This window comes from Schistocerca americana, chromosome 1 (assembly GCF_021461395.2).
Source record: "Schistocerca americana isolate TAMUIC-IGC-003095 chromosome 1, iqSchAmer2.1, whole genome shotgun sequence".
NCBI lineage: Eukaryota > Metazoa > Arthropoda > Insecta > Orthoptera > Acrididae > Schistocerca > Schistocerca americana.
The window spans coordinates 540,202,394-540,779,109 of NC_060119.1; the positions used below are offsets into that span (position 1 = coordinate 540,202,394).

General features: G+C 42.5%; 1 pseudogene; it reads right to left on the reverse strand.

Annotated features, from left to right (window-relative positions):
* Window positions 1–549,238: 549,238 nt before the first annotated feature.
* On the reverse strand, window positions 549,239–549,356 carry LOC124559951 (annotated as a pseudogene).
* Window positions 549,357–576,716: the final 27,360 nt, after the last annotated feature.

The window sequence follows — 576,716 nt, forward strand, 5'->3', positions numbered from 1 at the left end:
AGCGCCTTAGACCGCTCGGCTAAAATTCGATGGTCAATTCAGCGTTAGCTTGTCGGTTTTGGTACAGTATGTAATCACTCATACTCTCTTTGAAAGAGTCCCGTAGCTATTTTGGATTCGATGGGTTGTTAGAATTAATGGCGAATAAGTCCCTCATTTGTTCAGGTAAGGCTGTGAGTCAGGCTTCTTCTAGTGTTAATTCCGACTGGTTGGCGTTTTCCAGCAGCCTTAAGCGTTTTCATGCTTCTGTGTATATCTCGGATTGGTTCATAAAAAGCTGTTAATGTTGTGTTCTGTGGTGGTTCGCTTGCAGTTTTTCTGTCAATGTCTTTTGTGAAATAAACTCTCTGTCTACTCACCAAATGTACTGCCAGATGTTGCACAGTTGGTTCGCGTTCGTGTACGGGAAAACCAAATCCACCACACTGCTTCGTAATTGTTGATGTATCTTCCCTTATGGTACATGACGATCCCGTCATTTCTATTTTGTTGTTTGCTGTCTTTCGCTTTTTGAAGTACTGCCATGTCACTGCCTTCATTCACATACTTACATACATATTTGATGAAGTTCACCGAATTGCAGTTGTCTACATCCATGCGTGCTTGGAACATTTTGGAAAGTAGTGTGTAGATGGTACTACGCACTGATCATCTGTTTCCAGTTCATCGCAGCCTCGTATTCATATTTTCGTTCTGAGGCCACCGTTTTTGGGTGGTCGCCTTCTGTATTTGGGATAGCCATCACCTCCAGTTTGTGTGTCGTCCAAGTATGGTTTTGGTTCTTTTGTGCATCTTCCATGAATCATACATGGCGAATTTGGATTTAATGGCCCGCATGGTCTATGAATTATGTTTATCACCACTGTATAGTACAGCTCCGGATCTTTTTCTAGATTGGGAAATTCAGCCTGCATGATTTTATTGATATCCGTGGGACAAATTCTGTCGTGTGACCAAGTGAGATTGTGTGAGTGAGGCAATCCTCGTTTTTGCCATTCGATTGTGTACATCCAGCATCGAACGGTTCCAAAGATGTCGTACTTTGTGATGACTTCAATAAAGCTCATTTGTTTATGTCGGTGCATGGAGGCTTGTCCGTATCTTAGTTGTTCTTTGATTTCTGGCAACGACGAGTTGCATGTGAATGTTATAAAGAGGTCAGGTTGTCCATATTTTCTTATGTAGGTCATTGCATGTTGAGTGTATTCGTGCATGTATCTCGGACGTCCCATGTATGGTGAGGGTAAGATTACCGTTGCTGCAACGTCATCAATGTTTCCGTCACTTATTATTGCGTCTCTAAGGTGGATGTCTTCTCCCGTTCGTAGTTTCTTCTGATTCAGCCTTATGTAAAGCATCCGTTCCGCTCTATTTCTGCAGACTTATCTACGAGGAACTATTGGAATAAACGGCGAGTGTTGAGAATGTGATTGTATGTTTCATTGTCTCTGATCGTTAAGCAGTAAGCGTAGAACACATTAGCAGTGTTGTTTTTTTTTTTTTTTGTATCTACGCTGTTTCAGGTTGGATTTGTTTCACGTTAAAGTTAGATCCTTACTCTCCGAGCAGAAATATCAACGGATTTTGTAGGGCATCATAAGAACGGCGTGTCTCTGCACCGCGCTGTAGTCTTTCTCCTCTTCATTGTACAGTCATGTCACAGTTAGATGGCGACTTCGTCTATCTGAGGTGCATTACACGGACGTTCTTGTTCTCCAGGTTGTCTTTTTCCGCCTCGACTTATAACTTTATATTCATCAGAAATCATTCGCTCTAGTGTTGTTTTGAATATGTTAATTAGTTAATTCCTCCCCGCATCTTGGACTACTACTCGTCTCAAACCACTGATATTTGTGCATCGTTGATCAATTTCTATTTCTACATTTTCGATGAAATATAGTGGCAAAAATTTAGATCTTCGTTGGCTGGTGGTAGTAATGATCCCATGTTGTGATATATTTGTTCTTGGATGGAATAAACATGATCGATTTCATTTCTGTTAGTGTTGATCGAAGTGACACCGAAAGAAGTCATTTGGAAACAGGCGTTATATGCTTTTATATTTTGAAAAAAAAAAAAGTGTTTTGATTCTTAAGTTTCCCCACTCATGTAATGTAAAAATTCCTATGAAGGTGCTTCCAGTGACGTTAATCGAATTTTTCCATTCGTCAAACAGAATCCTGGTGTTTCTCTAGTGAATTTCTTCGTGTTGCAAACAGCAGATACTATACATTTTTCTGTTTACGACTTGTTTGTGTGTATTATATTCTTTTGTCGGGTCGTAGTGGAATGCTTCATTTGTTAGGTTGTACTGTTTACTTGTCCTCGTCCGCGCCTCTGGTGTGGTGACATTTTCATGGCTGGCTTGAGCTCGCAGTCTTGCAGTACAAGATACTGTCACAATTCTTGAGTTATTAGATCCGCTCATTTCGTTGTTCTCCGGTTTCTCTGCTTCTCAGGGTGCTCATTGTCGTTCCGGAATGTTCCCGAACATTCTGGAATCTTCCCGAATATTCCAGTCTTCTCCCGGAAATTTCAGAACATCTCGTATCATTGTGGAACATTCCGGAAGATTCTGGAATATTGTGGAATGCTCACGAATATGCTAGAATGTTTTCTAATACGCTCGAATATCCCGCAATGTCCTAGAAATTTCTAGAGGTCGAAACTTCCCCGGCCTTGTATCTTCAAAAGCACACCCTTATTGATTTTTTGTAAAAAGTTGCTCTACGAATATTTTCTGGGTTGTTTCTCATCGATCTAAGTCTTGAATATTAGTTATTTTAATTGATCTACTTTGTCATTCTGTCCTGGTTGGGGCCGGCCGAAGGGGCCGTGTGGTTCTAGGCGCTACAGTCTGGAACCGCGTGACCGCTACGGTCGCAGGTTCGAATCCTGCATCGGGCATGGATGTGTGTGATGTCCTTAGGTTAGTTAGGTTTAATCAGTTCTAAGTTCTAGGCGACTGATAACCTCAGAAGTTAAGTCGCATAGTGCTCAGAGCCATTTGAACAATTTTTTGTCCTGGTTGAATACATTATTTAGACTTTTCACTTACATTAACTATTGCTAGTTCATATGCAATTGCATGAATCTGATGGATGGTGGCCTCTTTTGAATGAGATATTTTACGTTTTACACAAAATTAATTTGCACAAATTAACTCTAGAACCGAGATTATGCTTGTCGTTGATACACTGAAAAATAACTGTATTTTGTCCATGTTTATTCCGATATCGTATCTCGTGTTTCATCATTTCATTGACCGAAATTTGTCCTTTTTCTGTAATTTATAATCTGTCTAGGGACTGCCGCAAAGTTTAATCTAAGGTATCGTTAACAAAGATTAGACTTCGATTAGGTAACATATGTGGTGATTACTCCGACCAATACAGCACTGGTCGGGACACATTAATCATTGCTGTGCCCATGATGGTAGCTGGAAGGTTAAACTGTATTCCTGCTATTCCACATGTTCTGCCCTGCAGTTCTAATTTCATTATCTCCGTTGGATTACCTTTTTTATAACATGTGGTAATTACTGTTTCAGATGTTAATATATCCAGCGATCTCCAATTTTCTATAATTTTGAAGAGGAGCTAAAAACTTTTTCTCGCACTCTACTGCTTCAGTTTTTCCTAATAATAACTGAATTTCACATGACTGATGTTCGACTGTATCACCCTTGTTGGACAAATAATAACGTTTTGTCTAATACGATCTTTAAAATCTGCTGCAAATATAAATTTATAATACAACTACTTCGTGAGTTTGTATCTGTATCCATTTTCCAATTACATTACATTTAATGGGATATGGATGTAGCGTGTAACACTGGTATTGCGTGTTTATACCTACTACTGAAAATTGCATTTTAATGCGCAATCTGGCTTGATCAGTATCCACTCTTGCATCAGATATGCGGTAAAATTAAGCTACATTCTTGCTGGTTATAGGCACGACATGTTGTAATCTTTCTGGAAGGTCTCTTCATGCTTTTTGTAATACCATCAAAATTTACTGAGTATTTAAGAATGTTGATTCAATTTTTCATGATTAGCGTGAGGTACTGCTTCACACAGAGTTTCGACCTCAATCCTTGCATCTTCTAATCTGTTACTAAGGATCGTAACAATGCAGATGTTATCACTTTCTCGTCTAGTTTTCTTAGCCGGGGTTTTATTTTCTCTAGATCACTATTTGAGGCATTCCTGACGTTCTGCGCATATAGTTCTAATTCTATGTTAAGCTCCGTAATGTTTTAGCAAGGCTGAATGTCCCTCGCTCCATGTTTCCTTTGCGTGTTTGTATGCAACTCTTCATTTGCTTTCGTGTCTACCGTTAATGTTTGTGCGTTTCCTAGTGTGATTTTCAAAATTTTGATATATTCACTATCCGCTGTTCCCAACGCCTCCTGCATCTAACCAGCCTAATTTTTTACATATTAGCGTTCTTGGTACCACTTACGTTAACTGTTGACACTCCGTCTACAGTTTCTCATACGGGAGTTTTAATTCCTGTTACTCGTTCTGCATATCTTCCAATAATTCTTTCTCTGGTTCTTGTTGTAACGCTGTGAACCTATCCTGTATTCTTCGTAGGTCATTCCTTACTTCCCAAATATTGAATGTAAATGCGAGCGTCCATCTGAGACTCGTCTACAGAATATTTTATTGCCACTAGCAAATATAATTCCATTGTACAGAGGTTGTTTTTTATTGCACCTCCTCTGCTATGTGCAAGAGTACTGAACTGAGAAAAAGTTTCTCGGGTAACATCTTGGTACGCCGACTGAGAGAAAAGTGCCATCGATGCCCTCCCTCCTTTAAACAACTGTTTAAACACAGAAACATGACAAGTAACTTTAATTAAGACTAACCAAAGAAGCTAACAAATACCATATCTTGTGTGCATCTACATGAAATTTACGCTGTTTCTAGACCTAAGTGCTTAATGTACGTTTCTGTGATGTTTCTTTTACCTTGGTAATTCTTCTTTTCCTGCGACTGCTGAAGTAATCTGGGGAAATGCATCAAACTCACCTCTAAACGATTTGACTCAACAAATATGGACTATAGAAGCTCTAGCTGACAACTGTGACGGGGAGATCATTTCGATAAATTGGTAAGGTCGTTAAAACTTCTTCGTTTTTCCCTTTGCGGTATACGGATTATCTAGTAATACTCACTGTCCTATTCTGTATTTTGCAGTTTGCTTGTCCATTGCCCAGCCCCTTGTTGCTTCTCTAAAACTTTTGTGTTAGTAAGTTTCTTCCAATTTCTTCGCAAAATTTTTCACTGGTTAGCTCTGTGGACGCAGTTTAGGTTGAAATGCATGAAAAGGAGACGGCATTTTTCGCCCATATATTATCTTGTACGACGAGAGGCCAGTTCCAGTACGAACTTTTGAATTCTATGTGCTGGCGACAAAACTTAAATATATGTCCCAATTTGAATTTATGTAATAGCTTAATATTTTCGATAAAGTTTGGTAAACTCGATCTGTCCGTCCATTCACTTAAGGATGGAATGGGGTGATACGTAACTTCTAATTTTCAGTAAGCGACGTAACTGTTTCTTTAGTTCAGATACAAAACTAGTACCTTCGTCCGTAATAATGGTTTCTTGCACGCCAAATTTCAATAACCAATATCGTAAAAAATGATGTAACATCGTAAGGACATCTTTATTATCCGTTTGTGTACTATTAGAAGGTCATAAAAATTCTATCCGAGCATAGAAAATAGTTGGTCACTTTCTCGTAGTCTTTGTAACTGAATTTTCTGATGATGCATGGGGTGTAGTTTCCTACATATTGTTCTGCATTGTTGCGAGATGTTTTCCATCAAAATCATAAGGTAAATGTGTGTCATTTGTTCTTTTCCCTCTATGATTTGATAGGACAGGCTCGTGTGTTCGACATAATACTTTCGTTATCAGCGCTGCAGGAACTACAAGCCGATGTCTGCACTTTGTTGATCTGCATTTCAAACTGAGGTTGCGTTCAAAACAATTGACACTAACTGTTAGTTGAGTGTGCCTTTAAGCTTCCACCCTGCGTGTAAAACTGCTATCTGCCTACTTAGCGTGTCTGCATTTATGTCTTTCACTTCTGACTAATGAATTACTTCATAGTCGAACTCACTTAACCCTAATAACCATTTTAAGAACTCATGGTCTGTAATCAATTTGAATTTCCGAGCGTACAAATAACTACGAAAATAAGAGATTCCGTAAATAACTGTTAATATTTCTTTTTAAATTGTCGAACAATTAGTTTCATTCTTTTTCAATTGTCTGGAGGGATACGCCATCGAATGTTCCGTACCATCAACATTCTGACTTAAAATATAGCCCAAACCACAGCTGGATTCATCAGACACAAGTACGAATTCCTGTCCAAAGTCAGCGAATAATAAGACAGAATTTGATGTTAATATCTCCTTGAGCTTTTCAAATGCTTCTCGACACTGTATCGTTCACTGAAAACTAACACCCTTATGTAGTAACGTAGTCAACGGTTGTGCAATTTCGGCGGATCCACTGTATTTTCTTTAGTAGTTTGTGGCGTCCGAAAATCTTTAAAAACCCAGCACCATTCTGGTTACGGTATCTCTGACGCAAACCTTCCGCCAATTGTTGAAATATATTTGCCTTGCTCAGCGTTTCTTGATACATTACGAATGTCGTAAGGCATAAATAGGCCATCCGCGGAGTAGTTTCATCAGAGCAATTAATCACTTCGACTGCAGCCAATTCATCATTAATAAATTCCGTTAGGTCGTCTACTGTTTTGCCGGAGAAGAGCCTGATTATGTAAGCTCCTGAAGGTTCAGCTGAAAAGTGAGGGATTGCAATTGACGATTTCAGTTCACTCGAACCCAACTGCGACTCTTGCGTAGCCCGCAAACGTCTTAACTGAATCATCAGTTTAATATGGCGTGAGTTTTGTTGAGCCTTTTCGTCTACCAGTTGTGACACTTGCTTCGTCAGAGCAATTATACGCTCGCCAGTACTAGCTGACCACGAACCTAGCATTTTTGTGCAATTTATAACTAAATTAATTTTATACTGAAAAAGCGTGCTTCGAACAGAGCAACATACACCAGACAAGAAAAATGGAACTTACAATGTACGAAACTAGATTCAACTACTGCTTTTACCTGATCATCGCCCCGTGACACTCGCTACACAGGTGTACTGCATGGCCCCACCGCCTACAAATAGGACAAGTTATTCTTACGAGCAGAGTACATGGGTCAACATGACTCGCTAAATTACAAATAGTACTCTTTCATATTCCTCTACATTCGAAAAAATCGAAGGTGTAGAGGGGAACAAAGGGAAAGAAATGGTAGGGATCTTTGCAGTCAGCTGCATTAGGATATTACGCGGAATCGTCGGCGGCGATCGAAAGTGTGTACCGGACTGGGACTCGAACCCGGGATCTACTGCTTACTAGGCAGGAACGGTAACCACTGCGCCATACGGGACACAAGGTCATCGCAACTGCACGGACTATCAAGGGTCGCCTCATGGCCGATCCACATTCTCATCGAACACCACCCTGTCCATTCCCTCCATATTCGCTCCTCCGAGATTCCCACAGGAGGTCGGACATATTTGTGCATCCGCACTGAAGATGGATTCATTGCCCATCTAGGCCCATCAAATTATATGAATGTGTGGCATCTGTTCCTTCGGACATGTGGTAATCTCGGCAGAGCGAGTTTCGAGGGAATGGACAGGGGCTGCGGATAGGTGGCGATCGATGGGAGTGTGGATTGGCCGTGAAGCGAGACGAGATAGTCGTAGCAGTTGCTATGATAGTTTTTTCCCGGATGGTGCATAGTTACCGCACCTGCCTAGTAAGCAGGAGATCACGGGTTCGAATCCCAATCCCGTATACAGGGTGGTCCATTGATAGTGATCGGGCCAAATATCTCACGAAATAAGCATCAAACGAAAAAGCTACAAAGAACGAAACTCGCCTAGGTTGAAGGGGGAAACCAGATGGCGTTATGGTTGGCCCGCTAGATGGCGCTGCCATAGGTCAAACGGATATCAGCTGCGTTTTTTTAAATAGGAACCCCCATTTTTATTACATATTTGTGTAGTACGTAAAGAAATACGTATGTTTTACTTGGACCACTTTTTTCGCTTTGTGATAGATGGCGCTGTAATAGTCACAAACGTATAAGTACGTGGTATCACGTAACATTCCGCCAGTGCGAACGGTATTTGCTTCGTGGCACATTACCCGTGTTAAAATGGACCGTTTACCAATTGCGGAAGAGGTCGATCTCGTGTTGATGTATGGTTATTGTGATTAAAATGCCCAACGGGCGTGTGCTATGTATGCTGCTCGGTATCCTGGACGACATCATCCAAGTGTCCGGACCGTTCGCCGGATAGTTAAATTATTTAAGGAAAAAGGAAGTTTTCAGCCACATGTGAAACGTCAACCACGATCTGCCACAAATCATGGTGCCCAAGTAGTTGTTGTAGCTGCTGTCGCGGCTAATCCGCACATCACTAGCAGACAAATTGCGCGAGAATCTGGAATCTCAAAAACGTCGGTGTTAAGAATGCTTACATCAACATCGATTGCATCCGTACCATATTTCTATGCACCAGGAACTGCATGGAGCCGACTGTGAGCGTCGTGTACAGTTCTGCCACTGGGCAGAAGAGAAATTACGGGACGATGACAGATTTGTTGCACGCGTTCTATTTACCGACGAAGCATCATTAACCAACAGCGGTAGCGTAAAACAGCTTAATATGCACTATTGGGCAACGGAAAATCCACGATGGTTGCGACAAGTGGAGCATCAGCGACCTAAGCGGGTTAATATATGGTGTGGCATTATGGGAGGAAGGATAATTGGCCCCATTTTATCGATGGCAATCTAAATGGTGCAATGTGTGCTTATTTCCTACGTAATGTTCTACCGATGTTACTACAAGATGTTTCACTGCATGACGGAATGGCGATGTACTTCCAACATGATGGATGTCTGGCACATAGTTCACGTGCGGTTGAAGCGGTATTGAATAGCATATTCCATGACAGGTGGAATGGTCGTCGAAGCACCATACCATAGCCCGGATCTGACATCCCCGGATTTCTTTCTGTGGGGAAAGTTGAAGGATATTTGCTTTCGTGATCCACCGACAACGCCTGACCACATGCGTCAGCGCATTGTCAATGAATGTGCGAACATTACGGAAGGCGAAGTACTCGCTTTTGAGCATTTATTGCATTAGTGTGTTATTTACAGGTAATCACGCTGTAACAGCATGCGTTCTGAGAAATGATAAGTTCAAAACCACAAGTATCACATTGGAACAACCGAAATAAAATGTTGAAACGTACCTACGTTTTGTATTTTAATTTAAAAAACCTACCTGTTACCAACTGTTAGTCTAAAATTGTGAGCCATATGTTTGTGACTATTACAGCGCCATCTATCACAAACCGAAAAAAGCGGTCCAAGTAAAACATTTGTATTTCAATATGTACTACACGGATATGTAATAAAAATGGGGTTCCTACTAAAAAAAATAAAAACGCAGTTGATATCCATTTGACCTATGGCAGCGGCATCTAGCGGGTCAGCCATAGCGCCATCTGGTTTCCCCCCTTCAAGCTAGACAAGTTTCGTTCTTTGTAGTTTTTTCGTTTGACGATTATTTCGTGAGATATTTGGCCCGGTCACTATCAATGGACCACCCTGTATATTTTCATCCATCGTCAATGATTCCGCGTGATGTCCCAATGCTCCTGACGACAGTGATCCTTTTCCTTTCCTTTCTTCCCCTCTCTACCTTCAATTTGCGTTTAAATACTGAAATGGCTGTATTGATGAATTTTCTGCTGACTCTTTGATTTGAGCTCCGCAGTCACAACTGAACGTGGGGCAGGTTGTTCTTCATCATCGATATTCGTTCGTCCATCATTAAACATGATGCAAGCTTCAGTCACCACATTCCATAAACTTCAGTTGCTTGTTTGTAAATTTTGGTATTGTGTACTATATTGCATTCAGAAACCGTCTTACACTACAAATCTCACACTTGGTGAGATCATTAATTTTGTTGGTGCGAAACATTATGAAGGTGTGCGACAAGGTGGCAGGGATCGTTGGCATAGCAGGGGAGGAATTACGCGTCCCCTCAGGTCAAAATGTTCTTTCCTTTTAGAATGATCTTCATAGAACTATTACGATCAGTGATCTGTTGAATAAATTACTAAGATTATGCACATGTTTATCCGCGAGAGGCTTTCGAAGTTTCTTGCTTCTTTCAACGTACTTCCGAACACTTTCTACTTCATTTTAAGCGTTTTTCTCTCACGGCCGCATTGCTGACTAGATAGCTGGTAAGTAATTAGACTCGACAACAATAATTTATTCTTTGTATTTTACATTATCTTTTTATAGCACCTGTTGCCAGTTATGAATCCGCATTAATTTTACATCGCCTTCTGCGTCCCGCAGAGAACACCTTATTACGATTTATAACTGTAAGCTCCAGATCATATGCATAGCTAATCGCCACGCGTGTAGCACCGGGAGCCACTGAGGTTCTCTTGCTCTGCAGCTCTGCAGCTAGCTGGGTGAAACTCAGAGAACGCCCGTAACTAATTCCTTATTCATTGCCCATTAGTCAAGTGATACAGTTAGAGCAGCGACAAGCGTTTTACGAGCCCTCCTCCGTCGTAGGCTACCGCAGATACGCTCTAACAGTGATGTAAGGCCGCATCAGGAAGTCGTCATGCGTGTAACGAGACCCCCAGAGCTGGGCTGCGTGCTCCACGCCACCGACGGGTTGCGGTCGGACCAGGCGAAACGCGTTAATCCCAGAACTGTAGGCGAAAAGCTTTTACTTGTTTTCGTCTGTAGCTGCTCTATCATTTCTTTGTCAAATGAGAATAGGTGCAGTGTGGAACGTCCTTCGAAAATCTAGGAAGACTAAACCAACTGTCCACAGGCATCTGTTGTTTGTAGGACTTTGGGTGTGAAATAGCGTAGCTGTGTGGTTTTTCCCAATAGATGTATCTTGTTTTCTCTAGAAAAGTAATGATATTGAGAGTTTAGAAATTTTGTAGACGTCTGCATCTGGCTGAAGTTGTAGCCATTGGTCTTTTCCATCATTATAAACAGAAGGCCTGGAATGTTTCCCAAACACAACCATTAGTAGAAACATTCACTTGATAGGGACAATGGAGTGTACCCTTCTAATGGTAGAGGAAATGGATTCAAAAACTATGTTTTAAATTATGTATGATAGTGCATGCGTAAAGCGATAAGTCATTTTCTCGTATGATGACTGGGAGGAGACAGTACCACGATGAGTATAAGAGGAGAGCTTAACCTTCGCAGTAGAAGATGAAATATGTCGACAGCCTTTATTCATCAGTTATACTTTGCAAGGTACGTAATTTCCTTATGTTTTAAGTTTTTCTGTGTATGTCTCCTGTACAGATATCATGTAGGTCACGGAAGACCCTTACGTTTCCTAATAAACTTGTGCATCTTGTGGGTATATGAATGTGATTATGTAACCATTCTGTGATTGCCTCATTGTCTTAAGCACAGTGTGAACCATCAACACAAGTGGCGCAATCGTCTCGAAATTATTCCTGATTTTTGGAATATGAGTTCTCACAACGCAACGAGCCGAATCTATAAGAGTTAGTAATACTGCCACTTTTGTATGCGTTGGTGTGCGATCCGTTCAACGCCTTTCGATCCCCAAGACATTCATTCATCACCTCTATAGATCGCGATGCACCACTACATCTCGACCGCTTAAAAGACAGATGGAGGTCCTCCTCGCCGTTTCCACAAACACTCATTCTCCTTGCGTTCGTGATGCATGCATTTATCTCCCCTTGTTATTTTCAACTCTGCTAACATGAACACGTCTGTGCAGTGACATAGCAAGGCAGATACAGGAGATGGTGCATATGGCGGCTGGTGGAGCAGCGACTGGAGTAGTAGGGCAATAAGGATGCCACCCCACATTGGATTGTTAGCAAATTCATTCAAGTTGTCGGTAATGCATATGGCATCATCGCTATGAAGTTATGGCGGGAAGTTCAAATTTTGGTGGGAAAACAGGTCAGTTGGGCTGCCTCAACTAACCTAACGCCCTAGGCTCCCCCTCACCCCCATCCTCCTCTCCCCCACCAAGAAAATGGCGGAAAGTTCAAATTTTGGCAGGAAAAATGTCACTCGGCCTACCTCCCCTAACCTAAGAAAATAGCAGGAAAATTTTGGGCGGGAAAAAAGGTCAATTGGGCTACCTCCACTAACCTAAGTCATCCAACCACCTGTCTTCCTTTGAAATGGAGGGGAAAGGACTCAGCCTGTGCAGGGCTGCTGGATAGGATGGATGTAAGTCTTTATGTTGTATGCATTATTTATTTAAACAATTTGTGTTGTCATAGGCAGTAGCTCCACCCAGTGTGCTCACCGAGGTCTGGAATCCAGCTGACCTGGTACACAGTACTGCCACCAGAGGGTGCTGTCATCCCATGGTGGTCTGGGGAAAAATGGCGGGAAAAGGACTCAGTCTGTGTCCAGCTGCTGGAGAGAGGAAGGAATGTACTTTATTTATTTTCAGTCAGAATTTGGAACAATTTGTTTAGGGACAGATTTCACATACTTTATTACAGTGATACAAAACACTCACTCTGGCGTTCTTGAGGTCACAGTAAATAGCCTACAGACTCTCAAACTACTCGTAAATCACTGAAATAATGCAGTACACTGATATAACGACAAGCAAACAACTCGTTAAGTGTCAAAACAATACATATATATCACTCTGCCAACACGCTTACTATTTGTAAATCGTCAAAATAACTCACTGCCCAGCCTACAGACCTGCAAACTATACGTAAGTCACTGAAATATTGCAGTACATTGATGTACACACAAGCAAACAACTCGTAAATATCAAAATAATACATGTATAATGCTGTGCAAACACGTTCACTAATTGTAAACTATCGAAATAATGCATCTCACAGCCTGCAGACCTGCAAACTACTCGTAAATTACCGAAATAATACAGTACACTGATGCACAGACATGTTCACTATGCATAAAATTATCAAAGGCAATGCATGTATTATGTTATGCAAGTACACTCACAACACTTAAACAGCCAAAGTGATGCTGTGTGCAAACAATCATTTCAAGTAAAACAGTTTTCGAAGTATCATTAAGAAACTCGACCATGACATATCGGGGAAGTACTTATTGCATTCGACACCACATTCGGTGACTTATGCATCGGTGATGGGGATGAAATGATGATGAGGACAACACAACACCCAGTCCCTGAGCAGAGATGTCTTATCTCTTGTCATTTCCATTGTTTGTTTTTATTCCTTGTTGGTGTCTCAACTTCATGGAAAAAGGGACTGATGGCCCTAGTAGTCTGGCCTCTTCAATCCCACAAACCAACCAACCAACCTAAGAGGAGAAAATCTCTTGCCCCAGCCGAGAATCGAACACAGGCCCCTTGGCGTGGCGTCCCACCACACTGACCACGTTTTTTGTTCCCTTTTGTTCGTTCATCTGGTCGGGGCGGACGTCGTAAGACATCCGTTTAAGTTCGTTGTTGATCGATTAACTCAGTTTTTTTATTACAGAGGGCAGCTAACCCTCTGACCGAAAACGCTGAGCTACCGTGCCGGCGACCACTCAGCTAATGGGGACGGACGACGAGTTCCTTTCAACATACATCTCAGAAACAGTAAAAGTTCTCGCTGCTAAAAGTCTTCCTCATGTATGTCCATGCTTGCGAAAACACTATTCATCATAAAAGTATTCTTGTGGTTTGGGAAGAGAGCACTGACTGAGCACAGACGGGAAAATCAGAACAATTACGCAAACAGAATTGGAAGCACTGTCCTGCAGAAGAGAAATATGGCTGGAATTTTTGGTGTCCTACAGCAGTTGGTTTGTAGATGTCCTAATGCCAAAATGGTGCATAAAAGGCAGTATTCCTCCAGGTATGGATGGTCTGCTTCAACTTGTCTTTCAACACTTCAACAAAGAAGAAGACATCACGTTACTCTCAGAACTTTATGTAGATAACTTGCCCTCATCTTGTTCAAACCAGTCCGTAGAGGCTCCTACTGGCACGTTTAACTGGCAGTGCAATATGGCAATCTGTACAAAGTAGTTTTACCGCTGAAAGTCTCGTCTGCAGAAAAAATGGCGGATAGTGCTTCCACAATGGCAGCATCAGTAATTTGTCGGGTAAGTCCAGTAAAAGCCAATCAGAATGCTCCATTAATTCACAAGACATCTTTTGTGGTGGGACGTTGGAGCCTCTACGGACTGGTTTGAACAAGATGAGGGCAAGTCGTCTAGATAAATTTCTGAGAGTAACGTGATTTCTTCTTCGTTGTTCAAGTGTTCAAAGAGAAGCTGAAGCAGACCATCCATCTCTGGCGGAATGCTGTCCGCCATTCACCATTGTGGCATTAGGACGTCTCCAGACCAACTGTTGTAGAACAGTGAAAATTCGAGCAATATTTCTCTTCTGGAGGACAGTGCTTCGAACTCTCTCTGCGTAATTGTTCTGATTTTCCCGTCTGTGCTTAGCCAGTGCTCTCTTTCCAGACCACAAGAATGCTTTTATGATTATAGGTGTTTTCGCAAACGTGCACGTACATTGTTGTTGTTGTGGTCTTCAGTCCTGAGACTGGTTTGATGCAGCTCTCCGTGCTACTCTATCCTATGCAAGCTTCTTCATCTCCCAGTACCTACTGCAGCCTACATCCTTCTGAATCTGCTTAGTGTATTCATCTCTTGGTCTCCCTCTACGATTTTTACCCTCCACGCTGCCCTCCAATACTAAATTGGTGATCCCTCGATGTCTTAGAACATGTCCTACGAACCGATCCCTTCTTCTAGTCAAGTTGTGCCACAAGCTCCTCTTCTCCCTAATTCTATTCAATACCTCCTCATTAGTTATGTGATCTACCCATCTAATCATCAGCATTCTTCTGTAGTACCACATTTCGAAACCCTCTACTCTCTTCTTGTCTAAACTATTTATCGTCCATGTTTCACTTCATACATGGCTACACTCCATACAAATACTTTCAGAAACGACTTCCTGACACTTAAATCTATACTCGATGTTAACAAATTTTTCTTCTTCAGAAACGCTTTCCTTGTCATTGCCAGTCTACATTTTATATACTCTCTACTTCGACCATCGTCAGTTATTTTGCTCCCCAAATTGCAAAACTCCTTTACCATTTTAAGCGTCTGTTTCCTAATCCAATTCCCTCAGCATCACCCGACTTAATTCGACTACATTCCATTATCCTCGTTTTACTTCTGTTGATGTTCATCTTATATCCTCCTTTGAAGACACTGTCCATTCCGTTCAACTGCTCTTCCAAGTCATTTGCTGTCTCTGACAGAATTACAATGTCATCGGCGAACCTTAAGCATGAAGTCTTTTAGCAGCGAGAACGTTTACCATTTCTGAGACGTATGTTGAAGGCAGTACGTCACGATTACCGGGAAGGTTAGCGCGGGAAGCCTCATTAGGACCATCAGGAAGAATGCATTCGGTGATATTCTGGACTATTTGCGTAAACGGGTCCTGTTATGGTAAGAATTTTCATGCAGATAAGCTGAGACATCACGAAAGATCCTACGACAGCTAAAGCGACCGTTAACTATTTCCGCAACATTTTATGATTTCCGAGAATTAGACTTGGCTCTTATTTTAATACACATGTGACGTCATTTTAACTCTGACAACCTTTCAGCCGCGCCTGCGAGGGTAAGCCGCTGTTCTAACGTCTCGCACAGCGCTCGTCCCGCAGATGTCACAAACATGTACCAAGATCGTTATTGTGTAATTACACGATTGACGAACAATCATTGGAATCATTTACATTATTAAAATATCTAGGCTTGCGCATGTGAAACGATTGAGACTGTAACGACCACACGAAAGTAATATTGGGGAAGGTATTTACCGGGCTGAGATTAATTGGAAAAATTTTCAGGAAGTGTAGTCCACCTGTGAAGGAGGCAGCTAAAAATGCCATTTTTAGACTAGACTGATAACTGAGCATTGCTCGTTGGTCTGGGGCCATTAGAAGATTGGATGGAAAAATTTATATCGTGCAATAACTCACAGAAAAGGTGTAACAGTTCGAAGAGAACATTTCTCTATAAAAAATTGAATCCGGTAGTTACAACATTTTGTCTTTCCCATCGGCTGGAGACATTATAGCCAACAGTAGACAAGCCTGCGTAGCGTAATAACGCTACAGTGTATATAAAATTGTACGATATTGTAATATATTTTGTACTATATTTTGCTTTAGAAAAGTTCCCCCATGTAACAACTATTCAAGAGTCTCTCATTGTCCGTAGATATACTATAGTGAGTAGCCACATTCAGCTGCTAAGCAACCGTTGTTAGTTAGTTACAGGTTCGGATAGTCATTTGGTGGATTTTTATGGAGATAAAGTGGAAGAGGCAGTTTATAATGTATGTATAAAGTTTTATGAGTATGGTTACCTTCTGGCCATTGTCATGTTACTAAATAGCGTATTGACATACTACGTTATATGGTTCAAATGGCTCTGAGCACTATGGGACTTAACATCTGTGGTCATCAGTCCCCTAAAACTTAGAACTACTTAAACCCAACTAACCTAAGGACATCACACACATCCATGCCCGAGGCAGGATTCGAACCTGCGACCGTAGCAGTCGCACGGTTCCGGACTGAGCGCCTAGAACCGCGAGACCACCGCGGCCGGCCTACGTTATAAACGTGCGGCTTCTATACAGTTAATATCGCAGAGTACCGCTTTCGTTTCTGGAAATGTTAAACTTCGGTGGAGTAATCCTTCAACTTCCATGCCTAAAGGGAACTGTTTGTAGTACATTTGAAGAAAAAGAAAAGGAGAGTATCTTCATTCCACTATTCTATCGTCGACATGATAGCTGGAATTGTGTAAAACGGGAGTATTCACTGTGCGGATCATATCTTCTCCAAGTCATAAACCCGTGATCAGGGCCACTTATCAGTATCATGTGTTTCGCCCTGTTTCCACGCATCATTGCCGGCGAAATGTTGGCTGAAGCAGACAGTAGCTTTTGGACCAGGCTTGTCTGACATGCTTGGAAAACTTCGCTCCTCCATCAACACTGCCATCGTGAATTACATACTAACGCCTCTGCCTTTTAAAAGCCTCCTGGAGTGACTAACTGAACGTTTGCTTTTGTTTTTGTGTCTCCCGCTTACATGTTTTCTTAGCCGTTCTTCGTTCTATGGAACTCAACGACTGTCTTCAGGAAATTTACACAGTCGTAAAGTTGTCAACGCTTCATGAATAATTCTCCGGAGTTGACTGTAATTTTGAATACGAGTTTGTGATTCTCCACACTTCATAAGGTTTCCGTCAAGACATATACAAATGCTGGTTGTCTTGAAAAGATGCAAGACACAGATACTGCTGTTACCAACGCGTTGGTATCATACATACGTTACTGGTTTTGAAAGCTTCATAAGTTTACTCTCTTTCCGGTTGTCTCGCCAGTATCTTCGATTCGTATCACTGTACCTGTTTTCGGATCCAAAAAGTCCGCTCACAGAAAAACTGCGCCTTAGCCATTGAAAAGTGTTTCTAGCGAGAAATTTATATGAGACTTATAACTAAAAAATTTGGAATATTCTCTTAAAAATTTTATTTACCAGGTTTAAAAGTGTATTGAAATATATCCAGATGACTTAGTACACGGAAATTCGACGTTAGTTACAGAGCTTGGAAATTCAACGTTTCAGCAAATTTATCGTGAACGTCATGCTAGACACGTTTAATTTAAATGGAGAAGTATTAGAGAAAAATAAATAATGCATATATTTAAAAACGAAATACATTTGATTTATGTTGCTATTTTAAACAGTAATACGACCATCATGTTACAGACAACATTCAAATCAAATTTCTGTTGTGAAACTGTTTTACAGGAAGCCTTGTAAGAATTTCAGAACGTGGTATCACAAGCAAAAGAAACTTCCAGATACATGTAAAGTGAAGTTATTCGTCTTCGAAATAATCTCCACTGACAATAGAAAACGTTTGGTAACGACTCTGAAGCTGTTGAAAAGGAAACATACAAGGAAGTGCACGATACGCAATACTGCTCAAATTCCACGAGTTTTTTGATGTTGGAAATTTAGATACATGTGAAAAAATGAAATTTTTAACTATGGTACATAGTAAACAAAGTACTAAACGAACAGAACTGCGAAAAGAAGCAAGACTACTGCACGTATGGGATATGAAGATTCATGCGAATGCGCGCGATGGCCCGTGCACACTAATCATAGGCATGCGAGATTTTTCACCGTTGCATGCGTCCCCTGTGTCTTCATGCAACGACCGCATTCACCTAGCGTGCACGGGAAGTTACACAGGTGCAACCGCATCTCTATAATCACAGACGTCCACTAGCTGGGCTGCGAAATAGTCCGCTGCAGCGGTCATGTACCAAATAGTTTTATCTTATGACTTCGGTTTTACATGTCTTATGGAAAAGAATGACCATGAGAGCAGTTGTTTTTCATTTTTTGTGACAATGATTTTATATCAGCTGGTCTGCCTCATGCATCGTTATATCCAAATGCTTTATAAATGTTAATCTACATTCAAATCCGACGAAGGCACCTTTAGTGTGTTGAAACCGGTTTTCCAGTAAACAGTATTTAAGCGATCTTGGCTTTTGAATTATTTCTACAACAGAGTGATTGCCCCACTTCGAACTATGTGTTTACTGAAACGGTTGACTATAATATAATATTATTCGATGCAAAATCAAATTTTGAAAAATATTGTGTTCAGTGCATATCATGTTGAGAAATTATTTTTGATTTGACTAAACCGTGTTTTTTCTGAGTTATCAGTCTACCACTTATAAGACATACCAGTACAATCTCTTTTCCGTCTCATCAGTACGATGCTGAATGGAGGCCGTGAATAGCTTAGGTACATGAAACTGTTGTCACTCTAAACTGTAATAAGGTCCACTGCCTCTTGCGTTAGCTCTCCTGCGTTTGAAGACGACAGCATTCTCCGTACACCAAAGAGTCGCGTCGTTAAGGGTGTGGTGCAGAGGAGAGCAGCTCCTAGTCTGTTTGCTCTCTTCCTGACACCCTCCCTCTTGATTCAGCACTTGGTAGAGGGTGGTTACATTATGCTGCAAGCCTGCAGATAGCACACCACCACGACCCTTGGTCCTGGGAATGATGGATCGCCACTTGCAAGTTTTTTTCCGATAATTCTCTTTTGAGATGATCGATCTCCATTTAAATTGTGTACCCGTTCGTCTTCCATATTTTCTTTTTTCCATTTCCTTCATGAATAAAGATCGGCATTGTCCCTCCACTTCGGCGAACGTACTGAAGAAAGTCGAGCTATTGCTGGTTAACATTGATTTCTGACGTTCTTGTAACGTCGTAGTGCCTCAGACACCATTGTATTAAGTTGCATGCAATTGATTCCCCGTGTAGTCGTCATTCGCAGAGAGTCGATTCTACAGAAGCCAATTAATCCTGTATGCCATATACGTCTTGAGAAGAGGTAGTCATTAAGGGAAAACTTTCTGAAAGAGATATAGTGGAAATCAGAGTGAAGTTAGCTATTTAAGTCATTTAAACCATCACAAAAATGAAAACTCTTTTATTGTTTCCAAATAGATTCGAAAGTGTGTCATAGTCTGGCGAAATTCAAAATTTAAAAATAGTGTGTATCACATGTCTATAATGTTAAGATACGTTATACAGGGTGATACCGTGATGACGTTACGAACTTTCATCAATGATGATCTGACATAAGGGACGCCAGTCCTGAAACAATTGAGAAGAAAGTTACAAGCGAAAATCGTTCTGATACCTCTGATACTCGAATACATATACCCGTGCTGTTGCTGTTGCTGTAGGCAACTTTCAGAGGTGATAGTGTGTAGAAAAACAAGAAAGAAATGTCTGGTAAATACGAGCACTAAAACGCATACATTAAGTGCTATGAGCACATGTAGATTTTCAATATTGTGAAACACTTGTCGTCCACTGCAAGCTCTTTGGTTTCTTTATTGTTGGAGGAGATAGTATGGACCTAAACTGGAAAACAAAGTCCATTAAATACGGGATCTAAAATGCACCTTAACTTTTATGAGCATTTGTTTAGTCCAAGAGAAGTGTTTTACATTAGCGATGATGAACAAGTGCTCATAGCTCTTAAGTTTGCATTTTAGAACCCATCTTTACTATACTTTTCTTTCTTGTTTTGGTATATATCTCTGGAAGTTACTTACCCCACACTCTTAGCAACAGCAGTATCAGTACATACATTCCACTGTCAGAAGTATTAGAATGATTTTCGCTAGTAACTTTCGTGTCAGTCGTTCAGGACCAATGTCCCTTACCCCAGACTGATACATTTACCTTTGTCAACCATCCCTGAAAGTTTGTATCGTCATCACGGACTCGCCCTGTATATTTACTCAGCGCTACGGAAGTAAGTAGGGCTGTAGCATGTCATGACATGATCTAGCCCAGTTCTGGGTCATATCATGTCATGCCATACTCTAGTCCCACTTACATTCTGCGACGGGGCGGGGTTGGCGGGCTTCGCTGTGATTTAATTAATGTCCACCTACCTCAGTATTGCGTCCATTCACCGTCCTTTGCTCTGCATTCGTAGGTACTATGTAGACGATGAGAGAAGCAGCGTTGAAGAAAATCACCGTACATACTTACGATTACAAAGTCCGCGTAACTCAAGTAGCAAGATAAACCAGTAAATCTCTATTAATAACGGGCAAAGTGGGTGCTTCCTCCCTTCATTGAAAACGTTTATTTGTAGATACTGATGTTTTATTACGGTCCTTTTCATTTATAGTGTCACGAAGCCTACATTTACGTTGGTAGTAGATCTACTACTAGTTCGTGCAGCCTATATCACATGTAAGACAGCCCGAAATATTACGAGATTCACGCAGGCAACACACTGTTACAAAACGAGTTCACATTCGGTTCTTTTCAGTGGATTCTTCCAAAGAAGATGCTCGCCAAAATGTTCTGTACATGCATACGGAACACGCCACGCGGAATATTCACAAAGGCCGATAGTTTCACACGCGGTTTATTCCGCAACCAACATTCCAAAACCTCTCAAAACTTCACCGAAATGTCCGTAATTTCATCTGCTAGCATGGCGATATAAACCGAGCTCGATTTAACCGTCATTTCTTCACCTTACAGATAATTTTTTTGGACATATTTAACATGACCTTCTCGTCCGACAGCGAGTCCACGACTGCCTCAATGCCGTCGCTCACACGGCATATACACTACTGGCCATTAAAATTGCTACACCACGAAGATGAGATGCTACAGACGCAAAATTTAACCGACAGGACGAAGATGCTGTGATATGCAAATGATTAGCTTTTCAGAGCATTCACACAAGGTTGGCGCCGGTGGCGACACTTATAACGTGCTGATATGTGGAAAGTTTCCAACCGATTTCTCATACACAAACAGCAGTTGACCGGCGTTGCCTGGTGAAACGTTGTGGTGATGAAACTTCCTGGCAGATTAAAACTGTGTGCCCGACCGAGACTCGAACTCGGGACCTTTGCCTGTCGCGGGCAAGTGCTCTACCATCTGAGCTCCTTTCTTTCAGGAGTGCTAGTACTGCAAGGTTCGCAGGAGAGCTTCTGTAAAGTTTGGAAGGTAGGAGACGAGGTACTGGCAGAAGTAAAGCTGTGAGTACCGGGCGTGAGTCGTGCTTCGGTAGCTCAGATGGTAGAGCACTTGCCCGCGAAAGGCAAAGGTCCCGAGTTCGAGTCTCGGTCGGGCACACAGTTTTAATCTGCCAGGAAGTTTCATATCAGCGCACACTCCGCTGCAGAGTGAAAATCTCATTCTGGAAGTTGTGGTGATGCCTCGTGTAAGGAGGAGAAATGCGTACCATCACGTTTCCATCTTTGGTAATGGTCGGATTGTAGCCTATCGCGATTGCAGTTTATCATATCGCGACATTGCTGCTCGCGTTGGTCGAGATCCAATGACTGTTAGCAGAATATGGAATCGGTGGGTTCAGGAGGGTAATACGGAAAGCCGTGCTGGATCCCAACGGCCTCGTCGAGATGACAGGCGTCTTATCCGCATGGGTGTAACGGATCGTGGAGCCACGTCTCGATCCCTGAGTCAACAGATGGGGACGTTTGCAAGACAACAACCATCTGCACGAACAGTTCGACGACGTTTGCAGCAGCATGGACTATCAGCTCGGAGACCATGGCTACGGTTACCCTTGACGCTGCATCACAGACAGGAGCGCCTGCGATGGTGTACTCAACGACGAAACTGGGTGCACGAATGGCAAAACGTGATTTTTTAGGATGAATCCAGGTTCTGTTCACAGCATCATGATGGTCTCATCCGTGTTTGGCGACATCGCGGTGAACGCACATTGGAAGCGTGTATTCGTCATCGCCATACTGGCGTATCACCCGGCGTGATGGTATGGGGTGCCATTGGTTACACGTCTCGGTCACCTCTTGTTCGCATTGACGGCATTTTGAACAGTGGACGTTACATTTCAGATGTTTTACGATCCGTGAATCTATCCTTCATTCGATCCCTGCGAAACCCTACATTTCAGCAGGAAAATGCACGACCGCATGTTGTAGGTCCTGTACGGGCCTTTCTGGATACAGAAAATGTTCGACTGCTGCCCTGGCCAACACATTCTCCAGATCGCTCACCAATTGAAAACGTCTGGTCAATGGTGGCCGAGTAACTGGCTCGTCACAATACGCCGGTCACTACTCTTGATCAACTGTGGTATCGTGTTGAAGCTGCATGGACAGCTGTACCCGTACACGCCATCCAAGCTCTGTTTGACTCAATGCCCAGGCGTATCAAGGCCGTTATTATGGCCAGAGGTGGTTGTTCTGGGTACTGATTTCTCACCATCTATACACCCAAATTGCGTGAAAATGTAATCACATGTCAGTTCTAGTGTAATATATTTGTCCAATGAATACCCGTTCATCATCTGCATTTCTTCTTGGTGTAGCAATTTTAATGGCCAGTAGTGTAGCTCATTCAATTACGCGGGAAAGACTTCTCTTTTATTGGTTGATCAAAATGATCATCCAGTCAGATTAACCTTTCATGATCAATTTCGTTCGGAAACCGCTTTACTAGAATCAGCATTCGCAGATGCATCTACCACATTTCACATGGCAAAATTTCACTAAGCGTTCCACAAAAGCAAACGAAACGAAAATCAAAAGAAAAATGTGTTTGAAATATACCTTAGAACTAAGTATCCTCTTACTATCCTTCTGGCTGTCTTATTACAAAAGCAAACTTTCCTACACACACGTCATCCAACAGTTAGGGGGATTCACCGTTTTCAGGACATCCTAGTTACGTAACAGTTGCTAGTTACGGATGGTGTAATACATTATAAAATTTAAATCTGACGTGGTCCCCACATACACACTCACATTCACTCTCATCTACTCCCACTCTAACACAAAAATATATCAACTTTTAAACTATTATTTTCTTTACGATAGCAAAATTATTAGAAGTTTAGAATTAAAATTCTTTAAAAATAACTTGTGCGCACTGAGAGTACTGTTAGTATTTTAAGGTGACAAACTTAAACTGTCATGATTCATATCTGAATTTACTTTACTAAATGTCGGTTAAGTACATTTTGATAGGTTTTTTTATATTTTCAAAGCTATTAAAGTTATCCACATAACAATTTTACACACTTTTCTTCTAATTTATAAAAGTTCCTATACCAAATTTGAAAACAAACAGATCATATTTATGATAGTTACTTAGTTTCTTAGGTGAGATGAATAAGTGATCTTAGTACGCTCCACACAGACCAGTTCTCACGGTCCGCACACGACAGATGGCATTATGACGCCAGCAGCCGACTACACAACGGCCGGGGCTGGAGGCTTCATTGCCAGCCTCCAATACAGCTTCACCTAACGGAATAAAACTTACTGCAAAACTCTGCAGCCGTGTAAATAGCTGCGACGTTACAATTCGTAGCAGTAAGCAGGTACACAAGAAACTAAGCTAAACTAACTCGGCCATCAGGCTCAGACGACCACATGATGTCGACCGACCGCCGTGTCAACCTGTGTTGTATGGCATAATTCTGAAGCTGTATAGAAGGGTATGGGCAAAACACATGTCTCTCCCGGCTGTTGTCGGATTTCCAGGACTTGGAGCTGAAATCATGGGGTTAAGTGTGCCCCGTTCCAGTCCACCCATCAAAGAAAAATTCCTGGCAGTACGTGGAATTGAAATCGGGTCATTCGCATGGCAGTCAGACGCCATGACCACATTGCTTACCACTCAGTTACGAAAGCGGACAAATAGATACACTACCTATTTTAAGATTATAGACTTGCGATACACACGATTTTAAAATCCTGAAGTCTCACCAGTCTTTGATATACTGTCGAAACTACACTGATAGCCAAAACATTATGACCACTGCCCATCGCGACATTGGATGCCACCTGGTGGCATTGCGGGCACATGACGCGGTAACAAAAGTATGTGAGCGGAGCAGACACGGGCGGGATATAACTCTAGCAGATATGTGGGCTGAAAATGGGGAAATCCATTGTGATAAATGACTTTGAAAAGGGCAGATTATTATTACGCAGAGCCCGTGAAGGAGTATTTCGAAGACGGCGAGGCTGCTAAAATGTTCATGGGCTACTGACGTGAGCATCTACGGAAAGAGGTAGAAGGACAGTAAAACTACCACTAGGCGCTAAATGGTTGGACGTCCACGACTCTTCACACGAAGTAGTGTTCGGAGGCTTGTCTGTTCTGTAAAGTAGGATAGATGATGAGCTGCGGCATTTCTGCCGAAAGAGTATAATTCTGGTATACGCCCAACCGTTTCAGAGCACACCTTTCAACGTACATTGTTGAACATGGACCTCAGCAGTACACCACCTGTCTTTGTTCACATGTTGACCCAAAGACATTGTGAATTACGATTGCAGGGGGCACGAGACCCTCGGGATTCGACTGTCGATCAATGGAAACGTGTCGGCTCTTCGGGTGAATCACGTTGTTGCTACACCAGGTCGTCTCCATAAATGCCGTCATCGAGGTGAAGGGTGGCTCGAAACATGCAGCGCGCCTCGTACGCATGCTAGTGGGGGCAGTATGATGCTACGGGATACATTCTCCTGTGCCTGTATGAGACCTGTGATAGTAATCGGAAATACGCTGCCAGCTGCAAACCAACCTGCATCCCTTCATGCTTGACGTCTTCCTCGACGGCGATGTCATCTGTCAGCAATATAACTGTCCGTGTCTCGGAGCCAGAACCGTGCTACAGTAGTTTGAGGAGAATTATAGTGAACTCACGTCGATGTCACGGTGACCAAATTTGCTTGACGTAAATCCTACGGAACCCATCTGGGTCGCTTATCGGGCGCCATCAGCACATACACAAATCAGCAGCCCGTTATTTACGCTAATTACGTGACCTATGCAGATATCAGTAAAGGAAACAAAAGAAAAATTCGTAGTAGGAATTAAAATCCATGGAAAAGAAATAAAAACTTTGAGGTTCGCCGATGACATTGTAGCTCTGTCAGAGACAGCAAAGGACCTGGAAGAGCCGCTGAACGGAATGGACAATGCCTTTAAGAGAGGATATAAGATGAACATCAACAAGAGCAAAACGAGGATAATGGAATGTAGTCGAATTAAATCGGGCCACAATGGACGACTTGAACGTGGGTGATTATGAGGAAAACACAGCACCCAGTCCATGGGCGGAGAAAATCTCCGACCTGACTGGTAATCGAACCCGGGTAAGCTGTATGGTAGGCAAGCACGTTACCATTTAGCTAATCAGACGGACGTCATTCAGCTCTCCTATTGGTATTCCAGAGATTGAGGACTTATTTCTTAATTTGCTCCATCTCAAGATGAACATGAAGTAACTATTTAGTAAATGAACTACTAACGACTACCTTTTTCAGCAGTTTTAACGAAACAACTGAAGTTTGTTTCCTTACGCAGGCAGAATAAAATCGTATCACAACTTTATTTAGTTTAGGAAGACGAATCCTGCTTCTTTCCAGCACTGGCTACATCTATTCTGTAGCGTCATTTTGGCTCCATATTGTCCAGCAACGTGCAATATACAGCCACGACTCCACACTATTCCCCGCCTTCCGTGCCACCCGTAATGGTAAGCGCCAAACCGAGCTGCTCAATTACTGGGGGTTCCCCTGCCGCAGTGGTGCTGCGCTTTACCGCTATGTGTAGGTAAATATATCGATACTCAAAGAGTAACTATATCTTTAACCTCACAAAGTTTGTGAAATTCTAGTCACCGTCAGGCTATGGAAGACGTGAAGGTAATTTCTGATCATTCCAATTTCGATCTAAGGTGTAACAGTCTCGTGTCATGACATTCACTTCGGGTTGTGACTCACCCTTCATTCCGAAAATTACGCTTTGAGTTCGACACTCCAAGAGCATTATAATGGTATTCTTTACACTAGGAACAATTTCCACGAAACACTCTTCATGGAAGATGCTGCTGCGTGTTATCAGGGACCTCTGGGGATCTTGAAAATTGACTTCACTTGTTCTTACGAACATACGAATGGAGTTGCTTCGAAAGTCTGTCGTTAACATTAGCAAAGCTTGCCGATAGTGTAGCACAATGCAACTGAAACAAGTATTGTTAGACAGTAATTACTACAGCGATGCTCGAAAGGATAAATTGACCGCCTGATTCTTAAAGGAAGAGCTTAATTTGTATATAAATTATTTCAGAAACAAAGCATCTATCATCAAAACCTTTAAAAAAGCAGCCAATTTCAGCACACGTCGTAGCTTCGAAGTCTGGGAGTAACTCCGAAGACATGATAGAATGACGCATAACAAGATAATGCGTTGGTCCTTCTTTATGAGAACGAGTGGTAAGTCTTGCCGCTTCATTCCATGCTTCCTTGCAGAGATAAATTCAAACTTGCGAGAGTGCACTACTGGCTTAATTCCTGGAAAATCTTCTTTAAAGTAACGTACTCGCCTCACAGACCTCATTTACTGCTTCGAACAGTTTCTCAACCGCTTTCGTTGCAAACTGGTTAGCGTGACGAGGGACTCCCACATGTGGGATCCGTGTCAGGTTTTTGGTGCTGTTGTTGATTTCTCCTTGGTGGGAGAACTAAATCTGGGTGAGAATTTCTGCGATCCTTCTTGAAGGAAAAGTAACGGCTTCGTTTCTAAGGTTCACAGTAACCTTCAAGAGGCAGTGTACTAAATAGCTCTCCACTCTGACGTCCAATAACGTCGTTTGCCGATTACGATGCAGCAGATGGTCCATAGAGCGTGGTCCATCTTATGTGATTTGTCTGATCATCCCATGCTAGTGACAGAGAAAATAAGCAGGGCCTTACCGAAGAAGGCTGCCAGTATTGTGTCCTGTTAGTTGTGAAAGTGTGCTGCGTTTCGGCAGAGTCCATATCTACATAATAAGAAAACTGCTGCACAATAGCTTTGTGAGAAAACGACAATCGTCAGTGGGGTTAGTGGCAAGTATATTCAGACGAGACAATAAAATAGTTTGTGAAAAAATATCATCTTCTTCTTCTTTTGTGAACTGAGAATTCAACCAGATTGAACAGCCCATGTCAAGTGTAATTAACGAAGGAACCGAAACACTTTGCCCTAGGAACATAAAAATATTTTCCTTATTTAACATCTGATTAGGGATTCATGCAGCCGGCAACTTGCATGCACTGAAACTCATATAAATAATGTAAGAGTGCATATACTTAACGCCCTTAGTCGAGTTGTGATAGCTCATAAACACACGCACACACACACACACACACACACACACACACACACACAAACATACACACAAACGCACGAACACGCGTTTCTATAGTGTTTATCAGTGTTGGCATAAAAATAATTTATCGTATCATTACATTAAACAGTGGACTGCACTTGAATTAAAATGAATATAACACACACTATACTCTAAAATCTTTGACGCATAGCAGGACAGGCCATGTCGACCAGACGTTGTTGTAGTTCACACGTAATATTGTTTTTGTCGGTACAGCCGAAGAAGACATGACTGGCATCAACTTTATAACTTCAGCAAGATAACGGGAATGCGACAAAGCCAATTCGATACAGGTGTTTTTTGTAGCAACCTTATTTCAAAATGATACGTTTTAATGTCCTAGAAGCTTCTGGAGCATTGATGTAAGCTATAGAGACTTTCAACACCAAGAAACACTGATACAAATCGGCTTTGTACGTACTTACGATAACTGAAAAACTGAAAGAATAAAAACGTTGCCACGGGCAGATAACTGATACTCGTTATTATAGCTTCATTATGGTTTTAGTTTTAATGGGAAGATTTCCAAATAACAAATACACTGCAGTTCTAGTTAATGTTTGATTCACGAACAACGCCAGTACATTTCAAAGTAAAAGTTGAGAAGGAATGCTCGCTACTCTAAATGTGGGCTCATCAACGACAGGAGGCGTTGTATATAACGCAAACGGATATCAGGATTAGTCCGTATGGACGCGCTTGAAATTCTGCAGTCCGTTATAACACACCCTCCATCTCTGCACCGCTATATAGGTTACCTCCTCGACTGCTATCATAGGTCAGTGGTAAGGCTGTACAGAGCGTTTTGTAGAGACAGGTATGTAAGACTTACGACAAGTAAACCAAGACGTTATATTGCTACGCCTATGTTCATGGATGCAGTTGAATTCCTAACAACAGAAAGCAATTTATTGACAATATATTACGCTGTTCTATCCAGAACTAAACGATTTTTTGTATAGCAAACACTAACGAACAGAGGATGCAGCAAACCATAGAAAATAACGAGAGAAAGGGACATAGACAAGTGTAGCAGTCTTATTAAAATAACACGTTCTTGTGTATCCCATTTCTCGCAGCAGCTCTGCATAAATACCAAGAGTTAAAAAAAGTCCTTTTGTGGGCTGCACTAACATTTTTGTTTTATTTCTGCACCCATATTGGTTTCGCTTTTTTAAGAAAGGATCTTGAGTGCATGTACTCGAATGTTATATGACTTTCTCGTTGTTACGCAATGGTATTAGATTTAAAACAGTTTATTGTTATTATTTGTATTATTGTTATTATTACTGCTACTACTACTACTACTACTACTGCTATAATGACCGGTAGCACTTAATGACAGGACTATGAGTTACGGCACACATTGAAAATTGGACTACTAAATGTATAAGCTGTACAGTGCTGTCATAAGGAAAACTGTGCCTCATTTCAAGGGGAGCTAGGCAAGAGTAGCGACTTGCGGGACAAGAACGACAGTAATACCGTAACACTTCAAGTTGCTGTTTAGAAATGTGTACCATTTGAGACTAGACGAAGAGCACGAGCTAGGCGTCACTAACTGTATCTAATATAGGAAGTGGAAATTAGTTATGAAGTATCATAGACTACCTACAGTGGATCAGGCAACCGCAAAAAGAAAACAGGGACGTGAGTCCAGACTGCAAATTCAGAGAAATTTCTGTACGAGGGTTCTAAAGCAAACTCATCATTTGAACCTGTAAAGCAAGGAAATTGCATTTTGTACCACTACTATTCGTTTATTGCATGCCGATCTTCGGTATATTAGGCCACTATCAGAGTTGTTTCATGATGACGACGTAATAAACCACAAGGTGGTTTGTAATAAACAAAACGCAGTTTGTTTGCTTTTTCTGTATATGAGATTGTTCTTTCAATAAAATACGAAGCAATCCATTAACAAACGAGTGATTACTGTGCAGCCCAACCAAATCATATGCGTCTGTAAAGAGGAGGCAGTTTTCGGGTCAGTAATGTAAGTGAAGGCTGCCTTCCGTTACTAACTGGTTTGACATTACATATGAGAAACAGAGAGAACTAACACCATGATATTACAACTGACAGGAGATAAGCTGTGATCCTGACATTCTGTGGGTCCATTCAAGGACATATCCACGATTTTGTTAAAGAGGGGGAGGGGGGGGGGTCCGATTTGTTCAAGGCGACCTTAAAAAGTCTTGCGTGTTTCATTTATTCTGAATATTTCCATAAATAACGATAAACCATTTTGTTCGATAATGTTCTTGGAGTTTTCTCAAAGTGGAGATATAATCTCGTTACTTAGGAATGCTGTATTTTTGCACCACTAAGATACGGTCATGCTCCAGTCTCCCTTCAACGCCAAGGTCATTTTAGACTCTTCTTCTTTTAGCCTGGATTTGAGCTAAGGAAGAGATCAGAAATGGACAGGCGCAAATTTTTTGGGACACCTTGATTACTAGCAACAGGGCTGCTGGAATAAAGTGATCTCTGTTCGACAGAGAAGTTAGAACAGTTTTTGATGACGAAAATGCAAAAGATCTGGAATTATCCATTCTTACACTTTCCCAAATTTACTCATTTAAGTATGCATCTGTCACTTCTTGCAATGCAACAAAGGTCATTTTCTGCATTAAATACTGTTCCGACAGGCAAATGCATGAGCCGAAAACGAGGAGAATTTGGATTGAGATACTCCGCTTGCCTTCGATGCAGATCTTTTCATTTAAGCAGAGAGCTCTATTTTTAAGGAAATTGGACTCCGTCAGTAAAGAAATATATTCGGAAGGAACTGGCTATTGCCTGTAGTAAGGAGCGACCCCGGCATTTGCATAAACTGAATGTGGGAAACCACAGAAAACTATTTTCAGAGTTGCTGTCGGATTCAAACCACCTCGCCTCCCGAATCCAGTGTCTGCTCAACTCGCAGAGATAGCCAAAGTCGGTAGAGAATTTGGAAAAACTGGTTGTTGCTCATTGCTTTAAAATAAAATAAAATAAAGTACATCACAACGAAAGACTGAATTCTGACCTTACATGTTTTTCCTTTGATTGTGCATGTTTAATCATTTGGTAGTACTTGAATGTATGCATATTTTAAGAATTAACTATGCATGGAATTGCTGACTTCAGTTATAATAGTACTGCAAGACCTTAAATAGATTTCGAGGAAAGGGAAAGAGAGGGATGCAGGGCGCAGTCGACTCGGACAAATTAAATTTGCGCTCTGAAACACTTTTAGAAGGAACAAACTATAGAAAGTGTTGTCATCACATGCCTCTTCCGCTCTCCACATCATTCTGTATCGGAAATGGTTTTCATAATTCATTGCCGCCCTTGGGACCAGATTGGGTGATATTTTGCCATTTGGGCTACCAGTTGTGGAATACTGAGTAATTTTTTTGAAGAAATGCAACCATCGCCATTTGGGCAATATTTTTGCTCATCAATGCTATTTTTGGGTGACACAGACAAATCCAAGTGTATTTTTATGCACTGATTTTAACGTAATGTTATTAGTATTGATATTTACCGGTCCGCTTCCTTGTGAAATACTGAAATATTGCAACCCCAAAGTTCTACCAGCCTCCAAATAACGACTCCTGTGCTAACATTATGGTAACATTAAACTGCTATAGACAGATAATTAAGCTAGCCGACCGGGATGGCCGAGCGGTTCTTGGCGCTACAGTCTGGAACCGCGCGACCGCTACGGCTGCAGGTTCGAATCCTGCCTCGGGCATGGATGTGTGTGATGTCCTTAGGTTAGTTAGGTTTAAGTAGTTCTAAGTTATAGGGGACTGATGACCTCAGAAGTTAAGTCCCATAGTGCTCAGAGCCATCTGAACCATTTTTTGAATTAAGCTATTATAGTAGTGTGTACATATTTTAAGCTTATCATAATGCTAGCGGACGAATCAAAATCATTTTTCTTCTCTTTCTTCTTCTTATCCGTAATCACAACAGCACGAAGACCAGATACAATAAAGGGTAGCACTTACATTAAATTTAACTACAGGTAAGAACTGAACTGATTAACAAAGCAACAACCGAACTCAAGCAATACCAACAACTGGTCTTTGCTAAAATATGGATGTACGATTGGATGTATAGATAGTTTAAATCTATCTTTTGCCTTGCTGACTATCGACAGCACGTATCCCTTTTTCGTCGTGTGATTGAAAATCAAAATGTCTTTCGGTTTCACTACGCGGCAACTAGGTCGTGCGGAATTTTATTTAGTGATAGCGGGATCCGAAACTCCCTCCCCCCCTCCACGTTTTGGCTACGTCCTTGGTCCACTCTTTCCCTGACCCGTTACAAATCAGTCTTTACGAGCTGACATCAAATCACGATTCTTTCATATAACCCGTCAGTTCAAAAAGTTTAGAGACTAGATTAATAAGAATGGAGAAAATTTTAACATGGTGGTTTTAATGTACCAAGTGTTCTACATAGTCTGCCCCCTCATGAGGACAATGCACAGAACGTTCATACGAGCATGTGAAACAGAAATTTCCTTCTTTGGGCTGTTGTTCGACTTGCCACTTTGTGCATCACATTCACTCGAATGTCAGTTATTTGGTTAAAGCGTTGACCCTTGATGTGATTTTCTGCATTTTGTCTTTCTATGGTGGGTTCGTACTGATAATACTAATTCATATAACACACAATGATTTTTTCCCAGGGAGAAACTGTCCACGTTTTGCAGTTCAGTCAAGTCACGGCAGGCGTCCACGCGTCGTTGTTTTTGTTCTAGGGTCAACGTTTGCGTGAAGACTTCTCATACACGCTTCTGTTCTTCAAAACATTCTGGAGAACGTCTGTAACACTTGATTTAGAGATGTTGCTCGACTGGGACTTGTGACACAACAATGTTCACACAACGGCCGCATGTCCTCTACTTCACACTACATGCTCACAACTGACTGCCCATGTGTTGTTGACAGTTGTTAGTTTAAACTGCCACTGTAGTTACCACACTGACGTCGCTTGTACACCAGGAATAAAATTAGTCACGGAACTTTTTGGATGGCCAGAGTAATTCGTGCTATTCTCCATTCTTTTTAGCTTCTTTAATTTATCACTTTCACATATGTACTACTTCTCACATATTTGATAACCTGTTACAATTATCAAATGTTTCACTGCACCTGCAACTTTCCCTCTCTATCAATCCTTTGAACCCCGAATTAACTGATGTTCGATAATTTGGCAACTATTAAACTAACAGGTAACTATTTTTAAAACAGATTTTTTCCTCAATTATTCTCTTTCATACAATGTACTCAATATGCACATTTTCCGGAATTTCTGCCAGAATACAATATCAGTACTGGATGCTAATAGAAATTTTTTGTTCAAGAAAGATTTACGTGTGGAAAGAGGCCACACGACTCTCGACCTGATATCTGTATTTGGAATATCTAGAACACACTGTTCTACAATGAATTTAGGAAGCACAGTAGCTACTGATAGATGCAGAGATTTGTTGAAATAGTCTAAATGCGGGAACTCATGGCAAAGTTGAGCTTACAGTAGAGCAGAAAGCATTTTGAGCATTACTGTAGTAAATGTAAGTCAATAAAATGCGAAAATTTCTGAATAAATTGATTGTTACTAAGTTCTAGCCATTAAAATTACGAAATAGTGCGTATTTGAAACTTTAAAAGAAAAAAAGTGTGCCCTTCGTTTCAATATCGTAAAAATATTTTTAAGTATGTACAATTTCCAATGAATTGTCTGTTTACGTCATCAAGCGTTGCCAAGTTCATTAGAGGTAAGAAAACATTTCAGCGGTATCATAGAACTGACACGATATATCCAGCCGGTTAAAGACATGTACATCATTGAGAACTGATTTCAAAGATATGCCTATTTTTTTTTAATTCTGAAATTCTTTTTCTCTTTTCCTACTCCCACCCAACTTCAGTTAATGGATTCGTTCATAATTTCTTCTTCTTTAGAATTATGGCTGTATGTTTATTATCTGAAAAGTTTCTTGTAGCTATGCCACAGTTACTTATCAAGAGATATTTGGACGAGCACAAAAGAAATGAATAGGCCTTTAGTATTCATTCCTGATTGTCTGTTTTAAGCACAAGTGACGATGCTCCTCCTCTCTATTCGGAAATCCAGTCTTGCCACCTTGAATTTTTCGCTGCAGAATTGCTGGTTCCTCCTAACCATAAATACAGCACCTGCTTCTGGTGACAACTATGTCGCATATTATCATCGAGCTGTAGGCTTTGAGAACAAGAGCAGTCACGCCAAAGCAGGCTGTTGGAGTGCTGATGTGACGAGTGTCTACCAGTTGGTTTTTCGGATCTCCAGAAGAGCCCACTGATGATGGACCAGGGGGGAACACAGCGCCTTCGGCCGCTGCCGTCTAAAGCAGCGGCGGCCTGGCAGAAGCGGCGGCGGAAGCATTCGTTACATCCGCTGTCAGTGCACGGACCACTCGTAAATTAGGCCGGTCACAATTTATGGCGGCCTTTTCTCGGCTGCTGCTCTCTAGGGAGCTGGCGGCTAGTTACACCGTCAGCCCAGCTGCCGCCCCAAACAAGGTCACCAGGGCGCGGTCGCCTGTTGCGTCTCGCGCCCCGTGGCATTGTCAGGGAGAGGGGCGAGCGGCGTACCAGGCGCTCGTTAGCGGGAGAGGTCCTCTGCCGCCGCTCATCAAGTGCGACAGGTTTTCAACCGAACGCTTTGTAGTCCTGCGTGAAGCTCCTACCTCACAAACACACTCTTAAGACGAGGGGGAAAAAAAGAAAGAAAGAAAGGAATGACACACCAAGAAGCAATTTTCCGAATGGGACGGAAATCAGTAGATGTGACGAACATGTACAGGCAAACAAATGATTGTAGTTTCATTAAAAGTGGATGATATATTCAAGAGAATGAGTGTCATAAATTGAGCAAGTCAATAACCTGTTGGTTCAACTCTGGCCCATGTGCAAGTAGCCGTTGGGCTCGGCATTTATTAATACGGTTGGTGGATGTCCTGATGGATATCGTGCCAAATTTTGTCCAACTGGTGCGTTAGGTAGTCAAAATTGAGAGGTGGTTGAAGGGCCCTGCCCATAATGATCCAAATGTTCCCAACTAGGGAGAGGTACGGCGACTTTCATGGGAAAGTTAGGGTTCGGCAAGCACAAAGATAAGCAGTAGAAAATCTACGCCGCGTGCGGGCAGGCATTATCTTGCTGAAATGTAATCCCAGGATGCTTGCCATGAAATGCAACAAAATGGGTTGTAGGATATCGCGTGCGTATCTTTGTCTATAAGTATGACAACCAAAGAGGTCCTCCTATGAAAAGAAATAGCACTCCAGACCATCAGTGCTGGTTGTAGGGCCGTATAGTGGTCGAGAATCAGGTTGGTATCCCACCACTGTCTGGGGTGCCTCCAGACACGGTTTCGTTGGCCATTGGGGCTCATTTCGAAGCGAGAATCATCAATGAAGACAGTTCTACACCGGTCAATGACGTTTCAGGCCGAAATCCGTCTGGAGACGCCCCGCAGAGAAGAGAAGTGCCAACCTGATAGTCTTCCGTGATATGGCCTGAGAACCAGGAGTGACGGTCTGTGGTGCTATTGTTTTGCATAGGACAACCCTTTCTGTTGTTATCCGCGGCACCTTTACAGAACAACGGTACATCAACGATATTCTACGCCCTGTTTTGTTGTCCTTCATCGCAAGACATCCTGTGCTTACAATTCAGCAAGATAATGCCCGCCCGCACACTGTGAGAGTCTCTACTGCTTGTCTTCATGCTTGCCAACCCCCATCTTGGCGAGCAAGGTTGCCGGACCTCTCCCCAGTTGATAACGTTTCGAGCGTTATAGGCAGAGCCCTCCATCCCGCTCGGGATTTTGAAGACTAATGCGCCAATTAGGCAGAATTTGTCACGAAATCCCGCAGGAAGACAGCCTACAAGTCTAACAATCAATCCCAAGGTAAATAACTGCATTCACAAGGGCCAGAGATGGACCAATGCGCTTACTGATTGGCTTAGTTTGTGAAGATCTTTCTCTTGAATATGTCAACCATTTTTTCTGAAATTGTAATCATTTGTTTGTCTCTACAAATATATCACATCTATCAGCTTTCGCCTCTTCGGATTATTCTTTCGAGGTGCTCCGTGTTTTTTGTCTTAGAGTCTGTCCCTCGTGCTCTGTGATAACCGTATCGGTAAGTGGTTAGGGGCTTTTTTATCTTTGTGCTAACAGGGATCACGTAACAGCTTCAATACCGTTTGTTGCTCCCTAATTTTACAGTACTCTTTATCTTCTCCGTGTTACTTTTCCTTTCTCCTGTGCACGCTGCTTCTGATTTCTTGTTCTTTTCTCCAAAAAATCCATATATATTTAGTATTTTATTCTTCAAAATGTTTCTTTCTGTTACTGCAGATTCTTTGATTTCGTTTCTTTCTGGTTCTTCTCTTATTTCTCTAATCCATGTTACTTTTCACCAAGTTTTCCGAAAAATGCAGAAGTAATTGTTTCATTAGGCTGTTTCAATTCACCTGGTAGAGTGTCCAAAGTAGATTAATGTACTCATTCCTCTTTTTTTTATTGTTTTATATCTCTTCATTACTTCTCAATTTCCAGTCGTCTATAGTTTGTATTGCGCCTACTGTTTACTAGTAATTCGTCTGTTAGATATCTCCATTGTGTCCAGTTGCTGGTTCACCGTTAAGCATTCACATGCTACTAACCTTCTGCTCTTAACACAACTGTTAGCTTTTAATGTGTATTTCTGGGTCTACTCTTCATGTCATACACATTTTAATCATATCATATGGTTATTCCACTTAATTGACTCTTACATCGATAGCAACTTTTTCTTGTCCTTTCTGTTGGATGTTTTCTCTAAGATACTTAAATATACTAACTCACTCTATTTTACGTATCTATCTACATCTACATCTATACTCCGCGAGCCACCTTACGGTGTGTGGCGGAGGGTACTTATTGTACCACTATCTGATCCCCCCTTCCCTGTTCCATTCACGAATTGTGCGTGGGAAGAACGACTGCTTGTAAGTCTCCGTATTTGCTCTAATTTCTCGGATCTTTTCGTTGTGATCATTACGCGAGATATATGTGGGCGGTAGTAATATGTTGCCCATCTCTTCCCGGAATGTGCTCTCTCGTAATTTCGATAATAAACCTCTCCGTATTGCGTAACGCCTTTCTTGAAGTGTCCGCCACTGGAGCTTGTTCAGCATCTCCGTAACGCTCTCGCGCTGACTAAATGTCCCCATGACGAATCGCGCTGCTTTTCGCTGGATCATGTCTATCTCTTCTATTAATCCAACCTGGTAAGGGTCCCATGCTGATGAGCAATACTCAAGAATCGGACGAACAAGCGTTTTGTAAGCTACTTCTTTCGTCGATGAGTCACATTTTCTTAGAATTCTTCCTATGAATCTCAACCTGGCGCCTGCTTTTCCCACTATTTGTTTTATGTGATCATTCCACTTCAGATCGCTCCGGATAGTAACTCCTAAGTATTTTACGGTCGTTACCGCTTCCAATGATTTACCACCTATGGCATAATCGTACTGGAATGGATTTCTGCCCCTATGTATGCGCATTATATTACATTTATCTACGTTTAGGGAAAGCTGCCAGCTGTCGCACCATGCATTAATCCTCTGCAGGTCCTCCTGGAGTACGTACGAGTCTTCTGATGTTGCTACTTTCTTGTAGACAACCGTGTCATCCGCAAATAGCCTCACGGAGCTACCGATGTTGTCAACTAAGTCATTTATGTATATTGTAAACAATAAAGGTCCCATCACGCTTCCCTGCGGCACTCCCTAAATTACCTCTACATCTGCAGATTTTGAACCGTTAAGAATGACATGTTGTGTTCTTTCTTCTAGGAAATCCTGAATCCAATCACAAACCTGGTCCGATATTCCGTAAGCTCGTATTTTTTTCACTAAACGTAAGTGCGGAACCGTATCAAATGCCTTCCTGAAGTCCAGGAATACGGCATCAATCTGCTCGCCAGTGTCTACGGCACTGTGAATTTCTTGGGCAAATAGGGCGAGCTGAGTTTCACATGATCTCTGTTTGCGGAATCCATGTTGGTTATGATGAAGGAGATTTGTATTATCTAAGAACGTCATAATACGAGAACACAAAACATGTTCCATTATTCTACAACAGATTGACGTAAGCGAAATAGGCCTATAATTATTCGCATCTGATTTATGACCCTTCTTGAAAATGGGAACGACCTGCGCTTTCTTCCAGTCGCTAGGTACTTTACGTTCTTCCAGCGATCTACGATAAATTGCTGATAGAAAGGGGGCAAGTTCTTTAGCATAATCACTGTAGAATCTTAAGGGTATCTCGTCTGGTCCGGATGATTTTCCGCTACTAAGTGATAGCAGTTGTTTTTCAATTCCGATATCGTTTATTTCAATATTTTCCATTTTGGCGTCCGTGCGACGGCTGAAGTCAGGGACCGTGTTACGATTTTCCGCAGTGAAACAGTTTCGGAACACTGAATTCAGTATTTCTGCCTTTCTTCGGTCGTCCTCTGTTTCGGTGCCATCGTGGTCAACGAGTGACTGAATAGGGGATTTAGATCCGCTTACCGATTTTACATATGACCAAAACTTTTTAGGGTTCTTGTTTAGATTGTTTGCCAATGTTTTATGTTCGAATTCGTTGAATGCTTCTCTCATTGCTCTCTTTACGCTCTTTTTCGCTTCGTTCAGCTTTTCCTTATCAGCTATGATTCGACTACTCTTAAACCTATGATGAAGCTTTCTTTGTTTCCGTAGTACCTTTCGTACATGATTGTTATACCACGGTGGATCTTTCCCCTCGCTTTGGACCTTAGTTGGTACGAACTTATCTAAGGCGTACTGGACGATGTTTCTGAATTTTTTCCATTTTTGTTCCACATCCTCTTCCTCAGAAATGAACGTTTGATGGTGGTCACTCAGATATTCTGCGATTTGTGCCCTATCACTCTTGTTAAGCAAATATATTTTCCTTCCTTTCTTGGCATTTCTTATTACACTTGTAGTCATTGATGCAACCACTGACTTATGATCACTGATACCCTCTTCTACATTCACGGAGTCGAAAAGTTCCGGTCTATTTGTTGCTATGAGGTCTAAAACGTTAGCTTCACGAGTTGGTTCTCTAACTATCTGCTCGAAGTAATTCTCGGACAAGGCAGTCAGGATAGTGTCACAAGAGTCTCTGTCCCTGGCTCCAGTTCTGATCGTGTGACTATCCCATTCTATACCTGGTAGATTGAAGTCTCCCCCTATTACAATAGTATGATCACGAAACTTCTTCACGACGTTCTGCAGGTTCTCTCTGAGGCGCTCAACTACTACGGTTGCTGATGCAGGTGGTCTATAGAAGCATCCGACTATCATATCTGACCCACCTTTGATACTTAACTTAACCCAGATTATTTCCCATTCGCATTCGCTAATAACTTCACTGGATATTATTGAATTCTTTACTGCTATAAATACTCCTCCACCATTGGCGTTTATCCTATCCTTGCGGTATATATTCCATTCTGTGTCTAGGATTTCGTTACTGTTCACTTCCGGTTTTAACCAACTTTCCGTTCCTAATACTATATGCGCACTATTTCCTTCAATAAGAGATACTAATTCAGGAACCCTGCCCTGGATACTCCTGCAGTTTACCAATATTGCGTTAACTTTTCCTGTTTTTGGTCTCTGAGGACGGACGTTCTTTATCAACGATGATAATGTCCTCTCTGGTAAGCCGTCAGGTATTTTATCGTTTCGCCCAAGGGGGGGTCCCTCTAACCTAAAAAACCCCCGTGTGCACGCCACACGTACTCTGCTACCCTAGTAGCTGCTTCCGGTGTGTAGTGCACGCCTGACCTGTCTAGGGGGGCCCTACAGTTCTCCACCCAATAACGGAGGTCGATGAATTTGCAACCATTATAGTCGCAGAGTCGTCTGAGCCTCTGGTTTAGACCCTCCACACGGCTCCAAACCAGAGGACCGCGATCGACTCTGGGCACTATGCTGCAGGTATTAAGCTCAGCTTGCACTCCGCGTGCGATGCTGGTTGTCTTCACCAAATCAGCCAGCCGCCGGAAGGAACCAAGGATGGCCTCAGAGCCCAAGCGGCAGGCGTCATTCGTTCCGACATGTGCTACTATCTGCAGCCGGTCACACCCAGTGCGTTCAGTAGCTGCCGGAAGGGCGTCCTCCACATTACGGACGAGACCCCCCGGCAAGCACACCGAGTGCACACTGGCATTCTTCCCCGACCTACCCGCTATTTTCCTGAGGGGCTCCATAACCCGCCTAACGTTGGAGCTCCCTATAACTAATAGGCCCGCCCTCTGTGACTGTCGGGACCTTGCCGGAGAATCGGCCACTGGCCCAACAGGCGAGGCATCCTGTGGTGGCTCTGAAACGATGTCATCACCACTAGGAAGCACCCCGTCCCGTACCTGTTGGAAAGGGGTAAGGCAGCCGCCACGCGGCCAGATCCCACCTTCGCCTTTCGGCCAGGCACGCGCGAGCCCACCACTGTCCGCCATTCACCCTGGAGTGATGGCTGACCGGTAAGATGCTCACTGCCGGAAGACGCAGCGACATCAGGGGTTCCATGTGATTCCAAGGCCACCGAAGTAGGCATAGGTCTCACCACAGTTGCCCCAACGCCACTACGAGCCGACGCCTGCGCCTCGAGCTCGATGAGCCTAACAGACAAAGCCTCCACCTGCCCCCGAAGAGTGGCCAATTCTCCTTGCGTCCGCTCACAACAACCACAGTCCCTACACATGACTATATTCCTGTCTCAGTTCTACAGGCTATTCTTTCCAGAAGATATGACTGATTCTGGCAGATTATCTGAAATTATTGCAAAATCATCTGCAAAAGTCAAGGAATTTACCTTAATTCATTATATTTCCTTCCCAGAATTATTGCTTCAATTTTGTGTGTTTTTGAGCTCCAAATTTTAGATCCTTACAATTTTTTCTAAGAAAGCAGTTACACAGTAAATTTGGTAAGCCATTCTCTCATTTCTTTTTATTGACTTATTTATTCAGTATCATAACCAGTCAGACAGTATTTTACAATGACTCGTATGTTCTGCCTACAATAGTATTGCTGCCTTTACTTAACGTGAAATAACAGCGTCTCTGGAAGTAAAAATACAACAGAAATGCTATTTCTGTTACTATTATTACATAGTTTATTAAAATAAAACATCATACTAAAAGTTCACAAGATAATTGTAATCTATGGTCTGTCATTGACTGCTAAGTAATGTATTAACTCATGTTATTATTATATTGAATGCTGTGGTACATTGCAGTGGTAAGTAAAAAGCAAATCTTCGGTACACATGGGAGAAGTTCACACAAACATACACGATTCAAACATAAGAATAGAAATTAAAAGAATTTTGTCCACCCCAGGAAGTCAGAGGCTCAGAGCTTCATACTTAATGCTATGTTTGAATTATTGTGAACAAGAATACTGCAGAACACTTTCCGACAAAGAAATTTATCTGTATCACCTTGCAAATGAAACTAAGCTACGCTGGCGTGAAACACCCGAAAATGTCGTGAATATTCATGAACAAAGCAAAATTATTAAGACTTCTCAAAACATCAAAAACATAAATGTGCATCGTATAGACACAATTACAATAAAACATAACGTCTAATTAAGAATAAAACTTATTCAATATGGTATTGAAATTACACACGGTGAATCTACCAGCATGTGGCAAGAACGAAGTTAAACAATCTTAAAACTGAAACGAAATGAAAAGCAGAAGAAATAAAACACATACACAAGAGAAAAGCTTACACATACATTTCAATTAAAAGATAAGTCAGACAACTGAATATTAAATCTGTGCTGGTGTAACGTTCATCCAACACCACGTGTTCTGGTTACACAAAGCAAGGACTGGAAAAACTTACTAATAACAGAAAATATACTCGTAACTACACTGAAAAATATAAGCATTCGGTTACCGAACTTGAAAATGAATTAGTCGTTCAAACATGTTCATCAGTTACAATAGCTACGCACCATCACACATTAATGCACTCACCAGCGCCAAGTCGCTCGTAAGATACCGTCTTCACTCGCCAAAAGTCCAGTCCCAAGTTCCGAGAGCACACTCTCCCTGCAACGAACTTCTCCCAGGTAGCAGACAGAGACCAGAGGTGTCCTTCCCGCCATCAACTTAACTACTGTCGAATGGCTACCGAAAAGGTACAAATCTCTTTTCTTTGACTGAGAACTATTTCACTGAGAAAGATCGTAACACGGTCCCTCCCTTCAATCGTCGCACGAGCGCCGAAATGGCAGATGTTGAGAGAAATGATGGCGGAACAGAAAAACTACTATAGTGCCTTAGTAGTGGAAAGGCGTCAGGATCAGATGAGATACCTATAAGATTCTACAAAGATTATTGAAATGAACTTGTTCCCCTTGTAGCAGTAATCTATTGTAGATAGCTTGAGCAACGAAGGGTACCTAGCGACTGGAAGAAAGTGCAGGTCATTCTCGTTTTTAAGAAGGGCCGTAAGACAGATGCATACAATTGTAAGTCTATATCGTTGACGTCAATTCGTCGTAGAATTGTGAAACATATTTTGTGCTCAAGAATTATGACGTTTTTTTAGAATGAAAGCAACCTGGATTCCGCAACCAGAAATCCTGTAAAACTCAGATAGCTCTGCTGCTCCTTGAGATCCACAACGCCGTAGAGAACGGCGCTCAAGTTGATGCCGCGTTCCTTAACTTTAGGAAGGCATTAGACATCGTCTCGCATTGCCATTTACTGAAAAAAATACGAGCTTATCGAGTATCGGAGCAGATTTGCGACTGGATTGAAGACACCTTGCAGATAGAACTCAATAAGTCGCTCTTAACGGAACAAAATCGACTGATGTAAAGGTAATTTCCAGAGTACTCCAAGAAAGTGTTATAGGGCCGTTACTGTTTACGTTATATACAAATGATCTAGAAGAAAGCATTGGACGCTAAAGGCTCTCCGCAGATGATGCTGTTGTCCGTAACAAAGTAATGATGGCAGAAGGTAGCAACGATTTGCAGAATGACGCCCAGATAACTGATGAATGGTGCAAGCTCTGGCAGTTGACGCAGAACGTAAATAAATGCACCATAATGCTCATACATGGGAAAAGAAATCCACGACTGTACAGCTACACTATTAATGACAAACCGCTGGAAACAGGATCTACCGCAAAATACACTCCTGGAAATGGAAAAAAGAACACATTGACACCGGTGTGTCAGATCCACCATACTTGCTCCGGACACTGCGAGAGGGCTGTACAAGCAATGATCACACGCACGGCACAGCGGACACACCAGGAACCGCGGTGTTGGCCGTCGAATGGCGCTAGCTGCGCAGCATTTGTGCACCGCCGCCGTCAGTGTCAGCCAGTTTGCCGTGGCATACGGAGCTCCATCGCAGTCTTTAACACTGGTAGCATGCCGCGACAGCGTGGACGTCAACCGTATGTGCAGTTGACGGACTTTGAGCGAGGGCGTATAGTGGGCATGCGGGAGGCCGGGTGGACGTACCGCCGAATTGCTCAACACGTGGGGCCTGAGGTATCCACAGTACATCGATGTTGTCGCCAGTGGTCGGCGGAAGGTGCACTTGCCCGTCGACCTGGGACCGGACCGCAGCGACGCACGGATGCACGCCAAGACCGTAGGATCCTACGCAGTGCCGTAGGGGACCGCACCGCCACTTCCCAGCAAATTAGGGACACTGTTGCTCCTGGGGTATCGGCGAGGACCATTCGCAACCGTCTCCATGAAGCTGGGCTACGGTCCCGCACACCGTTAGGCCGTCTTCCGCTCACGCCCCAACATCGTGCAGCCCGCCTCCAGTGGTGTCGCGACAGGCGTGAATGGAGGGACGAATGGAGACGTGTCGTCTTCAGCGATGAGAGTCGCTTCTGCCTTGGTGCCAATGATGGTCGTGTGCGTGTTTGGCGCCGTGCAGGTGAGCGCCACAATCAGGACTGCATACGACCGAGGCACACAGGGCCATCACCCGGCATCATGGTGTGGGGAGCGATCTCCTACACTGGCCGTACACCACTGGTGATCGTCGAGGGGACACTGAATAGTGCACGGTACATCCAAACCGTCATCGAACCCATCGTTCTACCATTCCTAGACCGGCAAGGGAACTTGCTGTTCCAACAGGACAATGCACGTCTGCATGTATCCCGTGCCACCCAACGTGCTCTAGAAGGTGTAAGTCAACTACCCTGGCCAGCAAGATCTCCGGATCTGTCCCCATTGAGCATGTTTGGGACTGGATGAAGCGTCGTCTCACGCGGTCTGCACGTCCAGCACGAACGCTGGTCCAACTGAGGCGCCAGGTGGAAATGGCATGGCAAGCCGTTCCACAGGACTACATCCAGCATCTCTACGATCGTCTCCATGGGAGAATAGCAGCCTGCATTGCTGCGAAAGGTGGATATACACTGTACTAGTGCCGACATTGTGCATACTCTGTTGCCTGTGTCTATGTGCCTGTGGTTCTGTCAGTGTGATCATGTGATGTATCTGACCCCAGGACTGTGTCAATAAAGTTTCCCCTTCCTGGGACAATGAATTCACGGTGTTCTTATTTCAATTTCCAGGAGTGTATTTAGGAGTAACTATGCAGAGGGACCTTAAGTGGAATGACCACATAAAATAAACAGTGAAATAGCAGATCCCAGACTCAGATTAATAGAAAGAATCTTCAGGAAATGTAACTCATGCCACGAAGGAAGTGACTTATAAGGCTCTCGTTCGACCGATTCTTAAGTATTGCTCATCTATCTGGGATTCCTATCAGGTAGGACTGATAGGAGAGCGACGCTTTTCCTCAAGGGATCGTTTAGGCGTCGCGTGAAAGTTACGGAGACGCTCAATGAATTACATTGGGAAAAGTTACAAAGAGGGGTTGTGCATCATGGAGAGATTTACTATTGAAATTTCGACAGAGTACTTTCGAGAAGATTTGGACAAAATATTACTCCTCCCCCCCCCCCCCCCCTCACCCTGCCCAGCACATATGTCACGCATATTGACCACGAGGAAAAAATTCGAGAAATTAGAGCCAATACAGAGGCTTGCCGACAATTATGCTTCCCACGGACTATTCGCGAGTGGAACAGGGTTCTGGGGCTCAGTTAATGGTCCAAAAGTATCCTCCGCCACACACCATTAGGTGGCTTGGAGTGTATGATGTAGATGTAGATGAATGGTACGGATGCTGAAATGCACAATTCAAACCATAGCCGTAGTATTGCGATTCAGTTGTCATTTGTAGCCGATCCCATTCACGATAAGAAGCTTATAGCTCGATCTACTGGCAATATTTTCACTGTACTATTTTTTTATTCCATGACTTTCCCCCTGCGTCAATAACATGCCGTTCAAATTTGACGTCATTCTGAGCAGTGGTTCTCTTTCTACAACGTATTGAAACTGGAACTTTATTTATGGACATCCCGTATTTTAGACGTAGTTTGTAGATTATCAAATAGTTAACTTTCGATTACACAAAAAGGCTTTGTTTTCTTAAGTAAGCAGTAAAATGACCTTGTGATGAGCAGACATACTCGAAACGCGTAGCGATGTATCAAACTACGAAGTACAGAAATAATGTGATTGGCAATAAAACGAACATGTAATTTGTAAGAAATTCTGGATGTAAATACAATGTTCAATATTTAGTCTTCGTTGACGGCAGTCATTACTGAGATTAAAGAAAAGAGTAGAAACGGCGTAGAAAAATTACAGAAGTCAGTGTCAAAGGTAGGTACGCCGCCGTCAGGCCAGAGTAACAAATCTATGGAAAAGATACTTAAATATATTAGGAAATTTCAACTGTAGGTGACTATAGGACACATTTATAGGTATTTTCAGTATTTGGCTGTGCATTCAACCTCCAAAAGAGGTATTAAACCTAAAAAGCAAATTCACACATTAAAAGACAGTTGTTCCACATGCAGAAAAACCACAACCATTAAAGGTCACTCAGTAATCACAGGAACATGAAAAGCAACAGTGGTAATAACTTCGCGAAACATACAAATTAGAATAGTTGGAATAATAAATGAAAAGCCCTAGTTTGCTTTTGTACTAGATCAGAATAGCACTTTTCATTTATTATAAAATTGTTCTACCAAGGACCGACGGAAGATTCTGTTCATATAGAAAATTTTGATCCTGAGGAGAATAGCAGCCATTTGCACAATAATAATCGGGGTGATTGAAACTTTGCAAAAAGAAACACTTGAACATGTACACATTCACAGAATGGACCACTTAAGATTTGTGTCAGTACCATAACATATATCTACATCTACATCTACAGGTACTCTTCAAATCACATTTAAGTGCCTGGCGGAGAGTTCATCGAACCACTTGCGCAATTCTCTATTATTCCACTCTCGTATAGCTCGCGGAAAGAACGAACACCCATATCTTTCCGTACGAGCTCTGATTTCCCATATTTTTTTAAAGATGCCCAGCCCAAATCCTTATCACTTCAGTGACACTCTCCCCCATATTTCGCGATAATACAGAACGTGTTGCCCTTCTTTGAACTTTTTCGATGTACTCAGTCAGGCCTATTTGGTAAGGATCCCACACCGCGCTGCAATATTCTGAAAGAGGACGGACAAGCGTAGTGTAGGCAGTCTCCTTAGTAGATCGCTTTGCGATGATAAGAAAAATTTGGAGCTTAGTGTTCTTAACTGTTTCGGAGAGAAATACACCATCAGTGGTTTCTGGTATAAGACTCGTGAATTTCCCTTCACTGAGGCAACGCTGTGAGGGTACAGTGACAGACGTGGGTGGTCGCCGCGCTATGAATACGGGACGGCTTAAGCTCTCCCTGCTGGCCTGCTGGTTTGCAGATATGTAACCGCCTTCTGGCAGATTTCCTGTGCCTGCGAGGTGGCACGGTCTTGGAAGACAGCAGGGCGACCACAGACTCCCTAAGCATTTCTGGTGTGATGAATCTGCTTTTCCTGTTTGCGATTGCAAATAAGCGACATCGACATTGTGCCGTGTTCAGTGTGGGAAAATTCCAGAAACTAACTGTCGGGATAAATTTAGTCTATAAGAAGGGTCATCGGAGAAAACATTATAGTGTAAATATCTGAACCAATGAGTGGCTACACAGTGTATACAGTATACGAACCTCTACGCAGTTAAAGGGCATACTGTGATAATGGAGAAGTTTTGGCGGGCTTCACCTGCGTTCCAGCATGTTGAGGGGAATTTTTGGTCGTCACTGTGGCGTTTCTCTGAAACGAACGTTAGTCAGTTGTTAAGTTGGTGTGAGGACGCGTGACCGAGAGTTGACACAGAGAGAGGGAGCCAGATGGTCGTGGTCTGGCTCAATTTTCGGTGAGTCGACTGAGTAAGTGTAGCGTTTTTACCGGAAGAGCTGCTTTTCCTCTGAGCAGCTGACAATTTGCAAGATAAATTCCGCAACATATGTTGCTTTTTCAGTGTCTTTACTTGTCTGGATCTTGTATCTCGTTTTAACTTGCATTTTCGAGCTGCACATAGTTTGGAAAGCGGTTGCATAGCAGTTTTCTGTTCAACTGTATGTATCCAATACTTGTTAGATGAACTGTGCGTCCCAAGTGAGCTTCGTTCAGACAATCAGTTATTGTACTTTTGGACACATCAACTTCTATTCCATTGCAGAATTTAATTTGAAATATTCACTTTACTTGTGAACCAATTTAGGAAAACAAATCCAGTGTTTAAAATAACTGACTTTTTCTCCCTTTTGTTTAGTCCTGCAACAAATTAGGTCAGGCGACCCACAATTAAGAAATATGAGAGACTTATTCTACATAATTTAATGGTGCTCTCACTGCGACGGCTTTGTGTTGTGAAGCAGTTGTCCCAAGAATGAAGTATATGTGTGTGGTAGGAAATATAATTAATTTACATATAACAGTTAATGACAATTGCTGTCATTTATATTTAACAGTTTTTAAACCGCAGAGGATTTTCAATCACTGTGATGAACAATTTGCTGGGTTAAGACAATATAAGGCTTATACCAGTTTGCATTTCGTTTATGTGTTGAATACGTTAGTGTGGCAGGCAGATAGCCCTCTCCACTGCCGAGTCAGAGACGGTATGTTGAGACGCACTTTAGTGTACAAGTTATTGTTGTAACTTTCATTTTGCGCTCACCAATTCGCTCGCTTACTTTCTTTTTTAGCAGTGGCAGCCTTGCTAGCAAGAAATTTATATTTTGTATTTGTATTTCGGGGGTTTCTTTTTTTCCGAGGAATATTGTGTGTGAAGAAAGTGCGTTTGGAGGTATTTTGCGTGTATAGGGAGTATATTTGTTTATTATAGTTTTTGTAGTTTCTGTTCGCCGAGCAATAAATTAGATTTGCATCCTCTCAGAGTATAAGAAGCCGACATCGCGCTCGTTTGAGAGACACTAGAAAAATTACGCGAGACTGAAGTCTAGTAGCCGGCCGCGGTGGTCTCGCGGTTCTAGGCGCGCAGTCCGGAACCGTGCGACTGCTACGGTCGCAGGTTCGAATCCTGCCTCGGGCATGGATGTGTGTGATGTCCTTAGGTTAGTTAGATTTAAGTAGCTCTAAGTTCTAGGGGATTGATGACCACAGCAGTTGAGTCCCATAGTGCCCCGAGCCATTTGAACTATTTTTTGAAGTCTAGTAGAGACGGAACCGATTAGTGTTGAATTTCCTGAGTGGGAGGCAGTGGCAATAGTTACCGTGCCTGAAACCCAAGGAAGCTATCACGTTTACGAGCAGAACGAAAATGGGCTGACTGACAAGAGCAAATCGAACGTAGCGCCGAGCAGTTTGTTATCTGGAGCTATGGTAGACATGCAGCTATGCTCTAAACGGTGGTTAACGATAATGGATGAAAGTGTTGCAACGACAGAAGCACGTAAATCAAGAGCAGAAGCAGATAGGCAAAAGGCTGAAGCAGATAGAGCAAAGGCTGAAGTGAACCGAGCAAGAGCCGATGCAGAGAGGGAAGAAGCGAAGAAAGAAAGGAAGAAAGCAGTTGCTGGAGAATATTTGTATAGTTAGAAAGGAGAAGCGAATCTTGACTCAAGATTGCCTAAGATAGGTTACTCCAGGGTAAGGCAAAAGAGGTGCAAATGAGTGAAAGCATTAACGAAGAACTTGCGCAAGGAGTGCAATATTTAGAGGAACGGTCAGTTTCGGAAGCGACCGAGCCGGTGCAGTACGTTGAAACGGAACAGTTTGTTTCAATGAAACACAATATAGAATATTTGAAAAGAGGAACTGAGCGACCGCAAATCGCATAGACGCTTTTAAAAGTATGAGATAGTAGGAATATTGTGGGCGGGGATTCACAGTCCATTAGGGCGGCGTTATCCGGCATGGAGAGAGATTTTGTTAGAGGAGGAGGGGGGAGGAGATTAGTGTTTATAACGTCCAGTCGACAACGAGTTCATTAAAGATAGGCTCTATTTGAGGAGCGTGTACGGTGTCGGGGGTCGTGTCTAGGTGCGAGAGGCCATTTGACAAAAGACCTTCCGTCCCGTTACGAAAAGTTTTAATGTGCACTGTACGAGCGGGGACCTACGTTTCGAAGCTAGCATCGCCCAATCTGAAAATAGCCCTCGCAACGAAGCGTTTTCAGTTATACGACATTTACTTTCGCGAAGTTCTTGGAAAGAATCGGGAACTGAATCATCCGTATAACAGCGGTGAACAAATCCTATTGTTATTATTATACTCGATGCCAACAGAGCGAAAAGGAAACATTCACTGGTGTACAGAGGAACGACGTCGAGGCTATCAAATTAATTCTGTTTGACCACGGTGAGGAGAGGGGAGAGGGCGAGGGATACGACTAGCGCCAATACGAAAGCGGTTGGAGTAGCGAACGTACGAACACAAATGTAGAGGGACATATTGAATGCAATAGAGGCCATACTTCAAAGTTGAGGTCGCACGGAAAAAAGCCGCAGCAGTTTGAGGAAGAGACGTCACAGAAATCAGGGAACATCGGCGCTGCCGATGGAGCGTGAAAACGGAGCCGTTGGAATGAAAGAATTACGGGATCGTGCTCCAGGCCGCAGCCCGCAGTTCTCATCTGATTGTGGAGCAGATAACGAATGTAGACGAGGGCCAGATTTGCATTCGAAACGTATTGGAGTATAGCTGAAATCAGAACTGACTTTCCGGCCGTGACGGAGAGCGCCGAAGGGACGGTGTGTCCGATCATATAAATAAGTGTTTACCTTAGTATGTTCTGCATGTTGTTTCTTTTTTTATACTTCCTCGTTGTAGTGTTTTTCTCTTTGTTAGGTCGAGATACGCATTTAGTTGCTTTGCTGGGCGTATACTTTACGCTCTTCGCTTGTGGTTTGGGAGAGTTTGTTTATGTTTGTGAACGCACACATCGTTGCTTTTGTTCATATGGCCGTTTGATGGAGATCCTTTCATTGTCTGAAAGCTAATACATGTTTCCGACTGTTATAGATGAAGTATTGTAGCGGCTAGCTTCAAGTAAGCACAAAAAAGCATTTTTGTTTTCCTTTTCCTTACAACCCTTCAGTCTATCCAAATTATTTCGTCTTAAGTAAAAGAGAAAACGTGGTGTTAGTTTTACTATTTGAAATGATCTCTATTCAGAACAAAAAAAGCACGGTTTCCACTGCCAAAACAAAGTAACCAACTGAGAAAAAGATCAAGTTACTTGTTTAATGAAATCGAAAAGAATAATTGATTGTTCAACCCCTCCTCCCCCAAAAATCTTATGTCTAAAGATACGATCGGTACCCTAATTCTAAAATCGATACGTGTAACAGGCTGTTAACAGTTGTAATTGCTGTACGGTTGGTTCGGCAAGGGTGACTAAATTTATTTCTTGCATTTACGAAACGAGTCGCTAGGGTGACGATGAGAAGCTGAACACACGTTATCTGAACATGAAGTTCTCCTGTGGCATTAAGAAACACGCACGGCTGTTTGCCCTGGACGTTCACTCGCAGCCGTAATATACTTTTGTTTACTGTTTTCTCCCGTCAGTCAATGCATAAAGGTCATGCCCTTCCGAACTCCATTAATTAGTGGTAGAGATCAGCAGTTTTCACTAACTGAGCACTTCTGAACTCTCATAAAAATAAAACACTGCTTTTAATACTCGGAACCAACAGTAAAAAATTTACATCTTCCTCCGCAATAAAAATAAAAAAAAATTGCTGGTGATACGGAAGTACATTTAAAATATCATTATGGGATGCATATAGTTAGCTTTGACGGATCATTTGTTAATGATGGCACGGAGCACACTACACAGAATAACTGTACTGAAGTAGCCCTGACAGACGATTGGAAACTGCGTTACACGTCTCATTGCACTGCTCCACTGGATTTATGGGTATTTTCATCATGAGCAAATTTAATTTCGAAATCAGGAGGGAGTTATATGCATGCATGTGGCATGAAAGACTGTAATTTTATGGAACATTTGTCAGTGGTGGGAAGGAGTACCACACAGAGCATCACTATACTTAAATAGCTCTGACAGACGTTTGGGATCTACGTTACACACACGTTATTCCATTGCTCCGCCGCGTGGATGGGTATTTTCTTCATAATCAAATTACATTATCATATTAGGATGGGAGTCCATATTCCATAGAAGGCTGTGGGATTTGGTGGATAACTGACTGTTTCAGAAATCGTTATCCGATATATACCCATATACGTGGTGTGGAAGACTGTAGTTTCAATGAAACATTCTTTGGTGATGTGAGGAGTATTACACACACACACACACACACACACACACACACACACACACAGCTTTACTGTACTGGCATAGGACTGACACAGAATTGGAAACTATAGAACAGTACTTTGCAAGTAAATGTTTTATGGAAGTTTCGAATTACACATTTATTGCATTTGAAGCCTATACTCCGTAACCGAAAAAATGAAACAAAATGTTAAATTACAAGTCAACTCTGTGCTGGCGATGTTTAACATTTCTGGGACGTGCGGTGCGGCGAAGAAACAACGTGTTCCGCAGTACTGTGTGGAGTATGGAAGTTTATCGTTTTGCGTGATTTTAGGGTGCCATTACACTGTGCAGTATTTGTTTGAATCTAGACACTGTAAATATTCGCATGCTATCCTGTCAGTTATGACACTTTGAAAGGAGTCTACTGGGGCACACTTGTATGTGGCACCCTAATATAATAATAATATAAACTAAAATGAATTTATGATATTATAAACGATGCATGTCTCTGATAGGCTTCATAATGCGGATCGCTGACTGTGCACGACTGCAGAGCCAAAGATACTGCTACTGGTCTGAGACTTAGTGTTGGAGTGAGAGAGCGCTGGGCGCAAAGTTGTAGGTAGCTGTCTGTGAGTGAAAGAGGATAGTGTAAGCAGTTTTTGTGGTGTGCTTTGTGAAGCCACCAAGTGTTAGATTAATGTAGGAACTACGAGAGCATGGAAGCAGAAGACTTCATGCAAGCAAGGTAAAGATGTTACTAATTATGATTTTCGTTTTGGCAGCCCCTTAGTATAGATGAGTTGGTTGATAATTTGTAATTGTTGAGTAACCACAGAATGTACGTAAACTGATTTGATAAAAAGGATAGTTAAACATTTCACTTTTGTAATATTTCTAAGGTTCGTTAACAGGCCTATATGTAATTTGATGATTTGCATTTATGCTGGTTTAATGAGGTTAGATAATACTTGCTGTATAAATCTCATTGTTCGTGAATCATTTAGTAAATATGATGTATTTTTCTGACCAATGTAAATTCAATTGTCAAATGTTTTTGAAAAGCCAAACTTAACTTGCAATATAATTTCGCAAAAGGATTTCAGTGTTAGTAATTCACCACAATCAGTACTGCCTCCCTGTCCAGGTCATACGTTTTTTCAGAGGCGTTGGATTTTTTCTCAAATGCTTCCATTTATCAGCCACAATAATTTCATGTGCATTTCAAAATATTACGGCCAGCATTGTACACCGCTGAGCCGCACACCACTGAACCAGTAGCTAGCTTTTTAGCTTTTTTTTTTTTTAAAAAAAAATGAAAGACCATTATATATCGCGTTCCACTGTTGCTGCTTTAGAGGTAAGAAAATTTCATTTATTTATTATGTCCACAGGGACCAAAGTTATCCGTTTTGAACAGGATTAGAGGAGTCAGTGCCTAAGGGGCTGAATGTATTTTGCAGTGTGACTGTATTTCTTTATTGGTATTGGGAGTTGCATTGCCAAATCAAGTTCGAATGAAGTTTTTGCTAACAATAACACAGAGTAAGCACACCACTTGCACTTACAACACGCTACACGATAATTCGAGTTTAGTATCCAGTCTACAGCTCAGACATTCATTCAACGTAATCGTAAAGTTCTTCTTCTTAAAGGAACGTTACACTAGATTATTAAAGAACATTACAATTTCTGTGTCATAATTACCGTAATTAAAAATGAGAATTACCACTTTACACTAAAAACATTTGAAGACCTAGGTAAACATGAACCGAGCCCTCCATCTTCCCTATAAGTTGTGGTAATTGTCGTGACAGTTTTTCCCTTTAAAAGTCTTACGTAGACAAAATGTGCACCAAAGTGAACAGTTTGCTTACATAAGGGTCATTATATTAGGTTAGCGCAAGTGGACAATTTATTTACTTAAGTCGAAAAATGCCACCCATTGAGCAAGAACTGGTAAATGCCCATTACTGAGAGTCGGTGTGCTGTCCAACATGGACGTGATTTTAAGCAGTTTCCCACATCCCACTAAGTGAATACTGGGCTGATACCAAGTTCCTCCTTATTCACACGATTCGTACACATTTAGAAAAATATCGACCACTTTCACACGCATGGCACTATACCCAGACTGATGAGGCACATACGCGACGTGTCAGGGAGTGATGATGATGTCCTCCTCACCGTGTCCGGCAACAGCGACTCCGTCAGTCTTCTCTGTCCTTGTTGTGGTAGGCTCGGATGTGGCTCGCGAATCCGAATTTCGCTTTAAATATCCTGTTGCATGAAGCACAGTGAAGTTGACCAGCAGAGTTGTAAGTATACGTGTAGACAGGCTTGAGCTGAGATTTTCGGAGTTCTCTTTTAGCATCCAGGTTCATTAGACGCTTTTGCTCGAATTGTTCGATGCTCTTATCTACAGTTGATCGCCACTCCGATCGGCGCAATGCTAGCTCCTCCCAACGGTTGCTTGGAATGCCACAGGCTGCAAGGTGGCGTTTAATGGTGTCTTTATATCGCAGGTGTTGACCACCTTTCCTCCTCTTCCCGCAAGAAAGCTGCGAGTAGAACACCGCTTTAGGTAGCCTACTGTCATCCATGCGTAATATGTGACCACTCCATCTCAGTTGATGTTTCATTATTAAAGCTTCAATACCAGCCAGTTTCACGCGGCGCAAAATCTCCGTGTTTGGGACACGGTCTTCCCAATTGATGCGCAGAATTGATCTCAGACATCGAAGATGGAATTTATCTAGCTTCTTAATGTCAGCTTTATAACAGCACCAGGTTTCCGAGGCATAGAGTAAGGTGGATAATACTACTGCTTTGTAGACTGCAATTTTTGTTTGTAGTTTGAGATCATGTGATTTCCATACTCTGTCATTAAGCTTACCGAAGGCTGAGGCTGCGCTGGCTATACGCGCTGCGCTTTCCGTTGTCAGGCTGTAGTCACTTCTAATTTGGCTTCCCAGATATTTGAAATTTGACACATTTCGCAAGGGTTTGTTATTTGTCTCAATACTGGAGTCATCTGCATTAAGACCTCTAAGTGGCTGTTTGAGAACTTGCGTCTTAGTGATGCTAATGGCTAAGCCAAATCTTCTGCAGGAGGCATTTAGCAGATTTATGTAAGTCTGAAGAGTTTCGCAAGAATTAGCCATCATGCATACATCATCCGCGTAGAGAATCTCTAAGATGGATAGTTTGGTTACGCGACTTTTTGTTTTGAAGCGAGAGATGTTGAAGCCACTTTTGTCTGTCCTTGTGTCGAGACTAATTTGATTACTACAGGCTTTGGTCGCGTCTCTCATAACAACTGCGAAGTGAGAAGAGTGTGGGAGCCAGAACACAGCCTTGTTTTACACCACATGTCACGGGAAACTGTTCTGAGAGCTTGTCCTCATGGCGGATTTTTGCCATCATGTTTTCATGAAACTGCCGAATCAAACTGACAATTTTGTCAGGGCACCCAGTTTTCTTTAGTATGATCCAGAGAGCTTCCCGTGGGACACGATCAAAAGCTTTTTCCAGGTCTACAAAGCACATGAACAAAGGCCGATGTTGCTCTAAGCTTTTCTCTTGCATTTGTTTGACAACAAATATGGGATCCACTGTGCCTCTGTTTGGGCCAAAGCCACACTGGGTCTCTGGTAGCAGTTTTTCTGCAATGTGTGTTAACCGGGTGTTAATTATGTGGGCAAGGACTTTTCCCGCTGCTGAGAGAAGAGAAATGCCCCTGTGGGAGCTGCAGTCTGATATGTCACCCTTGCCTTTATAGATCTTGGAAATACAAGCATCTTTCCAGTCTTGTGGAATCATTTCATACTCCCAAATCCTTAAGATCAGAGCAGACAATGGTTTCTTGATGTTTGGCCCCCCATATTTATATAGCTCTGATGGCAAGTTATCTAATCCTGCTGTTTTGTCATTTTTCAGCTTAGCCAGTGCTGAAATGAATTCATCGTAGGAAGGGGCATCCGCAAGTTGTTCCTCAGGGAGTAACGAGGTGGCGACAGGAAAGGCATCTGGTCACCCCTTAATCTAACAATGCCAAATCCGTTGATGACTATGCTGACCGTGCACCGACGGGGGACAAACGAACATGAAGAAGAAAAAGAATACAAATATAAATCTCAGGACGGACTTATCTGAGCAGACATACGACTCAGTAATGCTTCAACTGGGGAAGAGAGTGGGGAATGAATTCTCATCCTAGCAACAACGGAGTAAGTTTTATATGAATGGGTGTGAAGCAGCTGCGAGAGGGCGGGACACTGCGGTCACCCATCGCTACTTGTTTTTGACAGCTGTCAGCTTTCGTCTCCTGTGTTCTGTGACTCTGTGGCGATATCCTGGGCAGCTCGGTTAGTTCCTTCTGACGCACTGGCCGCCTTAATGGCGCAAGTATGGCACGCTCGGGCAGTGGCTAATATCTCGTAGCTGTGTCTGCGCTCCTGGCGACATCTGTCTGCGGTAATTGTCTCACAAAAGCAGTATCAGTGTAATATTTGGAGGCTGAAGTCAGGCAAGGAAATGGAGTCAGATGCTTAAATATTGGTGCATTACACCGCAACGTAAATTTAAAAAAAATGGTTCAAATGGCTCTAAGCACTATGGGACTTAACATCTGAGGTCATCAGTCCCCTAGAACTTAGAACTACTTAAACCTAACTATCCTCCTAAAGACATCCATGCCTGAGGCAGGATTCGAACCTGCGACCGTAGCAGTCGCGTAGTTTCGGGACTCATGTGACTAGAACCGCTCGGCCACCGCGGCCGGCCAACGTAAATTGATTCAACATTGAGTGGAACATACGTTGCGCAACACATTAAAGGGTCGCTTTTTCAAAACGCCGTAAATGACTCCTATTGTGACGCTCAAATTTGAAATTTCGCTCAATATGTGCCTAATGGTGCAAAAGCGTGACGCCCTGCGTCAGTCTCGACGACGCTTCGAACAGCAATGTCTTGACAGATGCGAAAAAGTGGTTAGAGCTCAGACGTTCATGTGACGTGTAAGATTGGTTTCAGGCACTCCTCTGCTCAGAATCGAAACGAAAAGTCGTGAATGGGTAACGTTAAGGGCGGGGCGTCAATCAACCCACCCGTTTCCTTATGGCGTCGGTTCCCACTTATTTCGCGCTCGAAAACGACAGTTCCCACTGCGATCAGCAACAGGACGACGTTGTTGACAAAGTTTGACACTTCTGATACCGCCCAAATTTTCAGCCTTAGTCTGACGACGTTGCGGGGCTGCACCCACTATGAACGTGACTGACGGCAATTTTTGCTCTCGTATACATACTGGAACCAGCACGGACCGTTCAGATTTTAATGACATGAAAACAGCAAGGGTGCTAATGCGTTTCCAGCCCTCCTATGTTGCAACCTCCCGTGGCGTGATGTCTGGGGCTGATGGGGACGGTGGGGAAGGGGGTGGGGTTGGGAGGGGGTTGGGCTGCGAGTTGAGACATGCGTGAAGGAAACGGCAAAGGATGTCTCTAAATACCTCCAATTTGCTAGTTAGACAACACCCTCAGTGGCACCTGTCCATATTTATTGAGAATTTAGTAACGTGCCTTTACAGAGAGAACCTGCCAAGTAGTTCCACGTGCCTGCAGGCAGGCAACTGACATCCAATAGATGTCAAGTGATTGCCTACTTACAAACACTGTGACGTCTCCTGGCAAGACATTTACAAAGTCGGTGTAATCTATGTGAATAAAGAAACATTTATCTGTATTATTATTATTTCATTTCTGTATGAACGGTTGTCTATTATGTAGGGAGTATGTAAAAAAAGGAAATAATCATTTTTCATTTTTGTATTTGTGCAACATTTATGTATCTGTATTTTGTAAATAATGTCTTTGGTCGGCGAGAGTGGAAATCTAAACAGACAATGATAATTGAAGAAATTTATTAGCGTTCTGAATTGATTACAAAGAGTGGAGGCTTAAATGTTACTCTCTCTGTCTTCTTGTAGCCGTTAAAGTAGTAAGAGCCTGTGACTCTCGCTTGAATACTTGGTTAGCTTTATTTTGTTCTTTGTTTGCGAAAGATGCCATTGGAGGCTGATGTATAAAAAAGGTGTGTACTTTGAATTTTCGTTGATTTTTGAATACAGAAATTGTTAAAAATACTCGTAATAATTTATTGCTAGCTTGCCCAGTATTTCATTCCACATTTTTAGCCGTTTTCAGCATATTTAGAATTTTTCATGAAGCAGAGCTGCGCCGCGATCGCGGGAGCCGCTGCCGCGGCACATTCAGAATATAATTGAATGAAAGCAGTTTTCCCGCATTTAAGCGGGCACGTAATGGTACATTAAAATTATTTCTTTTAGCTTCCCGGAGACATCAGACGAGAATTGTGGATTTTATTATGTAATTTTCAGGTACATGGGCAACTGCTATTACAGTCTCAGTTACGTAAATAATTTACGCCGGCCGCTGTGGCCGAGCGGTTCTAGGCGCTCAGTGCGGAACCGCGCGACTGCTACGGTCGCAGGTTCGAATCCTGCCTCGGGCATGGATGCGTGTGATGTCCTTAAGTTAGTCAGGTTTAAGTAGTTCTAAGTTCTAGGGGACTGATGACCACAGATGTTAAGTCCCATAGTGCTCAGAGCCATTTGAACCATTTTTGAAATAATTTACGTATATCAGAGTGGCAAAACTTTACTTGAGTGATATAAAAGTCTGCTGTGCTGAAACCTGTTTTGGCTAATAATAACATTAAAATCAAATTCCATTTTTTGTTCCATGCTCTCGTGTTAGTCTTGGCAATCAATAGTGTTCATGTTAAAAAATCCACTGCAGCTTTTATGTTAAGCGAACATAGCATACTGCAACTTTTGTGCGTTTAAATAAGAGTAACTTTCAGTGCATTTCAGAGATGGAAATAGAGAAGGATATGTTCAATTTCATAATTAGTTACAGTAGTGATACCGTGTTCCGTTTCTAACAGGCCCGATCAAGATTATGTGAAAATAGTTTGCAAATTAAAAATCACACGTTCACAGCAGGATATCTATTAGTGTTGTGTGTATCCCCACATAATGGGTCGAGGTGCACAAAGTTTTTCAACAACAGAAACTAGTAGTGAGAATTGCATGTTATCTTTTGTGCTCGCAACAATAAGCAATGTACAGAAACTGCATATAAAACCAAAAAGTGCGCGGTGGGAGGACGCGACAACACCTAGGGCTACTTCGTTGTTTTTCTCTGTAAAGACACATTTTTAAAATTCATACATATTATAAAAATGAATGTATGTATGTTTATGTTCCACATATGTATATGTTTCACAGCTGCTCCTAAAACACTGCACCGATTTCAACCAAACTTGGTACACGGGTCCCTAACAGTCAGGCAACAATCGCTCTCTGTGTGATAACCACCTACCTGTCATAGTTCTGGAGATTGCGTAGAAAACTGGCGCATCATGCATGACTTAAATTTATTACTTCTGTGCTGTTTACGCTATTCGCAATAAATTTCGCAGACAGGATCCACATATGCCGCTGAGTGTACCTATGCAAATACATTATTGCACGACACAGTTGAAGAGATGTGACGTCATAAAAAGTGCGATGCGTGAAAAATTGCCACGATTCTGTACGAAGACTTAATACATTTATTCTTTACTACTAAGATACTCCTAGAGTCGAATCAAGGCAGGGATATCCCTGACACATGATAGCGCTTTTGACAGCTTTCAACTACGAAACACAAACGGCTGTAGGCGAAAACAATAGGCATCTATAGATCTATGCACAGACGTTGCTGTAGAGACGCTCACAGAAGCGCGTTGTAAACATGCGAAGTAGATTTAGTTATACATTTGTACATTATGCATACTTATTTGTACCATTCTTTCATAATTTTAAAGGTGATTTCACGAATACCTGAAAATGAAATTCTTTCAATATTACCCTACAAAGAGTTCATTTTTTTTTCTCGTTTGTAATATAAAACTGGCACAATGAATACACGGGCAATACCTGGTTTGTCAGCAAGTTCTCAATAAGTGTGGACGTGTGCCACTGATGGCGTTGTCGCGCTTGGAGGTCTTAGAGAGATAATTCGTCATTTTCTTCGAGCATGTATCCATGTCGCAGCCACGTGTGGTCACTCCATTGGATGGTGCAAAATAGGAAGGCTGAAAATGCAAAAGCATCTTTCGCTCCTTTGGATCACTTTCAAATTTCTTCAGATGGTTTTGAACTGTTTCTAGAGGCTCCAGGCTGTACACGAGAGCAAAAATCGCTGTTGCGCTGCATTCTAAAGACATGCGATCACCTTCATAGTTGAAATGGTTCAAATGGCTCTGAGCGCTATGGGACTTAACTTCTGAGGTCATCAGTCCCCTAGAACGTAGAACTACTTAAACCTAACTAACCTAAGGACATCACACACATCCATGCCCGAGGCAGGATTCGAACCTGCGACCGTAGCGGTCGCGCGGTTCCAGACTGTAGCGCCTAGAACCGATCGGCCACACCGGCCGGCACCTTCATAGTGGATGCAGTCAGACAACGTCGTCAGGGAAGGGTTGGGCCGTCCAGGGGTGTCAGCAGTGTCAAAGCTTGTCAACAACGTCGCCCTGTTACTCATCTCAGTGTGATCTTCCGTTTTCGACCGCGAAATGTGTGGTAATGACGCCCAAAGGAAAGGGGTAGGTTGATTGACACCCTTAATATTACACATGAAATGTGGGCGACAGAGGTTGTGACGGCCTTTCCATCGTGTGACAGGTTCACCGTGGCACTGGACAGAATTGTGGTGAAATTTGGTGCCAGTGTGACACCTTTAACTGGCCTTACACGTCATATGAATTTTTAAGCTCTGACCTATTTTCCACGTGTGTCGACACCTCACGATGTCCCAGGAAGACACTTTAGGGCGCCACGATTTTAGGCCATTACAGAGGAAGGCTGCAGCCACCACTGAGTGAAATTTGGAACTTAGGCGCCGAAATCGGAGGCAATTACTAGATTTCGAAAAAATAATCCCTTAAGGGATGTAGGATGTCAAACGGGCCGACTTGGAGCAGGGGAGGTACCACAGGATATTTTAATTTTCACTGTCCATACTTTTACAAAGAAATTCTTAAAACTTTGTTAGCATGACAAGGAACGATTCAGAATTCACAATCATAGCAGTGGAAGTTCAAAAACTTGATAAGATATTTTTTTTACATGTGAAATTTCATCGTTTCTTCATTTACTATTGGCTGCATTTGTTGCTATAGGTACACTTTTCTTCATAAGTAAGAGAAATTCTTCGATGAATTTTGCACAGCATACAAATCATAGTTATAAATGTATGAAACTCAGGAATTTTCTAAGTCTATTGAAAACTGTGGTAAAAATTGAGATAATTAATTATACAATCTGTGTTTTTCTAAACATGAAGTGCAAAATGTGACAGCACATTCATTTTCTCATAAATTAAATAAATTCCAGAGTGTCATACAAATTTAAGTATGGTTTGTGTGCTGTACAAAATTCATCAATGAATTTCTCTTACTTATGAAGAAAAGTGTACCTATAGCAAGAAATGCAGCCGATAGTAAGTGATAAAATGATGAAATTTCACCGTAAAAAAAGAAAAAAATTATTTTGTTATGTTTTTGAATCCTGAATTCTTTGTGTTCATGATGGAAAAGTTTTATGAATTTAATTGAAAAATATAGACAGCATAAATTAAAATGTCCTGCAGTGCTTCTTCTGCTCCAGGTCGGCCCGTTTGACCCGACCTCCCTTTTGCGTTTCGTAGGGTAAGTCATAAAGCGATGATAGACATTGGAATGAGTGAAAAGATCTGACTCACAGTTCGTAAACTGAACCGGTGATAAGCTGGCATGTCTCCAGAATGCAGTCTCCTTGTCTATTCTGACTCCTCTGACTGCCTGCTAATCGTCTCATACTCTCCGCTCTTCTTCTCCTCCTCTACACATTGACTGTCTACTGTCCCATCCTGTCCCTCAGGTCCTCAGTTTCGTGGTGTACTGTGTTTGTCATATTTCACCTGGTTTACGTGATCCACTCCCCCCCCCCCCCCTCCCCCTCCTCCCGCTGCCCGCAAAAGAAAGAGAGAGGAAAGAGAGAGAGAGAACGACATTTGCAGAAAACTAAGGGTCTTGAAAGTGGTAAGGAATTAAAAGGCTATGTTTAGTACTGGGTAGCCTTCATCTGCCAGCATGAGGGGCTTACGTTCGCAGGTTCGAATCCTGCATCGGGCATGGATGTGTGTGATGTTCTTAGGTTAGTTAGGTTTAAGTAGTTTTAAGTTCTAGGGGACTGATGACCTCAGAAGTTAAGTCCCATAGTGCACAGAGCCATTTACACAATTTCTGACGTTACCAAAACAGTCAGAAAATATTACAGTTCTTAAATAAATTGTGTGACACATGCTGTACACAAATTGTTTTCTTCTGAGTTACCATTTCTTGGACGATGTACTAAAGCAATGTACGATTCATTGATATATACAAATCACTACCACTACATTGAAATATTTATTTTGTGGCAATCAAACAATTTATTATTATTATATTAAAAGATTTCATTTATTTTATTGTTACTATTATTAAAATCGTACCACATTTGAGGTACGTTAATACTCTAACTGATAGCAAGTTTTATTCGGGAGGGGGGAACACAGACATTAGCAAAATGTGACCATCTCCCTGAGCCGACCTCAGGATCTATGCCTGCTGCCGCAGCTGTTTATTTCGGTCGTTCAGACCACGTGTGCTAATATAGACTTATCCTCAGCTGGATATCTCATTGAATAGAATTTGTACCGAGTGAGTCATCACTTTATAAATACAGTCCGTAAATGAAACTTAAGCTAATAACGATCTTATAGTGGTTTTGACACAATTAATGAATATTCCCCCCTGTTAAATTCAAAAAGAAAACGGGCCTTTTACAGAGTCATTGAAGTGAAGGGCCATGAAGTACTGCTGCTGACAAATTTTGTGCAGTGTCCCCCTTCTTGGACATTAAGTGTAATCCACGTGTTGTGTCACCCTCACACTTCTGTTAATTCATATTCGTATATGACAACACGATCCAGTTAATATACCCTACATGCGCTCATTGCGTCGATCTACACGATACAGCAGTTCATTTCACACAGCATGTTGAGGTCCCAGGTAAACAATGACCAACAATTGTACTCCTGTCAGTGACGCAGGCTTCTCATCTTGTTCGAAAGCTTGCGCATAAAGAGCAAAGTTTCCCTCATCTGAGTTGAAGACGCCAACTATTTTCGCCAAAACCAAGGGTCTTTTCCTTCTCAAATATTCATATGCATTCATATTCGGCAAAAGACAACGATCTGAAGAAACAGAGCAGTGATTTTCAAAGTGTGTGTGTGTGTGTGTGTGTGTGAGAGAGAGAGAGAGAGAGAGAGAGAGAAAGAGAGAGAGAGAGAGAGAGAGAGAGAGAGAGAGAGCTACAAAGAAGAACAATACATCTTACGTCCTCGACTGACTACTTCGATTAATTACGTTCCCCTAATATTTGTTGCTCAACTGTGGATAGACAGATAGACAGATATTCAGCGATCACAGGCCCTGCAGACCACGCACTGCTTCCACAAACTGCCTCCGTTCCTTGCTGTTTTGGGTCCGGTTCCTCCAGGTGTCTTCAATTCCCAGGGCTGCTAGGTCCTTCGCCAGGTCGTCCATCCAGCGCTGCCTTGGTCGTCCAATGGTGCGTTTGGCGTTTGGTTTCTCCGCTACTGCCATCTTCGCCTGTCTTCCATCTGGCATACGGGCTACATGTCCCAACAATTGTATTCTTTTGCTCTTTATCTACTGTAGGATAGTTGTTTGTCGCATCAGAAGGTAGATTTCCTCGTTTTTCCTCCTCCTCCGTTCTCCGTTATCTAAAACTGGTGCCCATATCTTCCTCATTACTCTTCTTTCAAATTTTAATAGTTTTTCCCTTTCTCGCTTAGTCATGCTCCATGTTTCTGTAACGCTCCATGTTTCTGGGCATATCGCTGTGTTGTAGATTTTCATCTTAGTGTTCACTGAGATCGATTTAGAGCCAAGCATCTCTCCGAGGGAATGCATGCATTTCGTTCCCACTGCTGTTCTTTCCTTGATGTCCATTTTTATGTTATTGTCCGTGGTAAACCAAGACCCCAAGTATTTGAACTGGTCTACTCTCTTGAACCTCTTGCCATCTATCTCAAGAAATCCCATCTGTCCTTGTCTTCTTCCTAATTGCATTAGCTCTGTTTTGTCTCGATTCGCTTTGAGCCCTACCTTCCGTGCATTATTGTCCATTTTCTGGTACATTTCTTTCAACTCGTGCTTTGATTCACTTAACAGAACCATGTCATCTGCATATGCGAGATAATTGAAGTTACTGTCCATCTCTACTCCAGCCCACTCCTGTTGCCTACACTCTTTTATTACTTTCTCTAAGATGACATTGAACAGAACACATGTTCTTGTCTGAGGCTTGTCTCAATCTCGAATGTCTCTGATGTGGCTCCTCGGAAACGTACTGCTGCCTTTGATCCTTCCATACGAGCTTGTACCATTCTCACTAGCTTCTCAGAGATTCTGAAGTCCCGCATTGCATTGTATAGGCTGTTCTTGTGGATGCTGTCATATGCACGATGAAAGTCTACGAACAGGCTGTAGATATCTTTATCGTATTCCCAATGTTTTTGAAACAATTGTCTTAGTGTGAAAATGTGATCTATTATCGATGGGTTTGGTCGAAAGCCAGCTTGGTACTTCTGTATGTTGTTCTCTATGAATGGTTGGAATTTTCTGAAGATAATGATGGACAGCACCTTACATGTTACATTCAACAAGCTGATTCCTCTGTAGTTACCACATTCCATTTTGCTTCCCTTCCTGTTTATTGGGCATATTATAGCCAATTTCCATTCTTCTGGCAGTGTCTCCTTCTCCCATATCAACTGGATCAATTTACATATCTCTCAGTGTAAGCTCTCACCTCCCTCCTTGATTAATTCTGATGTTATTCCGTCCTCCCCTGGGGCTTTGTTGTTTCTGTGTCCTTTGATTGCGATTTTCACGTCTTCTTCGCTAAGTTCCCATTCTTCTTTATCTTTCCTTTCCTCCATAGTGTTTGCAGATAATATCCCATCTCGGTCTGGGCGATTCAACAGTTCTGAAAAGTATTCTTTCCACCTTTCAACAATTCTTTCGCCGCGAGGGATTAGTTGAGCGGTCTAAGGCACTGCAGTCATGGACTGTGCGGCTGGTCCCGGCGGAGGTTCGAGTCCTCCCTCGGGCATGTGTGTGTGTGTTTGCCCTTAGGATAATTTAGGTTAAGTAGTGTGTAGGCTTAGGAACTGATGACCTTAGCAGTTAAGTCCCATAAGATTTCACACACATTTTAACCTTTGAAGAATTCTTTCCTTGTCATTTATCAAGTTGTCGTTCTTATCTCTAATGAAAAAAGCTGGGCTCTGAAATCCACGTGTCCGATTTTTTATGTATTGGAAGAATTGCCTTGAGTTATTGTTTTGGATTTCTACCTCAACTTGTTCTAGCAACCTGGTTAGATATATTCTCTTCTCTGCTCTTAGGATTCGCTTTGTCTCCCTTCTGATGTCGAAAAAATGTTCCGTTTCTGCTCATACCAAGTACAAAATCATAACTTATGAGATGAAAAATTGGTCCTGGTATCAGTACTCTGGGGCTCCTTAAAGGGTTGTCGGCAACAAAATGTGAGTAACAGTGGGAATCCATTTGTGGATCGGTTCATTAATCCCGAGAAGTTTAGTATAAATTTCAGTGGACCCACATATCCCCTTCAAACGACGAACTCATTGGCGCTATTTTCGATGGTCTTCCAACTTCAAACAGTTACCTCTAAGAGAATTCATTGGGCAGTTCTCCGCCAGTATTAGCCCCCTGGGCACGCCTCTAAACGTAAGTCAATCGCCGTCGCGCCTGTGGCTCCCCGTACGCTCCCAGCTGCAGCTGAGAGGCCATCCACTCCGCTGCCGGCAAATCTGTCGGCGGACCCTCTCACCACGACAGCTGCCAAACAGCCCCATTTGCAACGATACCCTCGGGGGCAGTTGTGCCGCACCCTCAGTCACTCGTAGCGACAAGCCATTCATGGCGGATCAGCGTAACGAGCTTAGCAACAGCTGCTAACAAACAACACATCCGTCACGACTCGTTTTTCCGTGTCCATTCATCCAAGACGCAAACGTTCTTACTTCTCTGCCACTCAGGGTATCTACAATGGTAATTTATAAAATGGTGTTTATTGTGTCGGTTGCAACAAAGCACTGAGAGGTGCAGTGGGAAAAACTGATAACAATGCAAGAGACAGGAAACGAGGAAGAGAAGTAAAACTGTGATATGGGAGAGAGTCTGCATGGTGTAGACGAAAAAGCGGAGGACTTTTCTGTCAAAAAGTCTAAATTATCTGCGGATGCAATAACTCTAGATGAACGCTCTTGCCGGCCGGGGTGGCCGAGCGGTTCTGGGCGCTACAGTATGGAACCGCGCGGCCGCTACGGTCGTAGGTTCGATTCCTGCCACGGGCATGGAAGTGTGTGATGTCCTTAGGTTAGTTACGTTTAAGTAGTCCTAAGTTCTAGGGGACTGATGACCTTAGAAGTTAAGTCCCATAGTGCTCAGAGCCATTTGAACCATTTGAACGCTCTTCAGAGGACTAGAGAGCTGTAAATAAAAAAAAGGTTCTTCGATTAAAAAACAGATCACATGTGGCTAAAGGTTCCCGTTTGTTCCTCCCTCGTGAGTCAAACTACCTACCTCTCCCTTGGTCGCGCAACATATTTACTACTTTTAGGGTTTCGTGCGTCAGTCTGTAAGAACGGAACCCTTGTAGGACCGCTTCATTGTCCGTCCGTCTGTCTCTCACATATTAAGCTCTACAGTCCCTTTGCGGTGTAAAAGTTTTAACCTTCTATGTGAATACAATCAAAAGATACGGTCATATTTTGATACTCGAAATTTCACTCATCAGAACTTATAGGGTACTTCCACAGGACGTATATCATGAAATTTGGCAAGAAGCAAGATTTCACAGAATGAACACAATCTGAAAATAGTTAAATTGTAATTATATTGCATTAAAATACATTTTCGACACTATAACGTACGTAAGTGCCAATGGCCTTGCCACAGAGGTACCACTGGTTCCCACCAGATCACCTTAAGCTCCGTTGGGCACTTGAATTGGTGAACGCACGGGTCTGTCGAGCGCTGTTGGCAAGAGGGGTGAACTCAGACGTTGTGAGGCCAATTAGGGAGCTACTTGACTGAGAAGTAGCGGCTCTTGTCCCGAAAGATGACAACGGCTGGGAGAGCGGTGTGCTGATCACACGCCCCTGCATATTCGCATCCTGTGTTGCCTAACGGCTGAGGATAACATGGCGGTCGTTCAGTACCGTTGGCCTTCCGAGGCCTCTTCGGAGGAAACTTAGTTTAATTACGACATTCATTGCAGTCGCTACCTGTCAAAAGCTAACAGACGAACCTTACTGCCTGGGGTATTCTGACAAACTACTGTAGAGATTGGAATTCACGGGACCGACATATTGCTAGTATCTATGTCGAAAATAGGTAAAAATCGTTGAGATTCTCTATCCCTGGGAAGGATGAATGGATGATCTATTCTTACAGGGTGAGGCATTTATAGTCTCGTGGCCATTTTGCTCCGGAACCAAGGGAAAATCGAGAACGTTCTCTTACAAAATTTGCAGTACTCATAAGGGCACATAAGAAATTGAACGTAACTCGCCCTTAAAATGCCATTTTCATTTCTTGTTGTTTTTCAGGGTGAAATTACTTGTTTTAAATGTGATAGGGTATTCTCTTGTACGGAAATGGAAAGAGCATTCAATTTTGAGTATAAAACTCGTAGTACAATTATCCTGTAGGGATGATAGGTGATGTAACACTAGACAAATGCGGCAGCAAATGGTTTACACACACTTTCACATCTCTCTCTATTTTTATTTTGCTATTGTTATTCAATGAAGAAAATTCATTTGTTTACGAAGCTGGTTTCTTAGTCTTCTATTTGTATTCCCAGAAAGATACTCATTTGTTTACAGGTTTGTTGACATCGGTACGAGTTTATCAAATACCAGTTTAAACTTCGTAAGAACATTACCTACTATTCTCAGCGAGATCCACTAAGTTTTGTAATCATGGATGTTCGATACACGATTAATGAGGGAATCGATATGATTTACATTTACGGTGAAGTTCGTAAGAATGGCAGAGCAGCTTGCAAGTTAATATGGAGAACGGTGTCCTGGGAGGAGACAGCCATCTGTAAGAAATTTTCAACTACTTGCGAACTTATTCTCTGAAACGGGAGGTGTCGCATCACGAAAGCATAATCGAAGAAGATCTGCTATTGGGGAAAATTCGGAAGTCACTGTATTACCTGCAGCCGCCGCTAATCCTCACGTAAGTTCCCGTCTGTTAGAACATGATTCGGGAATTTCTCAAAAGAGTGTCCTTCGATAACTCAGGGGTGATAAATTCCATCCATACCACAGAAGTCTACATTAAGCCCTTCTTGGGGATGACTTCCAGGACTGTGTAGAATTTTGTCCATGGTCCCTAGTACAAATTGAAATTGGTACGTTTTCAGACATTTTATTATCTGATGAGACGACATTCACCAATCGTGCTCAAGAGAACCTACGTAATATGCATTATTGGCCAGTGGAAAATGGTTACGGGAAGTTGAGCATCAAAGGCACTGATGCGTGAATATTTGGGGTGAATCCTGGGATTACGTATCATTGGACTACACTTTATTGATGGTAAACTGAATGATCGGAAATACGGGAAATATTTTGGACAAAGAACTCCCAGCGTTGCTTGAAGATGTGGCCCCTGTAGAACGGGGTGCCATGTGGTACCACCATAACGGTTTCCCGTCTCATTACTCAGCTACAGCTAGGGAAATACCAAACATAGATTATCCTCATCGATGGGTAGGACGTAGAGGGCCTGTCCCCTGGCATGCTCACTGCCAAGATCCCACGTCTCCAGACTTTGTGGAATGGGGATACATAAGGACAAAATTTATCAAGAAACACCAGTCACACACGAAAATCTATGTCAACAAATTAGGAATGTCTGTGCAGGAATTAGCAAAGAAGTGTGAAGGTGTGTTCAACTGTCTTTTGAAGCGTTTTTTTCGGAAATGCATCGAAATTAATGGCCATAACTTTAGCATTTATTAAATTGAAACTGTTTGTAATGTGAACATGAATTATGGTTATGCAGTGTACAAGAACTGCATGTATTGTATGTAAATGGATGCCAGTAAAGTCAAAGTGTGTGAAAACCATTTGCTGTCTTATTTGACCAGTATCACATCACCTATCAACCGTAGCGGACAAAATTGCTACAACTGTTAGTCTCAAAACTGAATGCCTTTCCATTGTCGTAGAAGAAAATATGCCATACCATTTGAAAAAGTAATTTGACCCTGTAAAAACATCTAGAATGGCATTTCAAAGACTCTCTTATCTCCCCATATGAATACTGAAAATTTTGAATGAAAACATTTTCGATTTTCCCCTTAGTTTCGGAGCAAAATGGCCACGACACTATAAATGTCTCCCCCATATATAATGAAGTTTGCAGGGAACCCTCATTACGCGAGTACTACTTGCACTTAGCCAGCTTTTTTTTCATGTCGTTAAAGTTAAGGCTATCAATGTCTACTTATTAATTGGTAAGTTCTCATAGTTTACTATGTCAACCATGGAATAAATTGTATTTACCTTTCTCTAATGTTTTAATTTTTGCATTACACATGTTAATTTCCGATTGCTAGTAATCAGTTGGTTGGATTGACTTGGGGGAAGAGATCAAACAGCGAGGTTATCGGTCTCATCGGATTAAGGAAGGTTGGGGAAGGAAGTCAGCCGTGCCCTTTCAAAGGAACCATCCCGGCATTTGCTTGAAGCTATTTAGGAAAATCACAGAGAACCTAAATCAGAATGGCGGAGATAGGCATAATGTGCAGAGACAGGCATAACAACAAAAACTTGTATTTGAACAGAACAGGAAATGTCTTACCTCTTAGAAACCAGAGACAAAATATTCTGACAGAAAGATAAAACACACGCTTGGTTCTTGCGCCGGCAACTGGCAAGTAACGGTTCCCGCGTTCTGTATGCTTACTTGTATATCTGAGCGCCTGATGGCAGCACCGATCAGATAAAACTAGCTCACACAGTTAAAGACATATTGACGTGCGTCATTTTACCCGCGGGTTCCCCCACTCTCTCCCGTACCACTGACTGCGTAAACGTGTGGCTTCTGAGGAGCTACTCGACCGCTGTGTTCCATTCTCGTAACTCCTTACGCACTGTCATAGTGACAACTGGTGCTGCAGCAAGCACTTTGGAATTCACGAGTGATTCCTTTCGTAGATATCACGTGATTTCTCACAACCACCCTCCGCAATGCAAGACGGCTTGTGTCTCTCAGTACATGAGGTTTGCCTGGTTTTTGCATCTCTGTTGTTCTTCCTTCGCGTTTCTATTTCGTAATCACATCACCTACAGTCGACTTGGGCAGCGTCAGAAGGGTTGGAAGGTCGGTAGTGGATATGTTTATCAGGTGACAACCAATGAACAGCCAACGTTCGAAGTTACCTGACCGACCAGATCTAGCATTACTGCTTCTCTACTGGCAACATACGACAAGGCGAGATTAAAGTACTGGAAACTCTGCACACTTCCAATTTACGACGAGGTATTGAAGGTTTGTATTTTACATTCATTTTATGTGCGCGGTCTTATGTCTGTTCCTGACGTATTGCTGTCATCGCTTGTAACAAATTTGGTGGGACCTACTGCTGCAATCTAAGCAGCGGTTTACTAACAATACAATACTCTTCGTGACATCTAATGCCCAATTCCTTGCATACTTTTGAACAGATAGTGTACATCTTGCATACAAGGTGCAATTGTTTTACCATGGAAAAAATTGGTTAGTTGCGCATAGTAATCGCCCTCTGAATGTCCCGTTTAAACTGAATTATACAGGGTGACGAAAAACTCGCTCATTTGGACTTCGCAGGGAGATTCCTCAAATATTATCAATGCAAAAATGTCTCCCACAAAATTTCGTCCTGCACATATTTCCGGCAGTAAATAGATGTTAAAGATTGGCGATTTGGCAACACTGTAATCGTAAGTATGGTAACTACCTCTGTCAGCATCTGGGAGTAGTGCTGTGCCGTTGGTGTAGCGGATAGCGTTCTGGGTTAGCATGCAGGAAGTCAAGGTTTTGATTCTTGTTCGAGGCATATTGGTTTCTATTTGCTAAATGCGGTATCGTGGTACGATATCTGGTGTCTCTAATCGTCGTACAGGGATTACAGTGGGTCTTCTACAAAACACATGCACTTACATACTAAGAACACAGAAATGGAAGTACAATCGTTTTCACTGGTCATCTTTTAAAAAAGCCTTTTGCACTTCATGGACGCGAATTGTTTCACACCACTGCATCTACTAGATGACAAACCTGTTTCCTGTGTACCCTCCGCCAATGGTTCCGTCGATTAGTCTCAATTACTGCTCCTGCCACGTCTGGGTCCATTACATTTCATTATGCCCTTACGTCACCAGTAAGCCTAGCAACGGGCTTTGCAAATAATTTCCAAACATGTACTATGCAAATATCAGATACATGCGACTTAACAAACCGCGTATTATGCAGTGTTATGTAGTAGAATGAAACGCCTCGACCGAAATCTCAACTTCCTGCATGCTGAACCTAAACACTATCCACTGCACCAACTGCACAGCACTACTACCGTCTGCTGACAGAGGTAGTTACTGTACGTGTGATTACATTGTTGATATTTTTCCATCCTTTAAAGTCCATTTACCGCCAGAGATATGCACAGGACGAAATTTCGTGACAGACATTTTTGTATTGGTAGTATGGGAGGAATCACGTTGCGAAGTCCTAGTGCACGAATTTTTCTTCACCCTGAATGTATAGGCAGTTCATCCAACACCTGATAGAGAATCTCGACAATTTTTTCCTGTTAACGACACTGATATTGGCAAGATCTCGGTCTGATGAATTCAAATGGCTTGGTTCAAATGGCTCTGAGCACTATGGGACTTAACTTCTGAGGTCATCAGTCCCCTAGAACTTAGAACTACTTAAAGCTAACTAACCTAAGGACATCACACACATCCATGCCCGAGGCAGGATTCGAACCTGCGAACGTAGCCCCTCATGCTGGCAGATGAAGGCTACCCAGTACTAAACATAGCCACCCCGGCCGGCCAATGATGAATTCCAAGACTTTGAAGTTACACAACAAATGAAAAGAGAAATAATTTTTTGTGTAAGGTAATTAAAATTTGGCGTTTTTATGATTTTTCCCTTTACTCTTAATGTGAAACCTTGCTTGTTGCCAAATGTCATGATTCGAGGTTAATGGGAAGTACCCTTCAGTTTTTAATGAGTGAGTTTGCGAGTGTCAAAATGTGTGTCATAAACGGCCATAATTTTTGATTGAATTCTCTTACAGGCTTGAAGGTTTTACATCAACAAGGAACTACCGATCATATTATGTGACATGAATTTCATCTGGGAAAGATAAAAAAAAAGGTTAAAATGGCTCTAAGCACTATGGGACTTACCATCTGAGGTCATCAGTTCCCTAGACTTTATTAGAACTACTTAAACCTAACTAACCTAAGAACATCACACACATCCATGCCCGAAGCAGGATTCGAACCAGCGACCGTAGCAGTAGCACGCTTCCGGACTGAAGCGCCTAGAACCGCTCGGTCACAGCGGCCGGCCGGAACGATCAACTGTTCCTGAGAAAAAGGGGTCTTAACAGGAGAACGGACAGACAGACAGTCGGATAACAAACGAAAGAGAAATTGCGTGGTGATACAATTACAAAGTAGGTATTTTCGGATTTTTCGTCTTGTTCTAAGATCTTGCTTCTTGCCAGATTTCATTATTTCATGTCAACGAGAAGTACCTCACAGGGTTTCATGAGTGAATTTGTTAGTATTAAATTAAGTGACAGAAGTGGGCGTATCTTTTGATTGCATTGACTTAGAAGAGTCAATTTTTTTATCGTCAGGGGACTACAGACTTTAGTTTGTCGCATATACTTCAACTTGATACGTCTAAACGTCCATGAGAAAATGGGCTTCTAATTGTCGGGCAGACAGACAGACTCATAGACAGACGGACAAGAAACTGATCGTATAAGGGTTGACTTTTTACTGATAGAGGAACGGAAGCCTAAAAATTAGTGTGTGGTACTAGAAATGCACGTAACCGCTATTCATGTAGAATGGCGGTAACACTTAGTGTTTATGCAACACTTGACCTATTGGTTAGAGGGAACTTCTTCGGTGCTTACTCGTATTCTGCAAAAACGGTACGCAGCTCTTGTTTCCAGCAGAAGCCTTTAGGTGGTGTAGGGCGACTGACTTTCCGGCGGCTTGTTAGAGTCTGTGTTTGGTGGGGGACCACGGCTGGAGGGCCCTTCCGGAGCGCAGACAGGGCCACAGGTCCCCGCGGGAGGCGCTCAGGGTTTCGAGTCATGCGCCGGCGCGCGCCACAGGTTACCGATACCCTTCACGCCCCTCGGCTGGGTTCCTTGTATTTCAGAGCGGAACGGCCTGCCCGGAATACAAATTAAGCCAGCGGCCGCGGGCGTCGATGCTTCCCGCACAGCCACATTCCCAAACACCTCACAGTCAATAACGTAGTTCTCTTTCCCTGACTGCTCTCACGCTCTGTTACCTTTGTTATCACGATACTTCACACTGTTTCTCATAATAGTACTTCCTCTCCATACAGAAGAAGAGCGCTTGTACTTAAAATTTCAAGCGAGGCTATACCGACCCTAAGACTTGCAGTTATGAGCCAAAACACTATGATGACTGCCCAATGCGAAACTTAATGCGTCACGTGCACGGCACCCGGTAAGGTAAGTGCGTAAGCGGAGCAGATAAGAAGAGAGAATCATTCCATCGACAATACGGGACGCAAAATAAAATTCCATTGACATAAGCGACTCTGACAGTGCATAGATTGTTGTCTGGGAACGAGCATCTCGGAAGTGGTGAAGCTGGTCTGCTGCTCGCGAGCTACTGTCGTGAGCAGCTATGGAAAGTTTCTTGTACACTGACAGAAAAAACTCACAACACCAAGAGCATGTTGTGCCACATAAAAGAAGATGGGGTAATTTCTAAGAATGACTGCCTATCGAAGTCGCAGGATTCAAACGATGCATAACGAAAATGCGATTGTAAATCGATCATGCGACTCTGGTGGCGGGCACTATGAGTATGTTTACGGTGGTCACTACAGCAACGACAAAAGAAGAGCGTTACAAAAATACATGTAATGACAAAGGAGACGACTTGCCTTGCTCGTCGTCGGTGTTGTCGTCATGTGAAAGTCCATGTGATGTGTACGCTACGGAAACAATTCCCTTTTTTCCATAGCCTGCGTAAACCCTGTCAATATCACGCAAAAAGATGGCTAGAGTGTCACTTGCATTAACTTGTCCCTGCAAACGAAAGTTGTGGAAATAGAGGTACTGAAACAAGTATAGTTCGTCTCTCTGTCCTGGACGCCCTTCTCTTTTAATGGAAGGCTTCACAGATTTCCATAACCGCTCGATGTTCTGCGTGTGCACACTGGGGTTATGCGAAGACATGAACTCTACAGAATGGTCGAATGCTTCTGCTTTGTGTGTCTTGCAGGATGAAACCCGTCTGTAATAAGTTTAATACCAGGCAGTATGAAGTGTTTTATGAGACGCACTAAAGTGACCTTGTCTCTGGACAATACTGTAACAACGAACACTTCCGGGACTCTCGTTCTATTCCACCGAATTCCCAAATATGATCGAGTTCACTGTTTGAAGGTCGTCCTCTCTGTTTCTTCCTTCTTGCTATGTGAGATTCGTCCACTTCAACCACTTTTCTCGGTCCACCAATAGGTACACTGTCGTTCGTCACTACCACATAACACACTTCTCTGCAAAACCCGAAATATTCGTAGTAGCAGATAAGTCAGTTTCCGATGCTTTTACCTGCAAGGTGCAGTCTCGAATCCAGCAAGATATAAGAATTACGCTGGTCTAGATGTAAAATTTGGAAGAGTCGAACTATGTATTCTTACCGATACTCGTTCGGTTTCCGCAGTGAAATTGTGACGGTATTTCAGCACCGAAACTCTTCTTACAAAGTTTTACACACTTCGCACCACCACAGTCTACGCGGTCTCTCCTTTCCTCGTCCGGTAGTACTCCATATTTGCGACAAAAAGTGAAACAATTTTCTACGCTGGATAAGAATGGAATTTTTCCATGTGAAAGAATCTGCCGAAGAAACTTCAAGAACACCAGACATCCCACTCACTACAGACAAAATTGTCTGGGTATCCCTAGCGACTCACAAATAGTTCGTGCAGGTAGGTAACTTAGAACAACTAAGCGAACGACGTAAAACAGATAAAAATGACGATCACAAATAATTGATCATAACACCCGCCACCAGTCGCATGATGGATTTACAATTGTATGTTCGATATGTATCGTTTGGACCCCGTGACTTCGATAGGCAATCATTCTTGGAAATTGCCAAAGATGGTAAGCGTGTTTCTACATCTGAAAGATGATTATTCAAATTTCGCGGCTGTCGTATAACAGTGGCGCTAGTAGCGCCACCTTGAGGATACAAATCAGTTTGCTTTAAATACACGCCGTAACGATCGTGAGTATTATTGTAGTTACCTTTGAAACTGGATGTGGAGAGCTGATGTTAGTCAAGAATGCCTTTAAGGCGATAAATGTACCATTATCAGCACCTCACTGAGTTTAAACGAGGTCGTGTAATAGTGCTACGAGTAGCTGAATGTTTCTTTTGCAATATTGTAGAAAGATTTGGCACAATTGTAGCCACTAGACATGGCTCCTGGCAGCAGTAGTTACGAGAATGTACTGTCACAAGAAGAACGGGATCCGGGTGGTCAGGCGACACTACCGAGAGGGAAAACCGTCACGTTCGGCATATGCCTCCGGCGCGTCGTACTGCATCCGCAGCAAAAATCTGAGCAGTATTTGGCACCACAGTGGCTAAAAAAATGTTCAAATGTGCGTGAAATCTTATGGGACTTAACTGCTAAGGTCATCAGTCCCTAAGCTTACACACTACTTAACCTATATTATCCTAAGGCCAAACACACACACCCACGCCCGAGGGAGGATTCGAACCAACGCCGGGACCAACTGCACAGTTCATGACTGCAGCGCCGTAGACCGCTCAGCTAATCCCGCGCGGCACCACAGTGACTCAACGAATTGGTACAAATCGTTTATTCCAAGGACAGCTCCGAGCCAGACGCCGTGTGGCGTGATTTCGACTGACTTAAACCGCCGCCATTGGCGACTTCTGTCGTGTTAAGCATGGGCTCACTGGAATGCAAGATGGCTGTCTGTAGTGTATTGTTACGAAAGCTGCTTCTGCCTTGGTGCCAGTGATGGCTGTGTGTTGATTAGAAGTAGGCCAGTTAAGGACCTGACGCCAATCTATCATTGTGCTAGAATCGCTGGACATGCACTTGGAGTTTTGGTCTGGGGTGTGGTTTCATATGACAGCAGGAGCTCTCTCGTGGTTATCCCACGCACCCTTACTGTAAATGTGAACATCGATCTGGGGATTCCTCGTTTTCTGCTCCCATTCAGGACCAGTGTTCCATTTGGTGTTTACCAGGATAACGCTCGCCGGCAAGCCGCTATTGCAACCCAACAAGCTCTAGAGAGTGTCGACATATTGCCTTGGCCTGCTCGATCATCAGATGTGTCTGCAATCGAGCCACAAGGGACATCATCGGACAACTCCAGCAGCATACATAGACACCATTCACCGTCCCTGTACTGACCGACGAAGTGCAACGGGCATGGGACTCTATACCACAAACTGATATCCGGCAACTGTACAAAACAATACATGCGCGTTTGTGGCGGTTACATCGGTTGTTAATGTACCAACATTTCACGTTTGCACTGACTCATCTGGCGCTTACATTAACCTATGATCTTTCAATGTTAATCATTTAAATACCTTACCTACACAAATGTATTCCAGAAATTTCATTACTGTACTTTAATTATTTTATGACCCTGCAGTTTTTTTCCATCAGTGTATCTGGAAAGAATAGAACCAACAGCTTAATTTACAGGTTTTCTTCATACGCAACCCGTTTCGGTGGTGCCATCTTCAGCCCCCTCTATGAGTCTGGGTGATCACGTTGCTACCGGGAAATCAACACCATAGTTTCTGTAGAAGGTTCAGAGCATCGGTGTTCGCAAAACTGAGGCTTCCCCTAACGGCGTGTGTACATAACTCAAATGTTGGTAGGACTTAGTGCACTGCGTTGAGAGCTATGGAAGGTGATTAAAAGACGAAGAACCAACGAGTAGGCGACAAGAGCTTGGAAATCTACGTCTTATCACAGAACGTGAAAGTCGGTGGCTTTCTTGCTCTGTAAAGTAGGATAGCCAGCGATGGATGCCTGATCTGACGACACAGTACGAATCGGGACCACGCCGTTCAAAGCACATTATTGAAGGTAGGATCCGCAGCAGACGACCCTATTTGCTCCCTTGGTGACCCAACAGCATCGTAATTTATGTTTTGCAGTGGACACCGAGGGAATGTCGATATTTGTCCGTGGATCAATTTAAATGTGTCGCCTGTCCCAGTGGGTCTAGTTTCTTGTTACACGAGGCTGACGTTCGTGTCCGTGTGCGCCTCGGGATCCTCCAAACATGCACCACACCACGGACCCAAGCCGATGGTGGCAGTGTTAAACTATAGGAGACGTTCATCTGGGCTTCCACCTGACCTGTGGTAGTAATTTATAACACCATGAACGCTGTGTACATTATTGCGGACCACCTGCATCCTCTCATACTTGATGTCTTACACCATTGCGATAGCATCTTCTATGAGTATAACTATATATACCATAAGGCCATAATTACGCCACAGTGTCTTGAGAAGCACGGTAGTGAAACCACCTTGATGTCTTGGGAGGCCGTCAAATCGCCTGACGAGAACCCGTTAGGGCACATTTGGAACACTATGGTGTCCTAGCTCCGCACCTACAAACCACCGCCCTTCAATTCATGTGAACTGCGCGATCTGTGCGTAGAAATCTAGTGCCATCTGCCTCTGGAGACCTACCAAGTTCTTTTCAAATCCAGGCCACCCAGAACCGCTGCCGTATTTCTTCCCAAAGGTAGATGATCATCCCATTAAGCAGGTTGTCATAGTGTTTTGCTTGTCAGCGAAGCTTAAGAAGATATATTGAAGGAAGGCAGTGGTGAACCTGGTAGAGGCCAACATTGGGGAAGATCAGTTTGGGGTCCAGAGAAACGTACGAAACCGCGAGGTAATACTAACCCTATGACTTATCTTAGAAGATAGACTGAAGAAAGGTAAACCTGCGTTTATCGTTTCTGAAGATTTAGAGAAAGTTTTGCTAATGCAGACTGAAATAAACTAAATTGCTGAAACAGCAAGGATAAAATTCAGGTAGCGAAAGGTTATGTGTGAGTTGTATAGAAACCAGAATACAATTATAAGAATCGAGAACATCAAAAGTGGGCAGTGGTTGAAAAGGGAGTGAGACAGGGTTGTTGCCTATCCTTCATTCTATTTATAATTCTCATTGAGCGGCTGTAAAGAAAATAGATAACATTCCATCGGAATTTTCAAAAGCATTGCGGAAGGGGCAACAAAACGACTGTTCATGTCGGTGTGTAGAATGCATGAGAATGAGGACGTACTATCAGACTTTCGTAAAACATCAACATTCAATTCCGCAGACAGCAAGAGCCGACAGGTGCGAGAAGTATCACACAGTGATCAGCTCATGCATCCAGGTTGCTGGCAAGAGTAATATAGAGAATAATGCGAAGAAAATTGAGGACCTATTAGATGACCATCAGTTTGGCTTTGGCTTTATGAATTTCAAATGGACCAGAGAGGCAGTTCTGACGTTGATTATGGAAGTAACACTGAAGAAAAATTAGGACACTTGCATAGGGTTTCTCGATCCGGAAAAAGCATTCGACAATGTAAAATGGTGCAAGATGTTCGAAATTCTGAGAAAAATAGAGGTAACCCATAGGGCAAGAAGGGTAACACACAATATGTACAAGAAAAAAGAGGGGACAATAAAACTGGAAGATCAATATCGAAGTCTCGGATAAAAATTGTGTAATGTTGGGGTATAGTCTTTCGCCCATACTGTTCAATCTGTACGTCGAAGAAGCAATGAGGGAAATAAAAGAACGTTCAGGATAGGATTAAAATTCAAGGTGGAAAAATATCAATGTCAAAATTCTCAGCCGGCCAGGGTGGCCGAGTGGTTCTAGGCGCTACAGTCTGGAGCCGCGCGACCGCTACGGTCGCAGGTTCGAATCCTGCCTCGGGCATGGATGTGTGTGATGTCCTTATGTTAGTTAGGTTTAAGTAGTCCTAAGTTCTAGGGGGCTGATGACGTCTGAAGTTAAGTCCCATAGCGCTCAGAGCCATTTTTTTTTTTTTTTTTTTAAATTCGCTGATGACATTGCTGTTCTCAGTGAAAGTGAAGAAGAACTACAGGACGTGTTGAACGGAATGAACAATTTAAGGAGTACAGAGTATGGATGGAGAGTAAATCGAAGAAAGACAAAACTAGTGAGAAGTAAATGAAATGTGAATAGCGAGGAACTTAATATCAGATTGGGAATCAAGAAGTGACTGAAGTTAAAGAATTCTTCTACTGAGGTAACAAAACAACACGCGACGGACGGAGCAGCGAGGACATGAAAAGCAGAGTAGCACTAGCAAAAATGGCATTCCTGGCCAAGGGAAGTCTACTAGTGTCAAACACAGCCCTTAATTTGAGGAGAAAATTTCTGATAATGTATGTTTGGAACACAGTATTTTATGTTAGTGAGACGTGGACTGTGGGAAAATCGGAACAGAAGAGGATGGAAGCCTTTGAGATGTGGTGCTGGAGATGAATCTTGAAAATTAGGAATAAGGAGGTTTTCTGTAGATTGAACGAGGAAAGGAACACACGGAAAAAAACTAACAAAAAGATGACAGGATGGTAGGGCATCCGTTAAAACAGGGAATAGTTTGCGTGATACTACAGAGAGCTGTAGAGGGTAAAAACTGTAGTTGAAGACAGAGATTGTAATACGTCCCGGAAATAATTGGTTATGTAGGCTGCAAGAGCTACTCTGAGATGACAAGGTTGGCACAGGAAAATTTTGATAGGGCGTTAATGTTCAGCGAGATGGTGCTAAAACTTTGAGCTTAGCAGATGATATTGTAATTCTGTCACTGACGACAAAGGACTTACAAAAGCTTGAATGGAAGGGGTAGAGTCTTGAAAGCAGTTTATGATGAATATCAACAAGAATAAAACAAGTGTAAGGAATCAGATTCGGAAACGAGAAAATAAAAGTAATACATAATTTTTGTTATTTGGATAGTAAAATAACTACCGATGGCCGAAGGAGAGAACATTAAATGCAGAGTGGCAATAGGAAGAGAAGCATTTCTGAAAAAAGAAAAATATGTTAACATCGAAATTTAAATATTAGGATTTCCTTCCTGAAAGCACTTTTCTAGAGTGTAGTCTTTCACGGAATTGAAACCTGGGCATTAAAAGTATTAGACAAGATGAGAACAGAAGCTTTTGAATTTCGCTTCTACCGAAGGTGCTTGAAGCAGTTTCATATTGATGTAGGTGACAGTAACTAAGCAGAGTTGAAGAGGCTTGAAGAGAATGGCCTAGGGTGAAGGGCTGGATGTCTTCGGAATGAAGAACACAATAACAACGTTTTCCTTGTAATCCATTATTGGACCAAGCAAAAGCGACACAGCGCAGTAACGAAGGCCCCGTTCCATTCTTTGACATCTGGTTTACCTTGAAGTGCGGCATGTTCGAAGCTTTCCTGCACATAAAGAAGATACGTCCAGGAAACGGATGAATTTCTACTTTAAATGAGAGCAGACCAAGAATAAATGAATGAAACTCGGTATTCTGGCTGAAACGCGAAGAAGGACTTTCTCTATTTACTACATGCAGAAGGTAAGTCTGTGCAAGTAATTGCTATCAAATTATTATTTACCATTTTTACCTATATTTATACTGTAAATACAGCTGCTCTAATCTGAAATGTTAATGTAACTATTAAAATTCTGTTACGCATCTTTACAAGGTGGGTAGCTTGGGTGACTAACGACAGATACTGAACTGATTTAGAGAAAACCGTGTGGCACACCATGACTAAAAGAAAGGGACCTGTTGATAGACCTTATGCTGAGATATAAAGATTCGTCAGCTTGGTAATGAATAAAAGAGGAGGGGATTGCAGGAATTATGCAGAGATGAAGGGGCACATCATTTGAAACCTCATTTGTTTTCCTAGTGTCTTCTGTTCTTGAAATTACCTGAATATTGTACTTAATCCGAAGGAAACCATTACCGGTTAAATATCATACAAATGTAACTTGTTGTGCGCATATACGATTCGAAAGAAACGTTTTTGACGGGTAAAGACCACAGCAATGTAACTTTTCATGCGCAAAATTGCTAGGCTTTGCAGAGATAAACTTTATGACACTTCATTTACATTAGCTGTCCGCGAGATATTTCAGTTTCCTCTCAAGCAACTAGTTAAATATTTGTTAATTACCCAGCTTAATCGTAAGTATTTAAATATTTTTTCGCAAAAATTTGACTGCACGACGGTCAATTTGATACCGTATTTGTCCATTTTCCCTGTCCGTTTGCCTATGAAAACTCGGACAAAAACACATTGTGTAATTTATGGGGAGTCTTGTTTTCGTTCACTCAAGCGTATGATCAAAAACTGGCGAGGGTCATTTTTCCCATTACTCTCGTGTAGGTATCCTTTGCACGTGCCACCTCCAGTGATGAGGTTGGGAAAACAATTTACGTGTAATAGCAAATTTTCCCTTATTGTCACGGCGCATATCCCCTATTTCCTTTCTTGCGACCAATGCAAGCTTAGTAGTATTAAACAGTAAAATATGCGCTATAAACGACCCTGTAATTTTCGGCATAAATGTCAATAAGTTAATGCTTGCTCACGTAGCGTTGATAGTGTTTCTTTGAGATTCCAATAGAGTTTCCACATAACACAAATTAAGAAATTAGTTTCCGATTGACAGCTAGAATTGAAGGTCCTTTCAGGCTCTAAATAAAGCGACAGCATGATATCTGGAAACTTCTACTGAAACATGGTTCAAATGGCTCTGAGCACTATGGGACTTAACTTCTGAGGTTATCAGTCCCCTAGAACTCAGAACTACTTAAACCTAACTAACCTAAGGACATCACACACATCCATGCCCGAGGCAGAATTCGAACCTGCGACCGTAGCGGTCGCGCGGGTCTAGACTATAGCACCTAGAACCGCTCGGCCACTCTGGCCGGCACTGAAACAGGGGTAGCATTCGGTTAGAGACGTTTCAGCATATGCCCTGGGGGAGGAAGACACAGTGGTTGCCATGTTTTGATTCACCATGGTATTTTGCATTACGGCATTCATTCTAAAAAATGAAATTTATGCTACAGCTAGCAATATTTTGGCTGTTATGTACTTGTACAACCTCTACAAGTTCCCTACATTACATTTTCGTATTTGTCTGATAACTGGTACCTTTTTTGCAAATTTAAGTTGACGGACCTAAAATGAGAGTCGTAACCACTGGTGACTATGAAGTACTAGTAGCGGTCCCAATTCAATAAGTGAAGATTCAGAGCACTGGAGCGCTGCGAGTGCTCACTGAGTGCCGGTTGTTTCACGAGTAAATTTCAAACAAACAACTTCCTGTCTGGGAGGAAGACCAAGTGTACGTAAGTGTGCAGCAAGGCTCATGAGGGATGTGAGTCTCGCGAAGCCTGTTCTCCATCTTTCACTTGTGCTTATTTTTCATGTTCTTTTCTTTACCTAGGCTGTTTGGGATTTTGTCCAGTGTAGAATTTGTTCTTTCCAACCAGATCCTAGCGAGCTGAAAGATGAGCTGAAAGTTTTCAGATGAGAATATTTGGGAGCGGTTTCTAGCTCCACTATTGACGTTGAAACCAACGAAAACCCCCAAAGACTTCAGCTGGAACCACTGGATCGGAATTATTTTTTATTTCTTTCTAGTAAAATATGCACCGCAAAAAATATAAGCGCGTGTTGTGAGTGTTTGAGTACCTACTAGTACATGAAACAGAGTTATGCTGATGACTAACCGAATCTGCATCGGTATCTACACAGATGTTGTGCAAGTCTCTGTGAAGTGTACGCTACAGCTCCAGGGTTCTTAGCATGGTTTCACTTGTTGGGGTTTATTCTTATTCCAATCGCGCCTGGACGACATGGAAAGGAGACCAGCACAGGCGAAGATGGCTTCTGGGGCAAACGAAGTCTATTGGTATCAAACACAGGCCTTAACTTCTGGCAATGTACGTTTGGAGCACAACATTGTATGGTAGTGACTCATGGACATTAGGAAAACAGGAACGGAAGAGAACCGAAGCGGTTAAGATGTGTAAGATGTGGTGCTACTGATGAATGTTGCAAATCTGATGCGCTGAAAAGGTAAGGAATGAAGTGCTTCCCCACAGAAAGCAACGTGTGGAAAACACTGTCAAGACGAAGGGACAGCATGATAGGACACTTGTAAAGGCACCAGGAAATTACTTCCATGGTACTAGAGGGAGCTGTAAAGGGTATGAATATATCCTGCAAATAACAGAACGCAGGGTGCGAGCGCTACACTGAAATTAAGAGGTTGGCGCTGGGGAGAAAATCTTCCGTGGCGGGCCACATAATTTAAGTTTTCGGTATGTTTAAAAGAAGTTGCGAATCTTTGCAATACTTTAAAATCTTATCAAGATATGACAGTGTTTTTGCGGGTTTTCTAGATAGTACATCCTTACAGTTATCTGCATCATCTACGATGAATGTGAGGGTAATATTAACAATGTCTCCGAAGTTCTTAATATACAGCAAGAACAGCAAAAGTCCCAACAACGTTTCCTTGTCAAAATTTTTTTTGATATTCCATATGCTTCCTTGCTCCACGGGTTTCAGGATGTCATGCGGATGTATCAGTATCAAAGCTATTGTGTGTGTGTGTTTGTGTGTGTGTGTGTGTGTGCACAATCTGGAGTTAAGTACTTACCTAGCTGACAGAAACATTGAGTTTCACGGGCGTCTGGACGACAGCTGAGGAGGAAACTAAAACCATTTGACACTGATCTACTACAATTTATTTCTGAGCACATAGAACAAAGATGAAATGGTCGGGAGAAGAGTCTGAGAATGTTTCCAGTGAGGACTAATGCGCCATTCACAAAGGAAACCAGTTCGCTTGCTTTATGTGCCACCTGTTGCTCCCCAGGTCGTCTCTATGAACCAGTGTCGACTTCCGTCGGGAGTTCACGTCACAGATAGCGAACGCAGAGCCCTCCTGCTGTTCGAAATCTTACCTCTGGTAACGGAATACGAGAAGTTCGTAGTAAGAGGTTTCAAACTGTTGGTGTTACGTTCTACGTAAAGAGTGACGAAGAAATGCATGTCATGGCTACGAGCAACAATGCATGTTGACCCTATGGTTGCTATATGCTCGCTACGAACAATGACAAAACTATTGCCTATTCCCGAATAGAATTCAAAAGCAATCGACACAGTATTAATGGCACCTATAGTAAGTACTTCATACGTTTGCCATGTTTCGTATGTCTTTTGATAGTTTCCCTCTGCTCTTTCCAGTAGTAGGCTACCCTTTTCGTCAATGGACGGTGTATTATCATGAGCCCCACAAGGGTCAGTAGTGGATCCATTATTCTCCCGTTATATGTTAAGGGGTTAGACCATGGTAACATATAAACCAATAACTACATGTATAGTAGATGAGATATAGCTTCCGCCAAATAAGAGTTTAAAATTTCAGCTTCTGTTTCTTTAATAATGAAATTGAACAAATTTTTACTCGTTAATACCAGCACCGTATAGTTAGCCTTTTCTTCGCCGATGTCGAAACATTTTCGGTTTGCTGAAATTAAATCGATTAACTGGCTTCTGCGTATCAGTCTAATAGTATTTTGCACGACTGGGAGAACTTTTCGAATCTTTTCTATTCACATAAATTACGTTTGTTTGACGTTTCCAAGCACTCAAGTTCTACTTCGCAAAAGAAACAAGCGGAATAAAAGTTGAGGATTCGCGAGACAAGCACGTGATTCCAACTGCTTATCATAAACGCATCGAGCTACGAAGAGAAGGCTTGTTGAGAATAGTATAATTAGCTGCAGAGTCAAAGAAACTGGTACACCTGCCTAATATCGTGCACGGCCCCCACGAGCACTCAAAAGTGCCGCAACACGACGTGGCATGGACTCAACTAATGTCTGAAGTAGTGCTGGAGGTAACTGACATCATGAATCCTGAAGGGTTGTCCATAAATCCGTGAGAGTACGAGATGGGGGGGGGGGGAGGAGGAGCGGGGAGATCTTTTTTGAACAGCGCGTTGCAAGGCATCCCAGATATGCTCAATAATGGTAATGTCTGGGGAATTTGGTGGCCAGAGGAAGTGTTTAAACTCAGAAGAGTGTTCCTGGAGACACTCTGTGTAGCAATTGTGGACATGTGGGGTGTCGCATTGTCCTGGTGGAATTACCCAAGTCCGTTGGCATGCACAATTCACATGAATATATGGCGGTGATCAGACAGGATGCTTAGGTACGTGCCACCTGTCAGAGTCGTACCTAGACGTATCAGGGGTCCCATATCACTCCAACTGCACACGTCCCACACCATTACAGAGCCTCCACCAGCTTGAACAGTCCCTTGCTGACATGCTTGGTCCATGGATTCATGAGGTTGTCTCATACCCGTACATGCCTATCCGCTCGATACGTACAATATGGAACGAAACTTGTCCGACCAGGAAACATGTTTCCAGTCATCAACAGTCTAATGTCGGTGTTGACATGCCCAGGAGAGGCGTAAAGCTTTGTGTCGTGTAGTCATCAAGGGTACATGAGGGGGCCATTGACTCCGAAAGCCTAAATCGACGATGTTTCGTTGAATGGTTCGCACGCTGACGCTTGTTGATGGCCCTGCATGGAAATCTGCAGCAAATTGCGGAAGGGTTGCACTTCTGTCACTTTCAACGATTCTTTTCAACTGTCGTTGGTCTCTTTCTGGCAGGAATTTTTTCAGGCCAGAGCGATGCCGGAGCTTGAAGTATTACCGGATTCCTGACATTCACGGTACACTCGTGAAATGATCGTATGGGAAAATCCTCACTTCATCGCTACCTCGGAGATGCTGTGTCCCATCATTCGTGCGCCGACTATAATACTACGTTGAAATTCACTTAAATCTTGATAAACTGCCATTGTAGCAGCTAAAACCGATCTAACAACAACATCACACACTTGTTGTCTTATATAGGCATTGCCGACTGCAGCGCCGTATTCAAATGTTCAAATGTGTGTGATTTCCTAAGGGACCAAACTTCTGAGATCATCGCTTCCTAGGTGTACACACTACTCAAAGCAACTTAAACTACCTTATGCTAAGAACAACACACACACCTATGTCCGGGAGAGGACTCGAACCTCCGACGGGAGGGGAGCACCGTATTCTACCTGTATTTGAATACGCATGTTTCTTTGGTAATTCAGTGAAGTTGACACTAACGCCCTCTGTGATACCATCCGAAACTAACAGGATCCCTGTTCCCACGGTAACTATTACAGTATAAGATCGGTTGCATTGGAGCGCTTGGATGCGCCCTATTCCCATCCAGTAAACCGCAGTTTTAACATATTTCAACAGTTATGGCACACATTATATGAATGAATCTTATAGTAATAAGAAGTTAACACAAAAAATTTTCTAACCTGGTCTACCCCTTACTGACGTGTCATCTATTCTCTGGCATTGCCAATATCACATATTATCTGACGGCCTTCAATTACACTTAAGATCAAATCCATCAGACCTGTGCACTGACATCCATCGTATAAACGAGCGCTTATATGCCCTATCAGAATGGGTGCAGGTAATTGGTTTCAGACTTAACCCATCTAAAACGCAAGCAACGTTAGTTGTTAACAAAAGGCTTATAACCGCTCAGTTCAGAGAATTTTTCCACCTTAATTCTAAACGGCGCAGAAACAATTCTTTACCTTCTGTAAAGAGCTTGGTGAATTCATAGAATCATTAATATTCCCCGCACTTGCTTATGGTGACCCTATTCTTCAAGCACATTCGCAGAAATCACGCCTACTGCAACTGATTTTGAATGCTTGTTGTGAATGACACTGGTGTGACGTTCGCTATTTCGACCCTATCGACAGTGTAGCAACATGTCGATACGTAGAGACTATCATACCTAGTGTTTTCTCTAATCTCCTCTTAACCACAGGATTCCCTCTAATCTATCTTCAACTCCAACACTACTATGTGAACACCACAGCAGAAATAGACGTTCTCAACAAAGTAAAATCCTCTCCTCACTAGTACATAACAAAGCTATCTTGATTTCTGTATTAGGAACCTGACTTTGCAATGATTCTCTTTAAAATATCAGCTAAATTAAATTCCTTTCCAATTATCACAATAGCCATCTCTTGCACATACTTGGCAGCAGATCATTCTTGTCAACTCCCTCTACTCCACCACTTTTCCCTCCTCCTTGTTTACAGAATCCTCTACTGAAATTCTATTCTTTCGTAACAGCTATTGTGCCTGCTATTTCAGTCATATCCTCTATCATTACGCCTTGCTTCTGATGGTGTTAAACACGGCTCCATTTTGTCAAACTAGACAATATTATTGTTGGTCTTAAGGCCTATTGATATTATTATTACCATTATCGTTATAAATATTATTATCATTAATGCCAATTATCGTAATTATTTACTATTATTATTATTTGTGTTGGTAAATGCAATAGCTCTTATGACCATTTGTCAGGTGTACAAAATTGAACCAGAAATATGCATAGAAATTGCGAAATGTTTACAATACTTATAGTTTTTGGTCAGATGTAAGACATCTACATCTAGATCATACTCAACAAGCCGCCTAATGATGTGCTTCGGAGGGTACTTTCGGTACCACTATCTGATCGCTTCCGCTGACGAATAGTGCGTGGGAAGAATGATTGTCGGTAAGCCTCTGTATTGGCTCTAATTTCTCGAATTTTCTCCTCGTGGTCAATACGCGAGATGTATGTGGAGGGGGTGGGGGTGGGGTGAGGGGGGGGGGGGGAAGTAATATGTTGTCTGACTCCTCCTGAAAAGTTCTGTCCCGAAATTTCAATAGTAAATCTCTCCGTGATGCACAACGTCTCTCTTGTAACGTCTGCCAGTGGAGTTTGTTAAGCATCTCCATAACGCTCTCTCGCCAGCTAAACGATCCCGTGACGAAACGCGCCGCTCTTCGTTGGATCCTCACTATCTCCTCTAACAAGTCCTACCTTATAGAGATCCCAGATAGATGAACAATACTCAAGAATCGGGCGAAAAAGTGCCTTATAAGCCACTTCTTTCGTGGATGGGTTACATTTCTTAAGATTCTTCCAATAAAGCTGAGTCTGGTGTCTGTTTTCCCTCTATCTGTTTTATATGGCCATTCCACTTTAGGTCGCTCTGGATAGTTGCGCCTAGATATTTTACGGCAGACGCTGTCTCCAACTGTTTGCTGTACAGTGGTTGAATTTTTTTTCCTATGTATGCGCAATATGTTACATTTATTTACGTTCAGGATCAACTGCCAGAGCCTTACTATCTTCTGGCATTGCTTCTTTGGTAAAGACAACTGAATCATCTGCGAATAGTCTTAAAGAGCATCCGACGCTTTCTACTAAATCATTTATATATATATTGTGAATAGCAACGGTCCTATCACACTTCCCTGTGGTACTCCAGGTATTACCTTTACATCTGTCGATTTAGTTCCGTTAAGAGCGACTTCTTGAGTTCTACCTGCAAGGAAGTCTTGAATGCAGTCGCAGGTCTGCTCCGATACTCCGTAAGCTCGTACTTCTTTCATGACACGGCAATGTACGATGGTGTCAAATGCCTTATTTATATCAAGAAACACGGCATCAACCTGAGCGCCTTTGTCCACTGCGCTGTGGATCTCATCGAGGAACAGAGCGAGCTGAGTTTCGCAGGATCTCTGTTTGCGGAATACATGTTGATTTTTATAGAGGAGAGGTTTATTTTCCAAGAATGTCATAATTCTTGAGCATGAAACGTGTTCCATAGTTCACAACAGATTGATGTCAACGATATAGGTCTATAATTGTGTGGATCTGTCTTACGGCCTTTCTTAAAAACGGGAATGAACTGCGTTTTTTTCCAGTCGTTAGGTACCTTTCATTGCTCCAGCGGTCTACATTAAATTACTGCTACAAGGGGAGCAAGTTCTTTCGCATAATGTTTATAGAATCTTATAGGTATCCCATCTGGTCCAGAAGCCTCTCCACGACTAAGAGATTGTAGCTGCTTTTCAGTTCCCCGATCGGTTGTCTCAGTATCTGCCATTTCGATGTTCGTAAGACGATTGCAAGGAGGGAGAGTGTTACGATCTTCCCCGGCGAAACACATTCGGAAGACTGAATTCAGTATTTCGGCCTTCTCTCTGTTATCTTCCGTTTCGGTGCCACTGCGGTCGCTGAGAGAAAGAACAGATGATTTTGACCCACTTACTGATTTTACATACGACCAAAATCTCTTATGGTTTTTACTCAGACCGGTTGACAAGGTCTTACTTTCAAAGTCATTTAACGCTTCTTTCATTGCTCTCCTTACGCTCATTTTCGCATCGTTCAGCTTTTGTTTGTCAGCTAGGCTTTTACTTCTCTTGAATCTGAGATGAAGTACTCTTTGTTTACGTAGCGCTTTTCTAACACGGCTATTAAACCATGGTGGATCTTTCCCGTCCCTTAAAACCATATTCGGAATATAGTTGACTAGGGAATATTGAACGATGGCCTTGAATATTTTTTCCATTTGTTCTCCACATCTTCGTCCTCATCGCCGAATATTTGATGCTGACTGCTGAGATATTTTGAAATTTGTATCCTGTAACCCTTGCTGAGCAAATATATCTTCCTACGTTTCTTAACATTTCTTGTAGGACCCGTCGTCATAGATGTTGTCACAGCCTTATGATCACTGATACCTTCCTCTACGTTAACTGATTCCGTAAGTTCAGGTCTGTTTGTTGCCAGGAGGTCTAAAACGTTACCCTCACGAGTTGGTTCTCTAGCTATATGCTCAAGGTAATTTGCGGCCAAGACATCTAGAACAATGCCACACGATTCCCTCTGGCACCAGTTTTGATGGCATAACACTCCCAATCTATACCTGGCAAGTTGAAGTCACCCACAATTACAACGGCATGATCAGGAAAATTACTAATGATATTTTGCAAGTTCTGTCTGAAGCTCTATACAACTACAGATCCTGACCCAGTTGGTCTATAAAAGCATCCGATCACCATTTTGACTGTTCTTGGATACTCAGTTTCACCCAGATTAATTCAAATTCGGAATCCGTGAGAACCTCGCTAAATTTTATCGAATTTTGACTGCAATAAACAACTCGCCACCATTGGCGACTAACCTATCTTTACGATAGGTATTCCAGTTTTAACTTAGGTTATCGTTGTCATTGACGTCTGGTTTCAACCAGCTTTCCGTTCCAAAAACTACCTGTGCATTATAACCTTCAGTAAGCGATACAAATTCTGGGACCTTTCCTTGGATGGTGCGGCAGTTTACTCAAATCATTTTAATCTTTTATATCTCTGATCTGCGAGGAGCAAGATTCTCTGAGGTCGCTGTGGCTGATTTAACAGGCAAATCGTCCTTGCTCCCAAGAGAGAGGTTCTCTAACCTAAAAAAAGCCCCATGTGCACGCCACGTACTCCGTTACCCTAGTAGCCGCTTTTTGCGTGTGGTGCACGCCTGACTTATTAAGAGGAACCCTACTACTCTGCACCCGATACCGGAGGTCGAGAAATTCGCATCCGGCACCATCGGAGAGCCGTCTGGGCCTCTGGTTTAGACCTTCCACTCTGCTCCCTAATCTGTTCAGGCTAAGTAAACAATAAACAAATAAATTTCCCAGCCTCCTACACATCCCGCATTGTTTTCTGAAACGATTTTTAAAACTGTATTGCTCTCGTATTGAATCCTTATTTATCAATCGCCAGCGCCCGGGTCTGATGGTGGACAAGCCACTCACATGAGTGAACATTTGCCCAAACTTGAAGATAACTGGGATTATCACTTATACTTGTTTTACACAATCTGAAAGCTTTTTCTCCAAATGTTGTCACGTGTCCAGTTATTGAATGCAACAAATAAACATCCAACTCTGTCGCAATATCGTTTATTAATAACGCAAGCAGTTTGGCACTTTTATTGATATTAGCTTATCATTTTCACTTTAAAACGCCTGAAGCTGGATCATTAATCCTCCCAAATTGATGGAATTATTAATAAAGAACATTATGCCAGAGACAGAATTTCATTAGCTGCAATACTTTTATTGTTTACTTTACTACACAAATTACAGATCAAAGACTTCAGAACGCTCCTCTCGTCGCTATTTTCTTCTGCGGTACCCAGCAACTTCTCGGTATAGATAACTAAAGTGTTTACTTGGTTTCTGCGTGAAATTCGACTCATACAGATGAGACCTCTTCTACCAACAGTCCATGTAAGACCATTTTGTAACAGATGAATTTAATAACAGGTATGTTGAATTATTTTATAATTTTATAGCTTTTGTGTATTCTACATTCATATAACAATTGTTGAAAAATTGTAATTTACAGATATGGGTACACGTCTAAGGTATATACAAACATGATTTTAGAAATAACAAAAGGCAGATAATGAAGACTCATTGATCCGTCAGTTCCATGTTTACACTGTATGACTGTTACGTCAAACGTTATCTGGAATTGTCACTGTCTAAGATTTGACAGTAGTAACGTACATGATAACCAGAACACTATGTTAGTAGACAGATGTAGTATCCTATCGTATTAACTGACAAGCATGTCACTGTTATGGATCACATAGTATAAGTTGACTTATATTACTGCTACTATCCATCCAGTTGTCATTTTGTAGACATCAACGCACATGTAGTTTTTTGTTCCCCTACATCAGATGCCACTGATGATGGGTTGTAAATATGAAAACAGGTTTTGGCAAATAAAAATATCTAGTGCAGTTCATGGCGTATGGAAAACGTCCTTTAGTAAAAATTAAAGATTTTTAGAGTAGTTCCTCCCTTTTCACGTCAGTAAACACATGCGATATAGTAGTGTACAAGTTGAAAAGTTCGACTACGAAACGTAAATCGTTCTCGATTTTTTCTCAGTCATTACTAACAGCTTTAATTAAGTTAGCCTTGTCGGACGGGGATCACTGCTAAAGGATTTGACTTACATTTCGCCAGTGACATTTTCAAAAAGGCTCGGAGGAACATGTGGGAAGAAAGAACAGCGATCTCCGCCATGAGAATAAAAACTGTAATAGAAACAATTACAGTGAAAAATAACTGCCGGCCGGTGTGGCCGTGCGGCTCTAGGCGCTTCAGTCTAGAACCGCGTGACCGCTACGGTCGCAGGTTCGAATCCTGCCTCGGGCATGGATGTGTTTGATGTCCATAGGTTAGTTAGGTTTAAGTAGTTCTAAGTTCTAGGGGACTGATGACCACAGATGTTAAGTCCCATAGTGCTCAGAGCCATTTGAACCATTTGAAAAATAACTGATGCAAAAAAATTCTGAATAGAAAAGACTCAATCATTTCCCAATATAGACTTTTATGGATGTGGGATGCTCAGAACAGATTAAGAGTTAGCGGAAGAAGAACAAAAATACAAGTATTTCTGTTATCTACGAAGTGGTGTGTGGAGCGTTAGAAGTTGTGAGAAGACTGTGAAATCTGTAGGGAAAGAAGGACAGGCTGATGCTACAATTAGCAGCAAGTATGGGACTACCAACAGCATGAGCCTAACCCACTGACGTCGTTGGTGACAGGAGAGTTGGTACCTAAATTTAGCTCCTACGTTTTATGCGGTTATCAGAATATTCATCTCGTGGTTGAGGCGAAGCGATTACCAACGGCCACTGTGCTGATGATAACGAATTGAGTAAACCATATGAAGAAAGTGTGAAAATAGCAGAATATTAAAAGATACAGAAGACAGGAGCATGTGTCACTTTAGGTTTGTCCCCAAGGAGTATAGGAAAGCCAGTAGTGTCCGTGTTGCATAATAATAACTTAGGGTGCAGTTCTCATTTCAGTCTTGGGCTTTTCTTGGATAAGAGATTGTTTATTAGGCTTTTTTATGTGAGTAAAGTTGTGGCAATACGTAGTTAGATATTGATAACTATTAATACAGATAAATGTTTAGTAGTTCACTTCACGAAATACAAAAGTTTTGTAGCCTTCGATCACCACATTAACGAATCATAGTGTCATCTACAATGGCTTACTAATGCATTAGCGTTAGAGTACATTTTATTGTGATCATGCGGATTCAACCGTAGTTAATGGGAATGATAGGCTTCATTTCATTGGTAGGAAATTGGGAGATAGCAAACTAGCGAAAGCAATTTCTAGCATAACACTTATATAGTACCGTAAATGGTGTAATAGTGTTAAAGTTTAAAGGTACGCCAGCTGCGGCGTGCCTCATGTCGATCACTCCAGAAGGATTCAGTCGCCCTGACACACATCCCAGTAGGACACTTACCATTAACGCATGGCTTTCCACTCCGGCGGCACTATATCCTTTATAAAACCAGACACATAACTGCATTGTGTAATTTTAAAATATAATCTTGCCGATAAGCTAAAACTTTCTTTTAGACATTGTACATTATCTAAACGGTCTTTCCGCAGTGTGTTAATTGCTGTATTTCAACTGTGTGTTGACGGAAATGCATACGCAATCCTTCAGCTATTTGTTAAATCTGATACAAACCTGCTTTTTAATGTGCGCAGTCGCCTAGGTACAAAGCATGCATCATTTTATCTTTCAGAAAGCCTTGTCTTCATAAGACTTTGACGGAATTATTCAAATCTGTTGATAACAGATTCGAACCACCTGCAAAATAACTCACACTCATTAATATACAAGTGCATCAAACATTACTCACGACAAAAATTCAAAAATAGCTCTCGCAGTCTCAAGTCAGTCCCTTCTATATTGATAAGAATCATTATTACCTATAATGTTCTTTACCTTACCAGCTACATAATGCGTGAACAGTTGCATGTATAAATAGCCTTGTGCAACTAACCATTCATTCCACTTTATAGTATGTACTTTATACTTTCTGTTTCCAGAAATGGTTGTATTACTACGACGAAACAGAGTAGTGAACATCCAATTTTCCTAGCAATACTAGTAACCTCCTGATTCGTTAAGGAATTGGAATCCTATGTATAAAACAATTTCAAGCGTCTTGACAGCTTCACCAATGAGTTAATGTGTTAAATGTTTGATGTGGAGCATGTAAGTGAGAAAATGCTTAGAAAAGGTTCGAAATTATTTTTTAACTTTCTTACAAGCCGCTAAGCGCTGTCATTATGAAACACTCTATGAATAAAGTCTGGGTAATTTGCGCCCAATTTTAAGCAAAAGGCAGCTTCTCAAACATCTCTTCAACTACGTGTCGTACAATGACATAACCGTGCGATACTTTCAGGGCTGTATGTGGACACTGTCTGCAAAGTGTGTTGAGAAGAGAGGCACCATGCCTGACGCTCAAGTTTCATTGCAAAAACAGCAAAAATGTAGTAAATAATAAACTTTTTTCCTTTAATAATTTAGTGGGGGTGTCTGCGGAAAAAAGTTCATAAAGGATAAAAATTACGTTCAGAAGCTTGCTGGAAGTCGCTACGTGCTATCATTTTCAAATACTGGAAGAATATAATCCGGGATTCTCGTACGGTGAGCTACGCTGCCTCAAGACAAACAGACAATTTAGGATTGAAAAATTTGTCTCACTGTATTAAAAATTTAACATAAAATTGTATCATTCAATTTCTAGATTGTGTCAGCATTTTACGAAGGTGAGTGAAATGAAAACCTTAAATATTTTTAAATATTATTTGTTGTGAAGAAGTGGTACAAAGCTGTATCACTTTTCAACATAATATCTCCCACACTCAATGCAAGTCCTCCAGCGCTTACAAAGTGCATAAATTTCTTTAGAAAAAAATTCTTTTGGTAGTCCGCGCAACCATTCGTGCACCACGTGGTGTACCTCTTCATCAGAACGGAACTTCTTTCCTCCCATTGCGTCTTTGAGTGGTCCAAACATATGGAAATCACGTTGGGGCAAGGTCTGGTGAGTATGGTGGATGAGGAAGACACTCAAAATGCAGGTCTGGGATTGTTGCAAATGTTGTACTGGCACTATGGGGCCTTGCATTGTCATGTTGCAAAAGGACACCTGCTGACAGCAATCCACGTCGCTTTGATTTGATTGCAGGCCGCAGATGACTTTTTAGGAGATCTGCGTATGATGCACTGGTGACAGTGGTCCCTCTAGGCATGTAATTCTCCAAAATGGCGCCTTTTTCGTGCCAAAAGAGAGTCAGCGTAGCATTCCCTGCTTATGGTTCTGTTCAAAACTTCTTTGGTTTTGGTGATGAGGAATGGCGCCATTCCTTGCTCGCTCTCTTCGTTTCCGGTTGGTGGAAGTGAACCCAGGTTTCGTCCCCAGTAACGATTCTTGCAAGGAAGCCATCACCTTCTCGTTCAAAGCGCCAAAGAAGTTCTTCACAAGCATCAACACGTCGTTCTCTCATTTCAGGAGCCAAATGCCGTGGCAGCCATCTTGCAGACACTTAGTGAAACTGGAGGACATCATGCACAATGTGGTGTGCTGACCAACGACTAATCTGTAAACATGCTGCAATGTCATTCAATGTCACTCGGCGGTTTTCCTTCACTATGTCTTCAACTGCTGAAATGTTCTGTGGAGTCACAACTCGTTGTGCTTGACCTGGACGAGGAACATCTTCCACTGAAGTCACACCATTTGTGAACATCCTGCTCCATTCGTAGACTTGCTTCTGTGAGAAACATGCATCACCGAACTGAATCTTCATTCGTCGATGAATTTCAGTAGGTTTCACACCTTCACTACGCAGAAACCGAATAACAGAACGCTGTTCTTCCCTAGTGCAAGTGCACTATGCTGCCACCTACAGGCAATTCTGCACGCCGTTTGTAGCACGCTTATCAACTTACAGGATAACGGCGCGAAATTTCGATTTGTTATTACAAATTTAAGGTTTTCATTTGACTCACCCTCGTACATTTTTAAATTGGGTCCATATTTATGTGAAATACTGGAAATCAAATTTTTCTTGCACTTGGAAGCAGCTGGATAGGCAACTTGCAACTTAGGACGTGAAGCATTAACCAAGAACCATGAACCATGATAGTCAGTTGGGTGTGTCAGGAGGACTAGTCTGTACGCAGGGATATGACAAGACCATTTATTTGAAACAAAAAACTTTATATTGACATATTTCCGATTCCGAATGGTTTCAGAGATGCAACAAATTTAATGTAATTTACCTATTATTCCAGCCCAGTCTACCTCTCTGCGTTCAGCCTCTTTACTCAGGACACCTTTCCCTTATTAACCTAGCCCACTGAACGCGCTTTTGTCCATGGTGTGATGCGAGTGAAGTAGTTCGAGCGACTGAGAGCCTATCAAAGAGAAGCATAGTTTAATTATCTATGTACACTCGCGAAAATGCCACACATCTGCACTAACGAGGAATATGCAGATATGGTGCGCCTTTTCGGCTTCTGCAATGGTAGGGCTCCTACTTTTGTAGGAGAACACAGTCGGCTATTTCCATCAAGTCGAATTCCTAATCGTAGAGCGTTACCAGCGTTTCCAGGATACAGCGTGAAAGAGGTATACATCGAAGTTCTCATTTTTCTTCTGGAAATGTAGTTCAGTAATCCGTGCAGGAAACGCAACAAATTTTGGATATGGTTCAGCGTAGTCCTACAACCAGAACACTGCGCACTTCTGCAAGTGTCAATGTACCACGAACACGTGTATGGCGAACATTACAAGCGCGAAAATTGTATACATTTCTTATGCTTGTCCACAATCTTCATATTATCGATTGCCACACGATTTGAATTTCGTCACTTTTTAAATGAGGATCATCATTTGCTTCCATTAATATTATCCACTGATGAAGCCACGTTTACACGGAATTGAATCAACAGTAAACTTCATAATCATCGATAGTCACAGGAAAATCCACGCTACAGTGGAAACCAATTTCCAAGCTTGTTTTTCGACCGTTGTTTGGTGCGGTATGCTCTGTAACATGTTGCTGCGTCCAGTCATTTTAGAAGACTGAACGACGGGACAGAATTACTTGTATTTTTTGGAAAATTCGTTTCTTGAACACTTGGACGACGTTCCTTTCGCCACAAGTACTGCAATATACTTCCAGTATGACGAGGCCCCTTCATATTTTACCAGACATTTGAGGGAACATTTCAAACCGTATTTACTCTAATCACTGCATTGATCGTGATAGTACAATTAACTACCCTCCAGGAACGCCAGACCTTACGCAATTAGATTTTTGTTGATGGGGTGTACAAACAAAAGTTGGATACGCGAGATGCACTGCTTGTCTCATGATGGGCGCTGTTGCCCTCTTTAGGGAACGTGCAGAGGTGCTCAGATAAGCAACACAATATTTTCTCCCAGTAGTGCACAAATGTTCTGATGTTAACGGTAGTGGGCTATTCGAACATTCATAGTGACCTGTACAACAGCTGTAATGTGACGTGTATGAAAATGCTTAGAGGTGCATGTGTTAAAAGTACGTGTCTTTCAACTGATTCTCTGTCAAAGGCATGTCGTAAGCGTAATAGCGTTTTGAATAATACAGAAAATGAATAACAATGCACATTAAATGTGTTCTATCCCGGAACCATTCAGAATATGGTACATGTTCACATGAAGCTTTTTGCTTCAAATGATTGTTCCTGCCATATCTCTGAATATTGACCACCAGCTGCAGTTCCCGGCATTGCTCAGGATGTTTGATATCTTGCACCCAAAGTAATTGGCCCTGGGCCTTGTTGATACACACAGTGAATGCAAGTCGCATAGGAAACTGCACTCACTTTAAATCTAAGTCCATATTTGAATCACTGGGTGTCAACGGAATGCGAAGAATGAATACGTCCTCACCTACGGATATTAGTAATAAAAACACGGACTAAACTATCTTACAGGGTATGTGTCATACGTAACAACGGCAACTAATCAATAAATAAAGAGTTTGCATTTACGTTTCTGTCAAATTCTCGAGCTTTCGCTCCTCACGCCATTTACCGACTTCTGATCTCACTATCTCCAAGACGGGTACTGCCACTATGACTCATTTTCGTGATAGATATCACAATTAGTTTCCCACGATACATTTCGTTTGTTAGGATTTCAGTTTGCCATTAATTTTCTTCATTGTCTCATCTGAATGTACGCCCTTGACAGACTCTACATCAACCCACAGTCCTACCAAGACCATATATCGTCACCGCCCCTCCCTCCTTGTTCCCACAGGCAATACTCCTCCTTCGAGAATCCCGCCGTATGTACAGGGATACACTTTCACGCCATCGGCAAATACAGAAACTTATCAGGAATATATTAAACACAAAAAACGCCGGTACTGGCGCCAGACATTCACAAAACTCAACGCTACGCACCCCAATAACCCCTCAAAGTACTGGAAAGCATTCCATCGACTCCTTGGCAATACCCCCAAACCTTCCTTCCCGCCTCTCACGATAACCATCCCTTACCTGACAACCTCAGCAAAGTTAATCACTTTACATACTATCTGTCTGACATCTTCTCCATCCCTGATGACCCACAGCCCGATTACTTACTTTACCCAACAAAAAAATATTCAACTGTGTGTGAATTCCTAAGGGAACAAACTGCTGAAGTCATCGGTCCCTGGACTTACACACTACTTAAACTAACTTTTGCTAAGAACAGCACATCCACCCATGCCCGTGGGAGGACTCGAACCTCCGGCGGGAGAGGTCGCGCAGTCCGTGACATGACGCTTCTAACCGTGCTGCCACTTTGCGCTTTTCCCAACATTTCATGAACGTACAAATACCGCTGTCTCACCCGTGGCTCCCTGATTCCAATATCTGAACAACATACCACATAGAGAATTAAATACACCAATTACGGCAAGCGACGTAAAACGAGTACTCCACAAAAATCGCATCGCTTCCCCCAGTCACAGCTGCGCTACTTATTGACACCTCAAAGAAGGCCCCCCTCTCCTTTCTCATGACTCTCTACACCACTGTCCTCTCCACGGGTTACTGTCCTCTACAACGGAAAACATGCAAACTTATCCTTTTTCTCAAACCGCACAAACCTTCTTCACAGTCCGCGCGGCTCCCCCCGTCGGAGGTTCGAGTCCTCCCTCGGGCATGGGTTTGTGTTTTGCCATTAGTGTAAGTTAGTTTAAGTTAGATTTAGGGACCGATGACCTCAGCAGTTTGGTCCCATAAGACCTTACCACAAATTTCAAAAACAAACCAGCTGCTAATGCCTCCACCAAGGTATTCGAATTTATCCTCTCCTGACACATTCTTTAACACTTGAACCAACTCCACGTTCTTCCCATTAACCAGTGTGCTCCCATCCCAGTTTCTCTTCTGATGATCAGCTGCTGAACCTCACCCATCTCCTATCCCACCAACTCAACTCCCATAAATCCGGTATTTTTGTCTCCCTCGACCCATAAAGAGCCTACGACAATGTATAGCATTTTGTTCAGCTTTTCGAACTCCAGACATATGCACTTACAGTTAACTATGTTTGTCTTATTGCTTCCTTCCTATCTAATCGCCCATCTTTTTTCATTATTAACAATACCAATATTTCACTGCAGGAGTGCCCTAAGGCCTGTCCTCTCTCAATCTGTCTCCTCTACATGATATGTCCAAACTACCCACCAGTTTACCACATTCAGTATGCTGATGACATCGTTTTCCTCGCAGTCTAACCAACACTCCAGAAATCCCAACGATCCCTCCAAATTCACTTCAGTCAGTTTACCTCCTGGTGACACCAACGGCTCCTCAAGATCAACCGTCCCAAAACACAGGCAATAATTATTGGACGAACCACCCACGCCTTTCGCCTCCATGACTTCTACCTTACCATTTATAACTGTCCTATCCAGGTAATTAACACACTAAAATATCTTGGACTAACCCTCAACTGGCAACTAACGTGGAAGCCTCACCTACTAACCATCGAAAAGAAAGCAAGAACAGATTAAAACTACTAACGTGTCGAACGTGGGGATTACACCCCTCCACTACTCTCCACACCCACAAAACACTACAAAACATTGATCTGATCCATCCTCTGCTATGGAAATGTTGCATGGATCTCCAACCCACCTGAGTTCTATAAGGCCCTCCAAATCCTCGAACGCCATACGCTCCATCTCGCTTTCTGCATCTGTTTACCTTCCCCCACCAGGATCCTCTACCATTTCACAAAATCCCCCCTCCCCCCCCCCCCCCTTCCTCACGCACGTTGAACAACTACGCATCTTCTATAATGTCCGCAAACTAGATTCCAATAACTTTATTGTCTCCTATTTGACCACCAACCTCCTTTAAACTTTAACTCTTCCTCGCCTATCCCACTCCACGTTAGGAATCCTCACCCCTTTCCCTCTCCATCCATCCTCATCCCTTACCTGTTGTAACCATTTCCCAGCCCATCAAACACATTATTACTCGCCGTCTTTCTCTCCCACTGACAGTGTTTCCCGCTATCCAACCCTGCAAACACATGCCTCCATCCATGCACCTACAGACCCTCCGAATCCTATCCCAACGCAACTTCAACCATCTTCTTCCCCTATATTTATCCCTCCTTTAAACTTTAACTCTTCCTCGCCTATCCCACTCCACGTTAGGAATCCTCACCCCTTTCCCTCTCCATCCATCCTCATCCCTTACCTGTTGTAACCATTTCCCAGCCCATCAAACACATTATTCCTCGCCGTCTTTCTCTCCCACTGACAGTGTTTCCCGCTATCCACCTCAGCTCCTATCTCTCATCTCCATAGTTTTACCATGTAACAAACTTCTTCTGACTAGCCATACCCCTCAACCCTATGGCATATACTCTCCCCTCCAGCAATATCTCTCACTCCAGTGCAGGTCCTTCAGATTTTACGTGAAAGTGCATGCATCGTTGTTTCTATCCAAAAAATTTCACCATCATGGGATGTATTTTTTTTAAATGTATATACTTCCGTCGTTTTCAATTGCCTATCTTTCATTTCTAGTTTGAAGTAAAAACAGGCCCAAATTTTGTTTGTATTTGTAGTTGTAGTTTTTTTTAATTCGCCTGGTTGACGAGTGGAGAATTGTACCGTTGGCAGTGCCCCCCCCCCCCCTCCCCTCCCGGCCATTTAGGGCGACAGGGATGAGATAATTATAATAATAATAACAATGAAAAAGATGTATATTGAAAGTACATAGCCTATATCCACCCACAGTAGATTTGTGTGAATTACAAACAAAGAAACAAATGGACATTCTTAATGTTATGTATGTATCCTGGGACACCCTGTATAGATTACATCATGCTGTCGGCTACGAGAAACTTTAATACTGCGAGCCACGACCAAATCAAAGGCTTCTCACCTTCTTATCAGGTTTCGCTAACGGTTTTGCATACTTGACCAAATCTACATCCATTATTACAGATAGAACTCCTCACATGTTACTCCTGTTTACCACTACCTCCGATTTTTGCTTTATTAAATAGTATGTTACTACACGATTCCTTCCGGCTTTTTCAGCTTTGCGTAGAGCGCTTCTTTCAGTAGCCTTATATTGTTCACAGTTTCTTTAATACGTCACCAGGTATCCGAAGCATCCAAACCACGCCACGCAGATCTATAATTAATCGGATAAGAAGGTGAATCTTCTAAGACAGTACATAAAATAGGTGATACAAATTACAGGTGGTACAACGAAATAAGAAACAGCTCGCTACATCACCTTCCAAAACTTAACCTACTGTCAGTAAGATACTTATCCAGCATGTAAGCTGCCGTACGAACCGTGAACGTGCTTTTGGAATACGGTATTACGTGTCCGATCCACCCCGTGATTTCGGTGTGCCTTGCTTGCCAGCAGAGTTGGGTTGGTGTACGTGTCGTGCTGTCTCACGTTCTATACATGATAGGAGGGATTGGTTTTTCAAGAAGCACGCCGTCATAACAGCAATACACCATTCAGGGGACGCTGTCGGCTTTTCTTTGCGGCGCTATAAGTTATCGTTTCCGATCCTAAGCAGAACGAGCTTGTGTAACAGTCCGTTCTACTCACTTCGAAGAGTGATTTTACATACTGTATGTAACTGCACCCCTACGTCAAAACAGTATGTTGAAACATCTATAACTATCTATGCTAAAAGTAAAACTGTCGTTTTTGTCTATCTGTCTGTTTGAACACGCTAATCTCCAAAAAGTACAGGATGATTTTTAATGAGGTTATGGGGTTTTCACAGATAGCTTGAGCCCAGTCAGGGACAACGTATTTGCTTTATTCCATCAAAATCGAATCACGGAAAAAAGATATCATGATTTAATGTCTTCTCTAAATCCGTTGTGTCTCTCGGTTGGTCGTTTGAATAGGCTACTCAGCACAACTATTAGACGAATTTTCGTGTAGTTTTCATAGGTAACTTTACCTTAGCTTATAACATTAGCCTGCCGTTACTCAAGCTAATATTACCCTCTGAGAGGATTTTGAAGTTTTGTCCGGGTGTGTGTCTAACGGATAAAGGTATCGGACTGTAATTCCGAATGTAATGAAATTAACACAAAAACTAAACGGGCTCTAACTTTGCGATTTCATGAAAGTAGTAAAATGCATATATCAATGAAAAAACGAACGGTCTGCAGCCTAATTAGTCACACTAATTCGGAAATATGGGTTTAAGAAAATTGAATATCAGTTATTGGAGTTACTTTCATTAATATTCCCTTTGAACAGCACACAGGATACACACGGACACAGGGCACTCTGAGCTGTGGATAGCAGTAGTTACCAATAGTGCACATACTAGTAATCATAGAATGCAAACTCGTACCAGACTCACACTAACAAGAACTACACTCAAATGTTTTTACTTGTATTAGTACTGAAATGTTCCTGCCAGAAGCGCAGAATTAAAATTGGCCAGGAGGGCTTCTCACTTAACTAACGTATAAATACCACAATTAAAATAAGTAATATCACAATCACATTGTTTATACTCTCATTTATAGAAATATATCAGATTTCCTTTGTAGTAATAACAGTCCATTTATATTTCTAATATGTGAAATGTATTATGGGGATCTATAAACTAGCTCTGAGATTACTTCGGTACCAAAGACTAATTCAAACAAAATTAACTCCTAACTTCACATGGAATAGTTTATATTTTTTACTTTTCAAGTCAAATTATTCAACACCGAGCTCAGTTAACTTCAAAAAATTCGTTCATGATAGTAATCGTGGCTAAATTATGGTTCAAAAATGGTTCAAATGGCTCTGAGCTCTATGGGACTCAACTTCTGAGGTCATCAGTCCCCTAGAACTTAGAACTCCTTAAACCTAACCAACCTAAGGACATCACACACATCCAAGCCCGAGGCAGGATTCGAACCTGCGACCGTAGCGGCTAAATTATGTTTCAAATAACTTTAACTTACGTACCGTTTTCATCATCTGCGAAGTAGGGATTTTAGACAAGAACATTTACACAGTCTGGCACTGAATTTTTACAAAACGATACTTTACAATAAAATGAGAGCACTTTAGCAAAATTCTAACTAACTTCAACTTTTGCTAATCCTTGCACATTTGACAAACATGAATAAATCCCTAGTTCATTTAAAACACGATACTCGGTTTTATAAGCACTTAGGAGAGGACCCTGCGTAGCTTCATGATTAGGTTAGAAGATATGGTTGTAAAAACAGGTTTATAACACTTATTATTAAAATTACTGACACAAATTAACTGGTCCATGCTCTGATACATATCTGTATGTATGAAGCTGGTGCAGCAGTGGCGATTTGGTGGTGGCTCGCGACATGGCGGCTAACTGTAGTCACGGCGCTTGATGTTGGAATGCTCCATAAAATTTCTTATTGGCGATGGATTTTTAACGTGTTGGAGCCATTCCTTCTTGCCGAGAGTACCATGCAAAAGCCAAACCCATATTCGAGTCAAAATTCCTTGCAAAGCGGCTTCCAATTGCCTCCCTTGGCACCGTCGATGTGTGCCGTGCAACGGCTAGCCACTGACTGCGTGCCGTTCACACCGAGGAGCCGCCCAGTTCGATCGCCAAAATCACCTTTTACATCGCGCCAAGCCAGTTCCGTTGCGGAGGGACTTCCCTACATCTTTTGCATTTTATTGTACAGGTGCCCTAAGCACGAACCAGTTTCCAATAACATTGTTTATCTTTCAAATATACATATGTTATAAAATGTCATTATTTTAAATATCATTTACCTTTTGCCATACATACATTACAGAACTCTAAATTTCCTGTCACAAATCAATGACCTTAACTAACAAAGAACACACACTTCCTAATTACAGTTACACAGTTACATAATATAAACCTACTTCTAATCGATATAAGTGTTACAAGCTCAGCGAAACGTACATGAAAATCAGATCACGGAAAAAATATATCGTGATTTAAAGTTTTATATAAAACTGTCATTTCTGTTCGAACACTCTAATCTCCAAAACTACTAGAAGAATTTTCATGTAGTTTTCACAGTTAAATGGAGCCTAACTTGGTCCGACACATAGGCTTTATTACATCAAAATCGCAAACCAGAAAAGAAGATTTCGTAATTTAAAGTTTTATCTAATCTCCTATGCTCAGCTTAGCAGTTCGTAAATTTAAATGTTAAAGGCGTAGTACACCAAAGAACTAGTAGATGGCGCAGTTAATTTCGTAGTACACCAAAGACCCAATAGGCAGTGCTGTCAGTCTTTGAAAGCCAGTGACGGAAGTATTTTTGGAAGCTGGCGTCAGTGACAGAATTAATCCCCACAATATTATTTTTTTAGGATAATGCAAACTAACAGTGAATTTGCTTTGCTAGGATATAAGGAGATTCTGATTCCACTTTTTGTATTAAAAACCAAACGATATTGCTCTGCTTTTTCAGTAAAGTTTGGTTATATTTGAACTCCTACAAGTTTTATTTTTACACTTCACTCCCCATCAACCCTTGGAAGTACTGGAAAGCATTCCATCGACTCACATGCAATAACACCATACTTCATTACCCGTGGTACCTATCCCTTACCTGACAACCTTAACAAAGCCTGCCATTTCACGTCCCTCATGACCCACATTTTCATTACTCAGTTTTCGCCACCATCAGCGACCTCACGAATAACGCTCTCCCACCCCTGTCTCTCAGCTTCCAGTGTTTGTACAACATACCACGAACAGAATTAAATACACAAAATACAGCAAGTGACGTAAAAGAAGTACTCCACAAAAAACGCAACCTTCCTCACGTCAAGACTGCATTACTTATTACCATGTCAGAGATTGCCTCCTCCCCTTTTTCATCGCCCTTTCCACCCTTTACACCACTGTCCTCTCCACGGACTACTATCCTCAGTAGTGGAAAACATCTAAAATTCTACTTATCCTGAAATCACACAAGTACCCTGCCGATACCTCCCCTAACCTCCACATGTGCCTCAACTCAGTGTTTACCAAGGTCTTCGAATTGATACTCCTCCGACGCATCCATCAACACCTGAACCGACATCATCTCATTTCCCGTTAACTAGTGTAGCTTCCATCCATCAGGTGTGATAACAAGCTGCTGCACCGCTCTCATCTCCTATCCTACCAACTAAACTCCCGTAAATCAACTATTTTTGTCTCCCTCTTCGTCCCAACCGTCCTGCTTTTACAACTAGTGCTTATGCGTGGGTGATTCCGTTTTCAACCGGACTACATTCCTAGGTGGAATGAAGGCACGTAATTATAATTACGGTATCTAAACTAAATAAACTGTGTAATACTTATACATATTAACTATAGCAAAATCCGATTATGGCCAGAACTATTAACGCATCTTCGACTGATCCACAGAATTCCAAAGATACCTGCAGTACAGCTAGAATACTGTAGGATTAAAAAATATATATATATATATATATATAGTGCTACGAAGACTTATCTTACACACAGGTGTAGTTTTAATAGCGGAAAATCAGGGCAGTACCACTAACCTGCCTCAATATGATATTTATACAAATAAATCTTGCATTATTATTAGTTTGTGGCGATGCTGTAAGACTCGCAAACATACGCGGAAATAATCCGAAGTATGTACGTTCTCACAACGCACAAATGAGACTGAGCAATTGCCACAGTGCCGCAGCAACAACAAATGCTTCCTACATACAAAGTCAAAGACTCATAGAAGTCGCAGCAACTCTCTCTCGCTATGTGATAAAAAAATATGATTCTAGAGAGCAGCAGAGATCTAGCACCGTCTGACGATAAGCGTTTTCTCCAACGTCCAAATATTACAATCATCCTACCACCGACATGATTCAGATTGTAAAACAACACATGCACGATGACTGCTTGAGAAACGCGTTGGACATACATGATAAGAGCAGAATTGCTATGTTGTCATTTCAATATTACGACCCCCATGAGGCTACAGCCATCTGAGAGGTGTAGATGGAAAATCACTCTTAGCGTAAATGAAACGCCAAGTCACAAAGGGTTCACAGTCTCAATGTGCAGACATTGGCTGATGGCAAGTGTCAGGAAGCAGCCTATGCGATCTGGTAACCTGTGGGCGGTTAAGGGGGGGGGGGGGGGGGGTGAGAGATCACAGACCTGTGTGTGTATCTGGCAGTAACTGCCCTTGGTAGGGGTGTCCAGAAGACTGAGACTGCCTTGTGATGGTTAAATCGAAGCAGAAGCCGAGTAGCACTCACACTCTGAGAGCGACGTCTACATTCAACCACAAGAAGTCGGTGATTGATAGGGTTTGTTGTTTGTCAGCTGTCGGGAGTGCTCTGCAACCAGATGACTCTGTATGAATAAAAACGCACTAAGGTATTTCTGTTACATGTTTGTATGCTACTGTATTTACGCACATAGTTTTATTAATAAAATTGCATTTGTTAGTAGATAAAATTACATCCTACATGTATTCGTTACACTAAAATCATTAGGTTGTAATGAGTTGGATGTTAATATTTTACCATGGATTCACCTCTGCCAGGTACCCACACATTATTAGAGCTCCGACAACAGCCCATCTAAGACATAACCAATAATGGCAAAGCGCAAAACAGCTGACTCCGGAGTCAAGTTCAGAGCCTGATGCTACTGAGAAGAACGCTAGGCCGCCAGCTCCGATGCTGCCTCCCAGAGGACGCATGCAGCATTGGTGGGGGGGAGAGAGTGGGGACACCTGCTAGAAACCAACACTTGAAATGGCGTAACTGTGCTATACGTGTTCACAACACAATAAAATCAACACTTTACTCTTACAGCAGTCCCTGTACATGCGTGTGCGTATTTTAGCATAGATTTTGGCTCTCAGTGTGGACGTTTGGAGGAATAAGAAGATTCTTAACTGGCTTTGGACTCTGTGCCGAAGTTCGTTGGTGTAAAGAAATAGCAAGTCACACATGGTTATGTAAGCAATAAGAGCCTCTGTGTATATACTTGTACATTTACAAACGGAAAGAATAGATAAAGGGAGAAAAAAACGGAAAAATGAGGAAAATACCAAAAATTCAATAAAATCTAGGTACAACCCGCTCAAACAGGTTATTTGCCTTTATAGTTATAGCTAAAATCATGAGCGAACTATTAGAGCTATCTGAGTCTGACAGATTCTGCGCTAAAGATTGAGAGAGAGAGAGAGAGAGAGAGAGAGAGAGAGAGAGAGAGAAACGAGATCTCGTAGAACCCTTAGAAGACGTAAAATATATGTGATTTTTTTTTATTTATCCAGAGGGAGTGATTGATATTGCATCACATGTATACTCAGAAGTAGAGCGAAATTATTATACAGATGGGGTAATCAGTAGAGAGGAATTGTTAGAAGTAGTTAAAGAGGGCGGGGGGGGGGGGGGGGCTGGAGGGGGAAGGACCACATACGCTTTAACAGAGGAACAATGACGTATTCTAGAAAGACAAGATGACAAGGCGACATTGTCACACTCCCAACAGTTTTCAACTTAAAGTGGTATGATTCCAGAATTCAAACAAGTGAAACACATTGATTGCATATTAACATTGCTATAGATGAAGTCAAGTGAAGTTCGCTGACAGAGGATAAGAAGGAGCTCTTCGGAAAACATGGACAGCATAACTTTTATCTACATGTCTTAGATTAGCTCCTAATACTATTGCTTAGCGTTACTCCAATTTTTGAACCCATTATGGTACATTTAGCCTCAATGCTATTTTGTCAAAAACTGACATATTGAGCCCGTAGCTATGTACAAAATATAGGTTGACTCTTAGACAGAAGCTTACAGAAACCATCCACTTTTCACAATGCTACTTATTTATTTAAACAACGCCGTTGCCGGTTTCGAACCGATAGTTCAACAGCTCATCATGTCATCCAAACCAGGATATGATGACATATTTTAGATCCATAGTGAACCGCCTACACAAAATTCCTCTTGAACCAGTTAAAAAAGAAAAAGAAATCAGTATCATTAAAACCATAGACTCAAACAGTGGGTACAGTTCTCTCAAGATAGACAAACTATCACAAAAAATCCAGAAACAATCAGCTAACAAAACTGTGCACCAGAAAACCACGCAACTTACACAAGACACAGTAGAAAAGAGGAGAAATTATGTTGCACTACCTTTCTTAGGGGGCATATCCTATAAATTAAGCAACCTATTTAAAAAGAGAAACATTAAAATAAGCTTCCACACAAACAACAAGCTCCAACAGTTAGCAGTTCACAACTTAAAAAATAATAACCCCCATACGAAAAAATCTGGCATATACAAACTCAGCTGTCAAAGTTGCCCCTCTTACTGTATAGGACAAACTGGAAGAAGCATTGACACACGGTTCAAAGTGCATATAGATGCCATACGTTTGAACAACATTTCAAAATCCACATTTGTCATGCACACAACTACCAACAGCCATGGAATAAAGAGCATTGAAGACCATGTACAATGCACATCCATCCTAACACATTTCCTGTATTTTCAACGCACGCCATGATATGACCATACTTGTAACATTTATTTATGTACGTCTGGCCCTTTTCATTTACTTTTGTTCCAACGTATACCATAATATTTACATAATATCACTGCAGTAACACTTTATAACTGACTGCTTTATTTGCTTACATTAATTTTAATCAGTTCTCTTTCAGTGTAAATAGTAAGGAACGTAACCTTGCAAGTTTGTAAATTTCTCCTGTCACATACATGTACATAATGAAATATCTCTGAGAGTGGAAGTCTCTGGCATTGCTATGGTTGTAATATCGCCATCTTTGTATGCATACCTCCATGTGATAAAACTTCTAAGTGTGAGTGGTGCGTTTCATTATGTGCATATATATATACACACAAAAGTGCATTATACAGTTTTCCGTGTTGCAAGGTGATAAGCAACCTGCAGTGGAACATAATGGCGCGGATTCTTCATTGTAAGTAAATGAAACATCTTCCATTTAATAATAATAATTTGTTTACATCACTTAAAATCGTTGTGAGGCACAATTACAATTAAAAAGACGTTGCCTCACATCTTGTTTTGGTTGTAGGGCATCACCACCCCAAGGAAGTTTCGTCAGGTGGGGAAACAAAACATCAAATGTAATGTAAAACGTGAACTAGCTGTCTGAAGATGAACCTATCGGTTCGAAACCGGTAACGCGCTGTTTAAATAAATAAATAGCAATGTAAAAAGTGGCTGGTTGCTGTAATCTTCTGTGTAAGAGTCAACCTACATTTAAACTTTATTCGTTTGTTTTCTGCGGTAATATGAGTTGTGAGAAATTAATTTACTGCTTTCGATACTTACAACATTGACTGTTTTGGAGGAGAGTGAACGCACTTTATCGATGGATGGTCTGCTTACATTCAGCACAGATACTGCTTCATATCTTATTGGCAGGTTCATTGTGGTAGGTTAGTCTCAGCTGAATAGCCAGCGTCGCCTCTTAGTTCTATCTATCATCCTGCAACCTCTTGTCTCCTTCCTCTGTGTGAAATTTTATGCTCGGACGTTATTAATTAAATAAACAATCTCTTGCTGTGAAGTGCCCTGGGCGTCTTTAAAGTGAATTTTCTTCATTAGTAAGCTTTTTGGATAATGTCACGAGTACAGAAAGAAATCACATTTACACTACTCCCAAGCCTCACTTTTCAGCACAAACGCAAAACTAATGTAATGAAATCCGCACTCAGAGGACATAATCGAAGGTGCTGCCGTCTTATCGTTGTTGGACCCACATCCCACCCCACTGTTCTAGGGTAACCGCATCGCTACACACAGTAGAAAGTGTAATTGGATTGCAATTCCAGTCACATTTAGAAGGCATGACAAGATCATGTGACTGGTGGTGACAGTGTTCCCTTTACCTGATGTTTTTTTGCTACAGGAGTGAATAATCATCCTTAGACAAAAACATTTGCTGTTGGTGCTAATATTGAAGACACATTCCAGTGTTTGTCATACATTTTTACGAATAGTAAGACAGACTGACATGGCGTCTGAACCGAAATCTTCCAGAGAATTAAATACTGTTAACTTGTCGAGCTGTATGAAGGCAGATTCCATATACTCAGGTTATACAACTGGTTATACAGCTACGTTCTGTATGTTTACAGTTTTAATTATTTAACCTGGAAATCGATTACATGAACTACCAAACAGCGATGGACTGTCTGTAAGTTGGATGACTGTCCATTCATTGTAAGCAAATCAGTACGGATACATTACCTTCCCAGAGGTTTTTCGATAGTGTTAAGAATATGGAAAAACCTAGTAACACCAATCCCGATAATGTGAAAGTGAGTCCTGGCTGTCTTGCTGGTAACGATACAGAACAAGTAATGCCTTTCTGATATGTAAAGGAGACATTGTTTGTCGAACTTAGATTAGATATTGGTTATCATGACGACTTTCTGGTTACGACTCAGAAAATTAGAATATATACGTGTTATATTTTTAAATGGGTGTGTTCATGCTGTGGAATACTGAAGTTTTGATGGATTATTCGGTAAAGGCCACATGCGAAACCATATATCAATACTATAACTAAAAAAGACAATCAGGACTTGTTACAGCTTTAATGTGAAAAGGATTGCACAGAACAGCGGTACCAGCTCTGTTTTGTAACTGATGTAATGGTGGACTTTTGGTCTGCTCTGTTCCCTGGTATAAACGAACAGTATGAATCAGCCGGCCGCTATGACCGAGCGGTTGTAGGCGCTTCAGTTTGGAACCGCGCTGGTGCTTCGGCCGCAGGTTCGAATCCTGCTTCGGGTATGGATGTGTGTGATGTCCTTAGGTTAGTTAGGTTAAAGTAGTTCTAAGTCTAGAGGACTGATAACCTCAGATGTTAAGTCCCATAGTGCTTAGAGACATTTGAACCATTTTTTAACAGTAGGAATTCTGCTTTATTATGCACTTGCGACTGTGGCTGGCATAAACGTGGAATCCGGTTGTGTGTTGTTTTTAATGTTTGTCCGAACTCCAGAGGCTCTATCTTTTTTCTATTTCTATTTTTTCACACACACACACACACGTATATATATATCGTGTACAAACTCCAAGGATTGGTCGATGTGAGGATACAGAACAAGAAAGTTCTAATGAACTTACGTTCGGAGATGCATGGCTTCCTTGCTAGAGACCATTTATTCCGTCATACTTTGTTACAGAGACTGCGGTCTAATATTCTCTGTACCATGCAGCCACTGTTACAATGTGTATGGTATCATCCTAGAGGGTAGTATTGTTCCTCATACGTCGTGCCCTAGCGTCCTCTTCTGCTGCAGTAATTGGTGATCCTGTGTCTGATTCACTTCTCTTGCTGAACCACCTTGTAGTGGATGTGATACAGCGATATACACAGTGGTTTCTTAATCGAATCGAGAGCTTGCGGATATGTTGTTTACTTAACGAACTTACAGAAAGGCAAATGGCAACGGGCGGCGGACAGAGCGACGTGGTATCTGGAGATCTATCCCCGCTGATAACAACCACAGCAATCAACGTTTGCAGCAGTGTTTCGCCGTTTACCCGGCCGCAGTGTCCGAGCGGTTCTAGGCGCTTCAGTCCGGAACGACGCGGCTGCTACGGTCGCAGGTTCGAATCCTGCCTCGGGCATAGAAGTGTATGATATCCTTAGGTCAGTTAGGTTTAAGTAGTTCTAAGTCTAGGGGACTGATGACCTCAGATGTTAAGTCCCATAGTGCTTAGAGCCATTTGAACCATTTGTTTCGCCGTTTGTCTGACACAGGGTCGTTTGAGGAAGCATAAAATCATGATGGACGTACCCAAAATGCTCAGACACCAGACTTCGAGTAAAACGTGACTAACACTGTGGAAGGCAGCCACCACGTCAGCACCAGGCAGTCGGCCCGCCAGTACAGGGTAACCTAGACGACCATGTGGAACATTCTTCCTGACAATTGTTACTACCCTTATCACTTACATCGTGTGCAGGGTTTGCTAGCGACAGCCTTCCCATATCGGGAGCAGTTTTGGTACTGGTTTCTTCGCCAGGCAACCATGATTCCGGGATGTGTGTTATCCATCCTATTCACAGATGAGACCACCTTTACGCTGACTGGTATCTTTAACCTTTATAATCTGTTGGACAGTATGCAGAGCCACCAAGGTGGCGATTCATCAGCATCGGTGTAGCTGCATTATGTGAACCAGGATAATAGGCGATCGTAGTTTGGAAGCAGTCTGCCTTCCACGTCGCCTAACAAGCTTAAACTATGGGCGTTTCTTGCGAATGATCTTGTCTCCTCCGCTAGAAGAAGTGCCATTGATGATTCGAAGGGTTATGTGGCTGTTACATGATGATACTCCAACCCACTTCGCCGTTCACGTCCGGACGCATTTCAGTCGTGTCTTCCCTGGTCGATGGACCGGACGCGGGGGTCCAGTTCCATGGCCTGCTCGTTCACCGAATCTCTGGTTACGGGGCCATCTCAGAACTATCGTGTATGCAGACCCCATTCCAGATGTGGAGACACTGGAACGGCGTTATCTATCTGCCTGTCACACTGTTCGGATGCAGTCCGGCCGATGTCAGCGTGTGGGACAGAACATGCTACGTCGCGTACACGCATCCATTGAGGCACATGGCATACATTTTCAATACATATCGTAACTGTGGCTACATGGCAAACCGTGTATTAGACCGTGGTCTCTGTAACAAAGTATGATGAATAAATGATCTCTAACATGGAAACCGTGCATTTCCGGACGTAAGATCATTAGACCATTTTTGTTCCGTATCTTTTCATCGATCACGTGGTGGAAAAAAATCACACGACGTGCCACACACAAAACCAGAGCTAGACAGAGGAAATCGTCTGTTTGTACCAGTCACAGTTTCATACTATCTATTATCACAATGTCCGTTATCATAATTGTTTTCACAAAAATAAGCGTTGGCTTATTCGAGTTCACGTACACTGAAGAGCCAAAGAAACTTGTACGCCTGCCTAATATCGCGAAGGGTCCTCGCGAGCAGAAGTTCCGCAACACGACGTAGCATGGATTCGACTAGTGTCTGAAGCAGGGCTGGAGGGAACTGAATCCATGAATCCCGCAGGGCTGTCCATAAATCCGTAAGAGTACGAGGGGGTCGAGATCTCCTCTGAACACCACGTTCCAAGGCATCCCAGATATGCTCAATAATGGTCATGTCTGGGGAGTTTGGTGGCCAACGGAAGAGTTCCTGGAGCCACTTTATAGCAACTCTGTACGTGTGGGGCGTCGAACTGTCCTGCTGGAGTTGCCCAAGTCCGGCGGAATGCGCAATGCACTTGACTGGATGCAGGTTATCGGACAGTATAATTACGTACGTTTCTAGACGTATCTAGACGTATTACTCCAACTGCACTCACCCCACACCATTAGAGAGCCACCGCCAGCTTGAACAGTCCCATGCTGACATGCAGGGTCCATGGATTCATGAGGTTGTCTCCATACCCGTACACGTCCATCGGCTCGATACAATTTGAAACGAGACTCGTCTGACCAGACAACATGTTTCCAGTTATTAACAGTCTAGTGTCGGTATTGAAAGGCCCAGGTGAGAAGTAAAGCTTTGTGTCGTGCAGTCATCAAGGGTACACGAGTGAGCCTTCGGCACCGAAAGCCCATATCGAAGATGTTTCATTGAACAGTTCGCACGCTGACACTTGGTGGTGGCCCAGCAATAAAATCTGCAGATTTGCGTAAGGGTTGCACTTCTGTCACGTTGAACGATTCTCTTCATTCGTCGTTGGTCCTGCCTTTGCAGGATCTTTTTCCGGCCGCAGCGACGTCGGAGATTTGATGTTCTACCGGAGTCCTGATATTCACGATACACTCGTGAAATGGTCGTACGGGAAAATCCCCACGTCATCGCTACATCGGAGATGCTGTGTCCCTTCGCTCGTGCGCCGATTATAGCCCCACGTTCAAACTCACTTAAATTTGGATAACCTGCGATTGTAACAGCAGTAATCAATCTAACAAGAGCGCCGGACACTTGTTTTCTTATGTAGGCGATGCTGACAGCGGCGCTTATTGTTCCTGTTTACATATCTCTATATTTGAATACGTATGCCTATACCAGTTTATTTGGCGCCTCAGTGTAATACTAGCGGGTTCATTGATTCTAACAGCAACAAGTCCAATATTACGTTTTTGGTCTTTGGAGTTGTCTTCTACTTCGTAAGGATTGCGTTACAGCATTTGTGCAACCAACAATAGATTCACTACTATGAAGTATATTCACCAACCTTATAAAACACATTGGTTGATCATAAATTTTTTTCCCTTCTTCATAGAAAACAGTCTATGAGCCTGCCTTCCGATATACAGATCGTAATTTCCCGCTATTACATTGACAAAACGCATGTTCTAATAGTTCTCATCATCATGATAAACATGACACAAGTTACAGCACATCTGTATCAGAATATGTTTCCTGAATGCGATCGACTTAATAAATTCTTGCTATGCAAGTAAAATTTGCTACTGTCTTCAAAAGCATCAGACTCTGAACTTGACTCTGATATTAGCTGATTTGTACTTCCTCATCAACGACTATGTCATCGATGGACTGTTATCGGAGCAGAGATGATATATCGGAGGTGAGTACATGGTAAAATCTTAACGTCCAAGTCATTACAGTCGTAGATATTATTGTAACGAGCACAAGTAGGTTGTGCTTTTTCTCCTAAATAACGAAATTTTGTTAGTACGATTATATGGGTAAATACAGCAGCTTACAGACATGTAACAAAAATAATCTTAGATCGCCTTTAATCTTCTGTATTTATACAGAGTCATCAAGCTACAGAGCACTACTGACTGCTGACACACAATAAACCTTATCAAACTCCAGTTTCTTGCAATTACATATGTCACTAGCAGTGTGTGGTCCCATTAGCCACTGCTGGCCTTCTGTTTCGTTTCAACCACAGCTAGGCTATCTCAGTCTTCTGAATACCCCAATCAAGGATTGGGGGAAGGGGATTTCTTGTCCTTTGCTGTGCTACCGGCACGGCACACACAGATCCTTGATTCCCGTCCGCTTTATCAGTTCACTTAGGCTGCTTTCCCATAGTTGCAATCAGCCAATGGACCCAGCAACTACGCCTTTCATTTACACCGAAAGTAATGTTCCAACTACACCTCTTAGTTGCCTGAAGCCTTGTGGGGATCGCAGTAAACGGAAAGACATCATGGCGATTCCACTATTATCAGGTATGTGGAACCCGTTTCTCAAGCAATCATTATGCATGTGTTGTTCGCAGTTTACATCTACATCTACATGGATACTCTGCAAATCACACTTAAGTGCCTGGCAGTGGGTTCATCGAACCACCTTCACAATTCTCTATTATTCCAATCTCGTACAGCGCGCGGAAGAAATGAACACCTATATCTTTCTGTACGAGCTCTGATTTCCCTTATTTTATCGTGGAGATCGGTCCTCCCTATGTAGGTCGGTGGCAACAAAATATTTTGGAGGAGAAAGTTGGTGATTGGAATTTCGTGAGAAGATTCCGTCGCAACGAAAAACGCCTTTCTTTTAATGATGTCCAGAACTAATCCTCTATCATTTCTGTGACACTCTCTCCCATATTTCACGATAATACAAAACGTGCTCTCTTTCTTAAAACTTTTTCGATGTACTTCGTCAGTCCAATCTGGTAAGGATCCCACACCGCGCTTCAGTATTCTAAAAGAGAACGGACAAGCGTAGTGTAGGCAGTCTCCTTAGTAGGTCTGTTACATTTTCTAAGTGCCCTGCCAATAAAACAGTCTTTAGTTAGCCTTTCCCACACCATTTTCTGTGTGATCCTTCCAATTTAAGTTGTTCGTAATTGTAATACATAGGTATTTAGTTGAATTTACGGCTTTTAGATTAGACTGATTTATCGTGTAACCGAAGTTTAACGAGTTCCTTTTAGCACTCATGTGGATGACCTCACACTTTTCGTTTTTTAGGGTCAACTGCCACTTTTCGCAACATTCAGGTATCTTTTCTAAATCGTTTTGCAGTTTGTTTTGATCTTCTGATGACTTTATTAGTCGATAAACGACAGCGTCATCTGCAGACAACCGAAGACGGCTACTCAGATTGTCTCCCAAATCGTTTATATAGGTAAGGAACAGAAAAGGGACTATAACATTACCTTGGGGAACGCCAAAAGTCACTTCTGTTTTACTCGATGACTTTCCGTCAATTACTACTGACTGTGACCTCTCTGAGAGGAAATCACAATGTTCCACAAGCACGCAATTTCACTACGAGCCGCTTGTGTGGTACAGTGTCAAAAGCCTTCCTGAAATCCAGAAATACGGAATCGATCTGTAATCCCTTGTCAATATCACTCAACAATTCATGTGAATAAAGAGCTAGTTGTGTCCACAGGAACGATGTTTTCTAAACCCAAGTTGACTGTGTGTCAATAGACCGTTTTCTTCGAGGTAATCCATAATGTTCGAACACAATATATGTACCAAAATCCTGCTGCATGTCGACATTACGATATAGGCCTGTAATTTAGTGGATTACTCCTACTACCTTTCTTGAATATTGGTGTGACCTGTGCAACTTTCCAGTCTTTGGGTACGGATCTTTCGTCGAGCGAACGGTTGTATATGATCGTTAAGTATGGAGCTAATGCATCAGCATACTCCGAAAGGAGTCTGGACCAGAAAGCTTGCTTTTATTAAGTGATTTAAGTTGCTTCACTACACCAAGGATATTTACTTCCACATTTCTCATGTTGACAGCTGTTCTCGATTCGAGTTATTGAATATTTACTTCGTCTTCTTTTGTGAAGGCTTTTCGGAAGGCTGTGTTTAGTAACTCTGCTTTGGCAGCACTGTCTTCGATAGTATCTCCATTGCTATCGCGAAGGCATTGATTGTTTCTTGTCGCTAACGTACTTCACATACGACCAGAATCTCTTTGGATTTTCTGCCAGGTTTCGAGAGAAAGTTTTGTTGTAGGAACTGTTATAAGTATCTCGCATTGAAGTCCGCTCTAGATTTCGAGCTTCTTAAAAGATCGCCAATCTTGGAGATTTTGTGTCTGTTTAAATTTGGCACGTTGGTGGTAGGTTAATGGAAATAATCGGTCTTTGAAGTATATGTTTATTGACAGAAGGTGCTCCGTCTCCCCGGCTCTCTAAGATCAGATTTTTCATCGTATAGCGAGGGAACTGCTGTGACATTTGTGCGTGTATGACTTGATCTGTAGGAAGAATTTATTATTGCTCTGGTGCTGCGACCATTTCTCAGATACAGTAGATATCCTCGGTGGATCAAAGCAACTTAAATCACTTAATAAAGGCAAGGTGTCCGGTCCAGATTGTATACCAGTCAGGTTCCTCTTAGAGTACGCTGATACAATATCTCCATACTTAGTGATTATATACAAACGCTCGCTCACAGGAAGATCCATACCTAAAGACTGGAAAATTGTTCAAGTCTCACCAATACCCAAAAAGGGAAGTAGGAGTAATTCGCTGAATTACAGGCCCATATCACTAACGTCGATTAGTAGTAGGGTTTTGGAACTTACACAGTATTCGAACATTGTGAAGTACCTCGAAGAAAACGATTTATTGAAACATAGTCAGCACGGATTCAGAAAATATCGTTCTTGCGAAACACATCCAGCTCTTTATACTCATGAAGTAATGAATGCTATCGACAGGGGATGTCAAATTGATTTCGTATTTTTAGATTTCCAGAAGGCTTTCGACACCGTTCCTCACAAGCTTCTTTAACCGAACTGCGTGCCTATAGAATATCGCCTCACTTGTGCTACCGGATTCGTAATTTCCAGTAAGAAAGGTCACAGTTCGTAGTAATAGACGGAAAGTCATCGAGTAAAAGAGAAGTAATATCCGGCGTTCCCCAAGGAAGTTTTATAGGCCCTCTATTGTTCCTGATCTATATTAACTATATTAACGACATAGGAGACAATCTGAGTAGCCGTCTTAGTTGTTTGCAGATGATGCTGTCATTTACCATCCTGTAAAGTCATCAGATGACGAAAACGAAATGCAAAATTGTTTAGATAAGATATCTGTATGATGTGAAAAGTGGCAACTGACCTTGAATAAAGAAAAGTGTGAAGTTATTCACATGAGTACTAAAAGAAATCCGCTAAATTTCGATTACGCTATAAGTGACACAAATCTGAAGACTGTAAATTCAACTAAATACACTACTGGCCATTAAAATTACAACACCAGTAAGATGACGTGCTACAGACGCCAAACTGAACCGACAGGAAGAAGATGCTGTGATATGCAAATGAGTAGCTTTTCAGAGCATTCACACCAGGTTGGCGCCCGTGGCGACACCCACAACGTGCTGACATGAGGAAAGTTTCGAACCGATTTCTCATACACAAACAGCAGTTGACCGACGTTGCCTGGTGAAACATTGTTGTGATGCCTCGAGTAACGAGGAGAAATGCATACCATCACGTTTCCGACTTTGATAAAGATCGGATTGTAGCCTATCGAGATTGCGTTTTATCGTATCGCGACATTGCTGCTCGCGTTGGTGGAGGTCCAACGACTGTTAGCAGAATATAGAATCGGTGGGTTCAGGAGAGTAATACGGAACGCCGTGATGGATCCCAACGGCCTCGTATCACTAGCAGTCGAGATGACAGGCATATTATCCGCATGGATGTAACGGATCGTGCAGCCACGTCTCGATCCCTGAGTCAACAGATGGGGACGTTTGCAAGACAACAACCATCTGCACGAACAGTTCGACGACGTTTTCAGCAGCACGGACTATCAGATCGGAGACCATGGCTGCGGTTACCATTGACGCTGCATCACAGACAGGAGCGCCTGCGATTGTGTACTCAACGACGAACCTTGGTGCACGAATGGAAAAACGTAATTTTTTCGGATGAATCCAGGTTCCGTTTACAGCATCATGATGGTCGCATCCGTGTTTCGCGACATCGCGGTGAACGCACATTGGAAGCGTGTATTCGTCTTCGCCATACTGGCGTATCACCGGCGTGATAGTATGGGGTGCCATTGGTTACACGTCTCGGTCACCTCTTGTTCGTATTGACGTCACTTTGAACAGTGGACGTTACATTTCAGCTGTGTTACGACCCGTGGCTCTACCCTTCATTCGATCCCTGCGAAACCCTGTATTTCAGCCGGATAATGCACGACCGCATGTTGCAGGTCCTGAACGGGCCTTTCTGGATACAGAAAATGTTCGACTGCTGCCCTGGCCAGCACATTCTCCAGATCTCTCACCAATTGAAAACGTCTGGTCAATGGTGGCTGAGCAATTGGCTTGTCACAATACGCCAGTCACTACTCTTGATGAACTGTGGTATCGTGTTGAAGCTGTATGGGCAGCTGTACCTGTACACGCCATCCAAGCTCTCTTTGACTCAATGCCCAGGCGTATCAAGGCCGTTATTAGGGCCAGAGGCGGTTGTTCTGGGTACTGATTTCTCAGGATCTATGCACCCAAATTGCGTGAATATGTAATCACATGTCAGTTCTAGTACAATATATTTGTCCAATGAATACCCGTTTATTATCTGCATTTCTTCTTGGTGTAGCAATTTTAATGGCCAGTAGTGTACTTAGGGATTACAATTAAAAATAACCTACATTGGAACGATCACGTAGATTATGTTGTGGGTAGAGCAAACCAAAGACTGCGATTCATTGGCAGAACACTTAGAAGGTGCAACAGGTCTACACCACGCTTGTCCGCCCTATTCTGGAGTATTGCTGCGCGGTGTGGGATCCGCATTAAGTAAAAAGAAGGGCAGCGCGTTTTGTATTATCGCTAAATAGGGGAGATAGTGCCACAGACATGACACGTGAATTGGAGTGGCAATGATTAAAGCAAAGGCGTTTTTCGTTGCGACGGGATCTTCTCATGAAATTTTAATCACCAGTTTTCTCCTCCGGCTATTAAAACATTCTGTTGGCACCCACCTACATAGGGAGAAATGATCATCACGATAAAATAAGAGAAATCAGGGTTCGAACAGAAAAATTTAAGTGCCCGTTTTTCCCACGCGCCGTTCGAGAGTGGACCGGTGGAGATACATCTTGAAGGTGGTTCATTGAACCATCTGCCAGGCACTTTGTTGTGAATTGCAGAGTAATCGCGTAACTGTAGATGTAGATGTACTACTTCAACTGGTACAAAAATGACCCTTTTTTTCCTTCATTCATCTCTCCAAAGCATTTCGTCTTGACTTCGTTGGAATTGTTCTCCGTACGTCTACCAGAGGGGCATAAAAACAGAATTACCAATGGAAAAACATTATTTGTTGATTTTGCAGACACACTGGAGACCAAAATATATCTTACGGCACCGGTGCTACTTAGGCAGCTGTTGGCTGTAGCCGCAGCGTCTCCGCTGATCATCAGAAGTCTGCATTACAATGATTCGATATCAGAGGAACACGTCCGCTGTCGATTATTCTTCCTCCTCTCTTCTCCCAAAATGATCTAGAGCATCATTGTACCCTCATGCTCAGTTTCATAAACTCCACATCCTTTCTCATCTTCATCATGTATGGAAGGAAACTAACTTACACTTAATGGAATTGCTAGAAAACTAGAAGCGTCCTGTTGTCAAAATAACCTTGTTCAACCTGTGACAGTATATACGCTGTAGCCGTGGTACAAACAGCCATGTTAATATCTCCCTGCTCATATTCTACCCTGTCAAACACTACCTGGTCGAGAAAGACACAAGACATGCATTCCATTTTGGTTTCCAAGTGAATCTCGTGAATGGAATGAAATGATTTCGTATGTCAGAGAAGTATTCTATTTAGTCCTAAAACTGAAAAAAATAAATAAAAATAAGAAAAACCAACTGCAACGTGGCATTTTGATGTTCAGTTTAGCACTTTGCTTTCGATTTAAACTGACAGTAGGAACATGAAAAATATCGAGAACACAGTGCTGGCTGCGACCAGATTCGTGACTATGTTGCAAGAAGGTTTTAAGAACTAAATGTGATAAATTTTCTTCCAGAAGAAAACTTAAAATGAAACGTGTAACGATCATTCATATTATTTCACTACACCCGAAAAATACTTCACTCAAGTCATTGAAAGAGATAAGCCAAGCTGTATGTCAACGAAAGCACAAACACCTACAAATGACACAATAAAATTACTTTTAGTATAATATCAGTACATCTGAAACATAGTTCATACCTAGCGGCAAATTGTGTAAATAAATGTGCCTAGACCACATACAAGTATGATCAAGATACGTTGACCTGAACACTTTCGTAAGATAAAACGTCGTACACGAACGAGATGGGGACCGGTCTTTCTCGTAATCGTGGAACACGCAAGAAATGGGTAAGGCTTGTTTACGAGGTGGCGGTAAAACCCTATGGTAGCAAGCGCTGAGTGTGCACGCGAGCTGTGTGTCTCTGGAGAGAAGGGCACTGGCTGTACTCTGTTTTGCACAACCATCAATTATCCTGTCTCTCTCTGTGCAATATCGTACTGTCCCTTACAGGCCGTCATGTAGCACTAATAAACAGGATGCTACGACTGCGAGCAGATTACTCCCAGCATTAAAAGCAGGATGCTATCAGAACATTCAATCAAATTAACAGACAAACAAGTTATTAAATTTTTATTCGATTAATAACGTCTTGTGAAAGACAAAAGATTAGGAAGCAGTGCTGAAGAGAATAAAAAGGGCTAAGGCTTGCAGGTTAGAAATCACAATACAAATTGCGGGAAATTGCAGAGTATTTTTGGCAATCGCATTTAATCTGCAGTTGACAAGCAAAAACTTCAGAGCTGGTACCTAAATAACCCTTCGTAGCTGTGCTGGGATTTCAGACAGCCCAATTCATGTATTTCTCGACGTTGTCATCAGATGGCGCATAATTCGCACTTGAATATTTCGGTAGCTTACTTTTACGGTCTGCAGATTGTAGTTAACGTCAGTTTAGCATCGTTTTTGGAGCAAGATAGCCGCAGGGTTGTCGATGAGTTTTGCAAGTCCCAGCTAATAGTGGAGTCTCTCTGTTTTCACAAATGTGGTAAGTTGAAATGATAATATGAAATGATAATATAAATTGTGTTGCGTGTAGTCTGTGAGTTGATTATTAATAGCTTAGTAGTTCAGTAAGTAGACAATTCACTGCGTGTGAAATTTCATGAAGTTTCATTTACATTTTTCCAATAATTTTTCAAAATCATATTTTAATTATACGTGTTTTTATCAGTCAGACGTCCTACTGAGAACAAGGAGGCCCAAGAAAGTTACTGCAGGAGGTTGAGGAGGACGGATTTGTTTTCGAAGAAGAATTGCAAGCAGATGACTGGCTTGTTCCTCCTAGCAAGGAGCACACTGATGCTGGAGGAAGATGACGAAATTCACACAAAAAGCGACAAGTGTCATTATAATATTTACTGGAGAAGGTAACGTAACGAAATGATTAAAAGATCCCTCAATTATGCCTCTGAGAATTCGAACCTACGTTATAGTTTTTATAAACCTGGTGTCAAGGAAAATGCAAAAAATGTGAAATCAATTCTAGGATGATTGCGATTGTTTACCTCTCAATCTTTCAACCACATTTAACTGAAAACATTAATAAGTCTTTTGTCAAGAAGATTTGAAATATGACTCAGCTCACCAACATGCTGTAAAGAAACCTGACCATACGGAAATATATGGTCTGCTGGCTTTGTTGTATCTGATTGGGTTATACAAATGAAATAGACTGAACCTCGCAGATGTGAGGGCGACTTTTCTTTTTCTTCTTCAGTGATAACGACTTGATGATAAAGAAACTCGAGCGGGAAGAAAAGAATTAGAGAAACTGTTTCCTGTAAGGCAACACTTTGCAGATTATGTGTCTAGCTACAAGACATTATTCTCTGTCCGAATGCGTGTCAATAGACAAACAGCTAGCTGAATTGCGTGGCCGGTTATCAGTTAGGCAGTGTTAGGCAGTCTAGGAGATATGGAATAAAAGTATTTGCTCTTGCGGATTCACAGATGTTTTATACAGTAAATCTTGAAATACAGGGACGCAAAAAAATCACAACACAAGCAGTTGTACGAAGTCAAAGAAAATTTTTAGATTGCATTTTTAGGTATGGTCATATTTCGCACCAGGTGAGTGGCACTAGTTGTGCCAGTATGATTATGCCAGTCTGGTTTGCTGTGAATACATGCTGTAACAGTCTTGAGCGTTAGTTACCTCTGAGATTGGATATGTTGAGTTAATGTGGCTACGAAGTCTTTCGCGACGTATTTCCTGAGTAAAAATTTCTCGGTGTACATGCCGCGTCAAATCAGGATAAATCTCCAAGTTTTCGACCACTACCTCCATGGTCGTCGTCAGGGCTAAAACTGACTGTCGTGAACTAGCGAGGTTCCCACTTTTATATGCAAATGACGGCTTCTTATTGGCTGGAATACGTCAGCGATATGGCGCGTAGCCCTGACGACGACCATGGAGGTAGTGGTCGAAAGCTTGGATATTTATCCTGATTTGACGAGGCATGTACACCGAGAAAAAAAAAATTTTTACTCAGAAAATACGTCGCGAAAGACTTCGTAGCCACATTAGTTTCCTCTACGGGGAGGACATAGCGCGCAGCGTTCGTCACCTGGAGAAGCTGCGCCTGAAACAGTCTCAGTGGCTGAGCAATCTAGCTTTTTTACAACGCTGTCGTGACAAGGAGGTAGTACCGAAGTTTGCAGTCGTCAAACACCACATCAGAAGCGCTGCAGTAAACAGAATTTTACGAAAGACCAGCCATGCTATTGTGAAGGAGAGGATACGTCATACCAGGTATGAACTAGACATGAACGCTCGCCTGTTATTTAGTTGCCATTTATTTCTGGCCGAAGTCCTCTCACCATTGGACTGGGAATGGGTGGATATGACTTTGGCGGCACACCAACGAGCCAATTTAAGCAGGACTACGGCGAAACAGGCCAATAAATTTGAGCGGCTTAACCGTGATCAAGGAACTACTGGGTCCAACGGCATTCACCGCACTGTTATCAACTTCTCTGACAAGGAACTTGATGAAGCTACCATCTCGGCTCTCAGTAAAGGATTGAACTTTGCCCCAGCTCCACGTAAGTTACCGGTGGTTGAGATCATTAGTGGAGTGGAACAAGCAGTTCGTCATCTTCCTCAAGAAGCAGCGGATGACGTAAGGCTTGCTACTAGCCGGATTTTAGCGACATCCAAGCCGCCTAAGTCAAACATCAGCAGAGAGGAGAGACAAGGACTGAAATTGTTGCAGAAGGATGAAGATCTAGTTGTTTTACCTGCTGACAAGGGGAACGCCACGGTAATCCTCAATGCTACAGATTACCATAAGAAAGTTGGATTATTACTGGACGACAGCACATACCGGGTTCTCAGACGGGATCCCTCATCGGCGCTCAGCAGGAAGACAAGGGAGCTATTAAAAAACTCTGGCCTCTCCGACGAACTGGTGAAGAACTTACGGCCGAGAGCACCTAGGCCACCAAGACTGTACGGTTTGCCAAAGGTTCATAAGGAGAACGTCCCGTTGAGACCGATTGTTAGCGCTATTGGCTCTCCTACGTACAAGCTTGCAAAGCACTTAACTAAATTGTTGGCGCCTATAGTTGGTCACTGCCCACATCATATTAAAAATTCAAAAATGTTTGTTGATATCATAAAACAGATGAAGATAGGCCCAAGTGATATCATGGTCAGCCTCGACGTGGTTTCTCTGTTCACCAAAGTACCTGTGGATGACACATTACAATTGTTGTCTGCTCATTTCTCCTCAGAAATTTTGAAGTTGTTCCGGCATACCTTGACGACCACTTATTTTTTATACAGTGGAAATTATTATGAAATGACGGATGGAACAGCCATGGGTTCGCCACTGTCACCAGCAATATCGAATTTTTTCATGGAGGACTTTGAAGAACGAGCCCTGAGCAGTGCTCACCTCCGCCCATCATGCTTCTACAGATACGTCGACGATACATTTTTAATCTGGCCACACGGCAGCGACACGCTGCAGCAGTTCGTCGAACATCTGAATGGTGTACATCCAAACATAAAATTTACATTGGAGTTAGAGAAGGAAGGGAAGTTACCTTGTTTAGATGTGTTGGTAGAGCGAAAGCCGGATGGACGACTGGGCCATTCTGTGTACAGGAAGCCAACCCATACAGACTTATATCTGCATAGCCATAGCTTCCATCATCCGTCTCAGAAGAGAGCTATGCTGAATACTTTAGTACACAGAGCCAGGACTATTTCCGACAAGGACCACCTCGGTCCCGAGATCAACCATTTGACGACTGTTTTCAAGAGGAATGGTTATTCTGCCGGTGAAATTAAATCAGTATTGTCCAAGAAAGTAAGACACGATGCCGGCCACATACAAGAAGAGGACCAACACATAGAGCGGCTTCCTTTTTGCGGTGCTACAACGAGCAAGATAGCCAGAGTCCTGAAGAGGCAAGGAATAAAACCAGTTTTCCGACCACCTAGGAAAATTAAGGAAATGTTGAGACCAGTCAAAGATAGTCTCGGCTTAAGAGTGCCGGGAATTTATACTATTCCTTGCGAATGCGGCAAGAATTACGTGGGCCAGTCTGTAAGAACCGTTGCCGACCGCTGCATCGAGCACCAACGCCACCTGAAATACAGGTATTTGGAAAAATCAGCGGTGGCTGAACATAGCCTGCTTAACAAGCATAAGATTTTATTTGAAGAAACCAGAGTAATAGCCCACACATCGAATTACTGGGACTCTGTGATCCGGGAAGCAGTCGAAATTAGACTTAGCGATAATAACTTTAATAGAGACAACGGCTATGCACTTAGCAACACTTGGAAGAGTGCACTGGATAAAGAAAAATCGCAGAGAAAAACTTCTCGCACTTTACCTCCTGATTTAAGGGATGGCGCTGCAAGCAACGCGGGATAGCAACTACATCTATGGAAGTAGAGGGCACCACTTCGCTACGCGCCATATCGCTGACGTATTCCAGCCAATAAGAAGCCGTCATTTGCATATAAAAGTGGGAACCTCGCTAGTTCACGACAGTCAGTTTTAGCCCTGACGACGACCATGGAGGTAGTGGTCGAAAGCTTGGAGATTTATCCTGATTTGACGCGGCATGTACACCGAGAAATTTTTACTCATGTTGAGTTAATGTTAGTCAACACCTCACTAATTTTGAACGAGGTCGTGTATTAGGGCTACGGGAAGCTGGTTGTTTCTTCTGACATATTGCAGAAAGACCGTACAGGAATGTAGCCACTATGCATGACTGCAGCAGCGATCACGAGAATGTACAGTCGCAAGAAGACATGGCTCTGGACGGTCACATGGCACTACCGAGAGGGAAGACCACTGTGTTTGGCGCATGGCACAGGCGCATCGTAATGCATCTGCAGCAGCAATTTGAGCAATAGTTGGCACCACAGTGACACAACAGGTTACTTCAAGGACAGCTCCGAACTAGACGCCGGCCTCTGTGGCCGAGCGGTTCTAGGCGCTTCAGTCCGGAACCGCACTGTTGCTACGGTTGCAGGTTCGAATCCTGCCGCGGGCATGGATGTGTGTGATGTCCTTAGGTTAGGTTTAAGTAGTTCTAAGTCTAGGGGACTAATAACCTCAGATGTTAAGTTCCACAGTGCTTAGAGCCATTTGAACCATCTGAACCGAGCCAGACGCCCTATAGAGTGTATTCCACTGACCCTAAACTGCGCCATTTGCGACTTCAGTGGTGTCAAGCAAGAGCTCGTTGGAGGGCATACTAGAGTCAATTGTGTTTTCTGATGAATGCTGGTTCTCTCTCTGTGCCAGTGATGATCATGTGTTGGTTCGGAGGAGGCGAGCTGAGGGCCTGCAGCCAACCTGTCTCCATGTTAGACTCACCTAACGTACATGTAGAGCTATGGTCTGGGTGTAGTTTCATATGACAGAGGGAACTCTCTCGTGGCTATCCAACCTACCCACGTACCCTGAAGTCCAGGAGTTGTTTTCCTACAGGATAACGCTCACCCATATAACACTGTTGTAGCCTTAAGTGCTCTACAGAGTATCGACATATCGCCTTCACTTGCTCGACCACCAGATCTGTCACCAGTCCAACACATGTGGGACATCATGGGACGTCAACTCCAGCGTCATCCACAACCAACATTAAAAGTCCCTCTATTGACCAAGCAAGTGCAACAGGCATGGAACTCTCTACCACAAACTAATATCCGGCTCTCCTGCCACACAATGCATGTATGTCCATATGCTTTCATTCAATATTCTTGAAGTTACACAGGTTATTAATGTGCAAGTGTGTCACATTTGCAATGGCTTATCTACCACTTATATTAACATGTGATCTTGCAATGTTAATCAAATGGCTCTGAGCACTATGGGATTTAACATCTGACGTCATCAGTCCCCTAGAACTTAGAACTACTTAAACCTAACCAACCTAAGGACATCACACACATCTATGCCCGAGGCAGAATTCGAACCTGCGACCGTAGCGGTCGCGCGGTTCCGGACTGAAGAGCCTAGAACCACTCGGCCGCCGCGGCCGGCCCAATGTTAATCACTTAAACATGTTACCTATACGATCGTATTTCCGAAATTTCATTACTCTACATTAACTATTTTATGGTGTTGCCAAGAATTATCACATACGGTAGATAGTGTGCTCTGTGATGAATTAATAATAATTTAAAAAAGCAACGCTTGATCTACCCTGCAAAGTTCTCTTTCCCGCTCACGATGGTGAAAAACTTTGAGAAGATGAAACTACTTCCTTCCACAACAAAGAAAAAACACATATAGTCTTAGTCGTACAGGACAACATAGCTTTCCAGAGGTGTATAGTGCCCACTGTTCACATCTAGTCACGGTTCAGAAATTATACTATGCTTGCATCAGCCGCATGAAATGGTCGTCAGCGACGGAGAATGCCACTTACAAGGGGAAGGCCGCAGACACGGCCAACCGATTCGGCTCAAATTTGGCAGGTCGCTTGTGTACAACCTAAAACGAAGGAATCTAAGATATTTTGGGTCAACACCACCGCGTTTTTGAGAAAATCGCCCCTAAAGGTTATGACGAGCAATTGTTTCAAAATTGGCGGGATCGATAGATAATTTTAAATATAGAATTTTTCATCATCAGGTATGGGGTCCGAAAACGCATACGTTTCCAGAAATCGAGGTAAGAAATTTTTAGAACTGCCACTCCTATTAATCTGAACGCCGAGAAACAGAACTGCCTGCTTCCGGTAGTGCATTGATAATGCATCTGTCTTGCAACACTTTTACAAACCAAAACACAGCGTCGGTAACTTCCCACTTGCCATCGTCTGCGACAGACTGCCAACTATATATTACAGCGCTAGTCGAAGGGTGTACATCCTCCATTATTCAGATTATGCACCTGAAAGATATGACACAACAAACAATAACTACTTACTACGTCATAAACAGACGTACTAATTACTACAAATTACATACAGTACTCGTCATATGTTACTTACGGAAGAACACTGTATTCATTCACAAAACGTATTTCATTCGGCGCATTAACGATGGAAAAATCACGACATGTGTCCGCGAAGTTCGCGGGAGCCTAATGACGGAAAGCAACTCTTTCCAGTTGACTTCTATAAGGCTCGTGCTGGACACCTTCACTCTTCCAGGTTCACAACTATTATATAACGAAGAGGCAACCGGGACAATATAACTCTCCTCGCGTGAATTCTGTCCCGTGCCTCGCTGTAAACAAGCGTCGCACGGTTGGCTATCTGTGACCCCTAGTGAGGAATTCGCAGCACTCTTAGTCGCAGTTGATTTCATGTGAAAAGGCTTAAAATTTTAATGCTTTAGTAACTCACGGCGTTTGGGGATTTAGTTTGCCTACCTTATTATTATTATTATCATCATCATTCCTTATTGATTTATTTACCGTTTGAAACGTCCCCTTTGAACAATTATACATGACTGTGCTTAAACTGACACACAATATTTTCAGCGCAACGCAGTCTGACTTTCAAAAATCCCTACAAAAGAATGGCCATGACTAACATTAACCTATACCTTTCACAAATCACTTACCTCACCAAAAATCTCCGTTACTCGAACTACTGCAATACAGCGAGCGCCACTACTGCCAGCCAAATAAAAGATTCAAACTACTGAAGGCACTAACTACTGATATGCATAGTTAGCAAATGAAAGATTTTGATAGAGAACAAACAATGTATTTACCTGAATAGTGTTCAAAAGTCATAATGTATATAGCAGTTCATGACATCCAGTCTTACAAATTTCAAAACTCCGCCATCCCTCTCCCCACATCCACCACTGCTAGCGGCTCACCTCCAACTGCGCAACGCTATGCGCTGTTAACATCCAGCTGCCCAACACTACAATGGCAGACAACAATGCAAGCTGGCCACCGACTGCACACAGCACAGCCAGTGATTTTCATACAGAGCGCTACGTAACGTTGCCAATAAGATAACATAAACAGCCTACTTACATAGCCCCCATGCTCCCCACAAAAAATTTTACAAATTGTTTTGGGCAGTGGCTAATAATGATTTGATAAAATTTTTCATAATTACAATAACGAAGAAATCAAATGCACACACTTATTGATACAATGTTGGTCAAAAGCTAGAATTTTCTCACAGTCCATAAAGACAGTCCTGATCGTTCATCACAGTAAAATAGCAGTGTTTTTCTCAAAGTCTGAGCAGTAGAAGAAAATGCACACGGAAGTAGTGGATTTCCATGCAGTCTTGAAGAAGTAGTGTTGTCCTTCCAACGAAAAGACAGTGCTGACTCTTGACATGCAGACAGGTAATGGACCACAACAGAGCAAACCCACCGCAGAGCCAGTCGAAGGTTTGAAGAATATTGGTAGGTAGGTCATCACAGAGTAGACCCACTGTAGTCCTGGTAGAGATTACGGTATTGGTGGGCCATCAAAGATGCAGATCCACTATAGTCCTTGTACAGATAATGGTATTGGTGGGCCATCAAAGATGCAGACACACTGTAGTCCTTGTAGAGACGGCTAGCAGCCATCTGTTGCAACTGTGCAGTTGCACAATCACCATCGAAGAGTCTTGTGGACAATATAGCAAGTCCATAAACCACCACTTGTGCACCCACTAAGTTTTTGGAATTGTTCTTAGAACCAGCAATGCTGTTATCCAGTCCCTTGCTGAATTATTAACACACGTGCAAACACTATCAGTCCCTACTTCTCACATATTGTCCATATACTATGACCAACAGAAACGTGAGCAGTGAAATGTAACTTACAAGTTACTTACTTTGATGAACTGGTGTCAATTACAATTTTATAACATAAGAATACAATAACATAGGTACAAAATACATCATTAAAGAACATAATAATACAGATAACATTTGTAGTAATAGGGGCTTTACAAAAGAATAGAAATAAACATATACATCAGTGTTACAGGAATTATGACATAAGTAAATAAATAAAATAATGAGAATAGTTTTCGAAACATTAATTTCACACATGAGAATTGAAACAGAACAGAACTAATAATGTGGAAACATCTTTACAAAGAAAATGACATATTATAAATGCAAATTATATTTGAGGATAACAGTATTCCTCGTCATTAGTGAATGTATCTTAGTAGCAGAAAAATTTTACAACATAAATCATATTAGCTAAACACATAAAGACAGGGGAAACACAAATACACAAGAGTATACAAACACATAGCAGAATAACACAGGAGAAAAGGACAGGGTTTGTTTTCAGTGTAAAATTTGATACTGCAGTCCAACCCAAAACTTCATTCCATAGATCTTTCGTCTTATTTCAACATTTGTTTCCACCAAAAAAATCCTATCCAAGCATGCTTTCTGTATTTATATGTTCACATATTTCTTACCTCATTATTTATTTTCCATTACCTTACCTCATCATTTATTTCCAAGAAAATCCTACCTAAACCTGTTGTCACTAAACCCTACTTTTTTGTTCATATCCTCTTTCAAAAATAGTTTTTCTCCACTGTACACTACTTTTTTGGGCAAACCATTTTCTTATAGCTTCTCAATGCATTTCTTCCAATTCGTCATAACTCATTCTCTTATATAGTCTACCCCCTCTTAAGCTAACTTAAATCTACTGAGTTCAGATGCTAAACTAAGGGATGAGGCAATGCAGCAGCACAAAACAATTAATACAGACAGCAATGAAAAAAATGGAATTGTCAAAGCAAGCTGCAGTAAATCTAAATTAACAAGCAATGCAACATTACAACTAATATGAGCCAATGTGCAGCAGCAAGAAAAATAAATCAGTAGTAAAACTAGCTTAACAGAGTAATACAAAGTGAAATTTAGTAACACTATGGCTGGCAAACAGCCACAGCAAATGCAATAATTTATATCTAAACATGAGAAAGCTCAAGCAGAAAAAAATATTACAGTAAAATGGCCATGTTTAATACCTATGTCACATCTTAACACTAGAGTGATGCATCACAAAAACTTACGCTAGCAGATAAGTTACCAAATCGTAAAAAAATTATTTATGCAATTCCTGTGAAGGAAAATGTTTATTTAAATGCCCTCGTTTTCTTGGAAGTAGATCATAAATTTATAATTGACTGGATCTGTAGGCATAAAATAACTATATTAGTACATCTATTAAATTTTGTTTTAATCAATGCTGCAGTGCAGCTAGAAACTAGATATTAAACAAAGGGAGTAAATAAATACATATAGCAAGCCATATGGGATTTCTCTCAACTAGCAAGTTCTCATCGTTTCATTAGGCGTTTTAGTAAATATCATAAATTAAGAGCTCCACAGTGTAATCATATGTTTTCAAGTTTGCGTGTGTCGTATTTGCGATGCTTTCTACAAAGAAATGTCAATAGCGAGGATAATGGCCTCTTTTTTTCCACCTGTCCCTTTGCAAGGCACACACTAATGGCTTTTTTCCAGGCGTCTGCCGCGCAGCTGCCCACGTAATGCGTCGTGCCCACGACACATTACGTGAAGGTCACTTTCTTGCCGAAATATTTACGACACCAGTTTCTGCTACAGTGACAGTCTAATATAAAAATATTTCGCAGTCGAGAATTTACATTGCAAATGTGTAGAAATAAAATCCTATGAATATAACAGTGTTCAAAAAGTTTTCTTCGGCATTGTGATACATTCATGCATTTACACACATTTCATAACCCTTAAAGTACGATTCTTGGTTTCCAACATCCTTTTCCACAAATCAGAGTCCTTAAACACTACTCATTATTCCTTACCTTATTACACATATACATATTCGTCGACACATCTTCAATATTTCATCATAATAAATACATAGCATAATCAAATTCCTCATATAGCATCAGCTTGTTGATCATAAGCATACCGCAACAACATAATACACATCGTCATTGTAATAATAACATCATAACATCACAGTCTAATCTCAAAAACGTTGTAGCTTTCTGCAGTAATTTCAAACCCTAAAAAATATTCTCTGCTCATTTCAATAGTGTCATCTACCTCAAACGTACCTTAAAAATCACAATGTCATACCAAATACATCATTCAAAGCTCTCATAGAATCACAATGGTTCTGAAAAAATATAAACACTTCACAAAGTACATACAAAATACAATTTCATAAGTGTGAAGTTATCCAACTGTGTAATTACATAAACATCTGTCACTGATGTAGTCAAAAAATGTTTGTCTCTCTCAGTTAAATGATCAGATAACTGTGTAATTATGTGTTAGAGAAATATGATACCGATGTGTAAAGTTGTATAAGCAAATACCATATTAGCTAGGGCTCCTTGTGCTTGCCAAACACATGGTACACAAAGTAAGCGTGTACCCCCCTGAGGATTAATGTAATTATACCCTCAGGTGTTACAGATTACAGCAATGGAATGAAATGTATCACGGAAAACCTTTGTATCATTGTACTTCAAATATCTTTAAAAATAAATGTTTTAAGTACAAAATTAATCAGTCAAATGCGTGTACTGTAGTGCTAAACTGTGCGTCTTGTTGTAAGATAATCTCTGTGGAAGTGTCGTAGTTATCGTCCTCCGAAAGCTAAGTTCTGCAGAAGTCAATGTACTTACCTCATGATACACAAAAGTGAAATGCTTTGCGTATAGATATCTTAGTTATTACGCATATTGCCGTGATGAAGAAAGTACTGTGCTGTAACGTATTGTTGTCCTACGGAAAAGGCTGTCTCCTTGTAGCTATACCACAAAAGTAAAACATGTTTTACTTTACAGAAGAATTCAGAAAAACTGTGCAGATATAAAACAGATACACCGCAAAAGCAACATGGTAAATTGTCACTCATTAGTAGCGTCGTGATAAAATCGTGTAGCTGTCACATAAACTAACCATGGTGTCATCTGGTATCTCACAGAAAGTACTTTAAATCCAGAATGCATTTTCAAGTAAACCAAAATGTTGCATTAAAATCTCATTAGCAGTACTGGTAAATGTTCTAAGTATGTGAGCCTTATAGTCGTTACGTAATCGTGCAACTAACAAGCAAGAATGTACACACACAATAACACTGTGTCCTCTGTTCACAATGACAATGCATTCGTAATTTCTGTTTAAATAAGTTCTCTTGGTTCTTGACTGTATATTTAACTTCAAACATTGTTGCGTGTTAACAGATTCTAAGTCTGACAAAGCATACTAGCAATGTAAAGTGAAAAGTTATATGGCAAAGACAAAGTTAAAAAGCAGATTATCTTTCAATAAACGGTTTTACATGCGAAATGTGGTGTAAAGCTTTACTCTTCCTAGTACGCAGAGTTTCATCTTCAACGCAATTATCATGTGGTATACGTCGGATTCTGTAAGGTCCATTGTAAACCAGAAAGAATTTGTGACTCAAGTGTTTCTTCTTATGTGACAATGAATGAGCTTTAATGAGAACTTTCTGACCAATATAATTCCTTTGCATTTGCTTTACCGTGTAGTTTTCTCCTTTTGTCTGCTGCAGATTTTATATTTATAATAGCCAAATCAATTATGTCTTTGTGTCGAAGTTTACGTGTATTCGGGAAAGGTACAAGCTCTCTGATTCTGTACGGTGGTTCTTCATTCTTCAGTACAAGAGTAGGTGGTAAAGCAGTGGAGTCATGAGGCATTTCATTCAGCACGTTTTGAAATAAATGTAAATATCTGTCCCAATGCTGATGCTTTCTGTGACAATAAAGTCTGCAAAGCTTATTGATTTCTTTCATAATCCGTTCGGAGGGGTTACAATGTGGTGAGTACAATGAAATAAAAACAGGTTTGATTTTATGATTCCGAAGCATGCGTGACCAAGCAGCAGATCTGAATTGTGGTCCGTTATCTGAAATGACTTTACTAATGTGTCCAACTTCACGTAAGAAATTTTTAACAAAGGCGTTGGATACAGACTGTCCAGTGGCTTTACGTAACGGAGTGAAAGAAGCAAATTTTGAAGTAAGTTCAACAGCGACTAGAACGTACGAAAATCCATTCGATGTTCTGACAAGGGGTCCAAAGAGATCAACAGCAGCAAATTCTTTTAATTTAGAAGGAATAATAGGAAACAGCGGAGCACGATGGGAGATAGTAGATGGTTTCGCCTTTTGACAAAGTTTACAAATAGACAACACTCATCGAAATCTCTTTTCCATATTGTTAAAATAACAAGTCGTTCGAAGAATATGATAACATTTTCGTGGGCCAAAATGTGCATAGCTGAAATGAATGTACCAAATGAGATTATTAACAAAATCGTCAGGAATGCAAAGTACCCATAGCTTGTCATCAACAGTGCAGCGTTTGAACAGTATGTTGTTTCTAACCAGATAATAATGCCGAATCTGTGTGTGTGTGTCTTTTCATGCCATTTGCTCTTGATGTCTTTCCAAATCGGATCTTTATCCTGTTCATGTGCAATGTCCTTTAAAGATGTGGTGATGAAGTTTTCAAAGGCGACTTTCTGAATGTAAAGAATACTGAAATTTTTCTCGAGGTTGCCTTCTGTGTTACTTTTCTCAAGCCCAGCCGGTGCGCGTGACAGTGCGTCCGCAACAATGTTCTCCTTGCCGGGAATGTAGACTATTGTGAAGTGGAATTCTTGCAGAAACAATGCCCAACGTTTTAACCTGTCATGATTTAATTTTGAAGACGTAAGAAATTGTAATGCACGATGATCACTGTATGCTTTTACGTGCTTACCAGAAAGAAAGAAACGAAATTTGTTAAATGCCCAAACGATAGCTAAAGCTTCTAATTCAGTAACGGAATAATTTTTTTCAGATTTTGTTAGCACTCGGCTAGCAAAAGCAATGGTTTTCTGAACAGTAGTGTCATTTTCTATGGCTTCTTGAAATAAATGGGCACCAAGACCGACTTTAGAAGAATCCGTGCTAAGGCAGAAATCTTGTGACAGATCTGGATGAGCTAGTATTGGCGCGTTAAGTAGCGATTGTTTCAAACAATTGAATTCCAACTGTGCTTGTTTGTCCCAGTTCCAAATAGTATTTTTTCCAGTGAGAGAACAAAGTTTTGGTGTAATAAGAATTTGCATATTCAGAAAACGTCGGTAAAAATTTACGAGGCCTAGAAAACTGCGGACTTGTTTTTTTGTGGATGGAACTGGAATGGCTCTGATTGCTTCTAACTTTTCAGGATCTGGCTGAATGCCTTCAGAAGAAATAATATGTCCCAAAAACCTCACCTTTGACCTACCGAATTCAGACTTTTCCAAGTTAACTGTAATTCCAGATTTTGCAAAAATACGTAACAAACTGTTGAGGATGCGATTATGTTGTTCCCATGAAGCTTCTGCTATTAGAATATCGTCCACATATAAGGTGATGTGACGTTTTAAGAACTCAGGTAGTATGGAATTTAGCCCGCGAATGAATGCTGCCGAATAAATGTTCAAACCAAAAGGAAGTTTCCGAAACTGATAACAAACGCCGAAACAAAGGAAAGCTGTGTATTTTCTACACTCTGGATGAAGTTCTATCTGATAGAAGCTGGATCTGAGATCAATGGAAGACAACACTTTTACACCATTAAAATTTTGAAGAAGATCTTCCAACGTTTGCGGCCTGTCTGTTTCGGGAATAATGATAGTATTGATTTGTCTCGAATCTAAGACAAGCCTGGTCGATCCATTTTTCTTCTCAACAACATGTAATGGATTGTTGTATGAGCTTACTGCAGGCTCAATAATGCCCTCGTCAAGCATAGACTGTATTTCTGTTCTAACACGGTCCCTATAATGTGCTGGAATTACGTATGGTCTAACACAAAATTTAGTATGCTCACGAACACGACATTGGTATTGAAATCCCTTGATTGTTCCTGTTTTGTGAGTAAAAACTGTGGAATGTGCTTGTAAAATCTCAAAAAGGTCCCGCCCATCAGTGTCATTACAATTCTCAATTGTTTGAATTTTATTCTGAATTAACTCATTAGTTTCAAATATGCCGTCGATATCATCCCTGTCAGTACTTGCAGAGTGATTGTTAGTGTCTAGTTCCGTAGAAAATTCCGAACTGTTGTCTAACAGAAGGTAAAGCCGATTAATTTCCTCGTCATGGTTTGAGAGCCAGTCTTCAAATTTCAAAGCTATTGACTTACCTTCCTTCTCTAAACTTATTTCAGCATCGTGAAAGTTTAAGATTGCTTTGTATTCATTCAAAAAGTCTACTCCCAGTATAATTTCCGTCGACAATAATGGAACAATAAGAATGTTCATAGAGAAGCTGTGGCTTTGGCAAAAGAATTCTAAGTTGGTTTGTTGGCGTACATCTACACTTTTTCCAGTGATTGCACCTTGTAATTTAATCTTACGCAACGGAAGTGTGGGGCAATCGTTCGATTTGTTGCATTTGCTAAAAGCTGTTTCACTAACTACTGAAATGGGAATGCCAGAGTCAAGTACTGCCGTAAATTTTACGTCATTTACAGTAATGTGAATCACAGGGTATGCAATGTTGTTATGTTTTACGTCGTGTTCCTGGAGTAAGATGTCCCTAATGTCTTCCATTTTTACGTAATTACTAGCTACGGAAGCTGCGTCGTCAGTTTCATAAGTACGTTTTGTGGCTGCCAGCGGTATGAGTCATTGCCTATAGTGTCTTTGTTGGCGCGCGTCGTTATTCGGAATTGGAGACCTAACTTCTAGAAATTCACCTTGTCGAGAGGGCCCTGCTCTGTTTGAATCCCGTCAGTTCTGATGCAATTCAGGTCTGTCGTTACGATCATATCGTCTGTCGTCATGTCGGTAGATTCCATAGTTTCTTTCTTGTCGGTCTCGTGGTGGAGAACTTCTCCCTGAATCGTAACTGCACGCTGGTCCGTTGCGTCTAAAGTTATTCTGTCTCCCTTGATAATATTTATTTTGGTTCCCATATTGTCTGTTTCTCTGATTGTCTCTGTGATAGTCATTACCACGGAGAGGTGATCTTTCCCTGTAGTTATTACTACTCTCCCAACAGTTGTCATACGGGTGGTGTCTGTTTTGGTCACGATTTGTGTTGTGAGAATAGCCTTGTCGTGTCCAGTTATTATTTCTTTCATCGCGGAATTGCGACGGATGTGACCTGTAATTATTATGTTCCTGTTTTCACGTTCCGCGATTATCAGTGTCAATTTCTAATTCTTGTAAGAGTCCCTGAAAAGCTTCAATGTCGTCTTTGCAACGTCCTGCTAAAATAATATGTCGTAAATGTTCAGGCAGTTTGATTAAGCAAATTTGGATGAATTCTGAGGGGATGTGTGGGTTTGACAGGTATTGATTCTTGTGCAACATGTCTTCAAAATATTTCACAAGACTGGAGAATTCAGATTGTTCGAAATGTTTCATCATTATGATGCTATGTTTTACTCGGTCTTGTGTAGCTTGAGACCAATATGCTGAGAGCAAGGCATGATAAAATTCTCCTTCACTGTGACAATCGTGAATGACCTATCGCATTCTCACAGCTGGTTCATTCTCTAAGTAGCCACACATAAATTCTAATCTGTGCTGCAATGACCAGTTGGGAGGAAAACAATGAGAGAATTGATGGAGCCACGCTTGTGGATGAATGTCGTTGCCAGAATTCTTAAATGTTTTGAATTTACGTGTAGTAATGAACAGCTTATAGTCAAAATCATCATGTCGGCGAGTCGCATGTCGGTCATTGTTACGTAGTTTCGGCGGTTCCATTTCAAAATTCGGTGTACCTTGCCAATTTCTTTCATAATTTCCGAAGTGCCCTGAGTTATTATTTTGTGGCTGTTCCGTATTTCTATGTCCCTCTTCCCATATTGGAGCGCGAGTGGCCTCTGAAATACGTAATTCTTGTATTCCTGAGTCAGCTGATCTTGTACTTCCCGGATTTCTCTTTGGTGTTGCGCATTAATTTGATTCTGATTTTGTTTGAATTTCCTAATTTGTTCACACTCTTCTGTGTCATTAAAGACTACCGGTTTTGTGTCATTCAGATTATCATCTACCTTCGTAGATAAGTTAGTGAACTGATCCGAAAGTTCGGCTACTTTCTCCGATAGTGAACACATTTCCTCAGTGTGTTTTTCTGAACCAAGTTTCAGAGTGTCCATTTGTGTTGAAATCGAATCTACTGTGTCCTTTAAGTTTTCCTGAGTTTTTGCAAGTTGCATAACCGAATCGGTAGATGCAACTGAGCCCACAAGGTCTCATGATTTTCATGAACAATGGATTGCAGTTCTTTTATGGCTGCTTCGTGATTCTGTAATGCATATTCACGCCGCGAAAAAATAGGTTGAAAATGCTCACAAATTTGTGTTTTTACGTCATTACAGACTTTTCGACATTTCGATTCAATGTTATGTAACTCAGTAGTTAAATCTTCACGGGTTTGTTCAAGTGTGGTGTCTAACTCCCGAAGATTTTGTTCCATTGTGTCTAACTTTTGAAGCTTTTGCTGTGTTTGTCTCTGATTTTGTTCCATTTGTTGCATTAATTGTAATAATAATGTATTAGTGTCTGGAATCTGTTCCTCTATGCTTTTCGGCAGAGAATTTGCACCGGCAACATTCACATTTAGACAAGCAGAAAATGTGCCTTGACTTATTTGAGAAAACGGTGAGGACGCAAAACCTGAATCTACAGTATTTGCAAGATTGTGTCCTGTCATTTCGGATTCCTGAGGCGAGCTCTTGCCGACCGATCGATCGATAATGCTTCCCTGTTCACTAATTGTTTCACTGCCTACAGCATTATTTGCAGCCCACTCCATTTCCCTATGCACAATTACCAAATTACTACTTTGAACATTAGTTAATTCATTACTCGGCGGCGCTGATAAGCTACGCTCGTCGTCACTATTATTTCTCAGTTTACTTTGGAGCCTAGTGTTACGTTTTCATACGCCATTATTGTCACAATATTTCACACGACAACACAGAAAAGCACAATTTGAAGAGCAAAATAAGAAAACACATTAACATAGCACTGAAAATGATATGTAGTTAATTGCAAGCGCAGCTGCAAAATACTTGGTACAAATCTACATGCATGCCACACCTGTTTTACTGTACAACAATGAAAGACTGCAACTACAAAGGAGATTCTCTCTACAATTATGCACTAGCAATAAACAAAATCTACACTAATTACACAAACTACAAGAAAAAATCAGAAGATTCCAGTGAGGTATCCTCGGCTAAGGGTCGACATATGAAACGTCCCCTTTGAACAATTGTACATGACTGTGTTTAAACTGCCACACAATATTTTCAGCGCAACGCAGTCTGACTTTCAAAAATCCCTACAAAAGAATGGCCCTGACTAAAATTAACCTATACCTTTCACAAATCACTTACCTCACCAAAAATCTTCGTTATTCGAACTACTGCAATACAGCGAGCGCCACTACTGCCAGCTAAATAAGAGATTCAAACTACTGAAGGCACTAACTACTTATAGGCATAGTTAGCAAATGAAAGATTTTGATAGAGAACAAACAATGTATTTACCTGAATAGTGTTCAAAAGTCATAATGTATATAGCAGTTCATGACATCCAGTCTTACAAATTTCAAAACTCCGCCATCTCTCTCCCCACATCCACCACTGCTGGCGGCTCACCTCCAACTGCGCAACGCTACGCGCTGTTAACATCCAGCTGCCCAACACTACAATGGCAGACAACAATGCAAACTGGCCACTGACTGCACACAGCACAGCCAGTGATTTTCATACAGAGCGCTACGTAGCGTTGCCAATAAGAAAACATAAACAGCCTACTTACACGTTTTAACCCTCCTATCACTAACAATTTAGATACGAAAGAAAAAAACAAAAAGAATAACATGAGCTAGGTTTCTTCGAGATTCGTACCCGGGTTCTCCGATTCCCAGCCAGTTACCTTGGCCGTTGCTCTATCGATGATGGCGGCGAGATCTGTTTACCATGTGCGTACAAAAGCGGCAGTTGTAAAAGTTTCTTACCTCGATTTCTGGAAAAGTTTGCGTTTGTAAACCCCATACCTGATGATGAAAAATGCTCTATTTACAATTATCTATCGATCCCTCCAATTTTGAGTCGATTGCTCGTCATAACGTTTAGGGGTGATTTTCTCAAAATTGTGGGGGTGTTGACCCAAAATAGCTTAGAGTCCTTCGTTTTAGGTTGTACACAAGCGACCTGCCAAATCTGAGCCGTATCGATTGGCCGTGTCTGAGGCCTTCCCCTCGTTAGAAGAAAACAGACAAACGCATAGTAGCGGTGTCTGACGTGTGAAATTACACACCATTCTGCCACTAACTCCATTAACAGGACATCTCTCAAGCAGATGTATACAAAGGGATTGCAGTGCCTCACAAACACCAGCCACCAACATAGAATCACCGTAGTCATAGAACTAAATACTCAGTTTTATGCCCCAAGATGCGGCAGCGGAATGCAGTACGTCACATAATCTTCGTTCCTCTAGAGGAGGGTGCCGAATTTTTTCCATCGGTGGACGTGTTTCGTCATCACACATGAGATGGAAGCCCTCTGATGACTGAGAGGCTTGCTGTTAGTGATCGCAGGTAGATTTTGCTCCACGTCACACACACATAACACGAAATTTTATACACGATGAAAGCAGGCTATACAACACAACTGATACACCCCGACGGAACAGCGGAAAAAATGATTAAGTGCGTGATTAATGACCTGCAGTAACATTTCCCTCTATCTAGGACGCATCATCAGTCTACCATTGAAGCATAGCTCGTTACAACTCCATCTCAATCGATCACTCCATCCACTTTTTGGCATCCTTTAACGCAGATGCAAGTCAATTTAGAGCAGATGGTTCACTTTTCCAGGAAAGCATGAAAGACAACAGGCAACTTGCATATATCACTATTACCTCAATAGACGTATTGTTGAATGTTCTTGAAAAACATAGCAAGTTTGTGTCTGATGGAGAGCACAGAAAAGCACATTGTAAATACTGTTTCTTAGGATCTAAAAAACTAAAATAGTCCCGCACAGAGTCAAAATACGTGATCCATTCTGTAGTTGTATATTACACTCCACAGCTTGCAATACAATGCTCCTTAGCTAAGGACAAATAGCGTCCGTCCGTTCACTGGCCAGCAACATGTGTCGGCTGTCGGGCCATGCCACACTGGCCATGGCCTGAGTGAAGCACTCGGGCATGTGCTATCCCTCACAATTCTTTTTCGTTGTTTTGTAGGGAAGAATCGGTTGTGTGGTATGCCTGCATTCAACTCATATACAACTGTGTGTTCCGTGTGTGTGACGTAGTGCATAATTTACCTGGGATCATTAACAGCAAACCTCTCAGTCATCAGTCCACTTCCATCCATCGTGTATTGATGAAACATGTCCAACGATGGAAATCCTGTTTGGGCACCCCCCTCTAGATGAACGAAGATTTATGCCACTTAGTCCATTCTCCTGTCGCATCTTGAGGTATAAAATCGAGCCTTCAGTTCCATAGCTACGGTGATGGTTAGTTGCAGGTGGTTGTGAGATACTGCCATCTCTGTGTATACATATGATTGAGAGATGTCCTGCTATGATTTTGTCTGTTTCCTTGTAAGAGGCATTCACCGCTGCTGATGAGCATTTCAGGGGCTGATGCGAGCACAGTATCATGGTGTAGCTTCTGAACCATGATTGCGTATGAACAGTGGGTGCCATACACCTTCGGAAAGCTATATTGTGTCTGTATGACAAAGAGAAGGAAATAGTTTTATCTTCTTAAAGTTTCTCACCATAGTCTGTGGGACGGAAAACTTGGAAGGTGAATGTATGTGAGCTGTTGGACATTTACGCCCTGCATTAGAGTGCATTGTTAATGTTCTATGATCATTTCTCTCTTAACAATACCTTCTTTGCACTGACCTGAGACAGTAAACCAATACTTCAGAATCGATAGTGCAGTTGATTTACATAAAATGCTTGAAACTCTGTCCATCAGGAGCTTCATCATGCACAAAACACACGTTTCATCATCATAACCATCTATTACATCACCACAGCACTCTTATATCTACTATACACCGCTAACAAGTGCTAACCTTCTAGACATGCGTGCATCTAGAGGGGTCTTGTGCACTTGGATGGGTGCCATGAATAATATTGGTGTGAAATAGTCTCTGCTGAACAGCAGTTACAGACTTGGCTTGCTCTGTGGAATGTAGCGGTCTACCTCCGGCCAGCTGCAAATTAAATCGGTGACAGTGTTTCAGTCAAAGACAATGTGAGGAGATTTTCCAATCTTTAACTTTATCCTAAGAATGCGAGAGCAGTATAGGGTGCTGTCCAGTATATTTTGGTATACACGTTTGAGAATTAACCATGAATGGACATACTGCACAGTCGTCTATCTGCATTTGCAGTCTGCTATATGGTAGTCACAAAGTAGAGGAGGGGTGATTTACCTGTGTACAGAAACTGGGAAGCATGTCAGTAGTCAGCATTGAAATTACAGAAAAACTTGGTAGCATTGATAAAAGTGATCACACTATCAACTGTTGTGCTTATTGCAGTACACCGATGGTGCCTTTTCCATCCCATAAATTCACTGGGACACTGTTGATTACCACATAATAAAGACTGACATCACTTGTTTGAGATGGAGAAAGAGTTTTGGTGGGAGCAACACTTTCTGGGGATTGGAAACACCAAACAGTGATCACATTCATGACTGTGATATGAGGAATCAGTCAAAATGGACATCGAGACTTCTGACACCCCATCACTGTGGAAGATGAGTTTAAATGAAGAGGTCATCAATCACGTTCAGACAGATGTTTGGAAATGCTCCACAATGCTGCAAACCTACTCCAGTTTCCATATGTTGTGATGTCTTTTATTTCAATCACCCTGTCTGTTGTGGGAGCAGCAGTGGCATAATTTATACCATGCGACGTCCAGTTTTCTGTGAGGGCCAATGGATCAAAATGTGTTAACACCACTTTAGAGCATGACGCAGATCTTGAGGTTGTGGTGGAAAAAATAAAATGTATGGCGATAAATGTAGCTGTAGTCACACAGTGCTTGGTTGTGTTACAGCAGAGAAAACAGCGTATCAAACAACAACACATGGTCTCTCTCTTGTGACTGATAATGGGATATGGTCCTCCTGCAGCACAAGCAATGAAATTTTAGACCGGTCTGTGCAAGTGACTTTGACCACTGGCCACATGCTCCTATGGATCAACACCTGCATATTTAATAGGATTGCCGCATGTGCTCAATACCAGCACAGAGATGGTGTTCGTTGCCCAATATATGAGAGGAGAGAGATGTGGAGTACTCTTCTGGATGACGTTAGTGGAGCTTTTATAGTTCTCAGTTTTTCTCTGTTGAATGGTACAAAATAATGGTGACAGAATGTTTGAGTGGCAGACGTGAATGCACCCTGAGGGCGCAGATCTCCTTTTGGAAGGTAGTACCTGTACGTAGTTAGGAGCTGAGCCACAATGCAGTAGCAAAATCGTTGTTCTCCTTACAGTTCCCATAAATGCTTGTACTGTAGTTTCCACTACCTCATGTTGCAGGAGAAAGCTTTATTTGGTCCTGGCCTTACACACTGTACACAGTTGGTGGAGCTACAGCAACATGTACCCATATCCATCGAGTGGTCAGAACACAGTCCTTGTCATATTAACTCAACTCATCCTGTTTCTCCGTGGGTTGCAGAAGATGGTAGATATACTGCTCTCCGATGTCTGCTCAGTTCTGACTTAAACTGGGATGATGGCATGGAAAAAGCTGCAGAGACTGAGGGACAGGTACAAGATGCAGAGGGACTGTCTAAAGCCACGTCAGAGTTTTGCTGTATTGGGTTCTCAGCAGATAGATTCGAAAAATGTGACTCGTTTCGAGATATGAGAAAGTGCCACAAATATGATTTGCTAGTGGCTGTAATGATTAAACGACATCTCTATAGAAACCAACATAGGTAAGCGGTTGGATGGAAAGACTGGATTCCAAGTTGCAAACAGCATTTCTACCAGAAAGCGTAACACTATGGATCTGAAACGCCAGTGTACTTGGTCATTTGCACATTTCTTACGCCCTTAGTCCAGCGTTGCATTTTTTAAAGTGACTCATCACATAGTACACCACCTACTGTATGTGATCATTCTCAGTCAAGCATTATCCCCCCTCATCTATAGCCCAGTAGATATATCGCAAAAGCTCTGACATGGAATCGAGATAAAATGTGTTACAAATACAGTTTGTTAGCGTCAGAAATATCTAGTGGCGGCATGAGGGAGTTGCAAATATTGGCTTAATACTACGAGTGTTCGTTAGCCGGATCACTTTCTAAATTCCGTGGTTTTATTACGAGCTTACACTGCCGGCGATGCGCACCCGCGCTTTCGGTCTGTTAATACACACTCCAGTGATCACCGTCTATATTCAACATCGCGGCATCTGTGCGGAAGACCGCTTCATTTGGGAGCAATACCATGCCTCAGTTTATAAAGTTTGTATAGTTTTTAACATGAATATCGTTAGCGATACTTGTATGCCCCTATAGAAACAAGACCGCTTTTTATGCAGGGCGACAGTAACATACTCGTTGTGATCGTGTTCTTTTTAATAGCTCGTCACTTATGCGATGATTACATCTCTGTTTCTAAGACACACTGGTACCACTCCAAGAAACACAAATGAGACATGTCCATCCATTGCAGATTTCAACCAATATTGCTTCGTCTCACCAGCATTCAGTTATTGGCAAAGTATTATATTTAGCAGTATGTATGTGATAGATTCGCTGTAGTCAACAGGCTTATGAAGTATATATTGTGGTGTAAACTTACTGTGGTCAGTTGTCTGACATGTGCAAAGGAAATGACTATGTCCTGTTATAAGGGAGGTATGGATTTGAAGTGGAAAACTGCGATTTCAACACATCGTCAGCTGAAAGGGGAATGAAAGATATTTTTACGTGGAGAATTATATCCAGTCATAAGAATGGTACGGATCTTGATATTTCGAAGCCATAGTCGTCAGGAGGGGATATTTTCGATACTTCGCTCTTTGTCGAATGTCATCAGACTGAGGTTCAATCACAATATTTAATTGTGAGTACAGTGACAAATATGTGGTTGCTTTCCTACGACGATTCTGCATGGCATGCGGGGATTACGTAGCAGAGGTAGCCTGTGGCTGGAACGACTGAAATTTGGAGCATACGGCAGGAGCCGTCGTCTTGAGCCGCCAGAACCGCGCAGGCTGAGGTACAGGAATGTAGTTGACGTAACCGTTACGCCCTCTAGGTGGCTGAATAGCAAAGTAATGGTCAGTATGTGTTAGACAGCCTTCGTGATCACGTGTGTTGGAGAAAATCTGGCAAGATTCTACATGGGCGAGTGTTAGCGTTTGACAATTATTCCTTCCCATTTAAACTGACTGGCTGACTGCTTGTACCGTCATTCTACATATTGCCCATCTTTATTTGGTTAAGAGGACATCGATTGTGATGTGTGTTGTGTGCATCTAGATGATGAAAAACAAGTGGAAGAGACGTTCTCTAGACATGAGAAACAGCTTAGTTGACCTCGTAAAGTACAAGGATGATTTGGAATCTGTTACACCACTGACATCGACATTTGTTAAAAATACGAGTGTAACTACCACTCTCCTCTGTTAAAGAGTTTTTAAGTAAAGATCTTCGCAGAAGATGCAAGAGACCACCTAGGGACCACCTAAGCAGGTGAGACTAAAACTCACCGAACGCTATTACATGACCGGCTGCTTACTGGTAAAACAGTGACGATCATTTACCACATTGGAATGTACAGTCGAGATACCTGAGTTGAAATATCACCAACTCAGCAATGACGCAGCACCATTGCAGTGTTGGATGCCTGGTTACTTTACATCTGAGTCACAGATTTGATTTGCCTGATGTGATCAATACTGAATCTGCAACAAAACAAGGAGTGGCAGAGACCTTACCAACACTCATCACTTATAATCAAAGGTATTGCAGTGTGCCAGCCACCAGTCCCAGACAGAGGGACCTACATCAGTCCACGAGTTTATGAGTGAGTATATGTGGTTCAACTAATCACCCTCTTCGGATTCTGCCTCCGATAAATACGGACCTGCTGCTGCTGCCAAGCCGAATGCTGTCGGCTTTACACTCTTCAACTGGCATTCCCCAACTGGCACTCTGCAACTGGCATTCTCCAACTGGTGGGCCACATGAGGGCCTACTTAAGTATATGGCAGCCTCCAGTCCTAGAAGTGCATAGCTCGATTCGGGGCTGTGAAACAATTTAACCACCTTCGCCTGTGTAGGCAAACTTTTTGCTGTCTGCCTCGGCTCTGGGCAGACTACGTTGTTGTAAACTGCCTTATCTAGACTGGGACTACTACAGGATCCTGCACACTGCAGGGCATCCTGTCCGTGGCTGTTTGGCTGCCTCTAGCCAGTCTGGCTGATACAGTGCGTTCGTCTGGGCTTGTTGTGCCACTGGCTTCATCGCTTCGTCTAATGAACGATGCTACCGCCTGCCTTTGGTCATGTGGTGACCACAGAAACTTCCTCGTCGAGCACCTTCCTCTCTGGGCACTTTACTCGTCGAGTACGTATTCCTGACGGCCGCTGGCTTTCCTTCAAAATGGATAGAAAATGGTTCAAATGGCTCTGAGCACTATGGGACTCAACTGCTGCGGGCATTAGTCCCCTAGAACTTAGAACTAGTTAAACCTAACTAACCTAAGGACATCACAAACATCCATGCCCGAGGCAGGATTCGAACCTGCGACCGTAGCGCTCTTGTGGTTCCAGACTGCAGCGCCTTTAACCGCACGGCCACTTCGGCCGGCAAAATGGATAGACTATTGCGATAATGAGGCATAAATGAATGGTTTTACCATGCTGTATCTATGACGTCTCGTCAGAGGTCTACACAGGCACCCATTCACCGCTCCACTGTACCCATCCTGTGTGATGGACTACAGACATCCGACCTCGATTTACTCAGCTCCACCAGCCACTATTGCAGCCAGCCACTGCGGTTGCTACAATCTGTAATGGAAAATGTGTACAATGCCTGGTTGGATGTCAGTGAGGGCTTGATGTCCCTAATGTTTCCAGGTTAAATAGGTAGTAAATGACAAATAAATATCTTTTGGGTGAGCTGTAAGCTGCCACGACTCAGCGACGAAAATGTTCCAGCGCAGAACATGTCACTGTGTAGTGATTTCCTTCAAATATGAACAATGACTCCATTTGCACAGCCGGGCGGGATTAGCCGAGCGGTCTTAACGCTGCAGTCATGGACTGTGCAGCTGGTTCCGGCGGAGGTTCGAGTCCTCCCTCGGGCATAGGTGTGTGTGCTTGTCCTTAGGATAATTTAGGTTAAGTAGTGTGTAAGTTTAGGGACTGACGACCTTAGCAGTTAAGTCCCATGAGATTTCACACACATCTGAACGTTTTTTCCATTTGCACATTTTTAGTAGTAACCATAAGACGAAGGTAAAAACCTGAACACCGGTGTAAATTATTGGGGAAGCATGGAGGACATACTCGTTTAGTTTTCTAGAGAGGTGACGGCCGATTTCCTTCCCCATATTTGGATTACTTAACTTACGAGCTATGCATACACCGAACGACAAGAAAAAACAACAGTAATTTCTCCAATCACTTCAGCACGTGAATACGCGTATTTGTAGGGACTGCGTCGTTTCTTGTGCTCCCATATACAGCGGAGTTTAAACGCCGGGAAATTCTATGAACAGCACGTTCAGACGGAATATGCTCAGCCGGCAGCCAGTAAAACGGGTATCGGCCGCATGTAGGGAGGCAATAAAGAGCGGACTGTATAGTGCGGCTGTACAGTAAAACCGACAGCACGGTGCGATGCGGCGGCTGCTTCTTATGCCGCTGCCGCAACTCCTACTCAACCGATACAGGCCTTTCTAAAAGTTATTTTTTGTATGTGTGTAAGGGTTTCATGCATGGATATTTATGTTATAAAAGGAGGCGCAGCCTTCAAACTTTTTAGAGAGCAGCTAGGAAAAGCCTGTCTGTTCGCATTTGTCTTTCTTCTTCCGTCGGTCATAATGCAAACATCGTGGCTTGTAGTTATTAATGATTTCTCATATAAGGAACTTAATTTTAGCTACCAACGTCTTGTATCTCTATTACATTCACCAGTTCACATGTTTACGCCGGTATTTATTGTTACAATTTTATTTTCCAGCTTTTCCTGCGGGAAGACGCAACACTTCCATGTGGCTCCAATCAGCCCTTAGTGCGATTTTATCACTAATTTTCAATGTTCAGTTTTGCTTATTGTACGAGCAGAGCATGCAGTCATTCAGAGAGGTAGTCCGAGAATTTTTTCTGTAATCAGTCATACAGCATGCAGCGGTGAGTAAAGCGCGATATGCATTCTATATTTTGTAAAATTCCATCTATTCACATCGTAAGTTGCAACGCTCCCAAACCCAATCTTTGACACTTACAGACTGCATGCTGGTAAAGTTTTATCTGAAGTATTCGAGTGAGAGGACGTGGCACAGGGCTTAGTGTTACGCTCTTGAGTTAATTAACGGCGCATCCGGATGCTGATACAACCATTCACGTTATTATGTAGGTGGTTTCCCAGGTGTTTCACACTGTAGCTTTGTTACTAGGAATTCGAGAACTACGCCTGATCTTGTTACGTGCACAAGAACTACTCTCTCTCGTGTTTACACTGAACATTTAGCTTCCGTTATCGGATGTAAACATGTTACTTCCTGAACAACTTGTTTTTTTTTCTGTAAATTCACTCACAGATATCACACACTTTAACAGCTACTCGTCGATTTACTTAGCAACACACTGTCCATATTCTGCGTAACGTGGCTGCAAGTACTTTGACGCTTTCATATTCAGCCGAACACAGCATTTATTGAATCCCCTGCTACCCAGACAAATACTGTCGTGCCACTATGAGTTCATTACATTTACTATAAAATTTATGCTTGTTGTCTGTTGTCAGTTAACGCTTATTATTGTTTTCCGAACATAATTGCCCTAAACTAACCGACCTTCTTCTAATAATGTGTAGGTTATATTGTAAAGCTTCCTACTTAACAACTGGAATTGAAAATATAGGCTGAAGAGCCAAAGAAACTGGTACACTTGCCTAATATCGTTTGGGCCCCCGCATGCATGCAGAAGAGTTGCGACACGACGTGGCATGGACTCGACTAACGTCTGAAGTAGTGCTGGAGGGAACTGACACGATGAATCCTGCAGGGCTGTCCATAAACCCGTAAGAGTACGAGAGGGAAGAGATCTCTTCTGAACAACGCGTTGCAAGCCATGCCAGATATGCTCACAATAATGCTCATGTCTCGGGAGTTTGGTTGCCAGCGGAAGTGTTTGAATGCAGAAGAGTGTTACTGCAGCCACTCTGTAGCAATTCTGGACGTCTGGGGTGTCGGATTGTCCTGCTGGAATTGCCCAAGTCCGTCGCAATGCACAACGGACATGAATGAATGCAGGTGATGAGACAGGATGCTTATCTAGACCTGTCAGAGTCGTATCTAGACGTATCAGGGGTTCCGTATCACTCAAACTACACACTCAGCACACCATTACAGAGCCTCCACCAGCTTGAATTGTCCGCTGCAGGGTGCCTGGATCGATACAGTTTGAAACGAGACTCATCCGACCAGGCAATATGTTTCCCGTCGTCAACAGACCAGACGGGCCCAGGTGAGGCGTAAAGCTTCGTGTTGTGCAGTCATCAAGGGTACACGTGCGGGCCTTCAGCTCGGAAAGCTTATATCGATGATGTTTCGTTGAATGGCTCGCACGCTGACACTTTTTGACGGCCCAGCACTGAAATCTGAAGCAATTTGCGGTAGGGTTGCACTTGTGTCGCGTTGAACGATCCTTTTCAGTCGTCGGTTGTCCCATTCTTGCAGGACCCTTTTCCGGCCTCAACGATGTTTGAGATGTGATGTTTTACCTGATTCCTGAAATTCACAGTACACTATTATCGTACGGGAAAAACCCCACTTCATCGCTACCTCGGAGATACTGTGTCCGATCGCTCGTGCGCCGACTATAACACCACGTTCAGTCTCACTTAAATTTTTATAACCTGCCATTGTAGCAGCAGTAACCGATCTAACAACTGCGCCAGGCTTTTGTTGTCTAATGTAGGCGTTGCCGACCGCAGCGCCGTATTCAGCCTGTTCACATATCTGTGTATTTGAATAAGCATGTCTGTACCAGTATCTTTGGCGCTTCAGTGTAAAATGCACAGAAAACCTCCAAAGCGCAAAGACAATAATATGTATTGATGTATTGCACCTTTAAGTTTAATACAAGCAGTAGTATATTGATCGAACAGCCGTTGCGTCGGGGGATAGGTACAAAAAAAAAAAAAAAAAAAAAAAAAAAAAAAAAGACACAACTCTTATGTTTGACGTCATTTCTTCCATTCTTGCGCGTCCCGCATCCAAACCTCAAAATAGCATATCAAGTTATAATTACTTATGATATCAAATATGAGAACTTATCTGTCTTTAAATAGCCTAACATTGTCCAAGAACAGAGTTAACTATTTTATGTCATATTTTTACATAATTACTTTCTAACTTAGTTTCATGCATCGATCTATCGTATGAGGCGCATGTCGTGCTGTGGCTTGATGACGGCGCCCTAACTCGCGCTTCATTAAACCGCGAGCTCGAATCGCACCGTGTGCCGTGTGCGGCGCGCTGGTCGTTAAGGTGGCCACCTAGTGCGGCGATCGGAACGGGCAGTCGCGTGATGTGAGGGCAGGCGCCACTGACGCATGTGTCTATAGTGCGAATTTTTCGGTGTAAGTTAATTAAGACTTAGACTCAACGATTTGATATTGTTGTTTCGATATTAATCTGCGTTGTTTAGGTAGCTTACTTGTTTTTAAATTTAATACTTTTATCATTTTAGATGTATTCTGTTTCTTTTTTCTTATTTACTTAGCTATCACGCTTCGCGACGACGCTTGGATTAAAATATTACTACCTATATCAAAAATAAAGAAGCAATACATATTATATTTTATTTTTTGGAGAGTTTTGGTGCTTTTTTAAATTTTTAATTTAAGTTGTACGTTTTACTAGTAGCCAGCGTACGATCGACTCTCTGGCCATACACTGACACACTTTACGGGAAGAAACACGAAACTGTAACGCGGGATCTTATTCACTTCTGCGATTCACGTTGTTTTCTTTTATATTCACGCTTATAGTCATTGACAATGTTTTAATTTGTAGTTCCCTAATTTAGGTAACATCAAGCTATAAGCAGTGGCAACAATAGCAGGAATTGAGTCCGCCTCGATGCAAAACACCTTGTTATTCGTTCATTCCTTTATTTTCCCAAATTAGTTTCGGTGACAAATATCACCATCGTCAGTGGAATTTTTAATCTTTATTTATTCTATGTTACAGTATGTTTTTGTGAATTATTGTCGCTGGTTGCGACATATTTTTCTGTGCGCTCCTTTTTTATTGTTTATTTTTTATTTTATTTATTTATTTATTTTTTGCCGTTTTTACTCAGCGAAAATCATGTAATCTGCAAGTTCGTTGGATGGTACGTAGCTGATTCTATACTCATAAAAACAAAACTTTAGCATATGTTTATGATCATGAATGTTGCTCCATGGCGCCAAGGAGCACACAGAAAAATATGTCGCAAACAGCGGCAATAATTCTCAAGAACATGCTGTAATATACAATAAATAAGATTAAAAAACCCACTGACGATGGTGATATTTGTCACCGAAACTGATTTGGAAAAATAAAGGAATAAACGAATAACAAGGTGTTTTGCATCAAGGCTGACTCAATTTCTGATATTGTTGGTTTCTATGCTTACATGAACAAAATGGAAGAGTTCCAAGATAAAATTATTCTTATAAGCAGTGGCGATAATTGTAAATCAAGTCTGAAGAAAGCGGGCTGCCACTGCGCTCTCTTAAACTATTAGGACAAATACTAAATACTTACAAGGGAAACTTCCCACCGCACCCTCGTTCCCTCCTCCCCCCCCCCCCCCCCCCCCCCCGCCCTCAGATTTAGTGGTAAGAGAGCCCAGTGGACAAACCGTCAAAAACTGAACACATATGAAGCATGAAAACGGGAAGAAGGTGTACTGGACTGCGAACAAGAAAAAAAGAAAGCAAAATAGAAACAGTGAACGGTCCAAGAAGAAGAACAAGTGCTAAGAGCAGGCGCTCGGCGTCAAAACAGCGCCGTGGTTAAAGCCGGTACGGTAGCTCAGCGTGCTCGATCAGATGGTTGGCTGTCCTCTGCAATAAAGAAAACTGAGTGAATGGATTAACGAATAACCTGAACGGGTGTCATCGGACGTCTGCCCCAAACAAATTCAACGAACAATATGGAACAAAATGAGATAAAAAAAAAGTTGTGGATGTGTTGGACTGTCAAGCGGGCGAGCCTTGTTCAAACTTACATTGTGCAAATTTTTTTTTCTTCACTGTTCGCTTTATTCAAATTAATGTCTGTGTCGTGGTTCGTTCGATACAGCGAGGTGTAAGGTAGGACCTATAATGACAGTTGATTCTGCACAACTACTCTATTGGCAGCTGGAAGGAAGTGGCTTTCGAATGGGAACTCCAAACGTTTGATGACAAGTCGACAAGTCAACACAGTCCTCCATTGCAAAACACGTCTGGTGTACTACCTACAGCACTAGTGACAGTACGTGTGTCATATGGTAGGAATCTCTTATCGAATCACTAATTTTTAATACTGGCAAGTGAGTGAGATATGCCTCCGAGCCTGATATGAATGTGAGTGTGATCACTGCCAAGGAAATGATGAAAACATAATAGTTTGCACAGTTTCTCTGTACTGTGTAAAAACATAAGATTTTAACGTTTTTGAAGTTGCGTTCCGTTTTGGAAGTCTTGTCTCTTGAAGTCCATTGTTCACACCCGTTTATTTGTTGTTTTCATTTCTGTGAGATGTCTATGTGGTATCTCGCCAGTTCTGACTATTCATCACACTGATTTGCGACATTAACGTATTCTTACTACATGACTCATATTCTATAACCAATGTATTGAATGGCAACTATCAAGGCTACAGAAAGAAAACTAACAAATGAGCGGACAGACAGTTCATTATGTTGAGGAAAAAAAAAGGCATTTGAACACGGCTCGCCCCTTGTCAGACAAAGACCATGGTCACTTACCCACGACGACGCTGTTGTTTCAGGCTGATAATTATTGCACTTCCTGTTCTCGGACAGTTCACTATTTCTATTTCGCTTTGTTTTTCACAGTTCGGAACACCTTATTCCTATTTTCATGTTTGATCTATGTAATGTTATTTTACCACTACATCTGAAGGGGGTGCGATGGGGAGTTTCCCTTGTTAGGGATTACAATTACGAGTAACTTAAATTGGAACGATCACATAGATAAGGTTGTGGAAAGCACATCAAAGACACCTATTTGTTGGCAGAGTACTTAAGAAATGTAACAGGTCTACTAACAAAACTGATTATACTACGCTTGTCCACCCTCTTGTGGAGTACTTCTGTACAGTGTAGGATCTGCATCATATATGACTGACAGAAGACACTGAAAAACCTCAAAGAAGGGTAGCTCACTTTGTATTATCGCGAAGTAGGGGACATACTGCCAAGGATATGATACGTGACTTGGGGTGCCAGTCATTAAAACAAAGATGGTTTTTGTTGCGGGACGATCTTTACAAGAAATTTCAATCACCAATTTTGTCTTCAGAGTATGAAAATACTTTTTTGGTGCCCACCTACAGACAGAGGAATGATGATCACAATAAACATGTAATTCTTCGTTTTCCCTGCGCGCCGTTCGAGAGAGGAACGGTAGAGAAACAGCTTGAAGATCATTCGGTGAACCCTCTGCCAGGCATTTAATCGTGAAATGCAGAATAAAAATGCAGGTGTAGATTTGATTTAGTACTGAATTGTAGACCTCAAAAAGAACAGCAAAAATAATCAGCGAGAGCAAATGTTATTTTTAACTGCTGAGTCACATTCTAATGAAATGGTTCTAAGTACTATGGGACTAAAAATCTGAGGTCATCAGTCCCCTAGACTTAGAACTACTTAAACCTAACTAACCTAAGGACGTAACACACATCCATGCCCGAGGCAGGATTCGAACCTGCGCACGTAGCAGCAGGGCGGTTCCGGACTGAAGCACCTAGAAGCGCTCGGCCACAGCGGCCGGCGTCGCATTCTACATTTTTATGCTTTGTAGATAATGAAATGCGTCACTTGAAAAGATAAAGAACATCATAGTTGCTCAGCCATAAAAAATATACTCATATCTCAAGGGCCTTTATCTAGATCGTTTTGAGCTCTACAATCTGGTACTATGCAACTTGATGTAGCTCTTACGTATTGCATAACTTATATCACGAGACCGCTGGCGGAAAACATTTTAACTTAATTTAGCTGGTGAAATTTAAAAAGTTCAACAGACTTTCAAGGAGCATACACTGCTGGCCATTAAAATTGCTACACCAAGAAGAAATGCACATGATAAACGGGTATTCATTGGACAAATATATCATACTAGAACTGACATGTGATTACATTTTTACGCAATTTGGGTGCATAGATCCTGAGAAATCAGTACCCAGAAAAACCACCTCTGTCTGTAATAATGGCCTTGATACGCCTGGGATTTGAGTCGAACAGAGCTAGGATGGCGTGTACAGGTACAGCTGCCCATGTAGCTGCAACACGATACCACAGTTCATCAAGAGTAGTGACTGGCGTATTGTGACAAGTCAGTTGCTCGGCCACCATTGACCAGACGTTATCAATTGGTGAGAGATCTGGAGAATGTGCTGGCCAGGGCAGCAGTCAAACATTTTCTGTATCCAGAAAGGCCCGTACAGGACCTGCAACATGCGGTCGTGCATTATCCTGCTGAAATGTAGGGTTTCGCAGGGATCGAATGAAGGGTAGAGCCACGGGTCGTAACACATTTGAAATGTAACGTCCACTGTTCAAAGTGCCATCAATGCGAACAAGAGGTGACCGAGACATATAACCAATGGCACCCCATACCATCACGCCGGGTGATACGCCAGTGCGGCGAAGACGAATACACGCTTCCAATGTGCGTTCACCGCGATGTCGCCAAACACGGATGCGACGATCATGATGCTGTAAACAGAACCTGGATTCATCCGAAAAAATGACGTTTTAGCATTCGTGCACCCGGTTCGTCGTTGAGTACAACATCGCAGGCGCTCCTGTCTGTGATGCAGCGTCAAGGGTAACCACAGCCATGGTCTCCGAGCTAATAGTCCAAGCTGCTGCAAACGTCGTCGAACTGTTAGTGCAGATGGTTGTTGTCTTGCAAACGTCCCATCTGTTGACTCAGGGATCGAGACGTGGCTTCACGATCCGTTACAGCCATGCGGATAAGATGCCTGTCATCTCAACTGCTAGTGATACGAGGCCGTTGGGATCCAGAACAGCGTTCCGTATTACCCTCCTGAACGGACCGATTCCATATTCTGCTAACAGTCATTGGATCTCGATCAAAGCGAGCAGTAATGTCGCGATACGATAAACCGCAATCGCGATAAGCTACAATCCGACCTTTATCAAAGTCGGAAACGTGATGGTACGCATTTCTCATCCTCACACGAGGCATCACAACAACGTTTCACCAGGCAGTTGGAAACTTTCCTCATGTCAGCCACTGGTGCCAACCTTGTGTGACTGCTCTGAAAAGCTAATCATTTGCATATCACAGCATCTTCCTCCTGTCGGTTAAATTTCGCGTCTGTAGCACGTCATCTTCGTGGTGTAGCAATTTTAATGGCTAATAGTGTAGCTAAAATCCATCCCGATTAAGCCAGTTTTCAAACAAAGGAAACTGCATTAAAATCGGATGTTTCATTTGGGAGCTACGATGACACATACAGATACTCGTAACACCCCTCTGCTTGCGCCGGGTTCAAAAACTAAAGAAGTCGCAAAAAGGTAGAAAATTAAGAAGATGAAACCTGGAGAATTTCAAGGAACTAGAGATAGCTGAAATTTTCAAACGGACCATTCAGCAACGTTGTACGATACAGTATAAAGAAATACACAAGAAGATGATTGGGCAGGTTTCAGAGGTGGAACGGTGAAGACAGCACAGTGTGAGGTTGCGCTTCGTAGCTCAGCTCGATGGTAATTAGTCCTCTCCTTGTCGATGACGGATTGTTCCATCGTTAATATTATTTACTCGTCGATTGGGTGAAGTTCATTAAGCACAATGGATTGCAATCCAACTACCGGATTATTATGTCACTTGTTGAAAAGTGTTATTTTACTATGGTAACAAAATCCAGCAATTAGATAAGACTAGAACTTCAACTTCCATGAATGCTTCAGCCTTTGACGACATACCCCGCTTGCAAAGTATTGTTCAATTTGCTTCTGACCTGTGACGATAAAATTAAGTACACTACTAGACTTTCTTTCGAATAATCCCTCCGACCCAATGTTCGCGACCGAAATCTGCGCACTACACTTTAACAAAGACAACCAATCGAAAAAGTCATTGTTGAGCCCAGGAATATTTACCGTCGTGTTGTCGAACGTTACAGAGATTGTATTTGTTCTAGTATCCATAGAGGCGCAGTAACGGCCACCTCACAAGAGAATCATACAGGGAAAAAGACAAAGTCCAGAACAGATCGTTGGATAACACATTTTATATTTAGGATTGATGACAGACGTAGTAAATATAAGAATATAGCGGATGAAGCAGACAAAGGGAAACAGAGACGTCTCAGAAATGAGACTATCAAAAAGTGCAGAGTGCAAAGCAGGAGTGGTTAGACGAGAAACACAAGGACATAAAACCACCCATACCTGGGCGAAAGATAAATGCCCTCTACTGGAAAACTGAACAGATCCTTGGAGAAAGTGGAATCAGCTGTATGAATATCAAGAACTCAAAAAGCAAACTAGTATTAGGCAAAGAAGGCAAAGCTGATAAGTGGAATGAGTACACAAAGGCTGACACAAGGGAAATGAAGTTGAATGAATATTCTAGAAAGAGAAGAGGAAGCAGATGAACGGGAGTTGAGAGATACGATACTGTGAGAAGAATTTGACAGAGTACTGAGAGATGTACGTCGAAGTAAGTCCCCTGAAGTAGAAAACATGCCCTCAGAACACTGGGATCCTTCGGAGAGCCAACTATGATAAAACTATTGCACACTATGCGCAAGGTGTAAGAGAAAGGCAAAATACTCTCAGACTTAAAGAAGAACGTAGTAACTTCAGTTCCAAAGGCAGGTGGTGGTGGTTAGTGTTTAACGCCCCGTCGACAACGAGGTCATTAGAGACGAAGCGCAAGCTCGGGTTAGGGAAGGATTGGGAAGGAAATCGGCCGTGCCCTTTCAAAGGAACCATCCCGGCATTTACCTGAAACGATTTAGGGAAATCACGGAAAACCTAAATCAGGATGGCTGGAGACGGGATTGAACCATCGTCCTCCCGAATGCGAGTCCAGTGTGCTAACCACTGCGCCACCTCGCTCGGTCCAAAGGCAGGTGCTGACAAGTGTGAATATTTCCGACCTATTAGTTTAATAGGTCCTGCTCCCAAAATACTGACAAAAATTATTTACAAAATAATGGAAAAACCGGCAGAAGTCGACTTTGTGGAAGATTGTTTTGGATTCCGGAGAAATGGAGGAACATGCAGGTAATACTGACCCTAATAATACACTTGCGGAAAAAAAGAATTGTGCACCCTTCTAGAAGCTTCCTATTCACCCAAGATTTATTGTGGCAGCAGGTCATATGGAATACAAGGAATCATTACATTTACTGATCAATGGCACAAGCTGTTATGAAGTACGAGATTTCGACCAATGCTGAAACACATGTATTAGTAAGTGATTTAGCTGCGCGAGCGACAATGTAAACGATTCAGGCATCCAATCGATCGTACAGATGGTGAATACTGTCCTGGGATACATATGCTACGCCTGCTCAACCTGTTTGTGTAGTTCTGTAAGAGTTGTTGGTTGACGAGTCGCACGAGTCACTTCCCGTCTCATCACATCCCACACGTGCTCGACTGGAGAGAACTGTGGAGTTCGTGCTGGCCAGGGAAGATGCTGCAAGTGTTGCAGAGCTCGTTGAGTTTGACGAGAAGTGTGTGTGCGAGGTTTATGCTGTTGGAACAACACATCACCTTCTTGTGGCAAGAATGCAAAAGAACAAGTGTAACAACATTCTGTACCTACCGAGCTCTGGTTAGCGTCCCCTCCAAAAATGTGAAAGGTAAACGAGACTTGTAGCTTAACGCATTCCAGACCATAAGGCCTGGCTAAGGCCAGTGTGATTCGGACGAATGTACTCTACAAGACAGCGCTGACCAGGTCTACGTCGTACTTGGAAACGACCATCACTTGCGTGCAGACAGAATCTGCTTTCATTGCTGAAAGCCACGGCGCGCCATTGCATCTTCCAAGTGATCCTCTGACGGCACCAATCGAGCCGTGCACATCGATGTTTTGGAGTGAAGAGAATATGAGCTAGAGGTGTGTATGCCCGTAGTCGCACTGCTAATAACCGGTTCGCGATAGTTCGTGTTGACACGTTTGAGCTCAGATGTCCTCTTACCTGTGTTCTGGTAGCTGTACGATATGCCGCTGCTGTCCTTGCAGTGCCACGATACTGGCGGGCGTCTGTGCTGAGTCGACGTCCAGGACGTTGCCTATGAGTGTGAGAATGTTCACGTAATCACTGATACCAGCACAGTTGCACAGCTGGCACAGAACGTCATCTTGTGTGGCGATTCTCCGAAAGGACCAGCCTGCCACTCGGAATGAAGCAGTTGGACTCCACTCAAAATCGCTCAGTTGGCTATAGGAAGCACAAGCGAATGTCTGTGGCTTAATTGCTGCTTGCTTCACACCTTTTCATGACACTGAGGCTTCTTCCTGTGAGCATTCCCTATTAAAGAGTGCACAGACTGAGGTGCGTTTCCTATGCCACCATGCTGTCTGTCAGCAGACGACGTTGAAATCATATTCAGTACATTTACTATTCACCAGATGGCATATACCGTCACCGGATCAAAATCGGTGTCGTCTTTCCGAGTGTACTATTTTCTTCTAGAACAGTGTACTTATTAAAAGCTAGATTAAACAAAGATAAACTTACATATGTTGTATTTGTAGATTTAGGGAAAAGTTTTGAAAATGTTTCCTGGAATACACTATTTGAAATTCAGAAGGGAGCAGAGATTAAATACACACAGGTAAAGGTTATTTGCATCTTGTACAGAAACCATACTGGAGTTATAACAGTCGATGGATTATGAAAGAGAGGGAGTCCTCTGCCGTACACTCCACAAATTCCAACGATCCTTCCAAAACAAACTTCAATCAGTTTATCTCTTGTTAAAACCAACGGCTCCTCAAGATCAATCAAAACATAGGCAATAATTATAGGGCGAACCATCCGCACCTTCTGCCTCCATAACTTCTGCCTTGCCGTTTACGACCTTTCTATCCAGTTAACTAACACATTAAAACATCTTTGACTAACCCTCGACCGGCAGCTAACGTGTAAATCTCGCCTATTAACCATCCAACAGAAAACCCACAACAGTCTAAAGCTAATGAAACTACTAACGTACAGAACTTGGGGATTACTCCTTCCACTATTCTCCATTCTTAAAAAATCCTGATCTGGCCAGTCCTCTGCTGTGCAAAGCAAATGTTGCATGGATCTCCAACCCCCCCTCCCCCCAAAGTCTGTAAGTCCCTCCAAATTCTCGGACACCATGCACTCCGTCTCGTTTTTAGCATCCGTTTACCTTCCCTCACCTGGATCCTCTACCATCTCATCAAATTCTCACTCCTCTTCACGCACATCCAACACCTTCGCATCTCCTATACTGTCTATGAACTACACTCCTGGAAATTGAAATAAGAACACCGTGAATTCATTGTCCCAGGAAGGGGAAACTTTATTGACACATTCCTGGGGTCAGATACATCACATGATCACACTGACAGAACCACAGGCACATAGACACAGGCAACAGAGCATGCACAATGTCGGCACTAGTACAGTGTATATCCACCTTTCGCAGCAATGCAGGCTGCTATTCTCCCATGGAGACGATCGTACAGATGCTGGATGTAGTCCTGTGGAACGGCTTGCCATGCCATTTCCACCTGGCGCCTCAGTTGGACCAGCGTTCGTGCTGGACGTGGAGACCGCGTGAGACGACGCTTCATCCAGTCCCAAACATGCTCAATGGGGGACAGATCCGGAGATCTTGCTGGCCAGGGTAGTTGACTTACACCTTCTAGAGCACGTTGGGTGGCACGGGATACATGCGGACGTGCATTGTCCTGTTGGAACAGCAAGTTCCCTTGCCGGTCTAGGAATGGTAGAACGATGGGTTCGATGACGGTTTGGATGTACCGTGCACTATTCAGTGTCCCCTCGACGATCACCAGTGGTGTACGGCCAGTGTAGGAGATCGCTCCCCACACCATGATGCCGGGTGTTGGCCCTGTGTGCCTCGGTCGTATGCAGTCCTGATTGTGGCGCTCACCTGCACGGCGCCAAACACGCATACGACCATCATTGGCACCAAGGCAGAAGCGACTCTCATCGCTGAAGACGACACGTCTCCATTCGTCCCTCCATTCACGCCTGTCGCGACACCACTGGAGGCGGGCTGCACGATGTTGGGGCGTGAGCGGAAGACGGCCTAACGGTGTGCGGGACCGTAGCCCAGCTTCATGGAGACGGTTGCGAATGGTCCTCGCCGATACCCCAGGAGCAACAGTGTCCCTAATTTTCTGGGAAGTGGCGGTGCGGTCCCCTACGGCACTGCGTAGGATCCTACGGTCTTGGCGTGCATCCGTGCGTCGCTGCGGTCCGGTCCCAGGTCGACGGGCACGTGCACCTTCCGCCGACCACTGGCGACAACATCGATGTACTGTGGAGACCTCACGCCCCACGTGTTGAGCAATTCGGCGGTACGTCCACCCGGCCTCCCGCATGCCCACTATACGCCCTCGCTCAAAGTCCGTCAACTGCACATACGGTTCACGTCCACGCTGTCACGGCATGCTACCAGTGTTAAAGACTGCGATGGAGCTCCGTATGCCACGGCAAACTGGCTGACACTGACGGCGGCGGTGCACAAATGCTGCGCAGCTAGCGCCATTCGACGGCCAACACCGCGGTTCCTGGTGTGTCCGCTGTGCCGTGCGTGTGATCATTGCTAGTACAGCCCTCTCGCAGTGTCCGGAGCAAGTATGTATATTCCAATCACCACATTGTCTCCCCTCTGATCACCAACTCTGGTATGCTGTCGCACCTTCACAAATATATCGCTCCGTTGATACACCTAAATAGACTCCATATCCTATACCAACGCAAGCTGAACCAACTCCCTCTGCGACAATGAGATTTGTCCCGATATTTATCCCTCCTACCACTTGTACCCCTTCCCGACCTATCCCACTTGACATCAGGTCTCCTCTCTCCTTTCCCTCTCCATTCATCCCCACCCCTTTCCTACTGCAACCACTGCCCTACCCACACAAGACACTATTGTGAACCTCGTATCTTTCCCACCGACTGTACTTCCCACTGTTTACCTCAACTCCTACCTCTCATCTCCATAGTTTTTCCTATCTAAAAGACCCTCATCTTTCTTCCCTCACCCCTCAGTCCTATGGAATTTTCTCTCTTCTCCGGCAATACTTATAACCCTAGAGCAGGTGGTTCAGATATTAATTGAGTGCGCAGCGCTTCAGTGTCCTTATCAGCAGAATTTTACCCTCTTGCGTCATTTCTTCCATTCTTGCACATCCCACATCCAATCTTCAAAACAGCTGGTGAAGTTACAAGTACTTATCATACCAAATATGAGAACTTATCTGTCTTTAATTAGCCTAACATTGTCCAAGAACAGAGTTAAGTATTTATTTTATGTCATATTTTTACATAACTACTTTCCAACTTAGTCTCATGCATCGATCTATCTTACGAGGTCCATGTCGTGCAGTGGCGCACTAACTCTAAAATGTATGTATTTTCGTTTCTTAACTGTCCATCTTTAATTTTTACTTTAAAATAGAAAACGGTCCCAAATTTTGTCTGCATATTCTCATTATAACTTTACTTTAACTTGCGTGGCTGAAGAGCGGAGAACTGTACCGCTGACAGCCCACCCCTCTCCCATACGGAGCCAGTGGGATAAAATAACAATAAAGAGAGTGAGACAGGATTGTAGCCTATCCCCCATGTTATTCAGTCTGTATTTACAGCAAGCAATAATGGAAACAAAAGAGAAATGTTGAAACGGAATTAAAGTTCATTGAGATGAAATAAAGTCTTAAATGTTTGCCAATGATATTGTAATTCTGTCAGAGACTGTAAAGGATTTGGAATAAGAGTTGAACGGAATGGATAACGTCTGAAAAGAGATCGGAAGATTAACGTGGATAGTATCTTGAAAAGAGATTGGAAGATTAACGTGAACAAAGGCAAAACCCTGTTAACGGAGTGTAGCCAAATTAATTCAGGAAATGGGAAAGGAAATAAGAACGTAAAAGTAGTAGATGAGTTTTGCAGTTTGAGTTGGAAAATAACTGACGACGGCCAACATAGAGAGGATACAGCACGAAAAGCTTTTCAGATAGAGAGGTAGCTGTTAATATATAGCATAAATTTAACTGTTAGGAAGGTTTTTCCGATGGTATTTGTATGGAGTGTAGGCTTGCACGGAAGTGAAACGCGCAAGATTAGGAGTTCAGACGAGAAGAGAAAAGAAACTTGCAAGTAGGCTGTTTAGGTTTTTTTATTGGTAACGCCACCTCTGTATGAAAATCACTGGCTGTGCTGTGTGCAGTCTGTGGCTGCTTTGCATTGTTGTAATACTCGCCATTGTAGTGTTGGGCAGCGGCAGCTGGATGGGAACAGCGCGTAGCATTGCGCAGTTGGAGGTGAGCCGCCAGCAGTGGTGGATGTGGGGAGAGAGATGGCGGAGTTTTGAAATTTGTCATGAACTGCTATATATATTATGACTATTGAGGTAAATACATTGGTTGTTCTCTATCAAAATCTTTCATTTGCTAACTATGCCTATCAGTAGTTAGTGCCTTCCATAGTTTGAATCTTTTATTTAGCTGGCAGTAGTGGCGCTCGCTGTATTGCAGTAGTTCGAGTAATGAAGATTTTTGTGAGGTTAGTGATTTCTGAAAGGTATAGTTTAATGTTAGTCAGGGCCATTCTTTTGTAGGGATTTTTGAAAGTCAGATTGCGTTGCGCTAAAAAAATGTTGTTTATCAGTTTAAGGACAGTCGTGTATAATTGTTCTAAGGGGACGTTTCATATGTCGACCCTTAGCCTAGGATACCTCACTGGAATCTTCAGATTTTTTTTCTTGTAGTTTGTGTAATTAGTGTAGCTATTGTTTATTGCTAGCGCGTAATTGTTGAGAGAATTTCCTTTGTAGTTGTAGTTTTTCATTGTTGTACACAGTTGTGGCATGCATTTAGATTTGCACCAAGTATTCCGCAGCTGCGCTTGCAATTAACTAGATATTATTTTCAGTGCTATGTTAATGTGTTCTCTTATTTTTGCTCTTCAAATTTTGCTTTTCTGTGTTATCGTGTGAAATATTGTGACAATAATGGCGTGTGAAAAACGTAACACCAGGCTCCAAAGTAAACTGAGAAATAATAGTGACGACGAGTGTAGCTTGCCAGCACCACTGTGTAATGAATTAACAGACGTTCAAAGTAGTAATTTGGTAACTGTGCATAGGGAAATGGAGTGGGCTGCAAACAATGCCGTAGACAGTGAAACAGGTAGTGAACAGGGAAGCATTATCGATCGATCGCTCGGCAACAGCTCGCCTCAGGAATCCATAATGACAGGACACAATTTTGCAAATACTGTAGATTCAGGTTTTGCGTCCTCACCGATTTTTGAAATGAGTCAATACACATTTTCTGCTTGTCAAAATGTGAATGTTGCCGGTGAAAATGCACTGCCAAAAAGCATAGAGAAACAGATTCCAGACACTAATACATTATTATTGCAATTAATGCAACAAATGGAACCAAATCAGAGACAAATGGGACAAAATCTTCAAAAGTTAGACACAATGGAACAAAATCTTCAAAAGTTAGACAGAGTGGAACAAAATCTTAAAAAGTTAGACACAATGGAACAAAATCAGAGACAAACACAGCAAAAGCTTCAAAAGTTAGACTCATTGGAACAAACTCTTGAACAAACACGTGAAGATTTAACTACTGAGTTACATAACATTGAATCGAAATGTCAAAAAGTCTGTAATGACGTAAAAACACAAATTTGTGAGCATTTTCAACCTATTTTTTCGCGGCATGAAAATGCATTACAGAATCACGAAGCAGCCATAAAAGAACTGCAAACTATTGTTCATGAAAATCATGAGACCTTGCAAGCTAAATTTGACTCAGTTGCATCTACCGATTCGGTTACGCAACTGGCAAAAACTCAGGAAAACGTAAAGGACACAGTAGATTCGATTTCAACACAAATGGACACTCTGAAACTTGGTTCAGAAAAACACATTGAGGAAATGTGTTCACTACCGGAGAAAGTAGCCGAACTTTCGGATCAGTTCACTAATTTATCTACGAAGGTAGATGATAATCTGAATGACACAAAACCGGTAGTCTTTAATGACACAGAAGAGTGCGAACAAATTAGGAAACTGAAACAAAATCTGAATCAAATTAATACGCAACACCAAAGAGAAATCCGGGAAGTACAAGATCAGCTGACACAGGTAATACAAGATTTACAAATTTCAGAGGACACTCGCGCTCCAACACGGGAAGAGGTACATAGAAATACGGAAAAGTCGCAAAATAATAACACAGGGCATTTCGGAAGTTATGAAAGAAATTGGCAATGTGCACCGAATTTTGAGATGGAACGGCCGACACGACCTAACAATGACCGATATGCGACTCGCCGACATGATGATTTTGACTATAAGCTGTTCATTACTATACGTAAATTCAAAACGTTTAAGAATTCTGGCAACGACATTCATCCACAAGCGTGGCTCCATCAATTCTCTCATTGTTTTCCTCCCAAATGGTCATTAGAGCACAGATTAGAATTTATGTGTGGCTACTTAGAGAATGAACCAGCTGTAAGGTATCATGAGGTAAGTACATTGGCTTCTGCAGAACTTAGCTTTCGGAGGACGATAACTACGACACTTCCACAGAGATTATCTTACAGCAAGACGCACATTTAGCGCTATAGGACACGTATTTGAGTGATTAATTTCGCACTTAAAACATGTATTTTGTAAGATATTTGAAGTACAATGATACAAGGGTTTTCTGCGATATATTTCATTCCATTGCTGTAATCTGTAACACCTGAGGGTATAATTACACTAATCCTCACGGGGGTACACGCCTACTTTGTGTACCATGTGTTTGGCAAGCACAAGGAGCCCTAGCTAATATGGTATTTGCTTATACAACTTTACACATCGGTACCATATTTCTCTAACATGTAAATTACACAGCTATCTGATCATTTAACTGAGAGATAAACTTTTTTTACTACATCAGTAACACATGTTTACGCAATTACACAGTTGGATAACTTCACACTTATGAAACTGTATTTTGTCTGTACTTTGTAAACCGTTCATATTTTTTCGGAACCATTGTGATACTATGAGAGCTTTGAATGATGTATTTGGTATGGGATCATGATTTTTAAATTATGTTTGAGGCAGATGACACTTTTGACATGAGCAGCGAATTTTTTTAGGTTTTGAAATTATTGGAGGAAGCTACGACGATTTTGAGAGTTGACTAAGATGTTATGATATTATTACGACGACGATGTGTATTATACTGTTGAGGTATGTTTATGATTAATAAGATGATGATACCGTATATGAGGAGTTTGATTATGCTACGTATTTCTTATGATGAAATACTGAAGAAGTGTCGACGAATAAGGTAAGGAATAATGAGTAGTGATTAGGGACTCTGATTTGTGAAAAAGGTTGTTGGAAACCAAGAATCGTACTTTAAGAGTTAAGAAATGTGTGTATATGCGTCAATGTATCACAATACTGGCGAAAATTTTTTGGACGCTGTTATATTTATAGGATTTTGTTTCTACACATTTGTAACGCAAATTTTCGACCTGTGAAATTTTTATATGAGACTGTTACTGTGGCGAAAACTGCTGTCGTAAATGTTGCGGTAAGAAAGGTAAGTGACCGTAACGTAATTCGTTGTGAGCGGCCAGGTGTGCCAGCCGCCTTGAGAAAAAGCCATTAGGTGGTAGAAAAAAACAAGGGGGATGCCATTATCCTCGCTATCGACATTCCTTTGTAGAAAGCATCGTAAATACGACACCCTCAAACTTGAAAACATGATTACACTGTAGAGTTCTTAATTTATGATATTTACTAAATTGCCTAATGAAATGACGAGAAATATTTTTATGTCTATACACCTGATTATGACTACTGTCTCTCTAGTTGAGAGATTTTTCTACTAACTTATGAAATGCCTAATGACTACTGAATGATGTTCTTATGCTTTACTTTGTACATAGTTGCTTATTTCATTTGATATCTAGTTTCTAGCTGCACTGCAGCATTGGTTAAAATAAAATTTTATAGATGTACTAATATAAATATTTTCTGTCTACAGATCGAGTAAATAATAATTTTTTAAAAAAAATGAGGGAGCACAAAATGACATTTACCTTCACAGGAACTGCATTCATAATTTTCTTTTCAAGTAATTGGTAACTTTTTGGTAGAATAACTTCTTGTGGTGCACCACTTTAATTACATAGACATTAAGATGTGAATATACATTTCCCTTGTCTGCATTGTTGTCTTTAGTGTACTATTTTTTCTGCTTGAGCTATGTTATGTTTAGATATATGTTTTTTTTTTATTTGCTGCTGCTGTTGCCAGGCATAATGTTACTGAATTTGACTTTGTATTACGCTGTTAAGCCAGTTTACTACGCATTTATTTTTCTTGTTTGCTGCACAGTGCCTTACATTAATTGTAATATTGCAATTGCTTTGCCTATTTAAATTTTTTGTCATTGATGTTTGTGTTAATTGTTTTGTGCTGCTGCATTGCCTCGTCCCTTAGTTTAGCATCTGAGCTCAGTAGATTTAAGTTAGCTTAAGAGGGGGTAGCCTATAAGAGAATGAGTTGCGATGAATTTGAAGAAATGCACTGAGAGGCTATGCGAGAAAAGTACAGAAAGCAGGTATAGATAGGACTTTTGGAAATAATGAAGAACAAAGGGAGATCTCTGAGAAGTAAGAAAGTTTTGTTTGCAAAATACTGCAGTAAAACAAACCCTGTCCTTTCCATGTATTATTCCGCTATATATTTGTGTACCCTTGGGTATTTATGTTTTTCCTGTATTTATATGTTTATCTGATAAGACTTATATTGTAGAATTTTTCTAATACTAAGCTACATTCACTATGATCAGGAATACTGTTATCCTCAAATATAATTTGCATTAATAATATGTTATTTACCTTGTAAATATGCTTAGACATTATTTATTCTGTTTTGTTTTAATGCTCATGTGTAAAGTTGATGTTCCAAAAGTTATTCTGATATTTTATGTATCTACTTATCTCATAATTCCTGTAACATTGATGTATATGTCTATTTCTATTCTTTTGTAAAGCCTGTTTTACTACATGTGTTATCTGTATTGTTATGTTCTTTAATGATGTATTCTGTACCTTTGTTATTGTATTCTCATGTTATAAAATTGTAATTGACACCAGTTTATCAAACTAAGTAACTTGTAAGCATTCATTTCACTGCACACATTTCCATTGGTCATTGTATATGGACAATATGTGAGAAGTAGGGACTGATAGTGTTTGCACGTGTGTTAATGATTCAGTAAGGGACTGGATAACAGCATTGCTGGTTCTAAGGACAATTCCAGAAACTTTGTGAGTGCACATGTTGTGGTTTATGGACTTGCTATATTCTCTGCAAGACTCTTCGATGGTGAATGTGCACCTGCACAGTAGCAACAGATGGCTGCTGGCCGTCTCTACAAGGACTGCAGTGGGTCTGCATCTTTGATGACCCAGCAATACCATTATTTCTACAAGGACTACAGTGGGTCTGCACCTCAGATGGCCCACCAATACCGTAATCTCTATCAGGACTACAGTGGGTCTACTCTGTGATGAACTACCTATCAATATTCTTCAAAACTTAGACTGACTCTGGTGGGTTTGCTCTGTTGTGGCCCATTACCTGTCTGCATGTCAAGAGTCAGCACTGCCTTTCCGTTGGAAGGACAACACTACTTCTTCACGACTGCATGGAAATCCACTACTTCCGTGTGCATTGTCTTTTACTGCTCAGACTTTGAGAAAAACAGTGCTATTTTATTGTGATGAACGGTCAGGACTATCTTTACGGACTGTGAGAAAATTTTAGCTTTTGACCAACATTGTATCAATCAGTGTGTGCATTTCATATCTTTGCTATTGTAATTATGAAAAATTTTTTCAAATCTGTATTGGCCACTGCCCAAGACAATTTGTAAAATTTTTTGTGGGGAGCATGGGGGCTATGCAAGTAGGCTGTTTAGGTTTTTTTATTGGTAACGCCACCTCTGTATGAAAATCACTGGCTGTGCTGTGTGCAGTCTGTGGCTGCTTTGCATTGTTGTAATACTCGCCATTGTAGTGTTGGGCAGTGGCAGCTGGATGTGAACAGCGTGTAGCGTTGCGCAGTTGGAGGTGAGCCGCAAGCAGTGGTGGATGTGGGGAGAGAGATGGCGGAGTTTTGAAATTTGTCATGAACTGCTATATATATTATGACTATTGAGGTAAATACATTGGTTGTTCTCTATCAAAATCTTTCATTTGCTAACTATGCCTATCAGTAGTTAGTGCCTTCCGTAGTTTGAATTTTTTATTTAGCTGGCAGTAGTGGCGCTCGCTGTATTGCAGTAGTTCGAGTAATGAAGATTTTTGTGAGGTAAGTGATTTCTGAAAGGTATAGTTTAATGTTAGTCAGGGCCATTCTTTTGTAGGGATTTTTGAAAGTCAGATTGCGTTGCGCTAAAAAAATATTGTGTATCAGTTTAAGGACAGTCGTGTATAATTGTTCTAAGGGGACGTTTCATAAACTTTTGAAAAGTGATGCTGCGAAGAGTTCTGGAGATTATGTGGATATATCGAGGAACTAACGAGGAGGTATTGAACTGAATAGGAGAATGGAAAAAAACATGGCCCAACTAGACAAAGAGAAGGAACCGTCTAATGGGACACATGACATGAAGGAATCTTCAAGTTGGAGGTTGAGAGAGGTTGTGGGGGCTGGTTAAAATGGCTCTGAGCACTATGGGACTCAACTGCTGAGGTCATTAGTCTCCTAGACCTTAGAACTAGTTAAACCTAACTAACCTAAGAACATCACAAACATCCATGCCCGAGGCAGGATTCGAACCTGCGACCGTAGCGGTCTTGCGGTTCCAGACTGCAGCGCCTTTAACCGCACGGCCACTTCGGCCGGCAGGTTGTGGGGGGTAAAAATTGTAGAGGGAGACTCAAAATATGGCTCAAATGGCTCTGAGCACTATGGGACTCAACTGCTGTGGTCATAAGTCCCCTAGAACTTAGAACTACTTAAACATAACTAACCTAAGGACATCACACACATCCATGCCCGAGGCAGAATTGGAACCTGCGACCGTAGCGGTAGTGCGGTTCCAGACTGTAGCGCCTTTAACCGCTCGGCCACTTCGGCCGGCTAGACGGAGACCAAAGGATGAATACACTAAGGAAGTTCAGATGGATGTGACGAAGAGGCTTGCACAGGTTATATTAGCGTGGAGAGCTGTGTCAAACCAGTCACTTGACTGAAGACCTCAACAACGCAGACAACGTAAAAATAACACTCCCGACTGTTTGAAATAATCGTGTAACGCCCTTCTGATTTTCTTCAGAGTTTGCCCCCGATTGGTAGCACTACTTGGCTGCACTAACAGAAATTGCCTCCGACTGAGGAATCTCTCTCTGCTTCTACGTAACGCTGTGCGACGCGCCGTGTGTCTGTCTCCCGTTCGGCACGCGAGACACGGAGCGGAAGTTGGGGAGGCGCGGGTCACGTGGCCGAGCTGCGAATCGCGGCTTGGCAGAGCCCGGCTTGCGGCTGAGAGCCGGCCACAGATTAAGGTTTAATATTTAACCAGCGCCGCGTGGCCATCAATTAGGGAGACGACTGTGTGGGCCGAGACAGCCACCCAGCCACCCTTGCCGTGCCGCGCGCTGCGGTGTGCGGCGCGCGCACTGGGAACCGCAGCGGACCGCCACTCAGGGCTGGCCGCTGCAGGAGGCTGGGAGGCGCCTCAGGGAGAGGTCCGACCACTCCGAGTCTCTGTCTCACAATCTAAATCTTCCATGTTCCCAACGTCGCAAAGAAAATTTTAAATCCGATCAGGACTACTGTGCCCATTCCACACACAAATACGCTGACGGAAAAAAAGAGGCTAACGCTATAAGAAGTTGTGTGACGTAAACGAATATTGGTAGGGGCGTTTCTACATTGAAAGATGAGATCTATTCAAATTTCGCACTAGTCGCCTAAGAGTGGCGCTAGTGGAGGCAATATGAGATTGTAAGTCAGGTTTGCTTTAAATACACGCTGTAACGCCCGCTCCGTGTCTCGTGAGTTTGAGGTTGGAGGTCGTGAACTGATGTTAGTCAAGAATGCTGTTCAATGGTTCAAATGGCTCTGAGCACTATGGGACTTAGCTTCCTAGGTCATCAGTCCCCTAGAACTTAGAACTACTTAAACCTAACTAACCTAAGGACATCACACACATCCATGCCCGAGGCAGGATTCGAACCTGCGACCGTAGCGGTCGCGCGGTTCCAGATTGTAGCGCCTAGAACCGCTCGGCCACTCCGGCAGGCCACACAAGTGTGTCAAAGTGTGCTAGTGTAACAAGTTACAACTTTGATGTAATACTTTCTTCTTATTATTAGTGTTTGTACGACCTTGGCTGGAATTTATATTTTCTTGGTGATAATTAAAACACTAAACTTATTCTCATCGCACTACAGTGGTGGTTTTTGTGCCTTCTTAATATTTATTTTATTGTTCGGTTTGTTTTCGTGACTCTTGGTGAAAGTTCATGAGGTCTTGGATATATTTTCTGTTAATGCTTTTCCTCAAAACAGACCTGTTATATGAAAGTGAAAAGTGATTAAGAAAGAAAAAACCTACACTGAGCATAAATTAGAACACGAGTAGACTACAGTCTTCACTAAAATACCTTTTTTAACCCAGGAAAAGTCAGTTTTTCTCCGAAAGTCCTTTCCGACATTATTTGATACTTAAGAAGCAAATACGGCAAGAGACATAATCCAATTTCAGAGAAACTCAGTGGAAGAGGAGCCAAAATAAGGGAACTATAAAATAAATAAAATAAAATAAAATATTAATTATTTTATCTGTATGATAGTGATTGGTTGTAATTAATATTTGCTTATCTGGAGCGTGGACGTTTAATTATTTGGTATCAGACGCTTGACAATGGCTTTTTCGTAAATGCAGTGTTATTCGTAGTTGACCGTGAACTAAGACTCAAATAATCGGACTTCGTATTTAAATCGTTTCCAAAGACTGCTGCGGTAGGTGCGGACTCAAATCTAAATTCTCAATATTAGAGTAATTTTGCCAGCCATGTCAATACGTCGTACAGAGGTGACTGTCTACTAAACATAAAAAGTTTACACAGTTAGTTAAATCAGATATATTCAACCAATAAGCCTACAGTTAAATAATTCTACTTACTTTCATAAATATAAATTCTTTACAGAATCGAGTGCCTAGTAAGATTGCAACTCGCAGTGTTCTTATATAACATCAAATATGGCGGTGTGCCAGTCAATGAAATATACGTGCCTCCCGCACCACTTATCCAAGACCTCTCCTTCTTAATGAAACATAAGAGTATCGTAATTGTGTTTTTTGTTTTATCAGCGACATAGCGTTGCAGTTCTGTGCCATAGGCTTTATTTATTTGTCAGATATTAATTATTTAATTAAGATTTCGCGTTTCCGAGGAAACTCACGCACGGCATGCAAATGTGCCTTTATATTGCCCCCTGAATTGCGAGGCGAAAGGACACACCTGCAGGCGAGTAATTCACCTAAAGGCACAAGAAAATCTAAGTTATCTACAACTATTTACATGACTTACATTATACTGTATATTATATACAAAATTTGAATGACGCGCGTGCGCCGTAAAAGTTCTTATGTTGGCAAAATAGAGGGCGCGCATGCGCAGAAGCGTCAGTATGCCTCCGGCACTGCCGTTATATCGTAAATTTAGATCACGCGGCACAGTATTGCAGTTCATATTGTTCGTGTGCGCGCGCATTTCTTAGTCGTTGCACAAAGAAATAATTCCACCAAGATTACATATGAAGACTACATTCTATGACAGGTAACTTAGTTTTAAAATTACAATGTTTGTTATAATACAGTACAACTTTAGATTGTTGAATGTTCTTAGTTACATAGTATTGCATTGAAATGCTTCAAAGAAAAATGTCTTTATGTTTCAGGTGCGTTGACCTATACACATCGTGTCGTTATTACAGTTTATATTCATCTGCTGCACAATAATTTTTCACAGGTTAGTGTCGTCGTGGTAAAGTTTTTTGATCACAGTAACATCGCTGTATAACAACGTGATTGATACATAAGCATGTCCATTTCCTATTTCCATTATTGTCGTTGTGATGCAGTTCTTTGTGACAAAAGGCATTGTTTATTACAAGTCAGACGTGACCCGTCGAGTAATTGGTCCATATGCAGTTCGTTTTCGATATTCCGTGGAGGTTTGGTTGCAGAACCTCGGACGGCACATAGCTGGCGTCGATCCTTGGACAGTCCAGGTAAGTGTGTCCGTCACATTTCGAGAACATTCCATTCCCTGAAGTTCCAACCAAAATTCTTCCACTCGTCGTGTTGTTTTCTGGACAGGCACGTTGTGACCATTTAATCCAGTTAACATCTTGAAGTTAGATACTGTAGTAATGTCACTAGATGACGCACCAATTACGCACTTCACATTTTCAGTTGTTTTTTTTTTTTTTAAATATAGCTCACCTAAATGTTCGTAGTTACTTATCGAAGAAATCGTTCATCGCGTTTACAAAGGTACGATGCATCATGAATGTCATTAACAGTTTCTTTCACATAGGTTTCTGCGTAGTTGCAGACTTAGTAATGTTGTGAACAGTGGTTCACTACGCATTTTTTTTTAAGTTTTTTTTTTTTTTTACATTTTGGCACTCGTTATTGTTCAAATTTTCACATAGTAACAGTTACATTATACATCAGTAAAAAAAAACATAAGTAATCATACATATACACGTCACATATTTTCTTAGCATAAACATAATACAGTTACACATAAACATGTTTACATCATCATTACATAGCTATAAATTATTACATTGTGTCACATTTGATTACATGAATTGCAGATATTTACGTCCTCTTTAACGGTTTTGCTGGGATTTTATCGATTTTTTTTTTGTGATGTCATCAAAAATTAAGATAGGTTAGACACAACATTCATTACATCAGTAGGCAAGACCAAGCGTTTTCACTACTCAATAAATATTCAAAATAATAAGAGACGGAAAGCTGTTAGATTCCTCGCGTTTTGTGCGTGTGTGTATAGTGCCTGTGTGGCCTTGGCTACTGAGAGATGTGCGTCTAATCTATTTCTCGAAGTAAAAGATCGCTTCACAGATGACGTCTGTCGGTTCGTCAGGTGTCATACCAAGTCAGTGGTACCTACAGTCACAAATGTTCCGTGAAAAATTAATATATCCTTCACTGCTACGTAATCATAAATTTTACTTTAATATTCAGTCTTCTCGGTGGTGCCGCGGCGTTGAAAGAAAAGTTCTTCTGTCTTCAACTGCGTCACTGGAGCCGCTGAAATGAAAATTTCTATACTACTTTTTATCTGTGTTGTAGCAAACAGAGTTTTGCGAGTTGCTTAGCAATGTTTTCATGGGTATGACTTTGACATTATTTTGCATGAAATGCTCTAAGATCTCGGTGTGCGTATAGCCCAATAATTTTGTTAGTTCTAGGATGTTGTAACAGATACGCTCCAGGATGCGGTATGTTAACAATTATATAAGGTCCTTCATATAGCAGACGCCACTTAGCGTTGCGTCGTTTGAGTGCTACAGATTTATGATGAGTACGAAGTAGTACAAGCATTCCTACCTTGAATTTTGTTTTCTTTTTATTATGTTTGTGTGATGTTTGTTTCGTATCTGTGCGTGATGTGCCAGTGTAGTCAATATTTCTTTTATTTTCTGTTCAGGTGTGATTTCCTTGTCTGACAACTTAGGTAATGGTTCTATCCATTGATCGCTCTGTTTGCAACTGAACATGATCTCGTTAGGTGTGTAATTTGTATTGTAAATATTTAAGTTATTGTGTACGTCTACGAAAAGACTTAGGTAGGACACCCAATTAGTATGTTTTGATGAAATATAGGTCCTCATGAATCGGTTTAGTTCTCGTAAAAGTCTTTCAGTCGCGTTACATTGTGGACTAAACTTTGAAATAAATATACTTTTAATGTTATTGTCCTTCAAGAAATTTCTCCATTTGTACCCAGAGTAGTATGCTGCATTATCTGACAGAATTGCTTTAGGTTTTCCCACGTGCGTCAGGTAATCACTTGAGAATCTTCGTATTATAGCATTTGCAGTGGCGGATTTTAAAGCATAAAGTTTTACATGTTTAGAAAATATATCGTAAAAAGCTAAGATATATTTGACACCTCCAGAGCTTGCTGGATGCGGTCCACTGATGTCAGTACATAGCATTTCCAGGGGTTTACTCGGTAAAATAGAATGTGAATCTGTTTTTGTGGATAAATTCTGAGGTTTTGATTTTTGACATATGACACATGTTTTCAGTTCCCTGTAAATTTTTCTTCTCATATTGCTAAAATAACAGTATGTGCTGAGCTTTGCCAAACACTTTTTCGTCCCATAATGACCCCAAACTAAGTGTGTGTGCCAAATCAGATTACGTTCAGACTCTTTGGGAATGCATACACACCAGTTAGTAGCATTTGGATGTCGGCGATAAAATAACACATCATTGTGTAACTTGTAATACCTAGTCAAAGGAATATTGTGTTTTTCTACCAGTAATGTTATTATCTTATACCAGTGAGGATCAGATTTTTGTAATTTAGCCATGTTTCTGCACATATCAATATAATATTGGTGATACTGCTTGTCGTGCATTAAGAGAATCCTGTAGTCATTTATATTTTCTAAGTCACTGTTGGTTTCATTCATACCTTGTGGAAGTCTAGACAAAGCGTCGGCAATGGTGTTGTCCTTACCTTTTATGTACTTAATTTCAAAAGAGTAGTTCTGAAGTGCAACTGCCCATCGTGATAGTCTAGGATGTACAAGTTTACAAATTAACAAAAATGTCAGGGCCTGGTGATCGGTATAAATTACTGTATGTTTTCCAAATAAATAATAATTGAATTTCTTGAATGCCCAGACTATGGAAAGTGTTTCTAACTCAGTAGTGGAGTATGTACTCTCACATTCAGTTAGAGTACGACTTGCAAACCCAATAATTCTTATCTCTTCCTTTTCTTTATTCTTTACAACTTGAAATAAGCAACAGCCCAAGCCAGTACGTGAAGCGTCACAAGTCATACAAAAATCTAAATTGAAATCTGGATGGCTCAATATGTTTGCATTCACTAAAGCATGTTTAATTGTATTAAAGTCATTCTGGCACTGTTCCGACCAGATCCAAACTTGATTCTTTCTGAGTAGATTTAGCAGATGTTTACTGTTCAAAAGTGGTTGTGGTAAAAAACGTCTGAAAAATGAACATAGCCCAAGGAATGATTTTAACTGCTTTTTAGATCGAGGGCTAGGAAAGTTTCTGATAGCATCTAATTTACTGGGATCAGGACGTATGCCCTGTGAATTAATGATATGTCCTAAATATTTTATCTCACTGCAACCAAATTTTGATTTTCTAAGATTGGCTGTGATTCCAGCTTGTGCAAATTTTTCTAAAATTCTTTGAAGTGTGTCAACGTGTTCATTCCAAGACTGTGTAGCTATCAGTATATCATCTACATAGTGTGTGACTGTCTCAACTAAATCATCGCCAAGCACGGTATCCAGGGCTGTAATGAATACCCCAGAACTGACATTCAATCCGAAGGGTAGAACACAAAACTGATAGGTTCGCCCCCCGAATATAAATGCAGTATATTTCCGAGAATCAGGAGTGATACCTACTTACCAAAATGAATTAGCGAGATCTATTGTGGAAAAATATTTTGCATCTAGAAATTTCTGTAATTGCTCTTCTAAATTTTCGGGTTTTGTGTGAACCGGTAAAATTATTTCATTAATTGCTCGTGCGTCTAACACTAGCCTAATGCTACCATTTGATTTTTTGACAACAAGTAGAGGACTACAGTAAGGTGAGGTGGATGGTTCAATGACCTTCCAGTCTAACATTTGTTTTAATTCTTGCCACACAGCAGGTCGTTGGGCTAACGGTACGTTATATGTCTTGTGGTAGAAGATCTTGTGAGGCTTAACTTCAATCTTGTACACATACGTGTTGATAACACCTAATCGTTTGGTAAAAACTTGTAAATATTTGGATAACACTTCCTGTAGCTTTATACATTCATGTACACTGAGAGCTGTAGCTTCATTTATCTTATGATCAAGCAATGTTTTCAAGTACATTAGCTCTGTGTCAGATGAGTGTGTGTGCGTGTCTTGAATGTCATTGTCAAGTACTAACTGAACCTTGTACCCTGTACAGTGTTTGTCATGCTTTAGAGTTCTCCTGTCCAAATCAATAATAATTACACTGCCTTTATCATTTAAAATGCATTTACCTTTGGAGAAGTTTATAATGCAGTCCTTCTCGCTCATAATATCTATTCCTAATATGCAATTTGTCACAAGGTTTTGTACAACCAGGAATGGCCATTGTACGGTTCCATTCCCTATTTTAATGTTTACAAAAACTTGCTTCGTAACCCTACATGACTTATTACCTAGAGCAGTAGTTATTTTACAGTTTTGGGCAGGAAACTCAGGCACAGGCTCCAATTCACACATCTTTTTGTAGAAATTAAAAGACAAAACACTCACAGCTGCACCTGTATCTAAGATAATAGTAGTTGGAATCCCACCTACTACACCAGTAGTAGATGCTAAAACAATTTCATTTGTGTTTGAACGACATTGTGTACTGTCTTGCAAAAGTTCATCTGATATATTGTCATTGTGGTTGTATCTTATAAATAAAACAGGTAGTTTTTGTTTAGAATTATTAGGCATATCAATATTTTGTTGTTCAATTGTGGTGTCAAATAACTGATTAACATTGAAGTCGCCCCCCAAGAATTCTTCAGCCACGACCCGGGGCATAGAAGTGACTGTTTCTAGTTTGTTGGATTAGCATTTGTATTAGGTACTGACACAGATTGAGGTTGTGTATCAGGTGTCATTTCTATTATATTCACATTCGGATATTGCCTGTTGTGATCTCCAAACTTTTGCGGTTGTTGTTGCTGTTGCGCATTATAACTTACCTGTCGGTCGTAAGGTATGCTCCAATTTTGTCCTGGTGGCTGCTGTGGTAAAGCAGTGTTTGAATGAAAGTATTGATCGCTACGAGTCCAGCCTTGATGCTGTCTTGGCTCGTAGTTATTATTATTTCTATTTCTGTTTGTGTTTTTGTTGTTACATTTGTATCCGTTGTTACCGTTGTTGTCATTACCGCGGTGCCTTTTGTATGGATTGCCGCATGGAGTGTTATTACTGTTGTAACTGTTGTTCGTATTGGAATACGCGTGTTGATTTTGATTTCCGTATTGAGACGGCATGTGAGTTTGCTGTTTTTGCTGTACCGCGTATCGAACTGTGGGCGCGCCAGAATTGTGTTGGCAAGCCTGCATGTTTTGCATACCACTAGTATAAACATTGTGGCTGCTGTTTTGCCGCGCGAAGCGCTGATCTTCTAGTAACATGTCGACCGAATCTAAAGCTGTTAAAAAATAATCTGGATCGTCATCCGGAATATGTAAGAGTTTTTCTTTAATGTTGAAAGGCAATTTGGCCTTCAACGCACGGAGTATATCACGTGTTGCGACTGGTTCGTCTAAAAAATGTCCCATGTTCAAGTATTTTTCAAAATATATGCGTAAGTTACCATTTTTACTGTTAAAAGTTTCAGGTTCTAAAATTTGTCTCCTGAGTCGCTCCTGGACGGATTGCGACCAGAATTTGTTCAGAAAGGCACGCTCATACTCACTGTACGTGGTACATACGTCATCTTGACTGTATGCCCAGACAGCTGCATCGCCTTGGATGTAACCGATAATATATGAAATCTTTTTCCGGTCACTCCAAGTGCGTGGAAATGCGTTACTAAAAGATTTAAGAAAAATCGCCGGATGAGTGGTTCGTTTTTCTGGGATAAAAGCCTGAAATTGCCTGTGTTTTATTAAGCTTTCTTCTTCCTTTGCATTATGATATGGATTTCTTCCACTGTAATTACTGCAATGTTCAGCTGGCGAGTAATTACGATAATGTTGCTGTGGTTTACCATGATAATAGCTTGTGTTTGTGGTTGCACGTCGTGGTATGTGTTGTAGTCGTGGTGTGTTTTGTTCTTGTGTGTTTGTCGTGTGTGGTATGTGTGCGTCATACTCGAATGTATATTGGTTTCTGAACTGTACATTTTGACTGATATCTTCGTTACATTCAAACTGTGGTTGATCGATGAATTGTCTCATGGGTGCAGTGACGGATTGTACTGCGTCAATAATCAGCTGTTTGTTATTAGTGATGTATTCCGCTACGGAGTCGTGCACAATTGTTGGTAAATTTTCACGTATGCATCTATTAAAATGTTTGTCTTTGTTCTCTACCCAATCATGAAATTCTTTATTAATATTTTGAAAATGAGCTGTGGCATCAGATTGTAAGATGTCAGTCAGGTGTTGTTCAACATCGTCAAATTTATTCTGCACGTCAGTAATTCGTTTTTCAAGGTTGTCGTGTACTGAAGGATATGTTTGAATTTGTTCAGTAAGAGCTTCACACGTGACATTAAGGTTTTTTAATTGTGTCTGTAAAAGTGCTACTTCATTTGTAGTCTTTTCTTGTATCGTATTAAGCTTGGAAAATTTCGTACTGAGCTCAGTCATCTGTTTGGTCAGTGTGGCGTCTATAAGTTCTACACGTTTACATAAAGTGTCATTACGTGTCTTGATTGCTATGAGATCAGATTTAATTTCGTCATTTTGTGTCTTTAACTGTGTCTTTAAGGTTGCCATGTTTTCCGCGTTCTGTTTCATTAGCATTTGTAACATGTTGGCAATGTTTACTGTTTGCAAGGTCTCTGCCCCCGCCGCGTCATTAGACGTGACGTCATGTATTAACATGGGCTCTGACTGAGACTCTGAAATTTTTGTGGTGGACGGCCTATTGTCAAAATTTCCGTTAACACTTGCGTCAATATTTGATGAATCGTCACTACCGGTTGCTGTCGTAAAGTCATTTTCTAACACATGTCTCTCGTCCGAGTCGGATTGCGTCTGAATAGTATGTCTTTGCTGTTCCATCTTTGCGTATTGTTTTCTAGTTATGACCATGCCACACGTGATATATGTTTCAAGAAAATAATGTTTGACACTGGTTTTAAAATAAAATGCAGTTGAGCATGAATCGCTCGTAGCAACAATGACTGTTTGTTAATTTAGAAATGTAAACTGAATATGGGATTATTGTTAATGGCTGCTGTCCGTGTTACAACGTATCGTACAGAAGTCGGCCATTTTGTACACTCGTGTATTGGTATTGTTGCAGAAGTTATTGTTTAAGGAAAAGTACTGAGAATGAAATTTATCACTGAAAACTGCTACGCGTGAAAGAAATACTACAGAATCTACTGAAGAGCTAATACACTGAATTATGCGTCTGGTCAAGCCTGCCAATTCAAAGATGCTGCGTCTTACCTTATTTTGCTGGAAGCTTCATCGCGTCTTCCCGCAAAATTTTATAATTGGCAAATATCTTCAGATTTTTGTTATTTCTCATATAGTCAAGTCCAGGTCCAGAAAGTTGATTTTTCACATGAAACAAAGAGAACAATGTAACAAATGACAAAATAACAAGTCCGACACGCAGTCGCCAATATAAAATAAATAAAATAAAATAAAATAAAATATTAATTATTTTATCTGTATGATAGTGATTGGTTGTAATTATTATTTGCTTATCTGGAACGTGGACGTTTAATTATTAGATATCAGACGCTTGACAATGGCTTTTTCGTAAATGCAGTGTTATTCGTAGTTGACCGTGAAATAAGACTCAAATAATCGGACTTCGTACTTAAATCGTTTCCAAAGACTGCTGCGGTAGGTGCGGACTCAAATCTAAATTCTCAATATTAGAGTAATTTTGCCAGCCATGTCAATACGTCGTACAGAGGTGACTGTCTACTAAACATAAAAAGTTTACACAGTTAGTTAAATCAGATATATTCAACCAATAAGCCTACAGTTAAATAATTCTACTTACTTTCATAAATATAAATTCTTTACAGAATCGAGTGCCTAGTAAGATTGCAACTCGCAGTGTTCTTATATAACATCAAATATGGCGGTGTGCCAGTCAATGGAAATGTCGTGTGGCTACGGCCTCCCGTCGGGTAGACCGTTCGCCTGGTGCAGGTCTTTCGATTTGACGCCACTTCGGCGATCTGCGTGTCGATGGGGATGAAATGATGATGATTAGGACAACACAACACCCAGTCCCTGAGCGGAGAAAATTTCCGACCCAGCCGGGAATCGAACCCTGGCCCTTAGGATTGACAGTCTGTCACGCTGACCACTCAGCTACCGAGGCGGACTGCCAGTCAATGAAATATACATGCTTCCCGCACCACTTATCCAAGACCTCTCCTTCTTAATGAAACATAAGAGTATCGTAATTGTGTTTTTTGTTTTATCAGCGACATAGCGTTGCAGTTCTGTGCCATAGGCTTTATTTATTTGTCAGATATTAATTATTTAATTAAGATTTCGCGTTCCCCCGGAAACTCACGCATGGCATGCAAATGTGCCTTTATAGAACGCGTATCTCGGCTTACCCGTAGATACTCGAATTACCCGTAGATACTCGAACGTTACTGAGAAAACGACCGTTAAAATTTTCGACGTAATTTAGACGCGACCCAGCTTGTAGCATAATGGGTAGCGTCACAGCCGCACTTCTGCGTCCAGTGCTCGACACATGATTATTATTTTTATTTATTTTTTTCTTTTATGTACCCATATCCGTAGAAGGTTACTACACGAATGTTTCGTACCAACTTAAGGGATGCAAGAACATCGTAATTAATTGTGCAACTAGATCTGGGTTTCACATTATTATTGTTACATCAAATGTGTTGTGCATTTCGTTGTTGTTGTGATAAAAATCCTATTTCTACGGCACATTAATAGTGAATGCTGAAAGTAAACTGCTCTCAGAGACATTTCATGCCGTTCATTCATGCACACTTTGGTATGCATATGTCTGTCGCAATGAACCTGTCGCCGCCTAGGTGTCTGTTGGGGTAGAGTATCGGTGGGTGGACTAAGGGCACTTGATCGGCATACAAAGGGTTGCTCTCGACTGAACACTTGGTTCGTCAAGTTGATACTTTGTAGAGGTGATGGTCTCCTAACAAGGGGAAGGCCTAGGATACGGCCAACCAATTCGGCAGTAGTTTGTGTGCAACTAAAAAAAAAGGATATTTTGGCTCAGCAACGCCTCGTTTTTGAGTAATTACCCATAAAGTATTTTTCATCAAGATATATGATGTCCGGAGAGCCATATTTCCTAGAAATCGAGGAGAGGAACTCTTACGACTGTCTCTTATATACCCCTCGGGTAAAAGCCATTCAATGTGTTTGCCGCTGGTGTAGCGACCATGACGTCACACTGAGAAGCAAAGAACATGTGTTCGAATCTCAAATAGGCTCTTCCTTTTTTTTTTTTTTTTTTTTTTTTACATATCGTAATTGTTGGGAATAGGAGGGTAATGAGGTAAGTTGTTGTTGTTGTTGTGGTCTTCAGTCCTGAGACTGGTTCGATGCAGCCCTCCATGCTACTCTATCCTGTGCAAGTCTTTTCATCTCCCAGTACCTACTGCAACCCACATCCTTCTGAATCTGCTTAGTGTATTCATCTCTTGGTCTCCCTCTACGATTTTTACCCTCCACGCTGCCCTCCAATACTAAATTGGTGATCCCTTGATGCCTCAGAACATGCCCTACCAACCGATCCCTTCTTCTGGTCAAGTTGTGCCACAAACTTCTCTTCTCCCCAATCCTATTCAATACTTCCTCATTAGTTACGTGATCTACCCATCTAATCTTCAGCATTCTTCTGTAGCACCACATTTCGAAAGCTTCTATTCTCTTCTTGTTCAAACTATTTATCGTCCATGTTTCACTTCCATACATGGCTACACTCCATACGAATACTTTCAGAAATGACTTCCTGACACTTAAATCAATACTGGCTGTTAACAAATTTCTCTTCTTCAGAAACGCTTTCCTCGCCATTGCCAGCCTACATTTTATATCCTCTCTACTTCGACCATCATCAGTTATTTTGCTCCCCAAATAGCAAAACTCCTTTACTACTTTAAGTGCCTCATTTCCTAATCTAATTCCCTCAGCATCACCCGACTTAATTAGGCTACATTCCATTATCCTTGTTTTGCTTTTGTTGATGTTCATCTTATATCCTCCTTTCAAGACACTGTCCATTCCATTCAACTGCTCTTCCAAGTCCTTTGCTGTCCCTGACAGAATTACAATGTCATCGGCGAACCTCAAAGTTTTTATTTCTTCTCCATGAATTTTAATACCTACTCCGAATTTTTCTTTTGTTTCCTTTACTGCTTGCTCAATATACAGATTGAACAACATCGGGGAGAGGCTACAACCCTGTCTTACTCCCTTCCCAACCACTGCTTCCCTTTCATGTCCCTCGACTCTTATAACTGCCATCTGGTTTCTGTACAAATTGTAAATAGCCTTTCGCTCTCTGTATTTTACCCCTGCCACCTTTAGAATTTGAAAGAGAGTATTCCAGTCAACATTGTCAAAAGCTTTCTCTAAGTCTACAAATGCTAGAAACGTAGGTTTGCCTTTCCTTAATCTTTCTTCTAAGATAAGTCGTAAGGTCAGTATTGCCTCACGTGTTCCAGTGTTTCTACGGAATCCAAACTGATCTTCCCCGAGGTTGGCTTCTACTAGTTTTTCCATTCGTCTGTAAAGAATTCGTGTTAGTATTTTGCAGCTGTGACTTATTAAGCTGATAGTTCGGTAATTTTCACATCTGTCAACACCTGCTTTCTTTGGGATTGGAATTATTATATTCTTCTTGAAGTCTGAGGGTATTTCGCCTGTTTCATACATCTTGCTCACCAGATGGTAGAGTTTTGTCAGGACTGGCTCTCCCACGGCCGTCAGTAGTTCCAATGGAATATTGTCTACTCCGGGGGCCTTGTTTCGACTCAGGTCTTTCAGTGCTCTGTCAAACTCTTCACGCAGTATCATATCTCCCATTTCATCTTCATCTACATCCTCTTCCATTTCCATAATATTGTCCTCAAGTACATCGCCCTTGTATAGACCCTCTATATACTCCTTCCACCTTTCTGCTTTCCCTTCTTTGCTTAGAACTGGGTTTCCATCTGAGCTCTTGATATTCATACAAGTCGTTCTCTTATCTCCAAAGGTCTCTTTAATTTTCCTGTAGGCGGTATCTATCTTACCCCTAGTGAGATAGGCCTCTACATCCTTACATTTGTCCTCTAGCCATCCCTGCTTAGCCATTTTGCACTTCCTGTCGATCTCATTTTTGAGACGTTTGTATTCCTTTTTGCCTGTTTCACTTACTGCATTTTTATATTTTCTCCTTTCATCAATTAAATTCAATATTTCTTCTGTTACCCAAGGATTTCTACTAGCCCTCGTCTTTTTACCTACTTGATCCTCTGCTGCCTTCACTACTTCATCCCTCAAAGCTACCCATTCTTCTTCTACTGTATTTATTTCCCCCATTCCTGTCAATTGCTCTCTTATGCTCTCCCTGAATATCTGTACCACCTCTGGTTCTTTTAGTTTATCCAGGTCCCATCTCCTTAAATTCCCACCTTTTTGCAGTTTCTTCAGTTTTAATCTACAGTTCATAACCAATAGATTGTGGTCAGAGTCCACATCTGCCCCTGGAAATGTCTTACAATTTAAAACCTGGTTCCTAAATCTCTGTCTTACCATTATATAATCTATCTGATACCTTTCAGTATCTCCAGGGTTCTTCCATGTATACAACCTTCTTTCATGATTCTTAAACCAAGTGTTAGTTATGATTATGTTGTGCTCTGTGCAAAATTCTACCAGGCGGCTTCCTCTTTCATTTCTGTCCCCCAATCCATATTCACCTACTATGTTTCCTTCTCTCCCTTTTCCTACACTCGAATTCCAGTCACCCATGACTATTAAATTTTCGTCTCCCTTCACAATCTGAATAACTTATTTTATTTCATCATACATTTCTTCAATTTCTTCGTCATCTGCAGAGCTAGTTGGCATATAAATTTGTACTACTGTAGTAGGCGTGGGCTTCGTATCTATCTTGGCCACAATAATGCGTTCACTATGCTGTTTGTAGTAGCTTACCCGCATTCCTATTTTCCTATTCATTATTAAACCTACTCCTGCATTACCCCTATTTGATTTTGTGTTTATAACCCTGTAGTCACCTGACCAGAAGTCTTGTTCCTCCTGCCACCGAACTTCACTAATTCCCACTATATCTAACTTCAACCTATCCATTTCCCTTTTTAAATTTTCTAACCTACCTGCCCGATTAAGGGATCTGACATTCCACGCTCCGATCCGTAGAACGCCAGTTTTCTTTCTCCTGATAACGACATCCTCTTGAGTAGTCCCCGCCCGGAGATCCGAATGGGGGACTATTTTACCTCCGGAATATTTTACCCAAGAGGACGCCATCATCATTTAATCATACAGTAAAGCTGCATGCCCTCGGGAAAAATTACGGCTGTAGTTTCCCCTTGCTTTCAGCCGTTCGCAGTACCAGCACAGCAAGGCCGTTTTGGTTATTGTTACAAGGCCAGATCAGTCAATCATCCAGACTGTTGCCCTTGCAACTACTGAAAAGGCTGCTGCCCCCCTTCAGGAACCACACGTTTGTCTGGCCTCTCAGCAGATACCCCTCCGTTGTGGTTGCACCTACGGTACGGCTATCTGTATCGCTGAGGCACGCAAGCCTCCCCACCAACGGCAAGGTCCATGGTTCATGGGAAGGATGAGGTAAGTAAGTAGGCAAATAAATTTCTCATACAGGCTGGGATAGTAATGATTAAAATTAAAATCCTGTTTGCCTTACAATGGCTCTTTCAGTCACTCTGCTTCATATCCCCAGTTACCTTTGAACAAATGGATCGATGGTACTTGTCGCATGAATATTCGAAGCAAATATACTCGAAACGTCAACAACATCTAGTGAAATGAATGTTTACAGTACTACATATTCCTTCCGAATATTCGGCGGAAAACAGACTTGGCTTACATTTCAAAACGTTTCTTTTCAGGAAATTAATTTTGATGCGTACCACGCGTACGGTGACATCGAGGAAAAGTCGGTGCTGAAAGTTGATTATGCATTATGCTACGAATCTTTATTCTATCGATGTGACTGTGCAGTTTCCGCTGTGTTCGAGAAGCACATTGTAATTCTGAAGCTTCCAAATAAAGTGTTTTATTTGGCGTTAAAAGTAACCATGACATGGTTGGCAACACAGGTGCCACATTGAAGGTATTTTTCTGGAGTTGCTTGACACTCGTCATCTATAAACATTGTATCGTGTATGAGGCTATTAGTTTTCCCACCCCAGGAATCCAATATCAGACAAAACTTCCTATGAGCAACACATGGCTTAAAACATTCTCAAGAGATATTTTGTAAATTGAAATTTGTCGATTCCCCAGTTTTGGACCAAGTGGTATAAATATTTTTTAAGAGTCGGTTAAACGATTGACATCTTCTACAACCTGAGGACCAAATTTATCTTTTGTTCTTGTAACCACGACAAGATTTTAGGCAACAGTTTTTCAGACGCTGTTGTGGAATAGTGCGCCTGTACGAATGTATTAGTGTATGTATGTTACCAAATGTGATAAGGATTCGTTTTTCCCCTTATGCGACAGCGTGCCTCGAATGTTCATCCGATACACACAGGCTGTTTGATCACTGCTGACGACGTAATGATGATTAAAACAGGTAATAAGTATCGCCATCTACGTGCTGAGAAGTGCTTGCAGTTTCTGCAAATCTCCTACATCCTTGTGCGAGAACGTACTTCGCATTGACGCATTTTATACTCCGATTTGAAATTTCTTGCCGAAGATATGGTGCAGCAAAAGTCAAGTCTGTGTTGGTCGTACACTGAGGCACTGCCTCTGGAATGCACTGCTAGAGTATTCTCACTTTCACCATCCCTCTCTGACGACGAGATTCGACGAATCGACTGAACGTCCATTTATCAATTGACTGGTATTGGTCGTATCTTACTCCTTCTTTAACGAAATCACTATCTCACAATTTTAAATCCTACTTCCTTTTCAGGGCCGTTGTTGCTCCATTCTTTTGCAGTGTTTGCAAGTTCTAATCATGAATCTTCTTGGCTAACACTACCGCTATTACTTTTACTTCATGGGGTAAAGGTCTGTAGCTCGATCGTTTTGTAATCAGTTCTTAGTACTCATTCGGAACTGATGAAGAGCGGCTTCACTACAACTCAGACATTTCCAGTTTGTTACGATTGACTTCAGATTCACTAGTTTGGAAACCTTCCATTGAATTATCTTTTCCTTTGTCTTCACGATACGGCTCTCCGACGTCAACAATAGTCATTTCGTTCTTCAGCCGCGACAGCCGCTCCTATCAGTTTGAAATGCCGAGATATGGAACTGCACCCATAATGCATCTGTCTTCCAACAGTTGCACAAACCAAAACACAGCGGCCAGCCGCTGCGACCGAGCGGTTCAGTCCGGAACCGCGCTGCTGCTACGGCGGCAGGTTCGAATCCTGCCTCGGGCATGGATGTGTGTGATGTCCTTAGGTTAGTTAGGCTTAAGTAGTTCTAAGTCTAGGGGACTGATGAGCTCAGATGTTAAGTCCCATAGTGCTTAGAGCCATTTTAAAACACAGCGTCGGTTACTTTCCGCTTGCCGTCGTCTGTGACAGGCTTCGGAATATTTATTTTCTAAACACGTCTTTGGTTGGCAATAAGTGAATGCTCTGTTTCCATTGAGTGCACGATTCCACTTAACGCGCATAAGGCAGATTCAATCCGACCTGTAAGAAAACGTGCTGTTACTCACAAAGGGTTTGGATTTCAGAAGAATAGCTGCAATCAATGGTCCTAAAATATTCCAACGTGGAAGGAAGGAGACCTCTATCTTAGAGCAGACAATAACTATTCCCTGTAATTGTATTTATTGGAATCACTTTTGCACATGTTGGGTCATTACAATGCACAATAGGAATCTCAGGTATCACCTGTTCAGACAAGGAGATCCTGGTATTAAATTTCTCAAATAACGTAAAATATAAAAGATCAATAATATCACAAAATCAAGGATAGTTAACTTTTTTAACTGAGAGAAAGACTCTCTGGTGAAAGACTTTCCTAATGTCGAGCTGGACAATGGTACCGGCTCTAACAAATTTTATTCTTTCCCCCCAAATGTTAACCAAACGTGGCCATCGAGCGCTCGAAGGAAATACGTTAATTTCGGCAAATATTACAACGAGGACACGTCTTCCTACTTTGAGCTTCGTATCACGGGAGTAAAAACTGGCTTGTGACACGACATTTACATTTTATGGCGTGCTGCTTTCTTTGCCTTGCGTTGCACAGCGTCGTCGGCTTGGCTGCTGCCGTGTGTCGTTGGATCTCTAAATCTGTCAAAATCCTATATTGTGCCTGGCTGATTCTATATCAGCAAACTTTCCCTACGTTTTCGTGAAGCGAAAAACGTTAACTTCACCCTATTATGCTTTTAATGGCCAAGCACAAGCGCAAGGCTGGGGCGCCGTGTGTTACTCTGCCCTCGTTGTTCTCGCAAGAACTTGACTACATTGGCTCAGATGGCTCTGAGCACTATAGGACTTAACATCTATGGTCATCAGTCCCCTAGAACTTAGAACTACTTAAACCTAACTAACCTAAGGACATCACACAACACCCAGTCATCACGAGGCAGAGAAAATCCCTGACCCCGCCGGGAATCGAACCCGGGAACCCGGGCGCGGGAAGCGAGAACGCTACCGCACGACCACGAGCTGCGGACTACTACATTGGCTCTCTTCGTTCTCCTCTCAGGACATCTATGAAAAGAATTCAGCCAGCTCTTGACTGAATTTTGGAGCCGGATGAACAAAGTGTTCACACCAATATATCTCATTTCCCTGTCGTCACGTCAGAGATGGATGCCTTCCGACCTCACTCGACGACATGTCAAGGGAAAATGCCTGTCGCGCTGGGCAGTTGCGCGTCTCCTCAGCCTAGCTTCCCTTCCCTCTACAGTGGGGTTGGACACTGGATGCAACAGCCAATCGCAGTCGCTTTTTCATTTTTAATTTCCATGGTTGCCTAATGAGCGAAAGGGTTAATAAGTACAGTGTCGTATTATTGGCCGGCTTTCAAGTGAACAGCCAGGTCTGTTACTCTCCTTATTAGCACTCCATCATCCACATGAGTTGCAAATTACGTCCTCACGCGCCGTTCACGTGATACACTGTTCTTTCCACAGTTCTCTGCCGTGCTCGTCACCCGTGCTTGACATTGATTTGGCTGCGGCTCAGCAGGCCATTGCGTTACAGCATGGGTAACTGAATCTGGCTTCCCCTCTAGTGATGCCTCCACCCTGTTTCTATCTAACTTAAACATGCAAATTTACGTAAGGGAGTTACTGTCTTCACTTTCGATGCCACGAGTATTAAATCTCAAACAAGTGAAATATACACACAAAAACCTGTCCCATTTTCCAAAACCAGTGTCTTGCAACACTATGAAGGACAAGTAAAACTGAGGCACCCGATGCCTTATAATTTTAGCTTTGCGCAAAGGCTGGACGTCGTGCACGATTAATCTTGTGCAACTGAGAAACTGTAAAATAAAGAAATAGATATTACTGTATAAACAAAAAAGGATTCATTACAAATTACATACCTTACAAGTCGTATGTTACTTACGGAAGATCACCCTATTTTTCCACAACTCGTATTGTATTCGGCAGATATACGGTAAAAATTCACTGCAAGTACGATCGTGGTTTGCAACAGACCAACGATGTAAGACAACGCCTTCCGAGTGACGTAAGTTTACAGCTTACTCCTGTAAATTTTTACTTATCGCAATTTTTTCTTTTTAAATAATAAATTGGCTTTCGGTACGTGCCCATCTCAACCTACACACTTAAGCATGATTTGCAAAGTAGCCATATAGACCTGGATTTAGATAAACAATGGAAGAAGCGACAGCGCGTTGCGACAATTCAGTACATTCATTAAGACCAAGCCGTACCCTTGTACGAAGTTACTTAAGCATAGACTCGTCACGTGACGCCATTCAGGTGGTTTTTAAGTCAATTATAATTGCACGAAGATAAGGACAACACAGCGATCTGCAGAATGTACTTGAGATTGGAACACAGGTTCTCTGCTCTTCACTCAAATGCCTTTTTCTTATTTTTTTTACACAGGGAAGAAAAAATTGGAGATAACAAGAGGGGAGCCAACAATCTCTCATGTTTTTTGTTAATCACAGGAATGGTCGTGAATTGAATGCGTCATATTTCTTTCCCTTTCTTGCTTGTCGCGAACGGCCATCTTACCATTTTTTTGTTGTGTAGAATTAACATACGAAAATAAAAAGGGAGAAACAAATCAATGTTATGGTGCACAACTTGGTCCTTGTGGTAAGGAAACAAAAACAACACGATGTACAAGAATAAAAGATAGTAATGAACCGCTCTCCTTGCCTAGCAAACAGAAAGGCTGCACACTCAGGGTATGGGCTAGTGGTTGGAAGGTGATCTTGTCGTGCAAATGAGGTTTGGGCACGTCGTCTCGAAGAATAATGCCGTATGTCCCTGTCACTGTTCTTGTGCTGTGAATTAGACACTCACTACGAAGTTACCATCGGCACAACCCAGCTGCGACGAAGGTGCAAGAAAACACTACCCAAAAAGTTGGCACACTGCTGCAGATAGCGCGTGTGTACTAACGACGAGGAAAACGTTCCTGCAGAAAAAGCCGTAAAATCAAGAAAGCCCTTGTCACTGTCGTAGGACTGACAAGATATTGACATTCCTTTGATCCTACTTGAACACAACACTAGCGGCGCTTGCATTAAACACCGTTTCCTTATGGATACATAAGGGACGGTCGTAAAAGTTGCTACCGTCGATTTCTAGGAAAATATTCGTTAGTGGACCCCATAAATGTTAATGAAAAATACTCAGTTTTCAATTACCTGTCTATCTCGTCAATTATGTGTTGATTGCGGTCGGCCGAGGTGGCCGAGTTGTTCTAGGCGCTACAGTCTGGAGCCGCGCGACCGCTACGGTCGCAGGTTCGAATCTTGCCTCGGGCATGGATGTGTGTGATGTCCTTTGGTTAGTTAGGTTTCAGTAGTTCTAAGTTCTAGGGGACTGATGACCTCAGAAGTTAAGTCCCATAGTGCTCAGAGCCATTTGAACCATTTTTGTTGATTGCGCGTCCTGCACTTTAGGGGTGATTTTCTCAAAAACAGGGAAGCGAGGCGGAGGAGGGAGGAACTGTTGAGCCAAAATATCTTTGATTTTATGTTGTACACAGGCGACCTCCTGTCAAATATAAGCCGTATAGGTTGGCCGTGTCTGTGGTCTTCCCCTTGTCTTGTGATAATGAAATGAACATACTGAAGCGACTTCGTTCTGCCGCCTCGTGTTCTTGGATTGCATTTTCCTAAATGTCTGTTTTATGATTGAATTTCCCCCGAGACATTTAAATCTCTTCTTTAGCTACGATAATGATTGATGAAATTTGTGCCACAGCTGACACTCGAACCCGAGTCTCCTTCCTTACTAGGCAGAAATGCTGACAAACCACCTCACCACTATGGGCAAAACTGCTGCACGGACCACCACTCAAATCCAGTGCCGTCCACAACACAAACTTCAATTCATATTTTCAGCAGGAGAAGGCACTGGACTTGGCTACTTCGTACAAAAATGTGGCCCACAGTGCTGCGGTGATGTGTCAGCATTTCTGCCTGCTAATCAAGGAGACCTGGGGTGGAGTCCCGGCAGTGACACAAATTTCAATTCATTTCTTCAGTTTCCATCACTACTGTACGCTTTATGTTTTCCAAACCGAGGAACATTCTATTTCTTTCTACGAGGGACTCTACTGTCTTTTTAGCGAGTTTTCCTGGTTTACGACTTCGTTGGAACACATGGGAGTCAACATCCCGCTTTTATTCAGACATCCAAATTTCCTGATTTTTTATCTCTTTGCTCGTCCACTCATAAAGCAATATTTCCGGCGTTGATAGTAACGTATGATGATTTTCTTTGTCTGCTGTACAGGGACAGTCGTGTGATTCGTTTCGTGCGAACTGTATATGAAGCATGAGATTTTACATTCAATTTCCGAACGATATCTTAAGTGTTCATATAATGTGCGCTTCTTACGAACTTACTTTTCACATATGCGATCTTTATTCAAGTTAACCTTTAACAGATTCCATATACGCATGTGGTCATTTAAAAACTAAGTTCTCGAACATAATACGTTCACTTTAACTACATTTAAAGCCGAAGGAGAGTAAACCGCCCTCAGCAGTGACGATATTTTATTTTGAATGAAATTATCTGCCGTGGAGCTAAGTTCATGTTACCTTGGAATTCAAGGTACGTACTTGAGGAGTCGGATACTTCGAGGCAAAATTCTGCTTTCACACATCTTTTCAAATTACTAGTGATTGTAAGATACGGAATGCAATGACATTTGCATCACATGAATCAGACCTATGAGATGTAATTCATACACATGGGTCACGAGTGACAGCATTAGGTCTACTGTAATGATTATGGTTTCAGTTTTGTTTTGATTTAGCGTTTGTCAAACCCCCTTTAATTATTCCGTTGCATTTTCAGAAAGTTCTTCCCACTACGAAATTTAATAACTGAGTTAGTCACATTGGGTTTATTCAGATGTAGGTCAGATTCTATATAAAGGATTAACGTTTCAGGGCACCAAAATCAGAGTCATAGTCTCTTATTGACTCACACCTTTAAGTATAAAGTAGTGAAAGGTTTTCAAGGTGATGCCAAGCAATAATTGGAGAGGGGTGGGGCGAGGGTAGGGATATCAGCGCCCTGTGAGCGTCTCTCCGCCCCCTCCCCGCCCCCATAACTGAATCTTGGATCGCCGCCTGTCCAACACAAAAACCCTGCGCAGTGTTACAACACCAGCTCCATCTCAATTCAACCATCATTACGTCAATGATAACCTTTTTAAATAACGAAATTGAGATTTTCACCTTTTAATGTTTTCATTTTCGACTTTGTCTTATTAAATACCTGGATAACAGAACGATTCCCCGAACATTGGACCACAGCTGTCATCCACCCACTACACAAAAAGGGAGATAAGAGCAACCCAGACAACTTCAGAGGAATCTCTCTCCTATATTGCACATACAAAATTCTATCCAAGATCCTATATGAAAGAATCAAGGAGCAGTTAGAACAGGAGTTAGGGGAATATCAGGGAGGTTTCAGACCATGGAGAAGCTGTGCAGAGCAGATAATTAGTTTAAAATTGATTATGGCATACTACAAGAAACGGAACAAACTTCTGGCAATAACATTTGTAGATTTTAAGAAGGAATATGACTGTCTCCGCAGACCTTCAGTATTAAAAATTTTAAAAAATCCAGGACTCCATCCAAAACTAATTAAAATTATACAACTCACTCTAACCAACACCAGATCAAAAGTGAAGTTCAGAGGAGAAATTTCGGAACCACTCCTCATAAAAACAGGCTTAGGGCAAGGTGACTGCCTATCACCATTACTGTTCAACGGTGCACTGGAATACATAATGAGAGAATGGTACAAGGACAATCGAAAGATGATAAGAATTGGAAGCGCAAAAGATGATATTAGCTTAAACTGCTTGGGATTCGCTGATGATCTTGCTCTCCTAGCCAACACCGTTCAAGAAGCCAGGCAACAAGTGAAATCACTACAAGAAATAGCAGAGAAACTAGGCCTTAGAATATCATTTGAAAAAACGGAGATTATGCTAACTGATCCACCACTTGCAAACAAAATTACAATAGGAGAACAGGAAATCAAAATTGTTGGTAAATTTAAAATTTAGGCGAAATAATAACATAAAATCTAAATGAGAAGGCATCATGACAGAATAGAATAAAAAAAACTGAACTACGCAAATTAGATTACCAAAACTACATACAACAAGAAAAGCCTCTCTATAGATGCAAAATTAAAACACTATAATACAGTTACACAGCCAGAAATAACGTATGCAGCTGAAACTATCTTCAAAACAACTAATATAGCAAAAATTGACAGAATACTAAAAATAGAAAGAAGAATAATTAGGACATGTATAAATAAACAGTATAAAATAAATGGACATTGGAGAATAGCATCAAATGAAACAGTATATAAGAAAATAGAACCAGTCATGAGCACGATCAGGAAGACACATATCTCATTCTTTGGACATCTGATGAGAACTCCAGAAAACAGAATTAGTAAAAAAATAATACAAAAATTGTAGAATAGCAAGAGCGACATTAAATCGAAATTAAGGAAGATATAAAAGAACTCCAAATTACAGTAGATGACCTAAAAAACAAGACAGAGAAAACCAGAATACTGCAAGACCCGCAAACCAGACTACAAATGAAAATCAATAAAAGAAGTACAGGAAGAGTGGTCTCAGACGAAGAAAGAAAGAAAATATCTGAAATAATGAAGAAATATTGGGTAGACAGAAGAGCAAAACACCTTTCATATAAGAATAGACTCTAATAATTATATTACCTAAATATCTTATTAATTTATTGTTGAGCCAAATTGTATCCCTGTGTAAAAACTTGCCTACAACTTTGTATTTTTTGACTAGAGTGGTCCAATGAAGGCCATAAAATAGATAATAAAAAAAAATACCTGTGTGACTGAAGAACAGATATCTTGCTGCTATTAGCCCACCCGATAGGAAAATGGAAATACTCTAAGAGAAATCAATGAGTAGTCGAATTACGAAGTAAAAAATTTTACGGTAGCGTTACTTCACGGTGCACCAGCAAAACGCTTGGCAATGTGGGGCTCCAGCTGAAGGAAACAGCTATGGTGCCACAGGTTGACAGTACGCTACACCCCGCAAGGGCCACCGTGCCTTCCGTGTGCCAGAGGAGGCGCGCCGACCTTTTTCTTCTTGCACAGCGCCCCATTCTGTTGTTTCCTGCCGTAGCGGTCCGCCGAGATGGATGCATGTGGGTTACGGACCGGCCTCCTCCCGTTACAGATGATCAGCCAACGGGACCTGCCGCGTCAAAGCCCGGCCCGCATACTGATCGCTAAGCAACGCGGCCGCGCAAGGTCACCTCTGCACAGCCGCTCCACGGCGCCCGTCACTCAGCGCCCCAGCCTCCAGAAGCACAGGAAATAACCTCACCCCAACTGCGTCCTCGTAGCATATGGCAAACCCAAAAGCACTGCACTGGGTGAAAGGAATGAAAGACGAATCCTCGTAGAATTTTGCACGGAGCATAATTTAATCATCGCAGACATTTGTTTTACGAATCACGAAAGAAGGTTGTACACGTGGAAGAGAACTGGAGACACTGAAAAGATTCAGACACAGATTTCGGAACCAGATATTAAATTGTAAGAAGTTCTCAGGGCCAGATCTGAAATCTGCCCACCATTTAATGGTTATGATCTGTAAATTAAAACTGAAGCAATCGCAAAAAAGGTACGACATTAAGCATATGGTACTTGGATACGTTGACAGAACCAGAGGTTGTTGAAAGTTTCAGAGTGAGCTTTAGGCAATGGTTGTCTATAAAAGGGGAACAAAATACGCTAGAAGTAGAAAAGGGTAGCTTATAGAGGTGAAGTAGTGAAGGCAGCAGACGATCAAATAGGTAAAAAGACAAGAACTAGTAGAAATCCTTGGATAACACAGTAGATACTGGTTTAAAATGATGAAAGGAGAAAACATAAAAATTCAGTCAGTGAAGCAAGCGAAAGGGAATACAAATGTCTAAAGATCCCACAGAGCTACTGATAGCCTTGGGACAACCAGCCATGACAAAACTCCTCCATTTGGTGGCAAGATACATGAGACAGTCGAAATACACTCAGATTTCGAGAAGAATATAATAATTGCAATTCTGAAGAAAGCAGCTGCTGACAGGTATGAATATTACCGAACTATCAGTTTAATAAGCCATGGCTGCAAAATACTAACACGAATTCCTTACAGAACAATGGAAAAACTGGTAGGAGCCGATCTCGGGGAAGATCAGTTTGGATTCCGGAGGAATGTAGGAACACGCGAGGCAGTACTGATCCTACAACTTCTCTTAGATGACAGATTACAGAAAGTTTGCAGCATTTGTAGACTTAGATAAAGCTTTCGACAATGTCAACTAAAATACTCTCTTTGAAATTCTGAAGGTAGCAAGGTTAAAACATAGGGAGAGGAAGATTATTTACGACTTGTACAGGAACCAGACGGCAGTTATAAGAGTCGCGGAGCATGAAAAGGAAGCAGTGAATGAGAAGGGGGTGAGACAGGGTTATAGCCTATTCCGGATGTTCTTCGATCTATTCGTTGAGCAAGCACCAAAGGAACTTTGAGCATGCACAAAGAACACCAAAGAAAAATTTGGAGAAGGAATTAAGGTTCAGCGAGAAGAAATAAAAACTTTGAGGTTTACCGATGACATTGTTATTCTGCCAGAGACAGAAAAGTGTTTTGAAAGAAGGATATAAGATGAACACAACAAAAGCAAAACAAGTATAATGAAATGTTGTCGAATTAAATCAGGCGAAGCTGAGGGAATTGGGTTAGGAAACGAGAAACTTAAAGTAGTAAATAAGTTTTGCTATAATGCAGTAAAATAACTGATCATGGCCGATATAGGGAGGATGTAAAATGTAGACTGGTAATCGCAAGATAGGCGTTTCTGAAGAAGAGAAATTTGTTAACATCGAATATAGATTTAAGTGTCGGGAAGTCTTTACTAAAAGTATTTGTATGGAGTGTAGGCATGTATGGAAGTGAAAGAGTCTAGATAAGAAGAAAATAGAAGTTTTTGAAATGTGGTGCGACAGAAGAATGCTGAAGATTAGATGGGTAGGAAGTGCTGAATAGGATTAGGGAAATAGACATTTGTGACACAATGTGATTGGAAGAACGGATCGGTTGATAGGACACATTCTGAGACATCAAAGGATCACCACGAAGGGAAGTGAAGGGGAGGGAGGGGGAGGTAAAAACTCAAGAGGGAGACCAAGAGATGATTACGGTAAGGTTGTACACGTGGAAGAGAACTGGAGACACTGAAAAGATTCAGACACAGATTTCGGAACCAGATATTAAATTGCATTATAGCAAAACTTATCTACTACTTTAAGTTTCTCGTTTCCTAACCCAATTCCCTCAGCTTCGCCTGATTTAATTCGACAACATTTCATTATACTTGTTTTGCTTTTGTTGTGTTCATCTTATATCCTTCTTTCAAAACACTTTTCTGTCTCTGGCAGAATAACAATGTCATCGGTAAACCTCAAAGTTTTTATTTCTTCTCGCTGAACCTTAATTCCTTCTCCAAATTTTTCTTTGGTGTTCTTTGGTGCATGCTCAAAGTTCCTTTGGTGCTTGCTCAACGTATAGATCGAAGAACATCCGGAATAGGCTATAACCCTGTCTCACCACCTTACGGTAAGTAGATAGAGAAGGATGTAAGTTGCAGTCGTTATTGGGAGATGAATAGGCTTGCACAGGCTAGAGTAGCATAGAAAACTACACCAAACCAGTCTTAGGACGGAACACCACAACAACAAACATATGAAGGCTGCCGTGTCCTGAGCTTGTCAGCACTATGTAGGGGGCTTTCCTGCCGATAGAACTCAACACGTCATTCCTAACGTAACTAAATTAAAAGATGTGAAGCTAATTTGTGCAGTTCCTCAAGGAACTGTGGTAGTACCGTTACTGTGTAGGATACACACTGGTGACCCAAGACATGTCTGTCACAGCCAACCATGAGACTGGAGGCTAGCTCGGTGGAGCCCTCCACTCAAGCCTCCCGTAAGCAGATTTGGCTGGCAGGTAGCAACCACCACGCCTCCCAAAAAATCTGAGCCCTGAGTGCTTCCACGGAGTGGTAGTTTGTGAGCTCAGGTTTCTGTCTGCAGCAGATCGCTTCATGTCATCCATTGCCGTTGCAGTTACTACGAGCAGATTGGGAAAGAAAATGCTACTTCAGAATGGCTAAGTTTGGGATTCCAACAACATTTAGAATGTATTATAGCGTGATGGACGTGCAACACTGAGAACTGAAAAAGTTTTATTAAAACTGCCTTCATTGAAGACACGATGTGCTCGAAAGGCGAGACGACCACAACCACTCAGGAATAGCTGGTAATAAAATTCAGAGGCAGAAATCAGTCTGTGATTTGAAGAGGAAAGCTACGGAAGATATATGTGAGACACCATCAAAACTTTTTAATCAGCTGAAAGGAGAACACACGGGACAAATAACTATTAAAGATGCCAACAGGTTTCGTAAATCCATGTACAAAGCTGGGCGGAAAATTCTACCTAAATTACCCGGAAGTATTCAGGAGGTTCATGTTGTTCTGAACACTTAAAGTGTAACAGATGGGATGGATTTTTTGTTACGTAATGATGCTGACAAGAACGTTGTAATAATCTGTGAAGCTGAAAACCTCAAAAATGTTCAAATGTGTGCGAAATCTTATGGGACTTAACTGCTGGTCATCAGTTCCTAAGCTCACACACTACTTAACCTAAATTATCCTAAGGACAAACACACACACCCATGCCCGAGGGAGGACTCGAACTCCACGGGGATCAGCCGCACAGTCCATGACTGCAACGCCTGAGACCGCTCGGCTAATCCCGCGCGGCCTGAAAACCTCAAAATACTTTGTGTGACACAGTGTATATTGAGATAACTTCCAAGTATCGCACCATGTTTTCTGTCAGTTAGTTACTATCCGTGAGCTTGTTGATGGACATTATACGCCACTGTTTTTTTTTTCTTTGATGAACTATAAGGAAACATCACCTTATCTGCAAGTCTTTTCATGTGATTATTTCCGTCAGAAGTTTTTTCAGAGTTTAGAGAAAGCGCAATGAAAGCTGGATTTGAAGTGTAAACTCATGTCCAAGATTCTAAATTTCGTCTGACATAGAGCTGATACAAACATTTGTACTTGAAGATGACTACTGAAATCTGGAAGTTTCTGTCTTCTATGTTTGGTCTGCCGTGTAGGATGCTGATACAGTCGTGAGGACTTAATGTCACAGATGCCTGTATGTGAAAAACTACAAACGTTCTGCGACTACTTAGTAAATAGTTCTACAAACTAAAACGCACACTTTCTTCCCTCCATGTGAGCATTACTAACATAAGGTGCTGTAGACAGAAACCACGAATGCTTGCCAAAGTTTATACAGCAAGTACTGTGGTCAGTTCTATTCCTGCAGGACAGATATATACAGATTTCTTTAGGTACTGAAGCAAATTCAATTAGACATCAAAACTGAAATACCTGAAAAACCAGAATGAAAGAAGTGTCTGCCCGGATTTACAATTCATGGAGCAACAGGTGGCAAACCTCAGTGATAGAAAAATTACAAGAATGTAATAGGCGAAATTACTTTCCTACAAAGCAAAACTTGAGACAACGCCTCCTCGTGGTACACCCTGAGTAACGCTAAACGAACTAGCACAGAAACCACTATTGCGTATTTAAGCAATAGCACGATAAACAGAGTCGTTTTTCGTTATTATTCACGACAGAAAAATAATTTACAGGTTCGACTAGAAGTGGGATGTATAAGTACCTTGTTTCAAGGGGAGGACTAGGTTGCATTTGTAACCACTGGAGGCTTGGGTCCAGCACCCACCTGGTGACGGTTTGGTACTTGACGACTTAAAAAAAGTATGTAAGTGGGGCAAAGATGAATGAGGAATCATAATAGTGACGGAATGCGTCACAAATCGGAGTACCCATTGACGTATGTGTTTTGACACATGACAGATTGCTAAGACCATGCGCCTGGGAAAGAGCATTTCGGAAACGGCGAAGATGGTCGACTGTTCGCGTGCTACTGTCGTGAGCTTCTATAGGAAGTGGTTGGAGGACCATGAAACCACAAGCAAGCGACACAAATCGTCATACAACGTGATCAGAGGCTTTCACAATCCGTAAAGTAAGACAAGCAGCTATCTGTGGCAGATCTGACAACAGAGTGCAGGTACAAGTGTTTTGGAGCACACCGTTCAGCGTATAGTATTTAACATTGAGCGCCAAAGAAAATGAACCCTAAGTGATCTCATGCTGACTCTCTGACTTTGTCAGTTATGACTGCGATGGGCATGAGATCTTCCACGTTAGAACTTGAAGCTAAGGAAATGTCTCGCCTGGTCGGATTAATCGCATTCTGTGTTACACATGGTCGATGGTCGTGTCTGGACTGACCGTCATCTAGTCGAACAGTTAACTGTTCGAAACATGCACCGCGCCACGGCCGCAGGCCGGTAGGGGCTGTATTAGACTACGGAGGATATTGAGCCGGGAGTTCATGGTACCTGGGTTAGTAATCGGAAGGCACAAAAGAGCTGTGCACTACGTGAACATTATTGCAGACCATCAGTGTCCCTTCATGTTTGATGTCATCGCCGACAGTATGGCATCCCCTAGCAAGAAAACTGTTCAAGTCGCAAAGTCCTAATTATACTACAGTAGTTTGAGGCGTGCCATAGTGAACTCACTCTGACGTCTTGGCCACCAAATTTTGCCTCATTTTAACCCGATGGAGAAATGTGCAACATTGGCTGGTCCCAGCTGCGCGCTTGCAAACCACCGATGATATCTGATGCTACATATCACCGGGGACCTACCAATCCACGCCAGGCAGAATCTTTGGTATACTGTGGTGCAAAAATGTATCGGAGTGCTATTAAGTAGGTATTACTTACATTTCGTTCATCAGTGCGTGTTAATGACCTAGCCCAATTCTAGTGGATAACCTGGTGAGCTCAGTGAGGTATTCGTGCACGATGACATTGTACACACATCAAAAAAGTTTTGCATCACCCTGGCTCCCAGAATCCTGAAGACAGACGTTAACTGTGGATATTATATCACAGACACAGTCCCTTTCACTGTTGACAGATGTCACTAAACCCACCCAAAGATGTAAACAAGCCTGCATGTCAGCGCCTGTTAGGCGGAGGGGCTCCGACAGCCGATCAGTTCCAGTCATTCCACAAGGAAAGAGGTACATGGCTCGTGTTATCTGTAGTTCAACCACGCTTAGAGGGTCAATACCGCGGTTCGATTGCGGCCGCAATGTTACTTTGTGCCAGGAAGCGCTTGTAATATCTCTTTATATTCGATGAATTATTCAGATACAATTCTACCCTTGAATGACGTTTACAAATTTTCTATCTTCATACTCGCAGAATCCATGCGAAAAGTAGCTCATACAATAGCTATGCCATGAGCGCATAAGTATTCTATGTAGTACTCTCTCTGGTGGTTGTTAGAAAAAAAAAAAAGAAAGGGAGTTTTCCGAGATTGTCTTCGTGCCGATTAGCCTGAGCTTGGTTTGGAAGAACTGTAATCTGATTATTGAGATTTATCACAGAAGATAACTGATACGAACTGTACGATTAAGAGGAAATATGTATAGATTGCTCCTTCAAATAATAGGTGTGTATTTGAAATTTTAGAATTAATGTTATTATCGATATATTGCGTAGTTGTTAATCAGAAGGGAACTTCCGAAAGACTGGATACGAACCTGCATTTAATAATCCAAGAGCTCCATTACTTCTTCGGAAGGTTAAACTTCATCAAATCCAAATATCCGCTTGATATGAGGTTTCCCGACTGATTATACAACGCTCCCAAAATTACGAGGCATTTTATTTGTACAGATTAGCAGACTGCCGCAAAGCACGAGCCTGCAGAGAAGAAGAATCATCGCCTGATTTCATTCTAACAAGTAAAATTTCAGAATCATTTTGAGTGACTGAGCTATGACTGTATTTCCTATCATGAATGATTGATTGCTCGAACGAATTGAGAGCTACAGAATTACGTAGAAAAGATAGAAGGAGAAATTACAGTGGCGCCAGTGTGACAGGACTCTCTTGGATTGTTATATAATATATGTATTTTTTGTTTCATGAAAACCAACGAGAACGAGAGGTAACTAATCTGAAGAGAGATTCGGTGCCCATAGTAAAAGATTGCTGATACCAAGAAACGATTTCAACTATTGGACAACACCGAGACTACAGAACAAGGCCAGAGAAATCTAATTTTTTTTATCCTGTAGTTAAAATAGTTTGAAATCAATTTAGAAAGAACTTTTTTCCAGATAGTAGTTAGATTGTAGAACTGTATATTGTGTGATTTTCGTATCTGGACATCGAACTTTATACCATCTGTGAAGTAATTTGAAAGTTAAGTGTGTCTACGACAGTAAATTTGAAACTGTATTTAGTGATTTGAACCTGATATTGACAGTTATTTAATGGTATTGACCAGAGCGGCATTTAAAATGTCATTGAATCAGCAACGAGACGTGCAACAGCCTTCAGCTGTTTGCACAGAAGCAGAGGCCACGGATGACAATTCTGAGACTGTTGTGGCTAGCGGTAGCAATATAAATAATCCCGCTGGTTCAAAAAACATTCATACAACAGCTGATCAGACTGTTGTTGACACATTAGTTGTTATTATGCAACAGTTGTCTCTATTAGCCGAAGGCCAAGCGGAGGTAAAACGAGACTTATCCGTTATACAAAATGAATTCAAAAATCAATTAGCCGAAAATCAAACAGAATTACAAAAACAGTTAAGAGCAACCTTTACCGAATTAGATCAGAGATTAAATACCCAGACACAGGAAATAAAAGAACAGGCAGAAAGGACCGAACAGAATCTTATTGCTCAAATTGAGCAGGTCCGCCAACAATGCCAAGAAAACAATAGTAAATTAAAAGCGGAACTAACCGAATATGTATCCGTCAAAATTGACACGATACAAAAACAAGTAGAACTGTTTCCTCAAGTAATACAAGCTCAAAAGGACATACAGTGTTCCGTAGCTATGATACCAGAAATAACAGAATCCCAAGATAATCTAAAGAAGCAATTTGACGAAGTGAAGGAAAAACAGGAGACAGTGGAACATAGAATGAATGTACTTGCGGGAAAGTTTTCAGAAATGACATTAGAGCGGCAAAATTCTCCTTCGGAAACGATAGAAGAAACTGTGAAAGTAGCTTTACAGTCAATTTCAGAGAGTTCCGAGGATAATTTTTTTAACAAAGGGTTAAAGGAAGTTCGAGAACAACTTGGCGAAGATTTCTCGCGTTGGAAAGAAAATATCGAAAGATCACTAAATCTCTCGCAGGAGGATTTAGAAACACCGAGAAGTAGGAAACAAAACTCTCAATCTGTGCGTGACATTCCGTACACGTCAAGATCCGATGTAGACAGAACTGGAACGTCACAAGTAAGATTCGATATAACGGATAGCCACAGAGAAAAGTACGAACAGGATAATTTTTGGAATCGTAGTAGCGTTGAGGAGAAGATGGTTAAACAGAGACAATTTCAAATCTTTAACCCTGACAAAAAGAATGTTCATCCTGTAGTCTTTATTCGAAGTTTCAGTGATCTATTTCCACGATCTTGGACAGAATGGCAAAAGATTAGTTTTGTATCTGGATATATACAAGGAACAGGAGCATTGTGGGCATCCGAACAAACATCTTCTTGTAAATGTTACAAAGAATTTGAGCAGGCTTTTCTAGCAAAATATTGGTCTGCTGGAATACAAGAAAGACTTAGGCAGGAAGTATTATATCCAAAGCCTTTCTCATTTTCTAGAGGATCTCTAAAGAGACATTTTGAGAAATACATTAATAAATCCTTCTATTGGGATGTACCGATTCCTTTGCCGGATATACTTAGAATACTCAAGTCCAGACTACCCACCAGTATAAGGAATCAGCTGTTATATATAAATGATAAGGATATAGACTCATTTATGACTACGCTTGATCATATTGATATAATTGAGGAGGACAATAAAAGGGCAAGAGAAATGTCATATCAAAGAGGAGTAACAGAAGCGAATCCGAGCTGCAACTCGAATGGGAATGGCAGTAATGGTAGCAGTAACAATAATCATAACCAACTACACTCTCCGAGGAGACTTAGAAATGGACAAAATGCAAACAATAATTATTACCATAATGAAAACTTTAGTAATGTTGCAGCGAGGGGCTATTTTAGGAACAGTAGGAATTTTAATCGATATGATCCAATGTATGGCAACACAGGACAGTTCTACCAACACCAGCAGAACAACAACAATAATTACACAAATCAAGCAAGACAATGTAGACCGAATGCACCACAACAACCAATAATCACTGAAGTAGCTGAAGAGATAAATACCAATCGGACCAATAATCAGTCAAACTAAACATGACCGCATCGTGCCCCGGAGGAGCGGTCAGGGGATCTGTTAGGGGCGAGACAGTAAAATTACAAATGTTAAGATATAATGATGGTGAGCTGTTGACTGAAGAGTTAACAAAGGATTTAATAACGTGTCATAATGACAGATCGAGTGTTCCGGTATCGGAAGTATTTGTTGAAATAGAGGAAGTTCCAACGAATGTGATATTAGACACCGCCGCTTCCGCCAATGTCATCTCAGGCGCTCTTTTTCGGAGAATTATTAGGAAGAAGAAGGTACCAATTTTGCCAGTACAGAACTGCAAAATCATCGGAGCTGTTGGAGCACGCTTTCCCAATGTCAAAATACAAACACAATTAGAGATGAAAATGGGAAATGTAGCAATAAAATGCACGTTCCTTGTAGTGGAGAAGTTATTAGTGGACTGTATTCTTGGTATTGGGAGTATGCAGGAGTACGATTGTCAGATTGATTTTTTGGAAGGATTAGTTAAATTTAGATTAAATGGAGAAGAGATAGCACTGGATTTAAATAGAAAGGAAACTGTGCATGAGAAATATTGTCGCGGTGCCATAATTCAATTAATTGACACTACAAACGGTCGTTGGAAGGAGCTTTCAAAGGATTTGATACAACAGGAAGACTTTAACCAAACAACAATGATAAAAGCTAGTGAATCAAATCAGCTTACCAGAGAACAAAGGCAGCAGCTTCATTCTTTGTTAGAGGGATATGAAGAGATTTTTGATGAGAAATCAGGAATTATTAAAGGGTATATTTGTCACCTACAAGTGAAGCCACATCAGACTTACTGTTACACGCACTATCCGATCCCCTGGCGTTTAAAACAATCCGTTCAAAGGGAGATAAATAGAATGTTAGAATGGAACTTGATTGAGCCATCAACTAGTCCATATTGTTCTCCGCTCTAAGTCGTTCCAAAACCTGGAGGCAATGTAAGAAAAGTATGAAGACCAGAATTTTAAATGGGAGGAAAAGATTCGACTCGCACTTGTCAATTTAACTAAAAAGGCAATACAACGGAAATTGACATATGATAAACGGATTCACCGGATTCAGACGTTTCATCTTGGAGAAAAGGTTTTCTTGAGGCGACACATCCGTTCCTCGACACTGATGAAGAACATAAAGAAATTGAATCTTATTTATACCGGACCATATGTTATTGTAAATATACCAAATCCTGGATCATACTTTTTGGCATATCCCGAATTGAAAAGAATAAAGGGATTATTCCCGCATAATGATATTAAGAAATTTAGTGAAGGATCGTAGATCTGTGATACCAAATATGGAGAAGAATTTAGAGTGGAATTTGACCATGAGTCGAATGTGTATATAAATATCAAGAAGTTTATGTTGTCTAGAGCTTAAGAGACAGTGAGATTACTCCTGTGATAGGTTAAGAGACAGTGAGATTACTCCTGTGATAGGTTAAGAGACAGTGAGATTACTCCTGTGATAGTTTAGCACAAAATTTTTAAGATAGGTAGAAGAATTTGTTAATTACTAGTGTTTGTAAGTGTGGACTATGAGCAGAAGCCACAGTGATATACAATGAAAGTGCATCTACATTTACTCAAGACACCGCACTTATGTGAGAATTGCGTGTGAAACTTGAACAGTGTGGGATATGTAGGTAAATACGCTGTGTGTATGATGTGCGCTGTTTGCGCAAGAAAACAAACGAACTGTGAAATGAAGCAACAGTCGATAATGTCACTGTTGCAAACAACTGAAGAAACTCCCTGGTTGCGCGAGAGAAAATTATTATAATTTTTAGATTTTTTAATTATGCCTTCTTTACCAGGAGAATTAATTTAAGGATTTTAACTAACATTTTAAGAATAGCAGTTTGTGTGTTTCATGTTATGGACATAATTGTTGAAATATATTTCCATAAATGTTCATGAGAGGATGAAGAAGATTCTGCGATTGGATGATTTGTTAAATGAACATACGTCATCATTAATGATATTTATTTGCAAGTGGATCTATAAATCAATTAATTATAAGAATAATGAAAATTTTTCAAATTATTCCCTTTGTGGAGTCAGTGTCATATACCCATGTTTAAAATTTTTCATCAGGTGTAAACTTAAATTTTATCCTTAATTTCGTAATTGAAAGCAAACCTCGGACAGATTCAGTGCGCTACTTCCACCTGCACTATAACAAAACGAAGATTAGATTAAAATTTTTTTTGAGAGGAATACATTCGATGTGAGCTACAACAAAATTTAAATGCCCACAGTCTATTTGGCAATGTTGTGGACAATCAACAGTTGTAATGCAAAACAACTTTGGTATTGAGGACTAAAAACAAAAAAAAGAAAAAAAAAAAAAAGTACGTGATTGTCAGGACTGATGGATGTTCCAGTCTAGTACAGATGGAAGAATATAAGAATCCACTCCGATTTTGAGTTCAACGATGAAATATGGACTTCATTGCCTTAATCCACTCTCTTCCAGGGATTTATTCAGTCAGAACCTTTTCTCATTCCGCTTTAAACCTGTTTCATGTTCACGTCCCTGACCATCTGTTCCTGAGATCATCTTCCTGTTTCTACGGCACGTTACCAGCTTCTATCCTGTACCATCGCCTGTCCTCTGTGCCGCCTCCACCAAACGCTGTACGTCGCCTACCCGGTGTCCGTACCCAGTGTTCCTGTTCCATCGACTTCACAACGAGATCGCCGGCTACATCGTCGAAAGAAGAATTTTGAAAAATTTTTTTTGAGCAATATTGTATAATTTTTTTTGGCTATGAGGCACTTTTCCTTCGATCTAATCTATAGAGCTTCTATATATTTCAAAATTACTGGATTTAGGCTTTCCTATCTTCTTTAATACCTGAGCTGGGGTCTATTCTTCCGGGTTTTCCAGGGTTTCCCTGTGAAGGCCAGTTCCCAAATGGGTAGACCTTTTTCGTAATTACACCAATCTACATCTTCCCTGGTTATGTACTCGGGATGCGGGTATACCCCGGTACATGTAAAAGCTACAGCTTAGGTATTCTCGTAACTTATTGTCTTAACATGTTACCCATACTCTCTATAATAAAATTCTAGTAATTCAAAATATTCCTCTTTTGAATATAAACAACCCAACAATTTTTTTCTGTTAGCTCGCAAAGTGTATTATCATTAACTTTGCTCGCTGCGAGGGGCAATTGTAATATCTCTTTATATTCTATGAATTATTCTGATACAATTCTACCCTTGAATGACGTTTACAAATTTTCTATCTTCATACTCGCAGAATCCATGCGAAAAGTAGCTCATACAATAGCTATGCCATGAGCGCATAAGTATTCTATGTAGTACTCTCTCTGGTGGTTGTTAGAAAAAAAAAAAAGAAAGGGAGTTTTCCGAGATTGTCTTCGTGCCGATTAGCCTGAGCTTGGTTTGGAAGAACTGTAATCTGATTATTGAGATTTATCACAGAAGATAACTGATACGAACTGTACGATTAAGAGGAAATATGTATAGATTGCTCCTTCAAATAATAGGTGTGTATTTGAAATTTTAGAATTAATGTTATTATCGATATATTGCGTAGTTGTTAATCAGAAGGGAACTTCCGAAAGACTGGATACGAACCTGCATTTAATAATCCAAGAGCTCCATTACTTCTTCGGAAGGTTAAACTTCATCAAAGCCAAATATCCGCTTGATATGAGGTTTCCCGACTGATTATACAACGCTCCCAAAATTACGAGGCATTTTATTTGTACAGATTAGCAGACTGCCGCAAAGCACGAGCCTGCAGAGAAGAAGAATCATCGCCTGATTTCATTCTAACAAGTAAAATTTCAGAATCATTTTGAGTGACTGAGCTATGACTGTATTTCCTATCATGAATGATTGATTGCTCGAACGAATTGAGAGCTACATAATCACGTAGATAGGAGGAAAAATTACACGCTCTCAACATGGGGAGTGTCCAGGCGTCTCGGAGTGAATCAAAGCGATGTTGTCCGAACTGGAGGAGATACAGAGATTCAGCAACTGTCGATGACAGGCCTCGCTCAGGCCACCGAAGGGCTACTACTGTAGTGGATAACCGCTACCTACGGGTTATGGCTAGGAGGAACCCTAACAGCAACGCCACCTTGTTGAATAAAGCTTTTCGTGCAGCCGCAGGACGTCATATTACGACTCAAACTATGCGTAATAGGCTGCATGATGCGCAACTTCACTCCTGACGTCCATGGCGAGGTCCATCTTTGCAACCAAGAGTCCATGCAGCACGGTACAGATAGGCCCAACAACATGCCGAATGGGCCGCTCAGGATTTGCATCACGTTGTCTTCACCGATGAGCGTCGCATACGCTTTCAACGAATCGTCGGAGACGTGTTTGAAGGCAACCCGGTCAGGCTGAACGCCTGAGACACACTGTCCAGCGAGTGCAGCAAGGTGGAGGTTCCCTGCTGTTTTGGGGTGGCATCATATAGGGCCGACGTACGCCGCTGGTAGTCATGGAAGGCGTCCTAACGCCTGTACGATACGTGAAAGCCATCCTTCGACCGACAGTGCAACCATATCGGCAGTATATTGGCCAGGTATTCGTCTTCATGGACGACAATTTGCGCCTCCATCGTGCACATGTCGAGAATGACTTCCTTCAGGATAACAACATCGCTCATTACAGGGGCCAGCATGTTCTCCAGACATGAATCATATCGAACACGCCTGGAATAGATTGAAAAGGGCTGTTTATGGACGACGTGACCTACCAACCACTCTGAGGCATCTACGCCGATTCGCAGTTGAGGAGTGGGATAATCTGGACCAAAGGTGCCTTGATGAACTTGTGGACAGTATGCCGTGAGGAATACAGGCATGCTTCAATGTAAGAGGACGTGCTACTGGGTATAAGAGGTACCGGTATGTACATCAATCTGGACCACCACCTCTGAAGGTCTCGCTGTATGGTGGTACAACATGCAATGTGTGGTTTTCATGAGCAATCAAAAGGGCGGAAATGATGTTTATGTTGATCTATATGCCAATTTTCTGTGCAGGTTCCGGAACTCCCGGAACCGGTGTAATGTCCCCACAGCAAATACCCTCTACCACGCACCAATCATTTTCAATCAAACCATCCACATTCATTCACTTTGGAAAAGTTATCTGATCTGATTTTCTCGTAATATATGCTGCGACAGGTCGTCGACGCCAAAGCATTTTCTAGTGCATTTATTCTTTGAAATAACAGAGATGCATATATGCATTCTCCATGGTTGTTAGAGGGGTAACTAGGACAGCTTCTGGAGTATCTGAGAGATACATATTCTGCTTTTCTTCTCGCTAAACGAGCCAATTAACATTTGTGCCGCTAGCGGTTTGTTTTGAAGAGAAAGAGATTGTAAAAGGAAAATAATTAAGGCGTGGAATCACCGGAGATCTGGACATGTAATGGAGATGGATTTAATACACGATTTCCTCCATAAATAAGGTTTGTAACTTTTTTGTTCTGGAGTGAATGAACGAATGAGTTTTTTTCTGAATCTGAATCATTTGTTGATCACGTTGGCCCTGTAATTAGTGAGGAAGTTTCAGCTGTGTCGAAGAGAGCCTGCAATCACTGAGTCTGTGTTAAATCGTCCAAAAAGGCTTCGTACACATCTGGAATTCGCAGTCTTTCGTAAAAGGAACAAATTGTCCATACGATTGATTCTCCCGACTGACTGCAGTGTTTAACAGTAATAATAAATGTAAAGATCTCTTACAGCAAGCCAACCGCTGATTACCAAGACGAAGGACTCCACCAAAGATTCTATTTGGCTGATTCTTTTGATCACTATATCACGTAATGAAATCTTACATTAAAAACTATACATAGATAATGGAGAGAAAGAGAGAGAGAGCGAATGAAAATAGAGATAATACTAATAATCCTCCATTAGTCTAATTTTTCGCCTGTTATCACGGATCAGCCAAGAACCGGGAGGGCCTTACTTTACTGTATAGACTTATGTGTGAAGGTGAAGGGATCTTAAAGACAACAGATACACGTCTATACAGACAAGACATTACACAGAGATAGCGGCTAGCTGCATTGATCATATATTCTTAGATTAAAGAGACGGCAACTTATTATACGGATATTAAAATGTTTAACCGGGATAATGCAAAACTTTTTTTTGATGTGTGTACACATAGGAAGGTTTCAAAGCAAGAAGAGTCGCGCGAAATGCAGGAAGACATGCATAGGATGGATGACTGGTGCAGGGACTTTCAAATGAACGTGAACGTGCATAAATCTAACAATTTGTTCATAAATAGAAGAAGAGATCTATCACAGATCGATTACCCTACTAGCGATAAGCAGTTGGAAACACTGACTGCTGCAAGGTATCCAGGCGTAGCCATCCTGAGTGACCTAAAATGTAATGACAACATAAAACAAACTGTAGGAAAAGTCGGTGGCAGACAGAGTTTTATTGGGAGAAGATTAAGGTAGTGTAATTTGCCAGTGAACTAAGGAGTTTTCGAAACACTTGTTCAAACAATTCATGTGTCTCTGCAGTCCTGGACCCTTAACAGGTTAGATTAATAGAGGGGGTAGAGTAGGTCTGGCTGAGAGTGGTCCCTTTTGTCACGGCTTCGTTTAACACACACGAGACCGTTGCGGAGATGCTAAACAAAATACAGCGGCAGGCGCTACAAGGGAGACGCTTTGCCTCAGGGAGAGAGTTGCTGTCGAAATTCCGAGATCATACGTTCTTGAAAAAGTCAGGCAATATACTGCATCCTCCCACGTGCGTTTCTCAAAATGACCACGAAGAGAAAATCAACGAAATCAGATCTCAGGTCTTCCGGCAGTTGGAGTGCCCGGGTTCCACTCGCTAATGGAACAGCAAGGGGGGGGGGGGGGAGGGAGGGGGGGGGAGATGGTGGTACCTGAAATATCCTCCAGCACATACCGTAAGGTGTATTCGAGGTACCAATGTGGATGTAGATGTATATGGATGTAGGCGATGTCGCTGTGAAATCGGTGTAGCAAAAAAATAGTACGCCGGCTGACGGTGTTCCTCACAGTTTTCAGCCTGGGAATTTCTCAATCCGATTGCGAGCCATTGTGGATGTGACTGCTTCTGAATATCCTGAAGCCAAGTACAGATTTTGCCCGGTAATGTTCCATTTCCTGTGAAGATGACGGAGGAACGATAGAAGTTGCCCACCTGAGCGTAAAGAATATAATTCACAGCATCTACTACTGCAAAGAAAGGTTCCATTTCTGTGTAAATAAGCTATCCCAGCGACAATACATATCATACTCGAGTTTTCATCGAGTAGTCCCCCCTGAAGTTTTCCTGTGGTCCACGGGAAATATGGTTGTGCACGGCTCACTTGCTGACTGTAACGTGATCTATCAGACCAACTAAAGTGTTTCAACTGCCACATTGTCCCTGATGACTGCTCTTTGCTCGTTGTAATAGAGGAACTTCATTCTCAGCAAGCTGTGTGGAGCCCTGAGTCAAGTGTGAAAGGCATCCAGATTAGCCATTAGATTTTATTGCTCCTTTTTCTTTTGCTTTTATGTCGTACCTACACGGGATCGGCATCGTTATTATAGGATTTGGCAGTGTTAATGTAAGAGGGTAGCTGGATGTACATCTTGTCGTATCCACTTTATCCCCAGAGCAATACTTGTGTAGCACATCTGTCAGCGTGTAGTGTGATGGATGTGAAAGTGTCTCTTCTTGTCTTACACTGTGGGAGGAAATCGATAACAAGGACTCCAGCTGCATCCCAGAAAACACTGCTGAATTTCGCTGTCTCACCGGTTATTTATCTGCCATCAGTACTTTACTTCGCACTTGGTAGACGAGTTATAAGGTGCGAAGCGTACGCTGCCAAGACCGCAGTTGTCTCACAGAACGGCGTCTCAGGATACGGCTGACGTCTAATGATGGGCTGTTCATGTACTTCTCAATTATTATTTACCAATGTATCGTCACGCCCTATTCCGTAGAGAATGGAACTGTGTTGTATGAAACGTCATATCTCCCTAACAGCGTGTGGTATGATGAAATAAATTGGCACATACGTTCAGTGCAAACTGTGTTGCGAGTAAAATTGTTAGCAAAGAAGTAATAAATTTAAACGATTTTATTGATGCTGAAATGTTACTGCAAGGAGAGCGACAATATAGTGAATGGTAAACTTTTTTCCTTTTCATTATTTTGCGGGGGCTGTGAGTGATAGAAATGTTTCGTGAAGGTTTGGAATTGTATGCAAAGTTTGTTAGAAGATGCTAAGTGCTTTCATTCTCAAGTATTGGATGACAGAGTCTGGGTAATTTGTTCACCGTGAGTTAGCTGCCTCAAGACATGTACAGAATTACTGGCATAAAATCATGTCGTACTGTGTTCAATCTTTAAAATAATATTTATGCCATTTGGTGAGTAGTTCATGAAAGCATTTTAAATTTTTAAAATAGGTCAGTAGCTGTTTGCAACACTGAAAATCAAGTTTTTGATGCCCGTGGAAGCCTTTAGATAGCCCACTAGCAACTCGGATCTTGTAACTCTTCAGGCTTTCCCGGCTATCTAATGACATCTTGGGTTGTCGGGTGTTCTGCCGGATATCAGCGTCGTACTTGCACGATATTTCGGTCACGTAGCTCGTAACCTTCATCAGGTGCGACCTGAGACTCTATCGTGCAAGTACGACGCTGATATCCGGCAGAACACCCGACAACCCAAGATGTAACTCGGATCTTACCCCCGGTCAGAAGTTTAGCAATATACACTGCACAACATAAATCACTTTTTCGAAACCGTGTAATTCCCAACCATTGCGACGCTTCAGTTTGAAATTTCGCTCAAAGTTGCGTACAACATTCCTCTGAAATGGCGCAAAAGCGTAGAATCCTGTGACGTCAACCTCGGGCTCGACGAGGTTCAGACTACAAGGCGTCGACACATGTGGAAAAAAAGGCCACAGCTCAGAAGTTCATGTGGCGTGTAAGGTGGGTTGATGAAGACATGTTGGCACCACTGTTCACCACAATTCTGCCCAATACCGCCGTGGATGTTCCGCATGTTCGGAAGGTCGTCACACCTCCTCTTACTCACATGTCATCCCTTCTTTCGATGTCTGTACGATGGAGGTCAGAACCGTGACACCCAGCATTGAAATTACTTGGTTTTCTATGACTGTCAGAGGAAAACATTCCAGACAGCCCTCCTAATTTGTATCCACCTGTGGCGTGATCACGAGGAGATGCGACATTGACACAAGCGTGAATCAAACAGCAAAAGGGTTGCTCTAAGACCTCCCAGTTCGGCAAAACCTTCGGTGCCACACTCCCACCTTGTTTAAGCATCTTAAAAATATACGTGAAGAGACAGAACCTAAGACGAGTGCACCAGGCAGCTGCAGGCAGGCTACACTGCTTCTCCTTCGCTGCTACAATGCTGCTTCTGTGTCTGATAGCAGGCTATCTGCAAGCAGCTAGGCCTTTGACACTGGAACTGTCTGTATAGGTACATTTTTAAAGAGCTCAATTAAATGGGTGGGTGCCACCGTGGGTTTTGGCATTCTGGAGGCCCTTCGGGAGAACCTTTGTCGTTTTATTCACGTATGTGTCAATGTCGCGTCTCCCTGTTATTACGCTGCAGGAGGACACAGTGTAGGAGCGCTGTAGAAGCTTAAACATCCTCATCTGCTTCGGATCACTTTCAAATTTCTTGGATTGGTTCTGAATGGTCCCTAGTGGTTCCAACCTCCATACCAGAGCAAAAATTGCGATAGCGCTGCACTACAAACGGGTGCTATCATGTTCGATGAAGATGCAGCTCCACACTGGCCTTAGAGAAAAGGTGAGACGGGTGAGTATGTCAGCAGTATCAAGGACCTTGAATAATTACTTCGTGTTACTCATCGCTCTGAGAGATGTCGTTTTCGACCGCGAAATGTATGGTAATCAAAGCTCCAGGAAGGACGTGGTTTCACTGACGCCTTTTATGCCACCCCTTGCGGCTTTTCGTGCCGATTCTGAGCGGCAGTGTGTCTGAAATGTTTCCTTCGGCCACTGATAAGAAAACTACGTGAATTAACGCTGGGTATCGCGGTTCTGACCTCCATCGCAGAGGAGTCAAAAGAACGGGTGAAATGATGGTAAGAGAGGGATTTGACAACCTTCCGATCATGTGACACAGCCACTGCCGAATTGGGGAGAACTGTAGTGAAATTTGATGCCTATATGACATCATTAACCCATTGGCGACAGAGAAGGGGGAGAGAGGGAGATGGACACAGAAAGGAAAGTGGAAGAGATGGACAGAGAGTGGGGGGGGGGGGGGGGGGGGACGCACGATATGAACAAGGAGAGGTGGGAAGACGAGTTGGACTTGCAAGCAATGTGGAGGATATAGGGGGGGGTGGGGGGAGGAAATTAGAACAAAGGAGGAGGTGGTGGACAAAGGAAGAAGGAGGAGATGGACAGAGAGGACGAGGAAATGGACAGAGGTGGAGAACGAGATGGATAGAGAGAGAGGAAGGAGGTGATGGACCAATTGAAGACTGGAAAAAATACACATCGTAGCAACGCTAGGTACTCACCCAGTTTTCCTATAAATGTGACCCTTTTATGTAGAAACATGTGCAGAGAGTGTTACATGGACGATACACTCAACAACATATTTCAGTACTGGCATCATTGTTATATGTAAAGTACAACCCACTACTTCCATCTTACGTGACTCAGCTATTTGAAAATTATTAGCTAATGCGCCAACTACTGTGGGGACAATAGAACAGCTTCCTGTCTGGTGAAGAAAAATCATAACTAGCCATTTCATAACCCACAGACGAAATACACCATCAGTACAGATCATCCACTGCTCTCACTACTGTGTTTACTTCCGGCGTGAAGTCGTCGTTGGACGTCTCACCCACAGCAGCAATAAACAGTCCCAGACCACCAGTTCTATTCTTTATAACGCGAAATTTACTTCCCCCTTTGAACACATGCTTTCCTATCTTGCACAACGCTTGCTCGTAGTACGTTCGTCGTGTAAAACCACCGCATTCTTCCTCCTGACATGTCTGTTGCCTTACTTATACCGTACATCTTTCATCGCCAAAGTACGAAGCTGTATTACGAAATTTCTTAAGAGTTTCATACGCGCGGTCAATTTTAAGACGTCCTTCACGTGGATTATCTACACGTACATCTTCATCTATATTCCACAAGCAATCTTGTGGTGTGTGGTGAAGTGTTCTTAGTATACCGCTATCACTGGTCCGCGGGAAGAACGGTTGTCAGTAAACCTTTGTGTGGAACCGTACCTAGAATTATACCTTCACAGTATTTTCGCGAAATATATAGAGGAGGGAGCAATTTATTAGCTGACTCTTCTAGTTATGTAAGCTCTCTAAATTTAAACAGTACACCACACCGCCATGCAAAACGCCTCTCTTGTAACCAACGCCTCTCCTGTAACCACTGCCACCGGAGTTAGCTCGGCATCTCGTTTACGCTTCCGCGTACTAAACGAGTCTGGTTTGGGTTTTTCTGTTTCCTCTATCAGTCCCATTTGCTACGGAACGTATACTGCAGAATGTTTTGCAAGCTACCTCCTTCGTGCGTGAGTTTTACTTGTTGAGGATTCTTTTAGTGAATCTGTCTGGCATCTCTTTACCTTACTTTAAACTGCTCCGTTCATGCGCCCCGGGTATTTAGTAGATGCGACTGCTTCCAGTGGTTGTTCTGAAATCTTATAATCATACAGTAGTGGGTCTTTCTGCCTATTTACGTATATTATCTTACATTTGTGGCTGTGGAAAGTCAACTGCCAATTTCTGGACAAAACTTCGGTACTCTGCAAATCTCCCTGAAAACCACTACAGCAAAGGAAATACATATTTGAAAGGAAGGAAGATTAAGACTTAACGTCCATCAGTTACTTAGGGTATAGCACGCAGTCGTGTTGTACGAGCATAGGGAAGGAACTCGGTACGATATTCACTTTTATCCTCCTGATTAAAATACACACGGCCACTTTTAAAGACGTATAAAGAAGAACGTATTTCTCAGATAAATTCAGAATTGCGATGCGTTATCGAACGACTGCCGATAACAAAAGACTTCTTTTCCACCAAAGCTATCTCTATGTCTGGTAGAAAGTTTTCTACTTGCCTTCGTACATCCGATGCAATTCCATCCGCAGCAGCCGATTGCGAACAGGTACCATCCGCAGCAGCCGATTGATAACAGGTAAAGTAGGAGCAGCATGACGTCCTGCAGCAGGTTTTGCCTCATAGGGAAATTGCTTTTAATGACGATGGAAGCACGTCGGTAGTCCCGATCCATCACATCCTTCTTCCTTCCGCAATTCTAACGTGAATTCGTTGCAGAGTAAAATTTCTGCCATAGTCAATAAACCCGTAGAAGACTACAAGATGAATTTTGGCGCGCCAGAGGTTTTCACGACTTCTGGTACTTTCATGTATTCGCCTTTTCTCCTATGGTTACGCGCAACGAACGAGACCGGTACAGCACAGTACCAACCCTGCGGGTAGTGAACACTATGCAGCTCTCCTCAAAAGGAGTTCTCTCGACCTATCTCGTTCCACGTAACTTGTAAATGCTCCCGACTATAATTATCTTCAAATGGCTCTGAGCACTATGGGACTTAACATCTGTGGTCATCAGTCCCCTAGAACTTAGAACTACTTAAACCTAACTAACCTAAGGACATCACACACATCCATGCCCGAGGCAGGATTCGAACCTGCGACCGTAGCGGTCACGCGGTTCCAAACTGACGCGCTTAGAACCGCACGGCCACACCGGCCGGCTACAATTATCTTCAACAATCCAAATGACTAATTATTCAGTTATGAACTTACATAAGATACAAACTTTTATGTGTTTTCAATAAAGTATTGTTCTACGAGTTCTACGAGTCAGGGTGTGGAATGTCAGAAGCTTGAACGTGGTAGGGAAACTAGAAAATCTGAAAAGGGAAATGCAAAGACTCAATCTAGATATAATAGGGGTCAGTGAAGTGATGTGGAAAAAGACGAAGATTTCCGGTCAGAAGAGTATAAGGTAATATCAACAGCAGTATAAAATGGAGTACCGGTAGTAAGATTTGTTATGAATAGGAAATTAGGGCAAAGAGTGTGTTACTGTGAACAGTTCAGCGACGCGGTAGATCTTATCAGAATCTACAGCAAACCAACACCGACAACGATAGTTCAGGTATACATGCCGACTTAATCAAAAAGCTTACATTTCAAATACATTCGTATTAACTCGAGCAATCTTTCACCCTGAAGCCAGTGTTGGCCTCTCACATACGGCTCACTTCCTGACCCATATTTCATGGAAGGTTTCAGCTTATATTATCGCACACTTTCATCCGTGTTAGTTTGCGCTATTAATTGTTATACACTTTTCAGAAAATAAAAGTGCCTCCTGCGTTACAAATGTCCAACTTGGATCTCCATATCTTACATGGTAGTGCCAGTTCGTTCGAAATATGGAAATTTTTTAGTTAGTTAGTTCTTTAGCTACTTGGTCCAGGTACCATCTCAACGACATTTCTTATCGAAATGAGGTGGAATGCGTCAGTTTACAGGCTATACGAGGGTTGCCCAGAAAGTAATGCACTGCACTTTTTTTCTCAGCCGAAAACAATACTACGAATGCGAAACGTTACGTATGTATTATTTGAAGTCTCCTGAGTGAGGGCGCTAAGTTTCCAGCACTTCCGACACAGCGTAGCTGCAGGACAGTTTGAGAAATGGGTCTGTAGGTGATGTACTTTACAAGCAACATGCCGTCATTAAATTTCTCGCTGCAGAGAAACAAACTGTGGAAAATACTCAAAAACATTTGCACAAATTTTATGGGCCATCTGCTGTCGACAGAAGTACAGTTAGTCGCTGGGCACAGAGGGTGAGGTCATCAGAAGGCGGTCCGGCGGAGCTCCACGATTTGCAGGGGTCTGGGAGACCTTCCACGGCAGTCACAGCGTACATGTTGCAGCGAGCTGACGTCATTCGCGGGGACAGACGCATTACGACTCGCCAGTTGGCGCTGCATCTGCCAATCAGCAAAGGAGGTGTGAATGCCATTATCAGCACCCTTGGATATTGGTACCGACAGGGCTAAATGGAAATGCCGTGTGGCTAGGGCCTCCCATCAGGTAGACCGTTCGCCTGGTGCAAGACTTTCGAGTTGACGCCACTTTGGAAAATTGCGTGGCGATGGGGATGAAATTATGATGAAAAGGACAACACAACACCGAGTCCCTGGCCGGAGAAAATCTCCGACTCAGCCTGGAATCGAACCCCGGCCGTTAGTTATAACATTACGTCGCGCTGGCCACTCAGCTACCAGGGGCGGACGACAAGGCATACATGCCCTTGTTTCGCGCTGGAGGAAGGCGACAGAACGGGATGGAGATCACGTGGAAAAACAGTGTAGATAAAACACCATTCTTTCGTGTGCGTAGTTCCTATTATATTCAATAAAGAATTGCTGAAGAAAAAAAATGCGGTGCATTACTTTATGGGCAACCCTCGTATATATATATATATATATATATATATATATATATATATATATATATATATATATATATATATATGACCGGGCCAAATATCTGACGAAAAGAGCAACAAACGAAAAAACTACAAAGAACGAAACTCGTCTAGGTTGAGTGGGGGAACCAGATGGCGCTATGGTTGGCCCGCTAGATGGCGCTGGCATAGGTCAAACGGATACCAACTGCGTTTTTTTAAATAGGAACCCCCATATTTTATTAAATATTAGTGAAGTACATAAAGAAATATGAATGTAGTAGTTGGACCACTTTTTTCGCTTTGTGATAGATGGCGCTGTAATAGTCACAAACGTATAAGTACGGGGTATCACGTAACATTCCGCCAGTGCGGACGGTATTTGCTTCGTGGTGCATTACCCGTGTTAAAATGGACCGTTTTCCAGTTGCGGAAAAGGTCGATATCATGTTGATGTATGGCTATTGTGATCAAAATGCCCAACGGGCGTGTGCTATGTATGCTGCTCGGTATCCTGGACGACATCATCCATCACCGTTCACCGGATAGTTACGTTATTTAAGGAAAGAGGAAGTGTTCAGCTACATGTGAAACGTCAACCACGACTGCTGAGAGGAATGTCGTTACACGTATTACCAAATGCATTGAGGTTGACGGACATCATTTTGAGCATTTATTGCATTAATGTGGTATTTACAGGTAATAGCGCTGTAACAGCATACGTTGTCAGAAATGAAAAGTTCACAAAGGTACAAGAATCACATTGAAACAACCGAAATAAAATGTTCAAACGTATTACGTTCTGTATTTTAATTTAAAAAACCTCCCTGTTACCAACTGTTCGTCTAAAATTGTGAGCCATATGTTTGTGACTATTACAGCGCCATCTATCACAAAGCGAAAAAAGTGGTCCAACTAAAACATTCGTATTTCTTTACGTACTACACGAATATGTAATAAAAACGGGGGTTCCTATCTAAAAAAAAAACGCAGTTGATATCCGTTTGACCTATGACAGCGCCATTTAGCGGGCCAACCATAGCGCCATCTGGTTTCCCCCTACAATCTAGATAAATTTCGATCTTTGTAGTTTTTTCGTTTGACGCTTATTTCGTGAGATATTTGGCCCGGTCACGATCAATGGGCCACCCTGTCTATATATATGTGGTAATTTCATTAGTTAATACTTACAGCTGTGATGGCACATTTAACATGCCCATCATCAAAGAAGTACCTACAACATGGCTGCGGATAGACACGACGTATTATTATTAGTGCTTGCTTTTGTGCAAGCAATATTTTCTATTGTCTGAGTGATAAGCTATCCCACAAAATTATCCCCTGTGACATTATGTAGTCGAAATACGCTAAATATGTTTGGACGTTGATTCGTCTGTTTGTAAGACTAGCAGTTATACGAAGAAAGAAGGGGGTGAACTTGATTGCTTGACCAGCTCAGTAACATACTGCTTCCAGTTCACGTTATCATCAGTATTGTAATGGAAAGGAAAAGGAAATAAAGAGAGAGCCAGTTTCATTGAAAGCGTTGAAATGACGTTGATATCGGCGTGAGGCCACAGACCGGTAGAAAACGGTCTGCCGGACTTTTCGTAGGTGAAAAAGCACAACAGACCTTAGTAAAAAGACAGGAAAAGGTGACCACCGGCCGGCCGGGATGGCGCCAGTACACGCCGGTGGCTTCACACGTTCCAGCCGCTATGGCTGCAACCGTCCACGTTGCCTTGCCAGAGTAAAAAGCTGGTATCCACTAGGAACCAAAATCGACGAATCACAGCCTTGCATTTGAATTGTGTAAGTTCTATTTATAATAAATAAGAAATAAAATATTCAAGGCGTAATGGCAAAGAGGATCTGGCTCCAATAAGTCATTTGGGGACGTTACTACAAAAATATTTTTGAAAGCTCTACTAGTATCGAGGGAGGTAACGGCTGTTTACTAGTTGACACAAACACTCCTGCGTGAGCCAGTCTGGAGACGATACCTCTCCAAAAGCGACATTTTTTCCTGGGCCCTCCAGACTGGCAGGTGTACCAGACTTCATCACCGACGCACGCGATAGGTTTCACTACAGTTATGCACAACACTGGTTAATCTGTTGTTCGCTCGGTTGGCATCGGGTTTCCCTCTCCAGGATTAGTTTGGGGCATAGCCGTTGTCGTCTAAATAATTGGTGTAGGATTAAACTTTTGCTTCCTAAAAGCAAATCTATGCTGTGTTGTAAATGGGGCGTGATTACCGTGATAAAATCCACTGTTATCTTGACTTAGCTTTGTTTATTCTGGATTCGGGTTCTGTGGCGACCTAGGCGCTTTGTATATTTCCGTTGACGTTATTCTGGCTGCTGCATGCAGAGTGTTGAGTGCATCCATCGTGTGGTAGGGCACAGAGGTGGAAATATAGATCGGGAGCAGCTGTGCTTGGTCTTTACGAAGTTTATCACGGTCGTTAGTTTCAGTAGGTGACGAAATCTGCACGCGCTAGCACAACTCTCTAACAGTATTTCATATTCTCCAGCACTACCCACACCTTATACTATCACAATATGTAGGGGAGAGTTTTGTACCTAGAGGGTAGTGCAGCTAGGAGCAGTCGATGTTTTTTGGTCAGTGCTTCAGTCTAGTGACTTTGAGAGGCACCCACATGCCTTGCTCATACTGTGGCATCAAGCAGTCAGGCCTGCAAGATGAATGGTCTGCCAAGCGAGTGGATTCATTCTTAATTTTATCGAGTAACATGAACTCTCGTACTCACAATTTAAGTTACAAGTTGTCCTCCTATATGATTAATACTCAACGGAAACACGCATCTGACTATCAATAATTTACAGAACTCTGACTGTACACTACCCACTGGCAAAACCACATTTTCTTTTTTGTCTTTTATTTAACGGCTTTTGTCAACACGTGGCCACCACACACATTATAAATTCGGGACATTATGACAACATACAATTCGAAGTAAAAGTCCACTAATCTTTTCTTTTCACTATCTTATTTATTCCGATAAATTCTCTAACCTAAACACACAAATTCTACAACCTACAACAATAACACATAAGAAATTCCGCCCAGTGGGCATGGCTTTACAATAGTGAATCTCTATATTATGGTCTCGTAATTACTTTTAACGCTACAGTGCACTTTCTGGATAGGATGGTGGATCTTTTATTATACCTCACGCTTCGACTCTCCAATCATCATCACTAAACCTTCCTCCAGACCGAGCGGTACCGAAGGAACAAGCATAACCCACTAATCTTTTGAAACTACCTCGCTACTCTCCCATGCAAACCACACATACCCAAATTACATGACATACACCACACTACAACATGAAATACTACACAGAGAATAGTCACAACATTATCACTTTCAGCTTTCCCACTTCAATTAATATTTATCCCAGTTTCACACGACACTGCCCCACTTTGTAATTCTACTTTCCTACTGTGAACTCTGGAGATATATGCACGTCTTCCTGTGCAATGCCAACCAAGTGGGGTTGCTGGATAGACGGCCGACTCACCTTTATTCTCTCTCAGAGTTTAAATCTAGCGTCACACGGAATCATATCACACAATTTAACATTAAGAACATCACACACGCGAGTCCTCAACTGATACCATGGACGAGTACTTCTCTTTATCCTTTGTCTCATACACCGATTGAGACTCACACAGTACTCACCACGTGGAAGTACTCGTCTCTAATTTCAAGTCCTGCACACGCCATTTCTTAAATATTTCAACTTATGGTACACACGCTATTTCTTAAATATTTCAACTTATTGTACACACGCTAGTAATTCAGCTTAACTTAAGCACACGGAAGTATTTCAACTTATTGCTACACGTGGTTTCATTGGACCGTTGGTCACTTCTGAAGATTACTACAATCCCTTTAATATTACCTGCCTGACATTTTAATTCTCCCCACAAAAGTTCCTGAAATAGAGAAATTAATATTTCAAACTACTCCTAAATATTCCACATGCATACCATGTCTCCACTCTTTCGTCATTACGGAGCACAACTACAACAGGTCTTAACAGCACAAGATCCAGCGGCAGAGTGCTGAAACATGGCCGTTCCTGAGGTTCTCTCCCATCTCTGTCGAGGTGGGGGAAGCACCTTGCTATCGTATTGGTCAGCCACATTTCAGGCGCTCAAAGCTCTGGTAATTTTCATCTCTTTGGTCCCACCAAAGGTGGCCAAAGGATCGACTTCAAAGATGATCATATATTCACATTCACTATCTGCGGTTAGCAGACGACCATGTTGTTGTTGTTGTGGTCTTCAGTCCTGAGACTGGTTTGATGCAGCTCTCCATGCTACTCTATCCTGTGCAAGCTTTTTCATCTCCCAGTACCTACTGCAACCTACATCCTTCTGAATCTGCTTAGTGTATTCATCTCTTGGTCTCCCTCTACGATTTTTACCCTCCACGCTGCCCTCCAATACTAAATTGGTGATCCCTTGATGCCTCAGAACATGTCCTACCAACCGATCCCTTCTTCTGGTCAAGTTGTGCCACAAACTTCTCTTCTCCCCAATCCTATTCAATACTTCCTCATTAGTTATGTGATCTACCCATCTAATCTTCAGCATTCTTCTGTAGCACCACATTTCGAAAGCTTCTATTCTCTTCTTGTCCAAACTATTTATCGTCCATGTTTCACTTCCATACATGGCTACACTCCATACGAATACTTTCAGAAATGACTTCCTGACACTTAAATCAATACTGGATGTTAACAAATTCCTCTTCTTCAGAAACGCTTTCCTTGCCATTGCCAGCCTACATTTTATATCCTCTCTACTTCGACCATCATCAGTTATTTTGCTCCCCAAATAGCGAAACTCCTTTACTACTTTAAGTGCCTCATTTCCTAATCTAATTCCCTCAGCATCACCCGACTTAATTAGACTACATTCCATTACTCTCGTTTTGCTTTTGTTGATGTTCATCTTATATCCTCCTTTCAAGACACTGTCCATTCCATTCAACTGCTCTTCCAAGTCCTTTGCTGTCTCTGACAGAATTACAATGTCATCGGCGAACCTCAAAGTTTTTATTTCTTCTCCATGAATTTTAATACCTACCCCGAATTTTTCTTTTGTTTCCTTTACTGCTTTCTCAATATACAGATTGAACAACATCGGGGAGAGGCTACAACCCTGTCTTACTCCCTTCCCAACCACTGCTTCCCTTTCATGTCCCTCGACTCTTATAACTGCCATCTGGTTTCTGTACAAATTGTAAATAGCCTTTCGCTCCCTGTATTTTACCCCTGCCACCTTTAGAATTTGAAAGAGAGTATTCCAGTCAACATTGTCAAAAGCTTTCTCTAAGTCTACAAATGCTAGAAACGTAGGTTTGCCTTTCCTTAATCTTTCTTCTAAGATAAGTCGTAAGGTCAGTATTGCCTCACGTGTTCCAGTGTTTCTACGGAATCCAAACTGATCTTCCCCGAGGTTGGCTTCTACTAGTTTTTCCATTCGTCTGTAAAGAATTCGTGTTAGTATTTTGCAGCTGTGACTTATTAAGCTGATAGTTCGGTAATTTTCACATCTGTCAACACCTGCTTTCTTCGGGATTGGAATTATTATATTCTTCTTGAAGTCTGAGGGTATTTCGCCTGTTTCATACATCTTGCTCACCAGATGGTAGAGTTTTGTCAGGACTGGCTCTCCCACGGCCGTCAGTAGTTCCAATGGAATATTGTCTACTCCGGGGGCCTTGTTTCGACTCAGGTCCTTCAGTGCTCTGTCAAACTCTTCACGCAGTATCGTATCTCCCATTTCATCTTCATCTACATCCTCTTCCATTTCCATAATATTGTCCTCAAGTACATCGCCCTTGTATAGACCCTCTATATACTCCTTCCACCTTTCTGCTTTCCCTTCTTTGCTTAGAACTGGGTTTCCATCTGAGCTCTTGATATTCATACAAGTCGTTCTCTTATCTCCAAAGGTCTCTTTAATTTTCCTGTAGGCGGTATCTATCTTACCCCTAGTGAGATAGGCCTCTACATCCTTACATTTGTCCTCTAGCCATCCCTGTTTAGCCATTTTGCACTTCCTGTCGATCTCATTTTTGAGACGTTTGTATTCCTTTTTGCCTGTTTCACTTACTGCATTTTTATATTTTCTCCTTTCATCAATTAAATTCAATATTTCTTCTGTTACCCAAGGATTTCTACTAACCCTCGTCTTTTTACCTACTTGATCCTCTGCTGCCTTCACTACTTCATCCCTCAAAGCTACCCATTCTTCTTCTACTGTATTTATTTCCCCCATTCCTGTCAATTGCTCCCTTATGCTCTCCCGGAATCTCTGTACAACCTCTGGTTCTTTCAGTTTGTCCAGGTCCCATCTCCTTAAATTCCCACCTTTTTGCAGTTTCTTCAGTTTTAATCTACAGGTCATAACCAATAGATTGTGGTCAGAGTCCACATCTGCCCCTGGAAATGTCTTACAATTTAAAACCTGGTTCCTAAATCTCTGTCTTACCATTATATAATCTATCTGATACCTTTTAGTATCTCCAGGGTTCTTCCATGTATACAACCTTCTTTCATGATTCTTAAACCAAGTGTTAGTTATGATTATGTTGTGCTCTGTGCAAAATTCTACCAGGCGGCTTCCTCTTTCATTTCTGTCCCCCAATCCATATTCACCTACTATGTTTCCTTCTCTCCCTTTTCCTACACTCGAATTCCAGTCACCCATGACTATTAAATTTTCGTCTCCCTTCACAATCTGAATAATTTCTTTTATTTCATCATACATTTCTTCAATTTCTTCGTCATCTGCAGAGCTAGTTGGCATATAAACTTGTACTACTGTAGTAGGTGTGGGCTTCGTATCTATCTTGGCCACAATAATGCGTTCACTATGCTGTTTGTAGTAGCTTACCCGCATTCCTATTTTCCTATTCATTATTAAACCTACTCCTGCATTACCCCTATTTGATTTTGTGTTTATAACCCTGTAGTCACCTGACCAGAAGTCTTGTTCCTCCTGCCACCGAACTTCACTAATTCCCACTATATCTAACTTCAACCTATCCATTTCCCTTTTTAAATTTTCTAACCTACCTGCCCGATTAAGGGATCTGACATTCCACGCTCCGATCCGTAGAACGCCAGTTTTCTTTCTCCTGATAACGACATCCTCTTGAGTAGTCCCCGCCCGGAGATCCGAATGGGGGACTATTTTACCTCCGGAATATTTTACCCAAGAGGACACCATCATCATTTAATCATACAGTAAAGCTGCATGCCCTCGGGAAAAATTACGGCTGTAGTTTCCCCTTGCTTTCAGCCGTTCGCAGTACCAGCACAGCGAGGCCGTTTTGGTTATTGTTACAAGGCCAGATCAGTCAATCATCCAGACTGTTGCCCTTGCAACTACTGAAAAGGCTGCTGCCCCTCTTCAGGAACCACACGTTTGTCTGGCCTCTCAACAGATACCCCTCCGTTGTGGTTGCACCTACGGTACGGCTATCTGTATCGATGAGGCACGCAAGCCTCCCCACCAACGGCAAGGTCCGTGGTTCATGGGGGGGGCAGACGACCATACATTCATTCATTTCACAGATCTCACCAAACTGGATGTAGGGATTTACTTTGTGAGAGTGCACATGTGATCAATTAAATACATAAATTGTCATTCTTTCCCACACTGGTATCCGGCTTCGCTGTATTAATTGAAATTGAGTTATTTTACAAAAAAAGTGTGTTCTTCTGACAAAAATAATGAAGTATGTTGTACCTATTTTCAATGTCGGGTGGTACTGTACCCTTTCAACTTATTTTAGAATCACATGAATGAGTACGCACTAGATTGCCGTAAGCAGTTTCCACCATGTTCTACAGTTATTTTTTGTTGTTACACACGAGGTTGTGTTTTGTCCAGTATTTAGAAATATTTTGCATTCTGCACATTTAAGTGCTCTACACTACCTATAAGCTACTGAAATCTATTGTTAATGCTCCAGTTACAGAATTTAATGGCCACTAAAATGCTACATATTTTAGAACTACTTGTATAACATGTGGACAGTGGAGCTATACTGCGGCGATAGTACACGATCTTGCACCTTGAAACAGAAGGTCATTTTATCATGGAACATGTAGCACTTGCAAATGAACTGAGTTTCTGCAATATCTGAACAATTTTACTAGCCTTGAAAATGGAAATTTATGTCAGTTTCCAACAGCTTCTCTTTCAAAATGTGTTTAAATTGTAACTGCTTTTTGATAGACCTATACATTTGCTCAGTTTTATTTCACTTATTGATATTTGCTGCACAGTACAGTAATAATGTAACAGATAGGCTATTAAATACAGTGCTTACAAGATTTACTCGACAGCAGCGCTTTTAAATTTCAGTCGAAAATTTTTTCCTATATACATGATCATGTCGCACCTTGGAACATGTTTTCACATTTGGAAAAACTTATCTTCTGTAATTTAATAGTGAAATAAGGAAATACACTATACTTCTATTATAGGACTGGCTAGAGACCAAAAATGTGCCAGGGTACACTCTACCCTAAATCTAAGAAGTGGGCATAGTCTACACTGGATACTGACTCGTGTTCTGTGCTTCATCAACTGTTGGTTTTTGTTGTGGAGAACTGAATATAGGGTGTTTTCTCAAAATAAGTAAGAATCAATTTTTCGGGAACCACCTACTAATTCTTAGGAAAACGCCATCAGTGATTTCTTATATTGCTGAGATTTGCTTACAGCACTAATATCATCTGCGAAAAGTATCAGTTACGCTCATTTAACACATAAGGAATAAGCATGGATTTAAACTTGAATCGTCTGGAACAAACATCGTGATTTCTCTCCAGTCAGTAATATTTTCTCTCTTTACAACATTGAATTATTCAGCACACTGTTTTGTACTCTGTTTGTTAAATATAGTTCAAACCAGTCGTTTATAAAACCGTAATCCTATTAACCTTAAGCATTTACGAAAGAGTAACATGATCCAAACAATCGAACCTCTTGATCTGACCATAGAAAATACCAGCTGGCAATATTTTATTATTTAAGGCTTCCAGTATTTTATGGTTGAATGCATAAACAGCATTTTTAGTCGAGTGACTCTTCTGGAATCTGAATAGTCGTGTGCTAAGTAAGTTGTTCCTACTTAAATGTAAAACTGCTTTTGATACTCGTACTTTACCTTTCTCGAATATTTTGGAAAAAGATGTCAGTAAGAAGTTTGGACGATAATTATTTAAATCTGTCTTGTCATATTTCTCATGAAGAGCTTCAACTATGGCATATTTTGAAAAGTTTCCTTTATGAGCGACGCATTACATGTGCTGCTAGGGACATTACTAATTAAGTTAACGCAGATTTTCAGAACTCTGTTAGAAATTACACTCACGTGCATTAGTGATTCCGTTGAAGGAATACAAGAAGCTGTGTATGGGTCTTGTGTGCTGCCCTCCTCCAGCAGCATCCAGAATATCAACATCGGATATGAAGCCCTTACATGACAACACAGACTTCGCAACAGAACTTTGCATTGTGATCCAGCTTGGCGTGTTGAGACACCTGCTATTGCTCAACAAGATCCCTCTGATGGTCGTTAACGGTCCCATTGGCGTTGATGGGCTGCGTTCCTGGCTATAGGGTCCTATACACATTCAACGGCATATATGTGCAGACTGCTGGTTGGTTACTCAAAACGGGTACAGCTCTCATGCTTCAGGTACTCGCCCACCAGCCCAGTGCTTTGGCTGTTATCTCCGATAAGACGGAAATGTAATATGGAAACATTTTGACGTTGAGGAAAATCAAATGCTGACTGCACAGGGAGGAAAGACGAGTTAGATTTCTGTTTTGTCGTAGGTCATGATTTGGTTAGTGCACATTTGAAAATAGTAATAATTTTAGGGTATGGTAATACTGATTCGTTCTGTCGATAGAGATATTACGCTGAAGATCAACTGCTTACATCCTAGTGATAACTCCCGTGAAAACAAATTAAAGTAAAGATCTTGAGGGAAGTCCACAGTTGAACATCGGAGCTGCTGAAACATGAGATAAACGGCAAAAAAAAAAAAAAAAAATTGAGGTATCGACTCAGGCCTTTAAACAAACACTTATCTACTTACGCTCCAAGCTGAACGATCGAAACATATAGAATGGGAAAATCGGCAAAGCTATTTCCATGTGAGTTTTTACTTTAATGTTTTTGTATTTACTTACTACTCATAAATTAATGAAGTTTTAAATATTTCTGCTGCGTGGAATGTGCAATAAAAAAAAGTAAGTCTGTGTAGTCTCGTGAATAGCCAAGTTCCATTCATCAGGATAGAATGTACCTAGAAAGTTTTGAAAGTATTTCTACATTACTTGGATTTTCACAGTCGCCGTAATCTGAAAGATAATTATGCTGTAACACTGCTTTTCTCTTCTGCTCTGCGCTGCTGATGCTGCTGGACTCCATCGTTCTCTGAAGCCTTCTACACTGATGAGCCAAATTATTATGACCACCTGCTTAATAGCATGTTTGTCGGTCTTTGGGACGATACAAATAACTGATTCTGCACATCAGGGATGTGACAGTTTGTTCGTAGGTTTGTGGAGGTATGTGGCATTAGATGCTTATGCACAGGTCATGAAATTCGCATATATAACGAGCCGCTGATTTACATACGCGGTGATGGTGTCCGCTAGCGACCCAGAAGGGTTCCATAGAGACACATCAGACGAATTTGGTCACCGAGACATCAACGTGAGTTCACCATAACGCTCTTCAAAACACTGCAGCATTGTTTTGACTCCGAGTCATACGATTATACTGCTGAAACATGACATGGGGGTCGGGGAAGATATCAAGCATGGAGGGATGCAAGTGGTTTGCCACTGTCAGTGTGTCGTCGATCACTACCACAGGTCCCACGCAAGCGCAGGAGAATGTCTCCCACGGCATAATACTCCTCCCACCAGCCGGCGTACATGGCACACTGCACGGTTCGAGCCGCCGTTCGCCTGGATGACAGCGTTCGTGGAGACAACCATCAAAAATGTGATTCACCCGAAGACCCGACACGATCGGCCGAATCCCAGTGGTCCTGTGCTCACTGCACGATGACATTTGGTCAACATGTGCACACGCAGGGGTGGTCTGCTGCGGAACTCCATGTCTAACAATGTACGGTGAACGGTGTGCTCCGAAACACTTGCGCATGCACCAGCATTGTGCTCTTTCAGCGGAGACACTACAGATCAGTGTTTATTGTACTTTACAGAGTAGGCAAGCCTCCGAACCCCACGTTCTGTGAAGAGTCGTGAACATCAAACCATTTAGCACCTAGTGGTAGTTTCACTGCTCCCTTGCATCCCTTCTTAGATGCCCCGACCGTAGCACGTGAACATTCGACCAGCTTCGCCGTTTTCGAGATACTCGTTCACAGGCTCTGCTTAATAATAATCTGACCTTTGTCAAAGTCGCTTATCTCAGTGAATTACCTCATTTGCAGTGCATATCTTCGCTAAGGTGATCCCCTGTCCATGTCCGCTTACATACATCTGTTACTGCATCACTTTCTCTCAATGCCACCAGACGGCATCCAACGCCGTGGTGGCAGTGGTCATAATGTTATGGCTGATCATTGTATAAATCTGTACGTTCACTATAGACAGGCGAAACTACGGGTCAGTTGCAGATGTAAACTTCGATGACTCTTGAATGCTGCTCTCAGATTGGGGGAAAGTTATCTGTAAATGTAAAATAGTTCTGATGGAAGGAGATCCATTCTGATGGCAGTGGATCGTCCGCAGGCTCCATCAGGCACTCATTCATCGTGGGAGACGACTTTCTATGCGCATACATGTGTACACTTTCACAGTCCAGCAAAGTTCGTTGGGATTGAAAAATAGCTCACCTTTTCACAAACTTTCATTTATTTAATTTTGTTGTAACCTTTACTAACGTTTAACTACATCTAAACTGGATTTTACACGCCTTAACGGTTAAATAAACTTCTGTCTTTAAAAAATATCGCAATGGCGGCTCTTCAACGTTAGGATGTTTCCGCGTACTTCTCACTGTGTATTGTCGCTATCAGCTGAAGTCAAAAGTTACGATCTCCGCTACAACTCTTCTTCTCGTGCCAGTAACGTCTCAGAATACTTCACATTGCAGAGAGCTTCCTTGTCACAGTTGATAATGTTTCTTTGACAGTTAACTCTAATATTGTGATCTTTAAATCTACACACGGAGTTTGGCTGTCGTTCTAACAAGAATTATTCCATAAAATCGGCTTAGTAATATTTTAGGACATTTGCACTTCTTTTTGCTATTACACTACTTTGGTTCAGAGTTTAATGTGTTTAGCTATAGTTCTTACAAAAATATTTCATAGAACCGATCGAATAATATTGCATGACAGTTGCACTTCTAATTTTCGATATACGGATGTGTTATTACACTACTTTGGTCCTGGTGACTAACATGCTGGCATCAGGTTGTACACTTTCTATGACGGTGTACTCGTAGTAAATTAATTAACAGTAATGGAGAAATTTATTTATTTGATAGTTTACACACAAATTGCATGCAAGAGTGACTGTCAGGCGAAAAACTGCGAATAGGATGTAGGATGTAATAACTACAGTGGATCGGTTTTTCAGACAGTAATAAATGAAAGACAGCCTGTCCGTTCTAAAGAAGGATTCCGTGATTTACAGATGAAAAAAACTCCTTTAAAGTCCATTAACGCCTCTGGAGTGATAAATGACAAATTAGTTACAGTATCCATCACGTCATGAAGGATAAATTAATACTCACTTATATATTCAAATACCGATCACATTTTTATTTATTTAGTTTCGGGATTGCATGCAAAACTCATTACTCTAGTCAGCACGTCTTCTGACGGATTAAGGCTTTTTATCATTTGGCTCTATCTTTTGTCAGTATAGGTAGCATTTAGTATGCGATGCACATTTACGCTAGAAACAAGCACATCAACGAATTATTTTTAATGTCTTCTACTGACTGCCTTAAAGCATATGTGCTGCTCACCACTAATTCCCATTACGACCACTCAAAGATAACAACGCTGAATTCATTCCTTCAGCACATTGTGATACGAATGACGCGAACACATTAATCTCGATTTCTTTTTTTTTTTTGGCGGGGGGGGGGGGGGGGGGAGGGGTGATGTCGATGACACAGGCGTAAATTCAAGTACGTGTATATGGTGTAACGACTACGTGATAGAGATTTAGTCACCTGGAAATGGAATAAAGTATTTTATTTTAAGCAACGTACATTTTATGCACGAACAATGTTGTTGAAATGTTAGTGATGACATATGTACCTGAGGTGAGAGACCAGTCGAAAGGATTCATTCTTCATCGAAATTTTCTGGGAACAAATTTTTCTTTATTCTTGTACGATTTTCATTTGTTTGTGAACGCTTCCATGGAGAAAATAATAATAACTCCGGGTGGCTCAACAACCTGGTGCATCTCCAGTCGGACGCCAGTTCGACGACTTACGTGTCTGTCTATCCGAGCCACGTGTCGTTCCGCCGGCCGTGGTGGCCGTGCGGTTCTAGACGCTGCAGTTCGGAACCGCGGGACTGCTACGGTCGCAGGTTCGAATCCTGCCTCGGGCATGGATGTGTGTGATGTCCTTAGGTTAGTTAGGTTTAAGTAGTTCTAAGTTCTAGGGGACTGATGACCTAAGATGTTAAGTCCCATAGTGCTCAGAGCCATTTGAACCATTTGAACCACGTGTCGTTCCAGGCGATTTGTTTCCGTAATGGAGAGGTGAAGGTTAAGAGGCACCCTGAAATATTGGCTGAACCGTCCGGGATTCGATCTCTCGAGTTTCGGGCTCTCCGGCACTTTCCAGGCACGAGATTTACTATTAGACTACGGACGCCGACGCCGTCGCGGGTTACCTGAAGAGTGCTATGTTCGTAACCTTCTCGTCTTGGGTAGCATGTGAGGCAGTTGTACCAGTCGTACAAGTTGTACCAGTGCATGCAACACACTACGGCATGTCAGTACTCATTCTTTCGTTAGAATAATCCCGTTCTGTTTATCTTCGGAGAAAGGGAGTTACCCAAAAGGATGCTTATTTATAGGGTAACATTCGATGTTGCAATGCAGGAAGGCGAAGGAATAGTTTGTTTCGGCTTGCCCTCCTTTGATTGCAAAGATATAGTCAATTTACACTTTTAATATAACCATAAGTAAATGTTAGGCGTTTTGTAATGGTCTTGAAAACGTATTTTAGGTATGTGTATGTAAATGGTATAACTTAACGACTATACCGGAACCTGGAGCCCAATACCAGTTGCAGGTTGCCCATTTAATGGCTTCAAGGGGCAACAAAAATTAGATTATTTCACATAGATACTGGCCGAATTTAAAAATTTAAATTGCCACCACAATCTATTCGTCAAGAGGTGTACTCTCATTTTAAGTGTTTAACACATTAAAACAAGTATTACACCTACAAACTGTGTGTTCGCCTGGAAACAGCGTAACTGATGCCTCGCGGATACGAAGTCTTTATTCATCCAGTATTTGAGAATGAGAGAAATTTGCGACTTCGAACTAATTTTTATCATAATTTCTAACCTTCACGAAACTTTTCTCGCTGGCACCCTTCATAAAATGATGAAATACAAGAAAGTCATTGTGTACGACATTTTCGCACTTCTTGCAATAAAACTTCACAATCAAAAATGACGTTTCAATTTATTACTTCTTTACTTTACTCCTATGTAGTTTGCAGACAGTATCCTCATATACCACTGGATGCACCTGCAAAATTGTATCATTTTACAACGCTAAGTTGAGGATATATAATCTTATATACATACAACGAAAAAGGTTTTGAATCACCCCGGTTCCCAGAACTCTTGAAGATAAACGTTTACTGTGGATATTGTATCACAGACACAGTCCCTTTGACTGTCCAGAGATGCCACTAAACCCGCCCAAAGATGTAAACAACTATGCATGAGCAGCGGCTATTAGGCGTAAGGGGTCCGACAGCCTATCAGTTCCAGTCATTCCACCAGGAAGGAGGTACACGGCTAGTGTTGTCTGTAGTTCAACCATGCCTAGACGGTCAATGTCGCGGATCGATCGCGGCCGCATTGTTACTTTCTGCCAGGAAGAGTTCTCAACAAGGGAAGTGTCCAGGCATCTTGGAGTGAACCAAAGCGATGTTGTTCGGACATGGACGAGATGCAGAGAGACTGGAACTGTCGATGACATGCCTCGCTCAGGCCGCCAAAGGGCTACTACAGCAGTGGATGACCGCTACCTACGGATTATGTCTCGAACGAGTCCTGACAGCAACGCCACTATGTTGGATAATGCTTTTCGTACAGCCACAGATCGTCGTGTTACGATACAAACTGTGCGCAATAGGTTGCATGACGCGCAACTTCACTCCCGACGTCCATGGCGAAGTCCATCTTTGCAAACACGGCACCATGTAGCGCAGTACAGATGAGCCCAACAACATGCCAAACGGTCCGCCCAGGATTGGCATCACGTTCTTTTCACCGATGAGTGTCGCATATGCCTTCAACCAGACAATCGTCTGAGAAGTGTTTGGAGGCAATCCGGTCAGGCTGAACGCCTTAGACCCAATGTTCAGCGAATGCAGCAAGGTGGAGGTTCCCTGCTGTTTTGGGATGGCATTATGTGGAGCCGACGTACGCCGCTGGTGGTCAAGGAAGGCAGCGTAACGGTTGTACGATACGTGAATGCCATCCTCCGACCGACAGTGCAACCATATCGGCAGCATATTGGCGAAGCATTCGTCTTAATGGACGACAATTCGCGACCCCATCGTGCACATCTTGCGAATAACTTCCTTAAGGATAACGACATCGCTCGACTAGAGTGGCCAGCATGTTCTCCAGACATAAGCACTATCGAACATGCCTGGGATAGATTGAAAAGGGCTGTTTATGGACGACGTAACCCACCAACCACTCTGAGGGATCTACGCCGAATCCCCGTTGAGGAGTGGGGTAGTGTGGACCAACAGTGCCTTGATAAACTTCTGGATAGTATGCCACGACGAATATAGGCTTGCATCAATGCAAGAGATCGGGCTGCTGGGTATTAGAGGTACTTTTAATAAACTTGAAGAATGATTTCCAGCCTTCTGCAAACTTTTACTAGCTTATCTTCTTATCGTCAAATATTTATCATGTTACCTCGTTTCGAAAGTAGTCAGATGTCTGAAGCTCTTTTCACATGGGAGGTAGATTATTTAAATAATTGGTATTATACTGTTATTTTCGCATTTAATCAGACCCAGTTCCGTATCGTACGTTTCCTCTGAGATCGATACGTTGCACTAGTTCTTTCCTTGATTCTACTACAAGAAAAACGTCCCGCTCACGTTCTTCGCACGTATATATCCAATCACTGGACATAAATAGAGCAGTCATTGCAAAAATATTCGCTGTACTGTTAGAATACACTACGTTTAAAACAATACATTTCCTCCGTTGTCTTTTTTGTGGCTTAACATTAGTATAGCAAAGCTTCAGAAGTCATGTATCTCTTCCTCGTACACACTTGCTATGAACAACTTCGCATGTTTTACTCTGAGCACATGTTCTCGTATCTACTCTGTAGTTTTGCCTTTATTATTAGACTTGTTTTTCCCCATGTGAGGATACGTAGTTGTTGTTTCTTCCCCCTAACATTTCGGAACAGTACTCAACGGCACAAATACTACTTGGATTTTTCATACCAAGTGATTCACTCACTGTAGTCACTTTCTGGAGGAGCTGGCTTAAACCCATTTCCAGCTATTCACAATTAGGTTGTAAGTGATCACATTGTTAAGGCGAGCACCGGAGTGGTTCCTTTGAAATGAATACGGCCAGTTTCCATCCCTAATCGTCGTTCTGTCCCAGCCTGTGTTGCGTCTCTAATGACCTCATAGTCGATCATGTGTTAAGCCTTGAACTTCCTTCAAGTTTTTGTTTAATTTTCTTAATGAGAATCATTTTTAAAGAAACATTGTTTCACTGTCGCTACGGCATATCTGGTAGTCGTAACAAGGTCACCCGAATTACCTAATGATGGGATGTGACACGCTTTCGTGGTCCTTCAAGTTGACTCACTCAGTTGTCTCTCTTGTAATATCTAGCACGACTTCTCGTATTCTTTGCTGAATAGATTCATTTAGTTGAGTGAACCGTACATTACTTTTAATATCGTATACTGATAACTCTTCTTCATCCAGTTCTGAAATCCTTAGACCTGTGATGCCTGTATCGATTTTTAACACAATGTGTGTTTTTCTTTATTTGTAAGATTTAAGCTCTTTACATTTACTTTATTGGCTACTTTTATTCCTCTGTCCTTAATGGATTCAGCTCCTCCTAATTCCGCGATTAGTTTGTTTTCTATCTGACAAAGTTTGCCGTCACTAGTTGTTCTGATCTGGCTGAAGAGAGGCGCATCGTGTACAACTTCATATGTGTCGGACTGAATATAGTAAATGTTACTTGTAATTAATTTGATCTGCTACAATTCTTATTGACTCTTTTCTTGAAGAGTATTTTAAGATCGATATTTGTTTTTCTCCCTGAATTTTTGGCATAAAATCTGAAAATTCAAAGTGAAATAGTCATGCATAAGGTATTTAAAATAGTGTCATATTTCTACAGGAGCTAAAACTGTAGGGACGTCGCGAGAAAACCAATACCAGTTGAGATATGGGACGTTGGACATCCGCAATTCACAGCGGGCATATTATTTACAAGTGAGGCAGGGTTCACAAGAGACGGGATGGTAGATTTCCACATTACGTCAGCGTGGCAGATGAGTTGAAAGGGTACAGTACCGCCCAACATTGAAAATAGGTACGAAATTCTTGTCAGAACAACACATTTTTTTGTGTAAAAGTAACTCAATTTCAATTAATACAGCGTAGCCGGACACCAGTGTGGGAAAGAATGACAATTTATTTATTTAATTGATCACATGTGCACTCCCTCAAAATAAATCCCTACATCCAGTTTGGTGAGATCTGTGAAAGGAATGAATGTATGGTCGTCTGCTAACCACAGATAGTGAATCGGAATATATGATCATCTTTGAGTCGATCCTTTGGCTACCTTTGGTGAGACCAAAGAGATGGAAGTTACCAGAGCTTTGAGCGTCTGAAATGTGGCTGACCAATAAGGTAGCAAGGTGCTTCTTCCACTTCGAGAGAGGTGCGAGAGAATCGGAATACGGCCATGTTTCAGGTACTCTGCCGCTGAACCTTCTGCTGTAAAGACCTGTTTTTTTGTTGTGCTCCGGAATGAAAGAGTGGAGGCATGGTATGGATGTGGAATATTTAAGAGTAGTTAGAATTAATAATTTCTCTTTCACAGGACCTTTTGTGGGGAAAATTACAAAGTGAGGCAGGTAATTTTAAGGGGATTGTAGTAAACCAACGGTCACAAAGAGCCCACGTGTAGATATAAGTTGAGATACTTCCGTGAGCTTAAGCTGAAATATTTAAGAATTAATAGCGTGTGTACAATAAGCTGAAATATTTAAGAATTAATAGCGTGTGTACAATAAGCTGAAATATTTAAGAAATAGCGTGTGTATCATAAGTTGAAGTATTTAAGAAATATCATTCCGTGTGACGCTGAATTTAAACTCTGAGAGAGAATCAAGGTGAGTCGGCCGTTTTTCCAGCAACGCCACATGGCTTGCATTGCACAGGAAGACGTGCGTTTATCTCCAGAGTTCACATTAGGAAAGTAGAAATTACAAAGTGGGGCAGTGTCGTGTGAAACTGGGATAAATATTGATTGAAGTGGGAAAGCGGAAAGTGATGAAGTTGTAACCGTTCTTTGTGTAATATTTCATATTGTTGTGTTGTGTATGTCTTGTAATTTGGGTATGTGTGTTTTGCATGGGAGTAGCAAGGTAGTTTCGAAAGATTTGTGGGTATGCCTGTTCCTTCTGTATCGCTCGATCTGGAGGAAAGTTTCGTGAGGATTATTGTGAGAGGCGAAGTGTGAGGTATAATAAAAGATCCACCATCCGATCCAGGGAGTGCACTGTTGCGGTAAATAGATTACGAGACCATAGTATAGAGATTCACTAACGTAAAGCCATGCCCACTGGGCGGAATTTCTCATGTGATTTTGTTGTAGGTTGTAGAATTTGTGTGTTTAGGAATAAATCAAATAGTGAAAAGAAAGAGATTGGTGGCCTTTTTCATTAAATTGTATGTTATCGTAATGTCCCGAATTTATATAAAAGCCGTTAAATCAAAGACAAAAGGTAAATGTGGTATTGCCAGTGCGTAGTGTACAGTCAGAGTTCTATAAATCACTGATAGTCAGATGCGTGTTTCCGTTGCGTATTATTCATACAGGAGGATAATTTGTAACTAAATAGTAAGATACGAGAATTCATTTTGCTCGATAAATTAAGGAAGATTCCACTCGCTTGGCAAACCACACATCTTGCAGGCCTGACTGCTTGATGCCACAGTATGAGAAAGGCAAGTGGGTGCCTCTCATAATTTCCACTTGCCTTTCTCATACTGTGGCATCAAGCAGTCAGGCCTGCAAGATGTGTGGTTTGCCAAGCGAGTGGAATCTTCCTTAATTTATCGAGCAACATGAATTCTCGTATCTTACTATTTAGTTACAAATTATCCTCCTGTATGAATAATACGCAACGGAAACACGCATCTGACTATCAGTGATTTATAGAACTCTGACTGTACACTACGCACTGGCAATACCACATTTACCTTTTGTCTTTGATTTAACGGCTTTTATATAAATTCGGGACATTACGATAACATACAATTTAATGAAAAAGGCCACCAATCTCTTTCTTTTCACTATTTGATTTATTCCTAAACACACAAATTCTACAACCTACAACAAAATCACATGAGAAATTCCGCCCAGTGGGCATGGCTTTACGTTAGTGAATCTCTATACTATGGTCTCGTAATCTATTTACCGCAACAGTGCACTCCCTGGATCGGATGGTGGATCTTTTATTATACCTCACACTTCGCCTCTCACAATAATCCTCACGAAACTTTCCTCCAGATCGAGCGATACAGAAGGAACAGGCATACCCACAAATCTTTCGAAACTACCTTGCTACTCCCATGCAAAACACACATACCCAAATTACAAGACATACACAACACAACAATATGAAATATTACACAAAGAACGGTTACAACTTCATCACTTTCCGCTTTCCCACTTCAATCAATATTTATCCCAGTTTCACACGACACTGCCCCACTTTGTAATTTCTACTTTCCTAATGTGAACTCTGGAGATAAACGCACGTCTTCCTGTGCAATGCAAGCCATGTGGCGTTGCTGGAAAAACGGCCGACTCACCTTGATTCTCTCTCAGAGTTTAAATTCAGCGTCACACGGAATGATATTTCTTAAATACTTCAACTTATGATACACACGCTATTTCTTAAATATTTCAGCTTATTGTACACACGCTATTAATTCTTAAATATTTCAGCTTATTGTACACACGCTATTAATTCTTAAATATTTCAGCTTAAGCTCACGGAAGTATCTCAACTTATATCTACACGTGGGCTCTTTGTGACCGTTGGTTTACTACAATCCCCTTAAAATTACCTGCCTCACTTTGTAATTTTCCCCACAAAAGGTCCTGTGAAAGAGAAATTATTAATTCTAACTACTCTTAAATATTCCACATCCATACCATGCCTCCACTCTTTCATTCCGGAGCACAACAAAAAAACAGGTCTTTACAGCAGAAGGTTCAGCGGCAGAGTACCTGAAACATGGCCGTATTCCGATTCTCTCGCACCTCTCTCGAAGTGGGAGAAGCACTTTGCTACCTTATTGGTCAGCCACATTTCAGACGCTCAAAGCTCTGGTAACTTCCATCTCTTTGGTCTCACCAAAGGTAGCCAAAGGATCGACTCAAAGATGATCATATATTCCGATTCACTATCTGTGGTTAGCAGACGACCATACATTCATTCCTTTCACAGATCTCACCAAACTGGATGTAGGGATTTATTTTGAGGGAGTGCACATGTGATCAATTAAATAAATAAATTGTCATTCTTTCCCACACTGGTGTCCGGCTACGCTGTATTAATTGAAATTGAGTTACTTTTACACAAAAAAATGTGTTGTTCTGACAAGAATTTCGTACCTATTTTCAATGTTGGGCGGTACTGTACCCTTTCACCACCGGCTACCCATGCAGAAAAAAATGGCACGGTACTATCCTTGCAATGCGAGGGTAGTTCCGAACATTTTTTTTTAAGAAAACTGTATTATAACAAACGTAGCAATTCATCAAAATAACCAGGAGGAGACCTTAGCCCCTGGTGACCTCAAATTGACGACCAAATGTTGTTACTTTACCAAATTGGCAGTTGTTGCATTATTGTACTCTCCACAATCCGGAGTAGCGTACACATACAAATTTACAACAATATACATGACAAATAAAACATCACATAGAAATGAAAAAATAATCTTGAGATAAAATTTTGCTTTAGTTACTGGGATCTTCGTTATTTTTATGAGTAATCCAAATTTCAATAATTCTAAAACAAATAAAAAATACTTTCTCTGTTGTCACACATATAGACGACAAGAACTTGCATTTCGACTAGCCTTCGTTACACTTTAATGTGAAATGTCACCACTGTGATAATAAAAATAAGTGGCTTCAGTCAAAACACCAACAAGATTATTACTATGGACGACATCAAAATACATCAGTTAATTCCGATATTTGTTGTGCAATGCAAACTCTTGTCCCCTGTGACAATCTTACTGATCAATGCTACATGAACGGCTACGTTAGTATTACGCCACTGGCTTATAATTAGAGCATCATTGTACGAAATATTCTAATAAACATGCTACGTGAACTTGATAACCCAGAACAGACAAAAAACAAACACTAACTATTCTAAACACAAATGTTGATGAAATACAATTACACTTGCTGTCCCTTCAAGAATGAAACACACAAAAAAAACATTTACACAATCACAAATACATTATTCCCTATCTTGCGAGTCACACGGAAACCTTTCATTCTGTGATTTTCTTGTGGTCAAAAAGTTGCTGATAGTTTTCCTAGAACCACTGTCTCGGTGTCAAGGCTCTCCCATGGTTACCCGGACGAAAGTCTTTGAGTCACTCAAATCGGCATTTTGAACACGCACTGAACAGTAAACTGTATCTCACATTAAAGACAAATGTCATAGTCACTGTCAGAGTACCATCCACACGAATCTGTTCGTCCAAAAAAATGGCCCTACAACTACTATTACCCACGGTTCTGTCCTTTCAGTTCATGGTGTAATTAAAAGTCGTAAGTTTCAACAAACAGCACTTATTCCCGCACCAGTTCAAGAAATGTCTCCTACTACAGACGCAAATGTCAATGTCCCACTCTAGTTTCTTGCCTTCATACAATAATTGTTCACCAAACGACAACTGTCCTCTAAGTATACTAAGTGTCCCACATGCAATTCACAAAGCACACTTAACAAGTCTCTGCCAAAAGTTTATGGATCCCACCATTCAGTGGTCAAGACAAAACAAATCGATCGTCCTGTCTGCTAAAGACAAAATCTTTTCCACCACTCACAACGTGGAAACACCAGTCCTTCACTTTCCACATTATGGAAAGTCGCAGTCATCTTGTTTCACGGCTCCACAGTCCAGTACTAGTTATTAGCTGCTGGTGAAAAAAAATGCTCGCCGGGCTCTGCCGCGCCTCGTCCATTCTGCAGTAGCGCCGCTGCGCGCGCCGTTGAGCAGAAGAAACCACCCGCTGTTGCCTCCGCGGGATACCTCCCCCAGTCGTAAGGGTGGCGGAACTCATGAATGGCCAGTGGTACGTGCGTGTCGCCCCAGGCCGTTGACCTGCTGTAGCGGGCGCGTGGAGTGTACCCCGTCCGGCAGTGGAGTGGGGAGTGCCGCGGCTCTGTCACCCGTCGCCATGGCTACGTCAGCTCGGACCGCTAGCGGTATGGGCGTTACGACACCCAATCAGTCAGACCGTTCCGTGCATCTCGCAACATTACAGACAAAAGGATATATTTAAATACTCATTGATTACATGTATGATCTATTAGATACATTGGTAATAAAAGAATCTTTGTTCTAAAAAACATAAAACTATACACCCTAGTTTTCTACACATACATCAACATTTGTCCCTTTTCTATATACAGCCCACACTTGCGCTATTGATTGTACCTGTCGTCCCTCATACAACACATGAATGTGTAAAAAAAAAAACAAAAGGAATAATAAACAATCTATACAACTCATAATTACAATATAAAATAGTAGACTACTCTAACATCCTATCACAGTGAAAATATTAGAGACTGTTTATTCTAAAACTACAATATACAGTGAACATTTGTGCTTGTGACAGACTGAAATTAATACCACTTGAAAGTGTTCTAACAAAAAAAATAAGAAATAATCTATACAGCTCACAATTACCTACCACAGGTTATTAAATATTAAACTACTTTAACATCCTAACACAACAAACATTTTTAGAAACTGATGACTCTAAATCTACAACATACAATGCACCTTTGTGCTTGCGACAGATTGAAATTAATACCACTTGAAAGTGTTCTAACAAAAAAAATAAGAAATAATCTATACAGCTCACAATTACCTACCACAGGTTATTAAATATTAAACTACTTTAACATCCTAACACAATAAACATTTTAGAAACTGATGACTCTAAATCTACAACATACAATGCACCTTTGTGCTTGTGACACACTGAAATTAGTATCTCTTTATATATTTTACCTTTTTTTTTTATTATATATAGCAACATTTCTAGGACATGTATGAACCATCCACATGTCAGATCCTGACCTGCCATCGAGGTTCACTCAAATCAAACAATACACAATAATGTTTTAGTTACAGATCGGTAGCATCCCCTTTACAGGAGTGTGCGCATTGATCACAGTACTCTAGGACTCTCACTCACCAGACATCACATTTTCCTTCTCATTCAATCCATTAATAAACTACCAGAATAGGTCTAGAAGTCAGCTAACCTTAACACCACCACACTCACGACAACATACCATACCTTTGCTCCCTTATACTCATAACACCACCACACTCACAACATACCATACCTTTGCTCCCTTATACTCAACCACATAACACATGAAGCTGTTTCGGAGATAGCATTCCAGTCTCTGAATTCGTCCTTTCACTCAGGCACCTCTCTCCATCGGCTTACCTCTGCATTCACTTTACCGATTATTCATCCTCCTAAATGTCAAATTAGAATTGCGACATTTCATCTAAGAACAAAAATACACAAATTATTCAACCTGCAAAATAGCAGTACACATCATTGGTACCGTTTTGATTAGTTATACTGGTACCAGGCTTCAACAACAACAACAATAAATATTATTTTTGCCAAATCGGAAATGTTATGCTAAGAATTAGATCTTACACTTATATTACATCTTACGTCAGTGTTCCACAACGTTCACCATCTGGATCTCATACTCCCTTTATGTCCTTTCACATTGTGCAGTTGTCCTCATCTCTTCATTCGTATTTCGGCTCTCTGTCCGTCCATTACTCCATCATTTCCTGGTCTTCCTTCGCCATTCGCATCAATCTCTATTGCAGCATACACAGGTCTCTCTGTAACATACATCTAAGACATCTCCACATTATTCAATTCTACTCACCTTTATTTACCACTGTTTCATCACGTCGAATCTCTCTTTATTAATCACACTGCTCCACGTCGCTTCTCTCCTTATATATCACCTTTATCCACTCATTAATCATCACGTCGTTTCTGCTTGATCCTTATTCATATGACAAAAAATACGTACACACACCACTCTGTCGACTCCTGTTCATGACTCATTCGACCAGTCTATTCCGTCATACTTCCTGACATCCCGCCTGAAAATTCTTATGTTCGATTTGACCCTGCACAACGTTACACACCACAAATAAATACACTGACTATCTACCATAAATTGCCTACTTTCGATCTATCCTTAACTTTTCCACAATTTGATGTTTGAAATGTGATGAAGCCCACGCGATTGTTTTCCCTTGATCGTCTCAATCAGTACAGCATTTTCATGGACAATCCGCCTCACTCTGAGTGGTCCACTATACACAGTAAAGAATTTGCTAGTTAGGAATCTAAGTTTACATGAAAATTAAATGTGTGCAGAGAATATACAAGCTGGGAGAGATGGGCAACCCAAGTGTTAGTAACTTTGGTGCTAGTGGCCTCTTTCCCTAACACCAGACTCCGAACATCCATACGCAGCACCTCATAACTGTCGCTATAACAATGACATACTACCCATCAGATGGCAGCTAATCTAAAAACTTCGATCACAATGTTGACTTTTTTACATTACGTGTTAAGTACCTGCAATAGTCAAATCGCACTAATTAAACTGGACTTATTGGCATTATTACATAACATTTCAGCAACTGGTTTCTTTGAGGAAACAATCGTTTTACTTTACTGTTCGAAATAAAAAATTTGCAAATTTTGCTCTGAGAGACCAGCCTAACAGATTCCATTACTGGTGTTTTACTCTCTGATCAGAAGTATGGTATTTGCATTCCTACATATCAGTAGAGTATGTCTGCTACATAGACAATTTTCAGTGCCAGCTGCATGTGTTTTAAGGCAAGATGCTAAGGGCTGATATGTTGGATTTGTTTCTCCTATCCATCAATCTATTACGACAAGAAAGAAATACCAGGATTCCATGCTCTCCTGTCATTCTGATAGTTTCTGCCGTTCCTATCCTCGACTCTGTCTGACCTATGAGTCGTGTCTCCGTTCACGATATTGCTCTCATTACCCAATTCTTGTAACAAGTGCTGAAATGACGCAGAATCGTCTAAGCCTCTGCCTGCTATCACTATATCTCTGCGCAATTTCACTGGCAACTTCGCTCTACAGATCCTAATGAGCTCCCCAGGTTCGTATGTCACATCCAAATACCTATTTCGTCTCAGGATTTCCTGGTAGCACGACACTGGATCTCTTATACCACCTTCGTTACCATTTCGCATCATCAATATGCTTTGCGTAACCTGGTCCTGCTTACTTTGCGACCAGAATTCATTTAAATAGCTACTACAGTCTTTAATAACTTCCTGCATTTTCGCTCTAGCCTCGTCCCTCAAATGGTTATACACAAACTTCGTTTTGAGGAGCAGTCCCCACGATGAAGGTAATGAATCTTGAAATTGAGACAGCCTTGGACTATACCCAGTTGAGTCTACCACCTGTTTTATCCGACACAACCGTTCTTCTGACTCTGTGAATTCGTCTTGCTCTTTCTGCCTATTTTCGCTTTTCGAGTTTATCTCAATCTCCCTCTCCACTCTACCTGGTGATGTGTCACCTTCGCTGCTGCACGCTAATTGCAACTGTGCTAGTTCTTCACTATGTTTCCTACTTATTACTAATTCCGCCTCTTTAAGCTGTAATAGCGATTGTATCTCCCCCTGGTTGGCATAAACTTCTCGCTGCGTACTGTCAGAGCCTGTCTCGCCTCTTATACTAATCTTTTCTACCTCTGCACTAATCGTATTCATTCTGACCACAACTTCTTTGATTCGCTCATCCGGCAACACGTCCCTACGTTCTGTAATATCGCTCTCTATTGCCCTTATTCGTACCTCCAAATTATTGGCTTTTTCTTTCACAGCATCCTGTACTTGCTTCGACGCACCCAGATTCTCCTCCCCCTCATCTAACCGATTATTAACTGCGGGCAGACGCTCATCGATAACTGCGTGTAGCTTCCTCATTGCCTCTTTATTTCCCTTATCAATTGCCTCCAATCTTTCCTTATTTGCTTCCAATCTCTCCTTAGTCTCCCTATCTCTCTCCTTAGCCTCCCTATCTCTCTCCTTATTCTCCCTATCTCTCTCCTTATTCTCCCTATCTCTCTCCTTATTATCTCTACTGATTGCTTCTAATCTTTCGTTAGTTGCTTCAAATCTTTCCTTAGTCTCCCTATTCATCGCTTTATTATCTCTACTCATCGCTTCTAATCTTTCGTTAGTCTCCCTACTCATCGCTTGTAAAAACTGCAGTATCACATCGTTATTTCCTACTTTCGACGCGCTCACCTCGTTCGCCTGAGAAACGGTAGCTTCGCTAAGGGTAGCTTCACTTTCACTGAATACCTGACCTAGTCCCGAGCCCGCGTCGTCGGGAAAAGCCCGCGTTTGTGGACAAAGCCCGCCGCATAAAGGTTCCCCTTGCAGCGGTCCACTGAACAATACAGCCCCTTCGGAGCGTTTATCTTTCTCGCTCATTAACCCATGGTCAACAGCTACTTCCTGCTGCACTGCTACGTCCACCCCAGAATCGCTATTCTCCATGGTGGCTACACTTTTCGACTGCGACCTAGTTACTACGGACATTACGCAAAAAAAATTATGAAACGATCTTCCAGCCTTGTGCGATATAGCAATTAATTACATAAAATAAAATAAAAGATCCTCACCAATCCAGAAAGAATTTGCAAACAGAAAAAATTTTACTTCTTAACGCTATCACAATACATTCCATAAAAAAAATCTTAACAGAAAACCCTAACAACAAAATATCCTAACAAAAACGATCCTGGCAAAGGAATCCTGGCAACAAAATTATCGTGGCAAAAAACGGAATCCTGGCAACAAATTAAATATCCTGGTAACAAAATTATCGTGGCAAAAAACGGGATCCTGGCATCAAATTAAATATCCAGGTAACAAAATTATCGTGGCAAAAAAACGGAATCCTGGCAGGGTCGAAATTATGAGAGGCACCCACTTGCCTTTCTCATACTGTGGCATCAAGCAGTCAGGCCTGCAAGATGTGTGGTTTGCCAAGCGAGTGGAATCTTCCTTAATTTATCGAGCAACATGAATTCTCGTATCTTACTATTTAGTTACAAATTATCCTCCTGTATGAATAATACGCAACGGAAACACGCATCTGACTATCAGTGATTTATAGAACTCTGACTGTACACTACGCACTGGCAATACCACATTTACCTTTTGTCTTTGATTTAACGGCTTTTATATAAATTCGGGACATTACGATAACATACAATTTAATGAAAAAGGCCACCAATCTCTTTCTTTTCACTATTTGATTTATTCCTAAACACACAAATTCTACAACCTACAACAAAATCACATGAGAAATTCCGCCCAGTGGGCATGGCTTTACGTTAGTGAATCTCTATACTATGGTCTCGTAATCTATTTACCGCAACAGTGCACTCCCTGGATCGGATGGTGGATCTTTTATTATACCTCACACTTCGCCTCTCACAATAATCCTCACGAAACTTTCCTCCAGATCGAGCGATACAGAAGGAACAGGCATACCCACAAATCTTTCGAAACTACCTTGCTACTCCCATGCAAAACACACATACCCAAATTACAAGACATACACAACACAACAATATGAAATATTACACAAAGAACGGTTACAACTTCATCACTTTCCGCTTTCCCACTTCAATCAATATTTATCCCAGTTTCACACGACACTGCCCCACTTTGTAATTTCTACTTTCCTAATGTGAACTCTGGAGATAAACGCACGTCTTCCTGTGCAATGCAAGCCATGTGGCGTTGCTGGAAAAACGGCCGACTCACCTTGATTCTCTCTCAGAGTTTAAATTCAGCGTCACACGGAATGATATTTCTTAAATACTTCAACTTATGATACACACGCTATTTCTTAAATATTTCAGCTTATTGTACACACGCTATTAATTCTTAAATATTTCAGCTTATTGTACACACGCTATTAATTCTTAAATATTTCAGCTTAAGCTCACGGAAGTATCTCAACTTATATCTACACGTGGGCTCTTTGTGACCGTTGGTTTACTACAATCCCCTTAAAATTACCTGCCTCACTTTGTAATTTTCCCCACAAAAGGTCCTGTGAAAGAGAAATTATTAATTCTAACTACTCTTAAATATTCCACATCCATACCATGCCTCCACTCTTTCATTCCGGAGCACAACAAAAAAACAGGTCTTTACAGCAGAAGGTTCAGCGGCAGAGTACCTGAAACATGGCCGTATTCCGATTCTCTCGCACCTCTCTCGAAGTGGGAGAAGCACCTTGCTACCTTATTGGTCAGCCACATTTCAGACGCTCAAAGCTCTGGTAACTTCCATCTCTTTGGTCTCACCAAAGGTAGCCAAAGGATCGACTCAAAGATGATCATATATTCCGATTCACTATCTGTGGTTAGCAGACGACCATACATTCATTCCTTTCACAGATCTCACCAAACTGGATGTAGGGATTTATTTTGAGGGAGTGCACATGTGATCAATTAAATAAATAAATTGTCATTCTTTCCCACACTGGTGTCCGGCTACGCTGTATTAATTGAAATTGAGTTACTTTTACACAAAAAAATGTGTTGTTCTGACAAGAATTTCGTACCTATTTTCAATGTTGGGCGGTACTGTACCCTTTCAGAGTATCCTCGAGCAGTCTTGTGAATCATTAGGATCCCTTCAGTGTCAATGTATAGGCAGTTTGTCAAGCAGATTAACAGGTTCTGTGATCATCGATTTTAGTACGATGAAGTACCAGCGCTATTTGAAATTGCTACCTTTGGAGAAAGACAATGATTATCGTTTATGCACGACGGAGCACCATCCATTTTCTACGGATCGTGCAACATTACGTCACTGCAACGATGGATGGGTCGAAGAGGTCCGATAGCATGGCTTCCCCGTTCACAGGACATCAATAAATAGGATTTATGGCTATGGGGACAATACAAGCCATTGTATATGAGCAATCCATTGACAACGTGTAAGAGTTACAGGATGTGTGTCAAATATCTGAAACACATTCGAAATAGAGCCAGAAGTAGTGACGAAGAAGACGGAGGAAGTGTGTGGATGCATGGTAACCACATGCAGCATGGCCTATAGTATTTATTTCCACGTAACACACAGACGGAATTGAGAGGAAAGAGTGGCCCATATGTTAACAGGTATTGGTTTACAGACATATAATTTCAGGAACTTTTCTCCTAATTTTGAGCCGACCGAGGTGGCCACGCCGTTCTAGACGCTGCAGTCCGGAACCGCGCGACTGCTACGGTCGCAGGTTCGAATCCTGCCTCGGGCATGGATGTGTGTGATGTCCTTAGGTTAGTTAGGTTTAAGTAGTTCTAAGTTCTAGGGGACTGATGACCTCAGATGTTAAGTCCCATAGTGCTCAGAGCCATTTGAACCATTTTCCTAGTTTTGACCAGTACTACTTCCTTTAGGAATATGTGATCCCCCTTTTTCTTTTTTAAACACCGTGTTCAGAGTATCATCCGAGCCGTTGGGACACCGATTTTAGTAACTCGCAATAAGGAAATACGTGGTATGCTGGTCAACTTCCTGGACATTAGTATAGGTAAGAGCCTTAAAATGGACCCCAACCCCCCACCCTTCCAAAAGAAAATGAAAATACCCTGGGCTCTTAACTTGCATTATCTTGAACTCCATTGGAACCAAGTGTGAGTAGTAGTTTAGGCATCTACCACCGTGCAGAGTGGAATCATAAATCGCCCGCTGTACTTGTTTGTATCTGTTCGTCATTACATGTTTTCACAACGGGAAAAGGTTTTACAATGTGTTACCTTTTTCGTTGTTGCTCCTAGATGTTGGCAGCTTAGCTTTTCAACCTATATATGCTCTTATACAAGCCATCTCTCCTAAGAGTCGTTAGACACATTTTCTCTACTGTTTCGGCATATACAGGGTGAAGCGAAATTCGCGCACTCGGGCGTCGCAGCGCGTCTCCTCACATGCCAGCGATAAAAAAATGTCTGTCACAAAATTTAGTCTGGCGAGTACATCCGGCAGAAAAAGGACGTTAAAGAGTGGTAATACTGGCAACACTGTAACAAGACGTACGGTAACTGTCTCTGTCAGGACGTTTTAAGCGTGTTGTGTAGTTAGAGCAGTGGCTAGAGTTTTGGGTTAGTATGCAGAAGGTCGAGGGTTCAATGTTTGGTTGGGGTGCGTTTTTTTTTATTTGTTGTTTTCATTCTGACATTTCATATCGTAATATACACCGTTTGTTATGTGACATGTATCCTAAATTTACAACAAATTGTAACGCTGATACCAGAAAGACGTGGTTGGAGAAGTAAGAAATAGACCCTTAACACAATTAATGGCACCAAGGTGATAACACATACAAAGAGTAACCGAGTTTGGACGGTATTCGCAAAGCACGTTGCTAGTCCTACTGGTAACGTAAGGCCCTAACGAAATGTAATGGACCTGAACGAGGCAAGACTAATAGTTGGTACCAATCTATGTAATCATTAGAGGAGGGCACAAAGAAAACAGGTTTCGCTTGTAGTAGGGGAAGTGGCACGGATAAATTCGAGCCCACGACGTTTAAAGGGCATCTTTCAAAGCCGACCAATCTTCCATTCCTACGATTGTCGTATGTAAGTGCAAATGTTATGCAGAGGACCCGCAGCAATCGCCGTTGACGATTAAGATGCCAGTTACCGCACCACTTGGACTAAATTTACCAAATAAAAAACATATGTTTGAACCCAATATCGAACCCTCAACCTCCTGGATGCTAACCTAAAACACTTTCCACTGCACCAACTGTAAAGATCGACTACTACGTGACGAAAGAGGTAGTTACTATACATATGGTTCCAGTGTCGCCAGATTGCCACTCTTTAACGTCTTTTTTCTGCCGGATGTACTCGCCAGACGAAGTTTTGTGACAGACATTTTTTTATCGTCTGCATGTGAGGAGTCGCGCTGCGACGCCCGAGTGCGCGAATTTCGCTTCACCCTGTATTTGCAGCTGTTTTCAGTTTCATTTTTGCAACGTGAAACTTGAGTCATCCCGAACACATACCGCTCACCACGTCTTTCGCAACGCCCAGCGTTAATGGAAAATATCGGTTTGTATCCCGTTAAAAACAAAATGATTTTTAAAGTGGAATTTTACGTTCCCATTCCATAGAGTTATCTGAAATTAATCTAGTGCGATATTCGTTTTACGGATGTGTAGTACGCTGCTGGAGTACCGGTTATTCCTCGTGTTTTACTGTCCCTATCTCTACACATCAGAAAAATTAATATCGCACTAGACTAATTTCAGACCATTATTTCGAATAGGCACGTAAAATTCCATTTTAAAAATCAGTTTGTTTGTGATGGGAAACGAACTAACGATTTCCATTGCCGCTGGGCGTCACATAAAAGACGTGATGAGTAGTATTCGTTTGGGATGACGCAAGTTACACATTGCAAAAGTGACATTGCAGATATATGCTGAAAGGCGAGAGAAAATCCGACTGGCGATCAATAACAGAGGCACCCGGTGTAATAAGATTTAAGGATAATGTTTGTGATCAAACCGTTTCATTTAGATGTTTGGCTAAAACTTGATTCTGTTAACATATTGCAGACTCAATTCCCGTTAACTGGACCCTCTTCGGTTGCTAAAACCTGACCCCTTAATTTTTCATGTTTAAATCTATCTGCATCAGTATGCACTGTTTTTACCTTGGAATTCTCTTGCACATTCCAAGAGGATAACGTGGAAGGTTGATCAGAGGCAGACATACAATTCTGCGTAACGGTCTTCGAGAAGAGTTGGGTAGTATGTTATTACGACGGAAGGTTCTTTCTTTGAGCTTGCTCGCAATGTCTTGTGACGAATAACCATGCAGTTGCCAGAGAGAAATAATACCCTACACACTTCCGAAGACGAAATTGTTGGAAAAAAACTGTATCAGCCTTCTTCTTAATTGTAACAAAACTGAACTGTCAGAAATAAAGGCTACTCTTATCACCTGATAGCAGGGCTCTTGCCTTCAGCAAGTAAAACACAGGGAAGTTACTAAACCTTCTAGAATAAGTTGTATCGCACCTAATTTGAAAACAGATAACTTTCTTCCTTATTTATAACTTTTTTCTAATTTGTTAGTGTTATTTTCATTACTTTTAGAAGGCATCCGATTTTGGCAGTTATTTTTCAAACTCGTGGAATACAACACTTTTGACAGTACCTTTTTCATAATAACTTTTCATTATATTTTCTAACAGTTAAATGTAAACCGTGTATAGCATTGTAACGTAAAGATTACAGAGTTTCCTTCTACTTTCTACTTTTTAAAAACTAAGATGAACCTGGTTGATATATATATATTCCTTCACTTTATTTGATTAATTCAGAGAGTACCTTTCCCTATAAGCACGCTGCATGTCACTTTATGGCACTTTATGATACACTGTAGGCCAATGATTTTCACCGAGATCTACATGGTAACTTTGGGAAAATGGACATTTTTAGACTTTTAGGCTGACTAGTACCGCTTTTAGTAGCGGGGGCCAAACGGCGGATACGTCGGTCACTTCGTAACAGTGGCTATTGGACAGTGGACGGCAGAGAAGCGCATGCTCAGGTACGATTCGTTTGTACAAAATGCTGAGTTCGTGGTTGCAACAGCAAATGTACCTTCGCCAATGCAGTAACATAGCTCCCAGTCGCACTACGATCTTACTATGGGTTACATTCTTCAGAACACTCTTAAAACTAAGCCGTAAGATCCTAATAAGAAAGCGAGGACATCTGAAACTACCGGCATTGTGAGTATGGCAGTCATGCAGAGTCTGAGATGATCCACACTTCGACATGTTCACTCTGTACTGTTGTGCCGTGAACCTGTGAAAAAAATTATAACGTTTGGACTGAAAATACCGCCCGTAAATTGCTGGTAGTTCAGCATATATAAGACAGGGAATAATAACAACGAGAAGACTTCGCTGCGCACATGCAAGCGATCTTTCAGAAGACGTAAATGCAATAGTGTTTATAAACCATGAGGCGCATTGTCAATTAAAAGGGTCAGTTAACAAACAGAACAATTTTTTGACAACCCTGGACAGTCTTACGTAGTTTACGAAAGACCTCTTCACCTCCGACGTCTGACTGTGTGATGTGCCGTAACTGTGTAACCGTGCCTATTTTTTTGAGAGCTCACCGTAATTGTGATAGTGAACTGCAAACATTACGTACACTCGCTGAATGCTTTCTTTCTGCCACAATCGCGGAGACGGTGGAAAAGCATGAGGAGTGTCTATTTTCAACAGGAGGGTGCAACATCGCACACTAAAATGCATCGACGGCAGTTGAAAGAAAGTTTTTCCCTGGACACCTCATTCCACTTTTCGGTGACGTGCCGAGACCACCAAGATAACCAGACTCCTCCCCTTGTGACTTTTTCTTTGGAGGGAATTTGAAAGGTCGTATCTATGTTAAGAAGCGCCAAAGTTTAATGGAGTTGAAAACTGCCCTTAAGGGAGAGATGTGTCTGATTGACCAACGCCTGCTTGCACAAGTTATTATTAGCTTCTGGCAGGGAGCTGAAGATTGTATTCCAGATAATGGCCACCATCTGGATGACATAATTTTTAGTAGGTGATCACCTAAATCAAATATAAAATGTTCACCTTTAATCATTGAGATAGCACTGTTCATTTGAAAACAAGCTGTTTCTCGTTGATCACCCTGTATATACTATCGAAACAAAATCTCTAAACAACGCTTACTAGCTACTTTAACTGTAAGAATGTTCTGGAAAAAGGAAAGGAGCTAGTAATTTCACCGCATGATAAGTTCCTAAATTCTAGCCAAGAAAAACTGTGTTCTGCAATTCGTTGGGAATTGTCCAGAAAAGGCAACATCTTAAAAACGAAAAGATATCCAGTAGCCTAATGGAGACAGATTATGTAGATAACAATAGTATGAGCTAGGGAACAATCTGTTTGTATACATACAGTCCCCCATGAGTAAAAGCCGAGTCTATGAAGCTACTTGTGAACAGTGTAGTTCGTATTTCATAAGGAAACAAGGAAATCCATATCCAGGAGACCGGAGAAATTTGATGAAAGCTGGAAGTTCGAAGAAACGGGGTCCAATTTTGCCCACTATAGTTTGTAAACCAAATCCATATATTCCAAAGATGTCGCGTTATTCCAGTCAGAACAGCGAGAAAGGATGCTTTCAGGATTTGAAACATTATAAATCAAGAATGACTAGGAAGTCATCCAGCACTGCTACTGAAGACAAACAGGTTATATTTCTCGCCACTTCTAGAGGCTGTCAGAATAGCCAAAGAACAACCTGGCTACTAATCTGTCTCCCTCTCTCTCATCAATCCTGTGCTGTTTAGTTTCATAACTTGTACTTAAATGACCATCCTTCACTACAAGTATACATGAAACAATCTTGACTCTGTAATAAATTCTACGCACTTCTCCATTTGTAGATAGTACAGCGTCAGAGCGTGATATCACTTAATTTCTTTGTTGTATATTGCATCTACATGTATAGTTGATTTGTTGATCGTAGATTTCTTATTTAGTAGTATATCAGAAAACACGAATAAAGTAATTGAAACTGTAACTCTAGAATATGGACTTAGGACGCGAAACCAAGGTTGTGCAACGGAAAAAGGAAACAGAAAAAAAAGAGGAAGAGAGAGGGAAAGAGGAAGAAGAAAAAGTTTATTCATGTGTCGTAATTATGTAATTTTAATGTGTTACCAACAGCTCACAGTTAAATCAATTAAATTATTCAAATTTAAGTGTCACAGACGCCACGTGGAGTGGTTTCGAAAACGTGAAGTAGCTGTCGTTCCGCAAACGTTATTGTAAATGTGAATGATTTAGTGTACTACTTATTCCCAAACGGTCGCCCTCCAATTTTTATAAAAAATAAAAAATGGAATAATGCTATAAGTAATAAAACCTAACCCAAGCTTACTGACCCTCACTCATATTCACAACACCGAAAGGGCCATGAAGACGTGAAGATAAGTATGTGTACGCAGACGACCTTCAATTTCAGTTTTGTTAAAGGCAGGTTGCCCGAGGAGTTGAGATTATGGTCTTCGCCAACGTGAGACAATTTCACGCCGTGTTAGCTACATTACCGTTTTTACTTGAAGCAAAGAGGCGCTCGTGCATGAAATTATTCACGTTCTCCCGGCTGATCGATTCCGCGAAGCTCTAATTAGAGTGCAAAATCTCTCCGTCGTGTCACGCACAACGAGGTAATATCACATTACAACAAATTTGTCGGCTTTCAGTTACTGTAAGTAATGAAAGACGAACAGCAGGGGTACTCCTTATGAAATGTTGTCACAACTAAACACACCTAAAACGAGGAAAGGGGTCGAAATTAAGAATCTGCAAAAAAAATTGTGAACACCTACCTGCCACTGCTTCGTGGCACTTAACGGCTGGATAAATTATTGAACGGCAAATATACGAATGGAAATTCTTTCCCGTGTCTACATTACAGAATAACTGCTCGTCTGTGACACTGCTGCGCTCGACAGTAGAAACTACTTCGATGTCGAAAGATTCTAGTATGGTGCACTGGAGCTTCATACATTTTTTGGTTTCGTAAGATTGAACTCTTTTCCCCTCTGAAAGAAGACAAGAACTTTAAGTAACAACGACACTAAAGCGTTATCCTGAGGTAAAGCTATGTGTGCCCAAGTTTTAGACTCACATTCAGAAAAAACAGAACACCTTGAAGGACTAGAGATAGGTTCATATTCACGAGACATGAACATTAGTATGTTCTGCCGAAACTATTGTCATTGAACCATGTGGGCCCGCAGGTTCAAGGTCAACATCGATATGGTTCAAATGGCTCTGAGCACTATGGGACTTAATTTAGAACTTAGAACTACTTAAACCTAACTAACATAAGGACATCACACACATCCATGCCCGATGCTGGATTCGAACCTGCGACCGTAGCGGTCGTGCGGTTCGAGACTGCAGCGCCTAGAACCGCTCGGCCACTCTGGCCGGCTCAACATTGATATTGGTGCGCAACACCACCTACCAGTAAAATGTGCCTGCGGTTCTTGCTGTAGCTATACACCGAAGGTAATGGATCAGTGTGACTTGAGCAGACATGCAGGATGCTTCGCAGAGGTATGCACAAACCATACCGTCAAGAAAGAGGGCGCATAATTGGCATGAGAGAATGTGATACATCCATATGGGAAACTGAGGATCGTGTGGGACGAAGTGTTTCAGCAGTGCAAAGGGCGTGTGCAGAACGGCTCACGGAAGGCCGTAGAACACGACGAGATGGGTCAGGTAGCACGACGCACACCGCCCTCCGAGAAGATTGACACTTCATCCGAACACAATCGCAGGACAGATCTGCCTCCTCTTCGGCTCCGGCGCAACGGTGTAACAGTGTAACGCATCGTACACTATCAGGGGTGACAGTCCATCGCCGTTTATTACGGCACTTGTTATGTGCGCGTCGTCCACTACTCCGCCTAACTTTGACGAACGTGTAGAAACATGCCAGAAGACAATAGTGTATGGAACGACGTCACTGGGATATCAGACGAATCCATGTTCTGTTCGTTTGAAATTATGGCCTTACTTTTCTTCGCCGCTGATAGGGGGAGCGCGTCACAGTGACTGCATTCGCACAAAACATACAGCGCCAACTCGATGCCTTATGGCGTGGAGTTCTATTTAGTAGAACCACAAATAACAGTTGGTGTGTGTCCAGGGTACTGTGACCAATGTGACCTACGTGAATGACATTCTGCGAACAGTAGTCATACCCTTTCTGGACAACACCCCAGATGCCATATTTCAGCAACACAATACACGACCACTTTCTGCACTACCACGTGTCTTCTTGGTATCACAGGATGTCAGCCTTATGCCCATCAGATCACCGGACTTGCTGCCAATCGATAACGTGTGGGATGGTGGTAAGACGGGTGCAGCGCTGTGACAACCACCACGGATTAAATTTCCACCAGGTGAATACCGCATGAATGATTATACCACAGACCGCCATTCGAGCCTTATAGGTGTCAATGTCATCACGCATGGAACAAGTTGTCAGGGCCAATGGCTGACCCTGTCACTACAGGCAACAGGACAAATACTGAACCGAACTGACTGAAATGTTAATCATTTTTACAGTTCATAATAATGTACGTGTCCTTTGGATATGAACGACCTATCTCTAGTTGTTCAAGGTGTTCTGTTTTCCCTGAACATGAATGTTTTTGCAACTTTCGCTAGGAAGACGACATATATCGTACTGTTCTACAGTAGAATGCCAAAAAGTCACAAAAGAGCTTTTTCCGTGTTGTGTCACACCTAAAGTGAAGAACTATCAAGAATACGACAGATGCGTTGTTTTCTCATTTTCAGAATAATCATCCATTATTTGATTGAGATGAATTATTCAGTACGAAGTCGAGATGTAGGTATATCATCAGTTACGTTGTGTATCATAATTAATAGCGAAAACTGTCACAGGGGAATGTATGCGACAATAGAAATGTTGAGGTAAAAATAGTTTCGAAATGCAGCAGTTTGGGAAATAATCACAAATCTGTGGCTGCGAGCTGCCACTGACTTCATAATGAAGTACTGTCCAAGTCGGAACAAATACAGTTTAAATGTTAACTAGTAAATGGTCTCATATTATACCCATCGCTGATGGCTGGGTGATATGGTCCGTGCATGATGGTCCATCGGCATATTTTGCTACCGATGGAAGACATCCAACGCACCAATACGGGCAATGGTGTATAGGTCCAACACAGTCTATACCTTGATCTTCGAGACAACTCGATCTCAAACCTCTGGGTTTTAGCGGCTGGTGTTATTCAAAAGTAAAGTCTACAGCACTCCAGTTGATAGGATTCAATACCTACATCAGGGAGTTGTAGAGTCTTAACAAGCTTTAAAAGATTATGTGGTAGTATCCGACAGAAATTGTAACTCAGTGCAGTATTCTCAAAAAGTAAATTGTAACATGTTGCTTGCTGAAGTATTCTGTTTGTTGTTTAAGCAGAGCGTGGGTGAAGTTCGAACTTCATTAGCTGTAGACTTAATCTACTTTCCCCCGTGCCAGTTTTCGATATCATGATACACCCTGTTCACAGAATTGTCGCTGCATAGGTGGCACACTTTTAAAACTAATAGGGCGTGAAGTGATCTAAGTGGCGCAGTCGTTAATATATTGATACAATATTCGTGAGTCTCATCCCCATCTCGTCATCTTGCTCTACCATATTCGTACCTTCCACAAATCTCACAGGAAACTCCTGAGACGAATATGCTGAACTGTCACGGCCAGTTTCTACCTCCATCTTTATGTAATTCACACAATTTAAGACGTCTAATATCGACGGACGTTAATTTATTAGGTGTAGAGGTATGAAACCAGGATTTGGTTGCAATAATTACATGTCTGTTGTTTGAAACTGATAAACAACTTTCTTTCAAAATAATCTCCATTGCTGTTTACACGGCGTGGCATTCATAGCCTTTTTTTTTTTGTTTTGGTTTTGCGCCCTAAAACCAAAACAAAAAAAAAAAAAAAAAAGGCTATGAATGCCACGCCGAAAAGCAGTTCTCCTTTTGAAGCGAACCAGTCAGCGCGCCATTTTCGTACATTTTCAGACAAACTGAAGCGCTGTTCAGCGAGAGCCCGTCCCATTGATGCAAATAGATGATAATCGAAAGGAAACAAGTTTGGAGAATAAGCCGCACGCCCTATTATTTCCCAACTGAGAGCTCCATTGTTTCCCTGACCAGTTTTGTTGTATATGATGGGGCTTTATCATAGAGCAATATGTCTTTGTGTTGCCTTTTTTCCATATTCCAGTCGTTTTCACATAATTCTCGATTTGAATCGATCATTTGCTGTCGATAGCGATCAGTGTTCACGGTTTGACCAGGTTTCAGCAGCTCATAATAAGTGACACACTTCTGATCCCACCAAAACACAGAGCATTGTATTCTTTCCACAGCGATTTGGTCTTGGAGTGGATGTCGATGGTTTGCCTGGATTCACTCATGATTTACGACGCTTAGGATACATTTTTCATCATCCGTCAGTATTCGGTGGAGAAACTACTTTCCTTTGTATCTGGCGAGCAGCATTTTACAAGTGGTCTTTCGATTCTGTCTTTGATTCAGTTCATGCGGAACCCATTTTCTCAAATGGTTCAAATGGCTCTGAGCACTATGGGACTTAACATCTATGGTCATCAGTCCCCTAGAACTCAGAACTACTTAAACCTAACTAACCGAAGGACAGCACACAACACCCAGCCATCACGAGGCAGAGAAAATCCCTGACCCCGCCGGGAATTGAACCCGAGAACCCGGGCGTGGGAAGCGAGAACGCTACCGCACGACCACGAGATGCGGGCTCCATTTTCTCACTTTCTGCACCTTTCCCATAGCCTTCCACCGAAGAGAAACGGCTTTCTGCGTGACATTCAATTGTTCTGCGAATTGCTGTTAGGTCTGAGTATCATCTTCATTCAATAAGGCCTGCAATTCGTTGTCTTCAAACTTTTTCGGTGGTTTCCCGCGCTCGTCGTTTCTCACGTCCAAATCACAACTTTTGAATTTTTTGTAGCACTCGAAACACTGTGTTTTCCCAAGTCCATGTTCACCGAAAGCTTCGACAAGCATTCGAAGCGATTCTGCAGCAGTTTTCTTCAAATGATGACAGAAAACCAATGTTGTCCGCAAATCCTAGTTCGTAGGCACAAAACTCGACATGTTTACGGGTTTGAAACAGGTACCGTTGTATGGAACTTAGGTTACTGAGTGCTGAAATTCGTCGTCAGCCATTACAGGTAGCAGATGGCGCTACAGACGCGGTCTCACGGGATCTACACTGACGGCTAGCGCCATCTATATGGAAATTCCGGTTTCATACTGCTACACGGGGTATGCCCCAAAATCTTTCCTAATTCCATTCAGTCTGGATATTTTCGTATTTTCAGGACTGCAGATGTTCCTTGATCCACATATAAGCAGTGACTAAAAAGATTCTATTCGAAGAGAGTACAGTCCAGAATCGGTATGCTAATCAGACAACATCGCCGTGAACACTGAGACAATCGTCACACTGACGCATCAGATTGAACATACTCGTTTGGTAGAAAACCGTGTCCTGCTGTGTGAAGAAGTCCGTAACTACCTGCCGAGCTACCTTGGCTGACAGGAATCGTCGACCGTGCTAAGCCTTTTGTAAGGCACCTACGACGTGATAATCACATGGGGAGGGATGAGAACGTTAGGGCGGGTGTTCGAGTGTCTCCCACTCGAGATGGCACGACTTCTGCGTTACCTTTGCGATGCGGCGGCGTGCGTTACCATGAAGCAGTAGCACTCATTGTCGGTGTCGGTTTGGAACGCCGTCGACGGCAGGAGAAATGTCTTCAGCGACGAGACCCACTTCGTACTAACCCGCGATGACTGGCGAAGGCGTGTCCGGAGACGCCCCGGACAGCAATGAGAGCCGCCCGCTGTGGTCGAGCGGTTCTAGGCGCTTCAGCACGGAACCACGCGGTCGCAGGTTCGAATCTTGCCTCGAGCATGGATGTGTGTGATGTCCTTAGTTTAGTTAGGTTCAAGTAGTTCTGTGTCTACCCCTAGACTGATGACGTCAGATGTTAAGTCCCACAGTGCTTAGAGCCATTTGACCCATTTGAACAGCAATGAGATACCACTCTTACTGTCGGCCGCCATGCGGCCCGACAACCAGGAATGATGGTCTGGGGTGCACGTTTCTTTTCGTAGCAAGACCCTTTTGGTTCTCATTCGCTGTACCCTTACAGCACACCCATACGGCGACGATATTCTACACCTCGTTTTCTTGTCCTTCATGGTAAATCACCCCAGGTTTACATTTCAGCAAGATAATGCCCGCCTGTACACTGCGAGAGCTTCTACTGCTTGTCTTCGTGAAATTCTACTTCGGCGAGCAAGGTTGCCGGATCTCTGCCCAGTTGACAATGTTGCGAGCGTTATGGGCAGATCCATTAAACCTGTTTGGGATTTTGAAGACTAACGCGCCAATTAGAATTTGGTACAATATCACACAGGAAGACATCCAGCGACTCTATCACTCATTGCACAAGAGCCAGAGGTGGATCAAAGCTTAATTGATTTGCTCAGTTTGTGAAGTTCTTTCTCTTGAATATATCATCCAATTTTTCTGAAAAAAAAGGTTCAAATGGCTCTGAGCACTATGGGACTTAACATCTGTGGTCATCAGTCCCCTAGAACTTAGAACTACTTAAACCTACCTAACCTAAGGACATCCCACACATCCATGCCCGAGGCAGGATTCGAACCTGCGACCGTAGCAGTCCCGCGGTTCCGGACTGAGCGCCTGAACCGCTAGACCAATTTTTCTGAAACACAATCATTTGTTAGACTGTACATGAGCATTACATTTACTGATTTCCTTCCCATTCGAATAAATCCTTCGTTGTGCATCTTTTTTCTTGTCTTAGATTGTATTTGTAATTCTTTCTAATTTGCTTGGCAGGTTTTATTGAAATTAAAAAAATTGTTTAATGACAATCTTTTATTGCTAGACCGCATTTACACAAGATTACTAAGATAAGTCTGTAAATGTGTTCTAGCCATCAGAAGAGTTAAAAAAAATTTGAAGAATTTACAAAAAGAACTAAAACCATAAAATGTGTTATAATTTTAATCACTCGAACACAAAGTTATTACTTTTATAATAATATTTTCACACGAACGTAGCTCCAAAATTTTTACCTATCTTCCTGTGAATGTCCGATAAGATCCCCACATTTCAAACAACCGTGCGAAAGTCCTTTCACATCATTTTTAACACACGACATGTGTCCATCGCTTAAAGTTTGTGCACTGAATCGATTCATTTCTGCATTGCTGTGAGAAAATGATGTCAAACACTTAAGAAAGAAGACATGTTTTATCACGTGATTTAGCTTGACTATGGCCACTTTTCTTGGAAAACGACTTTTACGTGGAACATGTCTTTTCAGGAGGTTCTAAATCTTCGAATTTGTTTTCCTAGTAGTGTTATACTCTTTGCTTATTTCCCTAACGGATCTTCCGTGCCTTTTTATTTCTCTCACTACTAATCTCGTAGATGCCTTCAGAAACATTGCCTCTTTTCCTTTTTTTAACAGGTGGAACTACGATCAGCAAAAACGTGACTACTGTACATTCAAAAATATGTAGATTGATATTTGAAAACATCTCTCATGCAATGTCCCACAGGGAAAATATCAAACATTGCACAGATTTGGCCGGTTTAAAATCAATGCAGGACGCAATATGCTTACGTAGAAATTGCAGTACATGCGATGTAGACTTTGCCTACGTTGACTTTACTAAAGGTAATATGAGTACTCAGTTACAGAATGACAATGAGACAAATTGGCCGCATGGGCCTAAGTGCCGCTATTTCAATGGAACACTGAGCTCCGTCGCCATATTGCAATTACTTTTGTTCATATACGGAACTTTTTTAACTTTTATCGCCTCATATAATCTCAAGATAATTCTTAATTTATTGACTTTGCTTCTTTAGTAACAGCCTTGTCGTGGAGTACACAACAAAATATTCCGAGCAAGCAAAACCCACTGTCGCTAACAAAAAAACATAAATTCCGTGCCCTTCCTGCCTCCACGATTCAACTGCATGATGCTCGTGGAAAGGCGATGGTACCGTAGCCGCCAATCTCCATAGTCGATGGTCTGTTCTAATGGCACTTTAACGAAATGACACAAATCGGCCATCGTGTTCCTATGGTCAATGTGCCTCGGTCTGCCCTAAACATAGCAAATGGTAGGAGTGGGGCAGCTACCTCCATTCTGGTAGGCAAGCATTGCCTTCCATCCCTGGGAGCAGCCTTGTGTAAACACAATCCGATTCTGTCAGTATGTTGTCGTTAGAAAACGCGCAACAACTACGGTTCTTGTTTTCGTGCAATGACGCTGTTTTTCACCGAGAGAACTCGTTATCGCGACTACACTGATCACAATGCGGTAAACTCTGTCGTTCGGCTCCAGCCTCTATGCAGGAAGTATAAATCTCATAGGCTGCGATTCCAGTTTTTTGATTACATTCAGTTAGGCATTACTTGCTCTATCTAGCGACTGGATTTTATTCTCTTATGAGTTTCTCACTGTGCTTGATCTGCTATTCTGGTTTCATTCCACGAACTGCAGCAAGGCAGCACCTCGCCAAGTCATCCAACACTGTGGATGGTTTCTATAAAACATTTTGACAGCCTACCATGCACTTGTTTATTTTCCTGCAACATACACAAATCAAAAAACCTTTTACTTCACTCCAGTTCCCAGAACTCGTGAAGATAGACGTTGACTGTGGATATTGTATCACAGACACAGTCCCTTTCACTGTTCAGAGTCATGAACAACGCCTATTGGACGAAGGGTGTCCGACAGACGATCAGTTCCGGTCATTCCACCAGGAAGGAGGTACACAACTCGTGTACTCTGTAGTTCAACCGTGCCTAGACTGTCAATACCATGGTTCGATCGTATCCGCATTGTTAGTTAACGACAGGAAGGACTCTCAACAAGGGAAGTGTCCAGGCGTCTCGGAGTGAACCAAAGCGATGTTGTTCGGACATGGATGAGATACAGAGAGACAGCAGCTGTTGATACATGTCTCGCTCAGGCCGCACAAGGGCCGCTACCTACGGATTATGGCTCGGAGGAACCCTGACAGCAATGCCACCATGTTGAATAATTCTTTTCGTGCAGCCACAATCCGTCGTGTTACGACTCAAACTGTGCGCAATAGGCTGCATGATGCGTAACTTCACTCCTGACGTCCATGGCGAGGTCCATCTTTGCAAACACGACACCATTCAGAGCGGTGCAGACGGGCGCAGCAACATGCCGAATGGACTGCTCACGATTGGCTTCACGTTCTCTTCACCGATGAGTGTCGCATATGCCTTCAACCAGACAATCGTCGGAGACGTCTTTGGAGGCAACCCAGTCAGGCTGAACGCCTTAGACACACCGTCCAGCGAATGCAGCAAGGTGGAGGTACCCTGCTGTTTGGGGTGGCATTATGTGGGGCCGACGTACACCGCTGGTGGTCATGGAAGGCGCCGTAATGGCTGTACGATACGTTAATGCCATCCTCCGACCGATAGTGCAACCATATCGGCAGCATGTTGGCGAGACATTCGTCTTCATGGACGACAATTTGCGCTCTCATCGTGTACATCTTGTGAATGACTTCCTTCAGGATAACAACATCGCTCAACTAGAGTGACCAGCATGTTCTCTAGACATGAACCCTATCGACATGCCTGGGATAGATTGAAAAGGGCCGTTTGTGGACGACATGACCCACCAACCACTCTCAGGTATCTACACCGAATCGCCGTTGAGGACTGGGACAATCTGGACCAACAGTGCCTTGATGAACTTGTGGATAGTATGCCACGACGAATATAGGCATGCATCAGTGCAATAGGACGTGTTACTGGGTATTAGAGGTACCAGTATATACGCCTATCTGGACCACTACCTCTGAAGGTTTCGCTGTATGGTGGTACAACATGCAATGAGTGGTTTCCATGAGCAATAAAAAGGGTGGAAATGATGCTTATGTTGATCTCTATTCCGATTTTTTGTATTGTTTCCGGAACTCTCGGAACCGAGGTGATGCAAATCTTTTTTTGATGTTTGTATGTGTATATATCGAAATTTAATCGTATTTGATGGATATAATTGTTCTGTCGCCTTCTCTCTATTCTTTTTTATGTAAATTGAATCAATTAGGTGATGAAACACTACCAAGAGAAGAAACCTGGCGTCTTCACGATCCAGTGACAGCTGATTAGCAGGTGATTCCTGCTACTTGTCTTCCTGTCTTATAGGAAAACTGTTATAGGCAGTGATTTCCCCAGTCTCATTTATCTCGATTATCAGCAACAGACCAGTGGCTACAGTCCCTAGTAAAGCATATAATAGTGGCAGGAAAATGCCTGCCAAATCTTTTAAGAATACTGGACGTTTTTCTTACTAAGATTCCTGTTTAAGTTTCTTGACCATCTCGTAAGGAATGTACCCGTTTCTGTCCTAGTATCATAATTACTGTATTTGTTTGATGTCTACGGAAAAGTCTCCAGGGTCTGGAACGTTGCTCTAGAATTAGTGGCTCTCTCCTCTTGTAAACATTCCCCGTTACGAATATACTGAAGAGCCAAAGAAGCCGGTACATCTGCCTAATATCGTGTAGGACCCCCGCGAGCTGACAGAAGTGCCGCAACACGACGTGGCATAGACTCGACTAATGTCTGAAGTGGTGCTGGAAGGCTGTCCATAAATCCGTAAGAGAACGAGGGGGTGGAAATACTTTTTGAATAACAGGTCGCAAGGCATCCCAGATATTCTCAATAATGTTCACGACTGGGGAGTTTGGTGGCCAGCAGAAGTGTTTAAACTCAGTTTTCCTGGAACCACTCTGTAGCAATTCTGCATGTGTGGACTGTCGCATTGTCCTGCTGGAATTTCCTGAGTCCGTATGAATTCACTATAGACATGAAAGGATGCAGGTGAGCAGAGAAGATGTTTACGTACGTGTGACCTGTCAGAGTAGTACGTGAAAATCCCCGCTTCATCACTACCTCGGACGTGCTGTGTCCCGTCGCACGTGCGCCGACTATAACACCACGTTCAAACTCATTTATATCTTTCCAGAATGAGATTTTCACTCTGCAGCGGAGTGTGCGCTGATATGAAACTTCCTGGCAGATTAAAACTGTGTGCCGGACCGAGACTCGAACTCGAGACCTTTGCCTTTCGCGGGCAAGTGCTCTACCAACTTAGCTACCCAAGCACGACTCACGCCCCGTCCTCACAGCTTTACTTCTGCCAGTACCTCGTCTCCTGGTAGAGCATAGCACTTGCCCGCGAAGGGCAAAGGTCCGGAGTTCAAGTCTCGGTCCGGCACACAGTTTTAATCTGCCAGGAAGTTTCATTTATATCTTAACAACCTGCCATAGCAGCAGTATTAACCGATGTAATAACTGCACAAGACACTTGTTGTCTTATATAGCTGTTGCCGACCGTAGCGCCGTATTCTGCCTATTCACATATATCTGTATTTGAATACACATGCCTATACCAGTTTCGTTGGCGCTTCAGTGTATATTACACTCTCCCAGAATCCTTCCTACAAATACAAGTGTTTCTTAATACTGATTTTACGAGTTCGTCTCGCTTCATGTCCCTTTTTAATACTACCCCTAAATAAATTGACGAAAATGGAAAGTGACTCACCATCAATATCTTGACCGTACGCTACCAAAATGATACTGCAGTAATTCATGCTTGTGTGGTGTGTCGGTTAAAATTCCGTTTTGATGCGAGCTTATTTTCAATAGAGAAAGAAGGCGTTCTTACTGATAAAGGATGATGTGAGTAAACGGTGGCTTATGTGAATGTCTAACGTTACCGGGAATTTTTAGGTGGGCATCGCAACACAGTATGCTTAGAGGACGTGCGCGTGCAGTTTATCGCCATCTTTCAGACTCTGAGAAAGACTGAAATTCTGTCATGAGGGACATAAAGGCACCATACGACAGACTGCACGAGCGGCTGACTGTGGTTTATTGGCGGCTGGTGACGAGGACGCAAAGCAATTGTCTAGGATCAAGAGTAGGTACGGATCCTTCGAAATCGGCTGCACCACGAGAAGATAGTAGGATTGTTCCACTGGCTCTGACGAATGAATAGACGGCAACGGCTGAAAACAAGACGGAATTTATACCCAGAGTATCACCATAGACTGTAAAGGACAGATTACTAGAAGTTGGGTTGAAGTCTCGAGTTGCCATGAGTCGTTCATCATTGACGCTATGTCACAGACAACAGTGACTTGCATGGGTAGAGTCACACTCATGTGTGACTCTCCGTCCCGTTGCGTAATGTGCCGCAAAGGGTACACCTTCTGTTTGTAGCAGTCCGATGAACGCCAGCGTGTCGGTAGACGTTCCGTTGAAACGTGACTGGAAGCAGCGCTTTCAGACACCTCCTGGAACCATCACCAGGGTACCAAGTGGCATATTCCGGTAGAATGTTGCCGGAGCCCACACCACTGTTCACATCACTAACACCTTGAAGAATGAACGGATCCTTGCATGGCCTGTCCTTCCGCGCCGCAACGAGTATAAAAGTGTACTCATGCCCGCGGGGAACACATCTCATTTTCATGTTCATGCTGGGCACTGGTTTCGAATAGAATGAAAATCTAATCGATATGCATGGGACAGCATGCGTACCTAGTATGTTCTGAAACGCAGCGCATAAAAAGAGGATCTTCCAGTGCTTGTGCCTCTGGTTCCGTTGGTGATAATAAGTTGGGGTCAAGTGTTTTTATAGCCATTGGGCTAAGGACCATTCGTATATCCAACAAAAGGATCGCCTTATCGTCACTATCCTACGGTACAGGGTCAAATTATGAATATTACACACTTCCTCCTGGTTAGGCAAATGGAGCAAATCGGTTAGTACTTTTTGCATTTGGTGTGGTCTACGGTAGGCTTGATGGGACTTGTGGAGGTACCGTTAGTTTACGGGCGGTTCCTCGGAAACCCTAAAAAAGTGCTTATATTTTCGTCATCACCAGCGGACCAAAATACGCCGAAGATTTCAAGACTGCTGCAAACAGAAAATGACTGAAATCCATGTGATCCATTCCTAAGATCCCGATCTAGAACAGCTTTTAAAATTTTCTTCGCATTTTCATTCGTTTCCAAGATACAAAGATTCAAGTTTTCCTTTCTTCTCACACGTAAAATCCGGTATGAGGCGAAATCTAAATAATAAACAACCACAGAAAATTCCTCAAATTGCAACGGTATATTCTCTAGACACTTATCTAGAAAAGCCGTCATACCGTTTCTAAAAATCTTTTTCCGCTATCGAGAAATACCCCGTGAGTTTTGTTTTTGTACCAAAATTCAACCGCGGATTTCGAAACGGCCATTCACAGCAAATGGCTGTATTATTTACGATGTATTCAGAACTTTCCGATCTCGAAGGGCTTTGAAATTTTACTTCATATCTTTATCGATTTCCAAGGTACAGAGGTTCAAAGTTACCCTATTTCTGCGCGTAAAAGACGCACCTAAAGTCCCGGGTGAAACGAAAAGGTAGCTTATAAAGTGACGTTGCACGGAGAAATTTGCTATCTAGTATCCCCGTAATCATCTGGGAAACCCATGCTGTAGTACTGAAGCACATGCAAAACTTTTTGCACGTTATCTTCCATCTGAGGTATAAAATTAGTTTTGCTTTATTTTAGTTTAATATAGGTGAACTATCTAAATTTTACTGACCAGTACAATTCTTTTCATATGAGGAAATATGCAGGAAAAAGAAGAGAACCAAAGGGAAAATGTTCCTGTCGGAGAACAAGAAATGCGAATATGTTCCTGTTTATTTAAAACACTCTGACTGAAAAGTTGAGTACCACTTGGCTCATTTTATCTTCCTCAGCACTTTTAAAATTTTTAAGAAAAATTTTGACATGCAAACTTTTTCATACATTTTTTTTTTTTTGAAATAGCAGAAGACGGGGCAGTGGAAAAGAGAAGGAAAAGTATTAAATACTAGAAGACAGTAGTCAGAGGTTGTGTTGTAGAAAGAGCAAAGTAGACAAAGACAGTGTGAAAGATAGAGGGGAGACACAGTTGTAGTGGAGCACAGTTGACGGTGACTGAACAGTGCTAGGAAAAGATTGAAGGTGATAGTACTAATGGCAAAATGGGATTCAATAACAAAGAAAATTTTGAAATTTTAGCAACATTTTTTGAAAAGCTGTTAAACTGTCCAGTTCCCATAGATAAATTAGAATTTCCAATGGCACCTCAAAATCTAGAGGAAAATTCCCCACCAACAGAGTTAGAAATTCATGAAGCCATCAAAACACTCAAAAACAATAAAGCAAGTGGTGAAGACTCCATTACAGCAGAATTATTGAAGTGATCAGAACCAAAAATCATAAAGGATCTACAGCTGCGTTTTGAGAACATTTGGAAAACTGAGATGATTCCAGTTGTAATCCAGCAGTAATCCACCCACTACATAAAAAGGGAGACAAACAAAATGTCAATAATTGCAGATGAGTGTCACTTCTGCCAGTGGCATACAAAATATTAATAAAAATTCTTCTGAACAGAATGGTAGATACTTTAGACAAACAATTGGGAGAATATCAGGGCGGTTTTTCGAAAGGGAAGATCCTGTGCAGAACAAATTTTTAACTTAAAGTCAATAATTCTCCATAGAATGTTAACCAGCAAACCAATAATAGTCTCATTTATTGATTTCAAGAAAGCATTTAATTGCATAGACAGAGACACAATAGATAAGGTCATTAGAGAATTTGGTATTAAATCAAAATTAGCAAATATAATTCGTGAAACACTAACAGGTACAATATCTGAAGTCAAATTTATGGGAGAAGTGTATGAGCCATCTGAAATAAAAACTGGTGTCAGACAAGGTGATTGCTTATTGCCTTTACTGTTTAATTGTGTTCTAGAATAAATTCTAAGGATCTGGAGTTTGGAGCTAAAAAATCACAAAATTGAACCAATAACTCTGGGAAGGGAAACAAATTGTATCAAGTTAAACTGCTTGGCTTTTGCGGATGATTTTGCAATACTTTCAGAAAATCTGACAGAAGCAGTTATTCAAATAAACATTCTGGAAAAAATAGCAAACAGAAATGGTCTCAAAATTTCAGCTGAAAAAACAAAATTCATGACAAATATAAAACAAAATGCGCCAAAATTCATAGAAACACAAATAGGTAAAATAGAGCGAGTAAACAAATTTAAATATCTTGGAGACACTATACAACATAATGGACTAGAAAGATATGCAATAGATGTAAGAATTAACAAAATGGAAGGAGCATATGGCTTAACCAAAAATATTTACAACAAGAAATCTACATATAGAAAAACAAAACTAAAACACTACACCACAGTGATACGACCAGAATCTTTTTACGGGTCGGAATGCCTAACGATGTAGGTGTACTATCAGATGGACAAACTGTAGATACTGGAAAGAGGATTATTAGAAAAATAATGGGTGCAATAAAATTGCAGATGGTCGGAAAATAAGTAGCAATGAGGAGATCTACAAAAATATAGAGAAAGTATCTGAAGTAACGGCCAAACGAAGATTAACCTTTTTTGGACACCTCTACCGAGTGGATGGAAATAGACTAACCAAACAAATACTCCTGTATTTCTGAAAGAAGAAATCGACAACAGCATGGATTACAGAAGTAAGGGAAGATCTAGAAAGAAACAAAATCACAGAATCAGAAATAACAGAAAGAAACCGTTTAAAAAATAAAATACTAAGTTTTGAATGCTTTCAAAGCAGATCAAATAAAAAATCTGGAACAACATGGACAGAAGAGAGGAAGAGACTTTATGGGGAGAAAATGAGGAAATACTGGAAAATTTGGAAACAACAACAAAGGACGAAGAGGAACTGAAGTGGTTAACGTGATCCTACGTGGTCAATACGATTGCAAAAAAAAAAAAAAAAAAAAAAAAAAAAAAAAAAAAAAAAAAAAAAAAAAAAAAAGATAGGTGGGAAGGAATAAAGAGAAAGTGGAATTGAGTGAGAGCCATTGATAGTGAGAGACAGAGTACACTGCCATGACGACCAGGAAGAGAGAGATAGTGACAGTGAGAGGAGACAGCACCAGTAGGAAGGAAGGAATGAAATATTAGTTGTAAGAGAGAATAAGAAGGAGACAGTGACGGTGAGAGAAAATAGTAGTAGTAGGAGTCAACGAAGGCGCTGTGACTGTGACACGGCAGACAATGACAGAGAGGCACAAAGAGGTAATGTCAGTGAGGTGGGATGAATGAGTGAGTGAGATGGGCTGAATGAGTGGGTGAGAAAGGGCAACTGGGTGTGGATGGCTTTGGGTGAATTAAGAGATAGACTGGTGGGTATGAGTGTACTCCAGCTACAGGAGCTTGTGAGAGTTCGATGTAAGCTGCACGTAAAAAAAAGCACGAATATGTTCACATGCTAAATATTTTGGGGAAATTTTAAAGGTGCCGGAGAAGGTAGAATGGGGCAGATGGTGCCCACTTTTCAGTCCGCGTCTTTTAAATGAAGATTAACATATTCGAATTTTTTGCCCTCAGGTAAGAGTATTTCTCCACTAGTCATTTACTACTCATTATGTGATGGGCATCTCCATGAAGTTTGATAAATATGAGACTGGTGCTTCATTGTGTACCACTTGCGATGTGTTTGAGTGTATGGGGCGGCTTCCACAAGCTCGTAATGGCATACTATCGGGTTCTTTCTGTTTCTTATGGGCACTGTCCCCCATTCATTCATTTATGAAGAGAGCTACGAATCATTAGACAAAATAGCAAATTTCTCCAAGTCTTTGCTCATTTGCTTATACATGTTCAACGACAATACTTTACTCCAGAGAACAGCGTCGTCGCTGAACGCTCTGATGGCGCGTTAGAGTAAAGAGAAAGTTTTCTTACTCATTGTCTGCTACTGAAGTGAACATGCTTCCCCTGTTATTTCTCTATCGGTGCGTGAGCATCGCATAACTGCTACCAGTCAACAAGACGGTTTAACTTACTTAATTCTGGTACGTAAACCGCAGAACAGCTCTCGCAGTGATTCCGTTTATACGAGTCCTTGTTTTCCATAAGCTTCTTCGTTCATATGATGTAATTTATTATTGCCAGTTCAAGAGTCATATAAAGTTTAAACGTGAGATTACTTACCGCATTGCAGAATCACGAGACATGTAATTATTAGATTCACAATGATTTACTCGCCGTATCGGCTTACACGAATAATTCAAAACAGTAAGCACCAAAGATTCCGTACACTTGGCCACGTGTACAGATGCTACTTGTTACGCTAGGTATGGGCATAAGTCAAAAGTAGGCAGGGAGGCGAGAACATAACCCGTTTGGAAATAATAGGCTGTTTATCCACAAAACATTTGATAATATTTAGTATTCCATAATTTATTCGACGTTCCTTTATTGTTGCGGGCATTCGCAGATAAATCACGGTGCGTCCAGCAGGCAGAAGAACAGATGGAAACCTGAACCGCCCGCCTGTCGCGACGAGATTTATCATCGCACCGACCACCCAATTATGAAAATAAGCCTCGGCAGCGAAGCATTCTTCTAAGCATTACGTGTCACGGGCCTCCTGGATTGAAAGTACGATGATAGGCACAAGTAAATTTACCATGTAGGAACGCGACTCATACCAGCAATTTCGCTGCTGAGCTTGCTCAGTGAAAATGATTCGCCGCAAGATTGCACCTCCCACGTCAGCATGATTAATGCGCAGAAGCTGGAATTTTTTATCCGTGACTTCCCTCTTTGAGATCGTTCACGATGATGGAGTACCTTAGAAGGTTGTGTGGAATGCACATATCATATAAATCAAGTTGTCTGAAACGATTCATAGCCTGAACGCCTGGATACTTCAAGTCTATATACTTGGATGTCTCGCACAGTGTATTTGTTTAATGAGAACGAAACCATCACACCGATACTGAAAGAACTCCATTGGTAGGCTCCATAAGAAAGGCTCTGCGCACCACTGTGAACGTAATTAGAGAACAAGCTGGATGATGAATCAAGATACTGGAGAAACTCATCCTGTTACGAAGGTATCTCTACGGTGGATTTTCCTGCGCATCATAAGGGAGTGGAAAAGGAAACATGATATTTATTTACACTGAGGTGACAAAAGTCATGGAATAGCGATATGCACACACACAGATGGCGGCAACATCGCTTACACAAGGTATAAAAGGACAGTGCATTGATGTAGATGTAATTTGTACTCAGGTGATTCATGTGGAAAGACTTTCCACGTGATTATGGTCGCATGACGGGAATTAACAGACTCTGAGCGCGGAATGTTAGTTGAAGCTAGATCCAGAAATCGGTAGGGTATTCAATATTTCGGGATGTAATCGTAATTCGGAACGACACAGGCACTGCGATGTCGTTTTTATCCTCCGACACCGCGCAAGCGACTTTCAAGTAAAACGTTTCCCCTGTACGGGAATAAACATACTGGATCTACGACTACAGCCTGAAGACACGTGGTTGACGTCATATGGAAGTTTGAGTCTGGTGTCCGTGGACCGTGTTCGGATAGCCAAACGGTAAAGCAACCGCTCGAAGTAAGTGGGAAATCCGAGTCAAAAAAAAAAAAAAAGGTTCAAATGGCTCTAAGCACTATGGGACTTAACATCTCAGGTCATCAGTCCCCTAGACTTAGAACTACTTAAACCTAATTAACCTAAGGACATCACACACATCCATGCCCGAGGCAGGATACGATCCTGCGACCGTAGCAGTCATCAAGGGTGAAGCGCCTAGAACAGCTCGGCCACGGCGGCCGGCTAGTGCGAGTCCCGGTCCGGCACAAATGTTTACTGTCGCCATTTCATTATACAGGGTGGTTCATTGATCGTGACCGGGCCAAATATCTCACGAAATAAGCATCAAACGAAAAAACTACAAAGAACGAAACTTGTCTAGCTTGAAGGGGGAAACCAGATGGCGCTATGGTTGGCCCGCTAGATGGCGCTGACATAGGTCAAACGGATATCAATTGCGTTTTTTAAATAGGAACCCCAGTTTTTATTACATATTCGTGTAGTACGTAAAGAAATGTGAATGTTTTACTTGGACCACTCTTTTCGATTTGTGATGGACGGCGCTGTAATAGTCACAAACATATGGATCACAGTTTTAGACGAACAGTTGGCAACAGGTAGGTCTTTTAAATTAAAATACAGAACGTAGGTACGTTTGTACATTTCATTTCGGTTGTTCCAATGTGATACCTGTACCTTTGTGAACTTATCATTTCCAAGAACGCATGCTGTTACAGCGTGATTACCTGTAAATACCACGTTATTGCAATAAATGCTCAAAATGATGTCCATCAACCTCATTGCATTTGGCAATACGTGTAGCGACATTCCTGTCAACAGTTCGACTTCCGTGATGTTCACACATGCATTGACAATGCGCTGACGCATGTTGTCAGTCGTTGTCGGTGGATCACGATAGCAAATATCCTTCAAATTTCCCCACAGAAAGAAATCCGGGGACGTCAGATCCGGTGAAAGTGTGGGCCATGGCATGGTGCTTCGACGACCAATCCACTTGTCATGAAATATGCAATTCAATACCGCTTCAACCGCACACGAGCTATGTGCCGGACATCCATCATGTTGGAAGTACATCGCCATTCTTTCATGCAGTGAAACATCTTGTAGTAACATCGGTAGAACATTACGTAGGAAATCAGCATACATTGCACCATTTAGATTGCCATCGATAAAATGGGGGCCAATTATCCTTCCTCCCATATTGCCACACCCATACATTAAACCGCCAAGGTCGCTGATGTTCCACTTGTCGCAGCTATCGTTCATTTTCCAGTAGTGCATATTATGCCTGTTTACATTACCGCTGTTGGTGAATGACGTTTCGTCGCTAAATAGAACGCGTGCAAAACATCTGTCATCGTCCCGTAATTTCTCTTGTGCCCAGTGGTAGAGCTGTACACGACGTTCAAAGTCGTCGCCATGCAATTCCTGGTGCATAGAAATATGGTACGGGTGCAATTGATGTTGATGTGGTATTCTCAACACCAAGTTATTGAGATTCCCGATTCTCGCGCAATTTGTCTGCTAGTGATGTGCGGATTAGCCGCGACAGCAGCTAAAACACCTACTTGGCCATCATCATTTGTTGCAGGTCGTGGTTGACGTTTCACATGTGGCTGAACACTTCCTGTTTCCTTAAACAACGTAACTATCCGGCGAACGGTCCGGACACTTGGAGGATGTCGTCCAGGATACCGAGCAGCATACATAGCACACGCCCGTTGTGCATTTTGATCACAATAGCCATACATCAACACGATATCGCCCTTTTCCGCAATTGGTAAACGGTCCATTTTAACAAGGATAATGTATCACGAAGCAAATACCGTCCGCACTGGCGGAATGTTACATGATACCATGTACTTATACGTTTGTGACTATTACAGCGCCATCTACCACGTACTACACGAATATGTAATAAAAAATGGGAGTTCCTATTTAGAAAGACGCAGTTGATATCCGTTTGACCTATGGCAGGGCCATCTAGCGGGCCACCTATAGCGCCATCTGGTTGCCCCCTTGAAGCTAGACGAGTTTCGTTGTTTGTAGTTTTTTCGTTCGATACTTATTTCGTGAGAAATTTTCCCCGGTCACTATCAATGGACCACCCTGTATGGTTGTCCATATTCGTAACTGAATACGATTAATGTACTACTGGATAGTGGAAACGCGTGATTTGTACTAATGAATGACGTTATATCTGCAGCAATCCGATGGAAAGATTTGGATTTGGCGAATATCTAAAAGTGTTACTAGCCATCAGGTGTAGAGCCAATAGTGAAGTATAAAGTAGGTGACGTTACGATATTCGTGGTTAGCCTGTGTTCCCCTAAACGCTCTTTAAAAGCACTTAATGCCAAAGGATATGAACACATTTTACAGCTCTGTGTACTGCACACAATGGAGGAAGAGTTCGGAGATGATAAGTGGCTGTAGCAGCATCTAAATGCAACCCGTCATAAAGCACCACCCGTGAGGCAATGATTACTGTAAAATAACATTGCTGAATTGGACTGGCCTGCCCAGAATCGCATTGCAATACGTTTCGGACAAGTCAGAACATCGTCTTTGCTCCGGGCCACAGCGACCAACAACGCTGCCTCCTATCGTTTGGCTCTTGAGGAAGTGTGGGCTACTATTCCTCCACAGACATTTAATTATCTCACTGAAAGTGTCCCCAGCAGAGTTCAAGCCACCATAAGGACGATATATATATATATATATATATATATATATATATAAATATATATATATATATATATCTTATTAACATTGTGTTAAGAAAATTCCTCATTACATTCTTGTCGAATTTAAGTAACGGCTTCTAACAGGAATGTATAGTGGGAGTATAGAAGAAATCAAACATGGATAAGTACTTAACTTTTCAGACAAAAAGCAGGGAACAACAGAGTAAGATTAGCAGATCGGAGGGAAAGAAGGACACAAAGTCAGACGGGATAAGAGAAGTATTGATAGGTATGGATAGTGTTGAGAACGTGCTGTGAGAAGGAAGCTGCGCCCTTGCTAACTGATAGATCATTAAACTCTTCTTGAGTGTAGAGTCATTTTGGATAAGAAGCGGGTTATTACGTATGTAGTTTATTCCAGGGATGGAAAGGAGAAGGAAATGCATAAATATTTTTTGTTACTTATAGATACAGTCAAACTGCTGCAAGTAACGGATCCGCTATTGCAGTTGTGGATTGATGGTAGGCATTTAATGTGCGAGAAGAGACGCTGAGGCCAGCAGTCACTATGAAACCGACCAAGAAAACGGAGCGTGTGACTATCACGTTCATCTCCGGTCGCATCCACCCTAACTTTGTATTGAAAGGACTGACTGGATAATACGCACGTATCTGAAGCAAGCATTCATGGGTCTGCAAGTTTCACTACTTTGGCCATATTGAGCTATATCAAAATAGTAAGGGTTTGGTAAGACTGGAACTGTTTTCCTAAATGATTGGATTGCATTTACGACCGGCCGAAGTGGCCGTGCGGTTAAAGGCGCTGCAGCCTGGAACCGCAAGACCGCTACGGTCGCAGGTTCGAATCCTGCCTCGGGCATGGATGTTTGTGATGTCCTTAGGTTAGTTAGGTTTAGCTAGTTCTAAGTTCTAGGGGACTAATGACCTCAGCAGTTGAGTCCCATAGTGCTCAGAGCCATTTGAACCAGTTTTTCGTCCTCATCACGAGTCAGTTAACAGAAGAAACTGGTTCTCCTGTACATAGGGATTCAACACATCAAGTGAACGTAACCCGTGCCAAAAATGATATTATTTTAAAACTTTACCCATGTGGAGCTCTCACTTCTCTCACTTTCATCCCAAGCCAAGGCGTGGATATACCATGAATTTGGACGAAACCGGCGATGACGAATAGTGCGGTCCCCTTGAAAGTTGAAGGAACTAGCTGATTTTTCAACATTCGTCCCTTCCAGACAAGATTGTCCGCAAGGTGAGCCAGCATTGATCTTACCGTAGTGTTGTATGCCATCGCTCGACTTTAGTTGGAAACATGCTCTATAGGAAGATAGATGAAGGTAAGAAGTGAAGTACATAACTTTGTTTCACAACGACACCCTAGCATCTCCACTAAACACTTCGGACGAAGTAGCATTCCCTAATTAATTTTCAAGGTGGTGCAAATGCTGTTTACTATAGTAAAAGTGTACAGGACACAAAAAGTAATGTTAAAAGTGTTACGTTATTGGTTTAGCTGCAGTTCGAAAGTTATAAGTTACGAAAGATAGCCACGGTGGTGATAAGATGACGGTGCTTTGCTGACGCGACCAAAAATTCATAAGGCGACCATAGAATGCTGTACTTCACGAAGAGGAAAGAAGGTGATAGGGTCGTTACACAGTCTCCTTTTACAACGGTGGGTCTGCCTGTCACGGCTTCTAGTGACGAATTCTGCATTATGTAGTAGTGTCCGGATACAGTTGATCAGACAGTTTACAGTGGTCTACCAATCTTAGCATCGGTACCGGTTCCCTTTGCACTTTTGGTCCTTCTCCGGAATTTTCTTTCACGTCCTTCAGCATTTCGATATACAAATTGGGCAACAGTGGTGATAAGCGCCAATCCTGCCTTACAACCTTTTTGATAAAAATTTGCCGTTTCTGGCTTTGTTCTTTTATTACCCCCACTTGTATTCCGGTGGTAGTTTCCGTTATTCGTCTGCCTCCATGGTTTACTCGCAAGCTTCTGAGTACTGAGAACATCGTATTCCACCTTACGTTGTCGATCTCTTTCTCTAGATCTGCAAATGCTAGGACTGTCTTCCGATTTTCTTCGCCGACTTTCCATTGCCGAGTGTAGTATCAGAATTGCTTCTCAATGCCTTTTCTTTCCTTTCCGAATCCAAACTAATCTTCTTTCAGTACGCCTTCGAATTTTCTTTCTGTTCTTCGTATAATATCCTGGCCTGCTGTAAAAAGTGTAAGTGACTGATACGTTTGACATTTATTCACAGGTATCTTTTTGGGCAATGTGATGATAACGTTTTTCTGGAAATCGAACCCATTTGTAACTACGTAGGCTTTCCTGTCATAATAATTCGTGGTAGTCTCCTAGGGTTTGCTGCCAGGCCCTAAAATTGGCATGACTCTATATTTCGGCGACCCACCTGCCTCCCATCTTCAGGAGGGATTCTGCTGTTGCTGAGATCCACTGAAGTCCATGAAGGACACCGTCGCACTATATAGGTCACTGTACCATATGCGGTGCATGCGCCGCCCACTAAACATAAAGCTTTTTGGTACGAACGACCCGAATGTTAAAGGAGAAACTTTGAGGTTTTACCCTTGTGATACATTTTTGCTGCCCTTTTTCTACTGCGAGCAGTGCCACAATCCCACACTTGCGGGCAGCACCTGTGTTGGACAACGCATGCGCCCGTCGTGTAGTGCGCTGAAATGCGTACCTGAAGAGCTACGTGTACTTAATCTTCAATATTGTGAAACTAATCTCTTCTACTGCAAACTCTTTGCTTTCCATATTTTGAGAGGTGGTAGTATGGACCAGAACAAAAAAAAATGTCCAGTAAAATGGGCGCTAATATGCATACCATAGAGCTACTTGTCCACCTTCGCTACTATGACACTCCTTGTTCGGTGCGCACTGTTCTTCAGGTAAGCGTTTAAGAGCCAGTGTTTACTGGACATTTTTGTCTGGTTTTGGTCCATACTACCTCCTCCAAAAAATACGGAAAGCAAAGAGCTTGCAGTGGAAGAGATTTGTTTCACAATATCGATGATTGGGATGTGCTCATAGTTGTATGCATTTTAGAGTCCATGTCTACTGGATTATTTTGCTTCTGGTGTCGTGTACTGTCAACTGCATGCGGTTATTCCATTAAGTATGATAAACGCTGTATAGGACGACGGTTTCCAGCCTTAGGGTCAGGTTTTATGGGCTCTCAGCCACAGCAGCGTCTCTCGTAAGGAGTGTGAGGAGTCGGATCACCGACATATAGAGTAATGTTGATGTTAGGACCCAACAGCAAACCCGAGGAGACTACAAGTTACTCGTTCCATGTACTTTTGTTACCAAATCAAATACCCTTCGACTTACTACACCCTGCACAGATTCTTAGTCTGAAAAGGTTCTATAATTTAATTGTAGGTGACATAAAAGTCTTCTAAGTATGGTACCGCGTCATGATGTGAAAACCATAGTGGAGGAATCAGTGTTTCGGCAGCTGTTGTAGTGGCTTTCTTCTCGATCTACTGGCGTGCCTTGGCTCTGTGGAGTGACTTAAATTTTGTAATTGCTGGTCACTGAGCATGACGTTACGTCACAATTGTAAAAGGTCGCTGGGTCGTTGTTATGTTTGGCCTATTGAAACGGAAGGAGTGGGAACTATATCGTAATAGGTTGCTGCCATTTAGGCAGAGAATGTAGATCTGCTGGTGTCTATTGCTTCTTGCATTGTTTGCTATGATTGGTACGCATCGGTGAATGAGGCGTGGGCTGGAGTTTTACTCCTGTTGTAAGCAGGCTGGGCGGGGGCAGTTACTTGCTGCTAGCGCTCGCGTCACAAATTGTTGATTCGGCCCGTTTGACTCTGAAGGATGGCAACCGGGATGGGGAAACTCTGTATCCACCCTCTCTGTTCACTGTAGTCCTCACCGTAGCAGCCAATCACGATAAAGCTCCCTTTACTTCCGCCTCAAATGACCAGTCATAACAACGACCTTTTAAAAGTGTGACGTAACGTCATGTTCAGTAATGAGCAATGACGAAATACAAGGGACACCACGCAGCTAAGGCACACAAGTAGGCCCGGAAGAAGGCCACAGTAGCTGTGGGCGAAAAATTGGTTTGTCCAGAACAGATTTTACATTCTGATGCTGCACGATACTCAATTTTTATGTCAACTGACTCCGGCCGCGTATGCCAAGACAACTGTATTCTGAGAGATGTCGTTTTCTTATCTTTTCAATCTGTACTGATAAAGAGGATGTGGGGCGCGGCCAGTTAAATTGTGGTACGTGTTCTGAGAAGGAAAATGAAGTCCAGCCTATGTATCCATAACATCAGTTAAAATCATTGTACCTTACGGCCGCTATCACTGTAGATACTGTGGTCAGAATTCACATTACAGTTCAGGAGTTGCGCCTCGTTTGTTCTACTTCGTTTAGCTATTTCTCGGACAAGGTTTCGATAAACCTTGGATAATTTAGGTGAGGGTCACCCAATCGGAAATTCCACCGCGTAACTTCTGAACATAACTTGCGTCCATTGTGCTATATCGGTGTGAAACTTGGGAAATTGATGTACATTAGTTTTCCCGCAGGAAAAGAGCTGGCGATCGTTGTTTTGAAGTACCGTTGTTACATAACCGTAAAAACCTTTTTAACAGACTGTCTATTTGTAGTTAATTTCTAGCAGTGAATCACCGAAAATTCAGCCATTTGTTATTGTCTTGTTACTTTATGCCTGAAATTCTGTTTCGCTCAATAGTAATATGTGCATTCGCCTATAAAGCAGTATTGAGAAATGCCTCCTTAACTACTGTGGAACAGTGTGCTCGTAAACGGATGGGCCGTTAAATCCTTAGCAGCTTAAGGACCGGAACGTCGTCTCGGCCGGGAACCTCTACTTGTACAGGAAACCGCTCGCTTCTGCAATTCTGCAAGCTTGCACATGTACTAATGAACTTTCTACAGCGAAAAAAATGAATAATGCTTTGAACAGCTCATGACGAAGTCAGACGGAAGGGTTCCATCATTAATGTGGGCATATTGGCATTCTTTGTGTCGTAAAACTCCGTGTACATCGTAAACGAAGAGAAACAACCTAATGAGGCATCGGTTATTACATTTCATAGCACCAGGTGTAGTCTTCCTGTTGTGGTCTGGTTCTCGGCCAACATCTGCGAGAGGACTGCGCGACTAGCCAGGGCCGTCGTTGCCTGGCCATATCAAACAGGTGGCTATTGTCAGAGGATTAAGGTCGATTCACACTGGGCGTCAACGGAATGGGACGTGAGGCAACGTGTGTTCACACTGTGAACCTCACAATAAACGGAACGTCAAATCAACATCACCCTGCGTAGCACTGCACCATAAGGCGAATGTGAGGTTGTGTAGCACCGGTACCATCCGTGATAGAGAAAGGTGGCATATAATCTCAACTTTAAAGAACGGGCAGTGGTGATCAACTTCATTAATAAGTAAAAGAAAATCTATATGGAAAGGTGAGAGTGATTGTATGGTAAATTTTCCACACTAGTCAGGAATGAAACAAAATGAATGTCCTAACATTTCAAAACATCAATAACTCTTTTTTTCACAACATATACACGTAGAAATAAGACAAAAAGACTTTAGAAGATATCCATGGCGACTTTTTATTTTTCCATGTACTATGTTTTATTTCTAAGTATCGGATAACTTCACAAAGAACTGTATTTTACTTCTGAATGAAACTGACTTCTTCAGTTTTGAAAAAAGGATTTTTATTAAAATTTTTATCTGTTTATGTTCCTGTTTATACACAATATAGGCCTTTTCTTGTAGAACGTAACACAGTAGTGTCTTTCAGATTTTGGGCCCTTTTTGTGGAATAATAGAGAAAAATTCAGGTTCTCATGGAACTTTCACGATGTGACACCAAGTTAACCTAAGATTAAGAAGCCAGAAATTCACACATCCACTAGCATAACGAAACGGAACGTGACGAGAATAGGTCATCTTCTGATGTCAGCAGATGAAGCCTTATTCACCTCTACCCTCACCTGTCGAAACTCTGTTCCGGCGCATCCTTGAATTTGATGTCCCATTTTGTGGAAGGCGTATATGAACGCCGCCTTTTGAAATCCATTGCGGAATGTTTTGAAATTTCGTTCCGTTCCTTGATGTTCAAAGTAAATCGGCCCTCAGTCGGATACGAGAATTACCACCGGTTTAATAACCGTACTCGTGAGCAAGTGAGTCGGAGATACAGTGGCTGCTGTTGAGTAGAGACCACTGCCGCCGCTTTGGCGAGGGGGCAGTCGGGCGCGTCCCGTGAGCGCGGGGACGTCAGGCCTCGTAATAGCGCTGGCTACCGTATTACACGACTACCGGTTTTAGACTATCTTTCAACATAATTTTTAAAAAGTAAAATATAATTTGCTCGCGAGGCATTTTCTGGAAGCACTGGCTTTCTACCAGTCGCTTATGAGCTGATCGATTACATAAGGCCGTGCGTGCTGTGCATAAAAATATTGTAAGTGTGCAACAGGTCCTCTTTCTCGTTTGTACACTCCTTCTTTTGAAGAAGTCCTGATTAAATATAAAATCTAAACATTTAATGAAAAGTACGATGAAACTAATGTAAATGGAAAAAAATAAGAAAGAAGTAAAGTGAAACTCAAGTTTTTTGTAAAATAATGTTTGCATGCAGAACAAGTCTCGTGCCTATGTATCGAGAAATACAGTGACTCCGTTCATAGATACGTGTGGCGGTGAGTGACAAAAAGTGAAATGAGAGTGTACTTCAGCCGTGGAACATCAATGCCTGAATGGCAAACATTTATACGTAAATTTCAGATCTTGAAATCAATAAATAACCTGCCAAGAATACAAATACTAGGCCAGAAATTCTCCCAGACTACTATGAAGCAAGTCATCTACTACCACGTTTTCAGTCATTGTATCTGACTGGCTTTGAAAATATGTTAATGGTAACGGTATGACCTGAAGCCTTTAAGCACCACGCTTCTCAAGCGATGCGCCAATGAAAATGTAGAATTTTGAGATATGGCTACTAACAAACTACATTTATAAAATGTAAAATGCTGCTAGGATACCTAGGTGATATGCTGCTATACCATGCTGAGCTTGCACACTTTTCAATAATGATCTCTCAGGTTAACTATATGAGTCACATTTCGTAAGATCATTCATGAAATTGGTAATTAAAATATTACCTTGGGTGAGGCTTCCTTCAAGGCCATGTCCTCTGCCAACTAGTCAGATGTTAAATTATCCTGCTTATTCATTGCATAAATCCTTTGCCTTCTGACGTGTGCCGTCACAAGAAGTCACTCAGGCACGGCAATTAGAAAAATCTGTACGAACAGTGTTGCGGCTGGGCAGTATGAATTTGCAAGGCCTCTGTCAGCCAGGGTGCCGGGAAACGGCGTTCGTGCGAATCAGTGTGCGAAATCAGCGGTACACTGCGGGCACGATCGGAAGTACGGCCGAACTAATAACATGAAAGGGAACCCTGGATTATAGATCGCGCAGGATACGGTGGCGGACGCGCAGTGACCAGTTATCGTCCAAAGCGCTGGGCGAGTTCATCCGTTGGTTCAGAAGGGGAGACGGACAAGCGTTCGCCACCTTTCGGCCGGTCGGCGTTGACAGAGTCGAAGCGGAAGCCCTGCAATCTTTCTCAAACGATTTTACTGAAACTATCCGATAAAAAAATTAATTTTTCGTTTACCTGTAGTTTTATATGTTAGGTTCACTGTGATGTGTCCATCATTTCGTTAACGGTCATAGTTATGGAGATATTTAGATGGAAGTAAGTTTGCAGTGAAAAAGGGTCGCTATGATTTTGCGTCTAGTACACTTTGCATAATATGTTGCTGTATACGAAATTTAGCTAACATATTGAATTTTTCTTTAGACTTAGTCGGAGGCTTCTATCTGTCACCAACCTCGAGAAAATTGATCTCAAGTAGCGCACTCATTGGCAATCGCACCGAGGCAGCGACAAAGCAAGAGCGAAATATCCACGACATTCCTGATATTTCATAAAAGGTTTGAGATATCGAAATGAGACTTTGGCAAATGATAGCACGCAAAGACGAGAGCATTTTACCGTATGGTTATCACGCAAAACTTCAATATCTACCGTGTTATTCCACTAACTACAGATTTTTCTGGTGAAGGAATGTAATTTTTAAGGGCCATCGATAGCTGGTGAAACGAGAAATGCTGTGGGTTTTGGAACAACGTAAATGAGGCCATTACACGTTTGTTTTGTACCGAGGATGTGCTTTTCCATAAGATGCTGACCTTACTTTTCCTCAGTTCCTTACTCAATAAAGTTAATAAACCACTGTTTCAGAATTCTGTCGCAATTACGTATGCACAATATGTTAGTGAGGCGAAACTATGGAAACTCCGGTGAGCTTTGCAAAAGAAGTAAATTTTAACACGGCAGTAAGATAAATGTGTACGATTTACTCAAAATTCTCCACTCGTGACTCTTCTCTGGAAGTTACAAATGGTTAAGAAACCAAGCGAAAATAATCGCTGCACTTTCGGCGGAATTCTTGTTAGATACCAACCAAAGAAGAGGAGACAAATCTTTTTGGCCGCCGTGGAAGTGTGGGCGTGGAGGAGCCCCGCTTAATATTTACCAAACATGTGATGAGTGTAGGCTTCAGTTTAGAACTGCAATTCCCTACAGCCCTCTGAGCGTCACTGCCGCTCTCTCCGCGCTTCTCCAGCCGACTGTGCATTTAGTGGCCATAGAATTTTGCGCGTGCAATACCATCGCTTAGCCGGACGGGGCGGATTTTTCCACTCCTGGGTAGCCGTAGTCCAGTCGGCAGCCGACAAGAAGATCAGTTTGGCTTTAGAAAAGTAAAAGGCACCATAGGGGCAGTTGGTTGGTTGGTCGTTGGTCCCATCGGAATAGGGAAGGGTGGGTAAGGAAGTCGGCGGTGACCTTTGAAAGAAACATCCCGGCATTTGCCCGAAGCGATTTGGGGAAATCATGGAAAACCTAAACCAGGGTGGCCGGACGCGGGTTTGAACCGTCGCTCGGTGTACAGTGGAAGTGCGGTAAATGCACGTCCTGTGCTGTTTGCTATAGACCTGGAAAGCACAAACTGGGCTAGCGCCTTGAACTGTGTGTGTGTGTGTGTGTGTGTGTTGCCATAGAGCGCCTCCGTCATTTCCGGTGCCAATTGTTAACGCTTTCCCTAATGTAACAGGTATCGTGCTTGTAGGAAAGACTATTCACGTTGGTGTGCAGAATATATGAGTGTGGCGACATACCATCTGACTTTCGGAAAAGCATCATCCACACAATTCCGAAGACGGCAAGAGCTGACAAGTGCGAGAATTATCGCACAATCAGCTTAACAGCTCATGCATCGAAGCTGCTTACAAGAATAATATACAGAAGAATGGAAAAGAAAATTGACAATGCGCTAGGTGACGATCACTTTGGCTTTAGGAAAAGTAAAGGGACGAGAGAGGCAATTCTGACGTTACGGCTAATAATGGAAGCAAGGCTAAAGAAAAATCAAGACACTTTCATAGGATTTATCGACCTGGAAAAAGCGTTCGAAAATATAAAATGGTGCAAGCTGTTCGAGATTCTGAAAAAACTAGGGGTAAGCTATAGGGAGAGACGGGTCATATACAATATGTACAACAACCAAGAGGGAATAATAAGAGTGGACGATCAAGAACGAAGTGCTCGTATTAAGAAGGGTGTAAGACAAGGCTGTAGCCTTTCGCCCTTACTCTTCAGTCTGTACATCGAGGAAGCAACGATGGAAATAAAAGAAAGGTTCAGGAGTGGAATTAAAATACAAGGTGAAAGAATATCAATGATACGATTCGCTGATGACATCGCTATCCTGAGTGAAAGTGAAGAAGAATTAAATGATCTGCTGAACGGAATGAACAGTCTAATGAGTACACAGTCGGAGAAAGACGAAGGTAATGAGAAGTAGTAGAAATGAGAACAGCGAGAATCTTAACATCAGGATTGATGGTCACGAAGTCAATGAAGTAAGGAATTCTGCTACCTAGGCAGTAAAATAACCAATGACGGACGGAGCAAGGAGGACATCAAAAGCAGACTCGCTATGGCAAAAAAGGCATTTCTGGCCAAGAGAAGTCTACTAATATCAAATACCGGCCTTAATTTGGGGATAAATTTCTGAGGATGTACGTCTGGAATACAGCATTGTATGGTAGTGAAACATGGACTGTGGGAAAACCGGAACAGAAGAGAATCGAAGCATTTGAGATGTGATGCTATAGACGAATGTTGAAAATTAGGTGGGCTGATAAGGTAAGGAATGAGGAGGTTCTACACAGAATCGGAGAGGAAAGGACTATGTGGAAAACACTGATAAGGAGAAGGGACAGGATGATAGGACATCTGCTAAGACATGAGGGAATGACTTCCATGGTACTAGAAGGAGCTGTAGAGGGTAAAACTGTAGAGGAAGACAGAGATTGGAATACGTCAAGCAAATAATTGAGGACGCAGGTTGCAAGTGCTACTCTGAGATGAAGAGGTTAGCACAGGAAAGGAATTCGTGGCGGGCCGCATCAAACCAGTCAGTAGACTGATGACCAAAAAAAAAAAAAAAACAGGAAAGAGCAGATGGAGCTGTGATGTATACATAGGATCTAAGTGTGTGCAAGGGTGACTATTTATTATTGCATACCAAAGCTATTTCACCCTCGGAGTAGGTACACATTTCAAAAGAACGTACGTGTTAAAGCAGTGAAATGGCTCTGAGCACTATGGGACTCAACTGCTGAGGTCATTAGTCCCCTAGAACTTAGAACTAGTTAAACCTAACTAACCTAAGGACATCACAAACATCCATGCCCGAGGCAGGATTCGAACCTGCGACCGTAGCGGTCTTGCGGTTCCAGACTGCAGCGCCTTTAACCGCACGGCCACTTCGGCCGGCCCTAAAGCAGTGAATTTTTTACTGAATGTATACAGGGTGTTACAAAAAGGTACGGCCAAACTTTCAGGAAACATTCCTCACACACAAAGAAAGAAAAGATGTTATGTGGACATGTGTCCGGAACCGCTTACTTTCCATGTTAGAGCTCATTTTATTACTTCTCTTCAAATCACATTAATCATGGAATGGAAACACACAGTAACAGAACGTACCAGCGTGACTTCCAAGACTTTGTTACAGGAAATGTTCAAAATGTCCTCTGTTAGTGAGGATACATGCATCCACCCTCCATCGCATGGAATCCCTGATGCGCTGTTGCAGCCCTGGAGAATGGCATATTGTATCACAGCCGTCCGACAATACGAGCACGAAGAGTCTCTACATTTGGTACCGCGGTTGCGTAGACAAGAGCTTTCAAATGCCCCCATAAATGATAGTCAAAAGGGTTGAGGTCAGGAGAGCGTGGAGGCCATGGAATCGGTCCGCCTCTACCAATCCATCGGTCACTGAATCTGTTGTTGAGAAGCGTACGAACACTTCGACTGAAATGTGCAGGGGCTCCATCGTGCATGAACCACATGTTGTCTCGTACTTGTAAAGGCACATGTTCTAGCAGCACAGGTAGAGTATCCCGTATGAAATCATGGCGGTGAATCGAGGAAGTACAGTACTTACTGACGAAACTAAAATAAGCTTTAACATGGAAATTAAGCGTTTCCGGACACATGTCCACATAACATCTTTTCTTTATTTGTGTGTGAGGAATGTTTCCTGAAAGTTTGGCCGTGCTTTTTTGTAACATCCTGTATAACATATGTGCCTACGTTTACAAGTAAAATGAGCCAAGTACCTGTTACAGATTTGAAGAAAAAGTTTTTGTGTTCTTCCAGTAATAAAATCTCACTTCTTTTGATACATTAATTATTAAAAAACAATTTCTGTTTGATTAGTAGTTCTCAATTTACTTGTGATAACTTATTACCATCCCGAGTACAAATTGACGAGATTTCATAATTCTAATTCTAATTTATTAATAATTTAGAAAATAAAGGTGCCTGAAAGTAAAAAAGTTTAGTTTTGAGAAAAATCTTTTTAAAATTTAGTTTTGCTATTTTAGTACAGTTATTGATGAGAATTACTTACCACTAATATTTTTCTGTGGCGTACTGACCACTATCTGGATCATACTGTACTTCTTTTCTTGTCTCCGTCTCTCTTCTTTTCTGTCTAGCTTCTTTTGTGCATTTTGAATCAGCAATTTCTGCTTTGCAGATTCTCTCTTTATCTATTTGCACCAAGGATTTTACATTATATCCACTAGATTTTATGCCCAATACTTCCAGAGCATCCGGGTTTCTTGTTACATCATCACTGAAGCATAAAATAGCATCAAAAACACAAAATTTGTGGGTTGTAATCTGAACAAATACAGTTTTCGGTAACCGGGTCCAAATGACAGAATTCACTCATTTTTAAATTTTGCATTTTCCCATGAAGATTTTTCTATAACAAAGTGTCCTTACAAATATATTTAAATATAGGTGCAGTTTCATTCATTACTGCCTCAGGTAAAGAAGGTTTGTCGTCATATGTTGCACTTCTCCTGTACTTGCACCAAGCGTAAGCAGGATCATTCGGGCAAACACAGTACTGTGTATTTTCATTTGTGGAAAGCTTATGGATGTAGATAGGCCATACAGCCTTTTGCATGTTTTCTGAATTCCCAACACATCTTTATGCATGGCATATTTATGAAAACTTGCGAAACCAGGGAAAATATAAATTAACACTCACTTCACTGGCAACAAACTTGACTAAGTACTCATAGAACCAGTAGGTCTCGAAAACATTAACAAACACGATAGGAACGATAAGTATCGATTTCAGATACGGGGTAAGAAACCTCGACACGATACAACAATAGAAGCAGGAAATAACGTATAAGGATTAAAAAAAACTTGTGCATTCTCTCTGCATGGTACGAAAAGGCGAAATGGCTGATCACACAGAGCATCAGGAAACCTATTCTTGCTCATGAAAAAATGCTCATATTTATATAAAACAAAAACTCTTTTACGCAATAAATAGTGAGAATTTCGAATAATCAAAAATCTAAAAATCGAATTTTTGATCCCGATTGCCTTCCGTCTCCCTGATGCTTTTTGTAATAGCTTACACCTGATTCTGAATACTTTTAATCATTTCGTCACTTGTTCAGTAGTACTCAGTGACTCAACGGCGTACGTTATTGTACCTTTTGCCAGATGATATGAGCGCGTCTAAGTGAAGCAAACAAAGCATCAAACATCAGCAAGCTTTGGTGCGTCAATCTAGTGTTGCTGTAATTACCGTTCTGATTCCTTTTGCAAAAACTGAGTGATAATCCTCGCATATTCTGAATGTAAAGCCTAAAGCTATTTTGGGTTGGTTTTATTTGGAAACTTTCCCTAATCTTGTTGTAATTCAGAATTGTAACGAAATTCCTTACTCCTTGTTATATTTTTGATGTCTTGTCGTTGTCTTGTTTGGCAAAGACAGCGGCCGCGATTACTCAGAGCAAAATTCGTGTACGTATGCGTTCTCGCTGTAACAGTACGACCGTATTTGTTGCTCTAGTCCGTGTGCAGTGAATTCGTTTAGAATCTGTGTGTTTTTTCAAACTTTTCTCATTCCGTGGGTTGCCAAGCTGTAATTTTACTACGTTATTTATTTTTAACATTGTGGTTAGTAGCGTTCTGAATTTCAATTCATTGGAATGTTTCCTCCATTTTGCCTTGGCTGGAAGGACGTTAGTCTTTTACAGATTACTTGTTCTTAATCAGCCAGTTGATGCTGGGTTTTAACTCATTGCTTTTATAAGTATTTTTAAGAGTGGTTGTAACATTAAATCTCTGTTACGTTGTTATACAAAATATTTAAAATTACTTTGACTCACCGATCAACCCACCCTACCATTTTCTACTATATCACACAGTGTTATCCTATGTCTGTAGTGTTTCATGAATTACTATGCCAAGACGTGAACTGGAGTTTCTTTCCATGTCTCGTTGTGTGGTTCACATGCTATTACTCCGATTCCTTTTCAGCCACGAATTTCGTTAATGTTTGAGAATTTGTCACGTTGAAATTTATGATATGCTCGTAACATGCTGCAGAGTAAATTCTTTGTAAATTCGAGATTTTGCGTACTACATGGTGTCTGGTGACCACCAAGTCCTCTGTATGCTATGTAGTAAGTAATTAGGCCAGAATGTATGCGGTTTTTGCAAAATGGAGGTAATCCCTTTGAGTGGATATTTACGGCTATTTCACTCAGATTCCAGATGTTTCATTTTGTTAATTGTAGAATGGTTCAAATGGCTCTGAGCACTATGAGACTTAACTTCTGAGGTCATCAGTCCCCTAGAACTTAGAACTACTTAAACCTAACTAACCTAAGGACATAACACACGTCCATGCCCGAGGCAGGATTCGAACCTGCGACCGTAGCTGTCGCGCGGTTCCGGACTGTAGCGCCTAGAACCGCTCGGCCACTCCGGCCGGCAATTGTAGAACACAACAGAGAATTTCAAGCGTTGTTTTACGATATTATCTGTATATTGTGCTACATATAACTTCTGTTATTACCTCCATTTTTGAATATATAGTCTAAATGAAAAATTGACCTCTTGAGTAAGATCATAGAGATTTCGTTTGTTCACAGACGCTTTGAACTAGGCAAATCATGTGCATGATTTGATGAACTAGTGTCCATTTATCTTAAAGTTTAAACATTCAAGTATATATTTGTTGTGTGCGATTAATGCAGTCGTGTCTTAGCAACTTGTGATGGAGATTTCTTTCACACTTTTTCATCACATCCCATCCATGTCCGCAGCTCCAATTTTTTCTTTCTACAATGGATTTTCTGGCGGAATATAAATCTATTATTTCTGTGTGGAATTAGTAAGGGTGGATATGCATTAAGAGATACAAGGTTCTAGAGAACATGTGCTCATGACGAAGCAAGTCCAAGGCGTAGCGTTGTTTCATCTGTAACTTCCAGTGTGAAGCGGACTTCGAAGGTTACGGTCACGTGTCAGTTTGTCTGCTAACTTGAAAGGCGGCAAGTCATCTCGGCCCGCCTTTCTTTCACTTTAATTATTCGGGTTATGCTGACACATGCAATTATCCAGGGCTGACTTAGACAGGGAACGTCGTTTAGTGAACTCTCAGAAGTGGACAGATAGTTGCTGTAGATTGCATTTGCTAGGTACTGTGAAGTTTACTTACGATTATTTTCGCGTACCTATTGAGGGAATTTTTTGTGTTATATTACAAGTAGTCTTGAAGACTCTATTATTCAACACGTCACAAAGATAAGTAAACATTTTAAATAGTTTGTGTGACTTTGTTACTAATTTGTTGGAGTGTTGTAGAACCTACGTTCTCCTAACCTGTTACATGACTCTGGGGCATAGGTGTGTAATAATGACAGGGAGGAATTACCTTAGCGGTGTGCTGCACCAGCAACCGTTTCACGAACTCACAAACTCGGCGTACCGTAACAACAGTGGCAACTCGGCCTCCACAGCAGTAGCGACGAGGCCTTTCTAGAACTAGTGACGAAGGTTTACAAAGGAATGTATTAATATGATATCACACAATCGATCAATTATTGTACATTAACATGAGTTTCCTTTAATTTTTTCCATTTCCTGTGATTCCCACTAGACTACATTAAAACCGATAGTACCGTTGTCTCCGTCACACAAACAGCTGCATTGTGCGACCGTGAAACAAGTTTTTTCACATTTTCCTGTTTTTTTTTTTTGTAAACATGAGCTAACAGAATGTATGTTTGTTTTATTTGTAAAACTTATGCAACGTACAGTTCAGGAACCGTGTTAACATTTTGACTGGGTGCAATTATATCCTCGTGCATCATTCGAAACAACCAATAGCAGAACATGTCAATAGTTCGCAGCAGGCTCATCTAAAATGGCAACTGTAAGGTGAACAGGTTACAACAAATGAGCGAATATATTCAATAATAAAGGTAACATTCTTTCCTAAAACCACGCAGCATAGACAACACACAGTCGGGGTAATGAGCTGATGACTTTCGTTGTCTTTTCATGTCATTAAGTTTTTGTTTCACTTTGAGCTTCAGTTTGTATCAGCAGCATACAAAGAAGAGAAACACGAGGCAGCTTCGCACTCTGCATAACAGGTCATAGAAGGTGGCAATTGACGCACATGTGGCACGTATCTGCCTTCAATGTATCTCACGTATTTTAACGAGAATGGAAATAGACTTGACCCTTCTTCTACCGTTAAAAACAGTTTCGATATGTTAGCTACGTTTCGTATGCAGGGACCTATGTCCTAAAACCCACCAAACATAAACTGGGCAGCGAAAACATTTTTCATTGGAAACTTTTCAAAATATGCGCGGTTTTGTACTTTACTACGAAGTATCACAACAGCTACGGGCCAAAACAAAAAGAAAACAAGTTCATTATCAAGCTACAATATATGACTATAAGATGTGGAAAATAATATTTTTTCACCTCATAGTTTCTTCAAAACTGAATAAGAAACATTGCATAGCAGAGAACACACACGAAACCCAAAAGAGTGGTTCTAATTCTTTTACACGAAAACTAAAAGTGTTACTGTGAAACTATCCAGTGAAATGGATGTAGCTTTGCTTCATCTACGGAAGACAATTTTTAAAGGCAAGTCAGGTGACACGAAATTTCAGTCCTCGTGTACCGTGCGATATATTTTGCATGGGGCGACGAGCACCTCAGTGGTCCTGTGTACTCAGATGGTGGAGGAAGCTTGACACACTTCTCTCTGCGCTCTGTGGGCTGGGGCGAAATACCTCCGCCTGCGTCCCTTCCTTATTCTCTGAACTGACACCAATAAAACGACTTTTGCGCCGTCTACACTCAGCGAGCTTCCGTTGCACCAGTTGCAGTCACAACTGTCGAACAAAGCATTCTACCAACATAAAATGAGTCCTGTCACTTCAAATTAATCCATACAATTAGGCGCCGATGAACTCAGTACCCAGCCACTGTCAGGCCGCTTTCTTAAGCATAATACTGGCCACAACCAAGTGGGCGAGAGCTGGTCTTCTATTTTCGGAGTAGCCTTCTACCCTTTGTCGTCCAGTCGTGTGTGGATTGTACTCGGCTGGCAGTTGGCTGAGGTGATGTCGATGTCTTCATCCTCAGCGCCGCCCTTGGCGCTGGTGGAACTCGCGCAAGTGGAGAGTCTCTATGGCATTGGCACCATCTCGCGTCTTTGCGCCTGTGGTGCTTCTGCCCTGGCTATGTCGTGTTCGGACGACACAGCACATTATTCTAGAGAGAAGTGCACGAAATTAAGATGAAATTGTTGTTTTACTATCTAATAACTGGAGTTGGGGCTCAGATCGAAGTTGTAGATATCTTCGTAGCTTCCACCTACAAACCATGCCACAGCGATCCCATTCCAGAAATCCAGCAGGATCTCCAGCCACTACTCAGATCCTTAGGCCCATCCCGGAACCTCTCCCCAGAGTCCATCTCTCTACATACCCCTACTACTCCACGCAGTCCCACCTTCTAAAAGCTTCCTAAAGTCCATAAACCCAACCACCCAGGACACCCCATTGTGGCCGGTTACTGCCCCCCACTGAAAGAATCTCTGTTCTCGTAGACCAACACCTTCAACCTATTACCCAGAACCTACCCTCCTACATGAAAGATACCAACCATTTCATCGACCGACTCTCCACAGTTCATTTCCCTTTACCACACGGTGTCCTGCTTGTCACTATTGTTGCCACCTCCCTGTACACTAACGTTCCTAATGCCCATGGACTTACTGCTATCGAAAACTACCTTTCCTGACGCCCTATGGGTTCCAAACCAACAACCTCCTTCCTAGTCTCCATGACCAACTGTATCCTCACCCACAATTACTTCTCCATTGAAGGCATTACCTACAAACTAATCTGCAGTACGGCTATGGGCACCCGCATGGTACCATCCTATGCTAACCTATTCATGGGCCATTTAGAGGAATCCTTCCTAAAAAACCAGAATACTAACCCCTCACCCGGTTCAGATTCATTGATGACATCTTTGTTATCTGGATTGAAGGTGAGGACACCTTATTCACATTCCTCCAGAACCTCAACAACTTCTCCCCCATTTGCTTCACTTGGTCCTACTCAACCCAATAAGCCACCTTCCTAGATGTAGACCTCCACCTCAGAGATGGCTAAATCAGTACCACCATCCATATCAAACCTAATAACCATCAGCAAAACCTCCACTTCGACAGCTGCCGCCCATTCCATACCAAGAAGTCCCTTCCATACACCCTAGTCACCCAGGGTCGTCGCATTTGCAGTGATGAGCAGTCCCTCTCAAAATATACCGAGGGTCTCACTGAAGCCTTCACTGACCATAATTATCCTCCCATCCTTGTACAAAAACAAATCTCCTGTGTCTTATCTTTCCAGTCTCCCACCACCTTCCAAAGTCCCACAGTCTGGCCACAGAGGAACATTCCCCTCATAACTCAGTACCATCCGGGACTGGAGCGACTGAATTACATTCTCCGCCAGGATTTTGATTACCTCTCGTCGTTCCCTGAAATGAGAAATGTCCTGCCCACTACCCTTCCCACCCCTCCTACCGTGGTATTCCGCCGTCCACCGAACCTACACAATATACTCGTCCATCCTTACACAACCCCTGCTCCCAATCCCTTACCTCATGGCTCATACCCCTGTAATAGGCCTAGATACAAGACCTGTCCTATACATCCTCCTACCACCACCTACTCCAGTCCGGTCACTAACATCACCTATCCCATCAAAGACAGGGCTACCTGCGAAACTAGTCATTTGGCTTTCAAGCTAAGCTGCAACCACTGTGCTGCATTCTATGTAGGCATGACAACCAAAAAAGAAGTCTGCCTGCCATAGCCACCGACAAACTGTGGCCAAAAAACAAGTGGACCACCCTGTTGCTGAACACGCTGACAAACATGACATCCCTCATCTCAATGACTGCTTCACAGTCCGTGCCATATGGATCCTTCCCACCAACACCAGCTTTTCTGAATTGCACAGGTGGTAAATTTCCCTGCGATACATCCTACGTTCCCTTAACCCTCCTGGCCTCAACCTTCGTTAGTCAGTGTCCTCACCCATCCAGCCCCCTCGCTGTTCCCATTCCAGCACTACACACCCGTCATTTCATGGCCACACACAGTCTTTTAACTTCTTTTTCTTTCTCCCCTTTCCGCTACTTACTCCTTCTCACTCTGCACCTTTTCTCCTGCTCTCCTGCCCTCCGTCTAAACTACAACACTTCAGTGTCTGCCACTCCTACCATACTATCCCTCCCCCTCCCCGCCCCAGCCTCCTTGTTATCCCTACCCAGTCGCCACTCTCATCATGCACTGGTGCTGCTGATCGCAGTGTGGTTTCAGTTCTCTGAGACTGCAGACGCGTGTGCAAGATGCGTTTGGGTGAGTGTGTGTTCAAATGGTTCAAATGGCTCTGAGCACTATGGGACTTAACGTCCGCGGTCATCAGTCACCTAGAACTTAGAACTACTTAAACCTAACCAACCTAAGGACATCACACACATCCATGCCCGAGGCAGGATTCGAACCTGCGACCGTAGCGGTCGTGCAGTTCCAGACTGTAGCACCTAGAATCGCTCGGCCACCACGGCCGGCCTGAGTGCGTGTGTGCGTGTGCGTGTGCGCGCGTGTGTGTGTGTGTGTGTGTGTGTGTGTGTGTGTCTGTGTGTGTGTGTGTGTGTGTGTGTCTACTGCTGACAAAGGCCTTAATGGCCGAAAGCTATAATTGTGTGACTCTTTTGTTGTGCCTATCGCAACTCAGCATTTTCGCTACATGGTGAGTAGCAACTTTCCTTCTCTGGTTTCTTACTTTCTCGATTTCTCTCATTTGTCTGAGAAAGTACGTGTGCCATGCTACAATTTCCTCCCTCTCAATCAGAGATGTCCCCTTTTTTTTTCAAAACGAAGCGAAACCTTTTCGTTTTTCTTCTGGAAAGAGTTGAACTACATTATCTATCAACACGTTTACATTTGAGGATGCTCTACGATAATGTATACTTGTGTGATGACTGTCCATTTCAGAAGACGCTAATAAAACACAGATGCAGTAACACATTTAACACATTATGACTATAACGTGGCTGTAAAATGCTAAGGCACGTGTGTCGGTCATGTACTGTCATGTATTGTCGGATGCCTTTTGTCCTGTCTGTTATTGAACAAATCTTGGTCCCGCATTCATAAGTGGTGGGGGGACTGGGCATATGGCCTCCGGGCCTTCGTCATGGGAGAGGCCCCTCTACTTACTTGCGTGCTCTGTGGCGTGCGTTGCTTTCATTTTCACACACAGAGAGGCACGTTCGTAGACATGGCCTCAACAGCAGGGGGCCCTCCAGTCACGTGCAGAGAAAGACTCTTAGCGAACCACAGTACATTGTTCAGAGGCTTGCGGCAGAGCCTTTCACAACTTCTTCAGGCGTGGCGCAACGGAATGGCGCCCTGATATATGATCCCTGACGAGGAGAGTGCATTCTTCATATTCTGCACATATCAACCCGGTATTTTTCATCCACCTCCCTGTGAAATCCGTATCTGTAAAGATCGTGAAAACGCTTCGGCTCGGTGGCAAAAATTGGCCATCATGGCAGGACGCCTGACACACTGTCGACAGGATTGCTGTTGCGTCTTTTAGCAGTCACATAGGCACCCTCACCAGGTGGTTTCCCACGCGAGCAGAGAAATGGTGCTTTTATTGGAAATCTGGCATGACATCACAAAATGTACCAGAGGTCATCTGTTCTCTGTCATTGAATGCAGTAGAATTGGCAGAAAGGAATTTGCCCGTGTTGTAAAGGGAGATTGCACTGAGAGAGGAGAATTATTCGACTGATGTAACGAAATGCTGTCACATTTTTGTTTTTCGTTTTTATTTTTATTTTTTAGAATACCTCATATGAAGCACTTTAATGAATGGTAATGAAAAGATGGAGAGATTTTTTTGGGTTCTGGCCACGATGAGAAGAGGATCGGAAATCGCGTTTTGCTCGAGAGGTGAGTCTGTTCATGGAGATTCTGGGAACATCCCCCAGGCTGTGGCTAAGCCACGTCTCCGCAATATCCTTTCTTTCAGGAGTGCTAGTTCTGCAAGGTTCACAGGAGAGCTTCTGTAAAGTTTGGAAGGTAGGAGACGAGGTACTGCCAGAAGTAAAGCTGCGAGGACGCTGCGTGAGTCGTGCTTCGGTAGCTCATTTGGTAGAGCACTTGCTCGCGAAAGGTAAAGGTCCCAAGTTCGAGTCTCGGTCCGGCACACAGTTTCAATCTGCCAGGACGTTTCATCTCAGCGTTAACCATATTTAAAGGTGGAATCATAGATAATTTTCCACCTAATTCCCTACTTTGCCAACCATACATGAGAACATACTTTATTTCATTAGACAGGTGGTTGAATATAATCTATAGCTGACGGGCAGTGGAAGAGCTAACTAACCTCAAATGATCATTGGTGTCATATTACAGTTTTTCATGTAATATTGAAGGTCAGTGTCATCACGTGACAATGTCACCCAAGGGTGTGCAGGGGGTGTGTTGAGAGGGGGAGAGAGCGGGAGAGGGTCCAGCTCCCTCCTGACCCACCCATTTTGCCCTCATCCAATAGCAATCATTCGCATCCCGTGCTCTGTCGTGAGAGGACCCGAAGATCAATTTTTATATTAAATTGTGACTGAAAAATTATCCGATCGATAACAGGGAAGCGGCACACTGGTAAGACGCTGTATCGATACCAACATCCACACTGCACCTGTGCTACGACGGCTCCCGAGTTTACCACGATGTCTGTGGCGTCGCATACGAATTAAATCTGCACGCATTTTTAATCATGTTGCCTGGAGCCCATGGGGCATCGTTTCTACACACATTTAATTATATATTGAACTTAATCCTGTTTCCTGATATCTACATAACCAAGATAAAGCGAAATATTCCACATCCGTTGCCTCCCCAGCCATTTACTACAGTAACAGTGTTCTGGGACTCGCTGAAAAATCGCTTGACTGACTTGCTATTATCACAGAAACTGGAGGAATGCTGAGGAAGCGTCGTATGAAAATATGGCAACGTTGCTCTGAACCTACAATCATAAAGACAGCATAGTTTACCTCTAAGGGCAGGAGTACATCAGCACGGAATCTTGATGAGTACGGATGCCCATCAATTTGGAGTCTCAAGGAAATGTATAGTGGTAACAGCAGCAGCTATATGTGTGCTTCAGGAAATGTGCAAATACTTTTAAGTTGGATTATCAACAAACATTTTTTTAAAAAAAAAAACAAGCTTTGTGTTTATTTATTCGCGTCATATTCCTCCATAGCCCCATACTCAGGTTTCATGACATGTCGTTTTAGAGCAAATGGGGAAATCAAAATTTATTCAGAACGGATAGAGGCTATTAGACAATGCCACCTGTAGAGAAATGTTAAGGAAGTACCAAGATAGGTGGGTATGATTAAATATTTTTAGTAAATTTGTACTGAAGTTCGAGTGGGTTGAATTCCACAGTGGTCTAAGGGTTAAAGAACGCCTCGATATACACCCATCCCTTGACAATAGTGTACTTTGATACAGAAGTCATCATGCAAGTCAATGCCTCAATGGCTGTTGCAGCAGTTGTATTGCTTTAGGAACACCCAGAAGAGAGAAGACCAGTGATATATGCTTTAAGTGGAATAACAAATTTGCATAATGCTATTGTCGACAGGCTGATTCGCATGTTTCGAGGACATTCTGAGCAAAATGAGGTCAGTAGGCCAGATAAGGGTAGTAAGGTGCTGGGAGGGAATAATATCTTTGGGATATCCCACCGTTGTTTAAGGGTATCACAGTAGGTCCTAGAAGGCAATTAAAAATAAAGTATAGAGAGGGGATGTGATTAGGCGCATTATGTGAGGAATGGTATCCTCTACTGTAATGCTAGGGGTAGTAATCAGTCCAGTGCACCATCAGCTTCCAGTGGGGGGTGGGGGTCGGTATTTGGGTGATTTTAAAACACACGCTAAGATAAGCGAAAGATTCATATGGAAGAGTATGGATTGAGAGCTTAGGACAATGGTCTGAATGTGCAAAGCTTGTCCAATTAGTAGCCCCCATAGGATATGAAACATGGCATGCTAGCTTCCAAACCAGTAGAAACTCTGATGGAGAAATTGTACATCGATTCTGTGAGTTCATCCCCCAGAATAAGAGGAGGAGACAAATATACTCTGGGGTGCACAGACGCCTTTTCAAGATTCTCTTGGTTGTTTCCTACTAGATCATCGACCACACAAATGACAATATATTGGTTGGTGTGAGTTTTCGGTACGTTTGGTGCTTACACGACAACTTAAAGGAGTTCGTTTTTGAACTGGGGATCAGGCACTCAACCACCACGGCGTATTACCCGATCCCACCGTTAGTGGAAAGAGTGAACTATAAATTGAGGGCAGCCTTGGTTTCTTATCACCACTCCGAACACGCATGATAGAACGAAACTCTGAAATGGTTAATGTTTTCCTTTAACACAGCTAGGCCCAAGACATATTAGAACACGGCAGCGGCATTAATGTTTGCGTTTAGAACTAACTTCCCTTTTGCTAAATCATGGTAGGTCGAGGATTTATTGCCCAGTAGGATAGCCCAAAGGAGATCAGGAAGGTGACAAAGGGCCTAGAAAAATACACTGATAGAAAAAAGTCGCAACACCAAAAGATAATCGACGTAGAGTAATGAAATTTCGGGAATACGTTTAAGTGAAACTGATCAACATTGCCATGATGAACGTACGTGTGCGATAAGCCATTTCAAATGTGGAATGCTCCTACATTAATAATCGATGTAACCGCCAGAATGGTGAATGCAAGCACGCAAACGTGCATGCATTGTATTGTACGGGTGTCAGTTTGTGGGATGGAGTTCCGTGTCTGTTGCGCTTGGTTAGTCAATACAGGGGCGGTTAATGCTGTTTGTGGATGAGGCTGGAGCTATTTTCCGATGACATCCCATATGTGTTCGACTGAAGACAGATAAGTTGATCGAGTAGGCCAAGGCAACATGTAGACTCTCCGTAGAGCATACTGGATTTTAACAGCAGTAAGTGTGCGAGCGTTATCCAGTTGGGAAATATCCCCTGGCATGCCGTTCATGAATCGCAGCACATGGCTAATCATCAGAATGACGTACAAATTTGCAGTCACAGTGCATAGGATAACCACGAGAATGCTCTTGCTGTCAGACGAAATGGCATTCCAGATCATAATTCCAGGAGGTGTAGGACCAATCTGTCTAGTATATATATCTACATCTACATCAACATCTACATAGATACTCCACAAACTGTAAGGTTCTTGGAGGAGGGTACCCTGTGCAACTAATTGTCATTTCCCTTCCTGTTCCACTCGCAAAAAGAGCGAGGGAAATCCGACTGTCTATAAGCCTCCGTGTGAGATCCAATTTCTCGTATCTTGTCTTTGTGGTCCTTACGCGCAGTGTATGTTGGTCGAGTAGAATCGTTCGGCAACCAGCTTCAAATGCCGGTTCTCTAAATTTTCTCAACAGCGTTTCTCCAAAATAACGTCGGCTTCCCTCCAGGGATTCCCATTTGAGTTCCGACTGCATCTCAGTAACACTTACGGGTTGTTCGAATCGGTAACAAATCCAGCAACCCGCCTCTGAATTGCTTCGATGTCTTCCTTCGTTCCAATCTGGTACAGATCCTAAACACTCGAGCAGTACTTAAGAATAGGTCGCACCAACGTCCTGTAAGCCTTCTCTTTTACAGGTGAACCACTCTTTCTTAAAATGCTCCCAGTAAACCGAAGTCGGCCATTGTTTTGCCCAGCCATAGGTCGCACGTGCTTGTTCCACGTCATATCGCTTTGTAACGTTACGCCCAAATATTTAAACGACTTGACTGTGTTAAGCAGGACATTAGTAATACTGTAACCAAACATTACAATTTTGTTCTCCCTCCTCAGCAACATTAACTTACATTTTTCCATATTTAGGGCTAGCTGCCATTCATTACACCAACTGGAAATTTTTTCTAAGCCGCCTTGTATCTTCCTACAGTCATTCAACCTCGACACACTACCGCACACCACGACATCATCAGCGAACAGCCGCAGATTGCGGCGCAGCCTACCCTCCAAATCATTTATGTATATAGAGAACAACAGCGCTGCTATCACCACCCCACCCTCCAATGAGCTCTCGATTGACACCACTAAAGTCACAGAGGGCTATGGTTAACGTCAGTGGAAAGCACGCTACAGGGCGTGTGCCTCGGAGCAGTCCGTGAAGTAATGGATTTTTGACAGTTCGTTGTCACACTGTAATACCAACTGGCGATCAAAATGCTGCTGCAGATCCAGCTACGATGCGCCAGAACCATAAGCCGTAAATGATGTTCTAGCCTCTCGATAGTGACACATTGTCGTCCGAAGCCCGGTCTTCTTGCGATCGTACATTCTCATAAGCATCACTGCTAGCAATCATGTACACGGGCTACATCCGCGCCGAGTATTTCTGCAATACCGCAGAAGGAACATCCAGTTTGTCGTAGTCCTGTTAAACAACCTCGTTCTAACGCAGTGACTTGTTAATAGTGTCGTCTTTGTCTCCTTACAGGCAGTCTTGACTAACGTCATCACACCATGTTCAATCTCAGTCGTAACTAACAACCACGACCGTTATAGCGCGTGTTGAACGCAAACCTAATTTGCATCCTCATAGTGGCGCTATTAGCACAACTTTTATGGGACTTGTGCGAAATTTGGGTAGACAGTATCTCTTAGGCGCAGAAACCCACCTATTAGCTTTCGCTCATGACTTCTTCCTGGTGTTGTGATTTTTTTTTCTGTCAGTGTGTATTGTATAAGCAAGGGGCTCAGGAATACAACTAGGGAAGACAACCTCATACGTTTACAGTGGAGGAACAGGTGTACGTCAGGATTTCTTTTCATAAACTGAGTAGAGCAGAAGCCAAGCAGAAAGAAAAACTCCTCGTTTTCTACATTACATCTACGCGATTACTCTGCTATTCACAATTAAGTGCTTGGCAGAGGGTTCAGCGAACCACATTCAAGCCGCCTCTCTACCGTCCCACTCTCGAACGGCGCGCGGGAGAAACGAGCACTTTAATTTTTCTGTCCGAGCCCTCATTTCTCTTATGTTATCTTGATGATAATTTCTCCCTATGTAGGTGGATGCCAAAAGAATGTTTAAGCAATTGGAGGAGAAAACTGGTGATTGAAATTTCATAAGAAGATCCCGTCGCAACGATAAACGCCTCTGTTTCAATGATTGCCACTGCAACTCACGTATCATGTCTGTGGCACTATCTCCCCTATTTCGCAATTGTACAAAACGAGCCAACGTTCTTTGAACTTTTTCGATACATCCGTCAGTCCAACCTGATGCGCGCCTCACACCGCACAGCAATACTCCAGAATAGGGCGCTGATGCGCTTTTTATTTACTCAGGGTCAATTGCCGCTTTTCGCACCACACAGTTATCTTTTCTAAATCATTTTGCAATTCGTTGTGGTCATCTCATGACTTTACAAGACGGTAAATGACAGCATCATCTGCAAATAATCTAAGAGGGCTACTCAGATTGTCTCCTGTTGTTGTTGTTGTGGTCTTCAGTCCTGAGACTGGTTTGATGCAGCTCTCCATGCTACTCTATCCTGTGGAAGCTTCTTCATCACCCAGTACCTACTGCAACCTACATCCTTCTGAATCTGCTTAGTGTATTCATCTCTTGGTCTCCCCCTACGATTTTTACCCTCCACACTGCCCTCCAATGCTAAATTTGTGATCCCTTGATGCCTCAAAACATGTCCTACCAACCGATCCCTTCTTCTAGTCAAGTTGTGCCACAAACTTCTCTTCTCCCCAATCCTATTCAATACCTCCTCATTAGTTACGTGATCTACCCACCTTATCTTCAGCATTCTTCTGTAGCACCACATTTCGAAAGCTTCTATTCTCTTCTTGTCCAAACTGGTTATCGTCCACGTTTCACTTTCATACATAGCTACACTCCATACAAATACTTTCAGAAACGACTTCCTGACACTTAAATCTATACTCGATGTTAACAAATTTCTCTTCTTCAGAAACGATTTCCTTGCCATTGCCAGGCTACATTTTATATCCTCTCTACTTCGACCATCATCAGTTATTTTACTCCCTAAATAGCAAAACTCCTTTACTACTTTAAGTGTCTCTTTTCCTAATCTAATCCCCTCAGCATCACTCGATTTGATTTGACTACATTCCATTATCCTCGTTTAGCTTTTGTTGATGTTCATCTTATATCCTCCTTTCAAGACACTGTCCATTCCGTTCAACTGCTCTTCCAAGTCCTTTGTTGTCTGTGACAGAATTACAATGTCATCGGCGAACCTCAAAGTTTTTATTTCTTCTCCATGGATTTTAATACCTACTCCGAATTTGTCTTTTGTTTCCTTTACTGCTTGCTCAATATACAGATTGAATAACATCGGGGAGAGGCTACAACCCTGTCTCACTCCTTTCCCAACCACTGCTTCCCTTTCATGCCCCTCGACTCTTATAACTGCCATCTGGTTTCTGTACAAATTGTAAATAACCTTTCGCTCCCTGTATTTTACCCCTGCCATCTTCAGAATTTGAAAGAGAGTATTCCAGTTAACGTTGTCAAAAGCTTTCTCTAAGTCTACAAATGCTAGAAATGTAGGTTTGCCTTTTCTTAATCTTTCTTCTAAGATAAGTCGTAAGGTTAGTATTGGCTCACGTGTTCCAACATTTCTAAGGAATCCAAACTGATCTTCCCCGAGGTCCGCTTCTACCAGTTTTTCCATTCGTCTGTAAAGAATTCGCGTTAGTATTTTGCAGCTGTGACTTATCAAACTGATAGTTCGGTAATTTCACATCTGTCAACACCTGCTTTCTTTGGGATTGGAATTATTATATTCTTCTTGAAGTCTGTGGGTATTTCGCCTGTCTCATACATCTTGCTCACCAGATGGTAGAGTTTTGTCATGACTGGCTCTCCCAAGGCCATCAGTAGTTCTAATGGAATGTTGTCTACTCCCGGGGCCTTGTTTCGACTCAGGTCTTTCAGTGCTCTGTCAAACTCTTCACGCAGTATCTTATCTCCCATTTCATCTTCATCTACATCCTCTTCCATTTCCATAATATTGTCCTCAAGTACATCGCCCTTGTATAAACCCTCTATATACTCCTTCCACCTTTCTGCCTTCCCTTCTTTGCTTAGAACTGGGTTGCGATCTGAGCACTTGATATTCATACAAGTGGTTCTCTTCTCTCCAAAGGTCTCTTTAATTTTCCTGTAGGCAGTATCTATCCTACCCCTAGTGAGACAAGCCTCTAAATCCTTACATTTGTTCTCTAGCCATCCCTGCTTAGCCATTTTGCACTTCCTGTCGATCTCATTTTTGAGACGTTTGTACTCCTTTTTACCTGCTTCATTTACTGCATTTTTATATTTTCTCCGTTCATCAATTAAATTCAATATTTCTTCTGTTACCCAAGGATTTCTATTAGCCCTCGTCTTTTTACCTACTTGATCCTCTGCTGCCTTCACTACTTCATCCCTCAGAGCTACCCATTCTTCTTCTACTGTATTTCTTTCCCCCATTCCTGTCAATTGTTCCCTTATGCTCTCCCTGAAACTCTCTACAACCTCTGGTTCTTTCAGTTTATCCAGGTCCCATCTCCTTAAATTCCCGCCTTTTTTCAGTTTCTTCAGTTTCAATCTGCAGTTCATAACCAATAGATTGTGGTCAGAATCCACATCTGCCACTGGAAATGTCTTACAATTTAAAACCTGGTTCCTAAATCTCTGTCTTACCATTATGTAATCTATCTGATACCTTTTAGTATCTCCAGGATTCTTCCAGGTATACAACCTTCTTTCATGATTCTTGAACCAAGTGTTAGCTGTGATTAAGTTATGCTCTGTGCAAAATTCTACAAGGCGGCTTCCTCTTTCATTTCTTCCCCCCCAATCCACTGACGAATTCCAGTCACCCATGACTATTAAATTTCCGTCTCCCTTCACTATCTGAATAATTTCTTTTATCTTGTCATACATTTCATCAATTTCTTCATCATCTGCAGAGCTAGTTGGCATATAAACTTGTACTACTGTAGTAGGCATGGTTTTTGTGTCTATCTTGGCCACAATAATTCGTTCACTATGCTGTTTGTAGTAGCTAACCCGCACTCCTATTTTTTTATTCATTATTAAACCTACTCCTGCATTATCCCTATTTGATTTTGTATTTATAACCCTGTAATCACCTGACCAAAAGTCTTGTTCCTCCTGCCACCGAACTTCACTAATTCCCACTATATCTAACTTTAACCTATCCATTTCCCTTTTCAAATTTTCTAACCTACCTCCCCGATTAAGGGATCTGACATTCCACGCTCCGATCCGTAGAATGCCAGTTGCCTTTCTCCTGATAACGACGTCCTCTTGAGTAGTCGCCGCCCGGAGATCCGAATGGGGGACTATTTTACCTCCGGAATATTTTACCCAAGAGGACGCCATCATCATTTAATCATACAGTAAAGCTGCATGTCCTCGGGAAAAATTACGGCTGTAGTTTCCCCTTGCTTTCAGCCGTTCGCAGTACCAGCACAGCAAGGCCGTTTTGGTTAATGTTACAAGGCCAGATCAGTCAATCATCCAGACTGTTGCCCCTGCAACTACTGAAAAGGCTGCTGCCCCTCTTCAGGAACCACATGTTTGTCTGGCCTCTCAACAGATACCCCTCCGTTGTTGTTGCACCTACGGTACGGCCATCTGTATCGCTGAGGCACGCAAGCCTCCCCACCAACGGCTAGGTCCATGGTTCATGGGGGGGGGATTGTCTCCTACGTCGTTAATATAGATCACGAACGACAGAGGGCCTATAACACTTCCATGGGGAACGCCGGATATTATTTCTGTTTTACTCGATTACTTTCCGTCTATTAATACGAACTGTGACCTTTCTGACACGAAATCATGAATCCCGTCGCACAACTGAGACGATATTCCATAGGCCCGCAGTTTGGTTAGAAGAGGCTTGTGAGGAACGGTGTAGTCCCGGCGGAGGTTCGACTCCTCCCTCGGGCATGGGTGTGTGTATTTGTCCTTAGGATAATTTAGGTTAATTAGTGTGTAAGTTTAGGGACTGATGACCTTAGCAGTTAAGTCCCATAAGATTTCACACACATAAGAACATTTTTGAGGAACGGTGTCGAAAGCCTTCTGGAAATCTAAAAATATAGAATCAATTTGACATCCCCTGTCGATAGCACTCATTCCTTCACGAATATAAAGAGCTAGTTGTGTTTTTCTGAATCCGTTTTCTTCGACGTAATTCATAATGTTCGAACACAGTATATGTTACAAAACCCTACTGCAAATCGACGTTAGTGATAGAGGCCTGTAATTCAGCGGATTACTCCTATTTCCCTTTTTGGGTATTGCTGTGACTTGAGCAATTTTCCAGTCCTTAGGTACGGAACTTTCTGCGAGCGAGCGATTGCATATAATTGTTAAATATGGAGCTGCGCGTCAGCATACCCTGAAAGGAACTGGACTGGTATACAATCTGGACCAGAGGCTCTGCCTTTATTGATTTAAGCTGCTTTGCTACACTGAGGATATCTACGTCTATGTTTCTCATCTTCGCAGTTGTTCTTGATTGGAATTTTAAGTGGCTCTTTTAAATTATTGGGTTTGTGACCCCGATCGCTGTTTTAACGAAGATGTTTGTAAAGCAAGAAGATGTAGGACACATATCTCGCAATTTAAGCAGCATATGATGAATGGGCTATAACATATGTAGTCTTGTTTATGCTGCAGTTATTTATATTGGTATTGTATGTGGTGCCTCTTTCAGTCAGCTGGCTTAAGACAAACTGTCGACGGGGTGTGGGGGGGGGGGGGGGGGGGCGGTGGAGGCTTGTGTCATGTCAAACCGCACACTTGTTTCAACCACGATTAGGGTTAAGCTTGACGACTTGTACTTGCGCGGTGGCGCAGTAGTACAGGGGAGGCTGTCACGATAGACGCGAGAGCCACTGGTGCCGTCTCATGAGGAGAAGTGGGCGCTGGAGTCAGTGGGTGGAAGCTGTGAACAGGAAGCCTTCTCAAAAGCTGATGCGCCCACGAGTTGAGTTCATGACGTCCCAAACACCGAGGGTGGGACGTGGCCTCTGTGTGAACTCAAGCAACCCAGTGTGCCGGGGCAGTAAATGAATTTTTCCAGGAAACGCAGAAAGGTTCAAATGGTTCAAATGGCTCTGAGCACTATGGGACTCAACTGCTGAGGTCATTAGTCCCCTAGAACTTAGAACTAGTTAAACCTAACTAACCTAAGGACATCACATACATCCATGCCCGAGGCAGGATTCGAACCTGCGACCGTAGCAGTCGCGCGGTTCCGGACTGCGCGCCTAGAACCGCTAGACCACCGCGGCCGGCACGCAGAAAGGGCTTCCACAGTACAAGAGGAGCACAAGTGGGATTACGTTAATAAACGACAGCGGTATTTTGATTGGTTCAGTGATGCAACATAGTGCATTCAGAGTGACGAATTATCTGTAATAACCCACATGGAAGATACTTGTGCACATCACAGCGTGTTGAAGCTACTCTGTGTTGGCAGGTTGGCAGTGCAGTTGTTTTCTACACTGACGGAAGAAAAATCACAGCACAAAGAAGGAGTTGTGCGACACAAACGAAAGTTGATAGACGTGTTTCTATATCTGAAAGATGATGTCCATTCCAGTTTCGCGCCAGTGGCGCTAGTAGCACGTTATTTACCTTTGAGATTGGACGTGGTATGTTAATGACAGCCACGAATGCGTTTTAGGACAAAAAGAGGCCATTATCAACACATCACTAAGTTTTCAATGAGGTCGTGTAATACGGCTGCGAGATATTGGATGATCCTTCTACGATATTGCAGAGACTTGGCAGGAATCTAGCCACTGTACGTGAATGCTGGCAGCGATGGTCACGAGAATATTTAGTCGCAAGATGACCAGGCTCTGGACGGCACGTGGCAGTGCCGAGATGGAAGACAATCGTATTTAGCATATGTCTCTCGTGGATCGTACTGCATCTGTAGCAACATTTTGAAAAGCAGTTATCACAACAGTGACACGACGAATCGTTACAAATGGATTACTTCACAGACAGCTCCGAGCCAGACGACTTGTAGCGTGTATTCCACCGACTCCGATGACTCCGAACCGCCGCCATTTGGGTCTTCAGTGGTGTCAACCAAGAGCTCACTGGAGGGCAGGGTGGAGGTCTGTGGTGGTTTCTGGCGAAAGTTAGTTCTGCCTCAGTGTCAGTGATGGTTGTGTGTTGGCTAGAAGCATAGAAGTTGAGGGCCTACAACCAACTGGTCTGTATTCTAGACGTACTACGGCTACAGCTGGATTACCAGAGCTGTCTTCCATCGAACACATGTGGGACATCATCGGAATCCACATGCTATTAAGAACTGTGTTAATTTAATAGTGGTCAGTCGCCTGCGTTAGCGGACACAACAATTGAAAAGAGAACCAAAAGATGCTTCTCTCAAGAACGCATAAATAATTGTTTAAACATTATTTCATGATAATCTGTTGTCATTTATTTTGAGCACACTTGAACGAGAATGCTGGCTTATTTATTTAGGAATCAATTTATATTTATTGCAAATGATCTGAATGTAGCCGAATGTATATGACATTTCTTTATTTAAATATTGTTGTAGTATGGTAGTTTAGGTCGGGAAGTAGTCATGTAGACTCAGATCATGTCTGTAGATGTTAAGAACGATGTGTTTTTTTTTTTTTTGTAGTGGCAGCCTGCAGCCAATGGAAAAGCAGACACTAGCGGAATACTGGAGGAGTCGAATGGAGACTGGAAAAGAGCCCAAAGAGCGATTCTGGACTCTGTCGACTGCTGGTAGAATGCAGACATGCATATGGTAATGTGCCTGATTCAGCCATATAGTGATTGATTCTGCTCTGTAAATAGCTGCTACACAGCTTTAACTTATGAAGGGACAACAATTCAAGAGAGATCTGAATGTGCCGCAGAATAAGGCTCTTAGGTTTTTACGTTTGTATCACGGAACTGAGGAGAGAGAGAACGTCAGTTTGTGAATCGTCATGCTGAACTCTGGACCATTTTGAGCTGATGAATATTTCATGTATTGTGATAACGAAATACAATTAGTTTGCGCTAATTTTCGATGACTATATAATCTGGGGAATTGGCTAACATTCTCCTAATGCTGTCAACGTAACCTTACTGCATTTGATAGGGATATTATTGTCCGTATTTTAAATGAATAACATAGGACCACTCCCAGTTTATAATTCTGTTATCTACATCAATAACAGACGTTAGAATAGCACCTGTGGTTAAAAAATATGCATTTAATTTTAATTTTATATCGCTGTGTATTTTATTAACTCGTAATACTAGCCAGTGCATAGACTGTTTGACTGCAGGATCACAGCAAAGCTATAAGTTACTATTTGCAACGAATTAGCTGCGGGTCATGAAAGCAGACTTGCATGGCTCGATCCTGTGACTACATCGAGCTATTCTTTTTGAACAAAATCGTACATAGTCCAAGTGCCTAAAATATGAGTAACCACAGGTAGAGACGCAACTGTTTGCTCGTATAGGATGCTGTTTGGAAGAGCAATCACTCAAGCAATAGCCGTTGGTCATAATCGCAACACTCTACGGAAAATGTAAATTGCTATACATGTGTAAGTAGTATTCAGTGAACTGGTAGTAGCGTTGTTTTGGTGAGTACTTGGTGATGGGATTGCTCGTACATCTCGATTGAGATGAGTGCTAATGAAAGTAATCCATATTCAAGTCTGAGAGTCATCTTATGACGTTTTGCTTGTGCTAAGTGATTATTTGTGGAAAATATTATCACTTGTTATTTTTGTGTCTGTGGCCAATTGTGAACTATTGCTCAATTATCCATGCTGGTTCAAATGGTTCAAAAGGCTCTGAGCACTATGGGACTTAACATCTGAGGTCACCAGAACCCTAGAACTTAGAGCTACTTAAACCTAACTAACCTAAGGACATCACGCACATCCATTCCCGAGGGAGGATTCTAACCTGCGACCGTAGCAGTTGGGTGGCTCTGGACTGAAGCGCCTAGAACCGCTCGGCCACCGCTATCCTTGCTGGGACAAAGTCTAATTTAAATTTTAATGCATTGTGGTAAAGGAATTTTATGTTGTTTTCCTCTTATTTCAAGCCCCCGCCCCTCCATTCAACAAGTGTTTGGGCTGCCGATTAATTTCATTTGTATAACTTGTTCTCCATTGTCAAGAAGGATACTTTGTGATTAATAAATTTTATATTAAATTAAGCCCAAGCATGCTCAACCTCCAGCCCGAACTCATCTTCACACAAATCCTACACCACATAATAAACTTTCTACCCACACGTGACAGTGATGTAAACAAATAAGCTTCCGCGGTCGGCATCAATCTCATTGAAATTCTAGCAAGTGTACTGCTGCGTCATCTTAGAAAACACTTTTTCTTTGACTTCTGGCTGGTTTTGTGTGGTCCGCCACCAATTCCTCTCTTGTACCATCTCTTTATCACGAAGTAACTTTTGCCCTTTATGTACTCATTCATTTGTTACATATACTAGCATTCAAATCTCCGCCTTTGCCTCTAGTCCCCTCTAGTAACATGGAAGCTACCCCCTGATGTCTTAGCATATGTTCTATATCCTGCACCTTCTTGTTGTCAGGACCGCATCTCTTTTTTTTCTGGTTGGCCCACAGTCCACGATTCACTACCGTACCAGTTTTCCTACAGTCCATTTTTCACTGCCAAATAAAGCTTTGCTGCAAAGTACATTCCCAGAAATTTCTTCCTCAAATTAAGGCCTGAGTTTGATACTAGTAGAATTCTCTAGAACAGGAATACCCTTCTTGCCAGAGCTAGTCTGCTTTTGATGCCCTTCTTGCTCCGTCCGTCACTGGTTATTTTGCTGCTTTGGTGGTAGAATTCATTAACACCTTCTGCTTCACCATCAATCCTGATGTTAAGATTCTCGCTGTTCTCATTTCTGCTACCTCTCATTACTTTCGTCGTTCTTCGATTTACTCTTAATCCATATTCTGTACTCATTAGACTGTTCATTCCATTCAACAACTCATGTCATTCATCTTCACTTTCACTCAGTTTAGCCATATCGTCAGCGAATCGTATCATTGGTATCCTGTCACCTTGTATTTTAATTCTGACTCCTGAAACTTTCTTTTATTTCCATCATAGCTTCTTCAACGTACAGATTGAACAATGGGGGCGGAAGACTACATTCCTGTCTTACACTCTTTTTCATCCGAGAACTTCGTTCTTGGTTGTGCACTCTTATTATTCTCTTGTACGTATTGTATATTACCCGTCTTTCCCTATACTTTGCCCCTGTTTTTCTCAGAATTTCGAACATATTGCAGTATTTTACATTGTCGAACTCTTTTTCTAGGGCGAGAAATCCTATGAACGTGTCTTGATTTTTCTTTAGTCTTGCTTCCATTATCAACCGCAACGTCACAATTGCCTCTCCGGTTCCTTTGTTTTTCCTGAAGCCAAAATGATTCTTATCCAACAATTCCTCAGTTTTCTTTTCCATTCTTCTATACATTATTTTTGTACGCAACTTGGATGTATGAGATGTTAAGCTGATTGTGCGGTAATTCCCGCACTTGCCAGCTGTTGCACTATCCGGAATTGTGTGGATGATATTTCTCTGAAAATCAGATGGTATGTTGCCAGACTCGTACATTCTACAAACCAACGAGAATAGCCGTTTTGTTGGCAGTTCCACCAATGATTTCAGAAATTCCGATGGATTGTTATCTATCACTTCTGTCTGATTTGATCTTACGTCCTCCAAAGCTCTTTTAAATTCTGATTCTAATACTGGATCCCCTATCTCTTCTAAATCGACTCCTCTTTCTTCTTCTCTCACATCAGACACATCTTCCTCTTCATAGAGGCCTTCAATGTACTCTTTCCACCTATCCGCTCACTCCTCTGCATTTAACAATGGAATTCCCGTTGCGCTCTTAATGTTACCATCCTTGCTTTTGATTTCACCGAAGGTTGTTTTGACTTCCCTATATGCTGAGTCAGTCCTTCCGACAATCATTTCTTTTTTTGTTTCTTCACATTTTCCCTGGAGTTATTTCGTCTAAGCTTCCCTGTACTACCTATTTACTTCATTCCTCAACGACCTACATTTCCGTATTCCTGAATACCCCTGAACATTTTTGTACTTTCTTCTGTTACCCTTGGCTTCTTCGCAGTTACATTCTTTGTGCCTATATTTTTTTTCAAACTTCTGTGATGGCCCTTTTTAGAGATGTCCAATCCTCTTCAACTGTACTGCATACTGGACTATTCTTTATTGCTGTATCTACAACCTTAGATAAGTAGAAGCGTATCTCCTCATTCCTTAATACTTCGGTATCCCACTTCTTTGCATATTGATTCTTCCTGACTAATCTGTTAAACTTCAGACTACTTTTCATCACGACTAAATTGTGATGTGAGTCTATACCTGCTCCTGGGTACGCATTACAATCCAGTATCTGAGTTCGGAATCTCTGTCTGACTATGATGTTATCTGAGATCTTCCCGTGTCTCCAGGACTTTTCCAAGTATACCTCCTCCTCTTCTGATTCTTGGAGAGAGTATTCGCTATTACTGGCTGAAATTTATTACAGGACTCAGTCAATCTTCCTCCACTCTCATTCCTTGTCGCAAGCCCATATTTTCCTGTAACCCTTCCTTCTACTCTTTCCTCTACAACTGCATTCCAGACCCCCATAATTATTAGATTTTCATCTCCCTTTACATACTGTATTACCCTTTCAGTATACTCATATACTTTCTCTATCTCTTCAGCTTGCGACGTCGGCATGTGTACCTGAACTGTCGTTGTCGGTTTTGGTATGCTTTACATTCTGATGACAGCCGTGTCACTGAACTTTTCACAGTAACACACTCTCTGCCCTACCTTCTTATCCATAACGAATCTTACTCCCGTTATACCATTTTCCGCTGCTGTTGATATTACCCTATACTCATCTGACCAGATATCCTTGTCTTCTTTCCATTTCATTTCACTAACCCCTACTACATCTAGATCGAGCTTTTACATTCCCCTTTTCGGTTTTTATAGCTTCGCTACCAAGTTCAAGCTTCTGACGTTCCACGTCCCGACTCGTAAAACGTCCTTCCGTTTTTTGCTCAATCTTTTTCTCATGATCACCTACCTCCTGGAAGTCCTCTCCCGGAGATCCGAATGGAGGACTATTCAGGAATCTTTTGCCAATGGAGGGATCATTATGACACTTTTTCAATTACAGGCCACATATCCTGTGGATATACGTCATATGCCAGTAATGCAGTGGTTTCCATTGCCTTCTACATCCTCATGCTACTGGTCATTGCTGATTCTTCCGCCTTTACGACAAGAAAGTGCCCTGAACCTCTGTCCGCTCCTCCCCCCGTTTGACAAGACCGTTGGCAGAATGAGGGTGACTTCTTATGCCGAAAGTGTTCCTCCGCTAATGCTGATTACTAATCAAAACGGAAGTGGTGGGTTTCGAACCTGAGACCGAGGACGTTTAGATTACTAATCAATGATGATATCCCTAGTGTTAAAAGATTGAAATTACTAAAATACGAAATAAACTGACGTTTCGGTCGAGTTGCAGCGGCCTCCCTCAGGGCAAAGTCTCATTACCTGGGGAACGGGTGCTTCAGTAACAGGATGATTGCGTGGTGATCTAACAAACTTTCAGGGATGATGGAGAGGGATAAATGCATCAATTTTAGGTAAGGGACCTGGTGGGGAAATGACTGAGTCGAAAGTTGTTAGCGAAAATCGTTCTTATACCTGTGATAGCCAATACATGTACCCGTTCTGTTGTTGCTAACACTTTCTGCTAGGCATCTTTAGAAATGATAGTACTGACCACAACAAGAGAAAAATGTTTAGTAAAGAAGGACTCTAAAATGCTTACATTAAGAGCTATGAGCTCTTGTTCATTTTCGTTACTGTAAAGACAGGTCTTCTATTGAAGAAGTGTCTATATGTCTTTAAGTACGCATTATAGAGAATTTTCTTGCTTTGTGTCATAACATCACCTCTGAAAGTTGCTTACATTAGAATTTTATCAATAATAGTACGGCTACGTGTATTTCACTATTAGAGGTATGAAAACAATTTTCGCTTGTAAGTTTCGACTCCGCCATTTACGGGCCAGGACCTCTTACCTCATACCGATACATTTACCTTCTGCGTCGTCTCTGAAAACTAGTATCATTATCACGACATCACTCTGTATAACTGTATTGGTCCTACAATAACTCTGATATATGTTAACAGGGAAGGAGAAGATATGTGATAAAGCGTTTGTGGGATGCACTGCTTTCTTGGCAGTTAGTAGCCCGCTACGAATCAGCGGTGATGTTCTAGGGCCCTTGCTTTCTAAAGGATGTTAACAAGAATGTTATCTGTACATCCTACCTTATTTAATAGAAGGGCCTCCTTAGCTGTAATTTCCTAGATTTTTTCCTTGTTTTGCAGTTGCATAATAATGCACGGCAAGACAAACGCAAAACAAGGCTCTACGAGTACTGATGTGTCACTCATGATGCAGTGATATATGGGACAAGTGATTCATGAGTAGGTGAAACGTAGCTGGGAGAACAGTCTGCATATTTAGTATTATCACATTGCTCGTTTGCCTAACTTGACAGCCACTACTACGTGAAAATTAGGAACCAACAAGATGGACATAATTTCTGATTAAGTGTAGTTTTATATTATCTTTTATGAGTTTCACTTATAATGTCATGTAATTTGAATTGTGGAAAACTTTGGGAAGCAACGTGGTCCTCTGGCTACCATTCTGCGCTTATGTTATGTGGCGGAAGGACACTGACTACGTTTGGCTACCGTGAATTATGTTCCCCATAATTTCTCCAAATGATCTCAGACGAATGTCAGCATGGTTCGTAGAGATCAGTCTCTTAAAATTTATGCATATTCATATAACTGGAAAATGCTGCGGTCCATTTCCCTGCATTACAGTCCCGACATTTGCACTGCATGGTCGTCAAACTATACTGTAATAAGAATGCCAGTATTTCCACTTCTAGAAAACGGGGAAATATTTCATCTACATAAGGATGCCTCAAAAATTTTATGCATCATTTGCACTTTGTTATGGCGATGGAGCTACTTACGTTTGATAGACTGGCGGTTATTTAAGGGGCAATCTATCTTCATCTCGTGAGATGCCTCTCAAAAGTGATGGCCGAATCGATTTCGATCGAGATTGAAGCGAAATTTCCCCGAAGGCTTGAATATTGAAGAGCTGCCTGACCCTGTGGGAAACGCCGGACGACGTCAGGAGGCGGCAAGTGCTGTTAGAGGAGCTGCCTTTTGTTCGGAACTTACAAGAAAATAACGTGATCCAGATCTCACTCAACACTGTTATCATTTCAAACGCATATTAAAAACTCTCAATTGGCGTTAGTAGTGGACGCTTTCTTCACATTCTCTGGTATACCGACGTGCTGTATTTTTTCTCGGTTCATTTTGAGCAAAACGAATATATTATTGTTATCTATGACTCCTGCAGGTAGTTCATTATTTAGTAACAATGAGGATATATGAAATAGGTCCACTGTAGAGTTAGTTCGGTAACACCCTTCGCAATGAACATTATCTGTTTTGAATTGAAACTTTATTTTCAAAATGGAAAAGTCGTTCGCGAAGGTGTAAACTCGTCCCGTTTTGGAATATATCAAAACGAGAATTCGCCTTTACACTGAAATTGGGTAAACGCTGTGAATATTTCATTTTATGGGGTACACAATGATAATTCTTGTGCTATATACAGTTACAGTTAAATGGAAAAGAAAGGCCTACGTGCTGTATATTAAAATAAATTAACCTCACTCACACACTTACACGTTTTCTAGTTAGGCTTGATGCGCAAGAAGAACGAGTGTTGCTTAGAAACCCGTATGAGATGGACCCTCTCTAATCATATCTTCATCGTCTTCCCAAAAGATGTATGTAGGAGGAAATAATATTTTGGCTACCTCTACTGTCCGCAGATCGTGGTCGTGCAGTAGCGTTCTCTCGATTCCCGGCGGGGTCAGGGATTTTCTCTGCCTCGTGATGACTGGGTGTTGTGTGTTGTCCTTAGGTTAGTTAGGTTTAAGTAGTTCTACGTTCTAGGGGACTGATGACCATAGCTGTTAAGTCCCAGAGTGCTCAGAACCATTTGAACCATTTGAACTACCTCTACTAGCAACGTATGCGCAGGAATATTTAGTAGTAAACCGGGTCACTGTGCACAACGCCTCTCTTATAGTCCTTGGAATTGGATGAACTTCTCATTGACGCTTTTCACTAAATGATCTTGAGACGAAAGATGCTGCTCTTCTTCCGATCTGTTCCACTCCCCTCTATCGCTTTTAGGTTGTAAGATTCGGTATGGAGGAGTAATACTTAAGTATCAGTCGAACCAAGATTTTGTAACGTACGTCTTTCATAACCAGACTGCACTTCCTAAGGAGTCTCCTACATCAACCATTTCTACAATTGGTTTTATGTGGTCGTTCCACATTAAATCGCTCCGTACTCAGTCTAGTAAATAATCAACAATGTGTTTTTCCAGTAAATATTGAGAAATCGTGTAATTAAGCTAAGACGAACAGTACATTAATGTTTATGGCCAATAGCTGATCATCTGGAGGTCTTTGTAAAGTTTATAAAAAATTGGGTTAGCGCGAGCCGCAGTGTTGTGTAATAATTATGGTTCAAATGGCTCTGAGCACTATGGGACTTAACATCAGTGGTCATTAGTCCCCTAGAACTTAGAACTACTTAAACCTAACTAACCTAAGGACATCACACACATCCATGCCCGAGGCAGGATTCGAACCTGCGACCGTAGCAGTCGCGCGGTTCCGGACTGAGCGCCTAGAACCGCTAGACCACCGCAGCCGGCTAATAATTATGTGTCAAGTCCATCTGTTGGATACTGTGTCGTTGGCGTGTGGTGGTCGTGACTGAAGGCGTGACTGTTCATTCGGAGACGGCGTTTCCACTTTTCATTGGCAGATCGCAGTAAGGCCTTGCAAGGCAAATTATGCTTTTCCTGGTCACTGATTGGTCAAAACCTACGATACTTTGTGCTGTTGAGGAGAATCTGGTGGCGTTCGCCGATGTGAGCGGCTGTGAGTGCAAGGTTGCAGTTAAGGATAGTAAGTACAATTGAAGAAAAAAGTCGCAACAGTAAAAAATAATAAATGCAGAATAATGAAATTTCAGGAATACATCTGTCTAGCTAACGTATTTAAGTGTTTAATATTGCAAGATCACAACTTAGTGTATGTGCTAGATAAGCCAATGAAAATGAGAAATGCTGGTACGTTAATAGCAGATGTAAACGCCAGATGTAGAATTCAAGCATGCAAACGAGCATGCTTTGTGATGCAGTATTGCCAGATGTCAATTTTTGCGATGGATCTCCTGGCCTGTTGCACTTGGTCGGTCAATACAGGGACGGTTAATGTTGATTGTGTATGAACCTGGAGTTGTCGTTCAGTGATCTCTCATATGTGCTCGATTGGAGACAGATCTGGTGATCGAGCAGGCGAAGGCAACATGACGAAAGTCTGTACAGGACGTTGGGCTCCAACAGCGGTATGTGGGTGACCGTTGTCCTATTGGAAAATGGAATGTACTTCATGAACGTCGGCAAAACAGATCTCATCACCAGATCGAGGTACAAATTTGCAGTCAGCGTGTGTGAGATAACTACGAGAGTGTTTCTGCTGTCATATGAAATCGCTTACCAGATTATAACTCCACATGTTGGTCCATTGAGTCTAGCATGCAGACAGGCTGTGCGCAGGTCCTCTACTGGCCTCCCCCAAACGAACAGACGGTCATCACTGGCACCGAGGCGGAAACAACTTTACCTCCACTGAGCTCTCGATGGACGCTATTGCAGTCCCAAAAGGTGGCGGTTTGGGGTCAAAGGAATGCACGCTACAGGATGACTGTCTCGGAGATGTCCTTGAAGTAACTGATTTGTAACAGTTCGTTGTGTCACTGTGGTGCCAGCTGCTGCCCAAATTGCTGCTATGGAAGCAGTATGATACTCTAGAGCCATACACCGAAAGCGATGGTCTTCCTTCTCGGTAGTGCTACGTGGCAGTACAGAGCCCCGTTTTCTTGCGATCGTACATTCTCGTGAGCACCGCGGCCAGCAATCAAGTACAGTGGCTCCACTGCGGCCAAGTCTTTCTGCGGTATCGCAGAAGGAACATCCAGCTTCTCGTAGCCCTGTTACACGACCTCGTTCGAACTCAGTGCGGTGTTGATAATGATGCGTTGTCGCCATATATGCATTCTTGGCTAACATCTACTCATCACGTCCAATTCAACGGTAAATAAAGCTCACAACCGTTACAGCGTGTATTTAAAGCATATCTGAGTTGCGTCCTCGTAGTGACGCTACTAGCACCACTCTCATGCGAGTGGCGCGAAATTTGAATTGACATCATCTTGCAGATGTAGAAACATATATACCAACTTTCGCATATGTCGCACAACTGCTTCTTGGTGTTGCGATTTTTTTCCATAATTGTATTTTGAGAAGAGGTGTGTGCATTGCTCAGAGTGGTCATTATCCATCTTCACTGTCGATTCAGTGACATTAAACTGAGGTCTGCATTACAGTGAACCAGTTTAATTTCGTGACTTATGAAGCTGTCACTCGCGTCAAATGTGGTGTGATACTTCGTGATTGTATTTTGGATAGTGTTGTCGTAAGAACTGCAACACTGAATAAAGTAATAGAATGCCTTAAAACGAATTTAAGTGATCTCTACGCAAAAGTAGATCCGCGTTTTGTCCAGAACTGTTTCAGTTCCAAATGGTAATTGGAATAGCAATTGTAAGTAACCTTAAGCGAGAGAGACATCGACCTTGAAAGAGGTGAAGTGGGCAAAGAGATATCCGATGTGTGCCTGACGTTGCACACAACCAACTTCATCCCTCACGTGTATCGTGTGGCTGTTACCACCTGTCGCACTATCACGACTTATAGAGTAAAGATGTTGTACCTTCTTCACTTGTTGTCTATTTTCTGGCGTTGTGACTCCTTTATATGTTATGATACCGTCCGCAAATAGCCTCATAGATTTTCCACAGTCTCTAGCGATATTCATAAGCTCTCCTATATCTATACCGTGAACAGTGTTGATCATAAAGCATTCCGTTAGTATACGCCAGGTGCTATTTTTATCTCTGAAGAGTTCTGTCAATTTAAAATGAGATGCTTTGTCCTGTTTCTCTGGAAGTCTTCATCCATTCAAAAAGCTAGTATTATATTCCACGTCCCCGTATATTGCTCGTTCGAGTACGTTGTAGCATTATGTCGAACGTCCTCCGGAAGTCAAGGAACACACTATTATACTGAGCACCTGTGTCTGGTGTCTTCTGAATCTGTACGATAAACATATCTTGTACACAACTTTCACCTCGAGGGTACCATTATTATATGTTTTCTACACTAGCTTGTCACGCATACCGCAAAAATGGCTCTGAGCACTATGCGACTCAACTTCTGAGGTCATCAGTCTCCTAGAACTTAGAACTAATTAAACCTAACTAACCTAAGGACATCACACACATCCATGCCCGAGGCAGGATTCGAACCTGCGACCGTAGCGGTCACGCGGTTCCAGACTGAAGCGCCTTTAACCGCACGGCCAGCATACCGCAAGCTTCACAGCCGTCAGGAATACGGTCCGGGGAAACTGCTCTCCTCCCATCAAGGGATTCCACGCATATTGTCAGCCTCAGAGACAACAAATGATTCATTTACTTGAGAATGTACTTCTACCTCCTGTTCCCCTCGCTCGAAGCTTTAAAGGTTGCGCCTGCTAAAACTTTGCCCTGCAGGATGCCTACATGTAAGATTAGATTAGATTAGATTAAAACTTGTTCCATAGATCATGAATACGACACTTCGTATTGATGTGGAACGTGTCAGGTTAATAAAAGATGTCTGTACAAGATATTACATTACTCAAAATATTGCATGGCGCTAATGTTCAAGTTGTTTTTTTTTTCCTTAATTTATATCTAAAAATTCAGCCAATGAGTGGAAGGAGTTGTCATCTAGTAATTCTTCTCATTTATATTTAAATGTTAGTTGGCTACCTGCCAGGCTTTTGATGCTGTTTGGTGGGTAACCAAAGACTTTTGTGGCAGCATAATTTACCCCTTTCTGTGCCAAAGTCAGATTTAACCCCGCATAGTGAAGATCATCCTTTCCCCTGGTGTTATAGCTATGCACACTGCTATTATTTTTGAACTGGATTGGATTATTAACAACAAATTTCATAAGTGAATATATAAACTGTGAGGTTACTGTGAGGATCCCTAGATCCTTAAATAGATGTCTGCAGGATGACCGTGGGTGGGCTCCAGCAATTATTCTGATTACACGTTTTTGAGCAATGAATACTTTTCTACTCAACGAATTACCCCAGAATATGATGCCATACGAAAGCAGTGAATGAAAGTAGGCATAGTAAGCTAATTTACTGAGATTCTTATCACCAAAATTTGTAATAACCCTAACAGCATACGTAGCTGAACTCAGACGTTTCAGCAGACCATCAATGTGTTGCTTCCAGTTTAGCCTCTCATCAATGGACACACCTAAAAATTTTGAAAATTCTACCTTAGCTACAGACTTCTGTTCAAAGACTATTACTGGAGTTGTACCATTTACTGTACAGAACTGTGTATACTGTGTTTTATCAAAATTTAGAGAGAGTCTGTTTGCTGAGAACCACTTAATAATTTTGTCAAAAACATCATTTACAATTACATCACGTAGTTCTTGGTTTTCGGATGTTATTACTATACTTGTGTCATCAGCAAAAAGAATTAACTTGGCATCTTCATCAATGTGGAATGGTAAGTCATTAATGTATGTCAAGAACAGTATAGGACCTAAGACTGAACCCTGTGGGACCCTGTACTTGATAGCCCCCCAGTTTGAGGAATCAGCTGTTGTTTTAACATTACATGAACCACATATTTCAACTTTCTGCATTCTTCCAGTTAAGTATGAATGTTGTGCACTGCCCCCTCAAACCATAATGATTTAGCTTATCTAAAAGAATTCCATGATTTTCACAATCAAAGGCCTTTGAGAGATCACAAAAAATACCAATGGGTGATGTCCGGTTATTCAGAGCATTTAATATTTGATCAGTGAAAGCGTATATAGATTTTCTGTTGAAAAGCCTTTCTGAAAACCAAACTGACATTTTGTTAGTATTTTATTTTTACAAATATGGGAGGCTACTTTTGAATACATTACTTTCTCAAAAATTTTTGATAGAGCTGTCAGAAGAGAGAGTGGGCGGTAGTTGTTGACATCCGACGTATGCCCCTTTTTATGCAATGGTTTCACAATGGCATATTTCAGTCTATCAGGGAAAACACCCTGCTCCAAAGAGCTATTACATACGTGGCTGAGAATCCTACTTATCTGTGGGGAACAAGCTTTAAGTACCTTGCTGGAAATGCCATCAATTCCGCAAGAGCTTTTACTTTTCAGTGAGTTTATTATTTTACTGATGTCAGAGGGAGAGGTTGGTGGAATTACAGTTGTTTCAAACTGCACAGGTATGGCCTCTTCTATTAGTAGCCTTGCCTCTTCTAGTGAAGATCTAGATCCTATTTTCTCCACAACAGTTAAAAAATGATTTTTGAAAATATTTTCAATTTCTGGTTGTTTGTTAGTACACTTGTCATTCAGTTTTATGGCACTAAAGTCTTCCTGTGCTCTTGGTTGCCCTGTTTCCCTTTCAATAATATTCCAAATTGCTTCAATTTTATTATCAGAGTTACTGATCTCAGACATGATACACATGCTTCTGGACTTTTTAATAAATTTTCTTAGTACTGCACAATAGTTTTTATAATATTGAACAATTTAGGGGTCAGTACTCCCTCTTGCTGTTAGATACAGTTCTCTTTTACAGTTGCAAGATATTCTTATTCCTTTAGTTAACTAAGGTTTTTTGTATGTTTTCTTGGAATTATGTTTAACTATTTTCTTGGGAAAACAATTTTCAAATACCCTTAAAATGTATCGTGAAATAAGTTATATTTCAAGTTTGCATCGGGTTCCTTATACACTTCATAGTTTGCAATATTTATATTGTTAACTGAACACACTGCTTTGAAAGTCTGATTTGATATACTGCATGGAGCTATGTTATGTGTTGTAACTAGCTGTGCACCATGATCTGAAAGACCATTCTCAACAGAATAAGCATTTATGTCCTTAAACTTATCTTGGTCTATAAAAAAGTTATCTGTGAATGTACTGCTGTTCTTTGTTATCCGAGTAGGAAAATCAATGACGGAGCTCAAACTGGAAGAACTGAGTAATACTACAAGGTCATTCTTCCTATTACACTCTTTCAGGGAATCAACATTGAAATCCCCACAAATGATAATTTGCTTCCCCCCTGTCTGACAGATAGCACAACAAAACATCCAAGTTTTCTAGAAATAGCTGGAAATTCCCTGAGGGGGACCTATACACTGTTACAATTATGAAAGTGCCATCATTTAGATTAAGTTCGGTGGCACACGCTTCCATACGTTGCTCTACACAAAATTTTTTAGTTTCTAAATTTTTTACACTGTGGAAGCTTTTGACATATATGGCAACTCCTCCTCTCATCCTATTATCTCTACTTACATGTGCAGCTAATTTGTACCCATTGATGCTAACCTTTTGCATATCAGTGACAATGTGATGCTCAGACAGGCATAGTACATCTATTACATTCCCAGCTTCTATATCTTCTAAACAAAGCAGAAGCTCATCAATTTTATTCTTCAATCCCCCAATATTTTGATGAAATATACTAACATTATTTTTCACTTTACTTTTGTGAGTATCTTGAACTTTTTTAACATCTTTAGTACTTGCCTGGCTGAGTTTCCCTGATCTTACACTAAAAAAGAGTTTCCACCATGAGATGTAGTTCCTCCCCCCTTTAAATTTCCCGCTATCAGCCCAGCCAGTTTACCCTTCCCTTTCTTGTTGAGGTGTAGGCCATGTCTAGTATAGTCCCACCTACAGAGTGAATCAACAGGAACCACACCAATGTGTGACCCTGCACCAGATCCAAGTAGCCGTTCCAACTCCAAATTTACTCTCCTGACAGAAGAGCTCAAATGAGGTCGGTCGTGGCGCTCCAGAACCGACACAAATCCAACACTGGTATGACTCGATGTTGATGCAATCTTTGCCAGGTCACACTCTATGCTGTACCCCGGATCTCTGTCAATACTGTTGCCCGGCCCACCCACAATAACCACGGTATCTTCCTTAGTAAAGCCTCTACCTAGTGAACCTAAATCCTCTGTAACCTGCCCCAGTCCAGCACTAGGTTTGAAAAAACTTGTGACCTGGTATTCTGATCCTAATTCATCCTGCAGAAGTTGGCCCACACCCCTAGCATGCGAACTACCTAGCAACAAGACTTTCTTTTTCTTTGCAGACTTCCCTACATTCTTATTCAATTTGCTGCTGAAAGCTTGTTGAGCCCTGTCTACATCTACTTCTGTGAGAGGCTCATCAGTTTCTGACTGAGGCAACAGGTCAAACCTATTTTGTACATTAATAACAAAGCTGTCAGAAGAATTTCTTGGCCTGTTCCTTATGCTTGTTGCCACTTCCCACCCCTGTTTACCGTTCTCCCCCCTTAACCTGCCCAGTTCTCGCCTAGCCTCATCTAACGCAGCCTGAAGGGCAGCAATTTTCCCCTCCTGTTCCACAATCTTTCTATCTCTACTGCCTACAGAACCACTGATGAGTGTCGCTCATTTTCCCAATTCCCACGCCACTACAATCGCCCCAATGAAAAACGTTACTACATCCATCACACCAGACCCCGGAGCTAACGATTCTACGGCACATCAGGCACTTTATACTCATGGTACAAATCGATTTTAGTGACGGAAAGACAATTAAGTTACCGGAAAACAATGAAAATACGTGTACGAAAAATTAAGCCTACTCGCGACTATGTAAACAGTGGTTCAGAAGTTTTTTACTGGAAATTACTTAAGAGATGACGATACTCTACAAATATAAAGGGGCAGCAAACGTATTTAGCACACTAAACTGTCAGTAAATGCACTTAAAATTGCGGTATGAAGTTTAATCTGAAAGCTCAAAAGTTCGGCCTGGCCGCGATATGCAAACAAAACGAACTTTACGTGATTACTGTGAAAATACGCGAGTAAGACAAAAACCATTAATATTACGCTTGAAGAGCACTATAATTAACGTAATAAATTAGTTTAAAGTGTTAAAAACAGTTTATTACTACTTAAATTACTTATCTTGTACGAGAGCTGTGACTCAGACGTCCGTATAGCAGGCGCAGGGCTACCAACCAATCAAACCACTGAAAATTAAGAACAGCCTGTATAGAATCTATAAAAAAACACTTATTGCCGGAGTCGGTCATAGTCTATCCGTGAGTCGCAGAGAGTAGAGGTCGGAGTTAGATTTCATCAAGAAAGTTATTTGGGGAGGTCCAAAAGCAATAACTAACTGAATGAAATGATGAAAGTTACAAAGTACGTCTAAAAAAACATTACTCACCTTCGGAAGACGTCGCACTAATACCATGTAACATTGTCTCTAGCCATGATAAAGGACTCAGTTCGGTGAGGGAGAGAGTCCACAAGCTTCTTCGGGTACGCCATATCCAGCTGAGGCCATTCAGTAATGATTACATCCTGTACGGCTGTCATATTAAGTGACACCGCTACGTTTAATTTCTACGTGTCAGGAGCTGATCCAAATAGACACCCGATATTTTTTATTGGTTGAAGGTCTTATGGTTTAGAAAGGTAGTCAAAGTGCAGTAGGGTGCCTGAGTGTTCGATATATAGCTCTGTAAACATGACAGTTGTCATCTTGAAAGATGGGAGTCTCCACATCATCATGAAGATGTACAATAAAGGACAACAATTGATTACTGAGAATATTGAGATAAACATCGTGGTTCACGTTCAAGGGAACTTGAATGCCTGGAACCAACCTCTGTACGAGAAACACCCCGAAAACAGCACAAAACCACACCCTGATTAGACGTTCCACTCAGTGCGCCTTAAAGGTTGAAGGTTTTCCGGGTTGCCTGTGCGTACAGCAATAAACATTCGTAGCACTCACCTTCTTCACGCTTCCAGTACTACGTTAGCCTTCAGGAGACGAAATACTTGTTGAAGCAATGATGTCCTGAGAGTATCTACACGCACTGCGCAACACAAAGTCACTTTTTTGTAACAGGGTAACTTGCTCCCATTATTACGCAGAATTTTAAAATTTTCTTAAAGATGCCTGCAATATTCCTCTGCAATGGCGCAAAAACGTGGCGGACTGCGACGTCACCCTCGGGATCGGCGATGCTTCAAACAGCTAGGTGACGACACATGCGGAAAAGAGCCAGAGTTCAGAAGTTCATGTCAGATGTAAGGGTTAATGATGTCACACTAGCACCAAATTTCATCATAATTCTGCTCAATGGTCCCGTGTCACGTTATGGAAAAGTCGTCAAGCCCCTATTATCCACATTTCACCCCTTCTTTTGCCACATCTGCGATGGACCCCAACGTTGAAATCACGCATTTTTCTCATGGGTGTTGGGGGAAAATATTTCAGACACACTGTTGCATAGAATCGACATGAAAAGACCTCATGAGGTGGCGTAAATAACGTCAATTAAACCACCCCTTCCCTTGGGGCGTTGATTCCAACTCATTTCGTAGTCTAAAACGACAGTTCGCGGTGCGAAGAGCACCAGGACGATGTTCTTGACGACGTCCGACATTATCGACGACTCTCCTCCCCCTGCTCCCTCCGAACGATTCTACGTTATCTAAGGATATCGTGGGGCTGCAACCCCATTGAATGTGTGGTATGACTGCAGTTTTTGCTTTGGTATACAGGGTGGAACTATCAGGTATAGATTAAAACTATTCGACAAAATCTGAACGTGATCTGAAGCAACAAAAGATGCATATGTCTTTTCAGTCGTCTTGCTTGCTCCCTCCAATACTGTGATGACGGAAGGGTGGGGGGTGTTGGGGGGGGGGGGGGAGGTGGTTCCAATATTCTCATCTTGTGACGCGAGGTCGTTGAATAGAATTATGATGAAATTTGGTGCTAATGGGACACCATTAACGTACTTTACTACTCACATCAATTTCTATGCTCTGACCCTTTTTTCTCATGTGTCGTCACCCTGTTGTTTGATGTGTCGCCGAGATCTAGAGTGCGTCGAAGAGCGCTACGTTTTTGACCATTACAGTGGAGTGTTGTAGGCGCCTAAACCAATTTTGAAACTTCTGTGTCGCATTGGGAGAAAATTAAGGGGTTTCAAAAAGTGAGATACATGTGCGTTGCTTAGTTTCTTTTGGTTAAAAGGACCTGCACATGTTCAATATTTACTGAAAATAATAGTTTGTGAAACCTTCAATATGCTAAAGCGACTCTTTCTCCATCAATAACGTTGTCAGTTGGGAACCAGATTTTGTACATTTAAAGTGTCGAACACCCAAAAGAAAGTCTATGCTGCAATTATATTAGCTATAGCAGATAAACAACAGAAAACAGCGAATAAAAGCAAATGATTCGGAGAATGGCTGAAAAAAAGGAGAGACTTACTGAATGTTAATTTACTGGCTAAAAATACAACTACGCACTCCAAAGATTTCGGAAACTATTTTCGGATGAGTCCTGCATCTCACGACAAATTGTTAATGAGCGTACAACACAAAGTGGAGAAGCAAAATACGTTAATAAGAGAAGGAATTGAAATCGACGAGAGGCTAGGCGTAGCTTTTAAATTTCTCGTGACACAGAAGTCATTCGAATGCTTGAAGTTTAGTTCCGTAAAATCAGCAAACACAATTATCGAAACGCTTGTTGAAATTTGTGAAGTAATTATTTCTGTCATTCTATTATACATTTAAATAACTATTTTTTTATGTTTCGTGATAATGTGGTGAGGCTGGCAAACATAACACAGTACGTCAAGTACTTTTTGAAGCACAAGTCTTGTTCTCCGTCGCTGCGTAATTTCACAATCTAATACGTTTACTAGATTTTCAAATTAATAATGAAAGCAACATCACAGAGCATCCTAAAGTGGTAAATATAATGACTACGCTTGTATAGTCCTATTGGAATTGTTCTGTGTTAAAAGACTACTTAAAATGTTGATTCTGAGGAATGATATACACGAAGACTAATTTAAAACATAAATAATGTATACTAGCTCTGTGTGACTGGTTCATGACACTCTGTCAACATGTGAATGGCGGATACTGTCAAACTATCAAATCTCGACCTCATATGCTTAGTACGTATTGATGATACAGAGAATATTTTTGGGGCCATCAATGAAGCTCGTCAATATTTCTATCATTGATAATACGTCAATAGTCGCCTTTTTATGATAAACGTATTGACTGTTTGACAATTTTACTGAGCATGTGAGGACCCTTAAGTTGGGCAGGGATTGAAACTCAACTTTCAATTGCCCGGAAACGCTTCGTGGTGATCACGAGACGGAGAGGACTTGCTCCAGACGGAGAGACTTGCAAGCTGTGGCTAATGAAACCGTCATTATTCGCATACATGTTCCCAAAGGAGTTTGATCACCATTGTTATTTGTGTAATCAGTCACAACTGTAGACATATTCTGAGCGTATCATGTTGGGAAGAATTTCGATTAGTTGGTTTTAGTAGGTCCCGCGCTTGAATCTTAACATGCGTAACTGCCAGAGGTAATTCGACAATTGTTGCAGCGTACAAGAACAATCTTGCTCCCCATATTCCTTCTTTGCGTTCTCTTATGCTCTTTCTCAATCTTTTTTAACTGCCCTTTATGATTATAATTACTGCAAGAGTTCGTAATGCTGGCACTTTCGGTAGCACATTGTCACGCAATGTGTGTCTTTATTATTTGGCCACGTGTATGTTTACATTGTTAGTGATTGGAACCGCCGCTGTTTTTGCTATTCCAATCTCAATATAGATTTACTGAAATAGCTTGTTAATGATTTTACACACCCTGCCCACAATGATCCAGAATCCTCCGCCTATCATTCTCATGGGCACAGTTTCGCCTTTTCAGCTATGTTCGTTGCACATGCAGGTCATAAATGTGTTTTTCTTGAGGCACGCAACGTTCGTTTGCCACTGTAGGACTCCACGAGAAGCTGAACAGGTGCACGGAGAGATTCCGTCGCCCAACATATCACTGACAAATAGTGTTGATTTATTTCCGAGCAATGATTAATAACATTGTTTGTTAACGGACATTAGTTATAGGTCTCACACACTGGTAGGGGTGTATATATTTTCAAAAGGATGGGTTGCCAGTTGCCAGTAAGAAGATAATCATACGCTGGGTTACCAAAAAGAACGGAATTATTTTTTAAAAGCCCTATATTTTTAGATTGTTTACAAAACACCCGTATCTCATTGATAATACGCTCCATTACAACTAATACATTTGTATTATCTTTAGAAATAGCTGATAGCTCCTCCTTTTCTATTTTTATTTATTTATTCATTACTTTTTGAATGTTGCTACATCCGTGTCCAGGCGGGTAAGATGCGTGGGACAGCGGAACCATGCTATTTTTGCCCAAAAACTGTCTAATAGCGATGGTTCTGTGTGCAGATGCGTTGTTGTGGTGGAAGAAGCAGACTCCCGTCTGCCACAAATCGAGCCTTATTTGACGAATACCGTTGTGCAATCTTCTTAAAAGTTCCAAATAAACGGCTTGGCTGACTGTCTGACCCAGGGGAACAAACTCTGGATGAACTAGACCCTAGGCCTCAAAAAAGCAAATCAGCATTGTTTTGATGTTTGATTTAATTTGACGACTGTTTTTTGGTCGTAGCCATAGCACCACGACTCATCACCAGTAATGACTTTTGCCAGAAAGTCTGGATGAGTTTCAAAATGTTGTTTGAAAGCACGACAGGTTTCAACTCGACGTTCCTTTTGTAACTCAGAACACGAGGAACAAACTTGGCAGCATTCCTTTTCATTCCCAAAACGTCCGTTAAAATACGTTGAACCGAGCTCCAAGATAACCTTCTAATTTCTGACAGTTGAACATTTCGTCTGTCGACGGTCTGTGAACACAAGCCCTCGAATGTTTTTCAATATTTTGATCGATTCCGGCAGTTGATGGACGTCCAGAACGAGGTCTGTCATCAGTCCACATGTCTCCATTTTTAAATCGAGCCAGTCACCCGTACACTTAAGTTTTTCCCACAGCGTTGTCTTGGCAAGCTGTTTTCAACATTAAAACATTTTCAGCAGCATTTTTGACGAGTAGAAAACATAATTTCCCAGCTGCACGTTGTACACTTAAAACTTGCCATCATAAAAAACGAAACAAGAACAAAACAGCGATAACAAAAAGAATCACTGCGAATGAACAGAACAAGACCGGTCGACAACACAGGAGGAACCGAACTGGCAATGATTTGACCTATACGCGCCTAGCGGCAGAAATGCGTACTACACAAGCTCCGCCCACGGCATTGTTATTTCGTTTTTTTTTTAGGGCACCTCTCGTACACACAACTCTTTGAACTTCTCACTGCGCCGTCAGTGCAATCGGCGCCCTGTACCGTTTGAAATGAGACAAAATCACGATTCGTTGGCTCACAAAGTCGGTTACGATTCAGTTTCTGTGTGGTGCGACCCACTGAAGCCGCGAAGCTGTAAGTGACGCTGCACGCAAAGGCCTTTAGCGAGGTACCAGTTTCATTGCAAGCAGTATTCACTCGGAGAATAGAGAGATAGATGTATATTCACTAACCGCAACATGTCCTGTCACTGACAAGGCTTGACACTCGCCTCCTGTCCCTGTCGGTTAGGCTCTTGTTGCGACCACTCCTCTTGCATCGTGTGACATGGTCGCGAGTACTATACCGTTCTGTATAGATATGTTGGGCAGTCAATGTTGTTCCCGCGCCCGGGTTCCCGGGTTCGATTCCCGGCGGGGTCAGGTATTTTCTCTGCCTCGTGATGCCTGGGTGTTGTGTGATGTCCTTAGGTTAGTTAGGTTTAAGTAGTTCTAAGTTCTAGGGGACTGATGACAATAGCTGTTAAGTCCCATAGTGCTCAGAGCCAGTCAATGTTGATACACCAATCGGACAGCTTCATTCGAGATGCAGGCACGAACACGTACAAAAAATAAAATTCGTTTCTGCTATCTGTCACGTCTCCACGTCGACCCATATTAATGTGCTGACTGCGTAAATGGGGTGGACATCACTTCACTGTGATGACATACATCAGGGCTGGAGCGTCACACGATTGCCTCGTGCCATGTGTGCATCAGCTATAGCGGCCCAAAGTGACCATTATGCTCTTTTGGAGGGTAATTAAAATTCTGTAAACAAAAATGGCAGCATCGCTCGTAAGATGTTTGAAATCGTTTATTACACTAAATCGATTTCAGTCGCTGTATGACCATCTGCAGTGCAAATATGAAACTCTTGAAGATTCATGTAAAGCAGACATATTACAACTTCAACATGGCGTCAGTACAGGAGAACATAGCAGCTAGAGAACAAATTTTGAACTGTTAAAATTTAACCATTGTCCATAGAAAGACGATGCTGACGAAATAAGTGAGAAGTAAATCCCCTCGGAAGTAAATGAAATTATGCCATTTAGTAACAGACTAATCAACCTTTTGTACCTAACGCCCAATTTTTATCTCTGTTAGTAATAAAATTTTCTAATCGCCCACCGGTTCCGCAGCAAAGGTGATTTATAACATAGAGAAGTGTTTTAATTTATGAAAGTTATAATTTCAGTATCGGCAACTTAAATCATATAATAATAATTACTTACCAAAGCCTTTGGGTCAAAATTTATGAAAATCTAATGAAAATGATTTAAAAACCTTCTACCGCCTACTGCCCACCCTCAAAGCTGCAACGCCCACTAGTAGGTGGTACGTACCAAGCTGACTACCACTGACCTAGTACGAAGCCAACAGCTATTCCGCTAGTCTAGCCATGTACGAGAGTGTTCAGTACGTAATGCAACCATTTTTTATCGGCCAATTTCTAATGAAAAAAAAAAATGCAGAAATGTTGTAGAACGTCGTGGAATATTTCCGCTTCAGCCCCCATAGTTTCACGAAGTTCCTACAGGTGGCGGCGCTGTAACTTACTTTCAAATTGACGTCTGTAAGGGTGGTGCGTTCCAGAAAGAGACCTGTCGCTGAGTTTCTTTTGGCGTAAAACCAGAGCATCGCAGGCATTCAGAACCGATTGCAGGATACCTGCAGAGATCTGGCAGTGAACAATCCCACAGTGAGTGGCTGGGCGAAGCGTCTGTCATCATCGCAACAAAGTCGCGCAAACCTGTCCGATTTCCCAAGTGCCGACCGGCCGCACACAGCCGTGACCCCTGCAGTATTGGAACGTGCAGACACTCTCATTCAGGCGCTGGACGGATCAATATCAAAACCCTCAACACCTCACTGCCCAACTAGACGTCTGTGTTGGTAGTGCTAACACACTCGTCCTCCAGTGGGGATATTCAAAGGTCTATGCCCGCTGGATTCGTAGCCGCCTATTAGATGAACATAAAGAGCAACGAAGGACCATCTGTTAAGAATTTCTTGGCCGTTTCGAGGCTGATTGTTGCAATTTTTGTCGGACATCGTCACAGACGATAAAACATGGGTTCATCACTTGGAAACGGGCTACAATACGGCAATCCGTAGAGTGATGCAACAACATCTCTCCTACGAAGGAAGAGTTCAAAGCCGCACCCTCAAAGTCATGACGACGGTCTTCTGGGACACTGAATGGGTCATTCTGTTAATGTCCTCCCCCGTAATGCATTTTTGAGGCGTATTGTGGTACCCTCCGAAAATTGAAGAAACCGCTTCAGAGTGTTCGTCGCCACAAAAATTCAAACTAACTTCTCCTTCTGCACGACAGCTCAAAGCCTCACACTAGCCTGCGCACCCGAAAGGAGCTCACAAAGCTTCATTGGACTACTCTTACTTATGCCCAGACATCGCACTTTGCGGCTTCCATCTATTTGGCCACTGAACGATGCACTCCACTGGAAGCTGTAGATGGATAATGGTGAGGCTGTTGACGCAGCAAGACGTTGGCTCCGACGTCGCGACGGCCAGTAGAGTGGCACAACGCTGGTATACAGGCCCTCGCATTGAACGGAGATTATGCTGAAGAATAGGGTTTTGTAGGCAAAAGAATGAGGAATAAAATGATGTATTGTAATCCTGAATAAAACCAACCTGCTGCCACAAAAAAATGTGTTTCACTACTTATTGAACGCCCCTCGTAGACTTTATGGCTTTGAGGTTCCACACGGCAGGTCTCTGTTGATAAGGTTAGTAAAGAGCGTTAAATTATTTGTTCAGTGTACTTCCCAAAGCTTAAGTGGTTACCACGCTCTAATTAATAGTCAGTGCATTGTATGAGAATGGTGAGCGTCAGCTTAAAGTTGAGAGTGCTTACGCCGATGAATAGTCTCAACACAGCAGTCTTGCACGTAAGGACATTTTTACTGCTGTAGCAACTCCAAAGTCATTGTTCTGAGCACACTACCGTCGACCCTCGTACAACTCGTGATCGACAAACACGCGATAGACTGTTGTCGCAGTTTTACAGTGCAATACGCTTTTCCTCGATCTCTTTTATCGTGACGGACTTCCATAATGATGACAGAATAATGAAGTGGATTGCACCATTTGCCCACAAAACTGTGGTTTTTGGTCGCAAAACGCGAGTCCTGATACGTCAGTTGAATGCAATGCCAATGACGAAGCTAGACACGATGGCAGTCAACTTCTGTCCAACGTTTACCATGTCGCTGCGTCATACGGCTCGTTGTGTCACTCGCCACCAAACATCTTAAATAATTACCGTGTGCTATGTCCAGAGTCTCAGTGTCTACATCCCACAGCACCTCATATCACAGAAGAAACACCTATCATCTCATCACAATAGCAACACGAGATCTCACCCAGCAATATCCTACCTGTACCGTGTGGAAAATCAATACATTGTCTTCCGTTTATTCTTTTCGATTCTGGATCAAAATTTCCTACATTCAACTTGTAATTGAAAACCGTATTGCATGTAAAAACAACCTGAAGCACTATATCCTCTCAATTTTTCTACCAAACGTTAACATGTATGGAGTTTCTCTGAACAAGAGTGAAACACACTTCCATTCTCCCAATAAATTTCTCTTTCACTTTCCGAATCACTGCCACTGACTTTTTTCTCTCCTGTTTATTACATGATTCCACTGTTCCCCGACGATCTAATGTCTGTCTGCATGTCTCTCTCCCTCCCCCTCCCTCTCCCTCCCACTCTCTCTGTCTCCCTTTCTTCCTCCCTCTCTCTCTCCCGCCCCCCCCTCTCTCTATCTCTATCTCTATCTCTCTCTCTCTCTCTCTCTCTCCCTCTTTCCTTCTTTCTGCTTAAACGTGCCGAACAGTATGAATAAACGAAACTGGGTACTTCTTTCCAGCTATAAAAATTTGAGGAAAAATGATTGGTGTGTTTTTCGGACAAATGGATCTCTCTGTATGAAATCAAGAAATTATATAAATATATTGTATTTACTTTGAAAAATACTTCTAGTAAGAACCTGAGTCCAGTCGCTGTCTACGACATCATTTACATTTTACGTACCTGACAAAAGTTAACCGACAAAGCTTGAGAGTAATTGTCCTTCATTCGTGACGTATGAAATATACACCATTCTAGCGTTCTTGTACTCGTACAATCATCAGGTGACGAAGTACCCCACTATAGAAACAGGCCCTGCTAACTGTGCGTGGACAATAAATTACAGAAGTTAATATCAGTAGTTAAAATGCATAAGGAATGTTGGTTCTCACAAAGTGGGTACTGGGAACGAATTTTGCTTGAGATAAATTTTGTAAGTCAAATTTCTGAGCAGATAACTAATTTGGGTCTCACTACTAACATGTCATTTCATCCGTGCTAGACGAGGCAGATATGTTGAAGCTCATGATAAGCGACGATTTCAGTTATGAGTAACTGAGTAGGCCTTAGGTACCTCGTAATGCTTAGCATCACCTATCGCCGTGATAATGACTGCAATCTGTCAACCCATTGACTCTATGAAACACGAAAAGCGTGGGAAGCAAATCTGAACCACGACCACCGTCAAGTAGGCTTCATCCTTCTCTTTCCAACAGTTTGTCTTTAATTCGTAGCAAATCTGGTAATAACTCAACTGGTCAACAGCACAATAATGCTCGTTAACAGCAACTATTGTTTATAATTTATATAAAAAACAGCTACCAGCCACATGTATGGTTTAAAAAAGGTTTATCATCTTCAGACCATGACCGGTTTTGGATTTTTCTTTACAAATCCATCTTCAGATGGCAGATTATAAGCATTCTTAGTTGGATCTAGTTTTGTTTGTGTTATTCGTTTGCTGCACTGGGAAAGGAAAGAGATATTTTTGTTGTCATATCGGTAATGGTATTTTTACGAAAGATTTACTTCTTTCACAAGATCTAATTGCTCATGAGATGGTTTTTATAAACATTAGTAAACTTGCAGGTTAGTGTACTTACGAGCTGTGTACTTCTGCCTGACAAAATATTCGTGCGTTTATGTTTTCGAACGCAAGCTTAACACACTTTTCAATATGCACTATGTGAGTGCTATTCCAGTCAATGGACGTCACTTTCAACCTCATCATCTTAATTACACACGCAGCACACACGAATAACGTTTACAAAACGTGGCCCAGCTTCACATTACAAACGAGAACAATATTTGCAAAGAGCTTACAGTCATAACGGTGTTAACTTACAGATGCTGTATAGTCGATATGGGTACAGTAAAATATCTCTTTGCTATTGTATGAAATTAATCTAAAACGGAATAAATAAAATTACATACAAATAAGATTACAAACATTATATGTAATACAGAATTACTGTGTGTTACTAATTAGTTGTTACAATAGTAGGAGATAAATTCTAATATATGACATAAAATGCAATGCACATGTTTTCAATATGCAATTTTTTTTTTCAATGACATATAAGCAGTTTTGTATTTTAACATTATCCTGCCTGAATTTGGGAGAAGTGTGGTGAGAGGCACATATAAGCTGTGATGCAGAGTTATCTGACACGTGTGTGATTGTTTCTGATCTACATTCCCACCACAGTTGCACAAGGACGCTCTATGAGTGTTTTAGGAATTTGGTGTTGAACCTACAGCCTGCAAGGTAGGAAGACACCATCTCACACAGGCAAAGTTCAGAAGAGTGCAGCAGTACAGACAGTGATGTAATCAGACAAGATCTCGATGTCGGTTTCACTGCACTCCCTGTCAAGGAAACGTTATCGGTAACAGAAATCAGTGTACAGGTTCAGGAGTAACTATATGTTAGCAAAAAATTAAAATCTTAGATTTTCGTTACTGACATTTATTTTTACTCTTCATGACATAGGTATGCTAGCAAAATTATTGACAGGATGCTAAAATATTGATACTGGGTGTTCACAACTGTGAAGCGAAATTCCTAACTGTTATAAAGTTCTTTAAGGGTAAGATGGTTGAAGACCACGTCTGGGGGTCGACAAAATTACAATAAATTAAATACAGTTGGGGCCAGAGATGCTAATTACGCTAAAATGCACAATGAAAATACCCCAAGTTGAATGGGGATCGGTAAAGAGCAATCGAAAAGTAGTAAACAATTCATAACTCTACAGTGGCTGATCAGTGGAAAAAACAAAAGAAAAAAAAAATAGAGACGGAGGCAACCGCAGTTCTGAGTGTCAACTGAATATCACTTGCTGGCGTGGTGTGGGCGCGCGTGTTTACCTTGCGTTGGCGGCGGCGCGAACTGTGAACCTGAGAATCTATTCTAAATCTCTCTCGACTGTTAAACACCAGTCAGATACATTTCCTACGTCTTCGGTGAAGCCGAGACTCCTAGTTATTCCATAGCTAAGTTAATTGCCATAGCACAAGCTATTTGGTTGGAACAGCGAGTGTCGTTGCCCTCAAATCGCTCGCAAGCGTTAACAGCTATCGGTGCTCGGGAGGCTTTGCAGTTTAACTCCTTGTCAGTTAAGACCAGCCTGTGAACAAGTGCTCACATAATAATTCTCGCAACCGTCTCATCACGGCGCGAGTCGCCTTGCTCAAACACTAGATGATTTCTGCAAGAGAAGAGCCGATTACTCTGTCTGCAATTTGCCTACATCGAAGCTGGCGACCACGCGTTTTCTTTCTGGCCAATCAGGGCGTTCATACTTTGTTATAACTCCACCCATTAGAGTTTTTGTAGCCTATGACAGGCGTCGTTTCTTTCGTAGTGCAGAATTTAACTTCTGTAATACGGAAATAAAAAGCTTTTTCTTTCATGCGAGTTTTTTGACGCAGGTGGCTACAATGAATCATCTGTGTTTTGGGTTTCTCCGGATGTTTTATCTCTGGGCGTTTTATCTGGCATCTCCCGCCGTGTTCCTGTAGAAAGGCTTTCCAAAGGGTCATCGTTAAAAGCAGGGTCAAGGGACGCGTTTTCCCGACTCTGTGGCGGAAGGCGTCGGTCTACACGGGGCCGGACATTGCTGTCGTAAAATTCACTTTCCCTCAGAACTGCATCTCATAGCTCGGGTCAGGGAAATTACTTGCGTCCCAATTACTTGTGTTTGTGTTAGTGGTTTATATTCACGAAATGCTGGCTTATTTATTACATCAGCATTTTAATAACATTCATTCCATTTGACGTAACTGTGTCATGTGACATATCGAGTCAACCGGAATTGTTTCAGGAATTCAGTGCAAGGTATGTTGTTTGTTTGACACCTTACAATTATTCTGCCTGAATTTGGGAGAAGTGTGATAAAAATCACATATAAGTTGTGATATAGAGCTGTATTTATATCAAAAGGTCATACCCCTGGAAAACTTTTATATTTCGCTGTTTCCAATCTTGGGGGCGTCACTAAGTTCACACTACAAATGGGCATACGTCAAACACATCTGCCCCACACAGTCTCCAGAATCAAAGTGATAAATCGAATTTTACTCATGGTGTGAACATAAAAGGTGGCTCTCGTTCGACATTTGAGTGCCTTACAATTTACAAATTATAACCATAAATTTTTATAATGATAAGTAGCTTTCCATAGTAGAATGTATAATTATAGTCTTATGTAGTCTTACTCAAGTAGTTGTAATGCAATTTCAAACCAGTTTTGTTGTTTTGACTTAAGCTGAATTCATGCCAACTTTGTTAAGTGAAAATAATTCTGACAGTTTGTAAAATGTACAGAGTGCATAAAAGTAATGTCGTTTTACATCAGATGGGCAGAATGTGATATTTAGAAAAACATATGAAATGACAGTGGTGAATAAAATTTCTGATAACAGTAATTTTTACATGTAGTATATTAACCAAATCGGGAGAAAGTAGTAATTGTGTTAAATAAGGTTTGTAGTTACTTCTACATTTCCTGGAAATATTATCCTCAAAATTCGAAAGACAAATAAGAAGTTATAAACAGTGTAATAATAAAATATTGTGTTCTCCAAAACTGTTATTGTAAGATTGACAGTACAGAGTTGTTCAATATTGGCCTATGTGAGTAATCTGTATCCAAATGAAGCAAATGGGAGCTGTAAAAAGAGTGTTGTAGCACTCAGAGATTGCAGACATATATTTTCAACATAGAAGTTAAACAGGCTCAGTCGTCAAAAATTTACCATGAACTACATTTTTAGATTCAAATAACGACAAGCAACGTTCAGCTCAATTAGCCCCGCTTATCACCACTCACAGCTCACGAAGGTAGTTCAGAGTCCACGACATGCACATCTCAGTAATTTGTGGTGTCCAAGGTATGCTCCTTATGATTACAGTCCTGTGGTTAGGGGCGTCACCAGCGCTCTCACGTCCGTGAAGGGTTCCTCAAACCCATGTAACACGTCCTGGTCGCGGGAGATTGTTGACTGTCCTGATGAAGGTACAGGTTGACTATGGCGTGCTGCAGACACAGAATTGATGCAAACGTCCAAAAAGTAGGTTCGTTTGTCGTTCACTCCTGGGAGATGATGCAGATGTGTCAGATGCCCCATTTTACCATGTGTCAAAATGCCGTGCAGAAGAAAACTGAACCGCCTGAAGGATGCCCTGCTGGTAAGCAGGAAGCAGCGCTTCACGTGGATTTACAATACTCGTCACATGACATCGGCGTAAACCATCGAATTCTCCATAAGCTTATCGGCCCAGGTGTCATTTTTCAATGTCTACTTAGGGAAAAGCACGTGGTAATAGATTCAGTTGAGTTACCATGCCTAATGCCTAACACCGTATAGGAAAACAGTCATCTTCGAATGGGTAAATATAATTCTTGTACGGTTTTCTAGTGAATCTTATACGATTCTTCCTGTAAAATAGTGGCAAGTTGAGGTAAATATGATGGAGGTGGTCAGCTATCACGTACCTTTATCCCCAAAGTAAACAACAAAGAATCAACGATATTTAGATATGGTGAGTATGGCAGCCAGGGTTGAGGCGATAATTCATCCTCGTGGACACAAAAACAATCCTGGACGATACGAGTGTGTAAACAGGAGCACTGTCATCTTGGATCACAGCATCACCATTGGGAAACAGACACTGTACCATGGCATGGACCTGAACAGCCTAAATGGTCACATAATTCTTAGCCGTAATGCACCAAAGCGTCACAGAACCCCCCGCCGCGTTTCACTCTTGGGACATAAACTCGACCAGAATTTGGAAACAGTGTGAAACAAGAGTAATCCTATCACATGACTTTCTTCCATTGTTCCATAGGCCAGATTTTATGGCATCGGCACCACGTCCTGTTACAGTTATCTGTATCAGTGATCAATGGTTTTGGAATTTCAGGTCGTCCTGTAATTCTCTCGCTTCATGTTGTTTTCGTGGTGCACGGTTCGCTAATGTGACATTCAGTTCCGCAGCGACTCTTTGTAGCTGTCGTCCTCTTATTTTTCATGACATACTTCTTCTGGACTTTCTGTCCGACCACAAAACATATATTTTCGTCCACGCTGCGACTCAGCGGGTGATGTTTTTCCACTTTCCCGATACGCGGTTTAAATCTTCGAAACGGTGCCTCTTGAAAGACCAAACACTTGGGCTACATTGGTTAGGGGAACATTCGTCGCACGAGTACTGACACTTTGCCCACGTTCAATTACTTAATGCATAGAATTCTGTTCTTCCCAGGACTGACACACTTGCAACGTATTGAGGACATTGCACAGGTGCCCTTTGCGACCAAATACATCAGTGCAACATGTAAGCTTGGCTAGCATCTGTATTTAGGTGCAAGTATGCATTTTTTGCGGTATTTCCATACTTTCGTCCAACCCCTGTATATCTAACACAACTTGTAAGCTACAGCTAGCGAGTTTGCAAACGACTGTATTAAAAAGTTATACCATTACGACCAATAATTCAATATATACAGACGTCGAGGTTGATAGTTTCTCACTTGAGTATCGGAAATAGTATAATGGTAAAAAAAATGTGTCAGTCAAAGCAAAACAGTATCGATCATATACTGCTACCAGAAGGATATCGCATAAATTGAAAAAGAGTGAGAAAATGCGTAGTGCTCAGCGCCGGTTGGTATGATGCCGACAACATGAAATAAATATCATACGTGACATGGAAATTCTCGTTGCCCTGACAACCTGATTGGCAATATTCTTCTGAAAGCTACGCCATAGAGGCACCCAGGAGAGAGGCACCGTGGTCAATAATTTAGGTAGTCTGCAGTTTGATGAATTGGTCGCAGGTGAAGGAATTTTAATGCAGGAAGAACTAGAATCCAGTACTCATTCATTTATTAATCCATTTCTTTCGAGTTTTGGCAATAGCCATCATCAGACTGCTGGTTCAGATATAAACCAGAGGTCAACATAGTTACGTCGTTGACTTGCAACGAACATGAGCAGACTTCATCTTTTCCTTTGAGTTTTCCCTGTAGTGATGCGGTCGCTGGGGTACTCAGGTTTTGACAAGTTTATTATATTATTTAAATCTGTGACCGTACGCCCTTCCTGTTGCTGCAGTCGTCAGTTGTCTGAGGGAAGGAAGCCGTTTGTCATCAGTCTGTGAATTGGGTAAACTTTGCTCTGTGTGAGGTCGTATTTTAACTGTTTGTATATCGTAGTTTCAGAGGCGGAATTTGCAGAGAAGCCCAGCACTTCACTAAGCGAATGGCCAGTGTACCAGCCTTGGCCATTACTCCATCATTCGGGTTCTTTCCAGGTATGGTTCACCTTTTTGTCTTGCAAGCTAGCGTGTTGCACGGTATAAGCATTACCTAAGGATAATATTTTCCTTCTTCTATATTTTTGCGAAATAGTGAAGCCTTGGGAATTACTTGTAGCTGTATTCCACTCCCCCCTCCACCGCTTCTCAATTGTCTTTATCGACACTGCCCTCTCAAGCAGTTTTTCATGAGATTTTTGTCATCTCATTTGACTCTTTTGCCAAAAAGTTGATGTTACTGCTAAACATCACAAGTTCTTGATTTTGAAGAAATTTTACTGCACGTGCAGTGCACAGAGGCAGCACTGCTGTGCTGTCTATTAAACAGATGGCAAAGAGAGTGGTAGAAGCGCGCAGGTCGGCAGTCGTCAGTGGATTGAGGCGACCGCCCCTTCGGCACAATGGCATGGTCTCACCCTCCACTCACGACGAGACTGCGTTTCTATACATGTGCCACGTTATTCTCGGCGAGCTCTACCTCATTACAGTGATATTGTACCCATATTCAAGGCAGAACCATACAGCCATTTACAAATTTAGAATCTGTCTATAATACGTTTAGAGAATATACGGATCTCTAACATCATTTGGATTTTAGGGCTGACAGTCCAGAACTTTTAATTCCTCGGACATTTACTAAAACTAGAAAACCAAGGTGCAGGATTCTGTTAGCTTCATGCTAGCTCCATGTTGAATTCTCCTATGTTCATAGGAAGCATCTCCAGTAAAGTATCCCCACCACTTCAAGTTCTGGTTGCCACACGTCATTCCAGTTCCCAGTTTTTCAAGGTCTCCACACCTGGTAAGGTAGTTGGAAACCAGCTGAAGCTTCTTCCTTTATTCTCTAGGTATGTTCTTGGGGAATCTTGTTCCGCCAGAGGTCTATTTGGTGGACGGAGGATCTTGAGGCAATTGCTTCAGTTGTTCAGAGGAAACTCTTCCTTGACTTCAGTCCAGGAGCTCATACTTCACAATATGACACGGCATGTCTTGGGTTATTTTCCTGTTTCCTATTCCTCATAGTGAGGATTGGTATGGATCCTCACCGTATGTTATATGATATTGAACTGGCGAGGGATTCACTGCACTGTGGTTTATTGTTACTAGCAGCGCTAATCGATGGCAACCATTGTTATCAACTTGTAGATATGGCAACGCTGGATTTCCCCAAACTGAGGTACTGGTGGTACTTTCTCGATGTTGACTTGGTGATACTTTGGAAATCCAACACCTGCACGAAACTGGCAAAGACTGTGCCACGTATTGGGTACACACATCTCGCTTCACCATACGTTATGATTTGGCGCGTCTTGCCCAGTCAGCTCTCAGTTGTCACTCTGACGACATCCCAGCCTCGTGAAACACCAAACTATCTATTTCTTTTGTGGTGACGACTAGAGGGCTCTCCCTTTTTCTCTCTCTCTCTCTCTGTCCAACATAAACGGAACACTGTACCAGGCCCGACAGTCAGTGATTTTAGCTCCCGATGACGATGGGAGAGACGAGTATCGAAAGCTCGAATATTTTCTTCCAAGTGACGCGGCTTGTAAACCGTGAATTTATTGTACAAGCATTCCTACATGATAAAAACTTCAGTTTAATTTCGACGATATGTCAGTCTGTAACAGTGGTGAATCCCACTACACCACGGGAAAGGAGCGCCACAGAGCCATACATGACTCGTCAGCAGTTTCCTTCGTGGCGTTCATACAATTTAAATAAGCCGCAACCAAGTGAGCGCGGCCCAGCGACCGTATGCAGGTAATTCGTGAGCTAGTGCTGAGCGCCGCCCTCTGCAAACGACTCTCCTGCAATCAGATTCACATTAGCCGAGCTCACCATGTACCGCACGCGGCTCGTTTGCGTGACATGAATACAAATGCGTTCATTATGACACCATTCATAAAGGAGCTGTAACGCCAGTGCAGCACTGAGAGCTTACCTATTCAAAAGTAAGCACGACCCTGCATCTCCAGGCTTTTCGAAACTGCATTATGTAGGTGAGACGGACATACTTCTGAGGAAGAATATAGGCTTAATGGGACACCTGCGATGCAAAGAATCCCTCAAACACATTTCTACAGTTACATTTACAGAGTGCATATTAGCTGTACTAATCTTGAAAGACTACAGTCTGGAACCGCACGACCGCTACGGTCGCAGGTTCTAATCCTGCCTCGGGCATGGATGTGTGTGATGTCCTTAGGTTAGTTAGGTTTAAGTAGTTCTAAGTTCTAGGGGACTTATGACCACAGCAGTTGAGTCCCATAGTGTTCAGAGCCAATCTTGAAAGAAACTTCAGGCTGAAGCTCATTTTACGGAATGACATATAGCTGCGCTTATTGCTACTGGCCACAGATTAGGTAGCTATTTAATACTGTGATCACTTTGTTGAGTCCAACACTGACGGGAAAAATTGCAAAAACACAAAAAATAGAGTTATAAAATTTGGGAGTACATTTGTCTACGTAACATATTGAAGTGATTAAAATCGCAAGAGCGTAGGTTAATGTAAACACGAGATAACCCATTCCAGATGTAAAATTGTGATACATTGATAACCATTTTAATCGCCAGAATGTTGAGTGTAAGCATGCAAACGTGCATGCATTGTGTTTTCGAGGTCTGGATGAGAGTTTGTGGGCCGGCCGAAGTGGCCGTGCGGTTAAAGGCGCTGCAGTCTGGAACCGCAAGACCGCTACGGTCGCAGTTTCGAATCCTGCCTCGGGCATGGATGTTTGTGATGTCCTTAGGTTAGTTAGGTTTAACTAGTTCTAAGTTCTAGGGGACTAATGACCTCAGCAGTTGAGTCCCATAGTGCTCAGAGCCATTTGAACCAGTTCTAGGGGACTAATAACCTCAGCAGTTGAGTCCCATAGTGCTCAGAGCCATTTTTTTTTTTTTTTATTTTTTTTTTTGAGAGTTTGTGAGCCGGAGTTCCATGCCTACTGCACTTGGTCCGTCAATACATGGACGGTTAATGCTGGTTGTCGATGACGCTGGAGATGTCGACCGATGATGTTCCCTATGTGTTCTATTGTAGACGGATCTGGTGATTGAACAGGGCAAGACAACATATCGACACTATGTAGAGCATGTTGGGTTACAACAGCGGTATGTAAGATCCCACTCCAGATCAAAATTCCAGGTGTAGGTCGAGTGTGTCTAGCATGCAGACAGGTTGGTTGCAGGTCCTCAACTGGCTTCCTTCTAACCAACAAAAATGGTTCAAATGGCTCTGAGCACTATGGGACTTAACTGTTGAGGTCATCAGTCCCCTAGAACTCAGAACTACTTAAACCTAACTAACCTAAGGACAGCACACACATCCATGCCCGAGGCAGGATTCGAACCTGCGACCGTAGCGGTCTCGCGGTTCCAGACTGTAGCGCCTAGAACCGCTTGGTTACTCCGGCCTGCTTTTAACCAACATACAACTATCAATGACACCGAGGTATAACCAGATTTCATTAGAGAACACGACAGACCTCCAACCTGCCCTCCAATGAATTCTCGCTTGGCACCACTGAAGTCGCATATGGCGGTGGTTTGGAGTCAGCGGAATGCGCGCTATAGGGTGTCTGACTCGGAACTGTCCTTGAAGTAACTGATTTAAAACAGTTCCTTGTATCACTGCGGTGCCACCTGCTGCTCAAATCGCTGCTGCAGATGCAGTTACGATTCGCCAAAGCCATACACCAAACACAATGTTCTTCCCTCTCAGTACTACGCGTGACCTTTCGGAGCGCGATTTTCTTCCCATTGTCCATTCTCATGAGCACAGCTGCATCTAATCACGGTGACTACATTTATGTCAAGTGTTTCTGCAGAATCGCACAAGGAACACCGAGCTTCTAGTAACCCTGTTACACGACCTCGGTCAAACTTAGCGAGATGTTGATAATGGCGTCTGCGTCGCCTCAAAGGCATTCTTGAGTAACACCAACTCAGCACGTCCATTCTCAAAGGTAACTAACGCTCACGGCCGTTACAGCGTGTATTTAAAGCAAACATGGTTTTTATCCTCATAGTGGCGGTAATAGCGACAGTCTTTATGCGACGGCGTGAAATTTGAAACGCCGTCCCCTGTCAGATGTAGAAACACGCCTACCAACTTTAGTTTATGTCACATAACTCCTGCCTGGTGTTGCGAGTTTCTTCTGTCAATCTATTTTTCATGATACAAAATTTCACTTGATCAATATATAACCACCTGACATTAATCACTGTTCTTCCTGTCGGATGCTATCCTTTTCTCTCCCGATGTGCGCTATAGTGATGGTGCGGTGGTAGCTGTTGTGGTTGTGGAGACGTGAGTGTTTGAATTGGTTGCCATCGATCACGGTGACCACCGGCACATTTCGTTTTTACATCAGTGTATTTTTCAGGTGAAAAATTCAGGTTTGCTATATAATGTCCTCGGTCTTTTACGAATTTTCTAGAATGTTAATGTTTTCGAATGTGCTGGTATAAATATAAATATAAATAAATTTTTTTGACTAAAACATAGGAATACCATATATGTCATACATACTCCTCCAAAATCTGTTAATTCATGGGTTGTGCAACGTTGTGGACAACTCATCGAAAACGTGAATCCGTTTATAGAGTATAACTACATAAACAAAGCGTTGAGCGAACAGTCTTAGCCATTAAAGCTCATGTAGTTCAACAAATAAATCAGCAGATGCAGCATATGCTACCAGGAGAAAAAAAAGGTTAAATTCATTGATTTAAAGTTGAACCAAGACGACCTGCCTGGATAGCCGTGCGCGTTACCACGCCGCTATAGGGTTAGGGGAGGCGCGCCGGCCCCAGATCGAAACGCTCGGCGGATTTACGATGAAGGTCCATGTATCGGCCAGTCTGGATGCGGTTTTTCGCCTGTTCCCAACATCTGACAACTAGAATTTGTTCGCATACTTTCACATGGGATATCACTAATAATTCCGTCTCGAGAGGGGGAAGTGATGGCGACGGGAAGGGCATCCGACCACCCTCTACCACTAACATTGCAAAACACGGATATTAATATACTGATACCTTGACGACACCGGGTACAGTCCAGGAGAAAGAAGAAACAATGATTAACCAAGATGAGACCGTAAACTTCTCAACAGACTTCCTAAATTCGCTCATTATTCCTGGTAACCCCATGCCAGAAAGATTCTAAAAAAAAGCATCCGAGAAGCGGAAGTACTTGTATTAACCTCAAAAGGATAAAAAATAAGTTGCTACTCGTAAAACAAATTGCATTCATTTCAACTAAATTATCGTTCATTTAAAAGGCTACAATTTTCAGTAAGATTAAGGCACATTATGACTATCAAAAACGCACCAAAACAAATACAAAAAACTGTGAAGTGAATTCTAAAGAATCGTGTTTAAAAAAAGAAAAAGACGACGCACCACGAAGGAGTCATCCGAATGGGACGGAAATCGGTATATGTGATGTACGTGTAGAGACCAACTAACATTTAAACTTCAGAAAAATTTCATGATCTCCTCAGGAGAAGGAGCCTCACAAATTGAACAAGCCGGTAACGCGTTTGTCCATATCTGGCCCTTATGTATGCTGTCATTCGGTCCTGACCCTGTCCAATTGGCGTGTTAGGTAGTAAGAATTTCGAGCTGTTTGGAGGTTCCCGGCCTATAATACACGAAACGCTCACAATTGGGGAAGGATCCGGCGACCTTGCTAGCCCCCGCAGGGTTTGGCAAGCACGAAGACAAGAAGCAGAAACTCTCGTCGTGTGCGAGAAGGCATTGTCTTGCTAAAAAGTCAGCCCGTATGGGTTGCCATGAAGGGCAACAAAGCGGTTCGTAGAATATCGTCGACGTTCCGCTGCGCTGTAAGAGTGTCGCGGTTGGCAACAAAAGGGATGCTGCTAACAAAGGAAATGGCACCACAGACCATCACTCCTGGCAGTGAGGTCGCATGGCGGGCTGCAATGGGGTTGGTATCCAAAAAATTGTTCAAATGGCTCTAAGCACTATGAGACTTAACATCTGATGCCATCAGTCACCTAGACTTAGAACTGCTTAAACCTAACCTAAAGACATCACACCCGGACGGAAGCGCCTAGAACCACTCGGCCACAGCGGCCGGCGGGTTGGTATCCAACCGCTATCAAGGGCGTCTCCAGACACGTCTTCTAACTGGAAACTCATTAATTGGAACACAGATTTATTTGGTGATTTGTCCCACTTCCCACTGAGCCCCAATGACAAGCGAAGACGTAAAATGAGATTTTCACTCTGCAGCGGAGTGTGCGCTGATACGAAGCTTCCTGACAGCTTAAAACTGTGTACCGGACCAAGATTCGAACTCGGGACCTTTGCGATTCGCGGGCAAGTGCTCTACCGACTGAGCTAACCCAAGCACGACTCACGACCCGTCCTCGCAGCTTCAGTTCTGACAGTATCTCGTCTCCTGCCTTCCGAATTTCGCAGAAGAGCTTCTGTGAAGTCTGGAAGGTAGGAGAAGAGGTACTGTCGGAACTGAAGCTTTGAGGACGGGTCGTAAACAGTGCTTGGGTAACTCAGTCGGTAGGGTACTTGCCCGCGAAGGGCAAAGGCCCCGAGTTCAAATTTCGGTCTGGCACGCAATCTTAATTTGCCAGCAAGTTTCAACGAAGACGTCTGTTTAGACACTCCGGGCAGCGGTCGGATACCAAAATGATTGTCGCCCGCCATACGGCCATATGACCTAGAGTGATGGTCTCTGATGTCATTACATTTCACAACAGGACCCCTTTGGTTGTCATCCGTGGCACCCTTGGAGTTCAGTGGTACGTAGACGATATTCTACGTCCTGTTTTGTTGCCCTTCATGGCAAGCTATCCTGGGCTTACATTTCAGCGAGATAATACCCGTCCGCACACGGTTAGAGTTCCCACTGTTCGTCTTCGTGCTTGCCAAATCCTACGTGGGCCAGCAATGTCGACCGAACTCTATGTAATAGAGGACGTTTGGAGCTTGGGATTTTGGAGAGTTACGGCGCCAATGGAACAGAAGTTTTCGCCATACACCTTATGATGAAATCCAACAATTTTCTCAATCATTGTCAAGCCCAGTAACTGCTTGCATGAGGGTCAGAGTTGGTCCAACACGTTTTTCACATAGCTCAATAACTCAATTTCTGAAGCTCTTTCTCTTGACTAAATCTTTCAGTTTTCCTGAAACTGTAATCATTTGTTGTCTGTGCACATACAGGGTGTTACAAAAAGGTACGGCCAAACTTTCAGGAAACATTCCTCACACACTAATAAATAAAAGATGTTATGTGGACACGTGTCCGGAAACGCTTAATTTCCATGTAAGAGCTCATTTTAGTTTCGTCAGTATGTTCTTCCACCTACGCTCAATGGAGCACGTTATCACTATTTCATATGGGATACTCTACCTGTGCTTCTAGAACATGTGCCTTTACGAGTACGACACAACATGCGGTTCATGCACGATGGAGCTCCTGCACATTTCAGTCGAAGTGTTCGTACGCTTCTCAACAACAGATTCGGTGACCGATGGATTCGTAGAGGCGGACCAATTCCATGGCCTCCAAGCTCTCCTGACCTCAACCCTCTTGACTTTCATTTATGGGGGCATTTGAAAGCTCTAGTCTACGCAACCCCGGTACCAAATGTAGAGGCTCTTCGTGCTCGTATTGTGGACGGCTGTGATACAATACGCCATTTTCCAGGGCTGCATCAGCGCATCAGGGATTCCATGCGATGGATGTATGTATCCTCGCTAACGGAGGACATTTTGAACATTTCCTGTAACAAAGTGTTTGAAGTCACGGTGGTACGTTCTGTTGCTGTGTGTTTCCATTCCATGATTAATGTGATTTGAAGAGAAGTAATCAAATGAGCTCTAACATGGAAAGTAAGCGTTTCCGGAAACATGTCCACGTAACATATTTTCTTTCTTTGTGTGTGAGGAATGTTTTCTGAGAGTTTGGCCGTACCTTTTTGTAACACCCTGTATGTCACATATACCGATTTCCATCTCGTTCAGTTAATTCCTTAGTTTCTGACGTTTCTTTTTTGCCTTAGTATGTATTAATTAAAAACAAAAGCTCACTTTATTGCAAGATCTGCTGTCAATATCAAATAAAGCGATTACATGTCTTAGCTGCAGGAGAGATTGACCTACATAATAAATTATTTTTAATTGATTTTGAACCGCTACTAAATACATTGCATTCACTCTTTGAAACACCTTTTCTGAAATACTTAAAATTTTTCTGACACCCTCAGTCCATAACGAAGACACTAAGATGCAAAATATATTAATCGCTATTTCACAGCCACTTTCCTGGCTGTTAGTTATTCCTTTAAGACAAATGAAAAGTTTTAAACAGTCTTCTACTGTGGAGCACTCGTCCATTTCATTTGCAGACAGATCGTAGTGGTGAGATGGCATCGAGTGACTGCGCTGATGAGTCGGCACGCAGTGGTCGTCGCGTATCTGTAGTTGCGGCTTGGACCGGCAAGATATACAACTTTACCAGCAATGACCCCAGCTGATTGTCACCGCTGGCACCCACGAACAAGCGCAACGACCTCACAGCATACATCGAGGTCCCTTACCTGAGACTTCAAAGAGATTTATTTTCACGGTTAAAGTACAGCTCTCTCCTAGCACTGTGAAAGTTTTCTCAGGATGTCTCGTTACATCTGGCTGGCCAATTCTGATTCCTCTCTCCTGCGTCGTTGTTGTTGTATAACACTTTCACTTCCCACATTAAACTCACTTGCCAACCATTATCCTTCATACAGGAAACATTACTAGTATGTAACTAGGAGACTTTTTGGAAGGTATTCGACGCACGTGACACGGCCATAACGGCTGTCCAGACCAGTCGCTATCACAAAGAAAGAGAGCCAAATAAAATTAATTTACTCATTCTAATCATAGATTCGTGTTACCTACGCATTTCCGAATTCAATTCACTGATAGTAGTCTTAAACAGGACGTATCATTAGTTAAAATATCACAAAATCAATAAATTTACATAACTGGACCAACTTTCCTCGAACAACGGACACCACCGATCGCGTATCTCCGTGAAGAATCATCGAAGGAATTTCTGCATCCACCATTTAATTAATTTAAAAAATACACAAGACGGGCGAAATTCTGAAGCCAAGGAGGCGCAACGCTTCCACTCCCACCTACTGTCGAATTGTCTGTGGATACCTATTTGCTAACTGTGGATGCACATTACGATGCGGTGTCCGAATTTACAAATAGGCTGCGGCATCGCTCTGCCGACCCATTCGGTTGCTGATCACGGACACCTTCACTTCACAGACAGTAACAGACCGGAAGTTACCGCCATTCTATATGCGAGTGTTGTCTTCCATCACCTTGGGAGCAGACTTGTTTTAAGATCGTCCGGTTGGATCAGAATGATTCATCAGCAGCAGCAGCCACCTAGGTTGCTACTGTGCGGCCAAGACATTTGCGCCTCGATTACCTGACGTCGTGAGTCCACCAGTTGTTATGCTTTGCCGTTAGGCCCCTGCCTCTGCATGCATAATATGGTGGTCATGGCTTTTCTAATCTTCTTGATTCATCTCGATTGAACATTTCTCAATCTCTCTAGGGATTGGACATATTCTCGTTTAGTTTTCACTGTGTTTCGATACACTTTTTATTTCACATTTTATTCTTCAGCAAGGCTACTAACAAAGTTACACGTGAAAAACATTGTGAAAGGATTGTCTCATACTTTTGCCTTTCTCTGTAGCATACGAAAGAAAACTAAACTCCGGTGGAACAGGCCATGAAGGCCCAACGTTAACAACCGGTCGCCGTGTCATCCTCAGCCTACAGGTGTCACTGGATGCGGATACGGAGGGGCAAGTGGTCAGCACACCGCTCCCCCGGCCGTATGTCAGTTTACGAGGCCGGAGCCGGTACTTCTCAATCAAGTAGCTCCTCAGGTTGCCTCACAAAGGCTGAGTGCACCTCACTTGCCAACAACACTCGGCAGACCGAATGGCCACCCATCCAATTTCCAGTCCAGTCCGGCAGTACTTATCTTCGGTGATCTGGCGGGGACTGGAGTTACCACTGTGGAAAGGCCGTTGGCCTCTGCAATATAAACTGACCGAAAACAACGAAACACCAAGTCGCAGTTATGCGACTTAAACGGAATTTGGTAGACGTGTTCCTACATCTGAAATATGATGTCTGTTCGGATTTCGCGCCAGTCGCATAAGAGTGGCGTTAGTAAAGTCACCATAAGGTTGCAAACCAGGTTTGCTTTACATACGTGCTGTAACGGCCGTGAGCGTTAGTTATCTTTAAGACTGGACGTAGTGAATTGATGTTAGCCAAAATGCCTTTAAGGGGGCAAGACACCATTATCAACACCTCACATAGTTTCATCTAGGTCGTGTAATAGGGCTACGAGAAGATGGGCTTTCCTTATGTGATGTAGCCATTGTACATGATTTCTGGCTGCGGCGGTCACGAGAATGTACGGTCGCAAGAAAATCGGGCTCCGGATGGTCAAGTGGCACTACTGGGAGGGACGAACATCGTATCTGGCGTACTGGCGCATAGCTCTGGCGCATCGTACTGCATCTTCAGAAGCAATTCGAGCATCAGTTGGTACCACAGTGACTCAAACGAACTGTTACAAATCGATTACTTCAAGGACTGCTCCGAGCTAGATGCCCTATAGCGTGCATTCTACTGACCCCAAATCACCGCCATTTGCGACTTCAGTGATGTCAAACGAGAACTCATTGGCTGGCAGGACGGAAGTCTGTTGTATTTTCTGATGAAAGCTGGTTCTGGCTCGGCGCCAGTGATGGCCGTGTGTTCCTTAGGAAGAAGCCAATTGAGGGTCTGTAACCACCAACATGTCTGCGTGTTAGACACACTTGTACTATACCTGGAGTTATAGTCTGGGTTGTGATTTCGTATAACAGCAGGAGCACTCTCATAGTTATCCCATGCATCCTGACTGCAAGTCTGTACGTCAGCCTGGTAATTCGACCTTTTGTGCTGCTATTCACGGACAGCATTCCAGAGAGAGTCTTCAAACAGGGTAACACTCGGCCGCATACCGCTGTTGTAACCGAACATATTTTACCGAGTGTCATTATTTCCCTTGTCCTGCTTGGTCACCAGATCTGTCTCCAATCGAGCACATGTGGGACGTCATTAGACAATACCTCCAGCGTCATCCACTGGCAGCGTTAACCGTCATTCTATTGACGGACCAAGTGTAACCGGCATGGAACTCAGTCCCACCAACTGACACTCGGCATCTGCACAACACAATATACGCAAGTCTTCACTCGTGCATTCAATGTTCTGGTAGTTACACCGGTTATTAATGTATCAACACTTCTCATTTGCAATGATTTATCTTGCGCTTACATTAACCTGTAATCTTGCAATGTGAATCACTTAGATATGTTACCTAGACAAATAGTTCTCAAAATTTCATTACTTACGATATTTTTTGTGTTGAAATTTTCTTCCATCAGTGTGTTTAAAGTTCTTTGACTATCATTGATCTGTACCTTCCCAGTGTCCTCTTTTCTGTAATTAATCCATGAATTGAGCTGCGAAACACCTGTAAAGAAAAGTGGTTCGAATATATAAACTCAGCAGTGTCATGACGGGATATATATTTAGGATTCAAATACTGGAATGCTGAGAATAATCCACATAAGAATTCAGATCATAATTTGCTGACAAGAAATATTAAGATGAAATTCAGGAGTATGAACGGATAGCAGATATCAACATAGGAAAAATGAGAAATGCATACAGGGTGTTTTAGATAGAGTGTTTTTCTTTGTAACTTACAAAATAACAGGTGGAAGCAATTTTTATTTACAGAGGTAAATGTAAGAAATGTTACTCTTCATGCACAGCTAGTTTATTTAATCATTTTCCAGAGAGATCTAACAATACCTTATAAACTTTTAAACATTTCCTTGTCTCATGCAACTGATGTATTTAGAACAACTGTGAACAAATGAAATAAAAATCAAATTCCTGTCAATTTTACTTAGGAAACTAAAATGTACTAGTTTTGCAGTACTGTGTGATGTGTAATACTAAGAGATAAAGTCGTCGGTCCACACTACTTTGCAGTTACTCTGATATATGTGATGTATCGAACTTTTAAGGTCACACTCTTCTTGAAATAGTCAATCTACACATAAGAGATCATATGTGGATGCAACACGATGATCATCCAACTCTTCTTCGTGTATTGTGCATCCACTGAACAACAGATTTTCTGGTGTATGGTTAGAGCGCCATGGTTCTCATGCATGACCCACATAGTTGCTCAATTCATCGCTAGTACATTTCTGTGCCTGGAGATATCTAGTGAAACGTGTTCACGTCACCAAAACCACATCTCACAGGACATCAAACAGGGCAACGTGTTAGTCTGCTTCTCCACGAGAGTTGGAGCTTTATGTGCAGCATTTTACATCCATCACTCAAATTTGAAGTTTCTAGCTCCCAAATTAAAACTGATAAAATTTTTATTTTATTTTATCTATACACAGCTGGTTTAAAAAAATCGGCCATGGAATATAAAAAAATGGTGCTCTAGACGAAACAATCAAATAAAATTATGTTTATAGCCCTTCGGAAAACGAAGTGTTCCTTCCGCTTCCCTATTTAAAGAAATATTTTCTAAATTACAGAGAAAACCACAATATCTGCAAAGTCTTGCAGCAAAAATGTTGTTATGTTCGTCGATAGGGAAGACACAGCAAATAGACGAAAAGAATAGACAAAAATCTGTATGCAAGGGATAAAATCCAGTAATGTAATAGAAAAGAGAAGAAAGATTGGCGGGAAACATGTAAATGATCAAATTTTCTGAGACAATACCACTGTAATACAGTACTGTAAGAGTGTGGTCTAGGGGTAGCGTCTGTGATTCATAATCAAAGCGTCTTCGATCCCGGGCCGAATCCTGCCGCTGCTTAAATTATGATTAATAATCAGCATTGCCGGCCGAAGACTTCCGGCATAAGAAGTCACCCTCATTCTGACAACGGCCTTGTCAAAGAGGGCAGAGGAGAGGACAGGCCCGTAACTGAAGAAGTGTCACGGTGATCTCTCCAGTGGCAAAAGATTCCAGAATAGTCCCCCATTCGGATCTCCTGGAGGAGACTGCCAAGGATAACGTTCTAATCAACGGAAGGATAACGTTCTACGAGTCGGGGCGTGTAATGTCAGAAACTTGAACGTGGTAGGAAAGCTATAAAGTCTGAAAAAGGAAAAGCAAAAGCTCGATATAGACGTAGTAGGGGACAGTGAAGTGAAATGGAAAGAAGACAAGGATTTCTGGTCAGATGAGTATAGGGTAATATCAACAGCAGAGGAAAATGGTATAACGGGAGTAAGATTCGTCATGAATAGGTAGGTAGGGCAGGGAGTGTGTTTCTGTGAACAGTTCAGTGACAGGTTCATTCTTATAAAAATCGACAGCAAACCAGCACCGACAACAATAGTACAAGTACACATGCCGACGTCGCAAGCTAAAGATGAAGAGATATTGTATGAGGATATTGAAAGGGTAATAAAGTATGTAAAAGGGGATGAAACTCTAATGTTCATGGAGGACTGGAATGCAGTTCTAGGAGAAGGAGTAGAAGAAAAGATTACAGGAGAATATGGGTTTGGGACAAAGAATCAGAGAGGAGAAAGAATAATTGAGTTCTGTAACGATTTTCAGCTAGTAACAGCGAATACCCTATTCAAGAATCACAAGAGGAGGAGGTATTCTTGGAAAAGGCGGGGTGATACGGGAAGATTTCAGTTAGATTACATCATGGTCAGACAGAGATTCCGAAATCAGATCCTGGATTGTAAGGCGTACCCAGGAGCAGATATAGACTCAGATCAAAATATAGTAGTGATGAAGAGTAGGATGAAGTTAAAGACAGGCTGGAAGAATCAATACGCAAAGAAGAGGGATACCGAAGTACTAAGGAATGACAAGATACGCTTGACGTTCTCTAAGGCTATAGATACAGCAATAAGAAATAGCTCAATAGGCAGTAGAGTTGAAGAGGGATAAGCATCTCTAAAAAGGGCCGCCACAGTAGTTGGGAAGAAAACGTAGGTATAAAGAAGGTAACTGCGAAGAAGCCATGCCTAACAGAAGAAATACTTCAGTTGATTGATGAAAGGAGGAAGTACAAAAATATCCAGGGAAACTCAGGAACACAGAAATACAAGTCGCTGAGGAATGAAATAAATGGGAAGTGCAGGGAAGCTAAGACGAAATGGATGCAGGAAAAATGTGAAGACAGTTGAAAAGAAATGATTATCAGGAGGACAGACTCAGCATACAGGAAAGTCAAAACAACCTTCGGCGACATTAAAAGCAAGGATGGTAACATTAAGATTGCAACGGAATTCCACTGTTAAATGCAGAGGAGAGAGCTGATAGGTGGAAAGAATGTATTGAAAGCCTCTATGAGGGTGAAGATTAGTCTGATGTGATAGAAGAAGAAAGAGGAGTCGATTTAGAAGAGACAGGGGATCAAGTATTAGAATCATAATTTAAAAGAGCTTTGGAGGACTTAAGATCAAATCAGGCAGAAGGGATAGATAACATTCCACCAGAATTTCTAAAATCATTGGGGGAAGTGGCAGCAAACCGGCTATTCTTGTTGGTGTGTAGAATGTGTGAGTATGGCGACATACCATCTGACCTTCGGAAAAGCATCATCCACACAAATCCGAAGACGGCAAGAGCTGACAAATGCGAGAATTATAGAACAATCAGCATAACGGCTCATGCATCCAAGCTGCTTACAGAAATGGTTCAAATGGCTCTGAGCACTATGGGACTTAACACCTATGGTTATCAGTCCCCTAGAACTTAGAACTACTTAAACCTAACTAACCTAAGGACATCACACAACACCCAGTCATCACGAGCCAGAGAAAATCCCTGACCCCGCCGGGAATCGAACCCGGGCGCGGGAAGCGAGAACGCTACCGCACGACCACGAGCTGCGGACTGCTTACAGAAGATTGGAAAAGAAAATTGAGGATGCGCTAGGTGACGATCAGTTTGGCTTTAGGAAAAGTAAAGGCACGAGAGAGGCAAGACTAAATAAAAATCAAGACACGTGTATAGGATTTGTGAACCTGGAAAAAGCGATCGACAGTGTAAAATGGTGCAATATGTTCGAAATTCTGGGAAAAGGGGGGGGGGGGGTAATCTATAGGGAGAGGCGGGTCATATACAATATGTACAATAGCCAAGAGGGAATAATAAGAGTGGACGACCAAGAACGAAGTGCTCGTATTAAAAAGGCTGTTAGACAAGGATGTAGCCTATCGCCCCTACTGTTCAATCTGTACATCGTGGAAGCTATGATGGAAATAAAGGAAAGGCTCAAGAGTGGTTCAAAAAATGGTTCAAATGGCTCTGAGCACTATGGGACTCAACTGCTGAGGTCATTAGTCCCCTAGAACTTAGAACTAGTTAAACCTAACTAACCTAAGAACATCCCAAACAGCCATGCCCGAGGCAGGATTCGAACCTGCAACCGTAGCGGTCTTGCGGTTCCAGACTGCAGCGCCTTTAACCGCACGGCCACTTCGGCCGGCCTCAAGAGTGGAATTAAAATTCAAGGCGAAAGGATATCAGTGATACGATTCGCTGATGACATTGCTATCCTGAGTGAAAGTGAAGAAGAATTACATGATCTGCTGAACGGAATGAACAGTCTAATGAGTACAGAGTATGGATTGAGAGTAAATCGAAGAAAGACGAAAGTAATGAGAAGTAGTATAAATGAGAACAGCGAGAAACTTAACATCAGGATTGATGATTACGATGTAGGTAAGGTTAAGGAATTCTTCTACCTAGGCAGTGAATTAACCCATGACGGACGGAGCAAGGAGGACATCAAAAGCAGACTAGCTATGGCAAAAGAGGCATTCTTGGCCAAGAGAAATCTGCTAGTATCAAGCATAGGGCTTAATTTGACGAGAAAATTACTGAGAATGTACGTCTGGAGTATAGTGTTGTATGGTAGTGTATCATGGAATGTGGGAAAACTGCAACAGAAGAGAATCGAAGCATTTGAAATGTGGTGCCATAGACGAACGTTGAAATTTAGGTGGACTGATAAGGTAAGGAATGAGCAAGTTCTACGCAGAATGTGAGAGGAAACGAACAAGCGCTTATAAGGAGAAGGGACAGGATGATAAGACATCTGTTAAGACATGAGGGAATGACTTCCATGGTACTAGAGGGAGCTGTAGAGGGCAAAAACTGTAGAGGAAGACAGAGAGTGGAATACATCCAGCAAATAGTTGTGGACGTAGGTTGCAACTCTGAGATCAACAGGTTAGCACGGGAGAGGAATTCGTGGCACAGTTGAAGTCCTATCCTACTTGACAGCTGGCATCAGAGTTAGTGCTGGTTTCCCTCCGTGGCAGAACATGCTCGAAACAGTGAATCGGTTGCTGCAGAGGCATTTTGTAAATGTTAGAATTATAAGCCGTCTTTTCCGTGCAGCCTGCCCGTCCAGATAGCATCATCTTAAAATATGTAACTTCTGGCTGCGGATGGGAGGGGGGTTGTTTGAAAGATGTGTTCACTGCTCCAATTACGAACATAGCTGAATTGAATGCACGCATCGCGCAATACATTTGAAGCGTGACCCCCGAGATACACCGATCTGTTGTGGAGCATGCTGTTTCTCAACTCCAGTTTGTGGCAGAAAACGGTGGGCAGCATATTGAACATGTCTTAAGCTTGTCCGATGACGTTTCTAAAACAACGTCATTTTGCTTTTTATGCGGTATTTGATCCCAGGACAATTGGAAACCGATATCATTTGGATTTTTATGCAGTTTTTGGCCTCAGAACAGTTAAAACCGAAGTTTTCCATCGAATGTGGTAGGACCTTGCCACGATGGATGGACTTACCTAACAAACTGTGCCAGAACTGTTGACTGGCGATTTCGTGCAGTCATGCACATTGAATGGTATGGCTGGTGTAATGAGAAATGAAAATCATAGCCCTCGTATTGCTATTTATTTGTAATTTGCAGCCGGCAGCATCATCTATTGGTAGAAGTTTCGTTGAACTTTTTTGTTCCATGACGTTTCCCCCAGGGTCAATAGTAAACTGTTCAGATTTGACGTCATTTTGAGCAGTGGTTCTCTCTCTACAGCGCTTTGAAACTTGATCTTTAATTATGGACCATCTATAGTTCCATGCATACACATGCAACATCACTTGGGTTAACTACATCTACATTTAGGACCAAAGTTTTGATCACAGACATAGTCTTTCGCTACAATTCACCACCAACCACCCTCACCACATTAAAAAAAAAAGGGGGGGTCAGGTGCCTTGGGATCCAAGCGGTCTTGCAGGGCAGTGGTGCAATGCGATATCCGCATGCCCTTTACGTGCAACTCATCATTGAAGCAGCTCATTGTTAATAAATTCTCTTATATGCTGTTGCTGGTGTGGTGATGCTCCGCCCCGCAGAAACACGCAATTTGCGGAATATTCTCGTAATTGTGGAAAATGTCGGACGATAAAGTAAGCTAGCGAGACCAAGGAGATCATTACCCCATCAGCAGCAACCACATGAACCACAAGTTTATAAATGACGCCAAGGTAAACTTTAACTTTTCATAAGTAACTAGAAATTCACCCAAGGTTTTGATCTTTATTCATGCAGAACAATAATTTTTTTAGACACATTATAGAGGGTGTCTGCCCCGAGAGTGGTCAGGCGGTTTTTATCTGATGTTTCAGCAGATACTAGCAATTTCGTTTTTGCAATGTGTACCTGGAATGAGCCCAAATAAACAGTGCTCATCACACGTTTCATGTGGTGTCCAGTGTCGACGGAAAGCGTCCGTTGTTTTACGTTACAAAGAAAATCATTTTAAAGTGTGCCAGTTGGATTGAGTGGATTCACTCTAGTCAAGAGCAATACCCGTTTTATCTGTGTTTTTAACAGGGATACTCAGCACGGGCCGGGGTGGTGGAGTCAGTGCTGGGATTCTCATTATTCTTCATGTTTTATTGTCTTTTTCAGTACTTGTCGATAACGCAGATGTCACATCAGATTAATCTGGGATCGCTCTATCAAATGGGGGCGTAAAATTCCGTTTTTAAATGAATTTGTTTATAAAGGGAAACGAAACACGCTTTCCGTAGACGCTGGACGTTGCATGAAAAGTATGATGAGCGGTATTTCTTTGGACTGGCACCCGCGAAGCATTGCAGAAATGAAACTGCAAATATCTGCTGAAACACCAGAAAAAAGCGCCTCGCGACTCTTAGGAGGGACATCCTGTATAAGGGAACCAAGGCAAGAGGATGTTTTGAGGTGATTAGACAAGAAATAGCTACCGTTGTTATAACAAGAATACGGACGGTAATCTACCATGGACCTCTGAATGAAATGACGTTGGCGTGAGGTTACTTAGGGAAACCCAAAAATCTTTCATATGGATGACAAGCCTGTGACTTGAAATTCGCTTCTCCTGAATTCTAATCGTGTGTCAGAGATTATTGATGTAATACTCCTCTTTTCAAATCAAAATAGCTCTATCGAAAGGATACTGTATGTCTATTTTCCTCTTGTGCCTTTTCACGATTGTATTTACTACTTCCGTGATTGTTGTGGCCCCCAGTCCGAATGCTGGCTTCAAGCACGCTGGTATGCCCGGTGGAAGCTTCATGGTCTCGACGTAACTGCTGCAACGGACATCTGCTTGAACCTGCTTGCTGTAGATTTTTGGGCAACATGGTTGTGGAGAGAAGCAGCGATTAGTATGATTAATCAATAATTAAAGAACAGTCTTAATCGCTTTTATTAGTGTTATAATACCGCCAACCGGTTTCAGCCCGACGTAGGGGTCATCTTCTGGGCGTTTACACCATTGGTCGACTGCTGGTGGTGTCGCTCCTGTCTACATAACGGCAGGAAACACCAGTAGTCGACCAATGGTGTAAACGCCCAGAAGATGACCCCTACGTCGGGTTGAAACCGGTTGGCGGCATTATAACAATAATAAATGCACTTAAGACTGTTCTTGAATTACTGACTTCTTGCTGTAGACAAACTTTGGACGCTCTATGTACGAGGGGCTTTCAGTAAGTAATGCAACAGATTTTTTCTCGGGCAAAATACCTTTAAAAAAATGTGAAATTTCTTGTGGAACATCTTGGAATATTCCCGCTTCAGGACATCTGGCGCTGAACGAAATCTCGTTGAGTCATTTGGCTGTGCACCTGTCACCATCGCAAGGTCACCCATACGTGTCTGATCTCCTTTGTGCTGGCTGGCTGTACATAGCTGTGACTCATGCAATGTCGGAACATGTAGAGAGAGACTCTCATTCGAAGTGATCTATGGATTAAACACCTTGCTGCTGAACTGGACTACCATTCGTAGTGCTGACATGCGAGTACAGTAGATGGGGTACTGGAAGGTGTGTGCCCTCTGGTTCCCTTGCTGTCTGACAGAAGACTTCCATCTGCTTAGCCCAATGAAGGACGCAGTCCGCATGAATGGTGGGGAGGTTATTAATGCATCAAGACTTTGGCTCCGACGACCGGTAGAGTGGTTCCACGCAAGCGTAGAAGCCTTGCCAGTAAGGTCGTGTGAAGTCGTCGCATTGAACGGAGATTATGTTGAAAAATAAGAGTGGCGAATAATAGGGTGTATAGGAATCCTGAATGACATCAGACAACTTAAAAATGCTTTGCATTACTTGCTGAACGCCCCTTGTGCAATTTTAGCCCTCACATCTCCCTCCTTCACCAACCTGATGGTTCCTTGATGCCTCAGTATGCGCTCTGTCAATTAATCAGGTCTTTTAGTGAAATTGTGCCATAAATTTCTTTACACATGAATGGAAAAACTGGTAGAAGCCGACCTCGGGGAAGATCAGTTTGGATTCCGTAGAAATAATGGAAAACGTGAGGCAATACTGACCTTACGACTTATCTTAGAAGAAAGATTAAGGAAAGGCAAACCTACCTTTCTAGCATTTGTAGACTTAGAGAAAGCTTTTCACAATGTTGACTGGAATACTCTCTTTCAAATTCTGAAGGTGGCAGCGGTAAAATACAGGGAGCGAAAGGCTATTTACAATTTGTACAGAAACCAGATGGCAGTTATTAGAGTTGATGGGCATGAAACGAAAGCAGTGGTTGGGAAGGGGCTGAAATAGGGTTGTAGCCTATCCCCGATGCTATTCAATCTGTATATTGAGCAAGCAGTAAAGGAAACAAAAGAATAGTTCCGAGTAGGTATTAAAATTCATGGAGAAGAAATACAAATTTTGAGGTTCGCCGATGACATTGTAATTCTGTCAGAGACAGCAAAGTACTTGGAAGAGCAGTTGAACGGAACGGACAGTGTCTTGAATGGAGGGTATAAGATGAACATCAACAAAAGCAAAACAAGGATAATTGAATGTAGTCGAATTAAGTCGGGTGATGCTGAGGGAATTAGATTAGGAAATGAGACACCTAAAGTAGTAAATGAGTTTTACTATTTGGGGAGCAAAATAAATGATGGTCGAAGTAGAGAGGATATAAAATGTAGACTGGCAATGGCAAGGAAATCGTTTCTGAAAAAGAGAAATTTGTTAACATCGAGTATAGATTTAAGTGTCAGGAAGTCGTTTCTGAAAGTATTTGTATGGAAGTGTAGCCATGTATGGAAGTGAAACATGGACGATAAGTATTTTAGACAAGAAGAGAATAGAAGCTTTCGAAATGTGGTGCTACAGAAGAATGCTGAAGATTAGATGGGTAGATCACATAACTAATGAGGAGGTATTGAATAGAATTGGGGAGAAGAGGAGTTTGTGGCACAACTTGACCAGAAGAAGGGATCGGTTGGTGGGACATGTTCTGAGGCACCAAGGGATCACCAATTTAGTACTGGAGGGCAGCGTGGAGGGTAAAAATCATAGAGGGAGACCAAGAGATGAATACACTAAGCAGATTCAGAAGGATGTAGGCTGCAGTAGGTACTGGGAGATGAAGAAGCTTGCACAGGATAGAGTAGCATGGAGAGCTGCATCAAACCCGTCTCAGGACTGAAGACCACAGCAACAACAGCCCATTTCGATTCAATATCTCATCGTTAGCTATCAGAACTATGCACCTAACCTTCAGCATTCGCCTGTTGGACTACATTTCATTAGCCTCTACTCTCTCCTTGTCTGAACTGTGCATCGACAACGCTTCACTTCGGTGAAAGAGTGAACATGTTGACTGAACGAAGAGCCTTGTCAGTCGGAACTAAAAGGCAGTTCCTGCTGTAGGACGCGCGCGGTCTTTAATGGGAACTGTTACGAGGGCGATAGCGCGGCGGCTGTTAAGTGTGTGCCGTGTGGCGCCGAAGCGACGCTGCCCGGTCTCGTCGCCCGGGCGCATATTTCGAGAGGAGCGTCCTTGTTAGAGGAGAGGCGCCGCCAGGAATTCTCGCTGACAGAGCATTCCTCCGAGACGGCGGACCGCCACAAATATGTTGAGAAACCCTCGGAATAAAAATGCGGCGCACAAAAAGTGAGAAGGTAGCGTTTCCTGGTCGGCCCTGGCAGCCAGCTACCTGTACCTACCGCTACCTCCGGCGCCGGTGGGGGAGCCCGCAGATGTGTCGGAATTCCGTGTCCCGCGCCGCTCGGCGCCTGTTTTTGAGAAGCTGCGTGCCTGGCGTGAAGACGCATGTCACACAAAGGCCGCCCCGGCGGACGACAAAGGGTGACTAACTGCCCCGGCGCGGCCGCGCATACGAGTGGGGCCGGCGAACACAGAGCCAGCCGGAGGCGCCCCGGGCGAATACTCGAGCTCTCTCCCCACCCCACCCCGCACCCAGCTGCCGCGCTTTTTATGGACAGCTCGGCTGGAGGCTGTCCGGACGACGAAGCGGCCCCACTATTCTCAGCAGAAACGGCTGTCGGCCGTCTAACGATACTCCAGAGGCATCAGCGTCCACAAAATGTTTCTGACCTGAGCTGCAAGTGTACCATGTATTTGAAATTTACAAAATGCTGAAATTCATGTTTCCTCTCGAATGAACGACTTGCAGCCAACATCTACACTGCCGGAAAAAAATAAGTACGCGCTTTCAGATGTTTCCAATTCACTTTGGATCTATTGTTGCAACAGTGTGGAAGTTATTAATTTTATAATATGTACGAAAATGTGTGAAGTTCCATCTCTGTCTCTAACAGAATTCTCATTGATAAATGAAAATTTATGGTAAGATCTTATGGGACCAAAATGCTGAGGTCATCGGTCCCTAAGCTTACATACTACTTAATCTAACTTAAACTAACATTTTTTTAAAATCTTTATTTCCAAAATCTTAATAATTATACAATTTTAACCCACTACCTTATACGATTAGTGGGTCCAGATACTTATACAATGATTACAATTGCAGCTAAATCCTAAGTTATATTTAAGTAGCTAATTAGTAAAGTAAGCTGCAGGATAATTGCAATGGGCAAAACTAGTTGATTTTAATTTTATAGGGATTACTTAATGAACCTATTAACTAGTTACTACTGCCTACAGCGTTACAGATGTGTCAGTCAAATATAAACCTACTTGTAAGCCTTGCTCATTGAGCTAAACCCAATGAGCGTACCCCTGACACTGGGCAGCCCAAGATGTTAGTCGCTGCAGGTTTCTAGAAACTAAGTACCTAAAAACTAAGTCCTACAACTAATTCTATCCTAAAGTCAAGTTCGGTACTTGTCGTTGATCGGTAGTGTTGCACCCCACTCACTCTAGTTCCGAACGCGGCGGATTCCAGACTACGGAAGTCGGCCTGTCCACGCTCAAGCGGTATGGGAATAGGGTACTGGACTCAGTAGGTGTTAAGTATCTCTCGAGTTATTGTTAGTTTAAGTCTCTCAGATATTCCCTTAAAACTTTTTGTGATACCAAGTTTGCCAGTTTGTTGATAGTCTGAAAAGTGTCGTGTTGTCTGAGAGGGCTGTATGTGTTACGGTGTGACAGTTGGTCATGTAACATTGAAGCTACATCATTGAAAAGGGGGCACTCGTAAACAACATGGTCAGGAGTACCCTCGGGAACGCCACAGTCACACACGGGTGTAGCCTTCTTCCCAAATCGACATAAATATGTCGGGTAGGGTCCATGACCAGTGAGAAAGTGGAATAGTCCCCGGGTTGGTTCAAAGTACTTCATTCCCATCCGTTCCCTAATGTCCGGAAGAAGATCAAAAGTTCTACGTCCAGTTTCTTCAGCTTCCCAAGATTCTTGCCATCACTGGTCTCAGTCTGATCTCAAACCTGTTCCCAGCCCTAATGCCTAATATCTTTTCTGTTTTCTCTATGGTCCCTTTCTTGGCCCAGTACCATGCAGCATATTCTCGAATTTTGACGTCCAGGGCTCAGAGCCCCATTATGACTGACAGGGCTCCTCCCGGCGCTGCCCTGTATGATCTCACTATCATATTCCTCTGGACTCTTCTCACTGTCATGGCAGGCACCACACTCGTGAGTCTGTGCGCCCAGACTCCCGAGCTGTAACCCACTATTGATGTAAGTATGCTATTGTGGTATAATTTAATGAGATGTGGTGGGAGATGAAATCTTTTATGTCCAATGGAAATGAGGTTATTGAGTACTTGAAGGGCTCTCTGGGTTAAAGTGTCAATGTGCTTCCCAAAGGACCACCTTTCATCAATGATGATTCCAAGCTAGTGAGTCTCTCGTCGCCGGAGAACTGGTGAGCCCTCAATCCTCACTGTCGGGTTTCGAATTAACTGTCCTTTCAAGAAAAGTTGGGTAGACTTGCCTGGTGAAATTTTCATCTTCGTACTTTGGCACCAAAGTTGCAATATCTCTACAGCTCTTTCTATCTTGGGCTGTATATCTTCTCGGCTACGGCCTCCGACCAATAGGAGGTCATCTGTGTAGGCTATCACCTCTAGCACTACATCGCTTTGCTGTAATTTGTCCAGTAATGGCTTCATATGGATGCCCCAAAACAGAGGACCCAGGACAGAGCCCTGGGGACATCCTTCAGTAATAGATTTTCCCACTCTTCCGCTAGGGGATGGTAGCCAGACCTCCCAATCCTCCCAATAGCTCCTCAGACACCCATATAGTGGCCCTGTACACACTTTCTCCCATAAACAGGAGAAGAGCGAAGGCCACCACAGGTTGTCAAAGGCGCCACTTATATACACCATACTGCCGACAACGTACTTGTATGGGGTAGAGCCACAGACCTCGGCCGCCAGGGCGATTGCATCAGATGCCGACCACCCAGGCCTGAAGCCGAACTGCGTGCTGGTCATCCCGCACAGCACTCGGTGTGCAGCCGGTCTGTCAGCCAGTAGTCTTTCTAAGATCTTCCCATGCAAGTCGAGCAAGCAGATTGGTCTGTAACATTTCGTTTCTGCTGGGTCTTTATCGGGTCCCTTCTTGATAATTATCACAGTAGCAGTTTTCCAAATCCATGGGAACTTTCTCTGCCTAAGGCATTCATTAAAGAGGTGAGTTAGTGGCGCAACTATCTGGGGGGACCAGGAATTGCACCACCTCCGCCACAGTGCCGTCCGGCCTGGGAGCTTTCCCTCTCTTTAGAGATCTTATGTGGCAGCCAGAGAAGGGGTAGACTGCCGTTACATTGCCATATTCATTATAGTCGTTATTACACAGCTGTTGTTGTTCAACAGTTTCCCCATCCGCAGTGTCATCAGGTAGCAGGGACTGGAGAAGGACCTCAGCCTCCTGCCAAGACTCCGTCATCCCGCACCCGTGAATGACGGTCGACACCTCCGTGGGAGAGCGGATTTTTTCTCGGACTAACTTGTAGGGTACACCCCATGGGTCCAAGGCCAGTTGATTTAAGACAAAGTGTTCCCAACTCCTGGATCTCACTTCGTTCAGCCCGCATCTCGTGGTCGTGCGGTAGCGTTCTCGCTTCCCACGCCCGGGTTCCCGGGTTCGATTCCCGGCGGGGTCAGGGATTTTCTCTGCCTCGTGATGGCTGGGTGTTGTGTGATGTTCTTAGGTTAGTTAGGTTTAAGTAGTTCTAAGTTCTAGGGGACTGATGGCCATAGATGTTAAGTCCCATAGTGCTCAGAGCCATTTGAACTTCGTTCAGCACTTTTTGGAATCTGTCTTTAGCTTCCGGTACAGCTGCAACCACCTTTGTCTTTCCAGACAGACAACACTGCGCTGGTAGTGCATCTTGAGCCTTCTGACAGACCGGCGCATCTCCTCCAGTTCGGCTGACCATGGTGATGAAGAGGTCGCCATGGCCTTCCTCCTAGTAGGTACGGCAGCTTTCACCGCTCGAGTTATCACGCTCACCAGTTCCTCAGTTCTTTAGTCCACGTCGATGTCCTGGTGTCTGTCACCCTCTGGCTATGCAGGAATGTCGCACTCCCTTGCTAGTCGTTCCCAGTCGACTCTTTTGTAATTATATTGCACCTCCCACCTCATGGCCCAGCGGCTCTTTCTGTCTCCTATGGAAAGATTATGAGATTGTCGTCACTAGTGGTGGAATTGTCTTCTACCTTCCATTGTTGAATAAGGTGGACTGCATTGGGCGTGACCAGGGTCACATCAATGTTTGTTCCTTGACCAACTCCCGCCACATAGGTCAGAGGGTTGTCTGGCTTGTTGGCCACTACTAGTTGCAAAGCAATAATGACCTCTTCTGCCTTCTCTCCATTCGGGTCCCTAGTGCCGCTGCACCATAGGGGGGATTTTGCATTAATATCAGCAGTTACTATTACTCTTTGCCCCTGCAACACCGAGATCACTGTAGTCATTTGTCCCAGATGTCTCTCGATATCGTCCCCATTCTAGAATTACATGTTGATAAATAAGACCCTCCCGCTGGAGATTGCAACACCACGACGTTGCAGTGGCTAGTTAAAAATTGTGACAGTACTGTAGCCCTCAGAAGTTAGTTGGTTATTACGATTGCCGCTCGTGGGTCCTCTCCTCTACTTACAACTTGCCAAGTCGCAGCTGCCAAAGCTATTTTCCCAGCTTGGGAGTACGACTCCTGCAGGCAGAGCACATCCAGTTTCCTCTCCTCCACCTCCTTTCGTAGCTCCTGCATCACCACCAGTCTGCTGCTGTGAGTGTTGAGTTGGCCGATGGTAATTTTAGTCATTTATGGAAAGTACGAATGAAGTCTGTCATTTGGCCAGGTCTTGCTCCATTCCCACCTGGACCACGTGTCTTAAGGCAGTGGTCAGCGTAGACGGCTGCTCTAATCCCGCCAATTGAATCGTGAATTCTATATTTGGATATACTCTAACTGGGTCAACTGGTGGCAGGCAGTCTGGCAACAGGAGTATCTGGTGTGGTGAGTTTTTCGTTAGAGCTAGTTACTATGTTTTCTTGAACTGGTTTCTGCTGAGCTTTGTTCTTCTTTGTCTTTGGGGTTGCCACCAGCGTGGCCTCTATTACAGGATGCCGTTGCTGCTGATCTTTAGTCGGCCTCGTCTCCCGGCTAGGGGAGGAGGGAGTGAACGGGAGCTCAGTTTGAGTCCCTATATCCATTGTGAGAAAGTCAGTCTGAGTGCTCATATCAGTTGTTTCAATTTTGGTCGCGCCCAAAAGCGACCTCAGGAATTGCTTGAAAGCACTTGCCCTCATGGCATCCATCCTCCTTTTGCTCGGGAATTTTCTCTTAGGCATCCTGTTAGCCTTAGCATTGTCAACCATAATCCGTTCTTGAGATCAGTCTTTGTTGTAACAACCTGTAAGAAGGGCAGTTGCGTCCGGTGGCTCCACAAGATCTCTTGCCCCGTCTTTTGCAAGGAATGCAGGACCGTCCTCACCACATTTCGAGCAGGTCGATCCCCAGGTACAGTGCCTCAGAACGTGGTCAAGGTCTCCACAATTGTGGCAACGTGGTACCACAAGATAGTTCTGGCGTTGACTGCGTGGAATCCAATGTACAGTTTGCCCATTGCAGTAATTTTCTTCCACATGTGAGCAGAGACCTCGGCAACGTGATGGACCACATCACGGTCCCGAGGCCCCGTTTTAAATCTCAACTTGAAGCTGTCTTTGAATTCTTCATCTTTCAAGTCCTCAAAGTTCTGAGCCCTTATAGTTTCACATAATTCTTCATTAGTCATAATAGTTGGCACATCATATAAGATGACTAAGGGATTTCTTTTTCTGGGTGGCTCACATTTGACCACCGAGTTTAATTTAGTATTGTTTAGTAGTTTTTCTTTGTCCTCTTCTGAGGCAACCTCAACGATTACCGAGTTTCTGCTGGATTTCACTTTATTTATTTTAATTTTGTCTTTAACTGGGTTAATTGTGGTCGTTAGCAATTCCTGAATTTTTCTTACACTAGTGTCTTGGCCTGGCAGGGTCCTAAGGAAGACCATTGTGTCTCCCTGTTTTGTTACACATGCTGTGGTATCTCTGTTGGTTTGCGGTTTGGGTGGCGCTTGTGCGACCACTCCCTCCCAGGTCTTACTCGGTTGCTTTCTCAGCCTTTCATTTTCTTTCTCTAACTCTTCCATGCGGCCCTCGAGCTTGGCATTGGCGATGACCCATGCCACCAACTCGTTCTTGATGATTGTTAGCGCCGCTTGACTAATTTTGCCATTCTTTATATTCTGCTCCAAGAGCAGCGTGACTCTGGCGTGTCTCTGTAAGACAGTCTCATCAGCTGCCTGTCCCAGCTCGTCCTGTGGAGTGGCTTCATGCATCAAAGAAGCCCATGAAGGCGCACTCATATCATTCGCTTCGGTTGTGGCCGTCTTTAGCGATATAAAGGTGGGAGCCCGTCTCTTGCCCTGGACCAGCTCCTCTGGCATGGGGCGGGGGGGGGGGGGGGGGGGGGGAGGGACTACTGCAGCTCGCCCACCTACCTCGCCCCTAGGTCAAGGGCACTCCTGAGCTGCCGGGCTCAACACGCTGTTGCCCTCGCACTGGTCCCCTTCGGTGGCCCCGTCATCGACGATTTCACCCGACGCTCCTCGGCAAGTGCACCTCGCACTCCGGAGAGGCGGATTCACCTCTCGCCCTTCGCCGCCTACTTGCCCGAGTTCCACCTCTCGGCCAAGGACCCACTCCTACTCAGGTGGTGGTCCGGTCCCCCAGCCGTTCGGCGGTCTGGACCCATCTAACCTGGCCCAGGCGATGTCACCACCACCGGCCGCGCGGGATTAGCCGAGCGGTCTAGGCGCAGCAGTCATGGACTGTGCGGCTGATGCCGTCGGAGGTTCGAGTCCTCCCTTGGGCATGGGTGTGTGTGTTTGTCCTTAGGATAATTTAGGTTAAGTAGTGTGTAAGCTTTGGGACTAATGACCTTAGCAGTTAAGTCCCATACGATTTCACTCACATTTGAACATTTGTCACCACCACCTGGGTTTGGCAGAACACGCCCCGAATAACCAGGGGCGCGGCGAAGCACCCTTGCCGACTCGTGCCGTGATCCTACGCCGACAAATGAGGTCGCCGGCATTCAGAGCACCTGCTGGTCTGTGCTCTCAGAACAGAAGGGACTGATATTCGGTCCCTCGACACAGCTCCTCCTGTGCCACGCACCCTTCGCTTTCGCATCGGGTTGGGTCGCAGCTCTGCTTTTTGTCACAAGGCAGCGCGTTTAACACCCATACCCGAGGGAGGACTCGAACCTCTGATGGGGGAAGCCACGCGGACCATGACAAGGCGCCTCAGACCACGCGGCTTCCCCGCGCGGTTAAAAAATTAAAACAAGAATTAATTAATCTTCTACAAATCACAAAAAAATAAATTCTCTAACATATGACTGCGAGTTTTAAAATACCCTCTAACGTCTCCGAAAAACTATAATGCAATGCTCCTGTATGCAACAGAGAACTTACCTCGTTTTGCTGCTGCAATTACGTGACCAGCAACATGCTAAAATAATTCAAAAGAAATACCGCGACCAATGTAGAGTGCAAAAAAAACCCTTTTTTTTAAATCACATTTTTTTCTATATTGTTCGTTGAATGTGTTCGGCGCGGACGTCCGATGAGATTCTTTCAGGTTCTTCGTTGACCCGTTCACTCACTTTTTATTACAGAGGATAGCTAACCCTCTGACTCAACACACTGAGCTACCGTGCCGGCACAACTGTGCTCCCCAACACGACTCACGACCCGTTCTCAGAGCTTTAATTCTGCCAGTACCTTCCAAACTTCACAGAAGCTCTCCTGCGAACCTTGCAGAACTAGCACTCCTTTCTTCCAGGAATGCTACTTCTGCAAGGTTCGCAGAAGAGCTTCTGTGAAGTGTGGAAGGTAGGAGACGAGGTACTGGCGGAATTACAGCTCTGACGACGGGTCGTGAGTCGTGCTTGGAAAGCTCAGTTGGTAGAGCACTTGCCCGCGAGAGGCAAAGGTCCCTAGTTCGAGTCTCGGTCCGGCACACAGTTTTAATCTGCCAGGAAGTTTCATATCAGCGCACACTCCGCTGCAGGATGAAAATCTCATTCTGATTGACAAACTTTACGCAGACCTTTCCTGTTGTTCTACTGTGCGATTAGCAACAACTTTAATTGTTCCACAATGTCTATAATCAGTAATCACGTCTCTGGTCCCAGCAAAGATACGAATATTACTCTCAATGTAAGCATGCACCAATCTGACAAAATCCCTCCAGTGCGCAAGCAAGCAACAGCTACGTGCAGCAAAAACGCAAATTACCAAAAATCCTCAATTAATACCAAAGTCTCCTCCGGCGCTACTAGCACGATCACGGCAGGCTGCGACCTCTCATGTCTCGCGGCTTCTGACCACCGCACGCTGCGTCCGGAAAGCTACAAATCCTCTCAGCAACTGTTCGCTCGCCACATCTAGCGATAGTAATATCTCAGACGCAAGAGTTTGTGTATGCACACCACAGCAGAAGCAGTGGCCAACTTTCCAAAGAAATACTAGCGTCCAAATTTAAAGTGCATTTGGAGTACATGAAATGATTACGTTTACAGACCAGTAGCACAAGTGGTTCTAAGGTACCAGGTTTACCCACGCTGGAACACCAATATTAGTACTTGGTGTAGCCCCCACAGGCGGCAGTTCAGGCGATGACTCTGGCATCCAGTCGAGCCCATCGTATGCCACACCTGCTTGAGTGGAGCGAAGTCCGGAGATCGTGCTGGCCAAGGAAGTAGCTGCACGTCTTGCAGAGCGTGTGTAGTTGCACAGGCAGCGTGTGGCCGAGTATTATCCCCTTGGAACAACACATCCTGTAGCAAGAACAGCAAAAGAACGGGTCTAACAGCATTCTGCACGTACCGAGCACTGGTCAGCTCCACTCCAGAAACAGAAAAGCTGTACCAGAGTTCTAGCTTACTGTACCCCAAACCGTAAGTCCCGGCTGCGGCCAGTGTATCTTGACGACTGCACTCTAAGGGACAGTGCTCACCAGGTCTACGTCGTACGCGCAAACTACCGTGCAGGCAGAATCTGATTTGATTTCTGAAGACCATGGCGCGCCATTCCATTTTCCACGGGATCCTTTGACCCATTGGATCCATGCACGTCGATGCTGTGGCGTGAGTGGAAGACTGACTAGAGGTGTGCTTGCCTATAGTTTCACTGCTCATCACGGTTCACAATAGTTCGTGTTGATACGTCTGCTCTCGCAAGCCTTCTTATCTGTGCCGTAGTAGCCGTACGATCTGCCAGTGCAGCCCTTACGATACAACGATACTGGCGGGCGTCTGTGCAGCGTGGACGTCCAGAATCTCGTCTATGGATGTGAGAATGTTCACCTGGCCACTGATACCAGCTTCGTTGCACAACTGGCGCAGCACGTCCAACATGCGAGGCAATTCTCCGAAAGGGCCATCCCGCAACGCGGAAGACCACAGTTTGACCTCTTTGAATCTCGCTCATTTGGCTGTCAAAAGCACGACTGGGTCTCCGTGGTATGATTGCCTGCTTGTTTCATACGTTTGACCATACTGCATTCCATATTAGTGGCGCAAATGGCTCTGAGCACTATGGGACTTAACATCTTAGGTCATCAGTCCCCTAGAACTTAGAACTACTTAAACCTAACTAACCTCTGGACATCACACACATCCATGCCCGAGACAGGATGCGAACCTGCGACCGTGGCAGTCCCGCGGTTCCGGACTGCAGCGCCTAGAACCACACGGCCACTGCGGCCGGCTCCATATTAGTGGATAGGCAAAAATGGCGCTCTGGTAGCTATGCACGACGGTATCTGTTGTGGACGGCAATTGTACTAATTGGTTTCTTGGCAATGTATAAGGCTCCTAGACTGTTATAACTAAAATACAAACGGGCGCTTCGAGGACCATGAGACAAGCAAATAATCCTAATAAACATGAGTCGGAGGCCAACGCTTTTCCAAATGCAATATATGGACGAGAGCAGTGATGCCAATGTTACAACACTATTCATGTCTAAAGCTACGTTTATTTCGAAACATTGCAAGTGAGGTGTAAATTTCAAAGTGAACAACTGTCCTCGTTTGATTTAATTACCATTTCACTCACCTCAGTATTGTTAAAAAGCGTTTCGACAACAAAGAATCAGTTGGGGCTCGCCAATATCGTAGCCTCCCAGGCTACAGACCATAAAAATTTATACCTTGTTTACAGCTAATGAACTTCTAGTCAGCAATCACCACAAGACAACACAAAATGTGCACTACGTGTGCATGCCGGGTGGAGTCAATCCAGATGTGGAACGAGTCCTCCCCGATGCCATGAAGAGCACATGGTGCAGAAAACTGCAGGTGGTTGCTCACACCAATGATGTGTATCACTTTGGATCAGAAGATATTCTCTCTAGTTTCGTGAGGCTAACAGGAGTGGTAAAGGCTACCAGTCTTGCTTTCAAGATGAAACCAGAGCTGACCATTTGCAGCATAGTCTACAGGACCGATTGCGGACCTCTGGTACAGAGTCGACTGGAGGATCTGCACCAGAGGCTCAGACGGCTCTGCGACCGTGTAGGCTGCAGATTCCTTTACTTTCGCCAAAGGGTGGCTGGGTTTCGGTTTCCGTTGAATAGGTCAGGTGTCCACTATACGCAGGAGGATGCTACACGGGTAGCAGAAGCTGTGTGGCGTGGACTGGGATGTTTTTTAGGTTAGAGGGTCTCGAGAAAACACAAGAAGGGCTTCAGTCACAAAGGGTGCAGGCCGAACATAGGAAGAACGACAGTTGTAAATTGCCGTAGCTGTGTTGGGAAAGTAGCAGAGCTCCAAGAGCTAATAGAAAGCACTGATGCTCAAATCTTTATAGGCACTGAAAGCTAACGCCGGATATAAGCTCAGCCGAAATTTTTGTAAATAACCTAACAGTGTTCCGAAAGAATAGGCTAAACACGGTTGCCGGTGGCGTGTTTGTTGCTGTTAGAACTAGTTTATCTTGTCGCGAAATTAAAGTAGATAGTTCCTGTGAGTTAGTATGGGCAGAGGTCATTGTTGGCAACTGGAATAAAATAATAATTGGATCCTTTTGCCGACCTCCCATTTCAGATGATACAGTTGCTGAAAGGTTCAAAGAAAACGTGAGTATGATTTCAAACACATACCCGACTCATGCAATTATAGTTGGTGGTGACTTTAATTTACCCTCGATATGTTGGCGAAATACATGTTTAATTCCGGAGGTATGCAGAAAACCTCATCCTAATTGTGCTAAACGCATTCTCCGAAAATTATCTCGAGCAGTTAGTTCATGAGCCCACGCGAATAGTAGACTGCTGTGGAAACACACTTGACCTCTCAGCAACAAATAGTCCTGAGTTAATAACGAGCATGAAAACGGATACAGGGATTGGTGAACACGGAGTTGTAGCGAGACTGAAAATTGTAACCCCCACATCCTCCAAAAATAAACGAAAAATATACCTAAAAAACAAGCAGATAAAAATTCACTTGACGCCTTCCTGAGAGACAATCTCAAATCCTTCCAAATTAATAACATAAGTGTAGAACAGATGTGGCTTGAAATCCAAGAAATCGGCAGCAGTTGAGAGGTTTGTACTAAATAAATTAACAAACGACGGAGCTGATCCTCCTTGGCACACAAAATAGGTCAGAATACTGTTGCAGGAACAACGAAACAAACATGCCACATTTAAACAGACGCAACAAAAAATGGTTCAATTGGCTCTGAGCACTATGGGACTTAACATCTCAGATCATCAGTCCCTTAGAACTCAGAACGCTGAAGATAAGCTGTAACCCTGTCTCACACTCTACCCAATCACTACTTCCCTTTCATACCCTTAGTCTCTTATAACTGCCGTCTGGTTTTTGTACAAGTTGTAAATAGCCTTTTGCTCCCTGTATTTTAGCCCTGCCACCTCTAGAATTTGAAAGATACATTGCAGTCAACATCGTCAAAAGCTTTCTGTAAGTCTACTAAAGCTAGAAACAAAGATTTGCCTTTCCTTAACCTAACTTCTATGAGAAGTCGTAGGGTCAATATTTGCCTCGTGTATTCCTAACTGATCTTCCCCGAGGTCGGTATCTACCAGTTTTTCCATTCATCTGTAAAGAATCCGTGTTATTATTTTGCCACCGTGAATTATTAAAGTAATAGTTCGGTTATTTTCACACTTATCAGCATCTCCTTTCTTAGGAAGTGGAATTAGTATATACTTCTTGAAGTCTAAGGGTATTTCGACTGTCTTATTCATCTTAGTCACTAGACGGATGAGTTTTGTTAGGACGGGCGCTCCCAAGTAGTTGTAGCAGAATGTTGTCTACACCCGGGGCCTTGTTTCGACTTAGGTCTTTCAGTGTTCTGTCAGATTCTTCAGGCAGTATCATATCCCCTATCTCATCTTCATCTAGGTTCTCTTCCATTTCCAGATATGCGCTCAGGTACATCCCCCTTGTTAGACCCTCTATACACTCCTTCCATCTTTAAGCTTTCCATTCTTTCGTTAGGACTGGTTTTCCATCTGAGATTTTGATATTCATACAGATGGTTCTCTTTTCTCGAAAGATCTCTTTAACTTTCCCGTTGTTGCCATCTATCTTCACCCTAGTGACATATGCTTCTAAAGCCTTACATCTGTCCTCTAATCATTTTATACTTCCAATCAATCTCATTTTTTAGAAGTTTGTGTTCTCTTTCGCCTGCCTCTTTTACTGCATTTTTTTTATATTTTCTTCTTTAATCAATTGAATTCACTGTCTGTTCTGTTACCCAAAGCTTTCTTCTAGCCCCCGTCTTTTTACTTACTTGACCCTCTGCTTCCTTCGCTATTTCATCTCTCAATGTTAGCCACTCTTCTTCTATGTATTCTTTTTCCCTGTTCTTGTCAATCGTCTCCTAATGATCCCTCTGAAACACTCTAAAAGCTCTCCCTAAAGTGATTTATCCGTCGTTAAAATCTACTTATACAATAAAAATGCCTTAAACTTGCATCAATGGGCAAATAATCGACAACAATTACAGTGAAGAGCTGGTACCGGGCGGTCGTATGTGTGGAATCTGTCCAGTTAGGTAGTTCCGCTTGAAGGTGCGACAGAATGGCCCAAAGCCGTTACTATGTTTGGACCTGCCCGTGACGACACCGGGAATGGAGTTGCCCGATTCTTTGGACTAGCAACATGGACTCCCTGCCTTGTCCAAAAGAAGTAGTATACAACTCGTAGCCATGTAAAACGGCTTAAAATGGTGGTCGTAAAAATGTGCTAGTCGGCAGCAGCGGGAGACGAGTGTCACGTTTTGTCAGTGAAAACCGCTTTCAAACCCGCCAGATAACCGCTGATGTAATGAATCTCAGTCAGTTCGCGAACGCAACTGCGTGAAACGGCGTTTAAGAGTCGGCTACCTGGCGAAAGGTCATTACTCACTGCAGCACTTCTTCAGTGGTCCAAAGAAACACAGAAACTGCCTGAAGGGGTGATGTGCGATCCGACGAGTCGTAATTCTGCCATTTTGAAATTGTGCAAGGCGTCGAACGCATGGGCGTGCGAATGAACTGCTTACCCTGCAGTGTGTGGAGGGTGCAGATCAGTTCGGAGGTGATTCTGTGATGTTTTGAACTCGTGTTTCGTGCCATGACTAGGGCTCAGTCATTCAGGCTATCGCGAACTAGTATGTCCATTTTGACATTCTCGATGACCAAGTGTCTCTATTTCTTCTTCATGATAAGTATACTGTGGTTACACCCGTCTTCCCACACAACGACAGCAATGCTCGCAGGGTTGCATACATTCGTTCATGGTTTGACGAGCACTCGGACACCTTATCGCATCTGTGCTCTCCACTAAATCGCCCACTTTTAATCCCAAAGAAAATGTCTGGATGTATTTGGAACAGCGTAACAGTGTAACAATCAACGTTCCCGCAAACTGGTAGATGTACGGTATCTAATTACCAGTGACTTCATCTAGATATGGCATATCAGAGATAACTTCTGGACTGCCTTCCTCGCCGAAATGATTCCAATATCAACGACAAATGCCGTGCTACGTGACAGTGGCGTGATGTTTTCTGTGGGTAACTGTCTTTTGCCCAGTGTGCTTATGTTAATAGTGTTACAATAAAACTCTAGTTGTGGTAAAGATTGAAATGTACCGTATACCGTATCCACGACGAGGCCTTGAGGATCACACGACGCCGACCGATCGCCATGTCATTCTCTGTAATGGCGTCGTTGGATGTGTTACAGAGGGAGGCTTACCGAGCCATCGTCAGCTCTCCGAATATTGGAGCCGCTTCTTGTAATTGAAGCAGCTCCTCAGTTGTTGAGTACACGGCGTTCCACTTCACAGGCTACTTCAACAAAAGAGTATATACAATTTCATTCTGTAGAAGACAATTAAGCGCTTAAGTTTTTAATTATCATTCAAACTGGATATAGTTTTTAAATAATTGACATTTTCCCGAGTGACTTTAGAGCAGATGCTCTGGCAGATCAACAGAAAATGCGGTGTTTTCACACAGTGAGGGAGGCTGCGGAGTGGTCAGTACACTGGACACGCATCCAACCATTCAGATTTAGGTTTTATGTGATTTCCCTAAATCACTTCAGGAAAATGGCGGGATGGTTCCTTTGAAAGACCACTGCCGATTTCCTTTCCCATTCTTCAAAGTTTTCGATTGTGTGCTCCGTCTTTAATGACAGACGTGTCAAGTTGACGTTAAAACCTAACCTCCCTTCGTTTTTTACGGTCTTCGGAAACTGACAATGCAACCAAGTAAATGCGCAGACCAGTCACATTAATGTGACCACCACCTATGATCGACGTCAACTTGCAATAACCACCCACAGTCATACTGCGGAAACGGAGCGATTTATCTTGTCTGAGTGCACAAGGGTACGATTATTGACTTTTGGGAGAAGAGTGGAAGCATTTCTGAAACGGTTAAGTTCGTAGAGTGCTCGCGTGCCACCGTGGTTAAAGTATACCGTTCATGCCAAAATGGCGCTATCCCAAACTTGGTGCCGAGGCAGCTGTGGTCAGCCACTGACCACAGATGACAGGTGTGTAAGACGCCTGCGGAGATGTGTATAGGCGAATACATGTGCAACTGTTGAGCAACTGACCGCCAGGCTGAACCAATGGACAACCATCAGTGTCTCCTCAACGATCGTTCGGCGAACATTGCTGCGTATGGGTCTCCGCAGCAGGCACCTGGTCCAGATTACTGTTTATCAGCAACAAAGGCTGGAATTTGCACACCACTACCGCACCTGGACGTCTGCTGAGAGGCGAGAGGCGGCCATTATAGATGAATCACTCTGTCGGACTGAATGTAAACACCCAGCGACTATTGTCGAGCCACGCGGAGTGGCCGCACCGTTTGAGGCGTCATGTAACGGATTGCGCGGCCCCTCCCACCGGATGTTCGAATGGTTCAAATGGCTCTGAGCACTATGCGACGTAACTTCTGAGGTCATCAGTCGCCTAGAACTTAGAACTAATTAAACCCAACCAACCCAAGGACATCACACACATCCATGGCCGAGGCAGGACTCGAACCCGCGACCGTAGCGGTCGCTCGGCCCCATACTGTAGCGCCCAAAACCGCACGGCCACTCCGGTCGGCCGGATGTTCGAGTCCTCCCTCGGGCATGGGTGTATGTGTTGTTCTTAGCATAACTGAGTTTAAGTAGTGCGTAAAAATGGTTCAAATGGCTCTGAGCACTATGGGACTCAACTGCTGAGGTCATTAGTCCCCTAGAACTTAGAACTAGTTAAACCTAACTAACGTAAGGACATCACAAACATCCATGCCCGAGGCAGGATTCGAACCTGCGACCGTAGCGGTCCCGCGGCTCCAGACTGCAGCGCCTTTAACCGCACGGCCACTTCGGCCGGCGTAGTGCGTAAACCCAGGGTCTGATGACCTCAGCAGTTTGCTCCCTTAGGAATTCACACACATTTGAACACTGTTGTCGGGAAGGAGCAGGCCGGACGAGGGAGTATTAAAGCCTAGGGAATGTTTTCTTGGTATTTACTGCGAGACCTCTTAATTCTGGAAGCCGAACGGATCAACGTAAGTATGCATCTACCCTTGGGGACCATGTCCACCCTTAAACGAAATTTTTTTTTTGTTCTCGGCGTGATGGCGTCTACCAGTAGCACAATGCAACGTGCCACACAGTCCCAGTGTATGTGCGTGATTCGAAGAGTATCTGGATCAGTCTCACGTACTCACCTGCCACCAAACTTCCCGGATTAAAACCCAACCGAGAATGTGTAACAACATTTCAGTCGGGCTGCATCCTCAACCAATAAACTTTCGGAGCTGGCACGGCAGTGGAATAGCATTACTCCACATTCCTGTCGTTATTTTCCGAAGTCCCGTTGACCCATGGCGCACTTTTCATAGTGGTCCGCACTGCAAAAGATGGTTACTCAGGCTTCTGACATGTGGTCACATTTATGTGATTGAACAATGTATTAAGATAGCGACAGACGACAAACAGCAGCTGTTTAATATAACTGAGGAGGGACCATTTCTTTTTTTTTTCTTTTTTCGAAGTAATAGCTATCTCTAATTTTACCACGGAAAAATCCCTCACACTAAAGGGAAACGACGAACGGTCCTCCGCGTGGCAGCCAGACAGCCTCTCCGCTCAGCTACCGAAGCTGACTGTGGCAGGGCAGTCGCGCACATTATTAACCCATTTGAGAGCGCTGAATCATCCGGGTGATGACCTCAGCTACTGATTATCGGTTGCGGATTATGTGTTAAGGAGAATAAAATTCTGAGATGTCAGTCTCCTATTCACCCCCCAGGACGGCATCTGTTTACGTCAAGAGTGAAATTCTATGGGCAAGTGTGAGCGAGATTTCTGTATGTTTGCGTAGCATGTATCTGAGTCAAGACATGGGTACCAGCCCAGTATTCACCTAGTGCGATGTGGGAAGCCACCTAAAAACCAAATCCAGGCTGTCTGGCATCCCAACCCTGATCGTAACTCGAAATGGGACCAGCGCTCCTTCCCGTATCCCAGAAGTGGGCACTCCAACACGCACAGCTATCAAGGCAGATGATAACTTTAGCAACGTACTTCGTTCAGATGCATTGTAGAAGTCGCTTGAGTTTGGACTGACACCAGTTTCTTACAGCTGCATTGTAGAAGCTCCTTGGGGGCTGATACACACCCATATAATGATAAACGGAAATGAGTGCAATCGTAATGGATGAAAAAGAAATCTGGTGTTAAATTGCAATCAAAGCCCGTCTATAGTATGAGCAGGCCTATCTATGTTGTACTTGCAAGTAAACAACTAAAGAACAGTCCAAAAGAAATCAAAATTCATGGCACAAAGTTATGACAGCCGGTTTAACGAGAAGGTATTGACGGCATCCGCAGTAATCACAGCACTGTCTACACGCCATGGAGACACTCTCGTTGTATGCAGCCCAAAGCCAGACGTCTTGTCCACAAGATGTGTCGAGAGCGATACTTAGGCTGCGTCTAGACAGGAGTCGCACTGGTGGCGTACTCGGTATTTCATGAATACATGCAACATCCATATCTCTGTCTCTTGGGGATCCTTAAAGCTGTGCAGTGGGAAACATGCGGACGTGGTTTATTGCGACGCAGTAGTTCACTCTGCAGAAACGCCGTAACTTGAAGGAACATCCACTTCCTTGCTATCCTGAACACTGTTCGCATAGGGGAATTCCTGGCGTGAATTTTTGATATAGTTGTCAGCCACTCACAAGGAAGGCGTAGTAAAAGTGAACAATATTTAGCAAAATTTCAGCAAATAAGCAGATGGTTCATTCGTGTACTCACGCTATGAAATCATATTGATAAGTTGAAGACCATTGTGACGAAACACGGAGAACCTACTGCTAAGGGCAACAAAGAAGTTAACCTGGCATTGACAATAATGAGGAACAGGCGTTGCAGCGCTTTGGAACCCAAAGAAAAGTGAGTCGCCCGATTTAAAAGAAGGGAGGCGACTAAGCAAAGCATTTCTCCACAGCCAAAAACAGAAAACCGCTGCAGTTGATTGATAGCCGGCCGTGGTGGCCGTGCGGTTCTAGGCGCTGCAGTCCGGAACCGGGCGACTGCTACGGTCGCAGGTTCGAATCCTACCTCGGGCATGGATGTGTGTGCTGTCCTTAGGTTAGTTAGGTTTAAGTAGTTCTATGTTCTAGGGGACTGATGACCTAAGATGTTAAGTCCCATAGTGCTCAGAGCTATTTGAACCATTTTGATTGATCATCAACAGTCCCGGCACTCCTCGTAAATCATTTCTGTTTGTATCCACCAGGAAGTTCAAACAAAGATGTCGGCCATTGCGTGTTGAAAAGAATGATGGGTTGCTGATTGCTAAAGATTCATATATTGTATTTTGATTTTTATCTCACTCTAGCAGCGACTCGGAGTAGTTCTGTTACGTGTATAGACAGTTTAAAGTCGCCGATTAAGTAATTATTTTAACCTGGTTTGTTTTTGAATATTGTTCTTCACGAATAACGCCGAGGTGCGTGGCACGGTATCCTTCTAACACATGAAAAAAATGGTTCAAATGGCTCTGAGCACTATGGGACTCAACTGCTGTGGTCGTAAGTCCCGTTGAACTTAGAACTACTTAAACCTAACTAACCTAAGGACAACACACACATCCATGCTCGAGGCAGGATTCGAACATGCGACCGTAGCGGTCGCGCGGTTCCAGACTGTAGCACCAGAACCGCTCGGCCACCAGCGGCCGGCTAACACATGAAAATTGTTACCTTATTTGTATACAAAATATTTACTAATGTTAATTTAAGATTGTAGTTGAGATCCTGTTTTGTTTATGTACTTTTATTTACATATTGCTTAAATTAAGTATGTCATTCAACAAATACTCTCGCCTGACGTATTACAGATGTGAAGGTGTGATGCCAGCACGGCAAATTTTCTGGTTGGCATCTGCGTTTCAAATGGTTCAAATGGCTCTGAGCACTATGAGACTTAACTTCTGAGGTCAACAGTCGGCTAGAACTTAGAACTAATTAAACCTGACTAACCTAAGGACATCACACATATCCATGCCCGAGGCAGGATTGGAACCTGCGACCGTAGCGGTCGCTCGGTTCCAGATTGTAGTGCCTAGAACCGCACGGCCACTCCGGCCGGCTATCTGCGTTTCCTCTCATCTGGTCACATGCTGGTGATCCCTCTATAACTTCACTTACGAAACATGAGCACGTTATCATGTTCTGAACTCTTTTATATACGGTTTTCGTATTGTTTACGTTTACTACTCTGGAGCGCTATTACTCTTCTGTCATTAATTCTAGATATTTTATGGGAAAGTGTGATTTAAAGTCATATCTACAGTGAGTTCACTTTATGTCTCACCCTGTTAGATTTGTTTCAGTACATGTTGTCAACCTCACGAAGTGTATGCTGAAACTAACTTCCCTTCATTTCTGTTATGTTTATGCATGTGTGTGCGTGTGTGTGTGTGTGTGTGTTGATAGGTGTTGTTTGAGTATTAATCGATTGTACAATAATGTCATATCTTTGCTCTCGAGCTGTTACATGTGAGCGAGTAGCGATGTTGTAAGTTGTATTGCAGGGTTGGGTTATCATCTTTGGTGTGCGCGTAGGTGCAGTAACAGATAGTGGTTAGCAGTGTTAAAGAGAGGAAGCAGCTGTAATGTTATGTTTCAAATGTAAAGCCTCAATTTATCGATGTGTTGAATTAAGATGATTACGTAATGGTAAATGATCTGAGAAGGAGGAAGTGTGTTGGAATCTATTATTTACGTGAAGAGAAATTATAAGGTAATTTTTTTAAAGTCACTCTTTTATTATTGTAGCGCCATTTTTCGCCTATCTTCCTCTTACAAAATTTATTTGATCATGGTTTTTTTTTCAAAAGTAGAAAAGGAACCAAATGTGTTCCGAAAATACATCGATTTGCAACTAAGAGAGACCTTACTGCCCTCACGAGTGTCCATGTGTAGATATAGTACAGAGCAGTACTGCAACGCGTTATCTATATTTGAGCGGAATAGAGGTAAAGGCTATATAGTTATATGTTTATTTTTTTCACTCAGGGCCAACTTAAATTATTCAGAGACGGTTAGATTTTTCTGTGTTGTGTATTAGTTCCGCAAAACTAGTTATCGTAGGTTTTATGTCAAAGTTCATTATTCAATCAGTTTACACTATTCAAAATTCTTGCAGTCAGATTATTCACTTTGCCAGTATTAAAAGCTTGCCTTCTTGTAACGACAGTTTAGTTTTTCGTTATGATTCGTTATTACTTGGGCGCAGGTCATTTTATTCAAAACAGAGTATATACAATCAGCAACATTTTCAGAAAATAGGTCTTAAAATAGCATACACAGCACCCAATTCTGTCCAAAAATGCACCCAAAAATTGACAAAAGTCAGAGACAGAAGCCGCAAAGGCAGAAAGTCTGATGTGAGATATACAGAACACATGGGAGCCTGGAAATATGAAACGAACCACTCTACATTTGCAGAACACCAAAGAGAACACCTACACAAACTAATGTCTAGAGAAGACGACATGAAAATATTTAGAATCAACAATAAAAAGCGCCTCCTAACATTACAAGAAATCACATAGAGAAAACCAAAGCAAAAAAGGAAACCTTGTTGATTAATCAAGTTCACATGCCGAATAAATCATTGTTTACACAAAAGATAAAATAGTAGAGTTACACTCCAACACAGGAATACGATCATAATGATGATAATATTATAATTGTGGTGTCATCGCCAGACACCACACTTGCTAGGTGGTAGCCTTTAAATCGGCCGCGGTCCGCTAGTATACGTCGGACCCGTGTGTCGCCACTATCAGTGATTGCAGACCGAGCGCCGCCACACGGCCGGTCTAGTCTAGAGAGACTCCCTAGCACTCGTCCCAGTTGTACAGCCGATTTTGCTAGCGATGGTTCACTGTCTACAGACGCTCTCATTTGCAGAGACGACAGTTTAGCATAGCCTTCAGCTACGTCATTTGCTACGACCTAGCAAGGCGCCATATTCAGTTACTATGTCTTCTGAACAGATAATATTGTGACTCATGTACCGTCAAGAGCGACGTTCATCATTAATGGATTAAATTTAAGTATCAAACTAATTACATCCGCTTTCTGAATTCTCATTCCTTGTCATGTTCCAGACCTCATGTCAGTAGAGTCCTTCCCTCCTCACGCCTGCCCGCGTGAGCTAAAACGCGTGCATTTCGGCCTCCTCTAGTAACACGGTGTTGGCTCTTCCGCCAACACAACAATAATGGTAATAATAATACCTCCCAACCCCTTCCCAGCCACTTGTCCATGGAACCCTCCACAAAACATTTAAACCAAAACTCAAAATCAGCTAAACTCCAAAACGTTCAGTCACTCTCTGACAGCTAATGCATTTATATTCAATATTCTACCACTCGCACTGAATAACCACCAACAGACACATACACACATATTAACCATACATATGCTCTCTTTCTCGCTCTTACACACACGACTGGTGACCTTAGCAGTTAAGTCCCACACACTTACACACAAAATACTAATCCATTCGTATACACTCTCTTTCTCTCTCCCTCTCGTTCTCTCTCTCTCCCTTACACACATACATACACACACACACACACACACACACACACACACAGACACACACACACACACGCACACAGACACAGATATTAACATAATAGAAATGAATAGATGTTTGTTTTCAGCATAGACCTAATTAGGTTGGCAACGTGTACGTAAACGAACCAAACATAATGAGATATAAGGTGAACTCATTGTAGTTATGACTTTCAGTATTATTTCCCCATCAAATGTCTACAACAAATGACAGAAGACTAATACTGCTCCACAGCAATAAATGCAAGCAACATGAAAATTTTGAAGAAAAGAGTTCGGGTTATGAAAACGAGCTTACGTTTCTTAAGTGAAGTACAATGCAACCTCCAGTATGTAACCAGATGACAGGAAACGCAGATGCCAACCAAAAACGCGAAGAACTGTAAGTAATCACTTATTTACGCCAAAAACGAGGCGTGAACTGTTTTTATACTCTAAAAATATTACATATCAAAACAAAACTATATCATTTTAGATCCTACTGAAGATGACTTAAAGTAAAAGACGAAAAGCGTCTGGAAGACATAAAACACACTACAGCAAGAAAATACGGTTTTCACTCACAGAACTAATATTTAGTTAAAAAGGCGTATAAGAGCAGAATATGTACTGCGTGACGGTAAGTGATTGTAGCTGCTGTGATTTTTCAAGCGAACATGGGCACTATTGTATGAACCGTAAAAAAAGGAACAGATAGGCTTCGAAGTGAGATCTTATACTGAATAATGGTGAGGAATAATTAACCACTAAGTCATATACACATAAAACTATAACATATCAAATTTATTATTATTTTTCCTTTAATAATATACTGGTTGTTACGATCAAAAGTGACTTAATATCGGCGATTACAGTAAATTAAAGATTGAAGATATTAGTCCCACCTAGGTATTCCTACAAATACTACTCAAAATTTATTTATGTATTTATTTTATTTTTTATTTTATTTTATGGAAAGCTGTGTGATTCAAGTTTGTCTGTCGTCTACGAGGATAGTTAATAATTTTGTTGTGTATTCGTACAAAGCCAACAAAGATGCCTATTGGTATACGAAAAATCAATGAGGAAACCAAAAAGAGAACAACAACCGCACCAGACTTGCTAATACGAGGTAAGGAAACGCTGCGATACGTACACCTCTGGAACAGAGCCCACAGTACCACGTAATAAAAATTGACAATATGTACCGTCGTGAACGGCAAATCGATTAATTAGTGAAAATACATAGCTTCAACGATGATAGAACTTAATTTACGAGTGATTTAGAGATGAGTAGAGAGAAACTAATTATTCTCGCAGATCCTTTGAGTATGTGAAAATAAATATTTCCAGGGGCTTCGCTCAGTCTGATTTCGGCAACAAAGGTTTTCCTCACGTGTATGTTGTATAAAGTTTGTTTACTTCGCCACTGCGTTGAATGTTGTGAATGGGGAGAAAGTGTTACTTAGCTTCAGTGTGTACAGATATTTCTATATTTTGATTTTGATTGGCGACTAACTTTAACAAAATTAAATCCATTGGTAGGTGTTCTAATCATGAACACTTATTGTAGAAACGTACGTTTTTAGATAATTCTTTATTTATAGGTAATCATAATAATATACGCTAGTTACACGTTCAATTTATCTGCAGCTACAGCAATGTATTAGGCGCTTTTAATGTTAGTCTATGTGCCAATGTTTGTCATTACATGTAGTGTGTTTATATACTTTGATTTTGAATCGAATGTTGATACGTAGCACACTAGCAGCAGTGACACATTGATAAAGGCGAACAGAACGTTTCATCGAGGGACCTTAAGAGTATTTTAGTCTTACATAGCGATGAAACCTAATTACAGCTGAACGCTAGAAATGCTTTGCTTTGAATAAAAGCTTTATAGAAATAATGACCGGTAATGTAGTACAGTCCCAGATTGTCATGTTTTAGGTACTTATTCCTTGATTCTCGCCGTCTCTACTGCACAGCCACTTAATTAAATATCTAAGGCCACTGAACTTCTGCCCATTGCTGGAAGATGCAGTAGATAGAAGAAAGTGGAACAACATCTGCTGGAAATACCTGCAGCTGTGATCAGGACAATACTCCTTCCTGTGTTACTGATTGTGTTATTGATTTTTGTATAATGTGTTATTCTGGTTTGTAATATTTCTTTTGCTTTCTGTCATGGGCCTTTGTGGCCTGTTATGTACAATAAGTAATGATGACGATGTTGAAGGCCACTGGACTTGAGGCAGTAACTTGAAAGTCTATCTCTGCGTAAGTATTGTGTTAATATAATTGAACATACTTTTTATTTGTTCTGTTATTTTCCGTTGTTGTCACTTGACTTGGTTATGTAAGCGTCTGTAATAGTTTACAGGGCCTGCTCTTCGATACGCTGATTGTTTTATACCGTAGTGGTCTAAAGTAATAGAATAAGGGATATTCTTACCACGGGAATGAGATTAGAAAATGGCATTTGCATAGAAATGTAAATATTTAATTAAATGTTTTAAATACTTCAAATACATCTCAATAGGTAGTTGGCCAGGCCGTTAGGCGTAAATTTTTCTGTTTGTCTGACTATAAAGTAGACTATGCTAAAACTACTGAAGTACCGGCAATGTCTTGAAATAATAAGCTGTACTGCATAAACATCACTGTAGTGAGATAGTCAACGTGCAATTTTACTAACAGTTTTATTAATAATGAAGTCTAAAAACCGCATATTTTAAATTTTGCTAATGTACAGAGAGCATGAATGAACTTCTGTTCTGATGAATACAGTAAGTGCTGGTAAAGCGAAAGAGAATTTAATTTTAAACACTTTTCCTTTCCAAATCACATCCTTTTACAGAGAAAGCTCAAAGTTCCTTCCTCCAGCATCGCTACAAAGTTGACACCGCAAAAGAAAACATTGTGCATCGTTTCGAAAATTGCTGATATGTTGCGAACAACTGTTGTGGCATCAGCAATTCTTGGGACTATAACTCCAGGCGACAAGTACTGACTCGCACCCTCTCATCGCTGATTGGTTATGGCATAACAGCCGTGGCTCCAGAATGGCGAATTTTAAACTTTTTACGGTTATTTCGAAAATTTTGCTCCATTCTGCGTTCCCTACTCTGCCCTGAACTATTATCAGGTGGCTTTTCTTCACCCTGGGTGAATCAAATTTAATTTTTTTATTTCTTTAATTTTATAACTCATTAATTTTCTTTGCAAGGGAAGTATTCCATATGTACACAAGATACATTGGTAATGTAACTTCCTGGCAGATTAAAACTGTGTGCCGGGCCGAGACTCGAACTCGGTCCAGCACATAGTTTTAATCTGCCAGGAAGTTTCATATCAGCGCACACTCCGCTGCAGAGTGAAAATCTCATTCTGGATACAATAGTAATGTTTAATATAGGATAATATATACCGCGGGAAAAAATATGTGTCAGCATGCAAAGTTTGTCTTCAACGTCTGTAGGCCCCCCATGACAATAAAATTCATTTTATTTAAAATGAAAATACATAAATTTCGTGACAGCTTTCGTGCCCTTACCTAAGAGTAAACGCCAAAGCAAAAAATGGAACTCAAGGCCATGCAGCCGTTAGTCGACTGCAGTTTCCTAAAGTACATCTGCAGCGGATGAAAATCAGTAGTTCTGCAGTTCTTCCGAAATCACGTTGTTGTGGACCTGATAATAACGAGTAAAATTTCCTTATTTTTGAGGGTTCCTCCTAGTCCGAAACGGATCCTGCTTCATGAACTTTGACCTCGATTCTTTCGACAAAAGGACGCATATTGACGGAAGCCTTTCACCGAATTATGCCGAAGCTTGCCGAAACAGGCGGGTCGCAGGGCCAGGTCTCTCCTTGTTAGTTGAGACGAAGCAGCACGCAGACTTAAATAGTACTGAGAAGCCGCAATGGCTGCGCCCCGGTGCGCGAGCTATCTGTGGCCGATAAGGGGAGCGGGTTTCCTGTTCGCAGTCCGAGCCAACGACCGCCTGAGTCACGAGGCGATGTTCCCAGAACATTGGCCAGCCCGGCACGCTGCTGACGGACGCCCACACTTGCGGATTGCCGCGCACTGCGTGTAGCGTCCGCTCTGACACTTCTGGGAAACCACAACAGCCATCAGACGCACAGTGGTGTGCATTCTCTCTCCTTTAAAAAGAAAACGTCTGATGGCTGACCATTGGAGTCATACATTAGCAAATGATATGAAAAGTTTGTAAGAGCGCTTATCAGTGATTCACAGATTACCATGTTAGGCCCACACAGACTAAATCTGGGGTAGCAATTGGTAGGCATAATGTACATCTATATATATATACTCCACAAGCCACCGTATGGTGCATGGCGGAGGCTATCCTGTACCAAAACTAGTCACATCCTTTCCTGTTCCTCTTTCAAATAGAGCGAGGCAAAAGAGCGCTGTACGAGCTCTAAACTCTCTAATCTTATCTTAATGCTCCTTACGCGAAATGCACACTACCGGCCATTAAAATTGCTACTTTATATGACGTGCTTAAGATGCGAAATATAACAGACAGGAAGAAGATGCTGTGATATTCAAATGATTAGCTTTTCAGAGCATTCACACAAGGTTGGCGCCAGTGGCGACACCTACGACGTTCTGACATTAGGAAAGTTTCCAAACGATTTCTCATACACAAACAGCAGTTGACCGGCGTTGCCTGGTGAAACGTTGTTGTGATGTCTCGTGTAAGGAGGAGAAATGCGTACCATCGCGTTTCCGATTTGGATGAAGGTTGGATTGTAGCCTATCGGGATTGCGGTTTATCGCATCGCGACATTGCTGCTCGCGTTGGTCGAGATCCAATGATTGTTAGCAGAATATGGAATCAGTGGGTTCAGGAGGGTAATACGGAAAGCCGTGCTGGATCCCAACGGCCTCTTATCACTAGCAGTCGAGATGACAGGCATCTTATCCGCATGGCTGTAACGGATCGCGCAGCCACGTTTCGAGTGAACAGATGGGGACGTTTGCAAGACAACAACCATCTGCATGAACAGTTAGACGACGTTTGCAGCAGCATGGACTATCAGCTCGGAGATCATGGCTGCGATTACCCTTGACGCTGCATCACACACAGGAGCGCTTGCGATGATGTACTCAACGACGAACCTGGGTGTACGAATGGCAAAACGTCATTTTTTCAGATGAATCCAAATTCTGTTTACAGCATCATGATGGTCGCATCCGTGTTTGGCGACATCGCGTTGAACGCACATTGGGAGCGTGAATTCGTCATCGCCATACTGGCGTATCACCCGGCGTGATGGTATGGGGCGCCATTGGTTACACGTCTCGGTCACCTCTTGTTCGCATTGACGGCACTTTGAACAGAGGACCTTACTTTTCAGATGTTTTACGAACCGTGGCGCTACCCTTTATTCGATCCCTACGAAACCCTACATTTCAACAGGATAATGCACGACCGCATGTTGCAGGTCCTGTACGGGCCTTTCTGGATACACAAAATGTTCGACTGCTGCCCTGGCCAGCACTTTCTCCAGATCCCTCACCAATTGAAAACGTCTGGTCAATGGCGGCCGAGCAACTGGCTCATCACAATACGTCAGTCACTACTCTTGATAAACTGTGGTATCGTGTTGAAGCTGCATGGGCAGCTGTACCTGTACATGCCATCCAAGCTCTGTTTGACTCAATACCCAGGCGTATCAAGACTGTTATTACGGCCGGAGGTGGTTGTTCTGGCTAATGATTTCTCAGGATCTATGCACCCAAACTGCGTGAAAATGTAATCACATATCAGTTCTAGTATAATATATTAGTTCAATGAATATCCGTTGATCATCTGCATTGATTCTTGGTGTAGCAACTTTTATGGCCAGTAGTGTAGGTTGGCAGCAGTAGAATCGTTCTGCAGTCAGCCTCAAATGTTGGTTCTCTGAAGTTTCTCAATATTGTCCGTCGAAAAGTACGTCGCCTTCCAGCCAATGATTATCAATCGATATCGTGAAGCGTGTTGTTCGAATATATTGGTAATAAATCTAGTAGTCAGACTGTGAATTGCTTCGATGTCTTCCTTTAATCTGATCTGGTGCAGATCCCGAACACTCTAACAGTACTCAAGAATGGGCCTCACTAGTTTCCTATGTGCGATTTCGTTCACAGGTGAAATACACCGTCCTAATATTCTCTTAATAAACCAAAGTCGAGCATTCGCCTTCGCTACTACAATCTTTACACGTTCATTCCATTTCACATTCCTTTGCAACGTGGCACCTAAATATTTAACCGGAGTGGCTATGTCCAGCAGCACGCTATTAAAAAAATACTGTATTCGAACTCTATGGTTTTGTTTTTCCCACTCATCTGCATTAACTTACTTTTTTCTACATTTAAAGCTACCAGCCACTCATCACACCAACTAGAAATTTTGTCTAAGTCGTCTTGTATCCTCCTACAGTCGCTCAACCTTCCCGTACACCTCAGCATCAGCAAACAACCACAGATTGGTGCCCGCGCTATCCGCCACACTGAAGAGCCAAAGAAACCGGTCTAATATCGTGTAGGGGCCCCGTGAGCACGCAGAAGTGCAACAACACGACGTGGCATGAACTTGACTAATGTCTGAAGTAGTGCTGGAGGGAATTGACACCATGAATCCTGCAGGGCTGTCCATAAATATGTAAGAGTACGAGGGGGTGTAGATCTCTTCTCAACAGCAAGGCAACCCAGATATGCTCAGTGTTCATGTCTGTTGAGTTTGGTGGCCACCTTAAGTGTTTGAACTCAGAAGAGTGCCTGGAGTCACTCTGTAGTAATTCTGCATGTGTGGGGTGTCACATTATCCTGCTGGAAGTCCCCAAGTCAGTCGGAATGCATGCAGGTAATTAGACAGGATGCTTATGTACGTGACACATGTCAGAGCCGTATCTAGACGTACCAGATGTCCCTTATCACTCCAAGTGCACACGTCCCACACCATTACGGAACTCCAATAACTTGAACAGTTCCCTGCTGGCATGCAGGATCCATGGATTCAAGAGGTTGTACACGTCCATCCTCTCGACGAAATTTGAAGCGAGACTCGTCAAATCAGCCAACGTGTTTCCAGTTATCAACAATCCAATGTAGGTGTTGACGGGCCCAGGCGAAGCGTAAAGCTTTGTGTCGTACAATCATCAAGGTTACACGAGTGGACCTTCGGCTCCGAAAGCTTATATCGATGATGTTTCGTTGAATGATTTGCACGCTGACACTTATTGATTGCCCAGCACTGAAATTTGGAGAAATTTGCGGAAGGGTTGCACTTAAGTCACGTTGATCGATTCTCGTCAGTCGTCGTTGGTCCCGTTCTTGCAGGATTTTTTTCCGGCCGCAGCGATGTCGGCGATCGGATGTTTTACCGAAATCCTGATATTCACGGTACACTTGTAGAATGGCCATACGGGAAAATCCCCACTTCATCGCTACGTCGGAGATGCTGTGTCCCACCGATCGTGCGCCGACTATAACATCACGTAAAATTCACTTAAGTCTTGATGACGTGCAATGGTAGCAGCAGTAACCGACCTAACAACTGCGCTAGACACTTGTTGTCTTATATAGGCATTGATTATTGGATTACCCGTGCCTACACCACTTTCTTTGGCGCCTCAGTGTATATCTATACAGGGTGTTACAAAAAGGTACGGCCAAACTTTCAAGGAACATTCCTCACACACAAATAAAGAAAAGATGTTATGTGGACATGTGTCCGGAAACGCTTAATTTCCACGTTAGAACTCATTTTAGTTTCGTCAGTATGTACTGTACTTCCTCGATTCACCGCCAGTTGCCCCAATTGAAGGAAGGTAATGTTGACTTCGGTGCCTTTACAAGTACGACACAACATGTGGTTCATGCACGATGGAGCTCCTGCACATTTCAGTCGAAGTGTTCGTACGCTTCTCAACAACAGATTCGGTGACCGATGGATTGGCAGAGGCGGACCAATTCCATGGCCTCCACGCTCTCCTGACCTCAACCCTCTTGACTTTCATTTGTGGGGGCATTTGAAAGCTCTTATCTACGCAACGCCGGTACCAAATGTAGAGACTCTTCGTGCTCGTATTGTGGACGGCTGCGATACAATACGCTATTCTCCAGGGCTGCATCAGCGAATCAGGGATTCCATGCGACGGAGGGTGGATGCATGTGTCCTCGCTAACGGAGGGCATTTTGAACATTTCCTGTAACAAAGTGTTTGAAGTCACGCTGGTACGTTCTGTTGCTGTGTTTTTCCAGTCCATGATTAATGGGATTTGAAGAGAAATAATAAAATAAGCTCTAACATGGAAAGTAAGCGTTCTTAGTGTGTGAGGAATGTTTCCTGAAAGTTTGGCCGCACCTTTTTGTAACACCCTGTATGGAGTACAACAGCAGTTCTATCAGACTTCCCTGAGGCATTCGTGAAGATAGACTTGTCTCTGTTGAGCACTTGCCGTCGAGGACAACATACTGTGAAAGGAGGCTACACTGAGCCACAGCGCCAGAGATTGCGCAGAGAGTATTATTCCACCGCCTCCACTGGCAGTGCTTGTCGAGAACTCGTAGTAGGGAGTGCTTGCTGAGATGTCGTAGTGGAAAGTTCTTGTCGAGAAGTCGTAGTGGAGAGTGCTTGTTCCATGTTTTATGCAGTTGTTTGATGGGCTAGACAGCAGATGTTGTTCGAATGGAGATATTGTAATGATCAAAGTGCTTTTCGTCAATATATATGAAGGTAAAATATTCCCTGTTTTTTCATTATTTCAGTGTCTTAAATAATCCGTCATTACAGGTTCAGTCAACAAAGCATCTGGCTTGTGTTCTTGTATTAGAGTGTAATTCTGGTTTTCTTGCGCAATTATAGTATTTCTATTTTTTTTAATTACTTCAGTATAAATGGTATTTAAAATTTCTTGTCTTATTGAAGAAGAACCGTGCCAGATGTGTACGTTGAATCACACTTCCACACACAGAACAATTACACCTGTGTTTTGGTTTCGTAGGTTTTGTAGTTGCTGGAGACTTAATTAATTAATTAATTGTGTTAACGAAAATTTTCTTTCATTCCTTGTTGTTATTCTATGCAGTCAGATTGCGTACTAAAACTAGTCAGGGCCAACCTTTTACGAGACTTCGTAATCGGACAGACAGCTACTAAATCAAAAAATTTAAAGTATTTGCATTTCATATTAATATAATTAAGCCCCTATGCTCGTGGCGACCGCTGCTTCGGATCGTCCCTTGGAATTCTTCTGATTGTAAAAATAGTAGACAGTAGTATTGTTGTAGTAATTTGTAGTTTAGTAATTGTAGTCTATATTGCATGTGTAGATTTGCTAATTGTCATTCTTCTAAAGGTATTTTTTTTTCAGAATTTAATTTTGTTGTCTTGTATATGCGTTTGACAATTTAGTGCAATTATTTCAATTGTTCGTTAATCGTGTTTGAGGGAAACATTTCGTGTGAATGATATTGTTGGAGGTAAGGAGTCATTGTTTGTAATTTTCGTACAGTGACGAGTTTTGTATGTTTTGTAAATGATTACGCGATCGATGAAAAAGGCGAAAATGATGAATAGTGAGAATGACGAAATTGTTGACATGGCGAACTCGCCAACACAGGACAACAGTATGATGAATAATGGAGTTGAAAACAATTTAATAAGTCGGGAAGACAGTCCGGAACCATTTCAAAATTTTTCTCAATCAGAAAATTCATAGAATACGAGATTAACGATAGAAGATTCTGAAATAGTATCGAACACAGATAGCTTTACAGCTATGACGAAAGAAGTTGGTTTTGCGGGAAATGTTAGGGGTGAAAAGAATTTCGAATCAATTAACATGGAGCAGTTGATGGGTGCTATATTACATTTGGGATCACAGATGAGAACTTTGCGATCTGAATTAAAAACAGAGATGGAAGCAATGGCAACACGGTTAAGTTCACGAATAGGGACATGTTTCAAAAACATGAAAGATGAATCAAAGAAAGAAATTAGAGAAGAAGTACAACCGATTTTGAATGCTCACAATCATAGTTTAATTTCAACAGAAATCAGACAAGAGGAACAGGACAGAGAACGGGAAGAAAAAGATCGCGTGATAGCACAAAAATTTTCAGAGTTAAATTTACAACGTGCACACGATAAGGGGGAAATATTTGAGAGAATCGAGGAATCCGTACCAAATGACAGAATAAATAACTTAACGCAACAGTATGAACAGTTAACTACTGAATGTGACAATACCGAAACCCGAGTCGCGACACTGACGGCAGACGTAGATAAACAGAAAAAAAAAATTGGTGACTTATCGGAAAGAGTTGAGGAGATTTCAGATAAATTGACAAGTCTTAGTTTAAATGGGGACAGAGATTCAGATGATACAGCACCATTGCCATTTGCAGGAACCGAAGAGTACCAGAACATAAATAAACATGTTGAAAATCAGGGAAAATTTAATGAACGCGTTAAAAGGGAAGTTGAGGCATTACGAAAGCAAGTCAAACAAATTGAAGGCGAAATCGTAGGAAGAGACAGCAGAAGAAATTTAGAATCACAGATAGCAGAGGGCTTTGAAGAAAATAATTCTCATTTACGAGAAGCAACAAGAGAGCGACAGGCGCGCGAACCTGACAATAATCGACATTCGGACTGGGACAGACGCGGTAGGTCTTTGTCGCCACGAGGAGAAAACTTTGACTATAAACACTTCTTAACTGTTCGGAAATTTAAGATCTTTCGCAATTCTAAGAACGACATACATCCATGTTCATGGTTAGATCAATTTACGTACGCACTTGCACCAAATTGGCCACTAAGTCACAAACTAGAAATTATGTGCGGCTATTAAAGTCCTCAGAGGATTCACTATACTAAGTGAATATGTGCCGTAGCGTGCATGAGGGGCTTAATTATATAAATATGTAATGCAAATACTTTTAATTTTTTGATTTAGTAGCTGTCTGTCCGATTACGAAGTCTCGTAAACGCTTGGCCCTGACTAGTTTTAGTACGCAATTTGACTGCATAGAATAACAACAAGGAATGAAAGAAAATTTTCGTTAACACAATTAATTAATTAATTAAGTCCCCAGCAACTATAAAACCTAAGAAACCAAAACACAAGTGTAATTGTTCTGTGTGTGGAAGTGTGATTCAACGTACACATCTGGCACGGTTCTTCTTCAATAAGACAAGAAATTTTAAATACCATTTATACTGAAGTAATTAAAAAAAATAGAAATACTATAATTGCGCAAGAAAACCAGAATTACACTCTAATACAAGAACACAAGCCAGATGCTTTGTTGACTGAACCTGTAATGACGGATTATTTAAGACACTGAAATAATGAAAAAACAGGGAATATTTTACCTTCATATATATTGACGAAAAGCACTTTGATCATTACAATATCTCCATTCGAACAACATCTGCTGTCTAGCCCATCAAACAACTGCATAAAACATGGAACAAGCACTCTCCACTACGACTTCTCGACAAGAACTTTTCACTACGACATCTCAGCAAGCACTGACTACTTCGAGTTCTCGACAAGCACTGCCAGTGGAGGAGGCGGAATAATACTCTTTGCGCAATCTCTGGCGCTGTGGCTCAGTGTAGCCACCTTTCAACTGGTTTCCGTTACTTAAGAAGTATTCGAGACACTCACATAGCTGGAAACCCATTCCGTGTGCTTCTACTTTCGTTAACAGTAGATAGTATGGCACTGTGTCAAATACCCTACGGAAATCTAGGAATATGGAATCCACCTGTTCTCCTTCACACATAGCTCACAGGATATCATGTAAGGTTTGCACGAGCGATGTTTTCTAAGACCTTCTTAGATGCAGGAGTCACGTCCGTTTCTCCTTGTTACGCGAATGGGTCGCTTAGGACCACGCGAAATCAACACTTGTTGGCCTTTCTGTCAGTACAGTATTTTTCATGCGCAACGAGTGAGTGTGATTCTGTCCATTGTTTCGTTCTTCTTCGAAACCCCGTGTTTGTGTGATTTGCCTTGTTTCTCTGCTCTTTAAACTTTACTTTTGTGCTAAAAGGTAATCATTTGCATATCCAACCATGTAGCACACTTCATGTATTCTGATATGTGTTGCATACCGTCTTCTTAGTGTTCCAACTTTAATAGTTGGCAGTACATGAGCGCCCTGTTTTCAGCTTCCCATCGATTACGAAATGGAAACCACAGTGAAAATCAAAAATGTTTTATTTGTGACATTCAGCTACACCTTCCAACCACTTGTCTACACAGTCATAAAAGAGACCAGAGTATCTGCACCGGGCGGCAATTTAAGGGACGCCGAATTCATATTCCTAAATTTAAAAAAAAAAAAAAAAAAAAAAAAAAAAAAAAAAAAAAAAAACTTTTTCCACAAAGCGCCTGGCACCCAGCGCACTTTGGTCTATCGATTATTACGCGTATGATTTTGTGATTTTGTATGATTTTGAAGATCATCTCAGTTTGTTTTTGACCATTTTTGAACACATTTCACGTTGATATACAAACGAATCATAAGCTGATTTTTGAATGCGTTCACAGTGTACGTGATGTCTGTGCCACGGGAATCCCCGTCGCATCTAGAAATAAAAAACTTTCCCACACTTCCCCACAGACAAAAGAGGACGGGACTGCACGAGCTGACCCGAATATACCCGAACGGCTGGGTGACAATCGCCGTTTGTTTTGTGGTTGATTGGGTGTGCGAACGATCAGCGTTGTTATAGTTATTAGCTAAATTCAGACATTCAGATTACCAGAGTGGAAATAAACGACTAACAGAAATAACAGGTAAGAAATATTACGAATTATCTTCTTCGTGTACCCAAGAAAATTAAATTTTGAACGTAAAATTCTTCCAGAAGGCAACGCTAATAAGGGGCAGTTGAACAGTCCTCATTTAGCAGCCGCTTAAGCTCTATTCTTGGAATAGCGGCGAAAACACGTTATACGAAAACGGAGAATAAAAGCAGGATAACTGAACCAGTGATTCTGGCAGGGTTAGTGAAGTTAACTGGAGAATAAGTTTTGAGAATGGCAGGAATAGTTGCAGAATTAGTTATGACAAGACTGATAGTTAGAACGAGGAAGGAGAAGCAACCAGGGTATCACACAAATTATACGGAAAATTATGACAATTTCAAATTTATATAAACATTTCTTACTACTGCTTCTCGATCTCATGCTTGAGGAACTGTAGCGTATGAATGAAATGTGAAGCTGTTTCCTAGCACAAAACGTTTTGCTTGTAGAAGGCCTGGTAAGCATGTTGCTACTTCATGAATTATATTCTGTTGTGTTCTTTATGTAAATGAGGTACATAAAAATGACCATTGGTGTCAAAACAGTCTCGCTTATTTGGCGTGTGTTACAAATGGTTCAAATGGCTCTGAGCACTATGGGACTTAACATCTGAGGTCATCAGTTCCCTAGAACTTAGAACTACTTAAACCTAACTAACCTGAGGACATCACACACATCCATGCCCGAGGCAGGATTCGAACCTGGGAACGTAGCGGTCGCACGGTTCCAGATTGTAGCGCCTAAAACCGCTCGGCCACACCGGCCGGCAGCGTGTGCTACAATTACTGCAAAATTAGAGAGATTTATTTCGTTTTATCTAGCAGACAGCGACAAAATAGGCGTAATCAGATCGAGAAACTACACGAACCTTGGGAACTATTCGTATTAACAGCTTTTTCAGTAATAGATAATGACGTTTTGATTTTTCAGTTAGCAAGACGTTTGACGAACTTCGATGAGGTAATAGATTCTTCCGCAGAAAGAAAAGCACATCACGCAAAGCTGCAGCCAGATTGGAGAGGGAAAATATGCTGGGACCTAAGGATTGAAGAAATGTGTACTGTATTGCTTGTCTCTTGTGTTTACTGGTTTTAAGTTAAGCATACTTAATCTTATGTCACACAAAAGAAAATGTTATTAGACAATAGGCAATACAGGCTGCAAATTTTCTGTATAATTCTTATTCTCGCAATTACAAATAAACCGACCCAGAATTAATTGTGAGTTTTTTTACATGGGAACAGGATGTCAATCCGGCCGTCTGAGAGCATGAAAGGTATAACAGGACATTTTAATTTTTACTGTCCTCAATCCATGCTTGATGGTCACCAGTACAAATTATACACGTTTGAAATCCGCAGACCGAAATGCAGTGACGTGCGATAGAAGAATGATTTTTCAAGAGGTGTGGCACTGCACTTTGGCGCACTTAAGACCAAATAACATGACTTACATTACCTCGAACATACATGTTTTACATGCCATACTCTTTATAAATATGTGCGCTACAAAATGAACACTTTTTGAAAAATCTTTTTTGTAAATTTTTGACGACCTATCTCAAACGCTCGATGGCCTGGGGCGTGGGTGGGGGTGGGGACGGGGGCGGGGGATTGTTGCCACTATCAAGTTTTTTCCCCGGTTCGGAATATATCGTAGATCCGGGGCTGTCGTTGCGCGCCGCAACTGGATGTCACATTATCACGCCGTGTTGCGGAACTCTGGTGGCAGTGTTCGACGGGCGGACAAGTCTAACCGTATCTCTAATGCCCTCGTCTTCGACGGGACGTTAAACCCCAATCTTCCTCCTTTTAGCCCAGCGCAGCGATCGCGGGAACCGGTCGCGCATTCCCGAGCCTGGCTTCTGTCGGCGCCGAACAGACTGTTATTAGCCGCCTTCCCAGGCGATCGCCGCTGACACGTGCTGGCGCAGCCGGGCGGTACAGTTTACGATTTTATTTAATGCGGCTGGCGCGCGAGTTTTTCATTCGTCGCGACGTTGCGGTAGACGTTTAGTGCTGCCACATTCAGAGTTTCGGCACTTTAATTTGGGACCATTAGTCGGGTTATTCGATACATAAAAAGTGCATATATATTTTTATTTGCAGCATTCTGCATTCTGTATTCTGGTTGCCTTTCGTTTTGCTCCCAGAAGCATGTCTGATGGCGGTAGCAAACTAGCCATTCATTTTTTAGCTTAAGAGATCAAAGCGGATAATGTTAGCATGGGAATCGAAGAGCCAACTTTCTGATATCCTCCTTACGATCCTAATTGCCTTGTACAGAAATCTCTGATAACCATAATTTCAGTGAGCTCGCCTACTCAGTCGCTCGTTCACGAGTCTGGACGAGCGCCAAAGTCTGCGAGCGTGCTGCACAAACATAACGGAATGGAATGCATAAATGATCAACGCAGATACAAGCAGATAATCGTTTAATAATGGCGGCTATTAATATTGTGTACTTGCGCTGCCTCAGACTGTGAACTGTCTGTTCCCAGAGGTAGAGGTCCGGGTCCAGGTGCTGTGATCGGTCTCACTAGTCTTTGTTCAAAGTTCGGTTCCGCAAGCAAGGACCTAGCTATTAAATGCTGTAAAAGAGGATCGAAAATATGTAGTTGAGGGAGGATCCTAATTTGGATACGCTGAGATAAGGAAATAATGGTGGGGAATTCTAACGAAATTGGCTCTGAGAAGATCAGACTTCAAGCGTTGTTACCATAGAGAATTATAATAATTTTTTGTCGTCGAAGCTCTTTTCCTGGCTGCGTTTTCTTCCCAGAATGTAAAAAGGAAATGTGGTTCTACCTTGAGCAAACACAATTTTTCTTCTTTCACTACCGATACAAGTTTAGGAGAAATCTCTCCGTCTTCATTGGGTTCTATTTATTGTCTGTTGAACAATATATAAAGAATTTATGCATTATGCTATTTATCAGTTTTTTTTTTTTTGAGATCATAGAATTTACGCTACTATAAGTATTGACAGAAATATTAACATGAAGAATAAATATTTACGTTATTATTACACACTGTGGCGTTCCCGCACTCCAACCGCGTGCTGATATTGTCGACGCTGTAGAGCTGCTGCTGCCACAGCTCTCGCATTGGAGTTGAGACACGGTGCGCGATGACGTAGGTCCCCGCTGGTGAACGGGAGACAGAAATGCGAAGTCGTACGATGGATGCTTCTTCTGATTTAAGATTGAATGATTCATTGCCCGGATATGAAGTAGTTGTTAAATCTTATCTCATCCGCATCGTACACACCACCAATTGCGAGGAAACATTGTAATTATCAGTCTTATCGTACATTGTTGGCTCGTTGCTATGGAGTTGTTGAACCTGTATGAAGCGAGATCCACAGATACTCTTTGATCACGTCTAAGTGAACCTACGACGTAATGTTACAAAAAAATGTTCAAAAGTTCTCTTTTCAATTAATGAAGTAGGTATTTTGATATTCAGATTAAATTGTTCCTGCTGAACAGTCGTTGGTTAACTATCATTGATTAAATCACTTAATAATGTAGTCCACGCTTGATATTTCAATTGGAACGAACAGTTTATTGTTCCTTGGCCACTAAATACTTTAGAACTTCCGCACCACACGCATACGCAGTTGGTTGGTAAAGTCAGTTCTATTAAAATTAAGTTTCTTGACAATTACAACTTGACTCTTCAGCGTAATTGTATTATCTTCGTTAAGTCGTGTAATTGTGTCTAATTGTGTCCTACTCGAGACTAATTGAGTGTAGTTCTTTGATATACTATCCACTCTTCTTTTAGTTCCAACTATTTGAAAGTCAAATCCAATATTCACTAGTTTCGTCAATAAAGTTCAGTTAACCCACTATGCACGGTTAAACGCGTCTATCAGTTCCTGTCTGTGCTTAGAAAATCAGTTTCCGAAGTTCGTGAATCACGTCACGCAAGAAACACTTCTGAACGCAAAACAATCTCGTCGCGTTCCGTACTCTCAATAACTAAGACAAGAATTGTTCTCGCACGTCTTTACAGGACGAGAGCCAGCAAGCGACTTCTTCTGTGAAAGATTATTGTAGGAGCACTGAATTTCTTGGTTGCGCTTACAACTCTCTTCCACATAAAAGTTATCTCTGACTAACATCACCTTGGACTTAGCTTTCAAGATATTAATTGCAAATATCACTTGGATATTTGTCCATTAATTAAATCTGAGGTTTCTTCCTCCTCTTTTCATAACAAAAACTCTCAGTGATGTATAATGTTGTTATCAAAACTTCTTGGTGTTAGCTTATCGGCAAAGATGTCGTATTTGCCAAGATAACTCTTCTCTACCTCATATTATGATATTCTGTCTTAATTGGCTTTAAGGGGGTCGTTGCGGTGTTATATTACTGATGTTCACAAGTTTGTTTGGTATTTGTGGCACAGCTAGAATTACGGCCTTCCAGTATGTTATCTGCAGTTAATAAGCGTTTATTTTTGTTTAGTTATATAATTTCTCGCAGCATTTTAAGACCGAATATTGTATTAACGACTTTTCTTCTTCTTTCTATACCGCTACTGCCGTAATATTACGTTGCTTTGACTTGCATTTTTGGGTTAAGTACTGTTTTTCGAAGAATGTGTTGAGATGTATGCTGAGTATAATTAGGCTCTATGAAATTTGATTAAGGTGGGATGCAGACTATGAATATGAATGTGTATACTTAGATTTTGTAGATGTCGCGTTTTCGTGAATCTACAGGATGTCTGAGTGAAACCAACACAGATAGTTTCACTATTTGTGTGATGTTTACTTGTTCTGCCCTCTTGTTCTGGCGATAATTTTGAATTTGGCAGTGTCATTAGGCTGTAGGGATCTCTCTCTCTCTCTCTCTCTCTCTCTCTCTCTCTCTCTCTCTCTGAGTGTGTGTGTGTGTGTGTGTGTGTGTGTGTGTGTGTGTCTGTGGCTGTGTGTGTGCGCGTGTGTGTTTGTTCAAATGGTTCAAATGGCTCTGAGCACTATGGGACTCAACTGCTGAGGTCATTAGTCCCCTAGAACTTAGAACTAGTTAAACCTAACTAACCTAAGGACATCACAAACATCCATGCCCGAGGCAGGATTCGAACCTGCGACCGTAGCGGTCTTGCGGTTCCAGACTGCAGCGCCTTTAACCGCACGGCCACTTCGGCCGGCGTGTGTGTTTGTGTGCGTAGTGTGTGTTATGTGTGTTGGTTTTCCGATAACAAACTGTATGTGGCATACACATTTGTAAATTACACATCACATTACTATAGCGACTAAAACAAGGGACGTTTCGCTTATTGTTAGAACAGAACGATCTGAGTCCTTGGTGAAATCTGTGTTATGGTCACTAGTTGGGGTCCAAAGCATATATGCCTAATGGTACGCCAGCCGATGATGGAGACATTAGCAGAGGCTATGAAGTCTCAGATAACTCTGCCATATTCTTTACGAAAGCACCTTCTACCTGTTACATCACCTCAGAAAAGGAGGATTACTATTCCACAAGTTGTGGTGTTAGTTTTTTGGCTTCATAGCTCATTTAATAAAGCTGAATAGGTTATTTCATTGAAATGACATGAACTTTTGAATCGCAACAGTCACATCATACTGCCAGGCAAACCGTCACCTTAACGAAGAGTGTAACATTACCAGCCCTGTGTTCCAACATGCCAGTATTCATGTTCGTCAGACAGAATGTTGGCTTCACGACTTGGGAACCGTTCAGAAGCAATCATATGTCGCTACTTGAGAGGTCTGAGACCATTTGGGACAATGTGCTAATCGTTACGGACAGTATACACGATATGTGGCCGGCCTAACATGTTGTGATAGAGTGAATGGGCATCAATATCTTCCAAAATCAGAGTATTGCCCAGTCAACTGATATTCGGAATGGTCATAGAGGCTCACTTACATGTTACTGATCACTATTGAAACGAATTTGATATGTTGTACCGTGAGACAGTTACCAAACCACACATCCAACGAAAATATCACCCTGATTTTTAATTTTTTAAATTTTAATTTTATTTTATTTTTTCATCAGTCTTATGACTGGTCTGATACAGCCCGCCACGAGGTCCCCTCCTGCACCAGCCTCTCTCCCCTGGACAAAAGTACAGAAGATTTTGCTGTTTATTTCACACTAGTAACCATACAAGATTCACAATGTCAGAATGTGCACCAAATGAGACCGAGGCTAGGCTACAGCGCCGTCACTTTGACCGTCGTTTTTTGGTACGCTTGGAAATGGATATGTGGCAGGGGAATATTTTTTGGACGGACGAGGCATATCATACTGAATTCACATAAGCGATGCGGATGGGATGCGGAGAAGGACGACAGGGCAATGCCCGACCACACCAGCATAGAGGTAAAGCAAAGAATGCCTCCACATGTGTCGACATTTGTCACTTTTCTGCCCAACATGAGAAACATAGATCAATGATCGAAGAGTCAGTTGCCTCTCTAAAAACATAGCGACGTTGGCGAAAACAACGAATAAATGCCTCTGTCAAACGGTCTTGAAGTGGTACTTTGAGGGGAGAAAGAAGAGACGAAGAAACGTCGCCTAGACAGATGGAGTGATGGTTAGCCAGCGACGTCACACTACGCTGCAGCGACTTAGCCGCTAAGCTGCTCGACAGAAGTGCCAATAGGTAAGTGCAGAAGATGTCATCCCAGATGTTATCAGAAAGAAGTTTGTGTGGCGCTTACCAAGGTGGCTGGTGAGGACGAAGGGATTGCTGCCTCACCAAATGGGTCACATGTGAACCTAGAGGTTGATGAACTCCACCGGAAGACGCTGAACCTGAGGGTCGCTGGTTCGATTCCGAGACGGAGCACTCTGCGGCACGCCTTAGCCGATTATTAATAACGCAACGAGCGCATTCACAAGGAGAAGCCCGCACTGCCGCCGTAGTGGATTGCGGGTGTGGTACCGAATGGAAGAACAAGCCGCCTGGCGCTCTGCTGCAACACGAGCCGTCTCCGCTACGACTCCGGGCCACTCTGCTGCCACGAGGTACGGAGCGTGTTAAAACACAATGAATTACTCTGTTTGCTAAAAGGGACTTAGGTGTCAATAAACGACTGATAGTGGAATCACCAATGTCTCACTCACACCTCATCCACTGAGTCAAGGAAGGAATCCTTTCCACCGTCCACAAAGTGTCGCTTTACCTCTTGCTATCCCTGACAAAATAATAACCTTTGCTCCCCTCTGTCACTGACGCTCAATATTTAGTGTCACAAAACTCCGACCCGATACAGATAAATTAAAATGAAAGACTACGGATTTTAAAATAATCTAGAATATTATAGAGTGTAGAAACAGAATATTCCAATAATGGGCCAGCCTCAATGCAGATTTTGCTGACAACCTCCGACTAACCTGAGAGACCCCATTTACTTCTGGGATTTCATAAGCTACAGTGTAGGCTCGCCAAAAACTACTTGCCAAAATGTTTTAAGTAGCGATAAACACGATATTTTTTTTTTATTCAAGTGGTCCTTACTATGGAGCACACAGTGAATTGTAAGCTGCTGTGTAACAAAATGCAAGAAGGGATCTGCATAATCACAATAGCTGAACTGATGGTTAAAGCCTTGCACTCACACACACATACTCAAACACCCATCAGTTACGCAACATGAGATGTTATTCTATTGAGGCTTATGGTTTACAAGTTCCAGCCGAACTCTCAATAAATTTGCACATATACAGTAAGAAAAATAATAGTAACCATAATGTATCACTGCGCTTTTGTAACAGACAATCATACTACATACAAAGATAAATAAATTAATAACTGCTGTCGGCGCCCTCTCAGATGGATCTGTATTCAGTTTTCTCTCTCTATCTCTCTCTCTTTTTTTTTTTTTTTAAGGTACAGTATTTTCAGTGTGACTCTTTCTCCCCATCCGATTTTTGTTCTTGAAAATACAGCCTCATACATCCCAAATAGTCCTACTTCTGAACATACACTAACCTCATTACCTTCAAAGTGCTTGCAATTGCCCACAAACCAGAAATAGTTTTGTATTTGTTCACGCTACTAGATAAATACTTTTTGCATGCATTAGAAGTAAAAAATCGATTAGAAAGATTTCTTACCTTTTTAACAGACTAATTATCTCATTTCCAATCGCTGCCTTTGTAATCGGTAGTGTAGCTTTATTTACTTGATTGTGACCTTCGCGAACAGTACATATTTAGTGGAGCTCCAGAAAGAATGAAGTGTGGAGATCGGCTGCAGCAGCTCTTGTTTGCCGGTCGGTGTGGCCGAGAGGTTCCAAGCACTAAAGTCTGGAACCGCGTGACCGCTACGGTCGCAGGTTCGAATGCTGCGTCGGGCATGGATGTGTGTGATGTCCTTAGGTCAGTTACGTTAAGTAGTTTTAAGTTATAGTGGACTGTTAAGTCCCATAGTGCTCAGAGCCGTTTAAACCATTTTTTGAACTCTTGTTTGTTCACAGATTTTACACGTGTTTTATTTTAGAGGTACGGACACGCATCTCTGAGTACAAGTGCGTAGCTGTTTATTTATCTATTTTCGTACTAATTTCTTTTCTTTATTACTTTTTCTTTATAACTACTGCGACTCTACTAACACTACCTGCAGTGTTACGGGTTGTGCCAGAGTACTTGTAAACCTGCTAGGTGTTAGTCATACCCACCAAGCTAATACCAGTGAGCGTAACTAGGGCACTGGGCTGGCCAAAGAAACTTTACAACTGCTGCAGTCTACTACTTTTGCTGTTACCAGTTAAATATTTCCTACTCTAAACTAATCTGCTGTCGTCTTATTCTTGTTTTGTGATGCACCTTCCCCTTATGCCATGGCTTGGAGAATCCCGACCATAACGGCAGTCGGCCAGTCCACACCACGGCGGTATGGGATAGGTGCAACCGTGCTTCATCTTATATATCCGAAAGATCATGGTCTCCCTCAAGAATTCCCGTAAGATCTTCAGTTGCACCTCGTTAGCCAGGTTTTTGGCTATTTGAAAACTGTCTTATTGTCGTAATTGGATGTAGGCCTCGAAGTGTGGTAGATGCTGTCTGAATCCAGCTGCCACGTCATCACGTATGGGGCACTCATAGATCACATGGTCAGGAAAGCCCTCCATCACACCACAGACACATGAAGCTGTAGCCCGCTTCCCAAACTGGCATAGGTATGTCGACTATGGCCCATGTCCAATGAAAAAATGCAACAATCCTCTACTTAGCTTAAAGTACTTGAATTGTAGATGCTCCCTAATGTTAGACAGTAATTAAAAGGTCCTCCGCCCAGTTTCCTCAGTCCACAAAGCTTCCTGCCTCAACTCCTCCCCCCTTTTAATAATAATTTTATCCCTACCGTGAACCCTCAGAATTTCGGTCGTCCTCTCAATATTTCGCTTTTTGGCTTAATACCATACTGCCTGCTCCCTTATTTTGATGTCAAGGGAGCAAATCCCCATTAACACCAAGGCCCTACCCAGACATGTCGCACATGCTACGTTGAACACAGTAACATGTTTCGTGGCACTCTTCTCACGATCACGGAAGGGATGACATTCGTGAGCCTAAGTGCTCAGACTCCCAAACCGTAACCTGTTATGGGAATGATTGCGATACAGTTTAAGTCTGTTGGTAAATAGAACATTTGTGCCGAGTCCCAATGAGGTTGTTGAGCACCGTCAGTGACCTCTGGGTTATTGTTTCTTTGTGCATCACGAAATTCCATTTTTCATCTATGATGACTTCCAGATATTGGATCTCACGGCACTGAAGAACTGGTGAGCTATTAGTTCTCACTGTCAGGTTTCTTACTAACTGTCCTTTCAAAAGTAAATACGTTGACTTATTGGGGGCAATCTTCATTTTTGTTTTGTGGCACCATTCTGTCAGCAAAGTCATGGCCCTCTCCACCATAAGTCCTCGCAGCTATGGGCGCAAACCAGCAGGAAGAGGTCGTCTGTAAAGGCTATCATATCCATCATGAACTCACAACGTTGGTAACTCTCCAGCAGAAACACCACGTTAATATCCCAAAAGAGTGGCCCCAGGACAGAGCCCTGTTGACACCACATTGTTATATTCTTGCTGACCCGCCTGCTATGGGATGATAGCCAGACCTGATTTCCCTCAAAATAGCTCCTAAGACAAACATATAGTGGCCCTGGACACTCTTTCTCCCATAAGCAGGTGAAGAGCGAAAGCCACCACGGGTGGTCAAAGGCGCCACTAACGTCCATCATAATGCCAACAATGTACTTCATTGGAGCTGAGCCATAGACCTCAGACGCCAGGGCGATAGCGTCAGATGCTGATCGCCCCAGGAGAAAGCTGAACTGCCAGTCACTCATCCCATACTGCATTCGGTGTGCTGTCAGTCTGTCAGCCAGCAACTTCTCAGACAGTTTCCTCAATAGATCCAACAAACATATCGGCCTGTATGACTTGACCTCTGTCGGGTCCTATCTACCCTTTTCCAGGTGGTGGAGAATTTCTTCAGCCTAAGGCACTAGGTTGAGTGTTTTGTAAGAGGTGCAACCAGCTGGTGGCAAGGAACTGCATCACCTCCCCTATGGTGCCATTTGGCCCTGCAGCTGTACCTCTCTTCAGAGACTTTATTTTGGCACATACCTCATCTTCCGAAAAGGAATACACGGTAGTGCTGTTGGCACATTCACCATGATCCTCAGCTCTTATTTGGCGCTGCTCTGCTGTGTCTGCTACTTTATCAACATCAAGTAACAAGGATTGAAGAAGGACCTCAGCAATTTCCCAGCAAGACTCTGTCATCCAGGCCCCATCTCTGGCACTGGATGGCACCATTGGTTCTCTTATTTCCTTGCTAACGAATTGGTAGGAGACTCCCAGTGGGTCAGTAGTCAACTGGTTAAGCACATACCATTCTCAGCTGCAGAGTCTGACTGCCCTTGATTCCTTTTGAAAGAGCTCCTTAGCCTCCCAGAGTTGCTGAAGTTAGTGTTGTTTTTCCTGCCAGATGACGCCTCACTGGTAGTACTTCCTCGCCCTCCTGACAGACTGACACATCTGCCCAGCTCAGAAGACCATGGCGATGCAGATGCCCCTACAGGTCTCTCTCTGGTTGGTACAGCTTCCTTCACTGCTCTGATAAGTGCCCTCACCAGCTCCCCAGCGTACCCCTCTACGTTTTGTTATCTTCTACTGATGCCAGAATGTGACACTCCTTTGCAGGCTTTCCCAAACGGTCTTGTTGCAATTTAGCTGCACCTCCCACCTCATGTCCCAATGTCGCTACCTGTCGCTTAACGAGAATGTAACCAAGTTGCGATCACTTGGGATGACCGTATGAAGTACTCTCCAATTTTTAACATAACTTATAGCACTAGGCGTCATTAATGTGATGTCTGTATTCGTGCTATCACTCCCTCCACCAGTGTAGATGTGGGGTTCCCGACCTGTAAGCAACCACAAGTTACAAGCTCATGATTGTCTCCTCTCCTTTCCCTCCATTTGCGTCCCCCTGTCACTTAACCTAAGCCGGATTTCTTATTAATGTCCGCCATCACTATGAACTTGTGCCCAACAGTGCCATGGTCTCATGAGTGCCATGGGCTAAATGTTCTCTATATTTCCTCCCTACTGGAAGTACATGTTCCCTGGATATGACATTCCCAAAGGTGACCGAAGTTCCACGACATTGCAGTGGCTGTTTGGGAGTTGTGACAGGACCATAATTCTTAATAAGTCATTAGGCACAATTATAGCGGCCTTAGGCTCTTCACCATTACTGATGACTTGCCATGTACCGGCCATAGAGATGATTTGCCCAGCATGGGAGTATGGCTCCTCCAAAAAGAGCACATCCAGCCTCTTCTCCAACACCACTCTTCATAGCTCCTGCATCACTAGCCTACTGTCATCTGTGTTAATCTGTCCAAACTTAGGTCCATTGTCGTGGAAAGTAAGTGTGAAGATTGAACTCTGGCCATGTCTTTTTCCAGTCCAGCGCTATGCGCCCATTGGCTAGGACCGATTGAATATGTATCTCATCCAAGTCGGAATTTTCATTTCGTCTCTCAAACCCTTTTTAACAAGATCCCACAGGGCTCCAAATCAGTGGAGAGATTCATTGACTTCAGCTGTATTCTGTTCATAGCCCCATGTGACTTTCCTGCCATATTTATGACCAACACGAACCATGTGTCACAAAGCAGCTATCAGGACAGGTAGCTGCTCCAGGCATGCAAGCAGCACTGCAAACTCCCTTGTAGGGTCTGTTCCCAGCCCTATAGTGGGAGAAGAATCCTGCATGGATGTTGTCCTATTCAAACTACTCACGGTACTGTTTTGTAAGTGACCGTCTTGTGCTTCATTCCCCTGTATCACCACCAGTCAGCCCACCACTTGCCATTCTCGATCTTCTATCGGCTCCAGTTCTGGGATAAGGGAGTTTTAGTTTGAGTTTGAGGCTCTGTTTGGGTGCTGATGTCCACCATATCCAGCTTCTCATTTCGAGTCTCTGAGGCCATTCTCAGAAATTCTTAAAATTTATGCACCCTTTCAGCATCTCTTTTCCTTTTGCTTGGGGACTTCCTTTTAGGAATACTAGGAACAGTTATGGCATTAGCCATAATCAATTCTTGATATTAACCTTTGTTCCAGCATCTTGTATATGGGGCAAGTCCTTTCAATGCGCCATAGGATTTTTTCTCTCTTTTCATACATGGGATATATACCCCTGTTCTGTTACAATTCTTCCTTATATAATCCTCTGCTCTGCACTTGGAGCATGCCAGCTTCCTGTTACAGTGCCTATGAACACGATCAAGATCCCAGCAATTATGATAACGAAGTACCAATAAGTGATCCCTCACGTTTATAGTAATGAAGTCCATGTACAACTTGCGCATAGTGGTCATCTTTCTTCACATTTCTCCTGAGACATCGTCAACATGGTGCACTACATCGTGAGACCCAGTCTTAAAACGAAGTTTAAACTCCTTTTTAAATGTTTCTGTGTCCAATTCATCAAAATTTTGTTGTCTTATCCTGTTATAGTTTTCATCCTCCTTTAAATTTACAGGAACATCATACATTATGAACTACAGATTTCCCTTTTCAGGCAGTTCACACTTAACAGTGTTGCATAATTTCTCGTTACCCGACAGCCTACTTTTATCGTTCTCTGAGGCCAAGTCTACAATTACCACATTTTTCGTAGGTTTAACTGTGTGGATTTTAATCTTCTGCAGGATTGACCACCATGTTGAAGATCTCATGCGCGTTTTTAATGTGCTAACTAGCAGGGGTCTTAGAACGACCACCACGTCCTGTCGCTGAGGAACCTTGGCGATTGTTTCCTTAACTGTCTTCGCTTTGGGTACTACTTGCACAGCCTCACCCGCCATTGTCTTTATTCACTGCTTACACAGTCTTTCATTTTCCTTTTGCTCCTCCAGCCTTCCCTCAAGCTCCGCATTGGCGATAGCCGATGCAGCCAGTTCATTCTTGATAGTCTGTACTGCTGCCGGGCTAACGTTCCCGTTCTTGATGCTTTAGTCGAGGATCAGAGTGATCCTGGAGTGTCGCTCCACGTTTGTCTGTCCCCAGCCTTCTTGTGGGAAGAAATCAGAAAGCGTCAAAGCTCCTGTAGGGGACGCACATGAGTCGCTTGTCTCTCCTTCAGCCATCATGGTATTTAGACAAGTGGAAGGATTGGGAGCTTCATCTCCTGGGTAGTTCGGTTCTGCAACTCACTGAGTTTGCTGACCAAGCAAGGAAGTCCCGAGAAGACGAGTCGCGGCTTGTCCCCCCCCCCCCTCCCCCTGTCCGTCAAGTGCGAAGGCGGGTAGACAGAGCTGTTCGACACCGTGACGAACTGCGCCAAGAACGAGGTGGTCTGCGAGTCTGATCTGCGTTCGAGGTGCAAACGTGGCCGACCACAGGGCGATCAAGGTCGCAGTGGCCGACCACATTGTCGATGCCCCGCCGGCACGTGAGAAGGCACCTTCTGTAGGAAGGATGAAGACGACCGAGGCACTCCTCAGGGGGTTACCTTGGTGCTGTGACGAGGCAGCGGTCCGGGAAGGGCTGCTGCGAGCCGGGTTTGGTAATGTAACTTCAGGGTTGCACAAACAGACCAACAAGAAGAGGGTGCCGCTCTATGCCGTGACCGTGCAAACGGCCGACGGCGGGAGCGACATCTTCGACTTGCTGGGCTTCCCAGTTACGACGGAAGTTCTCCCGACCGCCATGGACCTCCAGCCTCAGCCCCAGCTTCAGGTGCCAGGGCGAGGGCCATCTCACGAAGTATTGCCTCAACGCGGCGCGGTGCGTCAAGTGCTCGGGTGAGCACGACAGCCGCGCCTTCGACCGCGGTAGTAACGTTCTGCCGACTGCGTCCGGTGTGGTGCACCGCAAATCGGCTGCTGGCGTGGTTGCCCGGCTTTCTCAAGCCGCAACCGTTCCGAAGGCGGCGAGGCGGCCCTTAAAGCCGTCATGGCGGCAGAGAGGGCTGTCTTCGCAGCCGCCGTGGCTGCAGAGAAGGAAGAGGTCTTGAGGCAACTGCGTGCAGTCTTCGCCCAAGGCCTCCGTGCAGCAAAACCTGCGAACAGTCCTGCGACCTCGCAGAAGGACGTTCGCGCGCCTGTCCCAGCGGCTGCCCCAGCAGCACCGCAGGCGAAAGGTGCAAAGAAGACAACCGCCGCCCCAGCGGTATCGACGGCGACGCCGACCGCCGCGTGGGCGGCCCCCGCAAGGGGCCGAGAAGTCAAAGAGGCAGCGTTCATCACGGAAGCGCGAGCGAACGGCATGCATTTCACCGCCGCTGAAGCGGCGCAGCTCACTGAACAAGCGGAGCTACTCGAGGCTACGATGCAGCAGAGCTGCGCCGTGCAGTAGAGGAGGATGCCGTTCAGCACCAGCCTGACGAAGCTGTGCCAAGTCACTGACGACACGGCGCAGCAGAGGGCGTAATGGCAACACGCGCGTTGCCGCACTGAATTCTGTTACAGAGACGATGCCACCGCAGCAGGCCAAGGATGCCACACGGGCCCAGCACACGAATACTACAGCACACCGAGCTGCAGCACCGTCTAGGACTGATCTTTTATGACGAATCTTGGCATGACACGGTATCCGATCGCATGATACCCGCTTCCAACATAACCTACCCTTGCATGACCTATCGCAGTCAGCAAGACATCCGCTACTGCTCTTACTACCCGACCTAACTATCGCAGAGGTTTTTTTTTCCCCTTGGCGCTTGCCTTGGCACTTTTTTCCCTCTTCCCTTAAAACCGCTACCCTTCGTTCGACTTTCGACCTAATCTATGTCCAGATGAGCGCGCATAAATGGCTAACCTTAGCCAGACGTACGCAAATATCGCAGAACCCACATCCTGCGACACCTCACTTTTAGTGAACACTAACCCTTATGCAGAGACGGCAGTAGACCTTTTGTGCTGGCCATCATACTGGTGTGGGCGTGGAGGTGCTCCACCGCTTTGTAAAAAAAAAGAAAGATGGGCCCCTACTATACTGAGCTTCCACCTGTTGGCCATGGATCCACTTCTGCTCACGTGGTGGGCCAGTTACACAGTGGTTCAGAGGTCTAGACCAGCTAACCTGGCCTGGGTGATGTCACCAACCCCTGGGTTTGGCGGATCACGCCCTGGATGTCCAGTGGTGTGATGAAGCATCCTTATCAACTTGCACCAGGATCCCATTCCAGCAAACTGGGTCACTGGCATGCAGAGCATTGATTTTGTGTGCCCCGTGTAGACATGAGGGAAACAGCAGCCACCCAGTGCAGGGACCACTGCACACCAAGGAGAAACGCCTCTCCCAGGCCAAGCAGCTACAGCTCTACTCCCCCTGCCCCCGACCCCAGCAGGGGACAGATGGACATATCCCTCAAGAGGCCGCTCCCCCTACCCTGTGCACCCTTTGCTTTCACTTTGGGTTAGGGGATTTTATTGTCGTCCGAAACGCCGCATGGTCGCCCCCTTACCTCTTACCAACAGGTACGTGGTGCTACTCAGTGCTGATTGAAATATTACTCTATCTCATTGCTATCTATCAGAACCCCTCAGAGAGCATTAAAGATAAATACCAGTCCTAATTGTCCAATTGTAAAGTGACCTGTTTCCAAATTACATACAAAAATAACCACTATTTCAGTATACTTATAATTCGAAAACGATGCTTTGCTTATTAACATTGTTCTTATGTAAAAAACACAATATAAATGTGAAATTAATACTGTAACTAATCGAAAGAAATGTAGCACATGGTCAGGATGTGCCAGTAAACCTATCAGTATAAAATTACTACACCAAATTAAATAGAACATATAAATAAAGCACGTTAATTGAATCTCCGATATATGTTACCTGTAACATAATTAGTCAGAAAATGTTATATTAACTCGTAACTAAGTTGAAAATAAGTTCACCATGTTCAGCACTGAGGTTGTAAATTTTAGCAAAGTGTAGCTACTATTCGCTTTAACTTTTAATTGTGATTTTACATAAAATTGTAATTTTCATTGTAGGTAGTGTGTTAACAAAAGTATAAATAGAGGTCACGCAGGCGCCTTGAGGCACTCGTTTGTTGGCTAGGGTTGCGAGCAAATGTATTGTAGTCTCACTGGTATGTTGATTGTTGTGAACTCTGTGTCGTTTGATGTCAGCTTTGGGTACAAGTGATGTAACTGGTACAGTTCAGCAGGCTCAGACACCAGAGTCCTGGAAATATATTAGTATTAAAACTGCACTGCACTTTGGAATTTATTTGGGAGTTTTCCGCAATCCTTTTCATAGGCTGCACAGCGACGAGACATGAATCCAGGAATTTTACAAAAACCCGAGAACTAAACAACTCTCAATGTTGGTAGAATTGACGTGAAGACAACAGCGCATCGACTGGGCATTTCACTCAAAACATTTGCAACGCGAAGGTGGGAAAATGTATAAACATCTCAATGTGGTGGAGGAGCTGGGATCAAGTGGAAGACGGTGCAGAGGACGACTCGCAAGAATTCCATGTACAAGAGGCAGGAACCATAATCTTGTACGTTGCAGACTGCGCCACAGACGTCGCCAGGAGCAAAAGTGCAATTCTGGAATGACATCGCAAATGAATCAGATAAGTAATCTTTTTAATTGCTTTTATATCAGTCGCAGAGAGTGTCCTACAATTTTCTGTTTTTGTTTAATTGTGTGCGTGTGACACTTTTACCCGATAGGCAGGAAAGTGTTTTGTCTAGTGTTTAGCCTCTTTGATCAAAATGAGTGAAACTCAGTTAAATCGAATAGGCATGACCACGCGGTCAGGCCGTCAATTTCATGCTTCAACTCCAAATGTACACTTAAACAGTGAAGGAAATTCCGCGAGCAGTAGTTGTTCACCTTTTCATGGTTTTTCGGGAGCAAATCAGCAACCGAATTTAATTGATCAGATATCTCAATTGTTGAATAATAAACTAGAGCAATTGGTAACTCAAAATAACCAATTAGGTAGCAACATTAAAGAGGTCACAGAAAAGCTGGACCAAAATTTGAAATCATTGAGAGAAGAAATCAATGCAACAAATAGCAAAGTACAAATTGTTGCATGTGACATAGAAAGGGTAGAAACCAAAGTTGACTGTTTGGAGGCTTTCACAATCTCCGAATTTAAAGAAACAAACAAAAGCTTTGAATTAGTTAACGAACGTGTCAAAAACACGGAAGTAGTCGTTTTAAATCAATTAGTGAACCGAAAAGACGAGTTAAAAATGTTGCAGGAACTCATTGTTTCAGAAAAATAATTGGTAGGGGAAAGATTGAAATTAAATTCTGAAGTTGTTTCTGATAAGATATCCCGCATTGACGAGAAAGTAGAAAGTGTAACAATAGAACCGCAAACAGTCAGCTCTGAAGTTTCAAAACTCCATAATAATATAATGCCCAATTTTGATTGAAATCAGATGTTTGTGCATGTTACCCAGGCGATACGAAATTGCATCCAGTTGACTTTGTGCATCAGTGCAAAGACAGTTTCCAACCTAACATGCCAGAGTCTGCGAAAGTTAAATTTGCGAAACTTTTTTGGATGGTGAAGCCCTTACATGGGCGAACCAAAACATTGATACAAATACTTCGTCTTTTGCCGATTTTGAACGCCAATTCTTGGCAAAGTTTTGGCCGGAAGACAAACAGGCAAGAATAAAATCTGAATTTCTTAACAGTAGCAAATATCACACAGGTCTTGCCATTAGCATGCGAGAAATTTGTGAAAAACAATTAAGGACATTGTCACAATTGAGCAAACCTTTTGACGAACTGTTACAGATTGACGCACTGAAACGACGCCTACCACACCGTTTTCAGTGGGGACTTGTATATGGACCAGATGACAGTGTTGACGAATTTTTACGTTATGTATACAAAACTGACCGTGCATGGCAGAATGATGACAGACAGTACAATCAAAACCTCAGAAACACTCACAATAGGAATGGGGGGTCACAACAATATAATGGACACAGAAATAATAACTGGAGTGGTAACCAAAACAGTAGTTACAACAGACACGAAAACCATCAAGAACAAGGAAACAGTAACCAGCCTCACAACAGCAATTCCAACCAGGGAAACAGGTAACCACCTCGTTGGGAGCCTGTCAGTTCGAGGTGAATAATTATGGCACAAACCAGGCAAATAGGAGGTTAAAGAGATGGAAACATAAAAGCAATCATAAATGTAATGTAAATAGGGACTACTACTTAGATGATACTAGTTAGAAGCAAAACTTTTGGGATCACATGTTGAGTGAATTGAATAATGCACATACTCAAGCAGGACCACAGTTTGAACTTAATGAACATGACTTAGCATTAATTGATGACACATTAACACCTGATGTAGACAGAACTTATGTATGGTATCACAAGCTTGTTTTCTGATGAAGTTAAGGATAATGAGGTATCTATATTAGTAGAAATTGGTAGCCAAAATGAGGAATAACACATGACTCTGATAATGAAACAGGTAGCGATTTCAGTAGTGTAACTTCAGATGTTGAACACTTTGTAGTTAAGGCAGATGTGCATGCAGAGGCATCACCCACAGTTTATTTTGATGATGATTTTCGTAAAGATAGTGTTGTGAAGGATGATGTATTTGATGATATATGTACACAAGAGGAGTTAGATGGAATTATTTATGTTGACGTTATTGATAATGATGTTGCAGCTGAAAGTAACTCTGAGAGCGAAGTTGGTTCTTGTGAAGATATTAAGAGCGCAAACAGTGTATTGGTACCAATTTGTATAAAAGAAATCTTAAGTAAATCTGCTAATAAGAAGGAACAAGCTTAGTTAATAGGTGAGAAGATTTTGGAATCTATTATCAGTGAAAATGAAGTTTGTTTAGAAAATAATAAGGAAAGTGAAGTCATCAAATCAGATCCATCCATGAAAGATAATTTTAAGTTTAGTGAAAGTAAGGTATCTGTCTCATGTGTATTTAATTCCAGTCATAATGACACTCAATCTTGTGTTGATTCTGACATTGAAACCTGTAGTGAAGAAGTATGTAACAACATCGATACAACTGAATTAGAAAGTGACTTGTTGGCAGAGAATGTGAATAGTGACCCAAATATTACCTTAGGTAGCCCTTACGTAGAAATAAGCATTAACAATTGGTCAGGACTTTGTTTGATTGACACTGGCAGTCCCATTAGTAGTATCTCAGACAAGTTGAGGAACAGGATAAAAGACACTGAAAGTTACATCGAATTTCCAATCACAGGTGTACGGATTAAAGTGCCACTGGCAAGTTAAGTAAGTTAATAAGTAAACAAGCTTTAATTAAATTTTCTGTTGGCAACATTAGTTTTGAACACGGTTGTTTAGTTATTCCAGACCTCAATGAGCAAATGATTTTAGGGATGGACTGGATAGTAAAAGCAAAGGTGAGTTTCATTGGCAAAATTCAGAATTACTGTTCACTGAACCAAAGGCTAGTGTTCAAGGAAAAGTAGTGATCCAGTTAAATTCAAGTACAAACAGCAGTAACCATATTAGGGAAATAATTTATCCAGAGTGTAGCCATTACACGGAGGAAGAGGAAAATAGGGTCACAATAACCAGAATTTGGTTGATGATAGTTACTCCCTAACCATATCAGAAAAGATAAAACAAACAAATGACTTGACTGAGTCTGAAAAGCGGGAATTAGAAAATTTTCTCTGGGTAAACTGTAACATTTTTAGTGATCAACCTGGTAGGGTCAAAGATTATGAATGTCATTTGAAGTTAAAGCCACACAAACCCTTTTTCATTAAGCCTTATGGGGTACCTATCTGTAAAAGGAATGAAGTGGAGAGGGAACTCCAGAAAATGCAAAAATGGGGAATAGTAGAGAGAAGTCACAGTCCATGTAACAGCCTGAAGGTCTGTATTTCAAAAAAGGATGGTGGTGTTAGGCTGGTATTGGATTCACGTCACCTGAATAAGTTTATAGAAAGAGAAACAGATCATCCTGAATCCATGGAGGAACTCCTGTACAAATTCAATGATACAAAATATTTTTCTAGCCTGGATTTGACCTCAGGTTTTCATGAAATCACATTAGCACATGATTAGAGGCAGTACACAGCCTTTTTATATAATGGCAAATGTTTTCAGTATTGTGTTGTTCCGTTTGGGCTGAATGTGTCTGTAGCTGAGTTTATTCGAGCTTTGAATCATGTGATTGGAACTGAACTACTATCTAAACCAAAACTGTGAGTCCGCCGTCCCCCTCAGTATATCAGATATGCACTATACGCAGGAAGCGCCTACCACCTTAGCGGAGCGTGTGGCGCGCACATGGGTTTACTTATGTTCGAGGATACGTAAGCCACATTGCTCAGGGAGTACGTTCATCCTTGTAGATTGGAAATTGAAAAGGTTCATATGATAGTGATAATCTGCAGGAGCATCCACCCTGCTTCAGACCAAAGGATGGCCTCAGAACTCAAGCGACAAACATCAGTAGTGTCAATACCAGCTTCAGTTTGCAGCTGGCTTTAGTCAGTGCTTTCAGAAGCCACAGAAAGTTAGCTGGAACCGTAAGTAGTCATCAACGAAATCCTAAATGCAGCTTGGAATTTATTTCGCAAAGGTAAGTTAGACGCCAATAGTGGCAACGCATTTGTTGAACGATAGGAAAGAATTCGAAAATATCTTGTGACGTTATTACAGATTATGAATGTGAAATAGTGGGTAAAGGTAAGCACAAAGGCGGGTCATGCAGTTAAGACTGGTGCCAGAGAAAGGAATCCGCGCAAGATTGTTCTGAATGTCTGGACTTAAAATTAATTATATGAGATAGTTAAATGAACAACGCGAAAGAGAAGTATGTTAGGCCTCTTAGTAACTAACAGATTCGAACTTTTCTATTTAGTTAACGTCGAGGAGTAAATCAGTGATCACAAGGTCGTGATACATACGGGTATTACAAGAAACGTTAAAAAACGTAGGAGAATACTTTTGGTGGGCAACAGCGACGAGAAACAATAAATCGCAGAGTATCTAAGTAGCCATCATAAAATATTCAGCACTGAAGACGAAGCAGAAATGCGTTAAACTTAAAAACATTGTACAAAATGTCTTAGAGAAGCATCTGCCGAGAAAGGTTGTGAGGGATGGAAAAGACACCGTGGTTCAAAGACATGTCAAAAAACTCTGAGAATGCAAAGAATGCTTCATCCCCTATTTAAGAGAAGTTAAGGCCTTGTAGACAAACAGAAGCTGAATGAAGTCAAACCGAGTGTGAGGAGAGCTATACGAGAAAAAAATGGCTCTGAGCACTATGGGACTTAACATCTGAGGTCATCAGTCCCCTAGAACTTAGAACTACTTAAACCTAACTAACCTAAGGACACCACACACATCCATGCCCGAGGCAGGATACGAACCTGCGACCGTAGCGGTCGCGCGGTTCCAGACTGAAGCGCCTAGAACCGATCGGCCACACTGGCCGGCGCAATACGAGAGCTCTGTAGTGTATTTCAAACTACAATTTCGCTAAACGATCTGATTAAAAATCCAAAGATGACTTAGTCTTTTCTGAAGTCAGTAAGCAGGTTTAAATCATATATTCAATCGCTCAGTGAGCATACTGGGCATGAAATAGTAGATAACACAGAGAAATCAAAGAACGTGAATTGTTTCGCCACAAAATACCACAATAAGGTTCATATCGTCAATCATTGAACGAATGCCGAAATGGCACACATTGGGTTTAACGATCGCTCAACAGTGGAAACGCAATTAGTCCGGATGAGATATCTGTGAGGTTCCAGAGATTATGCCAAATAAGTTGCTCCCCTTCTAGCAACAATTTATCGTAGGTTACTGGAGCAACAAAGGGACTGGAGAAAAGTGGATGTCATTTCAGTTTTTTAGAAAGTTAGTTAGACAGACGTGCATTTTTAAAGCCCTCAGTCGTTGTTGTCTATGTGTTGTGGAATTGTTATAGTTGTGGTCTTCAGTCCGAAGAGTGGTTTGATGCAGCTCTCCATGTTTCTCTATAATGTGCAACCTCTTCGTCTCCGAATATATACTGCAACTTACACCGTCTGAATCTGCTTGCTGTGTTATCTCTTGGCCTTCCTCCACAATTTTTACCCTCTACACTTCCTTCCAACACTAAACTGATGATCCCCTGATGTCTCAGAATGCGTCCAATCAACCGATCTCTTTTTCTAGTCAGGTTGTGAAACAAATTTCTTTTCTCCCCAGTTCTATACATTCTATTCAGTACTTCCACACTAGTTGCGTGGTCTACCCATCTAAACTTCACCATTCTTCTTGCACCACATTTCGAAAGCTTATATTCTCCTCTTGCGTAAACTGTTTATCGTCCATGTTTCAACTCCATAAGTGGCTACACTCCATACAAATACTATCAGAAAAGACTTCCTGACATTTACGTCTATACATGATGTTAAAAAATTCCATTTCTTTAGAAAAGCTTTCCTTGCCATTGCCAGCCTACATTTTATATCCTCTCTACTTCAACCATCATCATTTATTCTGCTGCCCAAATAACAAAATTGATCTACTTCTTTAAGTGTCTATTTTCCTAATCTAATTCCCTCAGCATCACCTGATTTAATTCGACTACATTCCATTATATCTGTTTTGATTTTGTTGATGTTCATCTCACATCTTGCTTTCAAGGCACTGTCCATTTCGTTCACCTGCTCTACCAAGTCCTTCGTTGTCTCTGACAGAATTACAATGCCATTGGCAAACTTCAAAGTTTTTATTTCTTCTCCCTGAATTTTAATTCCTACTCCAAATATTTCTTTTCTTTCCTTTACCGCTTGCTCAATGTACAGATTGCTTAACATTGGCGATAGGCTACAACCCTGTCTCACTCCCTTCGCAGCCACTGCTTTCCTTTCATGTCCCTCGACTCTTATAACTGTCATGTGATTACTGTACATGTATATAACTGTACTGTACTGTATATAACCTTCGCTAGCTTCAGAATTTCACACGAAGTATTCAAGTCAACATTGTCAAAAGCTTTCTCTAAACAGCTTTGCCTCACATGTTCGTAGATTTCTCCACGTTGCAGCTTTCCCTTCTTTACTTGGAACTGGTTTTCAATCCCAACTCTTGATATTGATACATCTGCTTCTGCTTTCTCCAAACAACTCTTTAATTTTCCCGTGGGCGATATCTAATCTTTCCCGTAGTCAAATATGCTCCTAAACCCTACATCTGCTCTCCAGCCATTTTTGGATACCCACTTTGCACTTGCTGCTAATGTCACTTTTTAGACTCTTATATTCTTTTTCGCCTGCTCCATTTGCTGTATTTTCTGTTATCTCCTTACATTAGTTAAACTGGATATCTCCTGTGCTGTCCAAGGATTTCTATTAAGTCTTATCTTTTTACCCATTTGATCGTCAGTTTCCTTCACTATTTCATCTCTTCAAGCTACCCATTCGTGTTCTACTGTATTCATTTCCTGTGTTCTAGTCAACATACACCTAATTCTCCCTCTGAAACTCTCAATATCCTCTGGTTGTTTCAACCTATCCAGATGCCATCTCCTTAATTGAAACTTCCTGGCAGATTAAAACTGTGTGCCGGACCGAGACTCAAACTCGGGACCTTTGCCTTTCGCGGGCAACTGCTCTACCAACTAAGCTACCCAAGCAAGACTAACGCCCCGTCCTCACAGATTTAGTTCTCCCAGTGCCTCGTCTCCTACCTTCCAAACTTTACAGAAGCTCTCCTGCGAAACTTGCAAACTAGCACTCCTGAAAGAAAGGATATTGCGGAGACATGGCTTAGCCACCGCCTGGGGGATGTTTCCAGAATGATATTTTCACTCTGCAGCGGAGTGTGCTCTGATATGAAACTTCCTGGCAGGTTAAAACTGTGTGCCGGACCGAGACTCGAACTCGTGACCTTTGCCTTTCGCTGGCCAGTGCTCTACAAACTGAGATACCCAAGCACGACTCGCGCCCCGTCCTCACAGCTTCAGTTCTGCCAGTACCTCGACTCCTACCTTCCAAACTTGCGAAAGGCAAAGGTCCCGAGTTCGAGTCTCGGTCCGGCACACAGTTTTAATCTGCCAGGACGTTTCATATCACCGCACACTCCGCTGCAGAGTGAAATTATCATTCTGGAAACATCCCCCAGGCAGTGGCTAAGCCATGTCTCGCAGGAGAGCTTCTGTAAAGTTTGGAAGGTAGGAGACGAGGTACTGGCAGAACTAATGCTGTGAGGACGGGCCGTGAGTCGTGCTTGGGTAGCTCATTTGGTAGAGCAGTTGCCCGCGAAAGGCAAAGGTCCCGAGTTCGAGTCTCGGTCTGGCACTCAGTTTTAATCTGCCAGGAAGCTTCATATCAGCGCACACTCCGCTGCAGAGTGAAAATATCAATCTCCTTAATTTCTTACCTTTCTGCTATTTCTTTAATTTTAATCTACACTTGTAAAATGTGGTCTGGGTCCAGATGTGCCCCTGGAAATCTTGTAGAATTTAAAATCTCGTTCCGAAATCTCTGAACTAACATAATAATCAATCTGAAACCCTCCGGTGTCTCCAGGTGTCTTATACAATCTTCTTTCATGATTCTTAAACCAAATGTCAGCTATGATGAAATTATGTTCTATGCAAAATTCTACCATGTGAATTCCGCATATTTTACGCTTTCGCATTATGGCGTTCTTGGAGGAGGAAAATTTCCTACATAAAAATTGACATGGTTTCCTCAAAAAGAGATCTAGCGAAACCCAGCTTTCTTGTTAGTCTATGAGATACTAACCACTGTAGACAGACGCGCTCAGACTCGTATTGTGTTTTCTGATTTCCGGAAGGCGTTCGACAGGGTTGTGTACTGTCGTTTAGAGAACAAAATACGTGCTAGCCGGTTATCAGTCCATGTTTGTGACTGCCTGCAGAGCACAGTTGAAGATAGAACTCTACACCTCGATCTTAGGGAAACAAAATTGACAGATGTAACATTAATTTTGGGAATGTCACACAGCCGTCAGTGTTTATCACATATATGAATACTCTAGCGAATGACATTGGAATCTATATGAAGGTCGCAAAGGCAGGAGCTGTAGCGAAACGGAGGAAGACCTGTAGAGTATCGACGGTTCGTGCAGGGACTGGCAGCTAACACTGAATGTAAGTAAATGTAAGGTGTTGCACATGATTGCAAATCAGTGGAAAAAGTAACTAACGTACAGTTTCTGCAGCAAGCATCTGGAGCAACCTTAAAACTGCTCAAAACAAATAGTGGGAAAAGTGCATGCAGTTTTGATGTTCACTGAAAGCATCTTGAGGAAATGTAGTTCATCCGTGAAAGAAGTGGGTTACAAAGCACTCGTTCGTCAGATCGTTGAGTATTTCTCTTTAGTTTGGGACCCTTACGAGATAGAATTAATAGAAGAGATGGAGAAGACGCAACAAAGGACAGCGCGTTCATCACCTGATGGGTTACCAGACGGGAGAATTTTACGGCAGTGATCGAAAACTCGAGTGGCAGATTTTGCAAGAGAAGAGCTGTGCATCATGGAGATGTTTACTTTCTCCTAATTTTTTCGTGGTCTTATCCAGCATCGTCATTGTGTAGGCCTGTTATTGAATTTAAGAGTGTTCCTGGTCGAGATTGTTTGGATGCTCTTTCTGTCGCCAGTGAAGCAGTTAGGTGATGATGAGTGGTGGTGACAGGCCGTGGGGCCTAAGTCAAACACTGTTAAAAGATCCAAAGAACTTTGATTGATTTCAATTAGAGGTGTAGCGATGCAGGCACACCTCTTCTCTTTGACCCTGGCTGGGGCTGATGAACAGGCGGCCGCTTCCTCCTCGTGCTGCTGAGGCCGGTAGCCTCTGAAAGCCATGGCCGTTGACATCTGCGGCGCTGCAATGACGTCCCACTCGGGGACGGCCTTTCAGCTCCACACGCAGCCGTGGTAGTGGTGTGTGGAGTCTGCTGTGTGTGAGGTCAGCCCATTGCCATCCGACAGAAATCGGCCGGCGCTGGGTGCTATGGCGCCAAGTCCCACAAGGAACTCAGCGTCTGTGATGGCAGGAATGGACTGCAGGTCGGTAACAACAAGTTCCGCAAAGGATTTAGTGCAGACGATAGGTGTAGCCCGGTCTCGAACCCATGGTCGCAGCTGGCGTAGCCCTGTCGTCTCCCCCCCTGCGGGTTCGGGGGTTAGAATAGGCCCGCGGTATTCCTGCCTGTCGTAAGAGGCGACTAAAAGGAGTCTCAAACGTTTCGGCCTTATGTGATGGTCCCCTCTCGGGTTTGACCTCCATCTATCTAAATTATTCCGAAGAGCGAGCCAATTGGGGAAGGGCACCTTACATGGTGCACTGTATCCTTCGTGCAATTAGACCTATAGCCGTCTTTCTCGTCGTTGCCATGGTGTCCCGCTCGTTTTCGATCTCTTGGGCGATTACCACGCTGCACTCTGCAGTGTTTCTTTTAACTGTGACGACGACCTTGGCCATTTTTGCACCTAAGATCCAGCACGGTAGCCAGTCCGTTGTGGTGGGGTCGCCATGTACCCTCTTGGTTGTAGCCCCCTGACAACACAGGGATCGCTCTACTGATGCCTGCGCCGTTAACTCCCCACGTATGCCAAGGAGTAGATGCCCATCTCCCTGGGGCATCAGGACTCCCGGCAATGGCCATCCTGCCAGGTGGCCTTTGCTGTGGCTGGGTGGCGCCCGTGGGGAGGGCCCTTGGTCGGAGTAGGTGGCATCAGGGCGGATGACCCGCAATGAAGCGTGGTACATCATCTGTCGCTGGCGGCCAGCCGTCAGCAGTCTCTAAGCGTTCGAGAGCCCATTTTAAAGGTAACGTTTATGACCCCAAATCGTTCCCATCCCTCGCCACACCATGGGAGGAACGACAGGCATTGCGTGACACTGAGACGTATTCGCCCAGATATCTTGTCTGTACCAGAGCTGATGGGGAATCTTTTCTATCCGTGAAGCCTCAGTTCTTTGTAGAGCATTTAGAGGACAAGTTCGGTGAGGTGGAGGGCTTGTCCAAGATGCGGTCTGGATCGGTGTTGATAAAAACGGCATCCTCTGCCCAGTCACGGAGGTTGCTCAATTGTGACAAGTTGGGGGATGTTTCCGTTAGCATCACGCCGCATAAGAGTCTGAACATGGTCCAGGGTATTATATTCCACCGGGATCTTCTTCTGCAGTCCGACGATGAATTACGCGCCAACCTCGAACGACGAGGTGTTCACTTCGTCCGGCGCGTCCATCGGGGTCCGAGGGATAATCAGGTCGCCACCGGTGCCTTCATCTTGGCCTTTGAGGGTGATGTCTTACCCGAAAAGGTTAAGGTGATGGTTTACCGTTGTGATGTGAAACCATATATCCCTCCTCCGATGCGGTGTTTTAAATGCTGGAAGTTTGGGCACATGTCATCTCGCTGTACTTCCAGCATGACGTGTCGGGATTGCGGACGTCCTTCGCATCCCGATACTCCATGTGCCCCGCCTCCTATCTGTGTTAACTGCGGAGAACACCATTCCCCCTGCTCGCCGGACTGTAGGATATTGCAGAAAGAACGGAAGATAATGGAATATAAGACCTTGGACCGGCTGACCTACCCCGAGGCTAGACGGAAATATGAGAGGCTCCATCCTGTGGCAATGCCGTCAACCTACGCCGCTGCTGCAACGACGGTTCTCCCGTCATCACGAATCGGCTCTAAGATCGGTCAGCATCCACCGGCCCCCTTGCTTGTGGGGGGCACTTCCCACCCTGTTGCTCCTGCTCCATCTTCTTCAGGAGCAACACCCTCCCAACCTTCGGGGACATCAGCTCCCCCTTCCCAGCCGGAGAAGCGTAAGACTTCTTCGGCTGCTCTCGCCAGGAAGGGATCCCTTGGGGACCTCCCTTCGCAAGTTCCGACCAGTGGAAAAGCGGACGCCCGCAAGTGGTTGAAACAACCGCCAGTCCCTGGTCGTCGGGCCTCGCGGTCGTCGTCTGTCCCTGAGACTGACCCAGTGAAGCCCATGCTGCCTGAACCGCCGAAGGCACAGCGAGAGAAGCAGAACAAGAAGAAAGTCCCCAAGGCCAACGGTATTGCGGTGGCATCGATCCCACCGCTTCCTACAAGCTCTGCCTCTGAGGACGAGGTGGAGATTCTGGCGTCCGCTGAGGACCTCGCTCTTGCCGGTCCCTCGGACGCAATGGATGGCATTTGTACGGATGCTCCATCGGAGGCAACAGGTGACCCAGTGGCGTAATCTGCCTTCCCAGTCCCGTCACGCCTTTCCCAGCCATGGACGACATCATCCTCCAGTGGAACTGCAGCGGTTTCTTCCACCATCTAGCCGAGCTCCGTCAACTTATCAGCCTTTACCCTTTCTTCTGCATTGCTCTCCAGGAAACTTGGTTTCCAGCAATGCAAACCCCCGCCCTCCGTGGCTATCGGGGTTATTATAAGAACCGAGCAGCTTCTGAAAGGGTGTCTGGTGGCGTCTGCATATATGTCCTTCACACTCTGCACAGCGAGTCTGTTCCTCTCCAGACTTCTTTAGAGGCTGTCGCTGTACGCGTGTGGGCGCCACAGGCTGTTACCGTCTGCAGTCTTTACATTCCACCGGATGGTGATGTCTCGCAGCATGTCCTGGCTGCACTGGTCGCCCAATTGCCGCCACCTTTCTTGCTATTGGGCGACTTCAACGCCCATAACCCTCTGTGGGGTGGGTCAGTGGCAACAGGTCGAGGCGCCATCGTTGAGCATTTATTGTCGCAGCTCGATCTCTCGCTGTTAAATGATGGTGCCTTCACACACTTCAGTGTGGCGCATGGCACCTACTCCGCCATTGACCTTTCAATCTGTAGCCATAGCCTCTTACCGTCAGTCCAATGGAGTGTGCATGACGACCTGTGTGGTAGTGACCACTTTCCAATCTTTTTGTCACTACCACAGCGCCACTCTTCTGGGCGCCCTAGCAGATGGGCTATGAATAAGGCTGACTGGGACTTGTTCTCCTCCACTGCCGCTTTTGAGCCTCTCTCTACCGATGACATTGATGCGGTGGTTCAATCGGTCACCACCGGCATCGTTACTGCCGCCGAATCTGCCATTCCCCATTCCTGTGGGTCCCCTCGGCGGAAGGCTGTGCCTTGGTGGTCGCCTGAGATCGCTGAAGCGATTAAAGATCGCCGGCGGGCGCTCCAGCGTCACAAGCGACACCCCTCCCTCGACCACCTTATCGCCTTCAAACGGCCAAGGCAAGAAGGAGTGCTGGGAGCGGTATGTGTCCACAATTGGCCTCCATGTCACTCCATCGCAGGTCTGGGCCAAGATTCGACGCGTCTACGGCTATCGGCCACCTGTCAGCGTCCCTGCGCTCTCACTGAATGGAGCAGTTTGTACTGACTCCGACATCATTGCAAATCGCTTAGCAGAGCATTTTGCTATGAGTTCCGCTTCTGCGAATTACCCCCAGGCCTTCCGCTCCATTAAAGAGCGGATGGAACTTCGGAGCCTTTCGTTTCGCACCAACCACCCAGAATCTTACAATGCTCCATTTAGTGAGTGGGAATTTCGCAGTGCCCTCGCTGCTTGCCCTGATACCGCTCCTGGGCCAGATGGCATCCACTGTCAGATGCTGAACCACCTTTCAGTGGACTGCCAGCGGCGCCTTCTCGATCTTTACAACCGTCTTTGGGTCGAGGGGGAGTTTCCGTCGCAATGGCGGGAAGGCAACGTCATCCCCGTTTTGAAACCTGGAAAGAACCCTCTGGAGGTGGACAGCTACCGTCCCAGTAGCCTCACCAACGTTCTTTGCAAGTTGCTTGAACGGATGGTGAGCTGGCGCTTGCATTGGGTACTGGAGTCTCGGGGCCTTCTGGCTCCATCTCAGGGTGGGTTCCGTAAAGGCCGCTCCGCCGCCGACAATCTGGTGAGCCTGGAGTCGGCCATCCGTACTGCCTTTTCCCGCCGTCAGCACCTGGTCGCTGTCTTTTTCGACATGCGGAAGGCGTACGATACGACGTGGCGTCATCACATTCTTTCTACGCTCCATGGATGGGGTCTTCTGGGTCCTCTGCCGATTTTTATCCGCAATTTTCTGTCGTGTCGTACCTTCCGCGTGCAAGTCGCGGCCTCGTATAGTTCCTCCCACGTCCAGGAGAACGGTGTGCCACAGGGTTCCGTTTTAAGTGTCTGTCTGTTTTTAATAGCCATTAACGGTCTTGCTGCGGCCGTGGGAAACTCTGTCTCCGCTTCCCTGTATGCTGACGACTTCTGCCTTTATTACAGCTCTCCCGGCATTGCAGCTGTTGAACGTCAGCTACAGGGCGCTATCCGTAGGGCGCAGTCTTGGGCTGTAGTGCATGGGTTTCAGTTTTCGGCAGCCAAGACCTGCGTTATGCATTTCTGCCGGCGCCGAACAGTCCATCCTGAGCCGCGGCTTTATCTTGCCGACGAACTCCTTGCTGTGGTGGAGACCCACAGGTTTTTGGGGGTGGTTTTCGATGCCCGGTTGACTTGGCTGCCTCATATCCGGCAGCTGAAACAGACGTGTTGGCGGCATCTAAACGCTCTGAGATGCTTGAGCAACACCCGCTGGGGCGCCGACCGCTCTACACTGTTGCGGCTCTACCAGGCGTTAATCCAGTCCCGTCTGGATTATGGGAGCCTGGCTTATGGCTCAGCATCCCCATCTGCGTTACGGGTGCTGGACCCGATTCTCCACAGCGGGATACGCCTTGCCACTGGTGCTTTCCGCACCAGCCCTGTGGACAGCGTACTAGTGGAGGCAGGTGTACCTCCACTGCGGTTCCGACGCCAACGTTTGCTGGCCGCTTATGCTGCCCATGTTCTAAGCTCGCCCGGGCATCCAAACTATCGCCTCCTGTTCCCGCGGTCGGTCGTCCGTACGCCAGAACGCCGGCCCCGGTCTGGTTGTACAATAGCGGTCCGCGTCAAAGAGCTTCTCTCTGGGCTCCAGGGTTTCACTGTTCCACCTCCTTTCCGGGCTACTTTGCATACACCCCCATGGTGTGTTCGTCGCCCTAGCCTTCGGCTCGACTTGGCACAGGGCCCTAAGGACTCAGTCCCTCCAGAGGCCTTCCGCCGCCGCTTTTATTCCATCCTGGCCACGTATCAGGGCTCTGGTGTTGTTTACACTGACGGTTCGATGGTTGCTGGTCGTGTCGGATATGCGCTCACTGGTCGTGTCGGATATGCGCTCACTCTAGGGGACCTTTCCGAACAACGTTCCTTGCCGGATGGCTGCAGCGTTTACACTGCTGAACTGGTCGCCATCTTTCGTGCCCTAGAGTATATCCGCTCCTGCTCAGGTGAGTCCTTCGTTATCTGTAGCGATTCCCTGAGCGGTTTACGAGCTCTCGACCAGTGTTTCCCTCGTTCTCGTTTGGTGATGGCTATCCACGAGTCTCTGCATACTCTCGCCTGTTGCGGCCGCTCTGTGGTCTTTGTGTGGACCCCCGGTCATGTCGGTATCCCGGGTAACGAACATGTTGACCGCCTGGCGAAAGAGGCCACCAGTAAGCCATCTCTGGACGTTGGCCTCCCGGAGACTGATTTGCGGGCAGTCTTCCGCCACAAGATCTTGGCGCTATGGGACGATGAATGGCGCGAACTGACAATGTCCAATAAACTCCGTGCTGTCAAGGAGACGACGGCTGTGTGGCGGTCGTCCCTGCGAGCCACTCGCAGGGACTCAGTAGTTCTTTGCCGGCTCCGCATTGGCCACTCCCGGCTGACACACAGTTATTTACTGCGCCGGGAGGACCCTCCTCTATGTCGCTGTGGGGCAGCTTTGACAGTGGCCCACATTTTGCTGGCCTGCCCCCTTTTAGCTGTGGTCAGGCAGACATTAGCGCTGCCTGCTACGCTCCCTGCCCTTTTAACAGACGACTCCACTATGGCTGACTTAGTTTTACGTTTTATTCGGGCAGGGGGATTTTATCATTTACTCTGAGTGTTTCTGTTTTATTTTATTGTTTTGTGTTGATTCTGGCCTTTGGCCTATGGTTTTACACTGATTTTTTAATGTGTTTCTAAGTGGTTGGCCTTTCCTTTTTTATGTCTATGGTCGGCCAACCACCGTCACACTCTGTGTGGTTTTAGTTTGTTTTGTCTTGTCTTTGTCTCAGTATCTCTTGTTCTGTATCGTCTGTGATCTCTTCTGTTCCTTGTTTTTATTCTCTGTGGGTGTTCTTTGTCTTTGGAAAAAGGGACCGATGACCATGGCAGTCTGGTCCCTTTAATCCCCCAAACCAACCAACCAACCTGTCGTCTCATTGTTCGGCAGCACACTGACGTCGTAGTGATACTGCTGGCTTCCGGAGGAGACAAGTGCTGCCTGTCCAAAATGTAAACTTATTTACATGCCTCCAGTGCCCATTTGTTTCGTTAAAACCCAACACCTAGTCAGGTTGCCATAACTTAAGACTCGCTCTGGTGTGGTGACACCTGCCCCTTCCTACCCGGTTACCGCTGAGCTGCGCTGTTTACGACTCACAAGGGGAGGCCGCCAATTGTGAAATTCAGATACGATTCATACTGCGCATAATAAAAGCTCATGGCCAGAAGTGTAACGTGGCAAAGCACCAAGATGCACTTCTCAGCCGTTGTCGAGAAAATCGACAGTTAAAAGAAACCGTTGCGGTGAAATACTCTCTACGATTAATAAGTTTCAACAGCGTCGTGGCGCAGCGCTCGGGTTCACTATTAATGAATTGCTTATGCATGTTGGTGAAGGCGGATCGCTCTCCAATTGTACCGCCTCCATTTTTCCGTTTGTTTAACAGGGTGTACCAAAGTTTTCACGTCCGCACTGATTTTCGACGATGTTATAAGTTGCGCTAGGGACCGCATCTACCTTCTTTCGAAGTTAGCAGGCAACTATGCTGTTATGCGCCGGCTCGTTTCGGCCCATTCAACATCTGTCCTTCAAGTGTAACGAGCGAGTAACGGAGTTTATATTTCATACCTGCCACAGCAAATTTGTGTTGGTGGGGTCTCTATTCTAATTCGAACGTTTGAATTACGCTATACGTATTCGTTTCGGAATATCGTTTCTACGTCTTCCGTTAACTATACGTGGTTAACATTATGAAGGCAATTAATAACATTTGCGAAATACAACTTTGTTTGCGGAAAACATAATGATGTTCGAAGTCGTCAGTTTTTCCACGACAAACGACTTTCAACAACTTATAATATGCATAATTGTTGCAACTGATATATATAACTGTCGATTTTCTCGACAACGGCTGAGAAGTGCATCTTGGTGCTTTGCCACATTACACCTCTGGCCATGAGCTTTTATTATGCGCAGTATGAATCGAATCTGAATTTCACAATTGGCGGCCTCCCCTTGTGAGCGCGGCTATTTCACTGCGCAATCCACTGGCATGGCTCTTATAGGGAACCACATATAGCCACACAGCGAGCTACCGACCCGCAGCGGTTGACGCGATGCTCTGTGGCTCTTCTGTGCTACTTCTCCTTGCTTTTGTTAAAGACTAATAACTTTATGATCAAAGATTGGGACGCAGCTTTGCACCACCCTTTCTCGCCCCCCACTGCCGCTCTTCCCTCCTCGCAGGACGGAATTTGTGTAAATCTGTCTTCATTTAGTATTATTCCATGCGATAGTGCGACAGCGTTTGTGAATCGTGGTACCGAAGCGAGACGTGGGTAGCAGCCCGGTATTCACCTATTTGGGTGTGGGAAGCCGTCTACAAATCCACATCCAGGCTGGCTGGAACACCGGCTCTCGTCAGTAATATGCGGGGTGGGTTTGATCCCCGGTCTTCCGAATCCTGGAAGCAGAGTACTAATGAGCACGTCTACCGGAGTGAGATGGTTTCTTCAACATACCTCGTGAAATGATCACGATGACAAAATTACAGAAATTAGATATCTTACAGAGCTTTACCGGCAGTCATTCTCTCCAGGCACGTTCGTGACTGGACAGGAAACGGGGCAACATAGTGCTATACCGTAGTGTCGCTTTACAGAATATATCTACATCTACATCTACATCTACATCTACATCCATACTCCGCAAGCCACCTGACGGTGTGTAGCGGAGGGTACCTTGAGTACCTCTATCGGTTCTCCCTTCTATTCCAGTCTCGTATTGTTCGTGGAAAGAAGGATTGTCGGTATGCCTCTGTGTGGGCTCCAATCTCCCTGATTTTATCCTCATGGTCTCTTCGCGAGATACACGTAGGAGGCAGCAATATACTGCTTGACTCTTCGGTGAAGGTATGTTCCCGAAACTTTGACAAAAGCTCGTACCGAGCTACTGAGCGTCTCTCCTGCAGAGTCTTCCACTGGAGTTTATCTATCATCTCCGTAACGCTTTCGCGATTACTAAATGATCCTTTAACGAAGCGCGCTGCTCTCTGTTGGATATTCTCTATATCTTCTATCAACCCTATCTGGTACGGATCCCACACTGCTGAGCAGTATTCAAGCAGTGGGCGAACAAGCGTGATGTAGTGTAGTCTTACGTTATCACAATTACAGACTTTTGCCTGTAAAACAAGTTTAACACGATTTCTTATTCCATTTTAAAACGGTAGCGTTCATTTTACGTCTGCTGCAGTCTTTTCTGAAATTACAAGAAAATACTCCGGAATAGTAAGATTTTTTTCAAATTTGAAAAACTGCTCCAAGATACAACATGGTCATGTACCTAGGAACAAATATTCTGTTCAAGTTTAAAAGTGTTTTTGAGCAGAAAATCTTGTCAATACCGCATTTAATAGTCTGTATGTTTCATTATTACTTTACTACTCAGCAATAGACGGTTCAAATGGCTCTGAGCACTATGGGACTCAACTGCTGTAGTCATCAGTCCCCTAGAACTTAGAACTACTTAAACCTAACTAACCTAAGGACATCACACACACCCATGCCCGAGGCAGGATTTGAACCTGCGACCGTAGCAGCAGCGCGGCTCCGGACTGGAGCGCCTAGAACCGCAAGGCCACCGCGGCCGGCCCAATAGTCGGTAAGTGAAATTAAATTAAATAGAAGTATTATCAAAAAACCCGCTCCTGGACTCGGGTAGGCGCGCCGGCCCCAGATCGAATCCGCCCGGCGGATTAACGACGAGGGCTGGTGTGCCGGACAGCCTGGATGTGGTTTTTATGCGGTTTTCCACATCCCGCTAGGTGAATACCGGGCTGGTCCCCACGTTCCGCCTCAGTTACACGCGTCCCAGACATTTGAAACACATCCGCACTATTTCACGATTCACACTAAACACAGACAGTTGGGGTACACTGATTCCGTCCGGGGGGGGGGGGGGGGAGGGGGTACGGGGTGGTGGCAGGAAGGGAATCCGGCCATCCCTAACACTAACACTGCCAAATCCGTTGTAACCACACCAACCCTGCGATCGCTGCGGGACTATGGCATAAGCGAAAGAAAGAAGTATTATCAAAAACTAGTTACAAGTAAACACATTTTGCAGTAGGAGCTGTTAGCAACCCACACAAATTTTCGTTTTCGGTACAGGGTAAATTGCTAAGACGCTAAAGAAACTCACTCACTCGCAAACGCCATTTTTTACGGTAAACAGACTTACCGTTTCAAGATACAAGATGGCTCCTAAATAGGTGTGGCCTAATCGTCGTTATGTAACTTGTTATGAAAATGTAAACTTTTATTCACCATAAAATTCCGTCACCGAAGAATGAACAGTATCTTAAAAATAGCTTTAAAGTATTACAAAGCACTTGTAGAACTTGTGATATTTACAAACACTGCACAGAATACAACCTGACGTCTCACAACACCAAAAACTGTAAAAAATGGCAAAAACTGCGTAAGCCGATCTCTAGTGCACCTTCCTTCAACTGATTCTAAAGACGGACACTAGATCGGAATATGGGCCAGGACGCATAATATGCAGCTTCGTACACTATCCCCATATAAAATACTCTCACGTTATGAAAAGGGAAAAAATAAAAAATTCCTGATTTCAATTAAACTTCAATTTAAATGAAATTCAAGTGTCAAATTATGTCTCTTGGGAGCAGAAAACTGTCTACAACAAATAAACTCCCGATGAGTTCTCGCTCTTCCTAATCACGGCTATAGATTACATTACAACACAGAAAATTCTTACTGATGTCGGTTTAACAACTCTTTGTTGCTGAATAAACAATACATTTTCTTACAGAGATTACCAGCATATTACCTCTAGCCGACCTCAGAACAGCAGGTGAAGAACGAGTTACGTTTCATTTCGGCAGTTTACGAAAACAATCTTAATAGATACCTTTTTTCCCTTTGTTACAAAACTTCGTTACAAATATATTATATTAATTCAGATACGATATTTGTACATTTATTTTTGTTTTAATGAGCCCCATTCCAAGGAAAATTTTAGCTGGGTGGAAATACTGGCGCTATCTGTAGTCCAAGAGTAAAATTAACGTGGCATCGTGACGCAAGTTATCATTGTAATACATATCCCCAGCGGGTTTTGAAAGTGGCTTTCTATGATTCCACATCATACAAAAGAAATTTAAGGAAACAAATAAAGAAATACATTTGTCATATTATTCATCAGTTCACAGCGCTTCCCGCCGTAGTGCAGTATCATCGCTGACTCTTGGAGTCACTACTTGACGTGCAAGGCGTGTGGTGCATGCGGTCGGCACGCCTAGGGGGGCGGCAAACTCAGCCAAATCACTTACAGTGTGCTGTAGCACAGTAGCAGATGATCAACAGCCGCCACTAGCTGTAACCTCATGCTGCAACAGCGCTTTCAGAGGAGAGGTGGCTTCCGTAACAGACGATCAACGACAGAGAAATATTATGTCGGGTTTTTTACTAACTGCCATCATCTCCAGTACGTCACTGATATTCTCATTGTTAACCCCAGCCATATATGGATGCAACTTAATCAAAAGCGAATCCTGATCTTCCAACAAATTGGCTACACCATTTACTAACGTTAAAACAGTACAATAAGTACATTCCGTATTACATTAACATACATAAAATTGGTTTCGTATTTAGACAGATTAATCCGCTTCATCTTACTGCCAATTATGACCTAAATTAATAAACTCTTCGTAAAAATTAAGAGACATCGCGTAGCGTTACCGAACATTTTCTGAATTCAACAGTCATTTACACGCTGGGAAAACAACGAGAGTGTCGGAAATGGAAAGGGATATATATACGCTCTAAAACGCCTACAGTAACACAAAATAAAAATAATAGAACGGATTACTTGTAAATATATATTATAAAACAGAAGAGTAAGCATTTCATTTATTTATAAATTTGTTCAACCAAATCTGAACAAACAGTTACAATAGTTTCACCCAAAAAATTGTTTCAGGAGCCACAGAAAAATATAACTTTCTGGAGCTCCGTTTCGTAATCAGAAATGAGAGAAGGAAAGACAAAAAGAAAGACTGGCTGGTTCTATTACGAAATTTTAGACCTAATCTGTAAAAGACGATCAAGAAATTCTTGCCTTTGCCACGTGCACGAAGTCTGGATCTGAAACTATGGAAGCAAGTGAAGACAAGACATATTGCGCTCCTGCTCCCTCTGGTGGTCTCAACGACAGCATTGACATGTGTAATGTTGCCGCTGAAGAATCTTCAAGCAGAAGAGCGGCAATTTGTGAGAGATAAACAGACCCAGGCTGTGGCCTCTTAATATTAATAGCGATCTTGTTAATATTTGGGTTAAACGTGGTACTGTTTAAGTACATAATCATACTGATCCCACTAGCGACGAGGGAAGAAAGTTTGCTGACACTTACTATTATAGAAATCTTAACGGCGAAAAAGTTAAAAGGGACTAGCTTCTTTACTCTTTATCAAAAGGATTCAGTATTTGTTTCTGTTGTAAAACGTTTGGCAAAAGTGTAAATAGTCTGTCTGATATTAATAGATTTTCAGATTGGCAGCGTTTATCATTGACTCTGAAAAGGCACAAAACAAGTGATTCCTACATTGAAAATATGAAGTCCTGGGTACAATTGAGTAATTTGTTACAAACAAACAACACTTTAAATCAGATGCAACTGAGACTAATAGAGAAAGAAAAAAAATCTCTGATGTGATCAACTAGGAAGGATTATTGCTCTTATTAAGTTTTTGTCACGACAATGTCTGGCTTTTAGCGTTTCTTCGAAAAATACATATCAAGATGATAATGGAAATTTTTTAAAAGCAGTAGAGATGTTGGCACCTTTGGACTCAGTTGCGTGAACATACTCGCAAAAAAAGTGGTTCAAATGGCTCTGAGCACTATGGGACTTAACAGCTGAGGTCATCAGTCCTCTAGAACTTAGAACTACTTAAACCTAACTAACCTAAGGACATCACACACATCCATGCCCGAGGCAGGATTCGAACATGCGACCGTAGCAGCCGCGCGGTTCCGGACTGCGCGCCTAGAACCGCGAGACCACCGCGGCCGGCGAACATACTCGCAGAAGTGAATCAAAATCTGACTGCAGTCGGATGAGTATGGCCCACTATTTAGGAAATCACATTCAAATTTAAATTATTGAGTTACTAAGCACCATGATCAAAAATCATATTTTGAAGAAAATAAGAGAATGGAAATATTTTCCCTCATATTAGACGGCACAGTAGATGAAGTTCATACAGAACAAATAATAGTAATATTTAGGCACGTTTATTTTAATCATACAGACAAGAAAGTTGAGGTATGTGAACATTTCATTGGTTTCTGCCCGATTCATTCAAAATTTGCGCGAACAGGGTTATGATAATGGCGTGGAAAACACAATGGACTGCAGAAAAGAATTTTGGATGTCAATAAGCGTGCATTTTATGTCCCGTGATCAGCTAATAGTTTAAACTAAGTGGTAAATGATGCAGCAAATATTTCTCACGACACCATCAATTGCTTCGACGTAATTCAAGAAATTTACGTTTTCTTTTCGTCATCAACAGTTAGGTGGCCAATCATTTGCAAACATTTACCAGAGCTAAAGCTAAAACCCTTAAGTGCTACGAGATACTGTAGCAGAACTGAAGCACTCAAGCCCTTACGGTTCTACACAGAAAACATATTTGATGCTCTGCTGGAAATATCAGAACCTTCTTCTATTGAGGATTGTACTACCGCTCGCAAAGCGAAGTCACTTGCTTTAAAAATTCAGAATCATAAATTCATTTGTTCTGTTGTAATCTGGTACGATGTCTTGAGTGAAATTAATTATTTAAGTACAATCATGCAAAATCCGACAGTTAATACTGAGATATGCATCAATTTGTTAAAGAGCTTGATTGACAAATTCACACAATATCGCACAGATGAAAACTTTGAAATAGTTTTAAAGGGAGCTACCAATGTGGCAAACAAACTAAATGCTGAAACAAGTTTCCCTCCAGTAAATATACTTCGCCCAAGAAGAAAACCGACTCAGTGTCGATGTGAACATCGTGACGAAGTCTTGTTAGACCCCAAAATGAATTTCAAATTAGAGTTTTTTCCTAACCCTAGATCAGACATTATTTTCCTCAAGAAACAGATTTGATGATTTAAAGGGTTTAGACGACGTTTCTGGTTTTTTCAGTAGTACATTATTTAGTTACCCTAAAGAAGAACTGATAAAACGTAGTAAAGATTTGCGTATAAACTTAAAGACCATTCAAGGAATGAAACTAATATTGACGGTACTAATTTGTACAATAAAATTAACGCTTTAAGGTTCCGTTTCCTAGAAAATCAGACTTGTGATTCATAAACAATTATTCAATAGCTTTTCAAAAATAATTTTATATCAACTTTTCTCAACAAAGCAACAGCGCTAAGAATATTTCTTACTCTGCCACTCGCAGTTGCATCTGGTGAAACTCATTTTCGAAATTAAAAATTATAAAAAGTTATCTAAGATCAATAATGCATCAACAGAGACTTACAAATTTGGCTGTTATTTCTTAGAACACGATATCTTAGACAGTTTAGGTACTAGACTGATAACAGATTTCGCAATTATGAAAGCAAGGAAAGTTTAATTTGTGTTAGTATATGTTAGCGTCGAAGAAACTTTCACTCAGGTCAGCAAACAAGCTACAATTAAAGTATTCTTGTATTTGCCAACAGCGATTCTCATTTGTATGTAATACCTAGTGAATTAATATGTGAATGGGTTTTCTTTTCGAAAAATTATTATTAAAGAAATTCTGTGTCACGAACATGCCGATGCCAAGTCTTTAATACGAGAGTAAAAAAAAAGTTTTAAAGGGGGGGGGGGGGGGTGAAGAAATCTGGTTTGCACGCGGGCACCCTGGGGATATGCAGCGGCCCTGCTTACAGATTACACCTGAGCTGGACGAGGCGAAGCATACATATGACATCATAAGGTGGGATGAGGCAGCCACGAGAGAGGCTGCACCGCTCGTGAGTAATTATATGAAAGGAAAGTATATGCGCTCTGACTGGCTGCTATAGTGGAAGCTACACGGTATTGTTCTCCTACATGAGCACCAACCAGATTATTTTCATTTATTAATAGTAACTAAATTAACATTGGTGCATACTCCAAAATAAAATGGGAGACCCTCTTATTACTGTTCTATTATGACACAGACTATAATATTATAGGTAAACAGTTTATATAATAAGGAGGCACGAACCATTTCATGCGTCTAGGTAATAATAACAGTCCAGCGAAGTGGTTAGCAGCATCCAGGAAGTATTAAGTATGTACATTGGCATGTCGCTAGGTTCAAAATGGTTCAATTGGCTCTAAGCACTATCGTACTTAACATCTGAGGTCGTAAGTCCCGTAGCCTTAGAACTACTTAAACCTAACTAACCTAAGGACATCAGACACATCCATGCCCGAGGCAGGATTTGAACCTGAGACAGTAGCAGCAGCGCGGTTCCGGACTGATGCGCCTAGAACCGCTGGATCACAGAGCCCGGCGCATGTTGCTAGGACGTGTACGATTAAGCTTGGGCACTTGAGATCAAAGCGGACTATGTTAGAAGTTAGGTATATTTAAAGTGTCTATTGACATATTAATAATACGTACTGTTTAGTTATAACGTGGTAAAGGACTGAATTTTGACTAATGAGATGTTAGATGGTTCATCGTAAGAAGTTGGCAGGTGTACGCATGATTACGCCACATTGCCGAAGTCAGTTGGCTATTTTCTCCGACGGAATATATATCAATAAATATATCTGTCGTCCCTGTAAATTATCAACTTCATTCTTTAGTTGACATAAAAAGCCTCAGTCTGTTTCAGAGCAGTTCTGTACAACCTCTCATCAAATTCAACGTGCTCAAGACTGTGTGCTACTTTTGTGCTGGGACAAAGAAATCGCAAGGACACGCTAGGTTTGTGGAACTGACAGAGTCTTAGTATGTATATTGAACAACAAAGGTGAAAGATTTCATCCTCGTCTTATACCCTTTCTAATCCGAGCTCTTCCTCCCTGGTCTTCCATAAGCATTGTGCTCTCATGGTTTGTGTACATATCGTATATTTCAAAAATGGTTCAAATGGCTCTGAGCACTATGAGACTTAACTTCTGAGGTCATCAGTCCCCTAGAACTTAGAACTACTTAAACCTAACTACCTAAGGACATCACACACATCCATGCCCGAGGCAGGATTCGAACCTGCGACCGTAGCCGTTGCGCGGTTCCAGACTTTAGCGCCTAGAACCGCTCGGCCACTCCGTCCGGCGTATATTTAATCTTTCACCATAGCTTACTTTTATTTTTCTAAGAATGTGAACGTCTTGGACCATTCTACATCGCCGACAAATCCTATGAACGAATCTTAATAGTTTTGAAGTGTTACTCATTATCAAGCTCAGCGACGGAAGTACCTCTATGGTGCCTTTGCGTTTGTAAAATCCAAACTGATTGCCTTCTAGCAGAGCCTCAAATTTATTTTCTAGTTTTCTGTATATTCTTGTCAGCATCTTGAACGCATGAGATTTTAAGCGTCTAGTGAAATATTTTTCGCACTTGTCTCCTCTTGATATCTTCAGGATTGTGTGAATGATATTATTTCCCAATGTTTGACGGTGTATTTCCAGATATTTAAATTCTATACAGCAGTCTGAATAGTTTGCTTGTCACCCCCCCCCCCCCTCCAAAGATCTCAGAAATTTCGAATTAATGTTACCTATCTCTTATGCCCTAAATGTTGGTAAGTCTTCCAAAGTTCTGTTAAACTTTGACTCTAATGCTGGATCACCAGTGTCTTCTGCACCGACTCCAATATCTTCTTGTATCACGTCACAGGCAATTCTCCACCCTCGTAGAGGCCTTCAATGTACACATTCCACCGCCTTCAATGTACTCTTTACACCTATCCGTTCTCTCCTCTGCGTTTAACAGTGGAATTAATGCTGACTCCTTTAGTTTTAATTTATCCGATGGATCTTTTCACTTTTCTGTGTGATGACTCAGTGCTTCCGACGATCATATCTTTTAGTTTCCTTCGCAATTTTTCCCCTGGCATATCGCCTTGGTTTTTCTGCATTTCCAGTTTTCTTTTTTTGTTTTGTTTTTGTTTTTTTTAAGTGAATTATATTGCTGTAGTCCTGTCTTTTCCTAAACATTTTTGTACTTCCTTTTTTCGTCGATCAATTGAAATACATATTATGTTGCCCAAGGTTTCTTTGCAGATACCACCACTGTACCTACATGAGTCTGTTCAACTTAAGTCACTGCCCTTTACAGAGAAGTCCATTTGAACTGCCTGTTATGGTATTCATTATTGCAGTATCTACAGCCTTAGGGATGTTCAGTAGTGTACCACTTCTCTCCTCATTGATTCTTCTGGACGATTCTCTTAAACTTCGGGATACTCTTCATTATAACCAAATTGTCATCTGAGTCTATACATGCCTCTGGGTATGACTTACAATGCAATACCTGATTTCGAAATCTCTGCTGTAACCCAGCTGAAATTTTCCCTTTTCTCCAGGACTTCTCTAAGGATATGTCCTCCTCTTGTGATTTTTGAACAGTGTATTCGCAATTACTAACTGAAATGTATTACATTAAATAGGAAACATTTCTTAATATTCTGCAAATTCTGCTGAACATTATCTTATTTAATATTACTATCATGGTCTGCCAAGCACTGATGGAAAATTCAGTTAATAAAATTTATTTCATTATTCAATTTGTCTTCTCTTCTTTCATTTCTACTATCAAGTTCATATTCTCCCATAATTCTTCTTTCCCTTTACATAATGAGTTACCTATTCACTGTCCACATATGCTCTATCTCTTTATCTTCTGCTTCTGTCATCGGCTTGTATACCTGAATTATTGTTGTAGATTTCTGTTTGCTGTTAATTCCGGTGAGAATAATACTATCACCGACCTAATCACAGTAACTCACTCTCTGCTGTACCTTTGTATTTATGATTAATTCTACTCTCGTTACACTATTCTCTGCTGCTGTTGATATTACTCTGTATTCGTCTGACCAAAAACACTGATCTCCCTTCCATTTCACTTCACTTGTAACCTCTCCCTCACTTATCGACCTTAATGACACCGTGCCAGACACTACCATAGCAAGTCGAGCGCAATTACATGCTGCCAAACCCCGGAATTGCGGCAACACGCGGGAGCTTCACTTAACACACCTGCTCCACCGCCCTACTCCAGCCAGACTCTGCTCTGCCCGCTCTTCACGCGGCAGAGTTAACACTACCAAAGATCCTAAACGCTTTGGTTCTCCACACGACCTATCGATGTAATCGTTCGATAGCATAGTTTTCCCTAGGCAAGACCCAGCGTAAAAATACAAATAATATTTACAAAACAAACCAATTATACATCGACATAAATGCATATACACAAATAGTAAAACAATTACGATATATAAAAACACAGAAATGTCATATCTTCAGGTAACAAAATAAGGAAAAAAAATTATAGTAGAATAGATGGAAATAGGAGGATATGAATTTCCGGCGTTACACACTGAACCCCTACTATATCTAGATTGAGGCATTCCATTTCCCTATACAGATGTTGTCGCTTCCCATCCTCATCCAGACTCGTAGAATGTTATCTTTTCGTTAGTTATTCAATCTTTTTTTGTGATACTTGCATCTTGGCAAATCTCTCCCAGAGATCCAAATGGTGGACTAATGCGGAATCTTTTGCGAATGGAGAGATCAACATGACACTTCGTTAATCACGGCCCACATGTCATATGGATACACATTATGTGTCTTTAGTTCAGTGGTTTCTCTTGCCTTCTACGACGTCATGCCACTTATCGTTGCTGCTTCTTCCATGTTTTATGGCTGTTCCCCGTCCCCCTCGTCAATGTTTGGAGGGTGCCCCAAACCTCCGCCTGTTCCTCCACCCTCTTTGCCAAGTACTTGGCTAGAAAGAGGGTCACCCCTTACACCGGAAAGTCTTATGGTTTTTATTCAAAATTTAATCTGTTGCTTGGATCGAACTCGAAATCCACGTCTGTTTTATCAATAAACACTTACTATTCCTAAATGATTTTCCTCTCTATGTCGATGGCATTCAGCATCTGTGATGGGCAATTTCAGTATCCCGTGTAACATAGATTACGTGGCTCAAATAATGATTCAACAATACAGGTGCATAGCATCTCTCAGGCTTACATAATGAAATAAAATTGTATTACAAGTTGCTTCGCATGTTATTCGCAAATAAAAGAAAACACTTAAAATATAAGTTTGCTATTAGGTGCATCGCTTTTCATTATTGCTGCTGATCCTGAGTGACCTTAAAACGGCGACATTTTGATCACGACTGAAGCACTTGAATTGGTCGAAGGGAACTCATTTCACTTTCTGACTGCCAAGATACGTGCCAGCATTTGATGGCAGTCGTCGATACTTGATAGATGCTCTATCGGATACCAAAACACTGCTTATTCAGTCTTCTTTTTTCTCAGCATTTGTCCTACGTAGAAACGAGATCTGCACTTTCTGGTCTCTGTCTCCACTAGGTGCGATCTTGTGCCTGATCACCATGGAGACCAACTATCTTGAGATGCACATGCACTGTATCCAGCCAACGCAGCTTTGGATCCGTAGTAGGTCATTTAACATCGAGTAACAACGAAAAATCATGTTTATCTATTGTTTCGTGATCTGCCCAAAGGACGTATGCAAACGCTGTAGCCGGCATTCCCTGATATTCTCAACAATAGGTGCCACTCCGTACCGCTTGTGTATTTCATCATTTGTGACATGGTCACACCGAAGTATGTGTGATTCCATTACAGCAAGCCATGCTTCTCCTTGTTTTGTTTCAGGCCAACACTCTGGACCACACAAGGCAGCTGGGTGGATTGTGGAGCGCTGTATTTTGGATTTAAGTCTATCTGGGATGCTCTCATAAAGCACACCGGTCACTGATGGCAGTTCATGTTTTGCATTGCTAACTTTGGGAGATCTATACCGTCGATCTTGATACTGTCCATGTTATTTGCATCTGATGATAGGTGATTTCCATTCAGAAGAGTGACAGATCGTAGTAATTGGTGTGAAGTCAATGAGTAAACCAGAAATGATATCTGAAGTTCCCTAAGGAAAGGTAATTGGCCCTCTGCAGTATCTACATCGACGATTCCGGAGACAATATGAGCAGCCCTGTTAGATTGCTGACAATGCTGTCGTTCACTGTCTAATAAAGTCATCAAAAGATCAGAACGAATTTAAAAATGATTTAGGCAGGATATCTGTATGGCAAGGAAAGGAGCAACTGATTCTAAATTTAAAAAAAGAAGATGAAGTCCTCCACGTGAATACCAAACAAAATCTAAACCGAATTTAAATGTTATCAACTCAGCTGAACACCTAGAAAATACAATTACTAGCAACTTATTTGGGCCGGCCGCTATGACCGAGCTGTTCTAGGCGCTTCAGTGGGGAACCACACTGCTGCTACAGTCGTAGGTTCGAATCCTGCCTCGGGCGTGGATGTGTGTAATGTCCTTAGTTTAGTTAGGTTTAAGTAGTTCTAAGTCTAGGGGACTGATGACCTCAGATGTTAAGTCCCATAGTGTTTAGAGCCATTTTTGAACTTATTTGAGACCTCCACACAGATAAATGTTGTGCGGAAAGCAAACCCAAGTCGCTGTTTTATTGGCAGAACACTAAGAAGATGCAAAAAATCTAGTAAAGAACTGTCTATACTACGTCTACCAACCTCGTCTAGAACACTGCTGTGCGGCATGGGATGCATATGAGATAGAATTGATGGAGGACATAAAAAACGCTTAAAGAGGGGCAGCTCGTTTTTACTATCGTGAAGTAGGAAATAGAGTATCCTGGATAGGCGAGTTGGGATGGCAACTACGACAATAAAAGCATTTTTACTTGCGGCGTGACGTTTTCACGAACTTTTAATCGTCATCTTTCTCCTCTGAATGCGAAATTATGCTGTTTGATTCCGACCTACATAAGGAGAAATGAACATTGTAATAATATAAGACAAATGAGGAATCATGCGGAAAGATTTCGACAGTCATTTTTCCCTTGTGCTGTTAGAGAGTGGAAACGTCGAAAAATGATCTGAAAGTGGTTCCACAGACCCTCTGCGAAACAGACAAGTTTGAATTACAGATACGTCAGTATAGATGCCTGCCATGTAGAAGATCCGGGCTCGATTCCATACTGATAACGATTTTTCCATGGTGGGAGGATTGATACAGGGTGCACTCAGCTTGTTGATGTCAAGTGAGGAGTTGCTTGAATGAGAAGTAGCTGCTCCAAGGACGGAAAAGTCTGCATAACGGCCGGGCGAGCTGAGTGCTAACCACATGCTCCTCCATATCACATCTGCATGAAGCCGAATTGGGAAAGATGAAATGGCATCCGCTCGACATCTCTTGGGCCTTCAGCACCTTTACGAGGAGATCATGCAGATGAACAAGATGGAGCATTTAAAACTGTCTTTGAAAGTATCTGAAAAACTACACAACGGCTTAGAAAAAGGCTGTGTTACAAGTTGTTTCTTTCAAAGAGGGACATCCTAAGACACCAAGCTCATTCCCTCCGCCCTAGATGGCGGGAGGGAGCTCAACTTCGAATGTTAAATAAGAAATCCCATTTCTTGTTATGGACCGGATTCTCCAGGAAAACATATGTAACTTTCTTATTTCAGATTTTATTTGTTTCATAGATGGCGCTGTAATCGATAAAAAAAATGGAAACTTGATAAGCAGATGATCGAAATGGTAACCATTTTCTGCGATACATATTTTACCATTCAAATTATTGTCTATGAAGCATGGACTGAGATCATGAATGAGATTTGTGAGATGCAAGAGAACTCAACATAAAACAAGCATCTCACTGATAAGAGGCAAGGGGACTTACCTAAAACAAGCACCACGTTGATGAGAGGCAAGGGGACTCAACTAATACAACCACCCTGATTGGAAGAGGCACGGGGATTCACTTGAAATAAGCAACCTGGTGGCGACAGGCAGAAGGACTAAGAGAAGGATCCTGATGGTGAAAGACATTGGGAGGGAGGTAAACTCCGAATGTTAAATAGGAAATTCCATTTTTTGTTATGGATCGGATTCTCCAGGAAAACATATGTATGGTTAGAGGCAAGGGAATCAATACTAAAAAATCACCTCAAAGGGAACAAAATACTTTTACGTCCATGTCGTTGTTTCTGGGTGTCGCTGAAAGTAGTTGTTTCAACTGCTTTCTATATCGACAACAGCTGTGAAAGAAATTGCACTGATAATGTGGACAAGGTAATATATTCTGGAGTGTCAGATTTCTTTGCAATGAAAAACTGGTTTCCTATTATTGTTTTTTTTTTAGAATAACAGCCTTTCTAACATTCTAGGATCCCAATCCGATTGGTATTTCTGGGGTTTTTACGCTAACAGAAAAAAAAATCACAACACCAAGAAGGAATTGTGCGATAAAAAGGAAAGTTGCTAGTCGTTTTTCTGTAAGCACGTAATGATCGTGAGCGTTGGTTATCCTCTGGGCGTGGAGAACTGATGTGGGTAAAGAATGCCTTTAAGGCGACAAGGGCGCTATTATCAAAAGCTCACTGAGCTTGAACGATAGCGTGCAATAGGGCTACGAGAAGCAGAATATTATTTCTGCAATATTGCAGAAAGTCTTGGCAGAAATGTAGCAACTATACATGATTACTGACAGCGGTGGTCACGAGAATGTATGGTTGTATCATACTACACCTGCAGGAGCAGTGTGAGCAAAATTTTGGACCAGAGTGACAGAACGAACTGTTACAATTCGGCTACTTCAAGTATAGCTCCTATTGCGTGCATTCCACTGACCCAAAACCACCGCCATTTGCGACTTCAGCGGTGTCAAGTCAGAGATCACTGGAGGAGAGGACGGAGGTATGTAGAGTATTCTGATGAAATCGGTGGCGGTGATGGTCGTGTGTTGGTTAGAAACAGGTCAGTTGAGGGTCTGCAACCAACCTGTCTGCATGCTAGACACACTAGAGCTACACACGGTGTTATGGTCTTCTGCGATTTCATATGACAATAGAGGCACTCTCGTAACTATCCAAAGCCCCGTGACTGCAAATCTGTACATCAGTCTGGTGATTCGACCTGTTGTGCTGCCATTCATGAACAGGATTCCAGGGGGTGTTTTCCAACAGGATAACTGTCGCTCACACCCTGCTGTTGTAACCCAACATGCTTTACAGAGTGTTGACATTCTCTTGGCCTGCTCGACCAACAGATGTGTCTCCAATCGAGCACATATGGGACATCATAGGACGAAAACTCCAACGTTATCCGCAACCAGCAGCCAGCAGTGTTTAATTGCTTCTTCATTAATATCACACTACTAGGTACCTACGCTATTGTAGTGTGTGATATTCCTGGTTGTGGCCGCCAGTATTTTATCGTACTAAAAGTTCGCCTTGATGCAGCTTGATACACGTGAAGTAGCATATGGTAGAAAAGTGGAGTGAGGTGCAAGCAGCAGATGGTACAGTATGTACCATTCCCGTGGAAGAGTCTGCCAATTGTGCTGAACTTGCTTCTGATTGGTCGGCACATTCGGGCGTTAGGCGCCAAACGCCTAACTTCTTTTATTTATTATTTATATACTTTTCATTCTATCTAATCCAGTTTTCAGTATGACAATCTCTCATTGTTACCCTACGAGTCTACTGTTTTTGTTTATTAAATTTCACTAGTTTTGAGAAACATAAAATGACATTACAACCGTAGTGCTTCGGACACCTCTGCGTCGCTTTGGCCGGCCTGGGAGGCGAAGTACTTCGGCTGGACTAGTGACTCTCTTCCGATGTTCCGGAGGGCCGGACGTGTATCTCTCTTTCAGTCGGACATGTACTCTATATCGGAAGATGTCAGAAAAGTTACCATACTATTAAGAAAGGTATGACGAGTGTTGTGGAAGACAGTATAAAAAGCGTTATTTTAAAATATAAACAAACAGATTAATGAGAGGTGTCGCCTACCATCATTGTCAGTACTAAAGGCGTTGCCCTCTGTAGATACAGAGACTGACCTGGGCAAGTGGCATCCGCCCTCCCCCCCAAAAAAAGCACAAATACAGATTGAAGTTCAAGATGACAGCCTAGCAGCCTCTGCCGAGGAAGATCCCACGACCGATGAGCTGTCTTCTGCATTGGCGACACAACTTTAGAAGACGGCAGGTTGGTGGAAAGAACAGATCTCTCCAGTTTCCATATCAGACTTCCAACACGACGTCGTATAATTTATAAGTGCCTGTATTATTCTGAATGCATATCGAAAGGTATTTTGCATCGTAACTCAGAATAACTGGGGCACTGAAATATCGCATTAATCCGCTGACAACGGGCAAGTGACTGTCGAGTAAAATGTCTCACCTCTGCGGGAATACACATAGTGCATGTACGAGTACAGGTTGTAGACACATGGCTAACAACGTAGCGGAGTCTGGGTCTCGCCGTGAGTCGTGCACGGATAACCAAATGGTAAGGCGACCGCTCGCGATAAAAGGGAAATCCGGCTTGGAGACCCGGTCCGGCACAAATTTTCATAGTCGTCGTTCCATTCTACAACTGGTGGTTGTCCATATCCGCAACTGCGAATACGCTAGGTATCGGGGGATTCCTCCATCTTCTTGAAACACGCGCACACACACACACACACACACACACACACACACACACACACACGCACACACACACACAGAGACACACATGTGAGCGGCCGTTCCCGGTCGGGCTCGCTCGCGTGTCCAATCGGCCTTTCTCCACACCGGCTGGCCGGGCCGCCGCTTTTGTGGCGGATCGCGCGTCGCGCTCACGAGCGCCCTTAAAGATGAGCGTCCGCGGTCCCGTTGCCGGTCCAGGGGAGCCGGGGAGAGCAGAGCAGAGCAGAGTAGGGCCGCAGAAAGCCAGCGGCGCGTGGAGAATGCCCCTTTCTCTGGCGGCGAATCTGCTCCGCCGCCAGCGGCGCCTTTGTGCGTCCGGCCGGACGCCAGACGTGCTGGAATCCCGCGCCGCTGCCGCTGCCGCTGCCGCCGCCCGTTAGCCATTACTCAGGGCGCTCCACAAACTCTCAGACGCGCCGAGCTGAGCTGGCGCACGGAATGGGAGACGTGGCGTCCACTGACAAATATTTAATCACTTCTAAATGAATGAGACAAGTTTTTTTAGCGATTAGGAGGTCTATACAGAGTTGCATATTACCGACGTACCGTCGGTTGCAAAAGCGATCGACATAATGGAAAAAATTATTTGATTTATGCTACAGCAGCTTCCATAATTTGTCTAATGACTACTCGTTTCGGTACCAAGTACCACGATCAGGCCACCCAACGATAAAAAAATAATACAAAGTTATAGTTCCCTTTAAGAAACATCGGTAAAATATTTTTTTCTATGGTAGCTAACATAAAACGTGCATCCTAAAAGTTCCGCGAACGATTTAATTCCTAGTGTACAAAAGACGTCAACGCAGTAAATGAAGTGGCAAGTCGATACAACAAGTGTAAACAGCGGATGTACGTTTCACCAGTCAGTTGGTGATGAGGCAGTGCTAAGTATAGGAAGTGCAGGCATGGAGTTTTAGCACTGTTGTGTCACAAATCGCAGTGGAGCAACATCTCAAAATTAAGCGTTCAAGACATTCTCCAGTATATTCTGAAGAAGAGTGGAATGTATGCATAAACGCGTCCCGATAGCCGTGACCGTTAGTACGTATCCTCCGGCAATCAGGAAGGCCCGCTGATCCCGTGTCGAATACTACCGGTGGATTATTTGGGACAGCCAGTGAACTGGCCAGCTTGGGTTCAAAATGGTTCAAATGGCTCGGAGCACTATGCGACTTAACTTCTGAGGTCATCAGTCGCCTACAACTTAGAACTAATTAAACCTAACTAACCTAAGGACATCACACATATCCATGCCCGAGGCAGGATTCGAACCTGCGACCGTAGCGGTCGCTCGGCTCCAGACTGTAGCGCCTAGAACCGCACGGCCACTCTGGCCGGCGCCAGCTTGGGTGCCGCACTTTCCCACCCTGATGAATACCGGGCTGGTACCCGCATCCCGCCCCATATACACGATGCACAAACTTTTCAAGTACGTTCTCACACTTTCACGTGAGATGACAGCAGACGCAGACATGTGAGGACACAAATTCCGCCCCAGGGGCGAGGGTAGTTTAAAAAAATGGTTCAAATGGCTCTGAGCACTATGGGACTTAACATCTGAGGTCATCAGTCCCCTAGAACGCAGAACAACTTAAACCTAACTAACCTAAGGACATCACACACATCCATGCCCAAGGCAGGATTCGATCCTGCGAGGGTAGGGGGCAGGAGGAAGGGGAGGCTGGTGACAGGAAGGGCACTGGACAAGCCTGTACCACTAACATCGACCAGATTAACATGCTAACTTCGTGAGGACGCAAGAAAAAGCAAGACAAAGAAGAGAGGTAAGTGTGTGCAATGTTTGTACTGCACACTTTGACTTCCGAGCAAAAACACCGACACAGGGACGCTTGCTGCGACTTCACTCCAGTGCAAAACGCGGACAATTCTTTCTGCAAAAGACCATCACAGGTGATGACATCAGCATTTTCAAAAGCATTAGTTGTTTATGTACGGGTAAACTTACAGGTCGTCTCCGTTTGCTAAGTCAAGGAGCAGGACGCATTGAACAATTTTGTGGACAGTCTGTGTAAGTCTACTCACAGTACTGGCCGATACCTTTATTTGTCTGTCTGGCGTGTTTTTCCTCTACATTTATGTTTCAAACCATACAGAATTCAGTTGATGCAAGCCCTTCAAGATATTGATGAACAATGAGGTGTAAAGTTCATTCAATATTTTCTTGGCATGGAGATGGAGAATAACAATTTCTGTTCATGTTTAGCAATAAGTGAAGAAGTTAAATCGCACTTAAGTGTAAAAGTGAAGGGCCACAACGTAAGAATGGGTGGAATCCAGAAATCACGTCCTATAGTATTGGCAATGAAGTGGCGACTTGTCGTAAAATGTAACCTTGAATTCTCCACCCCTTCCTCTTTCCTTTCTCATTCTCCTCTGCCCCTCCACTTCTCTCAACTGCCATCTCTGCCGGTCCCTCCCCTATTCCTTAGCTATGTCCCTTTGGAGAGCATTCATGTCAGTTGTGTTACCCATATTTAGTTCTCCCAATCACATTGTGGGGCGGCGAGTGAGTTTGTTAAATAATCTACTGTATAAATGCTTGCAAGTTGAATCAGTTTCTGGCTTTTAGAATGTTGTTAATGCTGTCTTTCGCCGTTCTCAACACTGGCTCTCTATTTACTTTTTGGCACCCAGAAAGTGATTTAATAAAACATGGAACCAGTAATAGAGATCCTAGTGCCCACTTCATTTGAGATACCATTATAGCTGCAGCTTATAGCTCTGAGGAATTAGGAGATTGTCCGGGATTTCTAATCAAAAACGGTTTTCCAAAATAGTTGAGTATATTCTGAAATTCACTGATAAAAAACACAAGTATCCCTACAACCTAACTAACAGAGCAGTTCAGAGTCTAATGCGCTGATGCAACTATAAATGTTCGAATTAAATGTTGAAATGAATGCTCGCCATAATTTGATGAAAATATTTCATCAAACGCCACGCTAAATATTTGGTAGAATGTCTGTCCCGCGACGGCACGTGAAAATACGACAATACGCAAACTGAAGCTAGATAATGAAAATCATTCCAGAATTAACACTTCACATAAAATGTTTTCATGGTTCCGCATATCTCTAGTAACTTAATATGGCACCCGAGGCTGTTTGTAGCAGTGACACTGATGCGATGCGGCTCCCGACACAGATGGCGTGTCATTCAGCGCTTGGAGAGAAGTGGGGCCTTGCCTTCCTCGCGCAGCGTGCTTATATATAAACCCGCGGTGCGGACGGCGAAGGGAACGCCTGATCTTTTCGGCTCTCTCGACTAGCCGCTGGGCTAGTAACGCACCACTTCAAGTTACATAATAATTTATAGCTTCTTTTGCTGATGGCCGATGAAGCTCTTACTTTAAACGTGCATTCAGCACGCAGGTAAGTATCGATAATAAAATTTTGACGTGGCTAAGTTAAATATTTTGGGCGAGAGAATTAATTAAATTACACTGTACGCAGTAGATGAGCTCTGAACTGGTCATTTTTGAGATCCGCTATCGCTATAATTTTATAGGTATTCAAAAGAAACTTTTCACATCTTCATAGTCATAGCGGACCTCCAACCTATTTAAATCTAAACATCCTAGCCTTATTTATTAACCTACTTAATCTATCTTGCTTCCTTCAGTTTTGAGACGAAAACCACAAAATCATGAATTTCCACTAAAATCTTAATTTGTGAAATCCAAAGTACTGTTTTTATTAAATCATTATGAAAGATGAATCTAAATATAAATTTTGAAGTCTCTAGCTCTTTTCTGTTGCGCCAATGATTTTTTTAGAAAAACGTCCAAATTTCGAAAACGACTTAAGTTATCGTACTGATATTCAACACACATTAATTTAGTATTATTCCTGACATGCTAGAAAAGTTTTAGGTAATTTGCTTGATTTTTAAGGTATTGCGCAACATTTATGACGTCAGAGCTAGTTACAGCAGACTGGCTGGCACACAATGGAAACTGATGTGAATTTACTACAGCGTGAGTAGGCTGCTTCCCTACATCACCCTCTACTTAAATTTTTTGTTTATGAATGTTAATGAATGAAAAAAAAAATTTAATTACAAAAAGGGAAGCAAGAGTACAGTTTAACTCCCTATGAAAAATCAAAATTGAAATATAAACATGTAGAAACATTAAAGAAAACTGATTACCTACATTAATTATTTAAATTATAGGCATGTTCACTGCCTTTTAAACAATGTCATTACTCAAATTTTTAAGCAAAGTCAATGAAATATTTTGGGCATATATATTGCCTTAGACAAACAAACACATACAAATTGAAAAATTATGAAAATCTTAGATCCATTAAATACATTTTTACATACACAAATTCAAAGAAAATAACATGGTACATAAACAGATGATTATCTCTTAGCAGTCTTTTCCAAACCTGAAAGAAAAGTTCACAAATAATTTTTACACACGTGGTTGTAGCCGCTTTGGCTGGCATCCTACACTTCCATTCACAAGGGTAGAGGAGGGGAAGTTGCTATGGTGTGCGTCCTTCTCGATCACTCTAAATTACATGGGGGAAAGGGGAGGGGTCACTGTGAGTTGTGTCCAAGTCACTCCACGCTTTCATGCAGCTACCAGGCTGCCATTATCTGGTTTGTCCTGTAGAACAAACAAAAAGAGTGCCTCAGACTCTGTTCACTTAATATCTAAGGGTGGGTCACAATGAAATGGGGATATATACATTTTATCCTTCAGTATGTTACTGGAACAAAGTTAACAGAATGTTTGTAATCTTACTCTCGTGGTTACTTAATTGTCATAATCGGTAAAGAAATGGCTCCAAACGCCTTTAGTCATGTATTAGAGAAATTTTATGCTCCTAAGGCATACAATCATAAATCATATTTAATCTGAATTTATTATTTCTGGGCCGGAACACTGAACCAATGCTCGGTACATTCCTGATACATTTGTATTTTAAGCACTTAACTGACTCATCTTTGATTACCTTATTCTTAGAGATAGTATGAGTATGATTAGTGGTTGTTTTCTCAGCTTCTTTGTACATATGAGTAACTTTTGGTAATAGTACAGTTGTGAGTGTTCAAAACACACTACGTTTAGTTGACTACTAAATCCACTTATTGGTCCTCTGCTGTTGTCAGTTCCACATCTGCAATTAGGTACTTACTTACTTTGAAGTGTATGTATGCTGAGCTAAAATAATGTTTCACGTCTGTCAGTATGTTATTTATTTATTTAACACTCACTCTATAAATATTTAAAGCATAGGATAGCACATGTATTTCAGATTCATAGTGTACTGCAGCTGATTAGTTTGCTCACGTGGCAATCCATTTCCACTCGATCGGACGCTGAAACCTCAGGTAGTCTCTCTCGGACCTACCACTAAAGTGCATCAAGTAATTATGGACGAGCGTAATGCTAAATTCCTTAAACCTATAGGACACCATGAGCTGCTCTGTCTCATCTAACATAAGGGTACCTATGGTCGCATTCACGCCTCCAACTGATAACCTCAATACGTGTAGGTGTATCCTGTCACACACTACACTAAAATAATCGCCAGCTCCAACCTTATAAATACTTCAGGGACGTGTCCTTCACGTCTCAACCACAAACACTGCTCAATTCTATTACACTGCCTTTCCTTGCTATACCAGGTGAGTTTATCCTTACAACTTATCTGCATATTTTTCATAACATTAAGCAATCTCCTTTACTATTTCTCAGCTAGCTCTAATGCATACACTAGGTTTCACTACCACTTCAGATACTGCTTGTACATGAATTCATATATCTCTTTAAATTACTGTTGGTGGACCATTTCCAATAAAACAACACTTTGTACTTACTATATTACCAGGGTACTATACATAATTGTTACTCAAATACATTTTATATCTTAATTACGTCAACTTCTCTATTGTTTGTCACTATTAGGTTTGTCACATTAGGTATTTTTCTTCACTAATCGGTAGATAGAATGGTTACATAACTCATGGCTTGATAGCCATGACAGAAAATTTTCATGTCTGGATAGAAGAGGTCGAAATTTTTGTGGATAGGAAAGATGAAGACTGAGTAAGACCTGAAATGGAAAGAAGATCTCACACAGCTGGGACTGCACAGCTGCCACACTGTGTAGAGGTTACAGAACAACCTCCTCCCTACAGCATTCATTGGTTTAATGCTGTAAAGAAGAGTTAGAAATTTTAGGTGGATAGAAAAGATGAAGAGTGAGTGAGACCTGAAAAGGAAAGAAGATCTCACACAGCTGGGACTGCACAGCTGCCACACTGTGTAGAGGTTACAGAACAACCTCCTCCCTACAGCATTCATTAGCTTAATGCTGTAAAGAAGAGTTAGAAATTTTTATGTGTTGTAAGAAGATGTCGAAATTTTTGTAGATAGGAAAGATGAAGAATGAGTGAGACCTGAAAAGGAAAGAAGATCTCACACAGCTGGGACTGCACAGCTGCCACACTGTGTAGAGGTTACAGAACAACCTCCTCCCTACAGCATTCATTAGCTTAATGCTGTATTGATAACGGAAAATTTTAGTATTTGGAAAGAAAAAGTCGAATTTTTTTTTGAGGCCAGGAAAGAGGAAGAATGAGTGAGACCTGAAATGGAAAGAAGATCTCACACAGCTGGGACTGCACAGCTGCCACACTGTGTAGAGGTTACAGAACAACCTCCTCCCTACAGCATTCATTCATAACCTTTGACCACGCCACGTCGATCTGAAAATACTTTATGATGCCTTTTTAGAACCTGTCTCAGTTCTTCCTTTTGATTGTCTGAAATCTTATAGATTTCCTGCAATTTAGCTTTTATTTTGTCTAAAATAATTGCTTCTCCTTCTTCTGCTGTGTTCAGCTTACTGTTACTAAGATTAACACCTTCGTCCCAATACCTCCTATTTTTCAGAACTCGTATAGGCAGCTCCCAAGTTCCATCATCAGTTACTACATGTTTATCACTAAAAGATACTATAATTACTCCGGTTATTGGCAAGACCATTTTTAACTGGCTTCTTTCAAAGTCAACAACACTCTGATATTTTGACAAGAAATCTATGCCAATTAAAACCTCAATACTGAGATTGTTTACAATTAAACATGGATGATCAACTAAATTACCATTAATGTTAAAGGGCAGCAAAGCTTCTTGCTTTACTGTTTTTGACACCTTGCCAGTAGCACCAATTATTCTTAGTCCTGATACCCTCATTACTGTAAGCTTGTCCTTACCAGGTAATGCGTCAAAGAAGGACTGAGATATTGCACTCACCTCACTTCCACTGTCTAAGAGACAACGTACATTGATACCCAACATATTCACTATTATTATAGGGTGGCTTATTCTAGGTTGTACAGGTGGTTCCTCAACTTCATCTAGTAGTTCCTTTTGGATTTGTCTCCAACTAAAGTGATCAACATCTATCTTCATTACATTTAGGTCACAGTGTGTAGGGGTTTCCTGAATTACATTTTCCGCTGCCTTTTCCAGTCGGTCTATTAATTTTAAATCGAAACACCGCTCGACTTCATTACATTTAGTTTGCTGAACATGACCCAAATTACTGTAGTCTGAGCGATTCTGCGCCTCCAGACCGGGCATAACATTAGTTACAGTTAAACCACTTTCACCATTATCGTCGGTTTCCTTCTCAAGTGACAACTGGTCACAGCTACTGGGTTCATTGACCCTCAACAGCCTACCCTCTACATTCTCACTTATCTCCTGTCCTAAATCTATTAGTACATTATCAATATCCTGCACAGGCACTTTAGATAAGAGCACATCATCCTCATCGTAAATATAAGCATGAATTTCTTCTGCTTCTTCACCTGACAATTCAATATTTTGTAGCTCTTCCCTACCATTACACTGCTGCGCCTTCTCTTTCTCTTCCCACTTAGAAAGCGTCTCTAACACGGTATCTATCAAATACTGTGAGTGATCTAATATTTCTGCTGTATTCTTAGGTGCTACCGACTCTTCATCCACATGTTCAGTTTGAGTATTCTGATTTATCTTACCAATTCCCGTAACTACTGGCTTAGGAAAAGTAACCGCCTGGTGAGCGCCAGTGTCCTCATAGACGGGAACTAGTTTTCCTGCCTCGGCCTACTGCTGTTTCCTTTAGTTTCATTATAGTTAACTGGCACAGCATTACTTTCCGTATTGTTGTTTACATGCATATTTCCGTTTGGAACAACATTATTATCCCTTGGACGCCATTGTTGGTTCTGATAATTATTTCCCCAATTCCTACCTCTCTTAGGATTACGAACACCTACTGTTCTGATATTTACATTGCCATTTTGCTCGTTCCTAAAATTACTATTATTGTTATTGGCATTTCTGTTATTACGTGCTCGCTCCTCATTGGCAGCAACACGTTCTACACGTTCCAAATATTCAATGAAACGGTCAAGATTGTCTCTAGGGGCTGACATAATTCTAGTTTGCCAGTACCATGGCAGTTTGGCTTCAAGACCTAGTATAATCATTTCTGGTTTTAGCTTTTCCGCCAAATGTGACAAACGTGAGATCCATGACCTAGCAAACTCTTTAATTAATTCCTTGCCTGCATTGAAGCGTTTTCCACTCCAAAATTCTCTCAACACTTCATTTTGCTTATTGCTAGACCAATACTCATTAATGAAAGCTGTTTTAAACTCCGCTAATGTTTTACACTTCAACATAACATCAGCTGACCAACGCATGGCGTCACCTGCTAAATGGCTTTTAATAAATGAGATTTTTTCTCGTTCAGACCAAGTCGGTGGAATCACATCTTCAAAATCGTTCCAGAAATCTAGCGGGTGGATATTTTTATCTGGATCGAACCGCAAGAACTGCCGACACCCGATAAAAGCGGCGTTTGCAGCTACAACTTGTTGTATACTACCATTACCAGAAGTTACTGAAGCTACTTTACTCTCAATGTTAACAATGTTAGTACTAATATTTTCTACTTTCATTTCAACATTATCTACTCTTTGCACAATATGAGTAGTATCACTTTTCTACATCTACATCTACATCTATACTCCGCGAGCCACCTTACGGTGTGTGGCGGAGGGTACTTATTGTACCACTATCTGATCCCCCCTTCCCTGTTCCATTCACGAATTGTGCGTGGGAAGAACGACTGCTTGTAAGTCTCCGTATTTGCTCTAATTTCTCGGATCTTTTCGTTGTGATCATTACGCGAGATATATGTGGGCGGTAGTAATATGTTGCCCATCTCTTCCCGGAATGTGCTCTCTCGTAATTTCGATAATAAACCTCTCCGTATTGCGTAACGCCTTTCTTGAAGTGTCCGCCACTGGAGCTTGTTCAGCATCTCCGTAACGCTCTCGCGCTGACTAAATGTCCCCATGACGAATCGCGCTGCTTTTCGCTGGATCATGTCTATCTCTTCTATTAATCCAACCTGGTAAGGGTCCCATACCGATGAGCAATACTCAAGAATCGGACGAACAAGCGTTTTGTAAGCTACTTCTTTCGTCGATGAGTCACATTTTCTTAGAATTCTTCCTATGAATCTCAACCTGGCGCCTGCTTTTCCCACTATTTGTTTTATGTGATCATTCCACTTCAGATCGCTCCGGATAGTAACTCCTAAGTATTTTACGGTCGTTACCGCTTCCAATGATTTACCACCTATGGCATAATCGTACTGGAATGGATTTCTGCCCCTATGTATGCGCATTATATTACATTTATCCACGTTTAGGGAAAGCTGCCAGCTGTCGCACCATGCATTAATCCTCTGCAGGTCCTCCTGGAGTACGTACGAGTCTTCTGATGTTGCTACTTTCTTGTAGACAACCGTGTCATCTGCAAATAGCCTCACGGAGCTACCGATGTTGTCAACTAAGTCATTTATGTATATTGTAAACAATAAAGGTCCTATCACGCTTCCCTGTGGTACTCCCGAAATTACCTCTACATCTGCAGATTTTGAACCGTTAAGAATGACATGTTGTGTTCTTTCTTCTAGGAAATCCTGAATCCAATCACAAACCTGGTCCGATATTCCGTAAGCTCGTATTTTTTTCACTAAACGTAAGTGCGGAACCGTATCAAATGCCTTCCTGAAGTCCAGGAATACGGCATCAATCTGCTCGCCAGTGTCTACGGCACTGTGAATTTCTTGGGCAAATAGGGCGAGCTGAGTTTCACATGATCTCTGTTTGCGGAATCCATGTTGGTTATGATGAAGGAGATTTGTATTATCTAAGAACGTCATAATACGAGAACACAAAACATGTTCCATTATTCTACAACAGATTGACGTAAGCGAAATAGGCCTATAATTATTCGCATCTGATTTATGACCCTTCTTGAAAATGGGAACGACCTGCGCTTTCTTCCAGTCGCTAGGTACTTTACGTTCTTCCAGCGATCTACGATAAATTGCTGATAGAAAGGGGGCAAGTTCTTTAGCATAATCACTGTAGAATCTTAAGGGTATCTCGTCTGGTCCGGATGCTTTTCCGCTACTAAGTGATAGCAGTTGTTTTTCAATTCCGATATCGTTTATTTCAATATTTTCCATTTTGGCGTCCGTGCGACGGCTGAAGTCAGGGACCGTGTTACGATTTTCCGCAGTGAAACAGTTTCGGAACACTGAATTCAGTATTTCTGCCTTTCTTCGGTCGTCCTCTGTTTCGGTGCCATCGTGGTCAACGAGTGACTGAATAGGGGATTTAGATCCGCTTACCGATTTTACATATGACCAAAACTTTTTAGGGTTCTTGTTTAGATTGTTTGCCAATGTTTTATGTTCGAATTCGTTGAATGCTTCTCTCATTGCTCTCTTTACGCTCTTTTTCGCTTCGTTCAGCTTTTCCTTATCAGCTATGATTCGACTACTCTTAAACCTATGATGAAGCTTTCTTTGTTTCCGTAGTACCTTCCGTACATGATTGTTATACCACGGTGGATCTCTCCCCTCGCTTTGGACCTTAGTCGGTACGAACTTATCTAAGGCGTACTGGACGATGTTTCTGAATTTTTTCCATTTTTGTTCCACATCCTCTTCCTCAGAAATGAACGTTTGATGGTGGTCACTCAGATATTCTGCGATTTGTGCCCTATCACTCTTGTTAAGCAAATATATTTTCCTTCCTTTCTTGGCATTTCTTATTACACTTGTAGTCATTGATGCAACCACTGACTTATGATCACTGATACCCTCTTCTACATTCACGGAGTCGAAAAGTTCCGGTCTATTTGTTGCTATGAGATCTAAAACGTTAGCTTCACGAGTTGGTTCTCTAACTATCTGCTCGAAGTAATTCTCGGACAAGGCAGTCAGGATAATGTCACAAGAGTCTCTGTCCCTGGCTCCAGTTCTGATTGTGTGACTATCCCATTCTATACCTGGTAGATTGAAATCTCCCCCTATTACAATAGTATGATCACGGAACTTCTTCACGACGTTCTGCAGGTTCTCTCTGAGGCGCTCAACTACTACGGTTGCTGATGCAGGTGGTCTATAGAAGCATCCGACTATCATATCTGACCCACCTTTGATACTTAACTTAACCCAGATTATTTCACATTCGCATTCGCTAATAACTTCACTGGATATTATTGAATTCTTTACTGCTATAAATACTCCTCCACCATTGGCGTTTATCCTATCCTTGCGGTATATATTCCATTCTGTGTCTAGGATTTCGTTACTGTTCACTTCCGGTTTTAACCAACTTTCCGTTCCTAATACTATATGCGCACTATTTCCTTCAATAAGAGATACTAATTCAGGAACCTTGCCCTGGATACTCCTGCAGTTTACCAATATTACGTTAACTTTTCCTGTTTTTGGTCTCTGAGGACGGACGTTCTTTATCAACGATGATAATGTCCTCTCTGGTAAGCCGTCAGGTATTTTATCGTTTCGCCCAAGGGGGGGTCCCTCTAACCTAAAAAACCCCCGTGTGCACGCCACACGTACTCTGCTACCCTAGTAGCTGCTTCCGGTGTGTAGTGCACTCCTGACCTGTCTAGGGGGGCCCTACAGTTCTCCACCCAATAACGGAGGTCGATGAATTTGCAACCATTATAGTCGCAGAGTCGTCTGAGCCTCTGGTTTAGACCCTCCACACGGCTCCAAACCAGAGGACCGCGATCGACTCTGGGCACTATGCTGCAGATATTAAGCTCAGCTTGCACTCCGCGTGCGATGCTGGTTGTCTTCACCAAATCAGCCAGCCGCCGGAAGGAACCAAGGATGGCCTCAGAACCCAAGCGGCAGGCGTCGTTCGTTCCGACATGTGCTACTATCTGCAGCCGGTCACACCCAGTGCGTTCAATAGCTGCCGGAAGGGCCTCCTCCACATTACGGACGAGACCCCCCGGCAAGCACACCGAGTGCACACTGGCATTCTTCCCCGACCTACCCGCTATTTTCCTGAGGGGCTCCATAACCCGCCTAACGTTGGAGCTCCCTATAACTAATAGACCCCCCCTCTGTGACTGTCGGGACCTTGCCGGAGAATCGGCCACTGGCCCAACAGGCGAGGCATCCTGTGGTGGCTCGGAAACGATGTCATCACCACTAGGAAGCACCCCGTACCTGTTGGAAAGGCGTAAGGCAGCTGCCACGCGGCCAGATCCCACCTTCGCCTTTCGACCAGGCACGCGCGAGCCCACCACTGTCCGCCATTCACCCTGGAGTGATGGCTGACCGGTAAGATGCTCACTGCCGGAAGACGCAGCGACATCAGGGGTTCCATGTGATTCCAAGGCCACCGAAGTAGGCATAGGTCTCACCACAGTTGCCCCAACGCCACTACGAGCCGACGCCTGCGCCTCGAGCTCGATGAGCCTAACAGACAAAGCCTCCACCTGACCCCGAAGAGTGGCCAATTCTCCTTGCGTCCGCTCACAACAACCACAGTCCCTACAAATTGCATATACGTCTGCTTGACATATGTTTACTTTTATATTAACATCTTTAAATCTATCTGAGCACAGTTCAGATTCCGCCTCGATCTTTTCTGTTAACTTGTGCTCCAGCTTCGCATCTTCCATCTGGAAGTCCTTGCGAACCTCAGCAACTTCGGATTTTACTGTTTTATACATTTCAGAAAATTGTTGAGCAACCTTTTTCTTAATATCCTCATGGTTGTAATCAATTTTATAATTCAAACTGTCTAGATCCTCTTTCAACTTATTGCAACCAGCCTTGAAGGTATCGTCCATTACCTTCAATCGCTTATTAAAATTAGGTTGACTGGCCATAATCTCATACTTTAATTCAGCATTACTGCTTTTGACCTCAGTTATTTCAGACTTCAATTCAGCATTGCTGGCAGCTATTGCTTGTAATATAACATTTAGATCAACAGCCCCAGCATCTTTGGGTTGCTCACTAGCTGGCTTTTTATCACACTCAGGTGACGAAAAACTAGCTCCAACACCAGAATCATCAAAACTAAATGAAACTTCTGATTGATTAGTCATATCTAACTGCTCCTTCTTAAACTCTACCATCTCTGATGACTGTTTCATTTTTAATTCATCAGAGAAACTATCATCCAATAAATTTACAATTTCTACTTTCTGCTTTACTACAGGGGTTTCTATTATTGAATCATTGCCCCATTTTACACTACGGTCAGGAGACAATACTTCATGTTTCACCTTAACATTACTACTTTCATGCATATTTACACTTGAACCGTTGTCTGGATTTACAGTTCCCTCAACAGACATAGGTTCTGATTTAAGTTTAACCTCAGCTTCTTTTGACGGTTCCATCGCCGACAGTCTTTTAGTGCAGGTTAGTAAAATTTTTAACAGCTTTTTTCACTTAACTTAGTTCCTTCTGCACGACGTATGGCGTTGCCGGCGCGGCGTACCAGGATTCCTGATGCGACGTGGCACGTTGAACTGCAGACGGCTCTCCGACGGCTGTTGTATGTTTGCGTGGCCCGCAATTGCAGGCTCTGCGCCGGCTGCTCCAGCGGACGACACCGGTGCAGCGAGACTGGCTTCTCGCGATGCCGGCAGCACCGCTAGACTCAGTGCCAGCTCCGTCAATCCAGATGCGTTGTTAATCCAATAGCGTCGTCCACATGCACACGTAACACATTCACCGTTCTATACTCAGTTGCGTGTCGCATTTCACTCGCGAATCCGAATAGTTAAAATCACTTTCACTTAGTTGATTTCCCGGCCGATGCACCATATGTGGGGCGGCGGATAAGTTTGTTAAATAATCTACTGTATAAATGCTTGTAAGTTGAATCAGTTTCTGGCTTTTAGAATGTTGTTAATGCTGTCTTTCGCCGTTCTCAACACTGGCTCTCTATTTACTTTTTGGCACCCAGAAAGTGATTTAATAAAACATGGAACCAGTAATAGAGATCCTAGTGCCCACTTCATTTGAGATACCATCATAGCTGCAGCTTATAGCTCTGAGGAATTAGGAGATTGTCCGGGATTTCTAATCAAAAAGGTTTTCCAAAATAGTTGAGTATATTCTGAAATTCACTGATAAAAAACACAAGTATCCCTACAACCTAACTAACAGAGCAGTTCAGAGTCTAATGCGCTGATGCAACTATAAATGTTCGAATTAAATGTTGAAATGAATGCTCGCCATAATTTGATGAAAATATTTCATCAAACGCCACGCTAAATATTTGGTAGAATGTCTGTCCCGCGACGGCACGTGAAAATACGACAATACGCAAACTGAAGCTAGATAATGAAAATCATTCCAGAATTAACACTTCACATAAAATGTTTTCATGGTTCCGCGTATCTCTAGTAACTTAATATGGCACCCGAGGCTGTTTGTAGCAGTGACACTGATGCGATGCGGCTCCCGACACAGATGGCGTGTCATTCAGCGCTTGGAGAGAAGTGGGGCCTTGTCTTCCTCGCGCAGCGTGCTTATATATAAACCCGCGGTGCGGACGGCGAAGGGAACGCCTGATCTTTTCGGCTCTCTCGACTAGCCGCTGGGCTAGTAACGCACCACTTCAAGTTACATAATAATTTATAGCTTCTTTTGCTGATGGCCGATGAAGCTCTTACTTTAAACGTGCATTCAGCACGCAGGTAAGTATCGATAATAAAATTTTGACGTGGCTAAGTTAAATATTTTGGGCGAGAGAATTAATTAAATTACACTGTACGCAGTAGATGAGCTCTGAACTGGTCATTTTTGAGATCCGCTATCGCTATAATTTTATAGGTATTCAAAAGAAACTTTTCACATCTTCATAGTCATAGCGGACCTCCAACCTATTTAAATCTAAACATCCTAGCCTTATTTATTAACCTACTTAATCTATCTTGCTTCCTTCAGTTTTGAGACGAAAACCACAAAATCATGAATTTCCACTAAAATCTTAATTTGTGAAATCCAAAGTACTGTTTTTATTAAATCATTATGAAAGATGAATCTAAATATAAATTTTGAAGTCTCTAGCTCTTTTCTGTTGCGCCAATGATTTTTTTAGAAAAACGTCCAAATTTCGAAAATGACTTAAGTTATCGTACTGATATTCAACACACATTAATTTAGTATTATTCCTGACATGCTAGAAAAGTTTTAGGTCATTTGCTTGATTTTTAAGGTATTGCGCAACATTTATGACGTCAGAGCTAGTTACAGCAGACTGGCTGGCACACAATGGAAACTGATGTGAATTTACTACAGCGTGAGTAGGCTGCTTCCCTACAACATCTTTGTATTTTACTGCCGTAAAAACAAAATAGTCAGTCACATCTCTCGCCTCCTGCCCCGCCCACCCTTCCCCTTCCTAAATCACACCCTTTCCCTCCACTTCCTCTTCCTATGGCATGCCCCTTTCTTGGAAATAGGTCAGTCAGAGAGCTTGTAGGTCAATTATGTTATACATATTTAGCTCTCCCAAACACAGCTCAGTATTTTACTGTCAAAGAACTGAAACAGTCGGACAGCTTTCCACGACAAGAATAGGTGGAAGACATGACATCATTCTCAACCAGTGGTGGTACCAATTGCGCAATTGTCTGCTTTGCAGGTTGGAGGGAGCATATATATCGCTTTTCTGCTCACAGTCATGTCCTTACATATGTAGTTATATTAAAAACCCGTACCCTTTCTCAAATCTTTGTTATCTTTTCTTTGAATGATTTTTTAAGTTAGATGTGTGGCTCTGTGCTGCAGCAACCAGCTGCCACAGTTCACTATAGGTAGGCCTTGGGCATGGATGTGTGTGATGTCCTTAGGATAGTTAGGTTTAAGTAGTTCTAAGTTGTAGGGGACTGATGACCTCAGATGTTAAGTCTCATAGTGCTCAGAGCCATTTCAACCAATTTTCCATATTTTGACTACCTCAGTAAACCAGTTTACGGTGAAACCCTCTTCGAAAATTGTCTTATGATCGCTAATTCTAACCAAATCATCGGCTTTGCATTTAGCAGTTCAAGGATCTACCATCTTGATTTTATTATACACAGCAAACAAAAAGGCGTCATCACTCACATCAATATGCCTCATGCTAACTGGTCTATGTTTTATATGATTGACTTAATTGATCTTAACAGATGACTCCATTTGAAAGGAAGTTGTTATAGAACCGTTTCAACATCACATCTTTAAGAGTTTTCTTGAACCACTCAAAAACTGAAGCTGTCAAGGTAGAAAACGATGAGCAGTGGTTAATTCTACGTTCCTGCATTAGCTTCTGAGTGTGGGTGTTGTAAAACTCCTAGCCCAAGTCGCTTTGTAAATTATTCGGAATCCTATTACTACTTCTGTGTTTTTTTCTAAATGTCTGTAACATCAGCATCTGTTGTACTCTTAAGAGCACTTACCTGTGTATATTTGTATTACACAACAGTTACTGTTAATAAATATTTACACCCTGAATTGTATTTGAAATATGCAGCCAGGTCAATTAAATGAACCTGATGAAAGTAGTCAATTCCTTTCGTGATCTATACTCCCCTCAGATAGATTCTGCATGCTGTTTCAGCTTGCATACTGATTAGAGTGAGGACAATGGTTAGTGAAGTCAGCAACAAGCCGGAGTATCTTCCTAACGTCTCACACTCAAATACACACCTCACTTTGCATGCTATTATATACAACACATCAGGCTGCAAGGATCATACACGTTTTTCTAGAGGAAATGCTAGTGTGTTGAAGGAATTTATAAACAGAATCTTTTTGTCACAAGAGTGAATACTCTATGCTTTCCCATGTTTGTCACAATCACAAAACATGGTCAGGACCTATCACCGTTTTATTATGCTCATTTCAGCCACTTCTCCACATAGGTTCATAATTATAAAACGAGATTCGTAACTAATCTGATTATAAATCATAACATGCACCATGTAATTAGATCTATAATTTAAAGTATGCAGGTGCAGCTCCTCGAAATATGCCAGCAAAGTGACACTGAACTACACACATCAAAAAAAATTTTGCATCACCTCGGTTCCGAGAGTTCCGGAACTTGTACAGAAAACTGGAATAGAGACCAACGTAAACAACATTTCCGCACTTTTTATTGATCATGAAAAGCAAACATTGCATGTTGAACTACCATACAGCGAGACGTTCAGAGGCAGTGGTCCAGATTTCTGTACATACCGGTACCTCTAATATCCAGTAGCCCGTCCTTTTGCTTTGATGAATGCCTGTATTCGTCATGGCACACTATCCACAAGTTCATCAAGGCACTATTGGTCCAGATTGTCCCACTCCCCAACGGTGATTCGGTGTAGATCCCTCAGAGTGGTTGGTGGGTCACGTCGTCCGTAAACAGACCTTTGCAATCTATCCCAGGCATGTACGATAGGGATCATGTCTGGAGAACATGCTGGTCATTCTAGTCGAGCGATGTCGTTATCCTGAAGAAAGTAATTCACAAGATGTGCACGATTGGGGCGCGAATTGTCGTTCGTGAAGACGAATGCCTCGCCAGTAAGCTGCCGATATGGTTGCAGTATCTGTCGGAAGATGGCATTAACGTATGGTAAAGCTGCTACGGCGCCTTCCACGACCACCAGCGGCGTACGTTGGCCCCAGATAATGCCACCCCAAAACAGCAGGCAACCTCCGCCTTGCTGCACTCGATGGACAGTGTGTCTAAGACGTTCAGCCTGACCGGGTTGCCTCAAAACACATCTCTGACGATTGTCTAGTTGAAGGCATATGCGACACTCATCGTTGAAGAGAACGTGATGCCAATCCTGAGCCGTCTGTTGGGCATGTTGTTGGGCCCATCTGTACCGCGCTGAATGGTGTCGTGGTTGGAAAGATGGACTTCGCCATGGACGTCGGGAGTGAAGTTGCTCATCACGCAGCCTATTGCACACAGTTAGAGTCGTAACACGACGTCATGTGGCTGCACGAAACGCATTATTCAACGTGGTGGCATTGCTGTCAGGGTTCCTCCGAGCCATAATCCATAGATAGCGGTCATCCAGTGCAGTAGTAGCCCTTGTGCGTCCTGAGCGAGGCATGTCATCGACAATTCCTGTCCCTCTGTATCTCCTCCATGTCCGAGCAACATCGCTTTGATTCACTCCGAGACGCCTGTACACTTCCCTTGTTGAGAGGTCTTACTGGCACAAAGTAACAATGCGGACGCTATCGAACCGCGGTATTGCCGTGTAGGCATGGTGGAATGACTGGAACTGATCGGCTGTCGGATCCCCTCCGTCTAATATGCGCTGCTCATGCATGATTGTTTACATCTTTGGGCGGGTTTAATGACCTCTCCGAATAGTGAATGCGACTGTGTCTGTGATACAATGTCCACAGACAACATTTATCTTTAGGAATTCTGGGAAATGGGGTGATGTAAAAGTCTTTTTGATGTGTGCATATGTTTCACATTAGTTTGCTTGAGGCATTTCTTGGAGATGTTGCCAGCCTCTGCTCTTAGAACACTGCTTGCACTTCAAGGCTAACATTCATCCACTTGTTTGGCAGAGAAGAAACTTTTTTTGTGTCCTTGCCAATCAGATAAAGCTGTTTCATAAAACCTTTCCGTGCAGTCACCACCTCAGTACAAGTGAAACTCTGAACATTCCTCACTATAACTGCAGTACATGTAGAAAGGAATTCTGCACGGTCCAGCCACAGTAACGTCACCAGCACCTATGTTCTGCGTCAACGTGCAGTAACAATTCACAGACGGCAGGTGGCAGCACTAGCGGTAAAGCGTATATGACGCTTGTCGGGGGAACGCGGGAGACAGTGCAGTCGTTGTCGTAATGCGGAAACGGAAACAGAGCGATGTATCTCATATCCAAGAGGGCAAGAGCACTGGCTTTCTGCCCAAGAGTGGAAGCATTTTCGAAACGGCTAATTTTGTAAACTGCTCGCGTACCTCTGTTGTTGAAGTACGCTGTGCCCGGCAAATAGCGCCATCCAAAACTGGCGACAGTGACACTGGCGTGCATTACGGGCCGCAGATAACAGAGGTAGACGATGGTAACAGAGACGCGTAAGGGCGAAATGACAAACAATAATTTTACATAAATAAATACACAAATATTTAGAAACGTTGAAGCACACAACATCATTATCAGAGAGAATGACAAACAATAATTTTACATGAATAAAGACACAATAATTTTCTTAAGACTACCGTGAAAAAATAAGTACAAGAAGTTTACAAAAATGATAAATATATGGGAAACTCTCAGTTTGTGTGTGTAACTGCTCAGTATTAATCAAATTATACCCCCTTTTTTAATCAAAAGGCACACACTGATTCGGATTTCACAACACACTTTCATCTTCATTTGTGTGCAGGGATGGAAGCTACAATTTTTGTGAACTTTAGGAAGCGAAGATTGGTTCAGCGACTTGTTTGAGATCGGTTCAATGGCTGGCTCTGAGCACTATGGGACTTAACATCTGTGGTCATCAGTCCCCCAGAACTTAGAACTACTTAAATCTAACCAACCTAAGGACATCACACACATCCATGCCCGAGGCAGGATTCGAACCTGCGACCGTAGCAGTCGCGCGGTTCCGGACTGAGCGCCTAGAACCGCGAGACCACCGCGGCCGGCTGAGATGGGTCATGGTGACTTTGCAAGTCAGTCTTTGGACTGTCAGGTTACAAGTCTCTCACAGAGTTGATGATGTGGAAGGATCCTTGGAATATGCAGCAAGGTAAGTGGGTGTATGTTTTGAAACAGCTAAATTTTCATCGAATTTGCACACAATATGACAGATGTACAGTCAGGTAGGTTCTTCATAGGTCACCTAAAATTATTCTGTATCGGCTAAGAGCAGTGTAATGGTATCTAGTCTTGAGTTCTTCGTGTTTCTTCTTTTTACTATGTTTGTGTTCCTCCTCTTCTGTTCTTCATGTTGCTTCTTTCCCATGATATAAATATTGTATTTTGGATAAGGATATTGGTAATCGTTGACAGGTAGGTTATTTGTTTGGTGACATTATACATGGAACCTGAGTCATTGTGTATGACTCAGATTCCTCGGAAGTCAGTGCCAGGTGATTTTTTTTTTTTTTTTTTTTACTTTATTGTTATTTTAAAGCCTGTACAGCAGGCAGGCTGTCAGCAGCATACTACGCTGCTCTTCAGCCATAGAAGGTACAATCAGCAAAAACAGGAGAAAGACATAAAAGTTACAAAACGGCGGGCAATAAACAGGAGACACAGAGAAACAAACACGGAGCCGTTCACACTCGACGATAAGCCACACTGCAAACTGTTGAGACGACGCACAAACACTGAAGGAGACGATGGCACTGGTGAACGATGGAGTGTGACGGTAAACACTGAACACTAAACATGACGGCACACACGATACACTGATGGCGGTGATCTCCGGCGCGCGAATGTCCACTGAGCGTGTGCGAGTCCGGGGACCTGCCAAGAGGGCAACAGGGATGAGGAGGGGGAGAGGGGAGGAAAAGAGGATGCCATGGCTTAGGAGATGGGGACAGGAGGATAGGGACAGGGGAGGGGGGGGCCCGGGGGACGAGGGACGAGAAAAGGAGGAGGGAGGGAAAGGGGAGAGAAGGGAGGGAGGGTGCCCCGAGGAGCAAGCACAGGAGGAGGGTGGGAGGATCAAAGAGTGCCAGGTGACTGACTGCTACGGCTTATGATGTTTCTCAGTCTCCATCTGGCAGAGAACAGCAGAAGAAAAAGCAAATAGAGTTCACAGTTCCATGCAGCTTTTAGCAGTTGCACTGTAGGATTAACTGACTGCATTATGTGTGCAACTTGCTTATCTCATCTTCATCATGTAGTAAAACAGTGGAGGTGTTGTGTACATAGTTCCGCGTAGTCAGCGCGTACACAACTTTCCCACTAGAGCGCGCCCCGCTAAGCACAACAGCGCGGGTGCAGCGCTCGTCCGTCCCCGCACTACGAGATGGCGCTGTCTTAGAGACGGATCAAATTCTGCTTCCGCCGATCCGCGTATTAATATGTAACGCAGCCAATGAGATTGCTGCTAACGTAGAACCTTTTCTCCTCGCGGATCACACTCGCGCAGTGATACCTGAACGCGCGAGGTATTATAACGAGTGTACAGACCTCCGATGAGTCAGTCTGCCTTAGTCTGCATTAGTCTGTAGTCAAGTTTCAGTCTGCGCCTAATAAGATTATCATATTCCTGTACATAGCCATGACGAGAAATGTATAGACACTTTGTCAAGTATCAGAGATATGTGAGAATAAGATTAACGTACCAAGACCAAAGGCACTTCAGATTGTCAATTGTAAACAGCATCCAGAACCAAGTTACATAATATCTATGCGTTTTATTATTTTAATAAATGTGTGTGAAAATTAATCAAGTTCTGTTTAAAGTTGTTCACCGTCAATCTGCTACTCTAAGGGTGCAAGTGGCATTTCTATCGTCTGACCTAACGGCAGAAGATAAACACGCCACAATAAGACCACGAGACATATTGCTGACACTCGCCTACTTCGTTAGAGCGACAAGTCAAATAATCTGATGGTGTGTACCGAAGGTCTTACAGTACGCACACCACACGAGGCAAGTCATTAGTGGTCATTTAAACACCCATCTTCACCCAACCCAGCAGAGCTGCTGCAGATTGCAGCACTACCTGCTGCTCTGTCACAGCTGGCCACCTGAGGTCTTCAGGTAGCTGCACTTGAATAGGCCTACTGTTTGCTCATGTCTGCTACTTGGCTTTGGCTTACCGACAGCATCCCTTGCTTTCGCTTTTCTCTGCAGCTGTGCCGCTAGCCTCCCATTCCATTTGCACAACATGTTGTTGTTTCCAGTGTGTCTCGCAAAAGTTTATTTTTTTGAAACCTGTATCCACTATTACATACAATTAGTTCCTGATTCACACAAATACTATACAATACATAACACAAAATCATTAACATGTTTCTTTTATGATTATGTATATTAAGATGCACTCACATTTATTATTGTTCTAGTTGTACAATCAGCCAAGATGTTCACTTATTTACTCTTATTATTCTGAACATAATTTCATGAACAAAGTTAATGTTAATTATATAAAAGCACATATTCCACAACCTATGTAATTTAATTAATAAATATCTGTTGGCACATGTATACCTACGAAAAAAACACACATAACAGTAGAATTATGATCATCAGCAGATCCTAATGTTAATAATTGCAAATACTACTTGTTAAACTACTTGTTCAACTACTGGCCAGTAGGATGTTTATACTAATCTAACTACAATCCTATTCAAAGTACTACACTGTCATTGGAAATCACAAGATCGTCCGATCTGATGGTTCTTGGTTTCGTCGTGGATGTCGTCTTGAATATCTGTGAACAAACATACACAAATGAATAATTAGGCGGGCCTCTTCTTCATTTCATGCTTCAGCTTGCTTCCTGTGGACAATCATAAACTACATAGCAACTTTAGTACAAAATTACCGATGCTTTCTTCAGTCACACTGTCAAGTACTTTCTTTCATGTTTTTTCTCGGTAATACCTTCTCTGTCACTGTCCTTTCTCCGGAACTGCTAGATTTACTTTATCTGCCGTCTTCATTTTATGTTAATAAAGTTACATTTTATTTTACTAGTGGTACCTGCAAATATAAAGATTTTAGTCCAATATATAAAATCACTGTTCATCAACATGACTGCCATGCCCTTATGTATTAACAATAATGTCATGTGCTAAGAACGCATAGCATTTCTTACTTTCCTTTATTAATTTCTATGTGTCTATTTCCCCTTACTACTTCCATTTTTGGTCGCTATAACACTCAAACAATATTTTGGAGCGCTCATACGGTGTTCCGTAGAACTAGCCACCATTTACATAATTCTTCCGCCTCTCCAAACAGACATAGATACAACACTTCACCATACAAATAACGGTGTGCTCTATCTTAGCCATGTGGAGCAGGCCAGCTAGTGAACTCTTGTTTCTCTGAATGGAGACAAATCATACTTGGACGACACACCTGTGTGTCACAGCAAACACTACTAGCAAGTCACTCATTTGAGACCCCATTACTAAACATGGAAAATAGACACTCATTTCATGAAGTAGTTTTAAAATCTTCTCAAAATGCACACATTATCTGCTAATACGTTCCACATCAATTGGGTAACACACTTACCTTGTCACACATCTTAACAACATTTTGTTTTTACTTATTTTTGCAATACCACACGTATCTCATTTTTATTTTATTCCTGCATGGGCAGAAGGCACATCTTAAATTCCAGACACCATTTAAATGTACACTCAACTTGCTGTGCATATAGTTATAGCCTACCCAAAGAAACATGCTCTAATTTTATTTCACTGTTGACATCCTACGCTTTTATGTACTGTAGTACCTCTTTCAACATGATAATAGTACAGAAAATATTGATAAATCTACATATTCCTTCAGTGCAGTAACTTAATTGCTAACTATTTGCAAATTACTTTACTTTCGCCATACAAGCTCCTTTAATTCTTCCTACTTATTCTATGACATTTTGCCGTAATCTCCGAGGGTTAGGTGGTCTAACTTCAATTTATTGTTCCCGATTCCTGATGTTATTCATTCCACCCCATCCTTGGTCAGACCATTGACGGGTTTCTCTACTGTCGCTCCATGATCTGCCATTACTTTGTGGCTCCCATCTGCGTTCATTTTGTTGCCTATATTCTCTGCCATAGTTCTTCCACTGTACATTGTTCCCACTACGATATTTATGGTCCACGTTTTGGTGAAGCGGCCGGAGTTTTGCCAATTACGGTGAAACCGTCCTGTCTCCTCAATCTCTCTCTTGTTACGCAACCTTTCCTACTACAGTAACCTATGAAACCTTCCCTTAGGATTTCTACCTCTTGCTTAATAACAACAAATGAAATCTTCCCTTTGAAATTAATTCTCTTTCTCAATCTTCGCATACAAATTTAAATGCTGCTTGTTAAAAGTTATTTTCTGATTATTTCGACGAAACATAGAATGTGTCGTCATCGTGGCCCTCAGTCGTTACGTGGAATAACCCCAAACTGTTCCTTACCTTTTTTACTGTTACTGGATCGCCATCTGACTGCTACATCGAACTGCGACATGAATATACTTACTCTGTTTTACTATACTCTATTAGCTGCTGGTGGCTGTCATAATAAGTGGCTGTATTTATTACCAGAGCTGACGTTATTCTTTAATAACAAATCTGACGTTATTCTTTAATAGCAAAGCTGACGTTATTCTTTAATTAATTTGACTGAAGTTACGTAATTCGTAGTTAAACCTTTCCTTGACAACTATAAAATTTTGCGAAGTTTTACGTTGATGGTGTTTTAGGTGAATTATAATCAGTAATGAAATATTGCTGGCAAAAATTAATTGTTTTCTGAATGAAATGATTTTACAAACATTCAAATGGGACTTACTTTTTATAATAATCTTACAACTAGCAATGCGCAAACATAACTTCAGTAGTCTTGAGTTTCTAAAAAAATTAATTGAATAATATTAGTTTCTTTTATGATAATAGTTAGCTGCTGTCTCTGTACATCCGTTTATGATCTCTTGTAAATCATAGCTAGTGGCTGGCAGGCACACCGCTCCTCTCAACCTCTCGCTTCAGACCTGCTACCGACTCGCTTCACATCTCGCTTACTACTGACTTCTACGAACGTTAAAGTACGGTCTCTCCTGCCAACAATGCTTTCTGGTGCAGACAATCCCTGCTACCATTACAAATTATATCAATGTGCGGTCTTTCCCGCTCTTTTCTTAAAATGTATCCATACGCGGTCTCTCCCGGCCTTATTAAAATTATATCAATGTGCGGTCTCTCTTGCCAGCAATACTTTGGTGCAGACATTCCCTGCTACCACAATTATTCCCAACATGACAAATATTAATTATTCCTACTTCATCCTATTAAAAAATATAAACATCTTTCATAAATTGTGGTTTGACAATAGACAATAAAAATAGACACGTCTTACAACGGCCTCTATTGTTCCCTCCCTTGTTCTCCCTTCTCTCACTTCGTACGTCTCTCTGCCTGTGTTTTTCTCGCGCATGATGCTCGTTGAAAGCGAACTCCAACTCTCTTAGGATACCCATGAATCCTTCTACGTTACTTCCAAATTGTCCGACGAGCGTTTTCTGGTAGGAAATTGGCAACTTCATGCAACACAAACATATGATCTCAGCCGGTGTGTATGGGTCGTCCAAATAATGATTTTTCTTGTTCAGGTTTTCGAAATACTTCACCGGACGACGGAACCATGATCTCTCCAAGTCTCTTCTCATCATTATTTCCTGTTTTATCCCGTCCTGTTTCCCCTTGGACCAATATTTGTTTAAAAATGCGTCACGAAACTCTTCATATGACGTGCACGTTTTTGCAATGTTCCGCATGCATTCAACCGATGTTTCCTCAATATGTGAACATACGAAGTCAAGATTGTACATCAGAGGCCAGTGAGGAGGTAATGACAAATCAAATTGCACAATAAAAGTTTTTGGGTGTAAAACATTTCCCTCGTCTTTGTAATGCCGGAATTTTCGTACAGAGATAAAATACCTAAAATCGAAAATTTCATTAGAATTTCTTCCCGCTCGGCCTACCACATTCTCACTTGGTGTTTACGTCTCCTGTCTACCATTACCTTGGGCATCCTCACTTCTACTCCCTGTCCCATTTTCATCACTGGAAAAATGTTCCGTGGTACGCATTATCGGGTAACAATTATGCATATGAAATATCTCGTTGCTGTTTTCCGTATTCGCAATCAGCGATCCAGTCGTGCCTGTGTAGACGCGCTGACCATATCTCTAGCGATATTTCGTTGCTCTGCAGATACGCTGTCTGTAGTTGCCTAGCAATTCTTACATTTTAGCACATTCTAATATCGTCTGGGCTTGGACATGATCGTGAAGAATTTGAACTGGCTCTTTCGGTTTATGTTATTCCCAAGTCGCCTACTATTTATTTTCTAAAATGTTGTTTTTGACTAGATTGCGTCCCGACTTTCTGAGGTAATTGCATAATTTTGCTTTCTATGTTTTGTTTAAATTGGGAGAGCTCCGCGGTCACTGCCTTATTTGGCGCAATTTCTGTCTTTTGCAGCTGCGTTATTTCTACTTTGTTTCAAGCACCTCTGCAACATCGTTAATGCACCTCTACCTATTTTTGTAGTATTTTCTGTCTTCTCTAATGTTTCAAGAGCAATCCGCTTTGCACCCCTCGACAGTAATCACACCTCATTCGCGGTTCTTATGACCTCCGTAATCTCTCGTTCTATTTTTGTTCGGAGCGTCCCTACCTCATTTTTCACCTCCCTCGTTTCATGTTTTAAAGACTGAATCTCGACACTAATATTTTGAACTTTACTTCCCATTTCAGGGCGCTTTTTCCTTTTTTCCTTACCGCTTTTTTATTTGGCTTGCCAGTTCATAGCTGACCGTTTGAATTTTACTTCCCATTTCACTTCCCAATTCAGAGCTCACCATTTCAATTTTATTTCCCATTTCACTTCTCTTTGCTTTTAGGTATGCAAGGATGTCCAACACACCTTTTTTATCTAAATCTTCTCTGCTATGGTGACTTTCGCAGGTGATGTTCTGCCCATTTTCCTTTCCATTTCTTGGTTTTCAAAAAAGTCATCACCGTGCGCCCGTGATTTGCTGCCTCGTGACGATGTCACTAACGGCTGTCTACCACGATTCTTAGTTGTTCCGGGTTCATTTGGACTCCCTATAGTCCCGTATCTTTGCGATTGCCTCAGTGTGTCTCTGTTCCTCATCTTCGCTATCACACTGCCCACCACCAGCTTGACTGTGTCCATCATCCACAGAAGGTTCCCTCGGATCGGTATTCCCCTCACCTGTGCCTTGTGCTCCTAACAAAACTCTTTCTTGACTTCCCCGTGTATCTGCCATGTCTATATCATTACACCTAGTGATCTGTTGTGCTACTATGCGTGCTTCCGCCCTAGTTAATCGGGAGTGATCCCTGATAACACTTCTCTCCTAAAAGTACACACAATTTACACTATCCACATTCATTATATAACGGGAATGTTAGATAAAATATCTACAACAAAGAAGCTAAACTAATGGCAACGTCGTGACGAGCAATGTCGTTACAATACAAACAAATGACAACGACAAAGGACATACCACTGACATCAATAATTACGTCCAGCGGGATGAAGTGCAATGACTCTGAAAATAAGCACAATAATATAGACAAATATTATTTTTAATGTTATCGGGTGACTTTACCAATACAAAGTAGACACGCAAGCCGGTTATCACACAAACATTATACACGGGAAAAAATTTTTTGAAAATTTCCGAGATTTCAAACCACTCTATGACTACCATCAGAAGACTAAGTTGGATCCTGGATGGGTAAGCCAGTATCCATAACGTTACTCCAGGCGGGAGTAAAATGAATGTGCGCAACGGAAAAATAATGAAAGCGAAAATGACGATTTGGCCCTGTCTGACTACCCCCTGAAGCAGATGATAGGATCTCTTAATGGTGGTATTATCTCCTCCTTCTTGCTCTTTAACATATAAATTACAACATAAACATAAATGAATGATTAAGGGAACTAGTAACTAAATATGATTAATGCTGTTTTTGCTTATACGTTTACTGTAGATTAAAACCCCTTCATATATTACAAATGTTTATATATCAATGTCCAGTGGTCATAAAGAGATACAAATGAATTTCTTAACTAATATGGTTGATCAAATGCCGAAATCTGCCCCTTTTTATGGCTACGCGATCTAATATAAATAACGCGAGATGACTGACATCATCTACGTACCAAACACTAGAAGACACTACTTTCAAAGATGATTTACAGTGGTGTTTAACTTCGGTGGACATAAAATTTACGTGATCACAGCTGTTTAACACTATAGCCCTAATAAGCTGAAGCAATTAGCAATATCGCCATATGTACTGCGTCCAGCGCGTCGGAGTGATGGTTCTCGTACACGTCTGCAACGATGGAAGAACTCCAGCCACAAAATAAAAAACTCTTTCAAATACTGGGATGGCAGAAGGTGGTCCTCTGACTAGTATAATCTAATACTGTCTTCCCCTCTCTGTGTTTTACAGACAAGAAACGCAAACTCCCACATCACAAGGACAGAAAGCAGATAACGTCTCAGTGTGAGTATAGGCAGAAGAACTGCTCTTAATCACTGAACGCCGCGTACGCAACGACGACTCCCTACTCGGAGGCAAAGTCCAGAATCGTGTAAGTTCGCAACAGTGCACTGCCTAACCGATCTTCCGAGAGCAAAGAGGGAAAGTCCGTCTGTACCAACAAAAGCTGATACTGAGCGACTGTCAAACAAGGACGCTCAAAATGGAATACCCTGTTCTCTCCACCGCTGGCTTCCCAGCAAAGCTCGGCTCCCCTCCACCGTAGCTACAGAAGGCGAATCATATTCTTGTAACCATTGATTATTCTCCCTCTCTAGAGACTCTTCCGAACGCCGACCAACCATACTTTAGTCTTTTGTCGCCCAGCGCGGAAAGTTTGCGAGGAAATACCTATCCCCGTTAATTAGGAATTCATACAATGGCACGCTTCCCAGAGTAAAAATTCTCGGAAATAACTGTGCCTGTGTGATTTCCGAGATAACGCCTCCTTGTTCCTCTCTGCTGCGTCCAAGATTTTCAGAGTATCCCATTCTCCTTCCGGCCTAGCTACAATCCGGCCAGCCGCCACTCTATTGTGCTCCCTGCGATCAGGTGCCCCGACCGACCGTCTTGGGCTACTTCCTGTTTTTAACAGGACCAACACACCTGTGCGGGCTTTTCCACTCAGGGCCTGAGTTATGCCTGTCTTTTCATTTCCACTGGCGTTCCAACCTCTGCTAGTATAGGCAATCATTCATTATGCCGTTTTGATGGTAAAGACAATCCATCAACTTTCATGCAGTTAGCGTTAGCAGATATTTACAAGGTGTACGTGACAATGTCAGTCTTCTTTAAATATTCATATATACGATGTACAGCCTATCAAACGATACCATATTCCGATTTTAAATCATGGCAAGATATGTAGATGAGGCCTTGTAAGATGCGAAATTATAGCCACCTTACAATTGATTCACATTTTCGCCTGCCATCCGAGAACACATAGTAGAACTACTGCAACATCCTGCGTCATACTGTACCAGTAGTCAGAGGCTAGTAGCAGCCAGATAGGGAACTATCGTCCCATGCTTACGATGCTGTTAACACTTCAATACCATCGCCCGTTGTTTGGAATGGTACCGTGACCGGAAAGCAGCAACTGCTTATAAGAAGCGTCGCACTGCGTTCAGTGATAAAACACGGTTCTGCCCTACCACGGATAACCATCGTCAGCAAGTATGATGTAGACTTGTGGAGAGGTCTTCTAATATTTCGGAGATTTTACGGCTAACAGAGCCTGAGGGAAGTCTGATGGCACAACGGTGCGTCACGAATATCCTGCGTCCTCATGTGATACCTGTCGTGGGACAGTATCATGGAACCATTTTTCAGGTGAACAATGCTCGTTCACAAATGGTGCATGTCTCTGTGAAGTTCCTGCGTTATGACGTACTCCCGTGGCCAGCAGGATCTCAGATCTGCCCCAGAGAGAACGTGTATGTGGCCAGCTCGGTATTCAGCTCCGTCCTGTTCCAGTATCCGGTATATCAAGGACCAGTCACAGCAACTGTGGGCAGTCTTGCTACAGGAGAGGATAGATAGCTTTATCACACCATTTCCAATCGAATCATTATATGCATTGAGGCCAGAGGGGATGAAACGTGATACTTGTAAGTGGGCTCACATTGCCAAGTCATTTGTAAAGTAGACTCCGTTTTGCAATCAGCGGTGAAGTTTTATTTCTTTTGCTCCTTCACTTCTGGGTGTTTCATCAGCGCGAATCTGGTAGCCGCACAAATAGTCTTGGTTCAAATGCCTCTGAGCACTATGGGACTTAACATCTGTGGTCATCAGTCCCCTAGGACTTAGAACTACTTAAACCTAACTAACCTAAGGACATCACACACATCCATGCCCGAGGCAGGATTCGAACCTGCAACCGTAGCAGTCGCGCGGTTCCGGACTGCGCGCCTAGAACCACTAGACCACCGCGGCCGGCACAAATAGTCTTGTTATCGGGCAAAAGATGAGACAGACAATCGTACAAAGTGCTTTACCTAATCCAGTGTCATGTCCTACGTGATATGGGATAGTACTTTCGATATATCTGTGAAATGCCAACAGGTAGTAAAAAAAAAAAAAAAAAAAAGCTTCTTAACGCCTGTTTAATTGTACATCGCAGTAAACGGAGTACGTAAAGATTGTGTTTCTGTAGCTGATAATTTATGCTCCGAAATATGAGCACATTCTCTCGACTGTTCCTCCGAACAAAGAGATTAGAAGATAGATTAAGGAAAGGCAAACTTACGTTCCTAGCATTTTTAGACTTAGAGAAAGCTTTTGACTATGTTGACAGGAATACTCTGTTTCAAATTCTGAAGGTGACAGGGGTCAAATACAGGGAGCGGAAGGCTATTTACAATTAGTGCAGAAACCAGATGGCAGTTATAAGAGTCGAGGGGCATGAAAGGGAAGCAGTAGTTTGGAAGGGCGTGAGGCGGAGTTGTAGCCTATCCCCGAAATTACTCAATATGTATATTGAGAAAACAGTAAAGGAAACAAAAGACAAATTTGGAGAAGGATTTGAAATCCATGGAGAAGAAATGATAACTTTGAGCTTTGCCGACAACATTGTAATTCTGTCAGAAGCAGCAAAGGACGTGGAAGAGCAGTTGAACGGGATCGACAGTGTCTTGAAAGGAGGATATAAGATGAACATCAAAAGAAGTTAAACGAGGGTAATGGAATGTAGTCGAATTAAATCAGGTGATGTTGTGGGAATTATATTAGGAAATGAGGCACTTAAACTAGTCGATGAGTTTTGTTATTTAGGGAGCAAAATAACTGATGATTGTCGAAGTAGAGAGGATATAAAAGGTAGACTGGCAATGCCAAGAAAAGCTTTTCTAAAGAAAAGAAATTTGTTAACATCGTGTGTAGATTTAAGTGTTAGGAAGCCTTTTATGGAAGTATTTGTATGCAGTGTAGCCATTTATGGAGGTGAAACATGGACGACAAACAGTTTACGCAAGCAAAGAATAGAAGGTTTCGAAATGTGGTGCTACAGAAGAATGATGAAGATTAGATGGGCAGATCACGTAACTAATGAGGAAGTACTGAATAGAATCTGGGAGAAGAGGAATTTGTGTTACAACTTGACTATAAGAAGGAATCGGTTGTGTGGGACACGTTCTGAGGCATCAAGGGATCACGAGTTTAGTGTTGGAGGGCAGCGTGGAGGGTAAAAATCGTAGAGACGGACCAAGAGATTAATACACTAAGCAGATTCAGAGGGATGTAGGGTGCAGTATTTACTTTGAGATGAAGAAGCTTACACAGGATAGAGTGGCATGGAGAGCTGCATCAAACCAGTCTCTGGACTGAAGACAACAACAACAACAATAACGCCCAAGTTGGACATAATTTGGCACGATATTCCTAGTATCAGCCAATGACAAGCCGAATAGCTGCTTGCATAAGAACCAGAGGTATATCAGTGCCTTATTGACGTGCTCAAATTTGTGAAGCTCTTTCTCTTGAATAAGTCATCCAATTTTTCTGAAATTGTAATCACTTGTTTGTCTGTATGTGTACATCACTTCTACCGTCAGACTTCAGTCCCGCTCGTGTAATTCCTCCATGGTGAGTTGTTCCTTTTCTCTCTTTTCTTTTTTTGCTGAAGTGTATTATCTCCGTGGTTTGTCGGCCTTTCGTTAGACTATTTAGCGATGAAGTAGAGAGCGCAAACTAAGGCCCGCTCAAACTTGACGATGCAAGCGCAAGGAATAAGTATAGGCAGGAATGAGGAGAACTGCCATCCTAAAATATAGTCTACTAAGCAATGTTATTCGTAAGTCTGTGCTCTACGTTGTAACTAAGGCTAATTAAAATGAACCAAGCTACTGAATAATTTTCGTTTTCCATTTCAGAAGAATAGATAATTTATTTTGATAAGTGGAGAAACTTTAGTTCTTTTTGGCATAAGACTATCATGGCAAGAAGACTGAGAAATTAAAAAAAAAAAAAGACTGAGCACCTAGCTGCTATCACAACTGCCAAATTGTAAGAATGTTTACTGATTTTTTTTTAGTTTAAGCACATTTAAGGTTGCTCTCGCAAAAACTAACTGTAACTGGTTATTAATAAACGTCTGAAAATATAAAACTGACTGTATTTCTATTTAAAATTAGCTGCCCCCGACCACGCGGGTCCTGCGGCTCAGCCCGCATCTCGTGGTCGTGCGGTAGCGTTCTCGCTTCCCACGCCCGGGTTCCCGGGTTCGATTCCCGGCGGGGTCAGGGATTTTCTCTGCCTCGTGATGGCTGGGTGTTGTGTGCTGTCCTTAGGTTAGTTAGGTTTAAGTAGATCTAAGTTCTGGGGGACTGATGACCATAGATGTTAAGTCCCATAGTGCTCAGAGCCATTTGAACCATTTTTTCCTGCGGCTCAGTCTGATTCAACACGTATGGAAACTGACTAAACGTCCTAATTTCCTTCTCTCCTCTGTCTCTGTCCATCATCTCCTACCTCCTCTCTTCTCTCTCTCTCTCTCTCTCTCTCTCTCTCTCTCTCTCTCTCTCTCTTCTCTCTCTCTCCAACTCCTCCTGCCCCTTCTCTCGGCACTTCTCTTTATCCATTAACTCCTCACTCGTTTGTACATCAATCTCTTTCTCATCCTCTCTTTATCACCTTCTGCCACCTCTCTTTCCATTCCATCTCCTCCTTCCCTCTTTCTATCTCCGTATCCTCCCACTCTGTCAATCACCTCTTCCCCTCTCTTCCTGATCTTGAGCCTTGTTTATTGTTATTGTATATACAGATTTTGCAGTATTATTCTAATCATAAGCGGGTAAGCGATAAATACAACCTTACTGTCTGCTAATGTTTCATCATTTTATTCTAACTATTGCACCCGAATTTTCATTGGAGTATTACGTAACAATTTAAAGTAGATCGGCCAAGAATATTTCGATGTTTTGGTAATAACGTTTCTCTTTTATATATTACATATTTATGCTTTATGCACGTTAAAATTAGGAGTATCAAAACACGCGCGTGTTCGAATGCAACAGTGCGTCGAAATTTCAAAGCTATCGGTAAACAACCTTCGGAGATATAGGATTTTGAACAAAGAACATCTAACTTTCTATTTGTGTACGTAGGGTAGTCCGGTTTTCAGGGCAAAATCTCCGACCAAACGTAACGCCGAGTCGGGCTTTTCTCTCTTTGGATCTGGCGTGGGCGTAACAGGTGTCCCGGCTTTCGCGGCGGGCAAATGGCAGGCTGCGGGCTGAATCGATACCGCGCGGCCAGCAGGCGCGGGCAGCTCCTGGCTGGACCCGTCCTACGCCGGATGCCGCCAGTTCTTTTTGTTGCTGCGGCGATGAGTGGTGAACCGCCCTCTAATGGCTGTTTAATAATTTGATTGCCTTCCTAGAGAGCTCTACTCGGTAATTATATCTGATTATTGCTTTTTCGGTGACAAATTAGCTCGACGGGCATTATAGAGTTCTTACAGACAGCTATCTAAATTGCAGGCACAAGAGGAAATTAATTGGGAGACTGAAGTCGAACAATCCGTTGCCTTCTTAGCTATTCTGCAGCTAAAGCGACTGCACCATGTCAGCTGATGCAATCGGTAAGAATATTTATTACTAGAGACATTTCCGCTTCAATACGTTGCTGACAAGCAGATGAATGTCAGCCTGCTTATAAGGCACGAAAAGATTGATGTTCAAAGTTTGCCAACTGAAGTGGAACGTGGGTGAGATACTGTTTAAACCATGTGTTTCATTGCATCCTTCAGACAATGAAAGAAAAGAAGTCGAAAATTGGAGAGAAAGAATGGTGATCTTAAAGTACTTTGTTAGGCCTATTTAGTGCTATTCGGAGCATTTACAAGACAGTGACTGGAGTAAGGCCTTGTATGAAAGTCAAACGTGAACTATAAGCAGTTAAGACAAGAAGATAGAAGAAGTTTTCGAAATGTGGTGATACAGAACAATATTCAGGCACTTCCCTTCAAAGTTTGAAACAATACTATTTTTACAAACGGCACCTTATGATCATAATAACGCTATGCGAGACCTTTACTTACTGTCAGCAGACAGACTACAAGATTGAATAAGATTCTGTGAAAGTGTTTGAAACTTCACAAGTTGATCCTCTTGCAGCTTCTCTTCCAACTGACCCGTCTCTGACTGCTGATGAGATTTGTGAGAGCTCTTCGTGTGATTGTGTTTCTAATATTCATAAATATTATGTAGCTAATAATGAGTGGCTGTTTACAAAAACAAATGAGAATATTAAAGAAAAATCTAGTTTTGAAGGAAACTTTTTCAAAAAGAAAGATTCCCACTGAGAACAAAATTCATCGTGAAGGAGAGAAGCGACAAAGTGCTCCTCAGCAAGATGATGCACTTTCTCACACTCTTAACACGAGGAAATAAACTATGTAGGGCGGTGGGTGGGAGATGATTAGCGCCCTGACCTACAGTTTTCTTAACTTCCGTTCTGAGACTTCCTTTTTTTACGTTATCTGTCTAACAGCTAACGAAATAATTTCTTTGGTAAGGAGATGAAGTTTCTGTCTTGCGTTGGTAATCTCCTCAACGTCATATCAACAGATTTCATCACATCCGGAATTGAGAAGCTAAGCCATATTTCTCATGCGGAAGACTATTTGTATCCCAAAGAGCATTTACAACAGACATCACTGCTTTCGATCGTTAAGGAAGGATGTATATAAATTCAACGGGCAAAAGTTAGTACATATCCTACAGAAGCTTGTCAAAACGGGTACACCAAGGATACCACAGGCAACATCACTCGGGCCGGCCGTGGTGGTCGAGCGGTTCTAGGCGCTTCAGTGAGGAACCGCGCGACTGTTACGGTCGCAGGTTCGAATCCTGCCTCGGGCATGGATGTGTGTGATGTCATTAGGTTGGTTAGGTTTGAGTAGTTCTACGTTCTGGGGGACTGATGACCTCAGATGTTAAGTCCCATAGTGCTCAGAGCCATTTTGAACATCACCCGGGTGAAATTTCCAAGAACACTAGTTGACGAATAAAACTGCATAAACAAAGCTGGCAGTCACTAACTCTCGTACTGTAACGGCTGAAATTTGTTGTTGCAGAAAGGCTAATATTGGAACTGCTAGAGCATCCCTTCCGTGTATGGCAGAGTGCTGTGTTTAACAGGCAATGATTACCTAGCAAAAAATAGCTAGTGTGGACTGAAACGCAAAAACATGACCCACACTCTTTGAAAAACGCACGGATTTGCAAACTCAAACAATTAATACGTAATCGCAGTGTCTGTGTTATTAAGACGTACCGTACAATGTTTCTTCCGACGTGCATGCATGTCCGAAGGAACAGTCGCTGCATCGACCAGTCATCAAGACATACAGGAGCTATTCGCAGTCGTGAATATGAACCATCTTCGGCTGTATGTTAGAATGACGACAGCGAAAATTTGTGCCGAACTGGGACTCGAACCCGGATGTCAAGCTTTAACCGCTTCGGCTGTCCGTAAAGGAATCACTGCGAGACCCAAACAAGGGTGCATATCGGAAGGTACACTGCATCGTGCTTCTTAATGACACACACACAGCGATGTCGTAATCACCCACCAGTACCAGGTCCTAGTCTCTCAGTAAAAACACTACTGGCCATTAAAATTGCTACACCACCAAGATGACGTGCTACAGACGCGAAATTTATCCGACAGGAAGAAGATGCTGTGATATGCAAATGATTAGCTTTTAAGAGCATTCACACAAGTTTGGTTCCGGTGGCGACATCTACAACGTACTAACATGAGGAAAGTTTCCAAACAAATTCTCATACACAAACAGCAGTTGACCGGCGTTGCCTGGTGAAACGTTGTTGTGATACCTCGTGTAAGGAGGAGAAATGCATACCATCACGTTTCCGACTTTGATTGCGGTTTATCCTATCGCGACATTGCTGTTCGCGTTGGTCGAGATCCAATGACTGTTAGCAGAATATGGAATCGGTGGGTTCATGGGGGCAATACGGTACGCCGTGCTGGATCCCAACGGCCTCGTATCACGAGCAGTCGAGATGACAGGCATCTTATCCGCATGGCTGTAACGGATCGTGCAGCCACGTCTCGATCCCCGAGTCAACATATGGGGACGTTTGCAAGACAACAACCATCTGCACGAACAGTTCGATGACGTTTGTAGCAGCATGGACTTTCAGCTCGGAGACCACGGCTGTGGTTACCCTTGACGCTGCATCACAGACAGGAGCGCCTGCGATGGTGTACTCAACGACGAACCTGGGTCCACGAATGGCAAAACGTCATTTTTTCGGATGAATCCAGGTTCTGTTTATAGCATCATGATGGTCGCGTCCGAGTTTGGCGACATCGCGGTGAACGCACATTGGAAGCGTGTATTCGTCATCGCCATACTGGCGTATCACCCGGCGTGATGGTATGGAGTGCCATTGGTTACACGTCTCGGTGACCTCTTGTTCGCACTGACGGCACTTTGAACAGTGGACATTACATTTCAAATGTGTTACGACCAGTGGCTCTATCCTTTATTCGCCACCTGCGAAACTCTACATTTCAGCAGGATAATGCACTACCGCATGTTGTAGGTCCTGTACGGGCCTTTATGGATACAGAAAATGTTCGACTGCTGTCCTGGACTGCACATTCTCCAGATCTCTTACCAACTGAAAACGTCTGGTCAGTGGTGGCCGAGCAACTGGCTCGTCACAATATGCCAACACTACTCTTGATGAACTGTGGTATCGTGTTGAAGCTGCATGGGCAGCTGTTCCTGTACACGCCATCCAAGCTCTGTTTGACTCAATGCCCAGGCGTATAAAAGCCGTTATTACGGCCAAAGGTGGTTGTTCTGGGTACTGATTTCTCAGGATCTAAGCACCCAAACTGCGTGAAAATGTAATCACATGTCAGTTCTAGTATAATATATTTTTCCAATGTATAGTCGTTTATCATCTGCATTTCTTCTTGGTGTAGCAATTTTAATGGCCAGTAGTGAATGTCCTTCCTGGACATGAATAGACGTACCGTACCAGTGGAAGCTGCGACAAAAAGATGACGACATATGGGAACTGGAGTCTGGCCGCCATTAGTGCACGGATATCCGAGAAGATACGGCGCCCGCTCGCGTAAAGCGACAGATAAGGATCCCAGTCCCGGTCTGGTGCAAATTAAGTTAAGTCGCCAAGATGGCGGCCGAGTAGGTTGCAGTGTGATGTGGCTCCGCATTCAGATGCAGATTTTCTCGGTAAAAATTTGATTGTGAACACTGATTTTTAATTATCGTGTACCGGGAGTGTTATCTTACACAGTCCATTCTCGTTTACTCTTTAAATACTGTAAATAAAACAGAGAGAGTGATTAAAGTGCTTTAGTGCGATCGTCGTGTCAAACGCGTCAACGGAGAGGCCGTCGCTCTCCCGCTGGCCGAGCGCGTGTCGGTTTCGCCAGTCAGCCGCGTCGGTTCTCGCTTGTCAGCACTCCGCGCCGCGCGCTGCGACACCTCACCAGCCGCAGCGGAATCCGACGCCCCGCCGTCGACGTCAGCAGTAGCGGCCACCAGCTGTGCTCCCTGCTGTTGGTAAACAACCGCCTGCCTACCTTCGGCCCTGGATTCCAGGCCGACGAAGCAGCGACACGACCACACCAGAGGCCGACGGAAGAAGTAGGAAAGCATGGGGTAAGACGCTAGCTAGAGCCATCAGCGTCACTCCAGGTATGGAACACACGGAGGAACAACTTGTGCCCATGTCCCCAAGTCAAAAGATAGCAGCCATAGACAAAATATTGAGTGAAATAGGAGCAGAGTTAAAAGCTAAGCATGTTTCATCTGCCCTGTTAACCGTCATTAGAGACAAAGTGTTTCCCTTGGCTTTCGAAATAACTAGCCTTGAAGCTAAACTGTCCTGCCTAAACGATGAAAATAGGCGACTAAGACTAGAACTACAGAGAGCCTCGAATCCAGTCAAAGACCTACAAATACAAACTTTGCAAGAGAAGGCTGAGAAATTAGAGAACGAAAATAGGGAATTGAGTGTAGCGAACCAAGACTTGCAGCAACAAATAAGAGAACTAACTAATAAAGTCACACAACAAGCACAGACACAAGCACAGCCACTGACATATGCTGCCGCCTTAACTATAGAGCCCAAAACCAAAGAGGCTCGAAGAATAGAACAGGCTAAAACAAAACAGGCCACAACCCTCTATATCAAATCGACAGAAAATCAAGACGCCAAAGCTGTCCGACAGACCATCACCAAGAATATAAATCCCAGGAAAGAGAATATACATATAAAATCAATCAGAACCACGCAGACTGCAGTTATAGTAGAAACGGAAACACAGGAGGACTGTCGAAAAATAATAGAAAAGACTAAAGACCTGCACACCATTGTCTGTGAAGGACCGCAAAAACGCAAGCCACTCGTGGCAGTATATCACGTGCCAGATACACTTACCGACGAAGAGTTTCTAGAAAGCCTTTATGAGCAGAATCTAAGCGGTGACACCACGAAAGAAGACTTCGACAGAGAGGTCAAAATAAGATTCAAAACAGGGCCTAGGGGAAGGGGTTTCAGTCACCAGATACTGGAGGTCAGCCCACACCTGTACAGAGTCCTTACAAGAAGACAGAGAGTCTACATAGACTTCGAATCACTTTCTGTGAAAGACTATACAGTAGTAAACAAGTGTTTTAAGTGTTGCGACCTAGGACATACGACTAAAATCTGCAGAAAAGCCGACGTCACGTGTGCCAAGTGCGGCAACCAAGGACACAAGCGCAGTGAGTGAAGGTCCGCGGTTTGCGTCTGTATCCCCTGCAAATACAGAGGCCGCGTCTGCAATAAAACAAAAGGAGGTGATTGTCAGACCTATAAACAGCTGCATGACCGGCTCCTGGACAGTATAGACTATGGCAGCTAAAATCAGCACACACGCAAGAAACACGAACGCCCAAAGCCAATCACCCAAAACACATAAATACAAATCACCGTCAACATTACAGAGAAGCTACCAAAGAGCAATTTCCTGGAGAAGACAAATGAATCTTCTGCCGGAGAATTACGTCGATAATGAACCCATCCCGCCCCTAACACACTCAACGACGTTACAGGATAGCTGCATTAATACGATAGAATATATAGATGACATGACAATCTGTGGTTCCATCCACTACGAGGTGGCAAAGCAAATTAAAAGACAATTACACCACTTGATAAACTTCCAAATAACATTAATGCAGAGGATAGATGAGTTGGAAGATGAACTTACATATATTGTGCACAAGAAAATGTACAAACAAAACCGACATACTCCCTCACAATTTCTCCCAGCCGAAGTACATCACACCACACATACACAGGATGAACACAAACCAGAATCGTCATCACATGGAAAACCCTACGACACACGTAAATGTGAACAGTACATCAAACCAGTCAAATTTGTCTCGGGAGGCACTCTTCACCCCGGGAAAAAGGAACAAGGAACAGACAGGCATGCAGTCCCTGAATCAAAACACATCGAAACACTCAGGCTACAGACCAATACAAAACTCAAAACTACTGGACCCAGACTTATAAAAGTAGACCAATTAGATGAGGACAAATCTGAGGGAGAGACATGTGACATTTGCAACGATGTCAACGTGCGTCTAGCAACAACCTCCACTCCAAACACAAACAAAGACAACATAACATATACAGTCAGTCCCATACAAATCACCACCATCGCCGACACCACGCCAGCAAGCACCACCAACATCAGTGAAAAACGTGTGAAGGCAAACAGCATTGAAGAGGCGTGTGGCAAAACGAAAAGTAACCGTGTGACATCCCAAAGAGGTCTTAAAATGTCCCCCAATCAGCGGCCAACATCAAGCCACAATCCGTCCAGTACCACCTCAGAGACCGCAACAGAAACCAGCACCAACAGCAAGCCAGCTGCACCTAATTATGATAATTTAGAACTTAACTTACTTTTAAGTAGGCTAGAGAAAAAAAGAGATACTGCAGACAGCGCAGCGGATGCTACTTAGATTGTGCCATCCAAAGGGAGATTCTCTCGGTTTTCCAGTAACTGAGCAAACAGACAGAATCATCCTAAAGACAGAAAATATTCCTACATCAGCAGAGCCGCTGCTCGATCTCATGCTCCAGGTCTGCCTGCGCAGGTCAGAATCTTTCGACTTGGACAAAATATATATAGATCATGTAAGAGCACACGGACGAACATATTTTGATTACTCACAGACTGGCAGTAAATGTTTTGTACACGTAAAACACCTAGAACACATAGACAAAAAATGAATATCTTACAACATAATACAAAAAACAGTACGACAGTCAGCGCGGAAATCCCTAAAATAGCACTAGACCTGCAGGCAGACATCATGTGCTTACAAGAACCCTATAACAGAAACGGGCAACTGATATGTCTACCAAAACATGCTACCACAATAACAGGCAGCAATGACTGTAAGGCTGCAATAGTAATTGTAAATAGAACTTATAACATAGTTAAGGTAACACAGTTGTGCAATCAACACTTGGTTACCATAGAGATAACTAACGGGAACGTCACATGGGTTATTGCATCCATGTACGCCCAATACAGCCATCAAATACAGCCGTATGCAGACTACATCAGAGACCTAGTAATGTATGCCAGAGGCAAAAAATTAGTGATAAGTGCTGACATTAATTCCAGATCGACCCTCTGGAACTCAGACAGAACAGATGACAGAGGACGCATAATCACCGATCTAATACAAGAAACACAACTACATGTAATGAATACGGAAGGACCTATACCAACATATGCAGGGTTCGATGGCACGAGCAGTAATATCGACTTCACGCTAGCAAATAATGCAGCAATGGCATACGTAACAAACTGGACTGTACACGACAACATAACCAGTAGTGATCATAATGTCATAACATACACACTAACTCACACTCAGAACACAATGACCAAATCACACACCAGACACTTGCTGTTGCACAAAGCAGACTGGAACAAATTAACGGAAATTATACAACGACACGATCTACAAAACATCAATGGAAGTATCGATTATAGAGCACACAAGTTAACACAGGTGATACAAAATGCACAAAACACATCAATACCGACAGCAAAGAACACAAATTGCTCACCAGTACCATGGACCAACGAACTTACGAGACTCAAACAAGACGCAAGACGCAAACGAAAATTATATCAAAGGGCGATAGCAGATAGGGACCGACGAATAAGACTTGAAGCATATAGGCATGCACAAGACTTATACAGACAGACCCTATACAACACGCGTAGACAACAATGGGAGCTATTTGTAACGACACAAACAGAGCAAAATATATGGGGGGAACCATACAAAATACTGACAGAGAAGATAAAAACCCCACTAGTTCTGGGAACGCTAAGGCAGGATGACGGCTCGATGACGAGGGGATGGAGGAATACAGCGGAGTTTCTGCTGTATAAACTGCTCCCTGACGACGTTATCGATACAGACACACAATATCATGCAACACTAAGAGGAAACCTACACACACCATACAACACTGCAACTGTCACCTGTCCTTTTGCGCAAGAAGAGGTTGCGCTAGCAATCTCAGAGCTCAAAAACAAAAAAGCACCTGGACCAGATGGTATCCACTCGGAAACACTGAAAAAACTAGCACCGCAGATCACCCCGTTCCTAACAACGTTACTGAACGATGCCTTACGGCTGGGCAGGGTACCTACATTATGGAAAACCTCCAAAGCAGTCATTATTAAGAAATCAGCGGACAGGGATCCTTCAGATCCAAAGACTTACAGGCCAATATGCCTAATAAACACCCTAGCAAAGATTCAGGAGAAGCTACTGTGTAAACGCCTGCAAACACACAGAGCTCTCAGGGGTATGAGCCAACACCAGTTCGGCTTCAGAACGGGCAGATCAATAGATGATGCCATCAACCAGGCCCTGCACATAGTTAACACCACAAAACAGAAATACGCCATGACAATAATGATTGACATTGCCGGAGCATTTGATAATCTTTGGTGGCCAGCACTGTTTCAGAGGCTAAGACATCTGGATGTACCGCAATCACTGTACAACAGTTTTCTGGACTACTGTAAAGACCGAGTAGTCGAATGGCAGATGGACAGCCGGAAAGTAATTAAAAGAATTACCAAAGGCTGTCCTCAAGGGACGATCTGCGGCCCCATCTTCTGGGACATAACAATCGAACCCCTCCTACAACTTCTGGATGGGGATGACAGGTCAGACGGAATTGTCGCCTACGCAGATGACCTATTAGTTGTAGTCACTGCAAACAACAGAGCCCAGTTAGAAGAGAAAGCCAGTGGATTACTACAAACAATTACTCAGTGGTGTCACAACAACAAACTCAGGATAGCCGAAAACAAAACAACATACACTTTACTGAAAGGATCACTCCAAAGGAATCCTTCGGTTAAAATTGGGGACACAAACATCAAACGAGCACGCATTACGCGCTATCTTGAATTTCCACGAACACATAAGGCTAACAACAGACAAAGCAGAAAAAATACTCCACAAACTGGTGAGGCTAAATTCAAAACAGTACAGACTACCTCTACCAGTCATACGTACATACCACTGTGCGCTCTTCGAATCAGTACTCAGCTTTGCAGCTAGCACGTGGGCACATAGACTGAACGTGGTCACCAACAAAGCATCCGTCAGACGAGGGCAGAGAAGTGTCCTACTTAGGCTATCTGGAGCCTTCGGTACCACCTCAGCAGATGCACTGTGTGTGGTGCTCGGAATATGCCCCATAGATATCACGATCAAATACAGAGCTGCAAGGTACTGGTTAAAGGTGGGGAGACTAGATAAGGTACACACAATAACCGGTGTGCCCATAGAGACGATACGTCACCTTAAAAGTTGGCGTTTGGATACATGGCAAGGTGAGTGGGATGTAAGTGATAAGGGACGTAGACTGCACAACTTCCTCCCTGACATAAGGGAGCGGTTGAGAATGAGACATATCGATCCCAGCCGCGGTATGGTACATTTCTTAACCGGGCACGGACCTTATCCCACGCACTTAAACCGCGTGAGTCTGAGGCAGACACCTACATGCACATGCGGGGAAGAAGGTTCCCCAGAACACACTGTCTTTTTCTGCGGGCAATACGCGAACAATAGACATACACTACACTTAGATTACACAGATACAGACATAGATATATACACAGCAATAAGAGACGAAGAACAATGGGCACAATTAAACGCACTGACAAACAGTATTTCAAAAACAACACATGAAGAATATATGCGGACACGACGTCACAGACATGCCTATGTGCAGCGTAACAGAAATCTCCAGAGAATGGACAGCGATACCCACAGTGACAGCGAAAATAGTGACAATGAGGAGGAACAGGAGGAGGAAGCTGAGATGTGACAGTAAATAAGCAAATTGCTGGCAATCTAGCCAAGAAAACACCAAATGCTGTACATGGATGCGCACCTAATGTAGTTAATACATAGGATTAGTAACAAATAGGATAAGAAACATTTCTCTACTAATAACCATTTGTGTGTGTGTGTGTGTGTGTGTGTGTGTGTGTGTGTGTGTGTGTGACTGGCGGTCAACGGCTCGATGAAACCATTCCGAGGTATTCACCGTCAGTCACACTCGGTGATGGTACTAACAAATCTCTCATCTATCCTATCTTCTTTTTATATTCTTCTTAAAAACAACAAAATTTTATTTATATTTCAACCTCAAATTATTGTTATTTTGAATCATTCTTTGTAAATTTTGTAGATAAAACAAAAGGAAAGAAAACTGTAGAAAGATGAAAAACGAAAATTGTAAGATGTACGACCTGTTTTAAACATCAGGTAACAGGTCTATAATTTGGCAATAAATAAATAATAGTGCTCAAATTATTTTTCCCGTCATTCTGCTATACAGCTGAATGTGGTTCATATTCTTAGATGTGAATACATTTCGTGAAATAATTAAAACTTTTAGTTACTTAGCAAATACATCTTGTAATACATTTATCACCCTAAGTGTCAGATAAGATGAATACGTTAGCGTGGCGTGACTAGTACCTGAAAAATGTACAGTTTCTGATATGTAAATAAATGTGACCGCTAACTTCCTACAAGTTTCATTTATTTCAGTCTGCAAAGATGTCTTTTATTTATGTTATTATGACATGTAATAACTCCAGGTTACCAACTAGTTTATCCAGAAGCGTTACGAAATACTCTTTACAAGTGTGAGATAAAGCCTCTGATCAGTTCAGTTTCTTTTACTGAAAGATCGTACAACCCTGATCGTATTCACCTGTGAAACACATCGGTGCCAAGTACCAAATATAATATCTTCTTGATATTCTTCAATATCCATAAGCTCTGAGGACAATATAGCACTTTAGATGAAAGTTCTCATGTTCGTAGTCTCTAACGTACTGATGATGTAAAATTTCACGTGTGGGTGTGAATGTATAGATTCACGGGAGACACCCCTCTACACAGGACTCTGCGTGTACAGTAAACATAAGGTGGACGTGGACGGTGAGAATACGCATCGGGTGAGGTACGAGCTTTACAGAACAGAAACGAATCCTTGAAGACGTATTCGAGGAACATGAAGTTGGGCTCTTGGGACGAGATTCTTCAAAAGCATACGGGGTTTTTAGCTGATGTCGACAAGTTGGCTGTTTTTTGGGTGGAGTAGGTTTCTAAATACTATGAGACAAATACGAGTAGAAGAGATCTAAATGACTGTTCAACGACAGTTACATTCTTTTATCAATTTATACGACAGCAAATTCTGTCTAATGAACACTGGCCTGATTTTTCAGATTTAGCACATGACGTAGGGTATGTCTATTCATGTCCTAGTAGTTTACTGCTACCAAGTTATGTAGGTTAGGAGATAGTGTCCGCTTTCTGTGTAGAGGCAGTTTTATTCCTCAAATTGCATTCCCGAAAATTTAACCTGATTGTTGATGCCCGTGGCATACCAGGTCTGCATGTATTAACAAGTTTATCTAGGGCGTATGGCAATTATTTACCTTATTTAATGACGGAAGACTGTGAAGTCTGAATTTTTAACAGTGCTTTTCGGGTCGAATATTCTTGCTTGCAACTGTTCGTAAGTGGTCTTATTGTACACAGAACTCATATTCAGTGTTGGTCTTGTATCATATTAATCCCTAGCACAATAAAGAGATATCCTTAAAATTTCTGCTGGTTCAAATGGCTCTGAGCACTATGCGACTTAACTTCTGAGGTCATCAGTCGCCTAGAACTTAGAACTAATTAAACCCAATTAACATAAGGACATCACACACATCCATGCCCGAGGCAGGATTCGAACCTGCGACCGTAGCGGTCGCTCCGCTCCAGACTGTAGCGCCTAGAACCGCACGGCCACTCCGGCCGGCTAAAATTTCTGCTGAAAAGCTCCGTAACTTCTATTATTAGACTCTCCTGGAATTTTATAACTTCCACGGTATATTCTTTTTTCATAGTGAACGTACTAGTTCAGTTACAGTGAGCGGCAACCAATAGACATTAGGTATATGTCAACTGTTGAAGGTTGTGTTGGTAACCAGTCGTATCGGTTATATTCCGTGACACAGCTGTTCAGGTTACATGCTGGTTACTGTGATTGGTGATTTCCTCAAAGTTTACTATGTGGTATAGCTTAGCCGTGCTGCGTAAAAAACGGTTTACTCATGTCGCGAAGGACTTGTTTACAAACGTTATGAAACTATCTATTAGTTACGTCAAAGATATTAGAATTCTCAGCTGTTTTACTATTACATACGGTGTGGCAATTGGAAAACTATTCACTTTATGGTGAACAAACCTGACCCATTTGTTTAGTTGCACTATGCCAGGAAAATGCCAAACACACTCTGTTCGCCGGCCGAAGTGGCCGTGCGGTTAAAGGCGCTGCAGTGTGGAACCGCAAGACCGCTACGGTCGCAGGTTCGAATCCTGCCTCGGGCATGGATGTTTGTGATGTCCTTAGGTTAGTTAGGTTTAACTAGTTCTAAGTTCTAGGGGACTAATGACCTCAGCAGTTGAGTCCCATAGTGCTCAGAGCCATTTGAACCAACACTCTGTTCCAAAAGTGCCACAGTGTTGTTAGATAGACTTTAAATCACTCGGTTTAAAAGTTATAAGGCTATGCTAAGAACAACACGCACACCCATGCCCGAGGGAGGACTCGAACCTCCGGTGGGAGAGGCCGCGCAGTCCGTGACATGGCGCCTCAAACCACGCCACCACTCCGCGCGGCGCCGAGGAAAACACATCAGACACACCACCGCTCAGAATTGAAACAAAAAGGCCCTGTGGGGGGAGGGGGGGGGAAGGGGTGGCGGGGGGGGGGGGGGCAAAAAGTCCGTCAGTCAAACCACACCTCCACGTTGATTCCCACACATTTCGCGGTCTGAAACGGCATTTCGTATTGCGACGAGCAACAGGAAGAAGTTCTTGACACTTCCTGGGCGATTCAGCTCTTCTCAACGAACATCACCGGTCTGCATCATCACTGAACGTGATATCACCCCTCTGCAGTGCACTGTGACCGCAATTTTTGCTCTGATGTGCAGTTCGGAACCACTAGAGACTCTTTAAAAGCGTTCGACGGAATTTGAACGTGATCCGAAACAGCAAAGTGTCATGTTTCCTCAGTGTTACTGTTTGACGACTTCCTGTGGCATGATCAGAGAAGAGTGCGGCATTGACACATGCGTGAATAAAACAGCAAAGGGTCCGCTAAGACCTCTAAAACCCCTAAGATCCCAAAGCTCTCTGTGGCATCCAACCATGTTTATTGAGAATGTTAAAAATGTGGCTTTACAGAGATAACCTTTGAAATTCTCCTAGATGCCTGCAGGTTGGCAGCTGGTCTGACATGTGTGTCAACTGATGCCTATTAGCAGGCGCCTCGGGGTAGTTTGGTCGGAAAGTCAACACACACTCTAGGAATACCCGTTGTTGGTTGATTTGGCGGGAAAGGGGACCAAACAGTGAGGTCATTGGTCCCATCGGATTAGGGAAGGAAGTCGGCCGTGCCCTTTCGAAGGAAACATCCGTGCTTTTGCCTGGAGCGATTTAGGGAAATCACGGAAAACCTAAATTAGGATGGACGGACGCGGGTTTGAACCGTCGTCCTCCCGAATGCGAATACAGAGAGCTAACCAATGCGGAATAACCGTACAACAGAAAACAATTAGTGAAGGGTCACTGTGATAATCTAATCAGCCCATAAATGCAAAGTTAATGTTATTAAACAAGAGTATTTTTCTGATAAACTCGGCCCACTGAAGATAACAAAATGGAAATCACACAAAAACTGTACACACTTAAGAAATTAGAACAGCGTTTTTGAAAAGCAACGAGCACATTGACAGACCAAGTTAACGCAAGGATAATAAAGCTCAGTGCTGTTAGGAGCAGGGCAAAACACGCTGTACAATTAAAGCACAGACAATAAACAAAGTCTTACATACATGCAGATTATCACCCACAACATGCAAAAGCAAAGCTGAACCATTTTTCATCAGCGCACAACGCCTTCCCAATGTGACACCAACTGAAGATGCTTAGCAATGATCATGCTCCACTTTTAGCGAGCCACCAAATTTGGCCGCACAGTACGGATGCAACGTTCAACTTTCTTCTCGTCGAGCGCCGTATCTCCGTGTAAGCCCGTACACAACATTGCTCGGCTTCAACAGCTGTACACTACAAGTTTCATACTTCGGCATTACACCGCCTCGTGCCTGCCGTAAATTCATCTTCCACGAAGCACTGCAATCCGCTCAGTGGTAAATCACGACATTCATCTGCCCCTCCACAAGAGTCCCCAGGGGTCCGCGCTTACCTACTTTAAGTTTCGCCACGTCGCGGCGAGCTATACATCGCGGGCCGATAGGAAGACACTCTGCAACCGACTACGGACCGTCTCATGCAAGGTACTCTTCAGTTGCTTGCGTGAGGGCCTGCACACCTGGTTGGGCTTGGATCCTGAACGGGTGCAGTGAACATTCCAGCCAGGAAAAGGCGCACATTCTGAGGCTGTTCACGCTTGCTGTCACAAACAAAAGCGACAAGCTACGTGAGTCTGCAGGTACAACCGGGAAACCGTAGAAGTTAAGTAAACATTTTCAGGCGAATGCTGTATATCTCTGACACACCGTTTTACCGAAATTATGCGCAAAGCTACGTGATAAGAACGGATATAAACCATTTATTACTATTAGTATGACAGAACATTTTACATATTTCCTTAAAATCACAGTTTATTATTATTATTATGTCCACCTACTTAGCTGAGTGTCAGCGTGGCAAACTGCCAAGCATAGGACACAGATTCAGTTCATGCCAACGCCAGGGATTTTTTTCTTTGTGGGAGGACTAATGGGGGTCTATTCAAACTCGTGATGCTAATTTAGAAGCTACTTGACTGGGAAGTAGTACATCCCAGTTCCAGAAAGCCGACAGCGGACAATAAAATGGCATGTTGAACCCACACCCCACGATACCGCATCCAAATGACGCCATTGGCTGAGGCTAACACGGCTGTCGGTCGGTGCCAGTTGGCCCGTCTGAAGCCAGAACGGCGGAGCTTCATGTTATTAATATTCACATCGTATTCATATGCGGAAAGTTTGAAGATGATGAAGTTTGGTTTGTGGGGCGCTCAACTGCGCGGTTATCAGCGCCCGTACAAATTCCCAACCTTTGGTCAGTCCGAACTCGCCACTTTCATGAATGATTATGAAATGATGAGGACAACACAAACACCCAGTCATCTCGAAAAGTTTGAAGAGGGACCACAATGTCATTAATAAATGCTTCTGGAGCTTCAGAAGTCAACTGCGAGAAAACTACTGTACATTTGCATCTACAGCCACATCTATACTCTGCAAACCACAGCGAAGTGTATGACAGAGTGTACGTCCCACTGTACAAGTTGTTAGGGTTTCTTCCGTTCCATTCACGTATGGAGCGCGGAAAGAACGAGTGTTTGAATGCCTCTCTGCGTACTACAGTTATTCGCACCTTACCCTCACGATGCCGCGCGGGGTAGCCGTGCGGTCTAGGGCGCCTTGCCACAGTTCGCGCGGCTCTCTCTCCTCCCCACCTCCCCCCTCCCGTCGGAGGGTGTATGTGTTGTCCTTAGCGTAAGTTAGTTTAAGTTAGATTAAGTAGTGTGTAAGCCTTGGGACCGACGACCTCACCTGATCCCATAGGAACTTACCCCAACTTACCCTCACGACCCCTATGTGAACCGAGCGAGGTGGCGCAGTGGTTAGCACACTGGACTCGCATTCGGGAGGAGGACGGTTCAATCCCGTCTCCAGCCATCCTGATTTAGGTTTTCCGTGATTTCCCTAAATCGCTTCAGGCAAATGCCGGGATGGTTCCTTTGAAAGGGCACGGCCGATTTCCTTCCCCATCCTCCCCTAACCCGAGCTTGCGCTCCATCTCTAATGACCTCGTTGTCGACGGGACGTTAAACACTAACCACCACCACCACCACCCTATGTGAGCGATATGTAGGGGGTTGTAGTATATTACTAGAGTAACAATTTAAAACCGGTACTTGAAACTTTGTTAGTAGTCTTTCTCGGGATAGTTTACGTCTATCATCAAGAGTCTGCTAGTTCAGTTCCTTCAGTGTCTCTGTGACACTCACTCACGAATCAAACAAGCCTTTGACCAATCGTGCTACCCTTCGCTGTATATGTTCAATAACTCCTATTAGTCCTATTTGGTACGGGTCCCACACATTTGAGCAATATTCTAGACTGGTCACACGTGTGATCCATAGGCACTTCCCCAGTATTCTACAAATAAACCACCTGCCTTAAACATGACTGAGCCAGTCCAGTCATTCCATTTCATACCATTGCAAAGTGTTACACCGTGGTGTTTGTATCAGTTTGCCGATTCCAACAGTGACTCATTAATAAAATGGTTCAAATGGCTCTGAGCACTATGGTACTTAATTTCTGAGGTCATCAGTCACCTAGAACTTAAAACTACTTAAACCTATCTAACCTAAGGACATCACACACATCCATGCCCGAGGCAGGATTCGAACCTGCGACCGTAGCGGTCGCGCGGTTCCAGACTGTAGCGCCTAGAACCGCTCAGCCACCCCGGCCGGCTGAATCATTAATTTTATAGTCATAGTATGCTACAGGGTACGTACCCGTGGTCTCGGGGTAGCGTCTTTGATTCATAATCAAAACGTCTTCGGTTCAGCGTTCCATCCCCGCCACTGTCTAAATTTTGATAAATAATCAGCATTGCCGGCCGAAGACTTCCGGCATAAGAAGTCAGCCTCATTCTGCCAACGGTCTTGTCAAAGAGGGCGGAGGATCGAATAGAGGTTCAGGGCACTCTCTTGTCCTAGGGGTGGGAAATTGCCCCTAAAGGCGGAAGAATCAGCAGTGATCAACGACGGATGCAGAAGACAATGGAAACCACTGCATTAAAGACACGTAACGTGTATCCACAGGACATGTGGCCTGTATTTGAAGAAGTGTCATGATGATCTCTCCATTGGCAAAAGATTCCGGAATAGTCCCCCATTCGGATCTCCGGGAGGGGACTGCCATGGGGGAGGTTAATATGAGAGAAAGATTGAATAATCAACGAAAGGATAACGTTCTACGAGTCGGGGCGTGGAATGTCAGAAGTTTGAACGTGGTAGGGAAACTAGAAAATCTGAAAAGGGAAATGCAAAGGCTCAATCTAGATATAGTAGGGGTCAGTGAAGTGAAGTGGAAGGAAGACAAGGATTTCTGGTCAGATGAGTACCGGGTAATATCAACAGCAGCAGAAAATGGTATAACAGGTGCAGGATTCGTTATGAATAGGAAGGTCGGGCAGAGGGTGTGTTACTGTGAACAGTTCAGTGACCGGGTTGTTCTAATCAGAATTGACAGCAGACCAACACCGACAACGATAGTTCAGGTATACATGCCGACGTCGCAAGCTGAAGATTAACAGATAGAGAAAGTGTATGAGGATATTGAAAGAGTAATGCAGTATGTAAAGGGGGACGAAAATCTAATAGTCATGGGCGACTGGAATGCAGTTGTAGGGGAAGGAGTAGAAGAAAAGGTTACAGGACAATATGGGCTTGGGACGAGGAATGAAAGAGGAGAAAGACTAATTGAGTTCTGTAACAAGTTTCAGCTAGTAATAGCGAATACCCTGTTCAAGAATCACAAGAGGAGGAGGTATACTTGGAAAAGGCAGGGAGATACGGGAAGATTTCGATTAGATTACATCATGGTCAGACAGAGATTCCGAAATCAGATACTGGATTGTAAGGCGTACCCAGGAGCAGATATAGACTCAGATCACAATATAGTAGTGATGAAGAGTAGGCTGAAGTTCAAGACATTAGTCAGGAAGAATCATTACGCAAACAAGTGGGATACGGAAGTACTAAGGAATGACGAGATACGTTTGAAGTTCTCTAACGCTATAGATACAGCAATAAGGAATAGCGCAGTAGGCAGTACAGTTGAAGAGGAATGGACATCTCTAAAAAGGGCCATCACAGAAGTTGGGAAGGAAAACATAGGTACAAAGAAGGTAGCTGCGAAGAAACCATGGCTAACAGAAGAAATACTTCAGTTGATTGATGAAAGGAGGAAGTACAAACATGTTCCGGGAAAATCAGGAATACAGAAATACAAGTCGCTGAGGAATGAAATAAATAGAAAGTGCAGGGAAGCTAAGACGAAATGGCTGCAGGAAAAATGTGAAGACATCGAAAAATATATGATTGTCGGAAGGACAGACTCAGCATACAGGAAAGTCAAAACAACCTTTGGTGACATTAAAAGCAACGGTGGTAACACTAAGAGTGCAGCGGGATTTCCACTGTTAAATGCAGAGGAGAGAGCAGATAGGTGGAAAGAATACATTGAAAGCCTCTATGAGGGTGAAGATTTGTCTGATGTGATAGAAGAAGAAACAGGAGTCGATTTAGAAGAGATAGGGGATCCAGTATTAGAATCGGAATTTATAAGAGCTTTGGAGGACTTACGGTCAAATAAGGCAGAACGGATAGATAACATTCCATCAGAATTTCTAAAATCATTGGGGGAAGTGGCAACAAAACGACTATTCACATTGGTGTGTAGAATATATGAGTCTGGCGATATACCATCTGACTTTCGGAAAAGCATCATCCACACAATTCCGAAGACGGCAAGAGCTGACAAGTGCGAGAATTATCGCACAATCAGCTTAACAGCTCATGCATCGAAGCTGTTTACAAGAATAATATACAGAAGAATGGAAATGAGAATTGAGAATGCGCTAGGTGACGATCAGTTTGGCTTTAGGAAAAGTAAAGGGACGAGAGAGGCAATTCTGACGTTACGGCTAATAATGGAAGCAAGGCTAAAGAAAAATCAAGACACTTTCATAGGATTTGTCGACCTGGAAAAAGCGTTCGACAATATAAAATGGTGCAAGCTGTTCGAGATTCTGAAAAAAGTAGGGGTAAGCTATAGGGAGAGACGGGTCATATACAATATGTACAACAACCAAGAGGGAATAATAAGAGTGGACGATCAAGAACGAAGTGCTCGTATTATGAAGGGTGTAAGACAAGGCTGTAGCCTTTCGCCCCTACTCTTCAATCTGTACATCGAGAAAGCAATGATGGAAATAAAAGAACAGGTGTGGAATTAAAATACAAGGTAAAAGGATATCAATGATACGATTCGCTGATGACATTGCTATCCTGAGTGAAAGTGAAGAAGAATTAAATGATCTACTGAACGGAATGAACAGTCTAATGAGTACACAGTATGGTTTGAGAGTAAATCGGAGAAAGACGAAGGTAATGAGAAGTAGTATAAATGAGAACAGCGAGAAACTTAACATCAGGATTGATGGTCACGAAGTCAATGAAGTTAAGGAATTCTGCTACCTACGCAGTAAAATAACCAATGACAGACGGAGCAAGGAGGACATCAAAAGCAGACTCGCTATGGCAAAAAAGGCATTTCTGGCCAAGAGAGGTCTACTAATATCAAATACCGCCTTAACTTGAGGAAGAAATTTCTGAGGATGTACGTCTGGAGTACAGCATTGTATATTAGTGAAACATGGACTGTGGGAAAACCGGAACAGAAGAGAATCGAAGCATTTGAGATGTGGTTTTATAGACGAATGTTGAAAATTAGGTGGGCTGATAAGGTAAGGAATGAGGAGGTTCTACGCAGAATCGGAGAGGAAAGGGATATGTGGAAAACACTGATAAGGAGAAGGAACAGGATGATAGGATATCTGCTAAGACATGAGGGAATGACTTCCATGGTACTAGAGGGAGCTGTAGAGGGCAAAAACTGTAGAGGAAGACAGAGATTGGAATACGTCAAGCAAATAATTGAGGACGTAGGTTGCAAGTGCTACTCTGAGATGAAGAGGTTAGCACAGGAAAGGAATTCGTGGCGGGCCGCATCAAACCAGTCAGTTGACTGATCACCAAAAAAAAAAGTATGCTACATTTTTTCGTTTTATGAAGTGCACAGTTTTACATTTTTGAACATTGGAAACAAGTTCCCAAACATTGCACCACGTTGAAATCTCATCAATACCTGACTGAAAATTTATGCATATTCTGTCACACAGTACTTACCACAGATAACAGCATCATCTGGAAGAAGTTACTTTTACAATTAATAATGTCTGCAAGGTCACTAAAATACAACATGATCAGCAAGAGTCCCAACACACTTTCGTGGGGCACACCCGAAGTTACTTCTACGTCTGACGATGGTTCTCCTTACAGTATAACATGCTGCGTCCTTGCTACCAAAACGTCCTCATTCCAGTCACAAATTTTACTTCGTACCCAATATTGTCGTACTTGAGGCAATAAGTGTAGGTGAGGTACTGAGTCAAATGCTTTTCGGAAATCAAGAAATACTGCATCTACATGACTGCTTTGATCCAAAGATTTAGTATTTAATGTGAGAAAAGTACGAGCTGAGTTTCACAAGATCAGTGTTTTCGGAATCCATGCTGCTGGGCATGGCGGAGGTCATTCTGTTGTGATACCTTATGTTTGCTCTCAGAATATGTTCTAAGATTCTACAACAAATCGATGTCGAGGATATTGGACAGTGGTTTTGTGGATCACTTCCGCTATTCTTCTTGTAGACGGGTGTTACCTGCGTTTTTTTCCCCAAGAACTAGGCACAGTTTTTTGTTCGAGGGATCTACGAGAGGTTATAGTTAGTAGAGAGGCGAATTCAGCGTAGAATCTAATAAGAATTCCATCAGGTTCTGGAGCTTTGTTGAATTTTAACTGTTTCACCTGTTTCTCAACACCACTGACACTAAAACCTATTTCATTCATAGTTTCCGTGGTACGAGGATTAAATAGGTACAGATCTCCTGGGTTTTCCTTTATAAAGGAATATTTGAAAACGGAGTTTAAGAATTTTAGCTGCTTTCTTTGTTACCCTCAATTTCAGTTCCTGTCTTATTCGGTAGGGTCCGGACACTAACTTTGATGCCACTAACAGCCTATACATACGACCCGAATTTCTTTTTGGTTCTGTGAAAGTTCATTATCAATATTCTCGGTAGTTATTGAAGGCTTCGCGCATTGCTTTCTCGACAGCCAAATGCGTTTTATTCGTCATTTCTCTATCTATAGGGCTACGCATTGTTTTATACCTGTTATGCAGTAATCTGTTTCCTTAGAAAATTCTTTACAGTGACTATATACCATGGAGGGTTCCTCTCTTTATGCATATAGATCTTTGTGCATATCTGTCCAGTGCACGGTGAATTAAACTTGGGCCATAGTTATTCTACCTGCTCCCGCCCTGCGTTGAAAGTTTCAAGTTCCTCATTGACATTTGTCACTACTGATTTTTATCTAGTGAGTGAACATATGTATCTTTCTGCTAGTTTTAATTGTTCCTTGTGCTTTGGTAACAGTTGTTGCCACAACCCCATCAGAGTCACTGATGGTCCGATTGAACACCCTGAAAGAGAACTGGTCTATTTGTTACCACTAGATCCAATATACAAGGTGTATCATAATTAATGGCGTAATCGCATGCAGTTGAAAGTATACGATACTAGAAGCAAGAAAGTCTCAATAAACATAGGGTCGAAGATGCATAGCTTCAGAGCTACGAGAAATTTCTCATCTTCGATACTGTGAAACAAATCTCTTGTACTGCAAGTTCTTTGCTTTCCATATTTTGGGAACTGGTAGTATGGACCAAAACAAGAAAAAAAATCCAGTAAAAATGTACTCTAAAATGCATTCCTTAAGAGCTATGATCACTTGTACACCTCCGATACTTTGAAATACAACTCTTCTAATGATAAAGTGCTCGTAACTTTTAAGGTATGTATTTTAGAGCACATGTCAACTAGACATTTTTTTCTTATTTGGGTCCATACTACCACTTCACAAAATATGGAAAGCAAAGAACTTGCAGTAGGAGAGATTTGTTTCTCAGTATCGAAGGTGAAAAACTGCTCGCAGCTCTTAATGTTTGCATTTTCGACCCTATGTTTACTGAGACTTTTTTGGTCCTAGTGTCGTGTACTTTCAACTGTATGCGTTTACGCCATTATTTATGATACACCCTGTACGCCTGTATTTCCATCATGAGTGGGGACCCGAATTATCTATTTTAGATAGTTTTCAGAGAAGGCATTTATTGATGTTTCAACGGATGTCTAATCACGTTCACCGTAACAAAACTGTAATTTTCCCAGTTGATTGGTGGATGGTTGAAGTCCCCACCTATGATTACAGTATGATTAGGGAACTTACGTACATGAGAATTGAGGTTTCCTCTAGTTTTTGGTTACATCAGGACACGAATCTAGTTGGTCACCCAGTTATCATTTTATGAACGCCCCTGATACTGAGCCTTGCCCAAACAATCTCACATGCAGCTTCAATTTCTATCTCGGTGGATATGTGTTTCTATCCTATTGCGGCAAATACAACACCTCCATTTGCCATTTGCCTATCCTTTCGATAAATACTTAAATTTACTCCAGAAATCTCACTACTATCGCTTTGAAGTGTCAACCAGATTTCTGTAACTAATGTTATGTGAGCTTCTCGGCGTTCTTCGTTGCGAATGATTAGGTAGTTAACCCTTAAGATTTTAATACTTTCACGTATGGGAGAAATTTCTTACGATCTTTCATTGATACTTCTATGTTCCCTATAGCAGTCGTTATCTGGACTGGATATAGAGTCGCCTAATCTAAAAATAAAAAATAAAAAAAATAAAAAAAAGTGTGCACGCCACATAGTCATCAACATGAGTACTTGTGTAGCGCACACCTGACGGGCCCTACATCTCTCTACCCTATGGCACAAATTCAAGAAGTCGTAGCCTAGCTTGTCACAGAATCTTCGAATTTTCTGGTTCAGTCCTTCCACTCGACTCAGAACCAAAGGTCCACATCAGTTCTAGGGACAATGCTGCACATTGTGACTTTCGTTGAAACTCCAAGGCTCGACTTCTCAACTTTCTCTCTCATTCACTGGAATGAGCCAAGTATGGTCTAAGAACCCAAGAGACAGGCATCATTTGTTCCGATGTGCGCCAAAATCTGCGGTTGGTTGCACCCCGTTCCCTCAATGGCTGCTGGAATAGCTTCTTCAACAAGATGAATGAGGCCCCCAGACACAAACACTGAGTGCATCTGGCGTCCTTTCCTGTCCCTTGCCATTTCCAGAAGGGTAACATCATTCGCCAGCCACACGTTTGAACTGTCAACGATTAATAGACCTCTGCTCCTTTGCGTTTGGCTCCTCTTAACACCAGACAGAAAAGGTTTCCCAAAAACAGGTGAAGTGAGTCCCATGGCTCAGTTCCAGTTTCAATGAAAGACAGCACCTAAAGCATGTTGCTTAGAGGGATCAGTAAAACACCTTGAGTCTTCCTTGGTCCCATCCACCCTGTACAGGACGCCTAGGTCTACCATTGATACGACACTCGCAGTCAAGTGGACGAGTAATGAGAGAGTCTATACTTTCTGCCAGTCACTTAAACGTGATTTGCCGAGTATCCATGCAGATGCAGATCTAGATGTAAATTTAATAACGAATAATCAGTTATTACATGGCCCCTTTTGCCAAACAACGATTTTGCCAGACAGGATCCGCAGGAGAGATAAGTCCTTGAGGTACCTTTGGTATAGGAATCACAGGTATATGAGTCTCGGGAGCTCTTCCGAAACGACTCGCTGCAGCTGCCAACCGTTTGACTGCACGCAGGGTGATCTGCAGATGCTTACGGTTGTCAACCAACTCTCCCTTTTTCGAGAACAGCAATCACAATGGGGCTTCATTTTAGCTGGTGCGATGTATTACATGAGAGTGAACAAATAACTTTAAATTAAGCCCTCTGATCAGCTAAAAAGCTGCTAATTCACTGTAAGAATCGAATCAAATACACAAATCGGTATTTCTATTGGGGCAACATAAAAACCTGTATAAAAATTAATAGTTTCCTAAAACCTTTTGAGACACATTATAGTTTTTAGTAAACTCGAAAACAGAGTTAATTTACGATAAATGTATGAATGCCCCGTTTAAGGGAAAACTAGATGTAACACAATATGTTAAATGGTTCAATTGGCTCTTAGCGCTATGCGACTTAATTTCTGAGGTTATCGGTCGCCTAGAAGTTAGAACTAATTAAACCTAACTAACTTAAGGACATCACACACATCCATGCCCGAGGCAGGATTCGAACCTTCGACTGCAGCGGTCGCTCGGTTCCAGGCTGTAGTGCCTAGAACCTCACGGCCACTCCGGCCGGCCACGATATGCTAGTTAGAATATCTGCTACCGTAGCTGATTCAGAAACTCCTATTTACTACAGATTAGATAATGCACAGGACGTTGATAGCTTCTGAAAATTCTCAGAAATGCACGTTTATCGGTGTTGGCATACAATGAAATTCAGGGATGATCTATTCTTGGCGCTAACTGCGAACCCCACAGACGTTGATTTGCTACGAAATAAGTTACGTATCCAAAACATTCGTGTCGGTAACTTACGAAAATATAGTTTTGTAGCGTTTGGAAATTCTCAAAAGTAGCTTATTTCTCAAGTAACTGTGGAATGAAATATTAGAGCGATTGTTTTGAACGAGGATAAGATTAGTGTTGTCAAGAGTTTAAAAGAGCACATATTAGTTTAAGCCTATAATTGATGATAACGTTATGAGTTTCTCGCAACAGTCTCGAATATTCGAAACTGATGCAATCAATGAAAGATTATACAGTAGCGACGCGATCAGTAAAATACGGGAATCTAGAATTTCAAATCGGCAAATGAATCTGGTACGTGATGTCTCAATCAAAGGAAAATTCCGAAGTCGACTTTTACATAAAAAAAGTGCGAGTAGCACGGATTTTTCACGTAACTGCTTCTGTGCCAACTTCTACAATGGCGCGCCGAAAAGAACACTGCAGCATGAGTTTATCTCGGTCAAAATCGCTTGAATGTGCGGCACCAACAAAACACGTCTTCTGCTTTTTGCAGCTGACAACGTCAGGGGTACATACAGAAAAATGACACACATCAGTGGACATATCATCTCTCCAAGTTTCGATTCGTAATACGTACTGTGAAGTAGTTACAAAGCGCACCACAATGGGCGGTCTTGTCAGGACGTGTAGACAAATCATTTGCTTAGTGTTGTGGCATCAACTTAATTTACATTGCTGACAGGCAACCGAATGAACAAAGGTGTACGGCCGTCGTTGCGCCTCCCTATCCAGCATGAGCAGTAACTTAAGTGAACTGATGATTGGAAACTGAAAATATTTAAAGCGCGTTCTCGGTGATGCTGTGTTATGTCCATGTCTATAGACTTGATCCAGGTGCCAAGCAATGGAGAAAATCTGTCAAATATGGGTTAATACTAGGGCGTGCTGAAATGTACACATTTCACCGAACGAGAAACCAGTTTGTTGATACCGCCACTGTAGAATTTTTGACTTGCTGACGGAGCCACAACCTCACTTCTGCTTGCACTGCTTCATCAGTATCAAAGTGAAGTTCTCGAAGATGTTCTCTAAGTTTTGGAAATAGATGAAAATTGGGTGTGGCCAATTTAAGATTATATGGATGATAATCGATGACAGTGAACCCAGAGAATCGGATAGTTCCAGAGGTCGCAGCGGTCCTGTGTGGTCTGGCATTGTCAAATGGTTCAAATGGTTCTGAGCACTATGGGGCTTAACATCTGAGGTCATCAGTCCCCTAGAGCTTAGAACTACTTAAACCTAACTAACCTAAGGACATCACATACATCCATGCCCGAGGCTTGATTCGAACCTGCGACCGTAGCAGTCGCGGGGTTCCGGACTGAAGCGCCTACAACCGCTCGGCCACAGCGGCCGGCCTGGCATTGTCATACTGAAGGAGAGTATGCTCCATGTATGGACGAACTCTTCGAATTCTCAACTTGATCACAGCACGTTGTTGCTCACGCACCTGAATACACTCATGCTCATAAATTAAGAATAATACTGATACATCGTTAAACAACGCTCTGGTGGGCGGTTTGCGGGTTTAAATCACCTCGGGGTATGACCATGCGGTGCATTTGACCTGCGGTGGTCGCACGGTGGCGCTGGCAGCAGTCCACATACGGAGAGGTGTGTTGGTGCATGTCAGAGTACGGTGCAGCGAGTAAGTGTGCAGACGTTTTCAGACATGCTAACGGTGACTATGTCTTGAAAATGGCTCAAAGAACACATATTAAGAACGTTATGAGGGGTAGAATACTAGGGTGACTGGAGGCTGGTCAGACACAGCAGGTCGTAGCACGGCCTTCTATGTGCCACAAAACGTGATCTCAGGATTATGGCAACGATTCAAACACATGGGGAAAGTGTCCAGGAGCTACATTACGGGACGTCTACAGTATACAACACCACAAGAAGACCGATATCTCACCATCAGTACCCGCAGACGGCCACGGAGTACTGCAGGTAGCCTTGCTCGGGACCTTCCCGCAGCCACTGGAACAGTTGTCTCCAGAAACACAGTCTACAGACAACTGAACAGACATGATTTATTCGCCCGGAGACCTGAAAGGTGCATTCCACTGACCCCTGGTCACGGGAGAGCCCGTAAAGCCTGGTGTCAAGAACACAGTACATGGTCATTGGAACAGTGTTCCCAGGTCATGTTCACGGACGAGTCCAGGTATAGTCTGAACAGTGATTCTCGGCGAGTTTTCATCTGGCGTGAAACAGGAACCAGATACCAACCCCTTAATGTCCTTGAAGGGACCTGTATGGAGGTCGTGGTTTGATGGTGTGAGGTGGGATTATGATTGGTGCACGAACACCCCTGCATGTCTTTGACAGAGGAACTGTAACAACTCGGGTGTATCGGGACCTCATTTTGCACCAGTATGTCCGCCTTTTCAGGGGTGCAGTGGGTCCTACTTTCCTCCTGATGGACTGGTGCAAGAACGGGACGCTATACCCCAGCAGCTGCTCGACCACCTCATCGAGAGTATGCCAACCCGTTGTGCGGCCTGTGTATATGTGCATGGTGATCATATCCCATACTAATATCGGGGTACATGCTCAGGAAGCTGGCGTTTTGTAGCACATGTGTTGTGGGATGGTTTTCTCAACTTATCACCAATACCGTGGACTTACAGTTCTGTGTCGTGTGTGTTTCCTATGCCTCTATGCTATTAGCGCCAGTTTTGTGTAGTGCCACGTTGTGTGGTACCATATTCAGCAATTATCCTTAATTTATGAGCGTGAGTGTAGTTACGTTGCACCCCGCCATGTTACACGCTACAAATCACAACCCTGTAGCGGCACAGGTTTGCGACTTGCGTCCACGAAGCGGGGAAGTCGACCGAGTAATGTGATGATGATGATGATGATGATGCTGATTCGTATGTGGGGCGGTCAACTGCGCGGTCATCAGCGCCTGTACAGATTCCCAGTTTCCACAGAGTCCAATTTTTTTCCACAGTCCAATCGAGCCTTTGTCACGAATGATGATGATGACGAAATGATAAGGACAACACAAACACCCATTCCCCGCGCAGAGAAAATCCCCAACCCAGCTGGGAATCGAACTCGGGGTCCCGTGATCCAGAGGCAGCAGCTCTACCCACTAGACCACAACGAGTAATGTGCTTGGCATGCAGTTCCTCAACCAATATTGAGAACAAACTAAAATACGGGGATGCATCAGTTTTCAGCACGCCCTCGTAGATGGCGCCCGGTCTTTGTAACAAACTGTGCTTTCCTCCAAGTTCCAAAATTTAAAAGATATATCTTTGTTGACTACAGTTCTACTTGTTAGAAACCTAGTGCTGCATGTTTATACTTGTGTTATCACAAATAAAACGTAGTACCTCAGTATTAATGGCATTCGGAAAAAACCTTTCGTCCTGCTATTCTGTCGAAAACTGACATTTTTAAGACCGCGACTGTGTACAAAATACAAGCTGATTCTTGCACAGAAGAAAACAGTAATCCACCATTGTTAATAATGATAATTATTTGCACAAATAGCGCCATTAGCGATTTGTGACTTACAAGTTCAGCTTTAGACGGCTGTTCACCTTTATATTACATTTGTTGTTTTTTATATTAGTTGTTGAGAAAAAGAACCAACAACAAATGTAACGTAAAAGTAAAAAGCCATCTGAACCTGTCCATTCGAAACGGTTAATGGAGCTATTTATGTTGAAATATTCTTGCTGTTTTTTTGCATCAAGTTGAGTCGAGAGCGTAGAATGTCCTTGACCTAATTTATAAACCTTGCTATAAAAATGATGTTGCTTGCTGCATCTCAAGAGTGCAATGCTCGTTATCTTGTCTTGACATAAAGTAGTTATCGTTATGTTTTACCACTGCACACAACGAATACTCTGTCACAATAATGACAACTGAACTACGCAGCAGGTTGTATTTGTTATTTGTGGGTCGTCTAGTTTTGCGAAAGTTTTTGGAAATTTGTGGAAAGGATTATGGGACCAAACTGCTGAGGCCATCGGTTTCTAGGCCTACGCACTACTTAATCTAACTTTAACTAACTTACGCTAAGGACAACACACACACACACACACACACACACACACACACACATGCCCGAGGGAGGACCTGAACTTCCGACGGGGGGAGTCACGCGAACCGTGACAAGACGCGTAGGACCGCACGGCCACCCCGGGCGGTATGCGAAAGTTGCTGGGTGTTTAAGGGATTTCGAAATCTAAGTCTACAATGAGTATAACAGATTTTAATTTGATCTTTATGGTGCACAAAATTCACATCCAACTGACAGGCAGCACAGTTCTCTAAAAACTCTACAGAAATTACACAAAACGACGCCAATTGTATGGGAGAATCTATGGAGAAAAAGTAGCAAGTTTTCCTCACCTGACCAGCTCGCTAATTCAAAGACAAATAGTCCGAATTCGCAAGCTGAAGACGAAAAGGTAGAGGAAGTGTATGAAGATATTGAAAGGGTAATACAGTATGTAAAGGGGAGTGAAAATCTAGTAGTCATGAGGGACTGGAATGCAGTTGTAGGGGAACCAGTAGAAGAAAGGGTTACGGGAGAATATGGGCTTTGGACAAGAAATGAGAGGGGAGAAAGACTGAGTTCTATAAAAAGTTTCAGCTAGTAACAGCGAATACTCTGTTCAAGAATCAGAAGAGGAGGAGGTATACTTGAAAAAGGCCGGGTGAGACGGGAAGATTCCAGTTAGATTACTTCATGGTTAGACAGAGATTCTGAAATCAGATACTGGATTGTAAGACGTACCCAAGAGCCGATATAGACTCAGATCACAATGTAGTAGTCATGAAGATTAGGCTGAAGTTCAAGACATCACTCAGGAAGAATCAATACGCAAGGAAGTGTGATACGGAAGGAATGACAAGATACGGTTGAAGTTCTCTAAGGCTATAGATACAGTGATAAGGAATAGCTCGGTAGGCAGTACAGTTGAAGAGGAACGGACATCTCTAAAACGGACCATCACAGAAGTTCGGAAGGAAAACATAGGTACAAAGAGGGTAACTGCGAAGGAACCATGGGTAACAGAAGAGTTACTTCACTTGATTGATGAAAGTAGGAAGGTCAAAAATGTTCCGGGAAACAGGAATACAGAAATACAAGTCGCTGATGAATGAAATAAATAGGGAGTGCAGGAAAGCTAAGACGAAATGGCTGAGGAAAAATGTGAAGACATCGAAAAAGAAATGATTGTCGGAAGGACATACCCAGCATACAGGAAAGTCAAAAACGACCTTCGGTGAATTTAAAAGCAGGGGTGGTAAAATTAAGACTGCAACGGAAAGTCCACTGTTAAATGCAGAGGAGAGAGGGGTAAGTGGAAAGTAAACACTGAAAGTCTCTATGAGTGGGAAGATTTGTCTGATGTGATAGAAGAAGAAACAGGAGTCGATTTAGAAGATAGGGGATCCACTATTAGAATCAGCTTTGGAGGGCTTAAGTTCAAATAAGGCAGAAGGGATAGATAACATTCCATCAGAATTTTTAAAATCATTGGGAGGAGTGGCAACAAAACGACTGTTCATGTTGGTGTATAGAATGTATGAGTCCGGCGACATACCGTCTGACTTTCGGAAACGCGTCATCCACACAATTCTGAAGACGGCAAGAGCTGACAAGTGCGAGAATTATCGCACAATCAGCTTAACAGCGCTTGCATCCAAACTGATTACAAGAATAATATACAGAAGAATGGAAGAGAAAATTGAGGATGTGTTAGATGACGAACAGTTTGGCTTTAGGAAAAGTAAAGGCACGAGAGAGGCAATTCTGACATTGCAGTTAATAATGGAAGTCAGACTAAATAAAAATCATAGGATTTGTCGATCTGGAAAAAGCGTTCGACAAAGTAAAATGGTGCAAGATGTTCGAAATTCTGAAAAAAAGTAGGGGTAAGTTATAGGGGGAAACATACGAACAACAGCAAAGAGAGAATAGTAAGAGTAGACCACCAGGAAGGAAGTTCTCGAATTGAAAAGGGAGTAAGACAAGGATGTAGCCTTTCTCCCCTACTGTTCAATCTGTACATCGAGAAAGCAACGATGGAAATAAAAGAAAAGTTAAGGAGTGGAATTAAAATTCAAGGTGAAATGATATCAATGATACGGTTCGCTGATGGCATTGCTATCCTGAGTGAAAGTGAAGAAGAATTATATGATCTGCTGAACGGAATGAACAGTCTAATGAGTACACAGTATGGTTTGAGAGTAAATCGGAGAAAGACGAAGGTAATGAGAAGTAGTAGAAATGAGAACAGCGAGAAACTTAACATCAGGATTGATGGTCACGAAGTCAATGAAGTTAAGGAATTCTGCTACCTAGGCAGTAAAATAACCAATGACGGACGGAGCAAGGAGGACATCAAAAGCAGACTCGCTATGGCAAAAAAGGCATTTCTGGCCAAGAGAAGTCTACTAATATCAAATATCGGCCTTAGTTTGAGAAAGAAATTTCTGAGAATATGCGTCTGGAGTACAGCATTGTATGGCAGTGAAACCTGGACTGTGGGAAAACCGGAACAGAATAGAATCGAAGCATTTGAGATGTGGTGCTACAGACGAATGTTGAAAGTTAGGTGAACTTACAAGGTAAGGAATGAGGAGGTTCTCCGCAGAATCGGAGAGGAAAGGAATATGTGGAAAACACTGATAAGGAGAAGGGACAGGATGATACAACTTCTGTTAAGACTGACTTCCATGGTACTAGAGGCAGCCGTAGAGGGCAAAAACTGTAGAAGAAGAAAGAGATTTGAATACATCCAGTAAATAATTGAGGACATAGGTTGCGGTGTTATTCTGAGATAAAGAGGTTATAACACAGGAGGTTATAGCACAGGAGAGGAATTCGTGGCGGGCCGCATCAAACTAGTCAGAAGTCAATAAATAAGAAGTCAGAAGTCAATAAAGAAGCCAGAAGTCAATAAATAAATAAATAAATAAATAAATAAAAAGAAAGAAAGAAAAAAAGAACAGATCTTCATCACAACAAACACTGTTTCTTGTTACGGACACGGCTAGTCACTCCCTCTTGCCGAGACACTGTAAAATGAGACACTACCTGGTCCGCGACAACAGCTCTGCATGTACAGTTTACGCTATATAGGGTTAAGTTTTCAGGTAAGTCTCATTATATCTAGACATACCACTTTCTTTGTACAACACGCTACCTTCTCGATACAACACCTCAATATTGGTATTTGGTATTTTAGGCAGTTACGAACTTTCGTATGTCAATGCCTCAATTATTCACCGGGGACGGTAGTTTTCCACACGCCTTGCACTTTAACCACGGAGCTACCGGGTGTTCATGATTAAAGTGCAGCGACTCATGGAGATCCAGTACTGGCTGTAATTACCGTATGGTAGCGAAACTTCGCGGATAAGCTAATGCGATAATATGGAAACAATTTACGCTGGAAAAAATTAGTTCCAATTTTGGCCACTGGTGAAAATCTGGCGCTGCAAATTGTTTGTATGGTGATATGATACCCACACTAACATTTGACACGCCATAACGTGAGTGAACAGTATGGCTATCGAAAAAGAGACAGCTTGGTCCGTTTTTCTTTCACCAGAATACACCCAGACGCCATGTGAGGTGTCCCACAACGTCTGCAAGTTGTCGAGATATCCTTGTTTAGAATCTGATTCCTCTTTTGGAGGAGTGGGTGTATGGTAACTACTATTTTTCATGGAAGATGGGGCGACACATCATGTCACTCGCCCATCCGATCTGTTTAATGGAATCTTTCCTCGAGCGTGTTATCTCCAGGAGTTTTCCAGATACGTTGCCTGCAAGATCAACTGATTTGAATCCATGTAACTTTTGGCTCTAGTGATATTTAAAAGAACGCATTTACTAGGGACATGTTCAGTATCTATCCGATAAGAAGACCAGTATAGAGAAACATATTGCTGATACTGCACAGGAACTGTTCAAATGGCTCTGGGCACTATGGGACTTAACATCTGAGGTCATCAGTCCCCTAGACTTAGAACTACTTAAACCTAACTAACCTAAGGACATCACACACATCCATGCCTGAGGTTGGATTCGTACCTGCGTCCGTAGCAGGAGCACGGTTCCACACTGAAGCGCCTAGAACATCTCGGCCACAACAGCCGGCTCCACAGGAACTGCTTTGAGCAGCTACTGATCACTTCGTTTTATAGATGCAGCATCTCATTGACGTCTCCGATGCTCATGTAGAACAGTGTGTGTAAGCGGCAGTTAATAATAAAATAAACATTATGCCTGTCTCACTTGTTTGGCTTTTTCTGCCCAGATACAGTTCTTAATCCATTACATATGGAAATATTTCTATACGTCTCTCTTTCATTCACAGCGCCAGATTTGCACCTGGTGACAAAATTGTAACTAGCTTTTTTGCAAGCGTAAATCAGTTATTCACTGACGCATTACAATAGATACCACTTTTTGCTGCCGTATGATGATTACAGCCCGCACTGGACGTCTGTGAGTAGCTGCACTTACGAGTAACCCTGTGTTCGGAGGCGTGTGTGTGTGTGTGTGTGTAGTTGGGGGGGGGGGGAGTAGGGGAGGGGAGGAGACAGTAAGAGGGTGACTATATGTGACTCCCTCTCAAAATAGAACACTCTATCTGAACCTGAATAGCACTCTAAAGCAAAGAGCTACATATTGCCAAGCCGTGAAAAAAGTTCATTTCCAAGAGATGCTGGAAAACACTAGCCATCCTGGGAAAAACATTCGTCCATCAGCCAAAGTAGTTGGTCCACCTTGCAGTCCATATCAGAGGATTATGGAAAGAACAACCTGTCATCTCCAGATAGGAGAAAAGTATTCTACATGATCGCAATGGTGTCAACAACAGCGAACAGGTCGCGCCTCCAGGTAACAGAGTGTTACAACGTAAAGTATAAAAGTAACTGAGTCGTAAGGAAAGCACGGACGTTGCAGACTGATGCTGATTTCTGTGGCCGTGACGCGGCAGAGGCGCGCCTGCCCCGTGGCAGGCGAGAAATAATTCAGACCTTACGCTGCCGCAGGCCCGCCGCCGCGCCACAGTGGCTGGTGGCTGCATTATGCAGGACGGCCGGGAGACGTGCGTTCTGTGCCGCGTGGACGACTGCGAGAACGCACGCGTGCTCACGCGCGAGGCCGTTAACGTCGTGCGTACACCGTGCCTACCAGGACAGCAGCAGAACAACCTGTGTCTGTCCGTACTCGCGGTTGTTGGAGAACAACTAGTCGTATCAAATATCATCTGTTACATCTCTCTTCCCCTCAAAAGCACTCACAAATAGCCTACCTCACACGTCCGTCCTAACCACGACAACACAGCGGTGATCCTGCACACCTGTTAGAACTGAAAAAGCAACGTCCCATGTTCCTTAACCCCGTAAAACTATCTGTAACTTTTCCTGCGAAGATTTAGTAATTTTTTTTTTTATTTTACAGCATCACTGGAAAATTTTACCTAACACACAATATTGGTTTTAAAATATTGCTCACAATAAAATAAATTACAAATTGCATAAACTATCTACAAGAATGCAAATAAAACAAACTCTACATATTATTGTTATGGCTACTGTACATTGTTTTTACTGTGATGTACAAATATGTAACAGATTTTTCTCTTCCTATTAAATTAATAATGATGCATCACGTATTAATTACAAAAAAATAAAAGGGCTATAATTGAACGTTGATAAAACATGCTTTCACAGGAATTGCATTTTTATTACAATTTTATAAGGGTCAGTCAAATGAAAGTGAGACAGATGGAATAAAGGTAAGTAACTTTTTACTCGTGACAATAAGGGGAAATACAGTCAGTCAGCTGCAGAAACAAGAGATTTATTCAAGCCCCTTGATTTAGGTTTGGCCGTCTTTAAAAACACGTTCTTCAAAAGGATCAACGGCAGCACTGGTTACATAATGTTGTGGAAGTACGTTAAAACTGTAGCCAAAAGGGATCAACGAAAGATAAAATTCACCTCTGTAATACTAAAACGTTCAAATCATGCTGATCGTCACTAGATGGTACTTCACAAATTAACTAGTCACAGTCTAGTGACGATCGATATGATTTGTACGGAATGAGATTTTCACTCTGCAGAGGAGTGTGCGCCGATTTGAAACTTCCTCGCAGATTAAAACTGTGTGCCGGACCGAGACTCGAACTCGGGACCTTTGCCTTTAGCGGGCAAGTGCTCTACCATCTGAGCTACCCAAGCACGACTCACGGCTCCTCCTCACAGCACAGTAGGAGACGAGGTACTGGCAGAATTGAAGCTGTGAGGACGGGCCGTGAGTCGTGCTTGGGTAGCTCAGATGGTGCCGGCACGGTAGCTCAGCGTGTTCGGTCAGACGGCTGCGTGCTCTCTGTAATATATAAAAAAAAAGGAGTCAAAGACTCAGCGATCAACTTGAATGGATGTCTTGTGACCTCCGCCCAGACCGAACACAATGAATTATATTTAAAAAATAATGGTAGAGCACTTGTCCCCGAAAGGCAAAGGTCCCGAATTCGAGTCTCGGTCCGGCACACAGTTTCAATCTGTCAGAAAGTTTCATGATTTGTACGGTTTTACTATTGTAGAGGTGAATTTTATCTTTCATTTGTGCCTTAAGGCTACAATTTTAACGTACCTTCACAACAGTATGTAACCAGTGTTACCGTTGGTCCTTCTGAAAAAGATGTTTTTAAAGACACTGGAACCTGGATCAAGGGGTCTGAATAAACCTGTCTTTTCTGCAACTCACTGGCTGTATTTTACTTTATCATCACGAAGATTCCATTCTATAGTTGCTGCATCCGGCCGTGTTTATTAATTCAAAAGGAATCGCCTTAACTGTTAATACATGTACGACACTGTGAGACAAGACCGTCAATACCGAATGCACAAATTTTTCCGGTTGCCTGCGGATCCATGGTGCAATCAGCCGTGCATCTCTTCGTCCGGAGGAAGTCGACATCCACGAATGCCTTTCTTCAGGGCTCCAAAAACATGGCAGTCGCATGGGCAAAGATTGGGTTGTGTGGAGTATGTGTAAGGGCTTCCCAGTGGAATTCGTGCAGCATAGTTGAAACAAGCTTGGCAGCATATGGGTGGCACCAGTCCTGATCTCTCACCATGCCACCTCCATATTTTCAGAGTCCTGATCAAAGCCATTCATTTCCGTCGATTTGCTTAGGACGAAGAGGTCGATGCCTGGCTACAATCATGGTTCATTAGGAAACCTCAAACGTTCTTGCATGAAGGCTTTGACCGCCTTATCTCACAATGGGACAAATATATTAACAGCTGTGGCGATTACTTCTGAAACAATAAACAGGTTACTTACTTTTTTCCCACCTGTTTCGCTTTAATTTGACTGCTACATTTCCTTTCTTTCGGCGAACGCATTGTTTATATCACTGATGTGTCCTATGCTGTCGCCAAGACAGCCTTTGATAGTCTGATTTCACTTCTTTCAGCTTTTATGAACAGAGTATATATGTCTGTAGGCACAACGACCTACAGTTTTCTGAATCATATCAATCAGCTTTAGAAGGTTTGTTCTTATATATGTTACAGTGTAAGTGGAAGATTATGGAAGGTAAACCTTCTCTAGTGGATGTACGCCATAATGATCAGTGAGAGCTTAAAAAAACTGGAAAAAACACATCCACTTGTGAAGGTGAGCCATCACTGTTTGCGGCTAGGAAAGCGTATAGTAGCATATTATCCACTAGTGATGGTGTACCATCGCTGCTCCCGGGTTATTAAAGGTGCGCCCAACAACGCTATCACGCATCAGCATGAATGTAACTCCCGTCAGATCGTTATCGTTATGTTATACAGCAGTGCAGTTAATGGCTGACAGCAGTGCAGTTACGGTTTACAGTAGTGCAGTTGTGGTTGACAGTAGCGCAGTTACGGTTCACATCAGTGCAGCTACGGTTGAATCAGGGAAGTTCTGCTAACGTCTTAGAGTGGAACGGGGAAATCTCAGTTGTAATTCAGTCTTCGTGGACAGAGAAGAGTATGAGTCACTTATCAGCAACGCTAAATCACTAAATTCTGGACGGAAGAGGGACGGCAACGACAGCAAGTTTCTCAAGAGAAATGAGGTGCTGGAAGCGAATGGAGAAACCAAGTTGATACAACCTGTAACTGAAGAAGGTAAGTTTAAATACTGTGTTTATGATGAAGAACTGTAAGATATTCTGCATGCTGCTCATTTAATGACTGGCCACTATGTATGCGACAGGATGATGAAATGCTTAAAGTCAAAGTTAGGCGCTCCCTCGGTATTGTAGTCTGACAGTGACAGAGAGTTCGTTAGTAAAATAAAGAGCAGCTTAACTGAACTATGGCCCAATTGTAAGAGTGTCCACTGTAAACCTAGAAACAGTCAGAGCCAAGGCAGCCTAGAGCGAGCAAATCAAGAGATAGAAAATATGCTAACTATATGGATGCAGGAGCTCAGCACCGCGGAGTGGAGCCGTGCATTAAGATTTGTGCAGCTAATGAAGAATAGCGCTGTACATTCTTGAATTAAAAGATCTCTGTACGAAGCGATGCTTGTCTGCCCTCCTAAACATAGTTTGTCTTCAACAAATTTACCTCCTCAAGCATTGACGAACGTTCACTCTGAGGATGACCTTGAAAATATAATTCATCAAGTGAGTATTAGCAATGAGACAGGGACTGAAACGTTGCAGGATAATGATCACAGTAAATCTCCATTGCAAGAGGATAACATACCAAAAGGAACAGAGGTTGAGAACAGAGAGAAAGAAAGTATTACTGACAGTAATGACTACTGCCTGACTGAAGGCGAGTCGACTCGTGCTATTAAAAAGCACAGAACGGAAGCGTACAAGTGCTTGGAAGAACAAGCGCAAAGAATGCAGCAGTATTCACATCGCTGCTTTCCAACTGTGGAAAAGGGCTGTACTGTGAGAGATCCAGTTCCTGACTTTGATAGAGGAAGAGGAGATTTGGGTGTCTTGGGTGTCGTCCTCGAGACAACAGCCGATGGCTTCTACCGAATCGGGACGAGAGATGATGTGCTGAGCCAACTACACTCACGGTAATAAACTGTTTGTTTTTAAATAATTGTGGAAGGTACGACACGTCACTGCGGCTACAACTACAACATTTTATTTAAGGCCCCAGTTCAGTACTTGCCCTCTAATCATAATCTTAGAGGAGAAAGTTCGAGCAGAGAAAACTGTTGCCCTGAGTTGCGACGTCTCAGTCGATGGGAAAGGCCAGAGATTCTTCAAACGCAACTGCCAGCAAAATTGTCAGACTCTGAGATGCTTGTGCAAAAACAAACATGTGTTGTACAACTCAAAGTGCTTGCTGCAACAAATGAATTTTACATAATATGGCTATGTTTTCAAACTGTAGGTGATAGATGCAACTTTCGAAGTACGACTGTTTTGTTATTACAGCCATGGTTCACAGTCCTTACCTCTTGGCAGTCGAGATATACAATAACTAGTGATAGTGCACTATCCCTAGTCAATGTGTATTGTTTGACAGACCTGGAGACAGTAATCCATTTTCACTAAAAGGGCCAACGAAGGTGCACTATCACCAGTGATGGTATACTTTCCCTGAAACTACCACTTCCAGTATAACATACATATTATTTACACAGCAGATCGTACCAAATGAAAATTGAGAGCGGCGAGAGTACTAACTATTGGGCAAGAAAATTAGACTTTTTTTTTGTTTTTTTTTTTTTGTTCACCCACCGTCGCGTCTCGCTCTAGTCCCAGTCTGCAGAAAACTGCAACATCGAAAGCCATCGGTGAAACAGAATATTTCCTTCAACACCTCCTCACCGACCTTTGAGATCATACAATGCCACAACGAACTAGCATCAAAAAATCTGTTCTTAAGCATCAGAGATCTGAGTAGCGGTGTTAGTGTGAACCAAGAGTACTGTTACCAGGCAAACCATTTTAGCGATACACGTCTCTTTGGTAGTAGTCATTTCTTTACTTTCGGGAAATGACACCACCGAAATGTGTTTGCAGTTACTGGCCGGAAAGAAAGTCTTCCTTTCACAGGCAAAAGAGAAGTACACTAGGGGTGGGAGAACAGTCGTACCTCTTCCGTTTAATTGTTCAAGTGCCTTTCTGATTTCTTCCTGTCATTTTTTGCCTAAGATACCATCCGATGCTCCACTCCAGTGCCGTGTAATTCATCGGATAAGATAGCAGTTGGTTGACAGTTTTATTCTTCGATAAGAATTGCACCACAGACGATTTTGATAAGTAATCATATAAATTCGTCTGATGTTGTAAGTATACACAATTTTCTTGCTTTAAAACATATAAAAGAAGTTTACATATGAATCTTTCAATTTTTACTGTAACTCATTGTGAGTGTTCTAACTGTGGCTTCATTGTATGAAACGACATGTTGGGACCAGGGTCGTACGGAGCTCAAATGGTTCAAATGGCCCTTAGTACTATGGGACTTAACATCTGAGGTCATCAGTCCCCTAGAACTTAGAACTACTTAAACCTAGCCGGCCGGTGTGGCCGTGCGATTCTAGGCGCGTCAGTCTGGAACCGCGTGACCGATACGGTCGTAGGTTCGAATCCTGCCTCGGTCATGGATGTGTGTGATGTCCTTAGGTTAGTTAGGTTTAAGTAGTTCTAAGTTCTATGGGACTGATGACCTCAGAATTTAAGTCCCATACTGCTCAGAGCCATTTGAACCATTTTTGAACTTAAACCTAACCCACCTAAGGACATCACACACATCCATGCCCGAGGCAGGATTCGAACCTGCGACCGTAGTAGTCGTGCGGTTCCGGACTAAACGCCTAGAACAGCTCGTCCAGCGCGGCCGGCTTATACGGAGAGATAGCAACCAGCCAGAGTTGTATGATTTGATGAACAAAAAGTATGGCATACTTAAGCAGTAAGACTAATGATATTATGTTATGTTAGAAACTTTAAACTACATGGTTTAACTATCAAAGGTAAAAGCAGTTCTTGTATTCTAACGCAAGAAGAAGTAAGTATACAAAACTCCTACCTGAAGCATATAGTTTAAAATTTATAACTTGTCAAAATATAGTTCTCATAACGCCGAAGCTTGCTAGTACTTTCAGATAACCAAAACGTACAGGTTTTAATAATTTGCCACATCCATTTTTCCTACAATGTTACTGGACACATGACTTTTAAATCCACCAACCTTTTATCTTGATAATAATTACACTTTGCTTCACCACAACACAATGTAAGCTAGACTTTTCTTTTTTCTACACTTGCACTGTAGATGTGTAAAGTTAGAGATTTTTCGTGTCGGAACTCCTACACTCGTGTGATTTAAATTATCTAAATATTCATTATATTATTATGTCCGCTAGTTGGTTGCATTTTTAGTGTCTGTTTCAGAGTCCAGCACAAAATAGATTCAATATAAAAGCTGAACACGGTTGTGCACTAAAACAAATTTTAGCAGTACGGGCGCTTATCATTTATCAGTGAATTCTACCACTCCTAAATTTCAACTACTCAAGGAAACGACAGTTGCTTCATACCGGTCTGTTGGAAGCGGCTGTGAAACGGTATTTAATGCCAGCGAAATAGAGCCAGCAGGATCGGCGAAGCAGCAGTGTCTGGCGGTGCCATCGAACACAAGGAACGAGCCGCTAGTCGAGACGGGGTGGCATGCCTCGCTGAGTGGCACCTGCTGCGTGGCTCAGCGCTGGCTGAGAGCAGACCGCTGTAGACAAGCGGCCCGGGGCGGTCACGGCTGCCACGCCTCTCCTACCCTAGCCTAGCGCACCCGACCATCTCATGTGTTAACACAGACACCGGGTGCCTCAGAGCCCGTACAGCGGCACTAGACAACTCATGCCAATTCACTGTTTTTCATACATGGATATCTAAAGCTTTTTAATGTATATATCTACGAAATTGAAAAAATCTAACAGCTTAATGTGTTAAGTGTCGTCTACCGTTATACAAAATAGTGGTCTACTATAAAGATTCACACGTTTTCCAAAGTATTACATGTACGAATATGACTGATGCGTTAATGGAACGGTAAACTTACCAAGTTTGCATTTTGCGCTCTGTATTCAAACATTATGAATCACCTCGAAGGAAACGATCTATTGATACGTAATCAGCATTGTTTCAGAAAACATCGTTCTTGTGCAACACAGCTAGCTCTTTATTCGCACGAAGTAATGGCCGCTATCGACAGGGGATCTCAAGTTGATTCCGTATTTCTAGATTTCCGGAAAGCTTTTGACACCGTTCCTCAAAAGCGACTTCTAATCAAGCTGCGGGCCTATGGGGTATCGACTGGATTCGTGATTTCCTGTCACGAAGGTCGCAGTTCGTAGTAATAGACGGCAAATCATCGAGTAAAACTGAAGGATATCAGGTGTTACCCAGGGAAGCGTCCTGAGACCTCTGCTGTTCCTGATCTATATAAATGACCTGGGTGACAATCTGAGCAGTTAGGTTGTTCGCAGATGATGCTGTAATTTACCGTCTAGTACGGTCATCCGAAGACCAGTATCAGTTGCAAAGCGATTTAGAGAAGATTGCTGTATGGTGTGGCAGGTGGCAGTTGACGCTAAGTAACGAAAAGTGTGAGGTGATCCACATGAGTTCCAAAAGAAATCCGTTGGAATTCGATCACTCGATAAATAGTACACTTCTCAAGGCTGTCAATTCAACTAAGTACCTGGGTGTTAAAATTACGAACAACTTCAGTTGGAAAGACCACATAGATAATATTGTGGGAAAGGTGAGCCAAAAGTTGCGTTTCATTGGCAGGACACTTAGAAGATGCAACAAGTCCACTAAAGAGACAACTTACACTACACTCGTTCGTCCTCTGTTAGAATATTGCTGTGCGGTGTGGGATCCTTACCAGGTGGGATTGACGGAGGACGTCGAAAGGGTGCAAAAAAGGGCAGCCCGTTTTGTATTATCACGTAATAGGGGAGAGAGTGTGGCCGATATGATACACTAGTTGGGATGGAAGTCATTAAAGCAGACGTTTTTCGTCGCGGCGAGATCTATTTACGAAATTTCAGTCACCAACCTTCTCTTCCGAATGCGAAAATATTTTGTTGAGCCCAACCTACATAGGTAGGAATGGTAATCAAAATAAAATAAGAGAAATCAAAGACCGAACAGAAAAATTTAGGTGTTCGTTTTTCCCGCGACCTGGCTAAGTGAACAGAACCACGTCACCTTCACCACTAAACCCAACAGAGCGATGTGGAAGTTCGTCTTCAAGGTAGCGACGAATGATGCTCCAGTGAGATCCACTTGGAAGAAGAAATCCTAGAAATCAACAGTCAGCTGTGGAAAGAAGCACAACTGCAGCATGTCAATGTAAGAGGTACCCGTTATAGTCTTCTCGAACCAAATGCCCCATACAGCTTCGTCTGCGACATTGCGCCACAATTTAATGAGGATTTTCAGTGCCCGACACTCTCACACTGTGGTGATTAACCGGCCTACATAAATGGAAAGTTGCTTCGTCGCTGAATATCATCTTGGAGGAAAAATGTTCACCCTCAAGTGCATCCTGTATTGTCATTGAAAGCTGAGAGCGTCGTCTATGATGTTATGGTTTCAACTGTAGCACGAGCTGCACACAGTACGATCTGAAGTGTACTTGCCGTCGCAGAAAATTCAACACAATTTGCTGCGGTATTTACAGTTTGTATTCCTGATCATTTTGAACTCCGTACGAAACTTTCCCTCAGCCTCTCTGCAGGTGTATCTGACGCACTTGGTCGACTGGTATTTTTTGTTTACGGAGGCAACCAATGTGCCTAAGCCCGCCCGGCTAGCCGCACCGTCTAACGCGCTACTTTTCGGGCGGGAAGGCCTGCAGGTCCCCGACTCGAATCCACCTGGCGGATTAGTGTCGAGGTCCGGTGTGCCGGCCAGTTTGTGGATGGTTTCTAAGGCGGTTTTCCGTCTGATCCGGCGAATGCTGTCTGGTTCCCCTTATTCCGCCTCAGTTACACTACGTCGACGATTGCTCAGCAGACAAGTTCTCCACGTACTCGTATACCATACTTACTCTACCATGCAAATATTGGGGTTACACTTATCTGGTGAGAGACGTTCCCGGGGGAGGGGTCCACTGGGGGCCGAACCGCACAATAACCCTAGGTTGGTGTGGGGCGGCGGTGGGGCGAGTGGACTGCTGCAGCCTGTTGTGGTGCTGTGACGAAGCCTTTCCATCACTTCTAGGTCCCCAGTTCCATACAATACAATTGTCCTAAACTGTCAATACTGACGTAGAGTACTCTATTTACTTGGTGGTTCTTTTCCATAACAGCTTCAGAATGCACGCTGCTCTGTTGTTAACAGATAAACATATCTCTGTCCCCATTTTGTCAAGACAGTGCAACATTAACGCCAGCTATTGGGCACCAAGCATCACTCATATCTGCGCACGTAATACTTTTGAAAATATAGAAGTCTGAACACGAATGAATTATTTACGCTATAGCAGCCCTATATTTGTATGCGATTCTTTTCGTAATGTCCATCTCCAGTCAACGCTATTTCAACTGCATTTTACTTTTTCCTTGCTCCTCGACCTTACCTTTGCTCAGAAATTCTCGCATTCATTTCTTACGCCTCTCCTTCCTCGCTTCAGTCCACATTCTGCCAGCTTTTACTTTTGACTTTTCTTGGAAACTTAAGTACTCTCGTAGCTACTTCTTGAGCGGAACGCGTTTATGGATATTCTGCGGTGTTACACACACTTTTTGCAGGTCTTTTTCTATCTCGGTGAACCAGGTGTTTTCGGTTTTCTTATTGAGAAGTAACGGATGAATTCATTGCTTGGTTTTGAAGGCCTCTTGCGGGCAATGTGACCGTAAAAAACAATGGTTCTCTACGAATAATGTCCGTGAATTTTTCTACAAGCGCAAAGATTTCATGATTATGTCGCCTCTGGAATTCACCATCTTCTTTTACTGAGCCTTGTGTGTTTCTCAGTATAACTCTTTCTGTGATTTGTCATTTCTCTATCAATTTTTTTATTCATAGCAAGATATTCTGCATCATATTTGGCTTAGGGTAGTGTCAACGTGCAATGATGTCGTATCTTAGCATTAACTGATGCTGATTTCTTTTTGTAGACACTCTCTAGACTCACACACTACTGAATTTAACTTAAAATAACTTGTGCTAAGAACAACACACACACTCATGCCCGACAGAGGACTCGAACCTATGGCGGGAGGGACCGCGCAATCCGTGACATGGCGCCTGATACCCTGTTTCCATTTTTCTGATCAGTGATGCAAATGCCTCTTCCTCAGAGATATGCGGCTGTATCTATTCTCCTAGACATTTCAATTTCTTCGTCAAATTGCCCTTTCTACGTGTAGTACTCTCGATGGTGACTTGATTTCTATGTAATATTTCGTTACTTACATATACTTTCATATGACGTCTGGTTGGATAGCCAAGTCAGGTACACGGTAGCAGGTTAAATGACGTCTAGATGTTGAAAGAATAACAAAAACATATAGCTGACTCCCAGCAGTGGGCTGTAGGGAAGTGGCGCCCGTGTTCATTCAGAACTGCGTTGCTGTACAGTTGTGGAAAAAAGGTAGTACTAGCTTGGGTAATCGAATACAGCATTGAGGAAGGAATGTAGGAAAAAAATAAAACACAAAAAGACTCTGAAGACCATGCACTGTTACGGATTGAGAGGTGACTACCCTTTCCGGCTAGCCACATATCACCCTTAAGCAGAGATGGAACGGAGTAGCATGCTAACGACAGTAGAACGGGACAGTTGCAATTATAACCGTAGGTTTCGTTGTGACACTGATTGCAGGGGAAGTACTGACTTCCTTTTCTATTCCTTTCTCTGTTGGGCTTCACAACATCAGATGTAGAGGCGGATACTGTGCCGACTGGAGCAGACAAGTACGAGGGGGCAAGAGACCACCAGAGGGGTCATTCTCTGGGACACAGACGACGGTGTTCTTTCATTACCCGGACAGCGAACTCGCGGCAGGGAGAAAGTGGGAGAAACGGGCCTAATGCAAGAGGATGAATAGGCGCCGGGCCATAGAGTGTCCAGTCCTAGGACAAAACAGCAGGAGGCAGTTGCGGTGCTAAAATAGCAACTCCCCATTGTTTCCTCCAGTCCAGCCTTCGGAAAGTATAATGCATCCGGAGTTGGATGAGAAACACTCGCTGGTGATGAGAGAGAATTCTGAGAAACGCTATTCTGGGCATTCAGAAATATAGTCTCCGGCCACGGATAACATCTTTAGAAAGCATAACGAAAAACACCATAGCCTGTACATTGCGTGGCTGGTGACCCTCAAAGCTGATGCTGACAGAGTAGAACGTATTTTTTTCCTTTTTGTGTTTCCATGGTTGTGAAATCGCGGCACTGGGAAAAGCCCTGTTATGTGAGCCTTGAGTTCGACTCTTTGGTCAGAGATGACCAGTAAAGAATTGGATTCGGAAAATAGTTTTTACGTGACCACTGGAGGGAGTATGATAAACATTTAACAATTATGCTATTGGCCAATGTTGGTACCTATTCGTGTGATTGGCTAGCAAATTGTAGGCGGGTAAAAAAATGGTCGCCAGGTGTGGACGAATGCACTTTTTAGACATTCAGGTTATAACTTTGGAGTAGGAAAGATTCACACCCAAGCTTTCGATGAAAGGCATTTGGGCTCTGGCTGTGGAGTAGGAAAGATTGAGATTCGCGTTCTGGCATTCGAGGCAGACTTCAGAGATGGAGATTCAGAGTCAGATGGACTCAGAGGAGCGAATGCCTGACCAGTGCTAACGGAGAGCCCCATCGAAGCTCGTCCTAAGATAACACTACAGTGCCAACATGATAGCGACCAACAGGTACAATAGCGTATTGATTCGGATTGAAGCAGCTCCCTCCCTAACAGCTGCTCTACTTCAATAGGATATCCGTTTTCATTAGGTGCCAACTTCACTCCTTGCAGTCACTGCATACCTGCCATATAACTTCGTGATTCTATAACCGTGACAGAGAATTGTCGGAACAAAACCGACATTGACGTACCTCTCCGAACCTTGCCAACTATCAGCTACAGTCACTAATGTACAACTGGAAGTGAGACTATGAGTAATTAATCTTCAATTCCTGCAATAAAGGCATAGTTTTCTGTCGCAGAAGCACAAAATCACTTGGAAATGACGTATGAAGCTGAAACTAGTTGTCAACAAATAAAATTAATTCAGAGAAAGCGGAATATTCTACCTTCTTTTAATATGTTGGCTGTGAAATAAATTGTGGATCTATTCTAATCTATGATTTTGCTTTCATAATCAGTAAAGTCCATGACACAGAAAGTAGCAATAGACAAATCAATGAGACCCACCTAGGGTATATTGCTTAGGGTCCCTTGCACTAGATCGTGGTAATTACACTCCATTGGGTAACTTTATTAATCAGCACTGGCTGCTGAGGACTGATCTGCTGCCGTACTTAGACCGGTCACATCAGGCAGGTTTACAAAGCGAAGTATGCAACGGACCTGTGAAGCTGGGACGGTACATGAGGCGGAAGTAAGCTGTGGGGCTACTCGTGAACCGTTCCTGAATAATTCACTCGTTAGAGCTCATGTCCGAGAAAGGCAAAATTCTCATACTCGAGTCCGGGCCCAGCATACAATTACAGCTAGCAGGAAGATTCAATATCAAAAGTACTTAAACCAATTTAACGGAGTGTAATCAAACTGAATCAGGCAAGACTGAGATTGTCAGATTAGGACATGAGACACTAAAAGAAATCGATGTGTTTTGCTATTTGCGCACCAAAAAAACCTACGACGGTGGAAATAGAGTGGACGTGAGTGCAATCCCCATTCCTATTACAAAATGAAATAATCAGTGACATATCATCTATTCTAGCTACTGTACGCAAAGGACAACGCCGACACAGCAAAGCTCAACATGATAGTATATCAGGGAAGTAGGGAAGTTCTGGGCAAGTTACGGATCTTGAAACAGAGGTCAAATCTACCTCTGATGGATTGTTACTCAATCTTAAGTTTCAGAAACGTTGATCACAAGATATAAAATAACAATAATAGTGGAATTATGAAATTACATTAAGAAATTGACGCTAACACTGTGGGAAGATGAAAGGAAGACTGGGTGGAGAATGAAGCACCAAGATATCCTTACCTGTGCAGCTAGTGTATATAAGACTAAAGAAACAAAATACAAGAAGGAACCAAATCTTCAACTCAGGACGCGAATCCTAAACTTATGGGAAGTGAGATGCTCAGATTACGTCAGTTGAGAAAACTCACATCTCCTCAACAACAGTAACGTGTGCCAAAATTGTCCCACATAGTGTTCACCTCTTGATTCCTCCAGCAGTCCGTTCCCTAGTGCCCAATTCGTTACTTCCTCCTGCCCAACTTCCAGCCTTTCAAAAATTCAACTTTGGGAGGGCGACTCCAAGCCATTGCCAATGTGACAGACGTGAAATGTAACAAAATTTACGAAAACCAGAGGAAGATAGCTTAAATTACACTTGTCCGTCCTCTGCTGGAATATTGCTGCGCGGCATGGGATCCTTACCTAGTAGGATTGACGGAGGACATTGAAAAAGTGGAAAGGAGGGCAGCTCGTTTCGTGTTATCCCGCACTGGGGTGAGAGTGACACTGACATGATACGCGAGTTGAGGTGGCAGTCACTGAAAAAAGGCGGTTTTCTTTGCGGCGAGATCTATTTAAGAAATTTAAGTCACCAACTTTCTCTTCCGAATGCCTAAATATTTTGTTGACACCCACCTACGTAGGGAGAAATGATCATCATAATAAAATAAGAGAAATCGGAACTCGAACGGAAAGATTTAGGTGTTCCTTTTTCCCACGCGCCATTCCAGAATGGAATGGTAGAGAAGTAGTATGAAAATGGTTCGATGAACCCTCTGCCAGACACTTAAGTGTGAATTGCAGAGTAACCATGTAGATGTAGATGTACATGTACAGCAGATCTCCCATTTTTCGCGTAGAGATGCACATTTTGCCATCACGAGGTGATTTTGCAGCCCGTGCATGCCATGTACTAGCTGGTATCATACAACCTGATGGGATAAACCAAATTTTTGTAGCGAAACGGAATTGACGGTCCCATGCTAGCTGAGCAGCACAGACTAGTAACCGTCGTTCTGCGAGAAATTCGCCACTACTAAGGAAGACTGGACTGCTCATCAGTAAGATGCTCTTCCAGTGTCCAGCGTGCAAAATCTCCCAAGACAAGACCCGCCTGTGCTTCCAGAATTCCGCTGTCGTGGCGCTGCTGGGAGTCAGTAGGTCGACCTCGTCGGCTTCTTCGAAGACAGCAACCTGTGTACCATTCATGCCAGGTGTGTCATGAGCATGCTCAAGAGCATCCAGCTCACGCGCCACATCCAGGGCGAGCATTCCAGTGTCCTGCCAGCCACACTTGGCTCGCCACGGCGACTAAGCAAAAATGTCTGCGCCGCTGAAGTTGGTGCAGAAAGGAAAGAGATTCACAGACTGCCCTCTACCGACTGAGTCCTGAGACCATACTGGGGGCCCCCCTGAACTGTTAGGAGGACACATAGTTACTTTTCCAAGTACACATTTCCACTGCTCGTATAAGTAACTGCAAAACAGCGGGTGAAAAATGAATTAATATCACTTAGTGATATGTGGCAATAAAGTCACAACATACTGGAGGTAATTTCAATATCCATTATTTGACTTACAACCAAGTGAAACCACTCAAATCTTCGACTGGTGCTACGAGGTTGAGTCAAATAAAAACCTTAAATAATTTTTTAATATTATTTATTGTGCAGAAGTGGTACAAACCTGTATCACTTTTAAACATATCTCCCCCACGCTCAATGCAAGTCCTCCAGTGCTTACAAACTGCATAAATTCCTTTAGAAAAAAGTCCGCGCAACCACTCATGCACCGCGTGGCGTACCTCTTCATCAGAACGGAACTTCTTTCCTCCCATTGCGTCTTTGAGTGGTCCAAACATATGGAAATCACTTGGGGCAAAGTCTGGTGAGTATGGTGGATGAGGAAGACGCTCAAAATGCAGGTCTGTAATTGTTGCAACTGCTGTACGGGCAGTGTGGGGCCTTGCATTGTCATGTTTCAAAAGGACACCAGCTGACAGCAATTCACGTTGCATTGATTTTATTGCAGGCCGCAGATGATTTTTTTGGAGATCTGTGTATGATGCACTGGTAACAGTGGTCCCTCTAAGCATGTAATTCTCCAAAGCGACGTCTTTTTCGTCCCAAAAGAGAGTCAGCATAACCTTCCCTGCTGATGGTTCCGTTCGAAATTTCTTTGGTTTTGGTGATGAGGAATGGCGCCATTCCTTGCTCGCTCTCTTCGTTTCCGGTTGGTGGTAGTGAACCCAGTTTTCGTCCCCAGTAACGATTCTTGCAAGGAAGCCATCACCTTCTCGTTCAAAGCGCTGAAGAAGTTCTTCACAAAGTGTCTGCAAATCCTACACGTCGTTCTCTGATTTCAGGAGTCAGCTGCTGTGGCACCCATCTTGCAGACAGTTTGTGAAACTGGAGCACATCTTGCACAATGTGGTGTGCTGACCCATGACTAATATGTAAACATACTGCAATGTTATTTAGTGTCACTCGGCGGTTTTCCTTCACTATGGCTTCAACTGCTGCAATGTTCTGTGGAGTCACAACTCGTTGAGACTGACCTGGACGAGGAGCATCTTCCACTGAAGTCACACCATTTGCGAACTTCCTACTCCATTCATAGACTTGCTGCTGTGACAAACATGCATCACCGCACTGAACCTTCATTCGTCCATGCATTTCAGTAGGTTGCACACCTTCAATACGCAAAAACCGAATAACAGAACGTTGTTCTTCCCTGGTGCAAGTCGCAAGTGGGGCGGCCATCTTTATACTGATACTGCGACGGTATGTGTGCATCTGCACTATGCATTCACCGACAGGCCATGCTGCACGCTGTTTGTAGCACGCTTACCAACTTATAGGATAACGGCGTGAAATTTCGATTTGTTATTACAAATTTAAGGTTTTCATTCGAATCACCCTCGTAGAAGTTGAAGTCATTTTTCTCAATAGTAGCACAACAGTGTCATTTGTGAGTAAGCGTAGTGTGTATTTGTGTAGCTATTTCTATGTCGCGGAGTAATCTATATCTACTGAAGCGTACTGGCCACCCTGAGGCAGGCTGGCTCTTTGATATCCGTTGTATTGTAGTGCTCGATAGTTTTCGTGATCTTCCCAGTCCAATATATGTTAGTTATGTCGGAGGTAATTTACCAGATCCGCCATTTGCCTTACTATGATGGGAAACCTTCTGTTTACCTTAGTACGGAGTAGAGAATTGAAGCTTTTTTTATGTTTCTAGAGCAATATTGCCAGATATTATGCAGATATTAGTGAATGACAACGAAGTCGAAGGATTGATGAACATGTAATGCAGTGTGTGTGTGTGTGTGTGTGTGTGTGTGTGTGTGTGTGTGTGTGTGTGTGTGTGTGTGTGCCTGCATGTGTGTTTGTGAGTGTGAGAGAGAGGTGGGGTGGCTAAGTGAGTATACAGGTTCTAGCCTCAGAGTTTATTCACTCAGATTTCGCCTCAGTGCAACAATTAACACAGTACCGTTGTTAACTTTTAGTGCTTTTGATTGTGGCGGATCCAATACAGTTGGCAGATATGAAAATTTAGTAATACCCGGCATGTACCTGCCAGGAACTGTTACCACACAAATAACAATTTCCGTAAAAGCTTTCCCAGCGTCCGTTAAGAGTTATTTAACGACGTCGATAGCAATATATTTGCAGGTACAACGACTGACAGTAATTGAATTACATTCACAGCACGACGAGAGATGAACGCGTTGTGTTTCCTGCTTCCCATTTAACTGCCAGGAACAGCAATCGGATTGCCGTTAATCGTGATAGTTATCTCTGGACGCTACCTGAGGCGATCCGTGGTTAAAACATTCACTGAACTCTCTGCTGCAATGGGAAAATGGAAGTAATTTATTGCCAATGCACGTGTAACTGTTGCCCATTCTTATGCTTATGACAATAATGAACATTATAATAAAATTATTATTGAACAGTAAGATCATAGCAGTTCAACATCATACTTTATTTAGTATTTTGTAATTCGCCTTTTTGTTGTGATTTTTATATAAATCTTAAAAAACTGTGAAAAGAAAATGAATCACTAAGTGGGGGCGTAAAAGCACTTAAGGAAAAATTTTCACGACTGCCTGACTCAAAAATCAAATAGATCTTCATTGGCCTACGGATTCAAGAACTTTTCAGAGACAAGCAGTTTGATGAAATGTTGCGTAACAATGCTTAAGCTGCCTGGACTGTTTAATTTTTCTTACAGAACAGGAGAGCATAAATATATAAGGAGGCTGTGAGTAAACTGTGATCGTATTGTGAGAATTTAGCTGTACACTCCTCGCCCACTTACCTGAATATTACGGAGTAGTTTCTGACGAACATGGAACATGGCTAGCTATTTAATCAGTATACTGCAGTCATGGAGAAGAGCTATGCGGGAAGTGGCCACCAGCTGTTTTGGTAGACTGCTATTGGACTACTAATATAGACGCTCCAGATGTAAATTATAAGCAATAAGGCATGCGAAAGCGAGGAGCCGATTTACAGTTTGACTGAAAATTATACAAAATGTCAGGTCAGAACATTCATGATTGTAAAAATGCTTAGAGCACAGAATATATGTATTCTAGCGGTACCTACTGTTATTTTGTTTTCCGTCGTAAATTGATGAGTTATGTATGTCTGATAACTTTTGTAAGAAATTGTAAAAGTTACCGAAAATTCTCCAGTTTCTTGTGGTATAACTTAGTGAGTTGCTATTTATTTTTAAATTATCAATGTAAGTGTTTCATATTATTCGACTGATTCTTTACCACATTAATTCACAATTATTAACAAATTTTCAATCCTAAACATATCTAAGGTATATTACTATTTAAATGAATGTGTATATTGGTAGTATAAAACTAGAATAGTGTTTATGAATCTGGAGCTGTTTCTTTTAACTACTATTATTCAAATTACATACAAATTTGTACAGAAATCCTAAAAATAAGCTATTTCCAAATTTTCAGTTTATCAGGCTCGTAAATAGGCGTTATATACATAAAGACTACAAATTACTGGAACATATGAGTTTCTTAAGTACACAGTTGAGTTTGAAATTACGAAACGAAAATTAGGTGAACAATATGCTGCTTAAAGGAGAAATTACAGAAGGTGTTAGTAGCGAGGACGATAGAGGAAATAAATTGTTGATGGTATACAGCAACCAGCCACAAATAGGTTTTAGGTTATTTTATTCAAAGGTACCGTTATCCGTTTCGAATTTTTCACAATTCAGCATCAGACGGTTTTTTTCGTGTTTTCTTCAAAACAAATTATACATCGGTTTCCTGGTAGTTGCCCTAGGCTAAAGAATTATTCAGTCTCAAACGTGTAACCAAAATTGTTGCGCTACATATTTGTGTAGATCAACTATAGACCAAATATTCACCCTGCGTCAACTTTTGGACAAGAAATGGGAATACAATAAACCAGTTCATAATCTTTTCATAGATTTTTCAAAATCATATGATTCAGTATTGCAACCAAAATTGAACAGAATTCTTTTGGAACTTGGAATACCAAAGAAGTATGTTATACTTATAGAATCGAGTTTTAAAAACACAAAAGGTAGAGTACGCGTGGGGAAATTGGAGTCAGAAGAATTTGTAATAAAGAACTGACTTAAGCAGGGAGGTGCCCTGTCTCCGCTACTTTTAAATTTAGTCCTAGAATATACTGTACGAACTTCTTTTGGAACTTGGAATACCAAAGAAGTATGTTATACTTATAGAATCGAGTTTTAAAAACACAACAGGTAGAGTACGCGTGGGGAAATTGGAGTCAGAAGAATTTGTAATAAAGAACTGACTTAAGCAGGGAGGTGCCCTGTCTCCGCTACTTTTAAATTTAGTCCTAGAATATACTGTACGAACGGCAGCAGATAATTCAGAGGGTGTGGAGTAAAAAGAAATATTAAGATATTAGGGTATGCAGATGATCTAAACATCATTAGCGATAGGAAAGAATCTGTAACAGCAAATGCGAATGCGTTAATCAAGGCTAGTGAAGATGTAGGTCTAAGGATAAGTGAAGACAAAACTAAATATCTGGTTACTCCTAGAATGCCAACAGCAGTAGATCAGGAAATGTTAAGAGTTGGAGACATGCAGTTTGAAAAAGTGAACACATTTAAGTATCTAGGCGTGGACATCACTTCGAGAAATGAGATTGAATCCGAACTGAAGAAGAGATAACGCGCGGGAAATGCGTGCTACTTCTCACTGAATAGATTACTTTCATCACGGATATTGTCTAGGAATTTAAAGATTAAAATATGCAAAACTATTATTCTACCAGTTATGCTGTATGGGTGTGAGTGTTGGTCTTACACTAGGCAAAATGAAAAGCCGTTTCGAGTATTTGAAAACAAAATTTTGAGGAAAATTTTCGGAGCAAAAGGGGATGACATTAGCGGAGAGTGGCGAAAACTGCATAACGAAGAGGTTCATGAACTCCATTCAAGCCCCGACATAATCAGTATTATTAAATCACGTAGGCTGCAATGGGCGGGCCACGTAGCTCGAATGGATGAGGGCAGGGCAGCGTTCAGAGTACTGGTAGGGCACTTAGAGGGAAAACGTCCTATGGGGAGATCGAGGCGTAGATGGGAGGACAATTTGAAGGCTGATTTGAGGAGCCTACGTATTTTAGGCGAATGGAAGGAAATAGCCCAAGACAGGGACAGGTGGCGAAAATACGTTGCTGCGGTAATGGCCTCTCGAGTCCAGTATGACCACAGGTAAGGCAACATATTTGTGTTGGAATGTAGCTCACGTGACATGTCCAACTGGAGCATTTATTTTTGCAATTTTCTTGCAGTGAAAAATGTCCTCCAGAATGTTTGTATTTTCACAGTCACAAACATTGCACTGCATTGTAAACCACATACGTTCGGTTACAATACGAATTTTCAGAGTGCACCACATTTTTAATATACGAACACAAATACGCAGTTTATAAAATACATGAGTGTCACAGATGCTGCAAATCTTTGTATAACTGCATTGCAGCATTTTTGACGGTCATGTACTTTTTAAACTGTGTATTTGTGTTCGTATGTTGTAAATCAAAACATGTGGTGCAGAACGAAAATTCGTTTTGTGAACGAACAGATTTGGTTTACAATGCAGTGCAACGTTCGTGACTGTGAAAATAGAAACATCCTGAAGAATGTATTCCATTGCAAAAAAAAAAAAAAAAAAAAAAAAAAGGAAGAAAACTGCAGCCGCAAATGCGCCAGATGGGCGTTTCACGTAAATTACATTCCAACACAAATATGTAGTGCAACCATTTTGGTTACACGTTTGTAACTGTGAATCATTGTTTATCCTAGTTCAACTCACAGCAAACAAAGTATAATTTGTTTTAATGGAAACATGAAAAAAACGTCTGATGATGAACTGGGAAAAATTCTAAGCCGCTTACGATACTTGTTGAATAAAATGACCTAAAACCAGTTTGTGGCTGGTTGCTGTACACCATCAGCAATGTATTTCACATAAGAGCCGCGAGCTCCTACCATGTCGTTATTGTGATGAAGAAAATACAGCAAAAGTAAAAGAGCAAAAAAGGACGTCAGTGAAAATAATTATTTGTTAAGGCACTGCTATGAGTTGTATGTAAGGCATTCAGGATATGGGAACTTGGAAGTGAAGATACATGCTCTATTAAAATTAGCCATAGAGGATCTACAAAAACATTTCTCTATCTCATGTAAATGCTGCTTCAATTTGTGCCACTATAGTATTAAACAACAAAAGGGACTTACGATTCCAAACTTAATTCGACTTTATTTTATCGGTAGTGCATCTTGTCGTATTCCCTGGCTGTTATTCACTTAAGAATTGGGGTAAACCGCTAGCTTTCAGAAATACTTTTTAGAATTTTTATTTTATTTCTTTAAATTGTTTCAGTCCATTATGCCCTTCTCCAGATGGCTAACCTGTTTTAGTACAGTATCGGGCTGTGACATTGTACTAAAAGAAGGGGAGCTATCTGATGATGGACCTATCTGTGTCTGCGTCTACCTACGTAATTAGCACGCTGTGTTACAGTGTGTGGTGGAGGGAACCTTGTGTACCTCTGCCAATCCTCCCCTTTATCTAAATTTACCTTCATGGCCTTTTCGTAAAATATGTAGGGTGATTCAGCTACCCCCACATTTTTCATAGTCTTTAACTCACTATTCACAGACTATTAGTCCTACAAAAGAAATGAAAAGGACCTTTTCGTCGGAAATTTAGTGTAGTTAAATTTTTTACTGGGACAAGCTTTTGCTGGAGGCCACAGTTTCCGAATTATTCAAGAAAAAACGTTTGAAAGTCACTTTTGTGCGTTTTTTATGAAAATATTGTGTGTGTTATTTGAAGGCTTTGTGGGTTGCATAATATTCAGCAGGATGGGCAGCTGAATCAACCTGTATGTAAGGGATGTGCTGTATTGGTTCATTCTTCTAGGAAACTACACACTTGGAATTTTAACAAGAAGTGACCTCGTGATTCACAACGTCACTCTTGAGGCAACTGCCGCTGGAGCTGGCTGATCTTCATCTTGACGCTTTCGCGCTTACTAAACGAACACATAACGAAAAGCGTTCCTCTTCATTGGATCTGCTCCGTTTCCTCTATCGGGCCTAGTTGGTATGGATGTTAGGTTGACAAGCAATATTCAAGTATCGAACAATCGATAATTTTGTAGGCTACCTCCTTTGTGCTCTTACTACTCTTACCCAAGATTCTTCCAATGAATCTGTTTGGCATCTGCCTTACCTGCGATTAGTTTTATGTCTTTGCTCCACTTTAAATCTAACCGTATGCATACTCCTAGATATTTAATGAAAATATTTGCTTCCAGTGATTATTCTCGTCGTCCATACATAAGAAATGCAATATAATGGGCTTAAACAGAAAACCCACTATGGCATTATTGCACGATTCTGTTGCTGGTTTACCGTCATAGTACAAATGTCCAGCCGGTACCTTATTTACCATATTTTAGACAGTGTCACACGGAAAAAAATGACGCTGTACTCCTTCTTTCAACAGAACCTGACTTTATTCGCTAGTGGTAAAGTTACCTCGAGTTTTACGGTGAATCTAGTTGCGCACCTGGAAGAATCCGTTGCAGCCTTCAGGTGAGAACCGGAGCCCGCGAGAGATAAATGCCTCGGGACGCTGCGTCTGCGGGCCGCACCTGTATTTCAAACGATCGTAAAAGAGTAGCGCGGGCCGTCGTGAGGCGATCGTGAAGTAAATTCTGGTTTGTCAGCCGGCCACAGCCAGCGTTGTCGAACGCGCGCCTGGCTTAAGGACCTCCATAAAGGCGGTGATTTACTGGCGACCGAAACCGTGTTGGTGACTCGGCGAGTGGCGCGCCAGCGATTTATGGAGCCGCCGCTGGCTGTCCGTCGGCGCCACTCCATATACAATGAGCCGGGCTAACGACGCGCCGCAGTGTACACAGGCCCGGGGCGCCGCGGCCCGCTCATCTCCATTCCGGCGCCCCCGTGCAGCCCGTCCCCATCTGTCACCGCAACGGCGGCCGGCCGTTGAGGTCCTGTCCTCCGAGGCTGCACGTGTGGGGCGCCACCGACCAGGAAACGGACTCGCTTGCACTCTGATAGACAAGTTAACGCGAGGACAGATGAAATATAGACTGACAAGCTCGTCTAACATCTCGTATGGTGTGCGGAACCACGCAGTTCCTTGAATGCCGTACCGAGCACTACCTCTGTCCGCCCACTGGGACCGTACTCGTCTCATTCATTGGTCGGGAGTTTCGTCACCTGAATACTGGCTATCGGCGAAGCTTTGCCACTACAGTTGAGGAAAATCCGACGCAGCTTTCGGTTAGATACAAGGCTAGTGAACTTGAAACCTAGCGAGGTAAAATAATCCCACACTTAAAATCCTTTTTTAGGGTTTCCTATCACAGCTGATAAAACGGAGCCCTTACTGGATCACTTTGTTGTCCGTCTGTCTGTATGTCGTCTGTCTGTCCGACTGTTAAAAACCGTCTTTCGTAGGAACTGTTGGACGTATCAAATTGAAACTTATGGTACAAAAATGGCTCTGAGTACTATAGGACTTAACATCTGAGGTCATCAGTCCCCTAGAACTTAGAACTACTTGAACCTAACTGACCTAAGGACATCACACACATCCATGCCCGAGGCTGGATTCGAACCTGCGACCGTAGCGTGGTTCCAGACTGAAGTGCCTAGAACCGCTCAGCCACACCGGCCGGCTATGGCACATACTAAAGTCTTTATTTCACTGGCGGTATAAAATATTGAAGCTTCTAAGTCTACGCAATCAAAAGATACGGCCTTTTTTATATTCACGTACTCACTCTTCGGAACCCATAGGGTATTTCCCTTTCCCCAAGAATCACGGAATTTGGCAAGAAGCAAGGTTTCACAATAGAATCAAACGAGAAAATCCTGTATGAGAAGCACAAAATATTTATTTGCGATTTGTTAGCCTCCTGTCTGTCCGTCCGTCCGTCTGTTCAGACACCTTCTCAAGAATAGATTGACGTATCAAGTTGAAATTTATGTCGCATACTGAGGTGTAAAGTCTCTTGGCAGTGTAACAAATGCAAGCTTCAAAGTCAATGCAATCAAAAGATACGGCGATTTACGTCATATATTTTGCTAATCGCAAACCCAGCATATCAAAACCAATAAGGTGCTTCCCTCTGCCCTGAAGAAATGAAATTTGTCAAGGAGCAAGGTTTCACAACAGAACGGCCAAAGGAAAAAAATCTACGATGTTAATCTGTAACTGTGAAGACCCATTTTTTTCTCAGAAAATGTTACACTTACCAAGTCGAAATGATTGACACGTACTAAAGCATATGATACATAGCGGTGTAAAAACCTTAAATTTCTAAGTCAAAGCAGCCGAAAGGTACGGTTATTTACGTCATTTATTTTGATATTTGCGAACTCACTCGTTAAAAACGGTAGGATACTTCTCGTTGAGCAAGAATCAAAACTTTGCCAGGTAGTAAAGATTCAGAGTACAAGTAAAAAAAAAAAAATCAGAAAAACGTTAATATGAAACTATATCACACGAAGATATTTGTTTTCTCATTAGTTATGCGATTTCTAACTAGAAATTAAAACATTCCGATACATTCAGAGTATCATTGTCGATAAGAGGCAAAAATCGTCGAGATTCTAGACTGCTGGGGTGGATGAACTGTCTACATGCACAACTAAATTTTTATGGAAGCCTCAGAGTGCGAATCTTACTCGCAACTGCCCTTTTTTTCTTTTCTGTTTCTATTCCACCCAGTAAAGACATATGTACTTTGAATACACAGTGTTTCAAAAAACTGTCACAAATTCCTGTATGAGGTGGTATTGGTCAAAACTAGAAGAAAAGTTCCCATAATGATTTGCCTGGAAACATATACCTGTTAAGATGTGGAACAATGTGTCCTCTCGTTCCCATCTGTCTGCTACGTAGAAGTAGACATTACAGACATTGCTGAACGTGGTACCACAAATCATCACACATCCTTCGACCCTTCCTCGCAGTGAATCTCGCTCTCTTTCAAATACATCGGGCTGCATTCATATTACGTCGCATATATTGTGAACACGCTGTTGAAATGTCGATGGTTTCGCATACGCCAATAACTTTTGTCTGCTCAACCAGAAATCCAATGGATTGAAGTCCGGTGAACAGGGAGGCCATGCTGCCGGACCTCTTCGACTATGAGGCGTTGTGGTGACGCACTGTCACTCAATCCGTAGAAAATGTGGTGTTGCCCTGACATGCATAAAACACAGTCATTTTCTTTATATAAGGATAACATTATGGAAAAGCACTGGTAATTGATCGCATAGAAATCGGTGATATGCATCATCTGTTAATCTGTTTGGTAAATTTTATAGCCCTATGTATTGATAATGAAGCAGTCCTGGTGCCCTACGTCTATGATTACTCGAGGATTTGCGTCTGTCCATACGAGCATATTGAGGTAATTCGCCACCCCTTCTCTTGTGAATTGTGCCTCATCTGTAAATAAAATGCAAGCTGTAAGCTGCGGATCTTCAACAGTTCGTAGTTCAAGAAATAAATTGTTTCCAGGCATGTCATTATGAGACCTTTTCTTCTAGTTTTGACCAAGGATATGTGACACATTTTTAGAAACACACTGTACAAGAAATCTCCAAATTTTTACATTGTCTGTATCTTTGAAAACTTTATTATTCACTGGGTGGGAAACCTGGCGTTGTCCATGTATTTATTTGTAGCTCTGTTCCAGACTTCGGGAATTTATTTTTGACTAACATAGTCTCTTTGTATGCAACGTTTGAAGTATTATCATTGGAGACATGAACGAAGAGCATGTTCGCTTCACTAATACGGATAAGAGTTACGTAGATCTGGCCATGCTAAATGCAACTTACACTAAGGTCTACGACTACAAGATTCACCGTAGGCCTTGTTCTTTGTTTATGGTTAAGACATAACATAATCTCACCAGGCATTCTAGAGTTTTAAAGCGAAATTGTAAACTGTTAGTAATAAGCGGGATTATGGGCATAAAAACTCACTCGTCTGCACCACTTCCCATCAAAATTTCCGTTTCTATGGTGTTACCTTGGAGACAAGTAACTTAAAGCCTCTGCGAGTGGAGGGTTTTGAGGAGCACAATAATGAATGACGCTCTTGGTCAAAAAGACGCCATGCCTCTCTTTCGGAAGGAGTCTCCAGAGGGTGAATTAAGGCCTCATAGTCTCGAGCCGCAGCAAGTCTCGCCTCACAATATGCTCTGATCTCTTCAGACTGCATAGTACTCAGTCTTTTAACCATTCTAGTGTATTCAGAAAGACTCAATTTTCTACGCATCTCGTCAGCAAAACGAGAGCAAAATGTAATGAGTAGGTAACCAAACGACAAAGCAAACCTAATAATCTCGTTTTCCCTGTCAAAGAATATAATTAAAACCCAGCGAAAGAAGCAAATCAATGTCGATAAGTTTTAAATACACGAAATGAAATTAGCAAATCCAGATATCCAAGCCAAGTAAATTCGATATTAATTTCAATTCGTAAAAAATTGTTAAAATGGCTCTAAGCACTATGGGACTTAACATCTGAGGTCATCAGTCCCCTAGAACTTAGAACTAGTTAAACCTAACTAACCTAAGGACATCACACACATCCATGCCTGAGGCAGGATTCGAACCTGCGACCGTAGCATCAGCGCGGTTCCGGACTGAAGCGCATAGAACCGATCGGCCACAACGACCGGCTCCATTCGTAAAGATAAGATTCCCGTTGGCATGGGAAAGGCATAGGTACCAAAAATTAAATTTATGGGAAGAGGAAATAACGATTTATAATGACTCTGATACCGACATTATTAGAAAAGAAAAATACTTCCAGACTGAAAAGATCGACTAAATTTTAAAGATTAGTCGTAGTCTGGTTGGTAAATTAGTAGCTTATACATCATCCGAATAGAAAGTTCAACATAATTAGTACCCCAATATGAAACTCTTTTTATTAGGCACAAACCTCCTTCTGAAATGCATGACACTTTTCATCCAGGAAGTTCATAATTAATAATGCCTTTCTTTTTTGCCTGATTGAGAACCACTCTCCTCCACAGAGGCTACAATTTCTAAGGACTGAAATGGTCTTTAATGACTGATACCTTTTGAAAACAATAAGTTATATTCTTTCCATAATACAAGCTTCTCTTGAAATTCGTACGCAGCTGAGGGCACTTATTTTCAGAAGCCACACTCAAATATTTTGTCAGCTTAAGCAGCAAAGTCAAAAAGTCTTGAGGTTTCGCTGTAATTACTTCATATGACTTGAAGACTTTAGTACTACAAATCATTTCAGCATCTTCTTACGTAACCGTTGTCTTACACGGCTTGTTTTACCTCTTCAGTTATTCCAAATTCCCTGTCACAGGGCATGTGGGGATGTGCATAAACCAGGCATTTAAATTCCCCAGAATCGAAAGAGTTTTTTTTTTTTTGCAACGATAACCGTTAACATCATTCAGTTCTTATTCTGCCCTCTGCAGTTATCACACCACGTTTCCAAATTTCAGTCAGTAGTGATGCAGGAGGGAACAACCTCCAGCGCGCAAGAAGTGATCTTGTTCCGACCAGTTCCGGCAATGCCCCCTTGCCACAAGCACGTGACACTTTGCCCTGTGCCGCCAAGTTGAAGACACAAGACATAATTTGAAAGTTTCCGACAGTAAAACATTCTGAAAAGTGTTAGTGTAGTGTACCTTTGTTTTGCCCTCCAGTTTTTTCCGAAGTCCTGTCATCTGCCCTTTACGGAGCTGCTATCAAAGTGATGCTCTCTGCTCTGACGGATGTTTTCGCGGCCTGAGGCGTGCAGCGGCCAGGAATGGGTTTCCCTTCCGTATCATGGATGGAGTAGTGCGGAACGAGCCAGTAGTATCGGCCGCTTCTTGCGGATGTTTTTACGACTTTCCTCGTTGTATCCCCTAGGCGTGAAGTCATGTATTTAGATGCTGTTGTGACGGGCTTTCCGTCGTGTCCTCATGGGCAGTACATTGAAGTGGCCTACTGTTCAGTATTCTTCCGCGCAGGTGAAGTGCTTAAAGTATTTTATTCTGTTGTTTGATCATTCTGTTGTTTACTCATTCGTCGGATGTTGCATTCTGCTATTTGTGGTTAGAGTTGTTTCTCATAGGTACCGGAAAGCTGATGTACCCATGATTTGTAGTGAATGTAGTGTGTGTTTGTGTAACTAATCTATCACGCCTTGTGAAATGCGTTGTCTCCACTGGGAGTGATCCAGCAAATGACGCGTGAGTAGTGATTTGGAATACGCACTGTGTGGTATGCGAACCACGTCTAGAAATAGTTTTGTGTCAGTCTCATGTTTTGCACCACAGACCGTGAATGTCACCTCCAGTGATTGACATCACGTCTAGTGAAATCATTTTGATCGCTTGGCGTTCCATCCCCAAATAGGATATTTACGTTTGCCATACGTGCGAACCGTTTGGAGGTTTAGCCCTCGGAAGTTTACTCCCGGTACTTGGTACTGTCAGCCGTACATTGAGATCTGAGCTGAGCAGTCTGATTGAAATCCTGTATTAGATTTCTACAATTATGGTTGATGCATCCGCATAGTGAGTACGGTCATTTGCAACGAAATCGGCACAACGTTAGACATTTTCAGTATGCGCCTGGAAGTGGAAGTGTGTTTGAATTTCGTTTCTCCGCTGTCACATTGCTTGGTAACCTATTTTGAAATGTCGAAGTACTGACTAGCCTCCGTCATGTCCAATAAGCACCATGTTAGCGTTTGTTTCCTGCGGCGGGTACCGACAGGCTGCTGTCGGAATGGGTTTGTAGTGAGGCTGGTTGACGTATGAGTTCCTGGTCTATCATGTACCACGTGTTCGGGAATGCGTTATAGATTCTTTGTGAGTGGTTCCGCTATGACGCATGATCGGTGACTAGGTACAGGGGTCTCTTTTCTTCTTTTTAGTCTTATTACGCGATGAAAGGTTAGTCGCATATAGTTAGGCTGGTGTCTTGTATTAGCTGATTTGTTTAGATCCTTGTGGCAGGTGTTTTAAATCTGATTCCGTATCTGTGGAATGATAAAGAGTAGAGAGATTATTGACGAGGAAATGTTTTACATGTCATTTGAGAGGAACGACTATGAGGCCTCGCGTGTGTGCTGTGTGGAATCTTGAGCTACCAAACAAAGACTGGATGCTCTCCTCGTACCGTACGTTAGATCACACTATGGTGGTAATCTGTGACACGCGGTTTGTAACAGCCTTGTTCCACAGAGCATTAAATTAACTGGCTGCATTTCAGGCGTTGTCCTCTGTTTTTTGCCTCGAAGATTTACCTGAAGTCATAGGGTCGGACAACGGTCTTCAGTTCACGTCACATGAATCTGAAACATTCTGCGAACGCAGTGTCATACAACATGTAACCAGGGCACCGTTTCCATACACAGTCAAATGGAGAAACGGGGCTGGTCCCGACGGAGGTTCGAGTCCTGCCTCGGGTGTGTATGTGTGTGTGTGTTTTTCCTTAGGATAATTTAGGTTAAGTAGTGTGTAAGCTTAGGCACTGATGATCTTAGCAGTTAAGTCCCATAAGATTTCACACACATTTTTTTTGGAGGAACGGTACGTATTGTCAGCAGCAGATGGCGAAAATCGTTCCGCACACACCAGCGATCAACCATTATAACTGTATTCCGCCTCATATCGTTCGCATTCACGAGATGGACCATTGCCGGTGGAATTCCTTCACGGTCGCCGCCATCGGACCTGCTCTAATCTCCTCATTATCCGGCGCCGAAGGAAGGCCGCAAGTATCGCTTCACGCCGCATGATATTAAGTTATTCAGCGTTTCTAGCGGCAGTGGGCGGTGGGCGCGAGGCGAGATCGTCCGTCAACTTTGCGCATGCATGTGTCTCATTTCAGGCCGAGACTAATTGTTGCACCGACATCACAATCAGATTCGCCACTGTCATGTGCACGGTGATCCTTCTGTATCTCTCTTCCACGAAATTCACGAATCCCGAGAACAGCGTGGCCACGGCAGCCGCTAGAGGGCGTTTCACGACCCGTGGAGACGGAGCCTTCGCCTCCTCCGCCTCCTTTCGTTCTCTCGATGGAGCTGGACCCGCCCACACAGCATCAGTCACCGTCTTCTTCACCTGGTTCATGGCAGCAGGAGGTGGATGCGTACCCTTCTGGTCGTTTTCTGGTGGACGTTTCCGCCAGAGCTCAGGCCCGATGACGGGGTACGGCCAGAAACTTGACGTCCCCTGAAGCCACAGCTTCCGGCCCCACGTTGCGCGCACACTCCTGCATGTGATGATTGTTACGTTAATATTGCGCAAGGGATAACGCGGGGGAGGACTCAAACAACCAAGTGGGTAAGTCAGTAAAGGCCACGCTCTATCATGATCTATAAGGACACAACTTTGTTGGTAACATTGCTCTCTACACAGGACTGGGGTTTGTAATGATAAATAAATTCATGACATTGCTCTCGATACAGGACTGGGGTTTGTAATGGCCACTAAATCCATGATATCCAATTTATAGGTCATTTATTGTCTACATCCCAGAAATTTTACAAACTTAATGTGACATTTATTATCTACATTCACCAAAACTTTACAAATTTAATAATTGCAGCAAAGTCAAGTCAAATATCTTCTAGTTTTGTCTCGCACTGAAGGTGCTTAAACTAACGGGCATCTCGTTTCTACTTAAGCACTGGGAAAGAGGATGGGACTACGTTGCTGCCCTTGTGGTCCGTCTGCTGGGACAGTGATCGAAATTCGCACCCAAGATTACTACTAGGACCGAATAACAAAAATTCTCTTTGGCGAAAAAACGGGGGAACGAAGCAGACAGAAACATCTCCCATATTCACAAAAGAAAGCAAATTCTTAAAAAATAAAACATCCTGTGAAATACGGCACACGCAAGTAATCAATTAACAGCACACGCAAGCATCCTCACCTTAACTAATTTCCAAGAACGAACTGGTAGCTCGATGGTAGTGCAATTCGGCACCACGTAGGTGACCGATACCAACAGCTAATTTCTTTCTACTCACCCTTCTGTTCGTTCTTGCTTTTCGTACTATACAATCATTCACACGCTCAACCTATTCTTTATCAAAGCAGTTAGGACGTGCTGCTTGCAATTGGGGGTTAAAAAGGAACCGTGAACAAAATTTATGAGATGGCTTAGAAAAATTTTACGTCGCGCGCTTGGAACCTTAAGTCGCATGTCCTACCAGGTTTCACACGGAATCGTCATCCAAATTACTCATCAGCCGTTACGACCACGTGTTAACTAGACGGGGTGAGGCTCCAGGTTACTTTAACACGGAAAAAAAAAAAGTTGCTTCTAAAAGTGAAACTATACAATTTTCAATCCTGAAAAAGAACGGATTAGTGACAATGTACAACATAATAGCTCATCCCACGATGAAATTGGCGGCAAAGACGGAGATTGCCCTCGATTCCATCCGCTCAGTTCAGCCGCTACCCCAAGAGTGACTATATCATGGCGGCTCTCAACGGCCGATCCCTCACATCGAGGGGATGGGGACCTGTTACCAACCCCGGACTACACCCTGGCAAACAGGTGCATCATCTCTGTCTTTACTCCAGGCTTAGGTTGGCACTAACCGACCTACAAGGTGACCACATCTCTGGCTTGGCACTACCAGCAGACGAACTCTCAATACAAACCCCACACTAAATCAACCCAAGGCAACGTAGTGGGATTAGGGAAAGAAAGTGCTTTCATGTAATTATGAATTAAATTAAATAAACAGGTAGTCCACTTTTTCACTCGAGATATCACACTATTTAAACTAAAAAAATGTTAAACGTATAATGCAACAAAAAACTAATTGTAATGAGATGGAACAAACTGTTCCCTCTCAAAGGACCGCCCCACGACAGGTGCGACCTCTGCCAGAAGTGAATATAAGAGCCGCTCCTGCCAACCTCGGCCGGACATTAGTGGACAATATTAGCACGGCCTAGCAGAGAGTGCTACGATATCAATTACTAGTGATCCATATCCATTGCTTGTTTGGACTTAATCGATAGCGAGGAACATTACTGTTTCTTTATCGCCCATTGCTTGCGACACTGGTTCTAAATACAAAGTTAAGTATTGTCAATCTGCTTTATTGAAATAAAACTATTAATGTTATTTCCTTGAACTGTTGTATAGCTTTTCGAGAACGCAGCATCCCTTAGGCACCCTACACGAGACGAGTGGGCAAGACCCCACAGTTACTACTCGTACATTATCAACGGAAAATAAACAAAAAAGGAAACAGTTTTTGGCATTTACTACCTTTCCCTTATCAACCCCCCAACTCTGTCACTTGCGTAAACTTACAGATGTACTTGTCACTAAGGGGAAAAAGCTTTTCTAGGAAAGAAATCAAATACAAATAAAACCTGTCGAAAGAAACAAAGCAACCTCGTGAGTCGTGCTTGTGTAGCTCAGATGGTGGAGCACTTGCCCGCGAAACGCAAAGGTGACGAGGTCGTGCCTCGGTCCGGCACACAGTTTTAATCGGCCAAAAAGTTTCAGCCTCGTTGAGTTTTCAATACACAAAATCAGGAAATCGGTATATCCTAGCGAATTAAATTCGCTGTTTGTTTTCGCAAAGATAATATTACGGAGCTGAATTCTGGCGCTGACGTGGGAAAATACATCTGTCACTGAGCTAAAAAACAGCGCAATCTATTGGTTCTTTGGTGTACTGCGAAAGTAACAGCTCCATCTGTTGGTGCTTTAGTGTACTAGGCAGTGAACATGTGACGATTATACATGAAACTCTAAATTACAATTCTTTTTTCCGTGTTCAGATTTTGAAGAAATAAAGCCTGAATGTTGCCCCAAGTTACTATCAAGTTACCTATGAAAACCTTTTGAAAATTGGTCTAGGGGTTTTGGGGATTAGCGTGTACAGACACATGACGGTTTTACTGTTTTATTATTAGTACAAAAACTAAACTCCTCCCGAACAGGCCATGAAGACCCAACGGTACTGACCGGCCGCCGTGTCATCCTCTACTCACAGGCGGATATGTATGGGCATGTGGTCAGCACACCGCTCTCCCGGCCGTATGTCAGTTTCCGAGACCGGTGCCGCTACTTCTCAATCAAGTAGCACCTCAGCTTGCCTGACAAGGGCTGAGTGCACCCCGCTTGCCAACAACGCTCGGCAGACCGGATGGTCACCCATCCAAGTGCTAGCCCAGCCCGACAGCGCTTAACTTTAGTGATCTGACGGGAACCGGTGTTACCACTGCGGCAAGGCCGTTGGCCATTTTTAGTACAGATTACACAGTTTATGGTCTGCTAATAACAACAGTTAAGGTGGTTCAGACAGAAAAATTTTATTCAGAGAAGCATTTTTAATTTACGAGTCACTAACACTATACGCGCTACCAAATTCAACTACGCTAATAACTGATTTGAATTAATGATGAATAAATCCCCTACAGCTGCAATTCACAAACCCTTTATTAGATAAAATTTTACACACGACCACATTTCAGTATGTCAACCCCATCTTCAGGGGCTTCATTTCATACGAGAAAGTCGTGCTGGTCATTAAAAAAATTCACAAATTTATCAAGTGGAATGCGAAATGCTGTGTGGGTGAGGCACGAAACGGTTCTGAGTCAACCAATACAACAAGGGGGTATAGACAGTAAGTGCTCAGCCCGCCGCATATTGTGGACAGGTGAACAGACTGCAGCGCGAACCACAATGAGACTCCTGTGTACACATATGCGTCAGAGAGTGGCCGTCATCGGAACTAAATCCGAGGGAGGAACGGACCACCAAAGAAATCATAGCTAACAACACGACTGCGCCTCCACGTTCCCTCCCAAATGCCGTCCGCTAATAACATCATCTTGTCCCCTGATCTTGGAAGCTGCGTATCGTGTCAACTGTGTGATGTCGCGTAATGTTTTCAGAACTAGGTTCTTTTAATATGTTGTGAGTGATACATTATACCTCAGGTTAGTACCTAATGTGTAACTCTGCAGCTATGGAGATTGTGTGCGGTTAGTACGTTTTGATTACTACGTTACCCTAAACATTTGTTGCACTGTCTGTACCCGTAATCTTGCATTGTAAATATGACATACTCTTTATATGGACATACCTCCCACGATTATGCTTAATTTGTGGTATGTCGGTTTGATCCCTTTTATATTTTGTACTGTGGTTTTATTAATTTTGTATTTTGTACTACGGTTTTATTAGTTTTATTTCTTGGCAGTTGATTATTCCTGTTTATTTTTTATTATTTATTTATTTATTAATAACTGCATTATACATTGCATATCTTGTCTTTATTGTTTTTTCTATACTAGGCCTATCTTAGCTAATGCCAAGCATAAATAACGTGGTTCCAGCGCTATTACTAGCGGGTGGCGCTTTGTAGGAATCGTAGGTGTTAGCCCTTGTTCTTAGCTACGATTTCTTCGGTGGTTCCTTCCGCCCTTGTTATTAGTTCCAGTGGCGGTCACTGTCTGACGTGTATGTGTGCACAGGAGTCTCACTGCGGTTTGCGCTGCTGTCTGTTGACCGGCCTTGCTGCGATTCACTGTATACGACGGGCTGGGCGCTTACGTGACTCCTTTTACTCAGTGTGGTACTGGATGACTCAGAACGTCTTTTCATGTCTCACCTGCATGAGATCTCGCATAAATTAGCTGGATGTTATACATGTCTGGTACGACTTCCTTCTACGTAATCAAGGCCCTGAATAGGAATTACATCCTGAAACCCGAGTCGTGTATGTGATTTCATCCAAATAAAGAATTTGTCGAGTACAACTGAAGGCGATTTATTCATCATGAAAAACTTAGCAACAGTTGAGAATGTCCAGCAAAGAGTATATTATGTATTTTAGTACTTATATATCTTATTTGGTCCCGGCGGAGGTTCGAGTCCTCCCTCGGGCACGGGTGTGTGTGTTTGTCCTTAGGATAATTTAGGTTACGTAGTGTGTAAGCTTAGGGACCGATGACCTTAATGGTTAAGTCCCATAGGATTTCACACACATTTGATCATTTATCTTATTTGAATATACTTTTTCCTGTTTTTCTACAAACATCTGCTTTCTTCTGAATACTGTGTAATTCAAAAACTAAATTAAAGTTTCTCTTCCTAATTTGTTTTCGTACGGGATCCAAAACGATTGGTGGTTGGTGGAGACGCAACTGTGGAGATCATCGGCGGATTAATTGGGGTGAGCTACGGATGAAAGGGTGTTGCACCCGATCCAAAAACGCATTATTCGTGCTTTATGCCACTTCCGGATTCTTTTAACCTCGTGGTGGTATGTAACGTGTCCGTAAATTCCGCTGGACCCAGGTATCCAGACTAGATCTGTGTCAGCCATTCCATACTTTTTGCCCTCTGCTAGGAGGTGGCCATTTTTCTCAGTAACTAACTTGCAAAAACAGAAAACAAAAACAAAATAAAAACAAAAAAATATTTTTATGGGTGTTATCATTATGCCGCAAACCACACCTTTCTATCCAGTTCAGTTTCTGAAACGTACATGATCTGCATCTGCATCTACATGCGTACTTCACAAGCCACCGTGTGGTGCGTGGTGAAGGCTACCCTGTACCACTACTAATCGTTTCCTTCGCTGTTCCACTCGCAAATAAAACGAGGGAGAAATAACAGTCGACATGCCTCTGTGCGAGCCCCAATCTCTCTAATCTTATCTTCGTGGTCCTTAGGCGCAATGTACGTCAACGGTAGTAGAATCGTTCTGCAGTCAGCCTCAAATGCCGGTTCCCTAAATGTTCTCAATAGTGTCAGTCGAAAACAACACCCCTTTCCCTCCAGCGATTCCCACTGGAGTTCCCGAAGCATCTTCATAATACTTACATGTTATTCGAACCTACCGGTAACAAATGTAGCAGCCAGCATTTAAACTGCTTCGATGTCTTCCGTTAATCCGACCTGGTGGGGACCCTGAAGACTCGAACAAAATTCAATAATGGTTTGCACTAGTGTTCTATATGAGTTATCCTTTACAAATGAACCATGCTTTCCTACAATTTCTCAAATAAACCGAAGCCACCCGTTAATCCTCCCTACTACAATCCTTATATGCTCATCGCATTTCATATTGCTGTCCAAAGTTATGCCTAGATATTTCATCGACGTGACTATATATTTGATCGATGTGACTCTCTATAAGTATACTACAAATGTTGTATTCGACCATCATGGATTTGTTTATCCTACTCATCTGCATTAACTTACATTTTTCCTAAATGTAGAGCTAACTGCTATTTGTCACACCAACTGGAAATATTTTGTAAGTCATCTTGTACCCTACAGTACTCTTCTTCCTCAGCAAAGAGCCGCAGAGTGCTGCTTACCCTGTCCACAGATCGTTTATGTACGAGGGTTGGAACTTAAAATAGTGGCAACTATTTATTCACAACCGATACAAAAGAATTACATGGTTGCACTTGTTACTGTCCTTCAAAGTAGTCAGCAGCGTTGTGTAGAACCCGTTGCCAGTCGAATCTCTGGAACAGTTCTGAAGCGAATGCCACGAAGTGGTTCCTTCATCTTCGGAATCAAATCAAAGGCACAAGGACTTAAGTCCGGGGAGTATGGTGGGTGGTACAGTACGTCCCAGTCCCACGACTGAGCAGAGCAGCCATAGCTTGCGCTTTATGCGTCCGCGCATTGTGGTGCAACGTGATGGGTGGGCTGCGCAGAAAGTGTCGCCGCTTCTTTCGCAAAGCTGGTCGCAGGTGATGCTTCAAAAACGAACAGTAATACTGTGCATTGACGGTCTGCCGTGGAGGAACGTAATGCGTTAGTATAACATCATCACAGTCGTACACGAGAATCATCATAACTTTCACCATACCGGGGCTCTGGAGCATCACCTGCGATCAGCTTTGCGAAAGAAGCGAAGACACTTACTGCGCAAAATAAGATAGTGCCACAAGCAATCGTAATAAGAGCACTGGTGACACTAACGTACAAAAATGACTTGTAAGATAGGATCAGCAAAGCAGAAAGTTTGTTAGATGGTGATTTTGTTGTCTACAGGGAAATAACGTTGCTGGACAAAAGTAAGAAAATGCTGAAAGTCTCGGATTTAATTTCCTTTTACTGTAATTAACAGCATCTCTCTTTAAATGACGACAAATGTAAGTTGATGCCTACAAGAAAGAGAAATAACCTGCCAGTTTCAGAAAACGAGGTTAGTCATGAACGTCTTGAGACTGTCACATCGGTAAGTATTTAAGGATAATACTAAGACACGATATGGAATGCAACCATCATGTATAACCACAGTTAGACAAAGTAAGTGAATGACTCAAATTTGCTGGAAGGCTCTTGAAAAGTACAACGCTACTGTAAAGGAAATGACAATAGGCTAGTGCGAACAATCCCAGATTACGGTTTCAGTGTTGGGAGTCATATCAAGTAGGAATGGCAACAGACATGGAGTCAGCTTAGTATAGTCCATATGAATCGTTGGAAGAAACGGAACGCAGTTGTGGCCATATGCTATTGGATAAATTTAGAGGACTTTACATCCATTATGTTGTCATCATCGTATATTTCGCGTAGCGATGATGCCATTAGCTAGGAGAGATGAGAAAGAGTACAGATTCATGTACGCTCCACCATGCCTCCTGTAGAACGGTTTGTGGAGTATATGTGTTGATGCTGAAGCTTTTCTGTTCGTTCGCACTGGTAGTGATTAGAACCGCTTGTTTATCGACTATGGAGAGAACTTAATATATCTTCCGATTACAAATTAACGTCGATACCTGACAATGGCTAGAAAGTGCTCACTTTGATGACGTCCATGACATTCGTACTGGGTAATGAGCAGGATGATGCCGAGGATGATTAGCGACCCGGTCCCTCGGGGCTGAATAGAACTTAATACAGTTTCTGAAAACGATCCACATTACTTGATTACAAACTGTAACGTCAATCTGTGACTATACCTAGTAGGTACTCACAAACGATAATGGGTGATCAGCGTGAGGGTGTCGAGTACGGTTAACAATTCGGTCCCGCGAGGCTGTGTGGCCGTGCGCACTCAAGACGTTGGTCCAGCCTCGGTGGCGGCTGACAGAAATCCACCGGCTGGTGCTTACGAGGAGGGCAAAGTGACTCCATCTGATGGGCAGCAGAAGCAGCAGGCACTGAGTCCAGAGCGTGAACTTGGAACGACTGACGGAAGTCCAGGGAGCGTCGAACGGCCTGAGTGGAGCCCGGAGCATAGCTGGCCGCACAGTGGAAGAGAGCCGACCTGAAAACCAGTCACCTGACGAACACTGTTGCGTCGTGAAGCTGACACTTGTTCTCACAAACTGGTGCCTGCAACTGCAGCGCTATTTACTGCAACACACACGCTACGTATCGGCGAGGCTCGCGCCTCCTGCCACTGTGGGGGCTGCGTGAGGCTTGAAGGAAAACAGGCTCGCGAATTGTGCTCAACGTCTTCTGTTTACAAGCGATCTCTCACAGTAGAGAAACAAGTAGCAGGCGCAGCACCTTAACTGTGGTACACGTCTTAAAGTGTCGAAGCCACGTTTGCAGGGGCGCAGTCACCATCTCGGCGAGCGCATGGCACAACTCAGCCGCTAGAGCAGAGTGTCGTATAGATTGGAACTAAACAACAATACATTCAGGCCGATTTGCGAGCATTTGTCTGAGATACTACTACTATCAAACTTCTATTTACTGTACTGCAACACTGCATTCCACAATTATTGAACAGAACCAAAACGCTAGACATTATGCATGAAAAGACTGAGATGAACACATGAAAACACACAAATAGCTGAAGAGAAATGAAAGGTGCATATAATTATGACAGCTGAGCATGAGACAACAATCGACATCTCAAGTGTTCAAAATAAGAAATAGATGAATCACATAACCACTATATCACAAGGAACTTCTAAAAGAAAGGGCTTAGCGCAAGTCGTGTGGAGATACTGAACTGACGCACTAAACAACACGAGAAAATGGTCCCAACCGGAGACGGATGTGCAGTTTTGGCGTAGGAGAAAAAATGATTACCAAAGGCTGTGACGGGAGGCCCGGAATAAGTAGTGCTTGTCACTATGGGCATGCTGCCTATCTAAAGCCGAAGGCATCTGGGAGAGGCCAGGAGACCCACCCACGTCTGGAAAGAAAAGGGCCCAGTAGAGTGGCAGGGCTACTGGACGTTTGGGTGGAGACACCGAAAGTGAAGGCGAGGAAGGCCTCACGCTCGGTGAGACGATTGCAGGCAGAAGCACCTAATGTGCTGCGACGGAGATGGACAACTGGAGGTGTCTACAGGCAGTGGAGACAGCAGCATGGACCCCACCAAATGTAGGAGGCATCCCTGGAGTGCATGTGCACAGCAGGCACTGGAAGCAAAGAAGAAAAGGAAAGAGGAGGAGGAGCAATGGAAATGTGAGTACAGGCACTCAATGTAACCGGCTGCCCCAGCGGGGATGACACGCCTGGTAGCAAAGACAGTGACGATGATAGAGCACCTGCAGAGAAGACTGCAGAAGGGGAGTCAGCGGCGTCTGTGGTGGCAGCGACGGCGGCGATTCGACTGGCGGCGACTTTGAGAATGGCCGTGTGGATGCCCCACGTCAATGCCAGTGGCGACGTTGGCGACGGCAGTGGATGGGTCTGTGTCCAGAGGGCTGGCTTGCTGCGACAACTGGATGCATGACTAGATAGCCTGCATCAATGTCGACAGGGACATCAACGACTGGACTGACGACAAGAAAGCTGGTGTCGGTTCCTACAATGTTAGCCGTGACTGGATTGACGAGAAACCTGGCTCCTGCACTGACGGGGCCGGTGACGGCTGAGCTGACAACGAGAGAACCAGCGACGTTCTCGACAGGACCAGTGATGACAGGGCTGACGATGAGAGAGCTGTCGAGAGGGTCGGTGTCAGCAGCGACATGGCCAGTGACGAATCGACATCTTGCAGAAGAAACTGACTGAAAGTTGATGTGCCTACCACTCACAGAACCACTCAGTCCGGACTCTGTTGATGATCACGCTCTCGAGAAGACAATGGACAAGACTATCATTAGCCAGGAAAGTGGCATGCACAGGTCGTGGCTAGAGTAGACTGTCAGTAGCTGTAACATACACCTAAATGTTAAAATACGCCTCTAAACATTCCACCAATTCGTCACAGTCTACGTCACCTGGACGAGAGTTTTGAAAGTATTGCAAACATTATCGAAAAATGTGTGCACCGGTATTTGCAATTAAGTGCGCCCTGTGCTGTGTCCCTTGAATGTTGTATGCTGTGACGTGTGCGTCCAGTTGTGGATGGCATTCGACACAGTCCTCTTTCTGACTGCCAAACTCTCTAAACTTCGGTGCAGGTGTGGGAGTGGCTAGACAGGACACAGTTGCTGTACTCATCATCTGAGTTAACTGAGCGATGCTCTTCAGCAGGTCCTGAAGCTGCGTCAAAGGTAGCTTTGACGACAGACATGGTGAACCAAAAAGACCCTCAATTCTAATGCGATAACACACAGCTAATCAAACTGTAGCCTGGACTTCACTGAAGTACGAGAAAATCACTAATTAACCACTGTAAACAACGCAGACTAGTAATGTCAATCATGATCATTTATACTTTGATGAATATCGTTTCAAAACTACGAAACGTTCAGCACTCACCTTGCTTCCATTCCCTTGGAGCCCATCCAGTTTCACATTCAAAGCTGCCTGTGAAACTATCGCATGAACGCACCACCTGAACAGAAAAAGAGAGAAAAGAAATGTGAAGAAAGTTCCTGCATGAGTGATCATCTCCTAGCAACAACAGCCTAACAAAAAAAACAAAGAAAGACACCCTCGTTTAACACAGATACGGCATCAGATTTGTTATTATAAAAAAATTTGGTAGAAAGCCCACACGAACAGTGAGCACTAAGATACAGCACTACTTGTCGGAAGAACGTCACACAAATCATAAAGACGGTGCTCCATCACGGCGAACTGTTACACTATGTGGTATCAGCCTCGAGGCCATTTTTCTGTTTGTCGGAGGATATGAAGCGAGAATTGAATTGCGCAGATACACTAACAACTGACTATGAACTGAATTTAACACGGTTTCTGGGGATAAATGCCCGCACAACTTGATTACAAACTGAAATGTCAGTCCCTGGCGATGCAGTGCTAACATCGATTTCCGTCATATCACCGAAGATAAGCGCTGTCGGGCTTGGCTAGTACTTAGATGAGTGATCGTCCGAGTCTGCAAAGTATTGTTGGTGAGAGGCCGTTCAGGAGCTATCTGACTGAGAAGTAGTGGCTCTGGTCACGAAAACTGACAACAGCTGGGCGAGCGATGTGTTGACCACATGCCCTTCCATATCCAGTGACGCCTGTTGCCTGATGATGACACGGTGGTCGTCCGGCGCCGTTGGGCCTTCCGAGGCCTGTTCGGATGGACACTCCTTGGTGATGTCTAGAAGTTGCCTACAGTGACGAAGTCCATGAAAGCCGTAGTGGCTGATGAGCGGGAAGGTGCTGATGATGACAAGCGACGTAGTCAAATGAGGCTGTGGGCTCGCGTGCAGTCAAGACGCTGGTCCAGGGAAGCGGTGCCCTCGGATCGGCTGACAGAGGTCCAGCAGCTGGTGCTCAAAGCGAGAGGATGATAGCTCCGTCTGATAGTCGACAGAAGCAGCAAACGCTGCGTCCGGAGCGTGAACTCTATGCTGCTGATGGAAGCCGAGGGAACGTCGAACGACTGATGTGGAGCCCAGAGCGTAACAGCCGCCAGGTGGGTGAGTAGTGACGTAAATATTAGTCACCGGATGAATACTGTTGCGGCGCCACGTGGACACGTGATCTGGCGGAAGCGAATTGTTGCCTGCGACTGCAGCGCTATTTGGAAATTTGTGGTAAGGTACTATGGGACCAAACTACTGAGGTTATCGGTCTCTAGACTTACACACTAGTTAATCTAACTTAAACTAACTTCAGCTAAGGACAACACACACTCCCATGCCCGAGGGAGGACTCGAACCTCCGACGGGAGGAGCCGCGCGAACCGTGACAGGGCACCTAAGACCACGCAGCTGCAGCGCTGTTTATTACGACATGCCCGCTACATGTGGGCGTGGCTCGATCCCTTTGATGCTGTGGCGGTTGCATGAGATTTGAAGAAAAACAGCCCGGTGAACTGTGTTGGCGACTTCTGTTTACAAGCAATCTCTCACGTTAGTGAATTTGCTAGCAGAAGGAGCTGCGCCTTACCCACAGTACATATATGTAAGTGTGGTGGCCGCGTTTGCAGGGTGCAGCCTGGAATACATCATATAACCATTCCAGTATGTCCTTAGAGTAATTCAGTGCACAGTTACGAAATAATCGAATTTCAAAGAAACGATGCCAACTGAGGAGTGACTGGCTTTAAATTTGAGGTCGTTGCACAAATGGTTAGTTGCCAAATATTTTATGAGCGCAAGCATACGCTTCAGTCATTCAGAATCATAGTGTCAATACAGCGTATTCCATTCAAGAGTAATGTATGATGTTACTTGCACCGACGAAGTACAGGAATAAAACAATTTATTTTAGTAGTTAAGAGATTACTAATTACACAGCATGGACACGCAGTTGACGGCGTTCGTTTCAGACTTGTACTTAACTACAATTACCAGATATTTTCCATGGTCCTAAACCTGCATTTTACGTCACCTTTGCTCGTGAAGTTGTGTCACGTATTCAGCAAATCTTCTCATACAATATTACCATTGTTTTTTTCTTTTTTATCTTGTGGTTAGCGTCTCCACCTGTATGTTTCCTTTAAACCACAGTTCTCTGTGTACGTCAAGATGGTTACACCTCTTGCCTTATGTGTACGACAGTGGCTCGATCTCATCCAAAAGAATCATAAACTTCTCAGTATCTATAGCAAGTGTTTGGTTATGATACAGTAACTGTCACTTACTTGGAGTGTGTATGTCGAAGCAGTGGCAGTTCATAGCGATCCCTGATACATCCGCCAACTCACAGTGTTCAGTCGAATTGGTCGAGTGCAGCACATGATTACTAATCTGTAAACGTTCTTCGGATTAAACTGCCATCCTCCGCTGACTAGATGGTTAGACGAATACGGTTACAGAGGAGAACCAGCCTATATTTGCCATCAGTATTATAATTAATGAACAAGAAAGTCTCGTCTTTTGAGTAATAAGTTATCACCTCTTTTTGTTAAGTAAGTTATAAAAACTGCCCGCATTTCATCGTGGATCAAGGCAGAATCCAGTCAATGTTTCCATAGTCATTGGTCACTAACTGAACAAGACATCAACAACGTGTAGCTCGCGAAGCAGGTGACGTGATGTTCACTGGCAGAAGCTGTACTGATAGTAGGCATGTCAGTCAAAAGGCTACAATATTCTGATAATAGGCATGTCAGTCAAAAGAATACAGTATTCCCTTGCTACAGACTTTGTAAGCAAATCGCATGCGGCGTTTGGTAAGTGTGTATCGCGAACGGACGAATGATACGGTTACAAATAACTGTCATAGGAGCTGCTGATTGCTGAGACGAAAGCCAAATAAGATGATGCGTGCAAGGAAACGAAAAAACTATACTCTCCGAATAACACCGGCGGGCTAACAGGTTGGTGAATACCATAACGTTTCACCGAAAAGCACTGCAATTGGGGATCCTGTGATAAATAAATATGTTAGTTACTAAAAAATCCTATGCTGTTACGTTTCTGTGTATACCCCAGAATTAGAAGGGTAACGGGCAAGAAATTTGTAATCATTTTAATACTATTATCTAATAAATATTTTTTCCTTATTTCAGTGATTGAGCAGTGTGCCAGTGGTGACCAATAATAAGCAGAATTCGTGTTAATTATTTGAAGTTAGTGTCATTTTGCCTGCTCACGGATTTCTTGTCGTTTAAATTAATTATTTGAGGTTTGCTACATACATTAAACTTGAATGTTTGTGACTGGCGAGGAGAAGATTCTACGGTGAGTCTCGTTTTCCTTTTGTATGCAGCTAAGCCTTTTGTGTCAATTACAGTCAACTGAACGATTGAATTAGTTGTATTTTCAGTCCTGTAAAATCTCAACTCAGAAGTAAGAGATAGCGTCAGCAGAAATTCGGGGTCTGTGGTATTCACACCGCTGTATGGTAAGTGCTTTGTTATAACAATAAACCATCGAGATATACGGTATCGCAAACAACAAGAAAATCTGCCGACTGGAAATTCGTCACATGAAGTTCTCGGTAGGGATGAGAAGCGGAACATCTCCGTCGGATGAGCTCAAAGGCTTTATGAACGAGCGTCCTATCCGGCACAGAAGCGTCCTGCTTCTCGGTGTCTGCTATTTGTACCGTTCTCGGTACGTCTTGACTGGAGTCCTTTGTTAGAATGTAATAGCCTCATTTGTTACCGCTCACTGTTCTCCGTTCTGCCTTCCCAAACACGTCCCGCTGTAATTGTGGGGGGAGATAAGGACGCTAAAACGAATGGCAGCAGCAGCTAGAGCCTGACTGACGACTCGTCCCTAACGACCCCGATGTAGACGATACGGGCCGCCTCCTGCCGTCCTGTGCGGTGGGGACCCTCGCCAGACGGACATGTGGTGTTGAGGATCTCATCAAGCTACTTTTAGCTCTAGTCCTTCAAGCAAACGAGAAGTGTTTCGCAAGGCAAGACAAGTCGTTGTCCATTTCATAGTCAGAACAAGGCTTCTAGCCAGTGGAATTCGTTCTGCTCCGCCATTCGTCTCATTATGTGTTTTTTATTTAGTCTTATTTATTCTAGGCAAATTAGCCTTCAAAAATGGTTCAAATGGCTCTGAGCACTATGGGACTTAACATCTATGGTCATCAGTCCCCTAGAACTTAGAACTACTTAAACCTAACTAACCTAAGGACATCACACAACACCCAGCCATCACGAGGCAGAGAAAATCCCTGACCCCGCCGGGAATCGAACCCGGGAACCCGGGCGTGGGAAGCGAGAACGCTACCGCACGACCACGAGATGCGGGCTAGCCTTCTCCAGCTCTTTTACAGCATACCAGATACCTAAAATTTCATACAGTTTCTAATGCAAACACTAATGATTGTATTTTGATTGGTGCTAAACGTAATTAAACAGGAAAACTTTCGCAAAAATTTAGCAAAGAGAAATGAAGTACCAGAAGAAAAGGAACGAGATATGGTTGAAACGGTTCAAGTGGGTCTGAGCACTATGGGACTTAACATCTGAGGTCATCAGTCCCCTAGACTTAGAACTACTTAAACCTAACTAACCTAAGGACATCACACACATCCATGCCCGAGGCAGGATTCGAACCTGCGACCGTAGAGGGCTCGCGGTTCCACACTGAAGCGCCTAAAACCACTAGGCCACCAGCGGCCGGCAAGGAACGAGATAAACTATGCCCAAGAACGTGGGTAAACCGTTATTACAGGTCGAGCAGACAGTAAAAGCTGCTAATTTCTTATTTTTAATGACATGGCAATAACTTATTTTGGAAAGTGGAATGCTGCTATTTCTCTCATATTATGTGGAAAGTTACTCCACAGTCTCCTGCCGTAAACATCTGCATCTGCATATATAGAGGGTTGGCGATATAAGTGCAGGTGTTTCTATTGGTGACTGAGGACAGTGTACTGTACGACATTAAACAGTACTTACTTCATTTGAGTCCCCAGCACGTGGTCTTGCGGTAGCGTTCTTGCTTCTCGCGCACGGGGTGCCGGGTTCGATTGTCGCCGGGGTAAGGGATTTTGCCTGCCTCGAGATGACTGGGTGTTGTTGTGTCGTCATCATCATCATTCATCGGTCGGAGGAAGACAATGGCAATGGCAATGGCAAACTACCTCTGCTAGGACCTTGTCTAGTACGGCGGTGCGGGTTCCCAGCATCGTCCCCTACGCTCCTCGGAGCTCCTCGGGACCTCATCATCACTTCATCCGAAGACTGATAATTATAGCTAATATGAGGAGCAAATTTTTAGATTGGTTAGTACCTCCAAGTATTTGTGACACAAGAAAGCCATTAATGTTTATTTTCTCCTGGGCAGCAGGCCAGGTACTGAAGTGTAGGTGTGTGGACAAAACAGTCTATACGGACCGGCGTAGTCCACTTTTCAGTGCAGTTACGGTCATGCAGAGAACACCAGGCAGTAACTTAAGCGACGTTTTCGCGGGAAGACTATCAGATGCAGAGTGAAAACAACTAACGCACGGATGTGGGCACGTATTAAGGTTACAATGATCGCAATTTTTGTACCTATAACCCTAACATCATTCATATACGCTGGAAACCATTATACCCTGCATAGCGGAAGCTAATTCTTGGCAGTACTGTCAATATTCTGTCCTATTCCATTCTCCATTCTCGTATTGAACGACGGAAAAATGACTGCTTGTTTGTTTCTAATCGCTTACTAATCTCCAAGAATTGACTTTCCCCGAGGATTTCAGTTACATTTTGGTATGGGTTATACCGACCACTTAAGATCCTAGCAGTGCGTCTCAAAGAGATCGATATATACTATCGTTCTTAACTGATATGGACGCCTTCGCTGGAGCAATACACTATGATTGATCATATTACCATCTTATATGTCATTTCCTTAATAGATGGGATGCACTTTCACATGAGTCCCTCCAACAAATCTTTGTCTTCGGTCTGCTATTTCCTTTATTTATTTTACGTGATTCGTCCATTTCTCGTCGCTTCTTAGAAATACCCCTAAATATTAATCCAATCTGACGTGGGGATGGTGTTCCGCATTAATCTTGTAATCGGATGCCATCGGCTTCTTTATCTCTGTTACAGATGTTATTTTACATTTACACGTATTTCAGGAGAAGTGTCATCGATTATAGCAAGTGAAAAATTTGTCCAACTGTTTTGCTGTCCGTAAACAGCGCATTCCTGCAGACAGCAGCATCGTCAGCAAACGGTCTTACAATGTTTCTGATCCCATCTCATAAATCGTCCTCTGGTATTGACGGCACGAGAGGTCCTATAACGCTTTGTTGGGGCACACCATACATTAAATTCCTGCCTGGGGAAGATTCGCCGTCCAATTAAACGTACTGGATTCCGATAGTCAAATATTCATCGATCCAAGTACATATTTGCGAAAACACTATATAAGATCGTTCTTCATTAGAAGTCACGCTGTGATACAGTTTCGATCAGCTTCCGGAAGCCTAAGAAGACGATATCCAGCAATTCACCTACGTCTGTTGTCTGCAAGACGACGCGAATGAATAGACGAAGCTGTGTTTGACACGATTGTGTTTCCTGAAGCCGCGCTCGTTCTTTGAGAGTTGTTGTTGTCCAGGAATGTTATACAGTTTGATCTTATACTATGATCTAGGATGCTGCAATAGGCGGATTTCAGCAATATTAGTCTGTAAATCTTCTAAAACAATCTTTAACCTCTTTATAGACAGGAGTGACATTCCTCATAATTCGGGACTATTCGCTGAGCAAGAAATTGTCGGAAGATGGAGCAGAGGGTGCAAAACCAGGCATAGGCGTAAATATGAGCATGCCATCCCCCACTTAACTTGCCCAAAGGGGTATGGAAGGTTCTGCATTCTGGTGGACACGTACGTAAACAGTAGCACTTTTTGATAGGAGATACCAGTAACCATCTACTAACTCTCTTTAAAGTAGTGTGGACACAATGTTGGTTAATGTGCTATCTACTGTTTGATCCAGGCTGCAAACCACTGGCGAGTATGTGAAAACGTTTTGTTTTCAAGTCCTTACTGTTAGTTTAAAGTAATTTTACAGTGACACCTGGACAGCAGAATCATAAGCTACTTTTACAAAAACATCTTTAGTCACACACGTCTTTAGTTTATATGTGGTATAGGCCATCTTGCTTAAGCAGGGACGGTGTAAATATGGGCTCATTTAAACACAGTAACATTCCATAAAATATTCCATAGAAAATATGCCATAAATATTTGTGTGAATCGTTGTTTTGCTTCCTATAATTTAATAAACTTGTTGCAGTAGTTATTGAAGCTAAGAAATCTAGAATTTTCCTAAAAGGAAGTACCTTCGTCAGAAACGAAATACAGTGCTCGTGTTTACCTTTTCGTCTGAGAACGAGCAGATAATTCCGCACCGTATTCAACGTAATATCTAATTGAAATTACGTCAGGGGTGTCTACACATACGCACGTACCTTTAGAGGGAGAGTCAAAGTAATTCATAATCCTACAGGGCCACATGAGCTCAGTATATAAACACTGCAACTGCGAAGATGTCTGACTTTCAGAAGCAACGAAAAAAGTATTCCATATTTAAAAGAACGCAAAATCCTCAAGACTGGCGAAGTTTTACAGAAGCTCAAAATTTAGTGCGAACGTCAATGCGAGATGCTGTTAATAGTTTTCACAACGAAACTCTGTTTCCAAATCTGGCAAAAAACTCAGAGATTCCGGTCGTATGTTAAGTACACTAGCGGCAAGACTCAATCAACACCTCCACTACTCTATAACAATAATAATGTCTCTGATGACAGTGCGACTAAAACAGAGTTACTAAACATGGTTTCCCGAAACTCCTTCGCCAAAGAGGGCGAAGTAAACATTCCATAATTCGAATCCAGAACAACTGCCAAGATCAGTAACTTAGAAGTAGATATCCTTGGTGTAGCGTAGCTGATTAAATCACTTCATAAAGACAGAGCGTCCGGTCCAGGTTGTATACTAGTCAGGTTCCTTTCAGAGCGAGCGATTGTATGAGATTGCTAAGTATGAAGTTACTGTACCATACAATAGCTTCATACCTAGCAATCTTATACAACCGCTCGCTCGTCGAAAGATCCGTACCTAAAGACTGCAAAGTTGCATATGTCGCACCTATACCCAAGAAAGGAAATAGGAGTAATCCGCTGAACTACAGATCCATATCACCAACGCTGATTTGCAGTAGGATTTTGGAACATAGATTATATTCGAACGTTATGAATTACCTCGCAGATAACGATTTATTAACAAACTGCCAACACGGATTCACAAAATATCGTTCCTGTGGAACACAACTAGCTCTTTATTCTCACGAAGTAATGGGTACTATCGTCAGGGGATGTCAGATTGATTCCATAGTTTTAGATTTCCGGAAGGATTTTGACACCAGTGCTCACAAGCGACTTCTAATCAAATTGCTTGCATATGGAGTACCGCGTCAGGTGTGTGACTGGACTGAGGATTTCTTGTCGGAAAGGTCACAGTTCGTAGTAACTGACGGAAAGTCATCGAGTAAAACAGAATTAATATATGATGTTCCCCAAGGGTTATAGATCTGCTGCTTCTGTTTTACGTAAACGACACAGGAGACAATCAAGCCGGCCGTTGTGGCCGAGCGGTTCTAGGTCGTTCAGTCTGGAACCGAACGACCGCTAAGGCCGCAGGTTCGAATCCTGCCTCGTGCATGGGTGTGTGTGGTGTCCTTAGGTTAGTTAGGTTTAAGTAGTTCTAAATTCTAGGGGACTGATGACCTCAGATGTTAAGTCCCATAGTGCTCAGAGCCATTTGAACCATTTGAAGACGATCTGAGAAGGCCTCTTAGATTGTTTGCACATGATGCTGTCATTTACCGTGTACTAAAATGATCAAATTATCAAAACAAATTGCAAAATGATTTGGACGAGATAGCAACAGGGAGCGAAAAGTGGCAATTGAGTTCAAATAATTAAAAGTGTGAAATCATCTAGATGAACACTAAAAGAAAATTTCGGTTACACGATAAATAATAAACATAGAGCCTAACTAAATAGTTAGTAATTACAATTACGAATAACTTAAATTGTAACGATCACGTAGGTTATGTTGGTGGGGAAGCAAACCAAAGATAGCAGTTTATTGGAAGAACACTTGGAAAGTGGTACAGGTCTACTAAAATGACTGCTTACAGCACGCTTGTCCGTCCTCTTCTGGAGCACTGTTGTGCTGTGTGGGAGCCAGATTGGATGGGACTGACGGAGGACGTGGAAAAAGCCCAAAGAAGGGCAGTCGTTTTGTATTATCAGGATAGAGGTGAGAAAGTGCCATGGATATGATACGCGAATTATGGTGGCAATCATTATAACATAGGCGATTTTCGTTCGGGCAGCGTCTGCTCACAAAATTTCGATCGCCAATTTTCTCCTTCGATTGCGAAAATATTTTGATGACGCCCACTAATATAGGGAGGAACGTTCATCATAATAAAATAAGAGACATGAGAATTCACACGGAAAGAATTACTTGATCCTTTTTCCCACCCGCCGTTCGAGAGTGAAACGGTAGAAAACTAGCTTGAACCAGTTTCAATTAATCCTCTGTCAGGCACTTGACAGTTTCAGAGCAATCATGTAGATGTAGATAATTAAGGAATTGCGCTACGTATGGTGATACGGATCTTTCTGTCACCACCTCTTCTGCCACCAGGATCGAGCCGATTATATGCGAATAAGCGTAACCGCAAAGACGTAGTTGGGCGACCTTCACTTTAGAGACCTTTCATCCTGTGTAACTAGCTCCTGAGTCTCTTGTGTATTTTTCTTCTGCTTTTTCATCTTTCTCCCCTAATCACTTAAGAAGGTCTCATTTAGCCCGTACACAGTGCTCCAGTTGTGAATCTAACGGGTTGCTAGTTGAGAAAATGTAATAGTTAATTACTAGCTCCAGAATTTGTCTGACAACCAAGTGAAATGTCCCGAAACTTGGAGACGACGGCTTGGATCTACAAGAGTGGTTTAACAAATAAGATAACGAGAGCTCCCGTGCGGATTAAATTCCCTGTCTACGCAGAAGAAGCACTGAATGCTTTCTAACGCCGCCAGTAAATAGTGCTCTGAAACTCTGTTTAACTAAGTCGGCGTTGGTGGGTATTGAAGTGCGAAGTGTAATAAGATTTTAGCGTTTAAGGAAAATGTCCCAACCTGCAATTCGTCGTCAGTTAGGTGGAAGTTTGCGGAGCGGTTGTAAAGTCTCGAAAACTGATGTGATTTTGGTACCAGGAATTTGGTGAAGGCTGAAGAGATGTGTAAGACGAGCACAAATGAGGGAGGTCGAGTACATCCATCTCAGACGACGACATGTGTCGTGTCCGACAGTTGATCCACACCCGTTATCGCTTGCATGTGCGGCAAATTGCACACGAACTCATTTTCGTCGTCAGTGCAGCGGCCATCGCGTACAACACACTGGACTACCAGAAGACGAAATCTTGATGGCGACCGCAGCCACTCTCTGCCGAGCATAAAGCCAAGCGAAAGAGGTCGACTGTCCAACACTTAGCACCAGGAGGAAGATGTTCCTTTTGAACACCGTATCGTCACAGCCGACAAAACGATAGTGCTTTATGTGACACCAGAGGCGAAGAAAACATGTGTCATGAAATCACCCAAACTCCGAAAAGAAGTAAAAAAATTGGCCATGTACGGGAAGACTCGCGCTCTAAGCATCCTTAAAAATTTAATTATGTGTCTAGACAGTTCATCCATCCTAGGAATCGAGAATCTCGACAATTTTTGCCTCTTATCGTCATTTATTCAAGATATTTGTCTCAGGAATTCCAAGACTTTCGAGAATGATTTAATTTTGAGTCTGAAGTCGCATAACAAATGACAACAGAGATGTTTTTGGTGCGATATAATTATAAATTAATGATTTCCTGATTTTTTCTTTACTTCTACTGCGAAACCTTGCTTCTTGCCAAATTTAATGATTTTAGGTCAACAGGAAGCACCCTACAGATTTTAATGAGTGAGTTTGCGAGTATCAAAATAGGTGACATAAATGGTCCTATCTCTCGGTTGCTTTGACTTAGAAGCTTCAATTTTTTACACCGCCAAAGGACCGTACACATCATTATGTGGCATAAATTTGAATTTTTAGCAGTCGGACGTACAGACAGCCAGACGGACAACAAAATTATCCTCTAAGGGTTCAGTTTTTACAAACTGACGTATGGAACCATAAAAACTATGGCCACAGTCTTTTGAGACATCTTTTGCTACTAAATGTTTTGAACCACTCTCATATTTTAAAAGTAGGTAAGGTGGGGTAAATCTCAGCTAGTAGTTTCTTGTGGCTGTAAAACGCTTATCCGAGGTCAGATCTTAATGTTACGTGCGTTAAATTATAGGTATATAAAGGAGCAACTGTTTGCAAAATACTTTTATTATGCCATTAATAGTTTTTGAGGTGTCCGTACTTTAAGAAAGGTCCATTTTTGTTATTTGCAAAAATTGTGGGGTAAACCGACCCCCAATTTGTTTGGCTGATTTTGCACAGAAATAATTCTAAATGAACGGTTTTTTGGGAAATAATTAAAAGCAATTATGTTTTTTACATAAATGAACAAAATGTATTCAAAAAATAACAATGATAGAGTACTAAATGTACTGAAAGTTAATTGAATGTAAATTTTAATTGAAAAAAGTAATGTCGATCTCGGAATATTAATATCACGAGCGACAACTCGTAAAGACATTCCCATTTGCACTGCAACGACTGCTCGGCGAATATCGTTTTGATAGCGTTTTGTCGTTTTTCGTTTGTAATTACGTACCATTTTCCTAAAAATTAACAAAAATTCACTTTGTTTACATAAATAAATAATTCCATACACATAAACGATAAAATATGCGGTCGGATTTACCCCACCATTTAGCGTTCGGATTTACTCCACAATGCCATGTTTCATTTAACACACATAGAAACAATTTACATTTCCAACAAAAACCGTACATACACTGAATAGGTCACTAAATGCACTACAAAAGTCACTTAACGTTTGTTTTGCCATCGTTTTATTTAATAAGGTAAATCTAGTGATGTAATTTGCACAAAAATTAAATTGAAACAATCGAAACCACACTTGTTGTCTTTTAGGTGTCTAAATGTCAAATGCGGCAAAGGTGTCAAGGTGACATTTTCGTTATTTCGAATGCTCTATACGGTAACTCTAATGCGAAATCACTCCGCTTTGCCGTTTCTCACAACTAGAGGGCGGTTGGGTTTATTCACTAGGTCGGATTTATCCCACCTTACCCTATAAATGATCTAATAGAAAGCGTCGGATGCTCTTGAAGGTTATTCGCAGATGATGCAGTTGTTTATACCAAAGTAGCAACGCCAGAAGATAGTACGAATTTGCAGAACGACCTGCAGAGAAATGATGAATGGTGCAGAATCTTGGAGTTAATCCTGAACGTAAAAAGTGTAACATACTGCGCGCACATAGAAAAAGAAATCCACTACTGTACAGCTACGCTATTGATGACAAACAGCTGGAGACAGCGTTTGGCCGGCCGAAGTGGCCGTGCGGTTCTAGGCGCTAGTCTGGAACCGAGCGACCGCTACGGTCGCAGGTTCGAATCCTGCCTCGGGCATGGATGTGTGTGATGTCTGACGGCACGTTACTTGTACCGTACATCACTAACAGACGCCATGTTGAAACTGTCCTGCAAGTACGCTTTCGGTCGGAACTGACGGAAACTTGGCGCGCTCACTCAGGAGACTTGAAATAATACAGACGTAACGTTTCACAATCGTAGCATTGTATTCGGCTGAGAAAAAAAATACGGTGCATTACTTTCTGGGCAACACTTGTAATAAAAGATAGCTACTTTGTTGAAGAAACATAATTTCGCTCACAACGGCGGAGGGACTAGGATATGGCAAATTATTAAAGTACTTCCACTACATCACCGAGTGCGTTCCGGCATCATCGTTTCTGTTACAGTTAGTATTAAATTCTCCTGAGACACATCTATTTCTGATTACCGGTATATGTAACTATACAGGTTTATTCGGAAGTACCACTAGGGTGGCAGAAGACGACTACGCGTAAACTACAGGACATACGGGAAAAGACGCACATCAGTTCGTAGAACATCAACTCAAGTTTTTATCTCCCTTTACAGGTGCTCAATATGAGCACAACTTGAGATGTGTGCAAACGTCAACATGTGTGTGCAACTCACTGAAGTCGCCGACACAGATTGCCATGAAAGGCATGACAGTAGACCTATTTAGAAATCTGTTCGTCGGACTGCGGGCCTGAACTAATTTGATGTGACTGTACGCAGTGGGTGGTTTGTCTACATATTCAGTCACTCCTATCCCTACTACAACTACGGCACCGCGCTTACTACGAATCGAAACTTGCAGGGATGCTCTATGCAATGGTTTACATCTACAGTTACTGTACTCCGCAAGCCAGCGTATGGTGTTTGGCGAAGAGTACTTTCGCTCTTTCCTGTTCCAGTGGTGAATGGCTCGAGGGAGGAACGATTGTTGGCAAATTTCTGTATGAACCCGATTCCTTCTATTGTACCTTCATGACCATTTCAAGCGTTGTATGTGAGAGCAAGCAATAGACTGGCATCTGCCTTACCTGCAGTTACCTTTATATGGTCGTCCATTTTCATTCATTCCATATGCATACTCCCTATATATTTTATGTATGTGACAACCCCCAATGATTGTTGTGTAATCGTATAATCATACAGTAATTAGTCTTTCCGCTTCTTTTAAGTGTACTGATGTATGTTATTTATCTGTGTGACTTGCAGTTCACGCGTAGTAATTTTGTGAAACGCCGGAGATATTTACAAGTAGCTCTGTGTAAAAAGGTTGATGCCGGTTTCTTAAAACCGATTATCCACGAGAAAAATAGTTCCCATTTCACCCAGTTATTACAATTTTTAATAAAGTTTAAAATATGCAATATTTAAACACCAAGTTACACCATTAATTTTGCTAACACTGCGTTTATTTCGGTACATGTTCTGTGAAAAGAAGTGTTGTACTTGTTAGTCTTCTAACATTCTGAACTTTCCTTGTTGTTATACATGAACGTTTGTACTAAAGTAATTAACTTCTTGGGAAATTAAAGTTGTGCTCTAGACCGGGCAGTTTCTGTCTGCGAGTAGATTTCACAGCAGTGCACACTCCACTGCAGAGTGAAACGTACAGGGTGCCCCAGAAATGCTGTGACAGCCTTCAAGGGGTTGTAAAGTTTGTCTTGGGGAACATATCGAGGGTAGCAACTCGTGTCCACAAACGTCATTCAACGACGCTACATAACGGCGAAGTTATAGGCGTCGGCACCTGATACAAGACCACCTCTTCGGCACCAGATGTGACTTTTTATCCTGGCGGACCATAAACAGAAAGTCTCGCAGTGCTGTCTGTTACTCAATGATTGCGTCTCATTGCCTGAATCGTCAATGGAGAAGATGGAGCTAGTTGCTCCTATTTCTTCTGTGAATGCGATGCTCTGTTGCCTTGGTGGATAACGCTTTCTGACGGATGTTTCTGTCTCCATATTATTTTTCTACTGTATATCTAAAAACATTAGAGATTGTAGAGAGTTCCGGGAGAAAAATGAACTGCAGAGAGAAGCCTGCGTCAAGAGCTGTCATCCACTGAGGCAATCGAGCATTGCATTTGTAGGAGACAGACCTTTCTATGTGGAAGGTATCTCCATCTTCTCCACTAGCGATCTTAGCAATCAGTGGCGATCACTGAATAACAAACAATGTTGCCATACATCCCGCCTATGGTCCATCTGCGTACAGAGTCACATTTGCTGCCAAAGAGGTGGCATAGTGGCAGGTAGTTTCTCAAAACTGTTTTACTCAGGAATGTCGTACTGTGGTTCCTACTGTAAATCGTCGCACGAACGTTAAAATGACAGGTATCGATGTTAATGACCGCGGGTTAGAAAGGCAACTAAAGTCGCTTAACATACGGAAGGCCACTTGATCTAACGGCGTACCCATACGATTCTAGACAGGGTACAAGACTTCTAGCATCAGGGTACCGTAGGTCGCTGGAGCAGCGAAGCGTTCATAGTGATTTAAAGAAACCGTATGTCGTTCCCACTCTCAAGACGGGCCGTCAAACACATGCACCAAAAGAGAGAGAGAGAGAGAGAGAGAGAGAGAGAGAGAGAGAGGGAGATCTACACCTTTGACATCGCTCTGTTGTAGAATTTTGGAAAATGCTTTTTGCTCAAGTGTTAGGCCTATGAAAATTCTGAACACTGAAAGTTTCCTCTCTAGGAATCCACGTGGGTTTCGAAGACAACATTCGAGCACGAGACCCAGAAAACAACAAGTACAGGTGTCCAGGTAGATGCTGCCTTTCTTGACTTCCGGATGGCATTCGATATGGTTCCGCACTGCTGTCTAATGAACAAAATACGTGCGTACTGAATATCACACCATCTGTGTGACATGACAAAGAGTTTCTAGCAAACAGAGCAGATCATGTCAATGTTAACGGAGATAGAGCTTCAAACGTAAAAGTAACTTCGGGCGTAACCCAAGGAATTTTATGGGACCAGTGCTTTTCACAATACACATAATTGGCGTAGTGGACAACGTCCGAAGTGGCATGAGGATTTTCGCGGCTGATGTTGTATACAGAGAAGTCGCACCGCCAGGAAACTGTAGCGAAATGCAGGACGACCTGCAGAGGATAGACGCTTGGGGCAGGGAGTGGCAGTTGCCCCTGACATAAAAAATGTGACGCGTAGCGCATAAATGGAAAGAAAGACACATCACTGTACGATTACACTATTGTAGAACTATCACCGGAAGCGGCCCCATCCATAAAATGTCTAGGAGTATGCGTACGGAGCGACTGGAAATGGAAGACTGCATAAAACCAAGGACAGGTAAGGCAGGTGCCGAAATGAGATTCAGTGGAAGAATACTCAGGAAGCGTAGTCCAACCATAATAGAGGTAGCTTACAAAGCCCTAGTTGTCCCACAAAACCATTTATTTGATGACATCTGCCTTAGCTGAGATTTAGGCAACTGAAAAGCATGAGACTCGTTTGTTTATACGTATATACCATCCCGACTAAAAGTCATTGTTAACAAAAGCTGGTTTATTTACAATCCGAATGAATAATCTGTCTTGATTTCAGTAGGTATCAGATGTTGAAAGATGAGATTCTATGAATGGAACACTTAATATTATCTACACCTGTTAACATTCCTTCAATAAAATAAATCATTTATTTTTCATGCTGCGGAAACGTTTACATTTTACGGCTAAACGTATTTTAGGGATTCTTCTACTCAGTTCTTGGCAAGTATTAAGGGACGCTCGATGACGCTGTTATAAAGCGAATCACCATTCTTGATATTGCTCTACGCCTGTCAGAGCGCGACTTTTAAGACTTCGACTTGAAATTAGTCCTCAGAAGAAACCCTGCATTCGTGATAAATATTCATCACGCATTACACTGCGGTTAGATTAACGGAGATTGCAGGTTCCAGACTACCGACCTATCTATTCAACCGTGAAAATAAGTTGTAACTGGATGTATTAACAGATTCTTTCCTTCTCCGCAGTTTAGTTAGCTCGTTTCCCCGGATGGAGTATAAAAAAGAAATTTGAGTAGCTTTCGGATGCAGATCTCATCTACAGTAATGAAGCTATTAAAGACCATTAGCGAACGATTTGCCTTAAAGCTTTTAGGAAAAGCAGTAGTGGCGAGGTTTTCTTATTTTCAACAAGTTTTGCCGTATTGCTTGCCAGATTCAAACACTCTGAATCCACTGCTGTTTCATTTCAATTTCTTTCAAACAAAGTAGTCCTTACTGTGGATCTCGCATCATTCTACTTTGTTTTTTTCATCTAGATGTGGATCAGAAGGTAACAAGCAAGACCCTACGAAGGCTGTACCTGAAGCACACCGTAGAGAGTATTGAGAACGACCACAAGGAAAACAACATCCGCGAAATACATGACCCAGCTGATAACACCAGAAAGGGTATCAAACGTTGACAGCAGCTCTTCAAAACATCGATGGAACCATTACCGCTGGAACAGATAATATATTGCAGGCTTGGAGAGAATATTTTGACGAGTTATCGAACTACTGTGAATCAGAAAACAAACTGAAGTAAACTTGTCCTACAACATCTTGAAAACGACCCAACATGTGATGAGGTGACCAGCAGCATGGAAAAACTTAAAAACCACATAGCGGCCGGAACTTACGGAATACCAGTAGAATTGCTGAAGTACAGCCGTCATAAACTTCATGAGAAATTGTTTCATCTTATTCTTAGAATTTGGGGTGATGAAAAACTACCAGATGAATGGCAGGAATCAATCACTACGCCAATAAATAAGATAGGAGGTACACGAAACTACAGCAATCGCAAAGGAATTTCCCTGCTAGTTACAGCTTACAAAGTACTGTCACGCATAATATTGCAGAGACTCACCCCCTATACCAAGGACATAATGGGAGACTACTACGTGATGTTCGGAAAAACAGATCAACAATAGACAGCATATTCTGCTTCAAGACCATCAATGAAAAAGTGGCAATATAGAACAAGAACATCCATTAGACTTTCAGAAGGACTGCGATTCGATGCACACAGAAACCATTGCAAAAAACGCAATTGCTAAGAAAGTCATCAGCCTGGTCAAAATATGTATGGAGAAGGCAACGAGCAGGGTGACGTAATGCGGCTCCTTATTAGAGTGTTTTGAGAATACAACTAGACTAAAGGAAATTGATGCTGCATCCACAGTTATCTTAACCATATCATGGAAAAAGTAGTAAGACAACTTAACAAGCAACGAATGGAAATATCACAGATAAACAACCATATTCAGGGTGTTACAAAAAGGTACGGCCAAACTTTCAGGATACATTCCTCAGATACAAAGAAAGAAAATATATTATGAGGACATGTGACCGGAAACACTTACTTTCCACGTTAGAGCTCATTTTATTACTTCTCTTCAAATCACATTAATCATGGAATGGAAACACACAGCAACAGAACGTACCAGCGTGACTTCAAACACTTTGTTACAGGAAATGTTCAAAATGTCCTCCGTTAGCGAGGATACATGCATCCACCCGCCGTCGCATGGAATCCCTGATGCGCTGATGCAGCCCTGGAGAATGGCGTATTGTATCACAGCCGTCCACAATACGAGCACGAAGAGTCTCTGCATTTGGTACCGGGGTTGCGTAGACAAGAGCTTTCAAATGCCCCCATAAATGAAAGTCAAGAGGCTTGAGGTCAGGAGAGCGTGGAGGCCATGGAATTGGTCCGCCCCTACCAATCCATCGGTCACCGAATCTATTGTTGAGAAGCATACGAACACTTCGACTGAAATGTACAGGAGCTCCATCGTGCATGAACCACATGTTGTGTCGTACTTGTAAAGGCACATGTTCTAGCAGCACAGGTAGAGTATCCCGTATGAAATCATGATAACGTGCTCCATTGAGCATAGGTGGAAGAACATGGGGCCCAATCAAGACATCACCAACAATGCCTGCCCAAACGTTCACAGAAAATCTGTGTTGATGACGTGATTGCACAATTGCGTGCGGATTCTCGTCAGCCCACACATGTTGATTGTGAAAATTTACAATTTGATCACGTTGGAATGAAGCCTCATCCATAAAGAGAACATTTGCACTGAAATGAGGATTGACACATTGTTGGATGAACCATTCGCAGAAGTGTACCCGTCGAGGCCAATCAGCTGCTGATAGTGCCTGCACACGATGTACATGGTACGGAAACAACTGGTTCTCCCGTAGCACTCTCCATACAGTGACGTGGTCAACGTTACCTTGTACAGCAGCAACTTCTCTGACGCTGACATTAGGGTTATCGTCAACTGCACGAAGAATTGCCTAGTCCATTGCAGGTGTCCTCGTCGTTCTAGGTCTTCCCCAGTCGCGAGTCATGGGTTGGAATGTTCCGTGCTCCCTAAGACGCCGATCAATTGCTTCGAACGTCTTCCTGTCGGGACACCTTCGTTCTGGAAATCTGTCTCGATACAAACGTACCGCGCCACGGCTATTGCCCCGCGCTAATCCATACATCAAATGGGCGTCTGCCAACTCCGCATTTGTAAACATTGCACTGACTGCAAAACCACGATCGTGATGAACACTAAAAAATGGTTCAAATGGCTCTGAGCACTATGGGACTCAACTGCTGAGGTCATTAGTCCCCTAGAACTTAGAACTAGTTAAACCTAACTAACCTAAGGACATCACAAACATCCATGCCCGAGGCAGGATTCGAACCTGCGACCGTAGCGGTCTTGCGGTTCCAGACTGCAGCGCCTTTAACCGCACGGCCACTTCGGCCGGCGATGAACACTAACCTGTTGATGCTACGTACTGATGTGCTTGATGCTAGTACTGTAGAGCAATGAGATGCATGTCAACACAAGAACCGAAGTCAACATTGCCTTCCTTCAATTGAGCCAACTGGCGGTGAATCGAGGAAGTACAGTACATACTGACGAAACTGAAATGAGCTCTAACATGGAAATTAAGCGTTTCCGGACACATGTCCACATAACATCTTTTCTTTATTTGTGTGTGAGGAATGTTTCCTGAAAGTTTGGCCGTACGTTTTTGTAACACCCTGTATACTAGCCTACGCGGATGACATAGTTTTAATAGGAAATAACGGTGGTGAAACCGAAATGCTGTTCAAGAAACTAAATGAAACCACACATGAGAATAGGTTTAAAAGAAAGAATACATGATTATACAAAGTGAAAACATGGCTACAGAAAAACGTGATGAAAACTAA